We start from the raw sequence: 491,479 nt of genomic DNA on the forward strand, positions 1-491,479 counted from the left end.
AGAACGATGGTAACATTGATAATGCAGAACATTTTTAACAACACTTTACGATGTAATAAGTGTCGTTCTCATCGGATCTTGTAGGACTCTCGCAATCAAAAGGCTGCATTTTGACGAGATAGTCTGTCCCTCCAGCTCAACTCCCGTCGCTCCGCCATTTTTGTTTCCCTTGACCTCCAAAATGCCTATGACCGTGTATGGCGTCCCGGTCTCCTCTTTAAACTCCAAACCTACACACTGCCTATCAATTTTGTCCATCTGGTCGCTTCCTTCCTCTCGCACCGTCCTTCCTATGTCACCCTCCACAACACCAACTCCCATATCTTTTATCCCACGGCTGGTATTCCCCAGGGTTCTGTCCTCTCCCCTCTCCTTTATCTCTTGTATACAGCTGATATGCCCAAGCCACCCCCACCAGTCCACCTTCTCCAGTATGCTGATGGCACCGCCTTCCTGGCTCTCTATCCTACCCTTCAACGGTATCAACGTACCCTCCAAACCCACCTTAACCAGTTCACCACTTGGTGTAACCAGTGGTTCCTCCATCTCAACCACTCCAAAACCCAGGCAATCATCATAGGCCGCACCACTCGCTCCTTTCGCCTCCATGATTTCTACCTCACCCTTTATGGTCGTCCCATCCAGCTCACCCCCACCCTGAAATACCTTGGCCTCACCCTCGACCGACACCTCACCTGCACCCCTCATCTCCAGACCGTCCAGCAGAAAGCCCATTCCCGCCTCCGCCTTCTGAAACTCCTGTCTGGCTGGACATGGGGATTGCATCCTTCTACCATCCTCCACACCTACAAATCCCTCATTCGTCCTATCCTCTGCTATGCCAGCGTTGCCTGGATCTCCGCCCCCACCCGCTTTTACAAGGCCCTCCAAATCCTTGAATGCCATGCGCTCCGCCTTGCCTTCTGTATCCGCCTTCCTTCCCCCACATGGCTCCTGTGTGAACTGATCCCCTTCCCCCACCTCCCCCTGTTCCTCCAACATCTCCGCATCCTTTACATTGTCCGCAGGCTTGATCCCCCCCACCCTCTGGTTTCCTCCTTCCTCTCCCCCCCCCCCGCCCATTGCCGCGCCTCTATCGCTGTATCCCTCCCTCTCTCCACCTCCACACCCTCCATCTCCTTCATCAGGGCAAATTCCAACGCCTCCCCCTCCCGGATGACGAACTTCGCCATGACATCTACCCTTCCTTCCGACTATAACCTCGCCTTGTTCCCCCCCCCTCCCCATGGCCCCCCTTTTTCCTCTTCCCTCCTTCTCCCAGAGCGGATTTTCCTCCTTCCCCCCCTCCCCTGAGACCCTGCACCCCATACTTGCCTCTTTCCTTCCCACATCCCTCCCTCCCTGCCCCTCTTCAGCGCGCCCCCCGCTCATCTCCCCCATGTCTTCCCCTCCCTCCCTTCTTCCAGTCTTCCTCATCTCCTAGCGCCTGGCAGATCCTCTGTTTTGATCATCGTCAGTGTGCCACATCAGTGTTGTGCTTAGTGCTGTTTCTCCTGTGCGTCAAGAGGTGTGATTTTAATTGTGTACTGCCTTGACGTTCGCCATCAATGTTTGTTATGTGCTACGCCATCCGTCGATACCTTTTATGCTCCAGTCATACTGTGCCTTGTGTTCTTTTAATTGTCGCAGTGTGTGGCTTTTTGTGTGTGCTACTTTTAAACAGTTTTTTATCTCCATTTTACAGTCACCCCGTTTTTTGTCTATTGCCTTCCGTGATGTTCCCCCTTTTTCTATATCTATGTTCACCATATTCTCTCCTTAGTTATTTTTAAATGTCTTCTATTGTTTGTTCTCTGTCTTTCGGCTGAAGAGCAGCGCATATGCTGCTGCCAGCCCGCTCCGATGGGGAATTGAAATACAATAAAGAAAAAAAAAAAAAAACGAGATAGTCTAATCTCAGATAGTCTTATATTCTGACAGAATGAAAGTTATGTACATTTCTCACCAATTTTTATAACGACGCTACTATCTTAATGAAATGTTTCTTTAATTGTGTATATACACCATGTGCTTCATTTTGTATTTTTTGTGTTTAGGTAACTTTTGCAGTGTTACTTGAAAACGGCCCTAAGGCCGAAGTTGCAATCGTAATAATAAATATTTCGTACAGTCAACGGCGACTATGATGTCTTTTAAAAAAAGTATTATATGACTGTGAATCCCAACCATGAGAAGTTAATCACATACTTATTTGTTGCGAGACGAAGATCCACAGGATAAAGCGCTGTGTATCATAGTTTAACATCATGTGTTCTATATGCTAACAAGAGGGAAGCCTTTGGGTTCCAAAGCAACATTTCCTCAATTGTAGAAGTTAACGAGACAACAGCAAGTGAGCTGCTGAACTTTGTGTGGCGTCGGGGCATCTGGTCAGTTTGACTGGATTGAGATTTTAATGTTTCTGGGGAGCTGGTTCATCGTATTAATTACACGGTCAACCAGCTATATTATTACTATTAGAGAATTCTCCCAATAAATGGAAGACGTTAAGCAAATAACTCAATTCGCTTTTCTTTAGGTTCTTCTTGTTGTTCCATACGCGGTCATTCTTTCCGAGAAGGCTTGTTTACAGTCTTGCGACCGCTTTGGTCTGTACTGTTTTTGTTATTGTTGCTCAGATGTTACTTCCCACTTGTCTTCTTTGTGTCTGATGCAGTCTCGTTCTAAAATGTTGGTTGGTCTTATGTTTGCATTTTTGAGGTCCTTTCGAATTTCGTTCAGCCAAGTTTTGAGATCCTAAGTGATGTTACTTAGTCTATTATAATTTTTGTCGGTCGCTTTTTCTGGTAATCTGTTGAGATGACCAAAGAAGTTCATTCGCGTTTTCTTAATATCAATTTCGATGTTTGAAAGCTTTTCTTTTTTGATTTCTTCAAGTCCGTGTTTTTTTGTAAGTGTTAGTATTTGACGTGCTTAGAGTACTGTTGGTATTATGACTGTGTTGAAGTGCCGAATTTTTGTCTGTCTCGACATGGATTTTTTGTTGTAGAGGTTTTGGACTGACCCTAATGCGTTTTTGATTTTTTGGAGGCGTCTTTGCTGTGTGGGTTTTTCTCAAGGCCTGCGGGTTCGATGAAATTTACGAGGTATTCAACGTACGGAGCTCTGTTGTTTTCACCGAATTTTGATTTCAGACTCTCGATTTCTGTATTTGAACATAAGAATTCAGTTTTTTTCGAATGAGATTTGTAATCCTACTTCTCCTGCACATTCTTCAGGTATCTCGAGCTGTTTGACGGCAGTCTCTTTCTCCTCTGTAATCGCCACGTCATCGGCAGACGACGTTGAACAAGACAGTAGAATGTCCATCTCCTTGTCTCACACCTGTTTGAAAATGTCAAAGGGATCTGAGATTTCCCCCATAAATTTTACTTTAGATTTCGAGCCAGTTAGTGTTTGTTTTATGAGTTCTCATATTTTGGGATCTAGTCCTCTCCCTTCTAAAATTTGGAATAGTGAGGGCCTGTCTGTCGAGTCGTTCGCCTTTTTGAAATCTACAATTGTGCATACAAGAGGTTTTTGTCTGAGAGCTCACATTTTGGATATGGGTTTGAAGCTAAAAATTTGTTGTGGGCATGACCTGTTCTGTCTGAATGCTGCTTGATATTCTGCTAATTTGCCATATTTATGCAATTAACGTTTTTGTCAACACTAGTTAATTTGTGACAAATATGTGAAGATATATACTACTTCTACCACACTATCACGACACTGAGAAATGACGCTGATAACTTCGCTGTTTAGCACACAAACCATTCTTTCATGTTAGCTTTCACAATAATGAAAGTTCAATGTCGATTCAAAATCGGTTTTTCTTAGACATATTACAACGTATCTAGGATCAACAGCGAAAACATTATAAACTTCTATGTGAACTGCAGAGTGTCCAAATTTCGCACTTCCATAGGAGCGTCTAAATGACGATCACCTTATACACCACGATTTTGATCTCCTCCGTGGGAACTCTATTTGTGAAGACTATTCGCTGTTGGCATCACTGTAGGTGTCAAAAATGGTTCAAATGGCTCTGAGCACTGTGGGACTCAAATTCGGACGTCATCAGTCCCCTAGAACTTATAACAACTTAAACCTAACTAACCTAAGGACATCACACACATCCATGCCCGAGGCAGGATTCGAACCTGCGACCGTAGCGGTCTCGCGGTTCCCACAGCGCTTAGAACCGCACGGCCACTCCGGCCGGCACTGTAGGTGTCAGACTAAGGGCGTAGATGTAGCTGTCAGTGCTTCTCAGGACAAACTGCTCAGTTAGTTTCATTAAACAAAGAAATCCGCATGTTTAATTTCTATACGTCCGCACTACAAATGTAATTTCCACTTCATATTTTGAATCATAGATCGACCGTTGTCTGTAAAAAATTCATCAGCGATCGCTTCCAATACTTACGTCTAAGACTGTCACTGCAGGAAACTGGCAAGACGAGCAATTCTGATATGAATGAGGAAATATATTCCTACGCTATCATCCTCGACTAATATCCGAGATCCTGCAATTTGGTTTTGCCGTAGCATGTAACAGATGTGATCGCCCAGAAACCTATGCCCGATGACCTTCAGTGGCGTACGTCCTGTTATTAGCTCACGAACTGCGGCTGTGTAACGGAGAAAAAGGGGCTGTAATTAGGTTAATACCATTGCCATGCCGAGGACTGCCTGAGGCATCGTTTAATCCGATTGTCGTCGGTGGCCCCCGCCTCGATGGCTCCTTCCCAACCGCCGATCGACCGTGCAGGAGGGTCGCTAATTTAGCGTCGTAGATAATGCCAGCTGATTTAGTAGGTCTCAGATTAAGGCATCTCACTGGCCAGGGGCACGCGATTTCTTGAAACTTCGGCAAGTTCCGCCTCTGCGGTGCAGCCACCACCGTAAATGGAGCTGATTGATGGGCGCTACTCGTGACGCGAATCGGATATCTGACGAGTTTGCTGTGCGTAGATTCGCACTCCAGATTCATTCTCGAGTAACAGCTTACGTAAAATTGCACGAGTTATTTTTTTTCCGGCTTTCCGAATGTGTTCTTTCTGGTCACAGTGAGGCCTGTTGTGATGATTTTCCTTGGTGTGGTAAACCGAGGCGTGTTGTGCACTTGTAAAGAGACAGGTGTTTAGAGGATGTTGAGGGGAGTTAGAAGGTAAAGTTTTAGGAAGGAATCCGTGACCGGAAGAGAACAGTTCCGGATGTAAAATGTTGTTGTTGTAGTCTTCACTTCTGAGACTGGTTTGATGCAGCTCTCCATGCTACTCTATCCTCTGCAAGCTTCTTCATCTCCCAGTACCTACTGCAGCTTACATTCTTCTGAATCTGCTTAGTGTATCCATCTCTTGGTCTCCCTCTACGATTTTTACCCTCCACGCTGTCCTCCAATACTAAATTGGTGATCCCTTGATGCCTCAGAATATGCCCTACCAACCGATCCCTTCTTCTAGTCAAGTTGTGCCACAAACTCCTCTTCTCCCCGATTCTACTCAATACCTCCTCATTAGTTATGTGATGTACCCATCTAATCTTCAGCATTCTTCTGTAGCGCCACATTTCAAAAGCTTCTATTCTCTTCTTGTCCAAAATATTTTTCGTCCACGTTTCACTTCCATACATGGCTACACTCCATACAAATACTTTCAGAAACGACTTCCTGACACTTAAATCTATACTCGACGTTAACAAATTTCTCTTCTTCAGAAACGCTTTCCTTGCCATTGCCAGTCTACATTTTATATCCTCTCTAATTCAACCATCATCAGTTATTTTGCTCCCCAAATAGCAAAACTCCTTCACTACTTTAAGTGTCTCATTTCCTAATCTAATTCCCTCAGCATCACCCGACTTAATTCGACTACATTCCATTATCTTCGTTTTGCTATTGTTGATGTTCATCTTATACCCTCCTTTCAAGACACTGTCCATTCCGTTCAACTGCTCTTCTAAGTCCTTTGCTGTCTCTGACAGAATTACAATGTCATCGGCGAACCTCAAAGTATTTATTTCTTCTCCATAGATTTTAATGCCTACTCCGAACTTTTCTTTTGTTTCCTTTACTGCTTGCTCATTATACAGATTGAATAGCATCGGGGAGAGGCTAAAACCCTGTCTCACTCCCTTCCCAACCACTGCTTCTCTTTCATGTCCCTCGACTCTTATAACTGCTATCTGCTTTCTGCACAAAATGTAAATAGCCTTTCGCCCCCTGTATTTTACCCCTGCCACCTTTAGAATTTGAAAGAGAGTATTCCAGTCAACATTGTCAAAAGCTTTCAAAGTCTACAAATGCTAGAAACGTAGGTTTGCCTTTCCTTAATGTAGCTTCTGAGATAAGTCGTAGGATCAGTATTGCCTCACGTGTTCCAACATTTCTGCGGAATCCAAACTGATCTTCCCCGAGGTCGGCTTCTACCAGTTTTTCCATTCGTCTGTAAGAAATTCGTGTTAGTATTTTGCAGCTGTGACTTATTAAACTGATAGTTCGGTAATTTTCACATCTGTCAACACTTGCTTTCTTTGGGATTGGAATAATTATATTCTTCTTGAAGTCTGAGGGTATTTCGCCTGTCTCATACATCTTGCTTACTAGATGGTAGAGTTTTCTGTCAGGAATGGCTCTCCCAAGGCTGTCAGTAGTTCTAATGGAATGTTGTCTACTCCCGGGGCCATGTTTCGACTTAGGTCTTTCAGTGCTCTGTCAAACTCTTCACGCAGTATCATGTCTCCCATTTCATCTTCATCTACATCCTCTTCCATTTCCATAATATTTTCCTCAAGAACATCGCTCCTGTATAGACCCTCTATATACTCCTTCCACCTTTGTAAAATAAGTTTTCAAATTTTCCAATTTACGCTACGTCCACAGTATGCGCCACAAGAGCTGGGTGCTCTCCCACGTGACGAAGGACGTCCTCTTCAAAGTGACGAGAGCGGCCCCACAGTCGACCCTCCCAGATGTGAACGTACCAGTTACTCGAAGTCGGTATTGCAGTTTGTCATAGTCGTTATTGCAGTCGGATGAAAATGATATGTGAAGGAATAATTACAAGGACTGATGAAGGTATCCTCGGTTTGTGTGCGTAACGTGAACAATTCTAGCTGCTATCGGTGCCCGCAATCCGCTATTTTCAGCATGGAGTGTAAAACAATATCTTTTGTACTTATTTTGTATGTTACACACCATTGTAGACCCTATAACTGTAATTAACTAGCGCATAAACTGTAAATTACGACCTCCTTCAAATAAAGTATTGAGTAGCAAACTAGACGATAGTTCAGTAGCAGTGTAACATTCTCCCCACCCCTTCAGTGTTCTACATCTACATAGATACTTCGCAAGCCACCGTACGATGAGTCATTTACTTTCCTGTTCCACTCGCAAATAGAGCGAGGGAAAAACGACTGACTGTACGCCTCCGTATGAGCCCTAATGTCTCGTATCTTATCTTCGTGGTCCTTACGCGCAGTGTATGTTGGCGGCAGTAGAATCGATCGTCAGCTTCAAATACCGTTCTCTAAATTTTCTCAACAGTGTTTCTCGAAAAGAACGTCGCGTTCTCTGCAGGGATTCCCATTTGAGTTCCCGAAGCATCTCTGTAACACTTAAGTTTTGTTCGAATCTACCGGTAACAAACCTAGCAGCCCGCGTCTGAATTGCTTCGATGTCTTCCTTCAGTCCGACCTGGTTCGGATTCCAAACACTCTAGCGGTACTCAAGAGTAGGTCGTACCAGCGTCCTATATGCGGTCTCCTTTACCGGTGAATCACTCTTTCCTAAAATTCTCGCAATAAACCGAAGTTGACCATTTGCGTTACCTACTACAGTTCTCACACGCTCGTTCCATTTCGTGACGCTTTGCAACATTACGCCCACATTCGAGGGTAAGTCAATTATTATCCGCAAAGTAGTTATAAAATTTTATTGTAATCAAATAGGAAACTTACAAGAACATCATTTTTCGTCATAGTCTCCTTGCGTTTCAACGCACTTGGTCCATCGTTGTACAAGCTTCCTGATGCCCTCATAAAAGAAGGTTCTCGGTTGAGCTGCGAGCCAGGAATGCACCGCTTCTTTCACTGCTTCGTCCGACGCAAATCGACGGCCCCTCAATGCCTGTTTGAGTGGACCAAACAAGTGATAGAAGGGGCAAGATCGGGACTGTATGGAGGATGATCCAGTACTTCAAATTTGAGTTTCTGGAGCGTTTCAGCAGTGTGGGCAGCAGTATGCGGACGGGCATTGTCGTGCAACAACACATCATCTCACTGTAACGTACACTGTTTATTGTTGTACCCCTTTCCCCATAATGTTCCAGTACTGGACCTTGTGCGTCCCAAAAAACCGTAGGCATCAGTTTTCCTGCGGACGGTTCGGTCTTGAACTTTTTCTTGCATGGCGAATTTCGATGTTTCCATTCCATACTCTGCTGTTTACTCTCCGGCTCGTAATGATGGATCAATGTTTCGTCACAAGTAATAATCCTGTCTAAGAAGTTGTCCCCTTCGTTACCATGCGATCCAAATGTTTTTTTCATATGTCCAAGCCCGTTTGTTTATGCAACTGTGTGAGTTGTTTTGGGACCCATCTTGCACAAATTATATGAAACCCAAGTATGTTGTGGATGATTTTATAGCCAGAACCGTGACTAATTTTCAGACGAGGTGCCACTTCGTCAATAGTTAATCATTTCACGTGAACGCTCAATGACTTCTTCATTAGTGGCGGTAAACGGTCGTCCGGCTTCTTCGTCGTGCGTAACACTTGCGCGACCATTTCGGAATTTTTCAATCCATTTGTAGACACTCCGTTGTGGCAAAACACTGTGTCCGTACTGTACCGAAAGTCTTCGATGAATTTCTGCCCCTGATTCGCCTTCCGACCACAAAAAACGGATCACTGAACGTTGCTCTTCGTTGGTGCAAATAGACAACGGAGCAGCCATGGTTAGAAGCACGGCAGCGATAACGAAACTAACCTAGCAGCTTGAAAAATGAAAAGATATAACAACAAATAAACAAAGCATGCGTCATCAACGTAAAACGACAGTTCTACCAAATAAACAAAAATATAACTAAATTGTGGATAATAATTGACTTACCCTCGTATTTAAAAGACTACGGCAAGCAGGACACTAATAATACTGTATCGAAACATTACAGGTTTGTTCTTCCTGCTCTTCCGCATTCACTCACATTTTTCTATATTTGGGAGTAGCTACCATTCATTACACGAACTGGAACTTTTGTCTAAGCCGTCTTGTACCTTCCTACAGTCACCCAACTTCGCCACCTTACCGTACGTCACGGCATTATTAGCGAACAACCGCAGATAGCTGCCCACTCCGTCCCCCAAGTCGTTCATGTATACAGAGAACAACAGCGGTCATATCACACTTCCCTGGGCATTCCTGACGATACCCTTGTCTCCGATGAACAATCGCCGTCGAGGACAACACACTGGATTCCATTACTTAAGAAGTCTTCGAGCCACTCTCATGCTCTTACCTCCGTTAACAGCCTGCAATGGAGTACCGTGTCAAATGCTTTCCGGAAATCTAGCAATATGGAATCTGCTTGTTGCCCTTCATCCATAGTTCGCAGTATATCATGCGAGAAAAGGGCAATATGAGTTTCGCACAAGAGATGCCTTCTAAAACCATACTGATTCGTGGACATAAGCTTCTCAGTCTCAAGAAAGTTTATTACATTCGAACTGAGATATTTTCAAGGATTCTGCACCAAACAGAAGTTAGGGACATTGGTCTTTAATTTTGCAAGTCTGTTCTTTTATCGAGATACAGGTATCTACTTTGTTTTTTAAATGGAACTGTGTTACGAGTATTTTTTGCCGCCAGAATACCTGATCTCGATGAGAAAAATTCAGTAATTTTTTTTAACATATAACAAGAAATCACATAGTAAAAGTACAGTCGATATAGAGACTTTTATGCTGTTTTCATTCTGTTTCTTTTGTTTTTCGTCGAATTGCATGCCATCCGGAAATTTACACCACCTTCCAAGTAAACTTGCACCGCCGGGGTAAGACGCAATTTCCTGTTTGTACGTTAGACTTTACAAAGATTGAAACATGATTCCTACCGAATAAAATGTTACAGCGTTGGAAAGTCATTCATCCAGCATTAAGACGAGGTATTTAACTCTTGTCTCGACGACACAGGTTTCTGTCGCAAGTAGCGTTAACTTTAGGAAACTTCGGCCTCATTGGCTAAAGTTTATTTCGAGTGTGGCGAAAACTTCCGGCTGGCACGCCATTCAATGGCCACAACAACAGCTCAAAAATCCCTGCATTATATGTATTTTTACTCTGTGATTTCGTGTTAGATCTATCAAGTGATTGTATCACTGGATTCGTTTCATCGAGAACTGCTATTCTGGGGATAAAAATATCACATTTTCATAAAAACAACCAAAGTTGACTCATGTATCTCGATTATTAATGAGACTGCGAGAACGCCTTGGTATGTGTTTCATAAGGCCATGGTCAGTGTTTGTCTGCTGCAATGCAGATATACGAGTAGGCACCCGTGATTTCCCTAAATCACATCAGTAAATACCGGGATCGTTTCTTTGCTAAGAACGCAGTCTATATTCTTCCCCTTCCTTCCCAACCCGAGCTTGTGCTCCCTCTCTAATTACCACGTCGTCCACGACATGTTAAATCCATTATCTTGTCTCTTTCTCTCACTATAGCTTTCCTCAGCAGTTTTAGTGGAGATGTTCAGATCTTTAACCAAAAAAAACTACCTGAGCCACAAAGCGAAAGATCTTTTGCAGAAAACCAGGCAGTATTTCTTTTAAACACAATTAAATCCATTATCTTGTCTCTTTCTCTCACTATAGCTTTCCTCAGCAGCTTTAGTGGAGATGTTCAGATCTGTAACCAAAAAAAACTACCTGAGCCACAAAGCGAAAGATCTTTTGCAGAAAACCAGGCAGTATTTCTTTTAAACACAATTAAATCCATTATCTTGTCTCTTTCTCTCACTATAGCTTTCCTCAGCAGCTTTAGTGGAGATGTTCAGATCTTTAACCAAAAAAAGCTACCTGAGCCACAAAGCGAAAGATCTTTTGCAGAAAACCAGGCAGTATTTCTTTTAAACACAATTAAATCCATTATCTTGTCTCTTTCTCTCACTATAGCTTTCCTCAGCAGTTTTAGTGGAGATGTTCAGATCTTTAACCAAAAAAAACTACCTGAGCCACAAAGCGAAAGATCTTTTGCAGAAAACCAGGCAGTATTTCTTTTAAACACAATTAAATCCATTATCTTGTCTCTTTCTCTCACTATAGCTTTCCTCAGCAGTTTTAGTGGAGATGTTCAGATCTGTAACCAAAAAAAACTACCTGAGCCACAAAGCGAAAGATCTTTTGCAGAAAACCAGGCAGTATTTCTTTTAAACACAATTAAATCCATTATCTTGTCTCTTTCTCTCACTATAGCTTTCCTCAGCAGCTTTAGTGGAGATGTTCAGATCTTTAACCAAAAAAAGCTACCTGAGCCACAAAGCGAAAGATCTTTTGCAGAAAACCAGGCAGTATTTCTTTTAAACACAATTAAATCCATTATCTTGTCTCTTTCTCTCACTATAGCTTTCCTCAGCAGCTTTAGTGGAGATGTTCAGATCTGTAACCAAAAAAAACTACCTGAGCCACAAAGCGAAAGATCTTTTGCAGAAAACCAGGCAGTATTTCTTTTAAACACAATTAAATCCATTATCTTGTCTCTTTCTCTCACTATAGCTTTCCTCAGCAGCTTTAGTGGAGATGTTCAGATCTTTAACCAAAAAAAGCTACCTGAGCCACAAAGCGAAAGATCTTTTGCAGAAAACCAGGCAGTATTTCTTTTAAACACAATTAAATCCATTATCTTGTCTCTTTCTCTCACTATAGCTTTCCTCAGCAGCTTTAGTGGAGATGTTCAGATCTGTAACCAAAAAAAACTACCTGAGCCACAAAGCGAAAGATCTTTTGCAGAAAACCAGGCAGTATTTCTTTTAAACACAATTAAATCCATTATCTTGTCTCTTTCTCTCACTATAGCTTTCCTCAGCAGCTTTAGTGGAGATGTTCAGATCTGTAACCAAAAAAAACTACCTGAGCCACAAAGCGAAAGATCTTTTGCAGAAAACCAGGCAGTATTTCTTTTAAACACAATTTCCCTTGTTGCTGTATGGTCTGTTGGAATTGATTGGCAAAGAACAGTGGACATAATATTGAACCCTGTGGAACTGCATTAAATATTTCTCTACAATTGGAAATTGTCCCTGTTCCATATTACCCATTGAACTGTGTAGCACCACTTTCATAACTGTAATGCCCAAGTCAATAAAACAAACATCATTGTGCCGTGATTCGAAACAAATCGGCTGGATCTGGTGGGCTGCCCCGTTCGACGTCCCCACCTAAGCTCCATCAAACACCGTTTAGAATTAAATGGAGCGTTGGATCTAGGAAGGGGAGGGGGGGAGGATAGGATTGATGTGGTGGGTAGCTAATATACCCCGTTCATCAAACAAAATGAAAATATATTCCATCTTTGTTAGCAGAGCTTGACGGAAGGCCAATGCCAAAGATAAAAAAACTGAAGTAGCAGTAGTAGTAGTAGTAGTAGTAGCAGTAGTAAAAGGAGTACGGATTGAATTGCAATGAATATCCATCGATGTCTGGCCCAGCTGCGTAATGCACCAGCCTTTGACGAGACTGCTTTTTCGATATTTCTTTTTCTTGGGAAACAACGGGACAGTGAGTGTCGTCCTCAATACCACCAACTTTCCCCGGTAGGCGCACTGTAAGAACACTCTCAACATCTTTTGAAAATAAATTAAAATTTGATACAGACTTGCCAAATGCCTCATTGTTACATGAAAAAATTATACACAAAAATTAAAAATGCTCCTATCATAGCACAAAAAAGGCGAATATGTCCTGGGCAGAGTTAGAGGTGTAAAAGAAGGGACGTAGCTTTTCGGCTTATCTGAAATCATCACACACATTTAAATCAAAGCATCTTGCATATTCGCGTTTTTTCACTTGTTAGTATTAGTACTCATGTCTTACAATATAAGACATCGTGTCAAGTAAAGTAGCGTGATACATGATGTCATTTCGTGTAACATGATACATGCCATCATATTATTCAACATGGCATTTGTCATGTTTGTGCAATATGACACAACGTTTCATTAAAATCTAGGATGCATGCACCCTCTCTCTGAGATACCCTTCTTATTATAGATGCACCCCATTGTCGTATACTTTCTGCTGTGAACCACTGTCTAGAAGCATATAAATTTGTGTCTATTTCTTCTTATACCACTCACCATACATGTAACTGTGGGTGGGTTTGCGGGAGAAATTGTCCCCCCGAGGAAAAATTCAACCACCTCCCCACCCAGAAATCAAACAACTGTTTCGGCGTCTCTCCCCACCCCCAGGAACAAATCTACCATCAGATATTTTATCCACCCAGAAAATGTTTTTTAGCTATTATGTGTGTATTCTTCAGTCATGTGATATTATATATTGTTTACTGTGGCTGGCATGTCTTCTGGATTTTAGACACAGGATCAGGGACTTAAACTTACAAATTGTAAGGTGCAGGTGTGCCAACACTTTGCAGCTAAGAAGCTCACTCCGCTGAGTAAGTAGTATTAACTAGTAAAAAAAGCGAGAATATGTCAGGATGTTTCGATTTGAATGTCTTTAAAGCTGCCAGACAAGTCGAAAAGCTACTTTCCTTCTTCTACACACATAACTCTCCCCAGGACATATTCGCCTTTTTTGTGCTAAGATAGGTGCATTTTTTATTCTGGTTCTCCACTTTTACTCTTCCATAATTCTGCCATTAGACCGCCACAACTTGGCAGCCGATGTAGATTTTTTTTGACTGGAAACATGTTGCTTATATCGTCGTAACGGATAACGATTTCACATTAATTATATGTATTTGTTTACTTCCTTACAAGATTTGAACTGTTTCGTACAAGTTTGAAATACAGAAATCGCACGCGTAAAAACCCACACTTAAAATCCGAATGAAACTAGATTATTGAAAGCGAGTCTTCAATTTTATCGTAACAATGCATTTTTTAATTTATTTGATTCACTTTAAACCGTTTGGAATTTTATATGCTGTATTTAGCTCAACTTTAAACCATCGTATATCAACAATGGGTAAAGATTATAGAATAAAAAAAATGTCAGTTTGATTTTATCCATTTATCTACCTTCTTGCATTGTGTAAACCGATTCGCACAAATTTGAAGTGTAGAAGTGCCGCGCCTCAAACTCGCCGTGCATGTTTTTGCACGTAAAATCCGAACGGTGCTCACGCCATTATCTGAACATTAATTTCATCGAATTAAATCCTTTGCGAAAAGAATTATCGACTCGCACAATTTTTTGTCTGTGCGCCAGCTCCGGTTCGTCATTTAGACGTTGCTTAATATAGGCTACTGTAACATATCTATAGTAAGACAGATGTTCGAATGGCTATACAAATGACCGCTGATCCGGGCTAAACTACTTACTTTTTACCCCATGTTCCGCGCTGTAACCAATAACATCGTCCAATATCTTTAAAAAAATATTTATTTATTTATTTATTTTTATGTTCCGCATTTATTTTACCAAATATTAATTCATTGTGAATACTCGCAGCTACGGGCAAAGTTCGAAATGTTTTGTATTTAACAGCGGTAGGAAATATTCTAAATTTCAAAGATGAATTTTTCTAGATTTTTTCTTTTTAGAATTGTGTCGTATTGCTTTAGGAAATTGATGTACATGTATCTACTTTCAAATCATAAAGTAGTAAGAAAATCGAAGGTTCTTTCCCCCTCGTTAGAGTGCACCTACACCAAGATTCCTCGAAAACGAAGACTCTGTTTTTGTATTTGAGATCTGTGCGTCTTACAACGCAACGCACTACGATGAAAATTACGAACTGCAAATTTTAATTCTCACGCTAACCGAGGTAGTTCGCCGTCGGGATTTAATAGCTGAGAATTAGCAGATTTAGCGTTACGTGAATTACTGATTAGAGCTATAGCCGCTCGTCTACCACTGAAAGAGTGTGGGCCGCTATCACTGCACAGTATTTATAAAAGAAAAGTATGCCATAGACTGTAGGTAATATCTTTCAGTATCTCTTTTTTTTATCCAGGCGAGGAGTAATTCTGAGAAAAATGACGCCGTAGTACTAAATGCGTAAGCTGTTATTGTTTTCATTACAGTCTTTTCCTGTCAGATGACGGCCTCTTAGACCAAAGCTAATCGCTGAAATTAGTAATACAGGTTTTAGAACAGCAGCTTTGGTAAATATGAAGACTTTTTCAAGAGTATTATTACTTCACACTGTCGGGTCACTTCCTTCTAGCCGTATTTGCGTACTTACACTGCTCGACAATCCTTTGTAACTGAGGGGTGTCACTACTATGTTTCAGGTCCGCCGCAAGTTTCCCTAAACTTTTATGCATCGTTTGTTGGTACAGAACGTAAACAAACAGTTCTAGCCTCGAAACTATCACAGTTATCGTCTGAAACATTTTAATGAATTTACAGATCTTCTGTGAAGTGTGTTCCACAAAAGAACAAGCTCTGAGAAAACAAGAAAACGAATGATTTTGACGCGAAAATGTAGAAGTGCGAATATGTATTTCAACCCGAGGTCACGCGAGAGTAAAACAGAAATCTTCAGGACCTGAACTAAATAACTCTCACACACTGAAGATGCGTTTCATGTAAAAGGTAATCGGTAATAAATAGCAATATCACAGAATGAATAATGAGTTTTGTCTTTTATTTGTTGTGGTCTTCAGTACGAAGACTGGTTTACTGCAGCTCTCCACGCTACTCTATCCTGTGCGAGCCTCTATACATACATGTAACGAATACATAATAAATAATAATATTTTAAGCGCATCTTACCACAGCCATGAAAACAATAATTTTTCGTTATGGCGTATTTTATTGTTTTAAGATGTAATCTGCCCACATGTATTTCGTTTCCCATATTTTGCTGCAGATCTGAATACGGTTATTGCTGACCGAAAGCGGTAGTCTATAGACCAAAAATTTTTTGATCATTGACGAAAATAAAAGAAATAATAATGTAGATGTAGGATTCCATGGCCAGAGTCAATTCGAATAAAAGCCGAAGCCGATGTATTTGCTCGGAAGCCATAGATGCACCAGTGGAACGTAAGGGAAGCTATTGAAATAATTAAGCGCCCCAACAGCGTGAACAGAGGGGATGGATGCCAGCGACTGCACAGCCAATGAGTCGCATGGGTTCACATCTACGTCTACATCATACTCCGCAGGCCACCTAACGGTGTGTGACGGAGGGTACTTTCGGTACCACTATCTGATCCCTCCAACCCTGTTCCACTCGCGAATAGTGCGTGGGCAGAATGCTTGTCTGTAAGCCTCTGTTGTTGTAGTTGTGGTCTTCAGTCCAGAGACTGGTTTGATGTAGCTCTCCATGCTACTCTATCCTGTGCAAGCTGCTTCATCTCCCAGTCCCCACTGCAGTCTACATCCTTCTCAATCTGCTTAGTGTATTCATCTCTTGGTCTCCCTCTACAATTTTTACCCTCCACGCTGCCCTCCAATACTAAATTGGTGATCTCTTGATGCCTCAGAACATTTCCTACCAACAGATCCCTTCCTCTAATCAAATTGCGAAACAAATTTCTCTTCTCCCCAGTTCTATTCAATACCTCCTCATTAGTTAGGTGATCTACCCATCTAATCTTCAGCATTCTTCTGTAGCACCACATTTCGAAAGCTTCTATTCTCTTCTTGTCCAAACTGGTTATCGTCCATGTTTCACTTCCATACATGGCTACACTCCATACAAATACTTTCAGAAACGACTTCCTGACACTTAAATCTATACTAGATGTTAACAAATTTCTCTTCTTCAGAAACGATTTCCTTGCCATTGCCAGTCTACATTTTATATCCTCTCTACTTCGACCATCATCAGTTATTTTGCTTCCCAAATAGCAAAACTCCTTTACTACTTTAAGTGTCTCATTTCCTAATCTAATCCCCTCAGCATCACCCGATTTAATTTGACTACATTCCATTATCCTCGTTTTGCTTTTGTTGATGTTCATCTTATATCCCCCTTTCAAGACACTGTCCATTCCGTTCAACTGCTGTTCCAAGTCCTTTGCTGTCTCTGACAGAATTACAATGTCATCGGCGAACCTCAAAGTTTTTACTTCTTCCCCATGAATTTTAATACCTACTTCGAATTTTTCTTTTGTTTCCTTTACTGCTTGCTCAATATACACATTGAATAACATCGGGGAGAGGCTACAACCCTGTCTCACTCCCTTCCCAACCACTGCTTCCCTTTCATGTCCCTCGACTCTTATAACTGCCACGTGGCGTCTGATCAAATTGTAAATAGCCTTTCGCTCCCTGTATTTTACCCGTCCCACCTCCAGAATTTGAAAGAGAGTATTATAAGAAACATTGTCAAAAGGTTTCTCTTGGCCTACGTAGGTTTGCCTTTTCTTAACCTAGCTTCTAAGATAAGTCGTAGGGTCAGTATTGCCTCACGTGTTTCAGTATTTATACGTAATCCAAACTAATCTTCCCCGAGGTCGGCTTCTAACAGTTTTTCCATTCGTCTGTAAATAATTCGCGTTAGTATTTTGCAGCCGTGACTTATTAAACTGATAGTTCGGTAATTTTCACATCTGTCAACACCTGCTTTCTTTGGGATTGGAATTATTATATTCTTCTTGATAGCATATCCATCGAAAACCACCGTTGTGGAACGGTGCTGGTTGGTATTCGACACAAGATGCCGGTCGATCTGGGAGGCGACCCTCACTCATCCTGGTGTCTTCACCAATCGAACGGTGGTGTGTAACTCTGGAGAAATTATGGCGTGCAATTAAGACGAAACGTAGGGAACACAGCGACAAGGCTGCTGATGCTTCATAGTAACACACTTTACCATATCACAAATGTGTAACGCTAAGTTACGCCAGAAGTGGGACACATTCGAGGACCTGCCCTCTGCCCCTGATCTCTCCCCATACAACTATCACGCCTCCGGGCCCTTAAAAAAGGCCCTGAAGGGTCGACCATTCCTGTTGGACGAGGGTACGCAACAGGCAGTTACTGACTTCCTCAAGCAGCAGGACACGGTGTTTCACCAAACGGTTATCTTCAATCTGGTGCTTCGGTAGGACGATTGCCTAATGGCCATTTTGCCTGATTGGCGTACCGATTCTGGATTGTACGGCCGACGAATGGAGACTTTTTGGTTGGTCCTTGTAAGACGGTATGCGTAGGGAACGCAATCCGTAGAACCTGACATTTCAGTCGCCCTGAATAGGACCACTGCAAAGACGATCGACGAGTCGGATTTATGGTTGATTCAGTGGTTCATTACGATGTGGCCTGACACCCAAAAGTATTTCATTGGAAGAGCAACGTGATTTAACGAGGAGGAAAAGGTTGTTTACAACGTATGCTGAAGCCAGACTTCAGTTACGATGGTCGAAGGGCGTGAAAGGGAAGCATTAGTTGAGAAGTCTGATACAGGTTTGTTATTCAATCTGTACATTGAACAAGCTGTGAAGGAAACCAAGCAGAAATTCTGGATGGGAATGAAAGTTCAAAGAGAAAATATAAAAGCCCTTGAGGTTTTCCAATGACATTGTGATTTCTTCAGAGACAGCAAAGGACTTGGAAGAGCTGTTCAACGGAATGGGCAGTCTCATGAAGACAGATTATAAGAGGAATCTAAACAAAAATAGAGCAAGGTTAACAGAATGTAGTCGAATTAAAAGTATGTGATGTTAAGGGGATTACATTAGTAAATGACACACTAAAACTAATAGATGAGTTTTGCTATTAAGGCAGCAAAGTTGCTGATGATGACCGAAGTAAAGAAGATATGAAGCAGAGTCTGGTTGTAGCAAGGAGAGAATTTGTGCAAAATAGGAATTTCCTTACACCTAATGTAAATTTAAGTTAGAGGATGAGGTTGCAGTAGTTATTTAGAGATGAAGAGGCTTGCGAAGGATAGAGTATCGCAGAACTGCGTCAACCGAGTCTTCGGACTGAAGAGCATAACAACAAACAACAACGTTATGTACGTAGTGTTTCAGGAGGATAGGTAAATATTTCGTGAGGTTGGTAATACGAATAGTTTTGAGTTTACGAAGTTGAAGAAAGCAATATACTGTTGGTCTAGAGTTCAAAATGGTTCAAATGGCTCTGAGCACTATGGGACTTAACTTCTGAGGTCATCAGTCCCCTAGAACTTAGAGAAATACTTAAACCTAACTAACCTAAGGACATCACACACAACCATGTCCGAAACAGGATTCGAACCTGCGACCGTAGCGGTCGCGCGGGTCCAGACTGTAGCGCCAAGAACCGCTCGGCCACCTCGGCCAGCTGGTCTAGAGTCTACAGTGCGATTAAAATGACTTGATAGTTGACACTCCATGCGTTGTAGCTGATTTCCTCCAATCAGTGCGCTCAACATCACGCGCGATCCGTTCGCCGTTGGCAAACTTCCACAGCGATTAGTTCACTTCCAAGTCGGGGCTTTTCATTCTTGATGTGTTTGGATCCCGAATCCTGGGTGTGTTCCTTCTACGAAGGTTGGAACTTAAACAGTGGCAGCTATTTATTGACAACCGATACTAAAGAGTTACATGTTTGCACCTGTTACTGTCCTTCAAACGAGCCACCAGCGTTTTGTGTTGAACCCGTTGCCATCGATGTGGAAGGCGTTGTTTACCCTTAGCAGAACCTGTTCCGTTGACGAGGCGAAGGGAGCCGTCTACTGCCTGTCGAATCTCTGGAACAGTTCTGAAGCGAATGTCACGAAGTGGTTGCTTCATCTTCGGAATCAAATCAAAGTCCGGGGATGATGGTGGATGGTACAGAACTTCCCAGTCCCATCGACCGAACAGAGCAGCCACAGCTTGCGCTGTATGCGCCCGCGCATTGTCATGCAAAATGATGGGTGGGTTGATCAGAAACTGTCGCCGCTTCTTTCGTAAAGCAGGTTGCAGGTTATGTTCCAAAAACGAACAGTAATACTGTTTATCTTGATCCAACTCCGTTGTTCCTGTTTCGAAAACATAGTGACACTGTTACGTTGGACCACTCGCTCACAAGTGACTGTGTTTCCCTCGATTGAGCGCCTCCATTTGCTCGGAGGTGCTATCAGCGACAATAGCAGATTCCATTGCATAGTCTCCACAGCAGTGTAGCCACTATTTAAGTTGCAACTTACGTAGTTTATATTTCGTCACACATGATAACGGCACCAAAAACAATACACACACACGCACGCACAACGATGCTAGCGAAATACGGTTCACACATGGCACTAACCAAACGTATTGAATCCTTCCATACAATAGGAGATAAGTGTCATTTATAAGTTATTAGAGATTTCAGCACTGCGTGGAGCCGAATTTTTGAAGGCTGTCAATTAATCGTTGCGACTGGGACAGCAGGGTAAATACACTCCTGGAAATGGAAAAAAGAACACATTGACACCGGTGTGTCAGACCCACCATACTTGCTCCGGACACTGCGAGAGGGCTGTACAAGCAATGATCACACGCACGGCACAGCGGACACACCAGAAACCGCGGTGTTCGCCGTCGAATGGCGCTATCTGCGCAGCATTTGTGCACCGCCGCCGTCAGTGTCAGCCAGTTTGCCGTGGCATACGGAGCTCCATCGCAGTCTTTAACACTGGTAGCATGCCGCGACAGCGTGGACGTGAACCGTATGTGCAGTTGACGGACTTTGAGCGAGGGCGTATAGTGGGCATGCGGGAGGCCGGGTGGACGTACCGCCGAATTGCTCAACACGTGGGGCGTGAGGTCTCCACAGTACATCGATGTTGTCGCCAGTGGTCGGCGGAAGGTGCACGTGCCCGTCGACCTGGGACCGGACCGCAGCGACGCACGGATGCACGCCAAGACCGTAGGATCCTACGCAGTGCCGTAGGGGACCGCACCGCCACTTCCCAGCAAATTAGGGACACTGTTGCTCCTGGGGTATCGGCGAGGACCATTCGCAACCGTCTCCATGAAGCTGGGCTACGGTCCCGCACACCGTTAGGCCGTCTTCCGCTCACGCCCCAACATCGTGCAGCCCGCCTCCAGTGGTGTCGCGACAGGCGTGAATGGAGGGACGAATGGAGACGTGTCGTCTTCAGCGATGAGAGTCGCTTCTGCCTTGGTGCCAATGATGGTCGTATGCGTGTTTGGCGCCGTGCAGGTGAGCGCCACAATCAGGACTGCATACGACCGAGGCACACAGGGCCAACACCCGGCATCATGGTGTGGGGAGCGATCTCCTACACTGGCCGTACACCACTGGTGATCGTCGAGGGGACACTGAATAGTGCACGGTACATCCAAACCGTCATCGAACCCATCGTTCTACCATTCCTAGACCGGCAAGGGAACTTGCTGTTCCAACAGGACAATGCACGTCCGCATGTATCCCGTGCCACCCAACGTGCTCTAGAAGGTGTAAGTCAACTACCCTGGCCAGCAAGATCTCCGGATCTGTCCCCCATTGAGCATGTTTGGGACTGGATGAAGCGTCGTCTCACGCGGTCTGCACGTCCAGCACGAACGCTGGTCCAACTGAGGCGCCAGGTGGAAATGGCATGGCAAGCCGTTCCACAGGACTACATCCAGCAGCCGGCCGAAGTGGCCGTGCGGTTAAAGGCGCTGCAGTCTGGAACCGCAAGACCGCTACGGTCGCAGGTTCGAATCCTGCCTCGGGCATGGATGTTTGTGATGTCCTTAGGTTAGTTAGGTTTAACTAGTTCTAAGTTCTAGGGGACTAATGACCTCAGCAGTTGAGTCCCATAGTGCTCAGAGCCATTTGAACCATTTGAACTACATCCAGCATCTCTACGATCGTCTCCATGGGAGAATAGCAGCCTGCATTGCTGCGAAAGGTGGATATACACTGTACTAGTGCCGACATTGTGCATGCTCTGTTGCCTGTGTCTATGTGCCTGTGGTTCTGTCAGTGTGATCATGTGATGTATCTGACCCCAGGAATGTGTCAATAAAGTTTCCCCTTCCTGGGACAATGAATTCACGGTGTTCTTATTTGAATTTCCAGGAGTGTACATCATCCGTTTGCCCTGTAATGGCATAGCGTAGCTGTTGGCGTATAAACCTGACGGCTAGAAGGGCCAAGGTTCTAATGTAAAATGCAGCGAAATATTGTAATTTTTCTAAATCTAATCAAAAGACATGGATTATCATTTTTATTAAATTAATTCGTTGGAACGTTATTTCTTATTTCTAATACTTTTCCGCGTCATTTTCATCATCGTATTGACTCTTTGTTTGTTTCCTGTCATTCATTTTTCGTTTGGAATCTGCCTGTGTCTTCTATAATCTGCAAGCAAGTGCCAACCAGGACTGTTCAAAACAAATGGTTCAAAAATCTCTAAGCACTATGGGACTTAACATCCGAGGTCATCAGTCCCCTAGACTTAGAACTACCTAAACCTAACTAACCTAAGGACATGACACACATCCATGTCCGAGGCAGGATTCGAACTTGCGACCGGAGCAGCAGCGCTGTTCGGGACTGAAGCGCCTAGAACCGCTCGGCCATAGCAGCCGGCCAGGACTGTTCATCGGTTGTTAATGCGGCATCACATGTAGCCAGTGTGAGGATAGTTTCAGGTGACCAACGGTAGTGAGAAAGTACAATTCGCTTTTACCGCAAAAACTGAAATTTTGCTGCGGGAGGTGGCTATGCAAACAAACATATGATATTTTTGTTTCTTGAGTTTGTTCGTAGAGATCGCCCTCAAACGCCAAGAAAAAAGCGATCGTGATTTCAATTCTGCCAGATTGTTGATCGCCGTTTTCTCGGATACATTTCACATCGCGAGGTTGTGGTTTTGTTTGGATAGAAGTTTAAATTCAGAGTTACAAAACCCGTCGTCTGGCGCAGTACAGTCATTGGTCGCTTAAAATCAGATGTCGACAAAGCATCTCACGTTTCCGTCATACCTCGCAGCCGCCACTTCCAACATCGCTCGGCGCTACACATTAACAGCATTTGTGAAGTGACCCGCCATGTTTGTGTGTCGTCTATAACCGAGCGGTAGCAGGCGGCCGATGTGGCAACACTGGAGTAAGTGACAGACGTCAATTATCTAGTAGTTTTAATCGGACCGTAGAGTTTCATCTGCTTGAATGGCACGCACCACAGCAGCTTCGCACAAATAGTTAATATCTCAGGCATAGTTTACTGAAGCGCCATATACAACGTTTTTAACAATTCCAGCATCGACTTTAACTCACTTTTAAGTCATTGGACAGCTTACACGAGAGTAACTAAAAGTCTAGGTTAGGCTAGCAGTTGTATTTAGTTATAAAGGGAACGGTATTAGGCAAGAAATGAGTTATTCATGTGTATAGAGAAAAGACAGGAAGGAACAGTAGACAGCCGCAAACCAAGAAGGGTGAAGAAAATGTGATCGATTTGCCGAAGATATGTAAAAGAGAGAGATACACGTGCCCTCGTTTGCGTTGTCCGAGTGCGTGCGTTGCGGGTGCAGACGGAGCACAAACAAGATGGCGGCGGCGCGTTGCCACGGCCGCTGTGCGTGTCTGAATGGCGCCCTAGCGTTGCTCTCATTTGATGACATTTGCTTTCCGCGTTTAATCTCTATCTTAAACATTTTTGGAAAGTGACTATCAACAGCCGTCAAGTGATGTATAGAATGCATGTTTGCCATCAGCTGCTTTTAATTTACACCCAGATATCGACCGGTTTCAGTCACACACCACCTTCGCGGATTGGGATTAAAACAGTTTAAGATACAACATTACATCTGTCATTACTTAAATAATGGCCAAAACTCGTGTGTAGAGCATGTCATGAATTCCACTATGCAACACAGGACTTTTAGAAGCAAACAAACTAATAACGAGCCTAAACAGAGCGGTGCTGAAGAGAAGATCAGATTTCTTTTCAGTACTGCTCTCTTTACGCATGTTAGTAGTTAAAGTCCTGTGTTGTATAGTGGAATTCATGACATGCTCTACACATGAGATGTGGCCCTCAGAATTTTACTCTGTCGGCTCTTTGGTCGTAGATATAGGCAATAGTATTGTACTAAGACAATAGTTGTCGTTTGAAAATTTGTCCCGCTATTATATGGCCTTTCCTTTCCGTTTTGTACCCGATCATTAATGTTCTAATTAATCAGCTCTTGGTCGTAAATACAGCCGGAACAATTGTACTAAGGCACAGGTTGCCGTTAAACAAAAGAGGGATCTCGTGGTTAGGCGCTTCAGTCTGGAACCGCGCGACCGCTACGGTCGCAGGTTCGAATCCTGCCTCGGGCAAAGATGTGTGTGATGTCCTTAGGTTAGTTAGGTTTAAGTAGTTCTAAGTTCTAGGAGACTGATGACCACAGATGTTAAGTCCCATAGTGCTCAGAGCCATTTGAACCACTTTTGATCTTGTGGTTAGATTTAGCTGTTAACCGGTTCAATTCTTTGATGTATTTGCATTTCTCAGTCATCAGTTATAATCTGAATAACCTGTTGTACTAAGCTGTCCGTTTCCGTGTTTGAAAATACCCGGTCCTTATTCGTGTATTTTAGCTGGAGCTTGTCGTTCCGCCGAGTGAGTTCTCTTGTAATAAGTCTTCACAAGTGATGTGTTAAGACGTTCCTTCAGAGCGGTATTAATAGCTGACAATCAGTTTAACTTTGAAAATATTAACAGCCGTCTGTCACCAGGGCTTTAGTCAAAATAAAATTGTCGGAAGGGACGGGTTGGGATCCAGTCGCACCTTGGTTGCCGATTGAAATTAAGAGTTTAGTTGCTTTGAAGTAAGCCTTATCATTGTCATATTGTTTGCTAATGCGTTTAACCTTTAAGCACAGGTGCGCATCTTAACCCCAAACCTTTCGACATACACCTTTCAGATTAAAAGTTACGTCATTTGCTTTGAGTAACTGAATCGCTCTCGTCATCAATGGTGCTTATATAGTTTTCGTGTGTTGCAGAAGGGCATTTAATAAGACAGACAGCGACCAGCGCGGTAGTAAACACCGCTGTTTCACCCGATAGCGGACGGGCTGTAGGTCCGACGTCTTGTAATCATTGTCATATTGTCTGCTGTTTTGCAACACAGCACTTCAGATCTCTTTTGCAAAGATTAAAAGCTTATTCAACTTGAGGTTAATCGCTTCAGGACAAGATTGGAGGTGGTCATTGCTGCTGAAGGGGGTTACATTGAGTAATGTTAAATTAAAAGATACCACTACTTATATGTAAAAGGATTTTCAGTTTCATTTTTAATTTGTTTTAACAAATTTGGTTTTAAAAAAAGTTTCATTTCTCCGGATTTAAGCGCCGCACCCTGTATAGCTCAACACTTTCCCCTCCTGTTTTCTCCAGGATTCTATGCTGAATACATTACTATCTTGCACCGCATACCAGTTCTCGCTTGATACATACTCGTCTCTGAGTTATGTTTTGCTAGTTGTAAGGGAGGTGTTCAGGCGTACTTCGGAAATGAGTACTTATTGGATTAAGGGGACCTATTGATGGTACCGATTTTTCGACAGCTTTCATCCTTGTTTCCCTAATGTATGTTGTCTCTGATAACGTTTTATCGATAAAACTGTGGGAACTGTGGCGCTAAACTTGAAGTATGAAGGTTGAAATTTCTAAAAGCGACCCCATTTCTCTTGTATAGAAATGATGTACAGGTTACTTATCCATAAACTAAATCACGTCATCATGGAATTCCACATGTGTCAGGGGTCTGTTCAAGCGCCTTTGACGCAGACAAGCGCCCACTGCTATGAATGGAGTCACTGTTGATCTGATGAATTCAAATTGCTATACAGAAACAATCTTCGATGAGAACCGGACAACAGAAAGTAAAAACTGCGCACATTTAGACGTAATTATTAGTACAAATGCTGATCTTTTGTTGGAGGTGTTTTTGAGAGAACCAATTTTTTGGAACTTCTCTACACAATCGTATCGCATGCCGTCCATCGGTTTCGAAAATCTAAAGAAAATCCGTTTTTCGTAAAGAGGTGGCCGAAATAACTTCTGTAATTGTTTCAAAAACATTCAAAATACTTAATAATTCGCTTCATGTGGTATTAAACTCATTAACTGCGTCATCTAAGGTCCGTGCCGTGGTCTTTGCGAGAGTAAAGATACAAGAAAAATACACCGTGAGTGTACGGAAATTAGCTTTAAGAAAGACCCTACATATACGTGTTTCGTCGCAATATTTGATACATTTCGGGCCCAGTGGCTAATTGTTTGCGGCTCGTTGGTTGGTTGAAAGCTTTCTGCTGCACGCCACTTCGGCGACTTACGTATCCCTGACCTACCCTAGCTATCCAACTTGGGGAAGGGGACCAGCAGTTTAACTCGGAATCCGAAACATTCATCGTTCACTGTGAAGCCAAATATCGTTAAGAGGTGAAGGTGAGATTTAAGGCAGACTCTGGTCCAATCTCGCGACTTGTCCGTTTCGGGCTGGACCACCAGGCCCTACGTGGGGGTAATATGATTACTTTTATCGCTTTCTTATCATCCTCTGCGTATGAAAAGGTGCCTTTGAGCGAGATGAAGTGTCGTGGCGGAGTACGGTCTTGCAAAGTGGAGAAATGTGTTCTGTCTAATCTACTTCACATTTCTCTTACGTTCTTGGATTTTTTGTTATTTCACTGCTTTAAAAAAAAAGTCAAGTTCCCCAAGCCTGTCTCCCTCAAGAGCGAGGTCTTGAAAATGAAAAAAAATTGGAGCTAAAAGACTAGAAATTCATCGCTTTTTGCGAAAAATACGGGCATTTATTAACAAGGTTATTTTTTTAATATACCGGGTGATCAAAAAGTCAGTATAAATTTGAAAACTTAATAAACCACGGAATAATGTAGATAGAGAGGTAAAAATACACGGGGTTTTATTAGAACCACCCCATATTGCTAGACGCGTGAAAGATCTCTTGTGCGCGTCGTTTGGTGATGATCGTGTGCTCAGCCGCCACTTTCGTCATGCTTGGCCTCCCAGGTCCCCAGACCTCAGTCCGTGCGATTGTTGTCTTTGGGGTTACCTGAAGTCGCAAGCGTATCGTGATCGACCGATATCTCTAGGGATGCTGAAAGACAACATCCGACGCCAATGCCTCGCCATAACTCCCGACATGCTTTACAGTGCTGTTCACAACATTATTCCTCGACTACAGCTATTGTTGAGGAATGATGGTGGACATGTTGAGCATTTCCTGTAAAGAACATCATCTTTGCTTAGTCTTACTTTGTTGTGCTAATTATTGCTATTCTGATCAGATGAAGTGCCATCTGTTGGACATTTTTTGAACTTTTGTATTTTTTTGGTTATAATAAAACCCCATGTCATTCCAAGTATTTGTGTCATTTTGTACCCCTCTATCTACATTATTCCGTGATTTACTCAGTTTTCAAATTTATACTGACTTTTTGATCACCCGGTAGATAGTAGCAACATATTCATCTCATTTATACTATTTTCATTGATATCATTTCCATCGAATTCCATGAATCCAATGAAATTACAATCAAGTACCTTTCTGCCAGATATGGTCAAAATGAAAACAAGGATAACTAAGCACGCCTTCGGGTCGCTGAATAGCAAGAATCAACTTGTTGCATAAAGGTTATTGAAGCATTTCGGCCATGTCATAAACAAACTTAATACGAAGTATCGACACGTGGGAACTCTACCAACATCGGTGCTCAACGAACCGATATTAGCAGAGATGCCACAAGTTTTTTTATGATATACTGTAAAGGAGTTTTGCTATTTGGGGAGCAAAATAACGGATGATGGTCGAAGTAGAGAGGATATAAAATGTAGACTGGCAATGGCAAGGAAAGCGTTACTGAAGAAGAAAAATTTGTTAACATTGAGTATAGATTTAAATGTCAGGAAGTCGTTTCTTAAAGTATTTGTATGGAGTGTAGCCATGTATGAAAGTGAAACGTGGACGATAAATAGTTTAGACAAGAAGAGAATAGAAGCTTTCGAGATGTGGTGCTTTAGAAGAATGCTGAAGATTGGATGGGTAGATCACATAACTAATGAGGAGGTATTGAATAGAACTGGGGAGAAGAGGAGCTTGTGGCACAAGTTGACTAGAAGAAGGGATTGATTGGTAGGACATGTTCTGAGACATCGAGGGATCACCAATTTAGTATTGGAGGGCAGCGTGGAGGGTAAAAATCGTAGAGGGAGGCAAAGAGATGAATACACTAAGCAGATTCAGAAGGATTTAGGCTGCAGTAGGTACTGGTAGATGAAGAAGCTTGCACAGGATATAGTAGCATGGAGAGCTGCATCAAACCAGTCTCAGGACTGAAGACCACAACAACAACAACAACAACAACTCAGTTTTCAAATTTATACTGACTTTTTGATCACCCGGTAGATAGTAAGAACATATTCGTCTCATTGATACCATTTTCATTGATTTCATTTCCATCGAATTCAATGAATCCAATGAAATTGCAATCAAGTGTCATTCTGTCAGATATGGTCAAAATGAAAACAAGAATAGCTAAGCACGCCTTCGGGTCGCTGAATAACAAGAATCAACTTGTTACAAAAAGGTTATTGAAGCGTTTCGGCCATGTCATAAACAAACTTAATAAGAAGTATCGTCACACGGAAACTCTACCAACATCGGTGCTCAACGAGCCGATATTATCAGAGATGCCACAAGTTTGTTTCTGATCTTCTGATGATGTTCCATGCCCGAAACGCGTCAGTAAAGTTTTCATAACAAATCGATTCTAGTTATTTAGTGGTATGAAGTGTGTTAAGCGCGTGCTCACGTTAATCGTATAAAGATTTGCTACGCCACGTACGTCGCAAATTAAACTAAAACAAATTCGCTATGCCTAGTTATGATGCGCAGCGAGAACCCTGCCTTAAGTCAAAATGGCGCTACTGACCGGCGTCCGATGGCGTCGCGCCAGGACCTGCGCGTCGCAGTCGATAACTCTGCGCGCGACGAAAGTCCCGCGCGCACGCGCCGCCGCTCCCGACGGCCCTCGCCATTGGCGGACGTCGCCCATTGGCCGAGCGGCGCTGACGTCACCGCGCACACTTTGCCGCCCCGCGCACTCGGCTTTCGACCGGCGCTCCCCCCACCCCTCGACCGGGCCCCGCACGCGCCGCTCTTGCGCCGCGCTAGCCCGCACGGCAGATCGATATCAGAGTGTACGAGGAGCGGTCGCAGCGAGCGTCCGGTGACCGGCGCATGGACAGCGATGGGCGACTTCTACGCTCTCGGCACCACCGATCCCAGCTGCTGCGCTAACTTCGTGCACCTCAGGAGGAGACACTAGAAGACCCCGCAAGGTCATGGTCTGACGCAGCGGCGACGTGACAGAAGACGGTGACGCCGCGCCACAGCCGGAAGCGCTGGACTTGCCCTGGCCAATGACCTCGCTGTCAACTCCCCGAACAGCTCTTGAAGCGTTGTGCAGTTCAGGTTTTGTCAGCTATAACCGTGGGGACCCTTTCGTTCCCTTCGCGTGTCAAGAACTGTGCTCGTCAGCTGACGGGCCTGCGAGTAACCTTCAACGGTGGAAAAGTTTCCTGATCCGATTTGCATGAAACACTTGACTCTTGTTTCTTGTCAGTCTTTATTGTACGGAAACTAAAAACAGCCAATACTCCGCGAGCAGTGCAACTGCTATGCTGTCCTAGATCTCTAACCCATAACTGTAGGAAGTGATATATCAAAGAAATAAACTGCAGCAGTCGCCAAAAAACACTCTCCTTCATGGAATAAAAGCTGAGTAGTATTTGACGATTTGGTGCAATTAACTGTGCAGAAAAGTACAAAGTGCCCCATACCATTACATGAGTTCTATCTCTGTGACAATCGATCGAGTGTACTGGTGTTATTCACAGGTCTAGGAATAGTTTGCTCAGTTACCTTGGTATTCCATGCGTTGTGTGTACCTGTCATTCGAACCTGTTTAGTTTATCGTGGACTGTTAGTTCCTGTAGTTTTAGTCTAGAAAACTGATTTTACCTAGCAGTACATCACAGTACCATCGACGAAGGTGCATTTACATAGAGCTCAGTCTGAACGTAAACTGGTGCGGAAAATAGGATTTTCTTTTCTTCGCGTCTACCACCGCCGCAGGACAGACCGCTGCTCGCCCGCGTGTGATGTGAACTGACGTTGCCGACCTGTATGTGACGATGGAGTACGGTTGGGTGTTGGATGAGGATAGCGCAGACAGCGCCTGCCAACAGCACCACCACCAACAACACCATCACCACCAACAGCAGCAGCACCAACCACCACCACAGGTGCGCCGCATCAACCCCACAGGTGAGTACCGTTGAGACGTATTCTGTGGAGAGACCTTTAATGTTTCCAAGCGCGCTCAAATTATTACAAAGTCTAGCCAGATCACGGACGTAGAATTGTTCGCAACCGTTTGCAAGTACCTTCGATAAGCACCCCGTAAATTAGATGAAGAGGTGGAAACATTCTTACAACTTGAGTGCTCGCACGTATGGGTTCACAGACTAGAATAAATAGGGTCTGTGATCGCCTGGAATAGTTAATCAGCGACGGCCAATAACCCATCCATGATACGGCTGTCTGCGTCTATACTGTGCGAATCGCTGTGAAGCGATTAGATTACAAAATTATTGGTGAACGTCTTGAATGCGTCAAATCGTATATGTATTAGGGGTGATTCTAATAAGCTACAGGTATTAGGAAAGGCGAATGAAAGATTTAGATATAGTTAAAAAGTTCGGGGAAATGTAAAGTATCTGTAAATAAAGTCATATACGAAACGCTAGTATTCTCATTTCTAGACTGTTGCAGTTCTCATCGATTAGGCGTGACAACAGACTTAGGAAGAATTTAGGGACGCACTGCTGGCATCGTAAGAGATCGGCGTAACCCACACGAAAGTGTAACAGAAAACCGCGAGGAACTTATATGCGATTCCTTGCATGATAGGTGACGGCGTTCTCGCGAAACTCTGACAAAATTAATCTGTAGTCACAGAAATCTGTGCGACCATTATCCATCGCATATCATGTAGTAGAGATGAGAATAAAATTAGAGAGATTGGGGCACGGACACTGGCATACAGTCAAATTTCCTTCGCTCGGTATGCGAATGTAATTCTTCCTCTCCTGTTCCTGTTGACTTTTCCCATTTCACTACGGGACCAGCACTGTTATACCGGTTTCGGCAGTTTTAATGGTATTTAATGGCGGGAATCCCTCCCTCGTGCCACCACTTCTCCTGGGAACGGATCTGTGTACCCCATCTTCTTGCGTCTAGTATTAGATAGTATTTTCAAGTGGGATAACGTTTTCCCTTTAGTCTGTATCGCAGGTGGGATGTGGGTACCAGCCTGGTCTTTACCTAGTTGCATGTGGAAAACCGCCTGAAAACCACATCCAAGCTGGCTGGCTTAATCAACGAGGCGGATGCGATCCGGGGCTGGCTCGCTTCCTCGTGTCCTAGGGAGCGGCACTTTAGCGCTCTTGGCTATCCAGGAGGGTTCAGTACGCGAATATTGTAGCGAAGACAATAATGTTTTGACTTTCCGTCGTAGTAGATAGTGGGAACGCAGCAGTGTCTTCACTTGCAAATATGAATAAATTAACTTCTTGCTGGAAAGATGGTGTCTTTCAGTAGTCTGTTCTGGACCGCTGAGTTGTCATTTTCTGTGTGGTGTTGTGGACGCGGGTCTTACACATTTGCCGCTAGGTGATGACAGATATACGCTATAATGTGCTTCTGAAAATGGGGCTGGTGTCCCGAAATCGATTTTGCAATAAAGAAATTACAAAACCATTCTTGTAGTCAGACTGCAATTCATTTATGATTGAAAAAACTTAATAATTTTCTCACGGCGTGACTCCGTCGTAGATTGTACAATGACTTGCGGAGTAGACGCCCAAGTGCGAGGTAGATGGTACTTTCTATTGCATTGTATGTTGAACTTTGTTCCCGTCGCATTCACGAATGGAGCGAGACAACAAAGGCTGTTTTTACGCCTCTGTTCGAACTGTTATTTGCCTAATTTTATCTGCAGTGAACACGGGATACGTACGTAGGAGGTTGAAGGTCATTCGGAGTCCCTGTTCTGAAGTATGATTATCGCGAGATGTACATTATCTTTCCTACTTTGCCCGTTAATATTTTACTGAATTTTCGATAAATTGCTTCGCCTGTCAAAAAAAGCCAGTGACCATTTCGCAACGCTATTCTTTGTATATGTTTGATGTGCACTATCAGTCCGATGTAATACAGCTCCCGTACACTTCAGCAGTATTAAAGAAGGAGCAGTAATTTTTTGGACGAACTACAGTGTCCTAACATCCTACCAATTAATCGAGGCCTACTCTTCGTTTGATCTTTAACTGAGCCTATGTGATCGGTCTACTTCGTAAATGTAGGCATTGTTCATCCTTAAATATTCGTATTAAGTTAGTTACTACACTTGTCACAAATTAAGTCTTTTTTTTTGTAAATTTCGTGAATTGCGTTAGTTTGCATTTCTCGGCATTAAAAGTTAGCATCACCTGTGCTTTGGCGTGATCTTTTTTCCGGGATCTAACTGGATGTTATTGATGATTTCTACCAGATATAATTTCGTCGTGCATCATCTGCCTGAAATTGCAACTTACACTATCCGCTAATGTGTTCTTCTTCATTTTCTTCTTCTTCATTTCCTTTATTAGCCAAATGGCCTGTTACAGTACTCTATCCCTTGTATAACCCTCCTATAGTTCTACTTCCAGTGCATTTATAACGGAGATCCTTCACCGGGAGTCTTCCTCCGGCCATACGGTCTACATGTTTCTTCCATTTTCTCCTATTTTCTTTCATGTTTTCTTTTAGCTTATATATACGTCAATCTTTCCTGATATCATCATTTCTTTTGCGATCTTCTCTTGCGCATCCTTCTACTCTTCTCTTTTTTGAGCGGGTATTGTACTTTCTTGGAGTCTTGTAGCCACCACCCATGCTTCACTTCCATGAGTAAAGGGTGGTACAACTGTGGTTTTGTAAAACTCTGGTTGGATTTCTGTTCTGGATTTATTCTGCTAGTTTCTTACAAACGTTCCACACACGGAAGTAAATTTATTTAATTTTTGGTCCACGTCATGGTTGTATTCTTAAACTGCTTAAATTGCCCCAAGTTTTTATTATTTAAGATTACTTTTGATGCTTATGGTTGTATGCCCTGAAATGTCATCAGTTTCGTTCCATCTAAAAACAATTTTAGTTTGTATACAGAGGCTGTCTTCTGCTCCTTGTGAACCCCCATCTGAAGGCATCTTCATTCTCTGCAAAGACTGTTATGTCATCTGAACTTACGATTACATTTAGTCTAGTGCTCCAACCTACAGTACTTCTTTTTCATACACTATTTTCCAGTTACTGATCACTACATCTACGTATATGTTGAAAAGTTTCGGGAAAATGCAGCATCTTTACTTTACTCCATTGCTGGTGTTCATTAGCTTTGTGTTTGTTTTCCGCATTTTGTAACAATTTCGGTATTTTGTTATAGACTCTTAATAGCATTTATGAGACTATCTCGCTACAGGAATGGAATAATACAATTATTTGCTAACTCTGGTGACGTACTCTCCGTCACACATTACACTGTGGCTTGCGAAGTATGTATGTAGTCGTAGATACCCGTTTATCGTTAAAGGGCTTGCAGTCGGTCGAAAATTTTTTTCTGAGACAAAATTTCGGAGATGGTTCAGGAATATTTTTTGACTAGTTTGGTATGTGGGACCTATGGTCTCCACGGCTCATTGCAGGCTAGTAATGTAATTACTATTCTGTTTGTTACCCCATTTACCTTCGTTTCTGCGAAAACATCTTCACAAAATTGAAAAAAACCTGTAATATGCAATTACCGAAAAGTATCACACCGAACACAGAGTACTGGAACGACCTTTAGAGAGATGCAAAAGAGATAAGATTGCCTTTGGTTTGAAAACAGTTCAGAATAGCATTAGATTACCGCTGTTCCATTGCATTCAGTGAACACATACACGAAATGCATATCGGCCTATTCTTCGTCAGTAAACCTATACTGCTGCTTATGACAGATATACGAGTTAACATTGCCGGAAAAAACAAACACGAGACAGAAGCGAGCAGCACGGAACGCAAGCTTGAAGGCGAAGAGTAAAGTGGACTTTACAGGAAGTACCTATGTGAATGGCACAAGTCTGTTTCCAAACAAGTCATTTGCGCTGTTGTGTAAATATATTCAGTGCAAAACAAGTAAAAAGGTAAATGGGGAAAAGAAAACGAAATGTAATTACTTTTGTAACAAGCCACCGGAGAGCAAAGGTCCCTTATACCAGAAAAAAAAAACATATCCCTAAAACCCCTCCAGATTTTGTCGGTGAACACGGCATATCGCCTGTGACCAGTAGGAGACACATGACATACATCGCTGCGTCGCGTGCATTTTGCTCCAGGGCCTTGGAAATTTGGAAATCTGTGGTAAGGTCTTATAGGACCAAACTGCTGAGGTCACCGGTCCCTAAGCTTACACACAATTTAATGTAACTTAAACTAACTTACGCAAAGGACAACACAGACATCCATGCCCGAGGGAGGATTCTAATCTCCCACAGGGGGGAGTCGCACGAACCGTGTCAAGACGCCTCACACCGCACGGCTACCCCGCTCGGCTGTTTGGCACTCGTGCATCGACCGTGTGTAAAACGTGCCGTGCCGCGCCTCCGCAAAGAGTAACTGCCTATGGCGCGAACTGTGGCCTGTGTCTTGCTCGCAATCACGTGATCGTCGTAGCAAGCAAAACTTATCTTTTTTAGCGTTACATGGAACTGAGCGTGGAAAAGCGTAAAGTAAGAGTCAAAAACTATGAATGCATTTGCAAATTCCGTTGTCTTTATTTCCCATTTGATACACTGTGCGACATGTAGTCGTCCTCATTTCACAAGTTAATTTCTCAGGTAGATAATTTCTCTTACCAGTCACTCCACCTCGTTCTATTGTGATAAGCACGAAGTGCTTGGAAAATTTACTCTCGCTTTCGTGCGCTTCATGCTTACACTTTTATAGCGATTTGTGAATTTCTCCCTAGAGAATTTAACATGTCAAACAGTCACTCAAACAAGCTTCTCTTCCGAACGGGTGCATGTTAACCGTCCTCTGAAAATCAGCGCTAATTGAAAGTCCTCTAAAATTCTGACGATAACGGTATTCGAATAAAGAGAGCAGCGTCAGTTATATAACTCAAGATGATTTCCACTCCCATCTTGGACTGGGCAATACTTGAGTCATTTGTAGACAACGAGTACAAAAATGGCGTTTTCCGGCATTACTTGAATCATTTATACACAGTCTACATAAATGGCGTTTTGTACACTGCGTGCGTATCTATCGTTTTTAGTTCGTTCAGTCCCATGTTCAGAATATCATTCCTTTTTTGTCCAGTTTTTTTCGTAGAGGTGTAATATTATACCTCCATGAATTTCTCCCGATCAAAAATATCTTATTTTCTCTAACAGGAGTCGGATGTAAAGATAAAACACGATAGAGATGGCTATTCGATCGAAAAAGCGAAAACAACAGAAAAGCACACTGACGTTTCGGACGCGAATCTAGACTGATTGCCTTATGCACGTCCCCCTCCAAACATGTGCAGTAATATCACACAAAGTATTACATTTCGTGCTTTTCTTCGTCTATCTTTCATTGCAAAGGCAGAAAACGACCTATGTATATCAAATAAAAAACCTCTGTATAATATATAAAACGTCGTTCTACTATTTGCTTACACCACTTCAAAGTTGGTACCTGCTCTTCTGAGATTACTTTTATAAATATGAGTGTCACGTCAAAGTTGGATCAACCGATTATTGACAAGGCACTTCTTGCATTTTTTTACTCTTTAACTTTTTCTAAATATGACACTTGTTCGTAATATGTATTGGATATTAAAGCCTGTTTCAATTTATTACTTGCACAGAAAACCATTCCAATTTTGAGTGGCCTGAACAAGGTCAGCATATTGCGGGACACTTTATCCAAGTAGATAATATTATTTACAAGCGCACGTAAACGTACTTCTCTGCTTGATAATTTTCTTTTGCATTCTGCCTATCACGGGTACCACAAAACTTTTTACTAAACAAGATAGGTAATGACTTCAATACCCCAAATAAATATTTCAAATTGTACGTCAAGCATTAAACATTTTTCACCAAATTTTTAACACCCGATTCGTTGATAGTTCTGCCGCACAACGTTATAAACTCTCAAATGTAAATTCTTTTTGTTAACAATATCTCACACAGTTTGTGACACGATACATCCGATAACCCACAAAATAGTCTGCACAATTCAGTTTTAACATCAACGTATTTTTTATTTCAAAGAAACACCTCTTATGAGAAACTTCCTGGCAGCACGACTCACGCCCGGTACTAGTGCTAGTTCTGCAAGGTTCGCAGGAGAGCTTCTGTAAAGTTTGGAAGGTAGGAGACGAGGTACTGGCAGAAGTAAAGCTGTGAGTACCGGGCGTGAGTCGTGCTTCGGTAGCTCAGTTGGTAGAGCACTTGCCCGCGAAAGGCAAAGGTCCCGAGTTCGAGTCTCGGTCGGGCACATAGTTTTAATCTGCCATGAAGTTTCATATCAGCGCACACTCCGCTGCAGAGTGAAAATCTCATTCTGGACCTCTTATGAGGTTGCTACAAAATGAACTGGTATCGAGAGTACAACAACAGCTAGAGACTAATTGGACGCCTTATCAGTTCTTTCACAGCGTGTTACAACCATGTACATAGTTTTCATCGAATCAGGTGGGCGTAACACACGACTCGTGGTTCGCTAATTTCTGAGGTAAAGCTCTCACGACCCCGACGGCCAGTAGATAACGAGTAAAAAAAAAAAAAAAAAAAAAAAAAAAAAAAAAAAACCTGATCACCCTCTGGCGGTAAAATTGTAAATCATTACTTATTCAGTTTCTTTCTTTTTTTCTTTTTTAAAACAAAAAGTGTATCACAGGTACGTAGCATCCGTGGCTTCCAATGAAATGAAGATAGGGCTGAGTCACTGGTTCTGTGGAAAAGTGAAGGAAATGCGGTAACACGCCAGTAAAATGTACGTCGATAACAGGTGGACAGTAAGAATATACATCGATAACAAGAAGACAGGAAGAAAACAAGCCGTCAGCGTAAGATGTTTTACAGTTCTGGTAACAAATCAACATGCGAATACGTTATAAGAAAAGAAGCTACGGTCTGGGTCCACGAGGAAGCACCGCATCCCGTAGTTTTAATGAAGCCCTGGGCACTTTTTCGGGACGGACAGCATCACGGACTCGCATCGTCTGCTGTGATTCTCTTCTTGTAAATAAAAAAAAAATGTTCGAATGTGTGTGAAATCTTATGGGACTTAACTGCTAAGGTCATCAGTCCCTAAGCTTACACACTACTTAACCTAAATTATCCTAAGAACAAACACACACACACACCCATGCCCGAGGGAGGACCCGAACCTCCGCCGGGACCAGCCGCACTGTAAATAAAAGAATAAATAGACTGACTCGTGCCTGAGTAGCTTAGATGGTGGGAGAGTTGCCTGCGGAAGGTAATGTTTCGGGTTTGAGTCTCCTTACGGCACACAGTATTAATCTACCATAAATTTTCAAAAGGAAATCAATCGCAACTCTTCTACGCCTGCATCTATACTCCAATATCCTCCTTTCGATGTGTGGCGGAGGGTACTTTGTGAAGCACTGTCACGTCCGCCCTCTTCTGTCCCAGTCGCCTATGATTCGAGGGAGGAACGGCTCGTGGTAAGTCTCAGTGTGGCCTCGGAGTTCTCTGTTTTTATCTTCGTCGCCTTTTCACGAGATGCACGTAGCAGGAAGGAATATGTTGATTGACGGCCCACGGGCCGTATCCGGTACATTTATACCGTATTGGAGTAACTAACGATGAAGTGTGCGTATGCGGAGAAACTGGGGCACCAGAACATGTCACACTGGTCTGCAACACGCCAGCACAAGTGAGACCTGACCAGAATGACAATGACAACGCCAGAATAATACGTAATCCCGATGAGTGGAACACACTAAATAGCGTAGCCGATGCTGTATCGAACGCTGTGCACGAACAATACAAGCGCCAAAACCCATATGGAAGAAGGCGTAGACAATCACAAACAACACAACAAACCACATGGGAGGATACAAACACGACCACAAATTCCGAAACCGAGGAAGGAACACTAAGTGAACATTACTCAGAAGGGATCAACATGAAAGGGACCAAAACCTACAGTGTATGACACTGCGTGCCACAACACAGTCACAAACAGCACAACAATCATAAAACAAATAAACACCCGCACCACATACTAAGACTGTTGTAATAAGGTAAAGTCGCTTGGAAGGAGAAGGCTCCAAGAACTTTTTATGCCGAGGCTCCTCCTCCCCAGTGCCATCCTGCATAGTGTGTAAAGTACACTGCACACAAACAGTAATGTATTGCTCGTCTTATTGTGTGCAGACAGAAGTTCTATTCAAAGCTATAATCAATCAACTTCATATAACAGAAATTTATTAAGTGATTTAAGGAATAATGCATTCAAGTAGCAATGAACTATATTCTATTTCAACTAACAAGTTACAAACTTAAGTGTGTTTCTCATGTGAAGCTAAAATTCATGTATTCCATGTATGAGGTGCTCAATCAGCATTTAATCAGTATTAACTGTGCAAACATACATGAGCGCAAACCATTTCAGATGAGAATAGCTCGAGTTTGTACCGAGACCTTCTCGTCTGAAATAAATACACTCCTGGAAATTGAAATAAGAACACCGTGAATTCATTGTCCCAGGAAGGGGAAACTTTATTGACACATTCCTGGGGTCAGATACATCACATGATCACACTGACAGAACCACAGGCACATAGACACAGGCAACAGAGCATGCACAATGTCGGCACTAGTACAGTGTATATCCACCTTTCGCAGCAATGCAGGCTGCTATTCTCCCATGGAGACGATCGTAGAGATGCTGGATGTAGTCCTGTGGAACGGCTTGCCATGCCATTTCCACCTGGCGCCTCAGTTGGACCAGCGTTCGTGCTGGACGTGCAGACCGCGTGAGACGACGCTTCATCCAGTCCCAAACATGCTCAATGGGGGACAGATCCGGAGATCTTGCTGGCCAGGGTAGTTGACTTACACCTTCTAGAGCACGTTGGGTGGCACGGGATACATGCGGACGTGCATTGTCCTGTTGGAACAGCAAGTTCCCTTGCTGGTCTAGGAATGGTAGAACGATGGGTTCGATGACGGTTTGGATGTACCGTGCACTATTCAGTGTCCCCTCGATGATCACCAGTGGTGTACGGCCAGTGTAGGAGATCGCTCCCCACACCATGATGCCGGGAGTTGGCCCTGTGTGCCTCGGTCGTATGCAGTCCTGATTGTGGCGCTCACCTGCACGGCGCCAAACACGCATACGACCATCATTGGCACCAAGGCAGAAGCGACTCTCATCGCTGAAGACGACACGTCTCCATTCGTCCCTCCATTCACGCCTGTCGCGACACCACTGGAGGCGGGCTGCACGATGGGGCGTGAGCGGAAGACGGCCTAACGGTGTGCGGGACCGTAGCCCAGCTTCATGGAGACGGTTGCGAATGGTCCTCGCCGATACCACAGGAGCAACAGTGTCCCTAATTTGCTGGGAAGTGGCGGTGCGGTCCCCTACGGCACTGCGTAGGATCCTACGGTCTTGGCGTGCATCCGTGCGTCGCTGCGGTCCGGTCCCAGGTCGACGGGCACGTGCACCTTCCGCCGACCACTGTCGACAACATTGATGTACTGTGGAGACCTCACGCCCCACGTGTTGAGCAATTCGGCGGTACGTCCACCCGGCCTCCCGCATGCCCACTATACGCCCTCGCTCAAAGTCCGTCAACTGCACATACGGTTCACGTCCACGCTGTCGCGGCATGCTACCAGTGTTAAAGACTGCGATGGAGCTCCGTATGCCACGGCAAACTGGCTGACACTGACGGCGGCGGTGCACAAATGCTGCGCAGCTAGCGCCATTCGACGGCCAACACCGCGGTTCCTGGTGTGTCCGCTGTGCCGTGCGTGTGATCATTGCTTGTACGGCCCTCTCGCAGTGTCCGGGGCAAGTATGGTGGGTCTGACACACCGGTGTCAATGTGTTCTTTTTTCCATTTCCAGGAGTGTAGAAATAGGCCATTACTAAAACAACATGCTACTTGGACTGTATTACTCATCCAAATACAGCATATCACTTCCCCCTATATATTACAAATTATTCTTAACCACTCTCATTGTGTTACATTTTCTTTTTTTTTATTCTTTTTCTTTGACATTTGCATTGTATAAATTATATTCTCATCAACTAGGCAGTAACAAATTATATGGAACCATTTTAACAATTGTGAAGCATTCAATTCGCTGTAACCTCAGAGAAATCGTTATATATCATGTTCTTTATATTAAGTAAAAAAAGAATTAACAACTGTATACCAATAAGACTGTAACAATGAGAAGTCTTTGCTATTTGAATCAGAAGCATCCGACCCACCTTACATTTCAAGGCGGTGGGTAACTCTGTACTGTTAACGGAATGAAATAAATGACGACAGTCTTCTAGGAGAGCACACTCTCGGAATTTTAACAGCAGGCCATAACGTGATGCAGAACGCCTCTCTTGCTGCGTCTGCTACTGCAGTTGGTGAGCTTCTCTAGTGCTTATTAAATGAACCTGTAACGAAATGTGTTGCTCCTCTTTTTATCTTCTGTATTTCATCTATTAGTCCTATCTGGTACGGATCCCATGACTAGCAGTATTCTAGTATTGGTCTAACTAGTATTTTCTAAGCTACTTCTTATGTTGATAGACTACATTTCTTGAGAATTTTTCCAATGAATCTGTCTGGCATGTGCCTTACGCACGATTAATCTTATGTTGATGTTCCATTTCAAATCTCTCCGTACGCATACTCCTAGACAGTTTATAGAAGTAACAGCTTCCGGTGACTGTTTTGCAGTCCTTTAGTCACACAATGAGGGATCTATCAGCCTAGTTTCGCAGAATACGTTATATTTGTTTGTGTTGAGGATCAACTGCCCCTGCCCGCACCAAGCGTCGATCCGCTGCATGCCTTCCTGCATTTCGCTACAATTTTCTATCGTTGCGACTTCTCTGTATACAACAGCATCGTCTGCGAAAAGCCTACTAGGTCATTTATATGTATATTCTGAAAAGTTATGGTCCTATAACATTCCCTCGGAGCACGCCCGAAGTTACTTTTACACCTGAAGACTTCTCTGTTCATCCAGACGTGCTGTGTTCTTCTCGCTAGAAACTCTTCAGTCCAATCACACAGCTGACCTGATAATCAGTACGCTCGTATTTTGTTCGCTAGCCGGCAACGCGGATCTCCATCGAACGTTTTCCGGAAGTCAAGCAACAAGGACACGACATCCACCTGGGTGCCCGTGTCTTGGTCTCCTGGATGAATAGAGCGAGCTAGGTTTTTTACACGATCGATGTTTTCGGAACCCTTCTTGATCTCTAATTCGTAACGTATGTTTGACATTTTCCAATCAGCTGTGTTAATTTTTGCAGTTTTTATGTACAATATGTTGTCGATTTCAGAGTTAGGTAATTCTGAAATCGATAACGTATTGGACATAATAAATAGGAAAATAATGAGCAGTTATTGGAATATGTCAAACATATATTACTAATCGATGTAGCTGAACGTTCAATAATTCCATTTGGCTGAGAGGACCACATAATATTTATAGTTCCTATATTGGATAAAAAGTACATGAAATTTTGGAACCCGTCCTTTAAAAGTGAAATGTGATAAGAGTGCAACTAAAGGATAGCTGATTACTTGCCAAGAAAGAAAAAATTAAAGTAGTTAAGCACTTTCAGAGTGCTACATTCCCAAACACGCAGACAGTATACTGGCAACAGACGATGTCTTTTCGAAATGCTATGTTGCATTTCGAAATGTTACGTTGCAAGACGTTTGCTGTGGGACAAAAGCGAGTAATTCCGTACTGCAGTTGAGACAGAAAATAAAGCCATTTACGGTTCGAGACTTAAAGATTTACCCTCAGACAGTACTGGTTTTAAAAATTCTTTAAACATTTCGTTGTTTGGTAAGGAGGAGCGGGTTCATATTGACATTGCAGTCGTGCAGCAATAAACACCTGCCCCCCCTCCCCCCCCCCCCTCCCCCACTGCCAGCTTCAAAATGCAAATGAGAACGTCTGAGACGTAGGAGGCCGTCCGTGGATGGCACTTGGAGATTCGAAACTCATAGCTGCCCTGTCTTCTTGGTGCAAACAGTACTTGATAGTGGCACATAAGAATAAGCTGTACTAACCACTGATAAATTGTTTCTTTCCTTTTTGCCACGAATGTCGCAAAATGCTTCTTTTATTTCATGATAGGCATTGAAACTACCCTTAATTTCACACACATTCCACCTGTAACGCCGGCCGAAGTGGCCGTGCGGTTAAAGGCGCTGCAGTCTGGAACCGCAAGACCGCTACGGTCGCGGGTTCGAATCCTGCCTCGGGCATGGATGTTTGTGTTGTCCTTAGGTTAGTTAGGTTTAACTAGTTCTAAGTTCTAGGGGACTAATGACCTCAGCAGTTGAGTCCCATAGTGCTCAGAGCCATTTTTCCACCTGTAACAATAACTGCGCTCTGCGCAAGATGATTAACAAGAAGCAGCTGTTTGAAGAAACCCGCGTTTTAACTGTCGCACTTGCTCGCATTGACGTACTTTCAGCACATGCGTAATCAATCCACCGCGAAGCTCATACGTCAGCTAGAGGTGAAAGCTAGCTCCTGTTCCTGGCAGTGAAAGGCAATAAATAATTTGCGGTAGATCGTGTCGTTAACTTCAAACACACTCTATAAAGGAACTGATTCGGGTATCCTTTGCAGTGCATTCGGAATACGAGCTGTTACCTGAGTTCTGAAACAGAGAATTATTATGGAGACGAGTCACTCATTTTTTGTGTGTGTTTCTCCTGTCTCATCATTTCTGAAGCCAAAGTCTCAAAGTGTCGCTTGAGCAGCGGCGCTCTACACAAAGGTAGCAGGCCTGATTATTGGTGATGGCAGAAATATTCCTCGCCAATTTCTGTGACTCTGTCAGCTGAACATATCTTAGTTCTATTTTACGCCGTCTGCTGTTTCAGAAACTCTGAAAACATTGCGCGAGTTGTTGCAATCGATACCGCCTGTTTACCTCGTTGACAGCTTTCGGACTGCGAAGAGCCCGAATTCGCACGCTAAAACAGGCCGTGAGTTTCCACAGTTGTGCAGTTAATGCGTATTTTAGTGCGCGACAGCTTCGAGGAAGCTCACTTAGTGGCTGTCGGTCAGTTATTAGCGAAGACTGATGATAGGCGCGACCTTGTCAAGTGCTCGCTCCGCCGTAGCGCAAACTTAACTCACCTCGTCCTGCCTTACACTGTTGCATGCCGCGCCGAGTAGTTTCTGTACCCCGCTATACAGTTCTTACAAGCAGCTGTGGCATCACGCCTCGCCCAACTACACTCCTGGAAATTGAAATAAGAACACCGTGAATTCATTGTCCCAGGAAGGGGAAACTTTATTGACACATTCCTGGGGTCAGATACATCACATGATCACACTGACAGAACCACAGGCACATAGCCACAGGCAACAGAGCATGCACAATGTCGGCACTAGTACAGTGTATATCCACCTTTCGCAGCAATGCAGGCTGCTATTCTCCCATGGAGACGATCGTAGAGATGCTGGATGTAGTCCTGTGGAACGGCTTGCCATGCCATTTCCACCTGGCGCCTCAGTTGGACCAGCGTTCGTGCTGGACGTGCAGACCGCGTGAGACGACGCTTCATCCAGTCCCAAACATGCTCAATGGGGGACAGATCCGGAGATCTTGCTGGCCAGGGTAGTTGACTTACACCTTCTAGAGCACGTTGGGTGGCACGGGATACATGCGGACGTGCATTGTCCTGTTGGAACAGCAAGTTCCCTTGCCGGTCTAGGAACGGTAGAACGATGGGTTCGATGACGGTTTGGATGTACCGTGCACTATTCAGTGTCCCCTCAACGATCACCAGTGGTGTACGGCCAGTGTAGGAGATCGCTCCCCACACCATGATGCCGGGTGTTGGCCCTGTGTGCCTCGGTCGTATGCAGTCCTGATTGTGGCGCTCACCTGCACGGCGCCAAACACGCATACGACCATCATTGGCACCAAGGCAGAAGCGACTCTCATCGCTGAAGACGACACGTCTCCATTCGTCCCTCCATTCACGCCTGTCGCGACACCACTGGAGGCGGGCTGCACGATGTTGGAGCGTGAGCGGAAGACGGCCTAACGGTGTGCGGGACCATTGCCCAGCTTCATGGAGACGGTTGCGAATGGTCCTCGCCGACACCCCAGGAGCAACAGTGTCCCTAATTTGCTGGGAAGTGGCGGTGCGGTCCCCTACGGCACTGCGTAGGATCCTACGGTCTTGGCGTGCATCCGTGCGTCGCTGCGCTCCGGTCCCAGGTCGACGGGCACGTGCACCTTCCGCCGACCACTGGCGACAACATCGATGTACTGTGGAGACCTCACGCCCCACGTGTTGAGCAATTCGGCGGTACGTCCACCCGGCCTCCCGCATGCCCACTATACGCCCTCGCTCAAAGTCCGTCAACTGCACATACGGTTCACGTCCACGCTGTCGCGGCATGCTACCAGTGTTAAAGACTGCGATGGAGCTCCGTATGCCACGGCAAACTGGCTGACACTGACGGCGGCGGTGCACAAATGCTGCGCAGCTAGCGCCATTCGACGGCCAACACCGCGGTTCCTGGTGTGTCCGCTGTGCCGTGCGTGTGATCATTGCTTGTACAGCCCTCTCGCAGTGTCCGGAGCAAGTATGGTGGGTCTGACACACCGGTGTCAATGTGTTCTTTTTTCCATTTCCAGGAGTGTACTTCCTTGGTCGTTCGTGATAAATGGAAGCTATTTCTGGCGTAAGGATACATGCAACTGGCTTCCAACGAGTTCATAGCTCAGCAGAACGCAACGACAGCCACCCAGAGTACGATTTTAGGTGCTTTTCCTCACTCATTTTAGTTATAATTTGGACCAGCCCTACCACGACACGGTGGTACTCAGTTCGAACCCTGACGGTGTGATCTCACTGTATGGCGGTTTATATCTGCGTTTAGTGGGGGAATATTAATTTGGGTACTAGCTAAGTGACGTATGGTGGGAGCATAAAGTCGGACATACCTTGTTGCACCATTTCTGGAGGCTACCCGTTTCTCAGTTGCCCTTGCAGTCAAAGAAAAAGTTTTTCGTGGCTTTCTAGGAGCTGGCGTGCCTGTTGTTTCGATCATGCTGCAAAAGTATCGCTGGCAAGCCCTAACACATCCTCCATACAGTCTCGACGGGGTTTTCATAATTTTTGGAAAATTCGTGGTCGTTGATTTGCTTCGGACGGTGCACACCTGGGTACAATCCTGAATGTCTAGGCAACCGCAAACATTTTTCCATTAAGGCATTGAACCTCTTGTCTGACAGTAGGATAAATTTATTAACATTTATAGCGATTACTTTTGAAATAATAAACAGTTTTACTTAGTATTTTTCCCATGTGTCACGTCTTCATTTGACTGTCGCTTGTAGACGGTCGGTAACTCCATGAAGCTGGTCACAGACAATTTTGTCGTCTATAGGACAAGCAATTGATCCCGAACGTAGATAGTTGTAACGCATTGCCCATAATTATGCGAAGACATGAATTACGCAATAGGAGATGAACCGTTGCGGACAGTGCCGGCCGGGATGATCGAGCGGTTCTAGGCGCTACAGTTTGGAAGCGCGTGACCGCTACGGTCGCAGGTTAGAATCCTGCGTCGAGCATGGACGTGTGTGATGTCCTTAGGTTAGTTAGGTTTAAGTAGTTCTAAGTTCTAGGGGACTGATGACCTCAGCTGTTAAGTCCAATAGTGCTCAGAGCCATTTGATGGCACTGTAGGTGTCTTCACGTAAATGGGATCGATTAGAAATGAAAGACGAATCGCAATACGACGGCTATTGTTTGAATTGCATTTTACGCCATCGGTATTGTTCCATGAGCATGACTGCACAGGTTCGGCAGTCAACAATTGTGACAGCGTTAGCTAGGTAAGCCCATCCAAGGTCGTACCACATCGGATGGGAAAAACCGGTTTTTTTTGTTATCTTCAGGCCAAAAACCGCATAAAAAGCAAAATGACGTCGGTTTTTAACTGTATTGGGGCCAAAAACCGCACAAAAAGCAAAATGACATCAGTTCTAATTGTCGTGAGACTGGCGCTAGACATTTTCAATATGCTATCCCCTACTTTCTGCCACAAGTTGAAATCGAGAAACAGCATATTCCACAATAGATCAGAGTTTCTCGGGAGTCACGATTAGATTGCGTTGCGCATGCGTGCCTTCAGCTACATTCGTAACTGGAGCTCAGAACATAGCATCTGTCAGGCGCCACAGCCGTAAGTCACATGGGGTAAGATCAGGTGAACTGGACGGCCAGGGTGTAGAGGAAATGACAGCTGATAATTCTAGCATTTCCGAAATGCCTCTGCAGGAAAGTGCGGAGGAGTACCATATTGCATGAAAATGATCATATCCACACATTCACGTAGCTGAAGGGTCGGACTGACTTTGGTGCGTAAAAGACTCTCACAGCGTTTACCAGTGATGGTGCAGGTAACAGGACCCGAAGGACTCATCTCCTCGAAAAAATACGGCCCTACGTTAACGATGCCATCAGCCCACACCACATGGCCAACTTCGTAGAATGAAGTAGTACCGCTTGATGTGCGTGCGGATTTGGTGCCGGTTTATGTGCGTGCGGTCTTTCTCCGTTGCCCACAACCTGCAAGTCTGCTTATTGACAAGTCCTTGGAGAGGGAAATGGCCTTCATCTTTCCACAGAATGATCCGTGGCCATTCATTGTCCACTTCCATGCGAACAAGAAATTCCAGAGCGAACATTCGTCTTGCTGGCAGGTCAGCAGGAAGCAATTCTGAACATAGGTAATTTTGTATGGATAGCAATGTAGGATGTTTGGTAGGATTTTATGCACCGTGCTGACAGGCATGTCCAACGTACAGCCGGTTCCCCATGCACTGCATGTTTGCGCACCACCGCTCGACCACTCCGGCAGTGCTGTGTCCGCATCTTCGACACTTGTCGGATCAACTGCTTTCCTCCCTGTGCCACGCTGCACTTCAAAAGAACCTGTCTTTTTGAATTTTGTAATCATTTCCTGCGGACCCATAGCAGACATCGGACCAGTGCCTTCACACTCTTTAGTGTCCTGAACTTCTGCAGGGCTACTGGCGCATTACCAGCAGCGTGCGATCCTCACGGAGATAGTCATGTTGCGCGTCATGGACTCAAAACTGAGGAACAGCCGTGTGCCGTGCGTCTGTTGGCTTGTATATTCTGACGCTTACAGCGCCATCTGTTGTTAAAATATTCGTTTTTTGTTGTTGTTGTTTTTGTGTTCTGTGACGTTTCGCTGCATCAATAATATGATTTTCAAATCTGACATCATTCTGAGCAGTGGTTTGCTTTGAGACTGGAACTTTAATTATGGCGACCCTTCGCGTGTCTCGAAATGGCCGCAAAGAGAAAATCTATCTAAAGTCGTTCTTCGAATGCACCGACAGCGAATGGAACAGGGAAGGGAACAATTGACAGTGCTCCCAGAAGTATCCTCTGCAACACAGCGTAAGATGCCTGCCAGTGTATACTGGGTGGTCCATTGATAGGCACCGGGCCAAATATCTCACGAAATAAGCATCAAACGAAAAAAACTACGAAGAACGAAACTCGTCTAGCTTGAAAGGGAAACCAGATGGCGCTATGGTTGGCCCGCTAGATGGCGCTGCCATAGGTCCAACAGATATCAACTGCGTTTTTTAAAATAAGAACCCCCAATTTTTATTACATACTCGTACAGTACGTAAAGAAATATGAATATGTTAGTTGGACCACTTTTTTCGCTTTGTGATAGACGGCGCTGTAATAGTCACAAACGTATAAGTATATGGTATCACGTAACATTCCCCCATTGCGGACAGTATTTGCTTCGTGATACATTATCCGCGTTAAAATGGACCGTTTACCAACTGCGGAAAAGGTCGATATCGTGATGATGTATGGCTATTGTGATCAAAATGCCCAACGGGCGTATGCTATGTATGCTGCCCGGTATCCTGGACGACATCATCAAAGTGTCCGGACCGTTCGCCGGATAGTTACGTTATTTAAGGAAACAGGAAGTGTTCATCCACATGTGAAGTGTCAACCACGAGCTGCAACAAATGATGAAGCGCAAGTAGCTGTTTTCGCTGCTACCGCGGCTAATCCGCACATCAGTAGAAGACAAATTGCGCGAGAATCGGGAATCTCAAAAACGTCGGTGTTGAGAATGCTACATCAACATCGATTGCACCCGTACCATATCTCTATGCACCATCAATTGCATGGCGACGTCTTTGAATGTCGTGTACAGTACTGCCACTGAACACAAACGAAATTATGGGACGATGACAGATTTTTTGCGCGCGTTCTATTTAGCGACGAAGCGTCATTCGCCAACAGCGGTAACGTAACCGGCATAATATGCACTATTGGGCAGCGGAAAATCCACGATGGCTGCGACAAGAGGAACATCAGTGACCTTGGCGGGTTAATGTATGGTGCGGCATTCTGGGAGGAAGGATAATTGGCCCCCATTTTATCGATGGCAATCTAAATGGTGCAATGTATGCTGATTTCCTACGTAATGTTCTACCGATGTTACTACAAGATCTTTCACTGCATGACAGAATGGCGATGTGTTCCAACATGATGGATGTCCGGCACATAGCTCGCGTGCGGTTGAAGCGGTATTGAATAGCATATTTCATGACAGGTGGATTGGTGGTCGAAGCACCATACCATGGCCCGCACGTTCACCGGATCTGACGTCCCCGGATTTCTTTCTGTGGGGAAAGTTGAATGATATCTGCTATTGTGATCCACCGACAACGCCTGACAACAAGCGTCAGTGCATTGTCAATGCATGTGCGAACATTACGGAAGCCGAACTACTCGCTGTTGAAAGGAATGTCGTTACACGTATTGCCAAATGCGTTGAGGTTGAGGGACATCATTTTAAGCATTTATTGCATTACTGTGGTATTTACAGGTAATCACTGTGTAACAGCATGCTTTCTCTGAAGTGATAAGTTCACAAAGGTACATGTATCACATTGGAACAACCGAAATAAAATGTTCAAAGGTACCTGTTGTTGTTGTGGTCTTCAGTCCTGAGACTGGTTTGATGCAGCTCTACATGCTACTCTATCCTGTGCAAGCTTCTTCATCGCCCAGTACCTACTGCAGCCTACATCCTTCTGAATCTGCTTAGTGTATTCACCACTTGGTCTCCCTCTACGATTTTTACCCTCAACGCTACCCTCCAATACTAAATTGGTGATCCCTCGATGTCTCAGAACATGTTCTACCAACAGATCTCTTCTTCTAGTCAACTTGTGCCACAAACTACTCTTCTCCCCAATTCTGTTCAATACCTCCCCATTAGTTAGGTCATCTACCCATCTAATCTTCAGTATTCTTCTGTAGCACCACATTTCGAAAGCTTCTATTCTCTTCTTGTCGAAACTATTTATCGTCCACGTTTCACTTCCATACATGGCTACATTCCATACAAATACTTTCAGAACGACTTCCTGACATTTAAATCTATACTCGATGTCAACAAATTTTTCTTCTTCAGAAACGCTTTCCTTGCCATTGCCAGTCTAAATTTTATATCCTCTCTACTTCGACCATCATCCGTTATTTTGCTCCCCAAATAGCAAAACTCCTTTACTACTTTAAGTGTCTATTTATCGTCCACGTTTCACTTCCATACATGGCTACACTCCATACAAATACTTTCAGAACGACTTACTGACATTTAAAACTATACTCGATGTCAACAAATTTTTCTTCTTCAGAAACGCTTTCCTTGCCATTGCCAGTCTACATTTTATATCCTCTCTACTTCGACCATCATCAGTTATTTTGCTCCCCAAATAGCAAAACTCCTTTACTACTTTAAGTGTCTCATTTCTAATCTAATTCCCTCAGCATCACCCGACTTAATTAGACTACATTCCATTATCCTTGTTTTGCTTTTGTTGATGTTCATCTTATATCCTCCTTTCAAGACACTGTCCATTCCATTCAACTGCTCTTCCAAGTCCTTTGCTGTCTCTGACAGAATTACAATGTCATCGGCGAACCTCAAAGTTTTTATTTCTTCTCCATGAATTTTAATACCTACTCCGAACTTTTCTTTCGTTTCCTTTACTGCTTGCTCAATATACAGATTTAATAGCATCGGGGAGAGGCTACAACCCCGTCTCACTCCCTTCCCAAACACTGCTTCCCTTTCATGCCCCTCGACGCTGATAACTGCCATCTGGTTTCTGTAGAAATTGTAAATAGCCTTTCGCTCCCTGTATTTTACCCCTGCCACCAACAGAATTTGAAAGAGAGTATTCCAGTTAACATTGTCAAAAGCTTTCTCTAAGTCTACAAATGCTAGAAACGTAGGTTTGCCTTTCCTTAATCTTTATTCTAAGATGAGTCGTAGCGTCAGTATTGCCTCACATGTTCCAACATTTCTATGGAACGAGTTTCGTTCTTTGTAGTTTTTTCGTTTGACGATTATTTCGTGAGATATTTGGCCCGGTCACGATCAATGGACCACCCTGTAGATGTAGACCTACATCTCAGAACTAGACCGAATACTTTACATCTTGTGCTGATAGTTCACTTAAGAATGCCGCACAGAAACTCCATCGGGCTCAAGGGTACTACTGAGTTTGAACCTTGCGTGCTGGCCCCTGGTCCACTTTCTGCGTGTGGAGAGCATACAACCGCTGGACAGCCTCCTACGATGGCGACCGCGTCGAAGAGCGCGACAGCTGTTGGGCGCTCCAGCGGCGGCTGCTGCCTCGGGACGTCGCGCCGCCGCGTTTCTCCGTCCACTCGTCGGCCGCCGGGCTGCAGGTGTGTAGGGCGACGAAAGCGCCGCCCGCCGCCCGGTGCGTGCACGCACTGCGTGCTCCACGGAGCGTGCCGCCCGCCTACGCCGTATCTCGGCTGGCTCCCCTCGCTATCATCTCGGTCTCACTTTCGGCGCAGCCACAACCATCTCTCCAGCACCGGAACTGTCACTTTTCCCTTAATTCCCGCGGCCAGAGGACGAACCACAACTACACAAAGAGCTGCGCTCCACCAAAACTACGGTTAGTTAGTTTTGGCGCACTACATAAATGACGTAGTGAATGGTAGGGTTACCGGTAATACTGGCACATTGGCACATAAATGAATGTGTAAGAGAGAATCTAGAAGCTGGCGATTCTCTTTGTTTTTTTGTTTGTTTGACTGTTTTCTATGCACGCAATTAGAATCGCACGTCTTTCATTGTTAGTCCATTGCTTATTTTATATCCTTACTGAATATAAATCGCATTTTAGAAGTAATAAAAGTTAGTTGATTAGGTAACTTCTGCACGTTTATGTAACGAAAGCAATTGTAAGTAGGCTGTTTAGGTTTTTATGTTGGTAACGTCACGTAGCGCTCTGTATGAAAATCACTGGCTGTGCTGTGTGCAGTCTGTGACTGGTTGGCATTGTTGAAATATTCGCTATTGTAGTGTTGGGCAGTTGCCTGTTAACAGCGCGTAGCGTTGCGCAGTTGGAGGTGAGCCGCGAGCAGTGGTGGATGTGGGGAGAGAGATGGCTGAATTTTGAGAGCGGATGATCTGGACGTGTCTCCATCAGAGACAGTAAATTTGTAAGCCTGGATGTCATGAACTGATATATATATTATGAGTTTTGAACACTATTAAGGTAAATACATTGTATGTTCTCTATCAAAATCTTTCATTTGCTAACTATGCCTATCAGTAGTTAGTGCCTTCAGTAGTTAGTGCCTTTTATTTAGCTGGCAGTAGTGGCGCTCGCTGTATTGCAGTAGTTCGAGTAACGAAGATTTTTGTGAGGTAAGTGATTCATGAAAGCTATAGGTTATTGTTAGTCAGGGCCATTTTGTAGGGATTTTTGAAAGTCAGATTGCGTTGCGCTAAAAATATTTTGTGTCTGTTCAGTCAAGATCAGAATAAGTAAAGAGAGTAATGTCTGAGTACGTTCAGTTTTGCTCAGCTGTTTGAAAATCAAATAACGTAAGGGGTTTACCAGCACAGTCATTCAATAATTTTTCTAAGGGGACCTTTCACAATTACTTGTCTACATCTACATTTATATTCCGCAAGCCACCCAACGGTGTGTGGCGGAGGGCACTTCACGTGCCACTGTCATTACCTCCCTTTCCTGTTCCAATCGCGTATGGTTCGCGGGAAGAACGACTGCCGGAAAGCCTCCGTGCGCGCTCGAACCTCTCTAATTTTACATTCGTGATCTCCTCGGGAGGAACAAGTAGGGGGAAGCAATATAATCGATACCTCATCCAGAAACGCACCCTCTCGAAACCTGGACAGCAAGCTACACCGTGATGCAGAGCGCCTCTATTGCAGAGTCTGCCACTTTGCTAAACATCTCCGTAACGCTATCACGCTTACCAAATAATCCTGTGACGAAACGCACCGCTCTTCTTTGGATCTTCTCTATCTCCTCTGTCAACCCGACCTGGTACGGATCCCACACTGATGAGCAATACTCAAGTATAGGTCGAACGAGTGTTTTGTAAGCCACCACCTTTGTTGATGGACTACATTTTCTAAGGACTCTCCCAAAGAATCTCAACCTGGCACTCACCTTACCAACAATTAATTTTATATGATCATTCCACTTCAAATCGTTCCGTACGCATGCTCCCAGATATTTTACAGAAGTAAGTGCTACCATTGTTTGTTCCGTTGTCATATAATCATACAATAAAGGATCCTTCTTTCTATGTATTCGCAATGCATTACATTTGTCTATGTTAAGGGTCAGTTGCCACTCCCTGCACCAAGTGCCTATCCGCTGCAGATCTTCCTGCATTTCGCTGCAATTTTCTAATGCTGCAACTTCTCTGTATACTACAGCATCATCCGCGAGAAGCCGCATGCAAGTAAAGTTTATTCGCACAAACTTAAAAGAAATATATAAAATTATTTTTCGTAGTGTGTAGTCAATAGAATGTTCTTCATGATGATCAAAGGTATGAGATTCGTGTCTTTATTGATAAAAGCCAAAGTTGTTTATGAAACTCACATGTTTTATGTAATTTCGACGAAGTTTTTTTATTTTATCTTTTTGTTAAGAAAAATGCGTTTTTGGGCGCTGTATGATAAATCTGTATTGCCGTCTTTATTTTTACAACAGTGTACCTGTGCTTCACGTTACAAATCAACATTTGTCGAGTAAAACCCGAATTAAGCATTGACAAGTTCAGTTTTGCTATAAACACTGTTTATTTTTTAAGTAACAGACATTAGGCTAACTGTTCCCCATGTTATGTGGCTCTTTATATCTCACACGCAGCTTCTAGACGGTTTACCGATTCCGGGTTTTAAGGGAATCTAGTAAGACACTCATCGCATATGTAAAGAAAGCTGTCGTTATAAGGTAAACCCCGATAGCTATGCAACACACCTAACGTACAGGTAACATGGGCATGACCTTAACTGACCAATTTTATTAGAAAAACTACCGTAGTCTGTTTTTACTTATGACTGTCTACGGTAGCGTACGGCAGTTTTTTAACTCTATCTACGCCATGTCCCCTGCGCACAACGGGAATCTTTGTAAGGTGCTGTCTCTCTTTGGAAGTTCGCTGTCATTATGGCTAATCTTGTTTTTCACTTCGCTGATCCAAATAGTTGCAGGGAAATGCCCTCAGATACTGTAACCACGACGCTCGTCTTCTCCCTGCTGATATTTTCCTTACAACTTTTCCTTTCATCCTCGGAATATTCTATCTGTCTCCTCTCATCACATGGGCAAAATACTCTGGTTCTCTGGTTTTGACTGTCCTCCCCAAGTCCTTGTCGTTATTGATTCGCCTTAGAGCGTCTTTAGCCGCAGTTATTTGTGTCCAGGATATTTTTAACACTCGTCGATAGAGCCAGATTTCGAATGTCTCAATCTTTTAGATTGTTGCCTTATTAATTACCAAACATCCATTCCATGCAAAAGTACTGGGATTACACAAAATTTAATCATTCAGAGTCTTGGTTGCAAGTTTACGTTACTGTTGGTAAAAAATGATCTCTTCTTTAAAAAAAGTCAGCCGTTCAATTTTGCTATTGAGTTGCTGGGCCTGATCAAGTATAACATTGATTCAAATACCGAGTTTTCTATATTTTGATGGTTATGGATATTTCAGTGGACATTGTGTTAAGTCATACCTGATGAGATCTTTGGTGTCTTATAACAATCGTATACACTCCTGGAAATGGAAAAAAGAACACATTGACACCGGTGTGTCAGACCCACCATACTTGCTCCGGACACTGCGAGAGGGCTGTACAAGCAATGATCACACGCACGGCACAGCGGACACACCAGAAACCGCGGTGTTGGCCGTCGAATGGCGCTAGCTGCGCAGCATTTGTGCACCGCCGCCGTCAGTGTCAGCCAGTTTGCCGTGGCATACGGAGCTCCATCGCAGTCTTTAACACTGGTAGCATGCCGCGACAGCGTGGATGTGAACCGTATGTGCAGTTGACGGACTTTGAGCGAGGGCGTATAGTGGGCATGCGGGAGGCCGGGTGGACGTACCGCCGAATTGCTCAACACGTGGGGCGTGAGGTCTCCACAGTACATCGATGTTGTCGCCAGTGGTCGGTGGAAGGTGCACGTGCCCGTCGACCTGGGACCGGACCGCAGCGACGCACGGATGCACGCCAAGACCGTAGGATCCTACGCAGTGCCGTAGGGGACCGCACCGCCACTTGCCAGCAAATTAGGGACACTGTTGCTCCTGGGGTATCGGCGAGGACCATTCGCAACCGTCTCCATGAAGCTGGGCTACGGTCCCGCACACCGTTAGGCCGTCTTCCGCTCACGCCCCAACATCGTGCAGCCCGCCTCCAGTGGTGTCGCGAGAGGCGTGAATGGAGGGACGAATGGAGACGTGTCGTCTTCAGCGATGAGAGTCGCTTCTGCCTTGGTGCCAATGATGGTCGTATGCGTGTTTGGCGCCGTGCAGGTGAGCGCCACAATCAGGACTGCATACGACCGAGGCACACAGGGCCAACACCCGGCATCATGGTGTGGGGAGCGATCTCCTACACTGGCCGTACACCACTGGTGATCGTCGAGGGGACACTGAATAGTGCACGGTACATCCAAACCGTCATCGAACCCATCGTTCTACCATTCCTAGATCGGCAAGGGAACTTGCTGTTCCAACAGGACAATGCACGTCCGCATGTATCCCGTGCCACCCAACGTGCTCTAGAAGGTGTAAGTCAACTACCCTGGCCAGCAAGATCTCCGGATCTGTCCCCCATTGAGCATGTTTGGGACTGGATGAAGCGTCGTCTCACGCGGTCTGCACGTCCAGCACGAACGCTGGTCCAACTGAGGCGCCAGGTGGAAATGGCATGGCAAGCCGTTCCACAGGACTACATCCAGCATCTCTACGATCGTCTCCATGGGAGAATAGCAGCCTGCATTGCTGCGAAAGGTGGATATACACTGTACTAGTGCCGACATTGTGCATGCTCTGTTGCCTGTGTCTATGTGCCTGTGGTTCTGTCAGTGTGATCATGTGATGTATCTGACCCCAGGAATGTGTCAATAAAGTTTCCCCTTCCTGGGACAATGAATTCACGGTGTTCTTATTTCAATTTTCAGGAGTGTATTTTGTTTTGCTAAAATTCGTTTGTGAGCAAAATCGTTAGTGACTCTATTAATTTCTTCAAATAGAGTCCGTAGCCTTGCTACGTTTTCAGCCAATACCAGTTTCTCGTCAGCGTAGCGCATACTATTAATCACTTCTGCACTGGCTTTTATGCCTTTTTCTTTGTTTGTTATATCTTGCCTGAAGATTGCCTCCGAATAATACGAGGGCTATTCGGAAAGTAAGGAATGATCGGCCATGAAATAGAAACCACAGTGAAAATCAAAACTATTTTATTTGTAACAGGTGAACTACGCTTTCCAGCTGCTTCTCTACATAGTCGCTGCTCCGGCTGAGAAATCTGTCGTAGTGTTGTACCAACTTTCCAGTACCCTCGTCACAGAAGCCGACAAATTTTCTACGCTGGACTGAAGCTTGTTATCTGTGTCAAAATATTGTCTTCGTAACCAGCCGTTCATTTGAGCAGAGATGAACAGAGGGAAGCATGTCCGGACTGTATGGTGGGTGATCAAACGCTTGCGATCGAAAATGCTGCAGGAGCGTCCCCATTGCCCCTGAAGTTTGCGGCCGAGAACTGTCAGGAACTGTGCGGCTGGTCCCGGCGGAGGTTCGAGTCCTCCCTCTGGGATAAGTGTGTGTGTTTGTCCTTAGGATAATTTAGGTTAAGTAGTGTGTAAGCTTAGGGACTGATGCCCTTAGCAGTTAAGTCCCATAAGATTTCACACACATTTGAACACTTTTGAACAATACTTGAGTTCAGGTGTGTGCCCCCACTAGTGAATGCTTCGCCCCATCCCACTCTCTTCCTCGACCGAAAGCAAAGCTGAAACTCCCAGGAGGGCCCGACCGGATCCCGATTCACTGCCGTGGGCCTCTCTCCTAAGAGCGGCTCATCATGGACCCAGCTGAAAGCTACAGAAAATTTCAAAATACAGCCACTAGCAAAGAGAATGAACTAATTTAAAAGCAGATCGCTTAAATCTGGCGATCACTGATGTTACTCATTACAAGCGTTAAATATTTTATCAATTAACGGCAATAGACTTCAGACAGTAATGCATTACGGTCAATAATGAATGACACATTAGACGTACCAGTCCGGCAATGGACTGACGCGTATCACCGCCAGAACACCAGAAAAACTATAAAACAAATGTCTGAAGTGGGGTGTAAGTATCTCATCGAGGAGGAGAACAACAGAAATTCACAACGAGATGTACTTAAAGAACAACATAAGAAGATAATGCAAATTGGTTCTTCTGCAAATGAGGCAGATATAGTCAGACAACTAAGAAATACTGATTGTAATAGTGACATAAAGACCAAGCAGCCAGAGCCCCAATTCCCGAACTTAACGAAAACCAGTAAACAACCCAAGTGCCAGGAACAAATGATAAATACGAGTATATTACCTTACTCGTTCCTTCCTGCGCTGCTTGAGTCGGTTCTTTAGCCGTGGTCACCGTTTCAGCTTAGCAACCTCTGTGAGACGTTAGTGCTGATGTTTGCCTGCTGTCTGCATGCGCTCTAACTCGTCCGTGCGTACACACGTGTGTCCGACTTGTGAGTTTGCTAATTTTCACTCTCCACAGCCCCTCGTATTTCGCGGCGGCTGTCATTGCCACTGGACCAAACCGTGGCCTTTGCAGCAAGTTGGCTGCCTACCGAAAGCATTCTGCATCACCGATAACTCTTACAATCATTCGATGTGAAAGTGAACGATGGTTTATATGTACTGGGTCCTCGTCCGATAGGGTCTTGCAATTGAAAAAGTGAAAAGGGATGGATCTTCGAACACCGCGTTTACAACGGTCCTCTTCGGGTAATTATTTCATCAGTTCTCCAAGAAACGCCGCATAGTTCTCCGAGTTACTGTCTCCATAAATTCTATTTTCGCGCCAGATAATTGCGCATCTGTTCAAATAACTTACGGTTACGGGAATTCAGGCGGGTAATGTTGACAACCGGCGATATTTCGACAGGAGCCAAAACTGTTATTTTCAAGGCAAAACTGCAGCAAGTAAGCACTGCGCAAGCGAATTTAAAACCTCGGTTTGCGGAGAAGCTCCAGAAAGATAACACACACACACACACACACACATACACACACAAACCAAAAATGACCGACGTCAGAAGTAATCGACGATGAAATTAATAATCAACGGGTGAGGTAGCATTAACTCCGTCCCTCCTCTTTTAGACAACGGGGAGAGCTGGATCCCATACAAAACCACCATCTCTATTTATAAGGTTACTCGCTAATTTAATTTCAGCTGCTTACTTAATAACACTATCCCAATAGCTGGAAGTGCATGCCAGAATCTCCGTGTTGTTGTATTGCATAGGATGGCTGGTGCCAAGAAGTGTCCTTCGCAATGGCGTATTTGCCCGGCTGTTGTAAGCATTTGTGTCGCCGCCGGTTGTCCTGTAGGACGGAGATTCTCGCATGCGCTTCCAGCTATAGGGATAGCTTTATTAAGGAAGCAGTTGAAATTAAGTTAGCAGGTAACCATATAAGTAGGGTTTTCGTTTAATTTCTGCACGTGATCCTGCTCTCTCATTTGTCAAAAAACAGACGAACAGAGTTAATGCTCCAGAATGAGATTTTCACTCTGCAGCGGAGTGTGCGCTGATATGAAACTTCCTGGCAGATTAAAACTGTGTGCCCGACCGAGACTCGAACTCGGGACCTTTGCCTTTCGCGGGCAAGTGCTCTGAGTTAATGCTCCCTCACCTGTTGGTTATTAATTTCACTATCGATAACTTCTGACTTCGATCATCTTTGGTTTGTCATGGTGCTAGTGTTTACAGTGTGTGTGTGTGTGTGTGTGTGTGTGTGTCTTCCCGGAGTTTCCCTGCGCTTACTTGCTGCAATTCTGCCTTGAAAATGACAGGGTGTGCTACTGCCAAAATACCTGCGGTTGTCGACGACGTCAACCATTTGCATTCCTGTAAGTTATTTGAACACCGTATAAGCCGGGAGAAACTCGAGTGTCACATTAACACATCTGCTCTTCCAAGGGTAGTTGTAATAACTTGGGCGCATAAAAAGCGATGAAAACGTACTCACGAAGCAGAGAGTATCCGAGATTCCATTTGAAGTGTTGGCAGAAGAGCCAACACCGTGTTGCTAGAGGAGACCGAAATACACGCGTTTAAGCTCACGCGGACTGGCGTGAGGTCTGGAACAGGACAATGTCTGGAGAATTGCAAATAAATACGTAGATGATGTAATACTTAACTTTAATCCATAATTGGTGTACATCGCTCTTGACGGTACAGGTTTTATAATAAGCTCAATATAACTGGTAATGGCGCCTTGCTAGGTCGTAGCAAATGACGTAGCTGAAGGCTATGCTAACTATCGTCTCGGCAATTGAGAGCGTGATTCTCAGTGAACCACTGCTATGAACGTCGGCTGTACAACTGCGGCGAGTGCTAGTAAGTCTCTCTAGACCTGCCGTGTGGTGGCGCTCGGTCTGCAATCACTGACAGTGGCGACACGCGGGTCCGATGTATACTAGCGGACCGCGGCCGATTTAAAGGCTACCACCTAGCAAGTGTGGTGTCTGGCGGTGACACCACACCATTTATTTAGGAAACGTGTAAACTGTGGCAGAAACACAGAGTAAGGATTACCCCATATGAAGATTTACCCTGCATGACGGCTGAAAGTTGCGATTAGATGCTGGTTTCCGAAAGAACGGACACCATCCATTCATATAATTGACTCACCTTGACGGGCAATGATTCCACAATTTCAGTGCGGATGCGCATCAACATTCGAACTACGGCGGGAATCTAAAATTGGCGAGCATGGAGGACATGCACGGGGACTGGGAATAGGTGGGGCTGCGTGGGAATGCGAGTCAGCGGGGAGCCTCGCATTTGTCATAAACACCGTGTCCGGTTCTAGGCACTACAGTCTGTACCGCGCGACCGCTACGGTCGCAGGTTCGAATCCTACCTCGGGCATGGCTGTGTGTGTGACGTCCTTAGGTTACTTAGGTTTAAGTAGTTCTAAGTTCTAGGGGACTGGTGACCTTAGCAGTTAAGTCCCATAGTGCTCAGAGCCATTTGAACCGTGTCCGGGTGGCGCAGTGGTTAACGCAGCTGATTAGGAAGCAGGATATCCGGAGTTAGAGTCCGAGTCCGGCACACAGTTTCACCTGACAGCGTGAAGTCCCGGTGGAGCTGATATCATTAGTTCATTTCCGTTCCTTTCTCCACCCTTCCACCTACACTGACGAGACAAAACATTAAATCTGCTTAATAGCTTGTTGGTCCGTCTTTGGAACGCAATACTTCACCAGTTCTGCGATTCACGAACGCGACAGTTGGTTGGTTTGTCGAGGTAAATGGAACCAGATGTTTATCCACAAGTCATGTTATTCCCGTAAATAATAGGCCGCTGAATTGCGCACATAGTGATGGTTGCTGATAGTGACGCAGATGGTTCAAAAATGGTTCAAATGGCTCTGAGCACTATGGGACTTAACATCTGAGGTCATCAGTCCCCTAGAACTTAGAACTACTTAAACCTAACTAACCTAAGGACATCACACACACAGCCATGCCCGGGGCAGGATTCGAACCTGCGACCGTAGCGGTCGCGCGGTTCCAGACTGAAGCGCCTAGAACCGCTCGGCTACAACGGCCGGCTGGCGCAGATGGGTTCCATAAGATTTCACATCAGGCGAATATGAAACTTCCTGACAGATTAAAACTGTGTGCAGGACCGAGATTCGAACTCGGGACCTTTGCCTTTCGCGGGCAAGTGCTCTGCCAACTGCGCTACCAAATTACGACTCACGACCCGTCCTCACAGTGCTCAACCAAGGAAGTTTCATATCAGCGCACACTCCGCTGCAGAGTGAAAATCTCATTCTGGAAACATCCCCCAGGCTGTGGCTAAGCCATGTCTCCGCTATATCCTTTCTTCCAGAAGTGCTAGTTCTGCAATGTGCGCCAAAGTACTTCTGTGAAGTTTGGAAGGTAGGAGACGAGGTACTGGCAGAAGTAAAGCTGTGAGGACGGGTCGTGAGTCGTGCTTGGGTAGCTCAGTTGGTAGAGCACTTGCCCGCGAAAAGCAAAGGTCCCGAGTGCGAATCTCGGTCCTGCACACAGTTCTAATCTGTCAGGAAGTTTCATATTCGCCTGATGTGAAATCTTATGGAACCCATCTGCGTCACTATCAGCAACCATCACTATGTGCGTGAGTTCACTATGATGCTCCCCGACTCGTCAGTTGGCAGGACTCAGCAGGACCAGCCATACCTCTGAGGATGTCCAACATAGTATTGGACGAAACGTTAGGAATAGAAGAATTCCATGGACCACGGCAATATAATCCGGAAGAATTATCAACAACACTATTCCTATTTCTTTCTCCATCCTCTGAAAGTCCCTTAGCGCTTGCCATTTTTAATTCTCGCTCTACACTGTACGTTTGCTTTCGCGCAGAAAGTGACTTCTCCGACACTGCACTTGGGAAGGGAATGCTAATTGGTTGCGTGCGAAAGATAAGGTAATATGTGAGGAGCGGCAAGCGGGAAGCGAAAATCATGTTTTCGCCGATAGTGGCGACGACGTAGGAAAAGCGTTCGTCGCCAGACTGCGTTTCCGTTCCGCGGCGGAGGAAACAGAGGAGTGTCTGCCTCTTTCTTGTTCCGGTATGCGGCTGTGACGCAACGCAGTGCAGGCTTTAAGAAACCAACAATGGGCATCCGTCACTAATGGTGTTCCTCTGTTACACAAGGACCTTTTTAGAAGCAGCCAAAACACAGCGGTGAAGTGGTTGACGCTAGGCGGTAAGGCGAAAGCAGAGAAGTACATGTATCACCTGCGACGATTCTGTCGTGCGATATGGAAGCTGTCTGCTACGTTTGTACATAGTCTTCGTCGCAATAGACACAGGCGTCCGCTAGGGGTCCGGAAATCTCAATATCATTGTGTTCAGCAGCAGTAGCAGAGGAGCGACTCGCTGTTAACATCACTTCCAGCACCCTCGCAGGACTTTGCCACTCACTGTCTGATCAGAAGTATCCGGACACCTACGAGGGTTATTCGGAAAGTAAGTTCCGACCGGCCACGAAATGGAGACCACCATAAAAATCCGAAGAAGCTTTGCACAGATGTATTGGGCAGCCTCTCTAATATGCCCTTCGACAGCGACGCCCACTCCTCCTCGAAAGCAGAAACCGCCCAAAGATGTTCCATTGCCGCGCGGGATTAGTCGAGCGGTCCAAGGCGCTGCAGTCATGGACTGTGCGGCTGGTCCCGGCGGAGGTTCGAGTCCTCCCTCGGGCATGAGTGTGTGTGTGTTTGTCCTTGGATAATCCTCGAAAGCAGAAACCGCCCAAAGATGTTCCATTGCCGCGCGGGATTAGTCGAGCGGTCCAAGGCGCTGCAGTCATGGACTGTGCGACTGGTCCCGGCGGAGGTTCGAGTCCTCCCTCGGGCATGGGTGTGTGTGTTTGTCCTTAGGATAATTTAGGTTAAGTAGTGTCTAAGCTTAGGGACTCATGACCTTAGCAGATAAGTCCCCTAAGATTTCACACACATTTGAACTTTTTTTTATGTTCCATTGGATTCACGTCGGGACGCTTGACAGGTCAGTCGATTTCACGAATGGTGTCATCCACAAACCATTGACTCACAGATGCTGTTTTAAGACAGGCGCATTGTCATCATGATAAAATCATCGTCTCTAACCTTTTCCTCCAGTGTACACAATGGACAATGCTGCAAAATGCTTTCATATCCTCCCGCATTTAGCGTTTTCTTGAGAGCAATAAAAGCACCACACACTAACCACGGTAAACACCCCCCACACATATATCCTCCGTACTTCGCTGTTGGAACTACGCATGGTGGCAGGTAACATTCTCCAATCATTCGCTAAACCCAAACTTTCCGTCGAACTACAGCAGGGTATAGCGTCATTCATCAGTCCAAATCACTCGTTTCCAGTCATCCACTGTTCAGAGATGTCGCTCTCTACACCACCTCAAGCTTACCCTAGCGCTGACTAGAGGTGCATTCTCCTTAGTCATAGTACAAACTGGACTGACTTTGGCACTTTGCAACTCACAAGCGATTCCTTCTGCTGATGTCATACGAATTTTGCAGCCAACTTGTGCAGTCCTCGACGGTCCCTCTCCGTCGGAACGTGGTGTCTTCCTGGTCTCGGTTTATCTGTAGTACTTCCTCCGCTTTTCCACTTCACAATAACATCACCAACAGTCAACTTAGGGAAGCTTTGGAAGAGGTGAGATGTCCCCGATGGATTTGTTATTGAGTTGACATCCAACGACTAATAGTCCACGTTCGAAGTCACTGAGCTGTCCTGACAGGCCCTGTTCTGCTTCTACTACATGGTCAAGGAAACTGGTACACCTGCCTAATATCGTGTAGGGCCCCCGTGAGCACGCAGAAGTGGCCGCAACACGACGTGGCATGGACTCGACTAATGTCTGAAGTATTGCTGGAGGGAAGTGACACCATGAATCCAGCACGGCTGTCCCTAATTCCGTAAGAGTACGAGGGAGCTGAGATCTCTTCTGAACACCACGTTGCAAAGCATCGCAAATGCTCAATAATGTTCATGTCCGGAGTTTGGTGGCCAGCGGAAGTATTTAAACACCGAGGAATGTTTCTGGAGCCGCTGTGTAGGAATTCTGGTCAAGTGGGGTGTCACGTTGTCCTGCGGGGAGCCGGCGAGTGTGGCCGAGCGGTCCTAGGCGCTTCAATCTGAAACTGCGCGACCGCTACGATTGCAGGTTCGAATCCTGCCTCGGGCATGGATGTGAGTGATGTCCTTAGGTTAGTTAGGCTTAACTAGTTCTAAGTTCTATGGGACTGATGACCTCAGACGTTAAGTCCCGTAGTGCACAGAGCCATTTGAACCATTTTGTCCTGGTGGAATTGTCCAAGTCCGTCGGAATGCACAATGGACATGAATGGATGCAGGTGATCAGACAGGATGGTTATGTACGTGTCACCTGTCAGAGTCGTATCTAGAAGTATCAGGGGTCCCATATCACTTAAACTGCACACGCCTACATCATTACAGAGCCTCCACCAGCTTGAACAGTACCCTGCTGACATGAAGGGTCCTTAGATTCATGCGGTTGTCTCCACACCCGTACACGTCCATCCGCTCGATATAGTTTGAAATGAGACTCGTCCGACCAGGCAACATGTTTCCAGTCGTCAACAATCCAATGTCGGTGTTGACGGGCGCAGACGAGGCGTAAAGCTTTGTGTCGTGCAGTCATCAACGGTACACGAGTGGGCCTTCGGCTCCGAAAGCCCATATCGATGATGTTTCGTTGAATGGTTCGCACGTTGACACTTTTTGATGGCCCAACATTGAAATCTGCAGCAATTTGTGGAGGCTTTCACTTCTGTTACGCTGAACGACTCTCTTCAACCGTCGTTGGTCCCGTTCGTGCAGGATCTTTTTCCGGCTGCAGAGATGTGGAGATTTGATGTGTTACCGAGTTCCTTATGCTCACGGCACACTCGAAAAATGGTCGTACGGGAATATCCCCACCTCACCGCTACCTCGGAGAAGCTGTGTCCCATCGATCGTGCGCCGACTATAACGCCACGTTCAGACTCACTTAAATCTTGATAACCTGCCACTGTAGCAGCAGTAACCAATCTAAGAACTGTGCCACACACTTGTTGTCTTCTATGGGCGTTGCCGACCGCAGCGCCATATTCTGCCTGTTTACATTGTATTTGAATAAGCATGCCTATACCGGTACCAGTTTCACTGGGTCTTCAGGGTATTTTTCTACTGGCAACACAATACTCCCCGCCTCCTACATCACATTTAGAAATTTAGTTTCGCTATTCACAACCACATATTTGCATTTTGTCAGACTTATCTGTGGTCCCTATATTCGTGACCTATTTTATAAATTCAAACGCTGCGGAAAATGCCCACTCTTATAAACTTGTTTGTGTCAAACATGTGTATTATTTTTACAAGCTTTTCTTTAAGACAAGAACACTTGTTCGGACTACAAAGCAAATTTTGAATTTACGTTACTCTTGCATGAACCATCTAACCATCTTGGATATGAATTTAGTATTCGAACCACATTATCATGGTAGTGGGTACATGCTTGTCATTGTTTGTCTATGTTGCTGAAATCTCATACATTTTAATTCAAATTAAACTAGCACACCAAGTATTCATACCCTGATAAATCTTAAGATACTATTAACTATCGAATAAGTGATAATGATACCTATTCCACTGGAATCGAAATAAAAGCAGCGATATTTACTCATATTAGTAAATCAGGTCGTCCCTTTATACCTTACACAATATGGCCAAAGATTTTGGCAACTGCCGGTGGGTTAGCAGAACATCTCATTACATTCTAATGGTAAGAAATTTTTCTCGGTAAGATTCTTGTTTATTCGTAATGAACTTGCATCATTAATCTCCCGTAGGATGCACTGACTGGTAGTGCGCATATTTCACGAGTTCATTTTCAGGGAGAAACTGACATGACGTGAAGATTTAACGATAAGTTAAGGGAATAAGAGCCGGCTCTTATTGTCCTTTCGATTAGAAATCTAATTCTCCGCCAAACACATCTCCTTTGGACATAACCACTGCCACTCGTGTCTTCCGTAAATTTTTGGAGATAGCTGGTCTTCTTTACAGCTACTTCAAACAAGTTGTTCTGGGCATCTTTGTAAATGGCATAGAAAGATGAAAAATACAGCTTTAAGTTAGAAAAGTGTTCTCATTTTGAATAAATAGCGTCATTTTGGGTTTGCACGGCGGTGAAATCACTGGGTCGTTGTACGTTTTAGTGACGTTCCCTAACAGTTTTGAAGCAAATTCTTGTAGATTTCTTCGCTAGTGGCGTCTTCAAACATAGTCTTCACACACGGTCACATACCTCTTACGAACGTGACACGTGACAGTAACATTTTTTACTAGTCACAGTAATATCTGTTATTAGTGTACCGGAAATGTGAAGTTCCTGGACTCATTTCTGTAGAAAGCTCTAAAAGCGAGCGCGCAGACGATAGTTCGTATTTACTAACGCGCCATTTATCATTTCTCAGGTCTGTTGACTTACATTCTTAGAAACTTAGTGGTTTTTATATTTTCTCGTATGGCTCTCAGCCCGGCAGCAAGCGTTTCTAGTTGATGACACGCGAATGGTAATGTGTCAAGTGTGGCAACTGTGACACTCCTTGGAAAACTGAAAGAAGACCACGAAGCGCCTTGTCCTTGGTGACGAATGCTCTTACAAACTAAGCTATCTGGATGACTAGCACTCCTGGTAGAAAGGAAATGTCGCGGAATACCTTCCTGTTGGTTGTTTCGAGATCCAACTTTGCTGTTCACGTTCTTTTTAGTACAACCTTTTGACTTATTACTCATAGAGATCGCGTCGGAATTTGAGCCCAGTCGGAAAAGTCGGGCCAACCAAAAAAGTCTACACCTGCATGTACACTGGTGTGCAAAACTTACGGTCGAAAGTAACTTCCACTTGATATTCAAACAACTTACGGCAATTCATCCAGGCGGTCGCTGTTAATATTACCTGGCTGAATTCCCGTAAGTTGTTTGAAAATTGTATACGCCAGGAAAAACTCAGGTTTCACCTGATATGTTACTGCCACGAAATGTGGCTCGATGAAAATTGTGCCATACATAGAAAGAGCTGTTACGGCATAGTACGTAAGATAACTGACAAAAATACTCAATGAAACGAAAAGAAATGACACTTTTATTCAAAAACAACTATTAAACTGAAGTCACCGTAATTCCTTGTGTCCTTACAGAGGGCGGAACATGGCTCGTAATAAGAGTGCGATCACCAGGGACGTCAACGCATGCTATGCAACGTGATCCCACGCAATGGCACTCCACAAGTATTCCTAATCTGTGCTATAGCTACTCTCTTGTGATTAAACTCTCGGTGCCAAATTCGATCGTGACTTGTTTACTTGTCTGGTTTTCGATAGGTAGGTCTCTCACATCGATCTCCTGTGAAACCCAGAAACGAGGCTGTCGGTACCGCCAGCGAGGGCAGAGGAGCGTTTCTTCCTTATGGGGTCTCAGATGAAGAGGTCGTGAGGTGGGTCTCCGCGATCGTGCGGTTAGGCCGGTCAGTACAGCACACGACCAGTTGAGCCCGCTACTGTAGCTCGCTCGCCGTGTCGCTCGCTTTTAGGAAGCGGAGCAAGAAATCTGACCCGTCCCATTTCTCTCTGCTTAGCGAGCCTGGCAAAAACACCGAGAACAGGCAGTCATTCTGCGGCTTTCACTGTAGGTGGGCAGGCATTTTGCGGAAGGCGCGCACTGCAAGCCGAGATGACCGTGCACTAAAGTCCCTGAGAATCCTGTAAACCAGCCAGCTGATTTAGCCACTCTCTTAACCGAAATATGCCGCCTTCAATTCCATTCTTCTCGAATCCATACAAATATAAAAAAACGGAATTTTCAAACAGGACACGTGTATTGTATCTAGCCCTGAATAATTGAACAAGATTCTACACAAGAAACAAAGAAGAAAGGTCATGCCCCAATTTTATGCCACCTCTGCACTAATAGTGATAACTAAAATAAAGTGGCGAACTATCCCATATTTAGGATAGTCATCCAACAGTAACCAAAAACTATCAAATCTTGCTACAATTAAACTTCAATTTACATAAGAGGCAGTAAGAGACACCACAGCTCATATCTTATTCAACAGCAAGGGTAAGACAGACTTATCATGTAATATTTATAAAGTCACTCGCACTCATCGTAACAAATTGAGTACTGGCCGGACAGGAAGAAGTGTAGCAGCTAGTTGAGTGAGCATGGACTTAGGTGAAGACTGCATGTCAGTCTCCTCTTTTGCTGAACATGTGCTGAACGGAGGTCATGGACACAAAGTCAATACGGAAATGCTACTTGTAGCCAACTAGGGGAAAGAATTTAACCCATTAGAAGCACTTGAGGCAAATAAGCATTTAGCTTAAAACCCAACCTGGTTCTAAACGATCAGTCACAGTTGAACAACCCCTCACACTTATAAAACTTCTGGCAGATTAAAACTGTGTGTCGGACCGAGACTCGAACTCGGGACCTTTGCCTTTCGCGGGCAAGTGCTTTACCATCTGAGCTACCCAAGCATGACTAACGGCCCGTCCTCACAGCTTTACTTCTTCCTCACACTTAAGCTTCATATGATGCAATATACCCGAGACATATTCTCTGCCCTCAGTAGCGAAGACCACATTCATCTTCACAAACTTGTACCACAATAGAATTGTTTATTTTCTTCTCCTTACTGTCTTCAGTATAATAGTGATACAACCTGTATACTTTAACACTGTGTGTTTTGGTTATATGCTGTGTTTGACAGTACTAAGGTTGAATGAAATGTAATGCCTCCACCTTCGTTAATTAGGTTTGTATGGAAATATTTTAATAAATCAAACGCAGAAATAATCCTTAGAATGTCATCTTTAATTACCAATATTCACTTTTCCACATAATCACCAGCCAATTGGGTACTTTTTGCCAACGATGAACAAGTTTTCTGAAGCCGTCACGGAAGAAGTCGACACTCTGTTTACGCAACCACAGTCTCATAATTGTCTCAACGTCTTCATCAGAAGCATAATGGTGTCCCCGCAGATCGTCTTTCATTATCGGGAACAGATGGAAGTCAGACGGTACTAAATCTGGACTGTATGGAGAATGTCGTACGGTGGTGAGATTCAGTCTCTGAAGTTCTGCTGTGGTGGCACGTGAAGTGTGTGGTTTCGCATTGTCATGCTGCAGGAAATCATTTCCCTTTTCTTTTCAGACCCTTGTTAGCCGTCGTTTCAGAGTTCGCAACGTTGTGATGTAACGCTCTGAATTTATTGTTGTTCCACGATCTAGGAAATCAACATGGATAACACCATCGGCGTCCCAGAACATTGTGGCCACGATTTTTCCAGCTGAGGGCTGAGTCTTTAATTTCTTTTTCTGGGGCGAGTCTTCGTGTCGGTATTCTATAGACTGACGTTTCGTCTCCGGGTCGTAATGGTGTACCCACGTTTCGTCTCCTGTCACAATTGAATGGAGATAGGAGGCATCTTCATTCTTGTAACGCGAGAGGAGTTCCTGGCAAATTTGAAGTCTGTGCGCTTTCATTTCAGGAGTCAGCATCCGGGGTACCCAACGTGCACAGATCTTCAGATAGCCAAGCAAAGCAATAATGTGACCCACACGTTCCTGTGAAATGCCGGTTGTGCTTGCAATTTCTCTCCGAGTGATACGATGATCGTCCTGAATCACTCTTTCAAAATTTTGCTTGTGAAACTCGGTGGTTGCTGTCACAGGACGTCCAACTCTTTGTTTGTCACGCAGGTCAGATGGTCCCACTTCAACATCTTTAAACTTACTCGCCCAACGACGCATAGTACTCACCATCACCATAAACTGCTTTCATTCTCTGATGAATCTCCTATGGGGTGACACCTTCTGCTGTCAAGAAATCGCACTGACCGACCATCTGCGCAGGGTTCCATACATTCTAGTGTAACAACACAACCGTTCAATGCTAAGGCTTCCCGCCGACTGGAGCTGTAGAGAAGGGCTACGGAACAAGCCAGTATCTGCCGCATACCAGTACTGCCAACTGTTGAAGAGCTACGAACATGAAGGCATTGCTTTTCAGCCAGCCCTCGTATCTGTATTGTAAATTGTAATCTAGCACTCTAATTTAACGGTTTTGGTGCACAAAATGAGTGACGAGCGCTCGATCTGGCGTTTCTCACCTAACGTCACTACCAAGATTCTGTGTGTATGTGTGTGTATTGATATTATCTTTGTTGCTAATGTTTGGTTCCCGACCCTATACCTTGTGGACGCTAGTCAGTTGTTTACTTACGACTGCTGAATAAGCCAAAAACTAGTTAGAAATAAACAAATATTACTTAAAAGAAGTGCAGTTTGTTTGGTTTTCAATCTCCTATATGATTTCGTTCTAATAAGAAGTGACAGAAGAATCAATAAATAAATTTTAGTTGATTCAACTGTGGGTTCTTGGTGAAATATATGTTGTGTTAACTGAACTTATTTAGCCTTATTTCACAGACTTTATTATTGTTGTACGACCTAGGTTTCAGGTTATAAGCCTGTTTTCTAGGAGACAACTGAGCCCAAAGACGGCTGCCAGGCAAAGATAAACAAGCCAACTTTTACTCTATCGCTTCGTGACCTTAAGTATATAGATTATCTCTGTTGACAATTTTGATACAGTTACATTTGTTTTCTAGAACGTTCGTAAGGACAGTATTTACGACCACTACAGATAACATACAGTGGAGTAGAGCAATGTGCACAGGAATGTATGTCATTATCTATTTATTATAAATGAAGGTGCCAAAGTCTTTTTAGCCTATGTAGAGATTGTTACATTGTGTAACAGTGGTGAATAACTGAACTGAGTGTGCTCATTCAACACAAAATGAGGGGAACACACATCTGATTTTTAATGTCTAATATTTCTAATTGAGTGAGCTTTAGACTCTTTCCCTCCGTGTTAATGACTTCTACATCTATTACATATTTGTGATTTTGGTTTAAGCAGAGGATGAATTTGGCTTATTTAATCTCCAGCGGCAGCTTGAGCCTAGTATGGATAGTGGACAGACTGGGGGGTCAATCTGCAGTATGTGCAGAAATTTAGATCATATAGTGTAAACGTTTCTTGAAAAACGGCATCGAGAAATTTCTTGCTTGCTACCTGTACGATACCATTATGGCCATTGGTGATAGCTTAACGACTACATTCTAACTCGTGAATTTGTAGAATGCTGCTTGGTGACATTATAAAAGTATTCCAATCAAGTACTATGTACGGACTCTATGAAGAAGGGGGAGTACGCTCGGTCGGTATGGAGCAGAAAAGAATGCGTTGCGGCACTCTGATAAATATGGCGTTAGTCTCGTATAGTTTGGGATTAATATACACAAAGCAAGTAATTTCGCGTGCAGGTAATGCCCTACAACTGTTAGGTATTTGAGAAAATGTATTTCAGAGCCCCTAAGAGCCGTTCTTAAGTAAATATTAACTACGATTTCGACCATATGATCGTTTTCGGGGATCTACAGCTGCATCTATACAAGTCTTCTTATGGTGTGTGGCGGAGGATATTTAGTGTAACACTGTAACTTTCCCCTTTCTTTTTTCCAGTCGCGACGGTTCGCAGCAAGAACTACAGTTGGTAGGCTTCCGTGTGAGTACGAGTCCCTCCAGTTTTACCTTCACTGACTTTTCGTGAGATATACTTAGGAGGAAACAACATGTATTTGTTGACTCTTCTACCAACAACCGCGTTCGGAACTTTACCAGTCAACCACACCGTCATGCAGAAAGCCTCTCAAAATGGTTCAAATGGCTCTGAGCACTATGTGACTTAACGTCTGAGGTCATCAGTCCCCTAGAACTTAGAACTACTTATACCTAACTAACCTAAGGACATCACACACATCCATGCACGAGGCAGGATTCGAACCTGCGACCGTAGCGGTCGCGCGGTTCCAGACTGAAGCGCCTAGAACCGCTCCGTCACAGCGGCCGGCAGAACGCCTCTTGCAACGCCTGCCACTGGAGTTGGCTGAGCGTCTCCGTGACGCTTTCGCGATTACTAAATGAATTTGTAACGAAACGTGCAGCTCTTCTTTGGATCTTCTCTATTTTTCTCTGTCAGTCCTATCCGCTGTATATCCCACACTGACGAGGAGTATTCAACTATTGGTCGAAAGCGAGTTTTGAAAGCTGCTTCCTTTGTTGATACATAGGCTATATTTCCTGAGAATTCTTCCAATGAATCTGTCTGGCATCTGCCTTACGTGCGATTAGTTTTATGTGGTCACTCTGCTTTAAATCGTTCCGTACGCATACGCCTAGATATTTTGTGGACATGACTGCTTCCAGTGATTGTCCTGCATTAATCATACAATAATGGCTCTTCTGCCTGTTTATGTGCAATTTGTTCACACTAAAGGTCAGTTGCCAGCCCATGCATCAAGCCTCGTTTCTCTACAGATCTTCTTACATTTCGTTACAATTTTCTTCCATTGCGACTTCTCTGTACACAACAGCTTCATCCACGAGAAGCCTCAAGGAACTTCCAATATCATCCACTAAGTCATTTATACATGTTGTTGTTGTTGTTGTTGTGGTCTTCAGTTCTGAGACTGGTTTGATGCAGCTCTCCATGCCACTCTATCCTGTGCAAGCTTCAACATCTCCCAGTACTTACTGCAACCTACATCCTTCTGAATCTGCGTAGTGTATTCATCTCTTGGTCTCCCTCTACGATTTGTACCCTCCACGCTGCCCTCCAATACTAAATTCGTGATCCCTTGATGCCTCAGAACATGTCCTACCAACGGATCCCTTCTTCTAGTCAACTTGTGCCACAAATTTCTCTTCTCCCCAATCCTATTCAATACCTCCTCATTAGTTATGTGATCTACCCATCTAATCTTCAGCATTCTTCTGTAGCACCACATTTCGAAAGCTTCTATTCTCTTTTTGTCTAAACTATTTATCGTCCACGTTTCGCTTCCATACGTGGCTAAACTCCATACAAATACTTTCAGAAAAGACTTCCTGACACTTAAATCTATACTCGATGTTAACAAATTTCTCTTCTTCAGAAACGCTTTCCTTGCCATTGCCAGTCTACATTTTATATCCTCTCTACTTCCACCATCATCAGTTATTTTGCTCCCCAAATAGCAAAACACCTTTACTACTTCAAGTGCCTCATTTCCCAACCTAATTCCCTCAGCAGCACCTGACATAATTCGACTACATTGCATTATCCTCGTTTTGCTTTTGTTGATTTTCTTCTTATATCCTCCTTTCAAGACACTGTCCATTCCGTTCAACTGCTCTTCAAAGTCCTTTGCTGTCTCTGACAGAATTACAATATCATCGGCGAACCTCAGAGTTTTTATTTCTTCTTCATGGATTTTAATACCTATTCCGAATTTTTCTTTTGTTTCCTTCACTGCTTGCTCAATATACAGATTGAATAACATCGGGGACAGGCTATAACCCTGTCTCACTTCCTTCCCAACCGCTGCTTCCCTTTCATGCCCCTCGACTCTTATAACTGCCATCTGGTTTCTGTACAAATTGTAAATAGCCTTTCGCTCCCTGTATTTTACCCCTGCCACCTTCAGAATTTTAAAGAGAGTATTCCAGTCAACATTGTCAAAAGCTTTCTCTAAGTCTACAAATGCTAGAAACGTAGGTTTGCCTTTCCTTAATCTAGCTTCTAAGATACGTCGTAGGGTCAGTATTGCCTCACGTGTTCCAATATTTCTACGGAATCCAAACTGATCTTCCCCGAGGTCGGCTTCTACTAGTTTTTCCATTCGTCTGTAAAAAATTCGCGTTAGTATACATGTGTTGTGAAAAGTAATGGTCCTATTACACTCTCTTTGGGAACACCTGAAGTTACCTTTGCGTCTCAAGATTTCTCTCCATGACGTGCTGTGTTCTCTTTGCTAGAAACTCTTCAATCCTGTTGTACAGCTGGTATGATATTTTGCACGCTCGTATTTTGCTCATTAGGGGCCATTGCGAAAATGCGTCGAAATTGTTTACAGCAGCCTGCACGGTAACGTTCTTAACGTGGTGTCAGATAAATTAAAAAACATCCTACGTCACTGCCGTCAGTAGTAAAATGTGTCATATAACTAATAGCAAAATGCAGGTTCCATTTTTCTGTATTGCGTTCTGGCTGCCCACTGACAGAAGGATGGAACCCTAAACTTTAGCGTTAATTAGTAATTCATCTTACTATGGACGGCAGCTGCGCAGAGTGGTTTATATTTTATTTGACGCCACAGTAAGAACTTTGACGTTCAGGGCGTTGAAAATCGTATTATGATACCTGAAGACGATCAGACGACCGAAACCGGCAGTTAATAAAGATTTAACTATCAACAGTTCTTGGCGATCCTGAGAAAAGGCTTTTTGTGAGTATTGTGAACTGAAGATACGAGTTTAGTTTTTTGTTTATGGATACACTCCGCTTCCTCTCATCAGGTATGAATAGCACCAAGCTTTAACGGGTTTACAGGAACTTGTTATAAAAAGAATCCACAAAAGTGTGAAATCTATATGCTATTAAACGTTTCACTTGAGACGCAACGCAATACATTTTACTATTTACTCATTCCTGCTCTCTCTCTCTCTCTCTCTCTCTCTCTCTCTCTCTCTTGCTCTCTCTCTCCCTGCTGGAGACCAGACATGTGGTAGCTCCTTTAGTTTTCGTCTTGCATCGTCCTGCCGCTGTGTTTCTTCATTATTATTTTTTTATCCTCCAGCGAAGCAAAGTGTGTAATTAACATTTATCTTCATTTCTCACACCTAACCTCTCTACAGCGTGAAACCGAAGCGTTTGCAGACGAGTTGTTCTACTTCATTCGTCGCTAGTTGCTTGATGCCTTATTTTGAAAGATTTAAACAAGTACGAGCAACTTTGTCCGGTACCTTGTTGCTGATAGAAGCAGTTCCCACAGGCCTTACCAGACCAACGAGTTTTCTTCTCATTTTCCCTTACGCTGTAGTCTTCTTGACGCGCTTAGCTTCGTATATCACGCCGTTAAAGATTAGACGAACAACATTCTGCAAACAAATCTCTTGAACGTTAATCCAAAGGACTTCCCGGCAACTATTGAACTCCGCACACATATTTGGTACGTTTCATATAATCTTACCTTTTTCTCACCATAATTATTCATCGTAATCTCTTTACTCATGTTCTTTATCTTCTTAAGTATTATTCCTACAAGTGTAAGCAAGTTGAAAACTATTCTTTTCTATACTATAAACATGGATATACCCGTCTGGAGAAATTTTAAATAAGAAACAACGAACACAAATAACTTAGTTCCAGGAGACAATTACTGCAGGGCTAATGCTTCCCCGAAACGTCTACTTATGGAAGTGGAGTGGGAAAATGACGGCAGGTAAGCATACCTCTAGAACACCTAAAGAGTATCAACCAAATTTGAAAGATATATTTCTCTGAAAAAATTGTACTCTAGTGGTAAGACTCCCGGGATGGGGGTATGAAGGTGATATATATAAAAATAATCGAAAATACATATCAGTGTCGACGCCATATTTTTCGTGGTTGCTGAGCTCATTGTGAGTGTCCCGGTGACATTACAGCCCTCTGGGGGGGGGGGGGGGGGGCGGGGGGAGTTGGCGCTTGGAAGGGATGATTGAAGTATAACTCTGGAGCGCTTGCAGCAATTTTAACCAAAAGAGGTACATCTGCTGAAAACAGTACTGATTAGAATACCCTTAACATTCCTAGGGATGGGTGTGGGAAAGAGGTGACATGTAGATATAATTATGGAATATTGTTTGCCAAGTCGTCCTCTCCAGTTTTTAAGTACTGTATGAAACCCATGATGTGTTGAGCCGCCGATAGCTGCTAGGTGAATTGCTTATGTCTTACAAAATCGTCTTCGGTCCTTCAGAATATTTTCAGCTAAAAACAAGCATCATCATAATGTGCATATGCTCAGGTTATGATTTCCAAACATTATTATCGAATTAGCCCACCACCCCCAGGGGGCTGGGGTGGTGGGCTAATTTTAGCTCCAGCAGATGTCCCCCGCGAAAATAATCAACTTTGGATTCTACACATTTTTTCGCGTGAATCTTATTTTTCGAGTTATTCTGGTCTGTCAACTTAAAATTTACACCCTGCATACCCTGCAGTGCTAATGCTGCCACCTGCCGTCGGTGAGTCTTTTCTACACGTTGATGTAAGACATAGGTGAACCGTGTATTATACCTGCATTCCTCCGACCACAGTGGAGTTTAGCATTTTTTAAATTAATGAATCAATACAAGAGCTGAAGAGAAGCGATAGATCGCAGAAAAAATGCAGGTCTTGCTGAGCACTGAACTCATAAGCTTTCTATTTCTGACTTAACACTTACCGTCATTATTTTTGCTTATTACTTATTTTTCAAGTGCTCATACAAATTAACTTTCTGTGCACTACACTACTGGCCATTAAAATTGCTACACCAAGAAGAAATAAAGATGATAAAAGCACATTCATTGGACAAATATGATATACTAGAACTGACATGTGATTACATTTTCACGCAATTTGGGTGCATAGAGCCTGAGAAATCAGTACCCAGAACAACCACCTCAGGCCGTAATAACGGCCTTGATACGCCTGGGCATTGAGTGGTTCAAATGGTTCTGAGCACTATGGGACTTAACATCTATGGTCATCAGTCCCCTAGAACTTAGAACTACTTAAACCTAACTAACCTAAGGACATCACACAACACCCAGTCATCACGAGGCAGAGAAAATCCCAGACCCCGCTGGGAATCGAACCCGGGAACCCGGGCGGGCCATTGAGTCAAACAGAGCTTGGATGGCGTGTACAGGTACAGCTGCTCATGCAGCTTCAACACGATACCACAGTTCATCAAGAGTAGTGACTGGTGTATTGTGACGAGCCAGCTGCTCGGCCACCATTGACCAGACGTTTTCAATTGGTCAGAGATCTGGACAATGTGCTGGCCAGGGCAGCAGTCGAACATTTTCTGTATCCAGAAAGGCCCGTACAGGACCTGCAACATGCGGTCGTGCATTATCCTGCTGAAATGTAGGGTTTCGCAGGGATCGAATGAAGGGTAGAGCCACGGGTCGTATCACATCTGGCATGTAACGTCCACTGTTCAAAGTGCCGTCAATGCGAACAAGAGGTGACCGAGACGTGTAACCAATGGCACCCCATATAATCACGGCGGGTGATACGCCAGTATGGCGATGACGAATACACGCTTCCAATGTGCGTTCACCGCGATGTCGTCAAACACGGATGCGACCATCATGATGCTGTAAACAGAACCTGGTTTCATCCGAAACAATGACGTTTTGCCATTCGTGCACCCAGGTTCGTCGTTGAGTACACCATCGCAGGCGCTCCTGTCTGTGATGCAGCGTCAAGGGTAACCGCAGCCATGGTCTCCGAGCTGATTGTCCATGCTGCTGCAAACGTCGTCGAACTGTTCCTGCAGATGGTTGTTGTCTTGCAAACGTCCTCATCTGCTGACTCAGGGATCGAGACGTGGCGGCAAGATCCGTTACAGCCATGCGGATAAGATGCCTGTCATCTCGACTGCTAGTGATACGAGGCCGTATGGATCCAGCACGGCTTTCCGTATTGCCCTCCTGAACCCACCGCTTCCATATTCTGCTAATAGTCATTGGATCTCGACCAACGCATGCAGCAATGTCGCGATACGATAAACCGCAATCGCGATAGGGTACAATCCGACCTTTATCAAAGTCGGAAACGGCGCCAGCCTTGTGTGAATGTTCTGAAAAGCTAATCATTTGCATATCACAGCATCTTCTTCCTGTCGGTTAAATTTCGCGTCTGTAGCACGTCATCTTCGTGGTGTAGCAATTTTAATGGCCAGTAGTGTATTTCAAGGCAGTGTCCACGCTTGTCCAGCACTACTGAGGAAGCAAATCTGATTCGCGTGACGATATCTCAGTATCGTTTATCCTAACAGGATACGTCATTATGAAAAATGTGCGTAATCTGTATTTTGTGGAGTAATGCGGACACTTGACATCTGTAACGTTGCAAAACAGTTGCTTCGGCAGTTTCATGGGATAATTAAAAGATTCTGACGGCTGGGGTGTCGTCTTTACTGCTGTCTGATTTCTTGGGTCATCATACCTCTCCCGTCTCTCCGTCTCTAGCGATATCTATATATTTGCTCGTTTTCTGATTTTTTTTAATGACTCCGATAGACAACCTTTACTAAACAACTTTCACTTTCTCCACTTTACAGTAGCTAATGCCAGCTGCTGTTTTCCGATCACGGGCCCCTAGAGACGTTACTTTTTGCTTATCGTAGACCATGATTAATTGCCATAGGGCCGATCCTGTCTTATTGCTAACGCGATACAGAAAACGGACCCGCGCTTGTAACTTCTGAAAGATATGTCAGGAGGGAAAAAAGGAGGTAGAGTAATTCGGTTAGTAACGGAAAAGCTGTCGGCCTCCAAAAGAGGTAGCCGTTAAGACAATTAACTGGCTGTTACAGGGAGTAATTTGTGGTTCAGGGAGCAGGGAAAACTCTCTGACGGTGTCAGAGACACCGACCTGGTGATTGTCATCCCTTGCCCTTTTGTCGTGTAGTTTCACGGTGTTGAAAGTGGAGCAGTTGTGGGGGAATGTGCAGCTGTAATGGGCGTACAACGAGAAACGATTTCCGGTTTGCTGAGCTGGAAAAATGTCATATACATCTGTAGCTTTCACCGCTTACTTTCATATGTGGCGGACTCTGACAGATAAGCCTCACTCTATACCCCAGTTAACGAGTGATTCTTTCTCCCTATTTTCTTGAGCAATTGACGAGTAACAAGGTCGAGAGTACGTAAATCTCACTTAAATAAGTTTCCGTCACTTTACGTCTATGGTCACAATTTTTTTTTTGTCATCAGACTACCAGTTTGGGTCTATAATGACTATCTTCAGATGTGTTTTATGAAAATATGTCCTAAATACTGTAGCCATATTTTTATAAAACTTATCTGAAGATTGTCATTATAGACCGAAACCGGTAGTCTGAGGACAAAAAAAATTTTTACCATAGACGTAAAGTAAAGGAAATTTATTCTATATTCCGGTCACTGTTCAATTCGCGACTGTCACAGCTTATGAATCTCAGTGCGATTAACAGGTTAAATTTAATCATACCAACAACTAACATTACACATGTCTTACTTAGATACATACAGGATGACAATTATTGAACTATATGAAATAAAATAGTCATAACTTGTGAACGGGTTTCCGTTAGGACGTTCATTCTGCACGATTGGCCGCAGGGTATGATGGGAATTAGTATGCGCATTGTGGTTTGGTTTACCGACGAAGCCCGCTTTCATTTCGATGGGTTCATCAATATGAAAAATTGGCTCATTTCGTGGACTGAGATTCCGTATTTCGCGATCGACATGTCTCTGCACCCTCAAGGGGCGGTTGTGTCGTGTGCAAAGTCCAGTCACGGAATAATCGGTGCCTCTTCCTTGACGGCACGGTGACTACCGAACGGTACGCGAAGGTTTCGGAAGATGATTTTATCCCCTTATCCTGATTTCGACAAGGTGTGATTCGTGCAAGATGGAGGAGCACTTTGGGACCGCATTCTGGCTCTGGGATCCCCAGAGGCCACTGGTTCAAATGGTTCAAATGGCTCTAAGCACTGTGGGACTTAACATCTGAGGTCATCAGCCCTCTAGACTTAGAACTACTTGAACCTAACTAACCTACGGACATCACACGCATCCATGCCCGAGGCAGGATTCGAACCTGCGACCGTAGCAGTTGTGCGGTTCCAGACTGAAGCGCCTAGAAACGCTCGGCCACAGCGGCCGGCGAGGCAACTGGCATAGGCCTCGATTGGTTGCTACAGTCTCTAGACCTGAATACACGCGACTCTTGTTTGTGGGGCTATATTAAGAAAAGGTGTATTGCAATAACTACAAAACCATTGCTGAGCTGAAAACAGCCATTCAGGAGGTCATAGAGTGCATCGATGTTTCGACACATCAGCGGGTCTTGCCCAATTTCGCTATTCGTCTGCGCCACATGTTCGCCAATGATGGCAGGTATATCGAACATGTCATAATTTAAAACCGAATATCTGTAGTGACGTTTACAAGTTGAATAAAGCGTATGGACGCCGTAATCTGTAACTAATTTACTTTTTTTCATATAGTTCAATAATTGTCATCCTGTATTTTCATGAAATCTCTCTCTCTCTCTCTCTCTCTCTCTCTCTCTCTCTCTGTCTCCTTATATCATTTTCATTTACATATTTACTCCACAAACAGCTATAAAATACGTCTCGGCGAAAAATTCGTACCAGTATTAACGATTTTTACTACATTCGCGTATTGTGCGAAGGAAGCTGCTTGCAGGTCTCGTATTCTACGCGAAATGGACAATGAATGCAGCAGAATTGTTTTGTAGCTCTCCCCCCCCCCCTCCCCCTAGATTCTCTAATTTTACACAATAGGTTTTCGAGAGGAGAATGTCATCTTTCTTCCAAGACTCCAGTTTGAGGTCTAGAAAAATCGTATGGTATATTGGGCTGGTCTTTCTATTCGACGGCTCTTCGGCGTGTCTGTGATGAAGATGAGAGTAAATGACTAGGATAACATAAAACCCACTAACAGAGCGAAGAAAATCGGCCCCGTACGGGAATCGAACTCGGGAGCCCGGTGTCTAGACGTATCTAATCTAACCGCTAGACCACGAGCTGCGGTAAGTTCCAGGAATGTACCTGTTATACTTGTATGGGCTGTACCAACCTGTTACGATCCATGCTACGAATGCATCTCTGAATTGATAAGGACTCAAAATTCTGGAGAAGTACTCTGGAATTGATTGCACTAGTCTCTTGCACGTGGTGTCTTTCACAAGTTTGTCGCACTGTCCCACTACATTCTGTCTTGGATTATCATTCGTGTCGTGGCGCCATATTTTCACAACGTTTCGACGAGTTTTCTAGTCGTTATCTTCAGTTGAGGTGTGTTCATGTCTGTTCCTTTACAGCTGCTGGACTGCAAACTCCCCTGCCTAGATCTCAACGGATGGGATTGCTTACTTGCGACATCCCATCAATACGACGAGAACTACTCGATTGTCCCGTCCGTTGGGACTTCGGCAGAAGAGGACTGAAGACGAATAGGAAATCGTCGAAACGTTGCGACAACACGACGCCACGACTTGGCTGATAATCGAAGAAGATTTCACCAACGAAATTCGCCGAGAAAGCTTGCATTCCCGTAGAGATTAATTACATCGCGTACAGAGCATTTAAGCAGTCAGCCTTTTCGTACTCCATTCGAGACTGGAACGGAATACAATGGGAACTACACTCTGCCGTCCACTTCACAAAATTGTACGGATTTATTAAAGTATCGTCACTGAAGATAAAGTATGATACGAGTTTTTAAATACCGCTACTTGGAGCTTTGCAGTCACCGTTCTTCGCATGATCGCCAAGTACCTTCAACTGTTGGCTATCCACAAATGCCATTACGGTAGGTTTCGCTTGCATGAACTTATAAATATATATGTTTAAAATGGCTCAGCCGATTGCAAATGCCACCGATTGCGAAATAAGCGCTTTTACCCATTTCTCAAATGCAAGAGGCATGCAAAAATACCGAAATTCATCGTAAGGTAAGTGTAGTGTACGGAGAAGACGCTATGGTCGCTGGACTGTTGTTAGAAAATGGCGTAGAGCTTTTAAAGACGACCGCACAAAAGTGCACGGTGAGGAAATGGGCGATTGTCCATCATTACTGATGACCCAGTATAGAAAATCGTTAAAAAGAAAAGGTTTGAGAAGACAGTCGCTACACTATTCATTATTATCTCTAGCCTTTCCGCACGTTTCAAGAAATGTTCTGTATGAAATTCTGACAGCAAATTTACAGTATGGAAAATTGAGCGCACGACGGGTTCCGAAAACGCACACAGAATTGAACGAAACCAATCCCTTAGCAAGTGCAATGACCTTTCTCCAGAAATATTGTGTCGGTTGAATACGTTTTTAAGCCAAATTGTCACTGGTAACGGAACATTGGTTGCTCACGTCACACCGGAAACAAAACAACAGTCGTTGGAATGGAGGTATTCAATATCCCCCCAGAATTGACGTTTTAGCAAACAAAACCATGCGCTTTGTATTTTCGTATAGACAGGGTGTTAACTTTGTCAACTTTTTGTCTCGGTGTCGCACAGTCAGTGCAGACATTTATTATGAAATCTTATAAAAGCTGCACCGTGCAATGCAAAGCAAGTGGTGTGGCACGCTCAGTAGAGGGATCGTTATGCTCCGCGACAGTGCTCTGACCTTGTGGTTCATCGTACTCAGGGGCCCCTTTGCGTCGTGAGTTACGAACAATCCGATCACCCACTGTATAGTCCTGACGAGCACTTTGTATTATTTGTTCGTGCATTTAAAAAAGCACCTTGCTGATCAATGCTTCGAGGAAGATGATGACTTCAAAACGTCATTATAGGACAGTCAGGCGGCAGATTTCTTTAAGGATGAATTCCAGAAGCTGGTCAAACGGAACGATATGTACTTCAATGTAGGTGGAAATTACTATGGGCATTCAATAAGTAATGCAAAATATTTTTTCCTGGAAGCGCGGTGGTTTTATTCAGGATTCCAATACACCGTATTATTCCCGATTCTTTCGGCTACAACACACTGTTTTTCAATATAATCTCCGTTCTATTATGCTTATCCATTACGGATATTTTAGAACCGTGACTGTATATTAATGTAAATAAATTATACACAACTGCAACCAGTCACTTTTTTCATTAGTAATGCTTTATTACATTAACCGGTTTTCGAACCCTTTCAGGTTCATACCTGAAAGGGTTCGAAAACCGGTTAATGTAATAAAGCATTACTAATGAAAAAAGTGACTGGTTGCAGTTGTGTATAATTTATTTACAATAATCTCCGTTCATTGCGACGGCTGTACGCCACCTTTCTGGAAGAGCTTGTAGCCGGCCGCTGAGGCCGAGCGGTTCTAGGCGCTTCAGTCCGGAACCGCGCTGCTGCTACGGTCGCAGGTTCGAATCCTGCTTCGGGCATGGCTGTGTGTGATGTTCGTAGGTTAGTTAGGTTTAAGTAGTTCTAAGTGTAGGGGACTGATGACCTCAGATGTTAAGTCCCATAGTGCTCAGAGCCATTTGAACCATTTTTGAAGAGCTTGTATCCCCGCATGGTACCACTCTACTGACCGACCTCGGAACCATCGTCTTGCTGCTTCCCATCATACACGTACTGCTTGCCGGTGAGTGCATCCTTCATTGGGCCCAATAGGTGGAAGTCAGAAGATGCCAAATCTGGGCAGTCCAATGAAGTTTCGTAAGAACATCTCAGGTGCCACACTTGCGTGATGCCTTGAGTTGTCACGGAGAAGAAGTGGTTCGTTTGCATTTTTGTGGCGTCGGACACGGTGAAGGCTTCAATTTCCTGAGTGTGTGTGCGGCCGACCGGCACCGGGGAGATCGAACAGGTTGGATGGTTGGTTGATTTGGGGAAGGAGACCAAACAGCGAGGTTATCGGTCCCATCGGATTAGGGAAGGATGGGGAAGGAAGTCGGCCGCTCCCTTTCGAAGGAACCATCCCAGCATTCGCCTGAAGTGATTTAGGGAAGCCGCGGAAAACCTAAATTTGGATGGCCGGACGCAGGTTTGAACTGTCGTCCTTCCAAATACGAGTCCAGTGTGCTAACCACTGCGCCACCTTGCTCTGCGGACAGGTTTGTAAGAGCTTGTTGCTGTAATGGCAAGAGGAGGAGGAGATTAGTGTTTAAAGTCCCGTCGACAACTAGGTCATTAGAGACGGTGTAATGTCAACGCCTCGTTCAACGACTCATTGTGCTTTTGTTCACATCCAGGTCTCCGTAGACATTCTGCAAGACTCTACAAATATCTGCGATGCTCTGGTTACCCAAGAAGTTCTGTTTAGAATACACCTTCGTTACAGACGACATTTTCAAGGCTACGTATATCGCCGCCACCTATCCGTACCTGGTGAAGCTATAGGGGCTGAAGCGGGAATATTTCACGATGTCCCACAACAAATTCTGCATTTTTTTCAACCGAAATTGGCCAAGAAAAGAAGTGTTGCATTAGTATTTGAACGCTCCTCGTATGTTGGAAAGTACACTACTGGCCATTAAAATTGCTACACCACGAAGAAGACGAGCTACAGACGCGAAACTTAACCGCCAGGAAGAAGATGCTGTGATACGCAAATGATTAGCTTTTCGGAGCATTCACATAAGGTTGGCGCCGGTGGCGACACCTACAACGTGGTGACATGTGGAATGTTTCCAACCGATTTCTCATACACAAACAGCAGTTGACCGGCGTTGCCTGGTGAAACGTTGTTGTGGTGCCTCGTGTAAGGAGGAGAAATGCGTACCATCACGTTTCCGACTTTGATAAAGGTCGGATAGTAGCCTATCGCGATTGCGGTGTATTGTATCGCGACATTGCTGCTCGCCTTGGTCGAGATCCAATGACTGTTAGCAGAATATATGGAATCGGTGGGTTCAGGAGGGTAATACCGAACGCCGTGCTGGATCCCAACGGCCTCGTATCACTAGCAGTCGAGATGACAGGCATCTTATCCGCATGGTTGTAACGGATCGTGCAACCACGTCTCGATCCCTGAGTCAATAGATGGGGACGTTTGCAAGACAACAACCATCTGCACGAACAGTTCGATGACGTTTGCAGCAGCGTGGGCTATCAGCTCGGAGACCATGGCTGTGGTTACACCCGACGCTGTCACGGACAAGAGCGCCTGCCATGGTGTACTCATCGACGAACCTGGGTGCACGAATGGCAAAACGTCAGTTTTTCGCATGAATCCAGGTTCTGTTTACAGCATCATGATGGTCGCATCCGTGTTTGGCGACATCGCGGTGAACGCACATTGGAAGCGTGTATTCGTCATCGCCATACTGGCGTATCACCCGGCGTGATGGTATGGGATGCCACTGGTTACACGTCTCGGTCACCTCTTGTTCGCATTGTGCAGTGGACGGTACATTTCAGATGTGTTACGACCCGTGGCTCTACCCTTCATTCGATCCCTGCGAAACCCTACATTACAGCAGGATAATGCACGACCGCATGTTGCAGGTACCTGCTCGGGCCTTTCTGGATACAGAAAATGTTCGACTGCTGCCGTGGCCAGCACATTCTCCAGATCTCTCATCAATTGAAAACGTCTGGTCAATGGTAGCCGAGCAACTGGCTCGTCACAATATGCCAGTCACTACTCTTGATGAACTGTGGTATCGTGTTGAAGCTGCGTGGGCAGCTGTACCTGTACACCCCATCCAAGCTCTGTTTGACTCAATGCCCAGGCGTATCAAGGCCGTATCAAGGTACTGATTTGTCAGGATCTATGCACCCAAATTGCGTGAAAATGTAATCACATGTCAGTTCTAGTATATTTATCCAATGAATACCCGTTTGTCATCTGCATTTCTTCTTGGTGCAGCAATTTTAGTGGCCAGTAGTGTAAATTCAGGCTCAGGGTTTCATGGAAAAGTATAGATGTCGTAGTTATGTTTGTTTTATATTTTATTTCAAAACGGTACTGGTTTCAAAAACGCGCCTCGCGTTACTGAACTCCTAGAGCAACCCAGACCTACGGCAAATACTTATCAGTCCTTTTTCTGTTGACGAGGCAGAACTTTCTCCCTACTGTGCGCGGAGAAAGCAGAATTCTTGTGCAGTCGCGTATTAATTGGTCGCGTGCCTCCACACGGCGCAGTTTTTTGACCCACGTTAATGGGACGGCGGCAGTCTCCGCTTCACAACCCGCGCTGCCCTGCCGGCAACAGTTTATGTTAATTCGTGCGCGCGCCGCCTTTCGCCTCCCCACAGGCCGGCCGCGCGGGGATGTTTTAATTAAGTGGCTCCTACTTCTACACGAGGGGCCATTAGCTTTCAGCGCGATTGTTCTCCGCAGTTTTAGCGGCGGCGGCAGCGGTAGCCGCCTGTTTTCATCGCGGCCACTTTCTCCGGCGCTGCACTCTTGTTTCGCTACCGTCTCATGGTTGTAGAAGGGGGGGGGGGGCGTGTTTTGTTGTCCACACTCCCCCTGGCCTCGCTTCCTCCATTTCTTGTGTGCCCCCTTCTGTTTTTTGTAAGGATGCCAGAGTCGTCACGTCTCATTTCCCTGCAGCTGTTTTGTGTCCGTTATGTGGAAGGTGACGATGGACGGGGTTGCTAGCGCGAAAGAATTCCGTGCAAATAGGCTGTTAACGGTTATTCTCAGGTCGATGATGGCTTTGGCAACCGTGACTCGGCACTTCACATACGCTGAAGTAGTAGTAGTTGTAGTAATAGTAGTAGTAGTGTTATTCATCCGTAGATAACTTTTACAAGCACACTACTGGCCATTAAAATTGCTACACCCAGAAGAAATGCAGATGATCAACGGGTATTCATTGGACAGATATATTATACTGGAACTGACATGATATTACATTTTCACGCAATTTGGGTACATAGATCCTGGGAAATCAGTACCCAGAACAACCATTTGATCCGCCTGGGCATTGAGTCCAACAGAGCTTCGATGGCTTGTACAGGTACAACTGCCCATGCAGCTTCAACACGATACCACAGTTCATCAAGAGTAGTGACTGGCGTATTGTGACGACCCAGTTGCTCGGCCACCATTGACCAGACATTTTCAATTGGTGAGAGATCTGGAGAATGTGCTGGCCAGGGCAGCAGTCGAACATTTTCTGTATCCAGAAAGGCCCGTACAGGACCTGCAACATGCGGTCGTGCATTATCCTGCTGAAATGTAGGGTTTCGCAGGGATCGAATGGAGGGTAGAGCCACGGGTCGTAACACATCTGAAATGTAACGTCCAAAGTGCCGTCAATGCGAACAAGAGGTGACCGAGACGTGTAACCAATGGCAGCCCGTACCATCACACCGGGTGGTACGCCAGTATGGCGATGACGAATACACGCTTCCAATGTGCGTTCACCGCGATGTCGCCAAACACGGATGCGACCATCATGATGCTGTAAACAGAACCTGGATTCATCCGAAAAAATGACGTTTTGCCATTCGTGCACCCAGGTTCGTCGTTGAGTACACCATCGCAGGCGCTCCTGTCTGTGATGCAGCGTCAAGGGTAACCGCAGCCATGGTCTCCGAGCTGATAGTCCATGCTGCAGCAAACGTCGTCGAACTGTTCGTGCAGATGGTTGTTGTCTTGCAAGCGTCCTCATCTGTTGACTCAGGGATCGAGACGTGGCTGCACGATCCGTTACAGCCATGCGGATAAGATGCCTGTCATCTCGACTGCTAGTGATACGAGGCCGTTAGGATCCAGCACGGCTTTCCGTATTGCTCTCCTGAACCCACCGCTTCCATATTCTGCTAATAGTCATTGGATCTCGACCAACGCAAGCAGCAATGTCGCGATACGATAAACCGCAATCGCGATGGGCTACAATCCGACCTTTATCAAAGTCGGAAACGTAATGGTACGCCTTTCTCCTCCCTACACGTGATATCACAATAACGTTTCACAAGGCAACGCCGGTCAACTGCTGTTTGTGTATGAGAAATCGGTTGGAAACTTTCCTCATGTCAGCACGTTGTAGGTGTCACCACCGGCGCCAACCTTGTGTGAATTCTCTGAAACGCTAATCTTTTGCATATCACAGCATCTTCTTCCTGTCGGTTAAATTTCGCGTCTGTAGCACGTCATCTTCGTGGTGTAGCAATTTTAATGGCCAGTAGTGTATATTGCGTTTGTCTTGGTATTACAATTTAAAAACAACAAAAGTAACGCAATATATGGATAAAAAGGTTTCTAGTAAGGTTTTGCAGTACGATGCAACAATAAGGCTGATTGTTGCTTTGTTCTGAAAATACTTCGTACTTGCATTGTAGTCGCTGTACCAAGTCTGTGAGCGCAGGCAATCACTGGCAGCGTTAGTTTGAAGTGCTTGCTATGGCTCGTGCTCAGGGAGTGAGATTCTGCCAGTTCTGCAGTACAACTTCGCGCTTGGTTTAAACATACCAGTGCTGTGAGGAAATGACTCTTGCACTCGGTGATGTGTGTCCACATCGTAAAACTATATTCAGGTGGTACAGAGAATTCCAAAGCGGAAATTTCACTCTGGAAAATGTCGAGAGGACGGGAAGGCCACGATCATCGGCTAAGAGGAAAACATTGATGCTATGGAGAAAATGCTAGACGTAGACGCGAGTGACCTATAAGCAGATAGAGGATATCTTAGGGCTAAATTCTCCAGCAGTTCGTTCGATTCCGCAAGATCATTTGCAAGTAAAGGAACTTTGTTGTCTCTGGGTGCCGCATAGACTCACGAAAGAGCAGTTGACACGAGGCATGACTTGGTGCAGGGAGATGTTAAAGAAATTTTCTAAGGGACGATCTCAGTGTGTGAATAACATCGTGACAGGTGACGAGACTTGACTGCACTATTATGACGTGCCGACCAAGACTCAAAACAAAGTTTGGATCTTTGCATATGACGACACACCCGTAGCTGTCAGAAAGTCCCGATCAGTAAAGAAGAAAGTGATAACTATTTCTTTTTCCAAATCGAGTGGAATTGTGGAGCGTGTTGTTTTGGACACACAGAAGACAGTCACAGCTAAGTGGAACACTGAGCAGTGCCTGCCCGAAGTCATCCAATCTTTGAAGAACGTGTGACCGAAGTCAAGAATGGACACTTGGTTCCTCCAGCACGACAACGCTCCAGCTCATGGCGCCAAAGCATGCACCGAATATTTGCGGGGTACAGGACTCATGAAACATGTTGAGCACCCTCCTTACAGTCCAGGCCTTGCTCCTTGTGTCTTTGCACTGTTCCCGCGTGCGAAAATGAAGCTGAAAGGAGTGCAGTTTTCAAGTCATGAGGACCTCCTGAAGGACTGGAGCAACGAATGTGCCTTACTCATTACAGAAACTTGGGGGAACTGGTTTAGGGACTGGTTTTGGAGGATGGAGTAGTGCGTTCAGTGCTGTGGAAATTACTTCGAAAAAGTAAATAAAGCTGTTTTGCAAAACATTTCCAGTACCCTCTGTACAGACACTAACATAATGACAACTCTAATTTGACGACGATGGGGCAGGTAGTCGGCCGTGGCCTTTTAGTAGGAACCATCCTGGCATTTTCCCGAAGTAATTAATGGATACAGCGGAAAATCTAAATCAAGGTGGCCGGATGAAAACTGGAGCATCCACCCTCCAGAATACAAGCCGGGTCTGTTTAAAACAGTGTTACTTCATTCGATTTATGCCTAGTGCACAACACTGTTTTGTAAAGAAGTTATTTAATAACGTAAAATACTAGTGCTACACTGTTGATTCATTTCTCACTCCCATTCATTGCACACGTCACACACTAACAAAATGGTTCAAATGGCTCTGAGCACTATGGGACTTAACATCTGAGGTCATCAGTCCCCTAAAATTTAGAACTACTTAAACCTTACTAACCTAAGGACATCACACACATCCATGTCCGAGGCAGGATTCGAACGTGCGACCGTAGCAGCAGCGCGGTTCCGGACTGAAGCGCCTAGAACCGCTCGGCCACACCGGCCGGCGCGCAATTCTCAAAAGTCCTCGAAAAATCGACTTAGAAGTTTTCTGAGAAAATTCAGCTCTTTAAAAGGAAGGCGGTTTTCGCGGCAAAGCACCGTGGCTCACTCCGTAGCGTTGGAGCGTGGTAGTTCGGTAAGCAAGGCATCACTAGTTCGAATCTCGCGATGGTCCTTTTGTTTTGTTCATATGTATTGCCTATATAGTCCAATATAAAAGTCATCAAATATATGTTAATTAACACGTATCTAATCGTTACTTTTATGTAAAATGAACTTCTTCTTGTTTCTAATTATACATGCTACACAGAATTCGTTTTCATTGCAAATATAAATTATTAATTATCGGTATTATATAAAATATTGTTTAAATTTAAAAAATAATAAACTTATTACTGGGCTTTTACAAAATTTCGATAATATTTGCAATGAAAACGCAATTCTTTGGCTATATGTAATTAGAAAAAAGAAGTCGTGTATTTCTCATATAAATAATGAGATTTTCATTAATTAGTATACTTTTATGAATCTATATTAGATGATGAAGGCATTCGAAAGGAAAGAAATAAATCTGAAACACCAAAGACCATAGCTAAATTCTGTAACATCACATTTTATCACGGAAATTACTGTCAGATACTGTGCTGCGTGTAGGAACCAAAATCGTTACACCTTGCATTGGAAAGCGAACATTATCATTGCATTATCTCTCATTTTTATTATTTGTGTTGTTGAATGTAATGTAAATGACTCCGATTTTGCTGTTCTATTATAAAGACGAAGGGAACTTATAATATGGAAATTACGTATTCTAAGTCGATAGTAAAAGTTGTATTCAAAGAAGAAATAAACGAGTGCTCGTCTCCGATAAATAATTGAGACTCTAACCTAACTATTACTCTTTCAAATCATTTTAATTAGCGTAGAAAGTTTCAGCTACACTACGTCGACGTGGAGTTGCAGAGACTCTAGAGGGAGATTGGCGAGCGAACCTGCAAATAAACACTGCGACTTTCAACAGACTCAAGAGCACGCAACAAGAAATTTGCTACAGCTCTTTACAAACATATCACCACACGAAAGACGAGTTTAGTTTCAATGGACACTTCAATACACCTTCTGAAAACCCGGAATACATACGAATCTTGTCTATGAAACCATAAAATACATTAAAAATAACCATATATTTCGAACTAGCAATTCTTTGATCGCCTAGTTGCCATCCTCGATAGCTACCGAGCGAAGCACGCCGCCTGTCGTGGGAATCAGTTTAATTTTAGGGGTTTAGAGAACTTCAAGATGTTCGGAAAACTGGAAAATCGATTTTCTCGCGAATTTTTGAGAGTTGGCTTGAACTGCTTTTGGATATTTGAGTTCAGAACTTTACGTGCCTTATATACAGGATGTTACAAAAAGGTACGGCCAAACTTTCAGGAAACATTCCTCACACACAAAGAAAGAAAATATGTTATGTGGACATGTGTCCGGAAACGCTTACTTTCCATGTTAGAGCTCATTTTGTTACTTCTCTTCAAATCACATTAATCATAGAATGGAAACACACAGCAACAGAACGTACCAGCGTGACTTCAAACACTTTCTTACAGGAAATGTTCAAAATGTCCTCCGTTAGCGAGGATACATGCATCCACCCTCCGTCGCATGGAATCCCTGATGCGCTGATGCAGCCCTGGAGAATGGCGTATTGTATCACAGCCGTCCACAATACGAGCACGAAGAGTCTCTACATTTGGTACCGGGGTTGCGTAGACAAGAGCTTTCAAATGCCCTCATAAATGAAAGTCAAGAGGGTTGAGGTCAGGAGAGCGTGGAGGCCATGGAATTGGTCCGCCTCTACCAATCCATCGGTCACCGAATCTGTTGTTGAGAAGCGTACAAACACTTCGACTGAAATGTGCAGGAGCTCCATCGTGCATGAACCACATGTTGTGTCGTACGTGTAAAGGCACATGTTATAGCAGCACAGGTAGAGTATACCGTATGAAATCATGATAACGTGCTCCATTGGGCGTAGGTGGAAGAACATGGGGCCCAATCAAGACATCACCAACAATGCCTGCCCAAAAGTTCACAGAAAATCTGTGTCGATGACGTGATTGCACAATTGCGTGCGGATTCTCGTCATCCCACACATGTTGATTGACACATTGTTGGATGAACCATTCACAGAAGTGTACCCGTGGAGGTCAATCAGCTGCTGATAGTGCCTGCACACGCTGTACATGGTACGGAAACAACTGGTTCTCCCGTAGCACTCTCCATACAGTGACGTGGTCAACGTTACCTTGTACAGCAGCAACTTCTCTGACGCTGACATTAGGGTTATCGTCAACTGCACGAAGAATTGCCTCGTCCATTGCAGGTGTCCTCGGCGTTCTAGGTCTTCCACAGTCGCGAGTCATAGGCTGGAATGTTCCGTGCTTCCTAAGACGCCGATCAATTGCTTCGAACGTCTTCCTGTCGGGACACCTTCGTTCTGGAAATCTGTCTCGATACAAACGTACCGCGCCACGGCTATTGCCCCGTGCTAATCCATACATTAAATGGGCATCTGCCGACTCCGCATTTGTAAACATTGCACTGACTGCAAAACCACGTTCGTGATGAACACTAACCTGTTGATGCTACGTACTGCTGTGCTTGATGCTAGTACTGTAGAGCAATGAGTCGCAAGTCAACACAAGCACCGAAGTCAACATTACCTTCGTTGAATTGGGCCAACTGGCGGTGAATCAAGGAAGTACAGTACAAACTGACGAAACTAAAATGAGCTCTAACATGGAAATTTAACGTTTCCGGACACATGTCCACATAACATCTTTTCTTTATTTGTGTGTGAGGAATGTTTCCTGAAACTTCGGCCGTACCATTTTGTAACACCCTGTATAAAAAGTTACAAATATCTGACTGTCGAGTGGTCTGCTAGTGAGACAAGAACGTTGCTCTTATGGAAGGGGCTTGTATCAGAGGCGCGAACCCCGACACGGGGCAGTGAGGATACGACCGCAGTTCCCCTGTGGCGGAGCCGGCCTCGCCCGCGGGCGCTGCAGGAACGTGTTGTTCCCGTCTGTCCTGGACGGCCAGGTGTTCGCTGCCGGTGTGGAAAGGCGACGGACGCCGCTGTGCCGGGTATCCGCTGGAGCGCGGAGGCGATTAATGGGACTCAGCGCGGCGTCAGCCGTCAGGCCTCACAAACCGTAATGCTCCACCGCCAGCCCGGCGAGTGCCACGCGAGCGAAAGCACGGGACTGGCGAAGAAAGCGTGGCGTCTCGTTACCTACCCTCTGGCCGTGTGTCTGGCAGACACCTGGCCGCATGGCGCGGGAATTTCTTTCACTTTCAGTGTCCACGTAGCACAGAGGCATTCTGTAGGCTGTGTCCCAACCAAAAGCAGAACCCTGAGAGAACAAAGTACTGGTCAGACGAGGGCGGAGAAGTGTCCTACTTAGGATATCTGGAGCCTTCGGTACCACCTCAGCGGATGCACTGTGTGTTGTGCTCGGAATATGCACCATGGATATCACGATCAAATACAGAGCTGCAAGGTGGGGAAACTCCACTACTGGCCATAAGAATTGCTACACCAAGAACAAATGCAGATGCTAAACGGGTATTAATTGGACAAATATATTATACTAGAACTGACATGTGATTACATTTTCACGCAGTTTGGGTGCATGGATCCTGAGAAATCAGTACCCAGAACAACCACCTCTGGCCGTAATAACGGCCTTGATACGCCTGGGCATTGAGTCAAACAGAGCTTGGATACTCGGCCACCATTGACCAGACGTTTTCAATTGGTGAGAGATCTGGAGAATGTGCTGGCCAGGGCAGCAGTCGAACATTTTCTGTATCCAGAAAGGCCCGTACAGGACCTGCAACATGCGGTCGTGTATTATCCTGCTGTAATGTAGGGTTTCGCAGGGATCGAATGAGGGGAAGAGCCACGGGTCGTAACACATCTGAAATGTAACGTCCACGCTTCAAAGTGCGTCAGTGCGAACAAGAGGTGACCGACACGTGTAACCAATGGCACCCCATACTATCATGCCGGGTGATACGCCAGTATGGCGATGACGAATACGCGCTTCCAATGTGCGTTCACCGTGATGTCGCCAAACGCGAATGCGACCATCATGATGCTGTAAACAGAACCTGGATGCATCCGAAAAAATGACGTTTTGCCATTCGTGCACCCAGGTTCGTCGTTGAGTACACCATCGCAGGCGCTCCTGTCTGTGATGCAGCGTCAAGGGTAACCGCAGCCATGGTCTCCGAGCTGATTGTCCATGCTGCTGCAAACGTCGTCGAACTGTTCCTGCAGATGGTTGTTGTCTTGCAAACGTCCTCATCTGCTGACTCAGGGATCGAGACGTGGCGGCAAGATCCGTTACAGCCATGCGGATAAGATGCCTGTCATCTCGACTGCTAGTGATACGAGGTCGTTGGATATAGCACAGCGTTCCGTACTACCCTCCTGAACCCACCTATTCCATATTCTGCTAACAGTCATTGGATCTCGACCAACGCGAGCAGCAATGTCGCGATACGATAAACCGCAATCGCGATAGGCTACTATCCGACCTTTATCAAAGTCGGAAACGTGATGGTACGCATTTCTCCTCCTTACACGAGGCATCACAACAACGTTTCACCAGGCAACGCCCGTCAACTGCTGTTTGTGTATGAGAAATCGGTTGGTAACTTTCCTCACGTCAGCACGTTGTAGGTGTCGCCACCGGCGCCAACCTTGTGTGAATGCTCTGAAAAGCTAATCATTTGCATATCACAGCATCTTCTTCCTGTCGGTTAAATTTCGTGTCTGTCGCACTTCATCTTCGTGGTGTATCAATTTTAATGGCCAGTAGTGTAGATAAGCTACACACAATAACCGGTGTGCCGATAGAGACGATACGTCACCTTAAAAGTTGGCGTTTGGATACATGACAAGGTGAGTGGGGTGTAAGTGATAAGGGACGCAGATTGCACTTCCTCCCTGACATAAGGCAGCGGTTGAGAATGAGAAATATCGATCCCAGCCGCAGTATGGTACATTTCTTAACCGGACACGGACCTTATCCCACGCCATTAAACCGCCTGAGTCTGAGGTAGACACCTACATACACATGCGGGGGAGAAGGTTCCCCAGAACACACTGTCTTTTTCTGCGGGCAATACGCGAACAATAGACGTACACTGCACTTAGACTACACAGATACAGACATTGATATATACACAGCAATAAGAGACGAAGAACAATGGGCACAATTAAACGCACTGACAAACAGTAGTTCAAAAACAACACATGAAGAGTACATGCGGACACGACAAAACAGATATGCCTATGTGCAACGTAGCCGGCCGGGGTGGGCGAGCGGTTCTAGGCGCTACAGTCTGGAACCGCGCGACCGCTACGGTCGCAGGTTCGAATGCTGCCTCGGGCATGGATGTGTGTGATGTCCTTAGGTTAGTTAGCTGTAAGTAGTTCTAAGTTCTAGGGGACTGATGACCTCAGCAGGTAAGTCCCATAGTGCTCAGAGCCATTTTATGTGCAACGTAACAACGATCTCCAGAAGGTGGACAGCGATACCCACAGTGACAGCGAAAATAGTGACAATGAGGAGGAACAGGAGGAAGCAGCTGAGATGTGACAGTAAATAAGCATAAGGTGCTGGCGATCTAGCCAAGAAATCACCAAATGCTGTAAATGGATGGGCACCTAAAGTAGTTAATACATAGGATTAGTAACAAATAGTAACTAATGAGGAGGTATTGAATAGGATTGGGGAGAAGAGAAGTTTGTGGCACAACTTGACTAGAAGAAGGGATCGGTTGTTAGGACATGTTTTGAGGCATCAAGGGATCACAAATTTAGCATTGGAGGGCAGCGTGGAGGGTAAAAATCGTAGAGGGAGACCAAGAGATCAATACACTAAGCAGATTCAGAAGGATGTAGGTTGCAATAGGTACTGGGAGATGAAGCAGCTTGCACAGAATAGAGTAGCATGGAGAGCTGCATCAAACCAGTCTCAGGACTGAAGACCACAACAACAACAACAGGATAAGCAATATTACCTCTCTGCTAATAACCATTTGTGTGTGCGTGTGTGTGTGTGTGTGTGTGTGTGAGAACGCGCATGTGTGTGTTTCTGTGTGTGTGCGACTGGCGGTCAACGGCTCGAAGAAACCATTCCGAGGTATTCACCTTCCGTCACATTCGGTGATGGTACTAACAAATCTCTCCTCAGTCCTGTCATCTTTTTATATTCTTCTAAAACAAATTATTTATATTTCAACCTTAAATTATTGTTATTTTGAAAAGTATCTTTCTTTCTAAATTCTGTAGATAAAACAAAAGAAAAGAAAACTGTAAAAAGATGAAAAACGAAAATTGTAAGATGTGCGACCTGTTTTAAACATTAGGTAACAGGTCTATAATTTGGCAATAAATAAATAAAATAAAATAAATTATAAAAGGCAATCAGAAATTTTCCGTTTCAAGGTATTGTTGTAGCGTGTATGCAACGCAGTGTGACTCCGATTCCTGGTATATTAGCAGTGACATGTTGGCAAGTTATTATTGGTTCAAATGGCTCTGGGCACTATGGGACTTAGCATCTGAGGTCATCAGTCTCCTAGACTTAGAACTACTTAAACCTAACCTAACGACATCACACAAATCCATGCCCGAGGCAGGATTCGAACCTACGACCGTAACAGCAGCGCGGTTCCAGATTGAAGCGCCTAGAACCGTTCGGTCACAACGGCCCGCTCAAGTTATTATTGAGGTATTCATGTCTTTCTGGTGTTGGGGGTGCGTGGGGGAGGGGGGGGGGGAGATTGTTTAACATCCCGTCGACAACGAGGTCATTAGAGACGGAGCACAGAAGCTCGGCGTAGGGAAGGATGGGGAAGGAAATCGGCCGTGCCCTTTCAAAGGAACCATCCCGGCATTTGACTGAAGCGATTTAGGGAAATCACGGAAGATCTAAATCAGGATGGCCGGACGCGGGTTTTAACAGTCGTATCTTTCCGACTTGCATGCGGTAAATACGGAAACATGAACTCTGGCGACGTTGTTACCACAGGCGTCCATACAGGATCAACGTGCTTTTGGTTTTTTTTTCCGGCCGAACGGCCGAAGGACAAACATCGAAAATCATCCATCGGAGAATGAAGAATATGTATGGGACAGCATGTCTGTCGCAAACTACTGTTTTCGAATAGTGCGCCAAGGGCTGCTGCTGCCTCATGATAACGCACATCCCCATATCACAAATGTAACGTAGAAGTTACACCAACTCAAATGGGAGACATTCGAGCACCCTCTCTATATTCGAGATCTCTCCACGTACAATGACGTCTCCTTCGATCACTTAAAAAAGGATCGACCATTCATTTCGACCGAGGATATCCAGCAGATAGATTCGGACTTCTTCACGCAGCTGGACACAATGTTTTACCAAACGGTTATTTTCAGCATAGCATGTCCAATTGCCTGACTGGCACACCGATTCTGGATTGTATGGTATTCGACGAGAAACTTTTTGATCGCCTCTTGTATGCAGCGGGCCCGGTTGTCTAGCACTAAAGCGCGTGCCTGGAAACCGAGAATGGACCACGGATTAATCAGCCTCCGTTTCAATCTATTCGCCTCCCACCGCCCCATAGTCTTCATCTCTCCACATGCGGTTACCATGCCTTAAAAAGGCCTTGTAAGCTTGACGACTGCTGTCGGGTGAGGATGTATATATCACGCAGTTACGGACTTCTTCACGAAGCAGGACACGGTGTTTTCCCAAACGGGTATCTTCAACCTGGTGCATCAGTGGATGGTGACCTCAGGGTTCAATGTGATTTTGCCTGATTGGCATACCGTTTCGGGACTGTACGGCGTTCGAACCGAGATTATATGCTCGCCCCCTTGTAGATTAAGAAGTGAGACATTAAATGTAGATGAGTTTTGTTATTTGGCCAGCAAAATAACTGATGACGGCCGATGTAGCGAGGATAAAGTTACGGAATGGCCGATACGTGGTACGTACTGGAATCAAGGAAAGCCTGGGAGGGAGGACCCGCCAATATAACTTTATTTTCACACAACCTGTTTATTTAACAATATATAAACTGTGTTTTACTGATAATCGAAGCATTTAACCATAAAATTTTCTTTAACAAAATGAACAAATTTGCAAAATTCTTTTGACCTTAAACCTTAAGTTGAATAAGCTTTTAATCTGTGCAAAAGAAATCTGAAGTGCTGTATTGCAAAACAGCAGACAATATGACAATGATTACAAGACGTCGGATCTGCAGCCCGTCCGCTATCGGGTGAATCAGCAGTGTTTACTACCGCACTGGTCGCTGTCTGTCTTGTTAAATGCCCTTCTGCAACACACGAAAACTACATAAGCACCGTTGATGACAAGAGTGATTCAGTCACTCAAAACAGATGACGTAACTTTTAATCTGAAAGCTGTATATCGAAAGGTTCGGGGTTAAGATGCGCACGTGTGCTTAAAGGTCAAACACATTAGCAAACAATATGGCAATGATAAGGCTTACTTCAAAGCAACCAACCTCTCAATTTCAATCGGCAACCGAGGTGCGATTGGATCCCAACCCGTCCCTTCTGACAATTTTATTTTGACTAAAGCACTGGTGACAGTTGACCGTTAATATTTTCAAAGTTAAATTAACTGTCAGTTATTAAGAACGCTCCGAAGGAACGTCTTAAAACATTACTCGTGAATATTTATTACGAGAGAACTCACTCGACGGAACTACAAGATCCAGCTAAAATACACCAATAATGACACGGTCTTTCAGATACAGAAACGAACACCTTAGTACAACAGGTTGTTCACGTTATAACTAACGACTGAGAAATGCAATTACAATCAATGATTTGAACCGGTAAACAGCGAAATCTAAACAAAAGGTTCGCCGGCCGCGGTGGTCTCGCGGTTCTAGGCGCACAGTCGGGAACCGTGCGACTGCTACGGTCGCAGGTTCGAATCCTGCCTCGGGCATGGATGTGTGTGATGTCCTTAGGTTAGTTAGGTTTAAGTAGTTCTAAGTTCTACGGGACTGATGACCACAGCAGTTGAGTCCCATAGTGCTCAGAGCCATTAAACAAAAGGTTCCTCTTTTGTTTAACGGCAACCTGTGCCTTAGTACAATTGTTCCGGCTGTATTTACGACCAAGAGCTGATTAATTAGAACATTAACGACCGGGTACAAATCAGGAAGGAAATGCTAGATAATAGCGGGACAAATTTTCAAACGACAACTAGTGTCTTAGTACTATACTACTGCCGACCTTTACGACCAAAGAACCGACCTAGTGAAATTCTGGGAGTCCAAAACTCTGAACGTCGGGTACAAACCAGAAAATAATGAGGGCAGGTAGACAGACACAAATCACCACGAGGACTACAGAATGTTACTCCCCTTTATGAGCAAGCAGTTCCATGGATCCACGTTGCGTCGCAGCGGTTACTGACAAGGGAACCTCCCCATCGCACCCCCCTCAGATAAGTTGGCACAGTGGATAGGCCTTGAAAAACTGAACACAGATCAATCGAGAAAACAGGAAGAAGTTGTGTCGAAATATAAAAAAATAAGCAAAATATACAAACTCAGAAGTCCACGCGAAGATATGCAACATCATGGACTTCCCAAAGCAAGGAGCGCCGTGGTCCCATGGTTAGCGTGAGCAGCTGCGGAACGAAAGGTCCCCGGTTCAAGTCTCGCCTCAAGCGAAAAATTTTTCTTTATTTTAGCAAAGTTATGATCTATCCATTCGTTCATTGAGGTCTCTATTCACTGTAATAAGTTTAGTGTCTGTGTTTTGCGGCCGCACCGCAAAAACGTGCGATTAGTAGACGAAAGGACGTGCCTCTCCAATGGGAACAGAAAATTTTTGATCGCAAGGTCATAGGTCAACCGATTCCTCCACAGGAAAACACGTCTGATATACTCTATACTACACTGGTGACGGCATGTGCGTCACATGACAGGAATATGTTGTCGACCCACCTAACTTGTACACTTGGCGAATGGGTAATAAGATTCTTCTACGTTGCCCGATTTAGGTTTTCTTGTGGATGTGATAATTACCCCCAAAAAAGTGATGAAAACGTAAGAGTTTGTCACATAAACTGCAACAAATACATCCAAAAGTCTCACACTCTCACACTTTTCGCTGTGCTCTGTCAAAACATATGTTTTTTACGTTTTCAAATTTTTCCGTGTGTATACCGTCAAATCCTGCATATGTCCAAGCAAATCTGAACATGTCCTGTAATTTTGGAGAGCGAAATTGATTATGTGTTAGTGCCTGAACTTTGATAATTGACTGAAAATAAAAAATTAAACTTTTTCCTCGAAGGAAGACTTGAACCAAGAACCTCTTGTTCCGCAGCTGCTCACGCTAACCACGGGACCACAGCGCTCCTGTGTTCTGTCGGTCCTTGATGTTGCCTATCTTGCACATGGACTACTCAGTTTGTATATTTTGCTTATTTTTTCATAGTTCCACACAACTTCTTCCTGTTTTCTCGATTGATCTGTGTTCAGTTTTTCAAGGTCTATCCACTGTGGCAACTTATAACTAAATCTGAGGGGGGTGCGATGGGGAGGTTTTCTTGTGAGTGGTGCCGGTGAAGGCGAGGTAGTAGAGGGCAGCCAGGCCACGAGCGGCCGTCCGACACGAATGTTGCCGACCAGCCTAGGGGATGTCGGCCTGCTGCTTGTAGTCGACGCTGACCCCGGTGAAGTACTCCGGTGTCTTCGCTGTGCGCAGACCCTCCTTGCGCAGCTCGTGGCTTCGGCCACTCGGTCCTCGTGACAACCTCTTGTCGCGACGCTACCCCCAAGCCCCAAAGTTCGTGCCTTTTTTCTCGGGCCAGCGAACCCTGCCTATATACAGGGTGTTACAAAAAGGTACGGTCAAACTTTTAGGAAACATTCCTCACACACAAAGAAAGAAAATATGTTATGTGGACATGTGTCCAGAAACGCTTACTTTCCATGTTAGAGCTCAGTTTTTTGCTTCTCTTCAAATCACATTAATCATGGAATGGAAACACACAGCAACAGAACGTACCAGCGTGACTTCGAACACTTTGTTACAGGAAATGTTCAAAATGTCCTCCGTTAGCGAGGATACATGCATCCACCCTCCGTCGCATGGAATCCCTGATGCGCTGATGCAGCCCTAGAGAATGGCGTATTGTATCACAGCCGTCCACAATACGAGCACGAAGAGTCTCTACATTTGGTACCAGGGTTGCGTAGACAAGAGCTTTCAAATGCCCCCATAAATGAAAGTCAAGAGGGTTGAGGTCAGGAGAGCGTGGAGGCCATGGAATTAGTCCGCCTCTAGCAATCCATCGGTCACCGAATCTGTTGTTGAGAAGCATAGGAACACCTCGACTGAAATGTGCAGGAGCTCCATCGTGCATGAACCACATGTTGTGTCGTACTTGTAAAGGCACATGTTCTAGCAGCACGGGTAGAGTATCCCGTATGAAATCATGATAACGTGCTCCATTGAGCGTAGGTGGAAGAACAAACTAAAATGAGCTCTAACATGGAAATTAAGCGTTTCCGGACACATGTCCTCAAAAAATCTTTTCTTTATTTGTGTGTGAGGAATGTTTCCTGAAAGTTTGGCCGTACCTTTTTGTAACACCCTGTATATCGACAAGGAAAGACCTTCTAAGGATACAACCCAGGGATACCAACTCTTCCTCACAGATACTGGCAATGGGTCCGCAAGAGGGATAGTCGATACTACACCTGAACTAGTGACGCCAGGTAGGATAGTTTACTAATTCAAAGGCGCCACGGAACACCAAAAATATTTCTGAAAAAAAAGGAATTTATATATTTATATATATGTACAGGCTGATCAAAAAGTCAGTATTGTCAGGCAGTCATTTTTTGGCTCTGAGCACTATGGGACTCAACTGCTGTGGTCATTAGTCCCCTAGAACTTAGAACTACTTAAACCTAACTAACCTAAAGACATCACACACATCCATGCCCAAGGCAGGATTCGAGCCTGCGACCGTAGCAGTCGCACGGTTCCTGACTGCGCGCCTAGAACCGCGAGACCACCGCGGCCGGCAGTCATTTTTTCCTCGTTCTGTTTGGGAGTGGAACAGGGAGAGATGATGCTAGTTTTGGTACGAGGTCCCCTCCGCCGCGCACCGTATGGTGGATTGCGGAGTATCTATGTAGATGTAGATTTATATAAATTTGAAAACTGAATAAATCATGGAATAATGAAGATAGAGAGGTAGAAATTGACACACATGCTTGGAATGACATGGGGTTTTATTAGAACCAAAAAATACAAAAGTTCAAAAAATGTCCGACAGGTGGCGCTTCATCTGATCAGAATAGCAATAATTAGCATAACAAAGTAAGACAAAGCAAAGATGGTGTTCTTTACAGGAAATGCTCAATATGTCCAGCATCGTTCCTCAACAATAGCTATAGTCGAGGAATAATGTTTTGAACAGCACTGTAAAGCATGTCCGGAGTTACGGTGAGGCATTGGCGTCGGAGGTAGTCTTTCAGCATCCCTAGAGATGTCGGTCGATCACGATACGCTAGCGACTTCAGGTAACCCGAAAGCCAATAATCGCACGGACTGAGGTCTGGGGAGCCGGCCAGGGTGGCTCGTGCGGTTCTAGGCGCTACAGTCTGGAACCGCGCGACCGCTACGGTCGCAGGTTCGAGTCCTGCCTCGGGTATGGATGTGTGTAATGTGCTTAGGTTAGTTAGGTTTAAGTAGCTCTAAGTTCTAAGGGACTGATGACCTCAGAAATTAAGTCCCATAGTGCTCAGAGCCATTTGAACCATTTTTTGAGGTCTGGGGACCTGGGAGGCCAAGCGTGACAAAAGTGGCGTCTGCGCACATGATCATCACCAAACGACGCCCGCAAGAGATCTTTCACGCTTCTAGCAATATGGGGTGGTTGTAATAAAACCCCATGTCATTCCAAGCATGTGTGTCAATTTTTACCTCTCTATCTACATTATTCTGCGGTTTATTAAGTTTTCAAATTTATACTGACTTTTTGATCACCCGGTATATATATATATATATATATATATATATAAAGGGTGATTAAGCTCCCTCTGCCGCTATCGTGTTATGCAAACTGCAACGTTATATCTGTCCATAACCACATGAGAGTTTCATATTCTCTCGCTCGCTGTGTGCAAACTATTAGTTGTACACAAAAAAGAGCCGGAGCTGTCTGCAGAAAGTGTAGTTTAGTTATATTTGTATTCGGATACATTTTCGCTGGAGGCCACGGTTTCCAGTTATTCAAGAAATACGTATAAAATAGACCTTCAAACGCACCTTCGCCCCTGTTCTCTTCCCTCACCAGTTAAGATTTCTTGTTTGTTGTGCTTGGCACTCCCTCCTACCACGCAACTTTTTTTTTTTTGCAAAAAAAAAAACTGTCCAATGTAAGATGCGATACGTTTTTCACATAGTCGTTTGAAAATGAAAGCAGCGCGAGATTAGCCGAGCGGTCTCAGGCGCTGCAGTCATGGACTGTGCGGCGGGTCCCGGTGGAAGTTCGAGTCCTCGCTCGCCATAGGTGTTTGTGTGTGTGTGTGTGTGTGTGTGTGTGTGTGTGTGTGTGTGTGTGTGTGTGTCGTTAGGATAATTTAGGTGAAGTAGTGTGTAAGCTTAGGGTCTGATGACCTTAGCAGTTAAGTCCCATAAGATTTCACACTCTTTTAAACTTTTTTTTTAAATGACGTCACAGCCGACGCTACGGAACTTTCAGTGCGCGAGTCCTGCGCGCACTTGCCCTCTTTTTCTTCTCTCTTCTCGTGTCCTGCCATAGTCAACCTACAATTCGCACACCCTCCTGGTTGGGGGCAAAGCGCATCGGCGGTGGGCGTAGTCCTCGTGTTGTCACCCCCTGAGGAGATTGCGCGGCTGCTGGAATGTGGCGAGGCGAAGGCGCGCTTCCGGCAGCAAGGAATCTGGGCCAAACTTCACACGCCGGGGAGCAGCAGCGCCACAGGGTGCAGTTTTTGCTGGCGGAGTGCCGTTCTGGGCCCATCGACAGCACGGGACCTCCGCAGCAGACAGCGGCAGCGGCAGCGGCCGGAGCGCAGCCGGCAAAAACCCTGCCCCGGGGCTGCTCCTGCTGCATCCACGGCCAGCAGACCGGCGCGCAACAGACTCCACTGGCACTGAAGCCGCCTCCGTCCGTGGTGGTTCCTAAAGCCGTCGGCACACGGACCGTGCATCCGAGCGTTGAGCGTGGAATAGCGTGTAATAGCACGCTCGGGAGTGTAGTGTCGGCAGACTTGCCAACACTACGCACACTAATTGAAAGAGGCGGCCACGATGCACGCGCTAACTCACGAAGGATGGCGTGAGGTCTGAAACAGGATACGTAATGAATGCTATAAAGAAAAGTACGTAGCTGCTATAATACTTAACTTTAATCCATCCTGTATACAGCATTCTTGATGATACATCTGGAGATTGTGGCGATACAAGTGAGACTCTTTAGATACAAGCAATGTTACAAATGGCGCCTTGCTAGGTCGTAGCCATGGACTTAGCTGAAGGCTATTCTAACTGTCTCTCGGCAAATGAGAGAAAGGCTTCGTCAGTGTAGTCGCTAGCAAAGTCGTCGTACAACTGGGGCGAGTGCTCGTACGTCTCTCGAGACCTGCCGTGTGGTGGCGCTCGGTCTGCGATCACTGCCAGTGGCGACACGCGGGTCCGACATGTACTAATGGACCGCGGCCGATTTAAAGCTACCACCTAGCAAGTGTGGTGTCTGGCGGTGACACCACAGGGAGTTTTTCCGAACGTGCAGAGCAACATCTGGCATGCCAGATATTCTGATCGTGCGTCTGAGTGATGACCAATGAGATGGCACAACGCCACCTACGTCACACGCACGCCGTCTCCCTTCAGTACAGAGTTGTGAGGCGCCATATGGGCATTCAATTCAAGCATAAACGTATATATGCCGTTTCTGGGCACCAGCAAATTGAGAATCACTGGAAAACCCGTTGTTAACTGTGTGATTCGTTCCAATAAAATAATGACAAACATCATATTCGTGGCAAAAGAAGTATTGTAATTTGTGTATTATGGGAGTAGGCTATTTGAAGGCAGCAACGCACTGGAGATCCACCCAAAACGCATTGTTCCTGGTACAACTTCCTATAATTAAATTTCAGTTAGTAACATATCTACGATTAAGGTTTTCAGCATCGGTTAACATAAAATAATTGGAAGACGCTCCATTGTTGTTCGTGTAGCGTAATGAGTAGCGTCGGTGTTCCGTGCCGAGGTGTTAATTGGGGGCGGCGGTTCGCGTCTCGACGCTTCCGTATATTTTTTCTTAACATTCGCGTTTTAATTGGGTTCTGATACTTTATTATTAGTTTAATATAAGTATATATTATAATATTTGATGTTATGTAAACCATTTTTTGAGGGGTGACTTTGTTCGATTGGCTTAATCTACAGGGCAGCTTGCGCTACTTGTATAAAGGTATTTTGCTCCTTTTTCTTTTACGCTTCGTAATGCACATGTTGCAAAGATTCTGCAACTGGGGGGTAGGAACAGTCCTCATGTAAGACTGACCTTGGGGTTTTACTAAAATGTGGGAATGATGAAATAACCAAGAACCAAATTAGTACCGCACTGTTTGTAATGGAACTTTTATAAGCCTGTGTCATTTATCGGACATGGTACTTTCCTTTTCGTGGACGATGCAGGAAATGTGCGTTTTAATAGAGCTAACGTGGGAATTTTACGCGCGCCCGTTAAGTAAACAGTGTGATTTACGAACTGGAAACACCCCACAACTGCCGCTAGAGTGCGTCGCGATACCGCATACCACGCTGGGGCCCACGTACCGTATGCGCTAGTCGCACCGTTCCTGAGCGTTCAGCAGCACGTTGAACTTGGCACGCTCAACTTGAACGTTCGGCAGCAAGATCCGTGTGCCGACGGATTAAAGCCGTCGGCACATGGACTGTGCACCCGAGCGTTGAGCGTGCCGAGTTTCTGACGTCATAGCGTGGAACAGCACGCTCGGGAGTCCTTCCGAACGTGCAGAGCAATATCTGGCATGTCAGATATTCTGAGCGTGCGTCTGAGCGTTGACCAATGGCACAACGCCACCTACGTCACAAGCACGGCGTCTCCCTTCAGTACAGAATTGTGAGGCGCCATATTGGCATTCATTTCAAGCCTATATGTATATATGCCGCTTCGGAGCACCAGCAAATTGAGAATCACTGGAAAACCCGTTGTTAACTGTGTTTTTTCTCCGTAACATTCCCGTTTTTATTAGGTTCTACAGCGGAGTGTGCGCTGATATGAAACTTCCTGGCAGATTAAAAGTGTGTGCCGGACCGAGACTCGAACTCGGGACCTTTGCCTTTCGCGGGCAAGTGCTCTACCAACTGAGCTACCCGTGCACGACTCACGCCCCGTCCTCACAGCTTTACTTCTGCCAGTACCTCGTCTCCTACTTTCTAAACTTCACAGAAGCTCGCCTGCGAACCTTGCAGAACTAGCACTCCCGGAAGAAAGGATATGGCGGAGACATGGTTTAGCCACAGCCTGGGCGATGTTTCTAGAATGAAAAGGCAGGAGACGAGGTACTGGCGGAATTAAAGCTGTGAGGACGGGGCGTGAGTCGTGCACGGGTAGCTCAGTTGGTGCCGGCACGGTAGCTCAGCGTGTTCGGTCAGAGAGCTGGTTGGCCTCTGTAATAAAAAAACTGAGTGAAACGATCAACAACCGAACTTAACCGGATGTCATGTGACGTCCGCAACGAAGAAACACAACGCTCAACTACGAACAAAATGGAGAAGGGGGAAAAAAAAATTATCCATTGCAAGTTTTAAAAAACAAAGAACGAAAAAAAAAAAAGTTGGTAGAGCACTTGCCCGCGAAAGGCAAAGGTCCCGAGTTCGAGTCTCGGTCCGGCACACAGTTTTAATCTGCCAGGAAGTTTCATATACTGTAATATTTGATGTTTTTTTGAGGTGTGTCTTTGTTCGATTGGCTTAATCTACAGGACAGCTTGCGCTACTTGTATAAAGATATTTTGCTCCTTTTTCTTTTACGCTTCGTAATTCACATGTTGCAAAGATTCTGCTACTGCATAGGAACAGTGATCAAGTAAGACTGACCTTGGGGTTTTACTAAAATGTGGGAATGATGAAATTAATGTTTCTTATGTGCAGAAGTATCCCAAATTAGTACCGCACTGTTTGTAATGGAACTTTTATAACCCTGTGCCCTTATTGATTGGACATGGTACTTTCCTTTTCGTGGACGATGGAGGAAATGTGCGTTTTAATTTAAAAAAATGGTCCAAATGGCTCTGAGCACTATGCGACTTAATATCTGAGGTCATCAGTCCCCTACACCTTAAAACTACTTAAACCTAACTAACCTAAGGAAATCACACACATCCATGCCTGAGGCAGGATTCGAATCTGCGACCGTAGTAGTCGCGCGGTTCCAGACTGAAGCGCCTAGAACCGCTCGGCTACCGCGGCCGGCGCGTTTTAATAGAGCTAGCGTGGGAATTTTACGCGCGACCGTTGAGTAAACAGTGTGATTTACGAACTAGAAACATCCCTCAACTGCCGCGTTGCGATCGCGTATGCCACTTTGGGGCCCACGTACTGTATGCACAAGTCGCATCGTTCCTGAGCGTTCAGCAGCACGCTCAACGTTAACGTTCGGCAGCACGGTCAGTATGCCGACGGCTTAAGCGCCGGCGAGCCCTTCCACAACTTCATGTCAGCGCGAGGGCAAAACGGCGCAAAGCCAACAAACACTGACGTAAATTGCTAAAATTTCCTGGGCTGTTACGTCGCTGTCTTCCGGGATCTGCTACATGACGCATCGCTACGGTGGGGGAGGGAGGATCACTTGTGGGCTTACTGGTGGTCCGGAGGACACGGAGGCTCACCGACCACGTTGACGGCCCTCACACTGTCAGTAATATTGTCAAGCCGTCAATATATTGGCCGTCTCAAGGCGCGTACTAGAAATATTGACGAGCAATATTCATGTCCCTCAAAATATTTTCAGTGTTGTCAGTGCATACCGAACAACATGTGAGATCAAGCACCGATGGTTTCACAAGACATTCAGGTGTTGACGAGCTTTCATGAACCACACACACGGCCTTGGATCCACTGTTCATGTTTTCAGTTCGCCTTTCTGCTTATCATGTATCAGGTTTAGTTTTTCAAGCAGTCTTTTAAAACGAAACAATTGTTCAAATGGCTCTGAGCACTATGGGACTTAACTTCTGAGGTCATCAGCCCCCTAGAACTTAGAACTACTTAAACCTAACTAACCTAAGGACATCACACACATCCAAGCCCGAGGCAGGATTCGAACCTGCGACCGTAGCGGTCGCGCGATTCCAGACTGAAGCGCCTAGAACCGCTCGGCAAACAATTGTAATAGGCGTTCCAAGATACGCATTGTACGAGGGTGAGTCAAATGAAAACCTTATTTTTGTAATAACAAATCGAAATTTCGCGCTGTTATCCTGTAAGTTGGTAAGCGTGCTACAGACAGCGTGTAGAATGGCCTGTAGGTGGCAGCATAGTGCAGATGCACACATACCGTCGCAGTATCAGTATAAAGATGGCCGCCCCACTTGCGACTTGCACCAGGGAAGAACAGCGTTATGTTATTCGGTTTTTGCGTAGTGAAGGTGTGAAACCTATTGAAATTCGTCGACGAATGAAGGTTCAGTACGGTGATGCATGTTTGTCACATCAGCAAGTCTACGAATGGAGTACGAAGTTTGCAAATGGTGCACTTCAGTGGAAGATGCTCCTCGTCCAGGTCAGGCACAACGAGTTGTGACTCCACAGAACATTGCAGCAGTTGAAGTCATATTGCGGGAAAACCGCCGAGTGACACTGAATGACATTGCAACATGTTTACAGATTAGTCAGGGGTCAGCACACCACATTGTGCATGATATGCTCCAATTTCACAAAGTGTCTGCTAGATGCGTGCCACGGCAGCTGACTCCTAAAATGAGACAACGACGTGTTGATGCTTGTGATGAACTTCTTCGGCGCTTTGAACGAGAAGGTGATGGCTTCCTTGCAAGAATCGTTACTGGGGACGAAACCTGGGTTCACTTCCACCAACCGGAAACGAAGAGAGCGAGCAAGGAATGGCGCCATTCCTCATCACCAAAACCAAAGAAGTTACGAACAGAACCATCAGCAGGTAAGTTAGGCTGACTCTCTTTTGGGACGAAAAAGGCGTCATTTTGGAGCATTACATGCCTAGAGGGACCACTGTCATCAGTGCATCATACACAGATCTCCTAAAAATCATCTGCAGCCTGCAATCAAATCAAAGCGATGTGGATTGCTGTCAGCAGGTGTCCTTTTGCAACATGACAATGCAAGGCCCCACACTGCCCGTACAACAGTTGCAACAATCCCAGACCTGCATTTTGAGTGTCTTCCTCATCCACCATACTCACCAGACCTTGCCTCAAGTGATTTCCATATGTTTGGACCACTCAAAGACGCAATGGGAGGAAAGAAGTTCCGTTCTGATGAAGAGGAACGCCATGCGGTGCATGAGTAGTTGCGCGGACTACCAAAAGAATTTTTTTCTGAAGTAATTTATGCACTTTGTAAGCGCTGGAGGACTTGCATTGAGCGTGGGGGAGATTATGTTGAAAAATGATACAGCTTTGTACCATTTCTGCAAAATAAAGAATATTTAAAAAAATATTTGTTTTCTTTTGATTCACCCTCGTATATAACATGTAAGTTTGTAAGCTTCCACGTCTGGTGTCACTTAAAATAATTTAGGTCACTGGGCTGCGTCTTTGTAAAGTACTAAAGCAGCTAAATTACTTATGTTTCGGTCGACTTAACTTCGATCCTCTTCAGGTCTGTTCACTGCTGTATACTGCCGAATGTCATCCTTTATAAACTGTCATTTTCGGTTATCTGGTGGCTACACCAGTCGTCGTGTCGGAGATGTCACCGGACAAGTAGAAGAGATTATTGTGCAAGGGGTGGCTGTCCGTGCGAATGGATACAACAGTGACCTACAGCGAGCTATGAGGTACCGAAGATACTCTTCCTGTTCTCGCACATCTTACAGGGTGTTTCAAAAATGACCGGTATATTTGAAACGGCAATAAAAACTAAACGAGCAGCGATAGAAATACACCGTTTGTTGCAATATGCTTGGGACAACAGTACATTTTCAGGCAGACAAACTTTCGAAATTACAGTAGTTACAATTTTCAACAACAGATGGCGCTGCAAGTGATGTGAAAGATACAGAAGACAACGCAGTCTGTGGGTGCGCCATTCTGTAAGTCGTCTTTCTGCTGTAAGCGTGTGCTGTTCACAGCGTGCAAGTGTGCTGTAGACAACATGGTTTATTCCTTAGAACAGAGGATTTTTCTGGTGTTGGAATTCCACCGCCTAGAACACAGTGTTGTTGCAACAAAATGGCTCTGAGCACTATGGGACTCAACTGCTGAGGTCATTAGTCCCCTAGAACTTAGAACTAGTTAAACCTAACCAACCCAAGGACATCACAAACATCCATGCCCGAGGCAGGACTCGAACCTGCGACCGTAGCGGTCTTGCGGTTCCAGACTGCAGCGCCTTTAACCGCACGGCCACTTCGGCCGGCTGTTGCAACAAGACGAAGTTTTCAACGGAGGTTTAATGTAACCAAAGGACCGAAAAGCGATACAATAAAGGATCTGTTTGAAAAATTTCAACGGACTGGGAACGTGACGGATGAACGTGCTGGAAAGGTAGGGCGACCGCGTACGGCAACCACAGAGGGCAACGCGCAGCTAGTGCAGCAGGTGATCCAACAGCGGCCTCGGGTTTCCGTTCGCCGTGTTGCAGCTGCGGTCCAAATGACGCCAACGTCCACGTATCGTCTCATGCGCCAGAGTTTACACCTCTATCCATACAAAATTCAAACGCGGCAACCCCTCAGCGCCGCTACCATTGCTGCACGAGAGACATTCGCTAACGATATAGTGCACAGGATTGATGACGGCGATATGCATGTGGGCAGCATTTGGTTTACTGACGAAGCTTATTTTTACCTGGACGGCTTCGTCAATAAACAGAACTGGCGCATATGGGGAAAAGCCCCATGTTGCAGTCCCATCGTCCCTGCATCCTCAAAAAGTACTGGTCTGGGCCGCCATTTCTTCCAAAGGAATCATTGGCCCATTTTTCAGATCCGAAACGATTACTGCATCACGCTATCTGGACATTCTTCGTGAATTTGAGGCGGTACAAACTGCCTTAGACGACACTGTGAACACCTCGTGGTTTATGCAAGATGGTGCCCGGCCACATCGCACGGCCGACGTCTTTAATTTCCTGAATGAATATTTCGATGATCGTGTGATTGCTTTGGGCTATCCGAAACATACAGGAGGCGGCGTGGATTGGCCTCCCTATTCGCCAGACATGAACCCCTGTGACTTCGTTCTGTGGGGACACTTGAAAGACCAGGCGTACCGCCAGAATCCACAAACAATTGAACAGCTGAAGCAGTACATCTCATCTGCATGTGAAGCCTTTCCGCCAGACACGTTGTCAAAGGTTTCGAGTAATTTCATTCAGAGACTACGCCATATTATTGCTACGCATGGTGGATATGTGGAAAATATCGTACTATACAGTTTCCCAGACCGCAGCGCCATCTGTTGTTGAAAATTGTAACTACTGTAATTTCGAAAGTTTGTCTGCCTGAAAATGTACTGTTGTCCCAAGCATATTGCAACAAACGGTGTATTTCTATCGCTGCTCGTTTAGTTTGTATTGCCGTTTCAAATATACCGGTCATTTTTGAAACACCCTGTATGAGAGAGGCGTCAGCGACTGTGTAGGCAAGATTCTGCGTTTTGCAGGAATGAGAGCTATGTTTCAGAGTGCTCGCAAGATCTGAAATTTGTTGAGGTCCACTAAGGATCCCATGAAAGCACTCCACACTGCAGGTGTCTACGAACTTCGGTGTGAATCGGGCGAAGTTTATGTTGGTGAACCCGGGAGACTCATTAGTACTCGCGTTTCGGAGCATGAAGATGACGTACGACTGGTGCAGAACTAGTCACCTGTGCCACAACACCATCAGGAACGTAGTCATCTCATGAATTTTCAACAACCTCGCTTGTTTGCTCGGCAGCCGTGGATGCAGCAACGTAAAACAAATGGTTCAAATCGCTCTGAGCACTATGAGACTTGACATCTGAGGTCATCGGTCCCCTAGAACTTAGAACTACTTAAACCTAACTAACCTAAGGACATCACACACATCCATGCCCGAGGCAGGATTCGAACCTGCAACCGTAGCGATCGCGCGATTCCAGACTGTAGCGCCTAGAACCGTTCGGCCACCACGGCCGGCAACGTAAAACAAGATAGGCTATTGAAATAATCAAACGCACTAACAGCACGAACAGGTAAGATGGCTGCAAGTTACCTATGGTGATTCTAGCACGGCGGATCGCCCGTGTTCGCCAGGCAACAGCACCACTTGACCATGGTTTTACAGCACTGCGAGAGAACTGCCGTGCACCCTTAACGCCTCGCTGCAGGAAAACACTACCCCTGGGTACAAGCTGCAGATTTGCTATTGCCTTCCAGTCACCAATTTGTGCCAGCCCAATGCCAGGGGCACGCCCACCAGGATTAGCTTCGTGCGCAGGCCCGAAATAGTAGGTTTTTAATACTTCTGGGACACTTGTAACGCTGTAGAACTAGACTTTGTACTTTGTAGAGTAGACTAATAGATTTGCGTTTACCTTGTCCATAGCAATAGTAATAGCCAGTGACTGAAGTATAAATCTGCAATTGTTGTTGTATTAATTATAAGTCCCACTAATTAGTTTAGGTAGTGTGTTATTTTATATAATTACTGTTGTATTGTATAAATAAAGTTTTTTTTAAAAAAAAAATCACCAAACAGAGACTACCCACCATTCACTTACCAGCGTGGCACAGGCAACAACCAACCGATACGCTACGTTCTACAAATCACCTACTAGAGTTGCCTTCCAATCAGCCACTAGGGTACCATAGGGCGTTGGTATCCACCAGACAACCGAAAATGACAGTATATAAAGGAAGACATTCACCAGTAGAAAGCAGTGAACCGCCCTGAAGATTACGATAGCGAATCGGTCGAAAAATCGATAATTTAGTTGTTTTAGTAGCTTACAATGGCGCGGACAGTACCAAAAATTATTCTGTGCGATTGTATATACCACTTTAGGATGGTTAAAGGAGGATTCTCTACGACACTGCTTGCTTTATTAATTTGAAAATACAGTATAGGTTGGTGAATTACGTAGCAGTTTGGAAAAACGCTCACACTTCGAAAAATATCTGCGATGACTAGTAAGAGGTCCGTGAAATGCATATCAATTCGCCAAATTATCGCAAAGTACAACAAAAATGTTTTACGTTAATTTCCTGAGCATATCCTTGCCAGGGAGATATAATTGTTTCACAGGTTTCCATAGAATTTTACTAATTGTTTGTGTTGATATTACAGAACTAAACTTTTCTGTCGCCAGAAATCACAGTTATCCTAAATTCTCTTCGACAGCGATTGTGTCTCCCACTAACACTTTCCACCCTAAGAGAAAATTTCTTCAACCTATTCCTGATAAGTAGCAATTTCCGTACACTATGACCTGTAGAATAACTTAAAAGTACTCAAAAGATTATCATGCTGATATTTTGTTCAAGATCTTACTAGAATGATCATGCTACTCAAAATTATAAACGTGTATAAAATCCAACTGCCACTTCATACATTTGTTGAGACGTCTTATACACGTTAAATGAAATATTCCCACTCTAAAATAATTCAGGAATTGCCTTAAGCTAACGAAATTTTGGTAAAGGCATTGTATTTATCTCGATGAAGCATGGTTTTGTCTTCTCGTTGAAGTGTGGAATGATCTGTTGCGCTCTGGTGGTCATAATATTAAACAAAACTGATGTCACACGGAAGCTGGGAACTTACACTACCGTTGCAAATGGTTCAAATGGCTCTGAGCACTATGGGACTTAACTTCTAAGGTCATCAGTCCCCTAGAACTTAGAACTACTTAAACCTAACTAACCTATGGACATCACACACATCCATGCCCGAGGCAGGATTCGAACCTGCGACCGTAGCGGCCACGCGGTTCCAGACTGTAGCGCCTTTAACCGCTTGGCCACACTGGCCGGCACTACCGTTACAGTTCGGAGCAATGCAGAAAAGTGATGTAGTTGACAGATGAAAATTTAAAACTGAATCCACATGATCGTGCGGTCAAGGTTAACGTAATTTTATCTTGTCTCGGCATTAATAACTTGGTCCATGGTTCTGATTTCAGTCAGTAAATTAACACGTGATCAGTGTATCCTTTTTTGTAACAGCTATCGGACCAGTTCCTCTTTTTCGTTGTTTTCTGTTGCATACAAGCTATAGCTAATATAACTACAGCACGCGCTTTCTTTTGGGTGTTCATCAGCTTAACCTTGTAAAACCGCTTTGTTAGCTGACACTTTTGTCGGTGTTATTGATGGAGTGAGGTCGCTTCAGTATACTGAAGGTTTGCCAAACTAGTATTATCAAAATATTGAACGTGTGCAGGACCCATTCAACTGCTCGCGCGCTGCGTAGGATTCACCTCCTACTACAGGTGCGATTCTATCATGAGGCCACGATCATAGGGGAAATAGTATACAGGTATATTGAACATGTTACCCAGCAAGAAAGTTTACACCTGTAGTGTTTACTTTGAGTTCTACCTCAAAATAAAACTCACATCGAAGAATTTAATAAAAAGATACCATAGTGAATCCTGGGAAAAGATGCATTGCTAATGTTGAAAATAACATTCATGGAAGACAGAATATAGCGTTTAAACTTACGAAGTATTTGAATGAAATGGAGAAAGATACTGAAAACATTAATACTATAAAAGAAAATCAATGGATACATCATTACAGAAATTTATGTTACGATGACGATAACGAAGAAAGTTATTCTATAAAACTGATAATAACTCGGAAAATCAAATAGATATAAAATAATTAAAAGCAGCCGTAAATGTAACGCAAAATAGAAAATCTACTGGCCTAGAAGGCATTAGCGTTGAATCAATCAAATATGGCAGAACCATTTTAGAATTTTACTTCTTCCATTTTTTCTAATAATTGTTCGGTACATGAAGAATGGAACACAGCTAAAGTTATTTCTATTTTTAAAATAGAGAATAGGAAAATCAAAGACATTGATAAGGAGGTTAATAAATACCAAGCCATCTGCGGAAGAATTGGTAAAAACTTTGGGAAGAAAAGTAAATTCTATGAAATTATGGCTGTACCTACTCTTGTATATGGTTCCGAATCCTGGACAGTAACAAAAAAAGAAAAGAGTAAGAGCCCGCATCTCGTGGTCGTGCGGTAGCGTTCTCGCTTCCCACGCCCGGGTTCCCGGGTTCCCGGGTTCGATTCCCGGTGGGGCCAGGGATTTTCTCTGCCTCGTGATGGCTGGGTGTTGTGTGCTGTCCTTAGGTTAGTTAGGTTTAAGTAGTTCTAAGTTCTAAGGGACTTATGACCACAGCAGTTGAGTCCCATAGTGCTCAGAGCCATTTTTTTGAAGAGAGTAAGAGATGGATGGATGGATGACAGGGACCGGAACAGATGAGTACAACACCTAATCCTCGGAAGATGATGATGATGATGAAACGCCGCTTACGCAATTTGTTCAATGTGAGTACCAGAGACGTCGATGAGCTGCTGAACAGCGCCAGATTTGCACCTGGTGGCCAAAATTGGAGTTAATTTTTTTTTCAGCGCATCTTGGTCCGCATTAACACATTAGAGTATCAGTTTCGCTGCCAAACGATAATTGCAGCGCACACTGGACGTTCGCAAGTAACTGCAGTTTAATTACACCTTTCCGGCATAATCTGAAAAGAAAAGACCAAAGCTGCATCAGTAATGAAACACACACACAGTAAAAAAAGGCACTCAAATCGGGGGCAAAAGTGTCTGGATACAAGGCAGTGATTATAGGACCCGGAGATAACACTCGCTCAGCCAAGAAAAACTACACGTATAGGTTATTATAGAACACTTACGAAAGGAAGAAATAAAACACGTAATTGCGGGCGAGCGAGAGGTATACGATCAAATGATGGTAAATGACAACCAGCGAGGAAAATTTCCTTATACAGGGTGTTACAAAAAGATACGGCCAAACTTTCAGGAAACATTCCTCACACACAAAGAAAGAAAATATGTTATGTGGACATGAGTCCGGAAACGCTTACTTTCGATGTTAGAGCTCATTTTATTACTTCTCTTCAAATCACATTAATCATGGAATGGAAACACACAGCAACAGAACGTACCAGCGTGACTTCAAACACTTTCTTACAGGAAATGTTCAAAATGTCCTCCGTTAGCGAGGATACATGCATCCACCCTCCGTCGCATGGAATCCCTGATGCGCTGATGCAGCCCTGGAGAATGGCGTATTGTATCACAGCCGTCCACAATACGAGCACGAAGAGTCTCTACATTTGGTACCGGGGTTGCGTAGACAAGAGCTTTCAAATGCTCCCATAAATGAAAGTCAAGAGGGTTGAGGTCAGGAGAGCGTGGAGGCCATGGAATTGGTCCGCCTCTACCGATCCATCGGTCACTGAATCTGTTGTTGAGACGCGTACGAACACTTCGACTGAAATGTGCAGGAGCTCCATCGTGCATGAACCACATGTTGTGTCGTACTTGTAAAGGCACATGTTCTAGCAGCACAGGTAGAGTATCCCGTATGAAATGATGATAACGTGCTCCATCGAGCGTAGGTGGAAGAACATACTGACGAAACTAAAATGAGCTCTAACATGGAAACTAAGCGTTTCCGGACACATGTCCACATAACATATTTTCTTTATTTGTGTGTGAGGAATGTTTCCTGAAAGTTTGGCCGTACTTTTTTTGAACACCCTGTATATACTGCAAGACGTCATAACAGCAATAACAAAAATAATGCACTCTGGTGACCGTTCTACCTCTCACTTCTACCTTTCACAGAGAATTGCAACTCTAATTATTTATACAGAATGACAATTATTGAACTATATGAAAAAATGTGAACCTGTTACTACGGCGTGCACACACTTTATTAAACATGTAAACGTCACGTCGGAGTTAGGTTATGACATGTTGTATATGTCTGCCGTCATTGACGATGATGTGGTGCAGATGAATAGCGAAATTCTGCATGACCCGCTGAAGTGTCGGAACATCGATGCTGTCGATGACCTCCTGAATGGTTTTCAGCTCAGCGATGGTTTTGTGGTTATTGCTGTACATCGTGTCTTTGATATAGCCCCACAGAAAGGAGTCGCATGTGTTCAGATCCGGAGAATATGGCGACCTATCGAAGTCCATGACAGACCCAGAATGCGGTCCCCAAAGTGCTCTTCCGGGACATCAGACCTACATCGATGGGGTCGATCTCCGCCTTGCGTGAACCACGTCTTGTCGAAATCAGGGTCACTTTGAACAATGGGGATGAAATCATCTTCCAAAACCTTCACGTGCCATCAAGGAATATCGCACGGAAGAGGATGTAGATGAAGATGAAATGGGAGATAAGATACTGCGTGAAGAGTTTGACAGAGCACTGAAAGACCTGAGTCGAAACAAGGCCCCGGGAGTAGACAACATTCCATTAGAACTACTGATGGCCTTGGGAGAGCCAGTCATGACAAAACTCTACCATCTGGTGAGCAAGATGTATGAGACAGGCGAAATACCCTCAGACTTCAAGAAGAATATAATAATTCCAATCCCAAAGAAAGCAGGTGTTGACAGATGTGAAAATTCCCGAACTATCAGTTTAATAAGTCACAGCTGCAAAATACTAACGCGAATTCTTTACAGACGAATGGAAAAACTGGTAGAAGCGGACCTCGGGGAAGATCAGTTTGGATTCCGTAGAAATGTTGGAACACGTGAGGCAATACTAACCTTACGACTTATCTTAGAAGAAAGATTAAGAAAAGGCAAACCTACGTTTCTAGCATTTGTAGACTTAGAGAAAGCTTTTGACAACGTTAACTGGAATACTCTCTTTCAAATTCTGAAGGTGGCAGGGGTAAAATACAGGGAGCGAAAGGCTATTTACAATTTGTACAGAAACCAGATGGCAGTTATAAGAGTCGAGGGGCATGAAAGGGAAGCAGTGGTTGGGAAAGGAGTGAGACAGGGTTGTAGCCTCTCCCCGATGTTATTCAATCTGTATATTGAGCAAGCAGTAAAGGAAACAAAAGAAAAATTCGGAGTAGGTATTAAAATTCATGGAGAAGAAGTAAAAACTTTGAGGTTCGCCGATGACATTGTAATTCTGTCAGACACAGCAAAGTACTTGGAAGAGCAGTTGAACGGAATGGACAGTGTCTTGAAAGGAGGATATAAGATGAACATCAACAAAAGCAAAACGAGGATAATGGAATGTAGTCTAATTAAATCGGGTGACGCTGAGGGGATTAGATTAGGAAGTGAGACACTTAAAGTAGTAAAGGAGTTTTGCTATTTAGGGAGTAAAATAACTGATGATGGTCGAAGTAGAGAGGATATAAAATGTAGACTGGCAATGGCAAGGAAATCGTTTCTGAAGAAGAGAAATTTGTTAACATCGAGTATAGATTTAAGTGTCAGGAAGTCGTTTCTGAAAGTATTTGTATGGAGTGTAGCCATGTATGGAAGTGAAACATGGACGATAACCAGTTTGGACAAGAAGAGAATAGAAGCTTTCGAAATGTGGTGCTACAGAAGAATGCTGAAGATAAGGTGGGTAGATCACGTAACTAATGAGGAGGTATTGAATAGGATTGGGGAGAAGAGAAGTTTGTGGCACAACTTGACTAGAAGAAGGGATCGGTTGGTAGGACATGTTTTGAGGCATCAAGGGATCACAAATTTAGCATTGGAGGGCAGCATGGAGGGTAAAAATCGTAGAGGGAGACCAAGAGATCAATACACTAAGCAGATTCAGAAGGATGTAGGTTGCAGTAGGTACTGGGAGATGAAGAAGCTTGCACAGGATAGAGTAGCATGGAGAGCTGCATCAAACCAGTCTCAGGACTGAAGACTACAACAACAACATATTTCGCGACTGGACTTTGCACACCACACAGTCGAATGCTATAGACAGTTCGGAAAAAAAAACCTTGAGCCACTATCCGTGCAGGACTTTGTGTACGGTACATACCGGTATGTATCAGAGTTTTTCTGGACGCTGTTACGAAATTCCTTTGCCGAGGCACCTAGTGGACAATGATTCAGTTACTCGAGCTCACATCCTCCCGACCCAGAGCAGCTGACGACTGCAGGAATCCTTCCCTGCCGCCACAGTGTCGGCTGTCGGCACCGCAGCACACCCACCGGCCGCTGACCAGATGCGCAGCGGACGGCTGTCCGCCTTTGTTTACGTTGTGTTCCCGTTATCGCGCGGCGTTCCTCCCTGGGCACGGCGGGCGCACGCCGCCGCACTTAATCCGTGCGTCCGATAGCGATCCAGGCCGGGAATTCTTCCTACGTTTCCATCTTTGGCCACTGCTGCTAGATTTCTCCTCCAGCGCCGGCCCGTGGCCGATGGAGCATAACGTATTGGCCGCGTGCATTTCCTACTTCGCATTTACATGTTACCTCGCCCCGCGCGGACAAACCAATCGGATCTCACACGCAGATAGCGGCGAGAAGGGTCCGCGTGTGTGCAAGCGGGAGAAAAGGCCACTTCACTGCTCCGTGCCCGGTCCCCCCACGATAATAAGTCGATAACTTCTTTTTCCATTAAAACGGAACCAGGCCAGCGAGCAATGGTCGAAGGGAGGCGCCTCGGCTTAGCTTTCCCGCTGCGGAGAAAGTCCCTCCACTCGTGGCAAGAAAAGCTCCCAATTCCCGATACTATCTGCCGGATAGGTTCCCAGTTGACGGAAATAGTTTCCGCACAGGTGCCCGTAACGGACATATAACTCGACCAGGCACTTGCACAGGAATCACACGGCTCTGTCTCACATTTAGAACAGATGAAGTAGTGAGATGCATGAAAGGCATGCCAACAAGCGTACATAATGCGAAAGGTCTTTCTACACAAAAAAGTTGCCGGCAACAACGATAACAATTATTTAAATAACAATAAATTTTTAATATAACACGTATTTGAATCGTACTGGAGAGTAAAAATAATTTCTCTTAACCCCATATTGACTCCTAATCCCAAACAGATCGTTCTGAAAATTTGTGAGTGTAAATTTTTAATGTCTGTGAAAATAATTGTAAGATTTAACACGAAAAACGTGCCTCACCTGCAACAGATTATAGTGAAGACGTGAACTCAAAATTGTTAAGGCTTTTGTCGCCACTTGTTGACGAACTGCCTATTGGCTTCTGTCTCGGGTTATTCGGCCGACGTTCCTCTGATGATTTTACTGACGTTTCGCCAGCACGAGTGGCTGGAATTGTCATAGCTTCACCCTCCATTGCCGGTGGTGAACTGGAGCCGAGCTCGCGGCCGCAGACTATATGTAAAAAAAGCACTCCGTCTTCAGGCCACAAGTGGCCCATCGGGACCATCCGACCGCCGTGTCATCCTCAGTTGAGGATGCGGATAGGAGGGGCGTGTGGTCAGCACACCGCTCTCCCGGTCGTTACGATGGTTTTCTTTGACTGGAGCCGCTACTATTCGGTCGAGTAGCTCCTCAATGGGCATCACGAGGCTGAGTGCACCCCGAAAAATGGCAACAGCGCATGGCGGCTGGATGGTCACCCATCCAACTGCCGGCCACGCCCGACAGCGCTTAACTTCGGTGATCTCACGGGAACCGGTGTATGCACTGCGGCAAGGCCGTTGCTCCAGACTATATGTACCTGGTGCGCCAACGTCCGAGGACTTCTCCGCGGTCATTTCTAGTTCGGTTCTCCTCTTGCTACCTGCGACGGTCGTTCGCTGCAGTACGGAAAGCCTTTCCTCTTTCTTGTTGAAGCTGTTCGCGTGTTTTTGTATTTCTACAGCTTCTCTGAACAAGCGCGTGTGATAGTGCTTCTCTACAGCCAGAACTTCCGTGTCGGCGAATTTTATTACGTGGTCGGTCTCACTCACATGTTCACGGTTGAATAAATCGTAGAATAATTATTACCAAATGAACACCAATTTATTTTTTTGGGTATCTGGCCTCGTTATTTTGAAACACCAAAATCAGTTATATAAACTGGAGAGTTCCTAGCGAATACAGCGTGTGATTCTTGACGGAGAGAAATCTTCGGTCGTACAAGTGACTTTGGGCGTTTCCCATGGGAGGCTTTTAGGACCACTGCTTTCCACAATATGTATATACTGAGGTGACAATCATAGGATACCATTTAATATCGAGTCGGACTTCCTTTTGCCCAGAGTAGCGCAGCAACGCGATTTGGCATGGACTCAACAAGTCGTTGTAAGTCGCCTGCAGAAATATTGAGCCATAATGTTTGTATAACCGTCCACAGCTGCGAAAGCAAGGCTGGAGCAGGATTTTGTGCACCAACTGACCTCTCGATTGTGCCCCATCTATATTCTACGGGATTCTTCTCGGGCGATCTGGGTGGGCAAAACATTTGCGCGAATTGTCCTGAATGTTCTTCTAACAAGTCACGGACAATTGTGGCCCGATGACATGGCGCATTGTCATCCACAAAAATTCCGTCGTTGTTTGGGAACATGAAGTCCATGAATGGTTCCAAATGGTCTCCAAGTAGCCGAACATAACCACTGCCAGTCAGTGATCGGTTCAGTTTGACCAGAGGACACAAAATGGAAACCGCCTTTAGACTTACAAATGACAAGTACAACAAAAAAATGCATCTCAAGATACACAAAACTGTGCTGTAACAATGCAGTCATAAAAGTCATGGTATCTTTATGGGGCTGCAACTCTCATTTGAAACATATAGAGAGACTTAAATACCTTCAACATTTCGCGGCCCTGTCAGCAACTGTGTAAATATTAATTTTAATAATTAACAGCCTCAGTTGCACCGTTTACCTAGAATTTACCTAGGTTTGAGTCGGGATAACCCAACCTTCTTCAGAATAACAGTAACTACCGTTTGTCCATAGTGAACATCGTCAAGCTAAAACTACATATCCATAAATTGTCGTCAGACTATAAAACGTATCTGGATTTTTGGGACAAGACGTGAATGTTCTGCACAGGTTAACATATACGGCCTTTTCCTCAGCTATACCTTTTATTTCACTTTACTAGTAAATTCAAGGTCAGGAGTTAAGTTCACGTCTTGTCCCAACAGGTAACTTTCATACAGTTTATGCGCAGGCGCAAGGTATTGTGTCCGCGTAGGCGGGCCTCATGACGCTACGGCCAGTTCCAGTACAGCACTCGTGACTGCCGCAACGCGGTCGCGAAGTGCGGCCGAGGCAGTGCCAGATAAGTATTTACAGTCTGACGATAATTTATGGACTTGTAGTTTTAGTTTCACGATGTCCACTATGGACAAGCGGTAGTTACTGTTATTCTGAAGAAGGTTGGGTTATCTCGACTGAAACCTAGGTAAATTATAGGCAAACGGTGCAACTGACGCTGTTAATTATTAAAATTAAAATTAATATAGAGAGACTTCTACGAAATCCAGAAAAGATATCAGCAAAGTCTTAAGTTCAGATTATACTGTAGAAAGAGCATACAGACAAAGAACATACTCGTATAAAAAAATTTGAAAGTATACCAACATTTACTCGGATGTGATAAAGCGCAGGCATGTTAAAAGAATGGAACCAACCAGATTAACTAGAGAAATTGGGGAATTGTACGGAAGTGGCATTAAAGCTAAAACTGAAGCAGTAAAATGGATCGCAGTTTTGAAAGGAGAACCGAAAGAAGCAGGAAAAACACAACTCGATCTACCAGACAGAGAAAAGTGTAGGTAGAAAAAAACCATGAAATCTACATCTACATCTACATCTATACTCCGCGAGCCACCTTACGGTGTGTGGCGGAGGGTACTTATTGTACCACTATCTGATCCCCCCCTTCCCTGTTCCATTCACGAATTGTGCGTGGGAAGAATGAATGCTTGTAAGTCTCCGTATTTGCTCTAATTTCTCGGATCTTTTCGTTGTGATCATTACGCGAGATATATGTGGGCGGTAGTAATATGTTGCCCATCTCTTCCCGGAATGTGCTCTCTCGTAATTTCGATAATAAACCTCTCCGTATTGCGTAACGCCTTTCTTGAAGTGTCCGCCACTGGAGCTTGTTCAGCATCTCCGTAACGCTCTCGCGCTGACTAAATGTCCCCATGACGAATCGCGCTGCTTTTCGCTGGATCATGTCTATCTCTTCTATTAATCCAACCTGGTAAGGGTCCCATACTGATGAGCAATACTCAAGAATCGGACGAACAAGCGTTTTGTAAACTACTTCTTTCGTCGATGAGTCACATTTTCTTAGAATTCTTCCTATGAATCTCAACCTGGCGCCTGCTTTTACCACTATTTGTTTTATGTGATCATTCCACTTCAGATCGCTCCGGATAGTAACTCCTAAGTATTTTACGGTCGTTACCGCTTCCAATGATTTACCACCTATGGCATAATCGTACTGGAATGGATTTCTGCCCCTATGTATGCGCATTATATTACATTTATCTACGTTTAGGGAAAGCTGCCAGCTGTCGCACCATTCATTAATCCTCTGCAGGTCTTCCTGGAGTACGTACGAGTCTTCTGATGTTGCTACTTTCTTGTAGACAACCGTGTCATCTGCAAATAGCCTCACGGAGCTACCGATGTTGTCAACTAAGTCATTTATGTATATTGTAGACAATAAAGGTCCTATCACGCTTCCTTGCGGTACTCCCGAAATTACCTCTACATCTGCAGATTTTGAACCGTTAAGAATGACATGTTGTGTTCTTTCTTCTAGGAAATCCTGAATCCAATCACAAACCTGGTCCGATATTCCGTAAGCTCGTATTTTTTTCACTAAACGTAAGTGCGGAACCGTATCAAATGCCTTCCTGAAGTCCAGGAATACGGCATCAATCTGCTCGCCAGTGTCTACGGCACTGTGAATTTCTTGGACAAATAGGGCGAGCTGAGTTTCACATGATCTCTGTTTGCGGAATCCATGTTGGTTATGATGAAGGAGATTTGTATTATCTAAGAACGTCATAATACGAGAACATAAAACATGTTCCATTATTCTACAACAGATTGACGTAAGCGAAATAGGCCTATAATTATTCGCATCTGATTTATGACCCTTCTTGAAAATGGGAACGACCTGCGCTTTCTTCCAGTCGCTGGAACTACTTGGTCCGACGAGCGGAAAAGACGTCATTGTGAGAGAAAGAAGCTAATAAGGCCACAAGAAAGACAAAACAAAACTCTAAAATGCCTTTTATTGTACATCACGTAGTGCAGTAGCTGCAAAGACAGTCGAAACGTCCGTTTTGTAGCTGAGTTTAGTGTTTCAAGCTAATGCGGCACTCGAGAGCACCATAAGACGTAGAACATCTGCAGTTCACAGCCTGCATTTTGTTTATAGACCAGCTTACCATCCACTGCTTCGCTCACATAGATTGTATTGTCTGCGCAGTTTGGTTTGGTTTTCCTTTAATAGACTTTTTATGTTGTTCAGAAACTGCGACATCTTCTAAACTTTTCACGCTAATTAAGGCCATAGAAGTGGATAGTTCCTGTGAAATATTATGGGTGGAGGTTACACTCAACAACCGAGCTCCTTTTACCGATCTCCCGACTCAGCAGCATTAGTTGCAGAACAACTGAGAGAAAATTTGGAATACATTGCACATAAATTTTCTCAGCATATTATAGTCTTAGGTGGAGATTTCAATTTACCAGATATAGACTGGGACACTCAGATGTTTAGGACGGGTGGTAGGGACAGAGCATCGAGTGACATTATACTGAGTGCACTATCCGAAAATTACCTCGAGCAATTACACAGAGAACCGACTCGTGGAGATAACATCTTGGACCTACTGATAACAAACAGACCCGAACTTTTCGACTCTGTATGTGCAGAACATGGAATCAGTGATCATAAGGCCGTTGCAGCATCCCTGAATATGGAAGTTAATAGGAATATAAAAAAAGGGAGGAAGGTTTATCTGTTTAGCAAGAGTAAAAGAAGGCAGATTTCAGTCTACCTAACAGATCAAAACGAAAATTTCTGTTCCGACACTTGTGTTTATGGAAAAACGTTCAAGGCAATCGTAACATGCGTTTTAGACAGGCACGTGCCGAGTAAAACTGTGAGGGACGGGAAAAACCCACAGTGGTTCAACAACAAAGTTAGAAAGCTACTGCGAAAGCAAAGAGAGCTTCACTCCAAGTTTAAACGCAGCCAAAACCTCTCAGACAAACAGAACCTAAACGATGTCAAAGTTAGCGTAAGGAGGGCTATGCGTGAAGCGTTCAGTGAATTCGAAAGTAAAATTCTATGTACAGACTTAACAGAAAATCCTAGGAAGTTCTGGTCTTACGTTAAATCAGTAAGTGGCTCGAAACAGCATATCCAGACACTCCGGGATGATGATAGCACTGAAACAGAGGATGACACGCGTAAAGCTGAAATACTAAACACCTTTTTCCAAAGCTGTTTCACAGAGGAAGACCGCACTGCAGTTCCTTCTCTAAATCCTCGCACAAACGAAAAAATGGCTGACATCGAAATAAGTGTCCAAGGAATAGAAAAGCAACTGGAATCACTCAACAGAGGAAAGTCCACTGGACCTGACGGTATACCAATTCGTTTCTACACAGAGTACGCGAAAGAACTTGCCCCCCTTCTGACAGCCGTGTACCGCAAGTTTCTAGAGGAACGGAAGGTTCCAAATGATTGGAAAAGAGCACAGGTAGTCCCAGTCTTCAAGAAGGGTCGTCGAGCAGATGCGCAAAACTATAGACCTATATCTCTGACGTCGATCTGTTGTAGAATTTTAGAACATGTTTTTTGCTCGAGTATCATGTCGTTTTTGGAAACCCAGAATCTACTCTGTAGGAATCAACATGGATTCCGGAAACAGCGATCGTGTGAGACCCAACTCGTTTTATTTGTTCATGAGACCCAGAAAATATTAGATACAGGCTCCCAGGTAGATGCTGTTTTCCTTGACTTCCGGAAGGCGTTCGATACAGTTCCGCACTGTCGCCTGATAAACAAAGTAAGAGCCTACGGAATATCAGACCAGCTGTGTGGTTGGATTGAAGAGTTTTTAGCAAACAGAACACAGCATGTTGTTATCAATGGAGAGACGTCTACAGACGTTAAAGTAACCTCTGGCGTGCCACAGGGGAGTGTTATGGGACCATTGCTTTTCACAATATATATAAATGACCTAGTAGATAGTGTCGGAAGTTCCATGCGGCTTTTCGCGGATGATGCTGTAGTATACAGAGAAGTTGCAGCATTAGAAAATTGTAGCGAAGTGCAGGAAGATCTGCAGCGGATAAGCACTTGGTGCAGGGAGTGGCAACTGACCCTTAACATAGACAAATGTAATGTATTGCGAATACATAGAAAGAAGGATCCTTTATTGTATGATTATATGATAGCGGAACAAACACTGGTAGCAGTTACTTCTGTAAAATATCTGGGAGTATTCGTGCGGAACGATTTGAAGTGGAATGATCATACACTCCTGGAAATTGAAATAAGAACACCGTGAATTCATTGTCCCAGGAAGGGGAAACTTTATTGACACATTCCTGGGGTCAGATACATCACATGATCACACTGACAGAACCACAGGAACATACACACAGGCAACACAGCATGCACAATGTCGGCACTAGTACAGTGTATATCCACCTTTCGCAGCAATGCAGGCTGCTATTCTCCCATGGAGACGATCGTAGAGATGCTGGATGTAGTCCTGTGGAACGGCTTGCCATGCCATTTCCACCTGGCGCCTCAGTTGGACCAGCGTTCGTGCTGGACGTGCAGACCGCGTGAGACGACGCTTCATCCAGTCCCAAACATGCTCAATGGGGACAGATCCGGAGATCTTGCTGGCCAGGGTAGTTGACTTACACCTTCTAGAGCACGTTGGGTGGCACGGGATACATGCGGACGTGCATTGTCCTGTTGGAACAGCAAGTTCCCTTGCCGGTCTACGAATGGTAGAACGATGGGTTCGATGACGGTTTGGATGTACCGTGCACTATTCAGTGTCCCCTCGACGATCACCAGTGGTGTACGGCCAGTGTAGGAGATCGCTCCCCACACCATGATGCCGGGTGTTGGCCCTGTGTGCCTCGGTCGTATGCAGTCCTGATTGTGGCGCTCACCTGCACGGCGCCAAACACGCATACGACCATCATTGGCACCAAGGCAGAAGCGACTCTCATCGCTGAAGACGACACGTCTCCATTCGTCCCTCCATTCACGCCTGTCGCGACACCACTGGAGGCGGGCTGCACGATGTTGGGGCGTGAGCGGAAGACGGCCTAACGGTGTGCGGGACCGTAGCCCAGCTTCATGGAGACGGTTGCGAATGGTCCTCGCCGATACCCCAGGAGCAACAGTGTCCCTAATTTGCTGGGAAGTGGCGGTGCGGTCCCCTACGGCACTGCATAGGATCCTACAGTCTTGGCGTGCATCCGTGCGTCGCTGCGGTCCGGTCCCAGGTCGACGGGCACGTGCACCTTCCGCCGACCACTGGCGACAACATCGATGTACTGTGGAGACCTCACGCCCCACGTGTTGAGCAATTCGGCGGTACGTCCACCCGGCCTCCCGCATGCCCACTATACGCCCTCGCTCAAAGTCCGTCAACTGCACATACGGTTCACGTCCACGCTGTCGCGGCATGCTACCAGTGTTAAAGACTGCGATGGAGCTCCGTATGCCACGGCAAACTGGCTGACACTGACGGCGGCGGTGCTCAAATGCTGCGCAGCTAGCGCCATTCGACGGCCAACACCGCGGTTCCTGGTGTGTCCGCTGTGCCGTGCGTGTGATCATTGCTTGTACAGCCCTCTCGCAGTGTCCGGAGCAAGTATGGTGGGTCTGACACACCGGTGTCAATGTGTTCTTTTTTCCATTTCCAGGAGTGTATAAAATTAATTGTTGGTAAGGCGGGTACCAGGTTGAGATTCATTGGGAGAGTCCTTAGAAAATGTAGTCCATCAACAAAGGAGGTGGCTTACAAAACACTCGTTCGACTTATACTTGAGTATTGCTCATCAGTGTGGGATCCGTTCCAGGTCGGGTTGACAGAGGAGATAGAGAAGATCCAAAGAAGAGCGGCGCGTTTCGTCACAGGGTTATTTGGTACACGTGACAATGTTTAGCACACTCAAGTGGCAGACTCTGCAAGAGAGGCGCTCTGCATCGCCGTGTAGCTTGCTGTCCAGGTTTTGAGAGGGTGAGTTTCTGGATGAGGTATCGAATATATTGCTTCCCCCTACTTATACCTCCCGAGGAGATAACGAATGTAAAATTAGAGAGATTCGAGCGCGCACGTAGGCTTTCAGACAGTCGTTCTTCCCGCGAACCATATGCGACTGGAACAGAAAAGGGAGGTAATGACAGTGGCACGTAAAGTGCCCTCCGCCACACACCGTTGGGTGGCTTGCGGAGTATAAATGTAGATGTAGATGCATTCTTCTCGAAATGAATTTCTGCCCGAAAAGCGACCCTGGTACCTGGAGTTAGAGGACTTTGCTAATTCTGCCTTTTGAGTTCTTGCGGCGATTTTTCCACAGAAACTTTCATCCTCTAACATACATTTCTTTAGAAGTCAAATGACAATGTTAGTATATTTTTCAAAATGTTTTAATATAACTAAATAATTTCACAAAGATTTTCATCACCTGTTTCACTCCCCCGGAGGTCGAATTACCAACAAACACTGAAACAAGTACTTTTTTCATTGTAACCGAAATGTCAAATCAAATTTTCAAAGATTTACCTTTAAAAATACTTTCTTAGTAAATATCAGCCATTATTTTGCCCCTTCAGTGGCTGAGTTTCCACGAATGCTGCAGCACGCATTTTTTATTTCTGACAGAAAGAAAAAAACAACTCGGTGTTTTCCCCTGTAGGTCTCAGCTTCAAGTGCCCGCTGCCATTCACCATCGAGGGTGTACGCGCTGCCTCAGTTAAGTTACTTTTGCACAAATTGATCCCGACCGTTTCCTGAATGAATCTCAGTGGGCTGACGCATGAGACAAGATTTTTGCCTCGACAAACATAAGAATTCGTTTGGCAACTACTGAATTGTCAAAATCTGGATAGTTAATGTGGGTTCGGTGTCTGGCATAAGACTGTCACACAGGAAGGAAGGTTAGAGCTAAACGTCCGATCCAAGTCGAAGTCATTAGCGAAAGAGCACCATGTCGGAGAGCTTCAAGGATTGGGAAGGAGATCCGCCATGCCCCTTCAAAGGAACCATCTAGGCACTTGCCTGGAGAGCATTAGGGAAATCGCTTAAAACCCAAGCTTGGATGGTCGGCGGACGCGGATCTCAACCGTCGTCCTCCCGAATGAGAGTCCACCGTGCTAACGATTCCGACACCTCGTTCGTTACGTCGCACTGCACGCATGGGCTGACCAGTATAACAGCACGCGCTTTCAGACTGAATTTTATTGACCAGGGTTTCCAGCAATGATTGAGCAACGTATCACTATGCGTTGTTCACACAACAGCTCCATGTCGATGTTTTTGTTATTGTTTTTGTTGTTCCAGTCTTCAGTCTGAATACTGATTTGTTGCAACTCTCCCTGCTAGTCTATCTGAGCCGTGGGCGGCTCGCGCTCATGCCGTTTATTGCTCGTCATCTTGTTTTGGTGATTTACTGGCGTCACTAGGTTGCTGGTTGCTTGCCCGTCAGTGGCAGCAGCAGCAGCGCTTATCGATAAGTGCACTGTCGTACTAACTCTGGAGCGAGCGCTAGTGTTTCGTGGTCGTCGTTTGTCTTGAGTTCAGTTGGGAGCTCAGTCCGGACGCAGCACCAGTGAAGTCGGGGACGGAGAGCCAGTGAGGTGCGGACAGCCAGTGCTCGCCGACCGCTGGCGACACACATGAACTGTCCGACGGAAGGAGATTGGAGCGGGACGACCGTCGGTCAGTCGTTCGGTTGGTCGACTCATCGGGCGACGTGTATTTGGTCTTTTGACCGTTTCTGGGCCTCTTCAGTTGGTCGTCTTGCCGGACGTGGGTCGGTTCCTTCCTTGTGCAGAGATGTCGTGGCCAATGAGCGAAAGTTACCTCTGCATAGATGGGTCCGAGACAGGGTGCCCGGGTCGCCGTGGCTCCGAGTTCCGAACGGACATGGAGTGGAGTCGGGTTGGAGCTGCAGTCAGCTTCGGACAGTAAAGACTCGACCGACCGTCGCCGACACACGTAACTTGAGTGGGGACGACCTGGGTTGGTCGTTCGGTCGGTCGTCTCATCTGACAACGTGTATTTGGTCGCCGACCGCTTGTGGAAACACTCTGTGTGTCGAACTGATTCGTCCTTGTTGTTCCACAGTGATCACTTTTACGATTGTTCGAGTTCTTGTGCAAGTGTGTAGCTTCTGTGACTTCCACTGAGCTGATGAATGCTGTCTGCGTACCGGAATAGGCAGTTGGTCGGTTGCGACAGAGGGAATTGATTAGGTTGTTGGTTGGCTCCTCAGCCGTCTCTAGGTCGTGTTGCCACCCGATTGTTCAGTGTTACTCTTGGCTGCCTCTCTCACCTAAACTGTGGTTAGAGTTTCCTCCCCAGGCCGACCCTTAAAACTTCTGAGCACCACTGTTTGTTGTTAGTGATTGTCATTTCATTTGGTCGCAGGTACTGTGCCGGGCCTTCAGCCGTGTATTAATATTGTCTGTTTCATGTTTAGTATATGGCCATCAGCCGAGCTTCATGTCAACTATTTTAAGATTAGGCCTTCAACCGTGTTTCTTTAAAAATTATTGTTGCTCTGTATGTAGGCCTTCAGCCGCGTTTGTTTCAAAATCTGTGGATTTAATATGTAAATCCTTGTCTGTAAGGTTTCTCTTTAATCATCTTGAATTCTTGAAACGGCCTTCAGCCGTGTTCTGTAAATGTTTATCTTAAGGTTGTCTTTAATTATTCTTGAGTAATTGTTTGGGTCTTCACCCGACAAGATACTTACAGTTTTCTTAAGATGTTTTTCTGTTGTACTGTGTGAAAGCTTATATTTAAAGCCTTTCTTGTATTATGTAAAGAAGTTTTATTCAGATGTTTTGCTGTTGTACTGTGTAAAAGCTTATCTTTAAAGCGTCTCTTTTATTATGTAAACGAAATTTTTTATGGGGCTTTCAGCCGAAGAATTAATTTGAATTTTCTTATTTATGGCCTTCAGCCGAAATTTGTAAATGCTTGGCTTTTAACGAATTTCCTTAGCTGATCTGAAATATTATTTCGGCCTTTAGCCGAGAAGATATTACAATTTTACAAACGTAAGGCCTTCATCCGTTACTCTAAATACTGGTGTTTTAGAAGGAATCATTTAAACTTATTTTGGAGAAGTTACTTGGGCCCTCAGCCTTGAATTGATATTTGTTGTTTTAAAGAGAAAACTGTGCATCGGTTTGAGGAATAAAGTTGGGTGTTCTTGTATAACTAACAGTAATTGACCTTGGCCCCTTTCCACAACCTGATCCGCTCTGTCCTGCGATACCGGATTCCACTACTCTGTAGCTCTTCATCTCTGCACAACTACAGCGACTTACACTCATTTGCACCTGCTTACTGTACCACGAAGTAGATGAAGTTAAGGAATTCTTTTACCTAGGCAGCAACACAACACATGATGGGCGGAGCAAGAAGGATGTAATAAGCAGATTAGCAGTGGCAAAGTGGGCTTTCCTGATCAAGAGAAGTCTACTAGAATCAAATACGGGCCTTTATCTGAGGAAGAAATTTCTGAGAACTTGCTATGGAGCACGACAGTAGTGAGACACGTACTGTGGGAAAACCGAAACAGAAGAGAATAGAAGCATTTGAGATATGGTGCTATAGGAGAACCTTGAAAATTAGATGGACTGAAAAGGTGCGAAATGAGGCGGTTCTCAACATTATCGGCGAGGAAATGTATACAAGAAGAACGGACTTACAAGAAGAACGGACAAGACGGTAGGACGTCAGTTAAGACATCGGGGAATAACTTCTATGATGCTTGAGGCAGCTGTAGAGGGTAAAAACTGTAGAGGAAGACAGAGATTGGAATATATCCCGCAAATAATTGAGGACGTACGTTGCAAGTGCTACTCTGAGATGAAAAGGTTTTTACCCTTCACACTCCCTACGAAACTGACGATTCCTTGGTGCCTTAGAACATGTCCTGTTAAGCGATCCCTTCTTTTAGTCAAGTTGTACTATGCATTTCTTTTTCCCCAATTCGATTCAGTACCTCGTCACTATTTATTCGCTCTACCCATATAATATTTAACATTCTTCTACAGCACGACATGACGGTGCAAGGTTACACTCCAGACAATTACCTTTCCAACCTTAAATTTATATAATATGTTAACAAAACTGCTCATTTTGTTATTGCCACTCTGCATTTTATATTGTGTATACTTAGGTCGTTGTCAGTTATTTTAGTGCCCAAACTAGTACTTTTAGTTTCATGTTTCCTAATCTAATACCTTCAGCGTCATTCATTTGAAGTATCTTTCCGAAATAGCAAGGAAAAAGCACTTAACAGATCTTACTAAAGACGTGATATGGCTAGGCTCTCGCAATCTCCTCGGGAGAGAGTTTGAGAGGCGTTGCGGAATAAAGAGGGCCAAAGGAAGGTTAATCGTTGCGGAACGTCCGAGTATACGACCTCATCAAGGGTGCTAAAGCTGACACTTGGGGAACGATATAATCTTCATCTGCCTTCGGAACACGTTAAGACGCACCATTATTATGTCCAGGCTGACCAGCAATAGGGCGCAATTATTGAGCGTACGAGTATTTAGCGTCGTAAATGGTTCATACAGGCCATCGTCGATTGTATTAAACGTGAGAGCAGTGAAGCCGTAACACAGAATCATGTAGCGGAAAGATTTTTTTCTTTTTTCCACTGTCCTATGCTGTGTCCCTGCGGCCTCTGCAACTCCTCATCGTTGGAACGACCCTTGTGGAAAGAAGTTTGTAAACACTCGGCTTCAATCGGAGAGATCATCATTTATCACATTTCCTGGTCACGACCATTCTGAAATCAAGATCCTGACTATGTGTATCCCGTGGCACCCCTTAAAGCAGGTATCCGACGCAAAACACTTCTCTCTTGGCTTCTAACAGATCCTCAATTATATCCATCCTTTTGTATTTTATTCTGATCAACGCTGCGATTGTTCTCTCATTTATTCGGACTTGAGTATCTTTGGAATTATATGGATGATATTCTGCCGAAAGTCTGCCTTACGACTCTAGTCTCATAGATTGTGTAACCTAAGACTCTCTTTCCTATACATGAACTATGTTCTTTAAGATGCTCAACAAAAACGTCCGCAGCACCTCTACTGTGGAATGTAGATAGTGAATCTTCTCGCCTATTAGAGCAGGTGCTAAACTAGTTAATATTATTGTTATTCTTAGTGTCTGATATTATTTCTTTCTTTTCTCAGACGTTATGTCTGGTCAAAAATAGAAAGTGACGCGGACCTTGATCAAGCGTGACTTCCTTTTAACTGTACGGTGTATGTTATATTGCATTTAGGAACTTTCGGGTAATTGAACATGTATCAATAATTACGGATTTCTGTAGTTGTATATATAAGTTTGGATGTAGCTGTATTGCGTTGATGTACCGGTGGATATTGTGTGGTATGACTCCTGTAGTTGATAGTATAATTAGTATAATGTCAACTTTATCCTGATGCCACATGTCCTTGACTTCCTCAGCCAGTTGGATGTATTTTTCAATTTTTTCTCCTGTTTTCTTTTGTATATTTGTTGTATTGGGTATGGATATTTCGATTAGTTGTGTTAATTTCTTCTTCAGCTACTGCGCTGACATCGCTTATACACCAGGAATAAAATCAGTCTCGGAATGTTTTGGACAGTAGGGGCGATGGTTGAATCGATGCTCTCTTTCTGTTGTACTCTAGAATCACCTTCTTCTTCTGCAAAATATGGATTTCCTATGGTGGGATTTCCTCTTTCGTAACGAAACAAAACGTTTGTGGGACTAGGAATGAGTACAATAAAATGGTATCGACATTCAGTCGCACTTATGTGTGTGAAAGGTTTGTCGCTAAGAGACTTCAACACATCAAACACTATACAGCTAAAAAACCAAATTCAAGTTTTACTCGTTTTATTTGATACAGTTGGAATAAGATATTCGTTAACAACATTTTTAGCTCTCATTTAGCAGAAAATAACGCTAATCATCAGTAGCAACCATTCTTTTGTGAAGCCATGCTCGACTGTTCGAAACCGGTTTTACTGAATGCTTCTGACGACTGTTAGTTTTGCTGAGAATAACAAATAATTGACTCAGTTTGTGTATGTCCGTCTTACTGCATGGACGCCCGTTCCAGTACCTGAGTGGTAGTCGGCACGGTAGCTCATCGAACTGGAATGGATGTCGCGTGACGTCTGCTACGGCCACATACAACGAACAATCACGAACAAAAAAAAAGTGGTCAGCGCGACAGAATGTCAATCCTAAGGGCCCGGGTTCGATTCCCGGCTGGGTCGGAGATTTTCTCCGCTCAGGGACTGGGTGTTCTGTTGTCCTAACCATCATCATTTCATCCCAAGTCGCCGAAGTGGCGTCAAATAGAAAGACTTGCACCCGGCGAAGTGTCTACCCGACGGGAGGCCCTAGTCACACGACGTTTATTTTACTGCATGGACGAGGGACTTCAGCTGACATATGTGAAAAAGTACGACCACAGCTGTATCTTGAGAATGTCTTTATTCTGCCACACGACTAGTTTCGGCAGCGCAATACCGCCATCCTCAGGCCTCACCACTGCCAAAAGAGCATTCGATTTCCTTGGCGCATTTACTGTGGGATCCTTGTTACTAGCACACGCAGGAGTTTATCTTCGACACCGTGTTGCCTCGAATCACCAATTTTAGCTGTGGTGGTGCCCGACAATGGCGGTAACGCGCCGCCGAAACCAGTCGTGTGATGGAACAAAAACATTTTCGAGATACAGCTGTGATGTTACTTTTTCTCATATAGTTGACGTAGATGTTCACCAGAGTTTATCGATGAAGACAATAAAATACTTTAAAGTAATCTGCAGCGCACTTTTCGAAAGAAATTCAGCGTGGGTTGGATTTCCTACATGATACAGGCTTCGGTAGAGCGTATAGAACTGATAATTGGTGCTCAGTATGCGGTGATAAAGGAATTCAATTGATTTACGCGATACACTAATCCGAACTCAGCATCCACCAGTCCATAAATAGCAAATAATGTTACAGTCAACTGATTATGAAAATACGGCAAAACTATGTTTTAAGCTTACTCATTATAATACATGCAAATGTAACCAATAACAACGCACATCACCAAATAATCGAAAACCTCCTAAGTTTTGTATGTTTGTAGTTTATTTCTTTGTGATAATGATGAATATATTAAATAGGCTAATTATTACAATTAGCTCCTGGTCACGAACTTCAAACTCCATGTTATCAGTAATGTTCAGGATATTTATTTCGTTGTAAAAAAGTGTCTGAAGAAAAATAATATAAGAAGCTTCCACTGTTACGTTAATCGACCCTATACCTTTCATTAGTAGCGATTATCACAAAACTAAGGAAACTTGTTTTCATGTAGGTTTTTTGTTAATATTTAATGTTCGTATATACACTCCTGGAAATTGAAATAAGAACACCGTGAATTCATTGTCCCAGGAAGGGGAAACTTTATTGACACATTCCTGGGGTCAGATACATGATCACACTGACAGAACCACAGGCACATAGACACAGGCAACAGAGCATGCACAATGTCGGCACTAGTACAGTGTATATCCACCTTTCGCAGCAATGCAGGCTGCTATTCTCCCACGGAGACGATCGTAGAGATGCTGGATGTAGTCCTGTGGAACGGCTTGCCATGCCATTTCCACCTGGCGCCTCAGTTGGACCAGCGTTCGTGCTGGACGTGCAGACCGCGTGAGACGACGCTTCATCCAGTCCCAAACATGCTCAATGGGGGACAGATCCGGAGATCTTGCTGGCCAGGGTAGTTGACTTACACCTTCTAGAGCACGTTGGGTGGCACGGGATACATGCGGACGTGCATTGTCCTGTTGGAACAGCAAGTTCCCTTGCCGGTCTAGGAATGGTAGAACGATGGGTTCGATGACGGTTTGGATGTACCGTGCACTATTCAGTGTCCCCTCGACGATCACCAGTGGTGTACGGCCAGTGTAGGAGATCGCTCCCCACACCATGATGCCGGGTGTTGGCCCTGTGTGCCTCGGTCGTATGCAGTCCTGATTGTGGCGCTCACCTGCACGGCGCCAGACACGCATACGACCATCATTGGCACCAAGGCAGAAGCGACTCTCATCGCTGAAAACGACACGTCTCCATTCGTCCCTCCATTCACGCCTGTCGCGACACCACTGGAGGCGGGCTGCACGATGTTGGGGCGTGAGCGGAAGACGGCCTAACGGTGTGCGGGACCGTAGCCCAGCTTCATGGAGACGGTTGCGAATGGTCCTCGCCGATACCCCAGGAGCAACAGTGTCCCTAATTTGCTGGGAAGTGGCGGTGCGGTCCCCTACGGCACTGCGTAGGATCCTACGGTCTTGGCGTGCATCCGTGCGTCGCTGCGGTCAGGTCCCAGGTCGCCGGGCACGTGCACCTTCCGCCGACCACTGGCGACAACATCGATGTACTGTGGACACCTCACGCCCCACGTGTTGAGCAATTCGGCGGTACGTCCACCCGGCCTCCCGCATGCCCACTATACGCCCTCGCTCAAAGTCCGTCAGCTGCACATACGGTTCACGTCCACGCTGTCGCGGCATGCTACCAATGTTAAAGACTGCGATGGAGCTCCGTATGCCTCGGCAAACTGGCTGACACTGACGGCGGCGGTGCACAAATGCTGCGCAGCTAGCGCCATTCGACGGCTAACACCGCGGTTCCTGGTGTGTCCGCTGTGCCGTGCGTGTGATCATTGCTTGTACAGCCCTCTCGCAGTGTCCGGAGCAAGTATGGTGGGTCTGACACACCGGTGTCAATGTGTTCTTTTTTCCATTTCCAGGAGTGTATTATGACTTGATATAAGAATAAACAGGAGTCGATAGGGAAGAGATACGGGATCCAATATTAGAATCAGAGTTGAAAACAGATCTGAAAGACTTACGATCGAATAAAGCAGAATGGATAGATACATTCCATCGGAATTTCTAAAATCGTTTGGGAAGGGGCAACAAAAGACTATTCACGATGGTGTGTGGAGTATATGATACTTGCAATATAACATCAGTCTTTCGGGAAATCGTCATCCACACAATTCTGAAGTGTGCAAAACCAACCAGTTAGAGAATTATCGGACGATCAACTTAACAGCCCATGTATCCAAGTTGGTGACAAGAATAATACACAGAAGAATCAAATTAAATCTAAGGATATGTTAGATAACGATCAGCTTGGCTTGGGGAAAGGCACCAGAGAGGCAGATCTGACGTTGCGGTCCATAATGAAAACAAGACTGAAGAAAAGTCATGATATGTTCATAGCATTTGTCAACCTAGGAAAAGCGTTCGACAGTGTGAAATGGTGCAAGATGTTCGAAATTCAGAGGAAAATAGGGGGAAACAATAAGGAAAGACTGGTGATACACAATATTTACAAGAACCAAGAGGGAACAGGAACAGTGAAAGATCAAGAACGAAGTGCTTGGATTAAAAATAGTGCAAGACAGGGATTTAGTCTTTCGCCCCTACTCTTATCTGTACAACGAAGAGGCGATGACGGAAATAAAAGAAATGTTCAACAAAGAGATTAAAATTCAGGATGAAAGGCTGTCAGTGTTAAGATTCGCTGATGACGTTTCTACCCTCAGTGAAAGTGAAGAAGGATTTGTTGAATGGAATGAAAAGGCGAATGAGTACATAATATGAATTAAGAGTAAATCGAAGAAAGACGAAAGTAATGAGAAATAGCGGAAATGAGACCAGCGAGAAACTTAATATCAGGATTGAGGGTCACGAAGCAGATGAAGTTCAGGACTTCTGCTACCTATGTAGTAAATAACCCATGACGGACGGACCAAGGAGGACATAAAAAGCAGACTAGCAATGCCAAAAGGGACATTCTTGGCAAAGAGAAGGCTACTAGGTATTTGAGGAATAAATTTCTGAGAATGTACTTTTGGAGCATGGCAGCGAAACGTGGACTTTGGGAAAACCGGAACAGAAGAGAATAGAAGCATTTGAGATATGATGCCCAGGAGAATGTTGAAAGTCAGGTGGACTGATGAGGCAAGGAATGAGGAGATTCTCCGCAGAATCGCTTAGGAAAGAAATATATGGAAAACAGTCACAAGATGAAGGGACAGGATGAAAGGACATCTTTTAAGGTATCAGGGAATAACTTCCATGGCACTAGAGGAAACTGTGGAGGTTAGAAAGTGTAGGGGATGACAGAGATCGAATACATCCAGCAAATAATTGAGAACGTATGTCGCGAGTGGAACTCGGGGATGAAGAGGTTGACATAGGAGAGGAATTCGTGGCGGGACACATCAAACCAGTCAGAAGACTGATGATTCACAAGACAACATTTGAGGTTTTTACATTTAGTTCCAGTTTACTTCATTCAGAACTAGGGCTGACAGGCCCAAACACAGAAAAGGCGGACACTTTGGCCTAAAAGCCAGACTACCTGTTTTTGAATAGAAACAGCCAGGTGGGTCTTCTTTTCAGTCGTTTATTAATAGTCGATTACAGCCAGTTGTTGCGAGATCAACGTTAAACGTGCTTAAATTTTTAAAAAGTCAGCATACAGCGTTATAATTTTGCAGTTACGAGCAACTAAGTGCTCGCTCTTCCTGCAAACAGAATCGTATGTCTAAAGAAACTAAAAGTTCATCATTACAGAAAATGAAGAATCCGTTCTTAAGGGACGATAAACGAAAAGGCAATCAATAAATTTGGTTATTTCAGTTACACTTATAGATAAATAACAATAATCTATAGTTGAGTTCTAACATTTCTCATTTAAACACCGTTTATCAAGACTGCTATTTTTCTTGGAAATCATTTCGTGGAATTCTTAAGAGGGTAACTTTAAATTACATAACAACAACAACATTTCTTTGACTGTGTCGGTTTGCGGTATATTGCGTTCCTTTGTCACTGCACATTTATGAAAGTGGAATTGCAAATAACGTTCTGCTAATTTCACTAATTCCGAATAAAAGCCTTGATTATGCTGTGATTTGAAATAAGGTGGCCATTTGTCGTGTGCAAAAAGTTTCTTAGCGTCAGAATCGTCACTTTGTATGCATGAAGTTCTTGACATTTTGCCCCTGATCAAAGACTTTACTATCATTCAAGTTAACGATATTTTTCATAGACAAAATATGTCCCTAGGGTGGAACAAGAGCTAATTTCATCCTCTGGAAGTGCTTTAATTGAATGTTGCATTCACATTCACATGATTTTAAATAGTCCTTGGCAATTACATAAATACTGTTCATATTAGCTCCGAATTGTTCCACCTGATTTGGTATCGGCTGATCGGAACATTTTTCTGCTCACTCTGCTCGTAGCGTGATTGTGATATTATGTGTTAGGCTTGTTCAGGCTGTGTAGAAAAACATAAGACACAGGCATAAGACACATTGGTTGGTATATCTGTATATCCTTATCGTATATCTCCTTATTCCTCCTTATATTTATTCCTCGCGCTTACGTCATTGGCTTGGAACGTGCCTTAGTTGTTCGTCCTCTACTTCATTGCTAAATTGCCTGACAGAAGCCGAGCAGGTCGTATTTGTATGTACACTGAAGCGCCAAACAAACTGGTGTAGGCATGCGTATTTAAATACAGAGAATACGGCGCTGCGGTCAGCAACGCCTATATAAGACAACAAGTGTCTGTCACAGTTGTTTGATCGGTTACTGCTGCTACAATGGCAGGTTATCAAATTTTAAGTGAGTTTGAACGTGATGTTATAGTCGGTGCACGAGCGATGGGACAGAGCCAGTTCTAGTTGCGATAAATTGCCGATTTTCCCATACGACCATTTAACGAGTGTACCGTGAATACCAGGAATCCGGTAAAACATCAAATCTCAGATATCGCTGCGGCCGGAAGAAAATCCTGCAAAAACGGGACCAACGACGACTGAAGAGAATCGTTCAGCGTGACAGAAGTGCAGCCCTTCCGCAAATTTGTGCAGATTTCAATACTGGGCCATCAATAAGTGTCAGCGTGTAAACCATTCAACGAAGCACCATCGATATGGGCTTTCGGAGCCGAAGGCACACTCGTGTACCCTTCATGACTGCACGACACAAAGCTTTACGTCTCGCCTGGGCCCTTCAACACCGACATTGCACTGTTGATGAATGGAAAGATGTTGCCTGGTCGGACGAGTCCCATTTCAAATTGTATCGAGTGGGTGGACGTGTACGGGTACGGAGACAACCTCGTGAATGCATAGACTCTACGTATCAGCATGCGACTGTTCAAGCTGGTGGAGGCTCTGTAATGGTGTGGGGCGTGTGTAGTTGGCTCCTCAGTGTGTTTGGCTGTAGACGTCTAGATACGACTCTGACACGTGACACATACGTAAGCCTCCAATCTGATACCTCGATCCATTCATGTACAGAGTGCCTTCCGCGGACTTGGGTAATTCCAGCACGACAATGCGACACCCCAGAGTTGCTACAGAGTGGCTTCTGAGTTCAAACGCTTCCGCTGGCCACCAAACTCCACAGAATATGTGGGGTGCCTTGCAACGTGCTCTTCAATCTCCATCCCATCGTACTCTTACGGATTTATGGACAGCCCTGCAGGATTCATGGTGTCAGTTCCCTCCAGCACTACTTCAGACATTAGTCGAGTCCATGACACCTTGTGTTGCGGCAATTCTGCGCGCTCGCGGGGCCTAATCCTGCCTAGGGCATGGATGTGTGTGATGTCCTTAGGTTAGCTAGGTTTAAGTAGTTCTATGTCCTAGGGGACTGATGACCATAGATGTTAAGTCCCATAGTGCTCAGAGCCATTTGAACCATTTGAACCTGTTCACAACATAACCACACTTAAATCATGAGACAAAGAGCATCAAGTTTCATTCCCAATTCCTCACTGGCATTCCTTTCGGGGCGCACGAGAAATACGGGCCTCGCAGTGAGCTTGTGATGTCACACTTCGCAAACGCTTGGCTCCCTGCAGGGCCCAACATGTAATTTAAGAGGTGTCCACTAAAGGCCATAACTTTTTCTTGTCCTGAAGAGTACTTAGATGCATTTAAACGCGCAGTCAGGGATTATTAACTCGTCTCAAGTTGTTACTCGCTCCCAGCCGGAAATGGCTGTTGGCACTCGCAAGATCTGCAGTGTCACGTGCTGTGGCGTACGCGCCACCGCCTGTCTTCCCGTGGGCCTCGATTCGTTTAAAGTTTCAGCCAACAACCTCCGCTTCGTCTTTTTAATCTGCAGCTCTTGCCTTTCTTTCCGTGTGAGCAGTTAAATTATTGGATACAGGTTCCGGTTTTTATGCAAAAACACTGTTTTTTCTTGTTACCCAAACACGTTTCGGCACCTCTGTTCTGTCATCAGTGGTCTTCGTTTATTGACGTAAAATCACGTTTTCAATTAACAAAAGCCAGTGAGGGTGGCACAGAGGTGCCGAAACACGCTCGGACAACAAGAAAAAAGACAGTGTTTTTGTATAAAAATTCGCAGCCTGCATCCGATAACTTACTGCTTTTTTTCTGATGTAATCTAGTCTTGCTATCGATCACACGAACAAGCGACTCGTTTCTGATTCGTCGTTCGGTGCTGCCCTCCGGCTATGAAAACGGGAGTCATCCGCGCGAGGTACGAACGTCTTAATCCATTTCAGTGTAGTGATCTGGTGGTCCTAAACGGAAATGTAGATGAAACTAGCTGAAAGCGCTCCAGTGCAGTGACCGAACGGTTTATACGCTCTTCACTCTCGAATAAACCACGTAATGGCAACGAACGAAAGCTGAAAGCAGAAGGAGAAACCGCGGGCCGGAGTAATGAGTTGCGGCGGAAAAAGGTGGCGGCTCGGCGCCTTCCGAATACTCTGCCCCGGCGATGAGCGGCAGCAGCGGCAGCGGCGGCGGCGCACAATCAGAGCGTATCGGCAGCTCCGGAGAAATGCGCCCGCCGCACTTTCACACGCAACTCGCAACTCGACACGCAGCGCCACGCGTACCACACGCGCCGCGCGAGCTTTACCGCCAGCGCGCCGCTGGTGACGAGCTCACAGCCACACGGCGCACGGTGGACGGGATGCTGGGAAACGTGGCCCGATGTCTACCTGTTGCATAAGTTACACAAAATCTGGTACAGTAGGAGTATTAGGAGTATCGTGCACTGGTGTGCAAAACATAAGGACGAAAGTAACTTTAACGTGACGTGTCGCTGCCAAGGAATTAGTTTGTGCACAAAATCATGCTCCGGCAACAATTCCGTGATTATGGCCGGCTACAGAGGCAGCATAGCTCAGTATTTCTGCTGGCGACTTCCAGAGACTTATTGAGTCGATGCCATGTCGAGTGGCTGCACGACGCTGGGAAAAAAAGAGGACGACACGATATATGTATGCCATTACTTTTATCAGCTCAGTGTAAGCTCATCGGGCAAAAATTTTTTTCTGTGCATGTAACAGTCTTCCCGCAAACACGTCACATAATTTGGTTCAAAATGGTTCAAATGGCTCTGAGCACTATGGGACTTAACATCTGTGGTCATCAGTCCCCTAGAACTTAGAACTACTTAACCCTAACTAACCTAAGGACATCACACACATCCATGCCCGAGGCAGGATTCGAACCTGCGACCGTAGCAGTCGCGCGGTTCCGGACTGAGCGCCTTAACCGCGAGACCACCGCGGCCGGCCACATAATTTAGTACTTGACGTTTTCTGTATGGTCGTAACTGTGCCGCTAAGTGGACTACGCCTGCCAGTATAGAAATTTATGGGTCGTAGCTGTTTTTTTATGGCATATACGAGGGCTATCCACAAAGTACATTACGTTTTGGAATTAAAAATAAATAAAGTATTGGAAATTTTTTTATTATATAAAGATGAAAGCCACACTTAAATACTACTTTTCTACATAGTTGCCTTTTAAATTAAGGCACTTATCGTAGCGATGGACGAGCTTGTAAATTCCTTCGTCGTAAAATTCGGCCGCCTGCGCCTTCAACCACGTGGTTACCTCTTCTTGAAGCTGTGCGTCGTCATCAAAACGCTGCACAGCCAACCACTTCTTCATTGCTGGGAATAAGTGGAAGTAGCTCGGTGCCAGGTCGGGACTGTACGGCGGATGAGGAAACAATTCCCACTTAAAAGATTCGAGAACTTCACGAGTGGCATTTGCCGTGTGGGCCCGGGCGTTGTCGTGAATCAGCAAGGTCTTTGAGCCCAACTTTCCCCTGCGCTTGTTTTGTATTGCTCTTCTTAGGTTGTGCAGAGTTTGGCAATACCTTTGAGAGTTTATTGTAGTGCCTCTTTCCAGGAAATCCACAAAAATCACACCTTTTCTGTCCCAAAAGAAGAGGTAACCACGTGGTTGAAGGCGCAGGCGGCCGAATTTTACGACGAAGGAATTCCCATGCTCGTCCATCACTACGATAAGTGCCTTAATTTAAATGGCAACTATGTAGAAAAGCAGTATTTAAGTGTGGCTTTCATCTGTATATAATAAAAAAAATTTCCAATACTTTATTTTTAATTCCAAAACGTAATGTACTTTGTGGATAGCCCTCGTATTATCATGATTTGTATACTTGTGTACAGGAATAGGGGTTTAAACCCCGAAACTTTGTTTTTAATCCCTTTATACAGAGTGATTTTTTCCACCGTATACAAACTCCAGGGACTGATTGATGAGAGGATACGGAACAAAAAAGATCTATTGAACTTATGTCCGGAAATGCATAGTTTCCATGCAGACCATTTATTCAATCATGCTTTGTTACAGAGACTGCGGTCTAATACGCGCTGTACCATGCAAGCCACAGTTACAAAAATGGCTCTGAGCACTATGGGACTCAACTGCTGAGGTCATTAGTCCCCTAGAACTTAGAACTACTTAAACCTAACTAACCTAAAGACATCACAAACATCCATGCCCGAGGCAGGATTCGAACCTGCGACCGTAGCGGTCTTGCGGTTCCAGACTGCAGCGCCTTTAACCGCACGGCCACTTCGGCCGGCTAAGCCACAGTTACAGTATGCGTATTTTCCTCCTGGAGGATGGTACTCTTCCTCATGCGTCCGTATCCGAATCGAGAGTTTGCCGACATGGTGTTTACTTACAGAAAGGCAAATGGCTCTGAGCACTATGGGACTTAACTTCTGAGGTCATCAGTCCCCTAGAACTTAGAACTACTTAAACCTAACTAACCTATGGACATCCCACACATCCATGCCCGAGGCAGGATTCGAACCTGCGACCGTAGCGGTCGCGCGGCTCCAGACTGTAGCGCCTAGAACCGTTCGGCCACTCCGGCCGGCAGAAAGGCAAATGGCAACGGGCGGCGGGCAGCAAGGTTGTATCAGGAGACCTATCCCCGCCGACAACAACAACAGCATTCAATGTTTGCAACATCGTTCCACCGTTTGTAGTGAGACAGGGTCATTTCAGGAAGCAAGAAATTATCAAGGACGTGCCCAAAACGTCCGGGCACCAGACTTTGGGAAATATGTGTTTAACACTGTGGAAGGAGACGGCACTTTCAGTACCAGGCAACTGGCCTGCCAGTACAGGATAAGCCAGATGACCGTGTGCAACATTCTCCATGACAGTAGTTACTACCCTTACCACTTACAGCGTGTACAGGGCTTACTAGTGACAGACTTTCTACATCTGGAGCAGTTTTGTCTCTGGTTACTTCACCAAGTAACCACGATTCCGGGATTTGCGTCATCCATCCTGTTCACAGATGAGGCTACCTTTATGCGGACTGGTACACTGTGTGGTCAAAAGTATCCGGACACCTGGCTGAAAATGACTTGTTTGTGGCGCCCTCCATCGGTAACGCTGGAATTCAATATGGTGTTGGCCGTGTTGGCCCACCCTTAGCCTTGACAACAGCTTCCACTCTCGCAGGCATACGTTCAGTCATCTGCTGGGACGTTTCTTGGGGAATGGCAGCCCATTCTTCACGCAGTGCTGCACAGAGGAGAGGTATAGATAACGGTCGGTGAGGCCTGGCACGAAGTCGGCGTTCCAAAACATCCCAAAGGTGTTCTGTAGGATTCAGGTCAGGACTCTGTGCAGGCCAGTCCATTACAGGGATGTTATTGTCATGTAACCACTTCACCACAGGTCATGCATTACGAACAGGTGCTCCATCGTGTTGAAAGATACATTAGCCATCCCCGAATTTCTCAACAGTGGGAAGCAACAAAGTGCTTAAAACATAATTGTAGGCCTGTGCTGTGATATTGCCACGCAAAACAACAAACACGACCACACCATAACACCACCGCCTCCGAATTTTACTGTTGGTACTTCACAAGCTGGCAGATGACGTTCACCGGGCGTTCGCCATACCGACACCATGCCATTGGATCGCCACATTGTGTACCGGGATTCCACACAACATTTTTCCACTCTTCAGTGGTCCAATGTTCACGCTCCTTAGACCAAGCGACGAGTCGTTTGGCTTTTACCGGCGTGATGTGTGGCTTACGAGCAGCCACTCGAAAATGAAATCCAAGTTTTCTCACCTACCGCCTAACTGTCATAGTACTTGCAGTGGATCCTGATGCTGTTTGGGATCCCTGTGTGATGGTCGGGATAGATGTCCGCCTATTACACATCACGGCGGTGTCTGCCAGTCAACAAACGAGGTCGGCCTGTACGCCCTTGTCCTGTGCGTGTCCCTTCACGTTTCCACTTCACTATCACATCGGAAACAGTGGACTTAGGGATGTCTAGGAGTGCAGTGTGGAAATCTCGCGTACAGACGTATGACAGAGGTGACACCCAATCACCTGACCACGTTCGTGAGTCCCGCGGAGCGTACCTTTCTGCTCTGTCACGATATCTAACGACTACTGAGGTCGCTGATATTTGGTACCTGGCAGTAGGTGGCAGCACAGTGCACCTAATATGAAAAACGTGTATACTTTCGATTACATAGTGTATCTTCAATTTCCGTAACACCCACCTGTGGGATGGTATGCAGAATCCCCATGGTATGGTGAAAGCGAATCATCAGCATCGGTGCAGCCGGAATGTGTGGGCCGGGATACGTGGCGACCATATTTTGGGACCGGTTTTCCTTCCACGTCGCCTGACGGACCGGAAAGATCGGCGTTTCTTGCGGGTTACTTTGGCTCCCCTTCTGTAACAAGTGGCAGTGATGATTCGAAGGGTTACATGACTGCTATTCGATCGTGGTCCAACTCACTTCGCCGTTAACGTCCGGACACATCTCAGTTGCATCTTCCCTGGTCCAGTCGCATGGCCGGCTCTTTTACCGGATCTCAACCCGTGCGATTTCTGGTTATGGGGGCCATCTCAAAATTATCGTGTATTCAGAGCCCATTCCAGATGTGGAGATACTGGAGCAGCGTTTTCATGCTGCCTCTGACACTGTTCGGATACAGCCTGGCCGATATGAACGTGTGAGACAGAACATGCTGCGCGGCGTACACACATGCGTTGAGGGACATGGGAACCATTTTCAAGAGATACACTAACTGTAGCTGGGTAGTACAGCGCGTATTAGACCGCAGTCTCCATAACAATGTATGATTGAATAATTGATCTCTAGCATGGATACCACGCATTTCCGGACAGAAGTCCGTTAGACCTTTTTTGCTCTGTATCCTCTCGTCGATAAATCCCTATAGTTTGTACAAAAAAATGGTGCAAATGGCTCTGAGCACTATGGGAACTCAACTGTTGTGGTTATCAGTCCCCTAGAACTTAGAACTACTTAAACCTAACTAACCTAAGGACATCACACACATCCATGCCCGAGGCAGGATTCGAACCTGCGACCGCAGCAGTCGCACAGTTCCGGACTGCGCGCCTAGAACCGCGAGACCACCGCGGCCGGCTATAGTTTGTACACGGTGGAAAAAATCACTCTGTACTTTACTACATACTGTATTCACTTTAGCTGGGGTAGTGTCATTTGCAGATGTGCAAATTTTAATATGAACGATAGATAGATATTGCTACAAACTGCACTTCATAACCAGCACGTATAGTGCAAGACCTCACGTTGTACATTACTTTGCGTAATTACTACTGCTTTGTTCCACTGTAAACATTAGACAAGTTTTATGATTTGGTACTTTATGTATTTTTGTGGGTCGTAGCCATTGTTTATTATGGTATATTTTATCATCATTTGTTTACTTGTTTATAGGAACAGGGGTTTAAAATGGTTCAAATGGCTCTGAGCACTATGGGACTTAACATCTGAGGCCATCAGTCCCCTAGAACTTAGAACTACTTAAACCTAACTAACCTAAGGACATCACACACATCCATGCCCGAGGCAGGATACGAACCTGCGACCGTAGCGGTCGCGCGGTTCCAGACTGTAGCGCCTAGAACCGCTCAGCCACCCTGGCCGGCGGAACAGGGGTTTAACCCTGAAACATTGTTCTTATCCCTTTGCATTTTATTACATGCTGCGTTCACTTTAGCTGGTGTAGTTTCAGTTGTACAAAATTTTAATACGAACGATAGATAGATATTGCTACAAATTGTACTTCGTAACCAGCACGTATAGTGCAAGGCCTCCCGCTGCGCACTACTTTTTATGGAATTACTACAGCAAAAGCCCACTAACAACAGGCCAGCGCAGCAATTTATTTCGTCTTTTATCTATGAGTTGTGCTCTTTGGTTCTTGTGTTTTATTTTTGCTATGGTCTGCGTACAGTTGTGTAATGATAGGAATACGAAACCTGAAAGTTTGTTTATATTTTTATGTACATTATGTTATTTCCGTGCACACGCATTATTGTTTAATGTCATTTTACCGTTGTATAATAGTACGTACATACAATATTCCTGTTATTAAGTTTCGTTTCTTCCTAAGACCTAGTCCGCGAACCTAAATAAACGTTTCTGTTTGGCCCTAACCCTACCTAGGCGCTTCAGGACCTCTTATTACGTTGACTGTATTTTTTACTACAAGATATAAAACTATATGTACATGACGTTTTTTACCGTTGTGAGTACTACCTGGTATGGATATTTTGACATTCGTTGCCTTCACATGTGTATGACATGTTGCCAACCTTTGGCTACTTTAGTTTTGTTGCGTGGTTCTCCACCCACGGAGGCCGGCCGGAGTGGCCGTGCGGTTCTAGGCGCTACAGTCTGGAGCCGAGCGACCGCTACGGTCGCAGGTTCGAATCCTGCCTCGGGCATGGATGTGTGTGATGTCCTTAGGTTAGTTAGGTTTAATTAGTTCTAAGTTCTAGGCTACTGATGACCTCAGAAGTTAAGTCGCATAGTGCTCAGAGCCATTTGAACCATTTTTTTCCACCCACGGATATTCAGTTCTTACTCAATATGGCACACTTTAGTTGACTCGGTACATTGTATGATGTCTGTTCTCTCAATTGTATAACATCTGGCTATACCTCATTTGTACAATGCGTTCACAACTTGTAATTTGTTTTGGAAAAATCTCTTTTCAGAATCTGATGACGATATTTTCGAAACGCGTCGCTAAAGAGAGTTGTCACAGAAATACCTGTGGCTATTTTACTGTTATCATAGTGTCCATAATAGCTATTCACATACTCCAATCCAGTATAGACTAAGCGTTTTGCGTCCATGCGTCCACACTTAAACACCTGACCTGTTGCCCAGAGAAAAATAAACATTAATGGCTTGCTCCTGCCACATGCACCTGGAGGTACTACCCAATCTAAAAACATCATACTCCTAATAGCCATAATTATTAGTTGGTTGGGGTTTTTGGGGAAGGAGACCAGACAGCGTGGTCATCGGTCTCATCGGATTAGGGAGGGATGGGGAAGGAAGTCGGCCGTGCCATTTCAGAGGAACCATCCCGGCATTTGTCTGGAGTGATTTAGGGAAATCACGGAAAACCTAAATCAGGATGGCCGGACGCAGGATTGAACCGTCGTCCTCCCGAATGCGAGTCCAGTGTCTAACCACTGCGCCACCTCGCTCGGTAATATTTATTAGTCTGCAACTACAGTAAATACTGATGTAATATTGTTCAGAGTACTGTCCTCAGTCACCAATAAAAATATCTATATCCATACCCCTAACACCGTGTGTGCCTAATTAAGGGCCGTTGCTATGCGAACGTTGTCGGTCGCCACTTCGAATAGCTGCTATTGTTCTTTATCTCAAAGTAGTCACATTTGCAGTTGTGTGTTTTTGACCCTGTAGGGTCTGGAATGCCCTGCACTCTCCGCAGTTGGGAAGCCTGTCATCTGCTACCCGTGGATTCCTGCTTGCGGGAAGTTCCGTTGCTGGGCACGTGTGCTATTACTTGCCGCGCCCTCTTTACCCGTGGAGTAGGCCGGTAGTGTGACGCGTGGCCTTGAGGTAATTGCAACCGCAAGCATAACGCCTCCCGCGCTCTTGCTATGTGATAATCGTGTTAGCTGCCACAGAGGGGCGCGTTATTTGCCGTCACCTGCTTGTTACGCTGCCAACCTTGCAGCCTCAAAGTCACTGCTGGCTCTTGCAAACAAATTTGGTCTTCAGACGTGCGACTTAACGAAAAAATACCAGCAAAATAAGTCTCTCTACAGTGAAACTTCCTGAAAGATTAAAACTGTGGGCCAGACTGGTACTCGAACCAGGAACCTTGTTTCTGCTGACGTTGCTCTTACCATCTGAAATATCGAAGTACAATTGCTGTACCTCTGCCATATCTCAGTGCTACTTTCCAAAAGTCACTAAGTTCTCCAGCTTACGTAACGGGACCTGGGAAGCGTTCCATTCAGAAGTGACCACCGCACGCTTTAATACATTATCCCGCTGAAAGCCGAGACGATCAATTCCAATATTAATTCCTGTTTCGTATAAATCGGTCGGCAGCTTATGGATCCACAACCGCACTCTCACTTCCACTTCCTCGTCCGACTGTAACCGACGTCCATGTGTGTCCTTCTTCAGGCTGCCAAAGATGTGTAAGCACATGACGAAAGATGCGGGCGTACACAGCATGCAGAAGTGATTCCCAAACAAATCACTGCAGTACAGGCTTCGTCCGATTTGCAGTATGGGGAGGTCATTATCGTGCAAATTATCTGAACCCGGCGGGGGAATATGGGGTGTTTCCAACATTCCCCTGCTCGCATTCGGGAGGACGACGGTTCAATCCCGCGTCCGGTCATCCAGATTCAGGTTTTCCGTGATTTCCCTAAATTGCTCCAGGCAAATACTCTGGGATGGTTCCCTTGAAAGGGCACAGCCGACCTCCTTCCCTAATCCGATGAGACCGATGACCTCGCTGTCTGGTCTCCTCGCCCAAACAACCCCCCCCCCCCCCCCCCGCCCACATTCCCCGCCGAGTTCCATTGTTGGTTTTGCCGTTTGCCCTCGGGCTCAAAATGATGGCATCACGTACGGTCGTGATGACCTTCTTCTTCGACTGCAGAAGGCGTCTGCTCCTAGAGTTCCACGTGCGTCGAACTTAAACCAGTGCGCAGCGACATGAAGACGCTTTGCAGAAACCGCGGCGTGCCATAAAATCAAAACGTCCAGGAATGTTGTCGTACGCCCCCACACGCCAATCGGACGAAGGCTACGCTTGAGCGATTTGGTTGGAGAAACTGCAACACCCTCCTTACAGCCTGGATCTTTCACCGTGTGAATTTCACCTCTGTGGCGATCCGAAGAAAGACATGGACCGGGCCGGCCGTGGTGGCCGAACGGTTCTAGGCGCTACAGTCTGGAACCGCGGTCGCAGGTTCGAATCCTGCCTCGGGCATGGATGTGTGTGATGTCCTTAGGTTAGTTAGGTTTAAGTAGTTCTAAGTTCTAGGGGACAGATGACCTCAGAAGTTAAGTCCCATAGTGCTCAGAGCCATTTGAACCATTTTGAACATGCGCCGGTTCCATTAGAACGAGGAAGAACAAGAGTGGGCGCGATTGTGGATTCATCAGGGCTCGTGTCCGCATCCCGTGGTCTAATGGCTAGCGTGGCTGCCTCTGGATCATGGAGTCCCTTATTCGATTCCTGACCAGGTTAGCGATTTTCTATGCCCGGGGACTGGGTATTTGTGCTGTCCTCATCATTTCATCATTATCATTCGTGACAGTGGCGAGATTGGATTGTGCCGACCGCGGTGGCAAAGCGGTTCTAGGCGCTTCATTCCGGAACCGCGCGACTGATACGGTCGCAGGTTCGAATCCTGCCTCGGGCATGGATGTGTGTGATGTCCTTAGGTTAGTTAGGTTTAAGTAGTTCTAAGTTCTAGTGGACTGATGACCTAAGATGTTAAGTCCCATAGTTGTGAGAGCCATTTACACCAGTGGATTGTGTAAAAAATTGGACTTTGGAAAAATTGGGACTTTGTACGGGCGCTGAGGGCCGCGCAGTTGAGCGCCCTACAAACCAAATATCATAGTCAGCGTCCGACCGCGTTCTGCGGAACAGGAATTGATCGTCTTGTCTCCCACTGCGATAAATGTCTTAAAGCGTGTGGCGATTACTTTTGAATGGATCCATTCCACTGTCCGGCGTGGCGGGTGTTCGTCTTTCATTTGGCTGCCTCTCATTGCACTCCTAGAAGGAAAGATATTGCAGAGATATGGCTTAGTCACAGGTAAGTCCCCGTCAAGGAGGATATAAGAAACAGACTAGCACAGAGTAACAGGGCAGTCCTCGTTTAAGGAACTCTACAAATATCAAACATAGGCTTCAGTTTTACTAAGAAATTCTGGGAATGGGCACATCTGATCCAGAGTATCTGGACCCCCATACGTCATGCGGAACTGAGGGAGGCGGACGCGCCAGTATAGGAGGAGGCAGAGAGTTCGTCAGCAAAACAGCAACAGCAGAATGGGTCGGTGAGCTCAGTCATTTCGAACGTGAAGTAGTTGAGAGTTGGTAATACTCTCTTAGGATTTAAAGGTTGGCTACAGCGCGCATACACAAGCTCTGGAAGCTAAGATATTGTTGTCGCGCTTCGCAGCGCACGGATTAATTGGTGGCAGTTTGGAAGCCAGTGTAGGGGCCCGCCTGCTGTGGTGTGCACTCAATCAAAGATATTGTTGTCGCACTTCGCAGCGCACGGATTAATTGGTGGCAGTTTGGAAGCCAGTGTAGGAGCCCGCCTGCTGTGGTGTGCACTCGTACACAAGCTCTGGAATCAAAGATATTGTTGTCGTGCTTCGCAGCGCACGGATTAATTGGTGGCAGTTTGGAAGCCAGTGTAGGAGCCCGCCTGCTGTGGTGTGCACTCGTACACAAGCTCTGGAATCAAAGATATTGTTGTCGTGCTTCGCAGCGCACGGATTAATTGGTGGCAGTTTGGAAGCCAGTGTAGGGGCCCGCCTGCTGTGGTGTGCACTCGTACACAAGCTCTGGAATCAAAGATATTGTTGTCGCGCTTCGCAGCGCACGGATTAATTGGTCGCAGTTTGGAAGCCAGTGTAGGGGCCCGCCTGCTGTGGTGTGCACTCGTACACAAGCTCTGGAATCAAAGATATTGTTGTCGCACTTCGCAGCGCACAGATTAATTGGTGGTAGTTTGGAAGCCAGTGTAGGGGCCCGCCTGCTGTGGTGTGCACTCGTACACAAGCTCTGGAATCAAAGATATTGTTGTCGCGCTTCGCAGCGCACGGATTAATTGGTGGTAGTTTGGAAGCCAGTGTAGGGGCCCGCCTGCTGTGGTGTGCACGCGTACACAAGCTCTGGAATCCAAGATATTGTGGTTGCGCTTCGCAGCGCACGGATTAATTGGTGGTAGTTTGGAAGCCAGTGTAGGGGCCCGCCTGCTGTGGTGTGCACGCGTACACAAGCTCTGGAATCCAAGATATTGTGGTCGCGCTTCGCAGCGCACGGATTAATTGGTGGTAGTTTGGAAGCCAGTGTAGGAGCCCACCTGCTGTGGTGCGGCTGCTGCTTACAACAACTACATATAATTCAAGAGAAAGGGTTTGGTCAAATCTAAATTCGATAAATGATAACCCAAACAAGTAATTCCTTTTTTCAAAAACTATATTCTGAAAGCGATTCTTTCTCATTCAATTAAAAAAACGCTGGAAGCTCTTTGAACAATCGTTTCGTATGTAAATCTGCCTCAAGTGGCATTAAAGCAATATTACAAATTAATCAAACTCTTGAGACAGACTGAAAGACTTCTCAATTAAATACATAGTGAAAGAATTCCCTGACAATTACAAAAGAAATCAATGACAAAAATTAATACTTAATCTATTCGCCTAACAATGGTTTCCCTTAAGAATTCAACTCCTATCATTATCAAAATTACCGTCTGCTGCTACGCACATACACAAACCCTTTTCTTTAAATTAATAAGCGCGCTGCAAATTATATAAAAATATCAACTCAATACTAAATCCTGTGTCGCTGCTGGCGGACACGGCAGTGCGGCAGCTCGGCGACGACCCCTCGCCCAACACACGTGCGCACCACAGCAGGCGGGCTCCTACACTGCCCTCCAAACTGCCACTAATTAATCCGTGCGCTGCGAAGCGCGACAACAATATCTTAGATTCCAGAGCTTGTGTATGCGCGCTGTAGCCAACCTTTACATCCTAAGAGAGTATTGCCAACTCACGGTCATTTCAACCTTTTTAAGGCTGCCCAGATCGACTGTTGGTGATGCGATTGCGAAGTGGCTCTGAGCACTATGCGAATTAACTTCTGAGGTCATCAGTCGCCTAGAACTTAGAACTAATTAAACCTAACTAACCTAAGGACATCACACACATCCATGCCCGAGGCAGGATTCGAACCTGCGACCGTAGCGGTCGCTCGGTTCCAGACTGCAGCGCCTAGAACCGCACGGACACTCTAGCCGGCTTGTGAAGTGGAAGCGCGAAGGAAGAACAACCGCAGATGAACCAAGGCCAGGTAGACCTCATGTAGAATGCACGCAGAATAACTTGGCCGGTATACGTGCAGTCGGCAGGGCACGTGGGGGGGAAGCCGGTAGTGGTGGGGGTTACGGGCAGGCGCTATAGGGAAAATGCCGAGTGCTGGAGGAGAGGTGCCGTTCTAAACTGAAGCACTCGCTCACATTTCTTGTAAATGTTAATTGGTGCCCTCCACGACCATACTTGCATGGTGATCATTCAAAAAGATGTCCGCCCCTGGTAGCTGAGTGGCCAGCGCGACGGAATGTCATTCCTAACGGCCCACGTTCGATTCCCGGCTGGGTCGGAGATTTTCTCCGCTCAGGGACTGAGTGTTGTGTTGTCCTTATCATCATTTCATCCCCATCAACACCCAAGTCGCCGACGTGGCGTCAAGTCGAAAGACTTGCACCAGGCGAACGGTCTACCCGACGGGAGGCCCTAGCCACGCGGCATTTCCATTTCCATTCAAAGAGATGCCCCATCTCTGCTTTGGTTAGTATCTAAAAAAAACTCCGTTAAAAATATAACAAAACCAGCGATTTATTTTCGGCTCACTTGTTAACCATTTGTAACTTTCAGAAAAGAGTCATGAGTGGCTAATTTTGAGTAAAACTTACAAAAAAATGGTTCAGATGGCTCTGAGCACTATGGGACTTAACATCTATGGTCATCAGTCCCCTACAACTTAGAAATACTTAAACCTAACTTACCTAATGACATCACACAACACCCAGCCATCACGAGGCAGAGAAAATCCCTGACCCCGCCGGGAATCGAACCCGGGAACCCGGGCGTGGGAAGCGAGAACGCTACCGCACGACCACGAGATGCGGGCAGTAAAACTTACATATTTGTCTTGCTGCCAAGTTAAAAATTGCTTCTTTTTACAAAAAACACCTTGGAGCATAGACAGTGTCACCTCACTAACATCATGTGCAGACGCAATTGCGAGAGAAATTTGAACAGTGGTTTATTAAAGGTGGTTGGTTCAAATGGCTCCGGGCACTATGGGACTTAATTGCTGAGTTCATCAGTCCCCTAGAACTTAGAACTACTCAAACCTAACTAACCTAAGGACATCACACACATCCATGCCCGAGGCAGGATTCGAACCTGCGACCGTAGCGGTCGCGCGGTTCCAGACTGTAGCGCCTAGAACCGCTCTCGGCCACTCCGGCCGGCTAGTGAGTGAGGAACTGAGGAAAATTAAGGTCAGTAGCTTAAGAAACAGCACACCCTCGGTATAAAGATAAACGTGTAATGTCTTCACTTACGTTCTTCCAAAATCCATAGCATTTCTCATTTCACTATCTATCGCTAGCCCTTAAAAATTACGTTCTTTCATCGAAAAAGTCTGTAGTTAGTGGAATACCACGGTACACAATGAGATTTTGCATCATAACCATATGGCAAAATACTCTCCTCTTTACATGCTATCATTTCCCAAAATCTCATTTCGATATCTCAGTTTTATGAAATATGACGAATGTTGTGGATATTTGATTGCCGGCCGCTGTGGCGGTCCAGCAGAACGGGAGTGAACGCTAATTAAACGTAACACCCGAACTAAGGAGCACTGGAAAAGCAGAGCTGTGAGTACCTCACACGAGCGTTGCCCAGAACGTACGAGGGGCGTTTGAAAAGTCCGTGCAAAAATAGAAACTAATTATGTATTTGGGGTAAACGTTTCTTATTTTTCGACATAGTCTCCTTTTAGATTTACACAACCGTCCAACGCTGTTCTAATTTGTTGATCCCTTCCGAATAATACGAATTGTCCGAGTCTGCAAAATACCTATTAGTTGCTGCAATCACCTCATCGTTTGATTAATATCTATGTCCCGCCAACAATTTCTTCAAATTGGGGAACAAATAGTAGTCAGAGGGAGCCTAGTCTGGAGAGTAGGGGGGATGTGAAACGAGTTGGAATCCTATTTCCATCAATTTTCCGACCACAACTGCTGAGGTGTGCGCTGGTGCATTGACGTGATGGAAAAGGACTTTTTTGCGGTCCCAATCGCTGCCGTTTTTCTTCCAGCTCGGTTTTCAAACAGTCCAATAACGATGAATAATATGCACCTGTAATAGTTTTACCCTTCTCCAGGTAGTCGACTCCCAAAACACAGTCGCCATAACCTTTCCGGCCGAAGGATTGGTCTTCGCCTTTTTTGGTGCAGATTCTAACTTGGTAACCCATTGCTTAGATTGTTGTTTGGTCTCAGGAGTATAGTAATGTATCCACGTTTCACCGACAGTGACGAAACGACGCTTAAAGTCCTGCGGATTCTTCCTGAACAGCCGGCCGAAGTGGCCGCGCGGTTCTGGCGCTGCAGTCTGGAACCGCGAGACCGCTACGGTCGCAGGTTCGAATTCTGCCTCGGGCATGGATGTGTGTGATGTCCTTAGGTTAGTTAGGTTTAACTAGTTCTAAGTTCTAGGGGACTAATGACCTCAGCAGTTGAGTCCCATAGTGCTCAGAGCCATTTGAACCATTTCTTCCTGAACAGCTGCAAACCATCCTTGCAACACTTCACACGATTCCGTTTGTGGTCAAGCGTGAGCAATCACGGAACCCATCTTGCGGAGAGCTTTCTCATGTCCAAATGTTTGTGCAAAATGTTATGTACCCGTTCATTCGAGATGCCCACAGCACTAGCAATCTCACGCACCTTAACTCTTCTGTCATCCATCACCATATCTTGGATTTTATCAATGATTTCTGGAGTCGTAACTTCCACAGGGCGTGCAGAACGTTCACCATCAATGGGGCCAATATCATATGGCCACTCCGAAAATTTTGAAACCATTTATAAACTGTTCTAATCGAAGGTGCAGAGTCACCGTAACGTTCATCAAGCTTCTCTTTAGTCTCCTGAGGCGTTTTGCCTTTCATAAAGTAATGTTTAATAACCACACGAAATTCTTCTTCGTCCATTTTTTGACGATCACTCGACTTCCTTGATTCACACGAATGCCAGACACAAAGATATAGACCAACATGGCTGAAACTTGGTGTCCGTTCTTTCCAAAGATGCTACTAACTAAACATGACCACGATACGTGCCGGTGGTGCCATCTCTCGGACTTTGCACGGACTTTCCAAACGTCCCTCGTAATACACCGTATTTTTTTCTTCAGTAATTCTTTGTTGACCATAATGAGAGTTACACAGACGAAACAATGACGTTTTATCCACACACCCTATTGTTCCACGTATCTTCATCCTGTTATATGGCTTCTTCCAGCGCGAAACAGGGGCGTGTATGCCCTGCCGGTACCAATCCTTGTACCTGTGGCGGAACCAGTGCTTCAGTGTGTGAACTTCCTTTGCTGATTGACAGATGCAGCGCCAACTGCCGATTCGTAATGCGTCCGTCTTGGCGAATGACGACATCAACTCGCTGCAACATGTCAGGTGTGACAGCCGTGGATGGTCTCCCCGACCGCTGCAAATCGTGGAGCTCCGACCTCACCCTTCGTGCCCAGCGACTAACTGTACTTCCGTCGACAGCAGATGCTCCATAGACTTTGCACATGCGTTTGTGAATATTCCCCACAGTTTCTTGCTCTGCAGTGTGGACATCAGTGAGCACGTTGCTTGTAACGTACATCATCTACTGCATGGGGGCTTAATTAAAATAGAATGAAAATAATTTTAATTTTTTGTTTCAGTAACTGTCTGTTCGGTTACGAAGTCTCGTAACGGTTGGCCCTGACTAGTATTATTACGCTATCTGACTGCATAGAACAATAACAAAGAATGAAATGGAAATTTTCATTAACACAATTAATTAATTAAGTCCCCAGCAACTATAAAACCTACGAAACCAAAGCACAAGTGTAACTGTTCTGTGTGTGGAAGTATGACTCAACGTATGCATCTGGCACGGTTCTTCTTCAACAACACAAGAAATTTTAAATATCATTTATACTGAATTAATTAAAGAAAATAAAAATACCATAATTACTCAAGAGAACCAGAATTACACTCTAATCCAAGAACACAAGCCAGATGCTTTGTTGACTGAACCTGTAATGACGCATTATTTAAAACATGGAAATAATGAAAAATAAATCAAGTTTCGTTACCTTCATATATTGACCAAAATCACTCTAATCATTACAATATATCTCCACACCGACTCGCTATTACCACATCTCAACAAGAACTTTTCAGTATCACATCTCAGCAAGCACTCCCTACTAGCACATCTGAACACGAACTGACTACTACGAGTCCTCGACAAGCACTGCCCACACGACATCTCAATAATCACTGCCAGTGGAGGCGGCGGAACAATGCTCTCTAGCGATCTCTGGCGCTGTGGCTCAGTGTAGCCACCTTTCACTACTGACGCCATTTTGAAACTGTCCTGCAGCTACGCTATCTGTCGGAAGTGACGGAAACTTGGCGCGCTCACTTAGGAGACTTCAAACAATACATACGTAACGTTTCGCTTTCTTAGCATTGTTTTCAGAAAAGAAAAAAAAAATGCGGTGCATTAGTTTCTGGGCAACCATCGTATATGCAGCTCCCGTGGGGAAGTTGGCGGAACCGTAGATCATCGTACCGGAGGTCCTGCATTCAGACCGGCACTATGAAGACAATTTTTTGCTCTATTATGCGTGAAAGTGTTGTATGGGACATTAATATTTCAGCACGTGTGATGCAATTGTTTCTTTATTCTGCTGTTCCAATTGTTTATGTTTATTCTTTGAAACTACAAATGCACTAGCTGCTTCATCACGAGTGGTGTTTGTTCTGTCGGACATGTTCGACAGCGAAGCGAAAGCAGACTGCCACAAGAACATTGCTACAAACTACGATAAGTCCTTTTACATGTTAGCAAAATGTTCTCTCATATAACAGTTTACGCGTCATGAGTGGAGTTCGAACGTGGGACCTTTGACACGACCTCGCACTCTACCAACTCACCGACACGAGAACTACAAAACTATCTCTCACAGATACGCCTTTCTTGTTCTCTGTAGTTCTGATGTTGCTTTTAATTACTGTTTACGCATGTTCTACTGGACGACAGCGCACAGTACGAACTAAATCGGTGTTGTAGTTGACACTCTATCTATGTACATACAACGTCTGGTACCGATCTCAGTTTGTACGTATGTATGTATGTTTGTATTGAACTGGGGATCTAGGAACGACGGTGAGGCTTCGTCCCCGCCGTAGCCTTCAATGGTACACAACCCCACAAGAGGCCACAGCACTCCACTCACCCCATCGCCGCTCCACACCGAACCCAGGGTTATTGTGCGGTTCGGCCCCCAGTGGACCCCCCTGGGAACGTCTCATACCAGACGAGTGCAGCCCCGAAGTTTTCGTGGTAGAGTAATTATGGTGTACGCGTACGTGGACACAGTGTTCGCATGGCAATCGCCGACATAGTGTAACTGAGGCGGAATAAGGAGAAGCAGCCCGCATTGGTCGAGGCAGATGAATAACCTCCTTAAAAACCATCCACAGGCTGGCCGGCACACCGGACCTCGACACTAATCCTCTGGGAAGCAGTGCGTTAGGCCGCGCGGCTAGCCGGGCTGGCTGATCTGTGTTTACTCATACTGAGTATAATGGGGCGATCTGTGTTTACTTTCTTAGCAGAAGAAAAACTTGTGGATGACCAGTTTCGGTAAAACTATGTTACCATCATCCTGCGCGAAGATCTGATGATGGTAACATAGTTTTACCGAAACTGGTCATCCAAAATACAGTGTTTTATTGCGATCTTGGCTAAGAAGTTTTCTTCTCCTATCTGAGTGTCTGACATCTGGACGTTTGGGTGTGAGACCAGTGGAGCACCTTTGGAACGAGTTAGAAGTCGACTCCCCAACAGACCCCAGTATCTCTGGTTTCGGGTCCGCAGCTTGTGGTCTAAGGGCTGCTTCTGGATCACGGGGTCCCGGGTTCGATTTCCTGCCGGGTTGCGGATTTTCTCTGCCCGGGGACCGGGTGTTTCTGTTGAACTCATCATTTTGTCGTCATCATCATTTGTGACAGCGGCTCGATCGGAGTGTGTAAAGAATTGGACTGTGTAAAAACTGAGGCATTGTACGGGCGCTGACAACCACGCAGTTTAGCGCCCCACAAACCAATCATCATCATCATATGGTTTCGGCTCTTAAGGAAGAATGTGCTGCCATTCCTTCATAGACATTCAGACGCCTCATTGAAAGTATCTCAGCTCACTTCAAGCCGTCATAAAGGCGAAGGGTGCACAGACCCCTATTACTCTTAATTTTCGCTTGATCAGACTTTGTTCTCGTGTTTACCTTGCCAGACTATCACCTGAAAAAAGGGATAGTGTGGAGAAATGGCTCACCTGCACGGTTAGAGAGTATACAAGAAACATTTTTCACATACACTGTTTTTTCTGTGTTATCTAAGTTCTTTATTTTAACCAACTGTGTACACATCAGTTTAAATCAAACTGCCGTCGATTTTAATTACGAAGCTGGAAGCGTTGAAAGTTTTAGGGAATGCTACAACACGCTCTACGTAAAGTTTCTGGTGTCGCGGAGTGCCAGGGTTCCTCGATAAGCTGTTTGAATTCGTGTTCGGTTATACTGTAGAACATATCCTTTCTCTGCCGTACATAAGGCAGATCGGAATGTACAAACAAACCAGATTCAATAATTTAGTTGCAACAGGGTCTAGAGCCACGATAAACATTTTGAAAGAAATGACATTCCCGTATGATATGTTTTTCACTTCCATTTTGTTTTTATTTTGTTTACTGCGTCGTTTCGGTTTTGTAGCCATTCTCAAGTAACTGCATACATATCACAAAAAGCAGTTAGAACACAAATTGCAAAGCAACTATTGGCTACAGACGTCGGAATATAATCAGACTAAAGAGAGGACTTACAATGTTTAATACTTCAAATACATGTGTTCTGGCTTACGCAGAACGTGTCAGTCCGCACAGGTTTATCTTTGACCTATTTGACACAAGGTATAGGTGGTCACAGTTTAGTGCTCTCGCACACTAATAAGTGGTTTACCTATGTGTTAATGTTTGTACATAACCGAATATCGTGGCTACGGCTCATACAGGGTGTTTCAAAAATGACCGGTATATTTGAAACGGCAATAAAAACTAAACGAGCAGCGATAGAAATACACCGTTTGTTCCAATATGCTTGGGACAACAGTACATTTTCAGGCGGACAAACTTTCGAAATTACAGTAGTTACAATTTTCAACAACAGATGGCGCTGCAACTGATGTGAAAGATATAGAAGACAACGCAGTCTGTGGGTGCGCCATTCTGTACGTCATCTTTCTGCTGTAAGCGTGTGCTGTTCACAATGTGCAAGTGTGCTGTAGACAACATGGTTTATTCCTTAGAACAGAGGATTTTTCTGGTGTTGGAATTCCACCGCCTAGAACACAGTGTTGTTGCAACAAGACGAAGTTTTCAACGGAGGTTTAATGTAACCAAAGGACCGAAAAGCGATACAATAAAGGATCTGTTTGAAAAATTTCAACGGACTGGGAACGTGACGGATGAACATGCTGGAAAGGTAGGGCAACGCGCAGCTAGTGCAGCAGGTGATCCAACAGCGGCCTCGGGTTTCCATTCGCCGTGTTGCAGCTGCGGTCCAAATGACGCCAACGTCCACGTATCGTCTCATGCGCCAGAGTTTACACCTCTATCCATACAAAATTCAAACGCGGCAACCCCTCAGCGCCGCTACCATTGCTGCACGAGAGACATTCGCTAACGATATAGTGCACAGGATTGATGACGGCGATATGCATGTGGGCAGCATTTGGTTTACTGACAAGCTTATTTTTACCTGGACGGCTTCGTCAATAAACAGAACTGGCGCATATGGGGAACCGAAAAGCCCCATGTTGCAGTCCCATCGTCCCTGCATCCTCCTAAAGTACTGGTCTGGGCCGCCATTTCTTCCAAAGGAATCATTGGCCCATTTTTCAGATCCGAAACGATTACTGCATCACGCTATCTGGACATTCTTCGTGAATTTGTGGCGGTACAAACTGCCTTAGACGACACTGCGAACACCCCGTGGTTTATGCAATATCGTGTGATTGCTTTGGGCTATCCGAAACATACAGGAGGCGGCGTGGATTGGCCTCCCTATTCGCCAGACATGAACCCCTGTGACTTCTTTCTGTGGGGACACTTGAAAGACCAGGTGTACCGCCAGAATCCAGAAACAATTGAACAGCTGAAGCAGTACATCTCATCTGCATGTGAAGCCATTCCGCCAGACACGTTGTCAAAGGTTTCGGGTAATTTCATTCAGAGACTACGCCATATTATTGCTACGCATGGTGGATATGTGGAAAATATCGTACTATAGAGTTTCCCAGACCGCAGCGCCATCTGTTGTTGACAATTGTAACTACTGTAATTTCGAAAGTTTGTCTGCCTGAAAATGTACTGTTGTCCCAAGCATATTGCAACAAACGGTGTATTTCTATCGCTGCTCGTTTAGTTTTTATTGCCGTTTCAAATATACCGGTAATTTTTGAAACACCCTGTAGGTCCGGTATAGTGGTAAACCATTTTATCAGATGTTTTCAACTACCGCCTAATTACTATTTTTAATTTTACTTGCAAACCAGTCACGGAATGTCCACGAAATTAGACAATTTTAACTCAAAGGGTATGTACGTAACCAGTTAAATATTGTAAGTGCTCTATTTATCCTGTTTTTAGCCTAATTTTGTTGTAATGACTATAACCAGTGGCTACTTTGTAATTTGTATTCTAATTCTTTGCTTCTGATATGTATGCAGTTATTTGAAAATGGCTGCAGAACCGAAACGTCATAGAACACAAAATACATATAAAATACAAATGAAAAACCGCCGATGCAGGCAACTTATCTTTTTCAAAATCCAATTTCGGACTACCACTGATATTAACGTGGAATGAATATGCCATACATGTGTAACGAGTACGCTGACACGTCGCTGATGCTCGGAGAATTTCGATACGATGTCAGTCAAGGAGCCACTGCTTATGCCATGAGATGTTCTGGTCGAAGAGCTCCGTCATCCATTACGTTCTTACGTGCTACACAACCACTTTGACAAACAAGTGGTTCGAGAAGGCACGGCGTTAACAAACAGCAACAAGAGGTGAGGATACGGAAATGTTTGTTTTTATCTGCAATATATCACGATTTGCATGTCAGCTTACCAGAAGTTGCTGCAGTCGAACCAGTGTTTATATCAGCGAATGCACAAGCCCAGGTGACTTCAGATAGCGTATCGAGGAAGTTCGTAGGACCGTGACACGAGCAGCTTTATACACTCCTGGAAATGGAAAAAAGAACACATTGACACCGGTGTGTCAGACCCACCATACTTGCTCCGGACACTGCGAGAGGGCTGTACAAGCAATGATCACACGCACGGCACAGCGGACACACCAGGAACCGCGGTGTTGGCCGTCGAATGGCGCTAGCTGCGCAGCATTTGTGCACCGCCGCCGTCAGTGTCAGCCAGTTTGCCGTGCCATACGGAGCTCCACCGCAGTCTTTAACACTGGTAGCATGCCGCGACAGCGTGGACGTGAACCGTATGTGCAGTTGACGGACTTTGAGCGAGGGCGTATAGTGGGCATGCGGGAGGCCGGGTGGACGTACTGCCGAATTGCTCAACACGTGGGGCGTGAGGTCTCTACAGTACATCGATGTTGTCGCCAGTGGTCGGCGGAAGGTGCACGTGCCCGTCGACCTGGGACCGGACCGCAGCGACGCACGGATGCACGCCAAGACCGTAGGATCCTACGCAGTGCCGTAGGGGACCGCACCGCCACTTCCCAGCAAATTAGGGACACTGTTGCTCCTGGGGTATCGGCGAGGACCATTCGCAACCGTCTCCATGAAGCTGGGCTACGGTCCCGCACACCGTTAGGCCGTCTTCCGCTCACGCCCCAACATCGTGCAGCCCGCCTCCAGTGGTGTCGCGACAGGCGTGAATGGAGGGACGAATGGAGACGTGTCGTCTTCAGCGATGAGAGTCGCTTCTGCCTTGGTGCCAATGATGGTCGTATGCGTGTTTGGCGCCGTGCAGGTGAGCGCCACAATCAGGACTGCATACGACCGAGGCACACAGGGCCAACACCCGGCATCATGGTGTGGGGAGCGATCTCCTACACTGGCCGTACACCACTGGTGATCGTCGAGGGGACACTGAATAGTGCACGGTACATCCAAACCGTCATCGAACCCATCGTTCAACCATTCCTAGACCGGCAAGGGAACTTGCTGTTCCAACAGGACAATGCACGTCCGCATGTATCCCGTGCCACCCAACGTGCTCTAGAAGGTGTAAGTCAACTACCCTGGCCAGCAAGATCTCCGGATCTGTCCCCCATTGAGCATGTTTGGGACTGGATGAAGCGTCGTCTCACGCGGTCTGCACGTCCAGCACGAACGCTGGTCCAACTGAGGCGCCAGGTGGAAATGGCATGGCAAGCCGTTCCACAGGACTACATCCAGCATCTCTACGATCGTCTCCATGGGAGAATAGCAGCCTGCATTGCTGCGAAAGGTGGATATACACTGTACTAGTGCCGACATTGTGCATGCTCTGTTGCCTGTGTCTATGTGCCTGTGGTTCTGTCAGTGTGATCATGTGATGTATCTGACCCCAGGAATGTGTCAATAAAGTTTCCCCTTCCTGGGACAATGAATTCACGGTGTTCTTATTTCAATTTCCAGGAGTGTATGTAGACCATGCTGCACGCACCCCGAACACTCCAAACGTTTTCAGCACCCTAACTGAAATTGGTAGCCATTCTATTTAAATTAATTTGTACACAGTTGTATGATAGAAAAAAATGTTATGTTTAAGAAATAGAACTCTCTGATTCTCTGGAAAATAACTTAATAAGCTATGTTTATCATAACGGAGAAAGAATAACGTTTCAACCTAAATAAAATATTCCTTTAACTTTTATAAGTGTCAGAGTAAACACTTTATCTGAAACCCCATTGTTTACAAGAAAAGGACTATTGTGCGTTTATATACGAGATGACACTCGGGAAAAATATTCAGAGTGCCGCGCTCTAGTAAGCACAATAAGTCAAAAACAACTGTTTTTTTTCTGCCGGAGTTATTGTTAGCAAAATAAGGAATAAGGTTATCTGTTTAGTAAGAAGCCATCACGTTATTCTCCCACAAATGTATCACATGACACAAAGTATCACGCAGTGCGGGTAAGATACGGAAAAACCCGCGTATGCAGCTAAGCGTCGCCATGTTTAGTCTGACTTCTGTTCGCCGCTGATGTAATGGATTAGTAAAGTGGTCACGAACTAGCAGACGTGTTTTGAATGCACCGTCGCTGCAGGAGATTCAGTTAACGACAGCAGAAAAAGGGTTCCGAACAAACAGAAAGTGGAGGCTCACACGCGTCTTACGTTGGCGAAAATATTTGTTTCTCTCATTATGTAGGCGGAGATGCCAGTCATACGATCGGAGCATACGCTGTCGTGCTGGGTCAATTTGTCTCGTCCGCGCTACTGCGGTCGCAGTGATGGGCATAAATTCCCTCCAAGGCCGCTACCTCGAGCAACGAAGAGAAAGTGTAGATTTGTAGACGGTGATGTATTGTAAAGTAGGGTGTAGGCCCGAAAGATTGAAACGCAAAATTTAAATCAGTTCCTTCTTGCCAGAGGAGAACGCGGCAAATGCCATAGCCCATTTCCCAGAAACTTCGCTCTGTGGAAGCGGAGTAAAAATAAGCGAATATGTGTCTTAGATTATCCGTAGATAATCGACCGGTAATGAGAAGACGACGGTCAGAGTTTTCCAAGTATTTTAGATGCCCTTTAGCGAGCATTAGCCTCAACGGAAGTTGTGGCACAGTGGCTAGTGTCTTGACTTCTAACTCTTGCGCCCCGTGTTCGACACCCGATTATTCCTTTTAATTTATTTTATTCATTTATCTACTCTTGTCGGTAGAAGATTGCTGCGCAAGTGTTTCTTATCAAGTTAGGGGATACGAAGGCGTTATTTAAACTGTAAAATTAGAACTGGATTCCACAAGAAGTGTCATACGTTTATTATGTAATCATGTGCGTATTGTATTTTTTTAAAAAATTCTCATATATGTTAGTCTTACATTAGTTTTTTTATTTCATTCCTACGGTTATTCTACGTGAGGATCTGGTGCATTCCCTTGGATGATACGATCGTAGAAACATTCGGAAGATAGAAATTCCGAGCGTCACGCGAAGGAGGGTTTGACACAGCGACATTTTTTCTTCATTGACACTGTTGAAAATTTCACACGTTTGTACCAAGTTCGCCGCAAACCACGCATAACGTTTACTTTACCGAAAACTGGCGCTTGCAGTTGATTATGAATAAAGATAACTACAGGAATTTCAGCGAAAACAATTTCAAATAATTTTCTCATTCATTTTTTTTTATTCTTTAAATCGCTTCACTAGACGCATTGTTAGCAAACGAATTAATGATAACGGTATTTCAATATACAATGGAAAACATTCACGTCGCAAACTTGTACAGATATGGGTAAGTAAATGAAAAACAAAAATTATAATCGGGTTTCGAACACGGGGCGAAAAAGTGTGAAGCCACGGCGCTACACCCTGTGACACTGCGTCAGTTGAAATGCTTACTCAGTAAAGGGCATATACAGTACCTCGAAAACTTTTACCGTCGTTTTCTCAGAAATAGTCGAATATCCGACGGATATTTTTCCCCCTCTCCCACTGAGCGAAGTTTTTGAGAAATCGAGTTATGGCACTTTCCGTGTTCTCCTCCTCGTGAGTGGTGCCGGCACGGTAGCTCTGCATGTTCGCTCAGGGACTGGCCGCCCCCCGTAAAAAAAAAGTAAACGAGATGTCATCCGATAAACGCACAGAACTGCTTACGAAATAATGGCGAAGAAACAGATAGATAAGAACGAAAAAAATGGCTAGTGTCGCATCCTCCTGTGCGGAAGGACTCTGATTCGATTCGCGGTAAATATTCTTCCTTTTTTTTTTTTTTTTTTATTTTTACTGAGGGATGGCAGAAACTGGGCCCAATCAGCCTCGTGAGGGCAAATGAGGAGTTGCTTGAGTGAAGAACCAGTGACATCGCCAGGATTCATCTATTGGAGGGATTGGCTACATGTTGATAACATACACTCCTGGAAATGGAAAAAAGAACACATTGACACCGGTGTGTCAGACCCACCATACTTGCTCCGGACACTGCGAGAGGGCTGTACAAGCAATGATCACACGCACGGCACAGCGGACACACCAGGAACCGCGGTGTTGGCCGTCGAATGGCGCTAGCTGCGCAGCATTTGTGCACCGCCACCGTCAGTGTCAGCCAGTTTGCCGTGGCATACGGAGCTCCATCCCAGTCTTTAACACTGGTAGCATGCCGCGACAGCGTGGACGTGAACCGTATGTGCAGTTGACGGACTTTGAGCGAGGGCGTATAGTGGGCATGCGGGAGGCCGGGTGGACGTACCGCCGAATTGCTCAACACGTGGGGCGTGAGGTCTCCACAGTACATCGATGTTGTCGCCAGTGGTCGGCGGAAGGTGCACGTGCCCGTCGACCTGGGACCGGACCGCAGCGACGCACGGATGCACGCCAAGACCGTAGGATCCTACGCAGTGCCGTAGGGGACCGCACCGCCACTTCCCAGCAAATTAGGGACACTGTTGCTCCTGGGGTATCGGCGAGGACCATTCGCAACCGTCTCCATGAAGCTGGGCTACGGTCCCGCACACCGTTAGGCCGTCTTCCGCTCACGCCCCAACATCGTGCAGCCCGCCTCCAGTGGTGTCGCGACAGGCGTGAATGGAGGGACGAATGGAGACGTGTCGTCTTCAGCGATGAGAGTCGCTTCTGCCTTGGTGCCAATGATGGTCGTATGCGTGTTTGGCGCCGTGCAGGTGAGCGCCACAATCAGGACTGCATACGACCGAGGCACACAGGGCCAACACCCGGCATCATGGTGTGGGGAGCGATCTCCTACACTGGCCGTACACCACTGGTGATCGTCGAGGGGACACTGAATAGTGCACGGTACATCCAAACCGTCATCGAACCCATCGTTCTACCATTCCTAGACCGGCAAGGGAACTTGCTGTTCCAACAGGACAATGCACGTCCACATGTCCCGTGCCACCCAACGTGCTCTAGAAGGTGTAAGTCAACTACCCTGGCCAGCAAGATCTCCGGATCTGTCCCCCATTGAGCATGTTTGGGACTGGATGAAGCGTCGTCTCACGCGGTCTGCACGTCCAGCACGAACGCTGGTCCAACTGAGGCGCCAGGTGGAAATGGCATGGCAAGCCGTTCCACAGGACTACATCCAGCATCTCTACGATCGTCTCCATGGGAGAATAGCAGCCTGCATTGCTGCGAAAGGTGGATATACAGTGTACTAGTGCCGACATTGTGCATGCTCTGTTGCCTGTGTCTATGTGCCTGTGGTTCTGTCAGTGTGATCATGTGATGTATCTGACCCCAGGAATGTGTCAATAAAGTTTCCCCTTCCTGGGACAATGAATTCACGGTGTTCTTATTTCAATTTCCAGGAGTGTATCACACGTTCATTGGTCGCTCCTCGTACTGCTTTGAAGGCCGCAGTTGAACAGTCGGAGCAGACCTAAGGCCAATCCCTGAGTGGTGTTTTATCTTTCACTTTCTGCCAGGACCAATAACAGAAATAATTTACAGATTTTCTATTGATTTATCTTGAAGACTGTCGTTCAATGAATATCAGACAATATTCTGTTTAAAAAATTTATTGAATATGACTGAACCTCATAGCATTTCTGGTAAAACTGGAAAGCTACACAATTTTAAGCAGCTAATATGTTTCTGGTACCACAGAGATACACAGGTCGGTCATGTATTCCATAGAGCTCTTTTCTGCAGGGAAGTAGTTTGTTGTGCTATTCCTTAAAGTCATCTTTTCCAAAAAACTTCGGCGTAATAAAGGACAAAGGTTGAAGACAGTGGGGAGAGAATAGCAACCGATCGTCAGATCCGTCGTTTTATTACAGCAGATCTAGTTCAACTATTGAATAGTCATCTTCATGTAACAACAGGTGACATTACAACTTACAGGAGTCTATCATGAACGACTTGAGTTCACGTTAGACTCCTGTATGCTGTACATCAGCCACTATTATTTACTACGTGACACGTTGGGCTAATGTCTACAGTTGTTACATGCACTGAAGACGACTATGTAATAGTTTAAATCAAGATTTGCAGTAATAAAACGACGGATTTCGCGATCGATTCTTTTCTCCATTGTCTGTGATGTGTCGGCAGCTGGGCCAACACCTTGTAAATAGAGGTGGCTTAAGGCACGCTAGACTAACGCAGACGGGCGTGAAGTACTGGAACAGGATACGTAATTAATGCTATGAAGAAAAGTACGTATCTGGTATAATACTTATCTTTAATACAAACAGACGTGGTACATTGCACAAAGGAGACTTTAATTACAATCACTGTAAGGCTAATGGCGCCTTGCTAGTTCGTAGCCATTAACTTAGCTGAAGGCTATTCTGTCTCTCGGCTAATGAGAGAGAAAGGCTTAGTACGTCTAGTCGCTAGCTCTGTCGTCCGTACAACTGGACAGAGTTCGAGTCAGTCTCTCGAGACCTGCCTTGTGGTGGCGCTAGGTTTGCGATCACACAGTGGCGACACGCGGGTCCGACATGTACTACAGGACCGCGGCCGATTTAAGCTACCACCTAGCACGTGTGGTGTCTGGCTGTGACACCACATTCCTCCCCCGCAAATCGGCGAACGGTCGTGAGATAGGGCTTCCGCCCGCCGTGGGGAGGACCCCATGTTGACGTATGCGATGAGGTGGGGAGCCTAACAACAGGCGAGGCTGTGCCACCCGCACCCGGCCATTCGGTCTGAGGGGAGCTAGGAAACGCCTGAAAACCTAGTCCAGGGTGCACGTCAACATGCGGTGTATGCGCCCGTAAAGAGACAGGAGGGGCCGAAGGGTCGACCTCCATGTGGTCGGAGAATCCGACGCGCGATGACGACATCTGGTCCGGAGCGGGCAAGAGTTCCATGGCGGAGGACAGCTGGTCACGGGAAGCGATCGGCGGCGCGTGACCCAGGGAGGCGCGTGGCGGCTGCAGCGAAGCGTCCACTGCGGGCGGCGCCGGAGGCGGCTGCGGCGGCGGCGCGACGCCATGAGGCAAAATGGAAGGCAGCGTCGGTAACACCTGGGGATGAGGCGAGCCAGTAGATGGGTCCCCAGGGTGCTGACCTGACGGCTCCGTCGCTGAAAGCAGACGGGGAGCGGCAGAACCCGGGCGACGACAGAGGCGCAGCTGATTGAGATGCCGACGCACCTCACCAGAGGCCCCCAAAACCAAATACATCGCGCGGCCGAGGCAGCGAAGAATGCGCCCTGCGAGCCAACGCCGTGAACCGCGATAGGTGCGATAGAAGACAACGTCGCCAGGAGCAAAAGCAGGAGTCTGCCGCTGCACAGGAACCTGATGCGGCGGATGCAGCAAAGACATCAAGGTTCGATTAGAACGACCATGGAGCAACTCAGCCGGCGAGCGACCATCGCGGGGCTGAGAGCGATACGAGGACAAAAAGAGCAATAATGCGTCCTCCCGAGAATGCGACTCTTTCAATTTCAACATCTGTGACTTGAAAGTCCGGACCAATCGTTCCGCGGCACCGTTTGACTGAGGCGAAAACGGCGCGGACGTCAGATGTTGAATACCATTGGCCTTGCAGAATGACTGAAATTCTGCGGGCAGGAATTGTGGGCCATTGTCGGAAACAATAGTCTGCGGAAGACCTTCAATGCAAAAGATAGCAGCAGTAGAGACCGACGCACAAATAGTCTGTAAATATTGCTGAAACAATGCAGGTGCAGACGCACACCCAATAGCAGTTCTGATTGACGAATTGAAGAACGAAGATGTTCAGCTGCGATTAAATCCCATCCTCGTCGCCATGTGATGTGTCGGCAGCTGGGCCAACACCTTGTAAATAGAGGTGGCTTAAGGCACGCTAGACTAACGCAGACGGGCGTGAAGTACTGGAACAGGATACGTAATTAATGCTATGAAGAAAAGTACGTATCTGGTATAATACTTATCTTTAATACAAACAGACGTGGTACATCGCACAAAGGAGACTTTAATTACAATCACTGTAAGGCTAATGGCGCCTTGCTAGTTCGTAGCCATTAACTTAGCTGAAGGCTATTCTGTCTCTCGGCTAATGAGAGAGAAAGGCTTAGTACGTCTAGTCGCTAGCTCTGTCGTCCGTACAACTGGACAGAGTTCGAGTCAGTCTCTCGAGACCTGCCTTGTGGTGGCGCTAGGTTTGCGATCACACAGTGGCGACACGCGGGTCCGACATGTACTACAGGACCGCGGCCGATTTAAGCTACCACCTAGCACGTGTGGTGTCTGGCTGTGACACCACAGTCTGCGCACAACGGAATCATATGGATTCCGATATGACTGAAGCTGTTTCTTGGAATATACAGGGCGATTCCGTGATAGTGTCAGAAACCTCCAGAGACGACTAGGGTAAATGTATCAATTTGAGGTCAGGGACCCTGGTTACAAGCGAAAATCGTTCTAATACATCTGAATACATGTACCGGTATTGTTGTAGAGTTGATTGTAGAGCAGACAACTTTCAGATGTAGTGGTATGGACCAAAACAAGAAAAAAAACAGTACTTATGGGATCTAAAATGCATATTTTAAGAGCTATGAGCACTTTTTCATCTTCGATGTCGTTTGTGGTTTACACATTTTTGGAGGAGATAGTACGTACAAAACAAGAAAAAAAGTCAAATAAATATGGCCTCTAAATGGGTACCTTGACAACTATGGGCATTCGTTCAGTAGAAGAAACATGTATCTCAGCAGCAAAGATGAACAAGTGCTTATAACTTTTTAAGTTTGCGCTTTGCAGCCTATGTTTACTTGGCATTTTTTTCTTGTTTTGTCCATACTATCTCCTCCCAAAATGTGGAAAGTTAACAGCATGCACTACATCAGCTCCATTGTCGGAGGTATCAGAACAAAAATCGTTTATACCGTTCGACTCTGTCTTTTCCGAACTAGGATCCCTTACCTTCAGTTGATACATTTACCCTTCTCCATTGGCCCTGAAAGGTTGCAACGTCATCACGGAATAGCCCTGTACATTGCTGTTGCACGCGTGTGTATTTCTAAATACCGTTTCGTATAAGGAAGGTGTTGGGGATTCGAAAAACATTTTACGTAACTAGATGAGAAATTCTGTTTCACTCTGTTAGGTTCGACGCTGTTGCATTACATTAGTTTTGCCACTGAGCAAACGTGAGAGAGGGAAGCAGGTTATTTCATATTTCTGTTGCTGATGCAATGAATCAGTACGCTTCCACTCGTACAGATTCTATTCCGACTACAAACGTGTAAAAGGAATTCAGAACATTCGGTGGAATCGGAATCGTAAAATTTAGAATTTTAAAGATCTCAGTCATTAGCGTATCAGTCTTTCGAAGGTATCTACTATATGCTCTCCATTTGCTTCTTTCCTGTGACTCTTCGTAAATCTGCTGATAACTTGTTAATGTCATTCGGTTTTCACTTCTTCTTCTTCTGCCTGCCAGTGCAGTCTTTCCTTCGATGAGTACTCGTCGCAGGCTGTTTTTTTCGAAATGTCGTTCCAGCCAGAATGTATTCCTCGCTCTTATTATTTCAATTAGTTTCCCTTACTTGCGTTTTCTTACAAGTTCTTCTTCATTCCTCACTCTGTCGGTCCATTTCACGACAATCATTTATCTCCACATACATGTTTCTTAACTATGCGAATATTTTTCCCTTTTCTGTTTGTCCTCGATTCCTGCCACGTGATTCTATGCTCCAGATACGACATGCAGCGAATCACTTTCTTAGTTCTTGCGGCATTATTTTTATTATTAACAAACAACCACCTTTTTCACCTTGAAAGTGTAAAATATTTGGCGACGTGTAACATGACAGGGCGATTTCTGTGTCCTTGTTTAAAAGGCGGAATAAATAAGGCTGAAATGCAGAGCGAGCTCAATTTTCACCGATTAGAGTGAACAAAAAACGCTTTTCTACCTGAATAACGTGACAGTGCCGTGGACACTCAGTTGCATCGCCTGGATCCCACAATAAAAAGAGGACAACCTGGAGAAGCCTATACGTGTTAGAACGAGGTTAATGCGACTCATTAAATCAGCAGTCAGCGAGGCAACCGGACCTATTGCCTAGCCCAGCTGGGCCATCAAGAGGAGCGGAAAAAGGAGCAAATGAAATTACGCGTTGTAGGCGCGCGAGGCGGGAAGGCGGGAACCTGTTGCGGTGGCAACTCGTGTGTGTGTGTGTGTGTGTGTGTGTGTGTGTTTGGCTCGCGCAGGGCCGTAGGGGGCGTAGCCGTCACATGTGGCCGCTGATAATGCCTGCAGGCTCGGACTCAAGCCCGAGAGCCATGGAGACCAACGGCCGCTGCATATGGCTTTGACGGAAGATAGCCCAACCAGCGGTTATGATTTCAAATTGAAGGAATGGTACGTGAGACGGGTAGCGGAAATATGACGATCACTGCAAGCGAGAGAGAAATAAAGAAAAACCTGTTTTCCTTACGTTCGGACACGAGTGGTTTACAGTAACCAAGAAATTTTTTTATTCTCTAGCTCGCTAAGCACGAACTATTAGCCCTACAGAAAAAATGAAAAGGACGTTTTTATAGTGAATTTAATGTCGTTAAATTTTGTACTGGCATTCGTTTCCGCTGGAGTCCACGGGTTTTCTAGTTATTCAAGATAAACGTACTAAAGTGACCTTCAAACCCACCTCCACGCCGGCCGTTGTGGCCGAGCGGTTTTAGGCGCTTCTGTCTAGAACCGCGCGACCGCTACGGTCGCAGGTTCGAATCCTGCCTCGGGCATGGATGTGTGTGATGTCCTTAGCTTAGTTAGGTTTAAGTAGTTCTAAGTTCTAGGGGACTGATGACCTCAGATGTTAAGTCCCATAGTGCTCAGAGCCATTTGAACAAACCTCCACCCCCACACTCAACCCTCACCTGTCACGGTTTTTAGTATGTTTTTCGTGGCAATCGCTCCTACCACTGCACAAAAATTTCCGACTACACAAACTATTCCCGATATTCCACTTTTCTGGTCTTATTACGCCGCCGGCTTAGTCGAGCAGTTAAAACTGTAAATTTTACTCAACAGTTTTGTAATTTCTAACAGCATAATATAAACAGTTATATCATTGTATTCATCAGGCCTTATGACTGCGAGAGTTTTTGTTGTTGTTGTTGTTGTTGTTGTTGTTGTTGTTGTTGTGGTCTTCAGTCCTGAGACTGGTTTGATGCAGCTCTCCATGCTACTTCATCCTGTGCAAGCTTCATCTCCCAGTACCTACTGCAGCCTACATCCTTCTGAATCTGCTTAGTGTATTCATATCTTGGTCTCCCTCTACGATTTTTACCCTCCACGCTGCCCTCCAATACTAAATTGGTGATCCCTCGATGTCTCAGAACATGTCCTACCAACTGATCCCTTCTTCTAGTCAAGTTCTTCCGCAAGCTCCTCTTCTCCCCAATTCTATTCAATACCTCCTCATTAGTTATGTGATCTACCCATCTATTCTTCAGCATTCTTCTGTAGCACCACATTTCGAAAGCTTCTATTCTCTTCTTGTCTAAACTATTTATCGTCCACGTTCCACTTCCATACATGGCTACACTCCATACAAATACTTTCAGAAACGACTTCCTGACACTTAAATCTATACTTGATCTTAACAAATTTCTCTTCTTCAGAAACGCTTTCCTTGCCATTGCCAGTTTACATTTTATATCCTCCTTACTTCGACCATCATCAGTTATTTTGCTCCCCAAAAAGCAAAACTCCTTTACTACTTTAAGTGTCTCATTTCCTAATCTAATCCCATCAGCATCACCTGACTTAATTCGACTACATTCCATTATCCTTGTTTTGCTATTTGTTGATGTTCATCTTATACCCTCCTTTCAAGACACTGTCCATTCCGTTCAACTGCTCTTCCAAGTCATTTGCTGTCTCTGACAGAATTACAATGTCATCGGCGAACCTCGAAGTTTTTATTTCTTCTCCACGGATTTTAATACCTTCTCCGAACTTTTCTTTTGTTTTCTTTATTGCTTGCTCAATATACAGATTGAACAACATCGGGGAGAGGCTACAACCCTGTCTCACTCCGTTCCCAACCACTGCTTCCTTTCCATACCCCTCGACTCTTATAACTGCCATCTGGTTTCTGTACAATTTGTAAATACCCTTTCGCTCCCTGTATTTCACCCCTGCCATCTTTAGAATTTGAAAGAGAGTATTTCAATCAACATTGTCAAAAGCTTTCTCTAAGTCTACAAATGCTAGAAATGTAGGTTTGCCTTTCCTTAATCTTTCTTCTAAGATAAGTCGTAGGGTCAGTATTGCCTCACGTGTTCCAACATTTCTACGGAATCCAAACTGATCTTCCCCGAGGTCGGCTTCTGTCAGTTTTTCCATTCGTCTGTAAAGAATTCCCGTTAGTATTTTGCAGCTGTGACTTATTAAACTGATAGTTCGGTAATTTTCACATCTGTCAGCACCTGCTTTCTTTGGGATTGGAATTATTATATTCTTCTTGAAGTCTGAGGGTATTTCGCCTGTCTCATACATCTTGCTTACCAGATGGTAGAGTTTTGTCAGGACTGGCTCTCCCAAGGCTGTCAGTAGTTCTAATGGAATGTTGTCTACTGCCGGAGCCTTGTTTCGACTTAGGTCTTTCAGTGCTCTGTCAAACTCTTCACACAGTATCGTATCTCCCATTTCATATTCATCTACATCCTCTTCCATTTCCATAATATTGTCAAGTACATGGCCCTTGTATACACTCTCTATATACTCCTTCCACCTTTCTGCTTTCCCTTCTTTGCGTAGAACTGGGTTTCCATCAAAGCTCTTGATATTCATGCAAGTGGTTCTCCTTTCTCCAAAGGTCTCTTTAATTTCCCTGTACGCAGTATCTATCTTACCCCTAGTGAGATAAGCCTCTACATCCTTAAATTTGTCCTCTAGCCATCCCTGCTTAGCCATTTTGCACTGTTGTCGATATCATTTTTGAGACGTTTGTATTTCTTTTTGCCTGCTTCATTTACTGCATTTTTATATTTTCTCCTTTCATCAGTTAAATTCAATATTTCTTCTGTTACCCAAGGGTTTCTGCTAGCCCTCGTCTTTTTACCTATTCGATCCCTTGCTGCCTTCACTATTTCATCCCTCAAAGCTGCGAGAGTACTGTGCTTGTAACGGTCAAGTTTGGACTGAACTGTAATTACTTTCAGCGCAAAGTTTACGAAAGTCTTTTTCTTTTATTATCCTCACGGGCACGTTTACATTAATACTGTTAACGAAATAGACGACTATGCTGGTGGCATAACAGCCCAATCAATGGAGACCAAAAAAGGTCGAGTATCGGGAATAGTTCGTGCAGTCGGAAATTTTTGTACAGTGGTAGGATGATTTATTCAAGACAAAGAGCTTCACAAATTGAGCAAGTCAAGCAGTCGTTGGTATATCTCTGCCCTTGTGCAAGCTGTTGTGTGGCTTGGCATTGACTGATAGATTTGTTGGATGTCCTCCTGAGGGATGTGGTGCTGAATTCTGTCCAATTGGAGGGTTAGATCGTCAAAATCCTGAGTCGGTTGGAGGGTCCCCCCATAATGCTCCAAAAGTTCTCAATTGGGAATAGATCCTGCAATCTTGCTGGGCAAGGTTTAGTTCGGCAAGCAAGAAGACAAGCAGTAGAAACTCTCGCCGTGTGCGGACGGGTACTATCTTGCTGAAATGTAACCCCAGAATGGTTGGGTTTGCCATGAAGAGAATATCGTCGACGCACCACTGTGCTGTACGGTTCCAGCAGATGACAACCAAAGTGGTCCTGCTATGAAAAGAAATAGCATCCCAGACCATTTGGTTGTCTTCCGTTGACCCTTGCAGCATAGAGATACGTCGACTATATTCTACGCCCTGTTTCGTTGCTCTTATTAACAAACCACCCTGGGCTAGCATTTCAGCAAGATATTGCCCGCCCGCATTCGGTGACAATTTCTATTGCTTGTCTTTTTTTTTTTTTTTTGGCCTCCTGTCTCCCCTATAGCCCTACCTTTTCCTCTCCAAATTGCCGCCATCCTCGAGTGTCAACGCAGCACGTAAAGCAGGGTGCTGTGAGTAGCAAGCCTTATTGCCATAAAACCTAAAATAAAAATAGAGGCACACTCTGCTATGCCTCAGAGAGCGATGACACACTACTCAGAAAAACACCTCACTCTTCAGGTGTGAAACAAGTGATGGTTTTGAAACGAAAGGAAGTAAAGAAATAAAGACATAAATGAAGGCAAAGTAAAGAGAGGGACGGCAGCACACACAAATGAAAAACGGAACTTCGTGCTTTTTAAGTTCTGCCTTGGGCAGCAAGGTCGCCGTATCTCCCCCAATTCAGAACGTCTGAAGCATTATGGGCAGGATCCACCAACTATCTCGGGATTCTGAGGACCTAACACGTCAGTTGGACAAAAGTTGGCACTCTATCCCTCTGGAGGAAAAATTCTATCAATCAGTGCCAAGCTGAGTAAAAGCTTGCATAAGGACCAGAGACGGCCCAACGCGTTATCCTCTTGTTCCATTTATGAAGGTCTTTCTCTTGAATACATCGTCAAATTTTCCTGTAATTTTTGTCTATACCTGTACATCACGTGTACTGATTTCTGATTTCCGTCACATTTGGATTATTCCTTCGAGATGCGTCGGCAGTTATTTTTTCCTTATAGTGTATTTGACAGATTATAATATATTTGACAGATTATAATACGAACATCAACAAAAGTGAAACAAGGCTAACGGAATGTAATCGAATTGCATCTACATCTACTCGTACACTCCACAAGCCACATTACGGGTTTTGGCGGAGCCCCCTCCCCCCCCCCCCCCCTTGCTGTTGCAGCAGTCGCGAATGGTTCGCGGGAAGAACGATTACTGGTTAGCCTCCATGTGAAGTTTTATTTTACCTTCACGGTTCTTGCGCGATACATACATGGGAGGAAGCAATACTTTGGTTGACTATTATGTGAATGTACAATCTCGGATTTTTTAACAGTAAATCCACAGTGAGGTACGACCCCTGTCTTGCAGCGTCTGCCACTGCAGCTGAATGAGCATCTTTGAGACGCTTTCGCGCTTAGTAAATAAAATGGTATTTTCTGGATCGTCTCTATTTCCTCTAGCAGTTCTACATGGTACGGATCACAGACGAGCAGTATTGAAGTGTCGGTCAAAGGAGGGTTTTGTAAGTCACCATCGAGTGTTGCTGACGGAATTAGATTAGGAGGTTAAGCACTACAAACAGTATAAGAGTTTTGCTAGTAGGATAGCCAACATAACTTACGATGGCCGAAATAAAGAAGATCTCTGGTGAGGACTGGCTTTGTGGAGGAAATATTTTCTGAAAGAGATAAAAATGTTAACGTTGAATATAAACTGAAGTGTTAGGAAGACATTTTTGAAAGTATTTGTTTCCCGTGTGGTGTTAGATATAGGTTAAGTGAAACGTGAACGGTGAACGATTTGTTGGAGGAGAGAAAGCTTTCGAGAAGTTGTGCTAGAGAAGGATACTGAACATTAGATCGATAGATCGAGAAACTAATAAAGAGGTACAAAATCGAATTGGCGATATAAAAGATTTATGGCAAAACTTCTCTAAAATAAGGTATAGTTTGGTAGGAAACGCCATGAGGCATTATGGAATAGTTAATTTGATAAATGTAAACAGTAATCGGGTTGAAATGATTGTAGGTCCCTGACGTTACGCAGAGGTTAAGAGGTGTGCACATCAAACACCAGCGTTCAGAGCTGTAGCATATCATTCTTCGGATTGAAGACAACAACAACAACAACGACAACAATATAAACAAAATGCGACACCCCTTGAAAGTACATCAGAAAATTTACAACTATTTTGGATATACCTTTTTGACCTCTGAACCATTGTTTTTTAAAGAAGTGCAGATCCTCTGCCATTCCTCATGTAATTACATTTTGTTTTTATATTTCTTTTTATGTTTCTTTCCTCATGTAATGACGTTTTCTTATTTATGTTTCTTTTTATATTACCGTAATATCTTTCTTTATTTTTCACTTGCAAAAGGAAAACATGTTAACGCACACATTGCTGACACAAAAGTTATCAATGTTTTCGTATTCGTGTTTTAAATAACTCATATTAATTAAAATATTGTATGATAAACTAACTGTCTGAAGCGATTTTGACCTCACAGTTCACTGTGATATATTAGTTGCGTAAAACGGTTGATTACAAAACTTGTCCAATACCAACTGGTCCAACACCTTCCATCAGATCTGATGGGCTTAGATCTGCAAGGCGGCACACACAAAACCTATTATTTCTCTGTGAATGAAAGATGGGTAGATGCTTCGGAAGTTAGGTACAATTTATAAAAAAAAAAAATTTAGTCATGTGGCGATATCTATTTAAAGTGAATGGCATGAAAAGGGGACAGGAAACTTCACGCAGTTTTATGCTGTAGTCGAAAGTGTATTTGGTGTTAATCATATTTAACTGTTAATACTTAGAACTATAGGTAAAAAAACAAAAGACGTTTTAGTGAGCAAACGATCAGATATTGATCAAGTGACTGCTGTAGATTTTTGAATGTTGAGAGCAGTGTATTCATGGGAATTACATCACAGTGTTTCACGTTCTAGTTCATACCAAAAGCGTCCTGTGTAGTCCCAGTCGTAGTTCGAAGACGCCGAAATATCAAATACCTTTTCTAATTATTTAATTTTTCACTACAGCGTAATATGCAACATGTATAAGAGCGAAGAGGGAACAGTAAAAATGGAATAGATAGATTTCTGCTACCTCGGAAGCAAAATAACGTATGACAGCTGAAGCAAGGAGGGAATAAAAAGCAGACCACCACAAGCAAAGAGGAATTTCCTGACGAAAAGAAGTTTAGTAGAATTAAACGTAGGCTTTAATTTTAGGAAGTCTGAGAATGTACATCTGGAGCACAGCATCGTATGAAAGTGAATCGTGGACTGTGGCAAAAACGGAAAAAGAGGAGAATCTAAGGGTCTGAAATGCGATGCTATAGAAAAAATACTGAAAATGAGGTGTACTGATAAGAAATAGGAACTTCCCCGCAGAATCGGAGAGGAGAGGACCATGTGAAAAACAATGAAAGAAGGAAGGACGAGATAATAGGACACGTCTTAAGACATTGAGGAATAATTTCCATGATACATGGCATAGCTGTAAAAGAAAGAAACTGTAGGGGAAGGCAGAGGTCGGAATATATCCAACAAATAATGAAGTATGTTCGGTACAAGTGTTACTGTGAAATGTGGAATTTGGCACAGGAGAGGCATTTGTGGCAGACTGCGTCAAACCAGTCAGAAGACTGATAACCGTAAAAGTAATGTTGCTTCCATGTTGATACAAAAGATACTAACTACGCTGGTACGGTGACGAAAGTCTAAACTATTTTCATAAAGACTAATCCTCATTTTATCGTTAAAAATTTATGGTTTCAGCCCCCAAAAAAAAGGAAAAACAACGGTAACCAATCACACGAACACAATCGAATTCTCCGTTGCCGCAGTACTAACAAGCAAATACTGCTCGCAAGCTACATGTGAGGTCTCTACATTTGTTTGTATACTCCGTGAATCGCTGTGAAGTGTGTGCTGTAGGGTACTTCGAAGCATACCACATGTTTATGTGAGAGGTATTCCAGTGTCGACCCTTCCTATGAGTCTAATATTATTGATTAATTATTTCAGAGTCCTTTTCCCACAGAAACCAACCTTTCATTTTGTTACACAGAAAAAACTAACCCCAGGACATCCTAAATGTAGACCCCGCCAGGATGTAGTCTCCAGTGCTGCCAAAATGCCCTCTTACATTCAATTCTTATGGGATACGTTACTATACCATTGTTCCCCTTTTAATTCACAGATGAACTTTGGTAATAGTGATTACACCTACATCTATATGTACATGGCAACTCCGCATATCTCAAGTGCTTGACAGAGGGTTCATCGAACCACCTTCACACTAATTCTCTTTTATTCTACTCTCGAACAGCGCGCGGAAAAAAACGAACTCCTACATCTTTCTGTGCGACCCCTTATTTCCCTTATTTTATTATGATGATCGTTTCTCGCTGTAAAGGCCGGCGTCAACAAAATATTTTCGCTTTCGGAGGAGAAAGTTGGTCACTGAAATTTCGTGGAGAGATCCTGCCGCAACGAAAAACGCCTTTGTTTTAATTATGTCCCCCCCGAATACTGCACCATGTCCGTGACACTCTCTCCCCTATTTCCTGACAATACAAAACGTGCTGCCCTTCTCAGACCTTTCTCGAGGTGCCCAGTTAATCCCGTCTGCTAAGGATTCCACACCTCGCAGTACGAGGTGCATTCAAGTTCTAAGGCCTCCGATTTTTTTTCTAATTAACTACTCACCCGAAATCGATGAAACTGGCGTTACTTCTCGACGTAATCGCCCTGCAGACGTACACATTTTTCACAACGCTGACGCCACGATTCCATGGCAGCGGCGAAGGCTTCTTTAGGAGTCTGTTTTGACCACTGGAAAATCGCTGAGGCAATAGCAGCACGGCTGGTGAATGTGCGGCCACGGAGTGTGTCTTTCATTGTTGGAAAAAGCCAAAAGTCACTAGGAGCCAGGTCAGGGGAGTAGGGAGCATGAGGAATCACTTCAAAGTTGTTATCACGAAGAAACTGTTGCGTAACGTTAGCTCGATGTGCGGGTGCGTTGTCTTGGTGAAACAGCACACGCGCAGCCCTTCCCGGACGTTTTTGTTGCAGTGCAAGAAGGAATTTGTTCTTCAAAACATTTTCGTAGGATGCACCTGTTACCGTAGTGCCCTTTGGAACGCAATGGGTAAGGATTACACCCTCGCTGTCCCAGAAAATGGACCCCATCATTTTTTCAGCACTGGCGGTTACCCGAAATTTTTTTGGTGGCGTTGAATCTGTGTGCTTCCATTGAGCTGATTGGCGCTTTGTTTCTGGATTGAAAAATGGCATCCACCTATCATCCATTGTCACAGCCGACGAAAAGAAAGTCCCATTCGTGCTGTCGTTGCGCGTCAATATTGCTTGGCAACATGCCACACGGGCAGCCATGTGGTCGTCCGTCAGCATTCGTGGCACCCACCTGGATGACACTTTTCGCATTTTCAGGTCGTCATGCAGGATTGTGTGCGCAGAACCCACAGAAATGCCAACTCTGGAGGCGATCTGTTCAACAGTCATTCGGCGGTCACCCAAAACAATTCTCTCCACTTTCTCGATCATGTCGTCAGACCGGCTTGTGCGAGCCCGACGTTGTTTCGGTTTGTTGTCACACGATGTTCTGCCTTCATTAAACTGTCGCACCCACGAACGCACTTTCGACACATCCATAACTCCATCACCACATGTCTCCTTCAACTGTCGATGAATTTCAATTGGTTTCACACCACGCAAATTCAGAAAACGAATGATTGCACGCTGGGTAAGGAAAACGTCGCCATTTTAAGTATTTAAAACAGTTCTCATTCTCGCTGCCGGCCGCAGTGGTCTCACGGTTCTAGGCGCGCAGTCCGGAACCGCGCGACTGCTACGGTCGCAGGTTCGAATCCTGCCTCGGGCATGGATGTGTGTGATGTCCTTAGGTTAGTTAGGTTTAAGTAGTTCTAAGTTCTAGGGGACTTATGACCACAGCTGTTGAGTCCCATAGTGCTCAGAGCCATTTTGAGCCATTCTCGCCGCTGGCAGTAAAATTCCATCTGCCGTACGGTGCTGCCATCTCTGGGACGTATTGACTATGGATGCGGCCTCATTTTAAAACTATGCACATGTTTTTATCTCTTTCCAGTCCGGAGAAAAAAAGCATAGAGTAAATATCTCTGGAGTGAGCACTCACATGCGCAGAACAGATTTTGTGTTGTCAACATACATTGCCGGCCTGGTCACGTGATCTCGGGACGTCGTGTGTTTGTTCGTATAGCGCCCTGTATATTTAGAAAGTCACTACATCCCTAGTACAGACGGATTCTTTTCGTACGTGTCGTGGATTATTTATATATGTTGCGAATACATTTTAACAGTATCCATTTGATACCGGGAACAAACCAGCTACGTAACTTTTAAGGGCAAGTGATATTACATTCAGCTTCTTTGCGATAGGTGTCATAGTTCAGATGCACTCGATTTTTGGTAGTTTTTGGAATGATACCGCACTTTATAGAATTACAGAGCCTGAAGTACATTTTTGCAGTGATAGTCCTGCAAAACGACTTGACAGTACGTTTGTACTTTCGCAAGTGTCCGAAAAACATCGAATTTACCACACATTAGCGATTATATCCCTGCTAATTCGTCCTTTTTTCTTGTATTTCTGCGTATTTATTTTCTCGTTTTTGCGACCTAAAGCACAATTTTTCTTACTGGTGGCACTTTGAGGTATTTATTTAACGCATTTTAAGTACTTGCTCCCAGTTCATTAAATAAATAGTAGACGGAATAATCTATATACATAATTGACAAGTCACTGATGAATGCATTGAGGGTAGTATTTACGGAAACAACTAACCTTTCCCTTTCCTGTTCCACTAGCAAATTTACGAGAGGAAGCGATTGTTTGTAAGCTTTTGTACGAGCCGTAATATCTATTATATAGTCGTAAAATCGTAGAAAAATAGGTTTACAGAATCAAGTCTTAATTATAATGCGTCTCGAAATTTTTAAACGTATACAGTGTCTCTTACTAAAATGAAAACTATAATTAGAGCTATATGGAATGTACCCATGAAAAGTTACTATCCCTCCTTTCACATATTTTTCTTTCCATCCGTAGCAACAACGTAATTCACCATCGCTATTACACTATCAACAAACGGTGAAACACAACAAAAACTCTTGGTATTATAAACTTCAAACGCTGTAGAAAGCACAAAGGGATGTGCAGGAAGTGTCTTTATTTAGTAGATCTGTTACATCTTCTACGTGTTCTGCTAATAAAACGTAGTCTTTCCCACAGCATTTTTTCTATGTGTTCTTTCAAGTTTAAGTTGTTCGTAATGATAACTCGTAGGTATTTAATTGAATTTACAGCCTCATGTAGAGCACTCATGTAGATGATCTCGCACTGTTCGTTATTTAGGATCAGTTGCCAATTTTCGCAAATTACAGATATCTTATCTAAATCGTTTCGCAATTGGTTTTGATCTTCTTATGACATTACTAGGCGATAAACGTCAGCATACTCTGCAAATAACCAAAGGCAGCTGCTCAGATTGTGTCCTAAATCATTTACATGGATAAGGAATAGCAAGGGGGCCTATAACATTACCTTGGGGAACACCAGGAGTCAATTCTGTTTTACTCTATGACTTTCCGTCAATTACTACGAGCTTTGACCTCTCTGACAGGAAATCACGAATCCTGTCGCATAATTGAGACGATATTCCATAAGTAAGCAGTTTGATTACAAGCCGCTTGTGAGGTACGGTGTCAAAAGCCTTCTGGAAATCTAGAAATACGGAATCAATTTCAAATCCCTTGTCAATAGCACTCAACACTTAGTGTGAGTAAAGAGCTGGTTATGTTCCATAAGAACGATGTTTTCTAAATCTGTGTTGACTGTGTCAATAGACCGTTCTCTTTGAGGCAAGTCATAATGGTCGAACACAATGTATGTTCCAAAATCCTGCCCGATATCGACGTTAATGATACGGGCCTGTGATTTAGTGGATTACTTCTATTGCCTTTGTTTGATACTGGTGTGACCTATGCTACTTTCCAATCTTTGGGTACGGATCTTTCGTCGAGCGAGCGGTTGTATATTACAGTTAAATATGGAGATATTGCTTTGGTATATCTGAAAGGACCCTAACTGCTATACAATCCGGACTGGAAGACTGAGTTAAGTGATTTAAGTTGTTTCACTTCTCCGAAGATGTTTATTTCGAAGTTACTCATATTGGAAACACTTCTTGATTCGAATTCTGGAATATTTACTTCGTCTTCTTTGGTGAAAGAATTTCACAAGGCTATGTTTAGCAACTCTGCTTTAGTGGCACTGTCGTCGATAGTATTTCTATTGCTATCACACAGAGAGGCATTGATTGTGTCTTGCCGCAAGGATACTTTACATACGACCACAATCGGTTTCGGCTTTCTGCCAGGTTTCGAGACAAAGTTTCATCGTGGGAACTATTATAAGCATCTCGCATTGAAGTCCGCACTAAATTTCGAGCTTCTGTAAAAGATCGCCAAGCTTGGGGATTTTACATTCGTTTAAATTTGGCTTTCTTCTGCAACAGTCTTCTGGCTTGTTTTGTATATTATGTAGGATCAGCTCCGTGATTTGTTAATTTATTTGGTATAATTTTCTCAGTCGCTGTCGATACTATTTCTTGGAATTCAAGCCACATCTGATCTGCTCTTCCATTGTTAATTTAGAAGGAATGTAGATTGTATTTCAGGAAGGGGTCAAGCGAATTTTTATGTGCTGTTTGGAATAGATTTACTTTTGGTGCATTTGGGAGTTACGGTATTTTGTCTTGTTGTTACAACCCCATGTTCACTAATCCCTGTATCCGTTTTGATGCTCGTTATTATTTGTTGCTAAGAGGTCAAGTTTGTTTTCACAACCGTTTACTATTCGAGCGGGCCTGTGAACTAATTACTCGAGACAATTTTCAGAGAATGCATGTAGCACAATTTCGGATGATGTTTTTTCGTGCCGCCGGATTCGCTAACATATCGAGAATAAATTGAAGCCACCACCAACTATAATTATATGAGTCGGCTATATGTTTGAAATTAGATTCATGTTTTCTTTGAACCTTTTAGAAATTGTATCATCTGAGTTCGGAGGTCGCTAAAAGGATCCAATTATTATTTTATTCCGGTTGCTAAGAATGTCCTCTATCCTTACTAACTTCCAGGAACTATCTACTTCAATTTCGCTACAAGATTAACTTCTTCTAACAGTAACAATGAGTCAGGCAGCAGTAGCCGACCGCTACAGTCGCAGCAACAGATAAGTAAACCGCTTTTGAGACATTTACGAGTTCCTAACCAGGAGCGAATTTTATTATATCATCCGTGTGCTTTAATAGTTTAGTTTCTTTAGTTTCTTCGTGTAAATTTAGAATCTAATAGCCACAGTTCTCGCATTTTCGTTTGCGTCAGAAAGTAAACCGATTTTGTGATATATTACAAGTTCCTTATCGGGGCAAATTACTTAGTTTCACCTGAGTGCTTCGGTAGTTAGGTTCTTGAATATCTGCGTATTACTAGACACAATTCGTGCGTTTTCGTCAAGGTCCACATTAGAGTTTGCGCAGCACGTGCCGATAGTCCATTATCTGCATAGTTTAGTTTTCCACAGTCTTTGTTGTGGACAGGGACTGCTATTGTTGCGTGCTGATGCGAGCCGACTTGGTGACACTTAGCTCTCAGCTTCAGGCTGTGATGGCTTCGGTTACACAGCTTGAGGCTGCAGTGGATGGGCACCACTGTTGTGGGCCGGCCGTGGGGATCCAACGGACGTCCAGCGCGTCAGAGTCCTCCGATCGGTCCACACCGATGGTCAACCCACTTACTGCTGGCACTGAGGCTGACCCCTCACCTGTGGTCGAGTGGGAGGTCGCCCCAGGGCGAAGCAGGCGGCGAAAGACTTCGCAGGCGGCCGCACGTAAGGCCTCCCCAGTTTGTCTGACAAACAGGTTCCAGGTGCTGTCTGTGGCTGACACTGTCGCTGCGCCGGATGCTGTCGCCTGTCCTGTTTCAGAGGAAACAACTCAGCCGGCAAGATCCGGGCATTCGCAGAGGGTGGGACTATTGGTAGTTGGGCGTTCCAATGTTAGGCGCGTTATGGGGCCCCTTAGGGACTTGGCTGACAAGGAGGGTGAGAAAACCAATGTGCGCTCCCTGTGCATACCGGGTGGAGTCATTCCAGATGTGGAAAGCGTCCACCAGGATGCCATGAAGAGCACAGGGCGCAGCCAACTGCAGGTGGTTGCTCACGTCGGTACCAATGATGTGCGTCGCTTTGGATCAGAAGAGATTCTCTCTGGTTTCGATCGGCTAACAGAAGTGGTAAAGGCTGCCAGTCTTGCTTGCAAGATGAAAGCAGAGCTGACCATCTGCAGCACAGTCGACAGGACCGATTGCGGACCTCTGGTACAGAGTCGAGTGGAGGGTCTGAATCAGAGGCTCAGACGGTTCTGCGACTGTGTAGGCTGCAGATTCCTCGACTTCCGCCAAAGGGTGGTTGGGTTTCGGGTTCCGCTGAATAGGTCAGGTGTCCACTATACGCAGGAGGCGGCTACACGGGTAGCAGGGGCTGTGTGGCGTGGACTGGGCGGTTTCTTAAGTTAGAGGGGTCTCGAGAAACACAAGATGGGCTTCATGGGCTTCAGTCACAAAGGGTGCAGGCTGAACACAGGAAGAACATAGATACAGGAACCGTTGGTATAACAGTTGTAAATTGCCGTACCTGTGTTGGGAAAGTACCAGAACTCCAAGCGCTAATAGAAAGCACTGATGCTCAATTCGTTATAGGCACTGAGAGCTGGCTAAGCCGGATATAAGCTCAGCCGAAATTTTTGCGAAGAAACTAACGGTGTTCCGAAAAGATAGGCTAAACACGGTTGGCGGTAGCGTGTTTGTTGCTGTTAGAAGTAGTTTAACTTGTCACGAAATTGAAGTAGAAACTTCCTGTGAGTTAGTATGGGCAGAGGTCATTGTTGGCAACCGGAATAAAATAATAATTGGATCCTTTTACCGACCACCCAGTTCAGATGTTGCAGTTGCTGAAAGGTTCAAAGAAAACTGGAGTTTGATTTCAAACACGTACCCGACTCATACGATTACTGTTGGTGGTGACTTTAATTTACCCTCGATATGTTGGCGAAAATACATGTTTAATTCCGGAGGTACGCATAAAATATCATCCGAAATTGTGCTAAACGCATTCTCTGAAAATTATTTCGAGCAGTTAGTTCATGAGCCCATGCGAATAGTAAACGGTTCTGAAAGGACACTTGATCTCTTAGCAACAAATAATCCTGAGTTAATAACGAGCATCGAAACTTATACAGGGTGTAGTGAGCACAGGGTTTTCATAGCGAGACTGAATATTGTAATCCCCAAATCCTCGAAAAATAAGCGAAAAATATACCTATTCAAAAAAGCAAATAAAAAATCACTTGACGCCCTCCTCAGAGACAATCTCCACTCATTCCAAATTAATAACATAAGTGTAAACCAGATGTGGCTTCAATTCAAAGAAATAGTATCGGCAGCAATTGAGAGGTTTATACCACATGAACTAACAAACGACGGAGCTGATCCTCCTTGGTACACAAAACGTGTTAGAACACTGTTGCAGAAACAACGAAACAAACATGCCAAATTGAAACAGATGCAAAATCCCCAAGGTTGGCGATCCTTTACAGAAGCTCGGAACTTAGCGCGGAGTTCAATGCGAGACGTCTATAACAGATTCCGCAACGAAACTTTGTCTCGAAACCTGGCAGAAAATCCAAAGAGATTCTGCTCGTACGTGAATTATGTTAGCGGCAAGAAACAATCAATGCCTTCTCGGCGCGGTAACAATGGAGATACTATCGAAGACAGTGCTGCAAAGCAGATTTACTAAAGACAGCCTTCCGAAATGCCTTCCGAAATGCCTTCACAAAAGAAGACGAAGTAAATATTCCAGAATTCGAATCGAGAACAGCTGCCAACATGAGTAACGTAGAAGTAAATATCCTCGGAGTTGTGAAGCAACTCAAATCACTTAATAAAAGCAAGTCTTCTGGTCCAGACTGTATACCAATTAGGTTCCTTTCGGACTATGCTGATGCATTAGCTCCATACTTAACATTAATATACAACCGTTCGCTCGAAGAAAGATCCGTCCCCAAAGACTGGAAAGTTGCACAGGTCACACCAATATTCAAGAAAGGTAGTGGGAGTAATCCACTAAATTACAGGCCCATATCGTTAACGTCGATATGCAGCAGGATTATAGAACACATTGTGTTCTAACGTTATGAATTACCTCGAAGGAAACGGTCTATTCACACAAAGTCAACATGGGTTTAGAAAACATCGTTCCTGTGAAACACAACTCTTTATTCACATGAAGTGCTGAGTGCTATTGACAAGGGATTTCAGATCGATTCCGTATTCCTCGATTTCCGGAAGGATTTTGACACTGTACCACACCAGAGGCTCTTAGTAAAATTGCGTGCTTATGGAATATCGTCTCAGTTATGTGACTGGATTTGCGATTTCCTGTCAGAGAGGTCACAGTTCATAGTAATTGACGGAAAGTCATCGAGTAAAACAGAAGTGATTTCAGGCGTTCCCCAAGGTAGTGTTATAGGCCCTTTGCTGTTCCTTATCTATATAAACGATTTGGGAGACAATCTGAGCAGCCGTCTTCGGTTGTTTGCAGATGACGCTGTCGTTTATCGACTAATAAAGTCATCAGAATATCAAAACAAACTGCAAAACGATTTAGAAAAAATATCTGAATGGCGCGAAAAGTGGCAGTTGACCCTAAATAACGAAAAGTGTGAGGTCATCCACATGAGTACTAAAAGGAACTCATTAAACTTCGGTTACACGATAAATCAGTCTAATCTAAAAGCCGTAAATTCAACTAAATACCTAGGTATTACAATTACGAACAACTTAAATTGGAAAGAACACATAGAAAATGTTGCGAGGAAGGCTAGCCAAAGACTGCGTTTTATTGGCAGGACACTTAGAAAATGTCACAGACCTACTAAGGAGACTGCCTACACTACGCTTGTCCGTCCTCATTTAGAATACTGCTGCGCGGTGTGGGATCCTTACCAGATAGGACTGACGGAGTACATCGAAAAAGTTCAGAGAAAGGCAGCACGTTTTGTATTATCGCGGAATATGGGGGAGAGTGTCACAGAAATGATACAGGATTTGTGCTGGAAATCATTAAAAGAAAGGCGTTTTTCGTTGCGACGGAATCTTCTCACGAAATTCCAATCAGCAACTTTCTCCTCCGAATGCGAAAATATTTTGTTGACGCCGACCTACATAGGGCGGAACGATCACCACGATTAAATAAGGGAAATCACAGCCCGGACGGAAAGATATAGGTGTTCATTCTTTCCGCGCGCTATACGAGATTGGAATAATAGAGAATTGTGAAGGTGGTTCGATGAACCCTCTGCCACGCACTTAAATGTGATTTGCCGAGTATCCATGTAGATGTAGATGAAAATTTCGGCTGAACTTATATTCGGCTTTAGCCAGCTTTCAGTGTCTATAACGATTTGAACATCAGTGCTTTCTGTTAGAGCTGGGAGCTCTGGTACTTTGCCAGTACAGCTACGACAGTTTACAACCGTTATACCGATGGTTCCTAGATCTACGTTCTTCCTACGTGTGTGACATGCGCCCTTCGAGACTGAAGCCCTTCTTTTGTTGCCCGAGACCCTCTAACCTAAAAAACCGCCCATTTCCATTTAGCCGCCTCCTGCATATAATGGACTCCTGACCTACTTGCGGAATCTTTATGTGATCTGTTAGACGTTTGGTTTTCCCCTCTAATATCTCTAGGGTGTAGATATTGGATATTCGTAGTTTCTGCTCTGGAAGGTTGTTGTTTACATAGTTCCGCGTAGTCAGCGCGTACACAACTTTCCCACTAGAGCGCGCCCCGCTAAGCACAACAGCGCAGGCGCAGCGCTCGTCCGTCTCCGCACTACGAGATGGCGCTGTCTTAGAGACGGACCAAATTCTGCTTCCGCCGATCCGCGTATTAATATGTAACGCAGCCAATGAGATTGCTGCTAACGTAGAACCTTTTCTCCTCGCCGATCACACTCGCGCAGTGATACCTGAACGCGCGAGGTATTATAACGAGTGTACAGACCTCCGATTAGTCAGTCTGCCTTAGTCTGCGCTCCTAATAAGATTATCATATTCCTGTACATAGCCATGAAGATAAATGTATAGACACTTTGTCAAGTATCAGAGAGATGCAAGAATAAGATTAACGTACCAAGACCAAAGGCACTTCAGATTGTCAATTGTAAATAGCATCCAGAATCAAGGTAAGTAAGGTTTATAACTGTTATTATTTTAATAAATGTGTGTGAAAATTAATCAAGTTCTGTTTAAAGTTGGTCACGGTCAATCTGCTACTCTAAGCGTGCAAGTGGCATTTCTATCGTCTGACCTAACGGCAGAAGATAAACACGCCACGATAAGACCACGAGACATATTGCTGACACTCGCCTACTTCGTTAGAGCGACAAGTCAAATAATCTGATGGTGTGTGTACCGAAGGTCTTACAGTACGCACACCACAAAGGCAATTGTTGTTTTGGCCAACCGTGCAAGTCTGGAGTAGTCCACGCGAAGGTTTTTTGTCTTTTGGACTTCCTCCCCCTCGCACAGCCGTCCAGTCTGGGCCCGCTGCGCGGACATCCGGTACGCAGTGCGACACGCATCAGTGGTCCCGGTGGCCTACGTACGCACGGTCGTATGCAGGGCGGGAGGGTGGGAGGGGTGTGGTGCGTACACGCAGGTGCGTGGCCGGGGCGCGTGACCGGGTCGGGGGTGAGCAAGCTTCCGTCGCTAAACGGCCGCTTACTGCTGCAGATGGCACCTGCTGATAGGACGCCAGCATATAGCAGGCAGGGTTGTCTGGCCGATGCGTCACGGTGATAGCGCCTCGACACGCCACGCCAGGCCGCCGGCTAATAACTAAGGCTGACTGGGCAGTGCGTTTCCCTCGCCTCGCGGTGTGTCCGACTCCCCACACACTGCGATGACTCGCACCACAACGTTTCCTAGGCATGCTCGGTTGGGAGCCGCTCACGTTGTTACCTACAGAACTGCGCGGATGAGGAAAATACTGTCCGCACAACATCCCCAAGTTCCTTATCCGAATCCACAAGTGTTTTGTCCCTCACTGTATCAGAGAACTGAATAACATCTTAGACTCAAAATACAGTTAGTGACATATCAAGTAAACTAACAATAATATCCACTTATGAGCACTGAAGAGTTTGACAGAGCACTGAAAGACCTGAGTCGAAACAAGGCCCCGGGAGTAGACAACATTCCATTAGAACTACTGACGGCCTAGGGAGAGCCAGTCATGACAAAACTCTAGCATCTGGTGAGTAAGATGTATAAAACAGGCGAAATACCCTCAGACTTCAAGAAGAATATAATAATTCCAATCCCAAAGAAATCAGGTGTTAACAGATGTGAAAACTACCGAATTATCAGTTTAATAAGTCACAGCTGCAAAATACTAACTCGAATTATTTACAGACGAATGGAAAAACTGGTAGAAGCCGACCTCGGGGAAGATCAGTTTGGATTCCGTAGAAATATTGGAACACCTGAGACAATACTGACTTAACGAATAATCTTAGAAGAAAGATTAAGGAAAGGCAAACCTACGTTTCTAGCATTTTTAGACTTAGAGAAAGCTTTTGACAATGTTGACTGGAATACTCTCTTTCAAATTCTGTAGGTGGCAGGGGTAAAATACAGGGAGCGAAAGGCTATTTACAATTTGTACAGAAACCAGATGGCAGTTATAAGAGTCGAGGGGCATGAAAGGGAAGCAGTGGTTGGGAAGGGAGTGAGACAGGGTTGTACCCGCTCCCCGATGTTATTCAATCTGTATATTGAGCAAGCAGTAAAGGAAACAAAAGAAAAATTCGAAATAGGTATTAAAATCCATGGAGAAGAAATAAAAACGTTGAGGTTCGCCGATGACGTTGTAATTCTGTCAGAGACAGCAAAGGACTTGCAAGAGCAGTTGAACGGAATGGACAGTGTCTTGAAAGAAGGATATAAGATGAACATCAACAAAAGCAAAACGAGGATAATGGAATGTAGTCGAATTAAGTCGGGTGATGCTGAGGGAATTAGATTAGAAAATGAGACACTTAAAGTAGTAAAAGAGTTTTGCTATTTGGGGAGCAAAATAACTGATGATGGTCGAAGTAGAGAGGATATAAAATGTAGACTGGCAATGGCAAGGAAAGCGTTTCTGAAGAAGAGAAATTTGTTAACATCGAGTATACATTTAAGTGTCAGGAAGTCGTTTCTGAAAGTATTTTATGGACTGTAGCCATGCATGGAAGTGAAACATGGACGATAAATAGTTTGGACAAGAGAATAGAAGCTTTCGAAATGTGGTGCTACAGAAGAATGCTGGACATTAGCTGGGTAGATCACACAACTAATGAGGAGGTATTGAACAGAATTGGGGAGAAGAAGAGTTTGTGGCACAACTTGACTAGAAGAAGGGATCGGTTGGTAGGGCATATTCTGAGGCATCGAGGGATCACCAATTTAGTATTGGAGGGCAGCATGGAGGCTAAAAATCGTAGAGGGAGACCAGGAGATGAAAACACTAAGCAGATTCAGAAGGATGTAGGTTATGCCCGCATCTCGTGGTTGTGCGGTGGCGTTCTCGCTTCCCACGCCCGGGTTCCCGGGTTCGATTCCCGGCGGGGTCAGGAATTTTCTCTGCCTCGTGATGGCTGGGTGTTGTGTGATGTCCTTAGGTTAGTTAGGTTTAAGTAGTTCTAAGTTCTAAGGGACCGATGACCATAGATGTTAAGTCGCATAGTGCTCAGAGCCATTTGAACCATTTTTTTATGTAGGTTGCACTAAGTACTGGGAGATGAAGCAGCTTGCACAGGATAGAGTAGCATGGAGAGCTGCATCAAACCAGTCTCAGGACTGTAGACCACAACAACAACAACAACAATGTGCAGTATTCGCCCCATCTGCATTGAAACGCCAAAGAAGCTGGTACAGGCCCTGCGTATTCAAATACAGAGATATGTAAATAGGGAGAATACGGCCCTGCGGTCGGCAACGCCTGTATAGGACAACAAGTGTCTCTCGCAGTTGTAAGATTGGTTACTGCTGCTACAATGGAAATTTATCAAGGTTTAAGTGAGGTTGAACGTGGTGTTATGGTCTAATGGTTCAAATGGCTCTGAGCCCAATGGGACTTAACATCTGTCATCAGTGTGTCATCAAAAGGTTGAATGCAACGATACACATAAACATATAAAAATACGCAAAATATTAAAGGTTCTACTGTAGTGATAGTTGTCAGTTGACTGTTAGATACGAAAAGTAGATGTGTCCGGATAACTGTTTCGAAAGATGCGTGACGTGACATATTGGGTTAATTTTAGGAACACTGAATTGTCGCATTCAGCAATGACGACTGCTTGACTTTCTATTTAAATAGCGAGTCGTCCGCTTATTACTCTCAGTTCCAAATAAACGAACTGAAGCTTAGCCCTCACACTCTATTTATAGTTTTGAACAACACGAATCGCAGTTTGAAACACAAGACACGACAGACCAAAATTCACTCGTTAATCCGAAGGACAGTAAAATAAACCCTGTAGTTTGTCTTAAAATTCACAATGAGCTTAGATATAGCAGCACTCTCGTAACAGGATTGCTGCTGATTCTGGAAGGTTCAGTGGCTCTATGATATCTTTTCACCTCCGTTTTCTGCGATGATCTTCGAAATTTTCTTGCTTGTGATTCCTTCTTTCTTCTCTTGATGTCTTCTACACTCGCGGTTCCTCTTCTGCATCGATTTCAAAATCAAGTCTCCCTCTTAAAATGTTAGCCACAATAGTGCAGCAGTCGTTCTCACAATTACTGTTTCTGATTTATTCCAAAACCTTCCCTCCTTTCCGTTTTTTCCGTTTTTGTCAGTCAGATCCTACTGCATTGGGACTAGTACAAGTGTCGGCCTCCAGTGTGCTTTTCCATCTCCAGCACATAGCTGTCATTCTACAGAAACCACCTCCTACATCTATATCTATACTCCACAAGCAAACTTTCTGTGTGTGGCGGGGGTATTCCTGGAAGCATTAGTTTCGCATACAAGTTCTCGCTAGACACACTGCATCTGTAAACGCACAGTAAGTAAAATTTCGATATTTGTCATTCTTTCTGGTGTTGCAATTTTAATAGCAAGCAGTGTACGGAAACTATCAGACAGAATCAACACACTGTCGCTTGCTTACGTGAAAGGCAAAAAGACAGCAAATTTTTCGCTTAGCTCGCTGGCTATGAGCACTATGAGACTTAACATCTGAGGTCATCAGTCCCCTAGAACTTAGAACTACTTAAACCTAACTAACCTAAGGACATCACACACATCCATGGCCGAGGCAGGATTCGAACCTGCGACCGTAGCAGTCACGCGGTTCCGGACTGAAGCGCCTAGAACCGCACGGCCACCACGGCCGGCGAATATCAGTTCTGTTAAAATGTGAATAAGTACAAGATAATGCCCATAACATAGAGGAGGAATCTGACTGCAAAGTACAATCGTATGGCATTGTTGGCTTGGATGGAGATCCCGAAGGACAGGTCCAGCCGCTGATTTTAAAAGTTTTTAAGTCCTTTTCGCACAGCGGCAACTTTTCTTCGCAAAGTGTGAGGATTGTGCGTCTTAAGTGTATGTAGGTGACAGTAAAGGGTGAGTGGAGTGTGGTGTCATGTTTGTGTTGTATGATGGTGATGTTGATGGTGATGTTGATGGTGATGGTGATGGTGATGGTGATGAGATAATGGTGCCGGCTAGCAGCCTACTCCCCTCGAATAGGACCAAGGGGGCTGCCACGTTTAATGTCCCCAGCCGATAGATGGATCACCACCAACAGTGTCCTATGCCTCACTTCATCTGGCACTGCGGAGAGGTTTAGGACTTAACTCAGTGCCATCGTATTTAAATCCCTTACTGGTTACTGAGAACTTAAATTTAACACATACCAGCTAGTGCGATTGTTTCACACGTCAGCTAGTATGATTGTTTGGTATGCTAGAGCTCAAAACATTCTTCTAACTGTAGGGCAACAAATGTGACATTCTTTTCCTTCTCACTTGGTGCTATGTGCATTGGGAAATGACCGCATGGTTTTGCCTGAAGTCTAATAGTACTCAGGTAGCTGTGCACCCTCCATCAGTTGCTGTAAACCCTCTTCCTCATCACCACGTTGATTGTTTACTAATGTCAGCTACCGCGTGACCCATATTGCCTGTACTTTGTTTAAGAATACATTTCGGAGCCGTCTGTTAGCTAGAAACTGAACTCCGTACATTCATGTAGTGAGCTTGACATACTATTTAAATACCCTAGAAACTTCATGCGACTACAGCTCGTCATTTTTTGCAATTGGGCTAACCCAGGACTCTGGCGGTATGTCTGGTGATCAGGAACTTTACGCCGCCACCCCTTCTCGCCTTTACCGTAAACGCGAAGGGAAAGCTGCCAACAGCACGTGGTGTGCCCGGTAGAGATCAAAAACGGAGCGAGTACGAATGTAACGTCGCCGTTGAGTACATTAGAAATCAAGGCGGGGTGTTACGTCATTGCCGTGGCGCCTCCTTCCTTTCTACTGTAGTTCCGCAACTAGAGCAGTCTGAAAAAGGTGGCGCTACTGCGATTCCTACTCGTTGACTTGTTCCGTCTCACTGGAGCTGCTGGCGTGAGGATAGTCACGACATAGTACGCAAGTTGAGTAAACGCTCCCTGCTGTAAAGTAGCGCTGACAAGGCGAAACCACCGACTGTCTAGATTAGAAGACCTCTAACGAAGCTGTGAGACTGTGGAGGATGTTAGACGAAAATTAAGTGACACAGTGTGCACAATTGACGCCGTATTAAAATTGTTCTTTTTCTTTCCAGTTTTCTTGAAAAATACAGCTTCGTAAAGTTTCTTATTAATGGGGTGCACAGCCTCTATAACATTATTAAATGCCTTCATTTTTACTTTATTTGACTTTGATTGCTAGACAAAATTCGTACGACTCACGCAGCCGTTCCGTTTGTACAAAGTGAAAAGATCGGCATCTCCGTGCTGCCAAGCTCACCCAGATCTCAAAGGTGTGCTTTTAGGATGCTCAAGATTACAAAATCAGCGGAAGGGCCTCATACAGAGCTAATCAAAACACGAATATCTCCAGTCACGAATATCTCAATTCCCCAGACTAGATCTTGGTTAGATTTTTGGAAGAAGCGGATATCCACCTCTAAACCAATTCGTTTATGAGGACCAAGAAGACCGCTGGAGCATGCACCTCTTGGCATCTCTCCAGCTTCAAATACACTCCTGGAAATGGAAAAAAGAACTCATTGACACCGGTGTGTCAGACCCACCATACTTGCTCCGGACACTGCTAGAGGGCTGTACAAGCAATGATCACACGCACGGCACAGCGGACACACCAGGAACCGCGGTGTTGGCCGTCGAATGGCGCTAGCTGCGCAGCATTTGTGCACCGCCGCCGTCAGTGTCAGCCAGTTTGCCGTGGCATACGGAGCTCCATCGCAGTCTTTAACACTGGTAGCATGCCGCGACAGCGTGGACGTGAACCGTATGTGCAGTTGACGGACTTTGAGCGAGGGCGTATAGTGGGCATGCGGGAGGCCGGGTGGACGTACCGCCGAATTGCTCAACACGTGGGGCGTGAGGTCTCCACAGTACATCGATGTTGTCGCCAGTGGTCGGCGGAAGGTGCACGTGCCCGTCGACCTGGGACCGGACCGCAGCGACGCACGGATGCACGCCAAGACCGTAGGATCCTACGCAGTGCCGTAGGGGACCGCACCGCCACTTCCCAGCAAATTAGGGACACTGTTGCTCCTGGGGTATCGGCGAGGACCATTCGCAACCGTCTCCATGAAGCTGGGCTACGGTCCCGCACACCGTTAGGCCGTCTTCCGCTCACGCCCCAACATCGTGCAGCCCGCCTCCAGTGGTGTCGCGACAGGCGTGAATGGAGGGACGAATGGAGACGTGTCGTCTTCAGCGATGAGAGTCGCTTCTGCCTTGGTGCCAATGATGGTCGTATGCGTGTTTGGCGCCGTGCAGGTGAGCGCCACAATCAGGACTGCATACGACCGAGGCACACAGGGCCAACACCCGGCATCATGGTGTGGGGAGCGATCTCCTACACTGGCCGTACACCACTGGTGATCGTCGAGGGGACACTGAATAGTGCACGGTACATCCAAACCGTCATCGAACCCATCGTTCTACCATTCCTAGACCGGCAAGGGAACTTGCTGTTCCAACAGGACAATGCACGTCCGCATGCATCCCGTGCCACCCAACGTGCTCTAGAAGGTGTAAGTCAACTACCCTGGCCAGCAAGATCTCCAGATCTGTCCCCCATTGAGCATGTTTGGGACTGGATGAAGCGTCGTCTCACGCGGTCTGCACGTCCAGCACGAACGCTGGTCCAACTGAGGCGCCAGGTGGAAATGGCATGGCAAGCCGTTCCACAGGACTACATCCAGCATCTCTACGATCGTCTCCATGGGAGAATAGCAGCCTGCATTGCTGCGAAGGTGGATATACACTGTACTAGTGCCGACATTGTGCATGCTCTGTTGCCTGTGTCTATGTGCCTGTGGTTCTGTCAGTGTGATCATGTGATGTATCTGACCCCAGGAATGTGTCAATAAAGTTTCCCCTTCCTGGGACAATGAATTCACGGTGTTCTTATTTCAATTTCCAGGAGTGTAATTTATTAACTCACTGTAGTTTCAGCTTATGTTTCTCTTGCGTTTCTCACCGCAACACTGACGGAAAAAATTGGTACACCTGGAAAGACGACGTCGATTTTGATCCGATGACGGCATCTGCCACCTGGGGGAATACTAGACGTACTGACATCGTCGACCAACAGATAGCGTAGTGGCATAACTCCTAGAGCGCCATCTGTGTCTTCTCTTTAATAGGGACTGCTGAGAGCCAGAAGACTCAGTGTGGCGCAGACGTGTGAAGCGAGCAGGCAGCCGTGCCACAGAGATACACTCGTGCTTCGTACAGACGCAGGTTGTGGCGTTCCGAGTGGCGGGATGGCCTATTCGGAGAACTGCCACACAATTTGGACGTGCTGCACCAGTTGTGCAACGATGTCGGTATCCAGTGGTCACGTGAACATCCTCACAACCGCAGACGAGGTTCTGGATGTCCATGCAACTAGAGGCCCGCCAGGATCGTCGTATTGTAAGGGCAGTAGTGGCAGATGGTGCAGCTAGCACGGCACAGGTAGAAAGGCTTGTGAATCCAGACGTGTCAAACCTAACTGATTATTAGTGGTGGGACTACGGGCACGCACATCTCTAGCCCAAATGACGCCACGGCATCGGCGTGCCGCTGAGGGTCACTTGGAATGGCGCACCGTGGTCTTGAGCGATAAAAGCAGATTCCGCCTGCACGCAAGTGATGGTCGTTTGCGTGTACAACGTAGACGTGGTGAGCGCTGCCTCGTAGACTGCGTTCATCCAAGACACACTGGCCGCACCCCAGACCTTGTGGTGTTGGGTTCAAATGGGTCTGAGCACTATGGGACTTAACATCTTAGGTCATCAGTCCCCTAGAACTTAGAACTAATTAAACCTAACTAACCTAAGGACATCACACACATCCATGCCCGAGGCAGGATTCGAACCTGCGACCGTAGCAGTCGCGCAGTTCCGGACTGAGCGCCTAGAACCGCGAGACCACCGCGGCCGGCTGTGGTGTTGGGTGCCACAAGCTACTACTCTCGTTCATCTTTGGTATTTCTGGAGGGCACGCTAACCAGCACGCGGTATGTGCACATGTTCTTAGTCCCGATTGTTTGCCGTTCTCGCAACAGGAAAGTGGTGTGTTGTTCCAAGAGGATAATCCTCGCCCACACACTGCCCGTGAAGCTCAGCGTACTCTGCAAGACGTGCAGCAAGCTCCAGCACGATCTCTGGACTTGTCTCCAGTCGCGCACTAGAATTACTACGTTCTTCTACAAGTCTGAGGGTATTCAGTAACTCAAGTGTTGTTCGAGGACGATGTTTATGCATCACTAAAGCTGCAATCAGTATTAAGTCTTGCAGCAGCAATTATTAACCAAAGGGGTTTAAATCAAACAAGAATTTACTCTCATATAAACGAGCAATAGACAGTGTAAATAATTTATATACCAACCATGATGAGGTGACGGTGTGGTGTGTGGGCTCATGGGGTGTTGACGCTATTGACATATAGCTGAACATCTTTTTTCTTGTCAGACGTTAAGTATGAGTTAAAATGACGCAACAAAAAGCAGCTATTGTGAATTGTGTCCAGCAAAGGAGCTTTTCGTTTTGCAGCATGCATAAGACAGACAAAAATAATTACAACAGCTACTGAAGAGTTGAGCCATCCAAGTAGCTCCCCCGACTCTTAATTTACGGTGTTTAGGATGCCGTCGGTGAATCTAAAAACTAATTATAACTACGAATCAGCTTAGGCCCATAGTTACACAAATGCAAGTAAATTCGAGCCTCTTGCCTTTCAAAAGCAGCACGAGATGTACAAGATACACATAAGCTGTAGAAACATTTTTCTTCCACTTGCTAGAGATGTGACAACATCCCAGAACACATTTGGCAACGTTGTGACATTCGACTTAGTTTCTGGAGTGGCAGAGAATTATCCTGCTACATTCACTTAACATTTTCCTGTCATTTTGATTAAATATTCTCATTAGTTCTGACGAAAGGAACGGCATAGAGTTAGAAAATTTATGCTTTTGACTCCACGAATCTCGTTCCAAGCTGAAGCTACAACCACTCTGATCTTTTAGATTGCAAACTATCCATCTACGCTATCATCAAAGAGAGAGCTCTATCAGCCCGTTTCCTGCTAGGTCAGGGGTAAAGTTTTCATCCTTCAAACGGAAGAGAGTGGCAGTTGTCGGTTGAAATCTCCCAGGAGAGAAAACGTTTACTACTTCTATGACAAAGTTACCCTCAATCAGTAAAGAAATCTTTAGAAAACTTCTCCTTCGTCAGTGACCCGTGTGACCTGTCACCCAACTTCACTTGGATAACAACCCTTACAGAACTACGTGAACAGGTCGAGCAGGTGTGGCATAACGTATCCCAGGGCGATATTCGCCATCTGTACGATCGACTGGATGCCAAAGTGGGCGCCCGCATGACCGCCCGTGCACGCTGCACCACGTACTAATATCGGTGTTTCAGCATGAGTCGATACCTGCCACCTCAGAACCGCCTGTGCAGTTGATATGTAAAATGTAATCATTTGCCGTCCGGGGTGGCCGAGCGGTTCTAGGCGCTACAGTCTGGAACCGCGCGACTGCTACGGTTGCAGGTTCGAATCCTGCCTCGGGCATGGGTGTGTGTGATGCCCTTAGGTTAGTTAGGTTTAAGTAGTTCTAAGTTCTAGGGGACTGATGACCTCAGAAGTTAAGTCCCATGGTGCTCGGAGCCATTTTGTAATCATTTCATGTACTCCACAGACGCTGTTGCAACAATAAATCTTGAGTGACTTGGAAACCTCTAAAATGGCGCACGAACTTTTTTCTGGCCGTGTACATTGATGAGCCGAAACATGATGACCACATACTTAAAGGGGGGTAGGGCGTCAAACGGGCCGACTTGGAGCAGGAGAGGCACCACAGGACATTTTAATTTCCACTGTCTATACTTTTCCAAAATTATTCATAAAACTTTGAAAGCATGATCAGGAAGGATTCAGGATTCATACTCATAGCAGTGGAAGCTCAAAAACGTAACAAAATACATTTTTTTACATGTGAAATTTCATCATTTTCTCACTTACTACTGGCTGCATTTGTTGCTATAGGTACACTTTACTTCCAAAGTAAGAGAGATTCTTCGATGACTTTTGCACAGCATACAAACTATAGTTACATATGTATGAAACTCTAGAGTTTATTTAATTTATGAAAACATGAATGAACTGTCACATTTTAAACTTCATGTTTAGAAAAAACTCTAATTTTATAGTTAATTATCTCAATTTTTACCACAGTTTTTAATAGATTTGGAAAATTCTAGAGTTTCATACACTTGTAAGTACTGATTGTATGCTGTGCAAAATTCATCGAAGAATGTCTCTTACTTAGGAAGAAAAGTGTACCTACAGAAATAAATGCAGCCAGTAGTAAGTGAAAAAATGATGAAATTTCAAATGTAAAAAAAGGTATTTTGCTACGTTTGTGAACTTCCACTGCTATGAGTGTGAGTCCTCAATCCTTCCTGGTTATGCTGACAAAGTTTTATGAATTTATTTGTAAAAGTATAGACAGTAGAAATTAAAATATCCTGTGGTGCCTATACTGCTCCAAGTCGGCCCGTTTGACGTCCTACCCCCCTTAATAGCGCGTTGGTCCACGTTCACAGTGCAATTTTGCAACGATTTTAATGGCCTGGTGCCTGATACCGTCCCATACGTATTCCATTGGTTTCATATCAGACGAGTCTGGTGGCGAAGACATCATCATATGTTCACCATCATCCTCCTCAAACCACAGTAGTGCGAAATTCCTGTTGTTACACGGTCATTCATATTCCTGGAAGACCACCATTAACGTCGGGGAAGACATCAAGCATGTATGGATTCGGGTGGCCCACAATGGTGCTTATGTAAGCCACAGCTGTCATGGTGCTTCCGATTACTACCAGAGGTCCCATCAAAGCTCAGATGAATGTCCGCCGCCGGCCGGAGTGGCGGAGCTACAGTCTGGAACTGCGCGACCGCTACGGTCGCAGGTTCGAATCCTGCCTCTGGCGTGGATGTGTGTGATGTCCTTACGTTAGTTAGGTTTAAGTAGTTCTAAGTTCTAGGGGACTGATGACCTCAGAAGTTGAGTCCCATAGTGCTCACAGCCATTTGAACCATTTTTTTTAATGTCCCCCATGGTATAATACTGCCCCCATTAACTTGAGTCAGTAGCGCGGCGCAGGTTTCGACCAGCTATTCACCTGGATTCTGACACGACCATCGACCTGATGTAAGAAGAAACGTGATTCAGACGAGCAGGCGACAAGTTTCCATGATCTACGGTCCAGTATCGATGACCCCATTTTCACTGCAGTCGTAATTGATGACGCCATTGGGGTCTCTGATGCGGAGCTCTATCTTCAACTGTGTGCGCTCAACAGTGTACTCCGAAACATTTATGCCTTCATCTACATCTACAACCATACTCCGCAAACCACCTGACGATGTGTGGCGGAGGTTACTTTGAGTACCTCTAGCGGTTCTCCCTTCTATTCCAGTCTCGTATTGTTCGTGGAAAGAAAGATTGTCGGTATGCCTCTGTGTGGGCTCTAATCTTTCTGATTTTATTCTCATCGTCTCTTCGCGAGATATACGTAGGAAGGAGCAATATACTGCTTGACTCCTCGGTGAAGGTATGTTCTCGAAACTTCAACAAAAGCCCGTACCGAGCTAATGAGCGTCTCTCTTGCAGTCTTCCACTGGAGTTTATCTATAATCTCCGTAACGCATTCGTGATTACTAAATGATCCTGTAACTAAGTGCGCTGCTCTCCGTTGGATCTTCTCTATCTCTTCTATCAACTGCTACGGATCCCACACCGCTGAGCAGTATTCAAGCAGTGGGCGAACAAGTGTACTGTAACCTACTTCCTTTGTTTTTGGACTGCATTTCCTTAGGATTCTTCCAATGAATCTCAGTCTGGCATTTGCTTTACCGATGATTAATTTTATATGGTCATTCCATTTTAAATCACTTATAATGCCTACTCCCAGATAATTTGTGGAATTAACTGCTTACAGTTGCTGACCTGGTATATTGTAGCTAAATGATAAAGGACCTTTCTTTCTATGTATTCGCAGCACATTACACTTGTCTACATTGAGATGTAATTGCCATTCCCTGCACCATGCCTCAATTCGTTGCAGATTCTTCTGCATTTCAGTACAATTTTCCATTGTTACAACCTCTCGATACACCACAGCATCATCCGCCGTCTTCACCAGCGCTGTACTCCATCGTCAGATTTCCCACAGAGCGCTGCCTGTCCTGTTTTACACAACAGGCAAACCGCCGACCTTCACGTTGTCTGATAAGGTGTGGACGGCCAACATCTTATCGTTTCGTCTTGGTTTTCTTAGACCTTCAACTACTTTCTGTAGATCCTCATTACAGAAGCCTCGAACAACCGACCGTCTTCGCCATTTCCGAGATGCTCATTCCCAGGCGGCGGGTCATAACAATGTGACCTTTGTCACAGTCGCTTTCCCACTTTGCGACCCGCAGCGTCGCTAGAATGTCTTTGTTCCACATACAGGGTGGCGCACGAAATGTGTTACCATTTTCCAGAATGAGATTTTCACTCTGCAGCGGAGTGTGCGCTGATATGAAACTTCCTGGCAGATTAAAACTGTGTGCCCGACCGAGACTCGAACTCGGGACCTTTGCCTTTCGCGGGCAAGTGCTCTACCATCTGAGCTACCGAAGCACGACTCTCCTGCGAACCTTGCAGAACTAGCACTCCTGAAAGAAAGGATACTGCGGAGACATGGCTTAGCCACAGCCTGGGGGATGTTTCCAGAATGTTACCATTTTGTTTTTGAATATAAACTTTAGTGTCAATACAATCTGAAAGGAACATATACTACAATGAAGAGCCGTCCATGGAGATTTGTTCTAACTCAGCATATGCTCAATGTGTCCACCATTTCGTTTTCTAACTTCCTTCAAACGGACACTATAGTTAGCGATTATCCTACGGCACATGTATTCCGTAATTTCACTGCAAGCTTGAAGAATAAGTCTTCTGAGCTCCATTAAATCACGTGGACGTTTCGGGAAAATTTTTTCCTTTAGGTACCCCCAAAGAAAAAAGTCACTTGGATTGAGGTCTGGACTGTTGCGGTGCCAATTTTGTCCGTCTTTGAAGCGACCTGGAAACCTGAGTGAAATGATCCGCATGTCGAAATGCTCGTGTAAAAACTCCAACACAGTGTTTGCAGTATGTGGCCTTGCTCCATCTTGCATGAACCACTGCGTGTTGAAAGGCAAGGCAGTAGCAAGAAGCTGTGGAATGAAGCTATTGCGAAGCATGTTCAAATAACGCACGCTGTTCACAGTTTCTTCTAAGAAAAAGGATACAATATGTCCGTGACTGGAAATCGCTGCCCACGTTGTAATCCTCGGAGCATAATGTTGTCGTTCATGAAGCACTTGTGGACTTTCGGTGGCCCAAAAGCGTACATTTTGTTAACCACACCGTCTAAATGAAAATGCACCTCGTCTGAAAACCAAACGTTGTTGAGAGTTTCTTCCCTATCCTCCGCCCACTGAGCAAACAGTAGTCTCTGCTGCTTGTGTTCTTCAGTGAACCTCTGTGCACAGGTCATCTTGTATGCGTACATATGGAGGTCACTTTTAAGAATGCGTTGAACGGAGCGTCTGGATATTCCCAGTTGCACTGCTGCCTTTCAACACGATTTCCCGGGACTTCTCTGTACAGCAACGCGTACCGCTTCAATATTCTCCGGCGAACAAACAGGCTTAGGCCGAGGTCGCTTCGCTTCCAATACTGTTCCTTCCTGTACAAATTTATCGTACAACCTGTGGATGGTCTTCTTGTAAGGGACCCATCGTGTGTAAAACTGTTGTCGAAAACGCCTCTGAGTCACAATAAGGCTTTTTGTTTCATGAAAAAGTAACACAATTGCCGATAGTTGCTGTGTCGTCAGTCTTCCATTGTCAGCCATTGCTGCTTACTAGTCTCCTAGCGGCAGTATCGTGAATTACACGTCATTTCGTAACTCATTTGTTTTTCCAAGCTCTGCTGGCATTGCTGTAGAGATCCCAGCGGGATATATAATGTGCGTCGTAAATTGTGAAAGAGACAATTGGTAACACGTTTTGTGCGCCACCCAGTATACATTTTCCTTGCCGCGTAATCTGCTCGCACTGCCTTTACGTGACATTCAGTCACGCGGTGGGCAGTTGTCATAACGTTTCTCGCTCATCAATTTAGATTTCAGTTAACTATTTGTATGAAATTTAAAGGAACAATTAAGTCGCTTAGACCATCGAGAGACGTGCGCAAGAAATTGAGGTTTTTGGTTAATCTTTCTGTATATTACATAAGTAACAGTGAGGGTTTTATAGTACCCACCACATCAGTTGATTATCGAGGTCAGCTATGAACCTACACGTAACTTGATCTTTCCCTATAGTTTCTGACGCGGCGGTACCGCAGTACTGCTGTGACTAGAGACGGCGGTAGATCCGGACGTAAAATGCACCCGCCAGTTCGCCGGCGCTACCATACCGGCAGCGATAACAGGCAGCACAAACTTCCAGACTTTTCTACACTCCTGGAGAAAGGCTCGGTGCCCGATCAGGCAGTGCAGCCAACTGCCCAGAACAAACACCGCCCGTTGTTACGAGTCGCGACAGTTGGAGCCGTCGATCGGCCGGTCACTGCGGCCAGACTTTTATGCATCCGCGGGGTCACGTAAGCGTGAAATTGCGTGAAAGTTGCCGCCACTGTCTCTCGTGTTGGATCATTTATTTTCGAAAACGGCTATCCAGCAGTGTGTCGGCATTTCATTTATTCTATCACTCCGGGCGCGCTGTCACTCATACGTTGTCCGCAACTAAACTCGTGTCTAGCCGAAACCACCAGTCACTGCGTCTACATGCGATACAGTTAGCGGAAGACGTCAGTTTAATTTCGGAAACCGCTTTGCGGTGTCTTGTTTACATTTTAGGCCTAAAGAGATTTTCACTAGTCCGATCAATGATGAGTTTTTCCGAGCGTCAGTTATTTCGTTAGCGCAATGAAATGAGGTTTTCAGCACCTTTGTAACAACCTCACCGGACAAAATGTATTTCTGATGAACAAACTGAGTGATTATTTACAATTTTGTGTTAGTAACAGACCGGCAGCGAAGTAATCTCTCTCTGTCTTGTTGTACATATTTTTCTCTGCAGTCATTCCACAAAATACGCTGAGACTAAAAGCTACATCAAGATCCAGACGTATTTAAATTAAATGTTTTTGTAATGCCATTTTTTTGCTGATGATAAAGACATACGTCGAAAGACGTTGCAGCTATAAAATAAAATAAACAAGATAACAAAATATTGTGACCCGTAGCCGGCTCTGCGGAATTTGTTAATAAATTTTAACTTAAAAATGACGAAGATCGTACCGGAGGAAAAGAAATCCGAACAGAGCTTCTAGATGGCAGGTACGAAAAAGTAAGTATCCAAAAGTAGTTCTTAAATGGATCACGAAAACGAATCCGGACGTGGTGCTGGACGTGTTTTGTGACGATACAACGTGGAATTTCGCGTTGCGGAACATTTCCAAGCGAGAAAGGCGGAATGAAATACGTCAAATTTATGCTACGTGGAGAGTAACGTGGGCAATGGAATGCAAGATCGATGCCACAGTCAAAATTTAGAAGACACCATGTTGTATTACGTCACATGCAGCTGAAACCTTTATTCTGTGATTTTTATATTATTGCTTACATGCTAAGAATATATGCTGCTTCAAATCACTTATATGTGGAGGAAATCACTAAAACGCGTCGTTTTTTATGTTATTTGTTAGCGTCAAATATCAGGCAGTGTCATGTTGGCGGTTAAAGCTTGCATGGAATGGTAAAATGTTACGCACAGATACAAATAATATCTTTTAAATGTAGTCTAGTGGCGAGAGATGTCGATTCTGAAGTGAAGGGTTATGGGTTCGCGACCAGCTTTCTGCAAATAATATTTTTAATTCATTTTCATATTTTCTAAAAGATTCTGATGCTTTCCTTTAACAAAAGTATGTTCCAGAACGATTCGATTTTATGCGTAAATAAGGGTGATCTCCGTCTAGGAATGAGTTTGTTCGCTTTTGTGAACGCGTCAGGGAGCACGGCACAATGAAACGTAAGTTTGCGGTCACCGTCACTGACTACTTCTCTCGCAACGCAGTACAGTGTATAGCACCGGCAGAATAACGTGGCTAGCTAGGAACAAGGCTGCAAGTGTGTACTTTAATAGGGCTAAGGTAGCTATTTCACGTGTGTCCATTTTCGTAAACAAACCACATGGATGGTGAGCCACACACAGCCCACAACTAATACAAGGCTAGGCATTTTTTCCTTTTTTTGTCCAACCCAAGACATATTACCATATTTTTTGGGTCTAACGCAGGACATGCTTTTGAAATAAGTTAAAGCAGTTTACTAAAATGTTAACTTCATTTATTCAGTTGTATTTTTCACTAGACAAGACTTTTTTCAAAAATGGTGTTCTTGTGACGCAGTGTGGTATGAAACGGTGGTCTCTTTAGCAGCACACTCCAGATCACTGTTATTCCAGTCTTTATCTTTAAAAAAATTTCTTGCACTTGGCGAAGCAGCAGCATTAACAGCCCTCCTATGTTTAGCTGTGTTACGTGGTCTTTAGTATCGCACTTTCCTTTATGTACAACAGAAGATTCTCCTGTACACAGTATGCAATAAACGCATTCATTGTTACTGCCATCACACGATCTCAAAAAATTTTTATTTCTATTTCAGGTTAATATAAAACATACACTTCCCTTTGTGCAAACGAGACAAAAAACGAATAGAGACAAAATGAACAAAAACGTGCAGACGAGTTGCTTCAAACACAAACACTGAGCAGTCGTAGTCGTACTACTGAACAAAAAACTTCAGCACGCTCAATTCTGTAGTGGAAGGACCGAGGACACAAACCCAGAGAAACACAAAAATTATATACGTCTGTTCGACAACAAATTTAAAACGAGTAACAGTCTGAGTAGCTTACAAAAAATTTTCAAATGACAGTGACGTTGGCAGGCAACGAACGGCATAGCTTCCAAACCAACAGCCCCTACGGCCTTGCTGACCACCTTCAAAGACATTGACGCATGTCGAATATATATTATATATATTTTAAAAAATGACAAAACGTACACTGCAAATAATCATTCAACATAATAAAAAGAAACCTGCTTGATACTCTTGTAGCCAATCTGGGGGAGAAAATAAAATTGAATTAAGAGAGTTTAAGAATCAGTAGTAAAACTTAAGTCACTAACAAGGTTATGCCGAGGAGTAACAACAAAAATTTTGAGGTAAAATATACTTTACCTTAAGGTAGAATTTTAACGCTTGTACTTACGTAAACTCCATTTCGGCTCAGTATAATCAGCTGACAGAGAGGCAAAATGCATTACAAGGTAGCTGTAGTCTTTCGTAACTTGCTTCAAGCCTCGTAACCATTTAAATTCAGAGTGAAGTACAGAAAGTTTAAAAGGTATCGCGTCAAGAAAAACATAATGAATTTTAGTTTAACCTCCATTCTTCAAATAACAAATTTGCACATCAACAAAAGCCTTAGGGCCAGACAGAGTCATCAACTTTAAAGTCCGGACACACACCATAACCTTCAGAGCACAAATGAGCCTCTGGTCCCAGTGCCAGTGAAAAACTATTTGCATGCAAACGTGACTCTGACGATGCACTGAAGTGTTGCATGAGCAAACACATCTCGTAAAGCATCCAGAGCAGGCGTCTGGTGTTTCTGATCACCAGTGGGCAGCACTTGCATTAACAGGCAAGCAACCACTATGGCTACCACGGTTACCCCACTGCAAGATGCTTTACGTCAGCCCAGAAGCGACACCACGCATCCAACAGCCAGAGCGCAACTACACAACTCCTGCAGCATCTTCCCTCAACTCTCAACAACAACACCAACAAGACTGGCTCTGAGCACTATGGGACTTAACTACTTTGGTCATCAGTCCCCTAGAACTTAGAACTACTTAAACCTAACTAACCTAAGGACATCACACACATCCATGCCCGAGGCAGGATTCGAACCTGCGACCGTAGCTTTCGCGCGGTTCCAGACTGTAGCGCCTAGAACCGCTCGGCCACGCCGGCCGGCTAACAACAGACTCGGTGGTCCAGACACCACTCGTCCGGCACCATATAGAGCACTGCGGGCAGACTGGACCCAGAGACCACTTAGCCGGGCTGCAAGTGGTCCTTTATTTCGCAAAGATCTACGGTCTCCTAGGTAGGCGGCATGATAGCGTCGGCCGAGTTCTCTGACAGTCGATCACGGACCGTAGAAGCAGTAGTATTAATTCCACGCCCATCCTTAACTCTTTTACGGGGTCTTTAGCATCGGTCTCTCCTTTATGTGCAATAGAAAATTCTCCGGTATACAGCGACCACTCCTAAACGCCGATACAAAAAACGAATATAGATAAAATGATCAAAAACGTGCAGACGAGTTACTTCAGACACGAAAGCAACATAAACACATTACCCCTGTTGTGTTGCCAAATGACGGAGTGAAAATTTGTGGCTGCACCGTTAGCCACGCCTCCCCATGAACGTGAACGCGTGCTCCAAGGTCGGCTGAGAGAGGCATGAACCCAAGAGAATGTTTAAAAACGCTCTGTCCAACATATAGGTTTCAGATTTTTTTTTTTTAAATCCTTGCCAGTCATAAAATTCTGAAACCTGCATATTTTTGCAGCCCTGGACAGCACTAAAAAGCGAGGACTGTCCGGACTTATCTTGGGCGTAAGGTACAGGAAAGCCTAACTGACGCTGGAGATCGCCGCGGTCATGAATGACGACGAAGAGTACGATCCGTGTGGTGCAACAGCTGGATTCTGACAAGGGGAGGCCACGACGTTAGGAGCACAGATTTACTCCAAACTTTGCACATTAAAACAACATAATGTGCAAGAAGTAAGGTGCAGTACTCTGGCAGTGCCGAGAAAATCGCAAGAGAAGTTTTACGTCCTGTTTTGTAACTGATGTATAAGTGCGTAGGCGTTGGACGTTAGAGTTCGTGGGCGTCAAGCGGTTAGCATTCGAGCTGCTTAAGGGGGGCAGGACGTCAAACGGGCCGACTTGGAGCAGGAGAGGCACCATAGGACATTTTAATTTCCAGTGTCTATACTTTTACAAATAAATTCATAAAACTTGGTCAGCATGACCAGGAAGGATTCAAAAATTTACACTCATAGCAGTGGAAGTTCTAAAACATAACTAAGTAATTTTTTTTACGTGTGAAATTTCATCCTTTTTTTCACTTACTAATGGCAGCATTTGTAGCTATAGGTACACATTTCTTCATAAGTAAGAGAGATTCTTCGATGAATTTTGCACAGCATACGAACCATACTTAAAGGTGTATGAAACTGTAGAATTTTGCATATCTATTAAAAGCTGTGGTAAAAATTGAGGTAATTAACTATAAAATTTGTGTTTTTTCTAAAATTGAAGTTTAAAATGTAACAGATTATTTATTCTTTGATAAATTAAATACATTCTAGAGTGTCATACACCTGTGAGTATGCTGTGCAAAATTCATCGAAGAATCTCTCTAACTTATAAAGAAAAGTGTACGTATAGCAACAAATGTAGCCATTATTAAGTGAAAAAATGATGAAATTTCGCACGTAAAAAAAATTTATTTTGTTATGTTTTCGAACTTCCACTGCAATGAGTGTGAATCCTGAATCCTTCCTGGTGATGCTGACAAAGTTGTAAAAGTATAGGCACTGTAAATTAAAATGTCCTGAGATGCCTCTCCTGCTCCAAGTCAGCCCGTTTGACGTCCTACCCCCCTTAAGACGAACGTGTATGAGATGGAGGTTCGATTCCTGCCCATACTTAATTTTTATTCTATATTTTTGTCATCACTAGTCATATTATTTAATGTATATCACATTTGAGAGGTAATATAACTGCACGCAGTTTTAGTGAATTTCATGTTATTTGACCACTTACTAATTATAATTAAATTTAATCATTAGAGCAAACGTATTTATTACTATCGACAAGTAAATGAAGAAATGTATAGTTTTCCTAAAAATATATGCCTGTCGTGATTTGCGAAAGTCCTCATACATGCAGTCTGGTAAGGAACATGGAACTACTTTGCACCTCGATGCTTCGAGCTGCAGACACAGAGGCAGGCCCCATTTGGCAGTTAACCTGCGTAGCGGTGAGACGTTGCTAATGTAGCAAGAACGAATAATGTATTTGCAATTTTTTGAATATCACAGAATTTACGAGGGCTTTCCAGAAAGTAAGTTGCGATTGATCGCGAAATGGAAACCACAGTGAACATCAGAACGTTTTATTTTTAACAGTTAGCTACACATACCAGCTACTTCTCTGCGTAGTCGCCGTTCTGACTTAGACACTTGTCGTAGCGTTGTACCAACTTTCCAATATCATCATCATAGAAGACAGCCGCCAGTGCTTTCCGCCAATTCTCCACGCTGGCCTACAGCTCGTTGCCTGTACCAAAATGTTGTCTTCATAGCCAGCGGTTCATGTAAGCAGACATGAAACTGAGAGAGAGACAATTTCGGTCTGTATCGTGGGTAATCAAACATTTCCAACTGAAAACGATGCAGGAGAATCTTCATTACCCCTGCAGAATGCGGCTGAGAATCATTTTGAAAAAGAAACCGCACGACAGTTATGTGATGTTGGCTGCATAGCTTCAGGCGAAATTTCTCACCAGGCGCTTCGTACTTGGCGGGAGACACTATTTTCTATACATCTTTACGCGCTCACTGTGAGTTCAGAAATGAAAGGAGCGACGTGATACTATGTAGGGTCATACTAGACACACTGCCCAACACATTTGTGCTAAGCTTTATCGAATTTTCATAGTCGTTTCCATTTCGCAACCGATCGGAACTTACTTTCTGGACACCCCTCGCACAATTTTTGGACAAAAATGAAGGTCTGAGCGGGAGTCGAACCGTCGCCTAATAGACGTTCGGTTTACGAAGCTCGAACGCCAACTTCACCACCATGAGCTCTAACGTCTGGCACCTACACACAGATACATCACTTACATAACAGACTCGTAAAACTTCTCTTGCGGTGTTTTCGGAATTGCCAGAGAAGTGCACCACACCGATCGTACTCTTCAAAAAATGGTTCAAATGGCTCTGAGCACTATGGGAGTTAACAGCTGGGGTCATCAGTCCCCTAGCACTTAGAACTACGTAAACCTAACTAACCTAAGGACATCGCACACATCCGTGCCCGAGGCAGGATTCGAACCTGCGACCGTAGCGGTCGTGCGGTTCCAGACTTAAGCGCCTAGAACCGCTCGGCCACTCCGGCCGACTCATACTCTTCGTCGTGATTCACGACCGCAGCGGTCTCCAGCGTCAGTGCTTACTGCGTGCACATTATGTTATTTTTATAGCCTACTAAAGATGTACAAAGTCTGAAATAAATCTGTGATCCCCTTGTGAGTACACACCACGCGCCTGAGATCGTGTTTGGCGCGCTTCACGGTGAGAAACACGCCCCGCGGTTAGGGGATTGAAGTACGTATGTATCAGAGGACTTAATATGCAAGAAAGGCGTGAAGAGCCCGCGGTATACGCAGGACAAGCCCTAATAAGCAGCGCTGCCTCGGAAGGCGTAGCAGAACGCACTAGTGGTCCCTGCCTACTCAAATTACCCCGGCAAGCGGACTTAATTAGCGTTTACCGTGGCCGCGCGCCAGAACGAACGCGAGCCAAAGGTCTCTTTTTCTCAGTGGCGGAGGAACCGTAGCGCACGGCAATGAAACCCGGAGCGTAAACTTGCTAAGAGCTCAATAAAACGTCCGAGTACCGGCCGGTAGTTAACAAGCAATTAGGACGGCATCGCTGCGGCAGCCGCTAAAAGTGAAACCGCCGGTGCGGTGCGGACGGGGGAATCGAAACTCTCCTGTCGCTGGAGAAGAGGAAGAGGCGGAGTTATTTTATTCCCTGTTTGAGTGTGATTCGCGGCAACAGATGAATCCGATACGTCACCAGCAGAACGGAAGCATTAAACCAGCCATTTTATTTACACTACTGGCCATTAAAATTGCTAAACCAAGAAGAAATGCAGATGATAAACGGGTATTCATTGGACAGTTATACTAGAACTGACATGTGATTACATTTTCACACAATTAGGGTGCATAGATCCTGAGAAATCAGTACCCAGAACAACCACCTCTGGCCGTAATAACGACCTTGATATGCCTGGCCATTGAGTCAAACAGATCTTGGATGGCGTGTACAGGTACAGCTGCCCATGCAGCTTCAACACGATACCACAGTTCATCAAGAGTAGTGACTGGCGTATTGTGACGAGGCAGTTGCTCGGCCACCATTAACCAGACGTTTTCAATTGGTGAGAGATCTGGAGAATGTGCTGGACAGGGCAACAGTCGAACATTTTCTGTATCCAGAAAGGCCTGTACAGGACCTGCAACATGCGGTCGTGCATTATCATGCTGAAATGTAGGGTTTCGCAGGGATCGAATGAAGGGTAGAGCCACGGGTCGTAAAACATCTGAAATGTAATGTACACTGTTCAAAGCGCCGTCAATGCGAACAAGAGGTGACCGAGACGTGTAACCAATGGCATCCCGAACCATCACGCCGGTTAATACGCCAGTATGGCGATGACGAATACACGCTTCCAATGTGCGTTCACCACGATGTCGTCAAACACGGATGCGACCATCATGACGCTCTAAACAAAACCTGGATTCATCCGAAAAAATGACTTTTTGCCATTCGTGCATCCAGGTTCGTCGTTGAGTACACCATCGCAGGCACTCCTGTCTGTGATGCAGCGTCAAGGGTAACTGTAGCCATGGTCTCCGAGCTGATAGTCCATGTTGCTGCAAACGTTGTCGAACCGTTCGTGCCGGCCGGTGTGGCCGTGCGGTTCTAAGCGCGTCAGTTTGGAACCGCGTGACCGCTACGGTCGCAGGTTCGAATCCTGCCTCGGGCATGGATGTGTGTGATGTCCTTAGGTTAGTTAGGTTTAAGTAGTTCTAAGTTCTAGGGAACTGATGACCTCAGTAGTTAAGTCCCATAGTGCTCAGAGCCATTTTTGAACCGTTCGTGCAGATGGTTGTTTTGCAGACGTCCCCATCTGTTGACTCAGGGGTCGAGACGTGGCTGCACGATCCGTTACAGCCATGCGGATAAGATGCCTGTCATCTCGACTGCTAGTGATACGAGGCCGTTGGGATCCAGCACGACGTTCCGTATTACCCTCCTGAACCCACCGATTCCATATTCTGCTAACAGTCATCGGTTCTCGACCAACGCGAGCAGCAAAGTCGCGATACGAAAAATCGCAATCACGATAGGCTACAATCTGACCTTTATCAAAGTCGGAAACGTGATGGTACGCATTTCTCATGCTTACACGAGGCATCACAACAACGTTTCACTAGACAACGCCGGTCAACTGCCGTTTGTGTATGAGAAATCGGTTGGAAACTTTCCTCATGTCAGCACGTTGTAGGTGTCGCCACCGGCGCCAACCTTGTGTGAATGCTCTGAAAAGCTAATCATTTGCATATCACAGCATCTTCTTCCTGTCGGTTAAATTTCACGTCTGTAGCACGTCATCTTCGTGGTGTAGCAATTTTAATGGCCAGTAGTTTATTTGTCAAGTTCCTTGGAACCATGTGGAGCAATGCTACTTGTCACGATAGCCGACATATTCGTCGCTTGACAAGTCAGAAACTGTGTCGGTATTCCTTAAAAAAATATATCGTTCATTTTTGAGTCTCAGTTGCACTTATTTACGGTATGACTGGCTCCGATGACACTCAGTCATCGGTGCAGTTGCGGCAGCAACCTGTCGTGTCTGTACAGAACTACACATCAGTTACTTGTCCATGATATTGAACGAGTCAGTACACACTCTCCAGCAGGTACGGACTCAAGGTGACTTGTGACACTCTCGCTTTTAAAGAGCCACATAAGCGTAAGATTTTAATGATAGTAACAATGAAATTCTTGAATATTGTAATAAGAATAATAATGCACTGTTTACTTCTGTGCCCAGTACATCACTTTATCATAAGTTCCAAGAAACTGGACATCTGAAAAAAAACGTGATTTGAAAACCATTCGTCTGAAAATTTTGGAAAAAAATGTCATGAGACTGATTTAAGATCTAAAATAGCAACAAACTGTTGCTGTAAACTATCTGTGGACTCACCAGTTATCATTACGACTGTGGACACAGGTCTGCGGGCTATATAAATGGGGCGAGGGGAGAATGCGGTTTCTTTCAGTAGTTTCCGCCTTCGTTCCGGTAAGTAAGTCTTTCAGCTATGTTTGCTGTGGACCCTTCCCTCTTGCCTTACTCAATGGTCTGCGGTTTGCTGGTTCCAGCGGCACATTCACTAACCGTCTCGGGTTTGATGTTGACAAATGTGCAAATGTTGGTCAGGAAACAAGCGAATCCTCTTGAGATGGTCTCCAAGCAACTGAACAACTTCCTGTGTTCAACAGAGCTCGTTTTCTACATTTACTGCCATTTGCTAGACGCTGTTTGCATGCTACTCTATTATCCAAAATTTGGGGAATTGATATATGTAAGAATACAAACGCTCTTAGTAAAACATTGTCTACGGATGTGGTCATGACCCCATGAGGCGCCCCCTCCTCTCCTTGGATCCGAGACTGGTTTACAAAATGCCGACTAGAAACTATGCAAACAACTAAGGAATTAATACGTAAATAATGAAAACAAATTGTGGGCTAATATACGAATAAAACTCACGCTACGGAGAAAAGCTCTCAACTACTGGGAGAAACTCTTGTACAGAATGAGAGTGGGCCAGTAGGAAATCATTCAGCTTAGACTTGAAGATTTCGGGTTTATGAAATGGTTCAAATGGCTCTAAGCACTATGGGACTTAACATCTGAGGTGATCAGTCCCCTAGACTTAGAACTACTTAAACCCAACTAAACTAAGAACATCACACACATCCATGCCCGAGGCAGGATTCGAACCTGCAGCGCGGCTCCGGACTGAAGCGCCTAGAACCGCTCGGCCACAACGGCCGGCAGGCACTGGAAAGAACAGCAAAGTCTGTAGGTCTAAATTATCTAGGCCCTAGGATGTTACATGCAGCGAGTATCCAGAGATGGAAAGTTAGTGTTACAGTTGGATGGGAAAATATGGAGAATGGCACACTTGTAGGTACTGGCAAAGAATCGAGTACGGTTCTCGCCGACTAAGGAATTATTGACCACTAATTGTCTGCGAATTGAAATTGGTTCGCTATTCATGATTACAAACAGCTACGCCGTGACGTTCAGTCTTTCCATCAATTGAATAGTCAACGTATTGGTGACTATGAGCGGTACATTGTTACTGAAAGGAACGCTCTTGGCCGCGAGTGAAGACCAGAAGCGCTCCACTTCCCTCAAGAATTCGAATGCTCCGCCGAGGGCTGTGGTATTTTGGAAGCGGACCTGGGCGAAAGCCTTGTAAAGATATCTCGCGGCAGGAGTTAATACAGCACGTGCTTACGAGCGATGAAACGCGCCCTTCTCTCAGATTAATTGAAGCGACGCGCGATGTCCATAGAGGCGCTGCTATCGCGTTTTCGTCATCGTCCCGCGCTGCCTGGTTTGAGCACTCCCCTCTTCCTGTGGCTCTAACAACGGGATCTCGCTAACTACTCTGCCCCCTCCAATTTACTTCGAACTTGATTTGAAGCGCAATAGCCAGACATGTTCTTCCTAAAGCATTACAATGTAATCATTTTCTTAATATTCGTGTTCATAAGGAGATCATGTAGATATTTGAAGTAAATCGTCCAATAACTTTCAGAGATTTTTGGTAACAACGTTTCCTCTTTATATATTACATACATATATATTTCGGGTCAGATTACGAAACTTTATGTAGACTAAGATATTTCTCTTGTCTTGAAGTTGAAGTGTGCAAAATTTCATCAAGATCGGAATAAAACTGTAGAGTATATATATATAATCACAAAGCGAAAAAAGTGGTCCAACAAAAACACTCACCGAGCAGTGGTTAGACACTGGACTCGCATTCGGGAGAACGACGGTTCAATCCCACGTCCGGCCATTCTGATTTAGGTTTTCCGTGATTTCCCTAAATTGCTCCAGGGAAATGCCGGGATGGTTCCTATCAAAGGGCACGGCCGACTTCCTTCCCTAATCCGATGAGACCGATGACCTCGCTGTCTGGTCTCCTTCCCCAAACCAACCAACCAAAAACATTCATATTTCTTTACGTACTACACGAATATGGACCACCGTGACCGGGCCAAATATCTCACGAAAGAACTGTCAAACGAAAAATCTACAAAGAACGAAACTTGTCTAGCTTGAAGAGGGAAACCAGATGGCGCTATGGTTGGCCCGCTAGATAGCGCTGCCATAGGTCAAACGGATATCAACTGCGTTTTTTTTAAATAGGAACCCCCATTATTACATATTCGAGTAGTACGTAAGGAAATATGAACGTTTTATTTGGACCACTTCTTTCTCTTTGTGATAGATGCCGCTGTAATAGTCACAAACATACGGCTCACAATTTTAGACGAACAGTTGGTAACAGGTAGGTTTTTTAAATTAAAATACAGAATGTAGGTACGTTTGAACATAAAAACAACAAATAACTTAGAATTTGTTGCAGACACGCGAAATATCTTATTGTAAAATGAAAAGAAATTATGTACGAGGGGGGGGGGGGGGGAACCCAAAAATAACAGGAATCGACTCCTCGCGCACTCTTCGTAGTTACGCGTCGCTCCGCTAGGTGGTGTCAGTTTGGAGTTTCCCGCGTCGCTCAGTATTGCTCCACCACGATAATGCTCCAGCCCACACAGCTCCAATGGTGCCATAGTTCATGGGAAAAAAACAACATGGTGTTTGTGCCTGCTCACCCGATCTGCCTACGTCTTACTTTATTTTGTTTCCACGGTTGAAGCAAACTCTGAAAGGAAATGCAGTGATGCGAATGACGTCAAAGAAAAAAAAAATGGTTCAAATGGCTATGAGCACTATGGGACTTAACTTCTAAGGTCATCAGTCCCCTAGAACTTAGAACTACTTAAACCTAACTAACCTAAGGACATCACACACATCCAAGCCCGAGGCAGTCAAAGAAAACTTGCTAATGCTATTGAACAGTATCCTTTCTAAAGAGATCCAGAACTGTTTTCAGCAGTGGCAAAAGCGTTGGAATAAGTGCATTAATTCACATGGAAAATACTTTGAAGAGGACTAAAGTACTGTGAAAGTTCATTAAAAATGCAATTCCGGTTATTTTTGGGTCCCCCCTCGTATATCTGTTACACTGTTCAGTCCCTAGGATCCGCAGCTCGTGGCTTGGTGGCTAGCGTTGCTGCCTCGGGATCAGGGGGACCCGGGTTAGATTTCCGGCCGGATCGGGGATTTTCTCCGCCCAGGGATTGGGTGTTTTATTGTCTTCGTCATTTCGTCATCGTTCGGGAATGTGGTGAGACTGGACAGTGTAAAGATTTGGGAATTTGTACGGCCACTGATAACCACGCAGTTGTGTGCCCACCAAACCAAATATCATCATCATCATCAATCCCTAGAAATAAATAAGTAACTTATTTACTGTTTGACGTTTCGATTTGGACACCTCCATAGCCGGATGCTTGCCAGCACTCTAGCTGATCGTGTTCGGTCAGGAACCTAGCCACCTTAAGTAATAAAAAAAACTGAAAGAAATTTTCATCGATGGAGTTTTAAATATGTCATGGGACATCCGTACATAACTACTAACAAAGAAACAGGTAGAAGGAATGAAGAATAAGGATAAAAAACTGCCTTCGATGCGGAAGGATCCGGGTTCGATTCCCGGAACCTCGACGGATTGTCATTGAGATAGGATGATCTAGATCAGGGTCTATTCAGCCTCGTGAGGCCGATGAAAAGCTGCATGAATAAAGAAACAGCGATTTCACCAGGGTTGATCGACTGGCAATAAAGGGTGAAGGGGTTGGCGATATGCTGATATGCTGATATGTCCCACGATCGTAGATCGCTCCTCGTACTGACTGCTAAGCAGCATCGACCAGTCGAAACAGGCTTCAGAACGAGTTTCCGAGTGGTGTTTACGTTTAAGTTTTTATGCTTCGGATTTTTACCCAAAATTTTATGTTACTGTGAATACTGGCTTTTTCGTGTGGTTGTTGTTGTTGTTGTTGTTGTTGTTGTTGTTGTCTTTAGTCCTGAGGCTGGTTTGATGTAGCCCTCCATGCTATTCTATCCTGTTCAAGCTTCTTCATCTCCCAGTACTTACTGCAGCCTACATCCTTCTGAATCTGCTTAGTGTATTCATCTCTTGGTCTCCCTCTACGATTTTTACCCTCCACGCTGCCCTCCAATGCTAAATTTGTGATCCCTTGATGCCTCAGAACATGTCCTATCAACCGGTCCCTTCTTCTTGTCAGGTTGTGCCACAAACTCCTCTTCTCCCCAATTCTATTCAATACCTCCTCATTAGTTATGTGATCTACCTATCTAATCTTCAGCATTCTTCTGTAGCACCACATTTCGAAAGCTTCTATTCTCTTCTTGTCCAAACTATTTATCGTCCATGTTTCACTTTCATACATGGCTACACTCCACACAAATACTTTCAGAAACGACTCCTGACACTTAAATCTATACACGATGTTAACAAATTTCTCTTCTTTAGAAACGCTTTCCTTCCCATTGCCAGTCTATATTTTATATCCTCTCTACATCGACCATCATCAGTTATTTTGCTCCCCAAATAGCAAAACTCTTTTACTGCTTTAAGTGTCTCATTTTCTAATCTAATTCCCTCAGCATCACCCGACTTAATTCGACTACATTCCATTATCCTCGTTTTGCTTTTGTTGATGTTCATCTTATATCCTCCTTTCAAGACACTGTCCATTCCGTTCAACAGCTCTTCCAAGTCCTTTGCTGTCTCTGGCAGAATTACAATGGCATCGGCGAACCACAACGTTTTTATTTCTTCTCCATGGACTTTAATACCTATTCCGAATTTTTCTTTTGTTTCCTTTACTGCTTGCTCAATATACAGATTGAATAACATCGGGGAGAGGCAACAACCCTGTCTCACTCCCTTCCCAACCGCTGCTTCCCTTTCATGTCCCTCGACTCTTATAACTGCCACCTGGTTTCTGTAGAAATTGTAAATAGCCTTTCGCTCCCTGTATTTTACCCCTGCCACCTTTAGAATTTTAAAGAGAGTATTCCAGTCAACATTGTCAAAAGCTTTCTCTAAGTCTACAAATGCTAGAAATGTAGGTTTGCCTTTCCTTAAGCTATTTTCTAAGATAAGTCGTAGGGTCAGTATTGCCTCACGTATTCCAACATTTCTGCGGAATCCAAACTGATCTTCGCCGAGGTCGGCTTGTACCAGTTTTTCCATTCGTCTGTAAAGAATTCGCGTTAGTATTTTGCAGCTGTGACTTATTAAACTGATAGTTCGGTAATTTTCACATCTGTCAACACGTGCTTTCTTTGGGATTGGAATTATATATTCTTCTTGAAGTCTGAGGGTATTTCGCCTGTCTCATACATCTTGCTCACCAGATGGTAGAGTTTTGTCAGGACGTGCTCTCCCAAGGCCATCAGTAGTTCCAATGGAATGTTGTCTACTGCCGGAGCCTTGTTTCGACTTAGGTCTTTCAGTGCTCTGTCAAACTCTTCACGCAGTATCGTATCTCCCATTTCATCTTCATCGACATCCTCTTCCATTTCCATAATATTGTTCTGAAGTACATCGCCCTTGTATAGAACCTCTATATACTCCTTCCACCTTTCTGCTTTCCCTTCTTTGCTTAGAACTTGGTTTCCATCTGAGCTCTTGATATTCATACAAGTTGCTCTTTTCTCCAAAGGTCTCTTTAATTTTCCTGTAGGCAGTATCTATCTTACCCCTAGTGAGATAAGCCTCTACATCCTTACATTTGTCCTCTAGCCATCCCTGCTTAGCCATTTTGCACTTCCTGTCGATCTCATTTATGAGACGTTTGTATCCCCTTTTGCCTGCTTCATTTATTGCGTTTTTATATTTTCTCTTTTCATCAATTAAATTCAATATTTCTGCTGTTACCCAAGAATTTCTACTAGCCCTCGTCTTTTTACCTACTTGTTCCTCTGCTGCCTTCGGTACTTCATTCCTCAGAGCTACCCATTCTTCTTCTACTGTATTTCATTCCCCCATTCCAGTCAATTGTTATCGTATGCTCTCCCTGAAACTCTGTACAACCTCTGTTTCTTTCAGTTTATCCAGGTCCCATCTCCTTAAATTCCCACCTTTTTGCAGTTTCTTCGGTTTTAATCTACAGTTCATAACCAATAGATTGTGGTCAGAGTCCATATCTGCCCCTGGAAATGCCTTAAAATTTAAAACCTGGTTCCTAAATCTCTGTCTTACCATTATATAATCTATCTGATACCTTCTAGAATCTCCAGGATTCTTCCATGTATACAACCTTCTTTTATGATTCTTGAACCAAGTGTTAGCTATGATTAAGTTATGCTTCGTGTTATTAGAAATTAAAAATACAGAGACGTAATTTTTTTAAAATAACATGATTCGACGATTGTTCATTAACGTTCATTTCTTAACAAATATGATATTTAATTAAAATTAAAATTTTTTGCCGCTAACGAGATTCTAGCCAACGATTTTATGGTTTCTAGACTTTCTCGTTACAAATTCAGCAACCGATAAACACTGGTGCGAAAAACGTAAGGCAGAGCTGTTGCTATGTGTTTTACCGCTCTAGACGAGCGCCCCCTTTCTTTTCTATCATCGCCACCCCCCTCCCCCGATATCGTCTACCCCTTAACCACCACCAACAACAACCAACGGCACAACAAGCAAATTTCCTGTTATACTTTTAATCATTAAACAAAGGTGAACAGATGTCCTCATTTTCGGCGGATAGTCCTCAATTTTCACGCTTTCTCATCAACTTCTTTAAAACTGGCTGAGGGCAAAAAAACTCATTTTCTTATTTCTTGTCCTCAATTTTTGAAATTTCCTGAAATAATTGAGATAGGATGGACGTTCTGAACATTTTAAACTAGAACTCAACCAAATTTGACATGACTTATTTGTCCATTTTATTGAAATTAAATAAAATATTAGGTGTAGAACTATTTTCTGGTGAAAATGTATTTTTTCCTTGAATTTAGAAATTATGCTATATAGATGGGAGGCATGCCAAAACATCAAACTGCGTCATCGGGAAAATCGTGGTGTTATTTCGTTTCTGTTATAATTGAAATATTTTTAGAATGAGGAATAAATTTAATCATTTTTCAGCATCCACTTTCGTTCTGAGGTAGGTAGAGGCAATGTTTTTATTTTGGTCAAAAAAGTAAAGAGTTTTTTTTTTCATCAGTCTACTGACTGGTTTGGTTTGATGCGGCCCGCCACGAATTCCTTTCCTGTGCTAACCTCTTCATCTCAGAGTAGCACTTGCAACCTACGTCCTCAATTATTTGCTTGACGTATTCCAATCTCTGTCTTCCTCTACAGTTTTTGCCCTCTACAGCTCCATCTAGTACCATGGAAGTCATTCCCTCATGTCTTAGCAGATGTCCTATCATCCTGTCCCTTCTCCTTATCAGTGTTTTCCACATATTCTTTTCCTCTTCGATTCTGCGTAGAACCTCCTCATTCCTTACCTTATCAGTCCACCTAATTTTCAACATTCGTCTATAGCACCACATCTCGAATGCTTCGATTCTCTTCTGTTCCCGTTTTCCCACAGTCCATGTTTCACTACCATACAATGCTGTACTCCAGACGTACATCCTCAGAAATTTCTTCCTCAAATTAAGGCCGGTATTTGATATTAGTAGACTTCCCTTGGCCAGAAATGCCTTTTTTGCCATAGCGAGTCTGGTTTTAATGTCCTCCTTGCTCCGTCCGTCATTGGTTATTTTACTGCCTAGGTAGCAGAATTCCTTAACTTCATTGACTTCGTGACCATCAATCCTGATGTTAAGTTTCTCGCTGTTCTCATTGCTACTACTTCTCATTACCTTCGTCTTTCTCCGATTTACTCTCAAACCATACTGTGTACTCATTAGACTGTTCATTCCGTTCAGCAGATCATTTAATTCTTCTTCACTTTCACTCAGGATAGCAGTGTCATCAACGAATCGTATCATTGATATCCTTTCACCTTGTATTTTAATTCCACTCCTGAACCTTTCTTTTATTTCCATCATTGCTTCCTCGATGTACAGATTGAAGAGTAGGGGCGAAAGGCTACAGCCTTGTCTTACACCCTTCTTAATACGAGCACTTCGTTCTTGATCGTCCACTCTTATTATTCCCTCTTGGTTGTTGTACATATTGAATATGACCCGTCTCTCCCTATAGCTTACCCCTACTTTTTTCAGAATCTCGAACAGCTTGCACCATTTTATATTGTCGAACGCTTTTTCCAGGTCGACAAGTCCTATGAAAGTGTCTTGATTTTTCTTTAGCCTTGCTTCCATTATTAGCCGTAACGTCAGAATTGCCTCTCTCGTCCGTTTACTTTTCCTAAAGCCAAACTGATCGTCACCTAGCGCTTTCTCAATTTTCTTTTCCATTCTTCTGTATATTATTCTTGTAAGCAGCTTCGATGCATGAGCTGTTAAGCTGATTGTGCGATAATTCTCGCACATGTCAGCTCTTGCCGTCTTCAGAATTGTGTGGATGATGCTTTTCCGAAAGTCAGATGGTATGTCGCCAGACTCATATATTCTACACACCAACGTGAATAGTCGTTTTGTTGCCACTTCCCCCAATGATTTTAGAAATTCTGATGGAATGTTATCTATCCCTTCTGCCTTATTTGACCGTAAGTCCTCCAAAGCTCTTTTAAATTCCGATTCTAATACTGGATCCCCTATCTCTTCTAAATCGACTCCTTTCTTCTTCTATCACATCAGACAAATCTTCACCCTCATAGAGGCTTTCAATGTATTCTTTCCACCTATCTGCTCTCTCCTCTGCATTTAACAGTGGAATTCCCGTTGCACTCTTAATGTTACCACCGTTGGTTTTAATGTCACCAAAGGTTGTTTTGACTTTCCTGTATGCTGAGTCTGTCCTTCCGACAATCATATCTTTTGCGATGTCTTCACATTTTTCCTGCAGCCATTTCGTCTTAGCTTCCCTGCACTTCCTATTTATTTCATTCCTCAGCGACTTGTATTTCTGTATTCCTGATTTTCCCGGAACATGTTTGTACTTCCTCCTTTCATCAATCAACTGAAGTATTTCTTCTGTTATCCATGGTTTCTTCGCAGCTACCTTATTTGTACCTATGTTTTCCTTCCCAGCTTCTGTGATGACCGCGCGCAGTCCGGAACCGTGCGACTGCTACGGTCGCAGGTTCGAATCCTGCCTCGGGCATGGATGTTTGTGATGTCCTTAGGTTGGTTAGGTTTAAGTAGTTCTAAGTTCTAGGGGACTAATGACCACAGCAGTTGAGTCCCATAGTGCTCAGAGCCATTTGAACCATTTGAACATCTGTGATGACCCTTTTTAGAGATGTCCATTCCTCTTCAACTGTACTGCCTACTGCGCTATTCCTTATTGCTGTATCTATAGCGTTAGAGAACTTCAAACGATTCTCGTCATTCCTTAGTACTTCCGTATCCCACTTCTTTGCGTATTGATTCTTCCTGACTAATGTCTTGAACTTCAGCCTACTCTTCATCACTACTATATTGTGATCTGAGTCTATATCTGCTCCTGGGTACGCCTTACAATCCAGTATCTGATTTCGGAATCTCTGTCTGACCATGATGTAATCTAATTGAAATCTTCCCGTATCTCCCGGCCTTTTCCAAGTACGCTTTCGTATCTTGGATGGGTAGAAAATACGGTACTAAATGCTGTTGCCGCTTCATAGGGACTTCAAGAACTTGGTTGAGAGTCTGTAACGTCGCAGCGTTATCTTTCGCCTATAGCACAACTGGAGATTGCGAGACAAAGCGCTGCTACATTGTCTTCTAAGCCCGCCGAGATAAGACTTCAGCCAGAGTTCGAGCGACTGCTGCGCTCGTGTGCTTGCCGTATTCTGGCGAACCAACTCCTGGGCTGCACGTTATTTCATAATTTTCAACCCACCAACATCGTAGCTTAGGGCTTTAAACGTTTTACTATAATACCTATGTCTTCGTCGACGTATGATCTAGCTGTTTTTGGCCATCTCAGATTCAGACAGGCGCTGCAAGACTGTACCCAGTCGTTCCTGAAATTTCTAGTTCTATCAGCGATGACGCTCTGGACAGCAAGCTCTCTTCCTATACATTCATTCATTTGGAGCTCAAATAATTAATAATCCGCTACGTATCCCAAGAACTTCATTTCCGTCGCCTCTTTTCGTTTCTTGATTCCATTTGTATGCGCGATAGACAAGGTTTACACGTCTAGTTCTGTAGGACCAAACTGAAGAGAAAGTCTCCATGCTCATAGAACGAGTCAGTACATGAACTTAACATAAATAAAATAAAATGTTGACGAATCCCATTTTTTCCATACAGGCAGTCACCGTCTTGTCTCACAGTCGGATAAGCGTATTAACAGTATGGCGATTACGTTTGAAATAACAGTTGATTTACTTTCTTTCCATCCGTCTCGTTTACATTTGACTGTCCCTTATATATTCGCTTAATCGAAATGTATTAACAATAGTGTTGTTTCTACAATGCATATAACGTCGATTATTCGTCACTAAGGTCGGTGCCTATATCGTAGCTACAACTTGGATCTGGAGGAGAGTAAGTTCTCTTTAAAAGCTGACACGCGTCATTTTTTCTATTGCAAGCAGGTGACTGTTATATTTAAAAGTTTATAACACAGAATGAAAAATAGTAACGTACATAGGTGAAACAGAAAAATCATGAATATTGTATGTTACGCTCTGTTGTTCGTAGAGGCCACAAATAGTCTTTGCAGCCACTCTCTTACAGCGTCATGCAGTTGGTCCCAGTTCGTTATTGATGCATGCTTGTGATCCATTTCATTTATTCGTATCATATGAAAGACAATTCATTTGGAGCACTCGAAAGGCTTCTTATTTGACAAATGCAATGACACATTCTGTCTCCATCTTAAACGTAAAGTGACGGGGTGCTGTTTCAGCTTTTCCAACGCCCTATGGGCACAACACGAATGTAATAGACTAGCGAAAGTATCGTAAATGGCTTGATGCCATCCGCAATTTCGTGTGTGTGTGTGTGTGTGTGTGTGTGTGTCTGTGTGTACTGTGGGTAGTGAGTGACAACAGCATTGTTTGGAAGTGAACCGAGGACCATCGGAAATCCGTCGAAGGATGTACTGGAAGTATATGAAGTGTGGTGCTACCAAAGAACATTAAAAATTAAGTTGGCAGAGAAACAACGAAATGGAGAAGCACTAAAAAGAGTAAGTGAGGAAGGAAGTCTGTGAACGTCCCTTACCGAAACGGACAGGTTAGTGAAACTTGTGCTGCGGCATCCTACAGTACTCTACCTGGCAACGTTAGGAGCAGTACAGGAAAAAAGTAGTAGGAACAGACCAGGACGAGAGTACGCAAAAAAGATTATATAAGATACTGAGTGTAGTAGTTAAATGGAGATGATTAGCACAGATAGCAGGAGAGCATTTCATTAATCGAAAGACTGAAAAAAAAGAGAATTAAAGAGAAACTTTTGTAGATCCATATGACTTAAAGGTGAGGTGTTTCCTGATGTGGACTGTCAGTTATATGTATGTATTTTCCCCTAGAGATTCTCTAGTTTCCAATTAAAAGTTGGAACATGATTTCATGTCCAACTTTCAAGTTTATTTTAAGTTTTTCTCCACACAAAGTTCCTCCTGCTTTAATACTGATGCTTGAAAAGTGTGACAGAAAAAGTACCATTAAAGAAGCGGATTGAGGGGAAGACAAAGTGGTGCACGCGGTAGCTCTCCAGCAGTAGCCTACAGCGTATGTAACCCGCGAAGCTACGCTGTACCGCGGGTTTGCCTACAGAGGTAGGAGAATTTTCGCGCGGGGCTTTGCTATCGCAACCCACGTAACGCATTATATCCGTATCCACACACTGGCGTCACTTAAAACGTGCTAGTTATACAACATTGAAGATTGTAACCGTTTGCATTTAAATGTCAAGTGCAAGACGTCCGATCTTTATAACTACGCCCCTAGAAAGCATGCATCTTTTCAGTTGAGAGAGAATACAACAGAGCTAATGAAACACCTAATTAATCTGTGTGTACAATTCGAATGTTGTAAGACATAAGTGATGTACAGGTAAAAAAATTTCATTGTCCCTTCCTTTTATTTTATAATTTCAAATCATACATTTGGTACTAACTAACGAAAGTGAACCTAAAGTTTTGCGGGTCCAAAAGTGTACAGTAACTACTCCTTTTCAAAGAACTAAGTATCTTCACCACTGCTTCTCAGTCTGTTTATTCTTTAATGAAACTTTTCATTACTAATATATCACTTTCTAACCAACACCTCAGCTTAATACGATCGCTTTGGAACTATCTTAAGTACTTTCTTCTATTTTCTTCCTTTATGGTTGTGGCCTTTTGGGAACCATTTTGCAATTTCAGTTCTTTATCTTTCATTGTCCCTTCCTTTTCATCCAGTATGCCTTCATTGTTTCATTGTGTCTCTTTTTCTTTCCCACAAACTATGTTGTGCCTCTTCTAATAATTTTCGGATGTGCAGCCGGATCCCGTCGACAGTCTATCATAATATTTCGGCCCAGGGACGCCCAGCCATCTCCAGGTGAGCAGACAACTACTGCAGAGCCCAGGAGCATTCATGGTATTTATCCCGAATGACGCGTATGCGAAGTGTGCTGGCGTCTTTCGGCGCATGCGTTACGTGATAACATGCGCGGGACACCCGAGTTGTGTGCGCTCCCGTCGGTGGTAGAAGTGAGTATGATATAATCAATGAGTATCGAACGACCCCGGCGATTCCGCTGTGACTGGATAATTTTAATTATAGGATTCCAATTTTTTATCCAGTTGAAAGCCGTTGTCACGAATTTTAAGATTATCGGCAAGACATATTTCCAACGATTCTTTAATTACTGAATTCCAGAAACTGGAAACGGTAGCTAAAATTTTTGTTCTGTTGTATTACTGCTACCCCTGACTTTAACGGTTGCCGATGACGGGTGTATCTTTAGCGTTCTGGGCTGTTCGTGTCGTATGGCCTACATATGCATCACCACACTCGCTGGGAATTTTGTAAACTCCCGCTTTTTTCAGTTGTAAGTCGTCTTTAACAGAACTAACCAGGGCCAAGCTCTTCGCTAGTGGACGGGAGATAAACTCCAGTTTATTTTTCCTAAGCATTCTGCCTATTTTAGAAGACATATTCCCGGTGTATGGCAGGAACGCCATTGATTTATAGTTGTCATCAGTGTCCTCAGCACGTTCCTTCTTCTTGGTATAGCTATGCTTGGCCTTCCTTATTTGGTGTGAAGTGTAGCCATTCTCTTTAAAAACCTTCTCCAAGTATTCTAATTCTGCATGGAGGTTTTCATCATCCGATATTACTTGCGCCCGATGTTTTAAGGTACTAAGAATACCGGTGGTATGTGCGTGCTGATAGCAGCTAGACGCATGGAGATATAAATCTTTGTGCGTGAGCTTTCTGTATAAGACTGTCCCATTGCCCCATCATTCTTAAGGCGTACTTTCACGTCTAGAAAGGGCAAAGTCACGCCTTTCTCAATCTCCGTCGTAAACTTTATATTCTCGAGTAAGGAGTTTAAGTGACAAAGAAATTTTTCCAGTTCTTGTTTGCCATGAGGCCATACAAAGAAAATTCCCTGTGAGTGTGGTGCTCCATATATACGTAGACCGTCCAGGAGCGTTTCACAAGACACGAAAAATACGCCCGTTTTCTGCAACCGTTAAAACAGCGGTAGCAGAACACTGTGTTTCCATGGGACACTCAATGGAATACAATAGAACAAAAATTTTAGCTACCGTTTCCAGTTTTTGGGATTCAGTAATCAAAGAATCGATGGAAATACGTCTTGCCGATAATCTTATGAATCGTGTCAACGGCTTTCAACTGGATAAAAACTGGACTCATAATTAAAATTATCCAGTCACAGTGGAATCAACGGGTCATTCGATACTCAATGATTAGATCGTCTCTCACTTCCACCACCGAGGGCAGCACACACAACTCTGCTGTCCCGCGCACGTCATCACCTAACGTATGCGCTGAAAGATGCCAGCACATTTCGCATGCGCGAGATTCGGTATAAATATCGCGAGTGCACCTGGGGTCTTCAGTAGTTGTCTATTCGTCTGAAGATGGCCGGACATCTCTGGACTGAAATATCGTGGCAGAATGTCGATGGGATCCGGCTGCATACCCGAAAAATATTAGAAGAAGAAATACGCCGGAAATACGCACAATTTTTATAACTTTCATCCTAAATATTTTTTTCTTTCCGTAAGAACTACTTCTCTCTTGTGGTTTCCTTCCAAATATTTCTTGGCCTTTGAAGCAACTGGTTGTGGTTCCGTAATCATATTTGAAGATCCTTTTGGATAAACTATTGTTATTCATTCCCTCATTCTCTAACGACGTCCAAAATACTAATACTCTCTTCTTCCTCATTGTTTCTGATATGTTTTTTATCATATGTCATGATAAATGTCATTCCGAAATTTTTAGAGGACCTAATAATTCGTTTATAATTATGTTCACTATTACTTCTAATTTTTGAACCTTATAATTCTGTGCTTAGCATTTGCTGCCATATAGGCATTCTGCCTTCACTGTTCTATTGCAGTGCGTTACTTTCAGGTTTTCCGATTAGCGTTTCTTTTTTTTGTATGTATTCGTAGCTACACCTTAGGCTCTATCCATCTTCTGAATCCTTTCCTCAACTGGAGGTTTTCTAAACCGTTAGTCCAGTCATTCCATATTCAAAATCGACCCTTGCCAGAGAGTTTTCGGGAGCTTTTTTTCCTTGTTTCCCTGTGTTTAATGGAGTGCTGCATACGAATTTTTGGTTTGCCACAAAAAGAAGTGTCGGAATATTGAAGAGTCGTAAAATAAAGTGAAAATCGCTTTTTTGTTGGTTTTTAGATTAAAGCTCAAACATATTCTGTTATGTGGAAAAACCTAGCATAAAAAATATAGTAGGCTAAATTTATGAAGGATACTATCCACCGTCTTTTTTTTCTGACGATTAGTTTAGTCCCAACGAGCTGTAAAATAATGCGTTGCTTTTACCTTCTGTGGTCGTTGGGAAAATACCACCCATTTCAGTGCCATTCTCTCGTTCTTTCTTCCTTTCTTTCTGTCTTACTCTCTCGTGTCGGGAAAGCAAGGCTTTCAACTTAATAAACAGCTACAAAATGGCTCTGAGCAGTATGGGACTTAACTGCTGAGTTCATCAGTCCCTTAGAACTTAGAACTACTTAAACCTAACTAACCTAAGGAGATCACACACATCCATGCCCGAGGCAGGATTCGAACCTGCGACCGTAGCGGCCGCGCGGTTCCAGACTGTAGCGCCTAGAACCGCTCGGCCACTCCGGCCGGCAAACAGCTACAAATACAAACCCACTGGGTTCATAGAAACTGACAAAGATAAGAAAACCACTGGAATTGGAAAGACTTAATAGATAACATGATAATTTTTAGAGAAGCAACACAAATGGCCGGAAAGAAAGAATTCATCAAGTAGAAGGAAGTGGGCCCATTTATGAAAGGAGCAACAGTTTCGAAGTAAGTTGGGGAACAAAGGAAATTAAATAAAAAGAAACATAACTAAAGTTGTTGATTTTGTACAGCAGCAACTAGCCACAAATTTGTTTTAGGTTACCTTACTGAAAAAGTGCCATTAACGGTTTCAAATTGATGAAGCCGGCCGCGGTGGCCGTGCGGTTCTAGCGCTGCAGTCCGGAACCGCGGGGCTGCTACGGTCGCAGGTTCGAATCCAGCCTCGGGCATGGATGTGTTTGATGTCCTTAGGTTAGTTAGGTTTAAGTAGTACTAAGGTCAGGGGACTGATGACCTAAGATGTTCAGTCCCATAGTGCTCAGACCCATTTGTACCATTTGAAATTGATGAAATTCATCATCAGATGGCTTTTACGATTTCGTCAAAAAAGCATGTCACCTTGCTTTCCGCGTGAGTTGCCATGAGGTAAACAATAATTCACAGCTACAGTAGTGTAAACATGATGGTTGCGCCACAGACTTGCGTTCTAATGAACTTACGTGAAATATCTGCACGAAACACTCGTTTTTACAGTTTTTCACCAACGAATCACATTCATCTTGTTACGTTCGACGAAAATTGTAAAACAAAATGTTCCTGGCGAAAATTTCAGCCGAGTTGCATTCTACCGCAACTCTGTGGCGTAACCATCATGTTTACACTACTGTAGCTGTGAACCACTGTTTATTCCAGGGCAACTCGCCTGTAACTTGTGTTCTGACGAGAGCATGAAAGCTGTTTGATGATAAGTTGCATCAGTTCGAAATCGTTAACAGTAGTTTTCCAGTATAGTAACCTAAAACCAATTTGTGGCTGGTTACTACTGTGCAGCACGAACAGTATGTATCATATGATAGCCACGGTCTCAGATCACTACCTCAAATTAAGTCTTGATGTGACTAAATTGCAGTTAGCAAAGTTGATTTACTGTATTCCCCAAAACGGTTATTCCAGTAAGTAAAAAAATAAGACGAAATTTTCTTTATTCTTGTGTGGGGTAATTTTCCACGCTAATTGCATATTTTTCGAGACATAAACCGAAAACCGAAAGAAATGAGACTTTTTACATTCTTCAGCATTTTTTTAACGTTTCCACACGTTTGTTTGGTAGCGAACTAAAAATTCCTGTTACGCACCCAAATAACATAGAAAACGAAATTAAAAAAAAAATACCCTCAGATTGTCCAACAAGCATTCCAGATAATGGCTTGTCTATTACAAGGTTTGAGAATTTCTTCATCCACAAAATGAGTTTATCGCTAATCCAGTCATTTCTGCTGCTCGCTCCTACTGTAATCTTTCTCTGGTTCCAAATTAACTCACATTTAACGCAAGCTGCTGCACGTCGCACCAAACACAATTTTAGTCGAAGCCGCCCTGAATTCTCCTGCGCTCACGAAACGTGTGGTAGCCTTTAAATCGGCCGCGGTCCGTTAGTATACGTCGGACCCGCGTGTCGCCACTATCAGTGATTGGAGAACGAGCGCCGCCACACGGCAGGTCTAGTCTAGAGAGACTCCCTAGCACTCGCCCCAGTTGTACAGCCGACTTTGCTAGCGATGGTTCACTGTCTACTTAAGCTCTCACTTGCAGAGACGGCAGTTTAGCATAGGCTTCAGCTACGATATTTGCTACGACCTAGCAAGGCGCCATATTCAGTTACTATAATTACTATCTTCAAGAATGTATTATGAACAGATAATATTGTGAATCATGTACCGTCAAGAGCGACATTCATCATTAATGGATTAAAGTCAAGTATCAAAGTAATTACGTCAGCTTTCTGAATTCTCATTCCTTGTCATGTTCCAGACCTCACGTCAGTATAGTTCTTCCCTCTTCTAACAACCCTACCACAACAAAGGTAAAAATTTAATAATGATTGTGGTGTTGCTCACGCTGCTAAATATTGCATTTTCGGGCAACAACAAAGTTATTATGTGGCAGGTGTCATTAGAGCACAGTTAATAAAGTCATTTCATGTAATAATGAATAGCCGGCCGAAGTGGCCGTGCGGTTAAAGGCGCTGCAGTCTGGAACCGTGAGACCGCTACGGTCGCAGGTTCGAATCCTGCCTCGGGCATGGATGTTTGTGATGTCCTTAGGTTAGTTAGGTTTAACTAGTTCTAAGTTCTAGGGGACTAATGACCTCAGCAGTTGAGTCCCATAGTGCTCAGAGCCATTTGAACCATTTTTTTGCCAATAATGAATAAACTAGGCACTCATCTTTTCGTATTTCCCACGCTGGTCTCGTTGTAAAATTATGGCTCGTCGTAAATCTAGGTGGTGATGATTCCAAGCTCGGATGCAAAGAGGCCTAGGTTTTATTCTGCTACATTCAAAAGTTTTATAGATGTATTTCACAAACCGTTCTTGAAGATTACACTTTTGCAGGACAATGGTGATGTAAAAAAAGTAATCAGCACTCCGAATTTAAGTTACACTTCCTTTTAATTGCTTTTATTGCAATATCACGTAACAGACAAAACATCACTTCACAATACAAAACATACTTGAAAACATCTTCCTCGCTATTAAAGTTCACATTGCATAAGCTGACTAGAATATGCGTCTTTCCGACATGACGTCCAAGACTTGACTTTCTCAAGGTCCGACTCTCTAACTAACTAATAATCGCTTACGCGCCCAAAAATCAGAGTTACAAGTACGTCAAAGATCATAGTGACAAAAGAAAGAATACACATAAGAATAATATCATTGCAATATAAACATATCGATGTATCAAAAATGAAATCAAATCTGAATGTTGTCTCAGAAATATGTCAACTACTTTACAGAAACACAGTAGAATATTACTGGTATCGAGAGATTCAGATGAGGTGCCGTAATGGTTACGTAATTCAAGTACCATTATACTCTTCACGCCAGACTGCGTGAGCTACACTCCTGGAAATTGAAATAAGAACACCGTGAATTCATTGTCCCAGGAAGGGGAAACTTTATTGACACATTCCTGGGGTCAGATACATCACATGATCACACTGACAGAACCACAGGCACATAGACACAGGCAACAGAGCATGCACAATGTCGGCACTAGTACAGTGTATATCCACCTTCGCAGCAATGCAGGCTGCTATTCTCCCATGGAGACGATCGTAGAGATGCTGGATGTAGTCCTGTGGAACGGCTTGCCATGCCATTTCCACCTGGCACCTCAGTTGGACCAGCGTTCGTGCTGGACGTGCAGACCGCGTGAGACGACGCTTCATCCAGTCCCAAACATGCTCAATGGGGGACAGATCCGGAGATCTTGCTGGCCAGGGTAGTTGACTTACACCTTCTAGAGCACGTTGGGTGGCACGGGATACATGCGGACGTGCATTGTCCTGTTGGAACAGCAAGTTCCCTTGCCGGTCTAGGAATGGTAGAACGATGGGTTCGATGACGGTTTGGATGTACCGTGCACTATTCAGTGTCCCCTCGACGATCACCAGTGGTGTACGGCCAGTGTAGGAGATCGCTCCCCACACCATGATGCCGGGTGTTGGCCCTGTGTGCCTCGGTCGTATGCAGTCCTGATTGTGGCGCTCACCTGCACGGCGCCAAACACGCATACGACCATCATTGGCACCAAGGCAGAAGCGACTCTCATCGCTGAAGACGACACGTCTCCATTCGTCCCTCCATTCACGCCTGTCGCGACACCACTGGAGGCGGGCTGCACGATGTTGGGGCGTGAGCGGAAGACGGCCTAACGGTGTGCGGGACCGTAGCCCAGCTTCATGGAGACGGTTGCGAATGGTCCTCGCCGATACCCCACGAGCAACAGTGTCCCTAATTTGCTGGGAAGTGGCGGTGCGGTCCCCTACGGCACTGCGTAGGATCCTACGGTCTTGGCGTGCATCCGTGCGTCGCTGCGGTCCGGTCCCAGGTCGACGGGCACGTGCACCTTCCGCCGACCACTGGCGACAACATCGATGTACTGTGGAGACCTCACGCCCCACGTGTTGAGCAATTCGGCGGTACGTCCACCCGGCCTCCCGCATGCCCACTATACGCCCTCGCTCAAAGTCCGTCAACTGCACATGCGGTTCACGTCCACGCTGTCGCGGCATGCTACCAGTGTTAAAGACTGCGATGGAGCTCCGTATGCCACGGCAAACTGGCTGACACTGACGGCGGCGGTGCACAAATGCTGCGCAGCTAGCGCCATTCGACGGCCAACACCGCGGTTCCTGGTGTGTCCGCTGTGCCGTGCGTGTGATCATTGCTTGTACAGCCCTCTCGCAGTGTCCGGAGCAAGTATGGTGGGTCTGACACACCGGTGTCAATGTGTTCTTTTTTCCATTTCCAGGAGTGTAAAACGCGTGCATTTCGGCCTACACTCGTAACACTGTGTTGGCTCTTCTGCTAACACAAAAAAAACGTCCGCCGCTTCTCCGTTCGTACGACCGCCTCCGACGCGATTCGAGGCGCCGCGGCCTGGACTTGCTCGGCGCCCTCAGAGCAGCCTGGTGAGGGGATCTCGAGTTCGTCGGCCGAGTGAGTCGCTCCCATTTCCGCGACGGGCGAACGAACGCTCAGGTGCGACCGTGTCCAGCGGAGCGTGTAATTCCGCCGGCTGCCGTCATTACGGGCCGGTAATTGGCGCACGCACGCTTACGCAGGTCGGCGCGGCCGTGCGTGCTCCTCTGTCGCCCGTTGCGTGTTGCGCGCACGCACTGCACTGTGGCAGCCGCGTGCTGTCGACAGCGCGTGCCTCCCCCCACCGCTGTTCCGATTGTAGCTGCGCGATTGTAACGCCGGCGCTAGCTAGGCTTTCAGATGCTCCCAGCGTTTTTGAAGACGTTGCATACCGGGGGTCTCTCTTAGAGTCTGGTTTACGCCGCAGCAGATGGAAGCGAACGTAGGCGAACGAGCATTCGCAGACAACTTACCAGTGTTCGCCAACATTCGGCTCTATCTTTGAACAAGCGTTCACGCCATGTCCGGCTACGGCGTGCGGAACGCCACGCGGGCCGAGTTTTCCTAAACGTTTTGAGGACACTGCTTCTAAGCATGTGCAGACTTAACTGATTTACCTGCAGTGTAATTGCCGTTTTAATGACAAATACTTTAAAATTGTCCAGGGCGTCTAACAATATTTCGGTCGACATACTTTTGGGGAAACCTTTTTTCGATTATGAAACTAAAGAAGTCAAGATTACTTGACAACTTGGATCAAATGGTTCTGAGCACTATGGCACTTAACTTTCCCTAGAAATTACAACTACATAAACCTAAATAACCTAAAGACAACACACACATCCATGCCTGAGGCAGGATTCGAACCTGCGACCGTAGCGGTCGCGCGGTTCCAGACTGTAGCACCTAGAACCGCTCTGCCACCCCGGCCGGCTTGACAACTTGAGTGCGAAAATCTGTAAAACTGTCAGCGTCTGTCCTTATGCCCACAGTTTGTACCAGATAAAAATTATATTATGTCTTGCGCACACCGAAAGTAGAAAATTTGTTTTGATTGTGATGTATGTTGTTGATGGTTCAAATGGCTCTGAGCACTATGGCACTCAACTGCTGTGGTCATAAGTCCCCCAGAACTTAGAACTACTTAAACCTAACTAACCTAAGGACAGCACACAATACTCAGCCATCACGAGGCAGAGAAAATCCCTGACCCCGCCGGGAATTGAACCCGGGAACCCGGGTGTGGGACATGTTGTTGAGGAATGTGAGATATACACTATTGGGCATTAAAATTGCTACACCAAGAAGAAATGCAGATGATAAACGGGTATTCATTGGACAGAGAAATTATACTAGAACTGACATGTGATTACATTTTCACGTAATTTGGGTGCATAGATCCTGAGAAATCAGTACCCAGAACAACCACCTCTGGCCGTAATAACGGCCTTGATACGACTGGCCATTGAGTCAAACAGAGCTTGGATGGCGTGTACAGGTACAGCTGCCCATGCAGCTTCAACACGATACCACAGTTCATCAAAAGTAGTGACTAGCATATTATGACGAGGCAGTTGCTCGGCCACCATTGACCAAATGTTTTCAATTGGTGACAGATCTGGAGAATGTGCTGGCCAGGACAGCAGTCGGAACATTTTCTGCATCCAGAAAGGCCCGTACAGGACCTGCAACATGCGGCCGTGCATTATCCTGCTGAAATGTAGGGTTTCGCAGCGATCGAAAGAAGGGTAGAGCCACGGGTCGTAACGCATCTGAAATGTAACGTCCACTCTTCAAAGTGCCGTCAATGCGAACAAGAGGTGACCGAGACGTGTAACCAATGGCACCCCATACCATCACGCCGGGTGATACGCCAGTATGGCGATGACGAATACACGCTTCCAATGTGCGTTCACCGCGATGTCGCCAAACACGGATGTGACCATCATGATGCTGTAAACAGAACATGGATTCATCCGAAAAAAATGACGTTTTGCCATTCGTGCACCCAGGTTCGTCGTTGAGTACTCCATCGCAGGCGCTCCTGTTGATGCAGCGTCAAGGGTAACCGCAGCCATGGTCTCCGAGCTCATAGTCCATGCTGCTGCAAACGTCGTCGAACTGTTCGTGCAGATGGTTGTTGTTTTGCAAACGTCCCCATCTGTTGACTCAGGGATCGAGACGTGGCTGCACGATCCGTTACAGCCATGCGGATAAGATGCCTGTCATCTCGACTGCTAGTGGTACGAGGCCGTTGGGATCCAGAACGGCGGTCCGTATTACCCTCCTGAACCCACCGATTCCATATTCTGCTATCAGTCATTGGATCTCCACCAACGCGTGCAGCAATGTCGCGATACGATAAACCGCAATCGTGATAGGCTACAATCCGACCTTTATCAAAGTCGGAAACGTGATGGTACGCATTTCTCCTCCTTACACGAGGCATCACAACAACGTTTCACCAGGCAACGCCTGTCAACTGCTGTTTGCGTATGAGAAATCGGTTGGAAACTTTCCTCATGTCAAGCACGTTGTAGTTGTCGCCACCGGCGCCAACCTTGTGTGAATGCTCTGAAAAGCTAATCATTTGTATATCACAGCATCTTGTTCCTGTCGGTTAAATTTCGCGTCTGTAGCACGTCATCATCGTGGTGCAGTAATTTGAAGGGCCAGTAGTGTAAAACCATTGCGTTGTCGTTTAAATGCGGCGCGTTCACAGTTTCCCCTCGCTCCCGGCAGGTGCTCAGGCAGCGTGCCGTGGTGGTGGGGGAAACGTGCAGCGACGCTGAGTACTGTGGCACACGTGCCAAGGCACGGCCTGCGAGCCAAAATCTTGGCCGGCCCTGTTTTACACAGTAGAGAACGGAGTAAAACACAAGAGAATTAGCGTAGTCTATGATCACTGCATTATTGGTTTTTTCCGCTAATAATCGGCACACAGGAGACAACACTACACGCACACACACACATATATATATATATATATATATATATATATATATATATATATATATATATATATATATATTGCCAGATGAAAAAATGCAAGCGCCCAGAAGACATGGACGGGCGTCAAAGTGACTTCGAACATGTGCACATCATCAGCTAGTATATAAAAGGTTAGAGTTGCAATTCTGTTTGACAGATAGAGCGCCCACCAGATTACATTAGTGCTAATTGTGTCAGTTGTCGCTACTGGGCCTGGTAGGGTATTTAAGGAGCGAGATCAGCATTAAATGTTGAATGATCACTGTGAAGAACATAGAGATGCCACTTAATCGTGTTTCATAGCATCATCAGTGCCTAATAGAGTTTTAAGGTGGCTTCATTGTGGGTCTCCATTTGGCTGGCTGTTCGAATCGTGTATGTCCAGGTTTGTGGGTCATTCGGATATGACAGTGACCTCATTTTGGGCTGCATGGTAACGTGAAGTCAGGTAAACTCGTCGTCAAGGTTCTACTCGACCACTTCTGACCATCACAAGGGACGATCGCCATATGACACATCGAAACCTCTTGATATCTGCGCCACCCATACGAAAACTCGCATTAACACCACAACACGAACTGCTGCGTTTTGAGTGGCGTGGTGAGCTGGAAGCATGGACTGCTAATTAATGGCATCTCATTGTGTTCAGCAGTTCACCACATTTCTGCCCTATCCCGCCACACACCGTTGGGTGGCTTGCGGAGTATAAATGTAGATGTAGATGGCCACTGGCGGCGAATATGGCGGCTACCTAGGAAAAGATGGCATTCTTCCAATGTGTTGAAGAGGCACGGTGGTGTGGCGAACCATCGTGTATGACTTCAGGTAATGGCTGGTAGTGATTTAGGGAACTGTGAAGGCACAAAGGTACATCAAGGACATCCTCCATTCTCATGTGTTACCTCTTATGTGACAGTATCGTGCTGCATCTTTTCAACAGGAAATCCTCCTCTGCAGGTGGCCCACGTCCTTATGAACTGTCTGCGTAATGGTGAAGTACAGTACTTCCATGGCCAGCAAGATACCCAGATTTGTTTCCGAGAGAACACTGGAATCAGCTCAGACAGCAATGCAGTCCCAGCGCTGGTATCCAGGATACCAAGAATCGGTTCAACAGTTCTGGACCAGCCTGCCTCTGGAGAGGCATATGTCCAGGCTACAGGTGGTGCAAAGTTATACCGATAAATTGACCCATACTCTTTTGTAACCACTGAAATGTCATCACACACCCTCTCAATCCGTAAAGTTTCATTTTATCCGAAGGGTATTTGGAAAACTATCCCAAATATGTGTATTTCCTTGCATGTGTGTGTGTGTGTGTGTGTGTGTGTGTGTGTGTATTATCAAGAATGAAAGTATATTGCTTGTACAATGTTTCGGATGATCTACAGGAAACATGTTATTATAAAAGTTCTAAAACCGAACATGCACGCTTTAAAAGGTAAAAAAAAAAAATTAGTAACTTCACAACAAGAAAACAGAAGTGTATTCAGTCGGCGGTTCAAAGTGAGAATATCATAGTAATGGAACAACTCGAGGTGGATGTTGACGCCACTTAGATATGGACAAATCCAAACTAGTAGATGTGCAGAAAAAGGAAGAAATGCACTAACAGAAGGTAAAAAGGAAACAAAAGTGGCGATACAAGCTTCGTAGGATTTCATGTGCAGTGCGCGATGGAGACTGTCGGTCCGTGACATTTGCAGGCGCTTAGCATATGACTCACCTGTTACATCATTGCAATTACTGTTGAGGCCGAGACGTGCTACGAAAATTATCCCGCAATTACCGATCCGTCCCGCTTGTCTGCTATGCTGCCACCTGAAGTCTTGTCCGCAGGTCGATGTTAGCAAAATGGTCATACATTCTGCTGCTTTAAAAACTAGATACGCACTGTATGGAACACTCAGAGGTTACTCTGCGTATCTCACTTGCTAGTTATATTGTAGATGCAATACAACTTTGCCAGCTGCACTTGTGGCTGTCTTCCTCACAGTACCAGTATCTGAGCGGAGGTATCCGAACATCATATAGTGGTCCTGGAAAATGAGGTATGGCTTTTATACTGCTCTCCGAATGTCTACCAAGTGTGGCAGCCCACACTCTCTCAAGAACAGCTTCTGACGTTAGAAACTGGAATCTGGAGCGAAGTCAGTGTTCTAACTCATTCCATTGATGTTGAATTGGGTTCAGATCGGGGCTCTGGGTAGGCCAGTCTATTTCAGGAATGGTGCTGTTCACAAATCATTGCCTCACATTTGCTACTTTATGACATCGTACATTGTCGTGAAAATACAATCATTTGTCGTCTCCGAAACGTTCCGCTACTGTATGCACTATATAAAGCTGGAAAGTGTGTTCATATGCTTCCATATTTATCGATTTCTTAAGCGCAATAAGAGGATACCACCCTAACTAAGAAAAACACTCCCATACTGTAAAACAGCTGCAGAAGAATGCTGAAGATTAGATGCGTGGATCACATAACTAATGAGGAGATATTGAACAGAATTGGGAAGAAGAGAAATTTGTGAAACAACTTGACTAAAAGAAGGGATCGCTTGGTAGCACATATTCTGAGGCATCAAGGGATCATCATTTTAGTATTGGAGGGCAGCGTGGAGGGTAAAAATCGTAGAGGGAGACCAAAAGATGAATACACTAAACAGATTCAGAAGGATGTGGGTTGCAGTAGATACTGGGAGATGAAGAAGCTTGCACAGGATAGAGTAGCATGGAGAGCTGCATCAAACCAGTCTCTGGACTGAAGACCACAACAACAACAACAACAACAACAAACTGTAACACAGCCTCCTCCGTACTTCACTTTTGACTCTGCACATGCTGGCATGAAACGTTCCCCAGGCATTCACCAAACCCGAACCCTTTCATTGAATTACCACACAGTATAGCACAATTCATCACTCCAAATGACTCGTTTCCAGTCTGATGCTGCCTTTTACAGCGAAGCGTCGGTTAGCAGTGCATACAGAAATTTGTGGCTTTTGTGGAGTTTCTCATCCATTGTACCCAATTCCTTTGAACTTTTACGCACAGTTATTATGCTAGCTGGACTGCTGGTCGCATTTTGGAACTCACGATTGATTTCTTCCGCTGATTTCGGGTGATTTTTTACGATCACCTTTGGCTTTGCTTGACGGTCCCTGCCCGTGTCTGGCCACGGTTTAGCTGTGCTCGTTCCTTCACGCTTCCAATTGACAATCACATCTCCAACAGTCGACTTGTGCATCTTTAGAAGGGTTGAAATGTGTCTGACTGATTTGTTAATCGTGTGACCTCCAATGACTACGCCACGTTCAAAGTCACTGAGGTCTCCTGACCGAGCCATTCTGCTGTAACTGCCCCTCAGCTGACAACACAGTGTTCCATGCCTCCTGTATTTGCGGGTTCGCCTCTCGTGACATCTAGTGCTCGTTGTGCAGTGCGCATGGCTGCCCGAATACGTACGATAACGTCTCATAGAGTACATTGGCCGCGTTGAAAGCAACGTAGCTGAAGCCATGTGGTCACATAAAGACTTAAGACTGAAAATTGCTGTGTGTCACAATTGTTACACGATTATCTGCTTCATTCTTACGAGACAAGCCACTCGCTACGAAGGTAAATCATATATGCACCATATGATTTTTTAAAAAGATCTCCACATTTTAAAATGATTTGACATTCAGCTCTCTGCACAGATAAAGTGGTCTTTTTTCCGTGGTTGCTTTCTCTCTGGTGTACGTCTGGAGTGGATAAGAAAAGAATATTGCTTCTTCCCAAAACGTGTCTTAAAACTCCGTCCGAACAGGCCTCGGATGGCCCAACAGTACCGACCGGCCGCCGTGTCATCCTCAGACCACAGGCGTCACTGAGTGCGGAAAAAAGAGGGGGATGTGGTCAGCACACCGCTCTACCGGCCGTATGTCAGTTTACTACACCCGGAGCCGTTACTTCTCAATAAATTAGATGCTCAGTTTGCCTCACAAGGAATGAGTGCACCCCGCATGCCAGCAGCGCTCGGCAGACCGGATGGTCACCCATCAGAGTGCTAGCCCACCCCGACAGCGCTTAACATGGGTGATCTGTCGAGAACCGATGTCACCACTGTGGTAAGGCCGTTGGCACAAACAGGTCTTAACCCCACCTAATACTTCTGGATTTCCGCTCTTCCACAATTCTATCACTCCCTCCAAATCCTAGAACGCTTTGCACTCTGCCTCATCATGAGTACGATGGTCACTCCAAAAGATATGCACACTATTTTTTTAATCCATCATTTATTCTACATGTTTGTAAGTTTTACAGTGTGTAGATACATCCTTTAGGAACAATATTTTCATTTCTCTGCATAATTTCCATTCCTCTCAACTGCCTTACGTCATCTTGGAACCAGCGCCAGTATACTCGCACGGTAAAATTCTGGACCAACCTGTTGGAGCCACTGTTTGGCAGCGTGCACAAGGGAGTCATCATCTTCAAACTTTGTTCCACGAAGAGAGTCTTTCAGTTTCCCAAAGAGATGATAGTCACATGGAGCCAGGTCAGGATTGTAAGGCGGGTGTTTCAGTGTTGTCCATCCGAGTTTTGTGATGGCTTCCATGGTTTTTTGACTGACATGTGGCCCTGCATTGTCGTGCAACAGCAAAACTTCCTGCTTTTGCCGATGTGGTCGAACACGACTCAGTCGAGCTTGAAGTTTCTTCAACGTCGTCACATAATCATGAGAATCTGTGGTGGTTCCACTTGGCATGATGTCCACAAACAAGAGTCCTTCGGAATCAAATGGCTCTGAGCACTATGGGACTTAACATCTGAGGTCATCAGTCCTCTAGAACTTAGAACTACTTAAACCTAACTAACCTAAGGACAACACACACATCCATGCCCGGGGCAGGATTCGAACCTGCGACCGTAGCGGTCGCGCGGTTCCAGGCTGAAGCGCCTAGAACCGCTCGGGCACAACGGCAGGCCCTTCGGAATCGAAAAAAACCGCAGCCATAACTTTTCCAGCAGAAGGTGCGGTTTTGAATTTTTTTTTTTTCTTGGGTGAATTTGCATGATGCCACTCCATTGATTGCCTCTTCGTCTCTGGTGAAAAATGATGGAGCCGTGTTTCATCACCTATCACAATTCTTCCAAGAAACTCATGTCCACCATTCACGCACTATTCCAAAAGTTCCCTGCATACCGTTTTTCTTGTTTCTTTGTGAGACACTGTCAACATCCTGGGAACCCACCAGGCACAAACCTTTTTTAACGCCAACACTTTCATTATTCTACAAACACTTCCTTCTCCTATCCCAACGTAGCGTGACAATTCGTTCACTGTGATGCGTCTGTCAGCAGTCACCAATTCGTTAACTCTCTGCACATTGTCTGGAGTGTGTGCATTACGAGTCCTGCCGCTGCGAGGACAATCCTCAATATTGCCGGGCCCGCTTTCATCATGTAACTTGCTTGCCCACCGACTAACTGTACTGCAATCGACAGCAGCATCTCCGTATACCTTTTTCAACCTCTTGTGGATGTTTCCCACTGTCTCGTTTTCATAGCACAGGAATTCTATGACAGCACGTTGCTTCTGACGAACGTCAAGTGTAGCAGCCACCTTGAAGACATGCTGTGACGGCGCCACTCACGGGAGCAGGTTGAACTAAGTTTGAGAACAAGCGGGAAGTATGTGTCTACACGCTGTAAAACTTTCACACATGCAGAATGAAAACTGTATTTTTGCAAAAATAGTGTGCATTTCTTTTGGAGTGACCCTCGTACCAGTCTGCTTCCTGTAAGTGTTTATTTAGTCCCGTCCCCCCTCCCCCCGTTCAGTCCTTGATGCACATTTAGTCTAGTCATGTTTCTTATTCTTCTTTACGAGCCCGCCAATCATGAATGTTTTTTTTTTCTGTTGGTGGAAACCGAAATGCCTCTCAGCTGCCCTGCTCCCATGTTCTTCTGTAGATGCTATTACTTTCAATTTATAGCCCGCATCGTAAGAATACTTTTTTATTTTTTCCATTTTTTAGCCTCTAACAATAATATTGTACTGTTACTGACAGCAAAAAATCACATTCAATAAATGTTCGCTGGCATCCTAGACTGCAATTACGCAATATAGGCTAGACAGTGTTCTGGTTTTGCGATGGCTAGGTGGGAGGGAGACGGTGTTAGCAAGCTTGTGAATCCCCACAACTCATGTTCGTCGCATCGGTGCACTGCTACTGCCAGTTGAATCCAGTGTTGCCAGATAGAGACGGGTTTCCGCAGCGTCGAATGTATGGCCATTTTTAAGATTGGCGGAAACTTTAAATCAAACACTGGACATTTTTATATTAATTTTGAGTATAAGGCGCACCTGATATAAGACGCACCAGAATTTTTGTGGCAATTTTTCGAAGAAAAAAGTCCGTAAAATAAGGTACATTACCGGAAGTGAGTCCCCTATCAAAACTTCGTCTAGTAAGTCTCTTCTACAACCCCTAAAAGCCTGTAGAAGGAATTTTGCGAAACATTTTGAATACGGCGTGTTGGCGCAGACGACCCAATCCCCGCCCGCTAGGAGAAACAAACAGTCGTTTCACTCACTTAACCTCATGATTCAGCTTAACAATAAATATGCGCCAGCTCCGGTATTTGGAAGAGCTGCCTACTGACTCGGACCTGTTTCTCTTTATTTTCCAGGCCAGAGCGACTTCACGGACAGCGAAGCGCTGTACATCAGCCAGTTGGCAGAGTTCATCAACGATGTCAACGACACCAATACCAAGTGAGTACCTCTCTCGCATCTCATCACATGGTTGCACTTACGTTGCATTCGGCCAAAGTTTGCTATTTTTTGCAGCATAATTATTGACAACATAATATTGGCTCTAGTACAAAAGCTTTTTTGAAAAAGTGGAGGATGGTAACATCAAACACAAATTTAAGGGGCTCCGGAACGCCCTATACTTGTAATGTTAAAAAAACGCTTATAAATTACATCTTTCCTCACAAAGTATTTCAGGTAGGAAGTTGAACTTTTTATAGATTATTTATTGGAATATGGGCTACAACTTAACACAGGGATTTTACAAAATTTTAGTTCAGTTATTAAAGATGATTTTTTTTCAATTATAATGAAAATTCACATTTTTTGCAATTTTTTATTTATATATTCAAAAATATACAGTTTTTTGGAAAAAGGCTGTGTTAAATTATGCAGAAGGTACTGTGTAACATTTACTGAAAGTTTGAAACAAATACGTTTGGAAGATCCTTACAAAACATGTAATTAGTATGAAAAAATAAAAGTTTTGAGAATCGAGCGACAAAGATTGGATTAACTTTTTAGTGCATTCCAGGTCCATAGGATGTATTATCTTCACCCTCTGCAAACTCCTCCTCCAGCTTGCTCTTGTTCCTCCTCCTGTTTACTCTTGCTTGTATTTCTAGACCCTCTACAGCCCTGTCTGCAGCCCGAAGGCGTTACTTGTCTAAAGCAAGCATCGCTCGTACCATGTTAGAACCTATCTTAATTCCCATATTTCTAAATACCTTTGGCTTTCCAACATTTCTCCTTTTCTTAAAAGCCTTCAGAGGATTTCTAATAACTTTACTTTTACTCATTATTATACTTCAACAAAACAGAGACTCAAGAAACAGAATTAATTACGAATATTTTCGAGATAACGACAGAGTAAATAAACATGAAACAATCGACAATCACACCAGCGATATATATTGAACCATCACAGGTTAGCCACAACACATACTTTATCTCACATCACTAAAATGTAGCCGGCCGAAGTGGCCGTGCGGTTAAAGGCGCTGCAGTCTGGAACCGCAGGACCGCTACGGTCGCAGGTTCGAATCCTGCCTCGGGCATGGATGTTTGTGATGTCCTTAGGTTAGTTAGGTTTAACTAGTTCTAAGTTCTAGGGGACTAATGACCTCAGCAGTTGAGTCCCATAGTGCTCAGAGCCACTAAAATGTACCTGATGAACACGGACGTTAATAATAACAGCATTTGAAAGCAGTTTAACAGCGCCACAGTGGGCCACGCCCATGTAGAACACATTTCAAAAAAAATTTAAAAATAGTTGTAGTCTTCGGAATTGAATAAATTATATATGCAGATTCAGAAAACGCAAAACAGTAAAAATTGAACTTTTCATGATTTTGAGCCTTTCCGGAGCCCCTTAAACGATAGGGAGTTTTTCTGGAAGTATTCGTCTGATGTGTAGCCCTATGTACAAGGGAAACATGGACGATAAACTGTAAAGAAAATAAATTTTACAGATGTGTTGTTACACAATAATGCTGACGATAAGATTGGTAGATCGAGAAATTAATGCAGAGGTGCTGCATCAGACTGGGGAGAAAAATAACTTTATTGCAGGAAGAAGGGATCTTCTGTTAGGGCAAATACTGAGTTATCTAGGAATGGCTAATTTAATAACAGAGCGAGGTGTGAGCGAAAGATTGTAGAGTGAGACGAAGTCTTGAACAAAGTAGAGACTTCAAAAAGTAACTTGCAAACGTCGTCGCACACCAAAACAAAAGTGAAGGATGCTCAGAAGAGACTACAACGTATCACAGTATGCAAGTGAAACAGCGCGGCAACTGGAACGTACTCCGAAGTTGTACGTGGACAGTGTGATTCTTGTGGGTAAGACGTCTAAACTGGGATTGTGTAACGCTGCTCTGTTTTGGGTTCAAATGGTTCAAATGGCTCTGAGCACTATGGGACTTAACATCTATGGTCATCAGTCTCCTAGAACTTAAAACTACTTAAACCTAACTAACCTAAGGACATCACACAACACCCAGCCATCACGAGGCAGAGAAAATCCCTGACCCCGCCGGGAATCGAACCCGGGAACCCGGGCGTGGGAAGCGAGAACGCTACCGCACGACCACGAGATGCGGGCTCTGTTTTGGGAAAAGAAGGTAGTTTTAACATGGCAACAGGAGATATAAAAGAAGGTGAACAAGACAGGCGGAAGTACATCTCTCATTCTGGTGTAATTTCAGCATAGTCCTGTTCCCATTGTGTATTCAACAATATTTTATGAAAGAAAACATGGTGCCTTGTTGGCTGTAATGTAAATGTTCTTTATTTAAATCACCTGTACCTACTGTGTGTTTAATAATATTTATAAAAACAACATGATCTGTTGTAGGCTGTAATGTAAACTTTCTTTAAATCGTGTAATTAGCTAATTCCTAATACCTTTGTTTTTTAGGACAGATCTGATCTCACACGACCAAGAGTGATAAGCGTCGTAGAAAAATGGAAACAAACAGAACTGATCTGGAGCCAAGTTAACGCATTTGTCGCGAGAAATAACACGACTCTTAAGCTGCCAAACGTACTGGAACTAATGCGCGAAGATTTGTGACACGTCACTGCCGAATGATGGCGAAATGTTGAACAGCCCTTCATAAAAGTTGGATGGGATTCTGTTGCTGACCGCCTCGTTATCAACGCAGCAGTACTGAAATGTATTCCTCAGAGTCCGATATACAAAGAGTTCAGAGAGTACTAGGCGACTGACTGTAACATCTTCAGTGGCTTCAATGTTTAACAACATGGTGAAATTCCAGCAGTGCGCTCTTACGCCACACATAGCTCATACAGAAAAATTACCGTTGTTAGTCAGGAATTTTCATCACTCTTGTGTTTAATTGCAATACTACGTTAGCAAGATCGAGAGCATCTTTTGTTTTCCGTCCGGTCACCTAAGAAGCGTATCGCCTGAGTTTTACCATATATTATTTCCTTCTGTTTAAAAGTAAAATGACATTCAGAGCTATCGTCTCTTTTTACGTCTTCACTGCAACTGTTCGCATCACTGCAGGTTAGTTGGATCACTTGCCTGGCCAGTGTGTCAAAGTTAAATGCGCCGGTAAGGCTCCCGCCCCGTATTATCGCTTAGTCAGTGTACGCGTAACGCACAGCATAAAATGTATCCTCATTAATTCGTCCTTCTCTGTACTCGAGAGAGCTTGGCTTCCGCTCCACGTGAAACGAAATCCAATGTTGTTCCAGCAGACGCGAAAGAATACGTAGTGTAATGTTTACATGAAATTTATTCTTGCGATGAACGGAGTACAGGGTCCGTGTAATGTTGCACGCACTCTTGTGCCGTTTCTGCTTGTCCACGAACCGCTCCAACGCATTGTCAACAACGTTTAACGGTCAGCCATTTCTGCTGCGAGAGGACTCTGGCGGCGCACGGAGGTGGACACGCTCCGCTTAGCTGGCTAATTTCCTGGCCTCCAAATTATGCCCCGCTATCGACCCCACGCCTCGTCGCTGGCTGGGGTCTTCTCTGCAACACACTCTGTGCCACTGCACCTCAAAAACATTTTGTGTTTGCGGGATTCCCAGAGTTCCTGTAACACAGAATGTAGGATCAGTAGCAAGTTGGAAACAAGACGTTATTAGCTCCCCAGAGAGCAGCTATCTGGATGAGACGATGTTAGTACAGGTCAAAAGATTTACGAGCTCCTTACGAATACTAGTGAGCGGCACAAAATAACGTACACAAAGCCATCAGGTGAGTTAAGGGAATAGATCAAGGTGACTTTCGATTTTGGAACCGATATACGTGTTTTTTTTTTCAGTAAAATAACAAACAAATTACAAAAGTGACTTTTGACCTTTACTACAAACGCTTAAGAAAAAAACTTGCACCCAGAGGGCGTAATACAATATCGACGAAAGGCATTCGTGCAATGCGATAGCGGTTGGTGGGAGCTCTGAACGTCATAATTTTCAACCTAGAACAAAATTTCAAAAACTGCTTTTAAACTGGTGATATGTCAAACGTAATACGTATAATTTAAAAAAAAAATGGTTTTCAGCAAAATGGTGGCTCTCTGAAATAAAAGTCAATTTTTCGACAAAAACGACGTTATAAAAACGTGCACCAAAAATCGAAATTAAAATATATCACAAGAATCCTAAGTGTTACAGTACAAAAAACGCCGACTCACAATTTACAAAATAGTATAATTGCATGTATATTTCATGAGTTATATAGCTCCCGCCTACTAGAAAAACGTTGTTTTGAAGAAAAAAAAAAAAAAACAAGCGTTTAAAGTTTTGTAGGGAAGCAGCCTACTCACGCCATAATAAATTCACATCAGTCTTTCCATTGTGTGCCAGCCAGTCTGCTGTAACTAGCTCTGACGTCATAAATGTTGCGCAATACTTTAAAATCAAGCAAATAACCTAAAGCTTTTCTGGCATGTCAGAAGTAATACTAAATTAATATGTGTTAAATATCAGTTCGATAACTTAAGCCATTTCCGAAATTTGGACGTTTTTCTGTAAAAATCATTGGCGCAACAGAAAAGAGCTAGAGACTTCAAAATTTATATTTAGATTCATCTTTCATAATGATTTAATAAAAACAGTATTTTGGATTTCACAAATTAAGATTTTAGTGGAAATTCATGATTTTGTGGTTTTCGTCTCAAAACTGAAGGAAGCAAGATAGATTAAGTAGGCTAATAAATAAGGCTAGGATGTTTAGATTTAAATAGGTTGGAGGTCCGCTATGACTATGAACATGTGAAAAGTTTCTTTTGAATACCTATAAAATTATAGCGATAGCGGATCTCAAAAGGGCCAGTTCAGAGCTCATCTACTGCGTGCAGTGTAATTAAATTAATTCTCTCGCCCAAAATATTTAACTTAGCCACGTCAAAAATTTATTATCAATACTTACCTGCGTGCTGAATGCAAAAAAAATGGTTCAAATGGCTCTGAGCACTATGGGACTCAACTGCTGAGGTCATTGGTCCCCTAGAACTTAGAACTAGTTAAACCTAACTAACCTAAGGACATCACAAACATCCATGCCCGAGGCAGGATTCGAACCTGCGACCGTAGCGGTCTTGCGGTTCCAGACTGCAGCGCCTTTAACCGCACGGCCACTTCGGCCGGCTGCTGAATGCACATTTAAATTAAGAGCTTCATCGGTCATCAGCAAAAGAAGCTATAATTTATTATGTAACTTGAAGTGGTGCGTTACTAGCCCAGCGGCTAGTCGGGAGAGCCGATTTGATCAGGCGTTCCCTTAGCCGTCCGCACCGCGGCTTTATATGTAAGAACGCTGCGCGAGGAAGCAAGGCCCCAGTTCTCTCCAGACGCTGAATAACACGCCATCTGTGTCGGGAGTCGCGTCGCATCGGTATCACTGCTACAAACAGCCTCGGGTGCCGTATTAAGTTACTAGAGATACGGGTAACCATGAAATCATTTCAAGTGAAGTGTTAATTCTGGGATGATTTTCATTATCTAGCTTCAGTTTACGTATTGTCGTATTTTCACGTGCCGTCGCGGGACAGACATTCTACCAATAATTTAGCGTGGCGTTTGATGAAATATTCTCATCAAATTATGGCGAGCATTCTTTTTTTTTCATTTAATTCGGACATTTATAGTTGCATCAGCGCATTAGACTCTGAACTGCTCTGTTAGCTAGGTTGTAGGGATACTTGTGTTTTTTATCTGTGACTTTGAGAATATACTCAACTATTTTGGAAAATCGTTTTTGATTATAAATCCCGGACAATCTCCTAATTCCTCAGAGCTATAAGCTGCAGCTATAATTGTATTCTCAGATGAAGTGGGCACTAGGAACTCTAATTACAGGCTTCACATTTTGTTAAATCACTTTCTGGGTGCTAAAAAGTAAATAGAGAGCCAGTGTTGAGAACGGCGAAAAATTCTTTTTAAATATTGAAACTGAGCAAAACTGTAACCGGCACTGCCAGATCTGTATATTTTACGTTTTTTTCTCCGATGTCGAAATGCTGTCACCTTGACGCAAGTATATCGATTAACTGGCGTCCGCTTACTAACCGAAGCGTTTTTTGCACGACTGGTATTACTTTTCGCACCTTTTCCACCAGCAGAAATACCTTTGTTTGTAATTTTCAAGCATTCGCGTTTTACTACGGATAGAAAGGAGCGAAATGACAAGATAAGCAGACGCCAGACAAGCACGTGCTTTCAGACTGTCTTCCATAAACGAATCATGTTACGAAGAAGAATAGTATTTTAGTTGACTTTTCGAAACTAGCACGACCCCTAATCCGTTGATTACAATATTACGTCCGTTGCATTCGAGCGTTGGGATGCGACAGATCCCCATGCAGTTAATCGCGGTTTTAACATATTTTAACATTTATGACAGACGTCATGCGAAGGAATCCCAAAAATAGACTCTCTAAGGATATTTTAAGCCAATAAAAAAAAGTAGGGTCAAAAAAATTTCTATGCTGATCTATCCTGTTAATATACGAGGGCAGTTCAATAAGTAATGCAACACATTTTTTTTCTCGGCCAATTTTGGTTGAAAAAACCGGAAATTTCTTGTGGAATATTTTCAAACATTCCCGCTTCGTCTCGTATAGTTTCATTGACTTCCGACAGGTTGCAGCGCTGTACGGAGCTGTTAAAATGGCGTCTGTAACGGATGTGCGTTGCAAACAACGGGCAGTGATCGAGTTTCTTTTGGCCGAAAACCAGGGCATCTCAGATATTCATAGGCGCTTGCAGAATGTCTACGGTGATCTGGCAGTGGACAAAAGCACGGTGAGTCGTTGGGCAAAGCGTGTGTCATCATCGCCGCAAGGTCAAGCAAGACTGTCTGATCTCCCGCGTGCGGGCCGGCCGTGCACAGCTGTGACTCCTGCAATGGCGGAGCGTGCGAACACACTCGTTCGAGATGATCGACGGATCACCATCTAACAACTCAGTGCTCAACTTGACATCTCTGTTGGTAGTGCTGTCACAATTGTTCACCAGTTGGGATATTCAAAGGTTTGTTCCCGCTGGGTCCCTCGTTGTCTAACCGAACACCATAAAGAGCAAAGGAGAACCATCTGTGCGGAATTGCTTGCTCGTCATGTGGCTGAGAGTGACAATTTCTTGTCAAAGATTGTTACAGGCGATGAAACATGGGTTCATCACTTCGAACCTGAAACCAAATGGCAATCAATGGAGTGGCGCCACACCCACTCCCCTACCAAGAAAAAGTTTAAAGCCATACCCTCAGCCGGTAAAGTCATGGTTACAGTCTTCTGGGACGCTGAAGGGGTTATTCTGTTCGATGTCCTTCCTCGTGGTCAAACGATCAACTCTGAAGTGTATTATGCTACTCTTCAGAAATTGAAGAAACGACTTCAGCGTGTTCGTAGGCACAAAAATCTGAACCAACTTCTCCTTCTTCATGACAACGCAAGACCTCACACAAGTCTTCGCACCCGAGAGGAGCTCACAAAACTTCAGTAGACTGTTCTTCCTCATGCACCCTACAGCCCCGATCTCGCACCGTCGGATTTCCATATGTTTGGCCCAATGAAGGACGCAATCCGTGGGACGCACTACGCGGATGATGAAGAAGTTATTGATGCAGTACGACGTTGGCTCCGACATCGACCAGTGGAATGGTACCGCGCAGGCATACATGCCCTCATTTCAAGGTGGCGTAAGGCCGTAGCATTGAATGGAGATTACGTTGAAAAATAGTGTTGTGTAGCTAAAAGATTGGGGAATAACCTGGTGTATTTCAATGCTGAATAAAACAACCCCTGTTTCAGAAAAAAAATGTGTTGCATTACTTATTGAACTGCCCTCGTATTTCTTGACAGATCAGGCGTCATATCCTAATTACCTTTTGTTGTTATACTCTTTAGTCCGAAGAATGATCAAATGCATCTTTCGAAGCTAGTCTTTCTACAAGCCTCTTCATCTCTAACTAACTACTGCAACCTACATCCATTTGAACCTGACAACTGTATTTATCGCTTGGTCTCCCTCTACACTTTGTAACCCCACACACTTTCCTCTAATACCAAATTGACTATTGCTGATGTCCTGTGAACTGAACCGTTCCTTTCATCAAGCTGCGCCATAAATTTCGTTTTTCCTCAGTTCGATTCAGTACCTCCTCATTAGTTATTCAGTCTATGCATCTAATCTTCAGCATTCCTCTGTAGCACCGCATTTCAAAAGCTTTTATTCTCTTCTTTTCCGTACTGCTTATCGTCCACGTTTCACTTGCATACAAGGCTACTCCCCAGATACCTTATGTTAACAAATTCTTTTTTTCAGAAACGCTTTTTGTGCTATTGCCTGTCTGCAATTTGTATCATTTCTACTTCGGCCAACATCAATTATATTGCTGTCCAGATACTAATCTCATATACACTGTGGTGATTAATGTTATGGAATGCCTCCTAATATGGTGTTGGACCTCCTTTTGCCCAATGTAGTGCAGTAACTCGACCTGGCATGGACTCAACAAGTCGTTGCGAGTCCCCTGCAGAAATATTTCGCCAAGCTGCCTCTACAGTCATCCATAACTGCGAAAGTGTTCCCGCTGCAGGATGTTGTGAACGAACTGACCTGTCGGTTATATCCCTTAAATGTTCGGTGGGATCCATGTCGGGCGATCTGGGTGCCCAAACCATTCGCTCGAATTGTCCAGAATATTCTTTCAACCAATCGCAAACATCTGTGGCGCGGTGACATTGCGCACTGTCATCCACAAAAATTCCATCGTTGTTGAGACCATCAAGTCCACGAATGGCTGAAAATTATCGGTTCAGTTGGACCAGAGGATCCACCTTCGAATACGTTCAGCAAAATTCAGTCAATTTTACCTTTCAATGACTGTCATTCAGCTGACGTTTGAAGGACAAACGCAAATTTTAGAATAAATTACCCAGACCACCAAAAGCACTGAAAAGTGAAAACACATATATCGCATTTGCAAGCCATCTCATATAACAGAATCACTACATTACGGACATAAAACCGCCAGTGAGCATTAATAATAATTCGTAGACAGCTTATACCCACTTACTAGAACGCAAAGACGTCCACTATAGTAATTTTAAACATAAGATAAGCCACTTTTCTCCCTTGTACAAATTATTTTTTGAGGTCAAAATTTAGGCCTTCAATTTCCGGTAGCAGCAGTGACAATTGGTAGAATGCTAAATGAGCCACTTATATCACAAACCAAAATGTCCACTGCCGGCCGGAGTGGCCGTGCGGTTCTGGGCGCTACAGTCTGGAACCGAGCGACCGCTACGGTCGCAGGTACGAATCCTGCCTCGGGCATGGACGTGTGTGATGTCCTTAGGTTAGTTAGGTTTAATTAGTTCTGGCGACTGATGACCTCCGAAGTTAAGTCGCATAGTGCTCACAGCCAGCCAAAATATCCACTGCAGTAACCTTAAGCATAAGATACTCCACCCTTCTCACTTCAGCTAATTATTCTTTGAGGTTATAATTTAGCCTAGAATTTTCGACAAAGTTTTTGCCTACTTGTGATTTTCAATAAAGCTGCGATTTCAGTCCACAAATTCCGAGTGTAGTATTTTTCATGCTCAGTATTCCACAAACCCCTTCTCTCTTGAACTAGATTTATCAGTTTCTCACAGTCCGTATTTCGTGTCTGAGGCCGTCGGCTTATTCTACCGAAGGAAACAAACTGATTCGAATTTCAGAGATTGTCGTCAGAAATCTGTACGTTCGAATGAAGAGATCGTCTGCCTTGCAACCACGCACGTTCTGGCACACTTATTTGAAACGCTCAGCCGTCTTCGGCCGATGTTGGTCGTCGTCGAAATCCATCGAAGTCGGTGCCATTCAGTTGGGATCGATTCCATGTCCGCACCACATTATTTTGACTCCTGTGCACACGTCTAGTAACTTACCTGGTAGATAAGCCTGCGTGTAATGTGATGACATGATGAACGTTCACTGCTGTTCCACTGACGTCTCTGATGCTTACCTACAGATGCTTGATTATCAATTGAAATGCTGCAATCCATTCGAGTGTTGTGTTCTGTCCGTAGGTAGTGATGATAACTGGGTAAACTGTGCGAGGTGGCGCAATGGTTAGCACACTGGACTCGCATTAGGGAGGACGACGGTTCAAACCCGCGTGCGGCCATCCTGATTTACGTTTTCCGCGATTTTCCTAAATCGCTTCAGGCAAATGCCGAGATGGATCCTTTGGAAGGGCACGGCCGACTTCCTTCCCTATCCCTCCCTCATCGGATGACTTGGCTGTTTGGTCCCCTCCCCCAAGTCAACCAACCAATCTAACTGGGTAACCGTGTGTAAGTTTGCAAACAACGTAAGGGATGATGTTCCGGTCGGCAGAAGAAAAGCCACAGTTGCAACACACCTGTACGACATGTAGCTGTCATGCAAAATTTTTCTTCATGTGTGTTCAATAGCGAGATACTCTGCATAGTGTTTTGTTTGTAATACAGAACTGTCATCTTAAAAGAGGCTCCATCTTTCAGTAGTTTAAATTGAAAGAATATTGTTTTGAAATAGTGAGAGATGGATGAAATAACGTTTATATTGTTGGTACGACTGCAGCTGGAGTGGGAGGACTGTTACCTACACACCTAGTTGTGCCAGGCACTGCACAGAATTGGCGTTTGAACAAGGTTGTGTAACCGTGTCCTGTTGTATCTTAAAAAGCACCAGTGAAAACTGTTATCTCAAGTTAGCTAAAAAAAATTCGTGAAACAGGTTCAGTGTTAGGCAAGAAACGTACCAGATATAGGTCAGTTTTAACGACGCAGTTCATTCGGGATATTAAAGCAGCAGTTACAACATCTCCCCTTAAATCTTTGCGTAGATTAAGCCAGGAAAAAAAAACATTTCTCTTGGTTCAGCCTACAGTGCAGTGAGAAGAATATCGAGATGTTACCTTTACCGCATGCAGGTTTTCCATGAGCTGACTTATGCTGATTATGTCAGACGGGTTCACTACTGTCTTTGGTTCAACACCCTCATTAGAGGCAACATTGGCATTTTAGATCAAGTGTTTTAAACAGATGAAGCTTGGTTTCATCTCGGTGGGTATGTTAACAACCAAAACTGTATGTGTGGCCGAGCGGTTCTAGGCGCTTCAGTCTGGAACCGCGCGACCGCTACGGTCGCAGGTTCGAATCCTGCCTCGGGCGTGGATGTGTGTGATGTCCTTAGGTTAGTTAGGTTTAAGTAGTTCTAAGTTCTAGGGCACTGATGACCGGACCTGGGGTACTGACAACCCGCACACTTTCATTGAGTCTCCCTTACACCCAACAAAAAAATTAGCGTGTGGCGTGTGGTTTCAAGGCGACGAATAATAGGACCTTTGTCTTTTTTTAAACAACTGTGGAAGCTGCCGTCTACCAAAGACATTATCCGACAGTTCATAGCCTTACTGCAAGACGATGAGCGTAATTTCTGGTGGCATCAGGCGGTGCCACTTGCCATACAGCTCGCTCTACTATATTCTACAGGATTTTTTTTCTGAAAGAATCATTTCGACAGGTTTGTCGCCACCACGATCCCCTGATCTCAGTAGTCCAGATTTGTGAAGGGCTGCTTAAAAGACATTGTTTACAGGAGCAATCCACATATGCTGCAGGGATTGAAGACAAACGTCACGAATGCGATCAACGAAATAGACAGGTTAGAGCTAACAAGAGTGGCTACGAACATGGCGAAACGTGTCAAGTGCATAGAAATGTATGGAAATTTCCAACACCTGCTGTAATTTATAATACGATGTAAGTTTGCCCCTAAAATATCTCTTTTACGTTGAACTCCCTGTACTTTTCTTGGTGAAAAAAAAACTCGGAGATTTGCATCTGCTCGCCAACTTTGCGTTTGTCTCTTGCTTAACCAGTCATGGGACAACCGACATGTTTCAACAATCGATTGACTAGTCGATTGTTTTTTGTTCAGTCGGCTTTTTCATTCGAATGAAACAACCAAATGAAACTAGTCCATGCAGTCATGTCAGCTTTAGGAATGTTTTCATTCACTCTCCAGGTCTGAGTGGCTTTACTTAAAGTGAGGCAACCGACGACAAAAGTCTGACGGTTACAGCGGTTATATGAATGTTTTCCAATCAGTCTCCGGGTTTGAGGGACTTCATTTACCCATTTTTTCAGCGTGTTCGGTTATACATCAATCGTGACTACAGTTGCTAACCTTTGAGAGGTAAATAAAGAGAGGTCAATAAAAAAAATATATTTCTAAAAATGAAGTACTTGGATAGATAAAAAATATACTCACCAAGCGATGGCAGAAGAACACAATATAAAAAAATACTTCTGCAGGCTTTCGGAGCCGTTGGCTTCTTCTTCCGGCAGAAGGGTTGAAAGCCACTTGCTCCGAAAGCTTGCACAAGTAGAACCTTTTTTTCCATGTGTGTTTTCCTGCCGCCACTTGATAAGTAGAGTTTTTATCTACCCAATTACATTACACTGTCAAAAACTGATTATTTTCTTTGTTATAAAAATGAAGTAGGTATTTTTAAAATTCGTGTGTTTATTTACTTAAATACGAATTATTTTGCACTTCTGTCTTAAATATGCATTTTTGGTTCGTTGTATAAGGTTAATAATTGGAGCTACATTATAAATTTACACTGAAACACATTTATTGAAGCCCTATCTCACTGCCGGTCGGAGTGGCCGAGCGGTTCTAGGCGCTACAGTCTGGAACCGCGCGATCGCAACGGCCGCAGGTTCGAATCCTGCCTCGGGCATGGATGTGTGTGATGTCCTTAGATTAGTTAGGTTTAAGTAGTTCTAAGTTCTAGGGGACTGATGACCTCAGCTGTTAAGTCCCATAGTGCTCAGAGCCATTTGAACCATTTTTTTGTTAAAAGTCTGAAGCGGATTCGCTAGCCCAGCTTAACATGGCGCCTGGAAAACGGTTGTTACGGTTTACCGTTTAGTCAGCATAACTTACATTAGTGGTCATTAAAATTGCTAAACCACGAAGATGACGTGCTACAGACGCGAAATTTAACCGTCAGGAAGAAGATGCTGTGATATGCAAATGATTAGCTTATCAGAGCATTCACACAAGGTTGGCGCCGGTGGTGACGCCTACAACGTGCTGACATGAGGAAAGTTTCCAACCGATTTCTCATACGCAAACAGCAGTTGACAGGCGTTGCCTGGTGAAACGTTGTTGTGATGCCTCGTGTAAGGAGGAGAAATGCGTACCATCACGTTTCCGACTTTGATAAAGGTCGGATTGTAGCCTATCACGATTGCGGTTTATCATATAGCGACGTTGCTGCTCGCGTTGGTCGAGATCCAATGACTGTTAGCAGAATATGGAATCGGTGGGTTCAGCGGGGTAACACGGAACGCCGTGCTGGATCCCAACGGCCTCGTATCACTAGCAGTCGAGATGACAGGCATCTTATCCGCACGACTGTAACGGATCGTGCAGCCACATCTCGATCCCTGAGTCAACAGATGGGAACGTTTTCAAGTGAACAACCATCTGCACGCACAGTTCGACGACGTTTGCAGCATCATGGACTATCAGCTCGGAGACCATGGCTGCGGTTACCCTTGACGCTGCATCACAGACAGGAGCGCCTGCGATGGTGTACTCAACCACGAACCTGGGTGCACGAATGGCAAAACGTCATTTTTTCGGATAAATCCAGGTCCTGTTTACAGCATCATTATGGTCGCATCCGTGTTTGGCGACATCGCGGTGAACGCACATTGGAAGCGTGTATTCTCCATCGCCATACTGGCGTATCACCCGACGTGATGGTATGGGGTGCCATTGGTTACACGTCTCGGTCACCTCTTGTTCGCATTGACGGCACTTTGAAGAGTGGACGTTACATTTCAGATGTGTTACGACCCGTGGCTCTACCCTTCATTCGATCCCTGCGAAACCCTACATTTCAGTAGGATAATGCACGAGCGCATGTTGCAGGTCCTGTACGGGCCTTTCTAGATACAGAAAATGTTCGACTGCTGCCCTGGCCAACACATTCTCCAGATCTCTCAACAATTGAAAACCTCTGGTCAGTGGTGGCCGAGCAACTGAGTCGTCACAATACGCCAGTCACTACTCTTGATGAACTGTGGTATCGTGTTGATGCTGCATGGGCAGCTGCACCTGTACACGCCATCCAAAGTTTGTTTAACTCAACGGCCAGGCGTATCGAGGTCGTTACTACGGCCAGAGGTGGTTGTTCTGGGTACTGATTTATCAGGATCTATGCACCCAAATTGCGTGAAAATGTAATGACATGTCAGTTCTAGTATAATATAATTGTCCAATGAATACCCGTTTATCATCTTCATTTCTTCTTGGTGTAGCAATTTTAATGGCCAGTAGTGTAGACGAGATGTAATCGGTGTCTACTTATCCTTCACTGTACAAAAAACCACTCCGTCCATATTACTCGAAAATTTTTGTGAACAATACGAAATCTGACAGCCCAAATACGTTTCAAAACCGGTTGCCTTTACATGGGAGTGAAAATCGATTGCGGGATTGGAAAACCGGTAACCAGAAGCGGATTATAGAAACGATTTTAAAGCCGTGTTGGGAAATCGGTATTGGGAGCCCCATGTAAACGGGGTGATTCTGTTGTTCATGAGTGTTCCCGTCACTACGCTTGGCGTCAGAGTAGCGCACGAGGAATGTCCCGCGATGACGCTGCTTTCCCCAGTGCAGCACCAGTCACTTGTTCCCAGCTCGGCGCGGCGCGGCGCGGCGTTTACCTGTTGAGGAGCGCGGCGCGCCCAGACAGCGGGTCGCGTGCCTGGCTTGGCTTTCCGCCTCAATATTTAATGATCCGGACGTACGCGGACAGGCAATCTCGGCCGCCCGCCCCGGATAAACAGACGGGGTCGGGCCGGCGGTGAACCTCTGCCGAGATTTACGACGGTGCGCGCCGCAAACGCAGCGCGCCGCTCGCCTCGGCTCGGCTCGAGCACGCCTTTGCATGCGACCATTTAATGCGCCCAACCGCCGAGCTCAATAAAACCTTTGACAGCCGCGAGAAATGTGTTCTGTGTTTACTTGCCGTGGGGGCGCTCCTCCCGCTCCGCAGTGCCCCCTATATTTCCGTATGATTAGCCGTCTCTCTCTCTCTCTCTCTCTCTCTCTCTCTTTCTCTCTCTCGCCGTGTAATTATCGTTAGTCAGAGACATGAGAAGTAGCGTTTCTAAATGCGGTTATAACATTCTTTGACTTGCAGCCAGGACGTCCTGCTCCCATACCAAACTGTACAATAATAAAAGAATGTGAAATGCTTTCACTTTACTGTGCAGCTACTGAGGTGACAAAACTCATGGCATAGCGATATGGACATACAGGGTGGTCCATTGATAATGACCGGGCCAAATATCTCAAGAAATAAGCATCAAACGAAAAACTACAAAGAACGAAACTCGTCTAGCTTGAAGGGGGAAACCAGATGGCGCTATGGTTGGCCCGCTAGATGGCGCTGCCATAGGTCAAACGGATATCAACTGCGTTTTTGTGAATAGGAACCCCCATTTTATTACATATTCGTGCAGTACGTAAAGAAATATGAATGTTTTAGTTGGACCACTTTTTTCGCTTTGTGATAGATGGCGCTGTAATAGTCACAAACGTATAAGTGCGTGGTATCGCGTAACAATCCGCCAGTGCGGACGGTATTTGCTTCGTGATACATTCCCCTTGTTAAAATGGACCGTTTACCAATTGCGGAAAAGGTCTATATCGTGTTGATGTATGGCTATTTTAATCAAAATGCCCAACGGGCGTATTCTGTGTGTGCCGCTCGGTATCCTAGGCGACATCATCCAAGTGTCCGGACCGTTCGCCGGATAGTTACGTTATTAAGGAAACAGGAAGTGTTCAGCCACATGTGAAACGTCAACCACGACCTGCAACAAATGATGATGCCCAAGTAGGTGTTTTAGCTGCAGTTGCGGCTAATCCACACATCAGTAGCAGACAAATTGCGCGAGAATCGGGAATCTCAAAAAAGGCGGTGTTGCGAATGCTATATCAACATCGATTCCACCCGTACCATATTTCTATGCACCAGGAATCGCATGGCGACCACTTTGAACGTCGTGTACAGTTCTGCCACTGGGCATAAGAGAAATTACGGGACGATGACAGAATTTTTGCACGCGTTATATTTAGCGACGAAGCGTCATTCACCAACAGCGGTAACGTAAACCGGCATAATATGGACTATTGGGCAACGGAAAATCCACGATGGCTGCGACAAGTGGAACATCAGAGACCTGGGCGGGTTAATGTATGGTGCAGCATTATGGGAGGAAGGATAATTGGCCCCCATTTTATCGATGGCAATCTAAATGGTGCAATGTATGCTGATTTCCTACGTAGTGTTCTACCGATGTTACTACAAGATGTTTCACTGCATGACAGAATGGCGATGTACTTCCAACATGATGGATGTCCGGCACACAGCTCGCGTGCGGTTGAAGCGGTATTGATATTTCATGACAGGTGGATTGGTCGTCGAAGCACCATACCATGGCCCGCACGTTCACCGGATCTGACGTCCCCGGATTTCTTTCTGTGGGGAAAGTTGAAGGATATTTTCTATGGTGATCCACCAACAACGCCTGACAACATGCGTCAGCCCATTGTCAATGCATGTGCGAACTTTACGGAAGGCGAACTACTCGCTGTTGAGAGGGATGTCGTTACACGTATTGCCAAATGCATTGTGGTTGACGGACATCATTTTGAGCATTTATTGCATTAATGTGGTATTTACAGGTAATCACGCTATAATAGCATGCGTTCTCAGAAATGGTAAGTTCACAAACGTACATGTATCACATTGAAACAACCGAAATAAAATGTTCAAACGTACCTACGTTCTGTATTTTAATTTTAAAAAACCTAGCTGTTACCAACTGTTCGTCTAAAATCGTGAGCCGTATGTTTGTGACTATTACAGCGCCATCTATCACAAAGCGAAAAAAGTGGTCCAACTAAAACATTCATATTTCCTTGCTTACTACTCGAATATGTAATAAAAACGAGGGTTCCTGTTTTAAAAAACGCAGTTGATATCCGTTTGACCTATGGCAGCGCCATCTAGCGGGCCAACCATAGCGCCATCTGGTTTCCCCCTTCAAGCTAGACGAGTTTCGTTCTTTGTAGTTTTTTCGTTTGACGCTTATTCCGTGAGATATTTGGCCCGGTGACGATCAATGGACCACCCTGTATACAGGTGGCGCTAGTATGGCGTACACAAGGTATGAAAGGGTAGGGCATCGGCGGAGCTGTGATTTGTACGTCGAAATGTTTACGACTTGGCTACGTTTGCACAACGGAATTAATAGACTTTGAACGCGGAATGATTAGTTGATACTGGACGCATAGGGCATTCCATTTCGGAGATCGTAAGGGAATTCAGTATTCCGAGATCCACAAATTTCAGGCACTACCTCTCACCACGGACAACACAGTGGCCGACGGCCGTCACTTAACGACCGAGAGCAGCGGCGTCTGCGTAGAGATGTCAGTGCTAGCAGACAAGCAACACCGCGTGAACTAATCGGAGAAACGAATGCGGGACGTGTCACGAACGTATCCGTTAGGACATTGCGGCGGAATTTGGCGTTGGTGGGCTTTGGCAACAGACGACCGACACGAGTGCCTTTGCTGAAACCTCGACATCGCTAGAAGCGCCTCTTCTGGGCTCGTGACCATATTGGTTTGGCCCTAGACGACTGGAAAACCTTGACCTGGTCAGATCAGTGCCGATTTCTAAATGGTTCAAATGGCTCTGAGCACTATGGTACTTAACTTCTGAGGACATCAGTCCCCTAGAACTTAGAACTACTTAAACCTAACTAACCTATGGATATCACACATATCCATGCCCGAGGCAGGATTCGAACCTGCGCCTAGAACCGCTCGGCCACCGAGGCCGGGCCGGCCGCTGGTGGCCGAGCGGTTCTGGCGCTACAGTCTGGAACCGCGCGACCGCTACGGTCGCAGGTTCGAATCCTGCCTCGGGCATCGATGTGTGTGTTGTCCTTAGGTTAGTTAGGTTTAAGTAGTTCTAAGTTCTAGGGGACTTATGACCTCAGCAGCTGAGTCCCATAGTGCTCAGAGCCATTCGAACCATTTGAACCACCGAGGCCGGTGCCGATTTCAGCTGGTAAGAGTAGACGTTAGTGTTCGTGTGCGGCGCAGATCCAAGTAGTCAGCAAAGCATTGTGGAAGTTGGTGGTGGCTCCATAATGGTATGGACTGTGTTTACATGGAATGGACTGGGTCCTTTGGTCCAACTGAACCATTCGACACCATCTGCAGCTGTTCACGGACTTCATGTCCGCCCCCGTTAGCTTAGTGGTCTGCGCGACGGAATGCTGTGCCATGGGGCCCGGGGTTTGATTCCCGGGTAGGGCAGGAGATTTTCTCCTTTCAGGGTCTAGGTGTTGTGTTGTCCTCATCATCATTTCATCCCCATCTCCGACGCGCAAGTCGCCCAATGTGGCGGCAAATGCAATAAGTACTTGCCCTCGGCGGCCGGACTTTCCCGAATGGGGGAGGACTCCAGGCCCACACTGCCGTACGCTCATTTCCATTTTCCACGGCCATCATGTTACCAAACAATGATGGCATTTTTCTGGATAACAATGCGCAATGTCACCAGTCCACATTTGTTCGCGATTGGTTTGAAGGACATTCTGGACAGTTCGGACGAATGAGTTGGCCACCCAGATCGCCCGACGTGAATCCCATCAAACATTTATAGGACATAATCGACAGGTCAGTTCGTGCACAAAATCCTGCGGCGCAAACACTTTCGCAATTTTGGGCGGCTATAGAGGCAGGGCGGCTCAATACTTCTGCAAGGGACTTCCAAAGACTAGTTGAGTCCAGAATGAGGTTTTCACTCTGCAGCGGAGTGTGCGCTGATACGAAACTTCCTGGCAGATTAAAACTGTGTGCCGGACCGAGACTCGAACTCGGGACCTTTGCCTCTCGCGGGCAAGTACTCTACCAACTGAGCTACCCAAGCACGACTCATGCCCAGTCCTCACAGCTTTACTTCTTGAGCACTTGCCCGCGAAAGGCAAAGGTCCCAAGTTCGAGTCTCGGTCCGGCACACAGTTTTAATCTACCACAAAGTTTCACAAGTTGAGTCCATGCCACGTTGAGATGCTACACTACGCCAGGCAAATGGAGATCCGACGCTATATTAGCGGGTATCCCGTGACTTTCGTCACGTCAGTGTAATTAGAAACACAGAGGTTCGACCAGAATATGGAAACATTGCGACAAAAGCATGCTTGAACATAAATGCAGATGATAGCTATATCTGTAGGTTGCGCTGTTGTATTTGACCTAGCCGGCCGAAGTGGCCGTGCGGTTAAAGGCGCTGCAGTCTGGAACCGCAAAACCGCTACGGTCGCAGGTTCGAATCCTGCCTCGGGCATGGATGTTTGTGATGTCCTTAGGTTAGTTAGGTTTAACTAGTTCTAAGTTCTAGGGGACTGATGACCTCAGCAGTTGAGTCCCATAGTGCTCAGAGCCATTTGAGCCATTTGTATTTGACCGCGAACGGCAGGTGTGGAATGTCCTCAATGCGTCGCAAGTGTCAGTCGAGGTAGGAACAGTATTGTGTGTAGTCGTAAGTGCATTATGTCGGAGTTAAGTGAATTCGAACGTCGGAAAATTGAGGGTGCTCCCGACACCAAGGTAGCCAAAGCGTCTGGTGTTTCAAGAGGCACCGTATCGATCGTTTACACCGTATACAGGGAAAGCGGAAAAGCGACAACTGCTAAATCACAAGTGTGTGTGTGTGTGTGTGTGTGTGTGTGTGTGTGTGTGTGTATGTGTGTGTGTGTGTTTTACGGCAAGAAAGGAAAAATGAGTTAATTGTTGGTGTTAATAACGATCATCCTTCTTTACCTCCTCTGCATTACTGCAGATGACGTGTCGCTGAGCACATTTGTTCTGTGCATGCAGTACAAGTGAGGCGCCTACTTGTTTCCACTGCACTGTGTGGAATACGAAGGTTCTGTTATAGTTCACTAACCTGCTGTCTTCAAGTTGATGTCCCCAGGGCAGAAAACAGCACGCAGGTCGTAGGTTCTGTATCTTGAGGCTGAAACTGACTTTTAGCGAGGTTCTGTTTTGAAATAATGTATCACTTCTTTGGGATGCCACTCGCGTATTTTAATATAGCCACACGAGAAGACTACATGATCTTAAATGGTTCAAATGGCTCTGAGCACTATGGGACTTAACTTCTAGGTCATCAGTCCCCTAGAACTTAGAACTACTTAAACCTAACTAACCTAAGGACATCACACACATCCATGCCCGAGGAAGGATTCGAACCTGCGACCGTAGCGGTCGCGCGGTTCCAGACTGTAGCGCCTAGAACCGCTCGGCCACTCGCCGGCCTCATTGAACAAGTAATTGACAATCACAGAGCTCAATAGCTTACGAAAGACCTCATAATGTCTGTTTGTAGTAACGTGAAAGACGAAATTTCATATTTATTTTCATACTAAGAAGCTCTTGTTTCGCTAGCTGTCGATAACTTAAAAAATTAGTCACTGAAATGAAATAAATAAAAAGGGATGTATAAGTACTGATATATCGCCATAGATAAGAAAGTTCCGTGTGTTTAAGAATTGGCAAAACACTCTCCTCCTTCTGTGCCATCATTCGCCAGACTTTCGTTTCGATGTCTCGAGCGGTTTAGGAGATATGAGAGATGTTGCGAGTAGTTCATTCTCGTGGGCGAGATCGGAAGTGAGCGCGCTACAGAGTATCCATTTTCTCGAGATCGGAGGCAGATAGAGACCTCCTCCCAAATCTAAACAAAAATTCAACATGTTAGCTAAACCCCATACACAGAAACATATGGTGTAATACGCACCAAACGCAAAATCATAGCGACCACTAATTTTCGTTGCAAACTTTTGAGTTTTGCGTAGTGTCTTACTAAAATGTGCACATCACAATAAGAATGGTCATTAGCGAGATGATGGGCACTTCGCCACGAAGCTGACATATAACGCTACAAGTAAGGCAAAAATCAAATCTTTTCAGTGAATAGTTTGTGTAAAATCGTTTGAGAAAGATAACAGGTTGCGCGCACTTCGGTTCTGTCAGCGCAGAGCGTCAACAGTCGGCGCGTGCGAAGTATGTGTACGCGTCGCAATATGCGCTGGACCCGCGCGACTCGTGCGTGTCGCGCTGTACTGTCGTGTCACGTCACACGTGCTATACGCGTCTCAATTTGCGCCTAGCCTTTGAGATAGCCGCAGCTACGCGAGTTTGCGGCGTGTGAGCCGCCGCAGTTCGCGCATCTGCTAGCCACCCCACGTGACTTGGTGCAACGAGTGCCGTGCGCTGCCGCGCACTTCAAGCAGGCGACGGCGTTCTTGCAAACACTCGCAGTGATCCCCATTTGCTGGCACTTCTGTAGCGCTGCACGTTCTTCTGTTTCCGCTGTATACGCGCTTCGGCTGTCGTCGGCGGCCGCGGTTGCTCCCCATCGCATCGACAAGTAGCTCCAGCGCGGCTGAAAAGCCTGCTTCCCTTGCGTCCAACCGCATCTTTGCGGCTAGTGGCGTAGGCGAGCGACGGTAACGAAGTTAGCCGCAGCGAGTCGATCGAAATTTAAGAGGACGTGCTGCAAGTGCAAAACCACTCGTCAGGGATGCAAATGCCCGTAAAAGGGAAACGTGGTGCCGAAGCCATAAGACCTGGACTACGGAGCTATGGAAGAAAGCCATTTTGGTGGGCTGTGTCTTGTCTTAGACTGTCGCCAACTTCTGGCCGAGTTTACGTCCCAAGAGCGAAACACGGCGGGGGTTCTGTGACGATTTAGCCAGCCATATCGTGGTATTCGATGGGACCTATCGTTACTTCGCAAGGTCGCACTACTGAAAAGAATTATGTGACCATTTTGGCTGATCAGCACCATCCCAAGGTAGAATGTTAGTTTCCTAATGAGTATGAGGAGGAGGAGATTAGTGTTTAACGTTCCGTCGACATTGAGGTCATTAGAGACGGTGTGTGTTTTTAGGGCGATAGGGCCCTGTTCACACAGCTCACATCGTCCAGATTGCTTTTGTGAGCGTTAGGATGAATTGTCTCAACTTCCCTGGCCACCGCACACACCAGATCCCAATATTTATTGAGCCTTTGTGGTCTACTTTGGACATAAGTGTGCGTAATCTTCATACAACTCGTTCATCGTTACGTGAACTTGCCACTATTTTACAGGAAGAATAGTGTAATATTCCCTGGGAAAACGTACACGACCTCTATTTACGCATTTCGAGATGACTAGAAGCTGTTTTGAATGCCAACGGTTTTCCTACGACGCGTTAGGCGTGGTAATGTGCTGTGTTTGTGGTGTTTCCATCCCTCATATGTACTCAGTATGTCATTAACGTCCGTTCAAGCATTGTTTTCAGTGTTTTTATTCAAATTGTCTTGATCGCAGAAGCTAACAACAAGGCTGACCGTGTTCAGCTGCTAAAGAGCCATCATCAGAACTGCAGAGCAGAAAAGGCACACCGCAAAGAGTTACTGTAAAATATGAAAAGTAAACAGGTTCGTACACATTGAATGAAACATACTCGTTAAGCTTGTTACTGAGTAACGTGTCGCAGTAATGGTCACATCTTACGAACTGCCGGCCGTTATTTGTTATTTGGCCGAAGACTTCCGATTTTTGCCGATTTCTGCTAACTTTGGACGAACGAGGGATGCGACGTGAAAAAAGAAATGTAGAGGAGATACGTAATTTATTTGCCTCTCCAACCTTTACGTATGCTGCTCCCAAATTTCGGTTGGTACGATTTGGTGTGTAAATGTAAAAGAAATCAAGAATAATCCGTCTGTGGATAATTACTAATATTACAGAAGTTGTTAGCCTTTGTGCCGTTCAAGCATTGTTTTCAGTGTTTTTATTCAAATTGTCTTGATCGCAGAAGCTAACAACAAGGCTGACCGTGTTCAGCTGCTAAAGAGCCATCATCAGAACTGCAGAGCAGAAAAGGCACACCGCAAAGAGTTACTGTAAAATATGAAAAGTAAACAGGTTCGTACACATTGAATGAAACATACTCGTTAAGCTTGTTACTGAGTAACGTGTCGCAGTAATGGTCACATCTTACGAACTGCTGGCCGAAGTGGCTGAGCAGTTCTAGGCGCTTCAGTCTGGAACCGCGCGACCGCTACAGTCGCAGGTTCGAGTCCTGCCTCGGGCATGGATGTGTGTGATGTCCTTAGGTTAGTTAGGTTTAAGTAGTTCTAAGTTCTAGGCGACTGATGACCTAAGATGTCAAGTCCCATAGTGCTCAGAGCCATTTGAACCATTTTTTTCTTACAAACTGCTTTTCATGCTTGTTGCAGAGAAATAAACTGTATCGCTAGAGGGTGTGGAAGCATGTTCGCTTTACTTAAGTTAGGAGAACCTGATAAACATAAATTAGAGATGTGATCTCCAACCACATACCAGGAGCTTCTTGTGACTTTAAACTACACGTCTTCCTTTGCGAAAGCAATAGCACCTTTAACACGAAGTACGTAAACGTCTGCTCTGTTTCTGCGTTTCGTGCAGTGGACAATTTTATATTTCTTTACATTTAAAGTAAATAGCCACTTCTGTACAACTTGAAAATTTTATTAACATCTTATTGGATATTTGTACAATTTTTTCCGGGTAGTACTTCATTGTTGAAGACATCGAATGCGAAATGTCTGAGGTCAGTATTGTGTGTCAGGTCATTAGTATACAATATCGGCAGCAAGAGTCCCAACAGACTTCCCAGGCGCACACCTACAGTTACTTTTACACCCGTCGATGCGTTGATGCGTCATCCCTACCAACAGATCATCGGTCCTATCGCAAATTTCCTTTGCTGTCCCACATCTCCTCTACTGTCCCAAATGTCAGTACTTACGTTAATAAGACCTGGTGTTCTATTGACTCAAGTACTTTTCGAAAGTTAAGCAACAGTACATCCATTTGATTGCCTTTATACAAGGCTTTTAGGGTGTCATGTGAAGAAAGTGCGACTTGGGTTTCACATGACCGATGTTCGCAGAATCCATGTTGATAGGCTACTGCGGTACTCGTTGAATGCTTCATGCATTGGCCTTTTAACAGACAAACGCTTTTTGTTTAGCGTCTGTCCAAACTCCTATGCTTTTTTCTTACACCTACAGCGTAGCAGTCGATGTTTCTTTAGGCTTCTCCAGAGAGACTCTGTACCATGCAGGTCCCTCCCATCACTAACTGATCTGTTCCCTTTGGTGCACATCTATTCATTCAGGGCTGTATTGAGGAGATGGCGAGGTAGCCCCCCCCCCCTCCCCCCCATCCATCCAACCAGTGGCAAAGGCACAGGGGGGACGCAAAACTGACCAGAAAAAAAAGAAAGAAAAACTGAATAAGATTTATCCGGGAGAGGTACGTTCTTTCTGCTAGACCTTGGGTACCTGCCTTCTGCCTAAGAGAATGCCTTTCCCTCGGCCTTTGACTGTAAACGCACGCTGATGGCACAGTATCGTATGTACTGTGTCATGTCGTCTATATAAATAGCGCATTAAGGGAAAGACTATTACAGAAGCGGTGTCATTCGCTGATATGGCTTATGTGGCAACACCGCGCTTGGCTCCTACGGCTGTCCACAAAGCTCTCTCGTGGTTAACAATGGTGTTCTTACTGCTACTTCGTTACAGTATTCTTCTGCGAGGGTATGTTTAAACAAATACGTTATTTGGCCGAAGACTTCCGATTTTTGCCGATTTCTGCTAACTTTGGACGAACGAGGGATGCGACGTGAAAAAAGAAATGTAGAGGAGATACGTAATTTATTTGCCTCTCCAACCTTTACGTATGCTGCTCCCAAATTTCGGTTGGTACGATTTGGTGTGTAAATGTAAAAGAAATCAAGAATAATCCGTCTGTGGATAATTACTAATATTACAGAAGTTGTTAGCCTTTGTGCCTGCAGACGACTATATACTACATCTAAGTTAAACTATAATGAAAACAAAGGTAGGCTTTGCCACCGATCGTCGACTACAGTGCCCAGTCATCTGATGTTAAGATCACTGGAAGTACCCCTTGGCCTTACCATGGGCACCCATACGATAGTTTGTAGGGAGGGGGTACTAGATCTGCCTAGTATGGAGTACGGTATTTTTGAGATTCTGGACTTGTAAGTAGCCATAAAAAAATTCCAGTTACGACCTAGTTAAAAACCTACGTAATACCGACTCGTACAACATTTTCTTGAAAGAACAGCACCTGACTACATTATGTTATTTCCTTTACCTGAAAGCAATTGCGGGGGGGGGGGGGGGGGGGGAGAAGTCTTGCTCCCGATTGTGGGCGCCTTTGCAACTTACTTATGTATTACATCCTTTGTTGTTGTTCTATACGAATGAAAAACTATCTTTTCTTCAATAAAGTGCAGCTGATTTTTGTGCCGCATACAAAAGAGCTATATTTGGCACAAAAATCAACCGCACACATGTTGCATATGCATATTTGGCTCTTTTTCGCCGGTTATTGCATATTTCAACTAAAAACTAGTGGCTATGCATATTTTCGCTCTATATTTACAATATTTTAAAAATTTAAACGGGCGGTCTCTGGCTCGATCTAGTTTTGATGTCTCACAGATTGACTGCGACCTAGAACTGCTTGCAATCGCTAACCGAGAGGCCAACTGCCTAGGGAAATCATTATAGAAGAGGAGCAGGTTAATCCCCTCCTCTGTCATACCGTACGCGTCGGCAACAATTAAATTAAACAACGCAAGCTTTTAGGCGCACGTTCATTGTTTCTGTTTAGCTTTCTATTTACATGTACATACTTGAACGTGTTTACGACGTGTAGTGTGTAGCGTGTTGTGCGCCAAGTCGCCCGAAAAAAGAAACGTCCTGTCGTGGGTAGCTGACCATCCTGAAACATTTACATATGATGGAATTGTGTTATATCGTCGAGTTTGCGAGAAAAACCTTTCGTGCAAAAAAAAAAAATAATTCAAATAGACCTGCTTGTCAAGGCAAGTCTCCATATCGCAGGAATGCAAAAGAAAGGATCTCGACAACAACTTCTGGTAACAGCAAGTTGCAGTAGCAGGGATTTGACCAAAGGTAACCAAAGAAGTCGGTTTAACATAGATCTAGGTGAAGCATTCATTGCAAGCAATATTGCTCTTCATAAACTTACAAACCCTATCCTCAAAGGCATCCTGCGGAAATATTGCTTAAATCAAAATATACCAGATGAATATTAAATACCAACAATTTTCGTGAATGTTCTGGAAGAAATAAGCAATGAACCCAAGGACAGCATTATTTGGATTTCAGTGGCCGTTACATTGCAAATTTAACCCTTAACTCGCTACGTGACTTTTCTGTAACGTATACCATGAGGTGGGGTCTCTCGGCCCCCTATGTTTAAACCGAGATTTAAGGCAAACATCATATGAAACTTTTAATCTATGCTATATAACATTTATTTTCACAATTATTTAAGTCTTATTTAAATGCTTCTAGTTTATTTTATTGCACTAAACAAAGCCTGCAGCATTTTACTATTTATCACACAAAAGCGCATAATTTTGTGTGGTTATTTTAAATAATACACATAAATGGACTGTCAGAGTGCTGAATTTTACATTCTGAAAAATTATACAATCTCTGTGGCAAATAAATATCCATATAGAACTAATTTCCAGGGTTTAAATTTGTGCATAAAGATTCCTCCCGATAGCTACAAAAAGAAACTCTGTCAAATTCCCATGGGTTGGTGGGAATTAGATTTTCCTTATCATCACTCAGAACGCATTCGATTTTAACAGACACTTTTAAGTATTTCACTGAAGAAAGATACAGATCCCTTTGTTCGATAGCAGAACTGTGAGCTCTGGCTAATGTAAAATGTTCGTCTTTTTCGTTTACTTATTGATCTGTATCACTGACACCTTCCTCCATAGACCGACTAACAAATTTCATCACACTCGGGAAATTTAGAACTGACATAATCGTGTGAACACATTTTGAGCTATATGATACCGTACTGAAGAAAACAGGTACGTACTTCATTAGGCGCAGTTTAGGAGACTCCAACACCTATCAATAACACTTGTCAACAATAAACACAGAAGGCGATAACGCAACCGACATAATATCGTAGGCTTGGAGGAGGAGTAAAGAAGCAATCCACCACAACTGGCCTTGGAGAGCGAGTTCGGAGATTTGACCACACCTCGTGAGTTAAGGCTTAATTGTTGGTGCTTTAAAAGAAGAAACTTCTTCTTCCTATTTAGCGACCTTCAAAGAACTTGAAAAAGTAAATCATTCCACGATCACCAGATTTGTGAACGGGGTTCTTAGAAAAATATTTCCAGAATCTTCTGCAGATGAAAGGGTGTTTGTTTTTATTTCAGATGCTGCTCCTTATTACGATGAAAGCAGGAAAAGCCCTCCGAGTATTTTAACCCAATTTGATTCATGTGACCTGTTTTGCTCATGGAGTACATCACATTGCTGAAGAAGTACGTTCCACTTATGTGAATGTAAATAAACTGATTTCTTCCACAAATAAAGTGTTTCCAAGGCCTCTGCTCGCATCAAGACCTACAAAGAAAAACTACCAAATGTGCTTTTTACCTCTCGAACCAGTAATAACTCGTTGAGATACGTGGGTCGAAGCTGTGTTGTTTTACAGTGAACATTTCGAGGCCATTAGAGGGGTAGTAAACGACTTAGATAGTGCAGAGGCTTTGGCGGTTTGCCACTGCAAGGAAGTATTTAATGATTCCGGTATTCAAAAAGACCTTGCTGTGATTAGCATTCATTTCAACCGTATACGTGCAAGTATTAAACAGATTGAAACTCAAGGTTTGGCGCTGAATGAATCTATTCAGTTAATGAATAAAATTATTCTAGTGAACTCCTCATTGGCGGAGGTATTCCTAAGAAAACTTAAAGAAAAGTTTGAAAACATTTTAAACAATAACCCAGACTTCAAACCCTTGTGCGAAATCGATAGTTTTATTAATGAGACGGGTGAACTTTTACCAGAAACAGTAAGTGCCAACATGGCACCCAAATTCAAATACTGCCCAGTTACCGCAGTTGATGTAGAACGGTCGTGCTTATAAAAATGTTTTGGAATTGTAAATGGTGGTTTGGACCAATAGTATTAATGAAAAGTTAACGCTGTTTTTTAGCACCCCCTCTGCGTGCAATATATCTCGAAGTTACTCCTGTACATATCAATTGTTTGGCTGTGACTCAATCGCATCGCATGCGCTTGTTACCGACAACAGTAGCAACGAAGGAACAATTTTTGGAACATAGTATGCGTCCCCATTTTGCAAATTTTTAGAAAATAATCCCAGAAAGGCCCCCTTCCTAATCTCTACTACAAAGTATTCAGTAAATGATATGAGCGTTCTAAATGTACAGATTTTTCACGTGGCTGGCGCTCTTCCTCGTAATTGATATACACAGGTTCGACTTTGAGTTATAAGGCACGCAGTAACTACCATGTTATTTTATTACTTAATATTGCACATTTCGACATTTTTCATGATTTTTAAGCATTTTTTCATGCATATTTTAAGGTTTTTATTATGCATATAATCAAGTCTCTCTAATGAAATAGGAAAGGAGAGTTGGTTAACGAAATTTAAGTATTTTGGAGTTCTTTTAAAAAGTATGGGTTAAAGGATGCTTTTCCAGACACCGAAACAGCTTTGAGGCTATTTTTATGACAATGTCAGTAATGCAGCGCTTACAGAAAGTGGTCCGACAAACTGAAAATGACAAGCAGCTTAAGATCTAGAAGGAAAGCAAGAAAATGCAAAGAAAGAATGTGATATTTTTCAGATTTTAATTGTAACGCTTTTTCTCTAACTTCCAATTAATAACTGAGGCTCTATTCATAATGTATGAGGAGCAAAGAAAGCTAATCTTCATTATACATTGACATTCATTACTGCATAAATTCATTATATACTGACATCGATTTGTTATACAATCTTAGACCATATTCTGAGCTCAAACGTAATGAGGTATCTTGAACAGAATGACCTCAATGCCAACCAGTATGGATTCAGAAAACATCGATCATGTGAAACATAACTCTCACATGACGTACTGAAAGCTTTGGATTAAGGCTGTAAGGTAGATGGTGGGGATCGGGTGTGGTAATTACAATGATAAATAATCACTCGCACTTCCGTCACTTACAATCAATGCTTTTATTCTCACAGCGTATACACAATAAGTGTAGCATAGAGCGCATACTACAAAGAACTGATCTGGCAAAGTTACAGTTACTATGTCACTGAAGGCATCTGTTCTTTCGGACATGTCCATCTTCTTATATATAATGTTACAGTTGTTCTTGCTGCGGTAGGGCAGCGATATTATTGAGGGTAACAACCAGTGGTTCTACGTCCCCACAAGGCACCCAGATAGATGCAGTGTTTCTGGAAATCCGAAAAAACATTTGATTCATTGTCAGTGCAATACGTACACTTGTTTCCAGAAGTACGATCATGGGGTGTATCAAGTGAAATTTGAGACTGAATTGAGAACTTTTTGCTAGGGGGGACACAGCATGTTATCTTGGATCGAGAGTCATCATCAGATGTAAAAGAACCAAAAGGTGTACCTCTTGTGATATGTGTTGGGACCCTTGCTGTTCATGTTGTGTATTAATGACCTTGCAGACATATTAACAGGAACTTCAAACTTTTTGCAGATGCTGCATTTATCTATGATGAAGTGCTGTTTGAAAGAAGTTGTATAAATATTCAGCCAGATCTTGATATCAAAGTGGTGCAAGGGCTCGCAACTTGCTTTAAATGTTCAAAAATGTAAAATTGTGTGTTCACCAAACGAAAAAAATGTAGCCTAGTATTCTATGAGTATACTATCAATGAGTCACTGTTGGAATTGCCCAACTCATACAAATACCTGGGTGTCACGCTTTGTAGGGATATGAAATGGAATGATATCATAGGTTCAGTTATGTGTGAAACAAATATAGACTTCAGGTTATTGGTAGAATACTGGGGAAGTGCAATCAGACTACAAAGGAGACTGTTGACAAATCCCTTGTGTGACTGGTTCTAGAATATTGCTCAAGTGTGTGAGACCCATGCCAAATAGGACTAACAGGGTGTATTTGACATATACAAAGAAGGGCAGCATGAATGATCACAGGTTTGTTTGACCTGTGGGAGAGTGTCACAGAGATACTGAAGGACCTGAACTGGAAGACTCTTGAATATAGACGTAAACTACCCCAAGAATGTCTGTTAACAAAGTTTCATGAACCGGCTTTAAATGATGACTTCAGGAACATACTACCTCTATGTATCACTCACATAGGAATCGTAAAAAAAAAAAAAAAAAAAAAAAAAAGGGGGATCACCTTGGTACAGTATTGTATCTATCCAGTGCTTGGCCAACTATTCTTCTAAACTTGAGTCGCACTTGCACTACATGCTCCTGCCCAGAGCTACGTGTTTCAAGTTCCCCAATGTGATTAGGCACCACTGCCAGTTGTTTAGTTCACTGAAAAGGGAAGCTTCCTCCTTGTTTTAGTCACGTTTTGTACAATACATTGTGACAGCAGGAATCTGTGCAGGCCAAAGTGTTAAAGTTTGTGTCCGCCTGTTGCAGCTACTTCACGGAGATGCTGACGCCGGAGGCCAGCCAGCAAAGGGTGCTGGCGGCCGCAACGGCGGCGGTGGCAGACCCCAGTGGCAGCCCCTCACACCAACCACCCAGCAGGAGGGTGCCTGCATCCCCCCAGCAGCAGCAGCAGCAACAACAGCAACCACCACCTCCACCTCCACCACTTGCAGCCTATGCCCACCCGTAAGTATGAGCTTGCATTTGAGAACACTCACAGTGCCCGTGGCTCCATACTTTATGACGTACCTTCATGCATTCTTCAGAGAGCTTTATGAAGACTTAAATCCTAGGCAATGGAAGAGGAAGGGGCCAAATTATTATTCATGTGAAGACAAACAAACAAAAAGTTCAAGTTAAATTAATCTTTAAAGTATATTTTACTCACTGGTGAAGAGAGTTGCAGGTGTGGAAAAACAAACTGCAAAGGAAGTTTAACAGCAACACTTACATAGCATGCACAGAATCAGTTGTAAGTTGATGGAGTGCACCACTGATACATTAACAAAACCAGCGTTGGACTTTTATAGGATTTTCTTTCTTTCTTTCTTATCATCTTGGGAGCTACAGTTCCCTGTATGGAATAGGTCAAAGTGAATTAACAGGGTTGCATAAAATATTTAATTGACCTTATGAGCCCCATTCTTGTCACATGGACCACAGTACCCACTGACTACCACAATATTATTGCCAGAACCATTGCAGAATGTTTAACATACTTCAGAGTGGAAACAAGACAGGTTATGTCTCCTTTTGTTGTCCACATGTAGTAGTAAATATTGACTTGTCTGGCTAATTTGTACATTGGTCAGTAGAATGGGACTTGTTTACCATGTATCACTAAAGCCTCTTCTGTATGTAAATTTACTTGTCAGAAAGTTTTCCACTAGCTTGCTCTACCATTAATGAACCGTTTGCCTACTTACAGTTCCAGATAACCCCCCCCCCCCTCCCCCTCCAGTTATGCATATGTATCACAATTACTGACTGCTACACCCCCTATAACATACGGCAGTCGATCACAGCCAGTTTCTTCTCTGCCTTCTATTAGCTACAATGAAAATACAGTAATGTAAATTACGAAGTTCTCTGTCATCAAAAATAAATTTTTTTCTGGGATTTATGTAAGGAACCGAATATAAGCAGCATCTTCTTTATTTAATGTTGATTTTTAATGCAGCAACACATTATTAACTGCTAGGACTAAGAACATATGTGGAGATTTCTTGCATTTAACATAGTTTACCTCTGACATAGCTCAGCATGTGCAATATTGTTATGCTGCACAGTCATTCATGTTCCCTAGTCAACCATAGCTCCCTCTGTTACTGATTAAGTGAGTCAGTCCTCAGCTTGGAGAAGAGCAAAGTCATACCACCTCCACTGGAAACATTTTTATGGTGCAATAACAAGCCTTCACATAGATAAGTGCTTTGTATATTTTTGTGATGTTAAAAGTGCTGGTAGCATACAAATAATAACCAGTTACCATATACACAAGGTACTGGACGATCCACAGGCGGATATGAAGGGTGTGTGTGTGTGTGTGTGTGTGTGTGTGTGTGTGTGTGTGTGTGTGTGTGTGTGTGTGTGTGGAGTGAAGCAGAATATAACAAAAATTAATGGAAGCTGCAGATTTCAACAGATGCCAGAAGGAACCGTAAGTTTACGTATTGAAACTTCCTGTCAAATTAAAACTGTGTGCCGGCCCAAGACTCGAACTCGTACCTTTGCCTTTCGTGGGCAATTGCTCTACCATCTGAGATACCCAAGCACAACTCATGCCCCATCCTCACAGCTTTACTTCCACCAGTACCTCATCTCCTACCTTCCAAACTTCACAGAAGTTGGTAGAGCACTTGACCATGAAAGGCAAAGGTCCGAAGTTCAAGTCTCAGTCCAGCACACAGTTTTAACCTGCCAGGAAGTTTCATAACACCGCACACTCCACTGCAGAGTGAAAATTTCATTCTGGAAACATCCTCCAGGCTGTGGCAAAGCCATGTCTCCGCGACATCCTTTCTCCTAGGAGTGCTAGTTCTGCAAGTTTCACAGGAGGGCTTCTGTGAAGTTTGGAAGGTAGGAGATGAGATACTGGCGGAAGTAGAGCTGTGAGGAGGGGGTGTGAGCCTTGCTTCGGTAGCTCAGATGGTAGAACACTTGATCACGAAAGGCAAAGGTCCCAAGTTCGAGTCTCGGTCGGGCACACAGTTTTAATCTGCCAGGAAGTTTCATATCAGCGCACACTCCACTGCAGAGTGAAAATTTCAATCTGGAGTTTATGTATTAGTTTTCCATTTCAGTGTCCTTATTATTGTTATTAACTTCCAAATGTGTATACACTGATGAGCCAGGGCATCATGACCACTGCCCATCCCAACACTGATTGCTGCCTGGTGGCTTCGTGGGTATGTGATGCAATAGGGAAAGTACATAAGATGAGTAGAGATAAGTGGGAAATCTTACTGTTGACAATACTGGCCACAAATAGTGAAACCTGCTGGCGTAAGTGATTTTGACAAAGGGCAGATTGTTACAGCCCGACACTTGAGAATGAGTATCTTGAAAATGGCAAAGCTGGTCAGCTGTTTCCATGTCACTGATGCGAGCATCTATGGAAAGTGTTTGAACGACAGTGAAACAACAAGTAGGTGACAAGGTTTTGGATGTTTGTGCCTCATCACAGAACATGGAGATCAGAGACTTGCCCTCTATATAAAGAAGCATAGGTGTTGATCTGCAACATGTCTGATGACATAGTATAATGCTGGAGCATGCACAAGTGTTTTGGAGCATGGTGTTCACTACACATTCTTGAACGTGGAACTCTGCAGCAGGTGACTGCTATGTTTTCCTATGCTGACTGAATGACGTTATTGGTTAAAACTGTGGTGGGCATGGGTTCATTGTGATTGGATGATGGCGTAGTGGAAATGTGTCACTGGTCAGATAATCACATTTCTTGGTATGCCAGGTTGATAATTGTTGCCAGATATGTCACAATTCCTGTTAATGGATGCTTGAAATGTGTACTTCACCAGTATGGAGCAGTGGGGCAGCATTTTGCTATGGGGGACAGCCATCTATGCATCCATGGGACCTGTGGTAGTAATTGAAGGCACCATGACAACTGTGGAATTTGTGAACATTATGAAAAAACCACAAGGAGCCCTTCATGACTGATGTCTTCCCCAATGGCGAAGGCCTCTTCCAACAGGATAACTGTCCATGTCACATCTACAGTGGTTTCAGGAGTGTGATAGTGAATTCACATTGATGCCTTGTCCAATAAATTCACTTGATTTGATCACACATCTAGGATACTTTCGCACCCAAAAGCCTCCAACATATAATTTATGAGAATTGTGTGACCTCTGTGTAGACCTCTGGTGCCATATATCTCCAGAAATCTTCAAAGGACTTGTCAGGTCCATACCATGCAGACTCATAATGTGTTGTGTCCCAAAGGTGGAGCAACATACTGTTAAGTGGGTGGTCATAATGTTTTTGCTCATCAGTGTATGTCAACAAATTTTCATAAATGCAAAAGTTGTAAGCCTGTGTGATGCACAATTTTCTTTATTTTGTTTTATAGTCACAGCTTACCAGACAGCCCCCCAGATTCTGGATCTGAGCCACCATACTCCCCTCCAGATCCAACGACCAGGACATCTCGTGAGTTACTTTTATATATACTCTCTTTGTACTTATTTAAATTCATTTGAAAAATAATAAATTCAGTATTAGTACATGAGATAAATAGGGCATTAAGAGAAATACTACCTTTAATATCACACTGTGTCTAGAATTTTATTGTAGGCTATATAACTTCCTAGAACTGTGTATGCCTTTGTGAATGTGTTCTCAAAGAAGACAACCAGCTTTTTCTGGGGTCCACAGGTCACCAAAAATGTAGTGCTGACTACATTTAGGGGACCGGACGCAGAAGAGCAGTCTGACGTACCTTATCATCAATGAAAATAATCAGTTATCAATGAAAATAATCAATGTTTGGAAATATAATACGGATGGATGAAAAATCTCCTCACCAAGCACTGGCAGAAGAAAACGCATAAAAGTTGTGGAAAAGTGCAGGCTTTTAGAGCCAGTGGCTCCTTCATCTTGCAGAAGGGTTGAAGGGAAAGGAAGAGGGAAGAAGGAAAAGACTGGTGAGGTTTAGATAAGAGTTACGGAAAAGTTGCTCAGAACTCTGGGTCTGTGGGAGACTTACTGGATGGGATGAGAAGAAAGGATTGATCAGAATGATCAGAATCAGTCTTTCCTTCCCATCCTGTCCAATTAGTCTCTCCTGATCTGGGCTTATGGCTGACTTTCCCATAACACTTGCCATTTCATAAACCTCACCAGTCCTTTTTCCTTCAGCCTTCTTCCTTTCCCTTCATCCCTTCTGCCAGGAGAAGAAACCATTGGCTCTGGAAACTAGCATGTTTTCACATCTTTTACTTATTTTCTCCTGTCATTGCTTGGCTGTAGATTTTTTCATCTATACATGTTATATTATTTTGTTGTCAGCTATGTATTCTTACGTATTATCCATGCTAGGAGGGTTGCCTTTAATGGGTTAGAGTTGACAAGCCAAACAATTGAGGACCTTATCAAGGTCATAGAAAATGCCAAAAGAGAAGTTTTTGATTTAGCTGTACTAGAACTGAGTTTGTGACATTTATATTGCTTTTTCTGTACAGAATTATGTACAGTTGAAAAGTCACAAAATGCGGTTTCTCATAAGCTACCTTCTCAGAATTGTTTGAGAATATGGAGAGAACGGATATCGGTTTATAATTGGATATCACCTGCTTGTCATCACTCTGTAAATGGTAATACAACAGGGAAAAGAAAAAGCTTCTACAGGCCAAGACTCTTTATCAATAGAAGAAAGGGGGGAGGGGGGGGGGAGAAGAAATTTGGCAAGAGGAAATAGTGTTGTGGTTAAGGTGGGTGGCAGAGCAACAAGAGAATGTTTGTGTATGTAGGTTTCACTAGTGAAGGTAAATATATATTAAATACATTTATTTGCTTATTTTGTGTTCTGTAGACCCATGTTCTGAACACATCACAGGGTATGGAATGAGAAGATTTTAAAAGCTCCTTGCTCTAATTATGATATAACATATTAAGGGATTAAATAAGTATTAGTAATCAATCAAATACTTCAATATTTGTATGTGTTAGGCAGGTTCTCTTATAAAAATAAAAAACTATGTTTATGTTCACTTACAGTAATAATACACATACCAGTACGCACACACAGCAATCTGAAGATGAATCTATATGTTACAAGTGTAAAGATATTAAACATTGTTGACCAGAAACTCTTCTATAGTGTAAGATAACCCTTTTCAATAGGATATATCTACATTTTTTATTTACAAGACCTTGTTTTTCATTGGATCTCCTGCACCTTAATCAAGTCTGTAAGCTCAATGTGGGTGTCTTCTTTTCTTCTAGTGCCTGATAGTGGTATATACTGTTAGGTTTAATGAGGAACTATTTTTCCCTTGGAAGTACACTGAGGTGACAAAAGTCATTGGACAGCAATATGTACATATACAGATGGCGGTAGTATAATGTACACATAGTATAAAAGGACAGTGTGTATTGGTGGGGCTATTATATACTCAGGTGATTCATGTGAAATGGTTTCCAATGTTTTTACAACCACATGATGGGAATTAATAGACTTTGAACATTGAATGGCAGTTGGAGCTAGATGTATGGGCCATTCCATTTAGGAAACTGTTAGAGACTTCAATAGTCTGAGATCCACATTGTCAAGAGCGTGCCAAGAATACCGAATTTCAGGCATTATCTCTCATCGTGGAGAATGCAGTGGCAAATGGCCTGCACTTAATGACCAAGAGCAGTAGCTTTTGTTGGTGCCAAGAGACAAGCAACACTGCAAGAAATAACTGCAGAAAATCAATGTGGGATGTACGACGAATGCTTCTGTTAGGACAGGCCAATTGGCAACAATGGGCTATGGCAGCAGATGACTGACATGCGTGCCTTTGCTCACGGGATGACTTTACCTGCTGCACCTCTCTTGGGCTCATGACAATATCAGTTGGGGCCCTAGATGTCTGGAAAACAGTGGCCTGGTCAGATGAGTCCCAATTTCAGGTGGTAAGAGCTGATGATATGGTTCAAGTGTGGTGCAGACCCTATGAAGCCGTGGATCCAAGTTGTCGACAAGACAATGTGCAAGCTGGTGGTGGCTCCATAATGGTGTGGGCTGTGTGTACAGATAATTGGCTAGAGCCTCTGGTTCAACTGAGCCAATCATTGACTGGAAATGGGTACATCTGACTACTTGGAGACCATTTGTAGCCATTGATGGAATCATGTTCCCAAACAACTATGAAATTTTAATGGATGACAATGCACTGTGCCACAACATTTGGGACAATTTGAGCGGGTGATGTGGCCACCCAGATCACCTGACATTCCATTGCACATTGATGGGACAGAATAATATATGGGTAAATTCATGCACAAAATCCTGCAGTGGCAACACTTTCGCGATGAAAAAATGAAATGATCGTATGGCATCCAGGGAAGTTTGGCTTCCGAGTGCAAGTCTTATTTCAGTCTATGCCACATTGGGTGACTTGCATGCTGGTGAGGAGGATGAAATGATGATGAGGACAACACAACACCCAGTCCACAAGCGGAGAAAATCTCCAAACCAGCCGGTAATCGAACACGGGCCCGCTGCGTAGGAGGCAAGCACGTTACTACTCAGCTAAGTAGGTGGACTTTCGCAATAATGGATGGCTGGGGCTTCCGATGACTTGTCGAGTCCCTGCCAAATCGAACTGCTGCACTACGCCAGGGAAAAGGAGGTCCGCTATGATATTAGGAGGTATCCAGTGACTTGGGGTGTGACCTCAGTATATATGTGCTTTATATTGAGACATTCTGCTTACCTGCTGTTTTGTTGCACTTGGTTTTGAAGAATCTTCAAGTCTCATATCTCACTGAACTGGAATAATATACTGAGAACTAACAGCAACTAGGAGAGATTCAAATGATGTAAACTGGACACAAAATGAGTTTTAAAGGAGTTTCATCTGAATATATTTGCACTGTAGTAGTTGGTGACCAATTCCAGTTTCACAACTCACAGTACACACAGGTAAATGGAAGTGCATCTCCTTCTTTGTAATCTTATAAAGAAGTAGAATCACCTAACTACTAAGCAATGTCATAGATTTGGTTAAAGTCCACAGTGGCAGAATATGTGATGACAGAAATATGATTGTATCGGTGCACTCGAAAGGGTGTGCAGTATTGTTACCAGCCTAAGTAACACAGTCCAGCACACATAGTTAAGATATCATTAACACTTTCATTTTGGATGTTCACTTGAGGTTCATTAGATACAACCATGAATTACGTAGAGTTCATATTCCTTACAGACACCCTTTTTGCACGTATTTTATCAAGCATGGAATTTCACCTAAACTGACATAGAATTGTGAGCATTAGGCAACATGCAGACTTCCACATGAACTGACATACTAATGTTTTATGTGTGCTCACTGATCACGAACTTTAATGTTAACTGATGTATAGATGTTATTTGTGTAAAAATCTGATGTGATCTGACGTGTTTACAGTATACTGCTCTGATTTGAACTATATCACAGTCCGACAATTAATTGTTGTCTTTGTGCTGGCCATTCAGGAGCTGCAGACTTTAGGGTAGCGGTGCCTATTTAAAGACAGGCTTAAGAACATGATTTGGATTCTGAAATTACACAATGCTTTGAAATTCTCTTAGGTTAGATTCTGCTCTTTGGCACAGATTCTAAGGTTTTTCTTTTGTTTGGTTCATAAAATTTGTTTCAGGTTAGTAATTCGCAAAAGTACATGGCACATTATTATTATATGGTTTCTGAAGCCCCTGTTTATGAGTATGGAATCCGTCTTGAAATAATTTTTTTATGATTCTAAAGTATTAGATATCTGAATTATTGACTGAATCCATTAGTGAGTGGTGTTGTCTGCAGCAATAAAATTATACTATTAGAGGTCAGATCTTGCAATCATTAAAACAAAATAGGCGACTGAAAACAGGAGGGTCCACACTTGTAATGTCAGTTGTTTCATAAGTTAATTACTTTCAGCTAATTGTGAATACATTCTCAATAAGTTGGGAGTGCCTACTGCTGAATAAATGGTAAAAATACCCCCTCTGGTGCTTATTAACTCACAATGTTTTTTGTATTACATAATGTTGTCATAATTTTAATTAGGTGTACTTTTAATTACTGATGCACTCTGTAAAACCAACTGCATTGTTACACTCACAAACATAAATATAAACAACTGAGCTGTAAGTTTAAATGATATTTTGGATAAATAACAATTTTTACATATTCCTGTACATATGGTATATTACGTATGCACCCTCAATATATATTGAATGAAAACTGGAAAAAAAAATTCTTGGCAGCAGAAAATATAGCAGATGGATTAAACTCCAACTTGATGTGTTTCATCATATGAAACATATTTATTAGTTGAGTTGCTGGAAGATGTCAATACATATTATCCCTTTATATTAGCTACAATACATTCTTGCCAAGACTTCTTTGGTGAGAAGTTATGAAACAGATACTGAACAATTGCAACATAGTGATCAGTGCAGAACATAGGCCCTTTTTGACATAGCTCTACCCTTTAGAAGAGATAGTTAGGATTAGGGCCATAACCAAATAAAGCATAGAGCTATAGATAGAGAGGTATAAAAAGAATGAACTTGACTGTCAAAGGGCAATGTGTGAAGCCTTTGATGATTGCTGCATCAGAATTTTATCAAAAGACCTCTCACAAAATTCACAGAAATTCTGGTCATATGTTAAAGCTGTCAGTGGACCATATTAAAACCAGAAATTCTGAACTTCATTTACAAATTTTCCTTTACAAAGAAAAGTTCAGGAGTTCTGCCCCTGTATAATTGTTCTACTACAGTGAACATGAGTGACATAGGTTTTTCGTGTCATTGAGAGCACAAGAAACAAATTACTAAAACTGAACAAAGCTGCCAGTCTTGATGGAACTCCCATCAGATTATATACAGAATTAGTGTCTGAGGTAGATCCTCTTTTAACCATAATATATCATCAGACCCTCACACAAATAAATATTTGGCCAGTAGTTGGAATAAAGCTCAGGTCACACCTGCCTATAAAAAAAGCACAACAAATATTCAGTCAGTGAAAGGTGGACAATAAACTTACTTTAAATGTTCAGAAATGTAAAACTGTGTACTTCACGAAACTAAAATGTCAATGAAATCAAACAACGGAAAAAACACACACACACACAGAGAGAGAGAGAGAGAGAGAGAGAGAGAGAGAAGAGAGAGAGAGTTGTTTATTTTTCACAAATGCCTTGTTAGCCACTGTCCTTTTCATTATACTGTTAAAATATCAATGAATCAATAGCAGCAGCAGCAGCAGCTGACCACTCCTGTCAGGCCACAGCCTAAAGTTTATTTGACATAATATGATGTATTTATTCTTTAAGTTTTTGATCTGATGATGGCATTCTGCCAAAATGCATTGTCCATTTGAAAAATGAAATTGCAATCTGACATGCAATTTTTTGCATAAATTATTTTAAATCAGTGATGAGTATGGAATGATGTTGTTGTTTGTGTCTACTATGACAGCAGTTACTCATTAAAATGACAGACACACATTTGTATACACCTACACAGGGTGATGGAGTAAAATCATAACTATAGGAGTAGCACTTCAAAATGGCACATCACTAAAATCAGCTGATTATATGAGACAAATTATAGTGATTGTGTTACAACCAAGTTGGAAAATTGATTTGGCCTTGTAATAATTTTGTAATTTGATATGAAAAAAATTATTGACTTTATATCTTTAATTGCAGAGACTGCTTAAGATACTATTCTTTTTTCAGATCAAAAACAGCCATCCCACGCACAACCTATATCGAGTGTTAGCCTGGCACAGGAATTGTTGCTTCATCAGCCCCACCTACATTCACACCAGCACCACAGTCAGCCATCTCCAGCTCCTCCGTTGTTCATGCCACACATCGGACTACCAGGTGGCAAGGTACCACAACAGACTCTAGCAGTGGGTCATGTGGGAGAAGCAGCTGCTACTGCTGCCTTGCTTGTGGCACAACAGCAGCAGCAGCAGCAACAACAGCAACAGCAGCAGCAGCAGCAGCAAACTCCTGCCAGCCCGCGGCCTGCTTCGTCCACAACACCAGCTCAGCAGCAGCAAATACCAGTCATTGGTGAGCAAACATACCTAGTATTACAACATAATGTAATTGGATAGATAAAAATAATCTATGCACCAAGCATCAGCAGGAGAACACACACATAAAAAAAGATTTTACATGTGCAAGCTTTTGGAGCGAGTAGCTCCTTCTTCTGGCAGAAGGGTTTGAGGACAAAGGAAGATGGGTCAATGAAAAGGACTCCGAAATCTTGCGTATGTAAAACCTTTTTTTACAACGGTGAGTCAAATGAAAACCTTAAATATTATTTAAAATATTATTTATTGTGCAGAAGTGATACAAAGCTGTATCACTTTTCAACATAATCCCCCCCCATGCTCAATGCAAGTCCTCCAGTGCTTACAAAGTACATAAATTTCTTCAGAAAAAAATTCTTTTGGTAGTCCGCGCAACCACTCGTGCAGCGCGTGGCATACCTCATCATCAGAACGGAACTTCTTTCCTCCCATTGCATCTTTAAGTGGTCCAAACATATGGAAATCACTTGGGGCAAGGTCTGGTGAGTATGGTGGATGAGTAAAACACTCAAAATGCGGGTCTGTGATTGTTGCAACTGTTGTACAGGCAGTGTGGGGCCTTGCATTGTCATGTTGCAAAAGGACACCTGCTGACAGCAATCCACATCGCTTTGATTTGATTGCAGGCTGCAGATGATTTTTAGGAGATCTGTGTATGATGCACTGATGACAGTGGTCCCTCTAGGCATGTAATGCTCCAAAATGACGCCTTTTTCATCCCAACAGAGAGTCAGCATAATTACCCTGCTGATGGTTCTGTTCGAAACTCCTTTGGTTTTGGTGATGAGGAATGGCGCCATTCCTTGCTCGCTCTCTTCATTCTCAGTTGGTGGAAGTGAACCCAGGTATCATCCCCAGTAAATATTCTTGCAAGGAAGCCATCACCTTCTCGTTCAAAGTGCCGTAGAAGTTATTCACAAGCATCAATACGTCGCTCTCTCATTTCAGGAGTCAGCTGCTGTGGCACCCACCTTGCAGACAGTTTGTGAAACTGGAGCACATCATGCACAATGTGGTGTGCTGACCCATGACTAATCTGTAAACATGCTGTAATGTCATTCGGTATCACTCGGCGGTTTTCTTTCACTATGGCTTCAACTGCTGCAATGTTCTGTGGAGTCACAACTCGTGCCTGACCTGGACGAGGAGCACCTTCCACTGAAGTCACACCATTTGCAAACTTCCTACTCCATTCGTAGACTTGCTGCTGTGACAAACATGCATCATCATACTGAACCTTTATTCATCGATGAATTTCAATAGGTTTCACACCTTCACTATGCAAAAACCGAATAACAGAACGCTGTTGTTCCCTGGTGCAAGTCACAAGTGGGGCAGCCATCTTTATACTGATACTGTGATGGTATGCTGCCACCTGCAGGCCATTCTGCATGCTGTTTGTAGCACGCTTACCAACTTACCGGATAACAGCGCAAAATTTCGATTTGTTATAACAAGTTTAAGCTTTTCATTTGACTCACCCTTGTATATGTGTGTTCTCCTGCTGCTACTTGGTGAGTAGACTTTTTATCTATCCAGTTACATTATACTGTCAAAAACTGATTATTCTCTAGTTCTACAACAGCTCTTTTAACACAATAGACAGCACAAGTTTTACTGAATATAAACAAATTTGTTCTGTATGGTGTAACTCCATGGCTGTGGATTGATGTAGTAAACAGATAAAAAATGAATCACTTTTTGTGCAGGTTTACTTGCGTCAAGGCATGTTTTAGGCTTTCACCCATCTTCGTTACATCATCAATAAAAACAGTATACTGATGAAAATACAAATGTATTTGTCAACTGAAGATGAGTGTAAGTTTGAACGGCATCTTGGGATAAAAAAGCTACTCTAAAAGTGGTTGGTTGCTGTATTTATTCAAGTAATGTAAAAAAATAACTATGTGGATTTTATTATGGCATTTGTCAAAAGATATTGATTTACCAACAGGAGATCAGTGTGACACACACATGCTCTCCCCTAAACCTCCACCACACATATAGTCAAATACACAAATAGGAAGTCAGACACTACCATGACACAGCAGTACATGTTAGAAAATGTCATTGGTCTGCACATAAAATTACACTAAATGAGTACTTTTAGTTTGTTGCTGCTAATGATTTTGCTTTGTGACCAAAGGGGAGAGATGTACTTTTAGTTTGTTGCTGCTGAGGTGTTTTCTTTATGACCAAAGCAGAATGATAATTTTTACAGATCATAAACTTTCTTCGTAAATGGAGATGAAACTTTTCCAAAATCTTTGGTGTATTACTATTATTCTGTATAAAATAATGTCAGGAATGTTCTACATGATCTACAACCAAGATCCATGAACTTATTACTTGGTGACAGATTAAGACACTCGATACAACCTGACTTAGAGAAAGCTTTTGACAAAGTTGACTGGAATACTCTCTTTCAAATTCTGAAGGTGGCAGGGGTAAAATACAGGGAGCGAAAGGCTATTTACAATTTGTACAGAAACCAGATGGCAGTTATAAGAGTCGAGGGGCATGAAAGGGAAGCAGTGGTTGGGAAAGGAGTGAGACAGGGTTGTAGCCTCTCCCCGATGTTATTCAATCTGTATATTGAGCAAGCAGTAAAGGAAACAAAAGAAAAATTCAGAGTAGGTATTAAAGTCCGTGGAGAAGAAATAAAAAGTTGAGGTTCGCCGAAGACATTGTAATTCTGTCAGAGACAGCAAAGGAATTGGAAGAGCAGTTGAACGGAATGGACAGTGTCTTGAAAGGAGGATATAAGATGAACATCAACAAAAGCAAAACGAGGATAATGGAATGTAGTCGAATTAAGTCGGGTGATGCTGAGGGAATTAGATTAGGAAATGAGACACTTAAAGTAGTAAAGGAGTTTTGCTATTTGGGGAGCAAAATAACTGATGATGGTCAAAGTAGAGAGGATATAAAATGTAGACTGGCAATGGCAAGGAAAGCGTTTCTGAAGAAGAAAAGTTTGTTAACATTGAGTATAGATTTAAGTGTCAGGAAGGCGTTCCTGAAAGTATTTGTATGGAGTGTAGCCATGTATGGAAGTGAAACGTGGACGATAATTAGTTTGGACAAGAAGAAAATAGAAGCTTTCGAAATGTGGTGCTACAGAAGAATGCTGAAGATTAGATGGGTAGATCACATAACAAATGAGGAGGTATTGAATAGAATTGGGGAGAAGAGGAGTTTGTGGCACAACTTGACAAGAAGAAGGGACCAGTTGGTAGGACATGTTCTGAGGCATCAAGGGATCACAAATTTAGCATTGGAGGGCAGCGTGGAGGGTAAAAATTGTAGAGGGGGACCAAGAGATGAATACACTAAGCAGATTCAGGAGGATGTAGGTTGCAGTAAGTACTGGGAGATGAAGAAAGTTGCACAGGATAGAGTAGCATGGAGAGCTGCATCAAACCAGTCTCAGGACTGAAGACAACAACAACAACAAAATACAACCTGACAGATTCACTTGCTCCTGATTCATAGATTTCTTTTAGTTTATAGGACAGATCATAAATGGTTGGAGAAATCTGTACTATTAAAGGGTCAGGCACAGGTGACTTTTGATCCAAATATCTGAATAATCCCATTTCCTCCACCACCTCTATCTATCTGTGATCAATTAGATTTGTGTGTGTAGCTGTACATAGGCAATGTTAAGTTTGCCTTTTCCTTATTGATAGATCAACTTTTCCTTTCATAAATAAAAACCTGCTCAAATTAAATTGCTGCAAAGTTTAGAGGTTTACTTGCCACTTGCCGAGAAACATCACATTCCAACTCTACTGAAGAAAGATGAAAAATGCAGGAGAATGGTGTTTCAATTGAGTGGTTGGTCTTTGATTTATATTGTGAATTTTTTGTGAGACACTTTGAAACGGAAAGAGTATTATGACAGCTACCACTCTAACTCTATTTCTAATACAGTTGTGTTGGAAGCCGTACTAGGCAGATGATAACTTACTTTGATGTGACAGCAGGTCTGGTGCCTGGACCCCCCACACTGGCTCTCTCCCCGGGTGGAGACCACGTGACTGCCGTGTATTCTGACCTGCAAGCCTCGGCATCTGCAACCCCACAGCCCCCCCTCCCAAAGAAGAGGCGCCTTAATGAGGATGGCCTGCTTGTGAAACAAGAGCCAGGTAATATATAAAGTGCTGAACTTTTCTTACTAATGTCTTACTTTATCTCTGACATGATAAGAAATCTTACTACATTTGCCAGTAGGACACTTAAGTCTTCTGCTGCCATGCTGTCATGTCCTAAATATCGTTGTAGCTTGGTGCTGTATTGCACTGTTTGATTCATTATCTGTATTTGAATTTCATCTGCTATCCATCTGTGTTGCTGTTTGACACCTATTGCTGCATCAGTTGTCAGTTATCTTTCACTAAATGTGTAAAAATTATGCTGCTGCATATTCCTGTATTTTATAACTCAGTTGCCAGTGTTTAACGGAGTTATGATTAAAACTGAGCAGATATTGTGACTTTTTTCTCTTATTTTGTAACTGTAATTGATTTATTCCAAGCAGGTCATACATTTTTTGCCATCTGGTTTGCTAAAATAATGCTTTTCATTTCTCATGAAATCTATTTCTCCCTTAATTCCTTGGAAGTGCAGTGGAATCCTTGAAGTAATACTAGGTTTTAGTTTTAGCTTCATTACTCAGAAAGTTTAAAGAGGAGATAAAAACTTCATATCAGTTATAAGAAAGCAGAACATCTAAAATAAAAAATATTTTTTACACTGCAGTGCTTTAGTAGACACGGCCCTATGGTACAAACAGTTTCCTTGATTTCTGCTCACGAGTGAGCTAACATAGCCTGTCACCTGTGGAGATCCAAAGTACAACATAATCGGGAAAGTAAATACATGAAATTATTCTACACAAAGCAGTTAGAGCATAGTGATATGCATACAGCATCAGGTTTTAAGCAAGATTATGCAACTTCTTTCTAGGCCACAATTTCTTAACGTGATTATCCAGTTATCTCAAAGTGAATACAACTTTTGTGCCTGCATGTTCAATGTATATAAAGCCAGCTGCCACCTTGGTACTTCAAAACAAGTATGCTGTGAATCAGTGTCATATTTCACCTTTGCCTTATCTCACCTCAATCAATAAAAGAAACATAACACTGTATTTCACACATACTGTTCACAGTATCTATTTTGGTCAGCTATTGGGTACACATATTACTCACAGCTAGTCAACAAAATGTTACAGGTTAATTTAATCAGAGATAATTCCTTCCTAGCTCAGCAGCTGGAATATTCCCAATGGGTTAACAATCAACATCAATAACTTCAATTTGATTTGTATAATAAACCCTTTTCTTGCCATTCATAGTTCCAATTAACTTATCAAACTATATAATTTGCAGTCACAAATTAAAGAAAAAAAAGAAATACTAATTAAAAAAGTGAAATAGTGATACAAGCATAAATGATGTAAAGTGTGATTAACAGTGCACAAAAACAAAACTTTGATTTCAAAGCCATGAAAGTAATAGAATAGCACTTGACAGTTAAACAATAGCAGTGTGGGTTCCATAATGGTTGAGAAAAGTCTTAATAAGTTAGGAATTGAAGAAATCTGCTCCTGATTAAACTGAAGAACTCTGCTCCCAATTATTGCATGTGGTGTGATGTGTAAAGTAAATTCTGTGCACACACTTATTGCCTGTGATTCCATTTATGAACTGAATGACAAGCCTGCTGATTTATTTATTTCTATTTTTCCTATAGAGATATATTGTCCTTTCTATAAACCTAGTTTTTGTTTTTCTCGTTACAGCTGACACAATTTTTATGCTTCCACTTTCTCGAGCTACGTTCATTGTCTCGTAACTTTTATTATTTCGTTTGTCCATCCTCTTTCCTCAACGTTTTTCATCATCTAACCATTAAAATCAGTCTGCGACCACAGTGTAATATGATTTGCATTCCTTTCGTTTCTCACTCTTTATTCATTTAGTCATTCATTCATTCATTCATTCGTTCATTCACTCGTTATGATCTGTGAATCTCATCAAAAGGAAGGGCCTTCAGAGAAGTACACTGAATTAAGCACTAACATATTTGATAGATAAAAAAGTAACTTTTTTAGCTCAGTAGATGCTGGCTATTGCTCACTACGGTAACCATAAAATTCTGTGTTAAACTTATTGTATTTTCCAACGGTATTTATTAATTCTTTTGTTTGAGAAGCAGTAAAATATCTCACAGAGAAACTGTCTAACATACAGAAACAAACAACTAAAGAGGTAGTAAATAATACATTTTATTTGACATGATTATTGGAACAAAATATCAAATGACAAAACAATATTTGGATCCAGTCACCATTTGCTTTGTTATTAGGAAATGAAACAAGACAGTTCATCAAACAAATTACAGAATGCAATGGAATATCTAGCTGTTAGAGTTTTCATAGTTCTTTCATCAGGAATAAAGAGGAAATAGGAATAAAAAAGGGTGGCATTTGTCAATTTACAAGGGAAAGGAAATGTCAGTCAAAATCTGGATCAAGACAGACAGAGACAAAAGGTGCAGAAACCAGTGAGTCTTAAACGTTTGTCAGTTTATGTAAGTCCAAAATTAAGAAAGAAGAATTTGAAATCAAACCGTGGTAAATCCAGGATGGAATAATGACAGTATTATGAAAAGGATAGTTGCTACTCACCATATAGTGGAGTAGCTGAGTTGCAGACAGGCACAACAAAAAGAGTGTCAGACAAAGCTTTTGTCCAGACCAGCCTTCATCAGATCGGAATAACACACACACACCCACACACCCACACACCCACCCACCCACACCCACACACACACACACACACACACACACACACACACACACACACACACACACACACTTGCATCATTGTGAAGATAAGAGTAGAATAATTTCTGCATGCACAGAGGGATTCACAGAATCATTCTTCCCCTGCTCCACCCGGGAATGGAATGGGAAGAAACCCTAAGAACTGGTACATGAGATGTACCTTCTGCCATACACCTCGCTGTGGTTTGAAGATATATACCAAACAGGAAAGCGCTGGTAGATAGACACAATAAAAAACACACACACAAATTTCAAGTTTTCGCAACCCAAGGTTGCTTCATCAGGAAAGAGGGAAGGAGAGGGAAAGACGAAAGGATGTGGGTTTTAAGTGAGAGGGTAAGGAGTCATTCCAATCCCGAGAGCGGAAAGACTTACCTTAGAGGGGAAAAAAGGACAGGTATACACTCACACTCACACACATATCCATCCGCACACATACAGGCACATGCAGACATATGTAAATGCAAAGAGGTTGGGCAGAGATGTCAGTCGAGGTGGAAGTACAGAGGCAAAGATGTTGTTGAATGACAGGTGATGTACGAGGGGTGGCAACTTGAAATTAGTGGAGGTTGAGGCCTGGTGAGTAACGGGAAGAGAGAATATATTGAAGGGCAAGTTCCCATCTCCGGAGTTCTGATAGGTTGGTGTCAGTGGGAAGTATCCAGATAACCCGGACGGTGTAACACTGTGCCAAGATGTGCTGGACGTGCACCAAGGCATTTTTACCACAGGGTGATCCTCATTACCAACAAACACTGCCTGTGTCTGTTCATGCGAATGGACAGTTTGTTGCTGGTCATTCCCACATAGAAGGCTTCACAGTGTATGCATGTCAGTTGGTAAATCACGTGGGTGCTTTCACACATGGCTCTGCCTTTGATCATGTACGCCTTATGGGTTACAGGACTGGAGTAGGTGGTGGTGGGAGGGTGCGTGGGACAGGTTTTACACCGGGGATGGTTACAAGGGTAGGAGCCAGAGGGTAGGGAAGGTGGTTTGGGATTTCATAGGGACGAACCAAGAGGTTACGAACATTAGGTGGACGGCGGGAAGAGACTCTTGGTGGAGTGGGGAGGATTTCGTGAAGGATGGATCTCATTTCAGGGCAGGATTTGAGGAAGTCGTATCCCTGCTGGAGAGCCACATTCAGAGTCTGGTCCAGTCCCGGAAAGTATCCTGTCAGAAGTGGGGTACTTTTGTGGTTCTTCTGTGGGAGGTTCTGGGTTTGAGGGGATGAGGAAGTGGCTCTGGTTATTTGCTTCTGTACCAGGTCGGGAGGGTAGTTGCGAGTTGCGAAAGCTGTTTTCAGGTTGTTGGTGTAATAGTTCAGGGATTCAGGACTGGAGCAGATTCGTTTGCCACGAAGACCTAGGCTGTAGGGAAGGGACCGTTTGATGTGGAATGGGTGGCAGCTGTCATAATGGAGGTACTGTTGCTTGTTGGTGGGTTTGATGTGGACGGACGTGTGAAGCTGGCCATTGGACAGATGGAGGTCAACGTCGAGGAAAGTAGCATGGGATTTGGAGTAGGACCAGGTGAATCTGATGAAACCAAAGGAGTTGCGGTTGGAGAGGAAATTCTGGAATTCTTCTTCACTGTGAGTCCAGATCATGAATATGCCATCAGTAAATCTGTACCAAATTTTGGGTTGGCAGGCCTGGGTAACCAAGAAAGCTTCCCCTAAGTGACCCATAAATAGGTTGGCGTATGAGGGGTCATCCTGGTACCCATGGCTGTTCCCTTTAATTGTTGGTATGTCTGGTCTTCGAAAGTGAAGAAGTTGTGAGTTAGGATGAAGCTGGCTAAGGTAATGAGGAAATAGGTTTTAGGTAGGGTGGCAGGTGATCGGTGTGAAAGGAAGTGCTCCATCGCAGTGAGGCCCTGGACGTGTGGGATATTTGTGTATAAGGAAGTGGCATCAAAGGTTACAAGGGTGGTTTCCGGGGGTAACAGATCAGGTAAGGATTCCAGACGTTAGATAAAGTGGTTGGTGTCTTTGATGAAGGATGGGAGACTGCATGTAATGGGTTGAAGGTGTTGATCTATGTAGGCAGAGGTACGTTCTGTGAGGGCTTGGTAACCAGCTACATTGGGGCGGCCGGGATGATTGGGTTTGTGAATTTTAGGTAGTAGGTAGAAGGTAGGGGTGCGGGGTGTCGGTGGGGTCAGGAGGTTGATGGAGTCGGGTGAAAGGTTTCTTTTATATATATATATATATATATATATATATATATATATATATATATATATGGTTATAATAAAGGGAAACATTCCACGTAGGAAAAATATATCTAAAAACATAGATGATGTGACTTACCAAATGAAAGTGCTGGCAGGTTGACAGACACACAAACACACACACAGAATTCAAGCTTTCACAACAAACTGTTGCCTCATCAGGAAAGAGGGAAGGAGAGGGAAAGACGAAAGGATGTGGGTTTTAAGGGAGAGGGTAAGGAGTCATTCCAATCCCGGGAGCGGAAAGACTTACCTTAGGGAGAAAAAAGGACGGGTATACACTCGCGCACACACACACACACATATCCATCCACACATATACAGACACAAGCAGACAAATTTAAAGACAAAGAGTTTGGGCAGAGATGTCAGTCGAGGCAGAAGTGCAGAGGCAAAGATGTTGAATGACAGGTGAGGTATGAGTGGCGGCAACTTGAAATTAGTGGAGATTGAGGCCTGGTGGATAACGGGAAGAGAGGATATATTGAAGAGCAAGTTCCCATCTCCGGAGTTCGGATAGGTTGGTGTTAGTGGGAAGTATCCAGATAACCCGGACGGTGTAGCACTGTGCCAAGATGTGCTGGCCGTGCACCAAGGCATATTTGGCCACAGGGTGATCCTCATTACCAACAAACACTGTCTGCCTGTGTCCATTCATGCAAATGGACAGTTTGTTGCTGGTCATTCCCACATAGAATGCGTCACAGTGTAGGCAGGTCAGTTGGTAGATCACGTGGGTGCTTTCACACTTGGCTCTGCCTTTGATCGTGTACACCTTCCGGGTTACAGGACTGGAGTAGGTGGTGGTGGGAGGGTGCATGGGACAGGTTTTACACCGGGGGCGGTTACAAGGGTAGGAGCCAGAGGGTAGGGAAGGTGGTTTGGGGATTTCATAGGGATAAACTAAGAGGTTACAAAGGTTAGGTGGACGGCGGAAAGACACTCTTGGTGGAGTGGGGAGGATTTCATGAAGGATGGATCTCATTTCAGGGCAGGATTTGAGGAAGTCGTATCCCTGCTGGAGAGCCACGTTCAGAGTCTGATCCAGTCCCGGAAAGTATCCTGTCACAAGTGGGGCACTTTTGTGGTTCTTCTGTGGGAGGTTCTGGGTTTGAGAGGATGAGGAAGTGGCTCTGGTTATTTGCTTCTGTACCAGGTCGGGAGGGTAGTTGCGGGATGCGAAAGTTGTTGTCAGGTTGTTGGTGTAATGCTTCAGGGATTCTGGACTGGGGCAGATTCGTTTGCCACGAAGACCTAGGCTGTAGGGAAGGGACCGTTTGATGTGGAATGGGTGGCAGCTGTTGTAATGGAGGTACTGTTGCTTGTTGGTGGGTTTGATGTGGACGGATGTGTGAAGCTGGCCATTGGACAGGTGGAGGTCAACATCAAGGAAAGTGGCATGGGATTTGGAGTAGGACCAGGTGAATCTGATGGAACCAAAGGAGTTGAGGTTGGAGAGGAAATTCTGGAGTTCTTCTTCACTGTGAGTCCAGATCATGAAGATGTCATCAATAAATCTGTACCAAACTTTGGGTATATTCCCACATGGAATATATATATATATATATATATATATATATATATATATATATATATATATATATATATATGTCTCTGCCCAAACTCTTTGTCTTTAAATATGCCTGCTTGTGTCTGTATATGTGTGGATGGATATGTGTGTGTGTGTGTGTGTGTGTGTGTGTGTGCGTGTGCGTGCGTGTGCGCGCGAGAGTGTATACCCGTCCTTTTTTCCCCCTAAGGTAAGTCTTTCCGATCCCGGGATTGGAATAACTCCTTACCCTCTCCCTTAAAACCCACATCCTTTCGTCTTTCCCTCTCCTTCCCTCTTTCCTGATGAGGCAACAGTTTGTTGCGAAAGCTTGAATTTTGTGTGTATGTTTGTGTTTGTTTGTGTGTCTATCGACCTGCCAGCGCTTTCGTTCGGTAAGTCACATCAGCTTTGTTTTTAGATATATTTTTCCCACGTGGAATGTTTCCCTATATATATATATATATATATGTGTGTGTGTGTGTGTGTGTGTGTTTTGTTTAATTCAGACGAAGGCCTGTTTGGCCAAAAGCTTTGTTTGACATTCTTTTTGTTGTGCCTATCTGTGACTCAGCAACTCTGCTATATGGAAAGAAGAATTTGATCATCTCTAAAATTATAAGGAGACACAATTGCTTGCAAGCTCTTATGTTCGGGAGCTGAAATTGCAGTACTGCCAACAGACACATAAAAAAGCATGAAAGTTACATTTTAGTCCTTCTTCAGGGAGAAAAGAGGGATACATTGGGTAATATTATGAAGGAGGAGCAGATTGCTCAGACTGTAGGAAGAGAGGGGCCCACCTATTGTGAGGATGAGTGAGAGAAAGCTCATCTGATAGAAATAAAATAGACAGACAAAAACATGAACAAGTTTGTACAATAAGGTTAATTTTATTTGTAAGCTGTTTATAAAATAGTTTGGCAGAGTTAGTTAAAATGACATTGCCAGTAAATTATGAAAATATACGTCATTGTAATGATATGACCACACATGTAGCCATCATTTGTATTCTATTGTTACAACTTGTTGATAGTTTGTTTAATAATTTGGCACTTATTTTTTCCTGCTTCATGGCAAGAAACACTCGAACTTCTTAATTGCGCAACGTGTTCCACTTTGTATAAATCTCTAAAGAAAGAATGTAATCTAGAATCCACTGATTTTGTTCACTTTACTTGGTGTCATTAGCCGTAATATTATGTAAATTTTTATCTAATGCTTGAATTCAATTCTGTTTTCTTACTTGTATGATCGTTTTATATCCTAAGATAAACTGCTGTATCTATTGCTATTCATCATAATGAAACTAGTTTCTTTTCTTTCAGAGTTGTCGCCAGATTCCAACTCAAATCAAACAACATTTTTGGATGATGAATACAGTTTAGATGTATCTGGAGATTCTGGAATGTACCAGCAATGCATTCGATTTCAGCCTTTCCAGCAGACATCTTGGCATATGTTGTGTGATCAGAATCTCAAAGAACTGTAAGTGAAAGTGAAATATTGGTGTTTTGTACCTCACAAAGACTGATTGGTACTACTATGCAGAGCCAACCAGAATTTGTATGAGTGATCCTGTTATTGTGTTTGGTATAATCACCAATGTGTTAGCTATATTGGCTTATTATTATTCCTTATTTAGATATTTTATGTACGAAACATCAATTTCAGTTGTTATCCATGCATGTATTTACTTACTATTTGCTGAATCTTAACAAAACCACAAACAAAGCAAGTCTTTGAAATTTATTGAACCATTTCATTGTATAATGGCAATTTGAACATTATGCATTATTCTTCCATTATGATCATGTTACATTCTGCAGATTGAAAGGAGGCATAGATGACCATATTCTGCCTTCTTGAAAGTGAAGTTAGAAGTAAAAGTTGTGGTTTTTTATTTGTATAGAAACATGAAAATTAGCTGTACCTTCTTTTTAAGGAATGGATAAACACCATCTGGATTACAACTTTTTATTTACTGACTGCTGGTTCAGTCTGCATTGCAGATCATCTTCAGGTCTGGCACCACAAAGTACAGTTTGTCCACAGTTGTGTAAAACAGACCTGAAGATGATGTGTGATGCAGCTTGAAAGTGGTATTTGGTAAATGAAAAGTTGTGATCAGTACAGTATTTGTTTATTCATTATAAGAAGAGGATCACAGTTCATAAGACATGTCATCAGTTACAAAGTACCTTCTTTGTGTTAAGTGACTTACTCTGTGATGCATAGTACATTCACATTTGGCAGACAGTCTAAATCAGCAGTGAGAACACACATGAATGAAGTCCAGTTGCACTGAATCAAAATGTTATGTGTTTGCTAATTTTTTTGTTGCATTTTCCTTGCATTTACAGATTAAGTATCACTACAAAAAATTGCCAAATATTCCTGGGTTTCATTTTCTCCCTACTCTCATTCAACATATAACAAAAACATGACACCACATGTGAACATATCTTTCACAGTCACCTATACTAAGTATATGTACATAAGACACAACTCACATACATACAGCAGGGAGGAGGAGTTATTGTGCAAGAAGGAAAAAAACCTTTCTGTTTAGGCATCCCTATCTGCCCCTTGACGTACATCAGCCAACAACATCATATGACACTCTTTCCTTTTAAAAAGTTTCTGTTTCTTCAGTTAGTACTAGGAGGTGTTCATTCATGAGACATACAGTCTAGGTAAGCAAGGGTCTAGTTGTAGTTTTTGGAAGCTATTTTTAGCCATTGTGACATAGCATGCCCATAATTTTGTTACACTAATTTACCAAATGAATAAAGTTACTCTTTCATCCAGGGGTGTAACAACATACCGGGTTGATGCTGATAAGGGTTTTAACTTCTCAAACCCAGATGAAGCCTTTGTGTGTCAGAAAAAGAATCATTTTCAAGTAAGTATGAATTTTTCTTCTCAGAATGCACTTTGTCTGAAAATATTATTGACTCAGAATTGTATTATATATAAAAAAAACATCTTTATTGTAGATTACTTGTCATGCACAACTGCAAGGTGATGCCCAGTTTGTGAAGACAGCTGAAGGGCTTAAGAAGATTAGCAGCTTCCACTTGCACTTCTATGGAGTGAAAGTTGAATCTCCATCACAGACAATCAAAGTTGAACAGTCACAGAGTGACAGAAGCAAAAAGCCATTCCACCCTGTGCCGTAAGTTTCTAATATAATGACTAGGTTGGAAAGATCTGTCCATTCTCAAATTTAATGTCCAAAGTCCACATTATATTTGCACACAACTTGTTGGTAAATCACTGTATTTCATAAATATAAAATTTAAATAATTATGTCCTATTAATAATCTGCAGTATGTGCTGCTTCTAGAAAAGTATCCCAACTGACAACTGCAACTTTGCCTTGCAATACAGGCAACCACCACAGTATGTTTTGATTATGGTAGTAATACAAATACAGTTAAAGATTAAAACATGAAGGAGAAATACAAGGTGATTATACCCGGTAATTAAAGTTCCAGTTTCAAAAGATTGTAAAAAAAGAACCACTGCTCAGAATTGCATCAAGTTTGAACAGAATATTATCAGAGAAGGGGGAAACATTATGAGACAAAAAAGAAAAAAAAAACTTAATGAAAATTTTTGCACCACATGGCGCTGTAAGCATCATAACATAAATGGGTTTGGCTACAAATGACAGATGAATCACAATACGATGGCTATGGTGTGAGTTGCACATTAAATTTACGCTACTGTGCAATTTGCATAACTGAACAAGTTTGGCATTCAACAGTTGTGGTACTTATCAGGTTACCTTCCATTAGGAAAGATTCAAAGAACTGTGACTGATGCCCAAACAACAGGGAACTGACATGCATCGAGACTAGAAAATAGTGCATCAATAATGGCTAGGCACTAGTCAAAATCCGGATTTGCCAAATAAAACCTACAAAACAAGGACGACTGATTGCTGCTCTCTCTAATTTATAAAGTTGTGGTACTGTTAGATAGATAAGCACATACAACACTGCAAGGCTGTGCTAATTGGCTAGAAACAATGAAATTGGTTTTTAACTGCCATGGAACTGGAGCAATACATGTTCAGTTTGCGGTCCACCATTTTCTACCACAATATGACATATTGCAAACAGATTTGAGCATCTCAGGGGTCATGTTCAGTATGCATTGTGTAACGATACATTCAACTCAGCTATGTTTGTAATTAGAAAACTGAACAGAGCATCTTTCAGATAACCCTAGTACCAGAAGTAATACGAATTAAAATCAGGAATGACATTGCTGCACAAAAGAATCTCATAGCATTTACTAGTGACAGTACAGGTAACAGGACCTGCAGGACCCATCTCCTCAAAAACACACGGTGCTACAGTAAACAATGCTGCCTATCTGTACCACACAGTTACTGTCGCACATTGAAGCAGAAATGGTTGATGTGCGAGCACGTTTTCTGTTGCCCATGTTCTGCAATTCTTTGTATTGCCATTCATTGTCCACTTCTGTGTGAGCAAGAAGTTCTAGGGTAAATGTTTGTCTTACTGACAGGTCAGCAAAAAGCAACTCCTGAACACTGGTTATTTTGAATGGATAGCAATGCAAGATGTTCCCTACAGTTTAATGCACCCTGCTCATAGGCAAATATCAGGCAATTACTGTGCATGGCATGTTTGCACACCACTGCTCAACCTCTTCTGCAATGCTGTGATCACATCTACTTACATCAGATCAATTGTTTTCCTCCCTCTGCCACATTGCACTTCAAATGAAACTGTCTTTTTGATTTTCATAGTCATTTTCTCCAGACCCTTGGCAGGCAACACGTTTTTTATACCCTTCCATGTGTGGAACTTCTGCAGACCTACTAGCATACAGTCATCATTCTTATAAAAGAGCTTTAGCAACAGCACATGATCCTGCAAGCAATCTCAGGTGCAAACTGAGGAACAGCCAGACCCTGCTTCTTTTATTTAGAATATTCTACTACTTCCAGTGTCATGCAGTGGTAAAATTTTTGTTAAATTTTTTGTTGTTTCCACATCATTTGTCCATTCTTTGGTAATATTCCATTCAAATTTGATATTGAGAGCAATGGTTCTTTTTTTACAGCATTTTGAAACTGGAAATTCACTTATAATCATCCTGTATATCAGCCGTGTATTTGGCAACACTATATACATCCAAGTGAAGGAGTATTTTGAAGAACTCCTGAACCCAAATGGAGACCTGGATGAGGAGGAACAAGCCGAGGAGAAAAGAGGTGGAACAGCAAATAGAAAAAGACCTTACATGGGAGAAGTGGAAGAGGCATTGGGAAAGATGAAGGGAGGGAAGTCACCAGGTCTGGATGAGCTAAGTGTAGAGATGGTGAGAGCAGCAGGAGAGGTGACGATACAATGGATATATCTAGTAATGAAAATTGTGTGGAGACAGAAGATGATCCCAGAAGTCTGGAAGAAGGGAATAACTGTCCCAATCTTTAAGAAGGGAAATAGAAAAGAGTGAAGAACTACCAGGGGATAACATTGATGAGTCATTGTGCAAAGATTTATGAAAAAATTTTGGAAGCACGAATTCAGGCAAAATTAGAAGGAAGAATGAGAGAAGAGCAACATGGCTTCAGAACAGGAAGGTCCACAGTGGATTTAATTTTTGCTGTAAGACAACTGCAGGAAAAGCACTATGAATATGGAATAGATCTACTAATGTCTTTCATGGTCATTGAAAAAGCATGTGATAGTGTATGTAGAAGCAAAGTGTGGAAAGCCCTGGAGAACAGAGGAGTAGCAAAACAGATTATTTGGAGGATAAGGGAAATGTACGATGGAAGTGTGAGCTGTGTGAAAGTGGGAGGAGAGAGATCAGCTTGGACTGAACAGAAGAATGGCTTGAGGCAGGGAAGTGCACTTTCACCATTACTGTTCATTGTAGTGATGGATAATATAATAAGTACAGTAGCACAAGTAATTGGTGAAAGGAATATGAAAGCTATGGTGTTTGCAGATGACTGATGATATGGGGGAATAAGGAGGAGGAAGTACAAAAGCAGTTGGAGGTATGGGAAGGAACAGTACAATAATATGGGATGAAATTTAGTATAAGTAAGAGTGAGATGATTATCACATCAAGAAAGAAGGAGAGAGGAACAATGGGAATAACAATTGGTTGGGAATGATTGAGGAGAGTGGAGAGTTTCAAGTACCTAGGAAGCCTGATACAGGAAGATGGAAAAAACGACAGAAATAAACGAGCGGGGGAGAAAAGCAGAAGCATTTTGGAAGTGTGTCAGAAGCCTGATGTGGAGCAAGAATGTACCTCAAATCAGTAAAAAGGTTATATACCAGTCATAATATGTCCTGATCCTGACATACGCATCAGAAACCTGGGTTATGAAAGGAAGAGAGAAAAGCAAAGTACAAGGTAGTGAGATGAAATTATTGAGAAACGGTATTGGATTGACAAAGATAGTCAGGTTAAGAAATGATAGGATCAGAGAGTTAACGAAGGTGGAACCATTACAGGAGGAGATAGAGAAATCAAGGCTGAGATGGTATGGACATGTTAAGAGAATGGAGGAGAAGAGGATACATGAGATGAAACTGGAAGGAAAGAGACCAAGAGGAAGACTAAGAGACAGATGGCTGAAAGGAGTAGAGGAATGCATCCAGAAGAAAGGAGAAGACTGGACCAAGCTGAAGACGGAGAGATGGTGGCAAGACAGAAGAGATGGTGGCAAGACAGAAGACGATGGAGAGGCCTATGTTCCATACAGACCTGGCCAGAGGCTGGAAACTGTCCAAGATGATGATGATGATGATATAGATCCAAAACATCAGAAAAAGGCTGTGAACTTAAAAAGTGGCAGTGCCCAAAAAGTATTGCATTTTAATATAAAAACCACAATGTTTCACCACCAGCGTTTGAAAAAGTTTCTTCCATCGTTATACAAAATGACTGCTAGACTTAAAACTATGATTAGAAGCTCTGCATAACTGTTTCTATATGATGACACTTCATGCTTCACAGAACAATTCTTGCTTAAAAACAAAGTTTCTTTCTGCCGCTGAGGTAAATATTCTTACATTCCACTTTATTTATAATTCTTGCATTCCACTTTATATATATATGTCTTGTACACTGTTTCCAAGGGTCAAAGGATACTCGTGTACATCTTAATCAGATACTAATAATTATAAAAGATGTCCAGCAGCACGGTGTTCAGAAAAGCAGTCCCTAATTTCAAAATTACAAGGGCATACTGAAAAGTAACGCCTCCAAATTTTTTATGTGGGAACTAATAAAGCTTTTTAAATAAAACAAACATTATTAACACTCTACACCTTTATTCTTCATGTTTACGTGTTTATTTTTCAACAGTCACCCTGATGATGAACACATTTCTCCCAGTGAGAGACCATTTTGTTGATACAGTCACTGTAGAATGTTTGACTTGGTTGATAGGGCCACAACCTCACCTCTGTTTGCACTGCTTCTTCACTATCAAACTGAAGTCTTTGGAGGTGTTCTTTAACTTTTGGAAACAGATGAATATTGGGTGGGACCAAGTCAGGACTGTAAGGAGGATCATCAGTGACAGTGAATGCAAGGCATTGGATTGTTGCAGATGTTGCAGTGTTCATGTGTGGTCTGGCATTGTTATACTGAATGAGAGGGTGCTCCCTGTGTGGACAAACTGTTCAACTTCAAAACTTGATTTCAGCACTTTTTTGTGTGCATCAACATAGTTGCATTACTTACCACCATGTTACACACTACAATTCGGAGCCCTCTAGTGTCAGAGGGCTGCAAATATCTAGACATAAAGAATGAAGATGGAGAATGTTAATAACATTTGTTTTATTTAAAAAGCTTTAATGGTTTCACATAAAAAATTTGGAGGCCTTTCTTTTCAGCATGTGGTCATAAATGTAGTGAAAACTGAAACTGTTAGACTTGTGCTACAGTTTGAATGTTTATTATGAAAGCTGTAAGAACTTTATACAGAAATTTCAGAATAGTTCAAAAAGCTGCTAACAATGGCACTTTACCACAGTATGTAGTCCTATAAATAGTGATCTGCAGCTCAGAGTGATCAGTTCCCCTGTCAAAACATGAAAGGAGGTTAGCATAACAAAGGAAGAATGTGAAATCATGCTTTCCATTGAACACTGTTTTTTTCTGGTACTTCAATACTACAGTCTATATCACAGTCCTACAGCAACAAGGCACAGGTTTCAAACACAATTCAATGTTCCAAAAGGACCCTATGAGAAAACCATTCACAAGTTCTTCGGCAATACCAATGACAGGCAGTACAGCTTATGATCTATGGAGAAATGTGCTTGTGGAATTATTCAGCAAAATGCAAGGAAACACATATGAAGTATCGCAGCAGAGACTGGTTTGAAGCATTTCAGCATGCAGAAAATACTGAGACAGAGCCTACATATGTTTCCATTCAAGATCCAAAGCCACCAGGCCACACCTTCACGAGCTGTGTGACAGAGGGCTGACTTTGCAAACCAGAGTCTCACAATGATTGATAACGAAGGATTTGATGTTGGCTGTATCTGGTTCAGAAGTACACTTGCACCTAAATGGAATTGAATAAAAAAAACTGGTGATTTTGGGTTGCCAAAAATCCCCATTTGTCTGAAGCAAAATCACTGTATTCTCCCAACGTTACTATTTGGGCTGTGTATGCAGAGGAGTCATTATTGGCCCATTTTTTATGTGAGAAATGATACCTTTTGTCACCACACAGCTAGCACTGGAGGACTGACTGGACACTGTGTGCTTCATGTGAGGTGGGGCCAGAACACATTGCACTAAACAGGTGTTCACTTTATTGATGAATTCAAGAAATGGATTATTTCAAATTTATTGGCACAGGGATGGACTCGCTTCCATATTCACACTTCCATATTCACTTGATCTGACTACTTGTGGCTACCTGTGGTGCACATTGAAAGGCACTGTCAACCAGAACCATCCCATCATGCTGGATGAGCTTGAAATGGCAATCTGCGTGGTATCTGAATATGTTTACGTTGAGACACTGCAGGATGTAATGGCAAAGCTCATTGCTCATTTATGCCACCACTGTACTAAGAGTGGTGGACATTTTGAAATGACTTTGATGTGACTGGACAAGTTTAATTATGCTTGCAGATACTGTATGAGCTGCACAGCGTTCAGTGCCATCTGTAAGCAACTTTTTGAACTATTGTGAAACTTCAATATAAGTTCTATATACAATTCACAATAAACATACCTGTTGTTGCATTCATCTGTTGGTATTAGTTTCTGAGTTATTTAATTTTGAAGTCAGGGATCCTTCGCTGGACACCCTGTATCACTATGTTGTACTCACAACTCTGAATATACCAGCTGAATAATTGAACAAGAGGTATTAAAATTAGTAAGCTTTCAGAGCCAGTGGCTCCTTCTTCTGGCAGAAGAGTTGAGGGGGGGAAGGAAGGGGGATGAAGGAAAAGGACTGGTGAGGTTTAGGAAAAGTGGTAAAATTCGGAAAAATCACACACAACCATGGGTCAGGGGAGGCTTACCAGATGGGATGAGAAGGAAATGTCATCCCATATGATAAGTTGCCTTTGACCCATGGTTCTGTGTGACTGTTCTGAACATTACCCCTTTACCTAAACCTCACCAGTCCTCTTTCATCCCTCTTCCTTTCCCTTCCACTCTTCTGCCAGACGAAGGAGCCACTAGCTCCAAAAAATTGCAAATTACACTATTTTTATCAAAAATTGATTATTTTCATTGATATATTAGGCCAAATGAATAATAAGTTACTTATCCATTATACAGTTTTTATTTTCCTCCACCTCCTCCCCCCTCCCCTTTCTGTTCTTTCTTTTCCCTCTCTTTATTTTGTCTTTGTTCATTTTAAGAGAGAACTTAATTTAAGGCTGAATGTATTTGCTTCTGTGTGTGTCTTTGTGACGTAAGTTTGTAAAGTTATTGTAGTTAATGTACTAGGCGTTTATAATTAAACTGGCAGTGTTCAGAGTAGGATGCTGGAATGTTGTAGGTTAGTTCATCAATCAGTGTGCTCACAGAGTATTCTGAAAGAAATAATAGTTTCATTTTCTGCCACCAGGTGAAAATATGGCACTGAAAGCAGCCAGAATGTGGTGGGGGTTCAGGAAAAGCAAAGGAATGATCAAACACCAGATAACTGAGTTCTTGCACATTTATTAGGATATGGCCACAAGTTACAACATGTCTTTGATATGGTCTCCTGATTCAGCAACATGCTGCCTCTGTAACATGGCATAGTCAACAGTTGCTCACAACCTATCCAGTGTAATCAGAGAAACATGTCATTATATGCTATCCTTCAGATCTGGAAGAGTCTGAATATATCCCTGACAGACACTCCACAACCAGGTTTCACATGGATTTAGGTCGGGGGATGAGGAGGGCCACACATCTTGAAATTGCCTAGAGATGATTCAGTCATTAACAAAAGTTTCTTGAGACAAATCTTTCACCTGGCAAGCAATATGATTCAAATGGTTCAAATGGCCCTGAGCACTATAGGACTTAACATCTGAGGTCATCAGTCCCCTAGAACTACGAACTACTTAAACCTAACTAACCTAAGGACGTCACACACATCCATGCCCGAGGCAGGAGTTGGACCTGTGACCGTATGGTCACACGGTTCCAGACTGAAGTGCCTAGAACCGCTCGGCCACACCAGCCGGCAGCAATATGGTGACGAATTTAATTAATAGAGATAGTGGTTTCTGCTTGTACAAATCATGGAATCCGCCAATTTCTGTAATTAAATCAAAAAGTTGTCACGACTTTACAGCTCTCCATAACACATAGATATCGCCATGTGGATCAACTTCGCAGCCATAGATTTAATTTCCATGCATATGTTACTCCTATTTGCTGCCTATCAATGTCTCTAGCGCCTTGTGTCTCTTTGGCCACATATGCAGTGGATCGGTCCTCGAGTTTAATAGGACAGAGCAAGTGCAGGAGCGTCAGTCACCTTGTCTCTCTCTGAAGATGGCTGGGTGGTATTCAGCCAATATATTAGAAGAAGAAACTGAATTTATGAGGCTACACGCCCAAAATTTTATGGAAGAATATGTAGTGTTGCCCCATCTTGCATGAAAGTAGTGGTGTAGACACAGTTGCCTTCTTGCAAAGCTAGAATCACATGTTGCACAAGGAGGTCCTTATAATCTGCAGATATCCTCTGTACACATAACCCACCAGGTTAGCCGAGGGCGCTAATGCACTGCTTCCTGGACTCAGGTAGGCGCACTAGCTCCGGATCGAATCTGCCCAGTGGATTAATGACGAGGACCAGTGTGCAGGCCAGCCTGGATGTGGTTTTTAGGCGGTTTTCCAAATCCCACTAGGTGAATACTGGGCTGGTCCCTATGTCCCGCCTCAGTTACATGACTCGCAGACATTTGAAAATGTTTGCATTATTTCATGGCTTACACTATATGCAGACAGCTGGGGTACACTAATTCTGCCCCGGAGGGTACGGGATGGTGACAGGAAGGGCATCCAGCCACCCTCTGACTCTAACATTGCCAAATCGATAGTAACAGGGCTGACCCTGTTGAAGTGGGACAAAGGCCCAAGAAAATAATGATGATATCCGTTGTACACATAAAAGGCCTATGCAGTCTCATTTCCTTGAAGAAAAATGGTCTGAGAATCAAGGAGCTTGTGGAACAACACCACACAGCCACAGAAGCTGAGTGCAGCAGATGTTCCTGCACAACATGTTGTGAGACGGAACCCCATATGTGACAGTTCTGTGTATTCATGGTACCGTGCGGAGTAAAATGGCCATTGTCCATCCAAAAAATATTCCCTAGCCGCAAGTCACCCATTTCCTTGTGTGCTGAAAAACAAAGAGCAAAGTCACAGAATATTAGCCTATTTGGGGCTTCATTTGGTGCACATTCTGAGTCTTTTAGGGGTACCAGCATCAAATGCCCCACAAAATCTTTTGAACTGTTGACCAGGGGAGAGACAATTCCCATGACACAGTGTGAGCACTGGCTGGAGAATTTGAGGCATGTGCTGCTTGGTCAACTGCAGCCACAGCAAATTCATCTACAGCTGCCATGGGAATCAGCCACCTGCCTCTCCCTGCTTAACCACATAATTCACTTGTTTCTTTAAATTTCTCGATCACATTCCTTCACCTGTTTATTGACATGGGATCTCTTCACAGCTGTTTCTGTTGCCGATATTCCTGTAATGCGATGCTGCGATTTCTGCCATTCTGATAAAACGATTTTACCAGCCGTGCCCAGTCTTTTTTCTCAAGAGCCATTGCATTTCATACAGAAAACTTCAACCTTCTTAACCCTTTACAACGACAGACACTTCAAAAGTACTCACCATGCACCAGCAAGTGACAAACAACATACTGACATCAAAACAGGAAACATTTCACTTTCGGACTGCTTACAGCGCCATATGTTGGCTGAAAGTGAAAGTACTATTTTTTTCCAGCATACTCCACGAGTGCACTGAGTAATGCACATACCTACAATGTTTCAGCATCCTGCGATGTATACGGCAAATACTGCAGCATTCAGAAAACCATCAGTTTAATTGCGACCACCCAGTGTTTCCCAGATCCGTTTTTAACTTTTCATTTCTATTCACAATTGTCAATATTGTGTAATAATAATAATAATAATAAATCATATTTCCACTTTGAATAGAAAATTAAGTAATTAATCACTGTTTGCTACTTTTAGTGTGAAATATAAATTGGACAATCTGTATATATACTCGTATCTGTAGATATACATTTATTAGCACCATATTTCACTCATTTTTACATTCCTTTTGCTTTTGATCTGGACCTATTTTGTGTGGCTAACATATAGAAATATACTAACACTTAAATCTAGTTGACAAAATTGATTCAATTTTGAGCATTTGGAAGTGAGGAGACAGCTTTCCATTTCTGTGCAGGTTTGACCTGCAGGGGGGAAAGCAGAACAAAATGACTGTTGGTCGGTTGCACTTCAGTGAAACTACATCCAACAACATGCGCAAGAAAGGAAAGCCAAACCCAGATCAACGGTATTTCTACCTCGTGGTGGGCTTGCATGCACACACTGCTGATGGTGCCAATTACCCAATCATTTCCCATTCATCAGAACGCATCATTGTCAGGGTAACCATGCAACTCTGAAATTACATAATATTTATTCAATTATAAAAATTATTTATGTAAAACTACATGAAGTTTTAAAATTCAGATGCTTTCTGAATATGTTGTCAGATTATCAGTTTGTAGATAATATATATTTTTTCATTTGTAGTATTAATTTTTTCAGTGAATGAAATTTTTTTGATGTATAGCAGGGAATCAAATGAAAATTACTTGCTACTGCTAATTGAAAATGTGTTTAAGAAAAACTACAGTTATAAAGGAAGTAGAAGAAGAGGAGTACACTCATAATCCATTCTTTCAACTTTGAACTACACTGCAACTGTCGTTTTATTTTTCCTTTAAATTAAATTTGAAACCAGTAGGTACTTGTAACATAGGATAAGTCTTTGTGTTTACAAGTTAGATAATGTGAACATAGTATACGCATAATTGTATATAGAAGTAGTTTTTACAATGCACAATGATATATAATAATAATAATAATAATGGTTTACAATACATAGCATATGTAGATAGCGTAAGTTCTTACACCAGAGCTACCACAGGTTTTAAAAATGCAACATTTTGTCATAGATTATTGTTTTTAATTGTGCTTGAGTCTCATAATACAAAAATTGAGGCTAATACTACTTCAGTTTCTCTTAAAATGGTAAACAAAATTCGTTAGTCAAAGATGAACAAGTAACTTCAGCTTACTGTGTGCTCATGCACTCCTCCACACTACAGAAATCTTTATTTTGTCAAGTTTTTTCAGGGTTGCAAGGAAAATCTTCTCACTTTTGAGGCTTTGTATGTTTTATGGCAGCATCTGTACAAGGGTGATTCAAATATAAATGGGAGCTGCACCAGTGTACCACGACAAGCAGTTCCGAGCAGGGCAGTGGAGTGGGGGGTTGAAGGTCAGTGTGTTAGGGAAGGGAAACCAACTTTGTTTGCTGCTGCACTTTGTTATGGTCTCAGTACAGTCATAAGTAAACAAGAGCTCTCTTTGCCTGTTGTGCAATATATTATCATAAAGTTTTTAACCTGTGAAGGGGTTAAATCCTCAGAAATTTTAGCTTGTTTGAAGGCACAGTTTGGGAATGCTACACCACCCCTGAACCAAGTGTTTACTTGGGCCAGACTATTTAAGGGTGACAGAGAATAGAAAATGTGTGTCTTTCTCTTCCTGCAAGGTCAATTCTCACAGATGACAACATCTGTGCTGTTCAAGAATTTATTGAAGGTGATCGCCAGTGCACTGTTGACAACATTCCAGGAGAAGTGGGTATCGGCACTGGGAGTGCTCATGCCATTATCAGTGAACAGCTTAGCATTAAAATATTAGTGCTTGATGGGTTCCTATGTTCTTAACGAAACAGCAAAAACAGGTCCGGTTGAAAATCTGAGAAAGGCTTCTGAATCAATTCTGGCAATAAGGGGAGGATTTTTTGAAGTACATAATCAATGCAATGAGACATGGGTCCACCATTACACTCCAGAATCCAAAATGATGAGTAAGGAGTGGCAAAGACAGGTTGAAGGTTGCTCCATGAAGGCCAAAACCTGCATCTCACTCGGAAAAGCTTTTGTGATTTTTACTATGTGCAGTGAATGCAGCTTACTACTGCCAGTTGTTAACGTCAGAAAAAAGACAAGGAATGCACTTGACAGATGTCATCCTCCTCCTCCATAGCAATGCCAAGCCTCACACTGCGAATTTGACAAGGGATAAATTGGAGGACGTGTGCTGGGAAACCCTAGACCAATTTGGTATAGTCCATATTTGTCATTTTCCTCCCCCTGCCACCCAACTATTTTCTTGTTTGCATCCCTGAAAGAATCACTTGGAGGCGAATGATTCAAAAACAATGAAGACATTGGTTGGTGACACACCCTCTAACATTTAATGGACAAGGAAAACCGTTTCCAAAACATTGGCAAAAGTATGTAAAGCAGGAGGCTGTGTAGAGAAGAACTGGAAGTTTTAGTTGTGCAAATGATTAATCGATAAATATATAAAAATAATTACCATTTACATTTGAATCACCTTCATGTTAATTTTATGCCACAGTATTGAGGCCATTTAAAAAAAAATGGAGGCATGAACTGCTATAGTCTCTTACTAGTGTCCTCATAAGCTGTGATTTATCATCAGTGTTCCAACATTTGATACTGAATTTCCATGCAAGAATGGCTAAGTCACTGGCTATTATGCCTCATGGCTATAAATTTTTCAGTTGTTTTATGTATCACTTGAATGTGGGTGCTATTCAAAATTTGGACAGTACCTTTGTCTATCCCCCACCCTCCCCCACCTTCTCCTTATGGCCATCTGAAGACCACATGCTTTTACGGTATCTTTTATTCCTATCTTCAGATGACTTCACATTTGATCCTGGAATCCCTGTAAAGCTTAACACTTTCCCTCTGATAAAAATTCACTGGTTCTTATTCTGTTATGTTTAGTACCTTTCTGAACCTTCCAGGTTCAGCTTCTTGTTAATTTGTTGTTCAGAGTTGCTTATGTCTTCCCATCTTGTCATTCATTCTGTGTAAATGTCACAAAAATATCAGTATCAACAATGAAATTGGGTAGACTGCTACTCACCCAAAGAGTGGCAGGTAGACACATTTTAAAGTAGGCTAAGCTATTGGACAATATCTTTCCTCAGTATGGAAAGGATAGATTTCTGCTCACAAGATACAGAGATGTTGAGTTAGAGCCAGGAACAATGAAAAGAATGCTAAACATTTAAGCTTTCAGACAAAAATATCTTCTTATGAAATAGCACACACACACACACACACACACACACACACACACACACACACACACACACACATATATATATATATATATATTCACACAAGCACAACTTGAACACATATGGTTACTGTCTCCAGCTGCTGTGACCCGACTGTGGGCCCAGTGGCCTGGGCCAGTAGCCATGTGTGTTTGGGATGTGGTTGCATGAATGCATATGTATGTTCTATTTCAGGAGAAGGATTTTTTCTCTGTAAACTTAGATGTTTAGTAGTCTTTTCATTGTACCTGTCTGCAGTTCATTAGATCCTTTATGTGATGAGTAGCAATATGTCCTTGTTATTCCATCCTGGACTTGGTGTTTGAAATTCTTCCCTCAGACAGAAACACACACACACACTTGTGTCAAAAAATATGTTTTCTTTTTCTTATTGTTTCTGTTATTTTCTCTACGTTTTGTTATATTTCATCATTGCCTCATAATTTCCAGTCTTCTGTGCTTCTTATTGAACCTAAAAGTATCTTTGTAATTCTTCCGTCCAATACTTCTGGTTTGTTTCATTTATAATTCATTGTTAGGCACTAGTATTGTAGTTTTGCTGCTATCCATTAATGTGATGTTTCTGCACTTTTTGATATGCACTTTTTATTGTGAACATTCTTTTTTATAGCCCATTGTTTGCTCTTTCCAGTTCATGTATACTTTCATCCACACAGATTTTTCTGACCGGTTTTCTTGAATTATGTTTCCTAAATACTTAACCTTTGTAATCTTTTCTATTTCACCAATGTCTATTAGTAAAAACTTTGGTGCCTCGTTATGTTAGTGAAAACCTCCTTTTTCACTGCAGAGGTTCTTAAATCTGCTCTGTTGGCTATCTTTTCCAACAGATTGCCTTTTTTATCTATGTTTAATAGATTTTTCAGAGTCAAAACAGTACAGCAAAATCATGTCCAAATACCAGATAGCTTACTTCATTACATTATTTTTTTCCTTCCCAAGTGATTGATTATACTTGGTATTCTTTTATTTTTTCTACATATTATTTTAATTGTAGTTTTCCTCTTTTACATATAGTTACATTTATGTCTAAATGTTGGGTGAAAGAGCAGTCTACCTGAAGACACTAGGCTTTTCTGTTCCAGGCCTCAAACCCTGGCCAGTTTGAGAGCGACGTGGAGTTGAGCTGGCAGAAGGGCCACACGCCAGACTCAGTCTTCCACACAGGTCGTGTGGGCATCAACACAGATCGGCCAGATGAGGCTCTGGTCGTGTATGGAAATCTTAAAGTTACTGGCCACATCATGCAGCCCAGTGATCAGAGGGTCAAGGAAAGTGTACAGGAGGTTCGTGCTACAGAATGTTGAATTAAACACAAATTAACAATGAAATATCTTTTGGGTATATTAAAAAAACTGAAAGTCAGAGTAATGTCATAGACTTTGATATCATTCTACATTTTATGCATATGAAGTTTGATCAAAAAGTAATGGGAATTTTTTAATTTTGCATGCTTTATACATCCAATTTTGAGGATTTTTTTTTTTCTTTTTGGTACAGGTGTTCCTGATGTATGCTTGCATTTTCATCTGTTTTGAGTATTAGTTTGTCAACAGTTGAAAAGATTATATGTGTTTTCGAGTGCTCAGTGAATTTTTGCTTTCGAAAAAGATGGATTAAAGAATTTGTATAACATTTTGCTTGAAAAATAGAATAATGTGCCACACCGCATTGGAAATGTTGACTGTCACTTTTGGAGAATCTACTATGAGTAAGACAAGAGTTTATGAGTAGTATAAGCATTTCCGAGAGGGTCAAGAAGATGCAGAAGACAACAACTGCCTTGAATGCCTATATATCAGTTACTCATGAAAATTTGGAAGAAGTAAAGTAAATGGTTCTGGAAAACTGCCCGAATCACTATCAGAAAGGTTGCTAATGTTGTCAGCATACCCTTTGGCTTATGCCAAGCAATTCATTATTATTAATAATATATTTATTATTTATTTATTTATTTTGGCATGAAACACATAGCAGAAAATTTTGTTCCAAAATTGTTGAATTTAGACCACAAATGATGTCACATAGACTTCGCTCAGGAATTCATGAATGAAGTCAACAACAAATCCAGAACTTCTAAAGAAGGTTGTAAAAGGTGATACAACATGGGTATACAGATATGACATTGAAACCAAGGCCCAATAACCCAATGAAAACTCCATAGAGAGCCAAGTCTTAAAAAATTCAAGTTCAATCACATGTGAAGGTTCTTCCCACTGTTTTCTTTAACTGCAATGGGATAGTACATCATGATTTCCTACATTATGCTCATACGGCCAGTAAGGCATACTACCTGGAAGTTATGGACCATTTGCGTGAAGCAGTCCAAAGAAAACTACCAGAATTGTGGCAAAACCATGCGTGGAAATCGCAGCTTTATAATGCTCCTGGTGACACCGCAATGCTTGTTCATGTTTGTTTTGGCAAAAAATAAAACAGTTATGTTGTATCAACCACTGTATTTGCCAGACATGGCCCCCTGTGACTTCTTTCTATTTCCTAAACTGAAGAGTACCATAAAAGGATGTCATTTTGCCACCATTGACAAGATAAAAACAGAATCATTGAAGGAGCTGAATACCATTATGAAAAGTGAGTTCCAGAAGTGCTTTCAAGATCGGAAGAAGTGCTGGCAAAAGTGTATTATACCTGATGGGGATTACTTTGAAGGGAACAAAATTGATCAAACTTTATCAGACTCAAACAATCTCAGTTTCAAAATTTTGAGCAAAGATAGTTTTGTAGTTGTGTAAGTTTCATTGAAGATAAGCTGTTCTTTAGAAAAAAAAAAGAAATGAGGACTTTCAAGTAAGCTATGTCAGTCATAACACAAACAATCATTACCAGGGTCAAATTTTTAAGCGTACGTGGTTTGCACGAACCATAAATCAATACTAATAATAAATCTGTAAAACTCGCACATCTATCTGTTTGTCTTTGAACACGCTAATCTCCAAAACTGTGGGGCTTCCACTGGTAACTTCAGCATAGCAAGGGGCACTATATGGACTATATTTCCTCAAAACTGGATCATGGAAAAAAGATATTCATACATATTATAAAAATATACATGTGTATGTATGTTCTTCATCTCCTCCAAAACCACTGGACCAATTTGAGCCAGACGTGGCATCACTGTCTGGAAAGAATTGCTGTGGAGGTAAGAAAAACCTGTCTATCAAAGGGATGGGGGTGGGGGTGAAAAAGAAGTGTAGGCTATGATACATGAATAACCAGATTTTATTCATTCAGTATTTGAGAACAAGAGCACTAAGTAACTTACAAAGAAACAGATAGAGGGAAGAAGAAAATGGACCAATATAATTGAAATAAATACATACCAGGCAATGCCGAATACTCAGCTAGTTTGAATATTTCTTTAAAGAAATTTTGTACAAAAATTACTGATACTGTATGCCCTGTATGAGCTAAAATGCCGTGGGGTAAGAAACCCATTCACAAGATACTGATCATTCTCTTCCATTTCTTTGATAACTATGAGGCTTGCTGTTGCTTACTTTTATGTTTATTCCTTATTTGATATCTCTTTACTGGCTGTGCTTGCCATCACATTGATCTTTGTAGGCCTTTGGGTGGGGTTGGTCTTCTGTCTCCATCTCACTCATTTATTTCTGATACAGTGTTCCGATCATCCCCGGAGTCTGGATTTACTTGGACTGTGTGTTGAAATTTTTGCAAATGTTATTATTTGTAAGACCTAGCATACAGTGATATTTACTAGTTTTATGTTATGTATCATGCCTCCTGTAGCTAAAATATGTAGAATAATTCACTTGAATAATCAGCTGTAGATTCTACATTTAGAGCAAATTTTTTATAGATTTGTGAATAATTTTTTTGCAGTGAACTATAAATCTAAAAATAAAAGATAGCTATTGTTGTATATGCTTTTCTCCTATACTTTATGGCATAGTCTCATAGGAAAAAAACCCTCATTTCAATACCTCTTATTTCTGAATTTATGTTGTTTTTTTTTTGTCTGTCATGCATCCTTGTTACATAACAAGACCTCTATGAGTAATATGAAAGTAAAATCTCATTACACCCACTGAAAACGTCACAACGAAAGCAGACCTGAAAAATTAACACATGGAGAAAGCAGATCTCAGATCTCTAGATTCCACATCTTTATAAAGATCTTGTGTGCCATTGCCTTCAGAAAATAGAACTATTCATTTATTAAAAAAAGTTGAACAACTCTCAAGCAAAACACACAACATTGTTTTATGACAGCAGTCTTCACTTTCTTCCATTGAGATATTTAAACAATTTCTAAACCAAGCATATGCCTCATTTGCATTATATTGCTTATTATGCTGAGTTTTATATTTTTACTGTACTATAATCAGCATAGCCAATGCCCTTGCCGCAATGGTACCACTGGTTCCCATCAGATCACCGAATTTAAGCGCTGTCGGACTTGGCTAGCACTTGGATGGGTGGCCGTCCAGTCTGCCAAGAACTGTTAGCCAGCAGGGTACCCTCAGCCCTTATGAGTCAAATTGAAGGGCTGTTTGCTTGAGAAGCAGTGGCTCCAGTCACAAAGACTGGCAATGGCCAGTAGAGTGGTGTGTTGGCCACACACCTCACCTTATCTGCATCCAGTGATGCTTATAGGCTGAGGATGGCATGGCAGTTGGTCAGTACTTTTAGGGTCTTCCGAGACCTGTTCAAATCGAGTTTTTTTTAAATCAACATAGTGTTGAAAGTATACAATGTTTATGTATTCTTTAGAACTGAAATGCCATTAACTAACATATTTCATGTCATTATAAGCCATCTCTATTTCACTGCATATTTCCTTGCTATGATTAAACCATATATTTTAGTGCCACAGACTGTTAATCTGTTTCTTCTCCTTTTTCTTTTCTATTTCAGTGTGATACTCGTAAACAACTCCACAATGTGAAGCAGCTTAGAGTAGTGAGATATTGTGTAGCACCAGAATTTGCTCAGCATGCTGGCCTTACAGGATTAGATGTAACAAGCTGTACACCTGTAGTTGATACTGGTGTCATTGCTCAAGAGGTGCAGCAAGTAATACCAGATGCAGTCCGACCGGCTGGGGACATTGTTCTCCCGTCAGGGCAACGTATTGAAAACTTTCTTGTTGTAAACAAGGTAAACATCAGACATAAGTTCAGTGTAGTCATAACAGATTTTTCTCAATTTGCAACTCACTTAACAGGGTAATGTGTACTGCTAAGACATGCTGATTACACATTTATGTCTGGCACAGGAACGCATCTTTATGGAAAATGTCGGTGCTGTGAAGGAACTGTGCAAAGTCACTGATAATCTTGAAACAAGAATTGATGAACTAGAAAGAATGAACAAGAAACTTGTCAAATTAAAACGCTTGGATAGTCTGAAAAGCACAGCCAGTAGCATCTCAACAGGTAAGATGATTAGAAATGAAAAGATGTTGTGCTGTTGACTCTTAAATTTTAAAGACCCTGTTCTTCCATTCCTTCCATCTTGTACATTAACAAGCAACATTTACTGCTTTGTCAAAGGGGCTTACACACAAAACTAGAGGGGACTCACCCCAGTTCATTTACAAGAGACATACAGGGTGTTTCGTAATTTATATTATATGCTTTTATGGGGTGTAGGGGGATTTAGTTTATAAAGTTTTGATAAGGAAGCCATGTCCAGAAATGTACCATGTTTGTAAAATAAGTTTTAAGATCAGGTGACTTTCAAATCTCTCACTTCATGGTATGCACACAGTGCTGATAATGAGGTCTGATCTGTGCACTCTACAGGAGTCCATGACATAGGCAATGCTTTGAGTACTCATCATCAAGTTCTCTTCCACATGCCCCCCCCCCCTTGCCACCATCCCTCCCATCCCCCTTATGGCAGTTACTGTAAGAATAGAAGAATGCATGATCTGTAGGTGCAGCCACCATCAGAGGCAGAGGCACTGGATCACTGTATGTGGGCATTATTGGGAAAGGCGGGGCAGGCAATATTGATGGAAGTTGCTGAGTCACCATGGGACCTGAAGGTCATCTGACAGAGAAACATACTCGTACAGCTGCTGACCAGGATGGAGGAGAAGTTAATTTTTGTTGTGCTGCCAAAGTTCATGGGTGGAGGCTATGGGTTATAATGGATACTTGATGGGTGGGGATCACCCCATAGATCCAGGTTGGCTGGTGTCCGAGCTTCTTGGCATGCACCAGGTTGCCTACTCAGAAGGGAGAGGCCTTGGTGACAACATGCACAGGTGGCAGACGTACCATCTCCAAGTTTCCACATCCACTTGTGTATTTACTATCTCTTTGAAGTCAGCAAAAAGTCTTTAAGTGCTGTTGGATTTGTCTGTTTTTCCCCGTTGATTGTGGGGAATAAGAATTAAACACATCCCCACTAGTGAGTCTGTCCAGTCCCGTTTTTAGGATCTCAGTTACAGCCAGGGTTGCTGGTTGAGCTTTGAAGGATCACAGGACAGCTAACACCTTAAGGGTGATGTGAGCTTTGAATCATGTTGTCTTTCCTAAACCAGCTTATTTATCACAGAAAAACTTACTTTAAGGAAATGAAAGGTCCTTTGGATTTCATGGCATGTACTGTTTCATGAGGCATTAATCCAACTGCATGAAAAGGATCTGTTGCAAAAATATTGTCCACTTTGCAGTCAATTACCAAAAGAAAATTTGCTGGATGAGTGACTTTATTGTAAATAAGTAAGATGGGTAGTTTTCGTAGTAAGGGCACCTGGCAGTGTCTTTAGGCCCACAGGTTTGCGTAGGCTGTCTGCTAGGGCAGCATCCCTAAAATTAAATAGGTAAATTGGTTTAGCAAGGACACAGAAAGACTGGTGTCAGTAGGTAATTTCACTAGGTGCTTGCCTAAGAAAGCATCTAAGAAGTAATGCAGAAGTAATGCAGTACTGCTTGTAGTGATCCTGTAATTCTGGATCAGAGGTGGTCTTTCACATTAAATAAAACTCTCTCTTCCAGGCAAAAAACTTTGGCCCCATTTGTTATTGGCTAGCCACCTTTATTCTTAGTTTTAACTCTAATTTTCTTAACCTGTTGCAGAAAACTAGTTTCATAGTATTGTAAGAATATTTTTGTCAATAAATGAGTTTCTCATTTGCTCTTTATCCTCGGTGAACATATTCCCCGTGTTCATCCAACATCTGAGTCGGCATTCTTGATTCTGTGAAACTGTATGTTTTCCTTCATAATTAAATCTCACTGATGGGGATCCTTTATTGCTGCTGTCAGACAAACCACTTATTATGAGTCTCACACCTATTTAATGAAAAACAGTTGGATTTAGAAATAAATTATCAGTTGCTTTTACACAGTTTCCTTCTGCTCTTGTTGGGAATGTTACTGTGGGTTTCAAATCAAGGCTGAACATCAGCATTCTGTGTGCTCTCGATCATAACCATCCAAAATGAAATCAGTATTGGCATTTTCACTTACAATTACTTTCCAATTATTTCTACTAAGTATTCTCAGTACCCTCTCTCATTTATGAAGTTTAAAACATTTGCTGTTGATGTCTTGTATGCTGTACGCTATACACTGTACACTGTCAGAGCGACTCTCCATTTTCTTACTTATGACTGCTGTAATGTGATATGGACAAGTATCTATCTAGCTGCACCTGTTCAGTTTTTGTGACTTGCAAATGATTTTCTATTGTGTACAGTACGTATGTGGAATTACCTTAAGATTGTTCAATTGCCTGTAATTATATTTCCCATTTAAGAAGAGCTTCTTATGCTCTGTTGGAAAAATCCTAACGTATTATGAGCATTATCCTCTGTGTTGTCCAGGCTACTGTTTGTTTTTGCACTGAATGTTGGAAGTGTGAATATATTTATCTAGCTACTTGGTCTTTCAGAAAATTTTATCTGAATGGGCCAGTGAAGATGTCAGAAAACACAGGGGTGGACAGACACCACTATGGAAATTAGTAGTCAAGTAACTTCTTATAGGAAACATTCAAATGCAGATGATGCAATTTGTGGCATGATGTGACTCTACACTTACACTTTCAACAGAATGCTTCCTCCAGGATTTCTTGTGTAGTTCAAAGAGTGACACAGTCTTCACATAAATATGGGGAGCATTCCCAATGATTTTCTTAATATCATCCTCAGTTGTGTAGTTGAGGTTACGGTTCAAATTATTTCCAGAACTCTGAAAAATCACATGATAATTATGTATGCTTCTGTTTACACCTTGAGCAATTTAACAAACTTATTGACAGTTGAGTATGGGAGGGTGTGATATATTTGGCTCAGGTTCATCTGAGCATACAGTTGGCAGTGGCAGCAACAGCTGGGTGTTTTCTTTCTGGATACAGTCACATGCTGCTTGTTAATATGCAGTACTTGGTTTGCTTACCAGGGTGTTAATAGTCTTATCACTTTCCTGTGCACTTTCACTAGTTTATGACATTGTCTTGTATAAAATGAACATACCACACAAAGGAAGAACACAAGAATGAAAGTGAATCACAATTTTTATGTTACCAGCTGCAAGCTTCCTCTGCAACTGACCGTGGTAACTGCAACCTGAGTTAGCAGAATGATATGACAATGGTGCAGATGATAGTAGGCACAACCAAGCTACCTCACTGATTGGTTGTCACTATGGTAACTGTACTGTAATAACTATCAGTCTCTTCGTTAATCTGATCCAGGTATAACAAAATTTGTTTTTGGATATAGTGGTAAAGGCCTCAAGATCTGATCTTCATACCTTTGGGCTGTCAAACAATATTTCTGATGATATGGCCATCAATACCTCCACTAATGCTGACTCCTGCCCACACCACTATCCCTCCTCATGAATACTGAAATGTTTCGTACATAAATACAGGGCTCATTCGCATGCCCTACTCTCTCCAGTTGTAAATGTATTGGTTATCACCATTACCCCAAATCATGACTCATAATTGCACAAAAAAACTGCTCTTGTCAGTGAGCTCTCATCTGTCATTTTCTTTACCCAAGCTAGTATTGTATTCTTAAGAGACCACACACTATTTGCCTAAATGCAAAAAAGCCAGCATGCTACATGTTCCAGAAAATAATTCCAGTGAGCTTCTGCATAACTTTTAATCTTATGAATATGAGCATAATGTGAACTCTAATACTCGAGAACCTAGATGTCCTTTCTACTTCACATTTCTGTACATATGTGTCATGTGCTGTATGAGTTATCTGCTGTCTTATTGCTCTGTTCTCATTTCTGTGTGTCCTGAAGGTAACCCTCAATACAAAGACTTATAGTGAGATGCATTTTATCTTTGCAGTAACCAGTAAAGCAACGAACATTTCCGTGAGACATAGGCGCTGTCATCACAAGGAAGAAGTTGACTCATTGCCATGGTCCAATAAATTCATCCAGATAACAATCATAGTATTAGTTCTAATTATGGCACTGTGGTAAGGCACCAATTTACTTCTTTTATCGATATTCTAGAATCTACTACAAGTATGTAACTGATACTAGAAACTACTTTTGTTCACAGCCTTGTGGCAATGGCAACGTTATATTTTCTGGAAATACAAAGGAGGCCTCTAGGTAACTACTACCATGGGTAAGTCTATGTTATAGTTCAATTCTTTTATCTTGGCGGCTCGCGCATGCCCGCCCAGACGCGGGAGATTGCTGCGTTGCCAGTTGCACACGACGCACGCGCCAATAGAAGCAGCGCCATAGTATAGCATAGTTCGCAAGCTTACGTTTAGGGGGGAGCGCGCAGTTCATGAAGTAAAGCCACCACGGCCGCATTAACCCTTTCGCTGCAACAGAGACGTGCACGCCGGATTCCGCGCTGTGGGCGATTTTGTCACTGCACTGCTCGCCTGTGCAGACACACGGTGTTCCGACTATCATTCGATTCCACAAAAACTATTTGGCTCAAAAATTAGATTTTTACCTATCTTCTTGACTGATACCTTCCCCCCATAAATGACTTAATTTTGTTTCGATGTTCAACGCAGTTATTATGCAGCATTAAATATAGTAAACCATTGCACGAGTTTGTAGAGGTAAAGTCCATAGAGTATACTTTCCGTATGGTCGATTTTAGTTGCCACAATGTTGAGAATGAAATGTGGACAAGATACCTATATATATCATTTAAGTACCACATAAGTGTCGTATGTAATATTGAGAAATATTCCACCTTTCGCGACTGTAACAAAAGTTTTACTTACACTGGGCACGTTTGGCTTTATTTTAAAGCACTTCAATCAATCAAAAGGAAGTAGACAAAATACATTAAACAAAACTGTGGACTTACAAAAACATTAGGACTTGAATATACCGTCTGTCAGTGAAGTGCTCAGAGCTATGTCAAATATAATTTTGTGTGGCACACACAAACAGCATTTATTTGCTAAAACACTGATCAGCCGACAAAAACATTGAATATTGTGTTACCGCAGCACAAAACTACGAAAGGTGACTTGGCAATGGAGGAGACAAAATACTGTCCACTGAAGATGCTTCAAAAGAGAGAGATGCGTCTGGTCTAAATAAGTCGCTTATTACAGTTGCAGAAGAGGAATATATTTCAGTACCATAGGTAAAACTGCGACTGTGGAACAAAAACAAGAAAGAGAACATGAGTACCATTGTGTATGTACCATACCTTTCATTGATTGAAGTGCTTTAAAATAAAGCCAAAAGCGCCTGGTGTAAATAAAACTTTTATTACAGTCGCGAAAGATGGAGTATTTCTCAATATTACATACGACACCTATGTGGTACTTAAATTAAATGAGATATTGTTATACAGTAAATTTTATATGAAATTTAGGTATCTTGTCCACATTTCATTCTCAACATTGTGGCAACTAAAATCGACCATACGGAAAGTATACGCTATGGACTTTTACCTCTGCAAACTCTTCAAAATTCCTTGCAATGGTTTACTACATTTAATGTTGCACAATAACTGCGTTGAACATCGAAACAAAATTTAGTCATTTATGGGGGGAAGGTATCAGTGAAGATGATGTGTAAAAATCAAATTTTTGAGCCAAATAGTTTTTGTGAAATCGAATGATAAATTGTGTCAAAGCAGTCGGAACACTGTGTGTCTGCACAGGCAAGCAGTGCAGTGATGACAAAATCGCTCACAGCGCGGAATGCGTGGAACACGTGTCTGCAGCAGCGAAAGGGTTAATGAAGAGACAAAGCACTAGAAATTTCAAAAAACTCCATTCAAACGAATAAAATTCTTGAAGTAAGACACTTCGATATTGTTTTTAAATAAAGAAAAATTTATGCACCACACAAGGTTTGAACTCACAACTTTTTGCTTAGTAGCTCAGCACTTCAACCGTAACGCTATCGCAGCTCGCGTGGCAGTAATACTCCATAAGGATTGTAATATGTCAAGCAAAATACTGACAAACACTATTGGTATGACTATGAATTACTCATGCTTCGTCGAAGTACAATAGGAAATAAACAATTACCGCTGTTCTTTATTGCGAAAAAGCGGTTCGTGAGATTGATACGAACACCTTCCCTTGTTATCGCCTGAATTAGGTCTTATTGCTTGTTTGGTTTAATTAATTAATATAATATGAAGCAATTGGTATAAAGAACACTTTTTACAAACTTTCTATAAAAGAAAGTCTGCTATCAAGACATGGCTTTTGTTCTATTACTTTATTTATGACTGAACGTTTCTAAAACTGAAGACACTCGTCCGTGCTCTGCACTGCAGTGAGATCTGGCAACGTCGTTCTCTGTTCATTGGCTGACTGTGTTTTGTGACGTCAGATGCGCAGAACGAACCTAAACTCGGCCGCCAAGATATATGACGCGCACTTTAGTTTCATGATACTGATGAGATATTTCCCATATTGTGTTTCTCAACTTAATGTTTCCTCATGTTTCCACATGATAGTAAATTTATAAACATATGTTTACCTTACCCTTGATAATAAATATATTATATGGAACAGAGACAGGTTATGCTTGGCAAATTAAATGTAAATGAAACTGAAGATTTAGAGCATATCTAATAGTAATGTCCAATTTTATATTATTTGTAATTGTTCTATATCTGTATAAGTTACCACAGGACTAAACATGAATATGTACAAATAACTAAATACAAATAGAGAGAATCTAATCAGCCAGTCAGAGTTGTGCTTTTATGAGTCACTATGTAACATATTCCAATCATCTGATAACTTGTTAAGAAGTCACAACCAATTCTAATGGATTTGTGTTACTGGATGCTGAAAAATACAATAAAAGACTCGGAGGAGAATTTGTAAAAATGAACAAATGGTGACAAGCAGCAAAGTGAATTTAGAAGGACAGGTAGAACTGTCAGCCAACATTTTTTAGAGCTGCAACTTATATCAGTGCACCCAAGTCTGCATTTATGTTGACCAGCCATTCTTTCCATATATTTTACATTGTTGTTAAACACTGCTTCATCATTAGTCTGTTGGCTTGGCTCTCATGTTTTGCATAAGTTACAGGTTGTAAGTACACTAATCTGATTATATTTTAAAGTTCCTCATTGGTGCACAAAGAATTGAAGTCTCATATCCTGAAAGTTTTTTAGATGGTGGTCTTGCAGCTCAATACCATTAAATCACATTTGAGTGATGACCAGTTTGCTTTACACTTCTGTTTATGTTTCACAACCACCAAACTAGCACTTACATTTTGGCATTATTGTCAGTGGAAACTTATCTTGTAAGCATCAACTTTCCACAGATGACAGTTCATGAGACAATAGTCACTTACACACAGTTCTTAGATGAAAGGCATTATCAGGTTTAGAACAATTATGGTGACAAGAGTACAAAGTGAAATCCTGGAACTAAACAAGTGTAAAGGGTTAAACAACAAAAATAATTTTGGTTGTGGCCACACTTAAGTTACAGATAATTTGTAAATGAATGTGTTTCTGAAAAAGTGAAATGGGCTACTGAAAAGTGGAAAATTATGGGTATCCAGTGAGTTAGATATTTTTGTGCAGAAACTGTTATTAGCTCACACTATTCTGATGATTACATGCTAATGGGATAATTTCAATTATTGATATATCTTAAACAAAAGTGTTTTACGCAAATCTAAATATACGACAAGACTTGGCAGACTGAAAACTACCACATGAATAATAACGTAATGTAAAAGTTGTGGAAATAATAATTTACCAGTTTTGGGTAAACATAATATTGGCATGAAACTTCCTGGTAGATTAAAACTGTGTGCTGGACTGAGACTAGGAAGTTTCATATCAGCGCACACTCCACTGCAGAGTGAAAATCTCATTCTGGATAATATTGGCACTTGCTAATAAGGGGAAAAATAGTTTAGCTAATGAACCAAAGACACTTTGACTGTCACAATTTTATCAATAAACTGTTGAAGTATTTGTAATAAAGTTCCCAAATTCACTGCCCTCCAAGAAAGTTCTCATGCTCAAATTATTCTTGGGACTGAGAGCTGGCTGAAACCTGAAGTGGAAAACTCTAAGATGTTTAGCAAGTTGTGGAACATATATCAGAAAGACAGATTAGAGGCCATAGGAGGGGGAGCGTTCATAGCATTTGACAAAAACGTTGTCTCTATTGAGGTATTGAGGTCAAAGTTGAGTGTGACAGTGAAGTTATCTGATCGCTTATAAGAGGAGTACGTGAAACTAAGTTAATTGTTGGATGTTTTTACCAACCACCCAATTCTGCTGTGAGAGTTCTAGAGTCATTCAAAGCAAGTCCACAGTCAATAACGTGTAAATACCCAGACCATACAATACTAGTTGGAGGTGATTTTAACCTGCCGAGTATAGATTGGGATATCTGTTGATTCATTTAGACTGGGATGTCTATTGATTCATTGCGGGGGTTACAGACAGACAATCATGCCAAATATTTCTAAACACTGAAAATGGAAATATCTTAGACCATGTAGCTACAAATAGGCTGGACCTTATTGATAATGTCAGTATATAAACAAGGATTAGTGATAATGATGTCATTACAGCAACTGTGATTACAAAAGTTAATAAATCAGTCAAGAAGGCTAGGAGTGTATTTCTGCTAGATAAAGCAGATAAGCAGTTATTAACATCTTACTTAGAGTGAAATGGCATCATTTAGTACCAGTAAGATGGATGTAGAGGAATTATGGGTAAAGTTTAAGCAGATTGTAAATTGTGATCTGGAGAGTTATGTTCCTATTAAGTGGGTAAAGGATGGAAAAGACCCACCATGGTTTAATAATGAAATTAGTAAGATGCTGAGGAAGCAGAGGCTGTTGCACTCTAGGTTCAAGAAGGCTATGCACAAACGACGACAAGTGAAGGTTAGTACAGATTCGTACATCTGTGAAAAGATCTATGCTCGAAGCACACAACAACTACCACCGTCACATCTTAGCAAAAGATCTGGCAGAGAAACCAAGAAAATTCTGGTCATATGTAAAATCACTAAGTGGGTCCAAGGCTTCCATTCAGTCTCTTGTTGACCAGTTGGGGGTGGCAGTTCAAAAAAGCAAAACGAAAGCCGAAGTTTTAAATTTCACATTCAAGAAATTGTTCAGGCAGGAGAGCCATACAAACATACTATCATTTGACCATCAGACAGACTCCCACAAGGATGACATAGTGACATAGAAATAAGCATACCTGGCATAGAAAACAACTGTTAGGTTTGAAAGCAAATAAGTCACCAGATCTGGATGGAATCCCAGTTTGATTTTACAAAGAGTACTCTATGGCTTTGGTCCCTCATCTAGCTTGTATTTATCATGAATCTCTCGCCCAGCACAAAGTTGAAGGTGACTGGAAAAAAGTGCTGGTGACTCCAGTATATAAGAAAGGTAAAAGAATGGACCTGCAAAATTACAGACCAATACCCCCACTTCTATACTCTGCAGAATACTTGAACACATTCTCAGTTCAAATATAATAATCTTTCTTGAGGCTAAGCAGCTTATGTTCATGAATCAGCATGGTTTTAGAAAGCATTGCTCATGGGAAACTCTGCTTACCCATTTCTCACACGATATACTGAGAACTATGGATGAATGGCAACAGGGAAGTGTGATAGGACTGCTGTTGTTCTGTATAAACATAATTGGTTTGGCAGACAGCGTGGGCAGCAGTCTGCGATTGTTTGTTGATGATGCCGTGGTGTAAGGTAAGGTGTCGAAGTTGAGTGACTGTAGGAAGATACAAGATGACTTAGACAAAAATTTCCAGTTGGTGTGATGAATGACAGTTAGCTCTAAATGTGGAAAAATGGAAGTTGATGCAGATGAGTAGGAAGAAGAAACCCATAATGTTCAGATACAGATTACTAGTGTCCAGCTTGACCAAGTCAAGTTGTTTAAATATCTGGGCATAACATTGCAGAGTGGTATGAGGTTGAACAGGCATGTGAGAACTATGGTAGGTAAGGCAGATGGTAGACTTTGGATAATTGAGAGAATTTTAGGAAAGAGTGGTTCACCTGTAAAGGACACCGCATATGGGATGCTGGTGTGACCTATTTGTGAGTGCTGCTCGAGTGTTTGGGATTCGTACCAGGTCGGATTGAAGGAAAACATCGAAGCAATTCAGAGGAGAGCTGCTAGATTTGTTACAGATAGGTTTGAACAAAACTTCAGTGTTATAGAGATGCATTGGGAACTCAAATGGAAATCCCTGGAGGGAAGGCAGTGTTCCTTTTGGGAAATACTATTGAAAAAATATAGAGAACCAGCATTTGAAGGTGACTGCTGAACGATTCTGCTCCCTCCAACATACATCACGTGTAAGGAGCAAGAAGATAACATACGAGAAATTAGGGTTCATACAGAGGTATACAGACAGTTGTTTTTTCCTTGCTGTATCTGCTAGTGGAACAGGAGGGGAAATGACGAGTAGTGGAACAGGGTACCCTCCACCATGCACCTTACTATGGCTTCTGGAGTATCTATGTAAACTAGAATGGTAGCAAGTGAAGTAACTCCACCTTACAATTTTTAAAGGTATATGTAACTTACACCTTCCCATGTTTCCATTGTATGTATTGAGTCACTCACTGCATAAATCAGGGTAATATAGATAAACAAAAAGAAGAATCCTAGATATTAGATGCAGCTTTAGTGGAAGACTTCAGTAATATGTTGTATCACTTCAATGCAGAGGGCTAATGTTAAGAAGTAATGTGAAGTAGGACAGACATATGAAACAACTCTAGGGAACACATTTAGATGACAGACTTGGTGAGATGATTGATTAGTGTGGTATGTTGCAAAACATGGCACAGTGCTGGTGTTCTTATCAGATGAACCTGATAGAAATTCAGACTCATTCTGTTAGGATTGTAACAGACAAGAGTACTGCATATCAGTATGTCAGATGTTCAGGGAATTTAAATGGAAATCATTGGGAGAAAGGGGCCTCTATTCTCATGAATCTTGTTGAATGAGCTTAGAGGATTTGTCTTTAATGCTTGTTTTACAATATTTCTACTGACTCCATTGTATATCTTGCATAGGACACTGAGAATAAGATAAGAGAGATCAGGATGCGTACACAAGCATACAAACCATCTTGTTTGCCTTGCCATATAGATGGCTAATCATGATACAAAATACATCCTGGCGTTCACTGTCCAGTGGAATATAGATTTAGATGCAGTGTGAAGTCTTTATTTCGTGAGAAGACTAGAAGAGGGTTGGTCCAGCCTTGTGATGACAGCTGAGGAGATTCTTAAAAAAGAAGTAGTGGCCCTAGTTTTGTTATCTTCAATATTGCCATCCAGAGACATCTAATGCAAAGGATGAGGTAGCAGTTCTTTATCAGATTAAGTCCTGAGTTGACTGTAGTATCAAGAAGTTTAGTTTTAGATTTTCTGGGATATCTGTCATTAACTTTATTGTTGCTATGTATCTTCTGCAGTTGTATTCAAGCAAGTGTTTTAATATAAGGATACATCCATTGAAAAACCTGTGTTTTCTTTCTAACAGGAAAAATTCAAGTCATCGTCATTCTCATGCACATTCAGTAGCACCTGCAGCAGCCTTCAGTACAAGGATACTAGATCCAAAGGTCCTTCCAACTGCTGTACCTGTTCCTGGCACTGGGTTACCTAATAACATCTTGCCACCTGCGCCCATGATGCCTGAAAGTATTCAACGAGTTCCTAAAGCCAAATTGTTGGATCCATCTGGCAAAAGCAGTACAGAAGCACTGGGCAGTGGTTCAAGGCAACCTGTGTTTGCTCCTCTCTCACTGTCAACAGCCACTCTGGATGCCGCCACACTTCCTCACAACTGGAAAGTGGATCCTCCTGTCAATAACCATGTCAGTGGGGAGTTCATTGACCCACCACTAACTGGCTCACGGCTTACACCATCACCGATTGGAAGGCCACCGCATTGCACAAGTGATGCAGAGATGGAACCTAATCTGTGTTATGTAAGATGACACAGATTTTTATCTCTTTTCGCATATAAAAAATAAATAGAACGTTTTATTTAGGAGTAAGCAAGTATTTTTAAATAATTAAATGCTTTATAGAAGGAGATTTCATGACTTACTTTGAAAATGAGATTTCTTAATCTTTTATATGTTCATGTCCACAACTTGGCACTTCGCATTCTCGCTGCCAAAGATCTATACATTTTTTTCCTTCTTCTTTCAATGCTTGTAGTTGACAGGTCTTAACAAATATTGGAATACATTCTCCCATTAATTAATCTAGTTTCAAAGTAGACAAAGTTCACTTTTTTAAAGTTGAATTTTTCTGGCTGTGTGGAATCTCTTGCAAATAAATGGTAAGCTTAGCACAAAAATATGCATGCAAGCTTACATTCATTTCTCAAACTACAAAGTTGCTTAGTTTTTTATCTTACAAATTTTCACAGTATGAATAAAAAGATGCTTATATGTCTCTTCATTTCCAGCCTATTTGTTGTGATGCTTCTCATTATGAGAATATGGACCAGCACATTGACGTATTTCCTGCAGTATCAAGTGGGAGTGGACAAACTCCACTTTCTTCTTATCGTTATGGTAAGTAAGCCAGATACATTCTCTGTTATTCTCTGTTACAGTAAATGTTTAAATACTGCATCCAGCTTTGTAGTTCAATACAAATTTCTATTAGATACTGTTTGGTACCACATGTCAGTGTTTCTTCTTGTTCTAATCACTTGTGGAGTATGATATGAATAACTGTCTAAATGCCTTTGTGCATGCTGTGATCAGCCTAATCTTTTCTTCATAGTCCCAACAGCAGTGAAAGGTAGTGTGCTGAATGATGTCTCTACATTATTAACTTAACACTTGCTCTTGAAACATTGTAAATAGGAGTTCAGTGTGGTTCAGTGGCAAAGTGCAAGACTGAACTGAAGTGTCTCAGGTTTGATTCTCAGTCAGTCACTTTTTATATGTCACTTATTAGTTCTTTCACCTCTGGCAGTGTTTGTTTAAGTGAAAAATTCTGAGTTTCTCTGTAGCTTGCAGTTCACATTAAACAGTGCGTCCCCTGTAAATAGTCTTCATGGGTTTGCCACTGAGTGATGTTGTGAAAATTCCACAATATTTCCTCAGAGCAACTGTTTGACATCTTCAGGTGGTTTAACCTTGTTGGTGGCTAGGTATGACCGATGGTATCAGTCGTACCCAGCCACCAGCAAGGTTCATCCACCTGAAGAAGTTGGACAGTTGCTCCGAGGAAATATTGTGGGATTTGCACAATGTCATTCAGCAGCAAACCTGTGAAGACTATTTACAACATATCCACTGGGGAAGCTTGAAAAGTCACACTAGGCCCCCTTTATTTATTTATTTATTTATTTATTCATTTATTCATTCTATCCATCTGTAGACAATATAGATTGTATGGATGTTGTCAACAAATACATATATATGATACAGACACAAGGGTATATAAAAGTAAAATTGCATTTCTTAAATATTAACAACAATTATTTGTCTTACTGTGTTTCATGATTATTCATCATGTACCACTCTGTTATTGAACATACCAAAGAAAGCCCCCTAGTTACAGTACTTAATCAGTCACATTGTTAACATGTCAACAAATATATATATATATAAAAAGAAAGATGATGAGACTTACCAAACAAAAGCGCTGGCAGGTCGATAGACACACAAATATACACACAAAATTCAAGCTTTCACAACAAACTGTTGCCTCATCAGGAAAGAGGGAAGGAGAGGGAAAGACGAAAGGATGTGGGTTTTAAGGGAGAGGGTAAGGAGTCATTCCAATCCCGGGAGCGGAAAGACTTACCTTAGGGGGAAAAAAGGACAGGTATACACTCGCACACACACACATATCCATCCACACATACAGACACAAGCAGACATATTCTGCTTGTCTGCTTGTGTCTGTATGTGTGGATGGATATGTGTGTGTGTGCGAGTGTATACCTGTCCTTTTTTCCCCCTAAGGTAAGTCTTTCCGCTCCCGGGATTGGAATGACTCCTTACCCTCTCCCTTAAAACCCACATCCTTTCGTCTTTCCCTCTCCTTCCCTCTTTCCTGATGAGGCAACAGTTTGTTGCGAAAGCTTGAATTTTGTGTGTATATTTGTGTTTGTTTGTGTGTCTATCGACCTGCCAGCGCTTTTGTTTGGTAAGTCTCATCATCTTTCTTTTTAGATATATTTTTTCCACGTGGAATGTTTCCCTCGGGTATATAAAAGTACAATTGCATTACCTAAATATAAACTTAAATTATTTGTCTTACTGTGTTTCATGATTATACCTGATGTACCACTCTGCTATTGAACATACCAAAAAACGGGCTACTGTGGTCATGCAAATTAAGATTTTCCATGGTATACCCAAATTGCTTAATGCAAACAACAGTACGATTTCTTCCAAAGAGGATGGATACTTTCCTTTCCTATATTTTCCCAGTCCAATTTTATGCTCCATCTCTAATGACCTTGCTGCTGCTGGGTTGATAAACTCTAATCGTACTTTCCGTCTATATCTTTGTCAGAATACGAGCACTGTGATTCATGGACATGAATGGGTTCTGTGCAACACTTTTATGATATTTTTTTAACAAGTCTTGTTATTTTTGCATAAAGCGTGGCAATTTGTAATTTACAGCTGAATAGACTAACAAAATGTGATAGTAAAATGTTTACAAATAATGTACATGGACAAAATGTATAGACTCACCAAGTAAAAATTACTGTTTCAATATGCATTTGTATAACAGCATCTTTTAATTGACCCTAAAACATTGTGTTTCAGTGCATTTCGACCACACCATGAAACCATTTGTCACAGAAACAGCAGCTACCGTTCCTGTCATTCATCCTAAGATGGCTAAAAGCACACATTCAGCACCATCTCAGGAACCTACTCTGAGCTCTATGGAGAAAGAGGTAAAACACTGCATATTGTAAATTAAAAACAATTTTTTGTAGCATAGGTAAAATCTGTTCTCAGAAATATTGTTGTGATGGATGGGTTTCTCTAATATAAGGGTCAGTCAATTGTTATCTGCAGTTTAGTTATATATTTTTGTTTATTTTGGTAGTACTGTCATTTTACGTTGATGACGCATGCTTTGTTTGTTCGGTGTTATATCTTTACCATTTTCAAGTTGCTAGGTAAGTTCCATTATCACTGCTGTGCTGTTAATCATGGCTGCTCCACTGTCTATTTGCACCAGAGAAGAGCAATGTTCAGTGATCTATTTTTTGTGGTCATACAGCGCATCAGGGGCCAAAATTCATCGAAGACTTTCGGTACAGTACGGGAACAGTGTTTTGCCACAATAGAGTGTCTACGAATGGATTGAAAAATTCCAAAATGGTCACACAAGTGTTACACACAATGAAGGAGATGGATGACCATTTACCACCACAAATGAAGAAATCATTGAGTTTATGTGAAATGATTCTCTTAGACAGACAATTAACTATTGATGAAGTGGCACATTGTCTGAAAATTAGTCACGGTTCTGCCTATGAAATCATCAACAACAGACTTGGGTTTCATAAAGTTTGTGCAAAATGGGTCCCAAAACAACTCACATAGTTGCATAAACAAATGCACTTGGACATCTGCAAAAAAACATTTGGATCGTTATGGTTACAAAGGGGACAACTTCTTAGATGGGATCATTACTGGTGATGAAACATGGATCCATCATTATGAGCCAGAGAGTGAACAGCATATTATGGAATGGAAACATCCAAATTCGCCATGCAAGAAAAAGTTCAAGACCCAACAGTCGGCAGGAAAACAGATGCTTATGGTTTTTTGGGATGCACAAGGTCCAGTACTGGTGCATTATGGACAAAGGGGCACAACAATAAACAGTGTACATTACAGTGAGATGCTTACTGCCAGGCTAAAGCCTGCAATTTGAAGAAAACACTGAGGAATGCTGTCAAAAGATGTTGTGTTGTTGCATGACAATGCCCATGTGCATACTGCTGCCCACGTTGCTGAAACACTCCAGAAACTCAAATTTGAAGTACTGGATCATCCTCCATATAGTCCTGATCTTGCCCCTTCTATCACTTGTTTGGTCCACTCAAACAGGCATTAAGGGGCCATCGATTTGCCTCGGACGAACAGTGAAAGAAGCGGGTGCATTCCTGGCTCGCAGCTCAACCAAGAACCTTCAACCAAGAACCTTCTTTTATGAGGGCATCAGGAAGCTTGTACAATGATGGACCAAGTGCGTTGAAACACAAGGAGACTATGTCAAAAAATGATGTTCTTGTAAGTTTCATGTTTGATTACAATAAAATTTTATAACTACTTTGCGGATAATAGGCTAATTGACTTACCTTCATACATATTGACCAAGTGAGCTATGACTCAGAACGTGCACTAGAATTAATATTTATTCTTACCAATAAATGCGTAAACATATTTAGAGAAAGATATGAAACAGAAGAGCAATTTAAGCATGCTTGGAGATTTCTGCTGGAATGTAAAATTAAAATTCTATGTAATGTTCAGCATCTAGGTGCAGCACGAATATGACTTTCACTGTAAACATGTGAATGGCAGGATGTCTCTACATATTTATCAACAACTATTGCCATGATGACAAATTCCAAAGTAGATTTTTGGATTCACTCGAAAAGATTGTAGATACAGTTTGGAATAATTGTTGTGTCAAGTGGTGTTGCACAGAACTCAATACCGCTTACTTGTATTTAAATGCTAAATGAAGAGTGGTCTCTGTCACTTCAGTGACAAACAAGAAATACTTGCCTGAGCATATGAGAGACATGCAAAATGTTTATATCACCTGTGCTGTTATGACACTTAGGAAGGTTTTAAAGGCGTACCTGGTAGTTAGCCTGACTCATCTTTATACTCTCTGAATGGTACCCAGCCAAAATATTGATTCAGTAAGTTCTGAATATCAGCCTGAAATACTAAAAACTTGAATAGTCAGTCATTGTTAGGGCTTTATTCACAACAGTCATTCATTATGCGAGTCCTATATTTTAAGACCAACCTACAGCACTAACTACTTACTGAAAATGTAGTTTTTAAAGGCAGCAAAGTATTTCTGAACTGTAATGCATTGGTAGTCAATGACTGCATGTAACTAGCTCAGTAGTCCACAGAAACTGTAGAAAAAAAGTAACTCAGTTAACAAATAAAAATGTTGAAATAACAAAAGACTCAGAAATTCAATTGGAATGAAAAAAATATGAAAAGGTATAACAATGAAAACAATCAATTTTTGACAATATAATGTGATAATGTGATTTGATAGGTGAAAAATCTACTCACCAAGCAGCAACATACCACACACATAAAAGAAGGTTGCAATTAGGTAAGCTATTGGAGCCAGTGGCGCCTTCTTCAGGCAGAAGGGTTGAAGGGGAAGGAAGAGGGTTGAAGGGAAAGGACTGGAGAAGTCTAAGAAAAGGGTTAGATTTTGGAAACGTCATCCAGAACCAAGGGTCAGGGGAGACTTACCAGTTGGGATGAGAAGGAAAGACTTTTCCAAAATCTACCCCTTTTCCTAGACCTCTCCAGTCCTTTTCCTTCACCCCTCTTCCTTCCCTTTCAACCCTCCTGCCTGAAGGAGGAGCCACAGGTTCTGAAAGCTTGCCTAATTGTAATCTTCTTTTATGTGTGTGTTCTGCTGCTGCTTGGTGGGTAGACTTTTTTTATTTTATTATTATTATTATTTTTTTAATGACTTAACGACTTTTTTGTCTGAAGGCTTTAATGTTTAGCAACTCAATACCTCCTCTGTACAGTGAGTACAGGGTGTATATGACCCGGAACAACCGGGAGATCCGGAATTTTTTCATCCGCGAGAAAACTGGGAAAAACCTGGGATTTTTTTAGAATTCAGGGGATTTTTCATTGTTTTCGTTTTCAGTTAAATTTTTGTAATTTTGACTGGTAAGAATCGATACTCTAACAAAGTATGTTACTGTATCCCGCTACCGCAGAATAATACTGCCGCAATAAAACATGAACAGGAGAAAAAAACGAAAGTGAAACTTAATTTGCAAAGGAAATGCTCCACATACAACAACAAAACACAGTGCTCATACAAGCGTCTCACAACAGCAAAATGTGTCAAAGCCTTTAGGAAGACTATGCAGTGCTTCATAACAACAAATTGCCTCCGATGAGCATGACATCCCAACTGTTTATATTAGATTCGTTTTAGCAGTTACGAGCAGGCTGATGCGCATTTGCAGTTGAGTCATGTATGAGTAGTAACTTCTCCCGGTTCTGGCTAAAGAAATGTGGCTCTTGGCCATGTAAGCAGTTGCAGCAAGCAGCTAAATATTACTGGGAAAAATGTTACTGGTGCACCCAAGCTGCCAGGTTCACACATGTGCAATAGGCCCAGATGTAGGACAGGGGGCGAGGTGCCAAATTCATATTCTAGAGGAAAAAAATCTTCTTTCACAAAGCGCCTAGCATCCAGCGCACATTGGTCTATTGATTATTCATATGATTTTGAAACACATCGCTGTTGGATTTTGAACATTTTTGAACACATTCTAAGTTGATTTCTGAATGAATCATAAGTTGATTTGTGAATGTGTGCATAGTTTACATGACATCTGTGTCAGGGGAATCCTCGTCGCATCTAGAAACAAACATTCTGGCAGACAAAATGGGCTATACGAGCTGAGCGGTGTAAAGCTGAATGGATGAATGCCAATCACTGTCTGATTATGTAGTTGAATAGGTTTGCAAATGGGGAGTCCATAGTTTCAGACTACCAGAGTGCAAATAAATGACTAACAAGAATAACAAGTAAGAAAAATTATGTATTATCTTCTCGGTGTATCCAAGGAAATGAAATTTTGACAAAAATTTTTGGCCCGATCACCATATTAGTAAGGGCCAGTTGTACAGTCCCCGGCTAGCAGCCTCTTAAGTTCTATTCTGGAATTAGCACAGAAAACACATTGTACAAACACATAACAGTGCCTAACGAGAGAATAATCACAGGATAACAAAACCAATGATTCTGGCAGGGTTAATGAAGTTAACTGATGAATAAGTTTTGACAGTGGCAGGAATAGTTACAGAATTAGTGATGTCAAGATTGTTCAGTAGAATGAGGAAGGAGAAGAAATGGGGACATCACACAAATTATGGAAGAATATGACGATTGCAAATTTATATAAAAATTTCATACTACTACGTTTCGACCTCATGCTTGAGAAACTGGAGCATGTGAATGAAATCTGAAACTAATTTCTAACATAAAACTTTTTGCTTGTAGTAGGCCTAATTCATTTGATATTGGTACTTCATGAATTATATTCTGTCGTGTTATAAAAATGATCATTTGTGCCAAAACAGTCTTTTTTATTTGGTGTGTGCTACATTTTGTTTTATCTAGCAGACGGTGACAAAACAGACATAATTAGCTCAAGAAACCACACCAGTCTTGAGTACTACTTGTATTAAGATCTTTTTCAGTATTATACAACAACATTTTAATTTTTCATGTAGCAAAATGTTTGACGTACTTTGATGAGGTAATAGATTCTTTCGCACAAAGGAAAGGATGCCATGTAAAGCTGTAGCAAGATTAGATAGAAAAAAAATGTTAAGTGCTAAGGATTGAAGAAATGTGTATTGTCTTGCTTGTCTCTTATCTTTACTGGTTTTATGCAGTGCTTTTTTTCTAAAAAAAAAAAAAGTTTGAGGGTACTCTGACATTCGATATAATGCAGCGAAAATTACTTATACCACTTATATGGGATACCACCTGTCTGCTTTTAGCCATGACATCATCAACATCATCATGGAGTGGGACCGTAGAGACATCTATCAGTAGCTCGGCGTTTGAGCATACACATATCTGTTTAGCACTATCACCACCCACTATTAGCGGGCGAGGGCACTACATCCTTGTTTAACTGGTTGCCAGCGATTCAATTGTCGAGAACGGTTGCCACAGCTTTGAAATACTTGAAACAGTCAATGACATCGCTTTTCCCACCAAAAACTGCACTAGTATCGTTCATATTGCAATTACCAACATGAAAAAATGAAATAAAAAATTTATGTCCGTGAAAGAAATCTTTGGCACTCTTCAAAGTTCTCAACATCATAAAAATATTATTTTGTCGACGAAAAAGTTTAGGGGTAGGCGTTCCCCAGGTTCCCCACAGAAAAACAGCACTGGATGTATGTATCCTATATTTAATTTTATGTCACACAAAACAGAATGTTATTAGCTAATAGGTAATAAAGAGTGCAAATTTTCTGAAGAACTTTTGTTCTCCCGATTACAAGTAATCCCATCCAGTATTAATAGCGAGGGCAGGATGTCAAACCGGCCGACAGGGAGCAGGAGAGGCACCACAGAACATTTTAATTTCCACTTTCCTGAATATAGTTTGACGGCATCCATTACAAAATATACACATTTCAATTCCACAGAGTGAAATACAGTGATGTGCAATAGAAGAATGCTGTGTGGAGAAGCATGGCACTGCACTTTGGTACACTTAAGACCAAATAACATATCTTACATTCCCTCGAACCCATATGTTTTATGTATCAGACTCTTTGGAAAGATGTGCACTACAAAATGAACATATTTTTGAAAATTTAATTTAAAAAAAAAAAATTTTGACATCCCATATCAAACGCTCGAGGGAGGGGAGCCTCTATTGAGTCTTGCCCCAGTTCGGAAATATCGTAGATCCAAGGCTGATGAGCAGAGCAGTCTTGAGTTATAGTGGGGAAGTGGGTAGTCTCCATGTGACCCGTGTTTTTAGTGATTTTCCTGTTTCCTCTTCATTTACTGCTCTTGTGTCAAATGAAAACAAAATGGATTTCTGTGGGCGGGAGCTATCAAGTGAATTAAAATACATTCACATAATTATGGAAGTCTAAAATATGTTATTAGTTTAAGATTTTATTTTATTTCCACCTTTCTGACAGTCAAGTATTAATCACATTGCAGAACAATGAAGTTATTTTTGTTGGTTTGCTAAAGAAATTTGGCTTTTATTAATCTTTTCCACTGAGGCAGTCAATGTATTTGAAATAAAGTGTTTAATTCCACACTATTGGCTAGTTTCAACTGTTTGCTGCATTTCAAGTGCATGTTTTCATCTTCTAGCACTTATGGCATTATGCCATAATAAAGAACTAAACATGAGATAATACAGTACTGGTACTCCAAGAAAATTTACGTCCCAAAAACCACACTGAAAAGCTTAATATCAGTTCAAGGCCTACTTCATTGGAAATCTGGACATACAAATGTGCACTTAAAGTATGCACTTTAAATGTGCACATTTTAGTATGGTTCACAAAATTCCAATACTCTTGGAGTATCCTCTGATGTCTTCTTTCTTTTATGACATAACATAAGATCTTTTAATGTTTTACACATACTGACATATGGACCTCCTATGTCATTGTAGCTGCGCAAGCGCAGTGGCACTTGTTATCTGGTGCTCTCTGGCAACTGCTGAAATGAACCCATTTCTAACAGGTCACAGGAAAATATTGCAAATGGTGGTCTGAAAAGTGTTACTTTCACAGTAAACTTCCTTTTATGCAAGTTAAACTATGTATGAGAATGTACGATGAGTTTCATAAATCACGGAGTGTTTGACTCCCATTTAAAAATCAGCTCTTTGATGACAAGCATTTAGAAAAATTTCGAGCCCAGAAGATCAGACATTTATGTGATAAGTTTTACAGTTCCAAGGGAAAATATACTGTCACATAACAGGGAAAAAGTGTGTTTTCACCTGGGAGAAAGTGTATTTTTAACTGGGAAATCCAGAAAAAATGTGGGAATTTTTTTTCCTTGTCCTTGTATACACCCTGGAATAGCAGTCTATCCTTTTCATATTGTTATTCCATTCTGGATTTTCCATTGCTCAATAATTCAGTTGGCTTTTTTTCCTGAGTAAAAGCATAGATTATTATAGCAATTGCAAGGCTTTGTGTCACAATTTAAGCTTTGTGACAATGGCAGCACCTTGTTCTGTTTGGTTTTGTGTAATAGCTTCTACTTACTGAACAGGTGATCTGAATGATTCATTAGTCTTCTGAGAACCACAGCAGAAGAATTACAATAGGAAATGTAAACATTAGCAAACAAAAATCACTACACTTTGAAAATGAAGTTGCAAGTATCTTGAGTTTATGAGAATCCATCAGATGTGTTAACAGAACCACTTAATATAAGAAGTACAACTATGTGACAGCCTCATGTGAATGAACCACAGTCATCTAACAAAACCAATATCAAAAAGTTATGCCACCTTATGTCGACTATATACTTATGTAGTCATAAAAGACCCTGTTCTGTGGTGTATGTGGTGATCACCGGACCAAAACCAAGAAAAGACCAAAACCCATAGGCTCATAAGCAATGTGTATTTTATCGGTATGTTTTTTAATATAAGACCAGACAGATATGCATTTGTGTAACCCTGCAATGTTCTTAAATTTATAAATGACTTTTGGTAGGTTTTATATATGACCAGACAGATGTGCACTTGTGTAACTCGGCAGCCCCAGAAAATTTGCATTTATTTTCAGTATGCTTTATATATAACCAAGCAAATGTGCATTTGATATGACCGAAAAAATCTGCGCTCATACGCAAGATGTGTTTTATTGGTATTTTTATATATGACCAGATGGGTATGCACTGTGTAATCCTGTAATGTTCTTAAAATATATATCATCAGGCTGATGTGCCATGTATAACCCTGCAGATCCCATAAAATATCTATGTATGATTGTATCTTATTATGTATAGGACCATTTCTGTAATTCCGCAGTTCTCATGAAATTTGCATTTGCTTTTTGGTATGTCGTATATGTGACCAGGCAGATGTGCAATTGTGTAGGACTGCAGCTTTCATAAATTTTGTATATGTTTACGTGATACAGTAATCTCTAGAATTATGTACAAGCCCTAATGACGTAGTGTTACCACACACGTAGAGCCTGTTAGCCTCTTCTGCTAGCGCCATCTTGCGACGTGGCCTGTAGTGTAAGAACAGAGCTGGAGTTGCGGTAGTACCTAGCTTGAGCTTGTATGTGATGCAGACACTTAACATTTATAATGCTATCTCTCTTGGACACCTATGTGCTACTTACGACACTTTTGTAAGGCCTGCATGTTATAGGCAACTATTAATATCACCATTGTTTGACTTATGTTGAACCTTATGTGTCCTAAGGTATGTAACTAAATTTATATGTATATATGTTATATGAGTGGAATCCAAGCCCACTTTTATAGTGTTTTTTGTCCTCCCTAGATCCGATGATGGCAGCTTTAGTTTCGCCAAGACCGGTAATCATGGAATAAAAAGAATTCCTGCGATCTTGGCTACCAGTTTATTGTTTTAGGATTGGTTATCCTCAAGCTGCACAAAGTGTATTTATTGCTAGGTTTCTAGGGCTCTGAGACCAGATGCAAAATGCTACCAGCTTGAAGTCTACCCTTTTTTTAACTGATTGAAAACTAGAGAAGCCATTAACAGCCAGTAGTACACATTTTTTTTTATTCCTTACATATTTTAAATTCACACTCATTTACTTAAGCTGCATTGCCTTAAAAGGTAAATTCTTAAAACAAGAAGAGTGGAAGTATACACCCATACACCATAGACTTCAATTCAAAGAAGTGGGAGAAAATGATGTTCGCAAAAAAATGTGAAATTGAGCTTTTTCATCAGTTTATCTTGTGTTGAGTTCATTTATTATATCTGCAACTATACAATTAAAAAATCTGTACAAATGTATAATCTCTCAATATTATGAAAAGGAAAGTTGCTACTTACTATGTAGAGGACATGATGAGTCGCACATAGGCACAACAAAAAGACTGTGACAGTATTTTTGTTGTGCCTGTCTGCGACTCAGCATCTCCACTATATGGCGAGTAGCAACTTTCCATTTCATAATATTGCTACAGTCCATCCTGAGTTTTCCATAGTTTGAATGTATAATTTCTTATTCACAGGGAAGTAAACCTAAATCTGCCAAGCGGAATCAAAGAGAGGCAGATTACCTGAATGAAGTTACTGCTGGTAAGACAGTTTTATATTATTAGGCAGTACTGAATAATTTTAACAATGCTGAACTCTTATTAAGATAAACATAACTCTTGTTTACTAGGTGGCAACAGACAAGGGTATGAACAAATGTAACAAATACTATCATTTGGGGGTAGAAGTTTTTTCTTTTGTAAATCAGAATGAAAGACTGGCAGCAATCAGAATTCATGAAGTAATTGAAAAAGTCTCCCTAAGTGAAGGGGAGTGTAGCAAGAAAAGAGAGAACTTGTCACCATTTGTCCATTCTTATGTCTGCTGTATCTTATATAATAAAAGCTTATCCTTTTTTCACTTAATTAGTTGTAGTTTCATTTTGGGGATCTTTCCTTTATTGGTCACTTATTATGAAGTCTTAGCTATGAGGTCATGGGTTAAATCAGTAATGCAAATTCCTGACAGCCTAAAACTGTATGCGAGATCATGTTGCGAACCTGGATGTTTCCTTTTAGCTGAAAATTTTTTAGTCAGTTGAGATATCCAGGCATATGTCTTTAATCTGTCGTTTTCATCTCTTTATATGGGGCACTAAATGACAACCTTGTCCTATATATGGAAGCTCTTATTCTGAAAACAGTTTCTTATAGTTTTTTCATGTTATGGAAAAAGTCACAAGTTGCTTCCAGTTCATTTCATTTGTTCACTCCTCTCCCATACTGCCTGATCTTGATACCTGTTCTCCCTGCACTCCTCACTGTGCCAACGAAAAAAATTAATAAATTTTTTGGTAGTGCCATGGATAGTGTAGGATCATTTGTCACATGCCACTGCTTAATGGAGTGTAAACCATGTTGTTAACTGTGTTGCACATGAGGAATGCAGCCCATCCACATTGCGGTGTACTTTGAGATTTTGTAATGCATACCATCGTTTTAACCAAATTATGCAATAAACACAGAGAACCATCAAAGTTGCAATATTAATTTCCTTTATTACTTGATGACTAGTTTTGAACTTAAGTTCATTATCAAATTATCCAATAAGCTATGCAATAACATCCTATTAATTTGTACAGCAATTGAGGTATACAGATGTTTTGTGCTATCACTCTGTCACATTGGCACTCATTGTTATCCACAGAAATAACTTTTGTTTTCCAGTGTTTTTCAATGAGAGCTGTTCCACAGCTTTGTGTGTGATTTTTTCCATGGAATGTAGCAGACAGAATATTTCATCAGAGGAGGAGCACACATTAATTATCTGTGATATGTGTGCTACTGTATGTAAACATACAGAAAATTCACTTGAGAAAACTATAAATTTATGAGACAGAATTCTGATCAGTACTTTCCTTCAGTAGGTGAAAGTCTTAGTACTACCAATTAAATTAAAAGAATACAAGAAATCACGCTAACTTTTGGAACTATCAGTTCCTTCCTAGGGAAGGTTGAAAAGAAAGGACAGGTCGCTGAGACCCCAGGATTAAGGGGACCGACCTGAATGAGACAGATGGCAAAAAAAGAGTGTATGGACGGGGGTGGAATAGTGACCTTCTACCTCTCTTCTCCTTCTCCCCCATCCACCCACCCTGAGGAAGAAACTAAAAGTTCTGAAAGCCAGGATAATGTCTTGTACTTTTATATATGTTTGTTGGCAGTACTAAGAATTTTACGTGCTGAATATAAATATTTCCCAGCATTTTTGTCTCATTATCTTACACTATGTAAACAGTTTAACAACGGCACAGATTTTGTCATCCTGTTTAGTTGAGTATCAAAGGTTTTCAAAAAAATTTAATAACGTCTTGTGTATCGGAGATAGAGGGCTGACAGCAGCTGAGTCACACAAACAGGCACCCCACCCTTTGCCAATTAGTTTTGAATGCTTAATTTTTAGTATGTTTACATGATTCATTCAGAGCCAAATAGCCCTGTGTCAGTCCAGTTCTGAGAAGTTCAAGAAATTCCATCAAAGTGAAAAAATGTTAATGTGTTTGAATACACATTCAATATCAGAAATAGACTGTTACTTGTAAATTTTGTTTAGCTGATGCTGTATTGCATGAAATGTGTGGTCTGTGAGTTTGCCAGTGCAGTAATCCATCAGGATACAAGGTTAAAACTGAGGAACTCTTTAAGTGCTTAAATACTGTTTACACAAAATTCATGGTTCAAATGGCTCTGAGCATTATGGGACTTAACAGCTATGGTCATCAGTCCCCTAGAACTTAGAACTACTTAAACCTAACTAACCTAAGGACAGCACACAACACCCAGCCATCACGAGGCAGAGAAAATCCCTGACCCCGCCGGGAATCGAACCCGGGAACCCGGGCGTGGGAAGCGAGAACGCTACCGCACGACCACGAGATGCGGGCCAAAATTCATGTATTTGCCATTTTTTCTTTTTGTCGATGACTTCACAACAGCCGTTGCAAAGTTTAGAAGTCAATTTGTATATTGGTTTTGTTTTGTATATACTGATGAGCCAAGACATTATGACCACTGCCCATTGTGACATTGAAAACCACCTGATGATGTTTTTGGAACATGAGTCAAGGAAAATGTGTAAGCAGAACAAAGATGAACAGCAATCATTCTAGTGATGCTACAGCACATGAATGGGGAAATCCACCAACATAAGCAACTTTTACAAAGGATAGAGTGTTATGGCTTGACATCTGGGAAAGAGCACCTCGGAAAAGGCAAAGATTGTCAACTGTTCATATGCTGCTGTTGTGAGCATCTGTGATAAGCTGTTGAAGGACAATGTAATCACATGTAGACAATAAGATGTTGGACATCTACACTTCACCACAGAACATGAAAATGGGAGGCTTTCTACAGTCATAAGAAAGTATGGACAGTATTGTACTATAGAGGACATTCATGTGGGCTTTCATGAAATCAGTGATGGTAATCAAAGGTATGGTCACAGCTTTGGACTACATGAATACTATTGCAGACCACTGACATCGCTTCATGTTTGATGCATTTCCCAATTAATATTGCGCCTTCCAGCAGGATAACTACCTAAGGCTAGGATCATGCTGTAGTGGGTCGATGAGCATGATATTTGGCTAACAAATTTTCTTGATGTGAACCTGACAGAAAACCTCTGGGACACTACTGGGTGTCAGCTTCATGCTCACAAACCACCGACCTGTAATTTGTGGGAATTGTGTTACCTGTGCATAGAAATCTGGTTACACTTACTTCCAAAAACTTACCAAAGGATCTGTCGAATATATGCGACATAGAATTGCTACAGTGTTGTATTCCAAAGGTAGATGAACATGCCATTAAAGAGGTGGTCATAATGTTTAGTCTCATCAGTGTACATGCACTTGTTGTTTTAATAAATGGTTTGAGGCATATCACCAATGCCACCATTCCTGTACAGTTGATAAAGATTACCAATTTGTCTTTATATGGTAGTCCATAAAACAGAGAATAGCATATTACGATATGCTGTATGTTTTGCAGTGGTATCTACTTTCTCGGCATATTTTCTGTTTTGAGCAAACTGCTCACCAATGCATTAGCACAATTTTATTGTGTTTCCTTACAGAAACAATTGATAAATATATCCCAGTTAACTGTTTGACTGCTACAGATGGGCTTTCTGCATTCCGTGCTGAGCACAGCTTTGTTGTGGCTGTACTCCTTGACTAATGCTGCTACTTGTGCTGAGAGAAGGCATTTTGGATGCTATGAGATACTTATCATCTGATTTTAAGAAAACTGTTCAGTGAAAATACTTGATTTTTGCATATCTTAAAGTGAGATATCTTTGCTTGATAAAGGACTGAATTTCTCTTCATTATTCAGCATAGCAGCATTGCATGAAATTTTACAGAGTTTTTAGAGGTAAAAATGCATTGTGTAAGCTTTGTGTATGGTTGTGTTTAAACATGTCCTTAGCACCTGGGGAGCAGCAGACCATGACAAGTTAACTCACACACAGCAATCAGAGGTTTAATATTAGAGGATTCTTGTTATTAGAGTGTCGGCCAATGTTGCCCTTCCTCTGATCTAGCTTCAGTTTCTCCAAGTTCTTTTATCGTAATTAGATGAAACCCTACTATTTTGCCATTGAGTGAAAAGTATGATGAATTAAAATTCACGGGATTTTCCCCAACCATTCTTTTTGGCAGTGTTTTCAGTCTCAAGTACATCTATGGGCCTGCAGGTAGTTAACATTCATACTTCTCTTATGTTCCATGTGTTGATGAACAAGCAACATATAAATCTTTATAAAGTTGATTTCTTCTCAATCCCATTTCTCCTGTAGTTTGCTAAGTTGCGCCCAGTACTACATGCATTCGCTTAATCATTGTGAAGCTAGAGGACCATGTCTGAGCATCAGTACAAATCATTAGAATAAAAGTATATAGTTTTTTGGATAGAATAAATTGTTTAAAAGGTAATGCTTTTCACAAACAAGTGGCTTTCATCAATGAAAAATATTTAATGTGGATAATATTCACTGGAGGACGCCCTGTGAACTTTACTGGCAGTGATTCTAGATATGTATTAACTTTTTGCTCTGGTACCGATGGACTTGTCACTTAAGTGAAGCATTCTCAAGAGTAATATAATCAAAACGTAATTCCATTAAAAAATAGAATGTCCAAAACTACATCTCCAAATCAATGATCATTTACCTTTAATTTTATGAGAAGAAACAATAAAGTTTGTCATATGATGTATCTTTCCACCTTGATGACTGAAAAATCACTAATAATACTTGCATGCTGGAAATTGTCTAGAGAAAAAATTATTTGTTTCATTTACTCTAAACATTCACCCTAATAGTTGGAATATCCTGAAAGATTACTATTTCATACTGTGCACACCTACTGGCTGCATCTACACTGTAAGACTAAAGGCTGTGCCATTTTCATAACAAAACTAAAATATTTGCCATTTGTGTAGACAAGAATGATGATAACAAATATTCTAATGCCAGTACTAAAGAATAGATAAAAACATAAAGAGATATCAAGAACATCAACATGAGGGCCCCAGTAGCAAAAGCCCACAAATACTCCAACTGAAGAGTCAACAAATGACAGGTACTGGGACAATACCACAGCTTATACACACCTTTAGCACTCATTGACCACCATGTAGTGTTGCATCTTAACATGTGCACAGCAGTTGGGGGGTGGGAGGTTAAATAAAATGCATTCATAAAATAATTCTGCTGCTGGAATGTAGAAGAGTATAGGAATAACAATTGGGATTTTGGGATTCTCTCCTGTTCCATTTATTGGGCTTTAGTCAGGCAATATACTCTTGAGACGTGTGATGCGATGTACTAAGGTAAGGGCTGGAAAGAAGCATGGAACTAGTGAGAGGGAGAATGGGATGGTAATGAGGGAACAAGCTGGAAATGAGAACTACTAGAGGCTGGCTATGGTGTTAAAGTATGTACGTAGTGGATACTTAACACTTACAAAAGAAAAGGTCTATAATAAATGGTAACGATTACATATAGAAGGGAAAATACAGTTGCACGTTGCTGCCAAAATGCATTCCAGTGAGTTACGAGTGCAATGACACCAGAAAGGGAAATACACTTTCCAGTCACATTAATATGAGCACCCAGAAAAAGCCTGAATAACCACCTTTTGCAGCACTGACCTCTGCAAGATGTGCACGAAGAAAGTCAGTGAGGTTCTGGAAGGTACTGACAGACATGTGAAACTGTTCTGACTACAGTGCTCTGGCCAGCTTTGCTAGGTTTCTCTGTTGAGGACCCATGGTGCGCACAGCCTGATTGAGATGGTCCCACAGATTCACGACTGGTTTTCAATCGGGAGAGTTTGGTGGCCAGGGAGTATGGTAAACTCATCCTGCTGCTCCTTGAAACACGCATGTACACTGTGAGCTGTGTGTCAGACTGTACTGTCCTGCTAGTAGATGCCATCGTGCCAAGGAGAAAGCAAACAACATGTAGAGGTGGACATGGTCCTCAAGGAGAGGTGCATACTTGTGTGGTTTCATTGTGCTTTCCAGAACGACAAGATCACCCAGGGAAAGCCCAGACCATAATACTCCCTTCTCCAGCCTGGACCCTTCTGACGATTGTTGCAGGGTGGTTGCTTTCAGGTGTTTTATGCACAACACACCAACGACCATCTGTCCGATGGAGCATAAAACATGATTCATCTGAAAAGGCCACCTGTTGCCACTCAGTGGATGTCCAGTTGCAGTACTGATGTGCAAATTCCAGCATTTGTCACTGATGAACAGTTGCCAACCTGGGTGCTTCAACCAGGTGTCTGCTGTGGAGGCCGATATGCAGCAATGTTCACTGAGTGGTCACTGAGGAAACACTGTTGGTAGTCCCTTGGTTTATCTGGGTGATCAGTTGCTCAACAGTTGTACATCTATTTGCTCATACACATCTCTGCAGCCATCATTCACCTGTCATTTATGGCCCATGTTGTACCACAGCTGCCTCACCGCTGATCTGGGATAGCACTATTTTGCCATATGCAGTATACTTAACCACAGCGGCACGCCAAAAGTTTACAAACTTAGCCATTTTGGAAATGCTTCCACCCTGGACCCAAAAGCCAGTGGTATCAAATAAATTGCTCTGTTATGACAGTGGCTGGACAGTTTCTGTGTCCCCTCGACATGCTTTATGTACCCTCCACTGTTAGTGCTGCCAACTGCTGACTGTGAGTGGTTATTGCACATTGACATCAAACATAAGTGAAGGTCATGTTAATGTGACTGGACCGTATAATTCTTCATATATTTCACATCATTTTACTTCATATCTAATGTTTGTTTGTTCCCTGCATTAATGTAACTTTGCCTTTTCAATTTCAGAGACTGAGCAGCCCACAATAAGCTTAGTGGGAAGCAACTTCAATCAGACATTGACACCAGCGTTCCTTTATGAAAATGCTGACCTGTTTTCAAATGATTTGAGAGCATGGAACCACACTTACATAATACCACTGAGTAAATATTTGACTGATAACTACATTGAGTTACGTTTTCAGTAAGTATTCCTTTATTTACACTTTTAGATCATGAAAGTGTGGTCAGTACAGTTACTAAATTAGTATAATTATGCAATAAGTTTTTGAGTAAAGAAAGTTGCATTATTTATATAAGTTCAGATTAAAGTCTGCACAATAAACAGTAATAGCAGCAGCAGTGCAATATTTGTGAAAACTGCTACACTCAGAAATAATAGGTTGAATGTATTCAAACTCTAAGCATGTGTAGGATAGTATACTACCAGTAACCGATCAAGGACCATATCCCAGGCACCTTTTGTCGTTGTGGTCTTAGTCCGAAAACTGGTTTAATGCAACTCTCTGTGTTATTCTATCCTGTGCAAGCCTCTTCTTCTCTGTATAACTACTAGATTAGCCTACATCCCCCTTGAATCTGCATACTGTGTTCAAGCCATGATCTCCTTCTGAAATTTCTACCCCCTCCCCTCCCTTCTAACTTCTGTCCATTACCAAGTTGGCAATTACTTGATTCCTCAGGTTGTGTTCTGTCACTCAGTCCCTTCTTTCAGCAAAACTGTGCCATAAATTTCCTGTATCCCCAATTCAGTTCAGTGTCTACTCATTAATTGTTCAGTCTACCCATGTAATTATCTGAGTTCTTCTGCAGTGCAACTTTTCAAAAGTCTCAGTTCTCTTCTTGTCTGAACTGCTTATCACCCATGTTTCACATCTGTACAAGGCTAAAAGACTTCCTAATTTTTAGATTCATTATTCAATCCTCACAAAATTCTCTTTTCCAGAAATGCTTTTCTTGCTATTGGAAGTTGGACTTTCATATTCTCTTTATTTCAGACATAATTTCCCTTCTCAACCACTGTTTCTATTTAATGTGGTTCAGTTCAGCTTGGGTTCTCTATAGTTTTTAACATCTAGTTTCCTCTCTTCTTTCATTATACTTATGCATTTTTTTCCCCGAATTTAAGCTGTCACATTGCTTAACAGTGAACCATAACTCTGAATTCAAAATGTTACTTCACAAAGGAAAACTCAGGAGTATTGCTCCAATGTAATTCTCATATGACTGAGAAGATGACTGAAGTAGACATTAATGTCAGTGTCATCGTGAAACAGTTGAAATCATTAAAATGGAATGAAGCTTCTGGACGCAATGGAATCCCTTTCAGATTCTATACTGAACATGCAGCTAATTTAACTCCTCTTGTAATTTTAATTTGCGATGGATCCCTCAAACACAAAACAGTGCCCAGTAGTTGGAAGAAAGAATAGGTCAAACCCATCTGCAAGAAGGCTAGCAGAAGTGATCCCCAGAACTTCTATCCAATATCCTTGACATCCATTTGTTGTAGAATTTTAGAACATATTCTGAGCTCAGCCACAATGGGTTATCTTTAATAGAATGACCTTCTCCAAGCCAACCAGCCTGGATGCTGAAGACATAGATAATGTGAAACCCAAATTGCACTTTCCTCACATGATATACTGAAAACTGTGGATGATGTAAATCAAGTAGATGCAGTACAAAGGGTGGTCGAAAAGTTTCTAGACTGAGATAGTTACTGTAATGTCTTGCACCTGCTTTTATGGTGACCCATTGTGGATATCAAGCCAAATTTTGTGGCTTCAGCTTCATTAGTTTTGCCACTAGGGTGCGATGTATACCATAGTGTAAGCAAAATGGTGAATATCAACAGAATTAAGAACCATGCTGTGACTGAATATCTTCATTTGAAGGTAATGACACCCAAGGAAATTGCAGAGGACATGTGGGATAAACTTAAGGAGAATGCTCCATCTTATACAACAATGAAACTGTGTGCCTGACTTCAAACTTGGAAGAACAAGTGTGGAAGATGTGCCAAGGAGCAGAAGGCCTGTCACCATTGTCACTGATGAAACAGTGACTGCAACTCACAATACAATTTTTCAGGATCATTGAACATAAGAGACGGGACTGATCCACCATGGTACATGAAACAAGTCAGAACACTGTTGCAGAAGCAACGAAAAAAGCATGCCAAATTCAGAAGAACGCAAAATCCCCAAGACTGGCCAAGTTTCACGGAAACTCGAAATTGAGTGCGGATGTCAATGCGAGATGCTTTTAATAGTTTCCACAATGAAATATTGTCTCAAAATAAGGTAGAAAACCCAAAGAGATTCTGGTCATCTGTAAAGTACACCAGTGGCAAAAAACAGTCAATACTGTCACTGTGTGATAGTGATGGAAATGTTACCGATGATGGTGCCACTAAAGCGGAGTCACTAAATACAGTTTTCTGCAATTCCTTCACAAAAGAAGACAAAGTAAATATTCCAGAATTCGAAACCAGAACGGCTGTTAGCATGAGTGATATAAAAGTAGATATCTTAGGTGTCGTGAAACAACTCAAATCACATAAGGAAGATAAGTCTTCCAGTCAAGATGGTATACCAATCAGGTTCCTTTCAGAGTATGCAGGCACAATACCACCTTTCTTAGCAATCATATACAACAGCTCACTTGATGAAAGGTCTGTTCCTAAAGACTGGAAAGTAGCACAGGTCGCACCAATATTCAAAGAAGGAAATAGGGGTAGTGCATTGAATCACAGACCCATATCACTGACCTCAATTTGCAGTAGCATTTTGGAGCATATACTGTACTCAAACATTATGAATCACCTTTAAGAAAAAGACTTATTGATGCATAACCAACACGGATTCAGAAAATATTGTTCTTTTGCAACACAGCTAGCTCTTTATTCCCATGAAGTAATGAGTACTGTCGACAAGAGATCGCAGATCAATTCCATATTCCTAGATTTCAATAAGGCTTTTTATACTGTTCCTCACAAGTGACTATTAATCAGATTGCACGCATATGGACTATCGTCTCAGTTGTGTGACTGGATTTGTGATTTCCTCTCAGAGAGGTCACAGTTCATAGTGATAGATGGTAAATCATCGAGGAGAACAGAAGTGATATCTGGCATTCCGAAGGTAGTGTCATGGGTCCTCTACTGTTCCTGATTTATATAAATGTTCTAGGTGATAATCTGAGCAGCCCCCTTAGATTGTTTGCAGATGACGCTGTAATTTACCATCTACTAAAATCATCAGACGATCAATTCCAATTACAAAATGATCTAGAGAGAATTTCTGTATGGTGCGAAAAGTAGCAATTAGCACTAAACAAAGAAAAGTGCGAGGTCATCCACATGGGTACTAAAAGAAATTTGATAAATTTTGGGTATACGATAAATTGCACAAATCTAAGGGCTGTCAATTCGACTAAATACCTAGGAATTTCAATTATGAACAGCTTAAATTGGAAAGACCACATTGATAATACTGCGAGGAAGGTGAAACAAAGACTGCGCTTTGTTGGCAGAACACTTAGAAGATGTGACAAACCCACTAAAGAGACAGCCTACATTACACTTGTCCATCCTCTGCTGGAATATTTCTGCGTGGTATGGGATCCTTACCAGGTAGAATTGATGGAGGACATCGAAAAACTGCAAAGACGGGCAGCTCATTTCATGTTATCGCACAATAGGGGTGAGAGTGTCACTGATATGATACGTGAGTTGGGGTGGCAGTCACTGAAACAAAGGTGGTTTTCTTTGCAGTGAGATCTATTTGTTGTTGTTGTTGTTGTGGTCTTCAGTCCTGAGACTGGTTTGATGCAGCTCTCCATGCTACTCTATCCTGTGCAAGCTTCTTCATCTCCCAGTACCTACTGCAACCTACATCCTTCTGAATCTGCTTAGTGTATTCATCTCTTGGTCTCCCTCTACGATTTTTACCCTCCACGCTGCCCTCCAATGCTAAATTTGTGATCCCTTGATGCCTCAAAACATGTCCTACCAACCGATCCCTTCTTCTAGTCAAGTTGTGCCACAAACTTCTCTTCTCCCCAATCCTATTCAATACCTCCTCATTAGTTACGTGATCTACCCATCTTATCTTCAGCATTCTTCTGTAGCACCACATTTCGAAAGCTTCTATTCTCTTCTTGTCCAAACTAGTTATCGTCCATGTCTCACTTCCATACATGGCTACACTCCATACAAATACTTTCAGAAACGACTTCCTGACACCTAAATCTATACTCGATGTTAACCAATTTCTCTTCTTCAGAAACGCTTTCCTTGCCATTGCCAGTCTACATTTTATATCCTCTCTACTTCGACCATCATCGGTTATTTTACTCCCTAAATAGCAAAACTCCTTTACTACTTTAAGTGTCTCATTTCCTAATCTAATTCCCTCAGCATCACCCGACTTAATTCGACCACATTCCATTATCCTTGTTTTGCTTTTGTTGATGTTCATCTTATATCCTCCTTTCAAGACACTGTCCATTCCGTTCAACTGCTCTTCCAAGTCCTTTGCTGTCTCTGACAGAATTACAATGTCATCGGCGAACCTCAAAGTTTTTACTTCTTCTCCATGAATTTTAATACCTACTCCGAATTTTTCTTTTGTTTCCTTTACTGCTTGCTCAATATACAGATTGAATAACATCGGGGAGAGGCTACAACCCTGTCTCACTCCTTTCCCAACCACTGCTTCCCTTTCATGCCCCTCGACTCTTATAACTGCCATCTGGTTTCTGTACAAATTGTAAATAGCCTTTTGCTCCCTGTATTTTACTCCTGCCACCTTCAGAATTTGAAAGAGAGTATTCCAGTCAACATTGTCAAAAGCTTTCTCTAAGTCTACAAATGCTAGAAACGTAGGTTTGCCTTTTCTTAATCTTTCTTCCAAGATAAGTCGTAAGGTCAGTATTGCCTCACGTGTTCCAACATTTCTACGGAATCCAAACTGATCTTCCCCGAGGTCCGCTTCTACCAGTTTTTCCATTCGTCTGTAAAGAATTTGCGTTAGTATTTTGCAGCTGTGACTTATTAAACTGATAGTTCGGCAATTTTCACATCTGTCAACACCTGCTTTCTTTGGGATTGGAATTATTATATTCTTCTTGAAGTCTGAGGGTATTTCGCCTGTCTCATACATCGTGCTCACCAGATGGTAGAGTTTTGTCATGACTGGCTCTCCGGAGGCTATCAGTAGTTCTAATGGAATGTTGTCTACTCCCGGGGCCTTGTTTCGACTCAGGTCTTTCAGTGCTCTGTCAAACTCTTCACGCAGTATCTTATCTCCCATTTCGTCTTCATCTACATCCTCTTCCATTTCCATAATATTGTCCTCAAGTACATCGCCCTTGTATAAACCCTCTATATACTCCTTCCACCTTTCTGCCTTCCCTTCTTTGCTTAGAACTGGGTTGCCATCTGAGCTCTTGATATTCATACAAGTGGTTCTCTTCTCTCCAAAGGTCTCTTTAATTTTCCTGTAGGCAGTATATATCTTACCCCTAGTGAGACAAGCCTCTACATCCTTACATTTGTCCTCTAGCCATCCCTGCTTAGCCATTTTGCACTTCCTGTCGATTTCATTTTTGAGACGTTTGTATTCCTTTTTGCCTGCTTCATTTACTGCATTTTTATATTTTCTCCTTTCATCAATTAAATTCAATATTTCTTCTGTTACCCAAGGATTTCTATTAGCCCTCGTCTTTTTACCTACTTGATCATCTGCTGCCTTCACCACTTCATCCCTCAGAGCTACCCATTCTTCTTCTACTGTATTTCTTTCCCCCATTCCTGTCAATTGTTCCCTTATGCTCTCCCTGAAACTCTCTACAACCTCTGGTTCTTTCAGTTTATCCAGGTCCCATCTCCTTAAATTCCCACCTTTTTGCAGTTTCTTCAGTTTCAATCTGCAGTTCATAACCAATAGATTGTGGTCAGAATCCACATCTGCCCCAGGAAATGTCTTACAATTTAAAACCTGGTTCCTAAATCTCTGTCTTACCATTATATAATCTATCTGAAACCTGTCAGTATCTCCAGGCTTCTTCCATGTATACAGCCTCCTTTCATGATTCTTGAACCAAGTGTTAGCTATGATTAAGCTATGCTCTGTGCAAAATTCTACAAGGCGGCTTCCTCTTTCATTCCTTCCCCCCAATCCATATTCACCTACTATGTTTCCTTCTCTCCCTTTTCCTACTGATGAATTCCAGTCACCCATGACTATTAAATTTTCGTCTCCCTTCACTACCTGAATAATTTCTTTTATCTCGTCATACATTTCATCTATTTCTTCATCATCTGCAGAGCTAGTTGGCATATAAACTTGTACTACTGTAGTAGGCATGGGCTTTGTGTCTATCTTGGCCACAATAATGCGTTCACTATGCTGTTTGTAGTAGCTAACCCGCACTCCTATTTTTTTATTCATTATTAAACCTACTCCTGCATTACCCCTATTTGATTTTGTATTTATAACTCTGTAATCACCTGACCAAAAGTCTTGTTCCTCCTGCCACCGAACTTCACTAATTCCCACTATATCTAACTTTAACCTATCCATTTCCCTTTTCAAATTTTCTAACCTACCTGCCCGATTAAGTGATCTGACATTCCACGCTCCGATCCGTAGAACGCCAGTTTTCTTTCTCCTGATAACGACGTCCTCTTGAGTAGTCCCCGCCCGGAGATCCGAATGGGGGACTATTTTACCTCCGGAATATTTTACCCAAGAGGATGTCATCATTTAATCATACAGTAGAGCTGCATGTCCTCGGGAAAAATTACGGCTGTAGTTTCCCCTTGCTTTCAGCCGTTCGCAGTACCAGCACAGCAAGGCCGTTTTGGTTAATGTTACAAGGCCAGATCAGTCAATCATCCAGACTGTTGCCCCTGCAACTACTGAAAAGGCTGCTGCCCCTCTTCAGGAACCACATGTTTGTCTGGCCTCTCAACAGATACCCCTCCGTTGTGGTTGCACCTACGGTACGGCCATCTGTATCGCTGAGGCACGCAAGCCTCCCCACCAACGGCAAGGTCCATGGTTCATGGGGGGGGAGATCTATTTACGAAATTTCAATTACCAACTTTGTCTTCCGAATGCAAAAATATTTTGTTGACACCCACCTACGTAGGGAGAAATGATCATCATAATAAAATAAGTGAAATCAGAGCTCAAACGGAAAGATTTAGGTGTTCCTTTTTCCCATGCATGATTCGAGAGTGGAATGGTAGAGAAGTAGTATGAAAATGGTTCGATGAACCCTCTGCGAGGCACTTAAGTGTGTATTGCAGGGTAACCATGTAGATGTAGATGTAGACAGGGTAACCATGTAGATGTAGATGTAGATGTGGATGTTGCAGCACATTGAAACCACATTTGGAACCTTCCATGGGTGTGCTCATGAATTGTTGTGGATATTTTGGGACTGTGGAAAGTTTCATCTCAGTGGGCCATAAAGGCTTGAATGCTGATCAGAGATGGGAGTGTGTGCAGTGTTGTGAAGAAATCATCTGCCAATTTGAAGCAGTTGAAGATGGCTTTCCTGCAAGGTATGTGATAATGGATTAAATGTGGGTTCACTACTTTGATCCTAAGAGAAAACAACAGTCACAACATTGGAAACATCCTGCATATCCTACCCCAAAAAAATTCTGGGTGCAAAAATCAGCCGGTAACGTGATGACATCAGTCTTCTGGGATGCAGAAGGTGTAATTATGGTGGATTAGTTGCAAAAGGGCATAACTATCAATGCATTGTACTATTGCATCCTACTGCACCATTTAAGAGAAGAGAGAAAGAAAAGAAAGGCACAGAAAATTGGCAAATGGAGTTTTTCTGCATCAGGGCAACGCACAGGCACACAAAACCGTAGCAACACTGGAAACTCTGCATGACTGCAGGTTCGAATTGTTACATCATCCACCATATTCTCCTGATTTGGCTTCATCAGACTTTTTTCTTTTCCCAAACCTAAAAACAGACCTCAAATGATGATGATTTGACAATGATGATGCAGCGATTGATGCTGTGAACGCTTGGTTGGATTCGAAATCAAAGACCTTTTATTTGAATGGTTTGCAGAAGTTATCTGAGCATGCCCGCAAGTGTATTAGTGTACACGGGTATTATATTGAAAAATAAATTGGTATTACAAAATTTCTGTCATTCTTTATTTGTTAGGCTATAAACTTTTTGACCCCCCCCCCCCCCACATTGATTGATTTCCAAAAACCATTTGACATCTACTCTTATCATCAAAAGTTCAGTCAGATGAGGTATCAAGTGAAATTTGTGACTGGATGGAGGACTATTTGGTAGGGAGGATGCAGCAAGTTACCTCAGATGGAGAGCCATCAACAGATGCAGAAGTAACTTTGTGTGTGCCCCAAGGAAGTGTGTTGAGACCATTGTTGTTCATGTTGAATATTAATGACTTTACAGATGGTATTAATAGTAACCTCAGACTTTTCACAGAGGGAGTAGTTATCTGTAATGAAGTGCTGTCTGAAAAAAGCTGCACAAATATTCAGTCAGATCTTGATAAGATTTGCTGCAAAGATTGGTAGCTTGCTTTAAATGTGCAGAAATGTATAATTGTGCACTTCACAAAAGAAAGCAGTTCCCTATAATATCAATGAGTGACAGTTGGAATCAGTCAGCTTATACAAATTCCTGAATGTAACATTTTGCAGGGATATGAAGTAGAACAATCACAGAGTCTCAGTTATAGGTAAAGTAAGAAGCAGAGGACCATTTATAGGGAAAAAGCAATCAGTCTACGAAAGAGACTGTGTACAAAACACTCATGTTACCCATCCTAGGATACTGCTTAAGTGTGTGGGACTCGTACCATATAGGACTAGCACGGGATATTACACGACTGCAAAGAATGGCAATACAAACAGTCACAGATTTGTTCAATCCATGGGAGAGTGTTACAAAGATGTTGGAAGAACTGAACTGGCAGAAGCTTGAATATAGATGAACAGTATCTCATGAAACCATAATTAGAATGTTTCTGGACCAATTTCAAGCAATGAATCTAGGAATATATTACAATCTCCTATGTATTGCTCTCATAGGGGTCACAGAGACAGGGTTAGACTAATTACATTATGCACAGAGACATTTAAGCACTCATTCTTCCTGTGATCCCCACTTGAAAGGAATGGGAGAAAGCTTTGATAACTAGTGCAATGGGACATAATGTCTGCTATACACTTCACAGTGGTGTGCAGAGTATAGATGTAGATGTAGATCATGACATATTGTCTCTGATGCCTTCCCCTTCATATCTGTTTACCCTCTTCCTCACAACATGTGGATCTGAGTGACCTGCCCTTTCTTTTTAATCTTGCTCAATCTATCACTCTTTCCTCCCAGCTGGAGGGAATTTTAGTTCCGGAAGTTAGATATTGTGCCTATATAAAATGCAACTGCAGTAGATCAATGCAGTGAGATATAATTCCAGCTTATAAGTGTGTTTATTTGGCCCAGCTGATCTCCACCAAAGAATTTTGCATTTGGAGTTGCACAACTATCAACATTTATTTGTGTGACCAGTAAGAACACTTCCATCCATAGATTGAAACCACATAATTTATAAGCCCATGTATCATGAAAGATATATTCTCTGTACGTAACCCCAGCAGAATTTTTCATGTTTCCCAAACGTAAAACCATGTTGACAGGACATATTTTCCAAAAACCACAGAGGAGATTCAGGACAATGCAACAAGAGACCTGCGTGCCATCCCACAAAATGCATTCCAGGAGGCTTTCCAAAAGTGGAAGAAATGATGGGAACAATGTATTGCCCGTATAGGGGACTATTTTGAGGGGGACAGTGCTTAAAATGTTATACACTTAGCAATAGAGGTGTTATAACAGAAGTTCAGTTTTATTTTGAACAAACCTCGTACAATTAGTTTAGTAAAAGAAACAAAATTAACAAATCAAATGTAAGGGAAAGGCAGTGGATCTGCAATGAAGTGAGAAGTAACAAGTGGTTAAAAAGCATGATGTGGAGTTGGTTACTAATGACAAAGCACATATTTCAGTTACTGGCAAAATGTATGTAACTTCAGGGACAATTATCTGTGAGAACACATATTTGTTTTACCATTCATGTCATATGGATTACCTCTTCAAACACTAGTTCTAAACCAACCCAGATTTTCCTTTGTGAAATTCTTTTAAACCCTTAATGATGTGGGCCAGCTCTCCATAATTTATGTGCATTTCATCATTTGCGTAGTCTCATTATGAATTTTGTTTCATCTCCTCCTCCTTTTTTGTGCTCTTCTTCATTCACTTCCCATTTCTTTGTCCATTGGTTATTAATCAAATATTACTTTTGATTCATGTTCTGTAACATTTCTCTTACTTTATTGGTATTCTCTGCTAAACTTTCTACTGATGGATGAACTACTACATGTTTTGAGAATTGTGCACATACCCTCTGTGTTCTTAAACGAATGATTTGGCTGTACAACTGCTGCACCATTTGTTATTGGTTCAGTAATCCTGTTTCACTTATTTTTTAATGGAGAAATCACATTAAAGTGGATAGATTTGTTCTAAAAGCAGGAAACTCTATTGATAATGGATCTTCTAATGACACAGTTAAATGTATTCTATTTGGTCTAAAGTATGTTGCAAATGGATTTATGCAGGCACACCCAACAAGTGGAAGCCTGCATTGTGGGGGAGCCAAGGTCAGTGTGTCCCAGAGCACTGGGTGGTTCTGACCTCAGAGCACCTGACGAGCGGATGAGTGAGGTCCAAGCCCAGGGTCCTAGCCAAGTTCAACCTCCTGCACAGGGGCAGATGCAAATGCAGGAGCAAGTGTTCCACATCCCAGTGCGGTCTTTTGTCCGAGCAATGTACCGTTATCGAATTCCTACTATAAGGCCTCTCACTGTAAGTATTTCTACCCAGAACAACTTTTATATCTTAACTTTTTGTGACGGTTATATTAACATATTTTATCTGCATATCAATATCCACACCTGGATTTAAAATATTTACACCCTACAAACCACTGTAAACTTTTAAGTGAAAGTAATTTTTATTGCAGTATACAGGGTGCTTGTGGTATAATTGCAGATATTATGACCATTGGTACCATAATATATACCCACCACAGTGTGTTAGTTGTTTTTTCTCTGTGTCTAACAGTCTTACAGCAATCATGTCACATAACTTACCACCTCATGTTTGCTGCACAGTCGTAATTGCACCACTAAGTGGACTACACCTGTCAGTATGGACTAACCATTCGTGTCCATACATCCACCTTCAATACCTGGCCTGCTGCCCAGTGGTAAAAAAACATTAATGGATTGCTCTTGCCACTAGTACTTGGAGGTGATAACCAACCTAAAACCATAATAACTACATTTATTATTCTGCAAATTAAGTAAATACTTAAGTAATGTTGATCAGTACACTTCTTGTGCCACCAATAAAAGTATCTGCACTTTTACCTCTAACATCCTGTATATTAAGTGTTGTTTCTGATTCATTAAAAATAGAGAGTGAGAATGAGTATTAGTAGTAGTAGTAGTAGTAGTAGTAATAATAATAATAATAAGCAAACATTATATACAGTAAGAAATGTAAACATAAGAATTGTTTCTGAAGTAGGCTTTGATAGGTTGAGTACAGGTTTGTTGACACATATTACAAAATATTATCCCAGCTTACTGGCATCAGTATCTTTCTTTTTAGTCAACTTAAGTTGAATTTTACCCAATAATTATAGTATATTATCTCCCAGTGTTCATAAATTGATCAACATTTAACTGGTGTGTCTTGAGCATTAGATTGCACTGTTGTGTACGATCTCATTGACTTCCTTGATACTGTAAATTTAATGCCAAACATCAGTTTGCACTTCAAAAGTGTTGAGAGTGCAATTTTAATCATTATATCTGTGATTTATGTAAAATAACTTCAAAGATAAAAAAGGACATTTGCTGCTGTCATTATTCTGTGCTCAGTTATCTCCATCTATTTTTCAATTTAACAAGACCAACTAATAATAGTCTTTAACATTTTGTGAGTGTTATTTAAGGGTGAGAAACTGAAAATTTGACGAAAATCACTGAGCCAAGACAATTACATTAATTCCAACAATCAGTGAACTAAAACATTTCAGAGACAAAAGTGACTTGTCCACTTTCACGCTACTTAGGATAAATGAGGTGTCTGATATTGTATTACTTACAAAAATTACAACTTCAACTATATTACGTTAATAGAAATTCCAGAGTGGAAACAACAAACAGAAATTGGGGACTACAACTTAAAGGTACTTGATGGCCACCCAAAAGATGTCCAGGTTTCCAAGTTACAGTATCCCCTCTTTTTCAGTAGAAGCCCACATTCTTTCTTACAAGCTGAGACAAGTAAACATGCATTTTTATGGAGACATTAATTGTTTACTAGTTACAGCCAAAGCAGACGGTTTGGGGAAGTATAGGACTGGATCAGCTAGGAAAGGGAAGACATGTGGGGTAAAGATGGAATAGCCAAATTTTCGAAGGCAGGAGAGGGGATATATGACAAATGGGGTGGAAAATGAAAGGAGGTAAAAGGGTAATGGCAACAGAGTCGCTGAGGTTGGGGTCTCATGGAAGTTAAACAAAGGAGCTGTGAGAGAGTGGGATGTCCTGAACAGGTAGTTTTTACCTGCTGGCTTTGGAAAGAACATCCAAACTGCAGAAGTGTTGAAGCATAAATTAAAGTTATTGTTCTTGTGATGTGCAGCAAGTTAAGAGACTAAGGTGTTGAGTTTGCCGGTAGCAAAAGTTTAGTAGTGGCTGTTCGTGTCCACATGCAGCTGATTAGTTGTAATACCCACACAGAATACAGGACAGTAATTTCAGCATAGTTGCTATATTAATACCTGGCTGCTTTCACACATAGCCTTGCCTTTGCACTGGGTACAGCTGTACGATGTGGTGGGTGGGTATATGGGACAAGTTTTGGACTTGTGTCCTCCAAAAGAGGATGGCCTGTGGGGTGCAGGACTGGTAAAAGAAATAGCATATAGATGAACTGTAATATTGCATAAATTGGGCAGTTTACAGAACTCTTGTCAAGGAATGAGGTTAGGATTTTTGGTAGATTATCCCTCATCCTAGAGACAAAGCCCCGTTGAAGGATTTGATACAATTTATCAAAGCCTGGATATTAAAAGAAATACTGGTTGGCGACAAGTTAGCAGTGGTGATGGGTTTGTTGGTATCCACTTGGCAGCTCTGTGGATTTGTTTACAGATTTGCCCTTCAAAACAGATAGAGTTCTACAATAGAAAGACCATGGACTTCAGGGATTCAGGTGTAGAGAAGTTTAACATGAACAGTAACAAGAAACTAGTAATGGAAAAAGAAACACATTGTAGGGAATGATTTGTCTGATGTGTAGTTACAGAGACTGTAAATAATTGTGTGAGATTTTAGAAGGTCTTTCTGTGAGGATCTAGTAACCAACCATGTTATGAGGCAAAGCAATGGAGTTGGATATGTGGATCTTGAACTCAATGGGAAGGGATCTGGGGAAGTAATGTTAAGCCAAGTTGGAAACGATGAATTTCTGTAAAATTATCTTGTGTTGATGATAGGAGGAAGGAAGGCATATGGTCGGGAGGAGGTGTATAGCAATACTGAACTGATTGTTACAGTCTTTTCTTTGGCAGCATCACTCTTGGTTAGGGTTGCCATAATCCAAGGACAAAAATCAAGGACAAAATTCGGTGATTAAAAAGATGTGGTTGAAACACGGACCGATATGTTGTGCAAGTGACCATTGGTTTGCATTTCAGTTGAATCTTCCATCATTACTTTACAGTGGTAATTATGAAGATGTGGTTGAAACCTGGAATCACAAAATGTCCTCTCACCTTTCTGCACGTCAGCCAAGTCTTCATAATTACCATAATTCAAACAGTAATTCTGTCAGCAAAGAAGTTGTAATTAACCAGGAAAATGAGTCCAAGCATTAATGGTGTCTATAAAGGAGTGGTCAATGATGAAGAAAATTAATTGCAATTAACATTAAATAACATTTTAATTGGAGCACTGAACACAATTTTTTTTTCCTTACTAGCCACTTTTTCCGCAGACATTTTCCTCGACGTCCAGGACACCCGTCTTCGAGCATAAAATCGCGGACTGTCCGCGAAATCCACGACGTATGGCAACCCTACTCTTGGTCCCATTGAAGCTGAAAGTCATATTTGAGTGTGGGATGATGTTTGCTTGAAAATGGACATGGCCCATAATTTAGATTGTACTGACACATAAATTTATTCTTCACTAAATTCAGTTATTAATAACAGTGACCAATTCTTCAACAACAAAAATGTATTAGTGCACTGAACTAGCTCAGCACCTGCATTACCTAATAACAGACCAATGGTGATGTTAATTGTTTTATTGTGGTAGAAAACACAATACACATTTAGACAAAAAGATCATAGTTCACAGTTAGTTCTATCCTGTAGTAATTCACCAAGGAAAAATACATTGTGGTACTTCAATTAATTCAGTCCATAATGAACTTACCCATGTCTAACAACCAATCATTACAATGGCGGTGTCCTTCCACATTTCTTGCTAATCACAACACAGTTCAGTTAAAACTGTTCATTACCTTGACTTACTGTAATACTCAGTCTTCAGACATTAATATTAATGAGTCTCACAGTTGCCAGTGCAGTTATTTTGTGTACAAAATGTGCGTGATTGTGGCATGAGCCAACACTGAGAGTGCACCTGAAATAGGTCTTATTCATGGGGCTTTGAATCATAGAGTGCTGATTGTGGATGACATCCAACTACTTATAGATGGGCATAAGAAAAGACTATTATTTCATAAATTACATTGGGCTTTGAAAATTGACTAGGTTGGATTTTGCTATTTCGGATGAACTATCAGAACTAATGCAATTTCGGCATACAGAAAATGTAGAAATTTAGAAAAATACTTGGACACTATTGTTCTTACACAGTGTGAATCTCCTTGTTTACTGTATAAGTACCATATTGCAAATTGAGGTAAACTACATGAAGTTATAATTAGTGAGTTAATTAATAAGTGCTGTATATTACATTGAACAGAAAAATTATGGTAACAAAAGTATGTAGTCAAAAATTAGAATCAAAAGTGGTTGGGGCAAAATCTCTGATGAACATTGGTAGTGGCTCAGAACTTCAAATTTAATTATATCAGAATATAACTAGTTTCAGGAAATTTAAAATACGTTATTGGAATTCAGAAAAGTTAGCTTACAAAAGGTGTAGGTCATTACCTTTGATTTTGCAAAGTAGCTCATAAGTTTTCATGGTGTGGACTGTAGTACTAACGTCAGTTAGTTATAGCTTCAAATTGTGAGTGCCCTAATGAAAACTAATTAAAGCAATGTAAACAGAACAACCAAAATGATAACCTGAACAGTAAAGTCAAGAGAAATTAGATCTAATTAAAATCTTGAAATTTTCATGTATGAGTCACATGCCAATAGATAAATTATTGAAAATAAGATAAAAACTAGCAAAAAATTTATTGAAGGGAGTAGAAAAAACATAATGGATGAGAAGAATCCACCTTACTATGTCACCTGTTGTAACTGGATTAGACAAGGCTCAATGTGGCTTTTCCGCTGACTGTGGTCAATAGTGTGTGGATAGAAAAGATACTTCCACTGAAAGGAATGAGTAAAGGAAAATATGTCATTTCATGTCCAACAATAGTTAAATTTGGGTTTGTGACAAGGTGAGGCCTTTTGAGTGGACCCAAACTACAGCAGAAACGAGTTTCTTAGGAAAAAGCTAAAATCAGAGGCACTTGAGTCTTGTAGTTATGTAGGACAAAGGTGGTGAGGGCTATGAACTATGCTGGCAAAAAAAAAAATTAGTGCATCTCGAAAGACAACATTGATTTTGATCTAGTGACAGCATATGCCACTGATAACGGTTTCAATGTCATCTGCCAACAGACATGCTATCAGCTATGCAGTGGCATAGTTACCAGAGTGCCATCAATGTCTACCCTTTAATAGGGAATACTCACAGCCAGAGGGTTTAAACATGGGAAGCAAACAAGTGGCAGCACGGTCCTTTCTGAGAAATGCCACAGAAGTTGGATGTGCTGCATCAGTTGTGCTATGATGCTAGTATCAGTGAACAAGTGAATATTCTCACACCCACAGACAATGGTCTGGATGTCCACTCAGCACAGACACCCACCAGGATTGTTGTGTTGTAATGGCACCAATGACAGATCGTACAGCTACCACAGCACAGATAAGAGAGCTTGTGAGCCCAGACTTGTCAGCAACATGAACTGTTGTGAAATGATTATTAGTAATGGAACTACAGGCATGCACCCCTCTTGCCCGTCTTCCACTAACGCCACAGCTTCGACGTGCATCATTCAACTGATACAATCTGAGGATAACTTTGAAGATGCAGTGGTGTGCTGTGGTCTTCAGCAATGAAACCAGATCCTTCCTACATGCAAGTGATGGTCGTGTGTGCATATGATGTAGACCTGGTGAGCGCTGTACTATGGAACTAGAGAAAGATGGTTGCCTTCCATTCCTGGATGTTTTGGCTAAACGGAAGAGTGATGGCTTGGTGGGACATTCTGTTTATCGTAAGCCCACTCACACTGATTTGTACTTCATTCTTCAAGTTGCCGTCATCATCCCAAACTATGAGTGTGCCTAAAACCCTTGTGCACATGGCACATACAGTGTCAGATGCAGAGAATTTGCCTATGGAACTTGCACATTTAAGAACGGTGTTCAGAGACAACGGATACTCGACCCAGCAAATTAACAGGGCCTTCTCAAATAAAGCCAGGAACTGGGAAGTGGATAAAGAGGAGAACGCGCCAACCAAGTCCCTAGCTTTTCTTCCCTTCGTTGGAAATACCTCCTTCAAAATAGTGAAGATTCTTAATCATTTTCATGTGAAAGTGGTTTTTCGTCCACCTCCTAAGATTTCAGATCTGCTGGGATTGGTGAAGGTTGCTTTGTTACTACGGAAGGCAGGAATTTATAAAATACCGTGTCAATGTGGTATGGCCTATATAGGCTATACAATGCATACAGTGGAAGAGCGTTGTATGGAACATCAACATTGCACTTGCCTACTTCAACCCAGTAAGCCTGCAGTTGCTGAACACTGTAATTCCAACGGACATTTAATGGAGTATGACAAAACTTTGATTCTGGCCACAGCAACAACCTTTTGGGACTCCATTATCAAAGAATCCGCTGAAATACACGTTGCGGAAAATCTAATGAACCGTGACAGTGGTTACCAACTGAATAACGTATGGAATCCTGTCATCTCCAAAATTTGCTTGAGAGGAAGACGCCAGAAGACTTCGATAGCTTCAGCCAGCGACAATACCAACGGCAGCTGAGTCTTGCAGTTCCACCAGCGAGGGCACTGCCACTGGACAGTGTGGTACTTCTGTCTCCGCAACTTAAACGCATGCACAGCAGTACCATCAGCACACTATATAAGACGGAGAGGGAAACATCTTTGTCAGTCCTCGTTTGGCTCACCTGAAGATGGCTGGCAGTTGTCCAGCTGCAATATCGTGGAATGAAGTTTACGACGGCCAGCTGCAATCCCAAAATCTCTTTGAACAGGCAAATTATTTACAACTGAAGTGGAGCATTGTTGGCTGCAGATGACCACTATGAGGCAGTTCTTCAATGTTTTATGCCTCACAATAGAGGTTGAATGTTTGAATGACACTGCTGTGGTGTACATCAATTTGGTGGGAAACTTCCTGTGCTGACAATCCTTCTTGTCATAAAGTGACAATGCTCACATGCAGTCTACACTTGAAATGATTCCTGAAACCATATTGACTGACAAACTGTGTTCACAAGTGCATTATCCTGCTTATGATTGGAAACGTAGTGTAAGCCAATGAGGATGCAGGTTTACTTTTACCTCCAGTACACTGGTGACAGTCTGTGGCGGATTCCTGTGGTCGAAATAGTATTAAGAAAGAGGTATCCAGTCAAAAAGGCACAAACTATATAAATCACGAGGATGGTGCAAAATATTTGTTGGGCAATTTCTATAATATTCATGATCCTTTCACAGCTATTACAAAAGATATGATGTATTTAGTGTCTTTAATGTCTTACGTATACCCTTGAATAACATTCAAACTTCATGTAATATCTCTATTTCACCTACATGTTTATAGGCTGCTGAGTGATCTGTGTATACCAAAGACCAAATTGCATTCAACTGGAAACAAATGCGTTTCTCATTAACATTAGTATGATTTTAGGTTTTCCTGGTACAGGGAAATGTTGAATATTTCTCAAGTATTCAGCTGGATGGTATCACCCAGAAGGTATAATATTTTGGTGAGCTGACTTCTTGCCATCTTCCTGGTGACTGATCGATTTCTGCCAGGAGCTGCCTTTATATTCAGTGTCCCCTGCTCCCTGCAACCTCCAACCGGATGCTTCTGGGCACTGATCTAGTGTGGTGGTGGGGAAAGCATTACATTGGGGGTCGATCCAGGATCATCAGTAGCATCACAGCGAGCGTCAGACATGGGTCTCTGCTGGCGTGGCAACAAGTGACTTCATCTTCTTCTCCTTCTCTACCTCTGTCTGCCCCTCCCTCCTCCCCCCCCCCCCACACACACTTTTTTTTTGGTCAGTCAAAGAATGGTTTGATTCAGCCCTCCATGAATTATTCCTCTCCTGTGCCTAGCACTTGCAACCTACATCATCAGTTATTTGCTGGACATATTCCAGTCTCTGCCGTCCTCTACAGTTTTTACCCTTTACATGTTATTCCCTGTCTTAACTGACATCATACCATCTTGTCCCTTCTTCTTGCAGGTATTTGCCATGTATTCCTTTCCTCTTTGATTCTGCACAGAATATCCTCATTTCTTACCTTATCAGTCAAACCTAATTTTCTACATTCTTCTGTAGCACCACATCTCAAATGCTTTGACTCTCTTCTGTTCCAGTTTTCCCATAGTCCATGTTTCACTACCATACAATGCTGTGCTCCAAACACACATTCTCAGAAATTAAGGCTATGTTTGATACTTGGCCAGGAATGCCCTTTTTGCCATTGCCAGTCTGATGTCCTTGCTCCGTCTGTCATTGGTTATTTTGCTGCATAGTTAGCAGAACTCCTTAACTTCCCTTCCTTTTTGACCATCAGTCCTGATGTTAAGTTTCTCACTGTTCTCATTTCTGATACTTCTTATTACTTCCATCTTTCTTTGATTTACTCTCAGTCCATATTCTGTATTTGTTAGACTGTTCATTCCATTCAGCAGATCCTGTAACTCTTCTTCACTTTCACGGAGGATAGCAATGTCTTCACGAATATTATCATTGATATCCTTTCTCCTTGTATTTTAATTCCGCTCTTGAAGCTTTCTTTTATTTCTATCACTGCTTCTTCAGTGTATAGATTGAACTGTAGGGGTGAAAGACTACATCCCTATCTTACATCCTTTTTAATCTGATCAATTCGTTCTTGGTCTTCTACTCTTATTGTTCCTTCCTCAGACTTGTCCATATTGTGTATTACCCATGTCTCGCTACAGCTTAACGCTATTTTTCTCAGAATTTTGAACATCTTGCACCATTTGACATTATCAAATGTTTTTTCCAGGTCAACAAATCCTATGAACATGTCTTGATTTTCTTTAACCTTGCTTCCATTATCAGACACAACATCAGAACTGCCTCTCTGGTGCCTTTACCTTTCCTAAAAACAAAATGATCATAATCTCACACATCCTCAATTTTCTTTTCCATTCATCTGTAAATTATTCTTGTCAGCAGCATGAATGCATGAACTGTTAAACTGACTGTGTGATAATTTTCATGACTGTCAGCTGTTGGAGTCTTTGGAGCAGTATGAAAGATATTCTTCTGAAACTCAGATGGTATATCGACAGATTCATACATTCTGCTTACCAATGTGAATAGTTGTTTTGTCGCCACTTCCTCCATTGACTTGAGAAATTCAGATGGTTTATTGTCTGTCCCTTCTGCATTATTTGATCTCAAGTCTTGCAAAGCCCTTTTAAATTCTTATTCCAATACTGGATCCCCTTTCTCTTCTATATCAACTCCTGCTTCTTCCTTTATCACATTAGGCAAGTCTTCCCATCATAGAGATCTTCAATGTACTCTTTCCACCTATCCTCTCTTTCCTCTGCATTTAACAGTGGAATTCCCATTGCACTCTTGATGTTATCACCCTTGCTTTTAATTTCACCAAAGGTGTTTTGTTGTTTCTATATGCTGACTCAGTCCTTCAGACAATCATTTCTTTTTCAATTTCTTCGCGTTTTTCATGCAGCCATTTTGCCTTAGCTTCCCTGCACTTACTATTTATTTTGTTCCTAAGTGACTTTTATTTCTGTATTCCTGAATGTCCCCAACATTTTGTACTTCCTTCTTTCATCGATCAACTGAAGTATTTTTTCTGTTACCCATAGTTTCTCTGCTGTTACCTCCTTTGTTCGTATGTTTGTCTTCCTGACTTCTGTGATTGCCCTTTATAGAGATGTCCGTTCTTCTTCAACGGAACTGCCTTCTGAGCTATTCCTTATTGCAGCATCTATAGCCTTAGAGTACTTCAGGTATATCTCTTCATTCCTTACCACTTCCATATTCCATTTCTCTGTATATAGATTCATCCTAACTAGTCTCTTGAACTTCATCACTACTAAAATGTGATCTGAGTCTACATCAGCTCCTGGGTACACCTTTGTCTTATTCTGTTGTTATGATGGGAGTGGATTTGCGTGCAGCTTGCTGCTGAGCTTTGATCATGCTCAAGGCTGGGTCCGAGGCCTTGCTTAACTGAAAGCCACTGTCTTTATTTATTAGTCCATCTTGAAGTCAGATCTCTATAGCTTCTTTTAGAATATAATTCCAAAAGGTGTTGGATTGTTACAACAACTTGGTGTTGTAATTCGTGGTACATCCATGGGAGATGCAGTGCTGTGCCACAGTGATCTTTGTCGGCCATTCATTGTCTGTGTGGGGTTTATGCTCAGTGCCTCTGTTCTATACCGTCTAGATAGTCTGGCCTACATAAATTTTCTCACACTGGAAAGGGATGTGGTAGATTCTCAGTTTCTGGAGTCCTACATCATTCTTGACTGATCTAGGTCTTAGCTGGTGAGCAGAACACATAAATGATGTTATGTTTCTGGACTGTTCTTCCAGTTTTTACTGACATGTTCCCAACAAATGGGAGGATTGTCAATGTAACAGGCTTCTCTTCATCCCCAGCATCTCAGTTTCTTTGGTCTTAAGGTATATTGTGTCTGGTGGTTGGTGGAATCGTCCATCTGGAGCATGGACTATATAAGTGCTGCAGTTTGGCTGGTAGACTCTCACAGTCCTAGATTTCATCTGCTCTGTGCATTAGTGTGCGTAGGATACCTCATTGTGAAGGCACATCAAAGCTGGAGGTGTGCTAGTACAAATGTGCATGTATCTGTTTATGGTAGATGCTGTGCCATAGTGTACCATCTGGTCTTTGCTTGAGAAGCGCATCCAGAAATGGTAGTTTGTTTTCTTCTGTCTCCATCATGAATTTGATGTTCTGGCATAGCAAATTCAGGTGTCACAGGAAGTCTTGTAGATGACATCATCAGTGTGAGCAGATTACAAATGTACCATCTACATATAAAAAAAGCACTGTTGACTCAAGGACTAATTCTTCAAATCCCTCCACCTCCTTAGACATTCTGGCCAGCAGTGGTGATAGCAAGCAGCCCAATACTATTCCATCTGCTTGTTCAAAGAAATTTCCATTGAATAAAAAGTAGATGTTGAAGCCTATATCACTAGGGGTATGATAGATACTGCCTACAGAAAAATTAAAGAGAATATCAAGAGCTCAGATGGAAAACAGTCTTAAGCAAAGAAGGGAAAGCAGAAAGGTGGAAGGAAAATATAGAGGGTCTATACAAGGGCAATGTGCTTGAGGGCAATATTGTGGAAATGGAAGAGGACGTGGATGAAAATGAAATGGGAGATATGATACTACGTGAAGAATTTCACAGATCATTGAAGGACCTAAGTCGAAACAAGGCCCCGGGAGTAAACAACATTCCATTAGAACTAATGATAGCCGTGGGAGAGCCAGCCATGACAAAACTTTTTCATCTGGTGAGCAAGATGTATGAGACAGGCGAAATTCTCTCAGACTTCAAGAAGAATATAACAATACCAATCCTAAAGAAAGCAGGCGTTGATAGGTGTGAAAATTACTGCACTATCAGTTTAATAAATCATGGTTGCAAAATACCAACATGAATTCTTTACAAATGAGTGGGAAAACTGGTAGAAGCCAACCTCAGGGAAAATCAATTTGGGTTCCATAGAAATGTTGGAACACGTGAGGCAATACTGACCCTACGACTTATCTTAGAAGATAGGTTAAGAAAAGGCAAACCTCCATTCCTAGCATTTGTAGACTCAGAAAAAGATTTTCACAATTTTGACTGGAATACTCTTTTTCAAATTCTGAAGGTAGCAGGTGTAAAATGCACGGAGCAGGAGGCTATTTACAATTTGTACAGAAACGAGATGGCAGTTATACGAGTCGAGGGGCGTGAAAGGGAAGCAGTGATTGAGAATGGAGTGAGACAGGGTTGCAGCTTATCCGCAATGTTATTCAATCTGTATATTGAACAATCAGTAGAGGAAACCAAAGAAAAATTTGGAATAGGAATTAAAATCTATGGAAAAGAAATAAAAACTCGGAGGTTTGCCAATGACATTGTAGTTCTGTCAGAGACAGCAAAGGACCTGGAAGAGCAGCTGAACAGCATGAACAGTGCCTTGAAAGAAGGATATAAGATGAACATCAACAAAAGCTAAACGAGGATAATGGAATGTAGTCGAATTAAATCATATGATGCTGAGGGAATTAGATTAGGAAATGAGACACTTAAAGTAGTAAAAGAGTTTTGCTATTTGGGGGGCAGAATAACTGAAGATAGTCGAAGTAGAGAGGATATAAACTGTAGACTGGCTATGGCAAGGAAAGAGTTTCTGAAGAAGAGATATTTGTTAACATTGAACTTGCTGTTCATTTTTGGAACACAACCTACGACCAGCTTAGAGACAGAAGTGATGACACTTTCTGCTGGACCTGACCATTATTTTGCAGGACAATGCTCAAGCACGTACAGTGCAAGCTGTTACTGATTTGTTTGTCTGATGGGGCTGCTAAGTGCTATACTACCTACTGCACTCCCCTGACTTAAGCCCTCATGAGTTCAACTCAGTTTCTAAACTGAAGAAAACACTTCATGGCATTCAGAACTGCTACAAATTCGTCAGGCAATAGACTGCGCTGCTCGAACTGTCAACACAACTGGCACTGCTAAGAGTATCCTACAATTTCCACATTGCTGGCAACAGGTTATACACAATGCTGGTGACTACTTTGAAGGTCAGTTAAACTTTGAAACACATATCTATTTTGTATGAGCTGTAAATAAAAAGTTGCCACTATTAAAGTTCCAACCCTCATACTACAAAAACTTTATGACCTATTAGATGACAACACCTACAGGTGAATTGACAATGATCCTGCCAATTGAGTGAAGAGGATGACCATCAAGCTTTTCCAGCACAGATTCCCAGGTAAGAAGACTGTGAAGGAACTTCATAGAGGAGCAGCTGTGTCACCTCAACTTTCTGGATTACCTAAAGTCCACGAGACAAAAGTCTTACTGGGATCAATCAGATGTGACATAGGACTCTGGAAGTTGGGAGTCTGCCACATCCCTTGTCAGTATGGGAAAATGTATGAAAGCTGGATTATCTGGACGGTACAGGAAAGATGCACTGATGACAAACAGCTGACAGAGTCCACTGTGTTAGAACACTGTTTCTCTCATGGACATGCCATGAATTGTGATGACACCAAGTTGGTGCAACAGTCCAACACCTTCTGGAGTTGTACTCTAGAAGAGGCAGCAGAAAACTGACTACGTGACAGACTAATGAATAAAGACAGCAATTTTCAGTTAAGCAAGGCCTGGGATCTAGCCTTGAGCATTATCAAAGCGCAGCAGGTATCTACATGGAAACCTGCTCCCATCATAACAACTGAAGAAAATGCAAGGTCAGCACCCGGAGACAGCTGGTTGAAGGCTGTGGGAAAGGAGGGAAGAGGACATTACCAAGGCATCCAGCAGAAATTAATCAGTCATCAGGAACACCTAAAGATGGCAAGCAGTCAGTTTGCTGAAATATCACACTTTCTGGATGATGCCACCCAAATGATTACCCAACAAATATTGAAAACATAAGTAATTTCCTGCTTGGAGTACCTAAGCAGTTTGCAGATTTCTTCCCAGTCTTGTCATTTCTCTACCCTTCTCTTTCATTATTTTTATTTATGTATTTATTATTTTTCTCATTGTATTTTTTTCAGTTCTTCTTATTCATCTTTTATTTTGCAGACTTTCGCTTTTTTTCTGACTATGTCACATGTATCATCTGGCACCAGTGTTAATTTTTCTCCAACTACTGCAATGAGTACATTTAGGTTTCATTGCTGCTAAGTGAGAAATTTGCAATTTATAATAATATGTGCAATTCTTATAATGTTAGTATGACTGTCACGATGGGAATTTTCCTTAATTTTATTATTATTTATGGTTGTTAACTTAACAAAAATTAAGAAAGGCAATCACTCACCTATAAATGATTAATGTGCTCATTCTAGTGTTATATTCTATGAGATCTTCAAGAAGTATGTGAGAATTAAACGTAAGATAGTGTTCAACATCCTTAATATGCTAGGAAAAAATAAATAATTACGTGACACTACTCTGGAGTATATTTAAATAACATCATATATCTAAAAACAAAGATGATGTAACTTACCAAACAAAAGCGTTGGTATGTTGATAGACACACAAATAAACACAAACACACACACAAAATTCAGGCCTGAATTTTGTGTGTGTGTTTGTGTTTATTTGTGTGTCTATCAACATACCAACGCTTTCATTTGGTAAGTTACATCATCTTTGTTTTTAGATATATTTTTCCCACGTGCAATGTCTCCCTCTATTATATTTAAATAACATCATCTATACAATAAGATTTTGAGTAATATAATGAAATATTTTTATTTTCAGAAGCTGTGCACGCGATCAGCTGAAGTCCCTGAACTTACTTTCTTCGAGTACAATTTTGTTTTCTATAGAGATTGTGCTGAGTGATGTACATGGAGCATTTAATACTCAGAGTTGACATACAATTTGTGGTTGGTATGTGGCAATAAAAGATAATTGTATTGTTGGAAATGAGCTCTAATATGTTACCTATGAACTCCTCTAAGAGTGATATAAGTTGAGTGCTGTTTTACAATTATCTTTTAGCACTGTTACAGTAAAACTAAGTTTCATTTCCAAAAATATAATAAGGAATTGTATACAAGAATGCTGTGTGATATACCTCAGAACTGACACTATACGATTTTTCTTCTTAGAACAATAGCCATGACAACTTTCAGTAAGTAAGTTTTTAAAGAGGTAAATAAAGAAAACATATGTGTTCCTGGTGCAATTTTAAACACGCATGGACTACATCAGTACAGTGAAGCTAGAATGCATTAAACTGAGCAGCAACCTGATGTATTATAGCTGAATTTTATATTTGTGTCATGATCTGTTAGTTGTTAATATAATATCTTATTCATCTTCATAAACTTCATTGTTTACATACACATTACAATGATGTAAATATTTGTAAGACTAAGTAATGTTCTATGTAATGTATAATGTATATTCTCACATTTTTGTAGTTTAGTCTTGAGTTTTTTGGTCTGTCTCTCAGATTCAACAATAATATTTTGGAAGCCGAAGCACAGTCTTGTACATGTTTTGCATTAGTTTCCTACACAACAATTTATTCTTCCATTTTTATTTGCTGAAAGTATCTATCTCTGTATGCAATATTCTTTTAGTTTTTGAACAGTGCTGATATATTTAGACTGTTATGTCACCATATACCTTCAAACATGGACTTCATTTTGAATTGTATTCGTGCCAGGAACATTAATATATGTATGCACACATTTATTAATATCTGGCTTTCATTTTACATAATCAGTTGGACCATTCCATGCAGTGATAAGAATTGGATTGTACATAATGTATTCTAAATATTTTAGGTGAAAGGATTTCCACAGTGATGATAAGAAATATTGTACATATACGCATTTGATTAAGTAAGAACATTTTGTTCTATTGTATTGACAAATAACAATTTGGACAAAACCTCTGATGTTCCAAAGTTTAATTTATTGATAGAGAATCAGTGTTTTGAAATGTGCAATAATTCACTTAATTTCAATGTATATAATTCATCATTATCATGAATGTAAATAGTCTTTCCAAGTTGTTGTCTGTGGAAAATCAATTTTTATGGTATACAGAAAATGCCATTCATTTAAGGAATGATGGTTTTCATATGTATAATATTCATTTTGTTGTTATAGACTAGTTCATTGCCCTGTAACTTCAGTTGCTAAAACTATGTAGCAATTTCTTTATAGACTTATATATGCTATTAATGTAGAAGGGGAATAATTTCTAAAAACTGGTATGTTTTTTAACTTCTTCCTTTAAATCGAAAACCATTTCATTTGTTTTACAGCAGGAGATTTCGGTTCTAATTTGTCTGACATGACTTGGGGTTGCATCATATTTCATGTTGCTAATGGTTCCTTGCTAAAAAAAAAAGAAAGGGGGGAGGGAGTCAAATACCCTATTGTAAATGGAAATAAGTGGATGGAGCACCATAGTTGTACTAGTACAAGTATATTAAAAATATTCAAATTAAATCATTAGCATTACCATTAAAACCTGGCAAAACCAGTGTGTCTTGCCAATATGAAACTAATTTACAAAATGATTCAGTTTTTTACAAATAAAAACATACATGGAGAGATGAAATATGTAACAGTGTCTTTGTAATTGATAATTGTCAACTGTTCATTTTAATACATGGTGATTTAGCAAAAGAACATTTAATTGCAGACAGAAAACCAATTTACATGAGGAATGTCATACCAGTTATGAAGGAATCATACTGTACTGTGATATTAAAAACTTATACAGCATTTCACCTGAAACTGGAATAAGTGTGTGATTTGCAAACAAAAGAGGAAATTTTAAACTGGTACAAATACTATATACTGAGACTTTTGTTGTTCCTTTTTACTCAGAAATGCTATTCACAAAAATTTTATTTGAGACTAGAGACCAGCATCTACTTATCAATTTCTGGTAAAGTAAAAACTGGAGTAAGACTGACAGACCCATGAGTAAAATACAAATTAGGAACCCTACGTTCAGAATTATCTGAGCATGTTATCTGTCAGAAGGATATGCAAAATAATACACTCCATCTCCTATTCTATTTGTGAGCTCAGTAAGCCCCACTGCAGTAAGTCCAGTTTTCCCAGTTTTAACACTTGATATGTAGGCGTACTTATCTAAGTTGAGCTAATATACCATTATTTTTAAAGCCAATTTTTAACATTATTCTCTCTCTCTCTCTCTCTCTCTCTCTCTCTCTCTCTCTCTCTCTCTGTTTCTCAAATTATTGTCAAAATATAAACAGCCATGAGAAGTATTGACAATATGGTCTCATTTGTTACAGATTATTTATTTTAAGTTTAATATTTCTAGAAGGTACATTGATTCTTTTATTGTACAAGGTCACTAACAATTTTCATTGTTGTGCTAGATTTAGGATTTTGTACATTTTTAGTAATGAGAGATTTGCTATAGTCAGTAGAAGATTTTTTTTATATATTCATATATGAAAGTATTCATTTACATGTTTTGCCTTTGGAAGTGCATTTAGCAGATGTTGAATTTAATCAGTATTCATGTTTATTGTTGATACAAAAATAAACTGTGTTTACTTAAGAATTTCAGCATATTTTGGAAAATTACCAATTCAAAATTTTAAACCCTGCTAACATCAAGGGTATGCACTTTACTGAGAGTGCTCTAAATAGCATTCATATTGCCAAAAACAAAGAGAGCTTTCTAGTGAAGCTTTGATATTATAATGTACCAATAATGAATTAGTGGACTGTAAATTGTATTAAGCTATCCCTGTTCGACCAAAATTGCAACACAGGATACTAACTGCTGCAAAGTATGTGTAATCTTTTGGCACTCTGATGTTTACAAAATAAGCAAAGAGGTCTTCATTTGTCAAGTTTTCTTTCAGTTGGATGTATGAACAATGCTATGAATAGTATTCCTCAGTAATTCCCATAGTTACCTGATCAAGTGGAACATCAGTAATGGTAAACCATAATAATATGAACGTACTGTGTGAATTTCCTTGAGCAAAGAACTTTTTATGGGCAAACAGCTCAGAACTCTGTAATGCTACTTTCATATCAGACATGAAAAGAATATAACAAATAATTTGAAAAATATAATAAACCATACAAATTATTTTGTATTGGAAAACAGTAAAGTGCAAAATATGGAATTAATGTCTTGTAAATTTAATTAATATAATATAATATTTGTATGGACAACTGTTGCGTAATTATTTCTGTGATACCACATCTTAAGCTTGAATGAATGCTCACCAACACAATGCAAGTATGAAACTAAGGTAAGAATTCTCGTCTTGGCAGTAAAATACTTATTTTTATGTAAAACCAGTCACAAATATTCATTATAACCCCTTTTACATCAATGAAATTTTTCTAACACTTTTCCACTGAATACATTTCTGATACAAATTTGTAAAGGGTTTGAACCATATCCATTTATGGTTGCCTTAACATCTTGCTAGGACTTTGTAAATGTTCTCCAGTCAAATATTTCTTTAGATGTGGAGTGAGTTGGAAGACAGCAGTTGATAAATTTGATGAATAGGATGGATGTCCCATCAATTTATAAATCAGATTCTTCAGTTACCACACTACCAAGTCACATTTGTGGGCAGGTACATTGTCATAAGGAAATAGGACACTGTTTTTTTTCTCCATTCCTGTCATCTTCTCACATATTTATCCAACTGGTTGCTACAGAAGACTTCAGCAGTATTCATTAGTTATCGTGTTATCCTTTACTAAGAAATCATTAAGAAGAGTACCTTTTATATCCCAAAAAATTCTGGTCGTAAGCTTTTCAGCAGATGAAACTGAGTTCACCATTTTAGGTGTTGGGTCACCAGTTTCATTTCTGGCATGATATAGTAAATCCAAGTCTCATCCACAGTAACAAACTGGCCAACAAAAATAAGTTGGATTTTTTAAAAAAATTGGTCAAACAAAGCTCAAAATTTATTTTTGTATTTGTTTTTGGTAAAACTACTACTACTACTACTACTACTATTACTACTATTGATACAACAAAGTTTCTTGTAATGAACCTATCATACAAAATATACTGTAAACTTTCTCACTGTTTTCATCTGTAGTAGCAGTTTTTGAATTTCCTCCATGTCTATATTCACATTCAAGAAAAGTGTGTTCATGTATGGGTTCAACAAACTATTTCTTAGCTTCCAGAATGAGATTTTCACTCTGCAGCGGAGTGTGCGCTGATATGAAAATTCCTGGCAGATTAAAACTGTGTGCCCGACCGAGACTCGAACTCGGGACCTTTGCCTTTTGCGGGCAAGTGCTCTACCAACTGAGCTGCCGAAGCACGACTCATGCCCGGTACTCACAGCTTTACTTCTGCCAGTACCTCGTCTCCTACCTTCCAAACTTTACAGAAGCTCTCCTGCGAAACTTGCAGAACTAGCATTCTTGGAAGAAAGAATACTGTCGAGACATGGCTTAGCCACAGCCAGGGGGATGTTTCCAGAATCAAATTTTCACTCTAAATGGAGTGTGTGCTGATATGAAACTTCCTGGCATATTTTTCCTTTCTTTAGGAGTGCTAGTTCTGCAAGTTTCACAGGAGGGCTTGTGTGGAGTTCGGAAGGTACAAGACGAGGTACTGGCGGAAGTAAAGCGGTGAGAATGGGTCACGAGTCGTGCTTGGATGGTTCAGTTGGTAGAGCACTTGCCTGTGTAACGCAAAGGTCCAAAGTTTGAGTCTCAGCCTGGCACACAGTTCTAATCTACCAGGAAGTTTCATGTCGGTGCACACTCCACTGCAGAGTGAAAATATCATTCTGGAAACATCCTATGACTGTGGCTAAGCCATGCCTCTGTAGTATCCTTTCTTCCAGGAGTACTAGTTCTGCAAGTTTCACAGGAGAGCTTCTGTGAAGTTTGGAAGGTAGGAGACAAGGTACTGGTGGAAGTAAAGCTGTGAGGATGGGTTGTGAGTCATGCTTCGGTGGCTCAGTCAGTAGAGCATGAAAGGCGAAGGCCCTGAGTTTTAGTCTCAGTCCAGCACACATTTTTAATCTGCTAGGAAGTTTCATATCAGCGCACACTCCACTGCAGAGTGAAAATTTCATTGTGTATCATGAGAGGTTTTCTAACCAGGACCTCCCATCTGCAAAAATTTTACTCTGTTGATGGGTGCTTGAGGGAGTATGGTGCATGTGTAGCACCTCCAGGATATAGTGGCCAGGGCTAACAGTTGCATACAGTGTAGATGAAGAAGAGAATTTGTTACGAACTGTTGTGAGGACTGAAGAACAAGCACCTGGCCTCTCGCCACTGCGGTCAGAATCTCACGATCTCCTGTTATGTGAGTACCGCAGAGAAACCACTACAATTCCTTTCACATTCAGAAGGTACTAGCACTGTTTCCAGGAGACTACCAGTAGAGGGTCGCTTTCTGCAAATTAATCCTACGACATCAGAGGTATGACCAGCATTTTTCACAAACAATAGTGTTCACTGACAAAGCCTATTTCACTAAGTAGGGCTTAGTGAGTTCCCATAACTGGCATAACGGGCAGAAGAAAATCGCCACAGCAAAGTAGTACGAGGTTATCATTAACAATGTGGTGTCAATATCTGGTGTGGTATTATTGATCGGCATCTCATAGGGCCACACATGCTATCACCAAGACTGATAGCAGAGCAATATTTGTGTTTCCTGGATACTACATTACCAGAACTGTTGGAAGATATTAGTCTGGCCTCTTGTACGAACCTGTGGTGTATGCATGATGGAGCCCCTACGCACTTTGGCAGCACAGTGTGATGCCACCTGGACAAGTGGATTGGTTGTGGAGGCCCTGTAGCACGGCCAGCTAGATTGTGATACCTCATTCCACTGGATTTCTTTTTGTGGGGTCAACTGAAATCTGTGATTTATGAAGGAGGGATTGTTGATGTCAACAACCTTTGGCACAGAATACAACATACCTGTGAAATTACGCAAAAAGATATAGACACGCTGAATCGTGTTCAGCAGTCCTTTCTGCAAAGAGTCAAACTTTGCCACACTCACCGTGGCCATCATTTTGAATAGTACTTATGAAATGCCACTGTAGCTTCTGGTCATGTGTTTCCATGTTATTTTAGATTTGTACAGTTGTACTGTATTCATCTGCATTAACTAAGTAGTCATATTTTGCAATGTACTCATTCCTTAAAAATAAATCCAGGACACAAAAAAATGAAATAATAAAACATGCATATACAGTAATAAAGTTCTTCACTTTCCTTTCCCTGTGTCAACAAGCCAATATTCATAACACTGGCTGGCGAAAATGGAATGAGATAGATGTGGATGCTGATATTGCTCACCTTCTAATCAGCATCAGCAACACTTCATTGTTGTGCAGTGTTGCTGATCTTTACCCTTGGCCTATGTCCACATACAGGAACACCCAAAAACCTACTTAATATTTCTCAATCTTATAACATTCCCATTTAGTGGGACAAAACATATGGAAAATGAATTTATATTTGTGGCCCAATGTGTAACACTACATCTACATGGATACTCTGCAAATCGCATTTAAGTGCCTGGCAGAGAGTTCATCGAACCACCTTCAAAATTCTCTATTATTCCAATCTCGTATAGCACGCGGGAAGAATGAACACCTATATCCTTCCATACAAGCTCTGATTTCCCTTATTTTATCATGGTGATCGTGCCGCTCTATGTAGGGCGGACACTATGAACAAAATATTTTTCCTCATTTACGACTCACCCTGTGTGAAAAGGACAGATGCTGCTCACTGCAGGGGAGGTGTTGATTGGCAGATAGGCACACACAAAAAACGCTGCTAGATATTATTAGCTGTCAAACTAATTGAAAGTATTTCATCACCCTTTCTATGTAACTATAGGGGATAGAGTGCAATGGAAGAAAGAACCATGATACTGTTCAGGTGACACAGTCTGGTTTACTGACAGATTGAAAATGGGTGTAGGGCTGGAGCTGGGGAATGCATGGTGCAGCTTCAACTGGCAGTGTAATCTCTCTATGAAAGCTGACTACCATATATCAGGTGTATGTATTTGCTATCAAAGTATATATGGAAGAGAATTTATGTAGGTGTTACAAGGATTGCAGTTCCAAATTCTCAATCAGCTCCTGCAATGAGATCAAAGATTGATGCTGAATGCCATGAAATACTTATGAAGCTAGGGGAAAGCAACCAGATAAACCTGCTATGGGTCCTTGGTCAGGCAGATATCAGTGATAATCAAGCTGATATGCTGGTGAGAGCAGACAATGAGAAAACCTGAACTATGTAGCTGGATCAGGAGGTAACACATAGAACATTGGCCTAAAATCCAAAAACAAAAATGTGGCAATCTAATGATGCTGAAACCATCTTATAATAGAAATTCTGCAACCATGAACTTGAATGCAAGGCAGATTAAACTCATGGAAAATGTAATGGCTGGCTATGGGAACTTTGGGAAACACTTATACATGACAGGTACAGAGAAAGAAGCCTCTAAGTGCAGAGTATGTGCTACTGGAGATGAAACCACACCACATTTAATTTTCCAATGTGAAAATATTTGGGGCATTAATTCCTGAAGAAACTGTGGATAACAGAGATCTAGTTAATGGATTCCTACTACTCTCTACGAATACTAGTTGTCTGCTCTGGAATGACAGAATAAGATACTGCACAATAAACTCACAAGGGAATCACCCATTCCAACATGTTAAAACATACCCTGAAATTTTCTACACAGAAAGAAACACACTGTTAAAATTTTAGATGCACTGCAAATATTTTTTTAAAAGGTTGAAGTTACTCATTTTTGCTGTAGGAAGAACTGCTTATAACAGCAGTTCGTACAGCTCCTCCTTCCTTGTATAAATCAATGAATGAGGAGAAGCAACTGTGATAAGACACAATAGCAGCACATAACACAAAACTCCAGGGTAGGCAAATGTGAATTTTAATCACCAAAACCATAACAAAACTGTCACACATCATAAGTTTTTTGAATAATTTGCAGTTCGTATCAATAGCTAAACTGTTGGAGATGTAATTCTTATCCATTGTGACTTGCAGAGGAATAAAAGTCAAGGTAGTGTCTGATGTTACATTAAAGATGAATTCTATCAATCGGGACTTTCATTTGTTGAAATGAAATATTTCCTATGCATGTCATTTTGTAACAACTGCTATAGCACAGTTCCTTGTTAATTCCACAGTCACCACAAAAATATGGAGTCTCTATTCACAGACAAAAACAAAAATATCCTTACACCAGGCACACGTGATACAAGAAAAAATTATGTATTCAGGCATTTCAGTCCTTACTAGGTTTATTTAGAGAGAACTGAGATCATGTAAGAAATGGGGCTCATCCATTGCTCTGCATTTTGTGCTGAATACTAGGCACACATGATCAAATTAAAACATGATGATAAAAACTGATAATCGGCCCGTGCATGAGAGCTCACAGTGTCAATATGCTCCAAAAAGCTGAGTGATAAATGCAATTTTTAAGGGGGGTTATATCTCACTTCCCATTGATCACAGATAGAAATGGTCAACTGTTTTTAATAGCCCTTACCATAGCAATCATTTGTATACCTATTGGAAGAAAAAGAACACTGTAGCTATCCTACAATACAGGGTCAAAATGTAAACATTACACACTTCCTCCAGCCGCGACAAACTGAGCAAACTGATTGGTTCCTTTGCATTAGGTGTGGTCTAGAGTGGATCTTAGCTGGTTATAAAAGCACATGTTGTACATGGGAAGTTTCTTTGAAAACCCTGAGAAAGCATGATTTTTGGATACAAACAGTACCAATTATGGGGATGGCCACTTCTATCATTTCCATTTATGGCAGGTGGTTAAAATTTTTACCGTATGTTCTTAAGATGATGTTCTTGGAAACTTCAAAATTTGTTTCAATATCATTACCCATTACAGAGATCCAAAGGTTCAAAGTTTCCATACTCAGGGCCGGCCTTAGCCATCCAGGTGCCCCGGGCGAGTCGTCCAGTTGGCGCCCTTTATTGTATAAATAGCGAACCTGGCAGTGCTTTGCAACACGGTATTTGACTGTTTTCTAGAAATCGTCTTAAGTGGTTAATGGCGTCATCTTATGATCATAACATGGTTTTTTCCATCGTAAATTTGAGTATTTTATTTTTTTAAATGGAAATGAAATCCAAATAATCTGAAAGCCCGCTAAGACGCTCCATGTGAGTCTTGTGTAGCTTGTGACGTCAGTCCAGCATGCTGCTGTCGCTGCAGTATAGCAGTGATATATTGTTTGGGCATTCACGTTTTGGGAAATTGTCTAAAAATATTGAGTAGTACTGCACTGTACATCTACAACAACTCCAGAAAATTGTTTTTGCGTGTTCCAAACAAAGAAAAGATGCGTAAAATGTGGTTGAAACAGGCTCGTATATCCCAAATATTTCTTTTCTTTTCTGAAGCACCCCTGTACTAAAGCGAACGAAACAAAACAAAAATTATTCAAATTGGTCAAGCCATTTCTTTGTTTTGGTGAGACTAACACACAACAATTGATTTTTATATATAGGAGGTAATATGTATAACGAAAAAACACTAATTTTGAATTGGGTACCATATTTTTTATTGAATTTAATATAACTGTAAGCCATAAACCTATATTTTCTGTCAGTCATCTGAACACAAAACATATTACGCCTAATGAAAAACAATTATAAACGACTAAAATTTTACTTTTCTCACTTTTCTGTCGGCAAAGTCTCTGATCAGATTAGCAAAGTCCAGGTTTTCTGCAACTTCATTTTCAATGGACAGTGAGGCCAAACTGGTTAGTCTTGTTTGAGACATTGTAGATCGCAAGTACGTTTTTATCAACTTCAGTTTGGAAAAACTGCGTTCGCCACTTGCGACAGTCACTTGTATTGTTAGCAAAATAGGTAACGTTATCCAGATGTTGGGATATAACTCTTGAAGATTATGCTTTTTTATGAAGTTTAAGGCTTCAATAGGCGTTGCCTGGCTGTCTTCGAGATAGTGTTGCAGGCCTAAAATTTCGTCGCACAGCAAATCTCCATCAATATCTGACTTCATGTTGACAGTTAACTTTTCTTGTAATTTAGAACAGCATTGTATTAGTTCTTCTTTATTTTGATTTTTTTTTAATGTCAAACAAGAAACTCCACGTCGCAGAAAATTCTTGCATCTGTTCAAATCTTTCTTTCATGGATATGTGCACGGTGTCCAACAGTGCATTGAAAAACTCTACTTTAAACTTCTTTTTTGGGTCAGTTATTTGATCATCAACAGCCTCTTCACCCGGCCTGCGTTTAATACGTCTTAATCGTATTTGTGGTTTAAATAATGGCTGCGTATCAAGATCCGAAGCCAGTTCAGTTGCTGTTACAACAGCTTGTTCGAAACCTGTTTGTCTATATGTTTCCAAATAAGAGCAACATTTGTCAAGGATTCCCATAAACTCGACAAAGTTGATTGTGGGTGACTGACTTGCTTTACTCACAACGTTAATTTGAAACAGAACATCATACCATGTCACGAGAGAAACAATGAAGCTGAAGTCTTTTAATTGTCCTCCTAATGTTGTCGCTTCGTGTGACACCGCAGCATCGCTTTGTTCAGTAGCATCGGCCAAGGAAACCAAAGCGTCATGCATTTCGCATAATTGATAACGAACCGCTTTGACGCTATCAATTCGAGCTTCCCAGCGTGTGTCACTTTACATTTTTCAGGGTGTATATCTTCAAATGGTCGGTCAAAATTTTCCATCTATTTACCGATCCAGCAAATAGATTAAACATTTTTTGTAACATTCCGAACAGTGTCATGGATTTTACTGATGATTTTGCCGCATCACACAATACCAAATTATAACTATGGCATCCACATGGCACAAAAAAAGCTAGTGGATTTTACTTCTTAATTCTGTTCTGGACGCCTTTATTTTTCCCCTTCATGTTCGCGCCGTTATCGTAGCCCTGTCCTCTGCAGTCATTAATGTTAAGGTCAAGATCACTCAATGTTTTTAAAATGCTTTCTGTGAGGCCTTCACCGGTTGTATAATCTATTTGCAGAAATGAGATGAAATGTTCTTTTACACTTACGCCATCCTCTGTTATGTCGGCGCATCTTAAAGTTATCGAAAGTTGTTCTTTGTGGCTTATATCTGGAGTACAGTCAGCTATGATTGCATAATACTTTGAACCCTTTATGCGGGATACGATTGTAGACATAACGTGTGATGCCATGAGTTCTATTAATTCATTTTGTATATTTTTGCCGCAATAATGGTCAGCCAAATCACCATTCAATGCCAGTCTGACGTGCTCTTCCATGATTGGATCAAACTTTGCCAATAACTGTACAAGACCTAAGAATTTTCCATTATTTGGGGTAAATAATTTATCTGATAACCCTCTGAATGCCATATTATTTTCAGCCAAATACAAAGTAATGTGCATCAATCTTTGAAGCACATTGCTCCATCGTAAACTTTCTTTAGAAATTAGCTTTTGTTCTTCCTTGTCAATAGTTAATCCAGCTTTAAACCTGATTTCAGCTTCAGTCCATTGAGTAAATGCTTTTTTGTGATTGGGACTATTTTCATGCAGTTTCAGAGCTTCACTTAAATGTTTCCAATTTCTGAAACCCACAGTGGTAGTCAAATTAGTAGTTGACTTTAAATCAAACAGTCGACAACAAAAGCAAAAGACACTGTCGTTTGATACAGAATAAACTAGCCACCGTCGTCTGATAGTTTTTTCGTTTGATAGTTTTCTTGTGTAATGAGTTGAAGAGAAATGACGCCTATTTTCATCTTTTGGAAAGTTATTTAGACATACTTGTGAGGGTCCACATATTATAATGCGATCTATATCTCTAGCATTAAGTACTTTTGGCCACGTACCTACATCAGAAACATTGTATTCTTTTATTGCAAGAACGTTGATACTTTCATCGACCACAGATGTCATGTGTTGATTTTGACTTTGAGAAATATCAGAGGATTCATGCAAAGATGTACTGCGCTGGTCAATTTGATCACCTTCAATAGGTGACTGTATATTTTTTGTGTATAATTGTTCACAGTCTGAAGAAATATTTGCTGATACATGGACTTTTGATTCAATATCTGAAGTATTTGCCTTAGAATTTCCTTTAAGGTACTTATAAATATTCATGTGCTTTTTAGTTTCTTCAAGAACTTTTTCTTTTTCAGCTTTTCTTTTCCGATTTTCTGAACCAGAAAGCTTTTTTTAATCATTTCCTTCTCTTCTGGCATGATTTAATAATTTGACAAATTATTGCTATTTCGCGACCACAGTATTCGATCTATAACAAATAAAGAAATTCACCTATCAGTAGACGTAACTAGAAAAAAACCTGAACTGAAAGATAAAAATGTTTTTCGCACCTACCAGAAAATTAAAATGTTGACACAGTCACGACACTCGTTTCACTCACAATTATTCAGCCACGAAAACATGACCGCTGCCTCCAACTCTTACTGACAATTACTGACATGCGGGTGCAAATCGTAGCGCTGCCAACATATGCAGTCTAACAAACATTGTGTGGCGCTGTATTATTTCAGTAAGTTAGGGGAGAATTCTCTATGAATGCATGCATGCAGTGCACGCATTGCATGATCTATTAATTAATGTACATGAGTCATTAAGTCACAAATATTCGATATAAATACATTCGCATTAATTAAATCATAATGTAATGTATATTTCACAGTCTGTATTTTCTTTTATTTGGAGCGACCGGTAGTTTCTGTTGTAAACGAGAGATGGTGCGGCTGCATGGGCTCTTCCTTGTTGCAGTTCTTGAAACAAATAAGAGAGGCGCTTTGGTAGAGCCCGTGCTAGCCCGCGTCAAACATGGATGGTTGCAGACAATACGAAGATTGCATTCAGCATGATTTCTCTTCTGCTACCCCGAATTCATCGCGCATTCGTGAGATTAGCGACGTATGTTGAATGAGACTGAATAATATTTTAGTTTCGCGAAATGGGTGATTGTAAATTGTAATTTTTTTTTTACATGCGTTTAGTACGTGGCGCCCCTTGGGCCCCGGCGCCCTGGGCGACCGCCCGAGTCGCCCCACCCTAAAGCCGGCGCTGCTTACACTCTTAGCATCTGGTCTGAGGCATAAATTTAGTTTTAAGTGACATAGTGAAGAAGGTTTCTAGGGTCCTCACAAGAGTTCTGAGGTCACCAAACTATGTTTCAGTCAGCATTTTTTCACCAATAAAACATTATTATGCACTGTCTCTATATGATGGACGCTTCATGCCTAAACAAGTATGCCCAAAGTGGTGCTGCAGTGACAGAAAAGGGCTAAAAAAGGTCTTAACATGCCCTAAAATAACTTAAAATGACTGACTAAAATTATGTAAAACTGGAAAGACTGCAAATTCAGTAAATATTCCTAATAACAATTTTACTCTTGTAAGATACAAATCATAAGTCGGGTATTTTCAGTGAATTGTGATTGATAAGTATCCAGAAAAAATGTAAAGTGAACGATTTTATGTGAACCCTGTATTATACATACTTGTTTGTTATTTAGATGTGTCAAAGTATATAAATGTGTCACAGCTTATTTATAAAACTGTCAAAGCTTTACTGACCTATAGGATTTGTTTTATACAGATGGAAGGGAATCAGTGGATGAATGATCCTGTTGAAGCACTAGAAAGGTGGCTATGCTCCTCTTAAAAAAAACTCTGACAGCAAAGTGGGGAATCAGCTGCCTCAGTCCTCAGTCTGCCTTCCTCACACAAAAAAATGGGCATGTGAACATATCTGCACTTTTCTGTGATGAAAGAGAGTAGCAGAGGGATATTATTAGGGAAAGAGAGAGGACACAGTGCCAATGGGAGAGAAAGAGAGAGGAAACAGTGATAATGGGAGACAGAAAGTGGCAATGAAAGAAAAAGAAGGGTGGGTGAAGACAATAGCAATGGGAGCCAAAGACAGGAGATATTAATGGTAGTAGTAAAACAGATACATAGAAGCAGTGGAAGCAAAAGAGAGCTGAGGCAGTGGAAATGAAAAATACAGACGAGTGGAGACCACTCATAGCCTTGGGGGGGGGGGGGGCTGGCTCCTTCCAGACCAGCAAACTTTGCCACATAGCTGTAGGGGAGGGTGCATTTTGGATAGAAATTTTAAATATGTGTTTACAGTGGAAAAACTATGTTGGACCCCCTGACTATTACCACCCTCTTGTTGCACAAAGTTGATTCATTAATTTCTTGAAGTAAGTTATTAATTTGGGCAGCTGGTCACATTTTCACAGCACTTGCCATGCTGAGATAGTGACACAAAGCACCAAGAGATAGCGACGGTTGAATTCAAATAAACAGTTTTATTAATAATACTTGTCTTTTTTGTTGCTCTTCTTTGTTGTGAGTGAGTTGAAGGCTTGATATCCATTTCCTTTCTTTGGTTTAACTGTTTATGATCATCTAGAGGATGATTGGGTTGCATCAACGAAATCATGTAAACACTGGTGGACTTTCTGGTAAATAACACACATGAGTTCAGTCATTTCACTTCACAATACAAATCAGTATAACACACATAACTTGTACTAAATCCTGGCACTTAAAACTCAAACAACCAAGTGAACAAAAAACAAAGATTTATGTCTAACAACATGTAGCAAAGAAATTACTATCATACAAGGGTTGGAACTTTAATAGTGGCAACTATTTATTTACAGTTCGTACAAAATAGATACTTGTTTTGAAGTTTTACTAACCTTCAAAGTAGTCACCAGCATTGTGTATAACCCATTGCCAATGATTTGGAAGTCATGGGTGGTCTATTGCCCAATGAATTTGAAGCAGTTCTGAAGCGAATGCTGTGAAGTGTTTCCTTCAGTTTAGAAATTGAGTTGAACTTACGAGGGCGTAAGTCAGGGGAGTGCAGTAGGTAGTATAGCACTTAGCAGCCCCTTCAGTCAAACAAATCAGTAACAGCTTGCACTGTATGTGCTTGAGCATTGTCCTGCAAAATGATGGTCAGATCCTGCAGAAAGTGTCATCACTTCCATCTCTATGCTGTTCATTTTTGGAACACAACCCACCAGCTTAGAGACGTTTCATATGACCCAAGATCAGTTAGTAAATTTATCTCACCACAACGAGTTTGCGGTTGCAAAATACTAACTCAAATTCGTTACAGATGAATGGAAAAACAGTTAGAAGTCGACCTCAAGGCAGATCGGTTTAGATTCCCTAGAAATGTTGGAACACGTGAGGCAATACTGACCCTACAACTTATATTAGAAGATATGTCAAGAAAAGGCAAACCTATGTTTCTAGCATTTGTAGACTTTTGACAATGTTGACTGGAATACTGTGTTTCAAATGCTGAAGGTAGCAGAGGTAAAATACAGGGAGCAAAAGGCTATTTACAGTTTGTACAGAAACAAAAAAAAATGGCAGTCATAAGAGTTGGAGGGCATGAAAGGGAAGCAGCAGTTGAGAAAGGACGAGACAGGGTTGCAGCCTATCCAATGCTATTCAATCTGTATATTGAGCAAGCAGTAAAGGAAACCAAAGAAAAATTTGGCATAGGAATTAAAATCTATGGAGAAGAAATAAAACTCAGAGGTTTGCTGACGACATTGTAGTTCTGTCAGTGACAGCAAAGAACATGGAAGAGCAGCTGAATGGAATGGACAGTGTCTTGAAAGGAGGGTTAAGATGAACATCAACAAAAGCAAAACGAGGATAATGTAGTCAAATTAAATCAGGTGATGCTGAGGGCATTAGATTAGGAAATGAGACACTTAAAGTAGTAAATGGGTTTTGTTGTTTGGGAAGCAAAATAACTGATGATGGTCAGAGTAGAGAGGATATAAAAGGTAGGGAAAAGCGTTTCTGAAGAAGAGAAATTTGTTAACATCAAGTATAGATTTAAGTGTCAGGAACTCTTTTCTGAAAGTATTTGTATGGAGTGTAGCCATGTATGGAAGTGAAACATGGACGATAAACAGTTTAGACAAGAAAAGAATAAAAGTTTTCGAAATGCGGTGCACCATAAGACTGCTGAAGATTAGATGGGTAGATCATGTGACTAATGACGAGGCACTGAACAGAATTGGGGAGAAGAGGAATTTGTGGCACAACTTAACTAGAAGAAGGGATCGATTGGTAGGACACATTCTGACGCATCAAGGGATCACCAATTTAGTACTGGAGGGAAGTGGGGATGGTAAAAATTATAGAAGGAGACCAAGAGATGAATACGCTAAGCAGATTCAGAAGGATGTAGGCTGCAGTAGTTATTCAGAGATGAAGAGGCTTGCACAGGATAGAGTAGTATGGAGAGATGCATCTAACCAGTATCTGAACTGAAGACCACAACAACAACTAGTTTTATTACAATTTCCCCTCAAAAATTTTGAAAGGATTAGAATGCAAAAAAAAAAATTAACTTTCATACAGAACATTGAACCATCGGCATATGAAAACTTGCTACAACAAAAATTTTTCTTGTTCTATTTTGCAAGAATTTTTTATGCTCGAAATCGCAGGTGCTTCAAGTGTAGAACTGTCATATCACTTCATCCACAGAAGTTGTGATGACAAAAAATAGGATGGATCCTGGATAGAAAAGAGTAAAAAAAAGTTGAAGAGAACAGTGGGATCAGAACCCAGATAGGAAAGAGTTAGAATAGAGTGCAGCAGAAATTAAGAATGGACACACACAGATAAGGAGGGCACCATCTACCACGTGGTGTGCCTGCCAAAGTCAACAAACCCCCATCTTTTCCATGTGCAAGATTATCAGTTTTATCACTCATTTTGTATTTTAGTCTCTGATTGTTACGAACGTTTTGCTTTCATTAGTTTCCATATCACATTGTACATTATACAATAGCATATGAAAACTTGATTTTCAAGTCTTTCGAATTGTGTTATGAGTGAGATGAAGCCTACCCGGTTAGCTGTGCGGTCTAACGCACGGTTTTCCAGACTGGGAAGGAGCGCCTGGTCCCCGGCACGATACTGTCCAGCAGACTTGTATTGAGGTCTGGTGAACCAGCCAGTCTGTGGATGGTTTTTAGGCGGTTTTCCATCTGCCTTGGTGAATGCAGGCTGGTTCCCCTTGTTCCGCCTCAGCTACATTATGTCGGCAATTGCTGCACAAACAAGTTCTCCATGTATGCATACACCACCATTACTCTACCATGCAAACATAGGGTTACACTCGTCCGGTGTGAGACGTTTCCAAGGGGGAGGGGGGGGGGGGGTCCACCGGCGGCCAAATCCTTAAAGAGTGGTTCGGTGTGGGGCGGCAGAGGGGTGAAGTGGACTGCAGTAGTTGTTGTGGGGTTGTGGACCACTGCAGCTATGGTGGGGACAGAGCCTCTCCACTGTTTCTAGGCCCCCGGTTAACATACAATACAATACGATACAGGATGGGACAACTAGCTCATTCTTACATGTTTTCTTGGAAAGTCAATTATTTAGTTACTTATGTAAAAAATATTGGCCATAAATTATGTCAAAAATGTCAACAACACTGAAATTTGCTTAAAAGTGCTGTTCATTAACTATTTGTCACTGTTATATTTAAATTTCTTCTTTCACATCTGCATAAAGTACAGTACACTGGTTCAATGGGACAACATGAAAGTTCAATGCATATAAAAAAATAATATTGAACATAAAAAATCTGTCATAGTAAACACAAGTAAACTGTATACAGCACAAGAAACTGCAGTTATTTTGTGAGAAATGGTGTGCTGCTTTCCACACACTTCCGAAAAAAACGTTTGGTTTGAGAAGAGACAGAGCAATAAGATAACACAAAACAGCTGGGATGGATTACAAAAGACTGTAATTGATTATGTCATCACAGATGAAGAGAGGAGTAGAATGGTAACCGATGTTAGAGTAAACACTAGCGAGAGCCTGGACAGTATCACTGTCTACTAGCAGCGGACCTGAGAAACTTCCATGTGCTAAAAGTACAGAACAATAAAATGCCAAAAATCAAAGTATGGGAACTCCAGAAAACAGAGAAGAGAGCTGAATATCAGAACCAGAGAAAATCCCTGTTGCGAGATGAAAGGAAAAATGGAGAGGCAGAATGGACTAGACTAAGTAGGGACACATTCTCAAAAGAAGCCACCAAAGTTTTTGGAAAGACACGTATGATGACAAGAGAGAAGGAAACACCTTGGTGGAATGAAAGTGTGAGAGCAGTAATCAGGGAAAGAAACCTCTTCAGGAAAGACAGGGATTGGGAGAAAAATAAACCGAAACTTATTAGAGATGAGGCAATGATCAGAAACCTCGAACAAATGTACCGAATCAAGAAACTAGAAGTTCAAAGAACAGCCGCAGAAGAAAAGACCAAGGTTTGGAAGATATTCACTCAGAAATTGGAGGAGAACAGTAGAGGAAATAAGAAACTGTTGTATAAAGTTATCAGAGGTAAAAGGAAACCAATGAATACCATAAAATCACTTGAAGATGAAAATGGAAATCTGGTTAGGACAGAAAGTGACATGAGAGAAGTCCTGAAAAACCATTTTGACCACCTATTAAATAGATCAGTTGAAGAACCAAATACAGAAGTAGAAATCCACACTTACAATGAGGAACCTCCCATCAACTGGACAGAAACAGAGGCAGCCTTAAATTCTATGCCCAAAGGAAAATCTTCAGGTGTAGATGAAGGGAACGCAGACATGATAAAGGCAGCAGATATACAAGGCATACAATGGCTGCAACGAGTACTCAGTGCCATATGGGCAGATAACATAATACCTATGGACTGGAGCAAGAGTGTAATAATTCCCCTGTTTGAGAAAGGCATCAGGTGGAAACCCACCAACTATAGAGGAATAACCCTATTGTCTCATGGGCTGAAAATACTTGAGAAGATCATAGAAAATAGACTGAGAACTATAATAGAATCACACCTAGAGGAGGAACAATATGGCTTCGGCAGTAACAGATCAACAATAGGTCTAATTTTTAGCATCCGCATGTTGATGGAAAAGTATTGTGAGAAAGGCAAGAACTTGGTCACTGTATTCCTGGATTTAGAAAAAGCCTATGATAGTGTTATAAGACATAAGATCTGGAAATGCCTGAGGAAAAAGAAAGTGCCTGAAGGACAAATTAAAAAAATTCAGATGTTGCACAAAGACTGTACTAGCTGTGTACAAATTGGAGAAGGACAATCATCATGGTTTGAGACCAAGAGTGGAGTTCAGCAAGGAAGTGCACTGTCCCCACTACTATTCATCACCATTATGGATACCATAATGAAGAACGTCAAGGAGAAGTAAGGTGAACTGAAGGCATTTGCCTTTGCTGAGGACATCATGATTTGGGGTGAAACTGAAGAGGTACAGATCAGACTTGATGAATGGAAATCTCATTTCCAGAAATATAACCTCAACATCAGCAAGACCAAGACAGTGTGATGGCAGTCAACAGAGATGGGCAACCAGCAAGTGTAAAACTAGGAGACCACCAACTAGAGTGTGTGGACAGATTTTCTTACCTTGTAAGTGTAATTTCTGGTGATATCTTGGTCAGAAATGAAATCATCAAAAGAGTGAAAAAAGGATCTGAATTCTACTAACAAGTAATTTCACTTTTATGGGATGACTTGATCCCAAAACCGACCAAACTGATGATGTTTAATAGCTATTTCATACCAATATTGACCTACGTTATTGAAACATGCACCCTCACAAAAAGAGAATCATCAAGGCTGCAAGCAGCAGAGATGAAATTTCTTAGATCCACCATCCAGAAGACCAAGATGGAGAAGTTAAGGAATGAGGAGGTGAGGAAAGAAGCCGCAGTAAAGACACCCCTATTACATCAAATTGGTGCATCTAGACATTTATGGTACAGGCATGTGATGAGAATGGAGTCAACTAGAACAGCCAAAATAAATTTGGAAAGACAGGTGTATGAGAAAAGACCTCAAGAAAGATCTCAGACCCAATGGATGGACTTGATCAAGGCTGATCTAGTGACCAGAGGATGGAGGATGGACAGTGGATGATGTTCTCTGTTAACAGGTGTATCTGGACAGTACGAAGTGGAAGAGGCTCATTATCAGTACCCAGGAAACTGGAACTGTTGTATGATGATGATGACCGTCAGGCCATCAGATATTGCATGGGCCTCACTGGTTACTATCAGAATTAAAAAAGATAAAATGTGGTGCCTGTGCAGGGACTATAGACGTTTGAACATGCACACCATCATTGACAGTTACCCTGTGCCCAATATTCAGGACTTCTCCCAGGAACTGGCTGGTGCAGCCATCTTTAGTGTGATCGACTGCAAAAGAGCTTATTTGCAGATCTCAATGGCGACAGAGGACATGCCAATGATGGCAATAATTACAACGTTTTGTATATCTGAATTCCTCTTTATGCCCTTCGTACTAAAGAACACAGCCCATACTTGGCAACAGTTCATCGACGGCTTGCTTTTTACCATGCCCTTTTGCTATTGTTACTTGGATGATGTAATTATCTTCTCACAAAGAGCTCAAGATCATGAGAACCACCTTCTAGTGGTATCTGACAAACAAGCAGAGCACGGTGTTGTAGTCAATGACAAATACCAACTCCAGCAAAAATGTGTTACATTCGTAGACCACCTCATCAGTGCTTCGGGTATTTGCCCCACCGCAGAAAAGATAGACCAAATCCATAACCTACCACCCTGATGGACTATCAAGAGTTGTGCTGTTTCTTAGGGGTAATTAATTTTTACCAACAACACCTCCCCCATGCAGCAGAAACACTTCTGCCACTCACAGAGTCACACCAAAGCAAGAACACGTCAGGCAAACATAAGCTCACTTGGACTCCTGATACGCAAGCAGCTTTCGAGAGCATCAAAACCGAGCTTGCTCAGGCCACCACCCTGTCACTCCCACACCAGATGCCCATATAGATATAATGACCGACGCCAGCGACCGGGCGATTGGGATGGTGCTACAACAGGACATCTCATGTGCAACCCAACCGCTACGGTTTTCCTTGTGGAAACTTACCGACTCCCAGAAAATGTGATCAACCTTTGACCTCGAGCTTTTAGTGACATACAAGGCGGTTCAGTACTTTTGAGATGACCTCTACATCTACATGGATACTCTGAAAATCACATTTAAGTGCCTGGCAGAGGGTTCATCGAACCAGCTTCACAATTCTCTATTATTCCAATCTCGTATAGCGCGCGGAAAGAATGAACACCTATATCTTTCTGTACGAGCTCCAACTTCCCTTATTTTATCATGGTGATCGTTCCGCCCTATGTAGGTTGGTGTCAACAAAATATCTTCGCATTGGGAGGAGAAAGTTGGTGATTGGAATTTCCTGAGAAGATTCTGTCGCAACAAAAAACTCCTTTCTTTTAGTGACTTCCAGCCCAAATCCCGTATCATTTCTGTGACACTCTCTCCCACATTTCGCGATAATACAAAACGTGTGGCCTTTCTTTGAACTTTTTCGATGTACTCCATCAGTCCTACCTGGTAAGGATCCCACACTGCACAGCAGTATTCTAAAAGAGGATGGACAAGCGTAGTGTAGGCAGTCTCCTTAGTAGGTCTGTTACATTTTCTAAGTGTCCTGCCAATAAAACACAACCTTTGGTTAGCCTTCCCCACAACATTTTGTATGTGTTCTTTCCAATTTAAGTTGATCATAATTGTAAGGGGCCGGCTGGCCTCTTACTATTTACGCAGGCCGCTGCCCTCTGGCTGACACTATTAAAAACCTGCCAGCCAATACCTCCCATTGATAATTCCACCACCTGGACTTGATTTTACAGTATACTACAGATGACCACTATGTACGGGGAACAGAAATCACAATGGTTGACTACCACTCATGTCTCACCGCCACATTGGCACACCTTGACTTCAACCAACTAGTGTCGGTACAAGCAACTGACATCAACCTTCAAAACCTTCTATCTGGACATACAACAGGCTTCCAGCTCAAGCAGTGCGCCATTGCAGGCACAACCAAACTAGTTTTGTGCAACATATCCCATGGTAGCCAACGACCAGTCATCCCACAGAACCTAGGGAAGAAAGTTTTCAACCTCCTCTACAACTTGTCTCACCCCAGAGTACACCTGTCACTGAAACTCATAATGGAACATTTCGTTTGGACAAACATTAAAGAAGACAGCGCTGTGTGGATGAGAGCCTGCATCCAAAGCCAATGGGCCAAGACAGGACATCAGCCCAACCACCCTTTGGGAAATTCTCCATCCTGAAGGGCTGTTTCCACCATGTCCACATAGACATGGTAAGGCCACTCCCAGATTCAAACGGATACAAGTACATCTTGTCAGCCATAGACAGGACAACTTGACAGGTGGAAGCCACAACTCTGACTGATATCTCAGCTGACACTGTTGCCAAAGCTTTCCTCACACTACGGGTTGCACGCTTCAGGTGCCTAGAGTCCCTAACAACTGACCAGTGGTGGCAGTTTGAGTCGGCCCTATTCTCTGAGCTCCGTAGCCTCTGTGAGTGCCACTGGTTAGACATGAGGCCTACCATCCTCAATCCAATGGAATTGTGGAACAGTGGCACCACACCCTAAAGACAGTGCTTGTATGCCACTACCAGGAGTGGACAGAGACCCTCCCCTGGGTGCTGCTGGGCATACGAGCTGCCTACAAAGATCTGGACACCTTGCTGGCAGAGATGCTCTACAGGGAACTAATCACCCTCTCAGCAGAATTCGTATCACAAACCACTGACCCTTGGACGTCAACCTGACAGTCCTTGTAAAACATGTCAGGGACCACATCCACTACATTTGCTTCCCACCACCATCCCACCACTCAAAACCAACCACCTTTGTGCACAAGGACCTCCAATTGTGTACACGCAACATGCTCAGGACTGATGCCATCAAACCCGCCCTCCACCCTGCATACAATGGCCCATATGTGGTGCTGAAACAGGACCAAACACTTTTGATAACTTACAAGCTGGAAAAATGACAACAGTGTCACTGAACTGCCTAAAACCAACATGGAATTTAGCGGACACACCCGGTGTTTACCCTCCACCGGCCCCAGCTCCAGGCTCCTCAAGTCAATCTACAGTCGGACTAGACCTGCGAGACTACCTCCCAGGAGACATTTCCATAATACTGCAGGACTCACTACTCATGATTGTGACCAAATTCGACAATAGACAGTCTGGCTACAGCACGGTCTCGAGGTCATTAGAGAACTCCATGCCCCTTCTACCTACGATCGACACAGCAGGTCTGAAACCCACTCTTTCTTCAGATGTCTGCCTGTCGTGTTGGTCCCGGAGCACATCATAACAATGACTGACATCCTGGACACTGCCACCAGTGAACTGACAGCCTCACCAACACTGGGTGACACACCACCAGCTAGCAGCACCTCAACGGACACAAACACCACCCCATCAGCGGAGCCACTGGTGTCATGGCAGGCCGTCTTTTATGGCCACCCAGGCACTTGGCAGACTACGATATGTTGGCCCTTGCCATCACCAGCAGGACAACGCATCATGACATATACCAGTCACCATGCCCCACACTTATTGGGGGGTGGGCGGGCTCTGTGGGGACTTAGAACCACTGGCTCTACCCTCCAATAATATCGCTGCCCTACTGCAGCAAGAACAGCTGTATCTTTGCCAGATCAGTTCTCTGTAGTATGCGCTCTATGCTACATGCATTGTGTATATGCTGCGAGAATAAAAGTATTCCTACAGGGTGTTTCAAAAATGACCGGTATATTTGAAACGGCAATAAAAACTAAACGAGCAGCGATAGAAATACACCGTTTGTTGCAATATGCTTGGGACAACAGTACATTTGCAGGCGGACAAACTTTCGAAATTACAGTAGTTACAATTTTCAACAACAGATGGCGCTGCAAGTGATGAGAAAGATATAGAAGACAACGCAGTCTGTGGGTGCGCCATTCTGTACGTCATCTTTCTGCTGTAAGCGTGTGCTGTTCAGAACGTGCAAGTGTGCTGTAGACAAAATGGTTTATTCCTTAGAACAGAGGATTTTTCTGGTGTTGGAATTCCACCGCCTAGAACACAGTGTTGTTGCAACAAGACGAAGTTTTCAATGGAGGTTTAATGTAACCAAAGGACCGAAAAGCGATACAATAAAGGATCTGTTTGAAAAATTTCAACGGACTGGGAACGTGACGGATGAACGTGCTGGGAAGGTAGGGCGACCGCGTACGGCAACCACAGAGGGCAACGCGCAGCTAGTGCAGCAGGTGATCCAACAGCGGCCTCGGGTTTCCATTCGCCGTGTTGCAGCTGCGGTCCAAATGACGCCAACGTCCACGTATCGTCTCATGCGCCAGAGTTTACACCTCTATCCATACAAAATTCAAACGTGGCAACCCCTCAGCGCTGCTACCATTGCTGCACGGGAGACGTTCGCTAACGATATAGTGCTCAGGATTGATGACGGCGATATGCATGTGGGCAGCATTTGGTTTACTGACAAAGCTTATTTTTACCTGGACGGCTTCGTCAATAAACAGAACTGGTGCATATGGGGAACCGAAAAGCCCCATGTTGCAGTCCCATCGTCCCTGCATCCTCAAAAAGTACTGGTCTGGGCCGCCATTTCTTCCAAAGGAATCATTGGCCCATTTTTCAGATTCGAAACGATTACTGCGTCACGCTATCTGGACATTCTTCGTGAATTTGTGGCGGTACAAACTGCCTTAGACGACACTGTGAACACCTCTTGGTTTATGCAAGATGGTGCCCGGCCACATCGCACGGCCGACGTCTTTAATTTCCTGAACGAATATTTCGATGATCGTGTGATTGCTTTGGGCCATCTGAAACATACAGGAGGCGGCGTGGATTGGCCTCCCTATTCGCCAGACATGAACCCCTGTGACTTCTTTCTGTGGGGACACTTGAAAGACCAGGTGTACCGCCAGAATCCAGAAACAATTGAACAGCTGAAGCAGTACATCTCATCTGCATGTGAAGCCATTCCGCCAGACACGTTGTCAAAGGTTTCGGGTAATTTCATTCTGAGACTACGCCATATTATTGCTACGCATGGTGGATATGTGGAAAATATCGTACTATAGAGTTTCCCAGACCGCAGCGCCATCTGTTGTTGAAAATTGTAACTACAGTAATTTCGAACGTTTGTCTGCCTGAAAATGTACTGTTGTCCCAAGCATATTGCAACAAACGATGTATTTCTATCGCTGCTCGTTTAGTTTTTATTGCCGTTTCAAATATACCGGTCATTTTTGAAACACTCTGTAGTAAGTGATAGGAGTGAGAGTGATTATTTTTAATTGTAATAACCACACCCACTCCCTACTACCTACAAATGCAAAAAACATGTGCTAATAATTTATCCATGTTGAAACTCAGGTGGTAATAATACTGAGACACACACAATGTCTTGTGATCTGGTTCATAAATAAACCTGAAATTGATGTCACAAATTTGGATGACCACTGCAAAGCATTTGATGAAACTTTCCACTACCAGTGAGGACTGGCGGATACAGGCTTCATGAAAACTGGTGGTCAGAGACACAAAAATTTAGAGAAATATAGTACACAAAAAATCAGAACATTGCAGTACTTGTTGGTGCGATGGTTTAACAAGAAAACAAGAACAGGCCCCTGGAACTGAGAGTCACTTCAGTGAAGTAAAGAAACAAACAATTTTGCTTACAGGAATATCCCAAAAAAATCTACGAACACATGTTATTAAGGAATTAGTAGCTGCCTTGCATTATGAGATTCTGTATGACATAAGATGTTAACAAAACAAATGTGTGTTAAATTCATGTTCCTTTCCTATTACAACTGATTGGGATTGCCAGTTTTTATCATTTGGTCATAATTTCTCAGCCTATTTCTAAATTGGGTGATGCAGAATATGTTTCCAACCATTTGTCATCACAAAGATGACAGTAGTAAAGCATGAGCACTGCTCATGTGTATAGCGTGCTGAAGTGCTTCTCAGACTTTTCAGGTGGCTTTAAACTTACAGACTATGTACAAACCTATAATATATAATGCATTTGTATCTGCCAGGACTTTTCTCACATCGGCTTTGTCCTGCATTCAGTTACATGAAGTTTCAGGTCACTTGCTATTGGCCACGCATTACAGAATGCAGCAAGGAGGTACAAATTTTAGACAAGAGTTCTATATAGACAAATTTCTATTGGGTCTAGTACAAACCATGGGCATACACTCTCTTTACCACAGAATATGAATATTCAAGTTGCAACCATCAGTTAAGAATCGTGTCTCCCAAATTACCTACGCACTGCATAGCTTTGAGGTGACCTGAATTTTGATAAGCTGTTCTCATTGCCATCCTATATAGCTTCCTATCTACATGGCCATCATCAGTGGTACTGAATTAGATTAAATGCTTTGGTCCATAGACCCCACAGTGAGTAAAAAATGCATATGGCGACAAGTCGATGTTCACCAGATAGAAAAAGCACTAAGGGGCACACTGGCTCACAGAAAGAGGTCTCTCTCTCTCTCTCTCTCTCTCTCTCTCTCTCTCTCTCTCTCTCTCTCTCTCTCTCTGTGTGTGTGTGTGTGTGTGTGTGTGTGTGTGTGTGTGTGTGTGTGTGTGTGTGCGCGCACGCGCATGCGCGCCTGTGAACTCCTCAGTGCTTCTTTCTCTAGGTACAAAAATTGAAATTCATTTTCATTACAGACATGTCAATTAACACTATGAAGTAATGTCCAGTAGGACACTCATAACATCCTGTCCTCATTTTCATAAGATGAGGCAAGTTTAGCATCATTTAGCACTGAGTGTTTTATTTTATTCATATAATGGAGTCTAATATTGTGGGCAGATGGAAAGCACTGCCTCCACCCACCTTAAATATTTTTTAGTCAAAGGCAGAAAGAAGAGGAAGTGTAGAACATAACGAAATTTGAACATATAAATGTGGAAGTACATGACATTCTTCAAACAATTATTTGATGAAGCATTTTCTGAAATATTTAATTGGATTGTGCAGGAGTAGGGTGACTATTGGCAGCACAAAATTCTCTGGAAATTTCAAGTATCTTCAGGCCTCTTAAGAACATGCAGAATGACCCAAACTTGTTACTTTATTTTCAGCATACCAAACAGATGTACAACAATGTGTACATCAATAAGAATGTAGGCAATTTAAGCTAGTAAGTAAAACAGAATGGAATATCTCTAGCTGTCAGTAATTAACAACAGACATCATTACCCTTATTAAGGCTTAACTTAAACAGCGAAACAAAATACAACATACAGTGCATAAGCAATTACACATACAGATTTGTTGGGTACAATAACTGAAATTCATTTTCATTATACACATATCAGTTAACACTATGGAATAATGTCCACCAGCACACTCATAACAAGAAACTAAAAGGTAGATAAATATAAAAAAGATTATATCTAAAAACACAGGTGATGTGACTTATCGAACGAAAGTGCTGGCAGGTCGATAGACACACAAACAAACACAAACATACACACGAAATTCAAGCTTTCGCAACAAACTGTTGCCTCATCAGGAAAGAGGGAAGGAGAGGGAAAGACGAAAGGATGTGGGTTTTAAGGGAGAGGGTAAGGTGTCATTCCAATCCCGGGAGCAGAAAGACTTACCTTAGGGGGGAAAAAGGACAGGTATACACACACACACACACACACACACACACACACATATCCATCCGCACATACACAGACACAAGCAGACATTTGTAAAGGCAAAGAGTTTGGGCAGAGATGTCAGTCGAGGCGTAAGTACAGAGGCAAAGATGTTGTTGAAATACAGGTGAGGTATGAGCGGCGGCAAATTGAAATTAGCGGAGATTGAGGCCTGGCGGATAACGAGAAGAGAGGATATACTGAAGGGCAAGTTCCCATCTCCGGAGTTCTGACAGGTTGGTGTTAGTGGGAAGTATCCAGATAACCCGGACGGTGTAACACTGTGCCAAGATGTGCTGGCCATGCACCAAGGCATGTTTAGCCACAGGGTGATCCTCATTACCAACAAACACTGTCTACCTGCGTCCATTCATGCGAATGGACAGTTTGTTGCTGGTCATTCCCACACAGGAAAATTCACAGTGTAGGCAGGTCAGTTGGTAAAACACGTGGGTGCTTTCACACATGGCTCTGCCTTTGATCGTGTACACCTTCCGGGTTACAGGACTGGAGTAGGTGGTGGTGGGAGGGTGCATGGGACAGGTTTTACACCGGGGGCAGTTACAATGGTAGGAGCCAGAAGGTAGGGAAGGTGGTTTGGGGATTTCATAGGGATGAACTAAGAGGTTACGAAGGTTAGGTGGACGGTGGAAAGACACTCTTGGTGGAGTGGGGAGGATTTCATGAAGGATGGATCTCATTTCAGGGCAGGATTTGAGGAAGTCGTATCCCTGCTGGAGAGCCACATTCAGAGTCTGATCCAGTCCCGGAAAGTATCCTGTCACAAGTGGGGCACTTTTGGGGTTCTTCTGTGGGAGGTTCTGGGTTTGAGGAGATGAGGAAGTGGCTCTGGTTATTTGCTTCTGTACCAGGTCGGGAGGGTAGTTGCGGGATGCGAAAGCTGTTTTCAGGTTGTTGGTGTAATGGTTCAGGGATTCCGGACTGGAGCAAATTCGTTTGCCACAGACCTAGGCTGTAGTGAAGGGACCGTTTGATGTGGAATGGGTGGCAGCTGTCATAATGGAGGTACTGTTGCTTGTTGGTGGGTTTGATGTGGATGGACGTGTGAAGCTGGCCATTGGACAGGTGGAGGTCAACGTCAAGGAAAGTGGCATGGGACTTGGAGTAGGACCAGGTGAATCTGATGGAACCAAAGGAGTTGAGGTTGGAGAGGAAATTCTGGAGTTCTTCTTCACTGTGAGTCCAGATCATGAAGATGTCATCAATAAATCTGTACCACACTTTTGGTTGGCAGGCCTGGGTAACCAAGGAGGCTTCCTCTAAGCGACCCATGAATAGGTTGGCGTACGAGGGGGCCATCCTGGTGCCCATGGCTGTTCCCTTTAATTGTTGGTATGTCTGGCCTTCGAAAGTGAAGAAGTTGTGGGTCAGGATGAAACTGGCTAAGGTAATGAGGAAAGAGGTTTTTGGTAGGGTGGCAGGTGATCAGTGTGAAAGGAAGTGCTCCATCGCAGCGAGGCCCTGGACATGCGGAATATTTGTGTATAAGGAAGTGGCATCAATTGTTACAAGGATGGTTTCCGGAGGTTCCAGGCGTTCGAGAAAGTGGTTGGTGTCTTTGATGAAGGATGGGAGACTGCATGTAATGAGTTGAAGGTGTTGATCTACGTAGGCAGAGATACGTTCTGTGGGGGCTTGGTAGCCAACTACAATGGGACGGCCGGGATGATTGGGTTTGTGAATTTTAGGAAGAAGGTAGAAGGTAGGGGTGCAGGGTGTTGGTGGGGTCAGGAGGTTGATGGAGTCAGGTGAAAGGTTTTGTAGCGGGCCTAAGGTTCTGAGGATTCCTAGAAGCTCCGCCTGGACATCAGGAATGGGATTACCTTGACAAACTTTGTATATCCTCTCTTTTCTTCTCGTTATCGGCCAGGCCTCAATCTTCGCTAATTTCCATTTGCCGCCGCTCATACCTCACCTGTCTTTCAACAACATCTTTGCCTCTGTACTTACGCCTCGACTGACGTCTCTGCCCAAACTCTTTGCCTTTACAAATGTATGCTTGTGTCTGCGTATGTGCAGATGGATATGTGTGTGTGTGCGAGTGTATACCTGTCCTTTTTCCCCCCTAAGGTAAGTCTTTCCGCTCCCGGGATTGGAATGACCCCTTACCCTCTCCCTTAAAACTCACATCCTTTCGTCTTTCCCTCTCCTTCCCTCTTTCCTGATGAGGCAACAGTTTGTTGCGAAAGCTTGAATTTCGTGTGTATGTTTGTGTTTGTTTGTGTGTCTGTCGACCTGCCAGCAGTTTCGTTCGGTAAGTCACATCACCTGTGTTTTTAGATATATTTTTCCCACGTGGAATGTTTCCCTCTATTATATTCATATCATTAATTTGAACCCAACAATTACGTTTGTTATTGTCACTGTTGCATTTCGAAATCTTTCCTGTCATCTTATTTTCTCTTTCTGTTTTTGCAAGTAGTTTCACTTTGTATTCACCTTCTCCTCTTTACCGAGTCTACCATACAATTTTATCCCGCCTATATATTCTCAATAATACGTAACCCACTTCCAAACCATAACAAAAAAAAAAAAAAAAATCCCGCTTTCAACAATACTGCTGCTACAAAAACCACCGTTTCCAGTTCACAAACAGTTCCTTTCAGCTATTAAACAGCCATTTCGACTAGTTCCAATAACTTTCGCCTTTTTCGCTTTTTTTCCATTTCCGTTTTTCCCACATCACTGATCTTTTTTAGCCGCTTCCCACAGGTTTTAACGTCATTATTTCTTCGTCAGACAATTGTTAGCCTCATTTTCACAATCTGCCACCACAAAACCACTCCTTTTAATACATTTACACGCAGTTTTTTCAAAATTTTCCCGAATTGCTCCACCATTTAACGTGTTTTCGCGGCAACACAACCACATAACCTTTGTGCACATCGTTGTCTACCAACCCACGTTCACCACAGGATCAACATAGCCCAGCTATAACCAACACCTTTTCGCCTTTTTTCACACCAGATCTCCAGTTGCTTTCTAGTTCACCTTATCTCTCGCCATATATTTTTATTTTCATTTTCATTTCAGCCTCATGTTACACTTTCCACCTTCTAATACCATGTCACCCTCACAACATCCCCACAACGACCCCATTAAGTTTTATTTACATTCCCTCCGCAAACATGCCTTCGCCCTAGCCAGATTACACTCCCATATTTTATTTTCTCAGGCTTGTCTGACATTTGGAATTACCCCCAAAGGCCCCACACTTAAAGTTACCATCTCTGGCTGTAATCCTTCTTTCCATCAGTCCCTATACCAGTTCCAAACTGAACAATCCATTGCCGTCACACACCTAATCCTTCACCTACAGACCAACTCAGCCAATGAACACACCCGTCAACTCCTATCCTTAATAAAAGTCCTCAATCTTTCCTCTCCCACATCCACACCGGCTATTCAGAGCATCCTCCTACAAGCCAATCGAAAATTAGAACAGCATGCCACCCTCCACCTCAAAAAACTATCCAACCTCCTGGTTTCCCACCTCCGGAAAGGCAACTCACTCACCCTTCACAACCTTTCCAGCAAACCTCAACCTCCTCTCATTGCACACAGACCCAGTCTCTCCCATCTACTCAATCTCCCACTTCCAGCTCCACTCCCCCCCAAAACCTCAAAATTCCAATCAACACAATCTGGAACCACAACACCCTAATTCAGTAGTTAACCTTTCCCCCAAACCTCTCTCCCAATCCGAAACCTCTGTCCTATCCAAAGGCCTCACCTTCAGCCCCACTCCCAGATTCAACCAAACAGCCCTTGTCAAAGATTTACTGTCCTACACCCGTACTCTCCGCTGGAAATATCACTTTGCCACGAAGAAAAATGATCCTAATCCTACTCCTAATGGTCCAACACCCCAAGACACTATCCAAATTGAACCCTGCCTGGAACAGTTCCGTCCTCCGTCACAGCGGGACCCACCTCCTCTTCCTCAAAATCACCCTCTCCAATTTTTATATAATCCATTATGGAGTCGAGGTAGCAGTTGTCGTTATACTGATTATCACTGTTAGCATTCAACCGCGATTCTTATACATATTTTAACAACGCGTTTCAAGAGACAATGCTCTCATCATCAGGTTGTAAAATTCATGACATAGATTTTACAACCTGATGATGAGAGCATTGTCTCTTGAAACACGTTGTTAAAATATGTATAAGAATCGTGGTTGAATGCTAACAGTGATAATCACCCTCTCCAAAATTTCCAGGAATTTCTGACTTCCAACCTTGCCTCTCAACCCTTCTTAAAAAACCTTAATCCTACTCCCAACATCACCACTGCTGAAGTCTAGGCTATCCGTGATCTGAAGGCTGACCGATCCATCGTCATTCTTCCGGCGGACAAGGGTTCCACAACCGTGGTACTTGATCGTCGGGAGTATGTGGCTGAGGGACTGCGTCAGCTTTCAGACAACACTACATACAAAGTTTGTCAAGGTAATCCCGTTCCTGAAGTCCAGGCGGAGCTTCAAGGAATCCTCAGAACCTTAGGCCCCCTACAAAACCTTTCACCTGACTCCATCAACCTCCTGACCCCAGCAACACCCCGCACCCCTACCTTCTACCTTCTTCCTAAAATTCACAAACCCAATCATCCCGGCCGTCCCATTGTAGCTGGCTACCAAGCCCCCACAGAACGTATCTCTGCCTACGTAGATCAACACCTTCAACCCATTACATGCAGTCTCCTATCCTTCATCAAAGACACCAACCACTTTCTCGAACGCCTGGAATCCCTACCCAGTCTGTTACCTCCGGAAACCATCCTTGTAACAATTGATGCCACTTCCTTATACACAAATATTCCGCACGTCCAGGGCCTCGCTGCGATGGAGCACTTCCTTTCACGCCGATCACCTGCTATCCTACCAAAAACCTCTTTCCTCATTACCTTAGCCAGCTTCATCCTGACCCACAACTTCTTCACTTTCGAAGGCCAGACATACCAACAATTAAAGGGAACAGCCATGGGCACCAGGATGGCCCCCTCGTACGCCAACCTATTCATGGGTCACTTAGAGGAAGCCTTCTTGGTTACCCAGGCCTGCCAACCAAAAGTGTGGTACAGATTTATTGATGATATCTTCATGATCTGGACTCACAGTGAAGAAGAACTCCAGAATTTCCTCTCCAACCTCAACTCCTTTGGTTCCACCAGATTCACCTGGTCCTACTCCAAATCCCATGCCACTTTCCTTGACGTTGACCTCCACCTGTCCAATGGCCAGCTTCACACGTCCGTCCACATCAAACCCACCAACAAGCAACAGTACCTCCATTATGACAGTTGCCACCCATTCCACATCAAACGGTCCCTTCCCTACAGCCTAGGTCTTCGTGGCAAACGAATTTGCTCCAGTCCGGAATCCCTGAACCATTACACCAACAACCTGAAAACAGCTTTCGCATCCCGCAACTACCCTCCCGACCTGGTACAGAAGCAAATAACCAGAGCCACTTCCTCATCTCCTCAAACCCAGAACCTCCCACAGAAGAACCCCAAAAGTGCCCCACTTGTGACAGGATACTTTCCGGGACTGGATCAGACTCTGAATGTGGCTCTCCAGCAGGGATACGACTTCCTCAAATCCTGCCCTGAAATGAGATCCATCCTTCATGAAATCCTCCCCACTCCACCAAGAGTGTCTTTCCGCCATCCACCTAACCTTCGTAACCTCTTAGTTCATCCCTATGAAATCCCCAAACCACCTTTCCTACCCTCTGGCTCCTACCATTGTAACCACCCCCGGTGTAAAACCTGTCCCATGCACCCTCCCACCACCACCTAGTCTAGTCCTGTAACCCGGAAGGTGTACACGATCAAAGGCAGAGCCACGTGTGAAAGCACCCACGTGATTTACCAACTGACCTGCCTACACTGTGAAGCTTTCTATGTGGCAATGATTAGCAACAAACTGTCCATTCGCATGAATGGACACAGGCAGACAGTGTTTGTTGGTAATGAGGATCACCCTGTGGCTAAACATGCCTTGGTGCACGGCCAGCACATCTTGGCACAGTGTTACACGTCCGGGTTATCTGGATACTTCCCACTAACACCAACCTGTCAGAACTCCAGAGATGGGAACTTCCCCTTCAGTATATCCTCTCTTCTCGTTATCCACCAGGCCTCAATCTCCGCTAATTTCAATTTGCCACCGCTCATACCTCACCTGTCTTTCAACAACATCTTTGCCTCTGTACTTACGCCTCGACTGACATCTCTGCCCAAACTCTTTGCCTTTATAAATGTCTGCTTGTGTCTGTGTATGTGCGGATGGATATATATATATATATATATGTGTGTGTGTGTGTGTGTGTGTGTGTGTGTATGTGTGTGTGTGTGTGTGCGAGTTTATACCTGTCCTTTTTTCCCCCTAAGGTAAGTCTTTGTGTGCGAGTGTATACCTGTCCTTTTTTCCCCCTAAGGTAAGTCTTTCCGCTCCCGGGATTGGAATGACCCCTTACCCTCTCCCTTAAAACCCACATCCTTTCGTCTTTCCCTCACCTTCCCTCTTTCCTGATGAGGCAACAGTTTGTTGCGAAAGCTTGAATTTCGTATGTATGTTTGTGTTTGTTTGTGTGTCTATCGACCTGCCAGCACTTTCGTTCGGTAAGTCACATCACCTGTGTTTTTAGATATATTTTTCCCACGTGGAATGTTTCCCTCTATTATATTCTTATAAAAAAGATTAGTGTGACATTTAACCCTAAGAAATTGGTATATTTTATAAACAAATGTTTTAGCAATTTTGAAACTTACCTACAACAGAATTTACTAACACAAGCCACTGTACACCAAATAATTCTGTGCTACCACTAGTGCTTATGCTATTGCCTAAGAATAGGCTGTCAGTAATATAGTGGTTGGTATTAAAAATAAAACTTCTGTTAAACAACAGTGTACTTACCAAGAGAATGCATTAACAGGATGGAAGGGCTTTATCTGACAATGTTAATATACCACTGATACCCAATTACAAATTGTGATGGTTGCCCGCTTTATTTCTTCGTTGATTGTCCTCAGTGTCAATGTACTGCGTTGCTACATTGGCTGAAAAATGGGTTGTGGAAGTACAACACTAACTACTTTAAACGATGTAGCTGACAGGTGCAAATTTGTGTTTCACAGTACTGTACTTTCACTGTTCACAACCCCCCCCCCCCCCCCCCAATTATTCACAGTTATATGGCCAGTGAACTACTGTTTTAACTTTACATAAGCCTCATTAATAGTTCACAGGCAAACCTCCACATACTTCTACAATAGTTTACTATTGAACATCTACGAGCAGTGAAAACTACCCACAAAGTTCACAGTTCTTGAAGAATAGAAAGGAACATAAGGAGCAGATACTGTCATTGCTCTACAACATGGCCTAATTGTGTAACACTTATTTCACAGTTAAGTTGAAGCATTGTTGTTGTCCTAACCAACACAGCTTTCTCATATGTCCTCACAATAACAGGTGCTGAAACCACACATTGTTCAAAGTTGAATTTATGGAAATTACAATTAAAACTTAACTCATTAAATTAACTGAATGCATCGAAAAATCGGTTCTTTTTAAGTTTCTTCTACTACAAGGGTTAAGCTGAATCATTTGTTTAAATGATGAAATTAATATATACAGGGTAGACCACTGTTAGTGACCAGGCCAAATATCTCACAAAATAAGCATCAAATGAAAAAAACTACAAACAAAGAAACTCGTCTAGCTTGAAGGGGGAAACCAGATCACGCTATGGTTGGCCCGCTAGATGGTGCTGCCGTAGGTCAAACTGATATCAACTGCGTTTTTTTAAATAGGAACCTCAATTTTTTATTACATATTTGTGTAGTACGTAAAGAAATATGATGTTTTAGTTGGACAACTTTTTTTGCTTTGTGATAGATGGTGCTGTAATAGTCATAAAAGTATAAGTATGTGGTATCACGTAACATTTTGCCAGTGCGGACATATTTGCTTTGTTATACATTACCAGTGTTAAAATGGACCATTTACCAATTGCAGAAAATGTTGATATCATGTTGATGTATGGCTATTGTGATCAAAATGTCCAACAGGTGTGTGCTATGTATGCTGCTCGGTATCCTGGATGACATCATCAAAGCCTCTGGACCGTTTGCCAGATAGTTACGTTATTTAAGGAAACAGGAAGTGTTCAGCCACATGTGAAACGTCAACCATGTCTTGCAACAAATGATGATGCCCAAGTAGGTGTTTTAGCTGCTGTCACGGCTAATCCGCACATCAGTCGCAGAAAAATTGCACGAGAATCGGCATAATATGCACTATTGGGCAACGGAAAATCCACGATGGCTGTGACAAGTGGAACATCAGCGACCTTGGTGGGTAATACGTATATGGTGCGGCATTATGCGAGGAAGGATAATTGGCCCCATTTTATCGATGGCAATCTAAATGGTGCAATGTATGTTGATTCCCTACGTAACATTCTACCGATGTTACTACAAGATGTTTCACTGCATGACAGAATGGCGAAGTACTTCCAACATGATGGATGTCCAGCACATAGCTCGCCTGTGGTTGAAGTGGTATTGAATAGCATATTTCATGACAGGTGGATTGGTCATTGAAGCACCATGGCCCCCACGTTCACCGGATCTGATGTCCCGGATTTCTTTCTGTGGGGAAAGTTGAAGGATATTTGCTATCGTGATCCACCAACAATGCCTGACAACATGCATCAATGCATTGTTAATGCATGTGTGAACATTATGGAAGGCAAACTACTCGCTGTTGAGAGGAATGTCGTCACATGTATTGTCAAGTACATTGAGGTTGATGGATATCATTTTGAGCATTTGTTGCAATAATGTGGTATTTACAGGTAATCACACTGTAACAGCATGCGTTCTCAGGAATGATAAGTTCAAAAGGGTGCATGTATCACATTGGAACAACCGAAATAGAATGTTCAAACGTACCTACGCTCTGTATTTTAATTGAAAAAACCTGTTACCAACTGTTTGTCTAAAATTGTGAGCCATATGTTTGTGACTATTACAGCGCCATCCATCACAAAGTGAAAGTCCAACTAAAACATTCATATTTCATTATGTACTACACAAATATGTAATAAAAATGGGGGTTCCTATTTTAAAAAAACACAGCTGATATCCGTTTGACCTATGGCAGCACCATCTAGTGGGCCAACCAAAGCACCATCTGGTTTCCCCCTTCAAGCTAGACAAGTTTCGTTCTTTGTAGTTTTTTCATTTGACGCTTATTTCGTGAGATATTTGGCCTGGTTACGATCAATGGACCACCCCCGTATAGTTATGTAAACAATACATTTGACAAAACTGCTGATTACTTTGGAATTAATTAAGGTTCAAATGGTTCAAATGGCTCTGAGTACTATGGAACTTAACATCTGTGGTCATCAGTCCCCTACAACTTAGAACTACTTAAACCTAACTAACCTAAGGACATCACACACATCCATGCCCGAGGCAGGATTCGAACCTGTGACCTTAGCAGTCGCGCAGTTCCGGACTGAGCGCCTAGAACCGCTAGACCACCGCGGCCGGCAATTAATTAAGGGCTGGCTTTGTTAACATATTTTCAAACAGAGGCAAACAGGTCATTCAGTCGCGCAGTTCCGGACTGAGCGCCTAGAACCGCTAGACCACCGCGGCCGGCAATTAATTAAGGGCTGGCTTTGTTAACATGTTTTCAAACAGAGGCAAACAGGTCGTTTAAGAATGCAGTTAGTTGTTCCTGCAAATGTTTATCATTATATGGGAATGGGATACGATTATCGGTCGAATACAATAACTATCCCCATTAAATTCCACATAGAGATATATTTCATAGTTAGTCATAAATGTGTACACAGCTTGAGATACATAACAGAACTAAAAACTAACATGGAGGCTTGGTAGTGCAATAAGAGTCCAAAGATGGTGTTAATCGTGGACGATACGACCTATCAACACCACACAGCCCCCCAGCCCCCCCCCCCCTGTAGTACGGAGTACCACATGTGAGGCTGGAGTGGAGGTCATTTGGGCGTCGGTGTCGGTAGTAGTCATGCAAGGCAGCAGGCGCACGACCAGGATTTCCATCTCGGTCGAGGCGGAGTGCGGAGGAGGAGTGATTGGCGGCATGTGCACCTCATAGTCAGTCAACCAGCAGGGCGGACGAAGCGTCGGCCGGCCAGAGTGCAGGCGTGTGGAACAGCCTGTGGAGTGGTGCAGGCGTGCCTGCCCCAAATGCAGATCATACCGTCCAAGGAGTTGAACACGCAAATTTCTGATGGGTCACACTCACAGGGGAGAGCCAGGCTATGCACTACATTGACATTTAACTGAAGGGTGAAGCCACTGTGTCTGTTAGGGACATGAGCATATGGTCATCAAAGGTAATGATCGACATGTCGCCCATGTGGTATGGTGGCACATTGCAGCAAAGGTTGAATGTGGGAGAGCGAGTCTCCGCAGTCGGTGAAGTGGTGGCGAAACCTGCATATGGGGTGGATGGTGACGTACCTGGAAAACCTGTGAATGGTGAGGACGAGTCATGGGTTGGTGAAAACAGCGCCGTGGGTTGAGACAAAGTATTTTCAGGCTCCGTGGTGGAAAAGTCATCAGGAGGGTCTGACTGAGATGGCAGAGGGGTGTTGGAGTCCACGAAAGCAGGTTTGATCCTGTTCAATGAAACAGTCTGAGGGCGATTTTTAGGCATAATGTCGAACATTGTCTTGCCCCGCTGGAGTACTTTCAAGAGGCTGAGGTAGGGTGATTGCAGGGGTTGTCTAATGGAATCATGCCTAAGTGTAACGTGGGAGCAAGTGTTGAAAGCGGTTGGCACATAAATGTCCGGCGGGGAATGGCTGATAGGTGGGTGTAGCCATGCATGTTTCAAGTGAGTGTGCATGCAACTAATGAAATCTGGGGAGGGGGGAAAATCCTCATGTGCTTGAGGCAGGATAAGTTCCCCTGGTAGGACTGGGTTCTCCCTGAAAACGAATTCAGAGATGGTTCCCTGTAACTCCGGTTTAAAGGTCAAACAGAGACCGAGTAACACCCATGGAAGCGCCTCAGACCAGAGGCAGTCATGTCATCTGAGGGCAGTTTTGAGGGTGCGGTGCCACCGTTCAGCTAACCCGTTGCTTTGTGGGTGGTAGGCTGTTGTATGAAATTTTTAATGCCGCAGATGTTACAGAAAATGGTGAACGGGACAGACTCAAACTGTCGACCTTGGTCGGTGGTGATGGTGGTCGGGCAACCGAACCTGGCAATCCATGAGGCGATGAAAACCTTGGCCATGGTTTCAGTGGTGATGATGGATAAAGGAACAGCTTCCACCCAGCGACACATGCGGTCGATTGTGGAGAGAATATATCTGTGGCCCTCCAACGGTGGTAGTGGACCGATAAGGTCGATATGCACTTGACGAAATCTTCCTTGTGGAATGTCAAACTTGCCTAGTGGAGGGGAGATGTGGTAGCCAAGTTTGTTGTGTTGACAGGAGACACAGCTGCATGCCCGGGTCTGACAGTCCTGTTTAATATTTTTCGAAACGAAACACTCGGATACGAGCCATGTGGTGGCGCGGACATCAGGGTGAGTGAGGTTATGCAAGGTGTCGAAGGCTTGTCAGCGCAATGTGGGCAGGAGCAATGGCCGCAGGGTGCCGGTAGATGAAAATCACCACACCTTGTTAAAAACGCCAGGTAACTTGCCTTTGGTAAACACAAGAGATGTCTGAGGATCTGTGAGGAGGGCTTGAGATTCCTCGTCAGAGGCCTGGAGAGAGGCAGGTTGGATTAGTCAATGATGCATGAGACAGTATCAATCCACGAGAAAAAAATCAGCTGGGACATTTCCTGTGCCTCTGATGTGGTGAACATCTGTTGTGAAATGAGAGATTAAATCAAAGAAGCAGAAACGACGAGGGGGTGTGTCCTTGGGAGGGTTGCGGAAAGTGTCCGTTAGTGGTTTGTGATCAGTAAGGATGAAGAAAGATGGCCCTTGACATCGGGGCGAAAGTATTTGATGGCTTCATAGACTACCGGAAGTTCCCTATCAAAAGCAGAATATTTCTTCTGAGCTGTGGACAGTATTTTGGAGAAGAAATGAAGGGGAGAAACATGTCGCCTTTGCATCGCTGTAGTACTGCCCCCACCGTGATGTCGCTCGCATCTTTAGTAATGAACAATTCAGCCGACGGGTCGGTATGGGCGAGTGTCATGGCGTGAGCTAAGGTAGCTTTTAGAGCCTTGAAGGCCTCCAGCATAGGTTCAGTGTAGTAAACTGGTTTAAGGCCTGAAGTCTGTTAGCCTGAAAGTGAGTCTGTCAGTGGGGCCTGTGCACGGTGGCAGAAGGCAGATGCCAATGGTAGTAATTTATTGTATCCAAGAAATGTCGGAGTTCTTTGTAAGCCGCTTTGTAAGCAGCCGGATGGCCTGCACGCGGGATTTGGGAGGCTGTATTCTGTCTGTGGAGATGGTGTAACCCAAAAATTTGACAGAAGAATGGCGCAATTGGAATTTGTCCTTGTTGACCTCAACGCCATTGGAGTTCAAGGTCTGGAGGCCCTTGGATAAATGATTTTCGTGCTCCTCAGCCAAGTTGCTGAAAATGAGTATGTCATCCAGATATGCAAAACAAAACTCGAACTGTTGTAAGATTGAGTCGTTGAAACATTGCCATGTTTGTGCCCCATTTTTCAGGCCGAACGGCATGAAGTTGTATTGGAACAAACCAAGCGGTGTGATAACAGCTGTCTTTGGAATGTCTTCCGATGCTACGGGAATCTGGTAATAGGCATGTTTACAGTCAATAACACTGAAGATTGTGGCGCCTGATAACATATGAGTGAAATAGTTTATGTTTGGCACTGGGTAACTGTCCATGATGGTACGAGCATTTAAGCATCTTTAGTCGCCGCACTTTCAGAAAGAACCATCATGTTTGGTGACGAGGTGAATTGGTGAAGACCAGATGCTGTCTGACAGTTGCAGGATACCTGCCTCCAAAAGTTCGTTAATTTGCTGCCGGGCAGTGCGCGACTTAATGGGGTTGAGGCGTCTAACCTTGTGCCTAATAGGAGGGCTGGCAGTGGTAACTATCTTGTGTGTCGTTCTGTCAGTGACGTAAGAAACCGAGAAAAGAACACGAGACTGAGCAACGTCCTGACGTGAAGTTTTTGGACGAGTGGGGCGCAACGAGGCGCAACCGTTAGCGCGAGTGGGAAAAGGCAACACGAAACTCACATGCCTATTACGTGAGCACGGCGCGTGCTTGTTTGGAGAGGTCAGCTGCGTGCGCAGCGCAGAGCAGGCCGGGACGCCCAGCGACTGTCTGTTGTCAGCCTAGCCTTGGATAACCGGTGCGGGCGAGAAAGGCATTGGTGTTACGAGGGGAACAGCGATGGCTGTTGAGTCACATGTCTGGTGCGCGAGAGAGGGTGGAATATTTATCAACACCAGGGCGGCGCCTGTGCGGTGGGCATGGTCGTATCGTGTGCGTGGCTGTCATTAGAAGCACTGTTTGAAACACATGGCACTGATCGTGGTGAGCACGTCGGGGGTGCAGTGTCTACCGGACGCGAATCGTCAGACGCAGTCAATGTTTTTGGACTAACCTGCTGACTGTCTGAGCTGGTGTCTGCTGAAGAAACACAATTAGGTGGCAGCACTGTGGACTGCAGTTTCAGCAGCGAGGTACGAGCCGCGACGAGCTCGTTGTAAGTGTGTGCTATTCGTTGTTTCAGATCGTCGTTTTCCTGGCGGAGTTGTGCCACCGAGTCGTATTCTGACAATAGGTTAGTGACGCACGTCACAATGTCGCTTGTGAGGGCGGAGCACTCGCGTACTAAATCACATGTTGCAAGAGAAACAGAACGTGGAACATAAGTGCGGGAGCACAGTATCTGGGTGTTAGAGGGATGATGTAACACTGAGCCCTGAACCACATTCGGAGAGAGTTTGTAATGTGACAAATAATCCATACCGAGAATTGATTTATCGATGTCAGCAATGTAGGAAGTCCACGGAAAACAGAGAAGGAGATAGGTGCACCGTAACTTCGACAGCGCCTGAGGTTTGTAACACTGATACGTTGACAGCTCGTAGAAGTGACCTCGTCGGTGAAAAGGCGGGAGGAGCCAACGATGTGGGTATGATAGACATGTCGGTGCCTGTGTCGACTAGGAAGACAAGCCGTGACAAAATGTGGGTCATGTATAAGTGACCGCTCAGTCGGGTGGACGAGTGGACGGAGTGCAATGTGTGAGGACGTCTGTGGAGTTCCCCCGCAGGACTCAGCGTCTTTTACATCCTGCCATTGTTGTTTGGGTGCTGGCAAGGTAATCGACACTTCTTGGCATCATCGCCGAAAATCCTGTTGTACCAACAGTACAGATGAGCCACATGTGGTGATGGTGGCGACTGCGGCAACAGAGGAGGCTTGTCCTCATTAATTTGTTCCAGGAGGTATACTGGCACGTACCATGCGTGGGCGATTCTCGAGTGCTCGGACGGAGGAGAGAGACTGAGCGGATAATGCCAGACAGTGTAGGCAGCGCAGAGGTGAAGCGAGTTCTGCCTCTGCCTGCAGACGGCCAGTAAACAGGAGCAGTTGTGCTAACTAGTGGTGAGTGGTGTGCTGGTTGGTGTTGTCGTAGCAGTACATACAGCTGGTCTGCAATGTGAAGACGAGAGACAATCGGCGCGAAGGTGTGCAATAGCAGGTGAATCTGTAGGTTGGTAGGTGACTTGGTGGACCATACCGCCCACAGAGTAACATCCGGCATCATATGTTCACTCACAAGCAATCGAAGGCGGCGCCAGATTTGTGATGGAGTTCAGTCCCCCAGGTGCACCTCGTACAAGATCTTGATGATTAATTATTGTGGTGAGCAGGCGAGTCAGTCCGATATTGTTTTCTTTGTGAACTCATACATCGGTGGAGGTGGTGGCAAGAGGAGTAGATCACAAATAAAGTCCGAGTGATCATGGAGGTAAGTGACGAGACTTAGGAATTTAGAGTTGTCGTCAGACACACGATGCAATTCGAACAGATGCTCCACAAACTCAAACAATGATATGGGGTAGTCCACATATGGCGGGTTGCATTGTCCTTGACGTGTCACAAAAACACGACACAGCTGGCACAGTGGGTACTGTGGGAACGAGCAATTGTGCAACACGTGCGGAGGTCCTGTAAACTGGACCGGAGGTTAGAGGTACAGATTTGAAATTGTCCACCTCGGAAATGACGCGGAAAGCATGCGCAGCAGACACAGGCAGAACTGTGGGTGAGGCAAGCAGCTGAACAGTCAGAATCGGGCCCCCCGTACATGCGGGGCAGGGGGGGCGGGGGGGTTAAGGGCGGGGGGGGGGGGTAGTTCATGTGACAACAGTGTGAGTTTTCTGTGCACATCAGGAACACAGCCCATGTGGTTGGACTATAAATTACTGGTGAAACTTGCTGAATATCATACTGTTGTGGTAAAACGTTCCTGGAAGGTGAAGTGCCGTAAGATGTGCTCGAGCCCATATGGTCGACAAACTGAGCAAGAGGTCTGGTGGGTGAACAAGGGGAATTTGGTGCATGAAAATGTCCATCATTAGTTTGTGAATGAGACATATGTTGATAGCAGTTGATAGCATGTGCATTTTGCACAAATGGTGACATTGCACACGGCATGACTGTAACCGATGTTGTGGCCCATTGAGAGTAAAAGTACGTGTGCAAATGTAGATCACTTTGAACATTACACAATCGAACGGTAGTTACACAGTTCTCAAAATTGGCTACTTCACATTTCACATGTTGGTGAGCACAGTACGGCGACACGAAACCTGAGTCCATTGTTTGAGTTAACGGTGTAGCGCTCGACTGTTGTAGAATAACAAAGTTTGAGGTTAACTTGGTTGGAGATCACGAATCAGTGTCAATTAGTGGAGAGCCGGCCATTGGCGAAGGATTGGAGTGGCTTGATTGTCGTCGTTGGGCCTCCAAATCTTCAAACAAAGTGTTGGGTGAGGTAGCCATGGCGTCGTGCACATAACCTGTTGATTTACAACACCCAGCGCAGAAGTCGCAGAAGACGTAGAAACTTCGGGGTCAACAGTACGGGAATGGGATACGTTTACTGGTCAAATGCAATAACTATCCCTATTAAACTCCACATAGAGATATATTTCATACTTAGTCATAAACGTGTATACAGCTTGAGATACAGAACAGAACTAAAAACTAACATGGAGGCTCGGCAGAGCAATAAGAGTCCAAAGATTGTGTTAATCGTGGTCGATAAGACCTATCGATGACACAATTAGTACATAATTTATATTTGTTTATACGTCAAAAAGAGAATTTAAGTTACGAAATAATTACTGATTTCACCCTGTATTAATAGATACTAACTAGGAATAGTTGAAATAAATCAGAAAATCAATTACATTCATAAAACTAAGCACAAAATTAGATCTGGTGTTATATTGTTTAAAACTGAGGGCCAATCTTTCTCTTTTATGCAAATGCAGATTATATTCACATATGTTAATGGTAATTAGTTGAAAATGAAAAAAAATTCATTTTAAGGAGGCAGATGGCAAAACAAGGGGAAGTAAAAATGTCCCAGTTTGCTTCATCACAAAATCAACTATATCTCAAACACACTAAGTTTCTTCCTCTGCATACAGATTAGTTGGTAGTGAAAATGTAAGAAATTACAATTCCCAGCACTGTCATCTTTCACAAATATTATAAAAACTATTGAAAAAACAGGATTATGAATCACTTAAAGCAGACTTCTCGGTAAAGAACTATTTGACTTCGGATTTAGAAAATGGACAGCACATGTGGTGGCACCATTTGCATTAGTAGTTCTGTAAAATGTTAAACGAAGAAAAAATGTAACAGGCATCTTCCTAGACCCAACCAAACCTTTGATCCATTAGGCCAAGGAACTTTGTTAAAGAAACTAAAAATGTTGAGGATAGTGAGGAAATGATTTCTTCCCTACCTAGAAAACAGGATGGAATGGATTACTGAAACATTTATGTAAATTGATTGTTAAACACCTCTCAGATCAAGACTATGTAAACACAGAGGTGCCATGCATTGCGTACAATACTATTCCAAGTTTACATTAAGATTACACATAATGTACCACAATGGCAGAAACAATACTGTTCACAGATGACAGTAACCTTTTAATGACTGCTGAGTCACCAGAAATGCTGAAATGATAATTGTACCTATGGCAGCACAAACACAGGTAATAAATAACAGACCTACATAGATAAACTGAAAACAGTGAACTTCAGCATCACAAAGAAATCTCACCTTGTAAATCTCAACATAAATTATTGAGTCACAAACATTAAATTCTTTGGTGTGTATATTGATGAGCAACTGATATAGGACAAGCACATCAAATACCTTGAAATTATAATGTATGCACTACAAACACTGGACCATCTATGTAACTGCTCATAGTTAAAAACATTTTACTTGTTTGGTGGAAATTTTGTTGTCATTGTGAGATGTGATGGGGCATGAAGCTGCACTAGTAATCAGGTGCAACTGAAACACAGTCCTTCACCCCAGAAAAATTTCAGAGCTGAAGCACAAGAAATAATTTGTTATAACTTTCACATAATACAGATCAGGTTCACTACAACTACCTACCATTTTGAGCCAGTGCATGCACAACATAGGTTTTGTTGGCCATTGCATGGCCAAATTTCAAGCACATATTCTTCTTCATTTTCAGACAGAACATCTTCAAGTGAAATCTGACACATCATTTCGTCAATTTGAACTTAATTTTGTGGCCATCAGGACACTGAACTCCTTGGATTTGGTCATCACTATGCAATTTATCAATGACAAACTGAAAACAGTTCAAATTGTGTGTGTTTTCAAGTGTAGGTGCAATATTCCTAAAAATTGCTTCCATTTTCAGAGAAATGAAAAAAAAATCCTCTGAGGCATAGAGAAGGCTGTCTTTTTCGTGTCTGAACTGTTTCAAATTCACAAAATTACAGTAATGAATAATCCTTGCTTTGTCTGGTACATGAACTACTACAGTCAGGCACTTCTCACATAGCTTATCAAATTTAATTGCTCTCTCTGTAACTTACCCAGCAATAAGATATGACGAATTTATTTCAGTGTTACTTTCATGCTGTTTGCAACGTTTTAGAAGCTTAAATACAGGCTAGGTGAAGCGTGTAATGGAATGTTCGCACGAACTGTGACAATGCGCGTCAGACCGCGTGGCTACAACGCACAGGTGGCCCCTATTAAACTGCTGTATCGAATGAAACAAAGAAGACCTGTCATGTTGCTGGTAGCTGTTCTCTTTAAAAACAGTGGAAAAAGAAATATAAATGGATGTTAGATGACAAGCTGACTATTTGCGAAGAAAACTAAACAAGATAAAGATGTAATAAAAGCCATCACTGAAGTCCGGTTTTCTTCTGGGAACAAAGCGTCAGAAAGGTGTACTTGTCATGAAAGCTGAAATATGATGTCTTGCTGTAGTAAGAAAAGAGCTATTGAGAGAGGTGTGAATGTGCAGTTTTTAATGTCTAAGGATAAGGAGAGAGAAATGACACCTGCAAGAGTAGCTCTGTTGAGAATATTGTCTTCACATCATTATATCATGATGCAGTGGTTAGCAATCCGTGGTCACACAGATGAAAATTCTAATTATAATGGATTGTTACAGCTAGTTGCTGTAAATAACTCCGATCTGTTCTCTTGTCTTCGCTGTACAAAGTACGGATGGCTTTTGCACGACACAACAAATGAACTAGGTTCTGTTATGACTAACGTAGTCTTACACGGTTTCATGAAGTTTATAACAATATTCCAAAATAGCTGACAAACCCAGTTTTGCCCGGTTATTTATTTTGCCAATTTTCTATTAGAAACGAGAAAAAATGAACTATGGTTGTAGCGAACTATAGAAAAAATTTCATTTCCATGTATTCATGGAAACATTTTTGAAATCGTGAAACAGTCATACCTCCAAAATACAGAAATGTATAAGTGCAACACCCAAATTATGAAACATGAGCTGGGTGGAGCTGCTTTGCGTGCCTAAAGCGCGATTTTGTAAACGTCTCTAAGGCAAGACCTCTTCTTAGTTCCATAGGCAGCTATAGTTAGGCATCAAAAGTGCTGCCGCGTGTCATGTATTTCCTTAAGTTGTACTGTTAGGAATGTCGTAGTAGTAAAGAATAAATGCATAGTGTGCAAACTTCATGCTTGATGTGGCATTTTTTCACGCATATCAGTGTCTATGGCGCCATATCTCTAAAATTAAGTGTCGTATGATGACACATCTGTGAGGTACATTTAACGCCATATGTGGATTCCGTCTGCAAAACGTGTTGTGAATAGAGCTAGTAGAAAAGAAGAAATTAATTTAAATGTCATGTACAATGCGGCAGTTTTTCATGCACCTGATGGTTTATGGCGTCATATCTCCAGAAATATAATAAGTAGGTTGTCCTTACCCCCACAGCGACTGCTGCATGACAGTAAGGGATATGCGGACCAAGTTTGGTTGAAATCGGTCCAATGGTTGAGGAGGAGATGTGGAAAAAACACACACACACACACACACACACACACACATATCCATTTTTATAATTTGAATGAATACTATTCGATAATTATGGATGAAACTAGAGACCCATGTCAACATGTTTTAGTTTCGATTTGCTTTAGATGTGTTGTTGGTGATAATTTTCAAATTAATGAATTTTTTTGGTTTCTATAATACTGATTCTATTGCAGCTGAAGTACTGTCAATTTTATCTAGATATAAAGCCAAGTGTTGCTTCTGATCGAGTGTCAAATATGCAAGAAAAAAACCAGAGAATTTGAGCCACGAATTCTGAATGATCAGTATTTGGTCCATTCTTTGAACCTATTTTGTACGGAGGTCCCCCAAGTGACTAGCAGATATTTGAGACTCTGCAAGCTGCCCAAGGTGCTGGCTTTATTCATCATGTAGCTCTTTGGCCGTTTTGTCCTGTGGGGTGGTGTTGTAGTGTAAAGCATTTTCATCAAACGATCCACTGTTCGTAGGGATGCATTCTTTATGAATGAGAATTAGAAATTACACAAAGATTTGAAAAAAAATAGCTACAATTCTATGTGGATTACTTTTTATGTTATTTAATTAGTGTGGAAAAAGTGTCTAATAAATAATACTTTGTTCTTCATCATTCAAAAAATCTGAAACTGGATTTTTAGGAGCATTAGTTTTCAACATTTGGAACTGTGATTTAGAGTACACACATTGATTTTCAAAAACCAGCGTTCCTGTATGCTGTTTTGCAATCGACAACAACACTTTGCCTCAGCCAAGACGTGGGAAAAAATTGTGTAAGTTCGGAATGGGGTAGCTGTCAAAGACTGTGCAGCCGTTGAGTTAGTGGTAGTCACCTCATGGGCGCCAAGGGCCATTCTTTTTTAGGAACTAGTTTAATTGGGCAGGACCACGCACTGTGTGATGGCCTGACTATGTCAGGTCGCAAAAATTCGTCCACAGAAGCTTTAGCCACTTTAAGTTTGTGGGAAGCTATACAATGGTGGCGGCGATGGACTGGGGACCTGGTGTGGACTGTACCGTTCCACACGGCACAGATTGTGTGTGGTCTAAAGAGGGAGTGTGGAGCTTGTCCAGGAAGTGGGGCACGACGTTATCCACCATCGCTGCTAACATTATACGGCATTCTTTCAGGGCCGCAATCACAAGGGGGTTGTGACGTTTCACTTAACCTGAGAAGTGTCCATTGTAGCAACACCATGGTAGTGATCGGTGGTGAGATGACAAAGGTCATCGAGACGTTGTTGAGCTGCATGTAGTGATGTGGTGGTGTCCACTATTCGTCTCTGTAATCGTTCGTCGGTGAGGCACATGACATAGTTGTCATGATGTAATGATAAGTACTTTTTTTCCTTCAAGCGTAGCTGGTTGAAAAGTACTTCCCTTTGTAGCTTCAGGTCGAATGGTGGGCCGAACAGTGGCAGCGTGATCGAGGGTGTTGCAGTGCTGGCAGATAGTTTGTCACTGACCGCATCACGGATCGGCTGCTGGCCATCCAATCGTAATAGGTGGGCACGATTTAAATGAGGCAGTAGTTAGTAGTTCTGAATGAAATTGGCTCCCAGAACTGATCAACTGTCACTGCTACTAGGAATATCCAAGGTACTTGTGTATCTCTGCCGAGGTCGAGAGTGATGTGCCAGCTCCAGCAACTGCGATTACAGTGCCATTGGCTGCCCACAGTTGCAGCGGCGATGGTACAGTGTAGCAGGCTCGAGACCAGGCGGTAGAGTGCTCACACCAGCCCCGGTATGGACGAGGAAATACTTGTACAGGCGCCTGTCATGGATGAATAGTCGGGGACCATCTGCTCATAGAAACGCTGCATCGGTATTGTTTTGTTGGGGTGTGCAGAGGCGTCTTGTTTATAAACAGCTGTCTGGTGTCGGTGTACTGGTTTGGGTAGGTGCAGGATTATCTGCAGCACTGTGCGTCCTGCCCAAATATGGGGTGGAACTAGCAGTAGTGTTGTTGTGTTTTGGGTATGGAAGCAGGCAATGCACTTGGTAAGGGTAGCTTTTGTTTGTTCAAAGAGTTGGGGCAGTGGTCAGCTGAGAGGGTGACAACTTCTACTCTCGCGGTGGGCGACTATTGTCCGCCAGAGCCTTGAAAGGCGCTTTGTTGTAGAGGCGGGGGCACGGCGCAACGCGGAAAATTGGAGGTGACTACTAAGGAAAGTGGGGTACCAGCAGTGTGATAGAACAGAACTAGTAACCACATGTACATAACACGTTTGAGCATTAAGAGCGTACGAAGCACACCAACTCCTACTGCTTTGCAGGGCAGCGATCCTAACTTATAGAGTCAGAGATGTTACGCTGCCACATTACAATTGGCTCTAAACATTTGATCTTTGCTTTCTTTCTCTAATGTCACTTGCATTCTCTTTGGCTTCTTTCGAGAAGTGAATAGCTTGGCGCCTGTTCAAAACCTAATCGGCTCGAACGTGTTGTGAGTTTTTGTAGTGGCTTGCATAAATGAGCTAGCGTGTTGATTTAAAGTTTCTGTGTAGTTTGAAATACGTGGAGCAATTTATAGATTGGTGCCTGACCAGTGAATTCATCACAAAGGGGTGAACTTACGAGGTGTGCCAATCAGCAATGAAGTTTGAGTGTCGGTATCATACGGAAGTGTCGTGTTAAAGGAAATAATGAGCACGAAAAAGAATGTTCAATAAGAAAATGTTCCTGTTTTCAAGTAGTGAACTACCAGTAAGTACCCGTGTACGACTTACATACTTTGAGTATTTCAATTTAGCAGCATATTTGATATTTTCTTATTATTTATAACGTGGCACTCAGTGTGTTGTTTATTGGAAACAGTGCTGTGGAGAAGTTCGTATTTCTGTGCGTTTGTGAAAGAGGGACTTTATTTCTTTTTTCTTTTTTTTTTCGTGTTGTCCATGGGATATCGAAGGTAGTACTTTTCGATATAATAAAACAAAATATTACCTGGGACAACAATAGTGTCTGATTGTTAAAGTTCATATAATTGCGTAAAAGGTGAAGGACCCAAGCTCCTCTCCGTAATTCAAAGCCTTCGGTTCAAGGCTCCAGAACACGAGCATATGCAAACAGCATTGAAGGAAAAAGGTAGTGCAAAGAATTTTTGACTCTTAAATACTTGAATATATATGGAGAAGGCAAAATAAAGACGAAAAACACTGCGTTATATATTTTTGAATTTTGCAGCTCGTCTATAGGCCTTAGACGGGAATTCGTAGACGATTTCATTTGCGGGTTTACTGGTGCTGTTAGTGAAATAAATAAGTATTTATTAGTCTACAATTTGCTCCATACATATTTTCAAAAAAAGTTCTCGTCAGCAATGTTTGACTTGCATTTGTGTCACAGATGTATGTTACGTATCGTTTTCTGTATTGCATTTCTATTTTTCCAGTACGGTATCGTGTCCTTGAAAGTTATATGTGACTTACGGTGAGGTTCTTGCATCGTTCATACCTATACGAACTGAAGCAATCATACAGTGAAATTATCTCTTGGAGTCTGTTGTTTTTCCCAGGTTCTATTACTATTGGTTTGCTACAGAGTGCCACGACACGGGAAGTACATAAAGATAAAGTATCTTTTCACTTAGCAGAATATCTATCCCCATATTCACTTTGCCAGATATAGATTCATGTTTCAGCTATTATGTACTCCATGTCAACTATTTCTTTACCTCTGAAACGCATTTCAGTATACTCTTTTTCTACGATCATTCCAGTCGACTGCACATTTATTTTCAAAATTAGTCACATGAAATAAGATGGTTCCTATACTTAACTATCTTTCGAAAATCATCATTTAATGTTAGTTTGTTACGTGCAATCCGCGTACCTTTCTATTTCAACATTATTTCTTACGGCCATTTTATCACCTCCTCCGTTTCTCCCGTAATTATATTCTTTGTAGTGTAAGTAGGCTGTTTAGGTTTTTTTATTGGTAACGTCACCTCTGTATGAAAATCACTGGCTGTGCTGTGTGCAGTCTGTGGCTGCTTTGCATTGTTGTAATACTCGCCATTGTAGTGTTAGGCAGCTGGCTGTGAACAGCGCGTAGCGTTGCGCAGTTGGAGGTGAGCCGCCAGCAGTGGTGGATGTGGGGAGAGAGATGGCGGAGTTTTGTAATTTGTCATGAACTGCTATATATATGATGATATCAAGGTAAATACATTGTTTGTTCTCTATTAATATCTTTCATTTGCTAACTATCCCTATCAGTAGTTAGTGCCTTCCATAGTTTGAATCTTTTATTTAGCTGGCAGTAGTGGCGCTCGCTGTATTGCAGTAGCTTGAGCAGCGAAGATTTTTGTGAGGTAAGTGATTTGTGAAAGGTATAGTTTAATGTTAGTCAGGGCCATTCTTTTGTTGGGAATTTTGAAAGTCAGATTGCGTTGCGCTAAAAATATTGTGTGTCAGTTTAAGCACAGTCGTATGTATAAATTGATAAAAGGGGACGTTTCATATGTCGACCCTTAGCCTAGGATACCTCACTGGAATCTTCTGATTTTTCTTGTAGTTTGTGTAATTAGTGTAGATTTTGTTTATTGCTAGCGCGTAATTATAGAGAGAATTTCCATTGTAGTTGTAGTTTTTCATTGTTGTACAGTAAAAGAGTTGTGGCATGTATGTAGATTTGCACCAAGTATTTCGCAGCTGCAATTAACTAGATATTATTTTCAGTGTTATGTTAATGTGTTCTCTTATTTTTGCTCTTCAAATTGTGTTTTTCTGTGTTGTCGTGTGAAATACTGTGACAATAATGGCGTGTGAAAAACGTAATACTAGGCTCCAAAGTAAACTGAGAAATGACAGTAAAGACGAAAGCAGTGTGTTAGCGCCACCGAGTAATGAATTAACTAATGTTCAAAGTAGTAATTTGGTAATTGTGCATAGGGAAATGGAGCGGGCGGCAAACAATGGTGTAGACAGCGAAACAATTAGAGAACAGGGAAGCATTATCGATCGATCGGTCGGCGACAGCTCGCCTCAGGAATCCGAAATGACAGGAAACAATCTCGCAAATGCTGTGGATTCAGGATTTGGGTCCTCACCGTTTTCTCAAATAAGTCAAGACACATTTTCTGCTTGTCAAAATGTGATTGTTGCCGGTGCAACTTCACTGCCGAAAAGCACTGAGGAACGTGTTTCAGACACCAGTGCATTGTTATTACAGTTAATGCAACAAATGGGACAAAGGCTACAAAAGTTAGACACAACGCTTGAACAAAATCAGAAACAAATGGAACAAAATCAGAGTCAAACACAGCAAAAGTTAGACACAATGGAACAAAATCTTCAAAAGTTAGACACAGTGGAACAAAATCTTAAAAAGTTAGATTCATTGGAACAAACTCTTGAACAAACACGTGAAGATTTAACTACTGAGTTACATAACATTGAATCGAAATGTCAAAAAGTCTGTAATGACGTAAAAACACAAATTTGTGAGCATTTTCAACCTATTTTTTCGCGGCATGTAAATGCACTACAGAATCACGAAGCAGCCATAAAAGAACTGCAAACTACTGTTCACAAAAATCATGAGACCTTGCAAGCTAAATTTGACTCAGTTGCATCTACCGATTCGGTTACGCAACTTGCAAAAACTCAGGAAAACTTAAAGGACACAGTAGATACTCTGAAACTTGGTTCAGAAAAACACACTGAGGAAATGGTTCAAATGGCTCTGAGCACTATGGGACTCAACTGCTGAGGTCATTAGTCCCCTAGAACTTAGAACTAGTTAAACCTAACTAACTGAGGAAATGTGTTCACTATCGGAGAAAGTAGCCGAACATTCGGATCAGTTCACTAACTTATCTACGAAGGTAGATGATAATCTGAATGACACAAAACCGGTAGTCTTTAATGACACAGAAGAGAGCGAACAAATTAGGAAACTGAAACAAAATCTGAATCAAATTAATACGCAACACCAAAGAGAAATCCGCGAAGTACAAGATCAGCTGACACAGGTAATACAAGAATTACGTATTTCAGAGGACACTCGCGCCCCAACACGGCAAGAAGGACTTAGAAATACGGAAAAGACGCAAAATAATAACACAGGGCATTTCGGAAGTTATGAAAGAAACTGGCAATGTGCACCGAATTTTGAGATGGAACGGCCGACACGACCTAACAATGACCGATATGCGACTCGCCGACATGATGATTTTGACTATAAGCTGTTCATTACTACACGTAAATTCAAAACGTTTAAGAATTCTGCCAACGACATTCATCCACAAGCGTGGCTCCATCAATTCTCTCATTGTTTTCCTCCCAACTGGTCATTGGAGCACAGGTTAGAATTTATGTGTGGCTACTTGGAGAATGAACCAGCTGTAAGAATGCGATCGGTCATTCACGATTGTCACAGTGAAGGAGAATTTTACCATGCCTTCCTCTCAGCATATTGGTCTCAAGCCACACAAGACCGAGTAAAACATGGCATCATAATGATGAAACATTTCGAACAATCTGAATTCTCCAGTCTTGTGAAATATTTTGAAGACATGTTGCACAAGAATCAGTACCTGTCAAACCCATACAGCCCCTCAGAACTCATCCGCATTTACTTAATGAAATTGCCTGAACATTTACGACATATTATTTTGGCAGGACGTTGCAAAGACGACATTGAAGCTTTTCAGGGACTCTTACAAGAATTAGAAATTGACACTGACAATCGCGGAAAGCGGAAACAGGAACACAACAATTACGGGTCATATCCGTCGCAATTTCACGATGAAAGAAATAATAACTGGACACGACAAGGCTATTCTCACCACACAAATCGTGACCAAAACAGACACCACCTGTATGACAACCGTTGGCAGAGTAAAAATAATTACAGAGAAAGATCGCATTTCCATAGTAATGACTATCACAGAGACAATGAGAGAAACAGACATTATGGGAACCAAAACAATTATTATCAAGGGAGACAGAATAACTTCAGACGCAACAGTTCAGCGCGCAGTTACGATTCAGGAAGAAATTCTCCACCACATGACCGACAAGAAAGAAATTATGAAATCTACCGACATGACGACAGACGAGATAATCATAACGACAGACCTGAATTTCATCAGAACTGGCGGGATTCAAACAGAGCAGGGCATTTTCGACAACGTGAATTTGTAGAAGTTAGGTCTCCAAATCCCAGTAACGACGCGCGCCAACAAAGAGACAGACAATGACTCGTACAGCAGGCAGCCGCGTGCGCCCGCTGGCTCCGAGAAAAATAACATAAGACGCTAGCCTTGAGAATAATTTTAGCATTCTTTACCGACGTATACCGCATGATAATTACGTTAAAGTTGAAACTCTGAGTACTGTGAAGAGTAAAGGTTTACACCACATTTCACATGTAAAACCGTTTATTGAAAGATAATCTACTTTATAACTTAGTCTTTGCCATACAATGTTTCATTTCACGTTACTAGTATGCTTTGTCAGACTTAAGAAACTGTTAACATGCAACAATGTTTGAAGTTAAACATCCAGTCAAGAACCAAGAGAACTTATTTAAACAGAAATTACGAATGCATTGTTATTGTGAACAGACGACACAGTGTTATTGTGTGTGTGCATTCTTGCTTGTTTGTTGCACGATTACGTAACGGCTATAAGGCTCACATACTTAGAACATTTACCAGTACTGTTAATGAGATTTTAATGCAATATTTTGGTTTATTTGAAAATACATTCTGGGTTTAAAGTACTTTCTGTGAGATACCAGATGACACAGAGGTTAGTTTATGTGACAGCTACACGATTTTATCATGACGCTACTAATGAGTGACAATTTACAATGTTGCTTTTGCGCTGTATCTGTTTTATATCTGCACAGTTTTCTGAATTCTTTTGGAAAGAAAAACATGTTTTAGTAGTAACTTTTGTGGTATAGCAACAATGAGACAGCCTTTTTCGTGGCACAACAATACGTTACAGTACAGTACTTTCTTCATCACAACAATAAGCGTAATAACTAAGATATCTATTCGCAAAGCAATTCATTTTTGTGTATCGTGAGGTAAGTACATTGACTTCTGCAGAACTTAGCTTTCGGAGGACGATAACTACGACACTTCCACAGAGATTATCTTACAACAAGACGCACAGTTTAGCGCTACAGTACACGCATTTGAGTGATTAATTTTGTACTTAAAACATTTATTTTTAAAGATATTTGAAGTACAATGATACAAAGGTATTCCGTGATACATTTCATTCCATTGCTGTAATCTGTAACACCTGAGGGTATAATTACATTGATCCTCAGGGGGGTACACGCTTACTTTGTGTACCATGTGTTTGGCGAGCACAAGGAGCCCTAGCTAATATGGTATTTGCTTATACAACTTTACACATCGGTACCATATTTCTCCAACACATAAATTACACAGCTATCTGATTATTTGACAGAGAAACAAACATTCTTTTTACTACGTCAGTGACAGATGTTTACGCAATTACATAGTTGGATAACTTCACACTTACGAAATTGTATGTTGTTTGTACATTGTGAACTTTTCATATTTTTTCAGAACCATTGTGATACTATGAGAGCTTTGAATGATATATTTGGTAAGGGAGCATGATTTTAAAGTACGTTTGAGGTATATGACACTTTTGACATGAGCAGAGAATTTTTTTTAGTTTTGATATTATTGGAGGAAGCTACGACGATTTTGAGAGTTGACTGAGGTGTTATGATGTTATTTTTATGACGACAATGTGTATTATGCTGTTGAGGTATGTTTATGATCAATAAGCTGATGCTATATAAGGAATGTGATTATGTGTTTATATGTATATGAATAATCAATAGAAGTTAGGGACTCTGGTTGGAAACCGAGAATCGCACTTTAAGAGTTATGAAATGTGTGTAAATGCGTGAATGTTTCACAATGCCGACGAAAATCTTTTTGAAACTGTTATATTCATAGGATTTTTGTTTCTACAGATTTGTAACCCAATTCTTGACCTGTGAAATATTTTTATATGAGACTCACTGTAGCGGAAACGTGTCGTAAATATTTCGGTAAGAAAGTTCAGTGACCACCTGCACGTATTGCGTCGTGGGCACCCAGCAGAGCGGCGAGGTGTGTCAGACGCCTGGAGAAAAAGCCATTATTGCAAGCCCTTTTCAGCGGCACAGGTAGGAAAAAAAAAGAAAAAAAAGAAAAAAAAAAGAAAAAAAGGGAGGCCATTATCCTCGCTATTGACGTTCCTTTGTAGAGAGCATCGCAAAAACGACACGGTCGAACTTGAAAACATATGATTACACTGTGAAGCTCTTAATTTATGATATTTACTAAAATGCCTAATGAAACGATGAGAAACATTTCACGGCTATTGTCGTGCTAGTTGAGAGAAATGCCATATGGCTTGCTTTATGTATTTATTAACTCATTTTGTTTAATATCTAGTTTCTAGCTGCACTGCAGCATTAGTTAAAATAAAATTTAATAGATGTACTAATATAAATATTTTATGCCTACAGATCCAGTAAATAATTTTATGATCTATTAAAAAAAACGAAGGAGCATAAAAAGATATTTCCCTTCACAGGAATTGCATACGGAATTTCCTTTTCAACTACTGGGTAATTTTTTTGGTAGAATAACTTCCTGTGGTGCACCACTTTAATTACTTAGACATTAAGATGTGATTATACATTTCCCTTATCTGCATTGTTGTCTTTACTGTAATATTTTTCTGCTTGAGCGTTGTCATGTTTAGATATAATTTATTGCTTTTGCTTCTGCTGTTTGCCAGGCATAATGTTACTGAATTTGACTTTGTATTACGCTGTTAAGCCAGTTTTACTACTGATTTATTTTTCTTGTTTGCTGCGCATTGCCTCATATTAGTTGTAATGTTGAATTGCTTGGTAATTTAGATTTACTGTAGCTTGCTTTGCCAGCTTGAAATTTTTGTCATTGATGTTTGTGTTACTTGATTTGTGCTGCTGCATTGCCTCGTCCCTTAGTTTAGCATCTGAGCTCAGTAGATTTAAGTTAGCTTAAGAGGGGGTAGACTATATAAGAAACTAACTATGATGAATTGGAAGAAATGCATTAACAAGGTCTATGAAAACGATTTGGGCCTAAATGAGTATTGTACAATGAGCCATATTTATTTTGAAAGAAATATGGTTAGAATACAGAAAAGAGGTGCAGATAGGACTTTTTGGGAATAATGATGAACGAAGGGAGATCTCCAAGAACAAAAAAGGTTTTGTTCGCAAAATACTGCAGTACCAAAAGTTACACTGAAAACGAACCCTGTCCTTTCCATTCTGTTATCCCCCTATGTGTTTGTGTACCCTTGTGTATTTGTTTTCTTCCTGTCTCTGTGTAGTTTCATAGAATTTTTTTCTAATACTATTCACTATGATGAGGAATACTGTTATCCTCAAATATAATTGGTATTAATAATATGTTATTTAACTTGTAAAGATGCTTAGACATTATTTATTCTGTTTTGTTTTAATGCTCATGTGTGAAGTCGATGTTTCAATAATTATTCTGATCTTTTATGTATGTACTTATGTCATTATTTTTGTAACACTGATGTATATGTTTATTTCTATTCTTTTGTAAAGCCCCTATTACTACGAATGTTATCTGTACTATTATGTTTTTAATGATGTTTTCTGTATCTTTGTAATTGTATTCTCATGTTATAAAATTGTAATTGACACCAGGTCATCAAATTAAGTAACTTGTAAGTTACATTTCACTGCACACGTTTCTGTTGGTCATAGTATATGGACAATATGTGAGAAGTAGGGACTGTTAGTGTTTGTATGTGTGTTAATAATTCAGCAAGGGACTGGATAACAGCATTGCTGGTTCTAAGGACAATTCCAAAAACTTTGTGAGTGCACAAGTGGTGGTTATGGACTTGCTATATTATCCGCAAGACTCTTCAATGGTGATTGTGCACCTGCACAGTCACAACAGATGGCTGCTGGCCTTCTCTACAAGGACTGCAGTGGGTCTGCGCCTCTGGTGGCCCACCAGTACCATTATCTCTACAAGGACTACAGTGGGTCTGCATCTTTGATGATCCATCAATACCATTATTTCTACAAGGACTGCAGTGGGTCTGCGCCTCTGGTGGCCCACCAATACCGTAATCTCTACCAGGACTACAGTGGGTCTGCTCTGTGATGACCTACCCACCAATACTCTTCAAAACTTCGACTGACTCCGCTGTGGGTTTGCTCTGTTGTGGCCCATTACCTGTCAGCATGTCAAGAGTCAGCACCGTCTTTCCGTTGGAAGGACAACACTACTTCTTCAAGACTGCATGGAAATCCACTACTTCCGTGTGCATTTTCTTTTACTGCTCAGACTTTGAGAAAAACACTGATATTTTACTGTGATGAACGATTAGGACTGTCTTTATGGACTGTGAGAAAGTTTAGCTTTTGACCAACATTGTATCAATAAGTGTGTGCATTTGATTTCTTTGTTATTGTAATTATGAAAAATTTTTTCAAATCTGTATTGGTCACTGCCCAAACCAATTTGTAAAATTGTTTGTGGGGAGCATGGGGGCTATGTAAGTAGGCTGTTTAGGTTTTTTTATTGGTAACGTCACCTCTGTATGAAAATCACTGGCTGTGCTGTGTGCAGTCTGTGGCTGCTTTGCATTGTTGTAATACTCGCCATTGTAGTGTTAGGCAGCTGGCTGTGAACAGCGCATAGCGTTGCGCAGTTGGAGGTGAGCCGCCAGCAGTGGTGGATGTGGGGAGAGAGATGGCGGAGTTTTGTAATTTGTCATGAACTGCTATATATATGATGATATCAAGGTAAATACATTGTTTGTTCTCTATTAATATCTTTCATTTGCTAACTATCCCTATCAGTAGTTAGTGCCTTCCATAGTTTGAATCTTTTATTTAGCTGGCAGTAGTGGCGCTCGCTGTATTGCAGTAGCTTGAGCAGCGAAGATTTTTGTGAGGTAAGTGATTTGTGAAAGGTATAGTTTAATGTTAGTCAGGACCATTCTTTTGTAGGGAATTTTGAAAGTCAGACTGCATTGCGCTAAAAATATTGTGTGTCAGTTTAAGCACAGTCGTATGTTTAAATAGATAAAAGGGGACGTTTCAGTAGGTACCGCTTCCAGAGTCACTGTTTAATGCCACTTCTCACAGCTTCACTCTTTCGTGCTAACGCAATGGTCTACTGCTTGCCGGCACGGTAGCTCAACGTGTTCGGTCAGAGGGTTAGCTGCCCTCTGTAATAAAAAAAACTGAGGTAATCGATCAACAACGAACTTACAACATCGGCCCCGAGCAGATGCAATGAACAAAAGCGAACAAAATGAGATTATATATAAAAAAACTGCCAGTGTGACAAGATGGCTCCTAATACAAAAGGTTAGTCGTGAATTGAATGGCTTTCTTTCTTTTATCCCTTCCCGTTGTGTCTGGCGTAATTGTTACGACATTTGAACCGTGCTTTTTGATTGGTTGAACGATTTCTAATTTCCGGAACTATCCTTTCGAACATTTGCTCCACATTTAACACAATTTTCTTTATAAGTTAATAAAAGTGCAATGTACATTGAGAAATATTGTTTACAGTGATATAAATATCTTTGCTGAACATTGCAGTGTATGTTACACATTAGAAGAAAAATGCTCCTGTCGGAGCACAAAAGAGCGAATATGTTTTACTTTAAAAGATTCTGACAGAAAAGTGGAAAACTAGCTGCCTCAATCCGCCTTCCTCACCAAAAATTTTAGCATGCGAACGTATTCGCTCTCTTTTAACACAGAACATTTTAAATCCTTTTACCCAGTCTCTCTTTATATTAAGCCTTCATATTAAGCACATCCCTCATATTGCTATTGTCTATGTATGTGCTTTCCCACTGTCTCCTTTTTTCCCCAATGACTCTGATAGGACTATTTTTCTGCTGTTTCCCTTCTTTTTCCTGTTGTGCAGTTTATACAGTATGAAAGGAAACATATAGGTCAGTAAAGTTCTGACAGTTTATTTATACACTTTGACACATTAAACAACAAATAAGTACACATAAGATTAACAAAAAACCGTTTCTTTAGGTTTTTCTCTGGATACTTTGCTCAACGATCACAATTCATCAAAGGCGCCCGATTTAGATCTCAAAAGAAATATTTTAGTGAATTTGTACTCTTTCCAGCTTTACACCATTTTTGACAGTCATTATAACTCGTTTTCAGGCATTTTAAGAGCCTTTGTAGCTCAGTTTTTGTCACTGTTGTACCACTTTGAGCATATTTGTAGAGACGTTAAGTGCACATTAAACAGAGAAAGCACGGCATAAAGTTTTGTTGGTGAAAAAATGTTGACTATAAACATAGTTTGGTGTCCTCAAAACCCTTGCGATTGTCATAGAACCCTTGCCATATGCTCACTACGTCAGTTAAAACTACATTGACACCTCAGACCGGATATTACTTTTATATTTTTCGTGCATAAGTGTGGTAACTTTAAAACTCTGGATCTCGGTAACACATAATGCTATGGAAAGAAGTTTCAAGGTTCCCTGAGAACATCATCTTACGAACATCAGGGAACAATTTCAGCGATTTGCCTTGAAGAGAAATTATGGAAATGGCCTACCTCACAACTGGTACTTGTAGTACCCAAAATCATGGTTTTCTGGATGTATCTTGAGAACGAATACAACCTTTCGAAAACCGGAAAATGGTGCGTTTAGATGAATACCTCAAGAACGTACAATTTAAATTTGAACCATTTGCTATGGTTAGTTATTTAGATAATTGCTGCCCACCTTACAAAAATGGCTAAAAACCTGTGAAATCTTTCGTCAGCTAAAAACCAGTTTTTTGCTTAAGCACAGTAATTTTGACCCTCTGAATCTCGGTAATGGGTAATAATATCGATAAAAGTTTCGAACACGTGGTTGCGAATACGAACTACCACCAGCTTTATAAGGGAATGACAACAAAAATTTTGTACTCAAACCCGGATTTCCCGATTTACGAGAGCTGTCACCTTAATCGTTAGGCTATCCGTGCATGACTCAGAGCTAGACCCAAACTTGCATATGTCGTCGTTCCTGCGCAACAACCTGTACTTGTACATACACAGTGTAATTCCTGCACAGGGGATGATATTTCAACTGAAAGTCGCTGCCTGGTATTGGCAGATAACTACACTGTTCAGTGCTTGTGTTGGGAAGAAAAAAGATGTAGTGTTCCTTCAGACATGCATGCATTAGTTGGGGGACTACACCAGCTTCGCCCCACATTGCAGGTTGGCCACATCAGGGCAAGTATACATTCAGGGGCAAACCTCTTGTTCTCTTTTGATTGACAGGCCCTTAACCTATTGTTGTGCTAAGAGGATTATGACCCCTGGGGATAACCCATCCATTTGAGTGACAGGTGCCTAACCTATTGTTTCCCACGCCATCCTCCTCCCCCTCGTCCTCCCCCATCCCTCTGGAAACTCCCCATGCCAATACAAGCACACTTTTGATATCAGTTCGATCAATTAATTACTTAGACAATCAGTTAATTAAATCCCCCTCAGGGAAACACAGCAGCTCTTCCCCTCCCCTCCCCCAAGTGCGGGAAAAGACTCACTTGATCGGCCATTTGGAGGGAAAATGATAGTGTATGGAATAGTATTTAAACAATTTAGACAATGTTGTTGTTGTGTTATTCAGTCCTGAGACTGGTTTGATGCAGCTCTCCATGCTACTCTATCCTGTGCAAGCTTCTTCATCTCCCAGTACCTACTGCAACCTACATCCTTCTGTATCTGTTTAGTGTATTCATCTCTTGGTCTCCCTCTACGATTTTTACCCTCCACACTGCCCTCCAATACTAAATTGGTGATCCATTGATGCCTCAGAACATGTCCTACCAACCGATCCCTTCTTCTAGTCAAGTTGTGCTACAAACTTCTCTTCTCCCCAATCTTATTCAATAACTCCTCGTTAGTTATATGACCTACCCATCTAATCTTCAGCATTCTTCTGTAGCACCACATTTCGAAAGCTTCTATTCTCTTCTTGTCCAAACTATTTATCGTCCATGTTTCACTTCCATACATGGCTACACTCCATAGAAATACATTCAGAAACGACTTCCTGACACTTAAATCTATACTCTATGTTAACAAATTTCTCTTCTTCAGAAACGCTTTCCTTTCCATTGCCAGTCTACATTTTATATCCTCTCTACTTCGACCATCATCAGTTATTTTGCTCCCCAAATAGCAAAATTCCTTTACTAATTTAAGTGTCTTTTCCTAATCTAATTCCCTCAGCATCACCCGACTTAATTCGACTACATTCCATTATCCTCGTTTTGCTTTTGTTGATGTTCATCTTATATCCTCCTTTCAAGACACTATCCATTCCATTCAACTGCTCTTCTAAGTCCTTTGCTGTCTCTGACAGAATTACAATGTCATCGGCGAACCTCAAAGTTTTTATTTCTTCTCCATGGATTTTAATACCTACTCCGAATTTTTCTTTTGTTTCCTTCACTGCTTGCTCAATATACAGATTGAATAACATCGAGAATTGGCTACAACCCCGTCTCACTCCCTTCCCAACCACTGCTTCCCTTTCATGTCCCTCGACTCTTATAACTGCCATCTGGTTTCTGTATAAATTGTAAATAGCCTTTCGCTCCCTGTATGGTTTATTTATTTATTTAAAGAATTTGGTGTGAAATCGATTGCGGTGTATGGAATATTGTTTAAACAATATGTTGAATATTGTTTATTTAAACAGTTTATGGGATATGAGACTGTGTGTGGAACATAGTTTATTTATTTATATAAAGAGTTTGGCGGTTGGCAGGAAATCGATTGCAGTGTATGGAATATTGTTTAAACAATTTAGACAATGAGTGGAATCTTGTTTATTTAAACAACTAACGGAATAGAAGGTGGTATATGGAATATTTAAACAACTGCGATGCTTTTTTATTTCGATCGCACAAGGAATACCATCATGAAACCCGCCATCACACATACTTACTGTTAAAAATCTTTCGATTGCGAAGCACGTATCGTCCGCTATCCCGCACGTCAGTGGCCATGCCACACACCGGTTCCGAGAGTGTCCGCCAGGTCCCTGCGACTGGAAGACCAGAGGTCACGCTAATCCCCGGTCAAAGCATCAGGTGTTGGTAACCCTTCGATACGTGACACCCATGAAATTCCTGTTGAAACACGTGTCTCTCTCTCCCTCCCTCCCTCCCTCTCCCCCCCCCCCCCTCTCTCTCTCTCTCTCTCTCTCTCTCTCTCTCTCTCTCTCTCTCTCTCTCTATCTGTCTCTCATTCTGTAGTGTGTCACTGCTGGCCCTGCATGCTGCACGCGCATCGGTCATGGTCGTACCGAACCGCGAACAAAGCAACATTTACCCTGTAAACCCCTGCGGAATAGTGATGCACGCGAGTAACTCCTTCCAGTGCAAATACCTGATTGAGAAACGATCCAGAAATGCTGCTGAAGTCAATAAATAATTTCCAGTCACGTGATCGTGATGTAGGGAATATAATGTGGGTGCGATAGCTATTTCACACACACAACTTGATGTCGTCACATAACTAGTAGCAGGCCGACTTGAAATACAAGGAGAGAACTGTAGTTTGCTTTGCAGACGACATGGGACTAGCATGGGAAATTTCATTCCACCGTGGGCTCTAAGCTGCCCTCCTCCCCCCCTCCCCCCCTCCGCCTTCGGCGCACTTTCACGAACTGCTTCAGGAGTTATTAAATCTGGTGTGGAATATCACATCTTGAAGATGTCACAAATGTTGGTTTAGAAGATGTGGCATGAAAATATTAATTAAATCGTTAATATAGGTGTTTAAACAATTTGCTTTATACATTTTAAAACTACTCGAAATTTAAAAAAGAAAGGCACACACAGCACAGTAGTTTGCGAGCATAAACAGCAGTATTACGTTTTTGATGAGAAATTTCATTAAATAATCCATACCTATTATTATTTGACGTCAGGGTTGGAAGCTGTGACGTATGAAATAATAGTCGGAATTCCAAATTTCGAATGAATTTATACCGTCACGGTTACAGAATTCCCCGCTACTCCAGGTCTGCTAAGTGTATTTTCTTTTTTAAAGCGCTATAGAATTCCCAAGCTCACTGGTTCTCTCCGCTATATCAGTACGAAGAAGGAGGGAGAATAGGGTCTACCACGTGAGGGGATAAAGAGTCTACTGCGATGTATTGAGAAGCGCTAAACATAACACAAACTTAAACCGCGATCCAATCTGTAATAATAAGCTGTCATGGCTAGATGTCAGACATAGCTATCAGTCGGGAATTTGACGTCGCAATTAGGTTTTTATAGCACTATAGAATTCCTGAATTGGTTCTCTCCGCTACATTTGGAAGGAGGTAGGCCTACTGCATAAGATAGAGGCAACAGCAAATACCACTGCAAGACGGAGTCCACTGTAATGTACTGAGAAGCACTAATCACGACACACTTAAACCATGGCCCAATCCGTGGCAGTAGTTGGTGTGGGTAGATTTCGGAGATCACTGAAACACCTGCACATCCCGCGCACTCACCTCCCAGACATTCACACACAACAGGCCTGTCCCCTCGTACACCGCCAGCGCTGAACGTCGCAGTCGTGGACACACGTGGATGCCAGAATGCACCGCCCTCGGCCATGTAGGGCTTCCGGGGATGACTGGAGTGACAGGAATTCGTATGTTATCAGTATGTCCAGGGCAAACGTCCATTGTTCTGAATCTTCTCTCACGCAACACACACACGTCTGATTCTGTCACATTCACCCAGCACACTGCTCACTTTACCAGCCCTCTCTACCGTGGGAAAGAACAAACAGGTCTGTGCATTATTTGTACCCGACCCAGGCTGAGCTAATCCGTTGCATCCGCTTGCTAACTCCTCGTGACCGCCGCTGCAGCCAGCCACGGTGCGCTGCGAAACAAGCAGCTGCAGCTTCCACGTATACAGTAGTTCTAAACAATTCCACCCCGACATAGACCTACCAGTTTAAAAAATTCGCTTTACCCAGTCCGAGGCAGCAATGTTGTTGACCATACACCTCGAATTTCCCACGTAAAATGTAGATTCCTCCCCTTTATACGAGTTATTTTCGAAGATGTAAGAAGTCTGACAATAAACGCGTTTTCACATCGCTAAAGTATCGTTACGTGTGAAAATCCTGTACAGGAATATAGCATAGGTTATATTACCTCTAAGTATTCTTTCATTAGGTATAAAAATATTTTTTCTTATCTGTCATGTACTGCATCACAGGACTAGAATATTAAACTTATTTTTGGCTCACGATGGAGTGCAAAGATCTACCACTGTTGCAGAATGCCTCCTCACGTTCGGTCTCTCTCTTAAGGTAACAGCACAGAGAAGTTGTAAATACAAAGTTTATGCTTGGTTCACTTTTTAAATTGGGTAATAATCTGATTTTATTACGATGGGCGACTCTCCTTGTGTGGGTGAGATTCAAATACCATTAAAAGATATCGCCGCAACAAAAAACAAAAACAAAAACAAAAAAACGCCAAGTCGAGAATCATAGCTATGGTGCCCTAGCCATCGCCTTCCCCTGCCTGGCGGTATGGCATTGATATCAAATTGATAGACTAATTAATTAAATTTATTATTAGAGTCACTTTGCATGGCGAGTAATTTTTATTTTTCAGGAGTAGGATTACATTCACCAGGTAGTTCAAATGGGAATCCCTGAACGGAAGACGATGTTCTTTCCGAGGAACACTATTGAGAACCAACATTTGAAGCTGGCCACAAAAGGACTTTACCGCCGGCAACATACATTTCGCGTCAGAACCGCGCTATTAAAAACACGTTCACAACGACTATGTTACCGTCATCCAGCATGAAAAGCGGTCTTGGTTCTACAGACACTCACAAGAGTCGCTGACAGCGTTACGTTTTCTGGTAGAAATACTGTGTGCGATTTGGAATTAAGTCTATCCAGTCAACCACATATTTGCGTTGGGTCCTATGGAGACGCCTTTTAATGATTACAGCTACTGGTGATTCATATTCATCCCATCTGCTACAGCAAAACTCCAGCGTGGCTTTAGACAGTCCCTCTCCATCTTGTAACCGTTTCTCAGTCTCTCTACACCATCCCTGCAGCTTCGGCCATGTGATAATCCCAATTTAAGTCGGAGCCGAACATAAGACTTTCAGCAACCCATGTAGGAACAGGTTGAGCTGAGTTAATGCGACAGGACCGTCTTTTTTTAACATTCTGTGGAAATGGGGACGTTTTGTCGTAGCTCCGCCAATGGTGTACCTTGTGTGAGGCCAGCACCCAACGAAGCTTTCTCCTGCAACATGAAGTGGTATAAAAGTTCCTCCCCCGCGGGGTGCGCGATCAGCTAATCTACATTTACGTGTTTACTCTGCTATTCACAATTAAGTGCCTGGCAAAGGGTTCAATGAACCACCTTCAAGCTCTGCTTGTGGGCGGAAGTACGAATTGCTTCGTAGATCGCGAACAATTCTCTGTCATACGCGCTCCACTTCTGTTGTGCAGGCTGTAACTTTTTAGAGAAAAACCGTAGTGGTTGCCATAGCCCTTCTACACGCTGGTGCAGCGCCGCCCCTATTGCTGACTGGCTCGCGTCTTCAACAATAGCTAGCTGTGCGTAGTGAACTGGGTGAGGTGCAACACTGCTTTGCTGAGGCTTGCTTGAAGATCATTAAATGCGTTGTCCATTTCTTGTGTCCACTTAATTATTCGTCGACCTTTGGCGTCGCGTTCCTTGAGTGCATCAGTGAGTGGAGTTGCACCGTAGCCGCTGCTGGCAGATGACGTCTATAAAAATTTATTACTCCCATGTATCGTCGTAGCTCTTGGTAGTTTGTCGGTTTCGGAAGGGCCTGTAGCATCGCGATCTTCTCTGGCAGAGGCAGTATACCTACTGATGACACAGTATGGCCGAGGAAAGTGACTTGGTTCTTGTAGATGACGCATTTATTTTCGTTTAAAACGAATCCGTAGTCAGATAGACGCTTGCGAAGTTGACACAGATGCTGTTCATGTGTTTGACTATCCGGAGAGAAAACCAAGATGTCATCAAGATAAGCAAAGCACAATGTTAATCCCTTTATCACTTCGTCGATAAAACGCTGCCAAGTCTGTGCTGCGTTCTTAAGGCAAAAAGGCATAAATAAAAACTCGAATAATCCAGATGGTGTAATCACTGCTGTCTTCTGAACATCTCTTGGAGCCACCGGTATCTGGTTGTATGCTTTCTTGCAATCGAGGACGCTAAAAATTTTCGCATCGGCCAAAGCACATGTGAAGTCCTGTATATTAGGTACTGGGTATGTATCTGGAATGGTTCTTGAGTTTAATGCTCGGTAATCCCCACACGGTCTCCATGATCCTAAGTGTAGGGGTGAAGACCACGGACTGTCTGACCGGCGAATTATTACCGACTGTAACATTTCCTCGAATATCGCCTTTGTTTCTGTCAATCTCTCTGGTGCGATTGTACGTGCTCGTCGTGAAACTGGTTGTCCTGGCGTGGTACGAATATAGTGAACCGTACTATGTTTAACTTCTTTTGTCTGTCTGTCAGAACATCTCCGATTCTTCACTTCGTCATGTAGCTCTTCGGCTAAAGAGTTGCCAATCGCCTGTAGCTTCTCACAAGTTGTATGCTCTTTAGTGCTTGATATTGCACTATTGTCTGTCAGATTTAACAAACGTTTTCCTTGAAAGTCGACCGCCAACTCGAAATGTGCCAGAAAATCAGCGCCCAAAATAGGTTCTGATATACCAGCTATCACAAAGGACTAGGTAAACTGTCTGGAAAAACCCACATCAATCTTGCACACTTTACATCCGTAGGTGTTAATCACAGAGTTATTCACTGCCTTCAGACGTGGCTGTATGTCTTTTTCGTTGTGTGGCGCATGGCTGACAGGGACCCGGTATCCACCAAAAACCTTGTACCCGTAAGTACGTCTGATACATGCAATCTTTTCGAAGCAGGAGGCATATGTATTGACGATTGCTGTCGCTGACATGAAAACACTGCACTGTTTCTGTACATACCTTGGTTGTCTGAGTAGGCGCACGGTGATGTACATCTTGTAGCATCTCTCCCAAAACGTTTATGGTACCAACACACCTTACGCTTGTCCTCTTGTTGACTTCGTGTTTCACGCCCAGCCCGGTCTCTTGCGCTTAAAGCTAACTTGTGGTCGCTGTAGCGTGCGTAGCTGCGTTCGCAAATCCTCTATTGCAGTTTTTAAATCTCTAATTTCGTTTGAACTTTTTGTTGTTTATCGCGGCACAGCTTGCTGTTATACCATCAGTTTGGTCTTGCTGGTAATGGTAGTTATCGTACGTGGCATCTGTCAACGTCATTGCGATTGTTCCAGTAGGCTCGTGCGTCTCGTAGATTCTGTCTGCAGTGAGCAGCAGTTTGTCAACTTATCTTTCGTCGTATATAGCTAGTGTAGTTCTTACTTGCGTTGGTAGCTGTTGTTGCCATACGTGGAGTTACAGTCTATCAGCGACTGTCGAACTATCTACCAGGCTGTGTAAATGACGCCAGTATTCTGACGGGATCGTATCTCCCCGTTTCTCTTGGTACAGTACTTGTTTGACTCTGATGTCGACTGACTTCACACACCGAGAAATTAATTCTTCTTTCAGTCTACAGTATGCTCCTTCTGTAGGCGGGTTCACTATAATGTCAAATATCAAAGCCGAGGTCAGATGGTCCAAATTACTTATCACCAAGGTGAACTTCTCGTGATCACTGACTATTCTTTGCTGTAGAAATATATTTTCCATTACCACGAACCATGTGTGTGGCTGAGAAGGCATGAATGGGGGCGCTCGTAATTGCAACCGTTGAGTTGGTAAAGCGTTGAAACCAGCGAGTAGTTCGATTGCTGTTACTTGCTGTGGTTGTGCTGCAGTAGTCCCACTTTCCGATGATGTTGCCTTGCTGGTGTGTGCCATGGTTGTTGAACCAACGTCATTTCTTTGGTCCGGTATATGCTTGAAGTTCATATCTTTCGAAATATGCAACTGTAAAGTTTCTATCTCATTCTGAAGCCTATGAATTTCTTCCGTTATCGAACCGTATCGTTTGCCGTCGTCGTTCATTGCTTTTGCAGGTAATGTTCGACGTAGCTAACGAAAGGTTTAAAGTTCCTTAATCGGAGGTCACAATTTATGTAGGCGACTTACCTACAACAAATAATTGCATAGCCGTCCGGTATAATGTGTTAACGAAAATATATTTATTCGCAAAAACTCACAATGAGAAGAAACTAAAAAAACAACAGAGAAGTAAACAAAACTAGGAGACTCTATAGTCTTACGGCAAAGATAAAAAAACAACACATGACCAGACAAAAACTCTCGCGCTTTTGATATCACTTTGCACCAGACATGAAAAATATCACTGCCATAAATTCACTGCTCAACACAGTATCTGCAAAGACGGTTCATACTCTGTAATTGTGTTATTTAAATACATTGAAACGAAATAAGAAAATGAACGAATGATGACAAATATTGCTTGCGAGAAACTTCTTCCCGGAAGTGACTGTAAATGTTTAAAATACAAGTGATTAGGTCACTAAAGAATGTTAAAAAATGTATTTTACACGCTTTCTGTTCACGTCCTCTTCAGCATCTACGGAAAGAGTATTATCCGTGGTGAGTGCTAAGCAGCAGAAAGAGAGACAGAGCTTCTATAAACTTCACAACTTTAATTTTTTTTTACTTGTTTCATACGATAATTAAGTATTAAAAGGATACTTATAAGTAAAGAAATTAACTATCTTAAAACGATTTTTATGTTGTGTAGCTTTTAATCTACCCACTATACAAAAATGTTAAGTACATGAAAAGTTTAATTAATTGACATCTACAACTTTTATATGATATTTTCTTCTTTTCGTCGTTTCGAAATATTTTCATTTCCGTCATTTAAAAATAGTTTACGCTTTCACTTTTGTTTATTTAAGAACGCAACCGGGGAGCTTAGTTACTGTAATGCAGCCTCTACTAGAGCTACTGTAGATGCCTAGCAATCGAAAGTAAGTTTTGACAAATCGAGAGTACAGCATCGAATTCATGCAAGTGTGAAAGTGCGGTAATTTGTTTTGTTGTATTTTATTTTGTATTGTGGCTTGTCGTTAATCATAAGTAGTGTTCAGAAGTCATCGAGATGAATAGCCTGCTGCACATTTTCCGTTACTTTGTGGTAGTGTAGGAGGTTACATTTTTCTATCGTTGCTTCACGCGTGTTAAGGATTGTATTATCATGGAAACGAATGACCCGAGTGGAAAAACGTTCTGTAGTGCTCCACCACTCTGTAAAAAACGGAAGTGTATGGCTGGAAAAAAACAATGCTGCGAAAAAGTGACAGACATCTACATCTACATCTACACCCATACTCCGCAAGCCAGCTGACGGTGTGTGGCGGAGGGAATGTTAGGCCTTTATGCTACTCGCTAAACCAACAGTGTCGGGAGAGTCAGAAAAACGTGGAGACGACGTTGAAGATTCCTTACTCGATAGTAAGCAGGATAAGGATTCTCAGCGACAAGGTACGCAGTTCCACACATAACTGATTTCTACATCTACACTCCTGGAAATGGAAAAAAGAACACATTGACACCGGTGTGTCAGACCCACCATACTTGCTCCGGACACTGCGAGAGGGCTGTACAAGCAATGATCACACGCACGGCACAGCGGACACACCAGGAACCGCGGTGTTGGCCGTCGAATGGCGCTAGCTGCGCAGCATTTGTGCACCGCCGCCGTCAGTGTCAGCCAGTTTGCCGTGGCATACGGAGCTCCATCGCAGTCTTTAACACTGGTAGCATGCCGCGACAGCGTGGACGTGAACCGTATGTGCAGTTGACGGACTTTGAGCGAGGGCGTATAGTGGGCATGCGGGAGGCCGGGTGGACGTACCGCCGAATTGCTCAACACGTGGGGCGTGAGGTCTCCACAGTACATCGATGTTGTCGCCAGTGGTCGGCGGAAGGTGCACGTGCCCGTCGACCTGGGACCGGACCGCAGCGACGCACGGATGCACGCCAAGACCGTAGGATCCTACGCAGTGCCGTAGGGGACCGCACCGCCACTTACCAGCAAATTAGGGACACTGTTGCTCCTGGGGTATCGGCGAGGACCATTCGCAACCGTCTCCATGAAGCTGGGCTACGGTCCCGCACACCGTTAGGCCGTCTTCCGCTCACGCCCCAACATCGTGCAGCCCGCCTCCAGTGGTGTCGCGACAGGCGTGAATGGAGGGACGAATGGAGACGTGTCGTCTTCAGCGATGAGAGTCGCTTCTGCCTTGGTGCCAATGATGGTCGTATGCGTGTTTGGCGCCGTGCAGGTGAGCGCCACAATCAGGACTGCATACGACCGAGGCACACAGGGCCAACACCCGGCATCATGGTGTGGGGAGCGATCTCCTACACTGGCCGTACACCACAGGTGATCGTCGAGGGGACACTGAATAGTGCACGGTACATCCAAACCGTCATCGAACCCATCGTTCTACCATTCCTAGACCGGCAAGGGAACTTGCTGTTCCAACAGGACAATGCACGTCCGCATGTATCCCGTGCCACCCAACGTGCTCTAGAAGGTGTAAGTCAACTACCCTGGCCAGCAAGATCTCCGGATCTGTCCCCCATTGAGCATGTTTGGGACTGGATGAAGCGTCGTCTCACGCGGTCTGCACGTCCAGCACGAACGCTGGTCCAACTGAGGCGCCAGGTGGAAATTGCATGGCAAGCCGTTCCACAGGACTACATCCAGCATCTCTACGATCGTCTCCATGGGAGAATAGCAGCCTGCATTGCTGCGAAAGGTGGATATACACTGTACTAGTGCCGACATTGTGCATGCTCTGTTGCCTGTGTCTATGTGCCTGTGGTTCTGTCAGTGTGATCATGTGATGTCTCTGACCCCAGGAATGTGTCAATAAAGTTTCCCCTTCCTGGGACAATGAATTCACGGTGTTCTTATTTCAATTTCCAGGAGTGTACAATCTATACTTTGCAAAACCAGCGTGAGGTGCATGGAAGAGGGTACGTTGCACTGTGTCAGTTGTAAGGGTTTCTTCTTGTTCCTTTCACGTATGGAACGTGGGAAGAATGATTGTTTGAATGCCTCTGTGCGTACAGTAACTATTAAAATCTTATCCTCACGATCCCTATGCGAGCGATACGTAGTGGATTGTAGTATATTCCTAGAGTAAACATTTAAAACCAGCTCCTGAAACTTTGTTAATAGACTTTCTATCTCCAAGAGTCTTCCAATTCACTCCTTCAGTATCTCTGTGACACTCTTCCACGGTGTAAACAAACCTGTGACAATTCATATCGTCCTGTGTATACTTTCAATAGCCCCTGTTAGTCTTATCTGGAATGGTCTCACACGCTTGAGCAATATTCTAGAACCAATCACACGAGTGATTTGTAAACCATCTTTCTTTGTAGACTGATTGCACTTCCCCAGAATTCCACCAAGAAACCGAAGTCTACCAACTGCTTTTCCCCCGACTGAACCGATGTGATCATTGTATTTCATATCCCTACAAAGTGTTACACCAAGACATTTGTATGAATATGCCGATTCTAAGAGTGACTCATTGATATTATAATCATGGGATACTACGTTTTTTCGTTTTTTGAAGCGCAAAATTTAACATTTCTGAAAATTCAGAGCTAGTTGCCAATCTCTGCACTAAGTTGAAATCAAGACCTGGCGGAATATTCAAGCAGCTTCTTTTAGATAGTACTCCATTACACATAACTGCATCATCTGCAAAAGTCTAAGGTTGCAATTAATGTTTCCCGCAACATGAACAGCAACGGCTTCAACGCACTTCCCTGGGGCACACGCGAAACTGCTTCTACATCTAAAAATGACTCTCCACCCAAGATAACATCCTGTGTCCTCCCTACAAAAAAGTCCTCAATCTAGTCACAAATCACTTGAACCCCTTATAATCGTACTTTTGACAGCAAGTGTAGGTGCAGTACTGTATCAGTTTCTTTTCGGAAATCTAGAAATACTGAATCTGAATTGTTGCCTTGATCCAAAGCTTTCAGTATGTAATGTGAGAAAAGTGCGGGTTGCATTTCACACGATCGAGGATTCCGACGACCATGGTGGTTAGCACTGAGGAGGTCATCCTGTTCTAGATACCTTATTATGTTTGAGCTCAGAATATGTTCTAAGATTCTACAATAAATCGATGACAAGGATACTGGACGGTAGTTTTGTGCATCACTTTTACTACCCTCCTCGTTGACAGGTGTGACAGTGCCTCTTCCCAAGAACTGGGCACAGTTTTTTGTTCCATGGATCTACAATAGATTATAGCTAAAACAGGCGTTAACCCAACCGCAAATTCAATATAGTATCTGCCAGGAATTCCATCGGGGCCTGGAGCTTTGTCCAGTTTTAACGATTTTGCTGTTTCTCAACACCACTGACACTAATACTTATTTCATTCATCTTTTGAGTGGTGCGAGGATTAAATTGAGGTAATTCTCCTGGGTTTTCGTTTGTAAAGGAACATTTGAAAATAGAATTAAGCATTTCAGCTTTTTCTTTGCTACCCTCAATTTCAGGTCTTTTCTTATTCGCTAGGCACTGGACACTAACTAACAGTTTTTATACATGAATAGAATTCCTTTGGGCTCTGTGAAAGATCGCTTGACAGTATTCTGTTATGGTAGTCATTAAAGGCAGGCATCACGCATTGCTCCTTTAACAGCCAAACATGTTTCATTCAGAATCTCTCTGTCTATAGCCCTACGTTTTATTGTACATCTCTTATGCAGTAATCTCTGTTTCTTTAGAGGTTTCTTTACAGTGACTGTACCATGGAGGTTCCCTCCTATTATGAACTGTTCTACTGGGTACATATCAGTCCAGCGTGTAGTTAACTATCCTTTTAAACTTGAGCCAGAGTTCCTCTACATGCTCCTGCCCTGTGCTGAAAGTGTCAAGCTCCTTATTGAGATACGACATTGTTGTTGTTGTTGTTGGGGTCTTCAGTCCTGAGACTGGTTTGCTGCAGCTCTCCATGCTACTCTATCCTGTGCAAGCTTCTTCATCTCCCAGTACCTACTGTAACCTACATCCTTCTGAATCTGTTTAGTGTATTCATCTCGTGGTCTCCCTCTACGATTTTTACCCTCCACGCTGCCCTCCAATACTAAATTGGTGATCCATTGATGCCTCAGAACATGTCCTACCAACCGATCCCTTCTTCTAGTCAAGTTGTGCCACAAACTTCTCTTCTCCCCAATTCTATTCAATACCCCCTCATAAGTTATGTGATCTAACCATCTAATCTTCAGCATTCTTCTGTAGCACCACAATTCGAAAGTTTCTATTGTCTTCTTGTCTAAACTATTTATGGTACACGTTTCACTTCCATACATGGCTCCACTCCATACAAATACATTCAGAAACGACTTCTTGACGCTTAAATCTATACTCGATATTAACAAATTTCTCTTCTTCAGAAACGCTTTCCTTTCCATTGCCAGTCTACATTTTATATCCTCTCTACTTCGGCCATGATCAGTTATTTTGCTCCACAAACATCAAACCTCATTTACTACTTTAAGTGTCTCATTTCCAAATCTAATTCCCTCAGCATCACCTGACTTAGTTCGACTACATTCCATTATCCTCGTTTTGCTTTTGTTGATGTCCATCTTATATCCTCCTTTCAAGACACTGTCCATTCCGTTCAGCTGCTCTTCCAGGTCCTTTGCTGTCTCTGACAGAATTACAATATCATCGGTGAACCTCAGAGTTTTTATTTCGTCTCCATAAATTTTAATTCCTACTGCGAATTTTTCTTTTGTTTCCTTTACTGCTTGCTCAATATACAGATTGAATAACATCGAGAATTGGCTACAACCCCGTCTCACTCCTTTCCCAACCACTGCTTTACTTTCACGCCCTTCGACTTTTGTAACTGCCATCTGGTTTCTGTACAAATTATAAGTAGCCTATCGCTCCCTGTATTTTACCCCTGCCACCTTCAGAATTTGAAAGACAGTATTCCAGTCAACATTGTCAAAAGCTTTCTCTAAGTCTACAAATGCCAGAAATGTAGGTTTGCCATCCTTAATCTATCTTCTAAGATAAGTCGTAGGGTCAGTATTGCCTCACGTGTTCCAACATTTCTACGAAATCCAAACTGATCTTCCCCGAGGTCAGTTTCTACCAGTTTTTCCATTCGTCTGTAAAGAACTCACTTTAGTATTTTGCAGCCGTGACTTATTAAACTGATAGTTCGGTAATTTTCACATCTTCAACACCTGCTTTCTTCGGGATTGGAATTATTATATTCTTCTTGAAGTCTGAGGGTATTTCGCCTGTCTCATACATCTTGCTCACCACATGGTAGAGTTTTGTCAGGACTGGCTCTCTCAAGGCTGTCAGTAGTTCTAATGGAATGTTGTCTACTCCCGGGGCCTTGTTTCGACTTAGGTCTTTCAGTGCTCTATCAAACTCTTCACGCAGTATCATATCTCCCATTTCATCTTCATCCTCTTCCATTTCCATAATATTGTCCTCCAGTACATCGTCCTTGTATAGACCCTCCATATACTCCTTCCACCTTTCTGCTTTCCCTTCTTTGCTTAGAACTGGGTTTCCATCTGAGCTCTTGATATTCATACAAGTGGTTCTCTTTTCTCTAAAGGTCTCTTTAATTTTCCTGTAGGCAATATCTATCTTAACCCTAGTGAGATAAGCCTCTACATTCTTACATTTGTCCTCTAGCCATCCCTGCTTAGCCATTTTGCACTTCCTGTCGATCTCATTTTTGAAACGTTTGTATTCCTTTTTGCCTGCTTCATTTAATGCATTTTTATATTTTCTCCTTTCATCAATTAAATTCAATATATCTTCTGTTACCGAAGGATTTCTCCTAGCCCTCGTCTTTTTACCTACTTGATCCTCTGCTGCCTTCACTACTTCATCCCTCAAAGCTACCCATTCTTCGTCTACTGTATTTCTTTCTCCCATTCTTGTCAATCATTCCCTAATGCTGTAAGTATCATAATTTAATAGTGGTCATTGACAAATGAATCATACAACAATGACGAATGAGTACGTTTGACGTTAAACAAACTGTACTACTCAGTGTGTATGGGTGTGCAGGTGTGATGCTGTTAGTTACGTAAGCCCATCCACCACGGCAAGGTTATATCACATCAGATGGGGAAAATCGATTTTTAATTGTCCTGAGGTCAAAAACCGCATAAAAAGCATCACTCACATCGGTTTTTAATTGTCCTGAGGCCGAAAACCGCACAAAAAGCATCAAACACATCGGTTTTTAACAGTCTTGAGGCCAAAAATCGCATAAAAACCATCAATACAAATCAAACCGGATTATTAATTTCCGTGTGACTGGCGCAAAACATGTTCAATATACTGTTCACCGTTTTTTGCAACAAGCTGAAATCGAGGAAGAGCATGTTCCACAACTGATCGAAGTAATTCCGGGGTCACGTTCTGAATGTGTTACGCAATGCGTGCCTTCAAAGCAGCTGAGTTTGCAGTCGGAACACTGAACACAACATCTTTCAGATAGCCCCACAGCCAGAGGTCACACGGATTATGATCAGGGACGGCTAGGCTGTAGGGAAATGGCGGCTGATAATTCTAACATTTCCGAAATGGCGCTTCACAAGCTGTTTAATTGCATTTGCAATGTGCGAAGATGCCCATCTTGCATAAAAATGATCCTATCCACACATACACGCTGTTGGAAAGCTGGAATGACGCGGCTGCGCAAAAGACGCTCACAGCGTTTACCAGTGACGGTACAGGTAACAGGACCGGAAGCATCTGTCTCTTCGAAAAAATATGGCCTTGTGATAAATGAGTCCCTAAGCCTGCACCACACAGTGAACCTTTCAGGATGAAGTGGTACTGGTTGATTTGTGTGTGGATTTTCCATTGCCCATATTCGACAATTCTGTGTATTGACATATCCTGTCAGGTGGAAGTGGGCTTCGTCTTTTTTTTTTTTTTGTGATTTTAGGGCGCACATCTACAATGGTCATTAGCGCCCAGACTAAGTTAGGAATGCACCGCGGGGGACAAGGTTAAAACAGCAACTAAAAGGGACAATACTATAAAAGACAGTCAGGCATAGAATTAAAAAAACAGCATAATCAAATGTCCTTAGACAGGTTTGTCAAGCTGATAAAACGAAGAACGCGAGCAGCTGCTCCTGGGTCATCCGCTAAAATGGCATCCAGAGTACATGGCAGGCCAAGATCAAGACGCAGTGTATTAAAATCCGGACAGGACGTTAAAATGTGGCGGACCGTCAGCAATTGCCCACATGGGCAGAACGGCGCCGGCGCAGCCGTCAGCAGGTGGCGATGGCTGAACCGGCAGTGTCCAATTCGTAACGGGGCCAAAACGACCTCCTCCCGCTGAGAAGAGCGTGAGGAGGACGTCCGAGCCGCGGGAAGAGGTTTCAAGGCCCGAAGCTTGTTGTCCGTAAGTGCCGCCCAATCGGCATGCCACAGCGATAAAATGCGCTGACAAATGACCCTGCTACAATCTGATGAAGGGACACAACAAGAAGCTGTCCGAGGCTGGAGGACCGCAGCCTTGGCCGCGGCATCTGCAGCTTCGTTCCCAGGGATACCGACATGGCTAGGAACCCACATAAAGCTAACCGGAGAACCGTCGTCCACCAGCTGCTGAAGAGAGCGTTGGATCCGGTGCACGAAAGGGTGAACCGGATACGGATCACTGAGGCTCTGGATGGCGCTCAGGGAATCGGAGCAGATGACATAAGCAGAATGTCGGTGCCGGCAGACGTAAAGCTGATAAAACGAAGAACGCGAGCAGCTGCTCCTGGGTCATCCGCTAAAATGGCATCCAGAGTACATGGCAGGCCAAGATCAAGACGCAGTGTATTAAAATCCGGACAGGACGTTAAAATGTGGCGGACCGTCAGCAATTGCCCACATGGGCAGAACGGCGCCGGCGCAGCCGTCAGCAGGTGGCGATGGCTGAACCGGCAGTGTCCAATTCGTAACGGGGCCAAAACGACCTCCTCCCGCTGAGAAGAGCGTGAGGAGGACGTCCGAGCCGCGGGAAGAGGTTTCAAGGCCCGAAGCTTGTTGTCCGTAAGTGCCGCCCAATCGGCATGCCACAGCGATAAAATGCGCTGACAAATGACCCTGCTACAATCTGATGAAGGGACACAACAAGAAGCTGTCCGAGGCTGGAGGACCGCAGCCTTGGCCGCGGCATCTGCAGCTTCGTTCCCAGGGATACCGACATGGCTAGGAACCCACATAAAGCTAACCGGAGAACCGTCGTCCACCAGCTGCTGAAGAGAGCGTTGGATCCGGTGCACGAAAGGGTGAACCGGATACGGATCACTGAGGCTCTGGATGGCGCTCAGGGAATCGGAGCAGATGACATAAGCAGAATGTCGGTGCCGGCAGACGTAAAGAACAGCCTAGTAGAGGGCAAAGAGCTCAGCTGTGAAGACCGAACAATGGCCATGGAGCCGGTATTTGAAACTTTGTGCCCCGACAATAAAAGAACACCCGACACTGTCATTGGTCTTCGAGCCATCTGTATAAATGAAGGTCATATTAATGAACTTCGAACGAAGTTCGACAAAACGGGAGTGGTACACCGAACCGGGGGTAACCTCCTTTAGGAGCGAGCTGAGGTCAAGGTGAACGCGAACCTGAGCCTGGAGCCAAGGTGGCGTGTGGCTCTCGCCCACTCTAAAGGTTGCAGGGAATGAAAAATCAAGGTGTTGAAGGAGGCGACGAAAGCGAACTCCAGGGGGTAGCAGGGCAGAGACATACAACCCGTATTGACGGTCGAGAGAGTCGTCAAAAAAGGAACGATAAGACGGGTGGTCGGGCATTGACAGTAGCCGACAGGCATACCGACAAAGCAGTATATCGCGCCGGTAGGTGAGTGGCAATTCACCGGCTTCAGCATGAAGACTCTCGACGGGACTAGTATAAAACGCTCCGATCGCAAGACGTAAACCCCGATGTTGTGTGGAGTTGAGGCGGCGTAAGATGGACGGCCGTGCAGAGGAGTATACGAAGCTCCCATAATCCAGCTTGGAGCGGACGATCGACCGATATAGGCGAAGTAGGAGGGTTCGATCCGCTCCCCACGACATACCACTGAGAACACGGAGGACCTTTAGAGAACGGGTACAACGGGCAGCCAAATATGACACATGTGGAGACCAGCTAAGTTTCCTGTCAAATGTAAGACCTAAAAATTTTGTTGTCTCCACGAATGGGAGAGCAACGGGACCGAGTCGTAAGGACGGTGGGAGAAACTCTTTGTAGCGCCAGAAGTTAATACAGACCGTCTTCTCGGCAGAAAAACGGAAGCCATTGGCGACACTCGAGGAGTAAAGACGGTCAAGAGAACGCTGAAGACAGCGCTCCAGGAAACATGTACGCTGCGCGCTGCAATAGATGGTAAAATCGTCCACGAAAAGGGAGCCTGATACATCAGCTGGGAGGTAATCCATTATTGGATTGATCGCTATGGCGAAGAGAGCGACGCTCAAAACTGAGCCATGTGGCACCCCATTCTCCTGGCGAAAGGTGTCTGACAGGACAGAACCCACACGTACCCGAAACTGTCGATCCATTAAAAAGGAACGAATAAAAAGAGGGAGGCGACCGCGAAGGCCCCATGTATGAATGGTGCGGAGAATGCCCGCCCTCCAACAGGTGTCGTAAGCCTTCTCGAAATCAAAGAACACAGCCGCGGTCGGACGATTCCGCAAGAAGTTATTCATAATGACGGTCGACAAGGTAACCAGATGGTCAACAGCAGAGCGGCGCCTACGAAATCCAAATTGTACATTGGTAAGTAGGCGTCGAGATTCGAGCAGCCAAACCAAACGAGAGTTTACCATTCGCTCCATCACCTTACAGACACAGCTGGTAAGCGAGATGGGTCGATAACTGGGAGGTAAGTGCTTGTCCTTCCCCGGCTTAGGAATCGGTACAACAATAGACTCGCGCCAGCATGCGGGAACATGTCCCTCAATCCAGATGCGATTATAAGTACGAAGAAGGAAACCTTTACCCGCAGGAGAAAGGTTCTTCGGCATCTGAATATGAATAGAATCAGGCCCTGGAGCGGAGGACCGTGACCGGGCAAGTGCATTTTCGAGTTCCCGCATGGTGAACGGGGCATTATAACTTTCACGATTCGAGAAGCGGATGTTAGGTGGCCTTGCCTCCTCTGCCTGTTTTCGGGGGAGGAAGGCAGGGTGGTAATGAGCGGAGCTGGAAACCTCTGCGAAAAAGCGGCCGAAGGCATTGGAGACATCCTCAGGGGCCACAAGGAGGTCATTCGCGACCGTCAAGCCAGAAACTGGTGAGTGGACCTTAGTGCCAGACAGCCGGCGCAGGCTACCCCAGACAACAGAAGAAGGAGTAAAACTGTTGAAGGTGCTTGTGAAAGCAGCCCAGCTGGCTTTCTTGCTTTCTTTAATAATACGACGACACTGCGCACGTAATCGTTTATAATTGATACAATTCGCCACTGTAGGGTGGCGTTTAAAGGTGCGTAAAGCACATCGACGAGCACGTAAAGCGTCTCTACATGCTGCGGTCCACCAGGGGACCAGTACGCGACGTGGAGAAGAAGTAGTGTGAGGGATGGAATATTCAGCAGCAGTGAGAATGACTTCCGTGAAGTGTGCGACCTGACTATCGCAGCTTGTGAAGGTTTGATCCTGAAAGGTCGCCCTGGAAGAGAAGAACCCCCAGTCTGCTTTGGAGATGTTCCAACTAGTTGAGCACGGAGAGGGGGTATGATGCAGGAGATGGATAACACACGGGAAGTGGTCGCTCGAATATGTATCAGAAAGTGCATACCACTCAAACCGGCGTGCAAATTGAGTAGTACATATAGAGAGGTCTAAATGGGAATAGGTGTGAGATGTGTCCGAAAGAAAAGTAGGGGCGCCAGTACTGAGGCAGACAAGATTGAGCTGGTTGAAAAGGTCTCCTAACAGGGAGCCCCTCGGGCAGGATGCTGGAGAGCCCCAAAAGGGATGGTGGGCATTGAAGTCTCCTGTTAACAAAAATGGTGCAGGTAGCTGAGCAATAATTTGCATCATGTCTGCCCTGGTAACGGCAGACGATGATGTAGTGTAAACGGTACAAATGGAAAATGTAAAAGTGGGGAGAGTAATTCGGACGGCAACTGCCCGCAGGCCAGTGTGCAATGTAAATATCATCCCGGACCAGCAACATAACCCCTCCATGAGCCGGAATACCTGCCACAGGGGATAGGTCTAAACGCACAGACGTGTAGTGTACCAAGGCAATTTGATCGTATGGGCGTAGCTTCGTTTCCTGGAGGGCTACGACGAGCGGACGGTGCAAGCGGAGCAGCAATAAGGGCCATCGTGAGAAGAAAAAGAAAAAGGTGAAGCAAGAAGGGATCACCTCGAAGGCCGCTGAGGGCCTGGCTTCGAGCGAGCACTGCCGCCGCTATCAGTAGGCGGAGAGTCATCGTCCATTTGTTCAACAAGATGGCCGAGAGGGGGATCTTACTCCGTCGGTGAACGGCCAGATGTTCGGCTACCAGCGGTGCGGCCAGGCGAAACGGATGACGGCCTGGGGCGGCAACCGCTGGGTGGCGCAGGAGAAGAAACGCGCCGTGGCGGAGAAGGAGAACTGTGCTTCCTATGAACCTTTTTGGAAGGTCGTTAAGTGGAAGTACTGGTCGATGGCTGGGAGTTCGAGGTACGTAGGAAGTCTGCACGGGACGGTTCCTTCTTGAAGGCCCGTGCATCTGACATCTGGGTCTTCGTCTTGGCAGAAGCTGATGAAGGTGCTTGTGTCTGAGGGGTGACGGGAGGAAGAGGAGACGTCGACCGGGCGATCTTAGCACTGGCCGAACGGACGACCGTAGTGCTGAAGGTCAGATCAAAAAAATGGTTCAAATGGCTCTGAGCACTATGGGACTCAACTGCTGAGGTCATTAGTCCCCTAGAACTTAGAACTAGTTAAACCTAACTAACCTAAGGATATCACACACATCCATGCCCGAGGCAGGATTCGAACCTGCGACCGTAGCGGTCTCGCGGTTCCAGACTGCAGCGCCAGAACCGCGCGGCCACTTCGGCCGGCAAGGTCAGATCACATGTCTGCGTCGCCACATCCCTGATAGTCCGAGGAGAGGCGAGGACAGTACTGTATTTCCCCGCTGGGAGCAGCGCGGACTTCCTACTAGCAAATAGCTTGCGAGCAGCCGAGGTGGACACTTTCTCTTTGACCCGAATTTCCTGTATATGGGACAGTCGCAGGAGGACGCTGCATGGTCACCATGACAGTTCACACAACGAGGAGACGGAGGTGGACAGTCGACCCTCATGGGCATCCCTGCCACAAGTGACACATTTAGCTGCATTAGAACAAGACTGGCGAGTGTGATTAAAACGCTGACACTGGTAGCAGCGCGTAGGTGTCGGGACATAGGGGCGAACAGAAATAACCTCGTAGCCCGCTTTGATGCGCGACGGCAGCTGAACACTATCAAAGGTCAAGAAAAGTGTCCGGGTCGGTACAAGGTCATTGTTGACCTTTTTCATGACCCTATGGACAGCCGTCACGCCCTGCTCAGCGAGGAAAGACTGAATATCCTCGTCAGTCAATCCGTCGAGTGATCTAGTATATACCACACCACGAAACGAATTCAAAGTGCGGTGAGCCTCCACCCGGACAGGGAACGTGTACAGGAGTGTGGCCTGAAGCAGTTTTTGTGCCTGAAAGGCGCTCTCAGTTTCTAGTAAGAAGGTACCGTTACGGAACCTGGTACAAGACTTGACAGATCCGGCTATGGCATCTACGCCCTTCTGGATAACGAAAGGGTTGACAGAGGAAAAATCCTTTCCGTCCTCAGATCGAGAAACTACGAGGAACTGTGGGGCAGGCGGTAGTACTTTTGTCACTGGTGGCTGGGCGAGTTTCTGTTTTTGGACAGAAGTCGAGAGAGAAGAAGTGAAATCCATTGCGGAGGAATCCTCCATGATTGCCAGCGTCTCCGATGGCGCGATCCTTCCTTGTGGGGACCCTCTCAGAGGGCACTCCCGCCTTAGGTGAATGTTTACACCTCAGGTCACACCTCCCGAGAAACAGACGGAGGGACCAATCGGGATGGTCGGAAGGTGTCAGCTCAGGCAATCACCCCTCCCCGGGCCTGGCCTTTACCAGGGGGTACGTGCGTGCCTTACTTGTCTACCCAGGGCGGGGAATTACGCGTTACCCCGTCACCGGCTACGCGTGCGAACGCGTGGGTCGGCCTTCAGGCACGCACAGGGAGGAAGGAAGAAGAGGAAAAAGAAGGGAGAGAAAGGACAGACTGTCTCAAACGCCGAGGCGGAGACCAGAGAAGGCAAGGAGAAGAAGGCAAGGAGAAGAAAGCAAGGAAAAAAAGTAAGTAAGACAGTGAGATGGAGAAGAACAAAGAAAGGAACCAACCAAAGGAAGGAAGAAACCAGAAGAAGTGAAAAACCAAAATGACCGCAAATATAGGTCGTGGAACCGTCCGTCTCCGGACGCAGGCGCTAACTACCCCCTTGAGGAGGAGGGACTCCTTTTAGTCGCCTCTTACGACAGGCAGGAATACCTCGGGCCTATTCTAACCCCCGGACCCGCAGGGGTGTGTGGGGTGGAGTGGGGTGGGCTTCGTCTGTCCACAAAATCTTCCATGGCCAATCATTGTACAGTGTGCGAGTAATAAATTCTAAAGCAAAGATCTCTCTTGCTGGCAGGTCAACAGGAAGCAACTCGTGCACATGGGTAATTTTGCATGGATTGCAAAGAAGGATGTTTTGTAGGATTTTACGCACCATGTTTGGGCAATTCTCTGTGCACTACACGTTTCCCATCATCACTCGTCTCCTCCTGCATTGCTGTGGCCACTACTTCCACTGACGTCGAATCAATTCGTTTTCACCCTCTACCAGGTTGCACACCAAAAGAACCCACGTTTTTGAACTTCCGAATCATTTTCTCCAGACCCACGGCAATCATCGGACCAACGCCTTTATTCAAACCCTTCAGTGTCCGGAACTTCTGCAGAGCATTCTTGTAATACAGCTTTACAAGCAGAGCGCGATCCTGCATTGGGACAGTCATGGTGAACGTCGCAGACGCGAAAGGAGGAAAAGCCGTGTACCCGGCGTGTTTATACCAAATTCAGTGGGTCGTGTGCATGAGAAGTATTTTCATTTACGTATTCTGACACATACAGCGTCATCTATTGATCAAGTTTCACACTATGTTTTTTCTTCTGCCATACTTTTCCCCCTTCTCCGATAATATTCCGTTGCAATCTGACGTCATTCTGACCAGTAGTGTTATTTCTGCAGCGTTTTGAAAGTTTAATTATAATCACCCTGTATTTCCATCATGAGGTAGTTTTCAGAGAAGGCATTGAGTAAACTTTCACAGGATGTCTTATCATGCCCACCATTAACAAAACTGTAATTTTCCTATTTAATTGTTGGATGATTAAAGTCTGCACCAGTGATTACCGTATGGTTGGGGAACTTACATGTATGTGAACCTGAGGTTTTCTCTAAAGTTTTCGGTTACATCAGGAGATGAGTATGGTGGGCAATAAAAGAATCCAGTTATCATTTTATGCCCACTCCTGATTCTGAGTCTTGCTCAAACAATCTCAAATGCAGCGTCAGTTTCTATCTTGGCGAATTTGAGTTTGTCTACTGTGAATACACCACTTCCAATTCCCATTTGCCTGTCTTTTCGATGTACACTTAAACTTTTCCACAAAAATATCACTGCTGTCAATCTCATGTTTCAACCAGCTTTCTGTATTTAGTGTTACGTGAGCTTCACTGCTTTTCATGAGCACTTTAAAGTCTGGCACTTTGTTGCGAATGCTTCGGCAGTTTACCATTAGGATTTTAATACTTACACCTGCGGGAGGCATTTCTTTCGATCTTACATTGATACTACTTGGATTTTTAGAGCTCTCATTATCTGGATTGGATGCACAGTCGCCTAATCGAAAAACCCTTGTGTACATCCCACACACTGTCAGCTACCTGAGTAGCAGCTTCTAATGTGTAATGCACAACTGACCTATTTAGGGGGACCCTACAATTCTCAACACTATAGTGAAAGTCCAGGAAGTCGCGGCTAGCTTGTCACAGAACCTTCGAAATCACTGGTTCAGTCCCTCCACTCGGCTCAGAAGCAAGTTGTGGGGACAGTGCTGCAAATTGTGAGATTCATAGAAACTCGATGCGCAAGGCTAGTCTCAATCTTTTCTGCCAGTCGCTTGAATGGCCCAAGAATAATAACGTCTGAGCCCAGATGACAGGCATCATTTGTTCCAGCATGCACCACAATCTGCAGCTGGTTGCACCCTGTTTCCTCAGTGGCTGCTGGAATCGCCTCTTCAACATGTCGAATGAATACCCTCAGGCATACACACTGAGTACACCTAAGGTCTTTTCCTGTCTCTTGCTGCCATTTGCCTTAGGGGTACCATCGTTCGCCATACGTTTGAATTGCCCGCGATTAATAGACCCCTACCATTTGCGCTTGCGTCCTCCTGACACTGGACAAAACAGGTTTCTCCAAAACAGGTGAAGTGTGTACTACCGACTCCTTTTCAGTGAAAGACAGCACCTCAAACTTGTCGGTTAGGGGGATTGGTACAACACCCTGAGTCCTTCCTGGTCCCTGTCCTTCCTCTATAGGACACGCGGATATACCATTGACGCACCACTCGCAGTCAAGTGGACGAGTAATGTCAGAACATATACTTTTTGCAGAGGAGACAGGACCCACAGGAGAGGATAGTACTTGACCTACTGGTACCTCTGGTACAGGTATCACTGATACATGACACTTGGGAGCTCTTCCAGCACATCAGTTCGCAGCAGCTGCCAATCATTTGATGGCCGTCATTGCGATTTCCAGCTGCTTACGAACGTCAACCAACTCATCCCGTGTTTGAGAACAACATTCACAGTGGAGCTATATTTGGGCTGGTGCAATGTGTTACAAGGCAGTGAACAAATTAAATTGTGCCTGCTTATTATCTTTTAATCTGTTGCGCTAAAAAGTTGCTAATTCTCTATAAGAATTGAAGCAGATACACAAAACGAGATTTCAGTTAAAGCAGTACAGAAACCGATGGTAAAAATTATTAGTTACCTAAAACTTTTTGGTGTTAATTATATTTCTTAGCAAAATCGAAAACAGAGCCAATTTACAGTAAACGCAGATAATATATATGGCTACTCCTCTTCAAGGGAAAACTAGATGTAACACAATATGTTACAATATTCGCTACAGTAGCTAAATCACAAACGCCCATTTGCTGCAAATGGTAATAGTAGTAGTAGTAGCTTTATTCATCTCGAGATCTCTTTTTACAAAGTAATAGGACATGTCAAAGAATTTACAAGTTTAGATCAATTTAAAATAAACTAATTCGTATACACATATATACACTCCTGGAAATTGAAATAAGAACACCGTGAATTCATTGTCCCAGGAAGGGGAAACTTTATTGACACATTCCTGGGGTCAGATACATCACATGATCACACTGACAGAACCACAGGCACATAGACACAGGCAACAGAGCATGCACAATGTCGGCACTAGTACAGTGTATATCCACCTTTCGCAGCAATGCAGGCTGCTATTCTCCCATGGAGACGATCATAGAGATGCTGGATGTAGTCCTGTGGAACGGCTTGCCATGCAATTTCCACCTGGCGCCTCAGTTGGACCAGCGTTCGTGCCGGACGTGCAGACCGCGTGAGACGACGCTTCATCCAGTCCCAAACATGCTCAATGGGGGACAGATCCGGAGATCTTGCTGGCCAGGGTAGTTGACTTACACCTTCTAGAGCACGTTGGGTGGCACGGGATACATGCGGACGTGCATTGTCCTGTTGGAACAGCAAGTTCCTTGCCGGTCTAGGAATGGTAGAACGATGGGTTCGATGACGGTTTGGATGTACCGTGCACTATTCAGTGTCCCCTCGACGATCACCTGTGGTGTACGGCCAGTGTAGGAGATCGCTCCCCACACCATGATGCCGGGTGTTGGACCTGTGTGCCTCGGTCGTATGCAGTCCTGATTGTGGCGCTCACCTGCACGGCGCCAAACACGCATACGACCATCATTGGCACCAAGGCAGAAGCGACTCTCATCGCTGAAGACGACACGTCTCCATTCGTCCCTCCATTCACACCTGTCGCGACACCACTGGAGGCGGGCTGCACGATGTTGGGGCGTGAGCGGAAGACGGCCTAATGGTGTGCGGGACCGTAGCCCAGCTTCATGGAGACGGTTGCGAATGGTCCTCGCCGATACCCCAGGAGCAACAGTGTCCCTAATTTGCTGGGAAGTGGCGGTGCGGTCCCCTACGGCACTGCGTAGGATCCTACGGTCTTGGCGTGCATCCGTGCGTCGCTGCGGTCCCGTCCCAGGTCGACGGGCACGTGCACCTTCCGCCGACCACTGGCGACAACATCGATGTACTGTGGAGACCTCACGCCCTACGTGTTGAGCAATTCGGCGGTACGTCCACCCGGCCTCCCGCATGCCCACTATACGCCCTCGCTCAAAGTCCGTCAACTGCACATACGGTTCACGTCCACGCTGTCGCGGCATGCTACCAGTGTTAAAGACTGCGATGGAGCTCCGTATGCCACGGCAAACTGGCTGACACTGACGGCGGCGGTGCACAAATGCTGCGCAGCTAGCGCCATTCGACGGCCAACACCGCGGTTCCTGGTGTGTCCGCTGTGCCGTGCGTGTGATCATTGCTTGTACAGCCCTCTCGCAGTGTCCGGAGCAAGTATGGTGGGTCTGACACACCGGTGTCAATGTGTTCTTTTTTCCATTTCCAGGAGTGTAGTTAGACACAATCATTAGATTTACTTCTGGTAAACTTTTTTACAAATAACTTATTAAATAATATAATGCCACACTGTTCACTCATATCTCACTATCAGTCACTGCACTGCAGTTTCATAGCACTTCACTCACTTCACTACACACACACACACACACACACACACACACACACACACACACACACACACACACTGGTGATCTCTGGGCCATTTTCTGTACCGCAACTTCCCATTTGCTATCCTGAAAAACTGAGTCAGCATCCCTCCATAACGAGTGAGATGATGAGCTCAGAAAGAGGAAGAGGTGTTAGTATTGTGCTATGCATAGTGTGGGGGTAAGTATTTCTAGGAAGGAAAAAAGAAGGAAAAAACATAAAGTGAAGATGTTATATGGACTGTTGGATGTTTTATAATCATTATTATTATTAATAATAATTTATATAACTTTTTATCAAACCCCTACTCTGTTTTATCAAAGTAATCCTTCAATGTATAAAGTGTATTGCATAAAAGGTACTTTTTAGCTGTCTTTTTAAATAAGTGTATTTTTGCAATTTATTTAATCTCTTTTGGTAATTTCTTGTACAGGTTTATTCCTTGGTAGAAAATGCTGTTTTGATTTTCATGTTTACTTTTTCTTGGTGAATGTAAGTTGAATCTCTCTTGTTGCATGGTCATGGACAGAGCTGTATGAGCAGTAATTATGAATGTTGTTACTGATGTATAAAACTGACTGGTAAATATATTCACATGGAGCAGTTAAAATCCACAGTGTTTTGAACAGATCTTTACAATGAGGTCCACTAGTATTTCTGGTTATTATTCTTATGGCTCGTTTCTGGAGTTTGAAAATTGTGTTCATATTTTGTGTGTTTGTTCCCCAAAAAAGAATGCCATAGCTAAGAATTGAGTGTATATATGAATAATATGTAAATTACTCGTAGATTATGTAACGAACAATGGTAGTTTCCGAAAATTCTCAAAAACGCACGTTCATTTGAGGTGATATACAATGGAATTCTGGGGTGATGCATTCTTTGGCTGAACTGTGAACCACAAACGCTGATTTGCTACGAAATAAATTACATACCCAAAACACTTGTACCAGTAACTTACGAAAATATAGTTTTGTAAACGTCCAAAAATTCTCAAACTAACCTATTTCTCACGTAATTGTACTCTGGAATTAGAGAACGATTGTGTTGAACGTGGATAGGCCTCCTGTTCTTAAAATTTTTAAAAAAAGCACAATTTATTTTGAGCCTACAATTGATGATAACAGTACCGGTACTAATTTTTAGCGGCACTCGCGAAAGTTCGAAATTTCAGGATACATCACAGTACAAACGGGTATTGATATAATCAATGAAAGATTACGTAGAAACGACGTGAGCAGTAAAATTATGAATCTAGAACTTTAAATCGGCACACGATCTTGTATACGCGGTCTCACACAGGGGAAATTACACTTGGCTTTTATGCATAAATAAACATGCGTATTGCACGGATTTTTCACTTAGCAGATTCTTTGCACACTTCTACACTGGCGAGCCCAAAAATAACACTGCAGCGTAAGTTTATCTCGATCAAAATCGCTAAAATGTGCAGCACCAACAAAGCACGTTTTCTGCCTGTTGCAGCTAATAATGCAATTACGGTAATTGTGGTGTAGGTACTTAGAAACGACCCCATCGTGCAAAAATTAGCGTCAGTTTTCAAAATTTTGCAGATATTGATGTGCAAGAAAGACGTTATCTAGGAGGATCTGTAGCATCGGCGGTGCAGACGACGTCGATCAAGAGAGGAACGACAGCAAGGCCAGGCGCACATTGTGACACAGCTGACGACCAGCAGGGCAGCGAAGGAAATACACTGGTGTCCAGAATTGAAGCAGCAAACGGAAATTTTGCAAGGTTTCTTTTATTTTACCACAAAACAGGAAAAACAGGCGATAGTAAAGTAGAAACAATGTAAAGAATACAGAACGTAAATAACTGCGATATGCATAACGGTAGACAAAAATATTCTTCTTTTTTTTCCCAACTGTTTTCCGGATTTGCACACACATTCCGGCAACTGGTTAACGTACTCAGTATGGGGTGTGACCTCCTCGGCACGAATCCTCCCGGCGGATTTGTGTCGAGGTCCGGTGAACTGGCCAGTCTGTGGATGGTTTTTAGGCGGTTTTCCATCTGCCTCGGCGAATGCGGACCGGTTCCCCCTATTCCGCATCAGTTACACTATGTCGGCGATTGCTGCGCAAAAGTTCTCCACGTATGCGTACACCACAATTACTCTACCACGCAAACATAGGGGTTACACTCGTCTGGTGTGAGACGTTCCCAGGGTGGTCCACCGGAGGCCGAACCGCACAATAACCTTGGGTTCGGTGTGGGGCAGCGGAGGGGTGAAGTGGACTGCGGTAGTCGTCGTGGGGTTGTGGACCACTGTGGCTGCGGCGGGGACGGAGCCTCTCCGTCTTTTCTAGGTCCCCGGTTAACATACAATACAATACAATGGGGTGTGACCACCTCTGGTAGCAATACAAGCCTGAAAAAGACGGGGAACGCTGTGAATTATGTCATCAGTCTCATGTTGAGGCAATAACGCCCTTCTTCCTGCAGAGCTGCTCGCAGTCTTCGAGAGTTGTTTGTGGATGCTGATGTGATGTAAGCCATCTCCCTAGTGCATCCCAGACATGTTTTATGGAATTCAAATCGGGACAGCGAGCAGGCCACGCCATGTGTGCGATATTTTCTGTTTCCAAGAAAACATCAGCCTACGAGGTCGAGCATTATCGTCCATCAATACGAAGTCTGAGGCCACAGCACCTCGCAACAACCGCAATGAGGTCCCGAGATCTCGTCACGATGCCTGACAGCAGTTAAACCTTGCCGATTCACCCATACAAGTTCATGAAGACTGGTTCGAGTGGTCAACATAATCCCTGCCCACACCATTAGGAATTCTCCTCAATATACGTCTCTTTTGATCCCAAAATCCTGTTCCACGTTCCCTCCAGACGTGAATTCCTTGAAAACCACTCTCCAGTCTAAATCGGGACTCATCGCTGAAAACAAAATTATCCCACTGTTCGGCCAACCAGGTGGCATGTTGATGACTCCACTGTAGATGTTCCCCCTCTGTAGATGCGTCAGAGGTAGACATACAGCAGGTCTCCCATAACAAAGGTCACTCTGCTGAAGTCTTCTGCATACAGTTTGCCTCGATACAACACGTCCAGTGGATGCAGCGAGCTCACATGTCAGCTGCCATGCAGTACTAAGGCGGTACTGTCATGCCCTTACAGCCAAATAACGGTCCTCTCTTCTGAAACTACATATGGTCGGCTCTGCCCTGGTCTTCGGGATACAGTTTCGATCTGTATACAATGCAACACACTGTGTACCATCAGATCACATGGAATAAATAAATCACCACGTCTGAGAAACAACAGAACGTTTCACACTAAGCCATTGGCACACGTCAGTTTGTGACTGCCCTGCTTCTTTTCTTTCTCGAGCCCTCCGCCACAGCGAGTCTGTTAGGCAGCTTCTGAGCCATCTGCACCATCTGTGACTGTGTACACAGCAACTGTGGATGTCGGGCTACCCGCCAAATGCTACGTCGTTCCATAGATGCCCCGGCGTCTTTGTTGGCATGGTTGTCCATTCATTGGAATGCCATCTTCCGTGCAGAACACGATTGTAAGGACAACTGGTTGACAATTTGTAAGATTTTATTGTGAATTAGACACAGGACGGGGAAATAGCGGTTTGTTGCTTTAATTTTGGACACCAGTGTATTTGGCGACACAGTATGTGTGCATACTGGAAGGCACTTTGTCACGCAGTCTTATCTTTTTGATCCAGCGCACATTCCTTCCTTTTGAAGGTATAACTGTACTCCTGAATCTTAATTCAGAGTCGGATTCTGATGTGGAAAAGGTCATGTTGATGTTATTTTATTACACTTAAAACTGGAGCAGATCAGAATGGAAAAGCAGATATGAGAACAGCAGAAATACACCAAATTCACTTTGACATCACATTTTCTAATGAACAGCTGATGAACGGTTTCCGCTTGGACTGGAGTTGGTTGGTTTGGGGAAGGAGACCAGACAGCGTGCTCATCGGTCTCATCGGATTAGGGAAGGAAGTCGGCCGTGCCCTTTCAGAGGAACCATCCCGACATTTGCCTGGAGTGATTTAGGGAAATAACGGAAAACCTAAATCAGGATGGCCGGACGCGGGATTGAACCGTCGTCCTCCCGAATGCGAGTCCAATGTCTAACCACTGCGCCACCTCACTCGGTCTTGGAGTGGAGTCTGTTCCACAAAGTTCATGAGCTAATGTGGAAATCTGTATTTTCTGAGGGCTGTGTGTAGCACCACAGTCAGCTATCCTAGTTGCAAAAGTACCAGTTTTTCACAGCTGTTGTTGTGGTCGGCTGAAAATGGTATGTGATAGACTGAGGCAATTCGAAAAACATTCTCGACACACATGTAGTGCAATATCCCTGTGAAGTGGGAGACTTGAAAGAAATCTGATCTTAAACGGTACATTTCCAGGTATGAATTTATATTGAAACTTTATCTACACAGCCCCCGCCTACAAACCGTAGAAGCCTGTAAGAGGACGTGTGGAGCTACCTGCATATATGAAACCTAAGTTTCTCCCAGCTTATAAAATGTTCAAACAAGTTACAGGGATGCAGCTGGGTGATATCTTTGATAACTGCCAATATTTCAACGAGTGCACATCCTGCATTTTCAAGGCACAAGTGCAGCAAGAAAGTGCTGTGAAAGGGACTTAAAAAACTTGGTCTGCAGATCATATCAGGAAAGATACCACACTCTCTCTCATTATACATTACTAAAAAATATTAGTCTCCAGAGGGCAGAATGTTAACAAGTAAGTGCTGTGCAAGGGAATTAAAACGTTGGTCTGCAGAGCATATCAGGAAAGATACCACACTCTCTCATTATACATTACTAAAAACTATTAGTCTCCAGAGGGCAGAATGTTAACAAGTAAGATGGCCAGTAATATTTCTTGTTATGTTCTTTTGGAGGACAAAGATCTCTCATATACAGTATTTTGCACTCTCGCATTTTTCAGGGGAAAACAAATATTTACAAGCTCAAAAACACTATAACATGTAAGACTAACATATATTCCAACTGAAAAGTGCAAAAAATAAGGATAAAAAGGTTTTCTGAAGAACAAAAATTGTATGTGATGGACTGAGGCGTACCAGAAAACATAACAGATAGGAGATGGAAATACTGTTACAGGATATAAGCTGGGATGGCTACCAGATTCCTCCTCAAGGTTTCATAATCAATCATATATGTCAAAAGTTATCATTGTGCAAAAAGTATAGAAAAAAAAGTTTTGTGTAGAGAAACATATAGAAGCATCTGCCTGTGAGTTTAAATTAAATAAAGGCACATTTATAATTGTAACTGTATATAGGTCCCCATCGGGAAATTTTCATCTATTTCTGAAAAATTTGGACTCCTTGTTGTGCTATCTGTCAGACAGGGGGAAGCAAATTATTATTTGTGGGGACTTCAATGTAGATTCTCTGAAAGAGGGTAATAGGAAAAATGACCTTAAAGTATTACTCGGTTCTTTCAATTTGACACCCGTTATTGATTTTCCTACTCGGGTGGTAAAGGATAGCAGCTCACTGATAGATAACATCTTTATAGACCAAGATAAGTTTAACCAAATAAATGCTCAGCCTGTTGAGAATGGTCTTTCTGATCATGGTGCACAGCTAGTTACAATATATGACATAGCTCCATTCAGCAGTACTAAACAGTTCTCCAAAGTAGTACGTTCAGTCAACGATTTAACAATTGCACATTTCAGGGCAAGCCTACAGCAGTTAGACTGGGATGAGGTGTACCGTGAACTGGATGCCAATTTAAAATATAATTTATTTCATGACACTTTTGTAAATGCATTTGAAAAGTGCTTCCCCAAGAAAATAGTTAAATATACTCGTAAGAAACCATGTAACAAACCATGGCTTACTAAGGGTATAAAAATATCTTGTAACTGGAAAAGGGAAATGTATCTACAGCAAGAAAGAGTAGTGACCCAGAAACTATCAAACATTATAAAAACTAATGTGCTATATATAGAAAAGTTATTAAAAAATCCAGAAGTATGTGTATCATGTCTGAAATCAGCAACTCTGATAAAAAATTAAAACAATTTGGAATATTATGAAAAGAGAAACAGGTCAACCAGGAGCACAGGAAGGCAGTTTTACCTTCAGATTGAATGAAAACTTTACGAACAAAAAGGCAGAAGTTGAAAATATTTTTAATAATCATTTTCTAAATGTTGTGGATATAGTAGGATCCAGGTGTTCATTAGAAGATGCTAGGCAGTTAATGGAAGAGGCCATACCTATGCAATTTGATACAATTGAAATATCACCCACTTCTCCCTCTGAAATTAGGAAAATAATAAACTTGGTTAAAAGCAAAAACTCACATGGAATTGATGGCATTTCCAGCAAAAGACTAAAAGCTTGTTCTCAACAGATAAGTAAGATTCTCAGCCACCTGTGTAATAGCTTTTTGGAACAGGGCATTTTCCCTGATAGACTGAAATATGCTATTGTTATACCTTTGCATAAAAAAGGGGATAGATCTGATGTCAACAATTACCGTCCAATCTCCATTCTAACAGCTCGTAACAACAACAACGCTGTACTATTGTACATATAATATTTTTTTCTTCTGATTTTCGATAAATTAGTGTAATCGATGTTCTGATTTAATGTGCACGTTACAAGCTTCATCCAAAATTTTTGAGAAAGTAATGTATTCAAGAGTAGTTTCACATATCTGTAAAAATGAAGTACTAACAAAAAGTCAGTTTGGTTTCCAGAAAGGTTTTTCAACAGAAAATGCCATATATGCTTTCACCAATCAAATTTTGAATGATCTGAATAACTGAATACCACCCATTGGGATTTTTTGTGATCTCTCAAAGGCTTTTGATTGTGTAAATCATGAAATTCTGCTAGACAAGCTCAAGTATTGTGGCATGAGTGGGACAGTGCACAAATGGTTTAATTCGTACGTAACTGGAAGAGTGCAGAAAGTTGAAATAAGCAGCTCTCATAATATGCAAAGATCAGCACATTCCTCAAACTGGGGAACTATCAAGAATGGGGTTCCACAAGGGTCGGTCTTGGGTCCTTCGTTGTTCTTAATATATATTAATGACTTACCATTCTATATTCATGAAGAGGCAAAGTTAGTTCTCTTTGCTGATGATACAAGTATAGTAATCACACCTGACAAACAAGAATTAACTGATGAAATTGTCAATAATGTCTTTCAGAAAATTACTAAGTGGTTCCTTGTAAACGGATTCTCACTGAATTTCGATAAGACACAGTACATACAGTTCCGTACAGTAAATGGTATGACGCCATTAATAAATATAGACCTTAATCAGAAGCATATAGCTAAGGTAGAATATTCAAAATTTTTAAGTGTGTCCATTGATGAGAGATTAAATTGGAAGAAACACATTGATGATCGGCTGAAACGTTTGAGTTCAGCTACTTATGCAATAAGGGTCATTGCAAATTTTGGGTGATAAACATCTTAGTAAATTACCTTACTACGCCTATTTTCACTCATTGCTTGCATATGGCATCATAGTTTGGGGTAATTCATCACTGAGGAATAAAGTATTTATTGCACAAAAGTGTGTAATCAGAATAATAGCTGGAGTCCACTCAAGATCATCCTGCAGACATTTATTTAAGGATCTAGGGATATTCACAGTAGCTTCTCAGTATATATACTCTCTTATGAAATTTGTTATTAACAATCAAACCCAATTCAAAAGTAATAGCAGTGTGCATAACTATAATACTAGGAGAAAGGATGATCTTCACTATTCAAGATTAAATCTAACTTTGGCACAGAAAGGGGTGAATTATACTGCCAGTAAAGTCTTTGGTCACTTACCAAATAGTATCAAAAGTCTGACAGATAACCAACAAGTATTTAAGAAGAAATTAAAAGAATTTCTGAATGACAACTCCTTCTACTCCATAGAGGAATTTTTATATATAAATTAAGAAAAAAATTATTAAAAAAATAAAATAAAAAATAATAAATAAGTTGTTATATTAACTTAATTGTGTTCTTAAATTAACTTAATTATGTCATGTATTGGAAAATTTGACTCATTCTACATCATTATGAAATATCGTATTTATGATCTATGGAACTAGTATTAATCTAATCTAATCACATGATATCTAATGTAAGTTACCCTAATAACATGTATTAGATCTTGTGAGGGTAATGGCACCTCAAGGAGGAGTAACAACGTTTACTCACAAAAGGAGTCATCAGCCACCTGCTGCTCTGACACTAGCAGACCTCTGGCCCTGGGCAACCTCGTCCTGCCCAGGCTTTCACCACAAAAAACATCAATATTGGTCGCTGTCTTTTCCGATGGCTGCTACTCCATATTAAACACCACCTACTTTCTTATGCCCTGACAATATAGTGGTATCCATTGCTGTCACTTTGGAAACTAAGTAACTGGCGCAACATTACTGTGGACCACCATAGTGCCACTACTCAGATGGTACTTGTCATCAGGACTGGCCCCTGATGAGAATCCAGTATATAAGCTGGTCAAGGGCAGTATAAGTCATTTGTCATGAGATCTGTGAAGTGTGCTGTGAGTATGCCAGAGGTTTGGCTTAGAAGCTACTTGTCATCCAGGTATGGCCCCTGATGAACCCACACCAGAATGCACGATATAAGAAGGTCAAGGACAGTCTAGAGTCAGTTGTCATGAGATCTGTGGAGTGTATGGTGAGTATGCCTTAGGTTTGGTTTGGGCGTTAGCATCATGGGCTCGATTTTTCTTAGGGAGAACTTCAATATGCTATGGACTGGACTTCATTTTTGAATATAGGCTCTAGTTAACTTGCACGGTTTTCAAGAACCACCCGGCATTTGAAGTGGGGCTATAAAATAACAGGTCTATTGCTGTAAAACATTTTATTTCAAATATAACATATTATGAAAGGTATAGCTGCTACTCACCATATAGTGGAGATGCTGAGTAACACATAGTCATGACAAAAAAGACTATCAAACAAAGCTTTCGGCCAAAGAAGCCTTCATCAGAATTAGACAACATAAACACACACATTCATGCAAACGCAACTCACACACACGACCACAGTCTCTGGCTGTCAAGGCCAGACTGTGAGCAGAAGTGCATGATGGGAGAAGCTGAGTGGGTGGTAGGGGTAAGGATGGGGAGAGGGAGGGATAGCAGTGTAGGGGTGGGGGACGGTAAAGTGCTGCTTGTGGGAGCATACAGGGACAAGGAGGGAAGAGGGTAGGGCAGCTAGGTACAGTCGGAAGGTTAGACGGCAAGGGGGGAGGGGAGGGCAGCGAAGCGGAAAAAGAGAGAAGTAAAAAATATTGTGAGTGCACTGGTGGAATAAAGGGCTGTGCAGTGCTGGAAAAGGAACAGGAAAGGGGAGAAAGGAGAATGATTAACGAAGGTTGAGGCCAGGATGGTTACGGGAACATAGGACGTATTAAGGGAGAGTTCCTACCTCTGAAATGCAGAAAAGCTGGTGTTGGTGGGACAGATCCAGATGGTACAGGCTGTGAAACAGTCATTTAAATGAAGAACATCGCTAGGCAGAATGCTCAGCAACTGGGTGGTCCAGCTGTTTCTTAGCCACCATTCGTTGGTAGCCATTTGTGTGGACAGACAGCCTGTTGTTTGTCATGACCAAGTAGAATGCAGCGCATTGGTTGCTTCTCCCATCATGCACTGCAACTCGCAGTCTGGCCATGCAGCCAGAGACTGTGGTCGTGTATGTGTGAGTTGCATTTGTGTAAGTATGTATATGTATGACATCTAATTCTGATGAAGGCCTGTTTGGCTGAAAGCTTTGTTTGATGGTCTTTTCATTGTGTCTATCCGTGACTCAGCTTCTCTGTTATAAGGTGAGTAGAAACCTTCCTTTTCATTATATTTTCATTATTCCATCCAGGATTTTCCATTGTTTTATTTCAAAAACACATATTTAGTTACTCTCACCCTCAGCTACTCCCCTCCTCTATCCCTACATCACTCCACAAGAATTTTCCATTCATGGAGACAGTGCTGGAAGTCGACCTCTGTGAGTTTCTTGATGACATGTGATGCTTTTTCTTTCACTGCATCAACAGACTAAAATCTTTTTTTTTTTTTTTTTTTTTTTTTTTAAGTGCAGATTTGACCTTGAGGGGAACAGATAAGTCAGGCAAATAAGGTGAGATGAGTGGTCTAACACTGCAGTGCTGTTCTTCACTTGAAACCTCTTAACACACAATGCAGTACGAATGAGTGCATTGTCTTGATGCAGAACCCATGACTTGTTTTTACACAATTCGGATTTTGATTCATATTTTCTCACAGGGTTGAGTGAGAACCTCAAGGCAGCAATGTTGATTAATTATTTGACCTTCAAGAACTTACTGAAGATACACAATTCTATGAAAAAAAATTTATAAAAAATTATCATCGCTTTGAATTTTGATTTGTTCATTTGAGCTTTTTTGTTCTCAGTGAAGTTGGGCCCTTCCAATGCATGGATTGCCACCTACTTTCTGGATCATAAGTGAAAAACCAAGATTTGTCACGTTATCACTCTTTCCAAGAGATTAGGATGATTTTCGGTGGTATTCAGACTTCAGTACCAACACTTTTTGCCTTACACATTCTTTGTCCATTCCTACATTTTCAGAAGCTGATCGAATGATTACTCAAGCGGCTATCAGATTGAATCATATTGCTCACTTTCTCCGATATTTTCATCTGCTTTTGATGTTGAAATGTGTGCCAGGCATGAGTCATCTTCAAAATCTTCTCGATCACCTAGAAAACACTTGCCGACTCAAAATCTCATGGACAGTCGTGGACAAAACGAGCGAGACCCCTCGCCTTTTCGTTATGCTGATCATCACAGCTTTAAAGTCTGCTACACAGCATTTCAGGCAAGGCGACGAAGTGCTACCAACGTACTATGCACAGGCGTGAAACTGAAAAAGTATCCGAACTTTGTCAGACTGTTTTCAATCATGTGTAAGACTATATTAATGCTGATCAGTGTGTTAAACACAACATGCAAATACACGATGTAAATGAAAGAACAAACGCTAATTAGTATGAACTGTGTTAATAAAAATAAATTTCAGCTTATGGAGATAACATTACTGTTTTAGTAAGACAAAATATCCAAGATCGTTACGAATTAGCAAAATATTATGCTCATTCGGCCGCGAAACTGTCTGTGTCAACGTTCAGACCAGTCATACTGGATTACAGTTACTCAACTACCATGAAAGTGTGCAAATTTAGCGAAACGTAAAGATTCATAACGAAATTCAGTTAAAAATCATTCAGTGCACACTTAAATCAATTCAATTATTGACAGAAGCGAAAAAAGTAGGCAGTAACAAGTATGAAAATCTACAAGAGTTTCATTTTGACATCCACAGGGCGCCAGTGCAGATTAAAGGTGGCAATAAAACGTATTGGGGGCGCGAGAATTTCTTAAAATTGCTTTACTAATAGTGTATCTGCCTCCATCGAGGTTAGAACTGAAAACAAACCAGACCTCTCTTGCAGTAGCAAACACATTTCACTACGCTAGCAGACTTAAAAACATGAATTTTCGACCTTTGTCACCGCTTGTGTGACAGTCATTCGGGATGTTTATCGAAATAACAAAATACTGTTATTAGCGAGTAAATTTAGTAGGATAATTCTGCACCACCCCAGGAAATAAACGGCGACATAGCTGCCAAACGTATTCTACAATGTTTCGAATTCTCCATTCGACTCGCCACAGCCAGAAAACGTTCATTAGCCGAAGTGTTTCTTACACTAGCTAGCAATGGGAATGCTCGCACTTCTAAAACGCGGTGGCATTAATACTGAGATCTAAATTACCACGTGTATAGGCAAATGGATTTTATTTGCATTCCAGTGAACGTGATTTGGATCGAAAGCGTAGCTATGATTAATATGCTGATGTATCGACTGCAACTAGAACATTTCGAATAACGAGTAGGGGGAATTATTTATGCGGCCCTCATCTTCAATAACTGTCGTAGCTATTTTCGTTGTTAGGATATCGTTACCAAAATCGGTAAAAATGAAACCCTACTAGTCTCGAAACTAGACCGTCTATCTGTCTACCAAACCCCTAAAATCTGTTTACGTCGAGTACGGGTAGACATAATAAGCGAAAATGTCTCGCACTTCCTGCGGTATACCGTCTCTTGGTGATGTAAAAAGGTGAGCTTCAGTGTCAACGCAATCTAAAGATGCGACCGTTTATGTAAAGAAAATATACGCGAAAGGACAAAAAATGTCTCTAAGAACTACGCGACCAAACTGTTTAGGTCTCAGTCTCCTAGACCTAGAACTACTTAAACTTACCTAACCTAAGGACATCACATACTTCCATGCCTGAGGTAGGATACCAACCTGCGACTGAAGCAGCCGCGCGGTTAGTGACTGAAGAGCCTAGAACCGCTCGGCCACCGCACCTGGCGAAACCCTTTTCACCTCATGTATAATGATAATGTATGGCGTCTAGTGAAGATAAACTGTATTCGCCAGCAACTCAAACCCTTTGATCACGGAATTTTTACGAATCTACATTCAAATTTTGTTCGAAGTCGTCTGCAATATCCACTTATAAACATCCTAAAAAAGTCGTATGCGATATCCACTTCTGAAGACTCTGGCAGATACTGCAGTACCATAACAAGTAGTTAAGAATTTATTGTTGTTGGTCCATGCACGACACTTCATTTCAGTATCAGTTTAACGCACCTAGGTGTTTGTCTATGTCTGAAAATAATGAACAAAAAATAAATAAACAGCAAACAACTTCAAAGTTCAAATCAAATGTAACTAACATGTCGCAATTACAATATAATTTCATTGTTACATCTACATGACTACATCTACAGGATTTCTTTGCAATCCAGACTTACGTGCCTCGCAGAGGGTCCATCGAACCACCTATTTCTCTCCCGTCCGACTCTTTAACAGCGTGCAGGAAAAAGGACCACTTACTCGTAAATCTCTTCTTAGGAGCCCTGAATTACATTATTACTATGGTCATTTCTTCCTGTGTAAGTTCCCGAGGAAGTAATGTTTTGGCTTTCAGAACAGATGTTGGTGATTGAAATTTCGTGAAAAGATCTGGCGGCAACGAAAAACGCTTTTGTTTTCATGAATGTCACCCCAACTCGCTTATCAAATCTGAGACTCTCTCTCCCCTATTTCGTGACATTACAAATCGTGCTACCGTTCCTTGGACGTTTCTGGCGTGCACCGTCAATCACGTCTGTCAAGGATCCCATACCGCGCAGGAATACTATAGCAGTGAACGGACAAACGTAGTGTAGGCAGTGTTTTCAGCAGACCTGTTGCATATTCTTAGTGTGCGGCCAATAAAACGCAGTCTTTCGTTTGCTTTCCCCACAAAAGTATGTTTGCGATCGTTGCAATTTAAGTTTTTTACTGGGTACTGAGATGACTTGACAGTATTTCGACTTGGGTTTTGTCATGTAACCGAAAGATAATTATTGTTTCTGGACGCAGCTTTCGTGTTTAATGTATTCCTCATTCAACAGTGTACACTCCTCGTAGACCACACGTAACTGTTTCAAAGTGTTAAATTATTACTGATGTTACCAAGTTCCAGTGGTCATCTACACTTGCCGTCTAGAAACAAAGGAAAGTATTATAGCGAAATATGGCAACTAAGAAGCGGACTATCCCAATAAACAAACATTTCCGGTTCAAGTCGCTGCAGTAGGTCTACTACACAGTAACGTAAATTAGGAGTAAAGTCCATTAGTAGATCGTTGTCAGGAAAACCAGCCCTCATAATGCAAACTGCCGCTACAAGAACGAACGTTTCCAAACATGTCAATGAGTAGTTGAGGAAAATGGACGCATTCTGTCTACTGAATCGCCACGCACCCCACTTACGAGGGGACCCGCCAAGTGTCATACCCCGATCTTGCTGAAACTTCCGCTCGGTGAAAAAGGGGACAAAATAAGCTAACTCGTGTCTCGGCTTATCTGCACACACTCGACCGCTTCTGAGAAAGTCAAAGTTTTCAATGCGCAGTTGCTATAGTGTAGACACCTTTTAGCGCGCAAGGATTCAATTGAAGCGGTGGCTCAGCGGCTACCGTCGCGACTTCAGAACTTTGCGCTGCGAATTCGAAACCCGGTTGTTCCTTTTTTTCCCTCACAATCAATTATCTTCGAATGTTTATTCCAATTAATGTTGAATCAATGTTGTCGTTATTCGTCAATTAATTTACTGTGTAATGAAAGAAGTTAAAAAAATAAACTAATGAGAAAATGTTGTGAAATATTTGTGAATATCATAGCAACCTTACAGGTTGAAAGGAGGTTCAAAAATATTTTACATTATTTTCTCATTCGTTTATTATTTTTTTAATTCATTAATTACATAGGAAGTTAATTGACGAATAACGACAACATTATTTCAACATAAATTGGAAAAAACATTCGTGGATAATTCTGATAGAGAGGGAGGAAAAATAATAATAAAGAAAACCAATATGGTCTTGAACTCGGGAATCAAAGTTAAGAAGGAACGACGGTAGCCACTGAACTACCGCTTCAATTGCATTCTAGGGAGAAAAACGTATCTACACTATAGCAACAGCGCGTTGATAACTTTGACCGTCGTTTTGTCGGAAACGGTCGAGTGTCTGCAGATAAGCCGAAACACATGTCAGCTTATTTTGTCCTCTCCTTCACTGAGCAAAGTTTCCGGACAATCAGCGTATGGCACCTGGCGAGTTCCCCTCTTTAGTCGAGTCGCTTCTTAGACCGACGAGAACTATGTATGCCTCAGAGTAAACTGCGCCACTTGGAAACGGCGAGAGAGGATAAACACGTTTTACTTCTTATAAGGCAACCTTCTACAGCTAAAATTCAATTAGTGTTCTTCAGGTTGCCTCAGATATTTCAGAAATGTTTTTTTTTTCGTTAAGCGTGCTGTATATGCAAATTTAAACATTTCATTTCATGTAATATTTATCAGGATAAGGCATGACAAGAGCGGACCAGTCCTTTCTGAGAAATATTATAGATTCTAAGTTGCTCCACTATGTAATGGCACGGGTACGGGTTTGCGATCTCTCGTTTATGCTATCGATTTCTGTGTTACACATACTTGGCCATTGCGTTGGGGCTACAATCTTGGAGGAGGCAGTCTGTTCCCTGCTAGCGCTGTTTTCGCACCAGATATTAAGCGCGACGAATCATTCACTCAACGCTAAATGGCCCATCTGGCTGAGGAAGACAAGGGCCCTATAATAGCACTCGATGCAGAGGGATTTTCAAATGGCCATACAGCAAGAACTATGGGTCTTCACAAGTCGACCGTAGCCAGATGGATTAGACGAAAGGGAGAATGTGGTAACTTGAATGGAAAGCCTCATGGCCGTCGCCACAAAACAGCAGCAGCTCAGGATCAGCAGATACGCAGTTCCAGTGAGAACCACCCATTTGTCAATGCACGACAAAATCAGCAGACTTTGGGCCTCAATGTTTGTAGTAAGACCGTTACTCGTCGTCAAAGGGAAGGTGGACTGAGAGTAAGAAGCGCTGCTGTGAAAGAGACATTGACTGTTTCTCACAGAGAAGTCGGCCTTGCTTTTGCTGCTAAAAATGTCGACAAACCTCTCCAGTTTTGGAGGCGAGTGATTTTCACGGACGAAAAAGTTTTCTCTACGGCATCAACCGGAATAGTTCTGGTTTACCGACCAAAAGGTGCTAGGTATAATTCAAAATACATTTAAAGTTGCCGAAGGAGTGGCAGGGAGTCGGTAACGGTATGGGCATGGATATCGGCCGAAGGGTGTGGGCTCCTTTGGGAAGTGGAAGGAAGACTCGATGCGCGCAATTACATATCAATTCTGGAGAACGTGATGCTGCCCTTTGTGACAGCAAGATTTGGCAATGATCAGATCATGTTCCAACAAGATCGCTCTCCTATTCATATGGCACGTGTGCTTAAGAGGTGGTTCTACGACCGTAGCAATATTACTGTAATGGAATGACCACCTAAAGGAGCTGACATGAATCCGATTAAGAATATTTGGGCAGAAATGGTCAGAGTAATACGGGAAAAGGGACAGTCACCGTCGACTCGCCGACAGCTTTCTGATGTGATTCATGACTCTTAGAATGAGTTACTTAAGTCTCCTAGTTATGTGGCTAGAGTTATGGGCTCAATGCCCAACAGACTTCGAGCCGTTGTGGAAGCCGAAGAGGTTATACGCGATACTAAGCAGCATCAGCAGAGGTGTTTTTTTTTCAGCCCTTAACCAATCAGATGCAACAGATGTTTCAAAGTTTTTTTTCAGACGTGTATTTTATATAATTTTAAGGAAACGCAGTAAGTGGAATCTGGACAAACAAATTAATTCACAACAAGATATGTAATATTTAATTTTCTAAGAGAAGAAATACTCATATATTAATGCAGTCTAAAAAATACGTGACACACGTTTGTATGCAAGAAGAGTAAAAAGCAATTCAGCACAAATGAAAAATATTAAGGAGAAGCTCGCCGATGAAGGCGTAACTGGAGAGCGAAGGTTGGGCTAGAAGGGGAGGTAAGGAGGCCCGAAAAAGAAGACAAAAATCAAATACGCAATAGACTTCGAGTCGTTGTCGCAGCAGAGGGTGGTTGGCATATGCGATTCGGAGCAACAATAGAAGAATAGTTTTATTTACTGATTTTTGAGGCTTTATTTTGTGACGGCTAAACAGTGCTGCTTCATGAGACCCACTATTTGTCCACATGTGGCTAAACATCAGAGGTGTAAAAACTTTTGAGAGCTGCCGAAGTTCTGTGGAACAGTAACGTGTTTTAGACAAGAAGATGATTTTTAGTTCATTTCATTTTAACCATTCACAGTATGCTTTGAGATTCTAATCTATGATTTCATTTTATTATTATGTATCTTTTCTTCAGTGAAAGTGAACTATTGTAAGTTTCAAGATATCAAGAATAACGAAGTTTTTAATTTGTGGAATAGTGTATTTAACAGTTCTGTAGTTATAGGACATATTAAGAAGCAAGTCAAAAATGGCATTGTGGAAAGATCGGGTTGGTCTCTAAAGGGCGACGGCGGTGAAATAGCAAATGCAAAACTACGGGTAACAACTATTGTTGATGGTGAGGAGCCATAATCGATATGCCACTATTCTGTAATTGTATTTCTGAAGTTTATCGTCGATCCTAGGACTGAAACCGATACTCTGTTTTACGTAAAGAATATAACCTTCAAAATTTATGTAGCAGCGCAGGATATTAATACACAGTATATAGATCAGGAACCTAATCTCATTGCCTTTAATTTTATTGTCACGGATGACACTGAGACAGTAAATAACAAGAGGAATAACAAAACTCTCACAATCAGTATAGAGAATTCAAGTATCCAGTGGATTCAAAAGTTTGCTATAATAGCGAATAATTGCTTCCACTTACTACTTCATGCCTACGTTTTCTCAGTCAGACAATGTTTGAAACTAGGACTATCAAGGTAAAACATTTTTCCACAAATTTCCAAATTGGAAGTCGAAGAGTAAGTTACATAATTAAGATGACAACAAGTGTTTTTCAATTAGACTGATCACTGTAGGCATCAAACGTTTTTATTTTGTGTTACATGCGCAGTTTGTAAACTGGCAACGCCACCAACACACAATACCACTAAGCTATGAAACCACTGTAGCAAAACAGAGCATCCTCGTTGTCCATGTGATGTTTAAGACGATTAATATGCAACATAAATGTCAATGTAATCAGCAATTTCTGTTGGAACGTGCTTCCTGGACCAAATAACATACATTTCCTACGTCTTCAGAGCGAATCATGTAGCAAATGTAATTTAAAAGACATAAAAATATCCAGTGGATTTACTAATATAATTATGAACCACTCAAGAACGTAAATCGATAGTCACATAGTTGTCAAACGTATTCTGCGGTGTAGCCATTGTACATTAGATTAGCAGCAGGAAGAAAACGTTCGCATCAGCTGAAGTGTTGAAATAGCAAGCTCGCGCTTCGAAGATGCCACATCATCGTCTGCCACCACTTCGTGGGAAACGAAATACCTCAAGTACATTGTATAAGCCAATGTGTTGTATTCGCATATCTGTGACTATGACTTGGCGCTAAAGTGTGGTTATGGATAGTACGAATGCTCAGATTGCAAATCTAACATCGTAAATAAAGACAAGGGGAAATTAATTAGGCGTCCTTCCTCTTGCGTAACATCAAATATATTTTAGTTATTCTATCTTAAATGAACTGAGCAGAAAATCATTTACCAGAAGTGAACAACTTTCTAGCAACACCAAATGTTATTAACAGCCTGCCGGCAAGGGTTAGCCTTGCGTTCAACGGCGTCATATCGCGGACCGCGCAGCTGCTTGCGCCGTCTGTTCGAGTCCTTCCCCGGGCATGGATGTGTGTTTAGGTTAGGTAGGTTTAAATAGTTCTAGGTCTAGGAGCCTGATGACCTAAGCATAGTTCTTAGAGCCATTTTTGATCTTTAGCGTATATTTTCTTTACATAAACGGCCGTTTCTTTTGACTGCGTTGACAGCTCACTTTTTTACACCACCAAGGGACCGTATACCGCAGGAAGTGCGATACATTTCCGCTTATTATGTCTACCCGTACTCGAGGTAAACGGGTTTTAAGGGTTGGGTAGACAGACAGACGGTCAAGAAAGTGAGACTAGTAGAGTTCCATTTTTACCGATTTTGGTGACGAAATCCTGACAACGAAAATAGCTACTACAGTTACTGAAGATGAAGGCCGCATAAATAATTCCCCCTACTCTTTATTCGAAATATTCTAGTTGCAGCCGATATATCAGCATATTAATCGTAGCTACGATTTCGATCCAAATCACGTTTATAGAAATGCAAACAAAATCCATTTGCCTATACACGTGGCAATTCAGATCCCAATATTCCACCGCGTTTTAGAAGAACGAGCATTCCCATTGCTAACTAGTGTAATAAACACTTCGGCTAATGAACGTTTTCTGGCTGTGTCGGGTCTAATGGAGAATTCGAAACATTGTAGAATTCGCTTGGCAGCTATGACGCCGTTTATTTCCTGGGTTGGTGCAGAATTATTCTACTAAATTTACTCGCTAATAACAGTATTTCGTTACTTCGATAAACATTCCGAATGATTGTCATACAAGCAGTGACAAAGGTAGAAAATTCATGTTTTTGAGTCCAGAAAGCTCTATGCAAAAGGAACTGCAGATCATTTTGCCATTTTCATTGCGAAATTGCTGGCTTATTCATGTCTGGGATAGTAATAGAGGGCTGTTTGCCTTGGTTGTCTGCTAGCGTAGTGAAAGGTGTTTGCTACGGCAAGGGAGGTCTGTTTTGATTTCGGTTCTAACCTCGATGGAGGCAGATACACTATCAATAAAACAATTTTAAGAAATTATAGCGCCCCCAAAACGTTTTATTGCTACCTTTATTATGCACCGGCGCCCTGTGGTAGTCAGTATGAAACTTTAGTAGAATTTCATACTTGTTACTGCCTACTTTTTCCCCTTCTGCCAACAATTGAATTAAGTGTGCAGTGCATGATTTTTAACTGAATTTCGTTATGAATCTTCACGCATTGCTAAATTTGCACACTTTCACGGTAGGGTATTTTGTCTTACTAAAATAGTAATGTTATCTCGATAAGCTGAAATCCAGTATGACTGGTCTGAACGTTGACACAGACCGTTTCGCGGCCGAATGCGCTTAATATTTTGCTAATTTGTAACGATCTGGGATATTTTGTCTTACGAAAACAGTAATGTTATCTCGATAAGCTGAAATTTGTTTTTATTAGTACAGTTCATAGTAATTAGCGTTTCTTCTTTCATTTATATCTTATATTTACGTGTTGTTTTTAACTCACTAATCAGCTTTAATATAGTCTTACATAAGATTGAAAATAGTCTGACAAAATTCGGATAGTTTTTCAGTTTCATGCCTGTGCATAGTATGTTGGTAGCACTTCGTTGCCTTGCTGTTTTGCTGTGTAGAAGACTTTAAAGCTGTGGGGAACAGCGTAACGGCCGGCCGGAGTGGCCGAGCGGTTAAAGGCGCTACAGTCTGGAACCGCACGACCGCTACGGTCGCAGGTTCGAATCCTGCCTCGGGCATGGATGTGTGTGATGTCCTTAGGTTAGTTAGGTTTAAGTAGTTTTACGTTCTAGGGGACTTATGAACACAGCAGTTGAGTCCCACAGTGCTCAGAACCATTTGAACCATTTTTTCCAGCGCAACGAAAAGGCAAGGGATCTCGCGCGTTTTGTTCACGACTGTCTTTGCAATACACTTTGTGAAAGATAGGTTTCAATATCAGTTTCTCCAAGTTTCATGTGAAACTTCACAGTTCGTTGCTTTATTATTTTTCATTTTTCTGGCAAGACAAAATTATAGCTCTTACCCAAATGAAGGCCACGGCCTCGCTGACTTATCTACAGACACCAGAGATGCTGCATTGGACTGAGAAGGCTTCATGCTTCACAGCTATTGTTGCATATCTTTGGTGTGTACTTACTCTGTGATGAAATCAGTCCTGTTATTTTATACCACAAGTCATATATCTCTTGAAAATAAACCAGGACTACCTCGTGTGTAACTTGGCTTTACAGAATTTCTATTTTGATGAATAATAATCTATAGAAAATTCCAGCTGAGAATTATGAATTATTTAGGAATAAAGGAGATGTTTCACTCAAAGGCAGAAGCACTGCGTTGTTGACAGCTAAAAAAAAAAACAAAACAAAACAAAACAAAAACCACAAGTACATAGCTTTACTAGCTTCCAGAATGCACTTTCTTTTTCAAGCTTGTAGGAAAAACATACACACAAACACACACTCACTCACATTTACACGCCTGTATCCCTTCATTAAGCTCTGTCTTTCCTGGCCGAAGGTGAGTGGCCTGGGGTGAGGTGGGGGTGTGGGCTGGGGTGGAGTGAGGTGTGGCGAGACGCACGAGGAAGGGGGGTTGGGGGAAGCATCTAGCAGCTCGTGGGAGAGTGGGGAGCCATTCGTGAGATAGCTATGGGTGCAGGTAGAGAGTGCAGGTGGCAGACAGCTGGGCATACAATTTCATAGACTAGGGCATCAGATAACAGCAGACACACACACACACACACACAATTGGATGAGAGTGGGGGAGGGAGCTGGGGGTTACCTTAGGTTTACACCAGGAAGGTTACGGGAGCGAAGGATATGCTGTAAGAATAGCTCCCATCTGCACAGCTGAGAAAAGCTGGTGATGGTGGGGAGGGTCCTGATGACACATGCTGTGAAACAGCAATTGAAATCTTGCGTGTTGTGCTCTGTTGCATGTTGTGCCACTGGGTGGCGTACCTTGTTTTGGCAACAGTTTGGCAGTGGGCATTCATTCTAGTTGACAGTTGGTTGGTTGTCATACCAACGTAACAAGCTGAGCAGTGGTTGCAACAGATCTGGTATACAACATGGCTGCTTTCTTAGATTGCCTGGCCTCTGATGGTGTAGAATAAGCTTGTGACAGGACTGGAGTTGGTGGTGCTGGGTGGGTGGTTACGGCAGGTCTTGTATCTGGTTCCTCCACAGGGGTATGATCCCTATGGCCGGGGATTGGGGGTGGGAGTGGCATAGGGATGGACTAGGATGTTATAGAGGTTGGATGAGTGGTGGAACACCACTCTGGGTGGGGTTGAAAATACCTTGTGTAGAATGCCCCTTATTTCAGGGCATGATGAAGGGTAATCAAAGTCCTGACGAAGAATGTGGTTCAGTTATTCCAGTCCGGAATGGTATTGGGTGACAAGGGGGAGGTTTCTTTGTGGTTGGTTCTTGGAATAGCTGAGAGGATCAGGTGTGTGGGAGATCCATTTGTGAATTAGGTCTGGAGGGTACTGCCTGTCTTCAGCATACTGGGCGAGGGAGTTCTCATCACTGCATTTACCACAGGTGGCCAGGATGTACAGGAGTGATATTTTGTTGTGGAAGAGTTTGCAGCTGTCTAAGTGCAGGTGTTGTTGGTGATTGGTGGGTTTGATGTGGACCGAGGTGTGAATGGAGCCATCTGATAGGAGGAGATCGACATCTAGGAAGGTGGTACAATGGGTGGAGGAGACCCAGGTGAAGTGGATGGGAGAAAAGATGTTGAGGTTGGGGCGGAATGATGATAAGGTGTCCTGGCCTTGAGTTCATATTATAAAGATGCCATCAATAAACCTGAACCAGACCAGTGGTTTGGGAATCTAGGAATGCTTCCTCTATGTGGTCCACAAAGAGGTTGGCATAGGTGGGTGCCACGAGGCTGCCCCTGGCTGTTTCATGAATTTTTTGTATACGTTCTTTTCAAAGGTGAAATAGTTATGGGGTAGGATGTAGTTGGTTTGGTGTACGAGGAATGAAGTGGTGGGCTTTGAATTTGCAGGGCTTTGGAAGAGGTATTGTTCAATTGTGGTTAGGCCGTGGGGATGAGGATGTTGTTGCATCAGCAGTGATGAGTAGGGATACTGGGGGTAAGGGTGTGGGGATGGTGAAGAACTGGACAATTAGTGGGAGATGTTGATCAACAAGTGGTGGGGGCACTGTAACCAGCACCCTGGACTGTTAGGTTTGTGGATTTTGGGGAGCAGGTGGAAGGTGAGTGTGCAGGCTGTTGTTGGGTTGAGTAGGGAGATGGAGTCAGGGGAGAGGTTCTGGGAATGACCTAAGGATTCCAGCAGGGACTGGAGGTTATGTTGGACTTTTGGGATCAGATCACTTTGACAGAGATTGTAGGTGGAGGTGTCGGACAACTGGCGGAGGCCCTCTGGCAGGTAGTCACTCCAGGTCAACACAGCAGTGGTGGAACATTTATCTGCCAGGAGGATGAGCTGGTCGGGATCCATTTTTAGGTTATGTGGCGCAGTCGTTCCTCTGCTGAAAGGTGGTTGTTCTTAGGAAGGGACCTGAGGAAGGACACTGAGGCCAGGTTGGAAGGTGACCTGAGGAGTGTTAGGTGGGAGTGTGGGAAGGCCACAGTTGGATGGTGGTATGAATTGGGACAGGCATGATTAGATGTTGTAGGGGGTTGGTGGTGAAGAAGTGTTTCCACTGAAGAGAGCATGAGAAGAAGAGTAGGTCTATCACATGTCCAACATAGTTAAACCTGAGAGTAGGGCCGAATTTGAGGCTTTTTCATAGGACTGAAACTTCTGTGGGGCTGAATATTTTGGTGGAGAGGTTAACAACAATTTCTGGCATTGTTTTGGCTCTGGATTTCGTGAAGTGTTGTTAGGGGTTTTTTGGGGGATGTGGTAGGTTGAAAAAATCAGCTAGGCAGGGTCTGGGTGCAATGAGGTGTTGATGAGGAGGAACATTGTTGGTAGGATGTGGGTTGGATAGTGGTCCCCAAGGTGGGAGTGGGATGTCATCAGGTTGGATAACTTGTGGAGGTGGTGTTTGGCTCCCCACTCTCCCTCAAGCTGCTTCCTCCCAAACCCTTCCCTGCCTCCCATCTCTCTCCATTCCTCACCCCATGCCACCCCACACACATACCTCACCCCAGTACCTCACCTTGGGTCAGGAAAGAGCTGGCAGTTGACCGAGCACAATGTAGGGATGCAGGCATCTGCATGTGAATGTGTGTGTGTGTGTGTGTGTGTGTGTGTGTGTGTGTGTGTGTAAGTGCGCTTGTGTGCATATTTTCCCTAAAAGCTTGAAAAAGAAAGTTCATTCCTAAAGCTATCAAATCTCTGTACCTTTGGTTTGTGTACCTATTGTCGAAGCAGCACTTTTGGTGAGCTTTCTCCCTTATTCCTAAATAATTTGTAATTTTCAACCATAGCTTTCTGTACATTACTATACCACCTAGTGAGACCTTTGCATCCAAATCCCATGTTGTTCATCCTCTGTTACCGTCTCCTTTATTTAGCTCCCCTCATTGTCTGTCTGTTTCTTTCTCTTATGTTTCCTCCTTCTTGCTTTCAGGACACCCCATAATGTCTGTGACACAGGTGGTTGCTTGTGACTTTTGCTACACCCTTTAGTATCAAACGTTTCCATTACAACTGCCGTGCATGCATCTCCATGTGCATGTGACTAGCAATAACTTACTTCAAGCGGCTCAAAATCCTCCTTCCCTCACGTATCACTCCCAATCTGCCTGTCCTTTTTCCTTTTTATCTCTTACACATGACGATAAATTGCACAATCGAATTTATTTCGCACTCCCTACGATGTATCACACATGATCAGATATATCCCAGTTAAAATACTACTCCCTGCCCCCAACACAAATCCTTTCATTCCTTACACCTGTCCATATTATTCATCTTCTCCTACAACCACCAAACACTTTTACTTGTCACTTCCAATGCAAACTTCTCTTCCCAGCACTATACCTCTCCTCCTCTCCCCCTTCCACAATGGATCCCTACTCTACTTATCTGCACCAGTTCAGAAACGTTTTCGTATCCATAGCCAAAACCCTGTCCCATATTCTGTTCCTTAAATGCTGTCTAAGCCATGAACCCCCCCCCCCCCCCCCCAATTGCCTAACCCCTCTTTCCGTAATGACATTCATCTTTTCAGATTCCACCAGTCCCAGTCCCATTCCCTCACAAACCTGGTTTTACAAAAACACATCTCCTCAGCACAGGTATCCCTGAACCACATCCACTCCCTGCACAAAATACTGTTACAGTTCAATCCCCATTTCCTACACCTCATCACCCAAACTGAACCTAACACTCCAACACCTAGAATGTTCCAAACACCACCTCCACAAGCTGCTGACATCCTACTCCCACCTTGGGGCACCCCTATCCAACCCCTTTCCACTCACAGTGTTCCTTCTTGTGAACCCTTCAAAGCACCCAGACCCTGCCTAACTAATCTTTCCAAGATACCACATCCTCCAACCCCCCCCGCCCCCACCACCACCACCCCCACCAACACTCCATGAAGTCCAGAGCCGAAACAATCCCACAACACTGTTGTTAACCTCTCTGCCAAAATACTAAACCCACACAAAAGTTTCAGTCCTATGTAAAGGTCTCACATTCAGCGAAACCCCAGGTTTAAACATATTTTATTTGTGAAAGACCTACTTTCTTTCTCCTGCTCCCTACATTGGAAACATTTCTTTGCCACCAACTCCTCCAACCAAAGCCAATCCAATTCCAACATCAAACCCGTCCTGTCCCAATTCATACCACCATCCAACTCAGACCCTCCCATACTACCACCTAACCATCCTCAGGTCACCTTCCACGTTTACTTCAGCATCCCTCCCCAGGTCCCTTCCTAAGAACAACAACCTTTCAACAGAAGAAAGGACTGCTCTAAATAACCTAAAAATGGATCCTGATCTGAACATCCTCCCGGAACACGAAGGTTCCGCCATTGTTGTGATGAACCAAAGTGACTACCTGACAGAAGGCCTCCACCAGTTGTCCAACACCTCCAACTGCAAGGTCTGCCAAAGTGATCCCATCCCAAAAGTCCAACATAACCTCCAATCCCTGCTGAAATCTTTAAGTCCTTCCCAGAACTTCTCCCCTAAATCAATCTCCCTACTCACCCCAACAACATCCAACACACCCACCTTCTACATGTTCCCAAAAATCCACAAACCTAACAGTCCTGGGCGCTCCATTGTGGCTGGTTACAGTGGCCTCAGCAAACAAATCTTGGCCCTTGTTGATCAACATCTCCAACCAACTATCCAATACCTAGCCTCCCTTATTAAAGATACTAACCACTTCCTGCACTGGCTCTCCACTATCCCCACACCCTTACGCCCCGTATCCCTACTTGTCACTGCTGATGCAACCTACCTACACATTAACATCTCTCATCCCCATGGCCTTGCTATGACTGAACACTATCTGTCCCAATGCTCTGCAGATCGCATACCCACCATTTCATTCCTCGTACAGCTAACCAACTACATCCTAACCCATAACGACTTCACCTTTGAAGAGAATGTATACAAAAAATTCATGGCACAGCCACGGGCACCTTCATAGCAGCCATCTATGCCAACCTGTTTGTGGACCACTCAGAGGAAGCATTCCTAGATTCCCAAAATTCCAAACCCCTAGTCTGGTTCAGATTTATTGACAACATCTTTATAATATGGATAAAATCCAGGACACCTTATCCTCATTCCACCCCAACCCCAACATCATCTATCCCATCCACTTCACCTGGTCCTCCTCCACCCATTGTACCACCTTCTGTCCCAATGCTCTGCAGATCGCATACCCACCATTTCATTCCTCGTACAGCTAACCAACTACATCCTAACCCATAACGACTTCACCTTTGAAGAGAATGTATACAAAAAATTCATGGCACAGCCACGGGCACCTTCATAGCAGCCATCTATGCCAACCTGTTTGTGGACCACTCAGAGGAAGCATTCCTAGATTCCCAAAATTCCAAACCCCTAGTCTGGTTCAGATTTATTGACAACATCTTTATAATATGGATAAAATCCAGGACACCTTATCCTCATTCCACCCCAACCCCAACATCATCTATCCCATCCACTTCACCTGGTCCTCCTCCACCCATTGTACCACCTTCTGTCCCAATGCTCTGCAGATCGCATACCCACCATTTCATTCCTCGTACAGCTAACCAACTACATCCTAACCCATAACGACTTCACCTTTGAAGAGAATGTATACAAAAAATTCATGGCACAGCCACGGGCACCTTCATAGCAGCCATCTATGCCAACCTGTTTGTGGACCACTCAGAGGAAGCATTCCTAGATTCCCAAAATTCCAAACCCCTAGTCTGGTTCAGATTTATTGACAACATCTTTATAATATGGATAAAATCCAGGACACCTTATCCTCATTCCACCCCAACCCCAACATCATCTATCCCATCCACTTCACCTGGTCCTCCTCCACCCATTGTACCACCTTCCTAGATGTTGATCTCCTCCTATCAGATGACTCCATTCACACCTCGGTCCACATCTAACCCACAAATCACCAACAGTGACTAAACTTCGACAGCTGCAACCACTTTCACACCAAAAAAATCGCTTCCATACAGCCTTGACACCTGTGGTAGCTGCACCTGCAGTGATGAGAACTCCCTTGCTCGGTATGCTAAAGGCCTCCCAAAGGCCTTTGCATACAGACAACACCCTCAAGACCTAATTTACAGACAGATCTCTTGTGCCATATCCTCACACACACCTAATCCTCATAGCCAACCCAAGAGACAACCACAAAGAAGCATTTCCCTCGTCACCTAATACCACCCCGGACTGAAGCAAGGGCTTTGATTACCTATCATTATGCCCTGAAATGAGGAACATCCTACCCAAGACACTTCCAACCCCACCCAGTGTGGTGTTCTGCCATCCACCCAACCTCCATAATATCCTAGTCCATCACTATGCCACTGCCACCTCAAATCCCCTGCCACAGAGATAATACACCAGTGGAAGACCCAGATATAAGACCTGCCCAAACAATCCAACTAGCACCACCTACTCCAATCCTGTCACAGGCTTACCCTACCCCATCAGAGGCTGAGCCACCTGTGAAAGCAGCCATGTTGTATACCAGATCTGCTGCAACCACTGCACAGTGTTTTACATTG

The 491,479-nt window shown here is 43.0% G+C and overlaps 1 protein-coding gene and 1 pseudogene across 6 annotated transcripts; one reads left to right on the top strand and one right to left on the bottom strand.

Moving 5' to 3' along the window:
- The first annotated feature begins 29,978 nt into the window (after nucleotides 1-29,978).
- Nucleotides 29,979-375,155, top strand: LOC126203301 (myelin regulatory factor). Of its 6 annotated transcripts, none has more exons than XM_049937560.1 (22): nucleotides 29,979-30,460; nucleotides 245,553-245,637; nucleotides 276,406-276,603; nucleotides 280,013-280,092; nucleotides 286,381-286,725; nucleotides 290,735-290,899; nucleotides 298,720-298,879; nucleotides 300,203-300,296; nucleotides 300,391-300,569; nucleotides 310,361-310,583; nucleotides 314,461-314,676; nucleotides 318,290-318,532; nucleotides 318,651-318,810; nucleotides 322,700-322,832; nucleotides 322,919-322,987; nucleotides 330,388-330,838; nucleotides 331,327-331,435; nucleotides 333,659-333,792; nucleotides 342,882-342,948; nucleotides 349,761-349,935; nucleotides 360,458-360,704; nucleotides 374,991-375,155. In XM_049937560.1, exons 1-22 carry the CDS (start codon nucleotides 30,328-30,330, stop codon nucleotides 375,069-375,071), a joined length of 3,747 nt encoding a protein of 1,248 aa, XP_049793517.1. In that variant the 5' UTR covers nucleotides 29,979-30,327; the 3' UTR covers nucleotides 375,072-375,155. The 6 variants fall into 6 exon arrangements, with proteins under 6 accessions (XP_049793517.1, XP_049793515.1, XP_049793516.1 ...); XM_049937558.1 differs by having other exon boundaries at nucleotides 29,984-30,460; nucleotides 374,988-375,155; XM_049937559.1 differs by having other exon boundaries at nucleotides 29,984-30,460; nucleotides 290,738-290,899; nucleotides 374,988-375,155.
- On the bottom strand, nucleotides 120,305-120,421 carry LOC126204767 (5S ribosomal RNA; annotated as a pseudogene).
- Nucleotides 375,156-491,479: the final 116,324 nt, after the last annotated feature.

Source organism: Schistocerca nitens, chromosome 9 (assembly GCF_023898315.1).
Source record: "Schistocerca nitens isolate TAMUIC-IGC-003100 chromosome 9, iqSchNite1.1, whole genome shotgun sequence".
Taxonomy (NCBI): Eukaryota; Metazoa; Arthropoda; class Insecta; order Orthoptera; family Acrididae; genus Schistocerca; species Schistocerca nitens.

Excerpts from the sequence above, each read along its gene's own strand:
- LOC126203301 (XM_049937558.1), top strand. The coding sequence starts at position 30,328 with ATGGAGTACGGTTGGGTGTTGGATGAGGATAGCGCAGACAGCGCCTGC. Across the intron at positions 30,461-245,552 it reads GCGCCGCATCAACCCCACAG|GCCAGAGCGACTTCACGGAC; the intron begins GTGAGTACCGTT and ends TTTATTTTCCAG. Across the intron at positions 290,900-298,719 it reads GCTTGTGAAACAAGAGCCAG|AGTTGTCGCCAGATTCCAAC; the intron begins GTAATATATAAA and ends CTTTTCTTTCAG.